At 43.8% G+C, this 576,716-nt stretch overlaps 1 long non-coding RNA gene, 1 other non-coding gene and 1 pseudogene across 2 annotated transcripts; 1 reads left to right on the top strand and 2 right to left on the bottom strand.

Annotated features, from left to right (window-relative positions):
• Positions 1 to 162,908: 162,908 nt before the first annotated feature.
• On the bottom strand, positions 162,909 to 475,044 carry LOC146860545 (uncharacterized). The gene is made up of 4 exons (XR_014979165.1): positions 474,827 to 475,044; positions 357,228 to 357,311; positions 271,357 to 271,402; positions 162,909 to 162,954 (listed from the first exon to the last, which is right to left on the bottom strand). It is a non-coding gene; the product is annotated as an uncharacterized LOC146860545 (long non-coding RNA).
• LOC146860546 (large ribosomal subunit protein eL43 pseudogene) lies at positions 197,758 to 198,035 on the bottom strand (annotated as a pseudogene).
• LOC146860547 (small nucleolar RNA SNORD46) lies at positions 445,929 to 446,032 on the top strand. Its single transcript, XR_014979330.1, has one exon. It is a non-coding gene; the product is annotated as a small nucleolar RNA SNORD46 (small nucleolar RNA).
• Positions 475,045 to 576,716: the final 101,672 nt, after the last annotated feature.

Below are 576,716 nucleotides of genomic sequence, written 5' to 3' on the forward strand. Positions count from 1 at the left end.
TGTAACTTTACATTTACAAATATGCATGTACATTTCAAAAGTTGTCAAAAAAATAATACAATTAGAAAGTGCATTTATTTTTCTTTTCATTTAAACGGGTTCACAAAATAGTTTGTTTCTTGGGGTTGCTCTTCAATTTCTCAGTGACTTAATCCATAGTAAGACATGACTCCAATGGCAATTTTATTAGGTTTTTATACAGTGCAACACTTGCTGCTAGCCGCAAAAGGGAGAGAGCAGAAGACATCAATCAATCAATCAAAGCCATTTGCACAGAGTGCAGCTACCTCAGCTGAGGCATCACTGTGCTCCTAGCAAGACTGAGGAATAGACTGGCCAGCTTAATCTATGCTTAACTGAAGAGCCATGTTTTTAAATCGTTCCTGAATCCCTGTACTGTCTTGGCCAAGCGCATGTGGGTGGGCAGTGAATTCCAAAGCTTAGCCGTCTGTACAGAGAATGACCTCCCACCTTGTCAAGCTTTGGCATACCTCGGAATGTGAAGAAGTCGCAGGTGATTAGATCTCAGGGCTCGCTCGCGATGGTACAAGCTAAACCCATTCCTGAAGTAGTGTGGTCCTATGCCCCTTAAGGCACTGATGGCAAATGTCAGGGCTTTAAACTAGACCCTCTTAGCAACCAGGACCCAATGAAGTTGCCTCCAATGGGGGGAGATGTGATGGCGAAAAGGGACCCAATGAATGATCATATTCGCCACATTCTGAGTTATTTCTAATCTAAGGATCAGAAAAGATGGAAGCCTCAGGTATAAGCTATTGGCACAATCCAAATGTGAGGTCACCAATGCACGGACAATGATCTTTCGGCTCTCCTCTGGGAGAAAGCGCAAAATCTTTCTGACAGATCTTAACTTAACAAAACAGGATGAAGAAATATGCTGGATTTGGGCCGCAAAAGAGAGATCGGCATCATATCTAAATCCTAGATTTCTAACAGACGAGACCGGTGTTGTTAGGGGATATTCCTGGATATTCATTTTTGGCACAAAGTCCTTTCTACCTTTTTTTAGTAGATAGGGCTTTGTGCTAAACTCCATGGTTGGTTGCATAGAAACCTTTGTGAAGCAAACACAGTACAAAGTGAATAAATCTGCCCCATGATGTTTTTACCTCTCAAACGTCAATTTCTAATGTGAACTGACTATTCACACTCCACTTTTTTTGCTGACTATAAACAAAGAAGCTCTTATCCAAAAATAATACCCTCAGCGGTAACTGCATTTCCTTATTAAAGAATATAAACAAAGGGGCATCTCAAATGAAATTTTATGTTTAAAGTTTCATTCAAACTGGAATGAGCTTGATCTCCATATATAAATGTGAGAAAGTGAGTTTCCCCCGGATAATATAAATAGACTTTCACAGATTAGTTTTCTTTTTGAAATTTTGAATTGGAAAAACATTTAAGTGGCTTGTTTTTTGGAGAGGCAATTTTTGGACTTTACCTTTTTGATTGTTTAAAACAGTTCAACGAATGATTGAATGACGTGTGAACAGGGTTATATCAATTTCCAAAAACATAGTTTTTCTGATGATTATGTTTTTGATATTCGTTTGGAGACGTTGTTTGAATGTAACATGAAGCACATAGATGTGTTTTAATGTGCTATACACGTGTATTCCCAGACAACAATCAGCAAAAGCAGCCCTGAAGACACTACACTGGCTTCCAATCCAGGCCAAGATCAAGTTCAAGTCACTCTGCATTGCCCATAGAGTGATGAATGACAAAGGTCTGGCCTTAATTAAAAAGCTTGTCACACCCTATGTCCTGGGAAGATCCTTAAGATCTTTTACAGATCTACTCATGAAAAAGACAAGAATAAAGAGATGCAGATGGGGAGGTAGATCCTTCTCACATCTGACTCCTAGTCTGTGGAACTGCCTGCCTATAGAAATGCGTCTGCTAACTGACGGACTCGCATTTAGGAAAAACCTTAAAACTTGTATCTTCCCATAACATCCTCTGCACCCTGACTGTATCTTCTCCTTAGCGCTGGGAAGCCTTCGGGCAACCACGAGCTCTATAAATCCATAAACATAGGACAACATAACACAAAATAAAGTTAGTGTGTCAGAAGAGTACAGGGTTCCTTTTTAAACTCTTAGGTTTCTCCTTTTGGGGAAGATAAGAACTATCTGCTGCACTCTAAGAAGTCTCTCATTTAGCTAGACCACACTTGCAGGTGAGTAGAACACGATTAACGTAATAGTTATAAATTATTATCAGGTATCAATTACTTTCAGTTTCTATTATCTCATCAAATCTCGATGACACCATTCTGGGCATACATCTGAGCTGAAGGCTCAAATGGACAACTTTCAGGTGCTTAGTGCCTTGTAATTGTACATAGCTTTATGGAGGTCATTCTGACTTCATCGCTTTTCACATTGAAACTGTAATTACCTTATTGTTAAATGTGCAGCGTTCCTCAGCATTGAATTTTGTTCATTTCTCTAATGAAGACCATACCCAAGGCAGATCATTGTGTCAATTAAAAACATGTTGTACAAATTCCTTGCCTCCTGCAAAGTCATGACTGCCTTAAAGAGAACCACAACAATGACTAATGCCTGCGAATCTCTGCTAGCGCTCACCTTAATCTAATAATGGATACCGGTGGCCAGCCCTCGAGGTTATCTAGCACTCACTCATCCCACCTACTTTTCCACAATAGTTAAATTCTTTTGCTACTTTACTTATGCAAGAGCTGTTTGTGTGTGTTGTTCTTGGACACACTACTGATGTTTAAATAGACTTGCTTCATCTGCTGTGAGAACTTCACACTCAAAATATTGAATAAGATTTTTAGTTAGTTTCTGCGAAATGTAAAATAATACCAATGTAATTCATGTAGTTCGGGCGAATTTTGAATGTTATGCTATTACACCATGTTAAGTAATTATGTTGCCATTCATGGCAAAATGATGGCACTGGAACAACGGGAACAATCAGAATGCAAGTGACTATCATTCATGTAATTTGTGTCTGTGTGCTATTTTATTTAGCGTGAAACATAGTGCTAAATAACAGTCATACACTTCACGAAATTTCACAAATGTTCAGAAATTTCATGTAATTTTCCAGAAATGTCACGTAATAATGCGAAAGCAAATTATGTGAATTTCCCACACTTTCAATATTTAGTACATCACTCTGTTCTTGTAAAATGAAGCCTTTGGCCACTCGTGACTTTTGAAACTGGTGGGGGGGGAGTAAAAGTGCCTGGAGGAAGCAAGCAAGCTCGAGCGACCAAAGAAGGACTCGGGAAGGGAGTTCCCCCCAAAGAAAAATCTGGAAAATAAGTGGCAAAGTGGTGAATTTTGCAGCACGTTTTGAGAAAGAATTGCATAAGAAGTTACGTTCCTGCTCCCGTACTTGTCAACATGAAGAGAGATATGTGTCAACCGAGAAGGATGCAAAACCTGATCTACGTCTCCTAGTTCAGCTGCATATTCACAAAGTTGGTGAAAATGACTGAATTTACTATCGAGCCAGACATAATTTTCAGTTGTCACATTAAAATTGTTAAGCTACTTCCCGTTCCATAATGGGGGTAAACGCAGCTTGACGCTTGAATGACTGAAAAATGTGGTAAAAACCCCATTCTCCAGAACCTAACACACGTTTGGAACAGTCATGGGGTCCTTTTCACACAATTTCCTATGCGGCAAAACCAGCATGCATTCGTTTTCCTTATTACAAAAAAGTTTTTAAACGCACTGTTTGTTTCTGTGGTTACACTGGTGTAGATGTAGAAACAAATCACTTTTCACATCAGAGCCACATCAATTAGTGAGATCTCTGACCAAAACAACACCGTACCGTCATATGTTTAAAACTCAAACGCAATGTACAATAATGAATTGCATTGCAGTTAAACTTCTCCTTTTCGTTTTTATGCGGCACACCTCTAAGTGAGAAGCAACTATGCACAGTTGCTGGTTGTTGCGGTCGTTTTATTTTTCGGTGTCTACCGTGTCTTTGCAGAGAAATAAACCAAGTCAACAGGGATAGCAGAGCCATGGCCACTGGAGGTGCTCAGGTACAGGCGCCCGGATACACAGCAGAGGGGCTACATACATGCCTATATGGAAGTCGAGAAATGACTGGAAGCAAACTCCAGCATATTCACAGAACAGTGAATTTAGTTACGCGGGGTCTCACGTCTCTCCGTTGAAGGAACCGTGGATCAGACCCACAACTTGCCCTAGCAGAACTCTTTCCTATCAAATAATCAACAGTGGGTCCCGTTTGTGAAAGAGGGGGAACGCTGCATGGTTAGGTTACTGCATTTATTTATCATTTATGCGTTGAGTGCTTTTAACAGGGACTAGAGAGACAGCCAAGGAGGCTGACTATGGGCTATATTTAACTAAGGAGGAGGCAGGACATAAGGACCACAACGTCCCCCATTCAAAGCAACCAGCGCTCAAACGAGTTTATGGACTTCACCCATCCTTTATATCAGCAATTACTCTATGCTAACCTTCATATTTATTAGGCAGAACTTTAATGGCCGAATCTAATCCTCTAAAATCTCCCTCATCTCCCGAGCATTTGACCAATGTATCGATACAAGTACATCCAGACCATACTAAAATGGAACCAGGGCTCTTGGTGTACCACTTTGGGACCCACCTCCTTATCTGCCATATGTTGACGAACGTATAAAAGGGTTTTAGTATTAGCTGACAGACTATCTAACTACAAGTGGTGTGTTCTTCAATAGATCATAAGTGGACCTTCATCCACAGTTTCATTCATGACTTCTGAACAGAACACACCTGTTGCTTCAACATGGAACATGTTTCCCAGGCTTCCTTTACATGTTCTATACTTCCACATTCCGTTGTCTGCCCTCCCTTCGTTCACAAACAACACTACACATGTTTTCCTCATCGTATTTCACAAATTTGATATTTTCTCACCAGGTTGTGTCTTTCCTCTCCTTACTTCTGTTCCTAAATAGCCCTAGTTTTTCACTTCTTGCTTTAATTCCAAATATCACTAAAAAGACGACCTAAATGCCAGGCAAACACATGTCAAAGTGAAGAATTGAAATGAAGTTAACATCCCAAAAGACAAAAATGACAGGAAGAAGCCATCTGGATAAAACATCAATCAAAGGGCTACTCGTTGGATTGAATCCATTGATAAAGGTCACAAAAAATGCTTTTTCGAGCAAAATCTCAATTTGGTTCTTCTGTGTCTTTGATTCATAAACCTATCTCTGCACCTGCTGTGAATCCAAAACACTTAATTTCACTTCTTTAAAGAAGCTTTCATTTAGGAGAAAATTCATATCCTGCTGTTCACAACACTGTTTAAAATTGTATGTATCTCGCCTGGCTGCCTGTCTGTGCATTAATCTGTCCCTGCATCTTCCCAGTAAGATTTCATTAAATCTGACCTTGACAGAAGTTGATGGGTGTATATACGTCTTTTAAAACAGGTATCCCTTCGAGAAACACCACTTGCAGATACTCTATAATGAACAAAAGAAGTATAATGTACATTTATTTGGAAAAATTACATCCCTCTCCAAGAAGTTTACAATTAAGGATAACATTATTGTTTCACTTTACAAATTTAGAGAAATGTAAAGGGGAATCTGTGGTGATGAAATGTCATTAGTTTAATATAATGCTGCTGCGCTCTGAAAAACAAAACACACAAGATGATGGACGGAATGTTGCACATTGGCAAAACATTCACCCCCAGTCACAGATCTGGTTTTAATCCATCGTTATTTTGCTCACCACGCCACCCCAGTTCAGACATGGCCATATGCAAATCAGTCTTGACCCTGTGCCTCATGGGAACAGTCCAGCCCGAACTGCCAAGCCATGTCTTGCCTGGACCGGAATCAAGCATCCTAGGACTGGTTTCGGGGTTTCACCCCTCTTCATCCAGGATAGCTTGACTCCAGTGGCGTAGTGAGCACGGGACCCACGTCTGGGCATACCCTTCCCACATAGGGAGAACAGCAGAACACACAAGATGATGGACAGAATGTTGCACATTGGCAAAACATTCACCCCCAGTCACAGATCTGGGTTTAATCCATCGTTATTTTGCTCACCACGCCACCCCAGTTCAGATATGGCCATATGCAACTCAGTCTTGACCCTGGGCCTCATGGGAACAGTCCAGCCTGAACTGCCAAGCCATGTCTTCCCTGGACCGGAATCAAGCATCCTAGGACCGGTTTCGGGGTTTCACCCCTCTTAGGCCAGGATAGCTTGACTCCAGTGGCGTAGTGAGCACGGGACCCACGTCTGGGCATACCCTTCCCACATAGGCAGGGAAATATGATTTACAAAACTTTGTTTTCTCTCTAATGTTGTTATTTGTATTGTTTTAAAATAAAGACGTTCACAATTCATAAGGCCTTTCTATTAATAATTTACACTTGCCAAAACTGTGTTGGAATACTACCAGAACATTGAGTTCGTCAGAATATCAACTACCAAAATATTGTAAATTTAAATACAAATAGATCAGTAAATATTTACAATACTTCACTCCTCAAACATGTACCTTGATGATATTGTATATCTTTAAGGTATGTAGCTGTAGAATTGACCATACCTATATATATTTACCCTTCAGAATATTTTTGGGAAGTCAATATTCTGGCTATGATATTTTTAGTATGATATTTTTGTGCTCAATATTGTGCCATACATCTTGGTCACTTATTGGCATATTTGCAATACAGTGCTCCATGGTTCAAGGATTCACGGATGCATCAGAAATTCTGACTCAACCTTTGTTGCTAAAGTGATGCATTGCTGGAGTTGGTCGTTAGACTGACGCAACTCTAGCAATGCGTCAGAACACAGAGGCGAGTCTTATGTTAAAAGACATGTGTCAGTACTTACGCCTGGTTGAGAAGGCATAGGGATTTTTAAGCCGAGACGATTGTGTGGCGACGGATGCGTCTATTTACTGGTATATGCTTATCACTGCAAACTCCTGAGTGGATACAACTTTACCGCCCAGAATTTTCTTCTAAACACAAGTGTATGTAGATCATTGCTGAACAACTGGCCATAACACATCGGAATAAGAAAAACGCATTAAACATATATTGTTAGCCCTGAAGAAGTCCGATTGTGGACGAAACGCGTTGGCGGTTGCAAAAACGCTTTTAAAAATTAAGAAAAATGAATAAAGGATGAAATCAAAAAGCACAAGAAGACATTGACTTTTCTTTGGGAAAACAGTTGTGTTAAAAATTACTTTCTGTGTACTTTACATGTTTGACTTCTTTAAGTGTGCAGGGCTGTCTGTTTTTTGTATGGTATTGGGGGGACCAAGTGGGTAGTCTTTGGTCTCTTCACATTGGGACCTAGGGGATTGTGTCTCAAGCCCTCTTGCACCTTTTTTTGTTTATAAAAGTAGGGACGTGTAGACTGGCGCAGGCATCTATGCTTTGATCCCCAACCCTGTATGACATAGGGATTTTGATGCAGTCAAGTCATAGAGTGATGTAGTGAAAAGTTGTACATTTCACTGCATCTGTTCTAAGTGGCTTTTAATGTGGGAACGTCTACCCTGCTTACATTATACCTGGGGCAGGTATAGTGTGACGCAGGCCTCTACAAACTGATGCATTGTGCCCAATGTGCCAGTTTGTAAATATGGAGCAATGTGGAGCACTGATTGCACCACTGTTGCATTAAAAAATGAGGCTGCGGCGGCGCTAGCTCCTTGTAAAAATGCCCCTTAGTGTAGGGGTCTAATTTACCACAACCTACATGATCCATGGACTGATCAAAGGTTTGGGATTCTTTTACTTAGATAAAAATGTATGGCTCAGAATAATTATAAGGTTTATGTATCACCTACAAACACATCCTACATATACACTAAACCGAGGACAGAATGTAGACAGGGATTCACCCTAGGTCTAGATATACGAAGACCAGGCATAGACTGAGAAGACGTGATTGAATTTGTTGATTTTGAGGCTTGAGAAAGCCCCAGGCTCAATAGCTATAGGGGGTGAAACACGTGTTGACGGTTAACACATGCTTTATTGTACATCAAGAGGCATATTTCACCTCTGTTTGAACATTGAACTACTTACCTAAATAAAGGAGCACATGCTGAACGATAAAAGGATGTTGTTTTGATTTTCTGAAAAGGAGAACACACCTACCTTGTTTTCAAATACTTTGATACAGGGGGTATAAGGGTTCAATCCCTATTAGAGTGTTCGCCCACAAGAAATTCTGGGTATTTCAAACTACGTAAAGAGGGTGCCGGACCTTTCACACTGTTACTCTTCACATCCTACATATGCCCAACATTATAACAATTGCATGATTATATAAAGCCACCGCCAACAGATGTTGAACACATTATATTAGAAATTGTACCAAAGCCTGTGATGGGAACGCACTGTAACCCTCAATACAGGTGGCCCAGCAAATTGGATGTTATTTGCTCACCCCCCAAAGTTGCTGATTCATGAAACCTGCACCACATGCTTTGCTTCAAGAACTGAACAGGCTAAAATTAATCTACAGAAATGTTCTAAATTGTGAAACACGCGCTCAGTTCTGATTCCAGCAGGATCCCAGTTCTTCCTTCAGGAGCACTTCGTAACAACATTCTCTTGGAGAGATAATGTGGCCTAACTGCTAGGGTGGTCAACCCTGGGGAACCGGGTTTGAGTCTCGGCGGGGGCGTTCAACATTCTGGCATTCTGGGCAAATCACTTAATCTCCCAGTGCCTAACGAAAATGAATGTGTCCATCTGTAATGTAACTGTTGCTCATGTAAAGAGCTCTGATACCTCCGGTTCTAGTTTGTGCTATATAAAACTCTTTTAAAAAAAAAATACAACATCTTATATTCCCTTTGCAATAAAATAGTGAAAGTTCAACTTTATTTTGATGCACAGCCATCCCTGACTCCATCAATATTTCAACAACTCTGATCAATTCAAGTCAACTCTTCTCCTTATTCTCTTTTCCCGCTATTACTTATCAGTCGCATCTCTATCCAGATCAAATGAGGCTCATCTTTGACTACTGTCCCCCCACACATTCTAGCCCTTGGGTCTAACGCTGTCATGCCTGTCCTTGTCTATCTGCTGAATTTCTATTTATCCTCTGCCTCAGTGCCAGCTGCTTGGAAACATGCTAGAGTTTGTCCGCTATTAAAACAGTCAGGTGTTTTCAAAAAGGTTTTAACCCCTTCGCTGCTAGGCCTTTCCCCCCCTGTGCTAAGCCTTTTTTTGGTTATATGGGGTAGTGCGCACTTAGGCCCCTGTAATTTTTTGAATACATAAGGTATCCACGCCAAATTTGCGTCCTTTTCTTCCAACATCATGGGAATTGTAAAGGTACCCAGGGTTTGTGGATTCCCCTTGAGGGGTCCCAGAAATTAGCCAAAATACAGCAAAATTTTGTTTTTTTGGGGAAAAATGGGAAAATCGGGCTGCAAATGAAAGCGCCTGGGTTTTTCTCTGCAAATGGTATCAAGAAACGGTTTGTGGGCTGTAATCATCACTTTCCCAGCTTTTAGGGAATGACAGACTTCTGTCAGAAAACCAACATTTTCTACACAGTTTTGGCATTTTTCTGGGACATAGCCTATTTTTGCTATTTTTGTGCTTTCAACCTCCTTCCAGTTAATGGTAGAAATGGGTGTGAAAGCAATGATGGATCCTGGAAAGCTATACATTTTAGAAAAGTAGATGACATTCTGAATTCAGCAAGGGGTCATTTGTGTAGATCCATCAAGGTTTCTTTATAGAAACTAACAGTTAAATATAGGAAAAATTGAAACTTAGTTGAAAAAAACAGCCTTTTATGTCAACGTTTTCACCTGTAACTTCTTCTAATTATGACAGCTCTTTGAAAGCAATATAACGTTACATCCGCTGGACCTTCCTGGTTGTGGGGATATATAGGACTTGTAGGTTCACCAAGAACCCGACGAACCCAGATTCAAAAACTGAGCAGCAATTTGCAATGGTTTTTTATTATGTTCCGGGTATATAGCAATTATTGTGGGAAAATGTATACATGGAAAAATCGGTATGAAAGACACCTATGTATTTCTGAAATGGGAACAAATTATAGAGTTAAGAAACAGAACATATTTGCACATTTTCGAAATTGGTAATACTCATACTAGCATGAGAATTATCGGTCATTTTTCAAAATGACTTCTTTTTACACAATGTCTTTCATTTGGAAGGCAGCAATGCATCAAAAATCAATATGTAATAACAGTTGCTTTACAAATCTGAATTACCCTAAGTCTCCCGATAAAAATTGTACCTCACTGTGGTGGAAAGTTCTGGAATCTGCGTGGATCCACAAATTTCCACCCACCCCACGTTCCTCAAAGTCTTCCGAGATAAATGGAACCTTACTTGTGTGGGACGGCCTAGTGCCCGCGAAAGGAAGCGGTACAAAACGCAACGTGGTCATACCTCAATTTCTCAGGGAAACATGACCCTTTTTTGGCAAAGTGCCTAGCTGTAGTTTTTGAACCCTAGCTCTGCCGGCACCTAGGGAAACCTAGCAAACCTATACATTTTTTAAAACTAGACACCCAGAGGAATCCAGGATGGTGTGACTTGACTGCCTCCCTCCAGGGTCTGTTACCCAGAATCCCTCGCAAACCTAAAAAATTGTCCAAAAAAACACAATTTCCCCACATTTCTGTGGTGGAAAGTTCTGGAATCTGCGTGGATCCACAAATTTCCCCCCACCCCGCGTTCCCCAAAGTCTTACGAGAAAAATGGTACCTCACTTGTGCGGGTTGGCCTAGTGCCCGCTACATGAAACAGCGCAAAACGCAATGTGATCACACCTCAATTTCGCAGTGAAAAATGACAATTTTTGGCAAAGTGCCTAGCTGTAGTTTGTGAACCCTAGCTCTGCTGGCACCTAGGGAAACCTAGCAAACCTATACATTTTTGAAAAATAGACACCCAGAGGAATCCAGGATGGTGTGACTTGACTGCCTCCCTCCAGGGTCTGTTACCCAGAATCCCTCGCAAACCTAAAAAATTGTCCAAAAAAACACAATTTCCCCACATTTCTGTGGTGGAAAGTTCTGGAATCTGCGTGGATCCACAAATTTCCACCCACCCCGCGTTCCCCAAAGTCTTACGAGAAAAATGGTACCTCACTTGTGTGGGTTGGCATAGTGCCCGCGACAGGAAACGGCGCAAAACGCAACGTAGTCACTCCTCAATTTTGCAGTGAAAAATGACCCTTTTTTGGCAAAGTGCCTAGCTGTAGTTTTTTAACCCTAGCTCTGCCGGCACCTTGGGAAACCTAGCAAACCTATACATTTTTTAAAACTAGACACCCAGGGGAATCCAGGATGGGGTGACTTGACTGCCTCCCACCTGGTCTGTTACCCAGAATCCCTCGCCAACCTAACAAATTGTCCAAAAAAACACATTTTCCCCACATTGCTGTGGTGGAAAGTTCTGGAATCTGCGTGGATCCACAAATTTCCACCAACCCCGCATTCCCCAAAGTCTTACGAGAAAAATGGTACCTCACTTGTGTGGATTGGCCTAGTGCCCGCGACAGGAAACGGCGCAAAACGCAACGTGGTCACTCCTCAATTTCGCTGTGAAAAATGACCCTTTTTTGGCAAAGTGCCTAGCTGTAGTTTTTGAACCCTAACTCTGCTGACACCTTGGAAAACCTAGCAAACCTATACATTTTTTAAAACTAGACACCCAGGGGAATCCAGGCTGGGGTGACTTGACTGCCTCCCACCAGGGTCTGTTACCCAGAATCCCTTGCAAACCTAAACAATTGTCCAAAAAAACACATTTTCCCCACATTTCTGTGGTGGAAAGTTCTGAAATCTGCGTGGATCCACAAATTTCTACGCACCCCACATCCCCCAAAGTCTTACGAGAAAAATGGTACCTCACTTGTGTGGGTTGGCCTAGTGCCCACGACAGGAAACGGGTCAAAACGCATGTGGTCACACCTCAATTTCGCAGTGAAAAATTAGCCTTTTTTGGCAAAGTGCCTAGCTGTAGTTTGTGAACCCTAGCTCTGCCAGCACCTACGGAAACCTAGCAAACCTATACATTTTTGAAAACTAGACACCCAGGGGAATCCAGAATGGGGTATCTTGACTGCCTCCCACCAGGTTCTGTTACCCAGAATCCCTTGCAAACCTAAAAAATTGTCAAAAAAACCACATTATCCCCACATTTCTGTGGTGGAAAGTTCTGAATCTGCGTGGATCCACAATTTCCACCCACCCCGCGTTTCCCAAAGTCTTACGAGAAAAATGGTACCTCACTTGTGTGGGTTGGCCTAGTGCCGGCGACAGGAAACGGCGCAAAATGCAATGTGGTCACACCTCAATTTCCTCAGTGAAAAATGACCCTTTTTTGGCAAAGTGCCTAGCTGTAGTTTGTGAACCCTAGCTCTGCCGGCACCTATGGAAACCTACCAAACCCACACATTTCTGAAAACTAGACACCCAGGCTTCTAGGGAGGTATGGCTTGTGTGGATCCCCCAATGTTTCCTTACCCAGAATCAATTTTAGCTGCAAAAATCACTTTTTTCACACATTTTTGTGTGGGAAAGTTGTGGCATCACCGGGCTCACACAAATTTCCTACCACCCAGCGTTCCCCCAGGTCTCCCGATAAAAATTGTGCCTCACTTGTGTGGGAGGCCCAAGTACCCGCGACAGGCAAAGGCCCAAAACGTAGTGAGGCGACATCAAAATTGCCTATCTCAAAACCACCTGGTTTGAAAGGGGGGGTCACCTGGCTAGCAGTGCATTAATCGACCCGTGGGTGATGTCATTCCCCAAGTGGACCAGCTGTCAGATCTGCAGGCGCTGATAGCAGAGAAGCTAAAACAGTGTCATGCAAGGAATGATCACATGTCCGAGTCCGTGAAGCCAAGCCAAAGTCTCTCGCAGTTGGTGGTTTGGTCATAATAAAGAATCGGAATTCCCTAAGCAAATTCATGCTCCCTTTCAGGGTTGATCCCTGGCAAATACAAGCTGTGAAGGGCACAATGATCACCGCCAAGAAAGCAGGAGAGACTGTTACAAGGAATGTGTCCTGTTTCAAATGGTACCAGACTCATGCTAGTCAGACTGTGGAGACACCATCTGGAACCATGAACAATGAAGTTGGACATAGTGGTAGCTGTGTCCCTCAGGAATCTCTCCTGGGCAGGGAATCTACGCCGGTTACCTCTGGTCTGGGATACTGAGGCTGCAGCAACTGTTGTTTATCCTCCAAGGGAGTTGAGCTTCCAGAGCTCTCCTGCTGTTCATCAGTGTCCACCAGTGGGAGGCATGGTGATGTTTCGGATGATGGTGGTCAGCAAGGAAATGGGAGGTACCATCTCAGACCACGTCCTGCAAGGTCTTCTCGTCTGAAGGACTGTGTGTTGGTTTGAAACATAGTAAAGTGAAATCTTTTCTTTTGTTTTTCTCTCTCTTTCTTCCCTTTCTGTTTTTCCATCTTTTTTTTGTCTTTTTCGCCTGGGGGCACTTGTATCTATTTATTACCTGTGTATTAGGGTCTACTGTGTTTTTGTTTGAAATAAAGGACGAATGTTATGTTGGATGCCTTTTCCACCACTAGCGTTAATGTCAGTGGTGTTCAAGGTGCAAACCCTCCTTTCTGCAGGCGATGGTTGGTGCCGGCAGGGAGAGGGGTCAAACTAATAAAAGAGACCCGGGGGACCAGCCTCGTGGTTACTACTCCACTGCATATGTGTCTGTGTCCTCTTTATACCAAGCCTGTACTTCACCCGGCCTACGCCACCATACAATTTAACAACCAGGAATAGAAGTTATCCCAGATACCTTTGCTTTTAGCTAGACCTAAACATCACCAACATATTATTTGGGAACAGACACGTGAACTACAATGATTGTGATAGCGAGACGACTGATATGGAAAAGATAAAGTTCAGTCACTCAGTGAGAGGAAAAATACAAAAAAGAGCTGACAGCGGAACATAGCTTTTGAACAAACCTCATTGAATGTCAAGCGAGATGCTGACAAGTACGAATTTGCCATTATTTGATAAGACAGAGGCAGTAAGTGACCATATATCGAACTGAAAACAGTGTAGAGCAGAACTGCAACCATAAAAGCTGAAACACATGAGAAAGGTAGACAACAATCTGGAATTTCACTGTAGGTTTACTATTGATAAGAATAAATTGATAATGAGTGGGATGTGCTTGATATTGAATACTAAAGATAGGAAACTGAGTACACAGTAATTTAAAAGAAGGGAATTACCTAAAAAACCATGCAAGTAAACAGTGATGGAGCACTAATGAGGAAACCTACAAGAGAATGCTCCATTCAATAATTTATTAAAAGTTGTATTACTTATTAGATATTGCTTTTTAAGATAGTAAAGAGTTGTGAAAGAAAAAAGCTGATATTCGAAGTACCGGACAGATACATTCAGAAGGTAGCTAAAATATTCATGTGATTTGTTTTTTAAGTTCAAACTGAAAATTATCAGAGCTGAGACATCCTGCAAACCTATAGGCACACCTGTAAATTTAGTCCATTTAGATCCTTCTTCTAGTTTGATTTTCTTTCTATTAAGACTGTAAAAGATCTTATGAGAACTATTCGACCCCCGGGGCCTCGAAATGCCATCTGCCTTGCACATTTCTTAAATCTCTTGCACCAGTTTTAGGCCATGATCTGAAAGACAATCTTTAACTGCTGTGTGCTGCAGAATAGAAGAGGTATATTTTGTAGCTCTTTTGAAAAAGCTCATTTAGCCGTATCAGATGTAAGTAACTACCCACCCATCTCTTACCTCCTTTATTCCGCTAAGCTGTTAGAGAAGTTTGTGATGCAAAATACCCAGGGTTTTCTTGAGCTTACTCAGTTATTTGTATTTTTCCAAGCAGTGTTGCAATCAGGGAGCAGAATACAGTTGGCAGTCCTGCTAGTACTTGACAACTTGAGGAGCAAGGCCAATAATGGTGGTGTTGGTACTCTTTTTCTTTTGGATCTGTCGGTTGTCGTGAACACTATCTACCATGCTCTTCCAGAGATCCCCTATTTTCTGGAGCGTATCTCCATGGAGCTGTTGTCAGTGCCTTGATCCAGTCATAACTGGAGTATGGCAAAGGTTTCACCTGGAAGAGGATCATGACTTCATTGCGATTAGTTAGTTGGTTGTCTTTGCAGGCATGGTCGTATCTCCTCCCTTTTATGCAGGGTTTACTGGTTACCGGTAAAAAAGAAAATTCTATTAGTCCTGATTCCCAATGCAATCCACATCTGGGCCTCTTTACAACTGATTGTGCAATCTCCTCTGGTCCCTCAGAAGGTCTCACGTGGCTATTTGCTACGGAATAGGTGGCATGTGGCCTTTTCATTAACAACTGTAAAATGAGTTGAAATTGGCTTCTGGTTCATTTGTGATGAGAAATGTATTTGCTTCCATCCTGCAAGAGTCTGAAACTTGGTTATACAATCTCACGTTCCAAGTAGCCAATGCTTTGTGTTCACTTCTCACTTGGCACCAAGCAACTACACCAGGATCGAACATTATAATAAATACCTTAAACATGCCCTAAGACGTGAGGATGAAAGATGATATCCAACAAATGTTGAGTAGCTGACGAGTACGGGGTAAATATTCAGAGAATGACTGTGCAGGGGCTGAGCCCATGTTTATCTGGGTAAGTGTTATGTCAGTTAAAGTGGGAAACAGGGCACATTCATTTAACTAGCAAGCTTCCCATAGAATCTAGAAGGCAAAGGAATCAGTTAAAGGAGGGTTGAAAACTGAGTGTGATGGATTCTGTAGACTGAGAATCGAATGTAAAGAAACATTAGGTTGCAGTAAGAACTGGCATGAAAGAGGCCTTTTTTTGAATAAGTGATTTTGGGAAAGATAAAGAAAGAAAAAAACGAAAGAGAAAACAGACTAGAAGATTAAGTAGAGTGTGGCAGGAGTGGTGTAATGGATACATTCGACTATAAAGTAATCAGGAGAGATGCCAGGAAGACAATACCATGCTGTTAGGTGCAATCACAAATGACCCCTTATTAATAAAGGCTAAAATCCCACTTACTGATCATGCTGCTCCACCGATTGGTCTCAATGGAAGTCTAAACCGCTTCTTTTTTTGGTATACTTCTGCAGGACTTCTAGATGCGACCTGCAGTCCCTGCAGGGCGGTGTACGCAAGGAGAGAGGGTCAGCACCACAATGGTTCAGAGAATGGATTCAGTGAAACCAATTCTCAATTTGAGCTGGTGGTTGCTGGTGGGGGCCACTGGCCCTCATTTCTGGGAACCAGCACTTATTTGGTTGCATCAGACATTACCAAAAGCAACAGAGGAAAAAAGACACAAAGCTGAAAGAAGGTAAAGAGAAAGACGAAAAGAAACTGTCTCTAGGGGGTTATGATCCGAAAAGGTCTTTGCTAAGTGTCTAGTGTCCATAACTTGATACGCTATGGAGGTGGAACACATAATCCGATCGATCCTGGTGTGTAACTGGTGCACCGTGGAGAAAAAGGAATACTTCCTGTGGAGCGGATGCTTGAATCGCCATACGTCACAGAGGGACCAATCCTCCACCCAGTTGCATAGGGTTTCCGCGTGTTTACAAACCATCGTGTCCCTCAGGGGTGGATGAGAACGGTCTAGTGACGTATCCATGACCACAATACAGTCGCTTCCTATGAGCCATGGATACACTTCCCACCCGGCCAAAATGAAGTTCAGACTCAGGAAATATTTGTGTTGGTCATAATTCGGAGTATAAATGTTCCCTAAAACAACCGGCGAACCGTCTAGGGTGCACATAGGAATATGTACCTGCCCTGTGTATCTACCCGCTTGTCCAGCAACACAAATAGTATACCCCCTTTTATTCAAATCGTCACCTCACGGGCAAATGCAGAATAATTCATGGATATTACCTGTCCACTCCATTTTTTCCTCATTTTCGCAGCTTCTGCCTCCATTAGGTGCGATTCCTGGAGGAAACCCATAGGAATCAAAGGGAAGCCATTGACCATTACCGATTTGGTAAATACCGAATCGGTAATAGGGGGAGCATATTCAAGGGTGGCAGGGTGGCACATTGACACCCTGTTGCACCCCTGAATCGTGCATGTGTGCACATGTGGCACACATACATGCCCTATGGCCATGTATGTCTGCCACATGGCACTGTCAAAACAGCAAAAAATAGATTTTTGAAAGGTATTCGATATTTATCACCAACCTGTATTTGGTGGTAAATACCGAATCCTGAATACAATAAAACACTCACTTGAGTGCTCCCTACATATTATTTAAGGATTCGGTAATTTACCGAATCTGTATTTTACCGATTCGGTATTTTACCGATCCATTACCGATTCGGTAAATTACCGAATCCTTAAATCATGCCTCCTACATCTCAAATGCCTAAATACCGGTCGGTAACGGGATATTTACCGAAAGTCTGAAAATTAGGATTTTTCTTAGTTTAGTAGTAGTATAGTTAGGACTCCTAACTTTAGGACTCCTAAATGCCTTCTGTGAATACCGAAAGTCTTAAAATTAGGATTTTTCTCAATTTAGTAGTCCTAAATCTAAATTTAGGACTACTAAATTGAGAAAAATCCTAATTTTAAGACTTTCGGTATTCACAGAAGGCATTTAGGAGTCCTAAAGTTAGGACTCCTAACTTCTGTGAATACCGAAATGAGTAAGTGCCTTCTGTGAATACCAAAATGAGTAAGTGCCTTCTGTGAATACCAAAATGGTAGTAAGTTTAGGATTTTGTCTTAAGTTAGTTCTGTGAATCGGGCCCTCAATCTCCCCGTGCCTAAAACCCCTGTTTAATGTATCTGGTGCTCACGCTCCAATACCTCCTGGACCATTTTGCTCTAAATAAAACTACAAAAAAAACTAAAAACGGGAGCAATACATTCGTGCTGTCCATGTTTTAGCGCTCGCAAGGCAGCTGATGTAGACTTTTCTGTTTCTGCCGTCCCACTTGGACGGCCTGCTTCCCTTCTGAAGTAAAAGGTTTATTATCTTTATGGGGCCATGTGTTGCTCATAAAGATAAGAAACCTTTTACATCAGAAGGAAAGCAGGCGAGCCAGTCCAAGTGGGACGGCTCAAAAAGAGAAAAGTGTACGTCACGAAGAGCTCTTTCCTAATGGCTGGCCACCGTTTACCATAAACGGTGACGCCGGCCAATGGGAAAGAGGGGCGGGGCTTTAAGCCCGATAGTCAAAGCCCCTTAAAATCATAAGATCTCGCCAGCAAGACAGCGCATGTGCGCAGCCTACGCAGGCAAAACCTAAAAACCTTACATTAGGTGACATTATAAGATTTTTACTGCATAAATACATTTAAAAGGTAATAAGAACAAGGTCATCGTTAAAAATATCCATTAGAGAGTTTCAAACTCATAACGGTTCCAAATCTGGATCACACTCATAATAAGATTTAAAACTGCCTGTCGTATTTCTATCATTGTTCGTTTTTGTAAAAATTAAATTGCTAACCGATGTTGCTTGGTCTCTGCTTAACACAGCAAGGGTACCAAAAAACACGGTTTTTGGCCCTAAGTATAGTAGACAGAATAAAAAAAGTGATATGCTTTGCTTTGAAACATTGTTACAATGACATGGTGTTAATTTGCGCTGCCAAGCGCATTGCATTGGAAAAGCAACTTTTAAATTCATTCAATTTAGACTAACATAAGTTAAATAAAGTAAATAATTTGCATTCTCTGTCCATCCCAAAGTTATGGTGAATGGCTCTGCTGTTTGAGGTTGTAAATTGTTTACAGACAGTGAGAAAAAGGAAACATAGGTGAGAGGGGCAAGAGTCTTCCTATGTGGATGGCTCTGGAGGAGCTGTACCCTGCCCTGATTGCACTTCCAAAGGCCCTGCCTGCAGCACACCCAAAGGAACCTGACACCAGGCCTGCCCTAACCTTTTCACCCTAGACAGCTTGGAGCCAGGGCTAGGGGAAGGGGAAGAAATGACCATAACCAATATAGGTGGTAGGACAGGGAATTCCCCCACACAAAGGCTGGCAGTAGATATAAACTTGGGACCTTCAAAACCCCTCATCAGAACACTCCTGGACTTGTCCTGCTGCCAGAAAGACTGACCTGCTGCTGGAAGGACTGCTTGCTGTCTGAATAGGGAAGATTGGACCAGCTCCCTATCCAGTGTGACTCCAATGGTCAGGTAGCTGAATTCCTGCTTTAGCTATAGAGACACAACAAGTTTCCAGAGAACTCCCTGCAATTGTCCAGTTGACCAGGACCAACTGGATCTGCCTGAGCCCTGGTGCTGGTCTCTGCTGAAGTGAGTCCTAATCCCCATGAGTCAATCCCCCCCCAAGAGTCGAGTCTTTGCAATTGTCCCCAGATCCTGGCCCTTTGGCTGGCATCAGTGAGAACTCCTCCTGAAGAAAAGATGAAGATACAGACGTTTTGGGCTCCTTGTGACCATGAAATGGCCTCTTCTTGCTGAGAATTGACTGCCCACATTGACTGGCAACGTGAGACCTGCACTTCGCACTGAGAGTGACTGCTTGCTATGATCAACCAACTCAAAGCCTCAGAGACGACTGACTCTATGCGCTACAGCAATGACAGTTCACGATGATAAACCTACTCTTCACACCGACAGCCTCCTCCTCCGCCAATAGGAATGGAACTCTTTGTGCGGACTTCGAGAAGGTGCTCCCTAAGTGGGACTCACCTGCTCCCTGTATCCGCCCCACGATCCTTCGTGATCAACCTGAACTAGTGACATTTCCTCAGTCTAGTGCAATCAGATAAACATGAGTGGCACATTGTGGTTCTTGGTGCTATTTTCACCTGAAACTTTAAAAACGGATATCTGCGGTTATACAGAGTGGATTTATGTTGTTCTGGTACCATCATATTTATTTTAAAACACTTGATTGTTCTGAATAGATTAAGGATTTTTTATTGGGTTGTGTTTTCTCTTTATTACTGTTTGTGTTCTGCATAAATACTTTACACATTGCCTCTAAGTAAAGCCTGACTGCTTTGTGCCAAGCAGCCAGAGAGTTAACCACAAGTTAACTTTGTGACTTTTGTGGTTCACCTTGAGATGGATTTGTGTTTGTTATTCGAAGGGGGCTTCCACCCTTCTCAACTGATAACCCAATTTCTTGGGATGACAGTTTGTCATGGGTAGATATGGGACCTGTAGCCTGCCAACAGTGTTTTACAGGGAGCATATGAAGGCATAACGCAGTGAGCAATAGGCATGGCAAGGAAGACTGAAGGAGGAAGGTATGTAAAGTGTGGAGCAGGCTTGTATGTTGGGGTAATTGAAGGTGTATATTCAGGTAGAAGGTCAGCAGACAGCAAACTAATAGTAGCAGGCAGGGAGATGCTGTTTTAGATGGAAGTGGAGACAAAGAAATGTAAATGTTTGGACACGCAAGCTTGCCACAATATGAGAGAAAAGGAACAGCACAGGTAGGTTTTGGAGTATGATAGTATCTGATGGCCGACAGATGGCCAGAAGGCAGCACGCTGTACAGAAAAGAAGAAAAAGTTCAAAACTGTTTAAAGCAGGATGGCTGAGAAGCAGGAAGCCAGAAGGAAATTGAAGGAGGCAAGCCAATGGGATGGGAGCTACCAGTCATGGTGGTAGACTGGACTACGCATATAAAGTAGGAAACAGGGGTTACAGCAAGTAGACTAAGGCTTATCAGGGCCATAGAAGACTAACTTATGCCAACAAAATGAGAGGGCACAGACTGCAAGAAGGGTGTCGGGAGATTAGGAGAGGCTGGGTGTGCAGTTTGGGGTACCGGAGACAGACATGGTGCATTGGGCTAGTGGCTGTAAACAGGAATAAATGCTGGACCCAGCAGGTTGCTAATACTCAAGATTTCCTGCTTGGATATGCTTGTCAGTCTCTTACTAGTGGACAGTTTATCAGGTCTATGATTGAGTTTTCTCGAGACCTGGGAGGTCATCATATGTTCCCATTCTTTGCTCTCAACTCCATCTGAAGCCTAATCAGCAACACCAATTCCCTTTAGGACTGGCATTTCCCCCATCAGTAACCCTTGCAATCAGTTACAGACCAGTCCCTCTCATCCCATCTTGGCACTACCGCTATCATCTGGGAGTTAGCATTGGTGAAAAAACAAAAATGTTCTTACAGTTCTACACTTTTGCCATCTTTCCTTCTTTCTGTCTTCAGGGAACCCTATGTTATTTACCACTTATAGCTTTTGAACTCTTCTACCCTAGCTGATGGATACATTTTTGCTCATTCTTCTGGTACTACCTTGGAGAAACACTCAACCAATCTTATAATTCCTCTACCCCAAGACCCAGATTTTCTAAAACATCATGCAATGCAATACAGTAAGACAACGTGCTGCACTATGCTGTGTGACAGGGAGAGAGCAGTAATGAGCCACATCTATTAAGGTATGATGCATACATGCTGTCTCTCTGCGATGGCACACTGAGTGCTGCCTAGCGAGAACGCAGGTACCCTTGCACTGTTAGGTTTGAAATTCCCCGTCCTGCAATGCACTTGTTCTATGCCATAATAGGTTAGCAGTGTGTGGCTAAATATACCAATTTGAATACACGTTACACAACCCGCTGAGTTATCCTCGTAATGTGCAGGATTCAGTCAGCAAGTGTGACTCCATTTTGCATTTCGCAATTCCTATTAGGCTGCTTAAACTGGGCCTCAGTTAGGCCTCGTTTCTCATGTTGCTTGCCTCAGCAGAACACTGTATTTCGTTGTTATTTTTCTTTGTTGCTCAAGGCTGTTTTCTAACCCGCTAATGAATAGGTCACTTTGCCATGGCAATGCTTATCTCAATGTGTAGTTTCTGCTCCCACGTTAGGAGATGCTGGACCCATCGCAGTGGCCTTGAGGCCTTGATAACGTGTACCCAACTGGCAGGTGTTAGCTCATCCTACTGCGCCTCTTTGTTCATGTTCGGCTCAGGCCGGTAGTTTTCCATTATGGGTATGGTTGAGGGCTTCACGAGAGGAATGATTATCCACAGCAGACTGTTTGGGGGCCAGTCCCTTGGCAGACATCTTAGGGTGCAGGTCTGATTGGACTCCTCTGCAGAGTATTGCCAGTAACCATGTAAGTTTGTATTCTCTATTGTCTGACAGACTCATCATCATTGGGAAGGCATAGCAGGTGGTTGTGAGTAGCCCGCGTGGCCCCTAGGGGCCACGTCCTTCAGCACCATGGTACACATTCCTGCACAAAAACAATCCTCAGAGGCAGGTCAAAAGAGGAAATAACGAAGAGAAATAAACATATTTGTCCTCGGTACCCCTCTGTTTGGACGGCGTAGCTTGTTGATGCATTCCCAGGTTTACTATTCTTAGTAAATCTGGGACTGTGCCAAAAATTCATGGGTGGATTGTAGGAAGCTGGCTCTTTATAAAGTGTACCAAAATGTGGTGCAATGTGCTGAGAGTCCATGTATCCCTTATTAGTGTACAGGGACTTGCTTTAACAATCCCAAAGTGCTCTATTTGTGGTAGTGTGGTCGAGCAGCCTTAGGCTTTTCAGAGGGGAGTGTTGTACATTTGTTGTACACACAGATTCAATAAATGAGATACACACTCAAGGAAATCCAACACCAATTAAGAAAATAATGTAGAGTTTTATATTAATTTAAACACCAAGATGCACGACATTAGGTAAGTACTTTTCGTGTTACCAATTTTCAGAAACACAGAAAATACAGCTGACAGATTTGAGGTATGTGCCTATAAACACGGTAATGTTATCTTATGTGAGTTACTGGGTTGTTTTTCTGGACTTAAGGTAAGTGATGGCCAAGGTCCTTAGAACAGCCAGCAGTTCCAGTTTATCTGCCCTGGTTTGTCCGAGTGCAGAGGTGCTAGTCACAAGGGTAGCCTCGAACTCTACCGATGGGAAAACCTGAAACAAGAAAAAGGCTGCAAGTGAGGATAGGGAGAACAGTCCGGCAAAACTCAAAGGGGGGTTTGACTCTCAGGGGTCTCTAGAGCAATGGTGCACTGTAGGTAGGCCAGGCTTGGGCTGTGGGGCTCGGGTGCAGAGGTGTTTTGTCCAGTGGGTCGCTTTTTTGGGTGTACCTGGAGATGGGGACAAACAGACATTCAGATCACTCTCGATGGTAGCCTCTCTGATGCTGACTTCCTACGTTAGTAGGTCGGTCTTGGTGGTGTGGGTGTCCAGGCTGGACACTAAAGAATCCTTGGCTGCTGCAAGGGCTCAGTACCCCGGGTATTGCAGCAGGGCGGCTCCTTGGGTCCTGGCATGGTCAAAATTTCTAGGGAGACGTATCTGACCTCCTGGAGCATGATGAACTCCTCCGGGAATGCTGATTACTTGGTGGACCCAGGGGTTAGCAGAACGGTGTACCAGGTTGATGCGGTCGGTGACTGCAGGCTGCAGGAAAGTGGCTCCCCCACTTCAAGGGAGATGCTGGCTGGTTTGTGAAGTGCTGGCAGCCCTCCAGGGCTTTTGGCGAATGCACAGCTGCAGGACAAGTTGGGTCTTTGAAATTGCAGAGACAGGAGCAGGCAAGAAGGGATCGGCGCCAAGTCCACAGCTAGTTCACAGTTCTGGCAATCTTCATCTCTTTCTTTGTCTTTCTTCTTTAGTCAGGTGAATCTGTGTTCCTGGTGACAGGGGGCCCCTTAAATGTTCAATTTAGGGGTGTTAAGGGGATTGTAGAGTAGTTGCCAATGGATTACTGGCCTCTGGGGTCACTACACCCCATATATGGCCACTTCCTGTGGGGAGTGGGCATAACACTGTCCCATAATTCATAATTTAACATATCCAAGATGGTAAAATCCTTCTTTTTGTGCCCACTTCTGGTAGCCTACCTTAGCCTGACAGTGTAACACGCCTCCTTGCATTGCTAATTTCCCACCTGTCTTGTGCCAAATGAGCCTCTGGGCAGGTGATGGCATCTCCCTGGTCTGGGGGAAGCTGGGGTTGCATTTTAAAGGGGACAGGGGGGTTGAGGCCCCTGGCTTTGAAATGCGAAATCACTAGCCATCCTGCTGAAGGAAGTGTGAACACCTTGCTCTACAGCAGGCATTGTTTCTGGCCTCAGGAGGGCGTGGGCTCTCATCTGCGTGGGTCAGAAACTTGGCTATGGTGGCAGGCTGGACGATTCCAGTTGGCCAGGACACTACACACTGGTAGGAGTTTTCAGGGGACACCTCTAAGGTCCCTTCTAGTTGCATGTAATAATAAATCTAGTACTGGCGTCAGTATAGATTTATTGAGACAAGGTATTTGATACAAGGGTAACTCGTGCTGACCAGTGCCCAGTGCATGTCTTTAGATGGCTTCCCTGAGCACTTGCGATATCTAGTAAGAGAACTAGACACCACAGGGGCATATCTGCTCATTCAGATATGTCCTCACATATAATATAATGCACTCTGCCTTAGGGTTCCAAGGCCTGTTGTAGGCGTGACTTACATATAGTACCTGCAGTACACTTTGGCATGGCTCAGGGTGAGTGTGCCATGCCATGTTTTCAGAAGGGTTTGCACCATTTCACTCAGCATGCAATGGCAGTCTGCATGCAATTTGTGTGTGGGTTTCTTAGGATGGCATAAGATATGCTGCAGCCCACTCCTTTCCCTTTTTGACCCTCATTTTAAAAATTTAAATCTTTCTCTCATTGCACTTTCTCTTTTATTAGTCCATTCTTTTTCTACATAATCCATTTTCTGTCTCTTTTTCTCCATTCTGCTTTATTCTTTTTTTTCTCCTACTTCATTCTTAGTCACAGTTTAACCTTCTCTCTCCTTTGCCCTACAGTCTTTGTCTCTCTTTTCTTCTTTATCACATACTCTTGTTTTCACTCTCTTTTTTTCTCTTCCTTTTTCTCTCTTTGTCTCTCTTCCCCTTATTTTTCTCTCACTCTTTCTTTTCCCCAATATGACATCTGTGTCTATCGCCCTTTTCTGTGTCTTTTTTCTTTTCTCCTCATTTGCATTTTCTCACCATAACATTTTGTCCTTCACTTTCAAACCCATTTTCTGTGCCCGTTCTTTGTAATCTCTTCAATTTTCTGGATTTAGCATGTGATTTGATGCCCTCCTAATTGCACTTTTAGTACGTTCGCACAATGCAACATGCCTTTAAGAGTTAGAGCGCAAGAAATAATTAGGGATGTGCAAAATTCTTGGAATTTGCTTTCTGTGTAATTATACAAAATTTAAGAAAAATTATGTGAAATTGCACTCAATTACGCAAAATGTCAAACTCGTAATTGGCACTGTATTTTAGGGCAAAATGCCTCATCATGTCCACTTTGGACGTGAGGATGAAGTTTAGAATTAAAAAAGTACAAAAACACAAAATCATCACGTTCTATTATTCCCGAGGTTCGCATGCATTAGTGGTAAATGTTTACCGCGAATGCGCTTTCCCAGTAAATATTTCATACAGCGAAAGAGTATCATAAAATTACGCTAATTACACTGGCATAAAACAAATTTCATCCAAGCCTAGTACTGAGTGGAATTTCCTTATATTATGTACAAGGGCCAGCACGAGAAGAAAAGTGCAGTTGGACCACCTTAGTACAATCAGGGACGTTTCTAGGTGTTTTACCGCCCTAGGCGAGAAATGAAAAATGCCACCCCCTCTCCTTTAACTACCAAGCAAAAAATAATACGTGAAGGAAATAACATTGTCTGAAAGTGACAAGGAATGCTTTTTTGTCAAACAAGGCTCCAAGCTCCACGCTCAGAATTATTACTGCTAAAGAACTGTACCTTCACAAACATTTTTTATTTCTATCTAGATCAGATCACATTGACAGACCCTAATATGTTCCTTTTTACCCATTTTTTAAATGTCAGGCCTTTTTAGTGACTGTACAACCTTCTTCTGCATTTCCCTCTACGTTTCCAATCATGATTCCGAGTCTCGGTTGGCGGACAGAAGACAACTGTGTTTCACTTAGAGTCTGCGGTGCTATCCCTCTGACAATCATTTGGGTTGTAAGGGTTGCACTCTTTCCATGAAACTTAGGTCAGCAGACCCCTAAAACATGACTAACGTGATAACTTGGAATACAATGGCTATTGACACACTAATATCTGAAATGCGTTTGGTACATATTAAAATCAGCTTACAAATGTTCTGTGTACTCTACTTGTTAGTTGTAGGTATAAACAATACTCACTGAGGTGTAGGCCACAAGGTGTGACCTGGAACACTCCAATTCTACCATGGACACCTTACAGTTTGGGGTACTCAGAAGGTCACTAGCAATAACTTCAAAGAGCTACTAAAAAGAAGAGTGTGTGAAACGTACTCAAATGCTCGTCTACGCTTGATGCAAGAAACCCTCTCAAACCATGCCACTGTGTGCGCGCCCGGAACCTCCATCTTAAGTAAACACACGCTCGCAGACAAACACTTACCTTGGCGGCACACATGCAAGAGGCCAACAACCTACTTGCCTTTGCAGAACGATAGTTTCTTTCGCAGGGATAAGACATGCAAATAGAAGACCTGCTTCACCGCAGCGCTACAGGAAACAGTCTCTGCACACTGGCCTTGGACCATCACCCTGCTTCTCCAAGGACCAACCGGGTCAGATGCCAGGTGCCCATGGCAGGGAGTGCATCGTGCCCCAGCGTTGGCGGATTCGGAAGCTCAGATGTAAGTACATGAGCTGCTGTTTTGCTGGTTTTTGGAGGACTCTGATCCTTGTGTGACTAGAACAGAGTTACCGCCTTCCCAAAGTGCCATCTTCAGAGCTTACTGCAGGCAGGCATGCGGCCAACTCAGACACTCAACTGCGGCAGCCTACACTGCCAGTCTGCAGGAGCGAGCTTCCCTCCAAGGGCAGGCTTGCTGCAGTTGCATCCATAGATCTCGCTGAATCGCTTCTGCTGCCCCTCAGCCACTTTCCTGAGAGAAGCTTCACCCAGCAGTGCGCTGACCCAGTTCCACATGGTGGGGATGGGGTTTTGCAGCACACATTTGTAGTACCTGCATGCGACGGAGTGTGGGAAGGGGAGAGTATGGTGGCGTTTGTGAAAACTCTGTTTCTGGCATGCGGTCTGCCAGTCCTTTTCCAGAGGCCACGCTCAACTTCTCCCCGTCAGCAAAAATCAGCAAGAGAAAGAAACTGCGTGATCACCTCACCTGAGCCGACACACACAATCCGTCCCATGCGTGCCGAGAGAGAGGGTGGTGTGACGTGCGAGTCACTGTCACTTGCTAAATGATCCAGGGCCGTCATTAGTAGCGCTTTACCGTGCTACAAGATTGACGGCCCTGGGGACCCACACACTTGTACTGCCAGCCCGCTCTACACACCAATATGCTAGGGTGCGCTCAGCGCTGCGCAGCATGTACAAGCAGGTGCGCTTGCACTCACAATCATGTGCTGCTGCCTTCAAATTAAAAAATGTTTCCCCCTTTTGCCGCCCTAGCCCTTTTGCCGCCCTAGGTGGCCGCCTAGTCTTGCCTAATGGTAGAAACAGCCCTGAGTACAATGAAGTCAATACGGAGTAGTCAAGGACCACAATTGGTCCCCCTTGCTAGTCCGCTGGTCTACCTCGCACTTCTCTTACATTACCTGAACTCAGGGTCACAAATAAATACAAAATAATGAAAAGGGCTCTGGAAACCATCTTTACTTGCCGGTTTCCTCCCCTTGCCTTTACCTAGCCGTGTGTAACAAATAAGAGCTAATGAGATGAAAATGCCGGGAAACCGATTCAAGTCAGTTGTGGGAAGAGGTGATCAAACAATGTTCAATGTCACAACTGCTATCCCTAGCGCTGCGACGAATCACCATCCATAGTTGAGTGCTAAATCTCTCTTCTAGCTCCGTCTTTGGAGAGGGAAGAGATAAAGTAGATATTTTGCATAGCACCATACATACAGACTCATCTGAACACAGATTGATCCAAACACTGATGGGCAGCTCAACCATGAACTGCAATCAACAGGCATGTCCCTGACACAGACACATGTCCGCATGCATGAACAAATAGTCCTGGCAGCAGAGTGTTCCATTTCAAAGATAGGCATGCGCGTGGAGATACCTGCACGACGAGAAAGGAGAGAGGCTTCGTTTCAATACACACCATCTGAGCCCCGGGAGAAGGGCGCAGCCGAGGCTTGATGGTATTAGAGCCAATTAGCCGGGCTCTGTTTATGAATGCGAATCAGTAAATCTGGGTAAACTCCCAGCGAGCGCTAATACCCGTTAACAATGCGGTCTCAACTCTTATTTAGCTGAAAGCACAGGCAGGGCTTTAATAACTCCTTTGGATTCTGCCGTGGTTTTGAATCACCAGCTATGCTTGCCAGCTGTGGCTTCAGAAAAATTAATTGTGGTTTATTTTTTTATATTTCCCAAGAAGGGGCTATTATTTTTTTCATCCAAGCAATTACCCAGCGGTTGGTGCCCTGATTTGTTTGTATTGAACTTTGTGGAATTAATAAATAGCTTTTTGAATTGCTTTAAAGTGACAGGTGTAGCTAACGTGTTCTTTTTCCAGAATAAAAAAGTGCGATACTTTCATTGTTTACATCAGCGGTTTATGGCTATATGATTGCCAAGGTCAATAGTAAACAGGTCATTTCAATAAAGTTGACAAAACACATGTAGTCCTTGCAAGCATGTAGTCATATTTTGAGTGCACAGGCAGATGAGGTTGTAAACATGGTTTCCAAAAGGAAATCACCAATGTTAGTCCCAATTACCAAATCTACTGGCACTTGTATGGCTTACTGGTGTAAGTAAAATTATTTAGAGTGTACAGCCACTTCGCCGTTCACAAAAAGTAATATACACTCATAATAACATTTGCAAGTGTAGATTTTGTTGTCAGTGAATCTTGTAGCAGGCATGGGTGGTGGGCGCTCCATGAACAGGTCTTCACAAACTCTTTATCATGCTATTCCCGTCCTGGAAAATAATCAGAAATGTGCATATTTTAAGGCCATGAGAAAATCTGTTTCTTTTTTGGGGTGGACTTAGATGGCTCACAAATTTTTAGGTATGTATGGCAATAGATATCCATTGAGAAAAATTAATTTAGCAAGGGCAATTGCACTGGCGAGATATTTTTGCATGGGCAATGTTTACACTACTTAGAATTATGCATATTGAAATGCCTTGTCAAAGATTTCACTTCCCCTGCAGCCACCCCAAAAAAGGTCAGGAAAAGTGAGAAATTACGGGTTCGGAAGAATAAGCAAGTTAGAGAAAGTGACATTGAGGGGTGATGACAGAAAACCAGAAAGCATTAACCAAGAACCAGTAAGAGTACGATTGAGCAAAGTCTGAAGACAGCAAGTGTGGGGAAGGAGATATGTGTTATAGGAGTCATAGTGGGTTTTAAAGAGAAACAGATGGTGGGAGACAGAGAACTAGGAAAGGAGGAGGATAAAGAGGGCACGAATGTATGACTTGTAAGTGATAGACGAGAATAGGTTTGCACTGTAACTCATGGGGTAGTCTTATGACTGACACTAATGGGGATATTCACAAGGATCTATCGCCAAGTTAACGGCAATTTATCGCAGCCAAGGTTGCGATAAACTTATCGCCCCAATCACAAGCTGGTGTTAACAGCCCACAGCACCAGTTTACCCACAATAGCAGCCGCAAAAATCATCGCCACAGATGACCCCCACAACTATCGCTAATGAGATGCAGAGTAGGCGTTCCCATGCAACAAGCTGCGTCAACACCACTCCACAACTTTCACAACGACAAGCCAGAACTGCGATAAGAACACAAAACAAGCGATAAGGCGCGTTAGCAGCAGGAAAATAACACCTGCTCTGACCTGGTGCAAAGTCGGACCACAGCCTGCATCACAAAAGGGAGCCCAGCCCACAGCCACATCGGAAGGGCAACAGATACCACGGAGCCACTGGACATTACACCCGGATACCCAAGAGGGTCACAACACCCACCGCCACCACCCCAGGACCCCAACACCCACCCAGAACGCCCCCCCCGGACCACCACAGAGGTTGCGCAGACAAAGACAGCGGACCACCAGGAAACACACCAGCCTCACAGACCCAACACCTGACAATGTCATTGCCCACTACAGGCACAAAATGACAACCATCCTACGCATCCTGACCAACAAAGCACAACAGGCCGATGGCAACAACACAGCGGACAACCAACAACCCACCCTGCACAAAGCTGCTGGCTGTGCTGCACCTGTTGGCCCCTGGTACCCTCCAACCAACACCCACCAGAGTTGGATGAGTCTCACAACCAGCCACATCCAAGTCCCTCACACCTGTCCTGGACATCACCATCAGCCTGGTACCCCAGTCCCTATACGTCCAATACAATGCGCAGGATCCGCTGGAGACCAAGCAAGGACCATATGCCATAGCTGGATGCACGCACATGTTGGGGGCAATCCACAGCACACATGTCATACTTGTGCCCCCTGGTGACACAACACAAAATCACCGCAACAGAAAGCACACGTTTCACATCAATGTGCAGGCAACTTCTGTACACCGTGGAACCTCCACCAATGTCGCCTCCAAATACCCAGCCACTGTGCATGGCCCCTTCATCCTCCGACAGTCCAGCAGCAACCAGCGTTCCCAGTATGGCACCAAGAGAAATGCACAGCCCCTTGGCAAGTTCCAAATGAACACCCCACTCACCTCAACTCCACAACCATGCAACTCACAAACATGGCAATGCACACGTCACAAAATCACAACCAACATGCAAAACAACATGCCCACCCACCAGACACGACAGAATAACTCACAATGGCAACCTGGGCAAGCCGTGGACATGAGCCATCAACAGCATGGCACCTCAGTCACACACTAGCCCAATGTGGGGAGAGGTGGCAACCAGGTATGTGTGAAGGTGAAGAATGCAGGAGAACCATGATTTGGAAAGTACACAATGCCAAGAGTGGCGGAGATGTGCTGGACAGACCGCAGTATGCAGAACACACCCATATCCATGGCGACATACACCTCTGGTGTATGCAGTGTAGTGTACAGTGGAAGCAACCATGTCACCCCAGCCAGTGGGGGAGTTCCCGGACAAGTTGCCTGTTATGTCCCCCTCGTAAGCGTGAGCGGAGTGGGATGGCCCGGCGTACGCCAGGCCAGCATAGGGGTGTGAATAAAAAGCACGTAGCTCTGGGTGGGGTCCTTTTCTGGAAAGTCCAACGTCTCTGCCAGGTTGGCGCCTCTCACCACGCCACGCGGCCGACACCATCCTCGTGAGAGGAGTTGCTTGAGATCCTGTGCGCCTGCCGTAACCCGGCCTGCTAGACCCCGAACCCGTCAGGCCCGCCTCTGCGCAGCCGGGCCACACTGATCACCTTCTGACACCGTCGTGTGTCAAGGAGGGCCCACCACGTGCCGGCGCAAACTCCAAGCCCGAGGCTTGCGACCTTGACAGCCTCTCAGACCATCGCAGCCGCCACGACACAGCCCCACTTCACTCCTTTCTCGTTTGCGTACTCTACTGCCGACTCCGGACTACACCACGGTCAAGTAGGTCACACATTTGGAACTGAGTCTTGATTACACCATGGCAGTGAACATTATTTAAGGGAGAGTTCATGTCACTATACTCCCTTCGATGTGGTGCCACCATGTCTGTGCGGCATTACAACCACACGTGTCTGTGGGCCTACGTGGACTACTGCCCTCGGCCAACGCAGCGCAAGAGTAGGTCACAGAATTGGAACTGAACATCAATTATTCAGAGGCAGAATACATATCATCGCATGCAAGGCGAGGCGTACGAGGATGACACGCTGCAGTCCGGAGGGAATTGGATCATCGTTACGGAAGTGATCGAACACTACCGACAACTGCCCTGGTGTCACTAACTCTGTGCATCGCAAGCCAACGAAAGGTGGGTGTGGGCCACTGCTGACCGCTGCCTCCAGCCTACACTGCAGTCCAGTAGGTCGCAGAGTCTTGATTTAGTGATGGCGGAGTTCATTTCAGTGTACCAGCATCATCGCAGACTGCATCCCCTCTCAGCACCGGTGCCACTAAGTCTGTTCCCTGACATTCATGGACACTCTCTGGTCAAACATTTGTGGCGTCTGAGTCTATGGACTAGGGGCTAGTTTTCATTCTCATGTAGCTGATACCGAATTGGAGGTGAAAACGAGGCTGTCGCTTTCCACTCCACCATTTGCTGCTTTCGGATAACATCAGACCTTCCACATCATGCCCTGGAGGACATCGTCCTCTGTCCCCCGCAAGACTCCGCCACATTCACCTTCGACATCGATGAGGACCCGCTCACTGCGCGTGGACCTACCTCAGTGCACCGGAAGTCACCGTCCCGTGGCAGGGTGCCTGTGCCGGCCGCTGTGCATCCAGGGCCACTAACTCTGTGCTGGTCAGGTCCAGGACCCCTTCTTCTGAGATATTGGATGGCCTCTGAGGCGATGGCCTTAGGGTCATCGACGCCAGGTGTCTGTGGCTCTGCGCTGTCCGCTGCCTTCGGCCTCAACCGCGGTCCACCAGGGCTAATGCACCAAATCGAGTCCTGATCGACCCGGACGTCGCATCACCGCAGGAGGCACACTCCACCACCGCCCGGACCACCTCCAACCTCCATCTGCCAGAGTGAAAACGGTGGTCCTGACAGACTTACGGAGTTGTTCACACCTGTCGTGGATGCCATCATCAGACTGATACCCTGCTAGGCACTCCAGGTGCCACTGACTCAGTGCAACGCAAGCCATTGTCCCTTACTGATTGAGTTTTGTGCTGTGGAGAGATTGCGCAGCGATGTCACCTCAAGCAGTGTGGTAGACCTGGGACGTTGATGAGGAAGATGATGCAACTGCATCATGAATATCTCGAAGGGACACAATCCGAGACTTTTTCTTTACATGGGTGCGCTTAGTTGTAGTGCCCAGACCTCAGTGCGCTGCAACTCACGGACACTTCTGTTTGCTCATTGTGTGCCCTCTGGACTTGCTCAGGCTACCTCCATGATGCTACGCAGTTGTCCCTGTGATGCTGGTGTTTTTTGTTTATGTATTCATTGTGTTAACTGTTGTATTTGTTGCCAGCACCAACAACTCCCTGAGGGCTGGCTTGCACCCACCCCACACACATCCAGCACAGGTGTCACTGTACATGTGGCCCTGCCAATACAGGGTCCGGGCGCATGTGCCCGTAGCCAGTTCAACATCATGTCTGCGTGTGTCCCTGTGATCTTGTTATATGCATGGGGGCCCAGGGCCCTTTGACATTACCTTGTGCTGTGTACAGCGGATGCAGGCATGTCACCGCAGGCATCTGGTTTGAGCTTGGATCTGTAGCTTTGTTGTCACCCACTCAATTCGTAAGGGGAGTGGCCTCGGCCGTAGTACGCAGAGCCAACGTGGGTGTGTTTAATATGTGCGGGCCCCTGGGCGTGGTTGTGTACTGTAAATGTACATCTTCATGTGTCTCTATGGCAGAGTGGGTCTCCTTTGTGGGGTGTAGGTGGTCCCTGAAGGGTAATAGACACCAACGTATGTGATCTAGTTCCCCTTCCATGGGTTCGGAGCCCACCCACACCTGTTGGGCCACCTCCTTTTGGTGTGCTGACACATGGCATTGGGGTGCCATGTGTGGGTGGGTGAAGTGTCGTGAGCCGGCTGTGCTTGCGGGTGCTTCCTGCTGTGGGGTCTGTTGCAGGCTCTGTGTTCTCCTCTAAGTAGCTTGGCTGCCCGGGTCTTGGTGGTGGGTTGCGTGGGATATCCATGGGCTGTTGTAGGGCTTCGGTGTCGAAGGTGTGGTGGTCCTCTCCGGCATCACAGATGTGTTGTCTTCTGTGCTCTGCTGAAGGTGTTGTGTGCCCCTCTGCAATGTGAAGGGGAGATGCATGTTGACATTGTGTTGACATGTATGTTGGCGCATTGTACTGGTTTACATGCAGACTGTATGACAATGTACATTTTGACTATTTGGGAGCTGCTGGATTCTTCTGTGGGACAGTGTAAATTTGGACTACATGACGTATGTGAGGTCGTATGCGTACATTTCCATTTCACAGTTTCCAGCTCTGTCAGATGTAGTAGGCATGTTTCTGTGCATGTGCGGAGCCAGTTGTGTCCTCTGTTCTGCGGTGTCGGCTTTGTGCATTATTCCATGTTGTCGTCAATGTGGGTGAGCTGTTCTTGCTATGTGTGTGTGCTGCAGTGTGCCATGGTGATTGTGGATGTGCAGTGTGCTACACCTCGTTGTGCATGTGTACCATTGTGCCCATCACCCCCGTCCCCCCAGTCCCTGGTCGTTACTCACCCTGTTGATGTTGTGTCAGGTCCTCTCGAACTGTGTCCGTACTCCCTACTCCTTGCACCGTCTCTACACTGATGACTGTGGCCTCGGTTTCCTCCAGCTTCTCCTGTGGAGCAGGACTGCCACCTCCTGTCGCCGTTGCAGCCTTCCTGTTGGCAGCAGGTTTGTGCCTTGTTTAGGTTGTCACATCATGCCAGCGCCTCTTGGTCACCTCGATTGGCCTCCTCGGCACTCTGACTGCATTCCAGGTGGTCTACTTGTGGGTCAGTTGCTGGTAGTGTTCTGTCACCTCTGTGACGCTGATCTGGTTTTGCTGCAGACTGCACCCCGTTTTCTTCTCCCTCTTCTCCTCGGCCGTCCCCGTCCCCGTTGTTCCTTGCTGGTGGTCTGTGGGGGTTGTGGGGTTTGCTTCGGCCTCTGCGCTGGGTCAGGGTGCATCCATGTTGCTATGTGCTTTGGCTTGTTTCTGTTGTGTTGTTTCTGTGGTTTTTATAATGCATTTTCCCGCCAGACGCGTGGGATTTGCAAGCATGTGGCTGGTTTTCTCTACTTTTTGTACCACGATTGGCCTCTTCGCATGATTTTTTGTGTTTGCGTTTCACATTTTTGCGGCATGGCATTGATTTGGTGTCTATCGCATGCTACCGCCGCGTTGTGAATACTTGTTTGGCACGCCATCATTTTCCCGCGATAGGCTGCGATGTTGAGAGTTGCTTTAAGCTACTTTTGTGGTAGTTAGCACACGTTCTTGTGAAAATACCCCTATATTGTATAGAACTTCTTACAGCTTTGCTTCCTGTATGCCTAGTACATAAAGGTCAGACATTCTGTGCTACACCAATTGTTGGACACAGATTCTGCTGCACAGTGGTAGATGGACCACCAAAATCATCAGTGGCATGCTCTGTAGGAACATGAAGGGATCCGTACAGTAGTCACACAGGAATTCAGATTGACATACTCTTTGGTGTGTTAATATTGACCGAAATAATTAATATTTATTGAAATATTTCCCATCACGTATTATAAAGGAAATATCTCCTTAGTTAGCATCTTAACTATCATATCTAATTGAAGAAAGTATAATGGGCGAGGTTTCTTCTTTTGCTAGAGCTTTCACTCTCAATATGAGTGCTGTGATCTTGTTTTTTAAGGATGGCAATAATATCTACTGTGCTACCCACCAGTTCTATAGTGGTTCAGTTTCAATGGCTTAATGTGCCCCCTTCAAAATGGCCTATAACATTTTTGAACTTTTTGTTGCAACAGTTGGAAAATTTGCTTTCAAATGTACAGTTTTGGTTAATGTTTTCCAAAATAGACGTTCTTGTAGATCTGGCTTGCCTGACCATTTACAATTACAACATACAAGGGGTGTCTGACATGTTCACATCATGGCTTACGTCAATGGGCTGCAATGCATATAGAAATAAAATCTGTGCACACAAACATTTAAATGTTGCACACAGGGCAAAGTAATTACAAGGGGAACCGTACACAACAGAGGCCTTCATCGGAAGCCATGCATAATGTTTTTTTTCAGACTTAAAGTATAAAAGTTAACCTTTCTTAGCCAGAATATTTACTGTTCACCAACTAGCTACAAAGGTATTACCATGGTGCCCATTGTTTTAATCATCTCAGCTTCCTGGCTGATTTGGAGATGCCTGGAAGCAATCCACAGTGGATGTCTCTTATGCACTACCGCAGGGCCTATGAAAAAAAGCAATTTACGTGTTCCGTGTTTACACCACAGAGAAGATTTACTGAGCACTTTCACAAATCATGGTTCTGGGTGTGCAGATATTTAGTAAAATGCTGTCCAACTTGCTGGAGTTTAATGATTTATAGAAGTCATCCTGAGATGGAAATCGGCAATAGAGAGGACCACTGCTTATTCATGTTTGAAAACGGAGGGTCGTTGTCAGTATGACCTGGCCATTGGAAGAGCACTCCCGATTTACAAATCTTTAGGCATATATGTCTTCACTTCCTTGCACTAGTCAATTGTATAAACTTTAGGTTGGAGCAAATGATTGATAAGATCGCGCTTGTGGATCCCTGTGTGACTTACTATCTGACTGTGTATCTTGGCTCAGGTGTAGCCAGACACCGCCTGAAAATAGTTGAACCGTAGACCTATGGTTTTGCATGAGCCATGCTTGTCTAACTTCTGCACATTCCTCAGGTAGCTTTCTGTATGAATGATGCTCGGGTGACCGTTGTGCATCACAGGCTTCCACACTTCGACCAGGACGTGAAGAGCTTCACTGACCTCCTTCATCTCGTCTCAAAGATTAGTGAACCTGCACCAACGCGGCTCCAGTCATTACTGAACTTGTAATCCTGAGTAGATTGAATTGAGGCCCAAGCATCTGCTTTTTGCAGCTGTGCATCTTTAAATATTAGGTAGATATGTTTCTCGACCTTCACATCTAAGAACATAGAAGGTACTGATTTACAAGAATACTAAAAATAAAACTCCACAGCACTTCCCTCTTGGTCCCTCACTGTTAATCTCATTTTTTACCAGCTAGCTACCATTAAGACTATTCAAAACCACCAATTTCAACAACTATTACTACATTTTCTCAGAAAAAAAAGTTCTCTAAGTATAGTATTAGATTATAATTATTTATAAGGACAGTCCTGTTCGCCAAAGTCTCACAGAGCTGGATGAGACATAACGGAGAATCATAGGAGTTAACTGGCAACCTCAATGCTGAACTTTATGTAAAAGCCTCCTTCGGGATCACCTTTTTATCCCTAATGCCAAAAAGCCTTTGCTCCGGGTTAAGGTTATGCGAAGCAGGTTTGAAGATTCCCTTTACAACTACATTTGCTGATCCCTGAACAAAACGGAGTCAGCAAGCAGTGAGCCTCTATTTTGTGAAATTATTGTAACCATGGTCTGTGAACTGATGCTCTGAGTGAGTAAATCATGTATTGCCCTTGTTTACATCGTATTAAATAGTATGGCGATCCCATTTTTTTGAAGCAGCTCCTGTGTAGGATACAGCACAGGGCATGTCCTTTCTTTAGCAAGGCCCTAATCCTATAATGCCCATGGATGCCTCGCCCCAAAGCAGCCCTGCTCGGCTGCACGAGGGCTCCCAGGTAACATGATGATGGGACCGCGTCCGTCCTGGGAGCCTGCTTCTCTTTATTTGCTTCTGGTTTTCAATTGTTTGACGACAATGGGCAGAGCAGGAATTAATATTTTAAACGTGAAGCTCAAAGGAAACGTGCGCTGGAGGTAACTGGAGATCAGATGTAGGTCGCTGAGAGCGGGGTTTCAACTTCAGAGGCCAAGACAGCATTCAAAAGGTGGAAAGTGCAATCCAACACTACTACTGTGTCACATTGTATAAGGGTATTCAACTCCTATTCGACTTCTTCCTGACCCGTGACCTTTGACTTCGCCCACGTCTCGAGCTCGTCCACTCAGGTGCTAACTCCCTGAACAAAATAATGAATGACACTAAAGCCCAATTGCTTTTAAACGTAGACATTAACTCTTTTCACTTAAAAGAAAATCTTACTATCAAACTCATGTCAGCATTTACAGTTGTAACTGTCCATATCTATACTAATTGCATCATTAAAACCGAATAGGAAAGATTTGTATCTCAAGCTCTTATAACGCTTGAAAATAAACACATCTGCACATATGTACTCGTTTTCTACATCATCATGTTGTTATTCCTTATGCATGCTCAGTGCCAATTCTGCATACCTCTTTTCCTGGAAACATACACCTGAGAGCCAAACCCTTGACCAAGCTCGCCCAGTCCCATCAGAAACTGGTCGATCTAGCCATGGACAATCTCGTAGCAGACGTGGTGGGCCAGGCAGCTCCATACCGACACCAACTGCCTATTAAAATACAGCATACACACCCATAGGGGGCGCCATCGGACTGATACTGATCGTCATATTTCTTTTACAGGCCTTCCCTGTGGTCTTGCCCAGAGCTCTGCTTACTATCTCATAATAAACTAGGGGGCAGGGGCTGATGGGAAAATTGTATCAGGACTGTAACAAAACAAGGCTTTATGGAGTCGGCCCGATCTCTCCCACTATTTCCTGCCACACGAATGCTGTGACTTCAACCACACCTCCAGCTCTCCACTGGTGGGAATGTGTGGGAGAAAGACCTTGGGTAGGGTAGGCTGGCTTGGGGTTCCTATGCTCCCTGCCCCCTAACCAGAAATGGCAGTTAAGTGCTCACCTTTCTGACCAATTAATGTCTGCCCCACATTACCACTGTTTGGGACTACACTTCATGAAAACACATTCCTCTATTGCAAACAGAATTGTGTACCATGAACGCAATGCCCTTGACATGGACATCTTACTATACATGACTGACCTGTAAATATTACACGGGGTGCAACTGAATTTTCCAAACATAACACACATTTCTCTATGGTGAGAAATATTTTATGGCATTATTAATTGTTAAAGAAAAATATTACAGTGAAGACATGTCCCTTCAGAGAGCTTAGAAACAAAGGACATGTTAGCTTAAAGCAGCCCAAAGGCGCAAGGGGCTGAAGGAGCCGGGAAATGGAGGAAACGTTAGTAGTGATGGACAGGGGCATAAACCCGGTACAGATGGGGGAAAGAGGTAAAAGTACAAGTAAGGATCGCAGTGCGTGAGAAGTGGTTACAGTAAAGGTTAGTTTACTTCCATTTTGAAAAGCGTCATCATGACGCTCTTGACTGGTTCAGAGTATGTGGAGATTGAGTGCTGCAGAAAAGCAGCAGGTAGAGGCTGTGGACACCGGGAGGGTCGTGCCCTGCAGGGGGAACATTCTAGGGGTGAGCACAGCCTAGGGTTAAGAGAGCACGTCAAGGTGTGCTCTGATGGCTGCCGGATTTACATCATCTCCAAGAATGTGGTCCCAGCGGCCTACATGCCACAGGGCAGTTGTTTACATTCTCGCGAAGTTTTAAACACCACACTAGTCAGCAACATTCAGCCAATGTTAGCTCCTTTGGAAGGCCATCTATGTTATATAACAGCTCCTCTAACTCCAAGGCAGTACACCCGTTTGCATCCACACCACTACAGCGACCCACCCTTACACTGCCTCCTCTGCATGATCCAATGTAAAATAGATACATAGAAACGGTCAACTAGGGTAAGAGTAATTTAAACCAAAAGAAAGCTTTCAGCGGATGTATGCATCCCTCCGGAGACAATACGATGACAGGGGATGTAGTGTTTCAACGTAGTGGTAAGTCGAAGTAGAGACGGGCGATGCACTAGCACACAGTCTTCAAGACTTTTTTCCGCTGCACGAAATCAAACAGTAAGGCTTACAACGATATAAGTAGATACTCGATCTGGCACGGGTACATATTTACAAAGGGGAGTGTGAAACTCCTGGTCATGTGAGAGAGACCGGAATGTGACCAGGTATTACATATGCAAGTAAGATAAAAGGATCCAATCAGTGAGAATTTGGGACAGGGTCCCCTGAGGGACAGCAGACATATGTACATTTCTTCACATTGAATGATAAGCAAATCAAATGCCATACGGGTTTTGTCCCTCATTGTTTCAATTCAGTGAAAATTTCCTTTTTTTGGAAATGGCACACTTTGATCTTCTTTCAGATCAGCACTCAATCATAGTTGAGGTAGGGGTCAAAGTCAATGGCATGCGAGCAGACTCATTTTTAGGGTACGTTTAAGGTATTCCTTCTCCTAGAAAGAAATTAGTCGGACCAGGCAGATTAGGGGCAACAATGTTATGCACAATGAATTCATGGCATGAACCCTCCCAACATTTACTTGGATTCCTGCAAATTGCCTTTACGAGTGCATTGAGCACACCTTCATATTAGATTTGGGATATGTAAAGAAATAAAACTCTGAGGAGTTAAAGGACTTTTGGAGATTACCGCTTTAGATGCCATTCAATACTGCATGCACTCCAGAGAAGATATCAGTTAAAGTGTGGGCACCTAGTTACTGGCATGGGCATCAGTCATTCCTATAGGCTCTGAACTGCGGATCATGAAATATGTGGCGGCAGTTCATTGCTGAATATACGCGGTAAGGTATTCAGGTGCATATCTGAGAAATGCGCCTATTGATCGTGCTCCTAAAACACCTTTGGATGCCACAGGCAGGTCAGAAATTAGCAATCTGTTCTGGAGTCAAAATGTGTGCCTCCGTAACACACAATCAAGCAGGAGAATGTCTCTAAACAAGGTGAAATGATTGTGACCTTTTACGTCGTTCTTGATGATGCCGCTGTCTATTGCTACCAGTTCTATAACATATGTCCAGAGTGAGCTTTGGTTCCGGCCCCTGGAGTATTTATCTCTTATCTCATGTCATCCACTTTCTAGGGAGTGCTTGCATTGCACTGCATGAACGTCTATTTTACATCTCAAAAGTACACTGAATGATCAGACATTAAATTCTTTATTACATAGATGAATGTGTTTTGGTTTATAATTGCATCAGGCATTTATCATATTTCAACAAGGCTCAAAACGCAAGCCAGATCAATTGGCTTTGCCAGTGTTTGCTTTTAGAAGCAAGATACTTATAGGGTGTGATGTCAACCTTTGTTGAGAAAATTGGCCAAGTGAGCGAAATTCCTTCTGAAATGAATCTATATAGATATTTGTGGCGACTTCAATGGGTTTCTGGAAATGAAAATGAGAAGTGAAACTTTAGCTTGAAATTGGGGGGTTTCTGAGGCTCCCCCCTGCATGGCTAACTGTGCAGGGGAGCGTCTCTGCTCATTGTACCACTCAGAAAGAGACCAACCATTTGAAAATCCGTTTAGCACTGTCAAAAGGGACAGTCCAGCCTAAATTTCCACTCCACTTTTCCTCTGCAGAGGAGATGGTGTACTGTAGTGTGGTCAACTGTAACAATAGCTATGACTAATTATACCATTTGATCTTTGACCTGTTGTCCATCCCTTAATACATCAATATCTATCTCCTGATAAGGACCTGTGGATCCACCTATGTGGAGGTCGTCAGCTGCCTTTTTTTGGGGGTATCATTTCCTTTAAGGATTCCCATTCCCCCATGTCTTCCTATAAAGGGAAGAATTCTTACACACAAAGAGCGCCTTGAATTTCATCCTGAGCCTCCAGTCACATAGCCATGTTTATCCCCTTTCATAGGCGCTCTACATAGGCACCAACTGAGTGTTCTACAGAAGGTGCAGTTCCTCAGAAGAAAGCCAACACCCATTGCAACCAAGCCCATTCGTCAGCAAAGTGAAAGGTACATGGCACTGGTGTAACGAAACTTGAGGGGGGGGCCCTGCAAGGCAAATAACTTTCTGGCTCTAATACTCTGACTACCCCTTGTGCTTTAACTGCTACTCAATGCGAGAACCTCACTTGCTTCTTTGTGGTGAAAGTTGAGAAAACGTATTCTACTCTAACCTATGACAACCAGCTAGGTTCTCCGCAGACTTCCAATATCGTACCTACTATTGTTAGTACGGGAGTCTCTCGGATCCAGGATAATGTAAAAACCAGCATTAGGGTGGAAGCATGGCCCCTTTTAGAACCTACCACTTTTAACAGGCTCTTGGCTATCATTAAATCAGGCTCTCCTAGAGACCATCTTCCCACTTACGTGAAACAGCTTGAGGCACCGACGCTCCGGTTGATCATGGATCTTCTTAATGCCTCTTTACAGGAAGGCTTTGTGTCTCCAGACTGGAAGCATGCCATGGTGCTCCCTCTCTTAAAGAAGCCTAATGCTGATACTTCTATGCCATCTAATTATGGTCCTATTTCTCTACTTCTGGTTTTCTCTAAGTTTCTTGAAAAACATGTCGATTTTCAGCTGACTTCTTTGGTTGAGTCTCTGAGTTTCCGGTCCAGGGAAGACATGGCTTGGCAGTTCGGGCTGGACTGTTCCCATGAGGCACAGAGTCAGACTGATTTGCATATGGCCATGTCTGAACAGGGGTGGCGGAGTGAGCTAAAGAATGATGATGGATTAAACCCAGATCAGTTGACTGGGAGTGAGTGCTTGCAATGTTCAACACTCCGTCCATCATCCCCTTTGGTTTTGCTATGTTCGCCCTAAGTTGGCAGGGTATGCCCAGACGTGGGTCCCTTGCTCACTTTGCCACTGGTTTCAAGCTAGCCTTGCCGATGACAGCTGATTAGCCAGAAACCAGTCCCAGGATGCTTGTTTCCGGTCCAGGGAAAACATGGCTTGGCAGTTCGGGCTGGACTGTTCCCATGTGGCACAGAGTCAGACTGATTTGCATATGGCCATGTCTGAACAGGGGTGGTGGAGTGAGTTAAAGAATGATGATGGATTAAACCCAGATCAGTTGACTGAGGGTGAGTGCTTGCAATGTTCAACACTTCGTCCATCATCCCCTTTGGTTTTGCTATGTTGGCCCTAAGTTGGCAGGGTATGCCCAGACGTGGGTCTCTTGCTCACTTTGCCACTGGATTCAAGCTAACCTGGCTGATGACGGCTGATTAGCCAGAAACCGGTCCCAGGATGCTTGTTTTCGGTCCAGGGAAGACATGGCTTGGCAGTTCGGGCTGGACTGTTCCCATGAGGCACAGAGTCAGACTGATTTGCAAATGGCCATGTCTGAACAGGGGTTGCGGAGTGAGCTAAAGAATGATGATGGATTAAACCCAGATCAGTTGACTGGGGGTGAGTGCTTGCAATGTTCAACACTTCGTCCATCATCCCCTTTGATTTTGCCATCTGTCAATGAAGCAACAAATCACTAAGGTGGCTGCAACATGCCTTACCATTCTGAGATGGTTGAGAAAAATTCTGTGAATATTATCCCTCTCTGTTCAACGTACTGTGGTTCAAGCCTTGATTACGTCTAGGCTTGACTATGCCAACGTTCCATACTTAGGCTCAAATAAAACTATAATACGTAGGTTGCAGGTGGTTCAAAATGCAGCTGCTAGGCTGCTGTGTCAGGTACCCAGGATGGTGTCAGCCATCAATTCTCTTTGCAAATACACTGGCTAAAAGTGGAGAACCATATTAAATTTAAGGCCTTGAGCTTTATGTTAAAAATTAAATCGGGAACAGACCCACAATACATGCAATCTTTAATCCAGCTGTACACTCCTTCTCGTCTTTTGCATTCTGCTGGACAGTCTAAATTTGTTATTCCTAGAATTAAACTGACCAGGATGGGCGGCAGGTCCTTCTCTTTTTTCGGCCCCTCCCTGTGGAACTCTCTTCCTATCTTTATACGGGAGGAAACTGTCCTTAGCAGTTTCCGCAGACAAGTGAAGACCTGGCTGTTCAATCAGCAATTTATTCCCACTCACTCTTTTTTCACCGTTACCTGCCGCCGCCGGGAAACCCCTCCGGGTAGCTGTGCACAGTATAAATTTAAAATAAAATAACATAACAAGCAAGGGTGTGGACTTAATCGGGTGCTTTGTGTTGGCAAGAAACAGAGAGCTTTAACTGGCCACATCATGGAGGAGCGTTTGCCTTGTCTGCCGCTAGCCTTTTGTAGGGTGCTCAGAGCCTGAAGACAATCCTGGAGACCTAGCGGCTGATACACCCTTAGAGGCAGATCTCTATTTGATAACCATACCAAACCTTCCTTCCACTGAGAACAAGCATTGGCATAGCCAATAGGTCTCGCCTTTGGGACCTTATAAGTGTTTAGCCATGCAACAGTTGCATAACTAATTACTTATAAGGTCCCAAAAGCGAGACCTATTGGCTATGCCAAGCAGCCGTACGGCTGGGAAAGTGATCGCGATCAAACATCTAAGCGGGGTCAGGCGAGACCTAAAAACCACACAGGTAAACCTCAAAGGAATTTTAATACTGCCTTTCTCTCCCCTTGTTCTCGGTTTGGAGCATGGTACACACTTTACATTTCTCGAACGTGTCAGAAAGCTTAGCTTCCCACCAGGCGCTGTACAATGTGAAGTTTTTTTGTAAAATAATTACGCCACAGAATGAGCGGCACACAGAAATAGAGTTAGACATGTTAATTACATGCTGTTATTTACGAATTCGAATACAAGGTGTGATTATGTACTACAGATGCAACTAGAACGAGTTGGATGACAATCTGTCCAACTGTAAAACTATTCACCAACTAAGAAAACAATCTGAGCGATGAACACAAACATGTTTGTCGCACATCTATTTAGTGACTCATTAAATCCATGGACATCGCCCACAGCCAATCAACAAGGATTCATTTGCCACGACCTCCGCAAAAGCATCACTGGCGCCCCTTAAGAGTCCACACCCATAGACTGAAAGGAAAAAATCCCCTCTCAGCTGCCTGTAGGCCTTGATTCACTGCTCTAGGAGAGCAACAGGAATGATTAAATCCTGAAGGAAAACTTGATTAGATGAAAAGTCAAACAGGGATTTGCGCTCCCTCTCGCGGAGACCCCAGAGGCCGCACAAAGCGTTGTTCCCTCTCTGCTACTTGGAGCGAGTGGCGCCCAGAGTCGATGGTTAATGAGTTGGAAGCCTCCAGGAATAAATACATAGATCTACATACATTATTGGTCCTGTTGGGAAAGTTCCTGCTGTCCTCTTGTCTATTCACCGAGAGGAACAGACCGGATGAGACCCACAGGCCCCGAGTGGGATGAGCTGCCTGGGTAAGATGGAGGCCTGTGAGTAATTGGAAATATCATACATGTAAAGTGCAAATCCTTTCGTGAATCTCAATTCACTACAATTTCAGGGGTAGCAGAAATGACTTCAAGCGCCCTTTGCATGAAGATGACATCACAGGTTTGTCCACCCTTATAGGATCTGGTGTATTGACGAAATGCATGGGACAGAGCCAGGAGTGAATACTACATGAAATAAGCAAGGCTTTTAGAACCTTCATTATTTTCTATTTCTGCTACATTATGTATGTCTGATAAAAACAAAGGTTACAGTAATGTTGTAATTGGGAATTGTAATAATATCTTGCTTTATAATAACAAAAAACATTACAAATTCACAGAAAAAAAGAAAGGCTGAAGAGACGTTCTAGTTAGGTGAAAATGTCAGATACAACATACAGTTTTAAACAAACAAAACCATTGAAATTCACCAGTTATAGTTATCACGAGTAACTATCACTCTTGTCCTAAAGTAATTATAGCTGGTGACCCGCAATGCACAGTGCAGTCATCAATATGTCACTTTAGATGTTGGAATGATGTTATCAATGATGTCATCCTCATGGCTTGAGTGATGTAATATGTGAGGTAATTAGCAGTGCAAATATTCTCTGCTTTGGCCCAAGTGGTAACAAAGTTGTGTTCTCTGCCTGGAAGTTTGCAGGCAGAGTACAAAGTTTCGCTTTCCTGTCCACATAGTCAGTCAGCAAGCTTTCACACAAGAAAGAACCACACAAGTGTTTACAAAAGTACAGTAGTACTTGGTATTTCTCCTACCTGGAGATATCAAATACAATACACACAAGAAATATTTCAAAAACATGTCAGTAGCATAACAAAGCACATGGGGCCCTCTAGGGGGACACACCACATACTAAGAAAGTGGTATAATAGGTAAGAACCAAAATGAGACTGATACCCAAGGATGGAGGACCCCAGGGGAAGCAAGGGAACTCCAAAGGTGTGCTGCTAGTGGTTACACCGGGTCAAACGTCCACAGGATAACACAGGGTAAGTAATGGTTGGTATTTTCTTGTTTTAGGACCCTTCCCAAAGGACACTGAATACACCAATTGGGTCAAGGAAGGTTGAAGAGCCACCCCACCCATGGATATCCAGGTAACCAGGATGCCTACACCAGTGAGCCCAGTTGCATAGGTATGAGGTGGTGTTGGACCTGCATGTAGGGTCTTGGAAATCCAGCAACTACAGTGACTAGTGGACAGGACGGTGGAACATAAATGGGGATTCTGGACGAGGAGTACCTGAAAGCAGAGGAGAAAGGGTCCAAACCACCCGGAAGTGACCAGAAGGCACAGGAGCACAATGCCGTCAAGATAACTCACGCTGATGCGTATCACTATTGATCTTGCTGCTAACCTATTAATTTGCTAAATTGCACTCATTGCTAAAATTGCACATTTCTCCCTCGTGGAATTGTCTGTATTGTTTTTAGCCTGTATTTTATCTTTGTAAAAATTTGTCAAATCTGTTTGATGCATTAACTTCTGATTTTAGAAAGCCTTACCTTGTAATTCAATTTGAAATCGACCTCACATAAGGGAAGTTGAATCTATGTTCTGAGGGAATCAGGAAGTGGGAATTTGAATTTACTGTGACCCGCCATCTTGCCTAGGCGCGGTCTAGTTTTTATAACGACGGAGGGGATAAAACGGCATGCTGCGCTAGCGCGCGCGGACCCGTCAAGATAACTCACGCTGATGCGTATCACTATTGATCTTGCTGGCACGTTCCCCTTGCGCGCAGCGGGCGCGCCGCTGGTGCGCCGAAGGCGCGCCTAAGGCAAGCCCGTCTGCGCCCGTCCGCGCCTCGGACACGCTGGACCGTGCCGATCCATGCAACAGGGGTAAGATCCCTCCTAATATTCGTATTCCCCGACTCAAGTATAACAGGAACACCCTAAAACTCCTTGATAAGGATGAAAACTGTCGGCCCTGTTCTCTCACTCTTGGCCACATGGAGGCATGGAGCTGCGACTTGTGCCATCTATCCCTTCCCCCTCCCCAGCTTATTACACACAACCCTGCTCTAGATGAATGCACTTCTACCCCGTTTACATCCCCTAGTCTGCACACTAACTCTGATCTAAAATTGATACTTTTAAATACACGTTCTGTAAAACAACATGAATATCAAATTTTGGATCTCCTTTTAGATTCCAAACCAGACGTGTTATTTCTTACTGAAACATGGCTGCATGATGGCTCCAACCCCACTATTGCCAATGCCATTCCTACCGGCTATCTTATTGTAAGGAGTGATCATGCAGGAGGACGTGGAGGTGGAGTCGCAATCATTTATTAAAATACACTTTCCTGCTCCTTACTCCCTAAACTGGTCTTGGAGAACTCGGAAAGCATGAGTTTCCTTCTTAAAACCTCTCCACAGTCCTCGATTGCGGGGGCTTTGATTTACCGGCCACCTGGGCTGGCTAAAGGTTTTTTAGATGGTCTGCACTCTGCCATTTCCCCCCTAGCTGCCAAATATGAACACTGCTTAATTTTAGGTGATTTTAACATCCACATGGATGCGCCTCATAATTCGGAGTCTATTAAGCTGTTCGATTCTTTAAATATGCTTCACCTCCTTCCTTATGTGACCCACTCTACTCATGATAAGGGACACATATTAGACCAAGTCTTTTCCAATAAATTGATTGAAATGGATGTTCCCTTTCCCGTAGCTTGGTCAGATCATTATTTACTGACTTTTAGCATCAAAGAATCACTCGCTACAACAGCTAAGTCTTATACACCCCATACCAGTAGTTTCAGATCTTTTAAATCTATGACCCCGGCCGCTGTAGGAACTTTTCTGAAATGACACCCCCTCTTACTTAATGACGATCTGGCAGCTGACGTATCTTCGCTTGACAACTGGCTTGAATCATGTGTCAATAATATAGCCCCACCCCAAATTGGAGTTGCCAACAGAGGTAGACCAACCGCACCATGGTTTACTGCTGACTTTAGAAAAAACAGAAGCCACTGCAAATATCTTGATAGGATATGGCGACAGGATTACGACACCTGTGCTAAGCAAACATATAAGAATGCATTAAAAGCATATTACTGTAAAATCCGCACAGGCAAAATTATTTTTCTCAATCAAAAAATTGAGCAAGCAGGCAACAAAAGTGCAGAACTTTTTAGAGTTGTGAAAAATTTTACGCCCCCCAATGTCTTAAAAAATCCTTTTACTCCTACCAAAGCTTGGATTGATGACATTGCTTTATTCTTTTTTAACAAAATTTCCTCTTTACAAGCCTCCTTTGAAGCTGCTAGCTCTAATTGCGACACAAAGTTGGACTGGCTGCTCCAGCAGCCTCCCCCCACTATAAACCGCTTAATACATGTCCCTGCCATCCCTCTTGAGAAATCCTTACACCTGCTCCGCTCCCTTAAATCGGGCTCTCCTACTGATCCCTGTCCTGCTAAAATCTTGGCTTCAATTGCTGAGTTAATCAATCCAGCAGTCAACAAGATACTGAATCTTTCACTTTCCACGGGGACTGTTCCAGATCAGTGGAAACTGGGTAAAATTCTCCCCCTGTTAAAAAAAACCTCCGCTGATCCCTCAATAGCGAGTAATTACAGACCTATCTCACTGCTTCCTGCCCTATCCAAGACTTTGGAGAAATATGTCAACCATATCCTCTGAGAATTTTTAGAATCTAATAACATTCTACACTTGAGCCAGTCTGGTTTCCGTGCAAACTATAGCACCGAAACCGCTCTCCTTGAGGTCTCTGAACTAATTAAAGTTACCTTGGATAAGGGCGGGCGAGCTGTGCTGGTCCTGCTCGATCTATCGGCAGCTTTCGATACTGTACCCCACGACCTTCTCCTTGATCGTCTCTGGAAGTGCGGTATTGGGCACCTCGCCTTACAGTGGTTTCGGTCCTATTTAACCAATCGACACCAAACTGTCTGGTACCCCCCTTTTGAGGCCCGTATTCAAGCAATGAATGTTGGAGTCCCCCAAGGCTCCATCTTGAGCCCTACACTTTTTAATGTGTTTGTGGCTCCTCTGGCAATGGTGGTTGAATCGTTTGGCGCCAGAATTGTCTCTTATGCAGACGATACTCAACTGCTTTCACTTGTGCCAGGGGTGAAGTCTTGGACGGGAAGAACATCAAGCTCTGCCTCTCGGCAGTTTTTAGCTGGTTCAACACCAATCACTTGAAATGCAACTCTGATAAATCTGAAATGATTTTCTTCGGCGGGGCATCTGATGACAATTGGCGTGATTGGTGGCCACCCAATATGCCTCCGCCTACCAACTTGGCTACCACGGTTAAGAACCTGGGGGTAAAATTGGATAGTAAGCTCTCCATGAACGCCCAGGTTCAATCGGTGGTAGGCACATGTTTCGGCTTACTTAGGATGTTGCGGAACTTTCTTCCTTTGCTTTCTCAATTGCATATAAGGATAGTCGTGCAGGCCTTGATTTTGTCTTGCATCGACTATGTGAACGTTCTGTATCTGGGTCTACCTGAATATCTACTTAATCGTCTCCAGGCGGCTCAGAAAACTGCTGCCCGGGCGATTTTTCTTGTTGACCGACGTACCCATACAACCCCCCTTCTGAGAATTCTGCACTGGTTGCCAGTACGCAAGAGGATTCTCTTTAAAGCATTGGTACTGGCCTTTAAGGCTTTTCATAACATTGGCGCACCTTATTTAAGAGCTTGCTGCCAACACTACGTACCTGCACGTACGTTGCGGTCCTCGTCTGCCTATCTGTTTCACACTCCCAGGTTCTACCTCTCACGACAGGGCGGCCGTACCTTTCAGGTACTGGTATCCTCACTGTGGAATAATCTTCCTATTGATCTACGACAGGAAAATTATCTTTTGCGCTTCCGTCACAAATTAAAAACAGTGTTGTTTTAATGCTCTCTGTCTGTGGTATCTGATTGCTGAGTGTTTTTGAGTTACGGGTCCTATGACAAGCGCCGGGACACTCTTGGGAGTAGCCACGCGCTCAACAAATACCCAGTAACATAACATAACATAACATAACATGCCACTCCTAGTCAGAGGTACTTGCTGCAGCACAACGGTTTTGAGGAAACAGCTGTGGAGCCCTGGCGATGATGCGGGAGCACAGGATCCATTCACAAGCTGTCCCTCGACAGATAAAGAGTGCAGGGAGGTCAGTGGCCGACAGGACCATTAACAAGCCTTGGTAACCACAGCAGTCGAGGAAGAAGAAGAGAAGCTTGGTTGCAGGCCAACAAGGTCTGTGGGACTAACCCAGCAAGGGTAAGTCAGAGCTGGCCATCGGCACACAGGAGAGCTAGCAGGATTTGTTGGAGCTCCCTCGAGGACCCTCGGGGAACAGGGAGTCACAGGAAAACCTCAGCAGCCCACGGAAGATGAAGGCCCACAATGCAGTGGAGGCAAGAAGGACATACTTCTTAGAACTGGGCAATGCTGGAGGCTGGGGCTACTTGGAGCATGAAGATCTTCTGTGAAGGAAGTCAATAAGCCTTAACCGCAGACAGATGAGTTGCACAGGGAGACAGTTCACATCAGCTGGAGAGGGATTACAGGTACCCAAGTTGCAGGGAAGACTGGTCAGGCCTCTGGGGAGCCAACAAACTACTGCCTGTGTTGAAAAGTAGGGAGATGTCCGTGGGACAACAGGATCAGCCACCTGGTCATTGATTTCGAGGTGCCTGCGGATGCAGGGAAGTGACTCCTTCACTCACAGGGAGATTCCTTCTTGCTTGGATGCATGCAGAGTCCTTGCTGACTTGGAGGATGCACGGCAATGGAGTTGCAGAAACTTGAAGAGCGTGGAGACAAAGTTGCAGCAGGAGTCTTCCTGCCAAGAGAAGTCTTGTCTTGGGTCCTGGCTCGAAGAAGCAGTAGTCTTCCAGTGTCCACCAGCAGAAGAGTCTTTAGATGATCTTAAGAAGACAGGCAGTCAGTTCTTGAAGATATTGTCCGAACTAATCTAAGGACCCAACCTCAAGGGAGCCCTTAAGTAACCCTAAAAAGGGGTAGGACCTCTTCTGCGGTGACCCACCTATTAAGGGTGGTCAGGGGGTGAAACTCAGCTGGCCTAGCCAGTCAGATGCTCCCAAGGGTATACATAGCAGAATCAAGTGGCTACCTGGAGGAGCTCTGGGCACCTCCCTAGGGAGGAGCTGAACAGGAAAGTGGACACTCACCTGTCCTTTGTGTACTTTCGTGCTAGAGCAGAAGCCAAGGGTTCCTGAATTGGGCCAAACTGGTTTATGCAAGGAGGGCACCAAATGTGCTCTACAATGCAGTTTGGTGGTGTTCAAGAGCTCCCCAACCCTACCTAATTCTAAAGGAGAGGTATTCATGCCTCTCATTTGCAGGAAATCCTTTGTTCGGCTTCCCTAGCGTGAGTTAGGCTCATCAGCAGGGGAGCAGAACAGTGTCTGAGGCTGGCAGAAGCACGGGCTGGCAGGAAGACCATGTAAAGCTACACATGTAGGTCCTCTAGGGAGACCTCAGTACATGGTGTCATGCAAATAACACTGGAATTGGTGTAGGTGCATGGTTCCAACATGTTTGATACCAAATATGACCAGGTTTGGGGCAGTCATTATGTAGTTGGACATCTCGACTTGCCAGTGTCCTCTACATACCTTAAAATGGCTGTCCAGCACTTACAAAGCCCAGGAAATGGAGACCGGGGTTTGTAGGGTCTGTAATCCCTCTCCAGCTGTTGTGAACTGTCTCCCTGTGCAACGCATCTGTCAGCTTTGAGCCCTACACTTTTCAATCTTTATGTATCACCTCTGGCAGCGGTGGCCAGGAGTAAAGGGCTCACAGTGGTATCTTATGCAGATGATACCCAGTTGGTAGTCGCACTCACGGATGACCATGAATGCGACACTTGCAAATTTCGGAGCGACCTCGCGGCGATTGCTGAGTGGATGACTTCCAACTGTCTCCAGCTCAATGCCAGCAATTCCTAGGTCTTGCCGGTAGGAAGAGACACTGAGCTGTGGAGTGAACGCTGGTGGCCGGCCACACTGGGAGGTGCACCTACCCCTAAACAGGTGGTAAAAAATGTAGGTGTCTGGGTGGACTCTGCTGTTTCCTTTCAGACGCAAACCAAGAAAATGGCAGGGACCTGCTTTGGCATATTGTGTGAGCTTAAACCACTACTGGGGTTTTTTGACCCACCCATTAGGCATGTCATTGTGTAGGTTTCCATTCTATCACATTTGGACTACGCTAGTTCACTTTATTTGGGGACTAATAAGGCTGAAATTCTTAGACTGCAGAGGGTTCAAAACGCTGCTGCCAGAACTCTTCTTGGCTTGCCCAGAATGTGCTCCACGACGAGTGCTATTAGTCGGCTACACTGGCTGCCTGTGGCCAAACGTATAGAGTTCAAGTCCCTCTGCTTCGCTTTTAAAATTCTAAAGCTCTCTTTGCCAGACATCCTGGCCAACCTACTTGCACCGTATATTCCTGCCCGCCCACTTCGGTTGATGGGGCAGCATCTGGCAGTTGTCCCTCGGGTGAGGAGAGTGCGTGCAGGTGGACGCTCCTTTTCTACTTTGGCAGCTAAACTTTGGAACAGGCTACCTTTACATATTCGCGGCATAGATAATTATCTGTTATTTCGTAAGGCAATCAAAATATACCTCTTTCCTCCATCCTAGGCTTATCCTTCTGGTTGCCTCGCAGTTTTCTGCTGTCAGCGCTAGGACGCCCCTTTGCTGGGGCACCTGTGCCCTTTAGAGCACATTATAACATAACATAACATAGGGGTACCTTAGTTAATGCAGGGGCACCCACACACTCAGAACCATGCACACTGCCCTTGGACTGAAGGGCCTAATTTAGGGGTGATTATAGGTTAAACGTGCAGTAACTGGGATATGAGGAAAAACTTAGATCTAAAGTGAAAGGCGCTTGTACCATTTCATGCAGACTTCGATATCAGTTCTGCAGACACAGTTTACATGGATTACCAAGGGTGGCACAATGCATGCTGCAGCCCATGGGATACCCCTGGTGTACCAATGCCCTGGGTACATCAGTACCGTATACTAGGGATTTACAGTTGTACCCCAGTATGCCAATTGTGGAGTGTACAAAGTATTTACCATCAAATTTGGAAGAGAGAGCACTGCCACTAGGTTCCTGGTTAGCAGGATCCCAGTGAACTACAGGAAAAACACACTAACACCAGGCAAAAACTGAGATATCTATGCCAGAAAGATACTACTTTCCTACAAACCCCTTCTTGTCTTTTGTAACTTTTTTGATAGAACGGGACTGAGTTCCAGAGTCCTAAAATGGCTGCCACCACATCTTTGTTGATGTGGGGGCAGCCAATCAGATCAAATCTTTTGATCTGCTGGATTGGCAGATCGGCAGTGGTGTGATATATTATAATATATTTGAGCCTTAATATCTCCAGAACTACTGAATGGATTTACACAAAATCACTAAAAGTGCACTTTCTGGGCCAAAATCTAGCTTTTTGCCAAATTTAGAGTAATTTTGTTCAGCCGGTTTGGCTGTAGCTGTGTCTAATTTTTCCCATTGAAAAATGAATGGAAAAAATGTGTTTTGGGACCCCTCCTTTTTATTGGGCCCTGGCTTGATAGATCACCTCGAAACTTTCTAGGAAGAAACTGAGGTGTATGAACTTTCTTTTGAAGATGCCTCAAACGGCGCCAAAGTTATAAGTAAAATAAAAAAATGCTTGTCCTTTGGAAACTTGGTCCTGTTAAAAACTACCTAGTGGTGACCACGAAGTGCCGCATCTTAGTTGCTGATCCAATGAAGTCATACTCTTAGAAATATCTTGGTGAGCAGTCCCCAAAGGCATGCACTTAGCAAGGTTGGTACATGCCTTCGGGTCCCATTACCATGAAAATCTTGAAAATATGACTTTAGAACATATAAACAAAGCCTTGGTGTGCAAGGATGACACCCCTGTATAACAATCTGTGATTATTTACATAGATGCAAACCCGCCTAGAACCAAGTCTTTACACATTTTCTATAATCTTTCAACTGATAAACAGGTTACTAAGTTGGTTGTACAGATGTACATGTTTTGTCTCGCCCACATTAGTTACTCCTACACCTCTTTCAGCTCACACAGTCCATGCAGATTCACTGTACTGTAATGTATTTTCCCCAAATCCAGGGCTGGCTTTAGTGCTGGTGACGGCCAGTGCAACAGTGTTTGTTGGCGCCCCAATGTCCATCACAGATTCCTTCACTATCACCCTTTCACAGTGCCCCTCAAATCTCCATAACCACTTTCTCTCAGATGCATTTAATTCATGTTATAACGCTACTCAAACCAGTGTAGGTTGTCAGAACACTTTACATCACACAGATTACACAAACACAATCAATCATACGTGTGTAAATCAGCGTATCGGAAACGTTACTTAAGATAGAGGACCAAAAGGAGTCACAGGTCATCCATACTGGTAGGCAGTATAGTTTAGGAGTGCTTGGTTTGGAGAAGCATAAACTTAGAATTTAAAAGCTAACACCATGGTTGGGGGCTTTCTTTAATAATAAGAATGCATTTGTACCTAAATGAACCCATTTTGAAACGTTAGGATTATGGGAGACTGGGAAAAATCCTAACGCTCCGGGCTATATCTTGCAATTTTCATGGAGCTCTTTGATAACAGTTAATTGCTGACTGTTCTAAATTAGGATTTTGAATGATAAAGAGCAAGTAACAAAAGGATCTCTTTGGCAAACATAGTAACCCACTGACCTATTTACATTGTACCCACTTTGTGACCTGCATGGCACACGTTCTTTTTAGCAGGAATATTAACTCTCTGTGCTACCTTATGATGAGTAAAAACGTTCACTAGACTAAACTCCGATCTCTCTCTCTTTCTTTCTCTCTCTCTCTCTCTTTCTCTCTCTCCAGGAAGAACATTAATCACAAGAGGTATTTTGAATTTTTTTTATTGTTGGCTGGAATTTGCTGGAGGCAAAGAACAAAGCAGCAGGTGCTTATAAAACCATAATATGCTGGCGCCCCCACACGAAGTCAGCACCCGGTGCGGTGATACCAGTCGCACCGCCCTAGAGAGGGCCCTGCCAAAATCCAAAGATGGTAAACACATTTATCATTCTTAACCTTGCTTTTGAACCCTATTTAGCTTTCCCTTAAAGAGCTGTATCAAAGGCGTTGCTGCCATCAAATAAAACAGCAGATATCAAAGGCTTTTTTAAACTAAGGGTCCGAAAGGAACACTTTCCTCCAAGCAAGTGAAAAGATACAGCTTCCTTTTTTGTGCCTCTGGTGTCCTTCGTAAACAACACAAAGTGTAAGGCCAGGATACAGTTGATTGAGAACATATAATTCGCCAGGAAGTTTGAAGGAGACACCATAAACTACAATGAAGACTCAAGTTCTCAATCCTATTTTCAGAAACTCTTAGGACTGCTGGGCATGTCAAAACTCTACAGCAAGCCTCGCCACCTTGGTGATGCACGCCTCTCCCAAAGGTCCACTTATTTTAAATATATACATAAATCACTGGTCTTATCTCGCTTTGAAGATGGTGTCTCAGTGGATGTCGGAATGAACCAAACAGACACACACCGCAGTTCTATAGTGCAATACCAGCCGATTGTCTGACGCTGAAGGATACCAGTGCAACATTGAGCAAGGTATGAGCAATCATGAAGTTACAGCCTGTAGGTGCCCTTCAAAGATCTTTGCAGTCCCTCGATTTCACCTAAGACCAATAAATATTAACCCCGTTTATCACCGAGCCGCAGACTTTATATTTAATTGGCAATGTGCTCATCGGTATCATTAGCAAGTAACTGTGAGATCATCTGTGTTTTTGCAAGACTCATTTACATGCATTTGTTGCATCCCACAAGCTATTAAATCCAGACATTTCAGACATATGGAGATAATCAATTCCTCTCTCACCGGTTAATTAGCACCAGTTTTGCATTTGAAACAATAATTTTGTTAATGACGTTTGTTCTGGTCAGTTTGTTCGGGATATGAAGTGGCATTTTAAGTTTTCCTAAAATCTATGGGCCATATTTATGACCCAGTTTGCGACGCTCCTGTGCCGCGCAACGTGATGCAAGAGTGAAGCAAACCTTAAGTAAGATTTTTGTAGCCACAGAAATACCCCTTGCGTGGCTCTGAATGGCTTCAGAAATCTGGAATAAGGCAACACAGCGCGAATTGCTGTGTTTCCTTACTCTGCACTAGGGAGGCATTCCATGGGCGTTGCGTGGGTGTTCCTGCCCTACTCCCTTAGATTTGTATGTGCCAAAATATTACACCTCCCGAAGGGAGGAATATTGAGGAGAAATATCTCTATTTCTCTTCATCCCTTCCTCTTTCTATCTGTGCAGGATTCTGCATCACACATAGAAAGAGGAATTTGCCTCCTAGGATCCTGCATGAAATGCAGGCACCCTAGCACTATGGTGCACGGGTATCTGTATTGGTGCTAGGCAGCTCACTGTGCACCAACGCAGGGGGAAATTCAGATATGCGCCATATGCCTTAAATATGGCACATTCCTGCTCTTTCCCTGTCAAGCAGTGGAGTGCAGCAAGGTTACGTGCTGCACTGCACTGCACTATGTGGAATTGTAATAAATATGCCCCTAAGTTTTCAATGCAAGTTTTTTATTTGATCAGTGGTGGCCGGTAAGTTTTGGAGGGAAGGGGGTGAACGGGACACACTCTCGCGCACACATAACACTGAAAGCAATGTATTCACACACATGCACGCACGCACACAAACATATCCATTCACAACACTCTTCACCAAACATTCATACATACACGCACGCACCAAACAGTTTAAAAGAAAAACAAACACTTACCTGCAGCCAGGTCTGCCTCATAGGTTCCAGGAGGCTTTGGACTGCTGCCTTCCCTCATTGGCTGACCTTAGGTCACCCAATGAGGGAAGGCAGCAGTCCCAACGTCATCACAGAGTGGGGTGGGGTCAGTGAGACTGCTGACCCCACCCCACTCTGTGATAAAGTGTCACTGATTGACACTCGACCCTGGGCTCTTCAGGGCATAAAACGGAAGCTCCCAGGTACGAGACAATCAGTGACGCTACCCATCAACAATGAGGGGAGGGCCTCAGGGACCTTTGCTGAGCTGAGGACGTCATGCCCACAGGACCTGTGACTTCCTCAGCTCAGCAAAGTTCAGCTCAGGCAGCCAGAAGCCTGCGCTCAATGCGCATGTCTGGCTCCTGGCTGCCTGACCTGAAAGTGAACAGTGTCTGTCAGGCTGACCTTTGTGCAGCCTCACAGACACTGTTCATGAGGGGCGAAAGGTGGAGGGGCATAGCCCCTCAGCCCCAATGGACCAGCCACTCCTGGATTTGATTATCCAGCCAGTGCTAGATCACAGAATGTTCTTTCTTTGGTAAGGTTAAAAGGGACTGGAGACAACATGGTTCCTTGAGTCCTTTCTGATGTTGATGTTGTACAGACTTAAAAGTGCATATCGGTTATGACGCAAATCAGCCATTGTTTTAAACAAATAAATTATATTTTTTTGAAGGAATGAAGGAATCCTGAAAAAATACTGTCTACAAAATGGGATTTAAGAGTTTTCTCACAATTTCTTTCAGTGATCCCTTAGAGTATCTATAAGAAAGAGAATTGTTAATTGGGATGGATGTAGTCCACCGCAAGTGGCCTTATAGGAGAATTAAATATGCCAATCAGAGATTAGGATTTCTTGACATGTTTTAGGGATTGGAACACATACATTGGGCATTGGACAGCAACACCCCCTCAAGCAAAGTCTAAAATATAGCAATAACATTCATCAAAAGATGCCTACCGTGAATTGGTATTTTGGGGCCCTAGATTTTATCACCATGGTTTTTTCAAATGTTGATGGTACTGGTTTAAATATATAAACCAGGGCATTAGTAGTCACATGTTAAATAATATAGAGTTCTTGATTTAGCCCTTAGTTTCATCTATGATAGGCTAACATTTCATGAGCAAAGAATTTGAATTACTCTCCTAAGAGCCACAGCGCAAATGATTAATTTAAATAATTCCACAAAAAACCTATGTTTGAGGTATTAAAGAATTGTGTAACAGTTGGCATCAAACTTTAATTTTTCATTCTAGTCAACCATTCTTTTGTCCCACAATTCTCATATTTATTCAGGAACAAAAAAGGATTTGTGTGAAGAATTCCTATAGCTAAAGTGTAGAAAGGCATAATATTTCAGCCTCGCCTTCTATTCTTTCATGCCATGAAAAAATAGACTCTTCCCATTGTTATGGTTTCACTAAATGGACACAGAAAAGCGATTCAATTTGATCTCATTGACACCACCGCCTTACCTACTGCACTTGGAAACTCCTGTTTATGGAGACACAATCCTTAGATTAAATAGCAAAGCTTTATGATCATGCTCTCATCTCACCATTGTAAGAACCTCTGGGGGGATATTCTCAAGAACGTGTGATAACTACCGCAAAAGTAGCTTAACGCAACTCTTCACATCGCAGTCTATTGCAGGAAAATAACTCTGTGTTAACATGGTATTCTCAACACAGCGGCACCATGCGATAGACCCACGATAACGCGTCAAATGAACGCGTTTAAATCAACGCGATGCTGCAAAAATGCGAAACACCAACATGAAAAAAGCAGCGATGACGCCAATCGCGCTACAAAAATCAGCGAAAACCAGCCACAGGCCTGCAATTCCCATGCATCATGCGGGAAAATGCAATATGAAAGCAAAAAAAGAAAACACACCAAAACCAAATCAAACTGCATTGCACCATGGATGCACCCGGACCGAGTGCAGAGGACAACCCGAACCCCACAAGCCCCATGGAGAACCAGCCAGGACTCCCGTGTTTGGGGAAGAGCAAGGAGAAGAGGAAGAGGAAGACAGGGTTCAGTCCGCAGGAAGACCGGATCATCATCACGGAGGTGATAGAACACTACCAACAACTGTTCGTCACCTCCACTGCATAATTGGTAACACAAACGGAAAAATGGTAGTCCATCGTCACCAATGCGAATGCAGTCGGAGTATCGAGGAGGTCAATGGAGGAAGTCAAGAGGCGCTGGCATGAATGCACGGCCAAACCAAGGAGAAACTCGCTGCCACCAGGAAGGTAGCAAAGGCGACTGGAGGTGGGAGTCCTGCGTCACAGGAGAAGCTGGATGAGCTGGAGGAAATGGTAGCCACAGTCATCAGTGTGGAGATGGTGCATGGACACAGCTCGATATTACCTGACCCAACAGCAGCAGGGTGAGTAACGACCAGGTACTGGGGGATGGAGGGAGATGGGCACAATGGCATACATGCACAACCATGTGCAGCACACTGCACACCCACAATGAGTGTGGAACATGTCCCTGATACTCTTGGCACACTGCAGCACACATAGAAACACCACGTAGGCACCCATCCACAATGTGAACAAATGGGCCCCCCTCCACATTACCAATGCCACAACCTACCCATGCACATGTGCTGAATGCAGAAAAGCAGCTGCTCTGTGAGCCACACTGACAATGCAAGTGACACTGCATGACAGATAGCATGGCTGCAGTCACAATACATGACATGGTGCACGAGACGACTTTGAGGTGGCTGAGTGTGGACCACATCCGTAAAGGAGCACGTCACACCCTGACACATCCACGTGCACCTACAACCCATGACGTCAAAAACACATCTGCAGACAAACAATGCACAAGAGTACAAAATCTGTCCGAGAGCACCAATGACCCAAGTCGCAGACATCCCAGCACACGAAAAGCACACAAGTCAAAGGCACACCGCCTCAAAGGGATAAGGGGCCACTAAATCAGAGCTGCAGGGGCGACTCGCCAACAATGCAGCACACACACATAGCAATCACAGTACATCAACATTGACGACAATGTTGTACAAAGTGCAACCCTTAAACCACAGGACAGAGGACACAACTGGTGCCGCTCGTGCATAGAAACTGGCCAATCACATCCGGCATTGCATGACACTGTGAGATGATAATGTACAAGTACAACCACACATCCGTCATGTAGTCGAAATGTCCACTGTCTCCCATCAAGTAGCCAGCTTCACCAAAACAGCCAAAATGTACATTGTCATGCAGTCTGAATGTAAACATCTCCAACATACGTTGAACATGTGTGAGCATACATGGAACACACTGTTAACCTGTATCTCCCCGTTACATTACAGAGGGACAATCAACACCTCCTGCAGATCAGACCACACATCTCTACAGTGATGATGAAGAGGACACCCTGCACATTTGCCCAGACACCCTCCAACGGCTTGTGGACAGCCTCTGCAACCCACCCCCAGGAGCAGGGCAACCCAGCTGCATTGAGGTGATCCCACACCCTGCACAGACCACACAGCAGGAAGCACACACCACCACGGCTGGCTCACAGGACCCCAACGACCAACACATGGAACCCCAACGCTGTGTGTTAGGGTGCCAGGAGAAGCTGGCTGATCAGCTGCGGGTGGGGGTTGACCTCATGGCAGCCAAACTCGATGCCATACATGGGTGCCTGAGTCCCATCAGGGACCAATTACAGTCCCTAATGGACACCCACTGTCCGCACCATGCTCACTAACAATCCTTGGCTCACTTCGCTGGAGCCATTACTCGGATACAAGAACTGTCTAGTCAGACAGGCTCCAGCGATGACAGCTCAGAGTCGGGACAGATGCGGAGGACAATGGAGACCATGGAGCCGATGCAGGCTGGAAGTAGTGCTGCCACGGCTGCAGACCAGCAAGATGTAGCTGGGATCTTCCATGCCTTGCAGATCCTCACCTTGCTATTGCTGCCACTGAGCCTGTCACAGATAACTGCTGCAGGAACTTCGACACACACATCTCCAGCCCCTGACGTGTCATTGGCACACAGTGATGCAGCCCTATCACCTTTGCACCCTGATGTGTCAGTGGCCCTCAGTGATGCAGCCATAACACCACCACACACCTGACATACCGAACACAGAAGACGTCTCAGAGGAGTAAGATGTGGAGGGTAATGACTGTATGAGGAAGGAGGTAGTAGCATCCGTACCCACCACATGGTCTGTCCCTGCCTGGTTCAGCCCTATGCATCATGCCCTGGAACAACACCTCCCACTGTCGCCTGACACACTCTGCAACATTCACCTGGACCCCAACATGGCCTGCCATATCTGTTCTGGTACCAATGACACAGCAATCTGGCTGCGGACTGAACTGTTCCTCTTGAGATTAACTTTGCATGCCCCCAAGGACTCTGGTTGGCCCACCACTAGGCAACCACGTTATGTGGGCTTGAACTGGCCATGTACCGCTCCAGCTCCAACACGCCCCAGAATGTGAAGAAAACATTCCAAATCACACAGATGTGTCATGTCTATGTTCACCCACGTATACAAGTATGGATGAATGTAGGGACATTGATTGCACAAAAAGGTACACCCTGCTAAATGTCATCAATGCGCATGTTTGCCCCTGACCCACATGGCCAATTAGATGACTGTGAAGGTGTGAACTAGCTGTGGCCTCATTGCACATGAACAACAATCTCGCAATCCCCCAACGTAGCCCCATGTCCATGCATTATATAGGGCTGTGTGTAGAAATGTCAAAATCTGTAGCATGCCTGAAGTAGTGTCCCCCATCGCATGTGGCTACAGAACATCTCTTCGCATGACCTACTCACACACATCAGTGTGGACGCAGCCTGTTTTAATGAATCTCATTGATCCACATGGCAAGAAGTTGGACACCATGCTCACATTGCTGAAGACACGTATGAGCACAGGTCTACCAGCAACCAATTAAAACACAATGTCTGGCTCACAGACGTGGAGCTGCCAATAGGGATTCACCACCAATGTACCAGCGGCAGTCTGTCCCTCCCTGTGAACGGACAATGCTCAATGAGGTACACGATTTGTCATACTAATCAACACTCATCACAGTTGTACACTGGTGAAGTTGCGTAGACTTTATTAGCATGTGCATGTCAGTACAGGCAAGGAATGGGCCATAACAGGCAGACAAATGCTTAAGACACTTACAGGCAGAATGGGAATGTGTCGAGGTGCAAGAATTGGGGAGGCAAAAATGAACACATATCCTTACGGATGGCAACGATCTCAGCACACCTTGCCTTGCTGGTCGAGTCATGTGATGTTTTGCATCCGCTCATTGCCCCGTGTCAGGGGACATGACTCACAGCCCATGGGATCTGCATGGAGCTGTACCACCGGACTGCACCGACAGTGTGCTATGCTGACAGTGAGCAGGTGAAAGGGACCAACAAGGTCACTTGTCGTGCTACATTGCCACGTGTGTAGTCTCCCTCCAGCAGTATGTCAGATTTAGTAACGTTGCCAAACGACGCTGTGCAGCTCCGCCCATGGGGCTACATCACCTTGCACAGGTGTGTGACAACACGCGTAGGTGCACGCACATGCATTTTGAGTCTGGGTGAATGCAGACATGTCCACTGTTGTTCTGGGATATGTGACCATTTCTCCACAATTCAACACAGTGTTGGGACCTGTGCTCTGGGTGTCAATCAGTTGTGGCTGCAGGAAGGTAGTTACTCGTCCATGAATGCGAGCGCAGCTTCATAGGCAATCAGTTCCAGAAGTACTTCGTTCTCGAGTTCAAGGAACACGAGGGAGAGCCAATCCATTAACTGGTCCGGACAGATGTGCTCCTTCCATGCAGTTTCACCAATCTGCAACACAGCCCAATAGGGGAGTGCCTCGATGTGGTCACTGCACACTATGACTTGTGCAATCTCCCATCCACTACTACCAGCACATACGCCACAGATCAGGGAATCCCATGCACGGGTATCCCGGTTGCACCTCCTGTTCGTGGGCCAACAGGAGGTGCACACACAAGTCATAATCCAGTTCAGCTGCCGTTGTGTTGGATAGGCAGACCTCCATGGGCCACTCGAATGTGCATGATCGACAGTGGAACCAGGGCTGGACGCATGTGAAGTATGCAAGGCGGAAACTCAGACATTAACTGATTTGCAAAACTGCCATTGGCAGAGCTCCCAACAGATGCAGCATTCGTGCAGGGGTTGTGCATGTGCCCGGGATTGCCTGCCATTGCGTTTGTTGGCCTCGTACCACCGGCACTCCTCAGACCGGCGGCAGTTCTGTGGACGATATGCCACAGCTCGGAGCAATGAGTCGTATGTGTGTTGAACGTATGGACGTAGGGGTTGTTTTTTTACCAATGTGTCAGGGGCATCCCATGCAGGTGTAGCTCGAGCAGGGACAAGTGTGTGTGGGGTGTGGACACGTTGGTCTTTCATTAGCGTAGTTTGTGGTGTTGGAGTCGTCAGAGTCTGGTATGGTATCTCACTCAGGGGGTGCCGGGCGCTTTGAAGACCAAGGTCAGAGGTTCGGATGTCCTTCCGTCTATTGAGACAAAGGTGCTTTCATGCCTAATTTTAGTCTGACTACTGCTTGCATTTCTGAAATGTGATGTGGCCTTCGTGCTGAAATTGATGCCAGGCCTTAGATTTAGGGTGCACCAATTGCGAAACACATGCAACAGTTGGCATGTCTGAGCCAAGGGCCCGGTTGTCCTTGAGCTCCTTGTTCAGTCTCTCTCTTTCTCTCTCTCTCTCTCTCTCTGTCCTTTGTGAGTGCCTGACACACCTTCTTATCTTGGATATTGTCTTACAGGCTGTCACTTACAGATTGTCCAGGGATGACCCGCCATGACTCTTCCACATAGTTGTTTGGAGACAAATTTGATTGTGATATTTTGTTTGGACTTACAACGGTGTATGATTGATTCTGCTTTTTCTGTACTCACATGACTGTTAGTTGTTGTGATTCTGCGGCATGAGGCGAATGATTTTGTTCATGATTTCGTGACGTTGATGTGCAATCTCTTGGTCCGGGGGAGGTGGGTGCCCGGGGTGGGCCCCGGGGCTGTGGTACGGGGGTGGGTGGCGGTGGGTGTTGTGGCCCTCTTGTGGCTCTGAGCTGCATGATTGTTGGCTCCATGGCATCTGTTGTTCTTCAGGTGTGGATCTGAGCTGGGCTCCCTTTGATGGTGCAGGTTGTCGTCCGACTTTGCACCAGGTCAGAGCAGGTGTTAATTTCCTGCTGCTAACACGCCTTATCGCCTGTTTTGTGATCCTATCTCAGATCTGGCTGGTCGTTGAGAATGTTGTGACGTGGTGTTGTCGCGGCTTTTTGCTCGGGAACGCCTACTCTGCATCTCATTAGCGATAGTTGCCGGGGTCATCCGTGGTGGTGTTTTTTGCGGCTGCTATTGCAGGTAAACTTTTGGTATCGGCTGTTAGCATCAGCTTGTGAATGGGGCGGTGAATTTATCGAGACTTTGGCTGAGATAAAGTGCCGATAACTCAGCGATAGATCCTTGTGAATATGCCCCTCTGTTTCCCATATCCTATCTAGGGAGAGATGTTACCATTAACCAGCTTTGCTCTTAAAGATGCTGTCATGGAGAAACAAGGCAAAACGAAAGGGGATGATGGACAGAGTGTTGAACAATGCAAGCACTCACCCCCAGTCAACTGATCTGGGTTTAATCCATCATCATTCTTTAGCTCACTCTGCCACCCCAGTTCAGACATGGCCATATACAAATCAGTCTGACCCTGTGCCTCATGGGAACAGTTCAGCCCGAACTGCCAAGCCATGTCTTCCCTTGACCTGAAACAAGCATCCTGGGACCGGTTTCTGGCTAATCAGCCAGGCTAGCTTGAATCCAGTGGCAAAGTGAGCAAGGGACCCACGTCTGGGCATGGAGAAACAGTCACCAAAAACTGCCCAGAAGAAGAATGATAACTGAAAGCTCACAGATTCTTCAGGAAGATTTTCAGTAAGAAGGGAGCTAACATTCTTCCTCTCCATAGAAAAAATGACTGTGCCATTGATTCAGTTACTATTGCTAAAATCCTCATGAGAAAATGCATCCTATAAACACCAAGGAGGATAAGGAATTACGTTAATACCTCAAAGAGAAACCTCAGAAAGGATTTTCAACCATTCTACATCACCAGGTGAAGCACTCATCTTTTTTGTGGTCACACCATATGGCAAATATAGACCCTGCATTAATTACTGGGAACTTAACACCATCACAAATTGGAATTGCTATCCATTGCTTCAGATTTCAATATTGCTTGACCAAATTAAAGGAGCTATAGTCTTCTCAATCTCAACCTTAAAAAAACATACAACTTAGTTTGTTTATGTGAGGGAGTGTATTGGAAAACTGAATGCAACATGTGATATGGGCACAATGGCACTGCCTTTGCAATGCCTCTGCTGGATTCCAGCATAGTGTAAATTATATTCTTGGAACCTTGTTGGACACATTCTTAGTGGTATACTATTAGACCTGACATCCTTGGCATGGTATTACACCAAGTATTTTGCCTTTACCCCTCCATTTTTTCTAAATGTGTTTTTGTTGTCTTTAGGACTCTGCACATTTTACTGCTACTAACCAGTGCTAAAGTGCACATGCTCTCTTCCTATAACCTGGTAAAATTGGCATACACCTGATTGGCACATTTAGTTTACTTGTAAGTCCCTGGTTGTTAGACACAGTTTCCTGGGAACCAGGGTACTTAGGGGTTACTGTGCTCCATTGCATCAACTGGAGTGTTTCCCGCTGTTGTCCTGGGGCCTCTGTACTAGTGGACCTAAAACTGGATAACCAAGTACTCTTCTACAGCACTTGACACTCTCATGGTAGTGAGACAGAGCAGTCCAAGGCTTACTCAAGGAGGTGAGGTGGCTTTAGACATTCAGAATACACTGCACAACATACTCCCAGCTGATAAAATCAATGCCCAGTGAGTGCTATACTTTTTAAAAAGAAAAGTACTTTAATACACACAAGAGAAATATACTTCATATAAAACTAGGATAAACAGTGAAGAACAGATGTCTCTACAACCCTCTGGGCCAGGGTTCTGACCGCAATGAGTATTGTAGCGCCTAGATGCTAAGCACTAAAAAAACACAGTTAACATGTAGACACACAATTAGCATTGCATATTACAGACTATGTTGCACATGGTTGCTCTCATTCACTAGAACCATGATACCAATCCTGTTATTGAAATTGTATCATTTCATTATTTGATGTGAAGTCAAATGTTCTTGATCAGCCCTTAACCCGCCACTCAAAGAAACAGAGGTGCCCACCCATCCTGGGTGAGGACACTGCTCTAGTGTTATCCAGGATCCAATTGCAGGTGCCTGATGTCTTGGTATAGTTTACTAGAGTCCCACTAGTCCAATAACCACTGGCTAGCTATAGGAGGGTAGTGGCTGGCCAGAGTGACAGTATACCCAGATACCCCCAGATTTCACAAAAAGAAAGATGGGGACCTTTACCACAGGACACTCTTCACCAGCTACAGATTGTAACTAGATGTACCACAGAGGCTCCAACAGCACAGTGGAGGTGTCTGGGCAAAGTGATCCCACCTTCAAGGACTGGGATCAAGCTTTCCCATCTCTCTCTGTCTCCCTTGATGGGCTGCAAGTTTCCTTATGTTGAGCAGCTGTCTGCAATTTCCTTGTTTTTCAAGCAGCTCGCTCCACAAGCCTTGCATGAATAGCTGGTTCCCTTACTGATGCTGCTGACTGATGCCCTTGCTCCTTGTCAAACTGGCAAATTCATTTGCAGTATAATCCATCAGTCACAGAGAGAACTTCCTCAAGTTCAACACTTATCAAGGGTTTTGCAGACGCGGCGAGCAAGCTTTTTTATCTTGGCTTCACAACACAGGCAGCAGCTTAGTTCCTTGGATGGACCCTGTGTGGGCCACCTTCATAGAATAGTAGACCAATCTCAAACAAAACCTGACTGCTAAGGCCAGACTTTAATTACCTTTGATTGGTAGGCTGAGCCAATCAGAGGGTCTGCTACTTTTGAATCCTGGGTCCCCTCCAATCGTGAGGCACATTTGTGGCATGTTCACCTCGAGTCCAAAGCATGCAAAGGATGACTTACTGTCTTTCCCCAGACAGGCTATTAGTGGCAGCTTGGGGTATTCCCCAGAGAGGAATTTTAATTAACTCCAGACCAGGAGGCCCTGACCATAACAGAAAGGGGGGAGGGTCCCACCTATCAGAATTAGTGCAGTTAAACACAGATAAGAAGCAAGTGTCTACTCCTATCCCACCAGGCTTCTCCAAGTAATAGGGAGGGGCACGGGAGAGATGGAATGTCCAGCAAAACAGCTCAGTTCACATTACCCACAATGGCTCAACTCACCGTACTCCCCCAGGTAACCAAATAGCTCTCAAACACATTTGTCAGGTAGACAAAGTCAACAGTACCTCAGGCAACGGTAGACTGCAAAGACTTGACCAGGAGGGTGGCTAGTAGTCCACCCTTCTTAGAATACAGGGATACCCTAACTATAAATGTATTGCTGCTACCACTGTCAGTCTACCACAGTCTGGGCAGAGAGGGCAGCAGCTACTTTCTGTGATATACGGGTGTGCTATTCATGCCCCCATTGACCTCAAAGTCGAGATCTCTGGTCTCAATCCATGTAAACTGGGAGACTCTCAGTGGACATGCATGATTGTCATGTTCACTGAGGTAGGGATCTAGAAAACATAAAGTAACTATAAAGTGACTTGCCTGGAGATCAGCATAAGGCAGGGGAAGCATGTTTTTCACAGACATGCAGAAGACTTCCCATCCCAACCCTAGTATATGGTACTACATTTACACAGGGTCTGTCAATTAAATACTACTAGTGGGTCTGCAGGACTCATTATGTCACCCACTAAAGTTGAATTTTAAAACATATCTCAGAACAGCCACTGCAGCCTGTTGTGCAGTTTTAAACTGCCATTTCATCATGGCAAAATAAACCTTTCCGAGGCCTAAACCTTCCTTTTTAATTCTTATGAGTCACCTCAAAGATAAGCCCTAAAGGTAGGACATGTGTACTTAAGTTTTACATGTCTTGACAGTGAAAATGTCCTCTATTTGTTTGGGCTACCTTATTGTACTTAGTAAGTGCTAACTTTAGATTGTGAGCACATAGAGATATGTTTTTATACTCAAATGAATTGTAATTTAAAATCCTCTTTAATTGTAAAGTCAGATTTTGAATTAGAATTCTGAAAATGTCACTTACTGAAAAGAAAATTCAAAAAAAGGTTACACTTTCACACCGGAATGTTTGTTTCTCCGGGAACACAGATTTGCACAAGCTCTTTTCTAGTAGAGCATAATCATTAATTGGAGAACACCTTGTTTCCGAAAAGCCTAACAACCACACCGATGTTCACACTTAAGCGGTCACTGAGTCAGTTTGTAGTCAACCCACCAAATCAACAGAACACCTGTTTTTGTTGGTGTTGTTTTAATTTCACGGTTTGTCACCCCTGATGTTTTGTGTCACCTCGTGGGGTAGTAGACATTCTTGGATTACAATATTGTGTTTTCTTTGTTTTTCCAGACTAAATATACCTCCCCTGAAGAAGGGCTTAGTCCCGAAATGCATAGGGATTCACTAGTACACATGGATCTTAATGTACTGATGTGAAATGTAATTTGAAGATGAATAGTGATACAATCCAACATTGGATGGAACCATTGTGACGTAACAATGACGACAAATTGAATTACAAGACAGTTCAATTTGGAAGAACCACACTGTCTACTGTATTCATTTACCAAACAACATATTATTATGATTACTTTTGGAGACATCGTCCCAAAGGAGTGACGGCTGGGGACACTGTTATTAATTTAACAGTGCAAGTTTCAGTTCATTTAGACCAACTCCCAAGGGAAGACACCCACCAGCACCCAAAATACAAGACAGATTAATCTTAGTTCACGCAGAGTAATTCGCAATGGAATATAGTGTGCCACACACCACTCTTCAATTTCACTCTTATTGAAAATTGACATTTATTGTTATGTTATAATAATTTATAAAGCGCACGGCTACTAGAAAGAGTGTCCTGGCGCTGGGAAAGGAGGAATCGGGCAGGCTGAGGGTTTAACTGTTAAAACACCAGGTTTTGAGCTTCTTCTTGAACAAATCAAGGCTGTCTATAAGCCGAAGATCTCATGGGACTGTTTCAAAAAAGAGGACCTAGATAGGAAAAGGATCTCCCACCTATTCTGAGGCGATCAATGCGGGAACCTTTGCCAGGCACGCTGAGTCAGAATGAAGGGTGAGGGTGGGGGTGTAAGTACTGATTCCCTTGTTGAGATATTATGCCCCTGTCCTGTGCAAGGCCTTAAAAAAGAGGGTGGCATTTAAAGCCATGTTCCTCATGTATACCTGGAGCCAATGCAGGGCCCTTAGGTGAGGGGTCATGTGGGACCAGGAAGGAAATCTGAGAAGCAGTCTTGTGCCAACCATTTGTGCCTTCTGCAGTGTCCTGAGTCACATGACTATGAAACGCTCTGCTATGTGGGTTTGTGTATTTCTTCCAGACAGTAATGAAAAGGTGGGTCATGTGTGGGCAGGATGGGCCGTTCTGGTAGGATGGCTGGGTAAGGGTACCCAGCCGCTTACACTTTAAAGGGCTCTGCGTCTTGCACACCCAAAGGAACATGACACTTGTCACTCACAGTTTGTTTGCGGCCTTGGCAGGGAAAGGGCAAAGATTTTCCGAACCAGATGTGGGGGTAGGACACAAAGGCTGGTGCCAGGTTTAAATATTGGACCTCCAGAGCCACCCATCAGAACACTCCTGGACCTGTGGAAGATACAGAATAAGGGCTATTCTACTGCCAGATGACTGCCCTGCTGCTTAATGGACTACCTTACTGTCTGAGAAGGAAGATTGATCTTGCTTGCCTTCATCGCAGGCAACCCAGAGTGACTCTAAGGGTCAGTTGGATGACCTATGTGAGCCACAGGGACACACCTAGCTTCAGAGTGTGTGTATGTGTGTGTGTTCATACACATCCTTTAAACGTTGTCTCTTTAGTTAAGCCTGACTGGTCTGTGCCAAGCTACCAGAGAGTAAGCACAGATTAACATTTAGTGTGTACTACACTTACCTTGAAGAGGATTGTGGTTCCTGCTTGAACAAAGTGCCTACTTCTGCAAACCAGAAGCCCAATTTCTAACAAGGTACAACTCCCAGTGGGCCAGACTTGTTCCTGTGCCTGGCCTAGCTCCATCATGCTTGGCCTGAACTTGTAACAATGCCTTAGTCCAGCACGAACAGATACCCTCAGTTGGAGCTTTGTTTTTCTAGATGCAATTTTTCCTTAAAAGGTTATATGTCAGGTTCTACTGATTTTATTTTGGTCATTGTGTTATCATTTAATTTATTAAAGTGTACTCTATTTTTCTAACTTAGTTTGGGATTTTTCTTGTGTTGTATTTTCCCTTTGTTACTGTTTTTGAACTGCATAAATACTTTATACATTGTCTCTATGTTAAACATGAAGGCTTTTGTGCCAAGCTACCAGAGGGTTAAGCACCGTTTATTTAGGTGACTTTTGTGGTTCACCCTGACAAGGAATGTTGTTGTTGCCTGAATGGGGCTTTCACCGACCTTAACCAATTACCCAATTTCTTACTTTTACCTAGATTATATTCTAGTATTTTCTAATTCTTCGACAACATGAAAGCCATCTAAAAGTTGTTTTAGCAAGACTATGAAAACAATCGCTATCTGCAAAGCTTAAATATGTAAATTTGAATTATATAGATGACCTTTTTAGGGTTTCCAATTTCAGTGAATGGGATCTGTCTGGACTTAAACATGGTAAAGACAATTAGAGAGTATCCCAACCAATGGTTGAAAGAGACATTTTCATCAGCAGCAATTCTACAGCATTCTAAGTTGGATTGTCCTTTTATATTAGAAATGGATGCCTCTTCATTTGTGTTTGGAGTGATACTTTCACAGAATGATCCCCTCACGGAGGTGTTAGATGCTATTGATTACTTTTGCCTAATGCTCCTTAGTGCTGAACACAATTAAACAATTTACATTTGAGAATTACTGGCGATCAAAAAAGCTCTACTGGCTGGCTACATTATCTGTAAGTGGCATAACATCTGGCCAATGTTTGGAAGGTCCACAAGAACTTTCAGTATTTAACATCTATGAAGTTCACTAATCCTAGACATGCTTATATATTATTATTCTTTTCCCATATTCACTATTGAATAATGTCTCGACCTGGAATCAGACATGGGAAAGATGGCACTATATCCTAGACAAGGGGAAGAAGTTGAAGAGCCAAAACCAAACACTTTCATTCTTTCTGTCTTTTTAATGAAAAGTTCTTTCACACAGTTCTTAGAAGAGATGGTGAGAGCTCAGAAAACCATCAATGAGAAACAATGGCTGTGCTAAGGACCTCAGGACTGGGAACAGAAAAGAGAACCACTATTTCAAATAACAGCTCTCTACCTGCCACAGACCCACTTACAAACACAGATTATACATTGGTGACATGATTCCCCGGTGGGTCTCTGGGACAAAGAAAGATCAAATTAATCAATTGAGAAACACTTCTGGGGGCCTCAGTTAAAACAATATGTGAAGGCATATGTTTAACAAAGTACGATTTGTGCTTCTGCTCAAGATTCAACATATGAAACTGGCCAGTTTACTGCAACATGTTGTGACGCCTAGTCAGCCATGGTCAATGATTTCAATTGGCTTTGTCACTGAACTTCCTCCAAAAGGTACAAAGCTCTATTAGTCATAGTGGACTATCTTACTAGGTTAGGCCATTTCATTCCACTGAAATTACTTCCGACAGCTGTAACTCTAGTAAATTTCTTATTATAACATATTTTTAGATTACATAACCTTCCTCAAATCATTGTCACTGAAAGAGTTTTCCAATTAACTGCCCGAATTTGGTCTGAATTAAGCTAGGTATAGTACGCATTGTCTACTGGTTAACATCCCAAGACAGATGATCAGACAGCAGGGCCGGACTGGCCTTAACAGGCACCGGGCGTTTCCCCGGTGGGCCGCTAGGGTGGGGGCCGGTTTGGGGTTCTGGGGGGCCATCTTTGTTACCTGGGACTGGCAATATCGGCCCCCTGTAACAAAATCATCCGAAGCCGGCTGTATCAAAAGAGCTCGGCCACACCCCACACACCCCCCCAGTGGGGCTGGCCGATCAGTTTGCCAGGGCCGGTCAGACAGAATGATTGAACCAAATCTTTTAGTAATACTTATTTGTCTTATGAAACATTAAAGAGAGTAAAGGTAAATGTATTGCCTTGGTAGAATTTGCTTATAACAACTCCTTGCGTTGTTCCACAGGCATCTCTCCATTCTAGCGCACCAATGGAAAACAACCCAAGCTGCTGCTTCTCACAAGTTCTGAATTCTCAATTCTTTGTGTACCCCAATACTGCCCAAGATAAGATTCGTTCAGCAAACAGTAGCTGTTGGAAAGTGGATTATTAGTAGTGGTAAATATGCATCTACCACTGGCATTAATGCCACTAACATAATATAGGGCTCAGAATAGGTCTAAAAAATTGTTTCAACTTCAAAGACAGGTATGTAAAACATTAAAAAACATTAATGCATTAAATAATTAAGACACAACACACAATAAAATTCCAACACCAATTTATACAACTGGGACATATTTGTATCTTTAAAATTACACCAAAACGATGTAAGGAACCGGAGATATTATTTTTTTAAGATTTAGCACTATTTAGCACATAGACACCTATAGCGCATATTGGGACATCTGGTGGCACTAGACCGGCACAAAGTCAACGTTTCAGGCTGACCTCCCACCATTAAGGCACCTAGGGGAGACCCTTGGGGTAGCTAAAATGCCAAGATGTTGTGGTTTATTAATTTTTAAGTGCCCCAAACACCAAAGTCGAGTTTGGGCACAATTTACATTTTAAAAGCAGTCCTGCAACACCAGGTTGCTTTTAAACTGGCATCAGCAGTGCACACATACAAGTGCATAAAGGGCTGCTGGCCTCTAAACTGCCATGCCCTATTCTATACTAGGGACCTAAAAGTAATTTTGATTATTCCCCTGTCCTATTATGTACTACAACCTTATAGGGGAGGTCATACTAGGTGTCTTCACTGTGTTTTAAGTGTGTTTTCAGCATAGCAGTGCCACTGGGCCTGGTTAGGCAGAGCCCAGGGACAGTCCGAGTCACTTACCACAACTACCAGTCAGAAAAATAAGGGGGGGTGCCCCAGGCACAAGGATGACTTTGCAACAGTAGCACAACATTTGGCCAAATCCAAAGCAACCTACATCATCTTGCGGATACACAATGGCAACCAACTCTGGGTATTGATTTCTTACTTTATGGAGGAGCACCTGGAGCCATTAAAAAGTACAGGGGTTTGTACCTGATCATATGTATGCATCAAAGAGTGCCACACCACATTATACTGCTCTGATGCATTCCTGTTTTTTAATTTGTCCTACAGTTAGATGTGGTGTTGGAATGAGTTAAGAAGAAGACTGTGTGGCTAAGTCAAATCTAAAATGGAGGCATGTGAGAAGAGCAAGGAGTGGGCAGCTGAGGGGTAGATAGCCACCACTTTTGGACCCTGCTGATTTCAGGTGCTATGCAGTGTGTGACACGCTTCTGTACCTAAAGGTGCCCCGGCAGATTTCACATGACAAGACTGAACAAGATCATCATGGTGAAGTGGATGATGAACTCATGCTCACATTCTCTATTGATCCATCCGGCACGCATGTGCTTTGCAGTGTGGCTGATCTCCATTTAGCTTGCAGTTGGACCTGGGAGAAGGCTGAGAGGATATGTGCATTGAAAAGGTTGTGTAAGGTAATGGGGAGTAGTGGCATGTATTATGCCCCCACTGCATATCTTCCTAGGTGTTGGTGGGTTTGCATGCAGTAGTGTAGCTAAAGGAGTGCGGTCAGATCTTGGATGAACAAATAAAGCCCAATTCTTGTAATTGAGAAAATGGGGATGTCAAAGTGTACCCCTTAGATGAATTATTTACACCACTATATTTTCAAAGAGATAAGGGGCAGAACAGTCTGAGACTCTAATGGGGAGCACAGCAAGAGTAGGAGGGAAACAGATATGTGAGGTGGGTCAGAAATTGGCTCTAGTGTTGTAATGTTCTAGGTTTTCAACTGCTATAAAGGGACTTCCCCTGCGGTTCTGATGTTAATTGAAGCAGATCTGGCGGGGGAAATAGGTGTCCAAAGCTGTATACAAGGAACTGATTTGATGGTGTCCCTGAGGAATTTGCACAGGGTTCTAGTGCACATGAATTCCAGCCCATTGTGCATGTGTACCTTGAACAGTGAAAATATATAGGTACTACTATTTTTTATTGTAGGAAAGTGAATATTTTGACACGACTAGCCCCCACTTTTTGCTTGATGCCTGATGTGATTTCAAATTGTATGTGCACTAGATCCCTGCTAGCCAGGTTTCCAGGGCCAGATCTCTTTCAAAGAACTGTGCCATGATTGGCACAACTTCAACCACTCCATAAGTCCCTAGTAAATGGTACTCCTGGTACCTAGGGCATGGGTCCCTGAAGAGGGTTCACTGGGGCTGCAGCACAAATTGTGCCACCCCACAGACCCCTCACCAAGATCATGTAAACTGACACTTTAGGCTGCGTGTCTTGGTGCAGAGAAAACTGAAGAGTCGATCTTGCACACAGTCCTGTGTCATGTCCTTATACACCACAAGAGGTATAGGTAAGTCACACTACTGCAGGCTTTACAGCACTAAGGCAGGGTGCACTATATCCAATGTGTGGACATATCTGAACGAGCAGATATTACCCTAAAATATCAAGTCCTTTCTTACAATTTGTGAGTGCACAAGGAAGCCCTAGAGAGAGTACATGGGCCAGATACACGTCATTATGAGTTTCCTAGCTCCATGATGGCTTGACTGTACCCTAAGACATCTTGTCTTAATAAATCCTCACTGATGCCAGTGTTGGGTTTATTAATAAATGCACAAAGGAGACCCTTTAGAGGGCCCCTTAAGACCTACTACGCACTGGTGTGGTCTCTGACTAGTCATAGCCAGCCAGCCAAAACCAGACATGTTTCTGACCTCATGGGGTGAGATCCTGCACTATCAGAGGGCCAAAACAAATCCAGCTCTGGACAAAGGTGTTTCACACCTCCTCCAGGCGGGAATGGACTTCCAGAGCGGGAATCTTCAAAGGCGGTGCTGTCTTTAAAGTGCAACCCAGTGTTCCCCACATAGTGGCAGATGCCAACCCCCCTGTCCTGCTCCCAATTTGGTGGGTGGACAGGTGGGAAAATTAGTTAAATGAGGAAGAGTGTCCACATTCAGCCAGCATCCCCCATAGGGCGTGACAGGCAATGTGAACCCCTCTCTTGAAAATCCACCATCTTGAGATGGTGGGAAAACCACCTATCAGGGCTAGGGTAGTGTCCCTTCTCATAGGAAGTGGTCATTTAGAGGGTGTAGACACCCTAAATGTAGGTAGCCCAATGGCTACTATGTGTCTCCCCCTTAATACCCCTATATGTAGTATTTAGGTGGCATCCCTGGACCTTGAACCTTAGATTCACCGGACAAAGAAGAGCTGCTGCTGAAGAACTGAAGCCCTGCTGCAGAGAAAATTGGTGCCAAACGCTGCCTGCTGCCTTAAGGACTTAATAATTGTAGTGTGCTGTCTCATCCTGCCACTGTGATGCCTTCTAAAACCCCGGAGCTTTACCAGCATTCAAGAAATCACCAAGAACCTCCCTTGGAGTGAAGGTATCAATAACCTGCACACCGCAGGCACTGAGCTCAGTAAGTTCCGTTAGTCGACTTGCTGCACACTGGCGATTCCGACATAGCACCAAAACCAAAGGAATGCATCAGTTCCGGAGGGCCAGATCTGTCTCCTCACCAAGTTTGGAAACACCAAGACCTACCGGAGCTGCACTATACCGATACCCAGGGTACCGGACCCCCTTCAGCAAACACTGAGATGAAGAGTTCATTCCAGAAGACTTCAACTACCCCAGAAGCAAGCACCCATTGAGGGACATCAAGACCCCTGAGACCCACCCAGTGAGTGGTTCAGCTGTCCCAGAGTCCCCTGTCCAAGTTGCCAGTTCATAACCACAAGGACATCTCGATGTACGGTGCCTGGCTGACCTATCTGCTCTGCACCATTCCCAGTAATGATGATTCAGCTGTGCTCCCATGGTCCTGACACCCTTGCAACCTCCTCTCTAGAATGAGACCCCCATGGACTTACCTTTACTTTCTCCTGTGTATTGTTTTTTCAAGTGGCCCCGTTTGTTGTAGCGCACCAACTACCTCAGCAGCATGCTCCAGGCCGAATTCGGGCTGCTCCCAATCTTTTGCTGCTGGAACATTGGACCAGGTCCTGCTATTGACCTAAAACAAGAAGGTGAACTTTGTGAACGTAGTGCCTGATTTTATATGCTTTTTTCTACCTTTCTCCATTGACTTCAGTGGTTCATAATTCTACTTCCTGGACAGTAAGAGTAAGGTACGCGTACATCAATCTGCTTAGTAATGAAACACATTAGTAACCAAGTATCCTCAGACTTCAGGGGATTTTTTGGGGGTATCTTAAGTGATAGCAAATCAGCAATAACTTCCTGGCATTGACATTCTCATAGGTTAAGGATAGGCCTGTTTATTCTTGCATGCTCAGTTAATTCTATAAAAGAGTTATTTGATGCAGTTGTCCTGCCTCTTTGGTCATCGCAGGTAGCACTCCCATAAAAACCTGTACGTCTCAGATGGCTCTAGGGGCAACAGGATGGCATATGTGTTATGTTTGTTCATTAATCAGGCACAAAGACAATGTCCGGAACTCAGAACTCGAATGCACAGTCTTGATGTGCAATGAGCACTCTGCAAGAGTGTGTACTATGTGAGAACTGGTGCATTGATGCTGAGGGAAAACAATCTTGGCAATTAGCACCCCAAAATGCATCATGTTCCATGGCATCCCTTAGTAGGTGACCACTGCCGGAGAAAGCAAGAACATTGTGGAGGCTCTCAGAATCAGTTTCAATTCACCTGCTTTGCTCTGACACCCTCTTAGTCCCTTGCTTTGGTCTGCTGGACTTGTTGGCAACCTTCATAGATGTAGACTGCCCACTGCCAGTGGCATCCTTATGCTCCTTTTCAGTCCTTCTCACTGTGAACATCAACCGTCCACGCCACACCACAGTGAGGGCAAATCTGTGTGTTCCTATCCTACCTCCAGCATTTGAGAAGAGTTCCTGCCTATTAGGGAAGGAGGTCACTCTACTTCACTGGCCTTCACTTCTATCACCAGGCCAACTGAGCCCCAGAACTAACTTACAATTCTTCGAATGTTTTCCAGGCCTACCATTAATAAGAGGTGCTGCACGTGACAGGCCCTCCGGAAGACCAACCTCACAAGCCAAACTGACCTAAATTGGGGGGGAGGGGGTGACCTAGCACAAAGCATGTGCCACCCCACTTTGGGCCAAACCCCCAGGGAGACGCAGACACTCTCTTCTGGTAGTCAAGGACCCTACTGCACCCCAAGCCCTAACAGAGCCCCACAAGGCAAACGACCACCAACCCCAGTTGTATTGCATTGTAATTGCATTCATAGCACTTACTGCCCCTGACGAGGCGTCGAGGAAGCGCTTTTTCACTGTCCTCCCGACCCAGCTCTAGTCACAGAAGGAACACACTGCAGTGAGGCCGCCACGGAGGCGATGCGGCGTCTGTTTGTCCCAGGTAAGAGCCGTGCCGTAATTCACAGGTCAGGGCAGAGCGCCCTACAATCAGATAATGAAAGGGCTTAGATGATGAGGCCTTGCTACAAAAAGCCCAGCAGCGCGGTCATTGCTGTCAGTTATGCTCACTCTAGTCCCACTTGTAGTTTCATGACCTGCCCTTCAAACGCACTGAAACAGCTTCTGGGGGCAGCCGCGCTGCATAAGTGACATGAACATAGATTACATCTCTGAACTTCCCTTCCACGCTGCGGCTCACCCCTTTGCAAATGTGATTGTAGCTTATAGTCTGACCTGTACGGTAGGCAGTTCCACATGCCTCCGGCTCCCCATCTAGAAACGTCGCCCTGCATGACTTGGTAAGTAGGTGAACGAAAACATTCCCTCCCGATGTAGCCCCAGGAAAGCCATTTCACTTAAACATGTCTGTATTGATTTCCCATTTCCATAAGAAAATGCAGCGAGGGGCCAGCTGGTTGCAGCGCAGTGGGAATCTACGATTTTGTTTGCCTGTTTTAGAAAACGGGTCATAAGCATCCTGTGGCTACAACAGATTAACAAGGTGTTTAACGGGAACAGAAAGCGAGGGGCGCGATTAGCAAACAGACACATTGGAAGACTGACAGAAAACAATTAACCGCGCGCAGCCACCAGCTTGTTTATTTGCACCAGTCGTTTTAAAATTAATTATCCAGAGAAACAAATTAGTATGTAAGATTTTCGCAGTTTTTGTTCGTACCCCTGCCCTGTCAATTTTTCCACCCTAGAGCATGAGAAGAAAAAACAGGAAAGCAACAAATGCTGCATAAAAGGGAGGGAAGATACAATCCATTGGACACAACACAATTAAAGAGACCGAACAGCTCCTCCAGCTCCTCGCTAACGTGAGTATTTGGTCGTGCTCGCTTTACCCGTCTATAGGGAAAACTGAGCCCGAAACTCTCCCATGGTAATGCAATCCTTCCTTGCCTTTAGACTGCAAATAAACTGGATTAAAATAAGGCCACTAAAACTTAAAACTCCCGATTAAATCTCCAGGCATTCGCAGCAGTATTCCTGCCAGCAGCACCTGAGCTAGGCCTGGACAGGGCTTAAAGGTTCACGTTTAAAACTCTATGCTTGGAAACCGCAAGGTTTGGCCAAACATGATTGTTTCCTGACAATGAGTCCCGTCCCCAGTTCCGCCCTGTTGCAGCAGTAAGGGGAACACAGTAATGCTCAGATAACAGCCATATATCACCTCTACTCATACATCTCTCGTGGAAAGTAAAACCTAAGGAGTAAAAATAATCTGAGGCTAGAAGGCAGAAAATGAACGCTTCAGCCATCTGCATCCTCCTAACCTCCACTGCATCATAACCTTTATCATGGGCTACACATAATTCACGAGAAGCCTAAAAACGCTCTTCTTCAGTTATTGTCTGACCAGCTAATCCCAAAACGCCCCACCTCTGCTTCATGTGTAGTTTTCACCCCTCTTGTGATCCATCAGTTCTCCCCTTTCTCCCCCACTTCTTTCATACCCTTATTTTAACCCTTACCTCTCATTTTGTTTCAATAAAGGGACATTGGATTGTAAAATGAAACTAGCTAATTTTAGGGTTATTATGTAAAGCACACGAACACCATTGTTCTGTTAGAAACAACCTATGAAAAAATAATGTATTAAATGGAGTGCCCTTTGAAGTATGGTTATAGTAACCCAATTTCATTAATAACAATTTACAGGATAAAGAAGAACAAGCATTGTTAAAGCCAATAGTTTGCAGCAATAAAGGCAGAGCTATTGGTTTTGACAATGCTTATTTGGATTGGCATAAACGAATGCAAAAATGGCCTTCAGTGGGTAACGACTCATGTACATACATCTGTCACGAAACATGCACATATCTATGTATGGATGGGCAGAGGGACCGGGTGTTATGTTATGTTATGTTATGTTAAACAGGTTTTTGTATAGCGTGCGGCTACTCGAAAGAGTGTCCCGACGCTTTAAAGTGTGGGCCCGGGAAGCCCCAGATGAGCGGGGGAGGGTAAAACAGAGAGAGTACATGGGGGCGCTGGATGATAACAACTGAAACCAAGAGGAATAAGATAAGGTGGGAGTTAAAAAGAAGAATCAGAGAGTGGGAGACTGGGATGAAGGAAGAATAAGGAAGCCCATGCACCCCTATGGATTACTGACCGTAAAAGTAAACAAACATTGTGTTGCAAAGTCATCCTGTGCCCTGGGCACCCCCCAACTTTTTGCTGACTGGAACTGGTGGTAACTGACTCTGACTGACCCTGGGCTCTGCCTAACCAGGCCCAGGGCCAGTGCCAAGCTGAAAGGAACACATTAGATGTATATAATAGGGCAGGGGATTGAAACTACCTAGAGGTTCCCAGTACCCTGGGGTATGGTAGTATAGAGGCCAGCAGCTTTTTCTGCACTAGCATGTGTGCAGTGCTGAAGCCTGAGGTCAGTTTAAAAGCAGCACTGGGTGCCAGGACTGCTTTGAAACAGTAAATTGCTGGCCAAATTCGACTTTGATGCTAGGAATACAGTAAAAGGAGAATCTCCAATATTTCTACAGATTCAGAACCCCTAAAGTCTCCCCTAGTTGCACAGGGGGTGGGGGGGTCCTGTAGAAATTAGGGAAATACTTATAAAATATGTTTTTATAAGCCCTGGTGCTAGAAGACTGGCCCAAGTCATTTCCCCATTGCAAACCCCATGGCCCATAGGTTAACATGGTAGGAAGTTAAAGATGAATAAATATTGATAGGAGAGGACTAGCCGGACCATTCAAAGACTTCCCAGAATGGTAGTAGTAAATCCAACAATATTATATTGTTGAATTTCTCCTAAAGTGTACATACAAGAAGTTAGAAGACTTTCTTGTTTGTAAGTCCAAATTCAGCCTTCCAGTGGTCTGCCCTGATTGGTCAGAGATAAGTGGATTAGCCAGGCTGCTTTGAAGAGGTGATAAAGGGCCACTCTGCTGGGAGGGCAGTGTGCTAGTTTATAAGGTATGCCAGGCCAGGGGTGGAGTCGTAAACTATGCTCTTCAAAGGCAGAGGGGAGGCCTGGCTTTCAGTTTCATTTTGACACTCTTGACCCAGAGTCAGGGCTAGGCTTAAGGAAGGTATGTGCAGATGGTAGGGGGAGAGTGCATGGAAATAAGCCATCCCAGGGGGTGTGTTTAGCCAGCTCTTACCTCCTTGCTGGAAAATCAGCCATTATGGATTTGGAAGAAAGATGCACTCTGGGACAACATAATGCCACACTCTGCCGGATGTGGTCATAACTATGAGGAGTTACCCTGCTTTCATTGGTCAGAAGTGACCTGTGGCTTGACCCAGAGAATTGTGAATAAGTATCTGAGAGGGGCAGAGCCTGCCAGATCTGCTGCTTGAAACTACTGAAGCAAGACGTGCCCTGCTGCAAAAGTTCTGCTGTGCAAAGACTTCTAAGGTCTGACCTCTGAAAACTGCGCCATCTGAAAACTGCAGCCCTGTGGATTACCTTGCTACAAAAGGACTAAGAAGTAGACTCCCTGCAAGCTACAGGTTAACAGAGCTCAACTGGACATCCCCACAAAGAATCCCCAGCCTGGAGTACCAGTGGATTTGAAAGGGTTTTGTTCAAGTGGATTGCGGAATTGAAGTTTCACACTTTCAAGGACCCTCTTGGAGATTCCAGAACCTTGGACTGTGTGTTGGATACTTTGGGACCCGCAAGCAGAACTTCAGGAAGGAGTTCTAACTGGACCCGTCTGCTGGAGAAGGCGGCACTGCACAGTGGTGAGACATTCTCCAGAACCGCTTCTAAAGGTGTGTCCCTGTCAGAGAAAACAAAATGACTAAAAGGGGCACTGTTGGTTTCTAAGCAGTAGAAAGTGACTAATCTTTAAAAATTCATAACTCTGGTTCCCTACAGTGGATTTTTTTCGTTTTGGTGTCATTTAAAAGATAAAAATATTACATATGTTTATAAATTGGTGTTGGATTTTTATTTTGTGTTGTGTCTTAATTATTTACTGAAATGGTGTTTTTGAATGCTTTACATACCTGTCTTTGAAGTTAAGCCTGTCTGCTCGCAGCCACGTTACCAAGGGTTGAGCATAGGAATAATTTTCTAAGACCTATGCTGGGTCCTATTATGTGTTGGTGGCCTTATTGCCAGTGGCAGACCGACATTTGCCCCTACCAATAACCCACCTTCCAACATTTGGTGGCAGCGGTGGGATGTGGACTTGCATTTAAAAAGTACACCTTTCAGTGAATGATTTAAGATTATAAAAATCCTCTAAATTGCCTTAGAACAAAACTTTTGAGTTTGATTTTTGGAATTTGGACTAAACTGTTTTTAATCCATTGTTTTGATTTTTCCAAATTGTTTTAAGTCTGTTGTGCCTAGTTTTTTGTGACCCAAAACTAGGGAACCATGGAGCTGGACCTGGCTAAACTGTCCCAGTTCGCAGTGGGTGATCTTAGGGTACAGTGTAGGCTTAGGGGGCTGCCTGCTTCCAACAAGATTAAGAAGACAGCGTTGCTTAAGTCCCTAATGGCCTGGGCTGGGGTAGCTGAGGAGACGCAAGGGGGGTGGGAGGATGATCCCCCCAACCTCACCCGAGAGAGGGGTGAGGATGAGACCTCTCCCATTGTGACTAGTGTTAGCCAGGTGAATGAAGGTGGTGGTGGGAGTGGGGAAGGGTCCCTTACTCAGGTACCACTACTGTCCCTTGCAGAGAGACAGCTTCAGGCTCAATTAGAGCTGATTGCCTTGGAGAAGGAGAAATTCGAACTGGCTAAGAGAAGATGGGAGAGGGAGGAGGACAAGAGGAATGGTGGCAGCGAAAGTGAAGAGGATATTGAGATGTCCAGGGGTGGTAGATTTGAACCTAAACTTCCCAAGGGCATAGTACCTAAGTACACTGAGGGGGATGACATTGACAAGTGGCTAGCAGCTTTTGAGAGGGCCCTTAAAATGAGTAGGGTCCACTCTAGGTATTGGGGTGCACTCCTGTGGGAGTTGATTCCAGTAGCTGGGAGGGATAGGCTCCTGACCCTGAAGGGAGAGGATGCAAAATCATACCAGCAGATGAAGGCATGCTTAGTCAAGAGATTTGGTCTGACTCCAGAGCAGTACAGGGTGAAGTTTAGAGGCACCCAGAAATTGAGTTCAAAGTCTTGGGTAGACTTTGTGGACATTTCAGTGAAGGCACTGGAAGGCTGGATTGTTGGTAACACAGTTGGCTCATATGAGGGATTGTATAATTTGTTTTTGAAAGAACATATTTTGACTCATTGCGCAGAAGAGAAGTTACGCCAGTATCTAGTGGACTCTAAGCTGACAGACCCCAGAGAGCTGGGAGAAGCAGCTGATGAGTGGGTGAGAACCCGGGTTTCCATTCAGCACCAGGGGGGTGACCAGAAGAAAGGAGGACAGGTCCCTCCCCAGGGGAAAGCCCAGGGAAAGGAAGGTCAAAACCAAGAGTCCTCCAAAGACCCACAAAAACCTGCACAAGGAGGGGGGGCCCCGAGCCAACCCAAATTCAAAGGGAGGGGGTATCAGGGAAAGAATGGTAGGTTCTTTGATCCCTCAAAGGTGGGTAAGTGCTTTGACTGTAACCAGCCAGGGCACAAACAGGGAGATGCTGTCTGCGCCAAGAAGCTCCCCCCTAAGGGGCCATCCACAGGGATTGCCAGTGTCAGTGTAGGGGTGGAGAGTGGTGCCCCAGAGAGGGGTAGTCAGGTGGTGGAAGCAACATTAGTGTCCCTGGGTGGGGTGAATATTGCAACCCTTGCTGCCTTACCTCCAAACATGGACAAGTATAGGCAGAGGCCTAAAGTGAATGGGGCTGAGGTTGAGGCTATCAGAGACACTGGGGCTAGTGTAACTATGGTCCTGGATGAACTGGTGCCTCCAGAGAGGTTGTTACCTGGTGAGTTTCACCAGGTGACATATGCAGACAGCACTACCAAACTCCATCCAATGGCTGTGGTGGATTTGGAATGGGGAGGTGTGACGGGCCCTATGAAGGTAGCTGTGTCAAAGGTGCTCCCAGTCCAGTGTTTACTGGGCAATGATCTTGAAGCCTCTGTGTGGTCAGAGGTGGAGAGAGGACTCCATATGAAAATATTGGAGCTCCCTGAGTGGGTATGTGCTGTGACTAGGTCACAGACTAGCCAGAAGGGAGGGGCGGGAAACTTGGACCCTGGAACAAAGGGCCAAGCATCCACTGACAAGGGCACTGGGCCTGGTGAGCCAGCCCAGGGAACTCCAGAGGTGCAGGAAGAATCTAACCCTGATGGGGAGGATCTGGCCTCTGAGGGAGGGACTCCATCCCTGCCAGAGCTGTCAGAGTTGGCAGAACTGACAGGAGCAGGTGGACCCTCCAGAGAAGAGTTCAGTCAGGGACAGCGTGACTGTCCCACCCTTGAGAGCTTGAGGCGGATTGCTTCTAAGCAAGAGGAGGGGGATGACAGTGGGTTTCACAAACTCTACTGGGAAGATGGACTGCTTTATACTGAGGCCAGAAACCTCAAGGAGGGGGCCACCAGGAGGTTGGTGGTGCCCCAGAAGTACAGAGAGTTCATCCTGACTTTGAGTCATGATATCCCCTTGGCAGGACATTTGGGACAGACAAAGACATGGAACCGGTTGGTGAACCATTTCTACTGGCCCCTAATGTCTGAAAAGGTAAAGGAGTTTTGCAGCTCCTGTGTCACCTGTCAGGCCAGTGGCAAGGCAGGGGGCAAGACAAAGGCTCCCCTCATACCACTGCCAGTGGTTGGGGTTCCTTTTGAAAGGGTGGGGATGGACATTGTTGGTCCCCTGGACCCACCTACAGCATCAGGGAATAGGTATATCTTAGTGGTAGTTGACCACGTCACTAGATACCCTAAAGCCATACCTCTTAGAACCATTGATGCACCTGCTGTGGCTAGAGCACTGATTGGTGTGTTCACCAGAGTGGGTTTTCCAAAAGAGGTGGTGTCAGATAGGGGCACGAACTTTCTGTCCAGCTATCTGACTGCTATGTGGGATGAGTGTGGTGTCAACTACAAGTTCACCACCCCCTATCACCCACAAGGAAATGGTCTTGTTGAGAGATTCAACAAAACCCTGAAGGGCATGATAAATGGGTTGTCAGAGAAACTCAGGAGGAGATGGGATGTTCTCCTCCCATGCTTACTGTTTGCCTACAGGGAGGTGCCACAGAAAGGGGTTGGTTTCAGTCCCTTTGAGTTGGTGTTTGGACACCCTGTGAGGGGGCCATTGAGCCTGCTAAGAGAGTCTTTAGAGAAGCCTCTTAAGGAAGCAAAGGACAATGTGCTTGATTATGTGCTAGGCCTGAGATCTAGAATGGCAGAGTACATGTACAAGGCAAACAGGAAACTGGAGGCCAGCCAGGAGCTCATTAAGCACTGGTATGATCAAAAGGCTACTATGCCTGAGTATAGTCCAGGACAATTGGTGTGGGTGTTGGAGCCTGTGGCTCCCAGGGCCCTCCATGACAAGTGGAGTGGGCCCTATCCAATCTTAGAAAAGAAGGGTGAGGTTACTTATTTGGTTGACCTTGGAACCCCCAGGAACCCTCACAGGGTCCTGCATGTGAATAGATTGAAACCCCACCATGACAGGGCAGACATGACCATGTTACTGGTCACTGATGAGGGTGTGGAGGAAGAAACTGAGCCTGTGCCCGACCTCCTCTCCACTAACATGCAAGATGGGTCAGTGGAGGGAGTTGTACTCTCTCCCAAATTGACAGACCAGCAGCACAGAGACTGTAAGCAGGTGCTGGAGCAGTTTGCTGGCCTGTTCTCTTTGACCCCAGGCATCACTGAGTGGTGTGTGCACCACATTGACACTGGTGACAGCCTACCTGTCAAAAATAAACTGTACAGGTTGTCTGACCATGTCAGAGCCAGCATTAAAGCTGAGGTTGCTAAGATGCTGGAACTGGGGGTAATTGAACCGTCTGAGAGTCCATGGGCCAGACCAGTGGTGCTGGTACCTAAACCTAATCCTCAGGGGGGACCCAAGGAGTTAAGGTTCTGTGTGGACTACAGAGGTTTGAATGCAGTCACAAAGACTGACGCTCACCCTATACCTAGAGCTGATGAGCTCATTGATAGGTTAGGGGCTGCTAAGTACCTGAGTACGTTTGATTTGACTTCAGGTTACTGGCAGATTGCCCTCGCTGATGGAGCAAAGGAGAGGTCAGCATTCTCCACCCCAGAGGGACATTATCAGTTCAAGGTAATGCCCTTTGGATTAAAGAATGCACCTGCCACCTTCCAAAGGTTGGTGAACAGGGTCTTGTCTGGGTTGGAACAGTTCAGTGCAGCTTACCTGGATGATATAGCTGTATACAGTTCTACCTGGGGGGATCACTTAAACCACCTAAGGAAAGTGCTTCAGGCCATGCAGCAGGCAGGCCTGACTATTAAGGCAAGCAAGTGCCAAATAGGGCAGAGTTCTGTGGTGTACCTGGGCCACCCGGTAGGTGGGGGCCATGTACAGCCTCTCCAAGCTAAAATCCAAACTATTTTGGATTGGACAGCTCCTGTTACCCAGACTCAGGTCAGGGCATTCCTTGGACTGACAGGGTACTATAGAAGGTTTGTTAAAAATTACGGGACCATTGTGGGGCCCCTAACAGAACTGACTTCTAAAAAGAGGCCCAAAAAGGTGATTTGGACCCCAGAGTGTCAGAAGGCTTTTGACACTCTGAAAGCTGCTATGTGTTCAGCACCAGTGTTACTGGCCCCTGACTATACAAAAGAGTTTATAGTTCAGACAGATGCTTCAGAGCAAGGGATTGGGGCAGTGTTGTCACAGCTAAATGAAGGAGGCCTTGATCAGCCAGTTGCCTTTATTAGTAGGAGGCTTCTTCCCAGAGAGCAGAGGTGGAGTGCCATTGAGAGAGAGGCTTTTGCTGTGGTGTGGTCATTGAAAAAGTTCAGACCCTATTTGTTTGGGACTCACTTTCGTGTTCAAACTGACCACAGACCTCTCAGGTGGCTCATGCAGATGAGAGGGGAGAATCCCAAGCTGTTAAGGTGGTCCATTTCCCTACAGGGAATGGACTTTACAGTGGAACACAGACCTGGGGTTGCCCATGCCAATGCAGATGGACTTTCCAGGTTTTTCCACTTAGCTGATGAGGACTACCAGGGTGTAGGTTAGTAACCCATCACCTTTCGTTTGGGGGGGGGGCTATGTTGCAAAGTCATCCTGTGCCCTGGGCACCCCCCAACTTTTTGCTGACTGGAACTGGTGGTAACTGACTCTGACTGACCCTGGGCTCTGCCTACCCAGGCCCAGGGCCAGTGCCAAGCTGAAAGGAACACATTAGATGTATATAATAGGGCAGGGGATTGAAACTACCTAGAGGTTCCCAGTACCCTGGGGTATGGTAGTATAGAGGCCAGCAGCTTTTTCTGCACTAGCATGTGTGCAGTGCTGAAGCCTGAGGTCAGTTTAAAAGCAGCACTGGGTGCCAGGACTGCTTTGAAACAGTAAATTGCTGGCCAAATTCGACTTTGATGCTAGGAATACAGTAAAAGGAGAATCTCCAATATTTCTACAGATTCAGAACCCCTAAAGTCTCCCCTAGTTGCACAGGGGGTGGGGGGGGTCCTGTAGAAATTAGGGAAATACTTATAAAATATGTTTTTATAAGCCCTGGTGCTAGAAGACTGGCCCGAGTCATTTCCCCATTGCAAACCCCATGGCCCATAGGTTAACATGGTAGGAAGTTAAAGATGAATAAATATTGATAGGAGAGGACTAGCCGGACCATTCAAAGACTTCCCAGAATGGTAGTAGTAAATCCAACAATATTATATTGTTGAATTTCTCCTAAAGTGTACATACAAGAAGTTAGAAGACTTTCTTGTTTGTAAGTCCAAATTCAGCCTTCCAGTGGTCTGCCCTGATTGGTCAGAGATAAGTGGATTAGCCAGGCTGCTTTGAAGAGGTGATAAAGGGCCACTCTGCTGGGAGGGCAGTGTGCTAGTTTATAAGGTATGCCAGGCCAGGGGTGGAGTCGTAAACTATGCTCTTCAAAGGCAGAGGGGAGGCCTGGCTTTCAGTTTCATTTTGACACTCTTGACCCAGAGTCAGGGCTAGGCTTAAGGAAGGTATGTGCAGATGGTAGGGGGAGAGTGCATGGAAATAAGCCATCCCAGGGGGTGTGTTTAGCCAGCTCTTACCTCCTTGCTGGAAAATCAGCCATTATGGATTTGGAAGAAAGATGCACTCTGGGACAACATAATGCCACACTCTGCCGGATGTGGTCATAACTATGAGGAGTTACCCTGCTTTCATTGGTCAGAAGTGACCTGTGGCTTGACCCAGAGAATTGTGAATAAGTACCTGAGAGGGGCAGAGCCTGCCAGATCTGCTGCTTGAAACTACTGAAGCAAGACGTGCCCTGCTGCAAAAGTTCTGCTGTGCAAAGACTTCTAAGGTCTGACCTCTGAAAACTGCGCCATCTGAAAACTGCAGCCCTGTGGATTACCTTGCTACAAAAGGACTAAGAAGTAGACTCCCTGCAAGCTACAGGTTAACAGAGCTCAACTGGACATCCCCACAAAGAATCCCCAGCCTGGAGTACCAGTGGATTTGAAAGGGTTTTGTTCAAGTGGATTGCGGAATTGAAGTTTCACACTTTCAAGGACCCTCTTGGAGATTCCAGAACCTTGGACTGTGTGTTGGATACTTTGGGACCCGCAAGCAGAACTTCAGGAAGGAGTTCTAACTGGACCCGTCTGCTGGAGAAGGCGGCACTGCACAGTGGTGAGACATTCTCCAGAACCGCTTCTAAAGGTGTGTCCCTGTCAGAGAAAACAAAATGACTAAAAGGGGCACTGTTGGTTTCTAAGCACTAGAAAGTGACTAATCTTTAAAAATTCATAACTCTGGTTCCCTACAGTGGATTTTTTTCGTTTTGGTGTCATTTAAAAGATAAAAATATTACATATGTTTATAAATTGGTGTTGGATTTTTATTTTGTGTTGTGTCTTAATTATTTACTGAAATGGTGTTTTTGAATGCTTTACATACCTGTCTTTGAAGTTAAGCCTGTCTGCTCGCAGCCACGTTACCAAGGGTTGAGCATAGGAATAATTTTCTAAGACCTATGCTGGGTCCTATTATGTGTTGGTGGCCTTATTGTCAGTGGCAGACCGACATTTGCCCCTACCAATAACCCACCTTCCAACACATTGGCAGTGGCAAAAGACCTGATTTATAAACATAAGTGCCTTTCGTTGATTTGCGTTTGATACTGTGGGAAAGAAACTCGGCGGATGCCAGATTGAGTCAAATGGCAGATGATTGGGGGCATGACGAGTGAGCGCAAGTGACGAGCCCTCCAGTCCGCAACAAGACAGCTATGTAACGCGGTCAGGGCCGGACTGGCCATAGCGGGCACCGGGCCAAAATCAACCATAGATGGAGGTAAGATGGAAAAAACATGATCAAGCTGAGCCTACACCTAGGAATGTAATGTCATGATGTTTTTGGGCGTTTCCCTTCCTCCTTCTACTCACGAACGTTTCTCGAAACCGTGCGAGTAATGCAATGCATCTTTAATGTTAGCGCTGTAAGGAGCTCTTCAAAACGTGCTTTCAATCTTTCCCTTGATGCTCAGACCCGGAGCGGCCTTGGCACGCCTTTCGCCCATTTCTAAATGCACTGCACATTTCTAACCTATGCGGGATCATCTTATTCCATGAGAGTACCTTCGCATTCTCTTCGTAGCCACGTTTCCATGGGAAACATCATTTGACCTTACTTTAACGAAAGCTTTTTAGTAAAAGGATTTGGAGTTCCCGAGGAGCAGGCGAAGCGATGGCAGGGTTGGTACTGCCTTGTCCCACACCCCTTGTCCTTCCTCTGCTGCCTGCACTCTCATCCGTTACATTTGTGCTAAAATGAGCTGCAGATTTGGCTGCCGGACAAATAACTGCTGGATGTTCCGGCATGAGAGCCACATGGGAGAGCGACTACTGTATAATTTTGCCATTCCTAAAAAATGCATATCAATGTAAGCATATCCCTGGCGCCACAAAAAAGACAGGCGCTTTCCTGTGTCAAACCAACAAATGCCTGGGACGTCATCACAATTACAATTTCAACCGCGCTTCTTTATGTATCTGCAGCTGCTCTGGAACATGAACAATCCTGTTTCTGTTATAAACTTCTCTTTGATGGCTCAGTGAGCTAAATGTATGTTTCTATCATCTGCTCTGAGATATAGGTCACAGTTTCAAGTTGTAATCCCAGCCAGGCCAAATATGCCTTCCGGCCCTCCAATGTTAAATGAAATTACATGAAATTGTTTAAACCCTGTTATTTACAGCGCTTTAAGACTGCAAAAGTGGCGTACTAGCACTATTAGTAGACACGCATAAATGTCACCACATCTGCAAAAGCTTGAATTCCAAAAGAAACCCTAAACTCCGAGTTTCATTTTTACGAAACTGCAATATCCCGACCTCCAACTAGATGGATCACTTTAAGAAAGAAAAAAGATATATCTACCCCATGCTATACATTGTTGTGACGGTGTGTCTTGACAGAAGTCTGTGGAAAGGTATAGAATTAAGGATCAGGAAATAGAAAAGGCAAAAATGGCACTCCGCCAATACCTTGTATCACTTACACTCTTCTAGTAAAAATGCCCTCATCTGAGCATTCATAGAGACTGTGTGTCATCATTTCAATCATGGCCTTTGGGTGTAGCTAAAAAGCAACACAGCCACAAAAAGCAACAATACAGATAATACGTAGAGCATGCATGATTCGTCGCCAGGGCTTTAAGTGGGGTGGGTCTCAGACCCAGAATATTTAAACACTCGCTTTGAAGCAGGCCCCACCGGGCCTTACACTTAAGTCTTCAACATTACCCAAAAAACACACATTGAGTAATCCATGTCATTGATGCAGCCCCTGCATTTTTGCATTTAACATATAACTCTTGTAGAGTGCATACTGTGAACTGAGTCGCCTTTAGGTGCATGGGTGAGATAAGGTGTGGATGGGTGCTTGTGGTGGGGTAGATTGAGAGCTAAGGAGCTGAGGCAAAAGACAGTGAGACTTCTCAAAGTGCTTGTCGATGTGCCATAAAGATGCTCAGACTGCTTCCTTTTGCAGTCCTTGGCCTCTCTTTAGCATGCATAGCGCGATGATCACATTTGTGCCAAATGGAAGTGTATAAAAAGGCATACACAGATGTTGAAATATTAACAGGCCCAAAGATATTGATCACGGATTAGAAAGAGCATAGGGGTCTAACAGGCTGGTAGACTGCAGAGGAAAGTGGCGTGATGGGGAGAACAGGAGAGAATGGGACACCCCGAATACCAGCTGCTGAATACACAGTCTCACATTTCCATAAGTGAAACATGTTCAGCTCTAACTTTTCTCAACCAAACCATTGTTGTTACTCATATATCTGATACTGTTACCAAACACCGGCAAAGCCAATAGGTCTGGTTAAAACATTTCTTGTTGCATTATGTGCTGTGATGCCATAACTCCTAATGGGCACCCACACGATGGGCAGATGGCACTCTGTGTGAAGCACAATTAAGTAAATAGGACACATAACATGGAAAGGATTCTTAGTTACGTTTCTTTGGCCACGCCCTTGTAGAAGACCCCCTCTCATCTTTTTCATCCGCATTAAAACATTAATCGTGATAACACACATTGAGAGTTGATCAATTTCAGCACAATGAGGCACCAGGGATCTAGTGGGAGCGATTCCCTAAAAGTCCTCTGTATTCTACTTGCCAGGAATGCTCGGTACACCTTGACTTAAGTCTCTTAGGATCCCATCATTGTGGAATTCCCCTGCTTGGCTTAGTTGCAATTACAAGCAAAACGCAGTTAGCTAGTACAAACTTTCCCATAGTCTGTCAGTGAAACACTTGTTTGGAAGAGAAGAATTTACCCCAGGTTGCTTCATTTTATTAATTTTCGCAAAAATCGTATGAGCAAATATAGTTATATTCATTAACAAAGCCTAATAATACCACTGTTGGGGCACACCAACGCTGTTATTTATTTATTTATTTACATATTCATGTGTTTTTATGCCCAAAATATAGAGGTCGAGCTACAGAGCATGTTTCCTACAGTCCCAATCGTAATAAAGTGTCTTTGAAATAGATAGGCAGATACGCCATGGTGTACCAGTGAGAGGCTTCATGGGATGTAGAGAGCATATCTCACGGTGTCCGGTGTAATAATTATTACTTGAACCTTGAGCGGAAGTTCAGGTCTGGGAGTGAATTGGAGCAAACGCTGGTGCGTGGGAAGAGCACAGGAGTGTAACAGGCAGGCTAGGATAGCAAGACAGGCATAGGGAGAAGGCAGGCCGTCTGGGAGTACACGATCAGGGAGAGAGGTTGGTGGGTTGCAACTGCATGTTCGAACGCAGGGAAGGTTTAGGGAGGATCAAGCGGCTAAAAAGGCAGTCTGGAAGTGAAGCTCAGCAGTACAAAGAGGGCATGAGAAGTCTCACAGGCAGAGCTACAGTGGAGTAGCTAGAAACTGGAGAGAGGAAGACGGAAGTCCAGGGGTGGGGCTAAAGCCTTGCTCAATGTACAACCACAGGTGATTTGGAGCCTCCTCTTTAAGCAAACACTAGTCAGAAAAAGGTTGAGATGAAACAAAGAGCCAGGCCATCCCCTGGAGATGCCAAATTAACACTTGATGTTTGACTTAAGAGTGATGAAGGAATTATGTGTCCGTCAGGCAAACACAACCCCTGATTGACTTGCCAGGGGATTCCTCTCAATTAAGATAACTTTGTCATCACAATGGTGTGGTGGCCATCTTTAATAGACTGATTCCCCTTACATCACAATTTTTTGTTGTTGCTTGTGCTGTTTTATTATATGTTCTGTAGTCAGAACACAGTCATGAAACGTGAGAGCAGTTGTAGAGGGAAAGGGAGAGAGCAAGGAAGTAAATGCACTGCCACAGAACGCTGAATCAAGAATACAAAAAAACACTACTCAAGTATAATGTTGAAGGATGCAACTCATCCACTGTGAACGCTGTGCTCCTGGGTGGGACAAGCAGGATAGCAGAGAGGGAAGCCATTCAATCAGGAGCAGACAACTGAGGTGGACAACAAAGCCAACCAATCATGAGCACGGGGATCAGCCAAAGCTCACTTTAAGTATATGCTATATAATGCAAACAATAGCTCAGCCCACAGACAACTAAAGCTATCTCTAGAAATGGACACAGAGATATGCATATTCTGCTGTGAAGCATCAAAAAAAGATTTGACTCATTTCTCTAGTGCTGTTCGCGTTAGTAATAGAGGTAATTTACACCGAAAGATCATGTTTTATTTCATAACTCGATATAGGTTATTGAGGTCAAATTGATGTATTTTTTTCTGACATCACAAATATACTGTAGCTTAACACTAATATGGTGTAAAATTACGTGCAAGCAGATCTGCTCCTATGGGGCGGTTGTTAGCATTCCAAGGTGGGGATACATTAAACTTTAACACACACACATTACGAGATTTGGGGTATTTTTTAAACGTTTGCAAGGCACATTCTCATCTTGGATACGGATTAAGGTTTACTCTTGTAGTGGGAAGAAGTAAATCTGCTTCCGTTGTGGGCATAGGGATGGTCACTCTCAAAATGTGTGGCAGTGGCTTCTGCAATGAGAACACATCCTCCTATGGGGAAAAATATAATATTTTTAGAATGTGCCTTGTGCTATAAGTACACTTCTCAGGTGTAAATTTTTGTAACATGGAATTCTCAAAATAAATCTCAAATACTCTGGGGAATCTGCAGCTGTCACATATGTCTCAGGAGGAATGGTAGAATTATTTGTGAATTACTTGGTAGCTGGAAATTCACTCCAAACATATGAGGAAACCTACACAAAATAACCTTTTTGTCTTGAATCGTGTCTCTAGTATGGCATAGCTAAGCATGTTTTACATGCTGTGTACTGCTGTACTCTTACAAATAGCACTGCTTAGCACACATCATGGCTTTACTGTTGCTAAATAGAATTATTACTCATGTAAGGCATTTTAGAACAATGAATATTTAGATTTCTATTCTATATTCCACATGTTGCACACATAATTTTCCATGAATCCTCTAAGCCAATGTACTTTTTGCCAAAATGTATTTGAATCCCAGATTTCTATTAAAAAGAGTGAGAGTGTAGTCCTAAATATCGCACTAAAAAAATATCGACCTACAGAAATGTCAGGGTCAAATATATTGTGGCCCCTACATTTCTAATTAAAAATAGCTTAAAAATGTACCCACCTATATAAAACCCAACAGCCCAAACCATAAACATAATATTACATTAATGAATGACATAGTTTTAATTACATACAAATGTAAAAAAATATGAAAAATATATTTACCTGAAAAAAATAAAAAAACATTATGTTAAAACATGCCCCACCCATTCCCCCTACAAAATGCAAGATCCTAAAAACAAATAAAATGAAACTTAAAAAAAAAGATTTTAAAATGTAATACCAATTTTGAAAACTGATGAAATATTTTCAATAAACAGAGGGGCTTATTTATTAAAACCCTGCATCTCTTTTGCCCTACGTAAAGGGGTACATGTGTGATGTAGGGCTCTCATAAAGATTTATGAAGCCACGCAAAGCCACACTGCATAGCTTTGAGTGGTCTCATAAATCACGAGTAAGGCCACGCAGCGCAAATCGCTGCCTTGCCTTATTCTGCACCTGGGAGGCGTTCCATGGGTGTTGCATTGGGTTTTCCTATGCAACACCCATGGATTTTGACGCTACCGCAGATTTACAAAGTGATGTAAACCTGGGCATGCGCCAAATCTGTACTCCTCCAGAGGTAAGGCGTAACGAGGAGAAATATGTAGATTTCTCCTCGTTTTTTCCTCTTTTTATGTGTGCTGCATTCTGCAGCTCAAGTAGAAGGAGGAAAATGCCTTGTAGGATTGTTTTTCTGCAAAAAAACGAGGAGAAATAAAGTTATTTCTCCTTGTTACATCTCCCCAGGGGTGGCACATGATTATAATGCATTCCCAGATTTAGGCTATGTTGTAAACTGAGAAAATGTCAAAATTTATGGGCGTTGATTTGGAGCACCCACCGCAATGCCCATGGCACGCTCCCTGACGCAGTGTGAGGCAACCCAGTGACTTGTGCTGCATTTCCTTATACCACATCTATGAGGCCATTAAAAGCCATGCAGGGTAGCGTTGGGTAGCCTCCTAGATATAATTGAGAGACCTGTGCTACCGGAGCATCAATAAAAGTGAGGGTCCGACTTCGCAGGCCTCTTCCAAATGAGGCCCTTGGTGTCATGCCATCATCATTATAGTGCAAATGACACCATCAGCACAAGCCTACGTTCACGCACCAAATCTTCTTTTAAACATAGGGCCTTATTTGTGGCAATTTGGCAGAGTGTAGAACAGCAAGATACCCTGCTGCGCTGCCCTCCGCCAAAGTGAAAGAGCAGGAAAGCATCTTATTTAAGCTACATGGACTATTCCTTCCTTTCCACCTGCGCTGACTCAATTTTGGCAGCCTAGCGCCAACATGGGCACTCTTGCACCATGGGTGCTTCTGTTGCAGATAGGATTGTTTTTGTGCAGGAAGGAGCACCTTCCTACATAAAAACAATTCTACGAGGTGTTTTCCTTTTTCTATGTATACCGACTATTCTTATTCCGACTTCCCAAATACTCCTCTGTTTACGGTCTCCTCCTCGATCTCCACTGGCTCACAATTGATAAACGCATCAATTTCAAGTCACTTTGCCTTATGCATAAAATCAACTCTTGCTCTGGATCTCGCTACCTGCAAGGTCTGATGGCGCCCTACCATCCTCCTCGCCCACTGCATTCGAGCAACCATCCTCTTTTTACAATTCCCAGAATGGCACGCACTCAGATGCGTGGCTGCTTCTTCTCTATGTTGTGCCCTATGGTTTGGAACAGTTTCCCTGAGCTGTTGAGGTGTTGCTCCTCCTTGTTTACCTTCCGTAAAGAGCTTAGAGGTTGCTCTAGTTCCTAGTCTCTAGACCCTTATCCTTTTAGTCTGTTACTGTTCACAGCGTTGGGAAACCCTATGGGTAGCTATGCGCTCTAAAAATCTTAATAATAATAATATGTATGCTGCAGAATGCAGCACACATGGAAAGAGGAAAAAACAAGGAGAAATAAAGATATTTCTCTTTCTTACGCCTCACCTCAGGAGGTGTATGAATTTGGTGCTTTCCCAGTTTTACACCAAATTAGAAAACTGGGATAGCGTCAAATTCCTTGGGTGTTGCGTGAGAAAACCCACCGCAACACTCATAGAAAGCCTCCCGGGATCAGAGTAAGGAGATGCAGCGATTTGCGCAGCGTCGCCATACTCATGAGGGTGACTTTGCGTGGTTTCATGAATCTTCAGGAGAGCCCTGCGACATGCACGTACCACTTACTTGGTGTAAAAAAGATACAGGGCTCTCATAAATATTCCCGATAATCTGCTATATATATTTAGCACTTGTGATTAACCAGCTATATAACTTGCATAACTGTTTCAACTGATGGATTACTTAAAAACCCAGACGATTTGTGCTTCTATTCATCATGGTTTCTAAACAATTTTTTTATAAATGAAGAAAAAATGTGCTTGATTTCTGTAAAGTGGTGGATTTGTGAAGCAATTTTGTCACTGGAAAGTTTAATCAGAATTGCCAATTTTCCCATTGAAGATATGCAGTTTTAGGTTGATGATTTAAAACTGTACATTCATATCCTCTTTACCTCAAAAAATATTGTACAAAGTATCACATTTCAGCTACAGATGTGATGGAATTAATCTATGTAAAGATTTTAAAAATATACAAAAGTCTTTTAAAATTCAACATTTGAATACAAGATAATAAAAAGCGTATTGATGTTTATGCCATAAACGCAAACATGGTTGTCTTTCAGGAATGGTTGAGTTTGTAAGGATGCAAATCAACTCATTGCCATACAAATAAACGCAGTCTTCCTCCTCGTTGATCAAATAAGGCTTGGCATACAGACTACCGTTCAAGTTAGGCCATATAGTTTCAATTATCATCGCTCCTTTGGGCGCATCTGTTCAGGAGTTCACAGTTTCACCTCTCACCTCGATGCATCAATAAAGTTCACGTATGCCCAAAGGCATATTTGGAATATTCCTGCATACTCCTGCCTGCAGAATTTGAGGTTAGAGCATCCTGGATTCCCAATAAAATGAAAGCATAAAGTGCTGCGTGGCACATTCTCAAAGATGTTCTCTGTCTACGGACACATTTAATTCACTTATGGTATGCTATTTTATGTTAGTGGCATTTGTATAACTCACATGGTACGAATAATATCACCTTGTAATGCAACAGGCTACAAGAAGGTACCTACCACCCATTTGCAAGGTTTCAATCCTATGCCAGAGTCTGCATCATCTGTCATGATGTGGTAGTATTAGCCGGTATCTAGGTTTGGTGTCAGTGCAGTATTCGCTGAACTGCAGGTGATGTTGGTGTGCGGACAAAGGACTTCACCAGTTGCTTATTTTTATCACCAACAAGCTGGTTGCTCAGAAACTAGAGGTAGTTTAAACATGGTGTATCTGGGTGTGTGGTATGTTAAAGAAATGTTGGGCGTTTGTAGTGTTCTGTTAAATATGCTTTTAATGCAAGATGTATGCCCTTGTGATTTTTCATCTTTTGTATTCTTGTGTTTGCCATGGTTAAGCTTCGGAAGTGACTAGTGAAATTGGGATGTTCAAGTTTTGCACTGAATATGTGTCTGTGGTGTTAAATATCATGCATCATAATGTGTGTTTGTGTGTGAAATATCTTGGAGAAAACTGTGGTTGGAAGCCCAGTGATGGCTAAAGTAAATGTCCCAATGGGAAAGCAGATGTCAGCTCTGCCATAAAAAATAACTATTTGGTGAACGCCAAATTTAGGGCTGTGAGTTAGACGAGATTTTCTCCAGCATCATTTCTACTTTGACCTCCATTGAACCCATTGCTGTCCAACACAGAAATGTTACTAGAAGTCTTCTTTGCTGTCTTTGTGGTTTGGTGTGACATTGATCCCCACATGGGGTGTTATATGTTCAGGACTCAAATACATGATGAGAGTGCTACCTTGATGAACCACCACCAGGCTCTTTTTTCCTATGATGTGGCCCGCAACTTGAAAGCATGAACTTCTGTGGGTGAAACTTTAAATTTGAAGGAAAAAAATAAATCTATGCCTTATCTGGTTGATGAATTAAGTAGTCCATTTCATAATTGCTCTACCATGCATTACGCTACATTAGATTAAATGAATGGCACTTGGTTATTGTGTTAAAGTGATAGTACATTTCACTATATTGTTGTTAATATGATACACCATTATGAAAAAATTATGTTATATATAGTATAAGGGAAAGCCAAGTCATTAAGGTTCAAGTCAGTTGGTATGTTATAAGATTTTCACATTCTGTTGAACTAGACAGGTGTCTTGCTGCTAGATAAATGACAATGGACAACTCCTGCATTAATGCTCAATCTTAAAATGTTAAAATTGCAAGATTGTTACAGCTGATTATTTGTATCGCCTGAGGGTGTGGAGGGGTTTCTTATTAGGATCATTACATTGGTTGATGGAATCTCAAAAAGGATAGGACCAATATGTCCTGCCAACATACAATATTTTGGGAGGAGTTTTAATAAAATCACAGCCGATTATGGGACTATATTTCTGAGAATTGAAATGAGCCACGTTTCAGTCATAATGTAGCTAGTAGACACACTGTGAAGCAGAACTACATAAATGTGGTATGTTATTTATTAATTGGGCTATTGAATGTGTACAAGAACATTTACTTGAGGAAAGGGCGGATAAGGAATGTTGTCACCAAGGCTTTATCTGAAATGTCAGTACAGAGAGTGTGTAGGGTTTGCGGGTAATAAAGAAAGTAAAGGAATTTTCCCTAGGCCCACAGGTCTGAACTGGGACAAGCAGGGTGGTCATCATAAGGATCACCCTTACCGTATTAAAATTAACTGGGGAATCCTCTTGCGATGGGTGACCCTGTGCGAAAACAAGAAATAGATAAAATGCATAGTCCACTCCACCAGAGCATGTTGATTGTTCCGCTAATGGTGTGGAGGGGTTTAATTAGAGGTAGCCTTCTAGGAGCAAGACATTCAGGCCTATGGCAGTTAGGACATGGCAGCGCAGGAGAAGGAGAATGAAAGTGGAAGCACTCATGATGGCCTAGGAAAATGCTAAGGGAAGTGGTGGAAGGGATAAGCAAATGGGTTAAGGGGCAGTGAATATTGGAGTAACATGGGGAGACTGAGTCAAATGAAAAAAGTCCATAAGGAGCATAGGATTGGAAATGGGCGGGTGAGGTAGTTGGGGGATGCGGTGAGCAATATGAGAAGCTTTTGTGAATCATGTAAATGAGACCAGGAACAGCAAGCATAGAGCCACTAAGGGAGAACAAAATGTAAATACCCTCAAGGAGAAGGAGGTTAAGGCCTCGGGAAGAGAAAGCATGGTAGAGAAGGAAACGCAAAATAAATTTTGAAACCCTTGTTGAGTGATGTGCTAAGGTCATGGGGAATGAGGACGAGGATGAGATCAACCAACCGAGGAATCCCTCACAGAGAAAGTGGAGCAATCAGGGCTTTAACATGGGAGACCCAAATTAAAACTTTCTGGGGCAGAAGGTCTAAACAAAGTGTATCAAGAGGAAATAACATAGAGAACCCCTTGTGTTGAAGGGGCAAAGTCAAGGCATAACCAAACAGGCTAGTGGCAAGGATGGGGAAAAGCTAATGTTTAAAGCACATGAGACTGTTGTGCCAAAACACATTATAGAAAGAGGTAGCTTTCTTTAATGACAAAACCCTCACTTAGAAAGGAGCCAGAAACTCCCTATGGAATAGAATGCCTCTCAAAGGCATAATTTCTTGGAACCAAAACTCAGAACTGGCCAGTTTGTGTTTCATGGAAATTCCACAACCAGTGTGTAAATGTATAGGTTCCCACTGCCAGAACTGTAGTTTGGACAAGCTTGATACCAGACTGTTTATTTGACCATGAACCCAAAATATCACAGATTTTTCCTGTACATTGTAGAGCACTATAAATATGATTACAATCATGAAATACTGGACTGAAAAGTTTGGGATTTTCAGTTGCCATTTCCCTGATTGGGAGCCATTCGGCCCGTCTACCTAAGGTCTTCCACCGCCTTCCCTGCAGTGGATTTTTGAGGTTGCTCATTCTTCTGTGCTGATGAAGACCCTGCTTAAGGAACTAATGGACCTTCCACTACTCTTGGGGTCAAAACATTGACTTTCTCTTTAACCTCTACCTGTACCTCTAGAAATCGCCCATATGCAGATGATGAACTATGCAATCACAGCGTCTTCCAATTATAGAGTTTATTAGTTAGTACCTGATACATTGTTAGACAGGTTCCATATCAATTCATTGTAAATATTATATCTAATTGCACTTACTCCCATCCCTTCCCAAGCACTCCCTTGAGCACTTGCTTCACTTCTTGTGCATTGGAGAAACCATTCGAATGATTGATTATGCCCTAATTTATTTCATACATACATTTTTTTGTGATTTGATAATTAATTTTGTCAATTTGTGTTTGTGTTTGGGTGTAATTTATTTCCAATATTGGCCGAATAAAGTTTTTACTGACTAACTGACTGATTGTAGGAAATTGGTAGTTAGTCTTGATGGCAGCATATTTATAAATGATTTATTGCCAGATATACATACCTTTTTGTTTGCGATTACGTAATAGAGAATTTTTGCTATGTACTACAGTGTATTTTACACTGTTTGAGATTCCCAGTGGGTCTCAAATAGACCTACCTCACTAATATTCCTGAGGTAGGTCGCAATTTGCGACCCATTCGGAATGCCTAAAATCACAAGGATGGTGGCCTGTTGGGTTCAGCAGACCACCATGTTTGTGATTGCTTTCAAATAAAGCAATGTTTTTCAAAATTTTAAATGCAGCCTATTTTCATTTAACCCCTTCCATGCGGGGCGGATTCCCCCGCTGTGCTGAGCGCTGCTTGCGCGGGCGTGGTCATGACGGAACGGTTCCGTCATGAGCACAGCTCAACCGACGCTCATGACGGAACCGTTCGGTCATGAGCGTCGAAGGGGTTAAGGAAAATGGGATGCATTTTCTAAAGAAAAATGAAAAGTTCCACTGCCTCCTCTTAAAAAACGTTTTTACAACCATTCACAAAGGAGAATGCATCCATTAGGAACCCCTTCGAGTTGGCAAATGGGTTACCACTTCCTGAAGTAGGTGTTAAATGTGAATGTTTTGCCACAGCTTTTGGTCGCAAAACATTCACAACTTCACTACGATTTGGTATTAGAAAGAGACACCCTTAACACACCCCTTACTAATACCCAATCGCTAACCCATTTTGCGATTCGGAAATAGGATACCAAATCGTAAAATAGCATTTTGTACATTCAAAAAGGCTTTTTTTGTGGTTGGAAACGGACCAATTCTGCGAACCTCAAAAAAGCTATGTACATCAATCAGTCTTATAATGTTGTCATGTAAATTATTACAATGAGATGGTCCCCTACTGACATTAAATGCACTAGATATCCTCTTGATCTAGTCAGCCTGAAACGCTCAAAAATGAGGAGAGAGCACATTTAGGAGTTACTTCACAGAACAGTGAGCAATATGTGTGGAATCACAAATGTAGAATGTCCACAACTGTGTGAACATTCAGAGGAAAAATGTTGCCCACCTTGAGAAATGAATATGGGGATATGGATTGTGTAAACAGCCCAGAAACACAATAGTAGGTGTGCATGGTGAGAGTAAAATAGCACAAGATGCATACATTTGTGTGCGTGTTTGCAAACAATGCACATTTTTGTGGCTGTGCTTTTGAAGGTTAATAGAGTTTGTGTCCATTCTGCTAATACATTTCTTTTTGCGATGGGTGATCTTAGGTCTCCGTACTTGTTGGGTCACAGTCATTCATGGGGTAGACCATATTTAAGATTAACAGCAAAAAGGCACATTTCAAGCCCAGATGTTACATTTTGGAAGAGTCTAAGCAAAATATAGACTGTAGATTATAAATGGTCAATGAATCCACAACTGGAGGTATTTGAAAACGTGGCATAATTGAGAGATGCCAATAGCACATGTCATTAAGTGAGAATGGTCCGTGTAGATTCTGCTTTTCCTACCATACATCTTGCTTGACTGGTAATGAACGTTTTCTCTTTCTTTCTTATTTGTTCAGAATATTTCCGTATAAAGCATTGTTTATCTACACAGGGAGCTGGTATACTGTCCAAAAGAAACGTCTGTCAGGATCTAGTGATATATAACCATTGCCAGAATGTAGGAATACTACAATAATTGTTGTCTAATGCACTTTTCGTGTTGACAGAATGCAGCAGAGAACAAAAAGAAGCCCCACTTCACATGGATGTAGGCACACTTTACACAAGTGCTTGAAAGCCTTGTTTATGAAAAATCAATAGTCTACGCGCCTCCAGCGATTGTACGCTCTTCAACCGATGCATTCAATATGTCACCTAACCCTCTATTGCCATCTGTTCTTTAAGAATCTGCTATTAAAATAGAGAATAACAACTGGACACAATGATTTTATGTCAGAAATAGGGAGCGACGATACTGGTGTATACAGGTGGTGGTTTTTACTCCAGCTGCTTTGCGCTCTTGTGGTTGTTTTTCCGAATGAAAGCAACGGAATCTGTTCATGCGCGTCATACCGGAAGGACTAACTGATAATTGGACACTCCTCATAGCACTACTGCTGCAGCACAAACTGTCTGGTGCGGCCATTTCACATGTTACATTTTGCTAATGACCTTCAGATCGGATCATTTTCTTATGAGATCAGAGTGGGCAGGGTTAAATTATTGGATTGGGTGGACGAACTGCAGTTTCCCCTCTAGAGGGAAGGTGATGCTCAAAGTGGCTGGCCAACATGTTCTATGTCCCCCTGCCCCCAATTATCTTCATAAAGAGTGGCGTTAACAGTTTCATGCTGCTGTATACCGGAACCAACAGAAGTCTGATGATAGTATAATGAAAAAACAGAACTGTATTTATAGCTAGAAAACTGCCTTGTTCTTTGTAATCTAAATTCCTTAAATGTATATATATATATATATATTATACACCACATGATTACTCTTCCCAGTACCCTTGTCCATGGAATTCAGGCACTTCGAGTCCAGAAATGCACTCTGTAACTGGAAATAACACACCTAATCGATGTGGGTCTAGGATCTCCTGGAACATTCTCTGAGTGCAGTCATCATAAGGTTTTAAAACTTTCACTAGACAATGTTTCAAAATTGGGTGGTGGAGAAACCTTTATTGATTACGATTTCCTAACATTCCCTAAAGTGAAAGAAATGACAGTTACCTCACAGATCATTCCCACTGGATCCAGTTGCAGCGCATGGGATTCTGGACATATGACTGCACATGCCAAGTAAGAGATTCATTGGAATTGGCTAACGGTTAGCCCATTGCAACTTGAATCAACTAGGATTTTCTGAATAGCAAAAATCCCAGGTGCTCCTTGTTAAACCCAACGGAAAATATTGGTGGTTGGTCATCTGGAAGTTTCACTACAGGAAGGCTCTCACATTTGCACTGATTTATTTTTATATTATGCCTATTCTCTGCCAGATGAATTCAGTTCTATCTTTGATCTGATTTAATACAAACTTCAAAGTAGATCAGTCAGCATATATCGTCCTTCAGTGAGCTCCAAACTTGGGTTAAAGTTCCTATATCTTCATATACTTTCCAGTCTCCTTTCTGGAGTGTTGGCAGTGCCTATGTTTTAGCTGATGATAAAAGCCCCTCACCGCAGGTCACAAATATCTACATAATCTGAACCTCAGTTATAGGATGATAATAAAAATGGCCATCCCAACAGATCTCTCCACTTCTCTCTTCATCTAATCATGCCAACGTAGAACCACAGCTACGCACAACATTTAACATTGGACAATACAGTGCAGTCATCAGCTAAGCAGACTACAGCATATTAAATACCCTAAAAGGGACCTGCGGAGCCGTTCAAAGCTACCAGCATACTGAAAACCATAAAACTGCGCGCCTATCCCTCACACTTTATCATCCAACACACTGCTACGATCTGCATTCCATAACTCGATAATCACACCTCGTGGTCATTACGCACAACATGGAAAAACTTTCCACATAGGATTAAAACAAAGACAACATCCTTCCAACCACACACTATGCACAGCGTAGTGTGCTAGTCATGTAGGCAAGCACTTCAGAACCCCCACATAGGGGTAGTAGGTGCTATGTAAATGCTGCAATGCAATAAAATACAGTACAATACAATACAATACATTTGTCTTCCATGTTTGCCACATCATTCTTAAACTCGTTTGCTAAGCTAAGTTTTCTTTTAACTAACTTGTTCCCAGAGGACAGTTTTTTTCTTCTGCTAATGTGGGTAAGCTTTGTCTATTGTATAGGGATTTCAACCAGATATTGATGACATGCTTTCCAGTAACACCATAAGTAGAGATGAGTGAATTCCATCCATGAAAGTACTCATGGTCTAAATGTCAACCTATTTGGATGCATTAAGACATGCACCAGTTTTCAGACAGTGCAAACGTATCCATCCTTCGATCCATCTATTGATCCGCCCATCCAACCATCCATCCATCCACCCATCCATCCATCCATTAAAGCTATTAATTGATCAATTTATCCAGCCTTCTGTCTGCTTCAACTAGCAGGCCACAAGTTTGACTTCGGCAAAGGAAAGTTTGGCTTTCCATTCGCCAGTGGTCAGAAAAATTAGTAATACATTGAGACTTAGTAATCTACATTAGTTAGAATGCTTAGAAACCAAAGAAGTGTGATATTATGCATTATCCAATAGAGTAGTTAATAAATGGGTATCATTGATGGGGTAGTGAGTTCCAAAATATCAGCCCACTTTTGGGGAGTTTTCTTGTGTCATTTAGAAAAACTCACATAGAATGTCTGTTTTCTGTGACAGCGGAACAGAAAGATTATTAAAATTGCATGTGTATTATTTGCAAATATCCCAGTTTGTATGACCAATGATGTATTTACCATGACTCATTGATAAAAGGAAAAACTTTGGGAAATCTTTAGGTGCTTAAGTAACCTGATTAGGTCTGCTAGCCCGTTTTGGAGCTGGATTGTAAAATAATTTGGTGTTTCTTGAATATAAATGTGAGAAATCTGGTTATTGGTTGAGGGGGTTGAAACTCTACCCAAGTATCAACCACAAATCTAGTCATGGTGAAAAACAAAAAGTCACAAAATTAACTTATGCTTAAGCTGCTGTTAGCTTGGCACAAAAGCAGTTAGGCTTAACTTAGATACAATGTGTAAAGTAATTATGCAGCGCTGAAACAGTAATAGAGTGAAAACGCAACACAAGAGAAATCCCATTCCAATTTAGAAAAAATAGAATAAAATGTATTAAATTATTTGACACCAAAATGATAGGATTTAAAGTAAGTATAGCTCAGAAAAGCACAAAGCATGACTCGCCGTTATCTGGTCATGGAAGACCGGGTGAAAGTCACAATTTCAGGTGGACTGCAGCGGGACTAGGTTAGTCCCGCAGAAAAGGTTAACTCCTCAAAGTCTGATGCGAAGAGTCCAGTTTAATGGGGGAGAAGGCTGCGAGGAGCAGGGAGAGTATTGTGGGTAGTCATGGCTTTAGCACGAAAAGCAGGTTGTGCATAGCGGATGGTCATCACTGTACCACAAAGATCCTGTTGGGCGTAATGGACAGTCATTGCCGAAGCTTTGCGTTGGTGGTAACTTTGGGCTGTCAATGCTGTAGTGCAAAGTGCAGATCTGGCATTGCCGGTCGTCACTGGTGGTTGCGGTAGCGTGAACAGTCAGGTTCACCGGAGCTTTGCGTTGGCAGTCAGGATGGGTGGCAAGATCTTGGCCCAAACTAAACCATTCACAAAGACCTGAAAACTTCAGAATGCCTCCTTTTCTTACAGGAGGAGCTCAACTGATGCCACACAGAGGGTCCAAGGCCTGGGGGGCACCTCATGGGGATCGGGAACTCACTCCAACAGGTACGAACAAAGGTCAGGCAGGTCCAGTTGCAGGTCCAGGCAGTTCCAGTTGCATCAGGTCAGCTGCGCAGTTTAAGGGAGGCCTCTGGAGCATATTATATCCCTGTAGCTCAGAAAAGGAGGTCAGTCAGCTGACCCTTCGAGTCACTTCAGCCTGCGAGGAAGGGAGCAGGTGCAGTCTTCCTTCTCAGAAAGCAGGGCAGGTCTTGAGCAAGTCCAGTTGCAGGTCCAGTACAGCAGGTCATCTAGGCAGTCCTTCTTCTGTAGTATCCACATGTCCAGGAGTTTACTCTAGAGTTTGTCTGAAGATCCTAATTTTATACCTGGTGCTAGCTTTGAAGATGAGAAGCATCTGGAGTCCCCCCCCCCCCCTCACAGAAGGCTCTGGGATATCCAGCCTCCCTGCTCTGGTCGTAGATGTCTGGGGTCATAAGAGGTTACTGTTTAGGCATTTGTTAGGGAGCTGAGGCTGGTGTCTTTGAAGTGCAAGTGTGACAGGTGACAGCTTCACCTCTCCCATCAAATCAGGATGGTTAATTCTGCTAACACTCACTCCCTCTATTCTGTGGCTCTCTGGGAGTAATACACAAAGGCCAACTGCCAACTCCCCCATCCCAAATGACCCAGGAACGGGGTACAGGTTAGGACAAAAATATGCAAACTTTCTAAAAGTGCAATTTTCAAAGATTTGACTGAAAATCTGACTTTGCCATTAAAGAGGGGTTTACATTACAATTCCTTAGTCAGAAAACATACAATTTCTACCTGCTCCCAAATAAAAGTTATCACTTATTAAATGAAAAAAGTAACCCAAATGTTATCCTATGGGAGAGGTAGGCCTCACCGTAGGGAGTTTTTCCATACCAGGACATGTGTAAATTAAAAGTACATGTCCAACTTTTTAATATATTCAACTCTCCCTTAAGGTCTGTTTAGGGCCTGACCTAGGGGTGAATTAAATGTGTTAAAAAGGAAAGTTTACACCTGGCAAAAGGTTGATTTTGCCAGGTCGAAATGGCAGTTCAAAACTGCACAAAGGCTGTCATGGCAGGCCTGAGACATGTTTAAAAAGCAACTTTAATGGGTGGTACAGTGAGTGCAGTAGGACCACTAGTAGCATTTAATTTACAGGACCTGAGTACATGTTGTACCATTTACTAGGGACTTAAAAACTTTATGTGCCACTTTAGGTATAAACCAATGTTACAATGTTTGAAGAAGAGAGCACACGCACTTTAGCAGTGGTTAGCAGTGATAAAGTGCGCAAAGTCCTAAAACCAACAAAAACATATTTAGCAAAATAAGAGGAGTGACAGCTAAATGCTTGGGGAAGTAGCATTCCTAGGATGTCAGGTCTACCACCCGACTTATAAAAATCCTGCGGATTTATGGGGATGCATCAGGGCTTTGAGTAAACTCAGAGAAATCTACATCGAAAGAAGATTTCTCCAGGAATATGGCAGATACTAGGCTGATAGTGGTAACAGATAATTTTTGGTATCTAGGATACCAATAACACACTACCCGCAGTGCAGTTGAACCTAAACATTGTGCCGCTCCTAATTAAAGTAAAAAAGTATCGTAAAGAATGGGTGTAGTTACCACTCTCCATAGCCAGATATGGCCCCCTTTTGAAGATGATATAGCTCCCCTGCTTGCCACATGTAGCGCAACACTACTCACATGTGGTCCCTCCCTTGCTCTTTACTGAACTTCAGTGCTGTATCAGCACTGACCTTTGGGCAGGAAAGGTCCCGGGAGTATGAGTTGAGAAATGCTGACAATCACCTTACGATGTGGGATTGGGCTGGGTGGACATAAAGATTCACTATTGGGCCTACCAGATTGTTCCAATTAGCTATTGGCTACATAGTGTCAGACAAAATCTCACCTACGAATTGGAATTGGAATTGGAATCATTTGAAGCTCATAGGGACTTGCATATACTGTACTGTAGAGAAGCACCCCACTACCTGCTCTTCAGTGCCCGCTTCCACTACTCTGTTGGCACCAGTGCTTAAATTGGAATAGAATCAGTGACACTGCCCAAAACTCTGCTCTGAAACCCGTGGCTGGTGCAAATAAATGTCAGTGGGCCAAATGCCAAGGCTGCGTTATCTCAAATCCATCTCATGCCTCTTTAGCCCACTGCCACGCACTCCGTGTCCCTTTATTTCACTCTTACAAGCTCCTCCTTTCTCTCTTTATGATGTTTTTGTTGTCTTTCTTTTCCTAGTATTTCTGCTTTGTTTGTTTTTCCATCTCTTGCGCCCTGATGCAGAAAAATAAGTGCTGATCCCCTAAAATAAGTGTCAGTGCCCCTATCGGAAATCACTCGCTCAAATTAAGCACTGTTGGGCACACTGCACTGAAGCACAATCAATGGCACTAAACCCTAACAGCCATGACTCCCTTATGGCAGAACACATGGTTAGTGCAGGATGGGAGACTTCCCGGGCTCTCCTAGTGGTACCTGTTTTGTATATCAACCCTTGGAAACCCTCGACATTGCTTCCAATCAAACTACGTGAACGATGAAACAGCTGCAAAAAACAAATCTGGGAAGCCAAATCATCATACTGGGGAAAACAATGTAACCAAGCTCAGTAGTAGCAAAGTGGAAAAACGTGAAGAGTTCTCTTTCATTTTTTGATGAAAAGATCTTAGAAATCAAAAAGAAAACTGCAACCGACAAACATAGTTCACAAACCACAATAGTCAATGATCACCATCCAGTTGATGACCCAACATTCCATGTGGTGGACCCAATGATGAACCACCCTTCCAAGACCAAAAATCAAGTTGTCTGGAGTGAGTTTGGAACACTAACTGAGGAAGAGGTCCACAAGACCTTACTATCTATGAAACCAACTTCCCATTTCAACGACCCCATACCCTTCACAACACTAAAGGAACTCAGTCACATTTTCTCACCTATACTAACGAAGATAGTAAACTCATCACTAAAACAAGGCAGTATCCCAGAGTGCCTGAAGACTGGACAAGTGACGCCCCTTTTTAAAAAAGTAGCTGCTGGCCCTACAATTCTGAGCAACTTTCGTCTGGTGTCGAATATCCCCTTTCTAGAAAAATTGCTGGAAAAATGTGTGCACAACCAACTGAGCCAGCACATTGACCAATTCAACCTACTTAACACATTTCAATCAGGTTTTAGAACAGGGCACAGCACTGAATCAGCCATTGTTCATTTAATGGATGACACCCTTAAGATACTAGACAGCATCGATTCTTGCCTACTCATCCTCCTAGACCTCTCATCAGCGTTTGAAACGGTTAATCACAACATCATACCAAAATTACTGGAAAACAGAATGGGGCTGTCTGGTATAGTGCTCTCATGGTTCGCATCCTTCCTGAAGAATCACTCACAATGTATCAAACTAGACAACTCATTCTCTGACACCTCACCAGCGAGGTGTGGAGTCCCTCAAGGGCCGACCATTTCCCCTATACTCTTTAACCTATATATGGAGCCACTAACCAAAATCCTCAAACAATCTAACATTGCATACCACATGTATGCAGACAACACACAACTATACTTAAAGATCTACTCCATAGATGATGTCATCCAACTAAATAACACTCTAGTCAAACAGAATTCCTTCTTTTCTCCCCTCATAACAGATCCATACTCATCCAAGATTGTCTCAAGCACCTAGGCGCCCTCAACTGCAAATCCACCATTATTGATTCCACTAAATCCCTTGGAATAACTCTAGAGAAGAATCTGAACATGATAGCTCACATCAATGCAACCATGTGCAGTGTGTCATTTCAACTCAGATTATTGAAGAAATTGAAACCATTTCTGCCACATCCAGACTTCAAACAAGCAGTACAATCATTAGTGGTCTCCAGACTAGAATACGGATCGGCGACCCTGTCAAGTCTTCCTAAAGCAAGAACAGCTCCACTCAAAATGACTCTTAAAGCAGCAGCGAGACTTGAAGCAGGCACTAGATGCTTTGACAATATCATCCCATGGCTTAGGTATCTAGACTGGCTCCCCCTCGAAGCCAGAATTCAACAAAAAATTGGTTGCCTCACACACAAAGAACTACATTTTAACAAACCACAGTACCTGGCAGAAAAGATTCGAATCTCAGGTGGTAGCCGCTACCTAAGTAGTGCAAACTCTATGAGGCTTGAACACCCTAGATTCAGAAAACAAAAATGTACACACACCCCTTCTCCGGATCAGCACCAAGAATTTGAAACTCCTTACCACCCAAACTGCGTTCAAACCTATCAACCCACTTTTTCAGAAAAGAGGTGAAAAAGATCCTAATGAATAGATTCCTTTCATAGACTCTCCGGGAACCTCTCCCTGGGCACAGTGGACATCACAATGTCACCAATATCTAGATTGGTCATAAGCACTTCCTTCACAGAAGAACCCCACTCAAACATTGCATCCCTGGGTGCCTGGAACTAAATATTTTCAGAGCAGCAGCAAAATATCCACCATGAAGAATCTAGATCAGTGCCTAATAATAGAATGACGGACGTTTATTTTGATATATGTTTCAACAGCCCAGTTTGTCTTTTACTTTTATTGTACTTGTCTATGTTTATTTTTGTTTAGTCAATCTTATGCAGAGCGCTCTGATATCCTTGGGTCATGTTCGCACTGTATATAACACTCTAAATAAAAAATAACTAACAATTCACCCAACCAGTTTGAGGAGATGCAGGTAGCATGGGAGACCGATCTGTATGCACTGAATGGCTGTGAGTGGATTGAAGTCAAAATGGACCCTTGGGTGTTGGCTATCTCCATTTGCCTCAGGCTTATCCATTCAAATATTTTCATCACATTTATTATGGCCCAGTGAGGCAGTGGTTCATGGGTGGGGCTGCCTACACGGACTGCCTTAAATGCACAGTGTCACCAGGTACTTTCTACCAAACGATATGGGGGTGTCCAGTGGTTCACAAGTATTGGCTCTCAACAAAACAGAATGCTTGGGAGTGTACTGGACCGACACCCGGACATAAACCTAAATGTGGCCCTTCTGGGGCTCATGGATTACTTCAGTGACCTGTGCTGTGTACGCACTTTAGTGGCGATAAGATACATAATTACGAACAGAGACATAGTGCGCTACTGGATTGACAGAGATCCCTCCAGCAGTCATGGATTGGGCTATGGGAATGGTCTATTGTGCCAAAATGGAAGAACTGGTATACAAAAGGAGAGGTGCAAGTGGAAAATATGCCAAGATATGGCACCCATGGCTTGAGTTTGATTCAACAATGTAATTTCCTGCTTGCGGGGACTGGTGTTCACACATTACTCTACAATGAAAGTGTGTTAGTGCTGTAACATTCACCTTGATTGTATTACCGCTCAATAAACTGAAACTAGATATGAACATGTTTTATTTTTCTGTTTCTGAAATAATGTTGAAAAGTAATAAAAAATAGTTTTTAATAAAAGATTAGGAAAAGGTTGAAACTGACTTAGGATGCATAATTCTAGTACTATTGTTGAACTTTTGTCATTATTTCCTTTTACATTGCAGAGTATACTGAGGTAAGAAATGATATCCCCCGACCTTGGCTCGCTAGATACCCGTGGCAAAGCACATTCAATAGGCGGTTCTAATTAGGATATTGTTAAACTGGAAACCAACGTCGCTGATTAAAAGGCTTTAAAAACTAATATTCCAGGCAAAATTAAATATGCTTTAATCAGAATATTGTGTTTTGGAATAAGAGATGTGTATGCTAATTGAAATGCAGCTATCATAAAATATCTCTGGCCACTAAGCACGTTTTGTAATTATACTGTCAGGCAACCTTGCGAAATTTAAAAGCCTCAGCAGTGCAGAGTTTATCAATGTGTTTGCTATTAATTGAGAAGCAGGAGTCTTTTAGTTTTTTTTATGAACAACAAATATGTTACTCATTTAGACACGTTTTCAAAAACGGGTGCAAAGGTTTCTAGGGAAGTAACATATGCACCTTACATTTTGCATCCGATTTTGACATTGACACAAAAGAGTGGAGAGGAGCTCATGCAAATGGATAGCGTTGCTTAAAGCGGCTTTGTAGATATTCTGGCCTTTCACGCAGCTATCTGGGTGAAAGGGGCGTGCAATGGGTGTTGCTGTTGGTGTTCCGCCGCAACACCCATTGCTTTTGGATGCTGCCCAGTTTTACAAGGATCTGTAAAACTAAGGCAGCGCCAAAAACTAACGCCATTGAATAGCAGGCGTTAGATTGGAGCAGTGAGGAGAAATACTTTCATTTCTCCTGGTTTTTGCTCTTTCTATGTGTGCTGCATTCTACCTTAAAGGATTGTGTATGCGCAGGAGGGTGTCCCTTCCTGCACACAAACAATAATCCCTGCAACAGAGACATCATTGCACCATGGTGCATTTTTGTGCCAGTGCAAGGGAAAACACAGTGGTGTGCCGCATTCTTGTAAATCGGTGCATACCTGCATTTTTTAAATGATACAGCTAGGTGCTTCTAAATTGCGTGCTGTCCCATGCTGCGCCATTTCCTCGTAAATATCCCCCCTTGTTATTCACTGTTGTAAGACCTATCTCTCCCATGGACTAACACTCGGTTAGCATATTACCCTTGCTAACTCCAGTTTGGGACCAGATAGAGACCTGTTAAATTGTTATTTAAAATCCTCATCAATGGTGAAGACTGATTTTAAGTTACAATTTTGACAATGTCACATTTAGTATGTTGGCTTTATTCTGCACAAACAAACCATGTCTTTCTGCCAGTGTCTGTGACTGGCTCTCCTATTGTAGGTTATGTATTTCTTTCAGACATTGAGAGAAAAGAGGCCTAGCTCTGAGCGTAGAGTGTCTTCCTGGCAGGATGGCTGGGGAAGAGTTTACCCCGCCTGAGAGGGACCTGCTTGCAGCACACACAAAGGAACCTGACACCAGGCTTGTCCTTGCCACTGTCACCCTATACAGTTGGAGCCAGGACCAGTGAGAAAAAGAAGAAGCGACCAGAATCAGTTTTGGGGGTAGGTCAGGGAATACCCCCACGCAAAGGATGGTACAGGTATAAAAGTGGGATTTTCAGAACCTTTCACCAGAACACCCCTGGACCTGTGGAAGATACAGAAAAGGGATTGCTCTGCTGCCTGAAAAGGGAAGATTGGACCTGCTTGCCTTGAACCCAGTCTCTCTCAAGTGGCTGACCCCGCTGTTTGAGCCACAGGGATATCCCAAGCTTTCAGAATCCTCCCTGCAACAGCAGAGCTGACCTTCTGCACTGGACATGCCTGAGCCTTGCTTCTGGCCTCTGCTCAAGTGATTCCTGATGCCCGAGAAGTGCCCCCCAGGTTTTAGACCCCTGGCTGGCATCAGTGTTAACTCCTCCTAAAGAAAAAGAAAAGGTGAGGATGCAGAAGTTCTCGACTCCTTGTGACCGTGAAGTGAGCTCTTCATGCCAAGCATTGACTCTGCGATGACCGCCAATGCGAAGTTCTAGCAGGACCTGCTCTTCGCACTAACAGAGACCATCTGCATTGACTACCCACAAGAAGCTCCAGTGAAACCTAATCTTCACGGCAACAATGACAGTCCATGACGACTGCTGATGAGTAGCTCTAGCGGCAATTGGCACTTCATACTACGAAAGTGACACCCAATTTGCTCCTCTTGCCTACAATGACCTTCTTACAGCCCCTGCTAAAGCAAGCAGAACTCTACGTGCTGATCTGAGGAGGTAGTTCTTCAGCAGGGCTAACTTGGTTCCTGTGTGCAACCTGTGCTCCATTGCAATCATTCTGAGCATGTCTTTACCCTGGTCCAGCATAACCAGATAACCGCAAGTGACACTTTTGTGCTTCTTGGTGATTTTTTCACCTAAAACTTTAAAAACCCATATCTCCGGTTGAACTGATTGGATTTTAGTCACATTTTGGTGTAATTTTGTTTATTAAAATCTGATCTATTTTTCTAATTGGTTTGGGAATTTTCTTATGTTGTGCTTTCACTTTTTTACTGTTTGAGTACTGCGTGACAGAGTCACCGAACCATCACGGCTGGCCACATGCTAGATCCCATCTTCACATCCTCCAACACTATCACAATGGACACACCTAGACTGATCACACCATAGTCAGTCAACATCCATAAATACAGAAGAACCCTCATAGCAGGCCCAGAGGACAACACTGTAACAACCTTACGGATGGCTGCCCTCCACAAGAACAGACTGGAACCCCACGGGCATCCTAGCATGCGACATCAACAACTTTAGCAACTGAATTAGCAGCTACTCTGACACCCTGGTCCCCAAGAAATTAAGCAATGCAGCAAAAATTAGGGCACAAACCACCTGGTACAAGGAAGACCTCAGAATGATAAAGCAACACTATAAACAACTGGAAGAAAAATGGAGACCTATCCAAGGGGAAGTGGAAAAACATCCTTTTAAAGTCACCCAGAGACGTTACCACCAGCTAATCTGAGAAACTAAGAGGAAGGCACCAGTGCAATGTTTAAATGCCAGCTCTAACAGCAACAAAGACATCCTCACAATCATCAATGATTTTGCCACACCCACAACTGCCTTTGGCAACATCAGCCCAACACAAAATCTGTGTAACAACTTTTGCAGCAAGATCAAAATCATACAGCAATTTCACCCCACAACCGGACCCCCTGGCTCTCACCAGAACTCCCTGTGACGAGCAAAAACTAGACATGGGACGCTATCAGCACATAGTAAAGCACAGCAATCATGAAGATCAAACACCCCAGAACCACAGAAGGACCCTGTCCCCATCATGACCTTGTCAAAGGAGCGATCCTATCATCGAGCCCATCACCCTCATCCTTAACACCTTTATCAGTAAGCAGTCACCTTAGAATCATACAGCTGTCGACGCAGTCTTGAAGAGATGCCCTTGGTTGACCCGAACAACTTGCCAAATACCTACTGATATCCTTTCTTTCTTACCCAGCCAGCGTATTGGTAAAAGCCATCAACAAGTGCCTCTCCAACCACTTCGCCAATCACCAGTTTCTCATCTCCAATCACAATTTATACCAAAACACATCATGAAAACAGTCCTCATAGCATCAATGTATGACATCCAGATGATTCTCGTTGGGAGGAAACCACAGCCATGATTCTTCTAGACCTATCAGCAGCTTTCAACACCATCTCCAATCCCATCCTGATCCGTTAACTCCATGAAGCAGGCATTCAGAGACATGTCCTTGAGTGTGGCTGCATCTTCCTCACCAGAAAAACCCAAACTGTCAACATGCCTCTCTACAGGAACTAATCTGCAGAGTCCCGCAGGGTTTCTAACTCAGCATAATGCTTTTTAACATCTACATGATTCCACTGGCCAAAAGCCATTTAGACTCACCACATAAATATCCTTACAAATGCCAACACGCAACTAAAAATGTCCTTCTTGAACAAAACACCAAACACCAGGAACAAGTTCACCAAATGCATGACTAAAGTGGCCACCTGGATGAAACTGCCACCTGGATAAAACTGCCTCAAACTGAACTCGGACAAGACTGAAGTTCTGGTCTTAAGGAAAGACATCTCACTCTGGGACTCCACATGGTGGCCCACTGACTTCGGACCCACGCTCCACACATAGCTGAAAGCAAGAAACCTTGGAATCATATTAGACGATGAACTAGACATGGCTGCCCAAGTCAACACAGTTGCCTCGTCTTGTTTCTACACCTTAAGGATGCTGAAGGAAATCTTCAAGTGACTACCAGACAACACCAAGAAAATGATCAGCCAAGCCCTCATCACCAGCAGACCAGGCTATAGAGTACCAGGGATAACCAACCAGCTCACAAGAAGACCTCAGACCATCAAGAACGCAGCACCCAAACTAGTCCTCAATCTCCCACTCCAAGCTCTAAACTCCACTGGCCCCCAATACACAGGGTCACACTTCAAACCCCTCACACACACCTACAAGAACTCTAAAACCTACAACAATAGCCCCATTCATATTCACCAACCTTCCAGACAACTCTGCTCTGCCAGTCTCTCACTAGCACATACCCCACACATACACAAAAGCAGAACAGGAATCTACATCTTATATCTGGATCATAAAGCCTGGAATGACCTCCCACAACACATCACAGCCTTCTCCTCTCTTCTTGACTTTCACAAGAAGCTGAAGTCCTGGCTCCTCAAGTAAGCCCTATAATATAACAACATATAAATACTTTACACCAAATAGGTATGGTGTTGTCACTTTATTGCTGTTTAAGTGTTACATAAATACTTTACATATTGCCTCTAAGTTATGCCTGACTGATTTTTTGCCAAGTTAATTTATTGACATTTTTCATTCCTCCTGACTATTCTGTTTTATTTTTTAAGTGGGGTTCCTCCCCTCTCACCTAATAACCCAATTTCTTACATTATACTATTTGTTTTTTCAATATCATACTTTACATATAATTCTTTAACTATTTTCCCTGATGTTACCCCCATTACAAGTTAAAAGTTAAATGTTGATCCAAGTTGAATGTCAATTATCACATCCAAACAGTTTTTCCCTAACAGATTCCAGCAGATCAAACATGCAGAAATGTATTGGTGTAACCCAGGCCCTGCAAAAAGGTATAACATGTGGAATTTGGTGTGTTTAAAACCAATTTGCAAAAACAACAGTTGATGAACAGAATGCAGAACAATGTCATACATTCAACCCAGTACAGAGATCTGGGCCTAAATCCATTGTTTTTTTGCTCACCATGCCATTCCAGTTTGAACACAGCCATATGCAAATTAGTCTTGACCCTGTGCCTCATGGGAACAGTCCAGCCCAAACTGCCAAGCTAGGTCCTCCCTGGACTGGAAACAAGCATCCTAGGACCGGTTTCGGGGTTTCACCCCTCTTCAGCCAGGATAGCTTGATTCCAGTGACATGGAGAGCACGGGACCCACGTCTGAGCATACCCGTCCCACTCGGGGTGACAAATGCAAAAACAACAGTTGGTGGACAGAATGCAGAACAATGTCACACATTCAGCCCAGTACAGAGATCTGGGCCTAAATCCATCGTTTTTTTGCTCACCATACCACTCCAGTTTGAACCCAGCCATATGCAAATCAATCATGACCCTGTGCCTCATGGGAACAGCCCAGCCCGAACTGCCAAGCTAGGTCCTCCCTGGACTGGAAACAAGCATCCTAGGACCGGTTTCAGGGTTTCACCCCTCTTTAGCCAGGATAGCTTGATTCCAGTGGCATGGAGAGCACGGGACCCATGTCTGAGCATACCCGTCCCACTCGGGGTGACAAATGCAAAAACAACAGTTGGTGGACAGAATGCAGAACAATGTCACACATTCAGCCCAGTACAGAGATCTGGGCCTAAATCCATCGTTTTTTTGCTCACCATACCACTCCAGTTTGAACCCAGCCATATGCAAATCAATCTTGACCCTGTGCCTCATGGGAACAGCCCAGCCCGAACTGCCAAGCTAGGTCCTCCCTGGACTGGAAACAAGCATCCTAGGACCGGTTTCAGGGTTTCACCCCTCTTTAGCCAGGATAGCTTGATTCCAGTGGCATGGAGAGCACGGGACCCACGTCTGAGCATACCCGTCCCACTCGGGGTGGCAAATGCAAAAACAACAGTTGAAAGACAGAATGCAGAACAATGTCATACATTCACCCCAGTACAGCGATCTGGGCCCAAATCCATGGTTTTTTGCTCACCATGCCATTCCAGTTTGAACCCAGCCATATGCAAATCAGTCTTGACCCTGTGCCTCATGGGAACAGTCCAGCCCGAACTGCCAAGCTAAGTCCTTCCTGGACTGGAAACAAGCATCCTAGGACCGGTTTCAGGGTTTCACCCCTCTTCAGCCAGGATAGCTTGATTCCAGTGGCATGGAGAGCACGGAACCCACGTCTGAGCATAACCGTCCCACTCGGGGTGACAAATGCAAAATGATGGATTAAACACAGATCAGTTGACTGGGGGTGAGTGTTTGATTTCCTCATACGCTCCGTCCATCATCCCCTTTGGTATCACTTTGTTCGCCCTAAGTTGGCAGGGTATGCCCAGACGTGGGTCCCTTGCTCACTTTGCCACTGGATTCAAGATAGCCTGGCTGATGAGGGTTATGAACCCAAAACCGGTCCCAAAATGCTTGTTTCCGGTCCAGGGAAGACATGGCTTGGCAGTTCGGGCTGGACTGTTCCCATGAGGCAAGGGTTAGACTGATTTGCATATGGCCATGTCTGAACTGGGGTGGTGGAGTGAGCTAAAGAATGATGTTGGATTAAACCCATATCAGTTGACTGGGGGTGAGTGTTTGATTTGCTCAAACGCTCCGTCCATCATATCCTTTGTTAATGCTTTGTTCGCCCTAAGTAGGCAGGGTATGCCCAGATGTGGGTCCCTTGCTCACTTTGCCACTGGATTCAAGATAGCCTGGCTGATGAGGTTTATGAACCCGAAACCGGTCCCAGGATTCTTGTTTCCGGTCCAGGGAAGACATGGCTTGGCAGTTCGGGCTGGACTGTTCCCATGAGGCACAGGGTCAGACTGATTTGCATATTGCCATGTCTGAACTGGGGTGGTGGAGTGAGCTAAAGAATGAGGGTGAGTGTTTGATTTGCTAAAACGCTCCGTCCATCATCCCCTTTGGCACTGCCTTAAAAAACAATTTGGCATGCTATGCCCCATTTTCATATTGAAAACTCAAAATGTGTAAATTCATCAGCCTTATGTAATATTTACCATGTGTGGTAAATCTGACAACCTGCTGGGCTATCTTGCAATGAAGGCTTCAGTTTCACCTCTTTCCCCTGAGTGTCACTTTTGAGAGGCACACCTGCACACAAATTACTATTAACTATGTGCTCTTTAAACAGTCAACATAATACACAAGAACAAAAACTGAAGCACACACCAAATGAATGTAAATCATTTGCGTTAAAACAAATTTTGTCACAAAAAAACTAATTTATTTGCCATAGATTAAAAAAGAGATTTAGAGACATATTTATCAAAAGTTCACACAATGCAGGGCAGCAGGTTGCTGTACTGCGTTGTGTGAATGCTATCTTGTAAGATATGGTGCTCTTCTGCTCTCTCCTGCGCTGGCGCACTTGTACCTGCCTACCACCAACTCAGACACTCTTTCACTAAGGTTCCTGCATTACGAGCAGGATTGGGTTTGTGTAGGATTTGATACCTTCTGTTGGACTTCACCCTCTCTGCAGGGTCATTCCCAAATGTTTTGCCTTCTCCGCTCCTGTTTTGCTGAAATCGTTTTTTGTTGGCTAACCATTGCTAAAGTGCTTGTGCTACTCCCTAAAACATGGCAAAATTGGCTAACGCCTGGTTGGCACATTTAATTTACTTATAAGTCCCCAGTAAAGTGGTATACCATATATCCAGGGCCAGTAAATTAAATACTACTTGTGGACCTGCAACACATACTGTTCGACCCACTTAATTAGCTCCTTAAAACATGTCTAAAGCCTGCCATTGTCTTCCAAGTAGTCCTGGCAAAATAAACCCTGTGGCAGGCATAAAACTGCCTTTTTAATACATATAATTCACCCCGTAAGGCAGGGTGCATCAAAGGTAAAATGTTGGACATGTACCTTTAAGTTGTGTAGTGTAGTTCCTACAAATCTATATAAGATCTGCATGTTTAGATAACATAAACTAAGGGTCTGGTGTCCAGACTGATTCCGGGCACCCCAAAAGGATATGTTAGTCTGTAGACCAGCTAGCTCACAGTGCCACCATAAGCCCCACAACATCACCAAGGAGCAAATAGTTTCTGGCACCTATTGAACATGACAACCCTAACCTCTCAGGGATCGTGGAAACAGTGTACTACTTTTCGCTCACTCGGTCTCAGAGAGATAAACACAATAAAAGATGGGGACGATTTCAGTAAGTATTTATTGAACCAGTGTCATTCTAGTATAAAATACGTGTGCTGCAACAACCATTAGACAGAAACAGATATATACGATTACAAGCACCAACAGAATAAATAAAAGGTAGAATTCTACCATGGTGCTAAAACAGTAAATATATGATGGCATATGGATCATGACAGTAATCAGGCGTACTCCTAAGATGCTAACCCTAGTGTACCTAAGTGTACCTAACATGTATGTAGGTGGAAAGCCAACAATCCCCCTAGGAAAGACCCAACCCCATTACCTGATGGGAAAGAACAAAGGACCCTGTCTTTGTCTCAAGTTGGACACCCCTCAAGGGATGTCAGACCACTGCGTGCTGGAGTGTCAGCATGGAAGCGTCTCCTTTGGTTTGCCCAGTGAGGATGTGGTACTTATAGACCCAAAAGGTACCCCCAGGGGTTCTACCTAAATGTGTCATGGTAATGTGGGTCTGTCATCCAATTATGTCGATAACGGGGACTTTTGTACATAGTTATTATACAGAAGATGGTAATCCTGCTGTGATACTAAGAATCCTCATGCTAAATAAATGAAACTAGTTTTTGAAGAAATCCACACAACATTTATTCGGCACTTAACTAGGTAAAAGGTCAGCGCCAGAGCCTGTATGTAGAGCAAGGTAGGACAAATGTAGGTAAAAGGTTGTGCAGCTACCTAGACCTATATTGGGGTACATTAGGGCATATAACATTTTAACATGTCCTGGTAGTGAAAAACTCTTAAACTTGTTTTTCATTATTGCAAGGCCCACCTCGCTGATAGGATAACATTGGGTTACCTTATTACATTTGAGTGATAACTTTCAAATGGGAGCAGGAAGGAATGCCAAGTTTGATGCCTAAGGAATTGAAATGTAAAATACTCTTTAATGTTAAAATCAAATTTTCGACCACAGTTCCTAAAATGTCACTTTTAGAAAGATAGCACTTCCATGTCCTAACCATTTGATGCCTGCAGCCTGTTTCCTGGGTCAGATGACTAAGTTTACTTGTCAGTTTGCCTTTGTCCATTCCTCCAGACAGCCACACAAGGGAGGGGCTGGGTGTTGGCAGGTTGGGGGGAGGTTGAACTGTGCACAGCCTGACTTACACTTCAAAGCAGCTGCTTGAGCACACACACAAAGAACTCCACACTAGCCATTGGTGACACCTGTCATTCTGGAACCAGGGAAGGGAGGAAAGAAATTCCAACCCACATCTGTAGGTGGACAATTCTAAAAGGATTTTCCACTTCAAAGATGGCATCAGGTATAAAATTATGATCCTCATACCAACTCTTCAGTTCACCTCTGGACCTGTGGAGGACGCTCAGAAGACTGTCCTACTGCCTGTGGCCTGCTGTGTACTTCAGAGGACTTTCCTGCTGCATCAAGAGGACTCCCTGCTGCTTGATGCATGCCCTGTGCACTCAGAGGACTGCCATGCTGATTAAGACCTGCCTTTTCTGCTTGAACCCAGGGCTTTCAGTGACACTTCAAGGATTAGTTGGCTGGCCTACAGATCAGAGACTATGAGACAGAAAAGGTTCCAACCATTGTGATCATGCACCCGGAACCAGCCTGAGTGAGTACTGATCCTCCAAGGTGTGCCCCTCCAATCCTGGATCCAAGGAGGTGGTTCTAAAAGTGCCAAGATAGCCCAAATCTAAACCATAGGACTTAAACAAATTAACCTAATGCTTGTGCTCACTCCTTAAAACTTTGTAAAATGTGCTTACACCTGGTTGACATATACTCATATTTCCAAAGTAAAGTGGTATACCATATATCCAGGGATGGTAAATTAAATTAAATGCACCTAGTGGGCCTGCAGTTCTTATTGTTCCACCAACTTAAGTAGCCCCTTAAAACATGTCTCATGCCTGCTATTGCTGCCTCTGTGCAGTTTGAATCTGCCGATTCAACCTGCCAAAATAAACACATTGCCATCCTTAAAACTCCCTTTTTAATATATACGAGTCACCACTAGGATAGGCCCTAAGCAACCGATAGGCCAGGGTGCATTGTATTTAAAATGTTGGACATGCACATTTAAGTTTTAACATGTCCTGTTAATGAAAAACTCACAAATTAGTTTTTCACTACTGTCCAGTCTACCTCTCCTATAGGATAACATTGGGATACCTTATTACATTTAATAGGTGCTGCAATGTTGCTTTAAATTTCTTTAGAAAGCCACACTAGGCCATGCAAATAAGACCTTGCATCGCGTTGGAAATTCCAAATAAGCCTTTACACTGCCCTGGGTCACCTACATCAGGGCCTTAGGGAAGAAGGGGGGCAGCACAGACCACTCACACAAGGTTTGTGTGGAAAAAGGCCGCTTTATTGAAACAGGTGCGCATAACCAAACAATCTAGGCTCTGGCCTAAAGCCTCACTATACAAAATTACTCACCTATGTTAAGCTACCCTTCCTCTAAAATCTCCGTCCCCAAACAAGAACTTAATACAGTAATAGTGTACCCGCTCCAGACCTGCTGAACTGCAACTGTTACTTTTAAACTCCCCAACCCCTTACAACAACTATTACCCCCTAATCAAGTAAACTTCTTACTGAACCCTTCATTTCCTGGCTCATCTAGGCTGGAACTTATCTACCCGTTTCCTTCCCACCTTAACTTTGGTAAAGAATGGCAACTTCTCTGCCAACCACCTATGCACCTGCTTGTAAGAGGCAACCCTAATAACATAGCGAACCCTATGTACACCTGTTCAAATGTGGCCAATACTGAATAAACACTAACGCCCAGACAACCTACCTCACCACCCCCAGAAGCTCTTAACTTAAGGAATGGAGGGCGTGTGGACAGCTAAAAACGCTACCTCACTAGGTACCAGCCACTGTGTCACCAAGACAAAACGGTGTCTGGCACCGCAAACTACTCGGTTATAAACACCTTAGGGTAGAAATGTAGCCCAACAAACGCACAAACACCCGATCAGTGGTCAGACTGCTCCACTTCCCCAAATAACCCAGGGGCAGACCTCCCTGTGATCGACTGCCTCCCAAATCCCCATTAGAGTTTTGCTGTCATTCTTTCCATTCAGCAACTTGTAGGAATTTTAATTCCTGCAAAGGTGGTGTTAGAGAACACACCTATTTCCAATCATCTACCAATGTAATGCATATTATCTTTCAAAATGGCTGAATCTACCAAAAGAGGATCCATGTTAGGTAGAAAATCCACCAATGGCCATCCTGCTGGAATAATTGCTAACAGCAAATATCAGAATTAAAAATCTACTATAAAAGTGGAGGTACCCTGTCAGTGCCAAAATGCCTACCCTGTCTAACATTCAGGGGGAATTTCCTCATTATATTAGGGGAAACAGTTTTATTAAGCAATTGAAGTTGCACCCACAGTTTGTGGTTTCCTTTTCCTTCAACTTCCTAACATAAGTTTTCTTTCATACATACATGTTGGCACTGAAAAGGAATGTGCCTTTTTCTTGTGAGTGCTCAGAGCTTGCCTTTGTATGCAAGTGCATACCTTGTTTAGATTTTCCCAGAAAGCGATTGAATCATGGTAAAATAAAGATATGTCAAATTACAATCGTGAACAAATATTGAAGACGGGGAGAACACTGCATTAATGCAACACAAAATAACAGACATTCAGACCAAAGCCTAACTCCAATAAAGCTACACAAACTGTGCATGCTTTTTATACCTCTTGCACCGAATGTGCAAAGATCGGGAAAAAAAATTACATTTTATACACCACTAGAAAACAGAGAACTTTCTGTCAAATGTATGTACATCTTATGTTTCATGAAGCTAACTCCACAGGAGATGGTGGCGGATCAGCTACTCAAGGATGGTTTCTTGACCCATCACCATGCCGGGTTGAGTTCATGCTGACTCAAACCCTAGTTTAGGAGGTGGCTAGGCTGAAGAGGTCTCTGCCAGCACCATGTCCACCATCTGAAGAACTGCTAACAGCTTGGTTGTACCCATTGAAGGCGCAGGGAAAAAACAGGCTAATTAGCAGATTCCCCAGCACAAACTCTAAATCAGGCCCACAGTGTTCATACATTAGGTGTATGAAGGGACAGCTTGGACTGAGTTTTATCAGCAAGCAACACCTGGAAATGGGCCCATCTTGCTTTTGTCAGAATCTTGCCAATAACCGCCTATATGGCCAGCTGTATTTATTCTTCTGTCATTATCCTGGATAATCGCATGGCAAACATTAAACCTTCACACCAGGGATACGAAAACAAATAGGAACTTATCTACACGCATAACAAAAAGCAGTAACGCCTTGTCCCAGAGGGGGATGCTGGCGGCTTTCAACAAGTGAGCAGGCAGGGCCCTGGAGAGTTTATGACAGGAAGGTCACTGAAGAGCAAACAGTGCCATATGGCTGGTGCTGTCTGCAGCCCATTCCCTGTCCACGTGAGCCTGCTATCTGTCTTCATCAGTGCCGAGCAGCAAGAGATAAGATAAGCGACTCCTGACTGCATGGTTACTCTCTGACAAGTGCTGCCAGTGAAAGTACATGCTGCTAATTGGTCTGCTGAGCCTGTTTGTAACAAAGTGCATGCGGCCTACAGTTTAATGTGTTTCCTCTTTGTACGCACGTCTACTAAGGGAGATTTAATTGTGCCATCAAGACTGCTAAAAAGAATGCTTTATTTTGTGTACAAGAGGTCAGGGTTTCGGTAGATCAGCATATTTTAAAGGTAAAAGGTTTTGTGTGTGCTTGCATCAGCATAAAGAGCAAACATGTTGATGTACTTTAGCAAATGTTTAAAGTTGTACATACATATTATGAATAGTACACAGCCAGCTATCTCGGTTAAAATTAATGGGCATATATCCGGACTGACAATTATAGATTGATGAAATGCAGATTTCCTGTCTTAAACCAAGTAACACATTTGAAGCACAAGGGACTTGCCTGCAGCTTGTTTTTAAATCGAGTGCTTCAGAAACGGATGAATATATTAAGCATTTGATGAAAGCAAGTGGTTCCCAGAAGAAAAGTTTGTTGTAGCTGCATAGTTAAACTAAGGACATGCGGCTTGGCATTATTCCACATCTTTCAACATGGAACCAGAAGATGTGTGCTGGTTCACTTCATTGGTCTGTGTGATATTTGCATGTGCCCTATTTCTACCCTATGCCCTAATTCATGTTATAGAGAAAAATAATTTAATTTAATTTACATTAACAATTTACGTTTGAGAAAAGAGTAAAGAAGTTTGGGCTTCTTCCTAACTTATGAGTTTATCTCTCCATTGTATGGGCTATCAACTCTAGATTTGGACATTTAGTGCAAGGACATCCATGGCTTTCAGTGCACTCTAGAAACTTCTTATCATAGCATACTGAGCTCAGTGCTAAATATGATACAGAATCTGGGCATTTATCTTCATATAATATCACTGTCATTTGGCAGATCAGAGATAATATGAAAATTATTTCGTTCCCGCACTCCAATTCTGATGATGAGATGAATTGGACCAGTGCTTGTCCCTTTCAAAGGCATGATTGTGCATGCTGTTGCCTTTTTCTGTGAATGGCATATGGCTCCAGATATACGACCATTTTTAGCGGTCACAAACGGAGAATTGGGCCGTTTGCGACTGCTAAAACAGCTGTCAGCATGTACCAACCCTATTTTGAGAGTAAGTAACTGTTAGAAATGGGAGTCTCTAGTTGGCAGAGGTAGGTACCTTTGTCCAAAATAGGGGGGATCCTTCTTCCTAGTCGGGTAAGAGGAATACACTCCTAAAATTACCCCTGCTCACACCCCTGGTAGCTTGGCACGAGCAGAAAGGCTTATCTCAGAGGCAGTGCGTAAAGCATATGTGAACACATATAGTAATACAGTAAAAACACCACACATGGACACCAAACCAGTTTAGAAAAATAAGTAATCTTTATCTAAACCAAAACAAGACCAAATGACAAAAATCCACAATACAGTACTGAAAATATGATTCTTAAAAGGTAGAAACAGTTCTGTTCCAAGAAAATGTTGGATGCAACACTTTTACACAAAGTACCTTGGATGCGTCGGAAAATGCAAGCAAAAAGGGTCTCAGTGAAGGTGATGCGTCAGTACCTTACACTCAGGGAAGGTGATGCGTTGGTTCCTTGCTCTGTGGAAGGTGATGCGTCGCTTCCTTCATGCTGTGCTGGGGAGGTGATGCATCACTAACCTTACAGGAGAGGAGGTGATGCGTCAGTTTCTTACTGCGTGGGGAGGTCATGCATCAATTTCTTACTGCGCCCCCCAACTATGCGACAGACTTGGCGCTTCGATGTGATGCCTGACAATCCGGTACCATGCGATGCATGAAGACCCGAGATGTGCTGCGATGATTTCAGCCTCGTCCCCTTGATGCGTCGGTTTCTCCACAATAGGAACTGCATCAGAATCGGTGCGGTGACCTCAGACATTAGAGATCGGTGCACAGGATTTGTCACATGGCAGACACTTCAGCTGCAAGCAGGCACTGCGCTTATTCTTCGGCTGCGGTGATGCATCAGAAAATTTGTCTTGCACTGCTGCGATGCCTCAGAAACAGGCAATGCATCGATATTCACAGTTCTTGTAGTTTCCAGTCAGTTCCAAAACAACCTCCAGAGGTCCAGAACACTGGCAGGCACCACTCAGCAGGTCAGAAATCTCAGCAAAGGAGTTCAGGGGGGACTGGCGGTGAAGTCTTTGTGTTCTGGAGGCTTCAAAACAGGAGAAAAGCTCAATTTCAAGCACTTGGAGATCTTCCTCAAGATGGGGACACAGCAAACAGCAAAGTCCTTCTCCTTTCCATGGCAGAAAGTAGCCACTGCAGGCCAACCCCAGCTAGCAAACTGCACAGGGGCAGTATTCCTCCTCAGTTTCTCCAGCTCTTCTCCTTGGCAAAGGTTCCTTTTGATTTCCCAGAAGTTATCTAAAAGTCTGGGGTCTGGGTCCCTCTTTTTATAATTCAAAATCCTTTGTCCTCTGTGGCAGAGAAACTCTTTGCCCAACCAAAACCAGTTCTGTCCTCTCTGGTGCAGCTTCCTGGCAGGAGGTGGAGACAGCATTGTCCTTGGCAGACCAAGCGAATTCAGGTGTAATAGAAATCTCCTCCCCCTACTCTAAATGCAGCCTAGGCTTACTCAACCCATCCGTAACTCACCCTGGAAAGGCAGGACACTCCTCAACCTCACAAGTCGCTGCCTGAACAGAATGCACATCCCCAGCCCCTGTCACTCCAAAGCCAGACAGTCAATACGCAAACTAGCAGAGGCACACTGGATGGTTAGGCAAGAAGATTAAAATGTCATCAATGAAGCGCCTCCACAGGGTTAGATTGTTGATGTAAGGATTGCTGGGGTGCCTGATGACTTCGTCCTCAAAGGTGGCCATGTAAATACAGGCCACACTAGGGGCAAAGGTACTACCCATCGATGTGCCCTGTGATTGGTGGAACAACTGTTTATTATACTCAAAATAATTTTCAGTTAGGGCCAATGTGGCGCACTCCATCACAAAGGAGATGGGGGTGGGTGATGTCCATTCCTCTTTCATAAGGGCACTTTCGATTGCCACCAAGGTGGCACGTTGGGGGATATTGGTGTATAATGCCTCCACATCCAACGTTACCAGCAGGTCAATATTGCTTGTGTCGTGTGCCTCCTCTATGACTTGCAAGATATCCGTAGTGTCACGGATATAGGACCACTGGGCAAGAAACATGTCGACCAGCACAGAGGAGCTTAGCCGAGCTGAATCATAATATCAGCTAGCTGCCACTCTGTTTTCATTTTTATTCAGGTGGAGAGCCACCTTTAATAAAATTATATTTCTGGACTCTCCAACTTGTTTTAACCCACATACCTGCACTCACATCTACACCACTAGGTTCCTCTCACACACACTGCATCATACGGCCAGGAACTAAAGATCTCCGCCAAAGAGCCCCTTTTAGGGTGCCCGTGGGGCATTGCAGCGCCGGCCCGACGAGGAGCAGGTCCATATGATGAAGCATGACACCTAGCTTGCTGGGTGTGTGAGGACCCTAGTTCCGAATAGAGGTATTCCTCTTTCTCACGGTCTCTTCTCTGCACCCACACTCCCCCGTCTCGCTGAGGAACTGCATACTCTTTCTTTTCAAATATAACTAATTGGGCATGTATGCTGGACCTTCTTAAATAAAAGCCCATCAGTCCCTCCTTTGTTAACATAATCAGAGGCATTGTCATCAAAGATCTGTGTGGAAAACCTTACAGCAATTATTAGAACCGACCCAATGTCTAAACATCTATGAACTCCAATAACACTTTTAACCTCATAATTTCTATGTGAAGCACACCCAAAAGAGGATCAGCTTCTCAATAGATGGTGAGACAAAGTAGAATCACCTTTAATATGTGCAGACTAAGAAGTTAAAAAAACCTGAGGGCCCAACATCAGAGTTCACAATGTGCATAAGTTCTCTATGTCTTTAGATTAAGCTTTATCATGATGCTTTCTTCAAACATTGGCTACGTTTACAATTGTCTTTAAAATGATGCTTTCAATGATGCTTCTCACAAACATTCCAATACATCTTTACTTAACCCCTTCGATGCGTTTGACGGAGCGGTTCCGTCATGCGCATCGGTCGCGCTGTGCGCATGACGGAACCGCTCTGTCACGGCCCCGCCCGCGCAACGAACCTTCAGCACGGCGCGGTAATCCGCGCCGCGCTGAAGGGGTTAAGAAAAAAAACTAACTTACAGCACATCATTACCCCTATCTGTTTAATATCGCTCCCTCTCTACTATGTTGAATGCCCAGTTCTAAGGTAGGTTATGTCAGAATTCTACTATAATTGTTAGTGAGTTTATTTATACGCAGAAATATTCTGCACGCAGCAATTGATATAGTGTGAAACAGGCAAGACCTTCTCAGGCGAGTGTGTGTTTTATACCTGTATTTTAATAACTTGTATGTCCAAGGGGAAACTCGGGCTTCATTTTTCCTATATTCATATCTCCAACTATTGCCCCAATACATACTGCAGTTAAATTCAGGGAGTGGAATTAAAGCAAACCATGCATTGAATTATTGTTCCCATCACAGGTACAATTGTGTTTAATTGTTTCAATTTACTTTTCTATAAATATATGTGTTGATAGGGGGATATCAAGAACAAAATGCATAAAACAGATTTTTAGGTGTTCATAGATGTGAATGTGTGGTTGCAGATAACTGGAAGTGCTTACTCAGCACACTAGATGAAACCCATTAAACTTAGTAGCACATTTGTTTTATATTACCTAAACCAGAACATTCAATTTCAGCATTCATTAGATGGATAGTAAATGATTACAGTGTTTTATGTTGTCATAACGTTGTTGAACCTCAGATTCTAAAAGGCCACTCCTTCCCTAAACCTACAGGAAATTGCTTAAAGCATTCATAACACTGAATTACGGCATGTAAAGTATATGCCTATACAAGTGTGAAATTTGGGACTGTTTGGGTATTGACGGACGTTCTTGATGAATGCCAAGCACAATGTATGTATTTAATATTGCGTTTAATACCTACATAGAATTGAAAACTGACTACTGGGTTTAATTGCATATTTTTTTTTGCAAAATTTCACAAAATTCTATAAAAATGTCCCCAAAAATTAGGATTTTGTAACTGAATATGGTTTGTTGCTATATTGCGTTTTTTTGTTTTGTTTTTACCCGAGTTTGCATCTTGCGTTAAAAAGTCTTGCAAAATACCAGCAGGAGACAGGTTCGAGTAGAAAATTTTTCTCAGTGAGACGTTTTCTCCTCGAGTCAAATACCGCTCGTGTTGATGGCATCTCGCAACCATTTTTTAATGTGAGATCGGGTAAAAATAAATGTGTAAAATGGGGTCATGTCTAATTACAAGAACTTTCATGAACTTTGTGTAACTTGAAAATCTGGAATTTGTGAAATTTGTTGGCGCAGTTTAAATTTTGCCTGGGCATAAATAAATTAGGCATTTTACTCTTACTTTCCTGACTGCAAATGTTTCCGTAATATGTATCTTATTGTCGTACACATTCCTATGGTGGCCAAATGTATACAATTCTGGCCCCCAAATATACACATCACCCCTTTTACACAAATTATTTAAATCACGTGTCAGGTGTGAAAGTTACATTTACACACCCAAAAAACTTAGTGAACCAGGGCCTACATGCTTAATTTGTGAAAGATAGTCACACCATGTTCTATTTATATTTTTTCGATATTTTGTTCTCTTTGTTGTGACAGTTTCTAAAGATAACTGGTTGGACATGCATGGACGATGAACAGCTTATTTCTAAAACTGCTCAACTGCACTGTGAGATATGCTGAAAAAGGAGTATGCTCCATAACTCTCTGCACCTTAAATGTGGAATGAGCATCACATTGAACTAAAACGGTGGTAACAAGGTAGAATACTGTTCATGTTTATTGTTGTTCCTGGTATTAATTAGCCCTCCGTGTAATGAAATAATTATGTTTTTCCAAACACGCTTGCGAAAATATGCATAAGATTTGGAATTGTCCTAGACAATAGAATGTAATCGTTCCTTCTTAAATGGGGGCTATTAGCTCAGCTGGGGCAGGCACGCGACAAAGGCACCCATGAAGGTTCCATTCACTCAATTGAATCTTCAACACAAAGTCATTTCTGCCCGCGCGCACCTCACCCCCCGCCCGCCCTTCAATCACTTATTGGCAGTAATCACTTGTTAGGTATTCCCTTTAATGCCAAAGCCCCTTGTTAATTTGTATTTCAGCGCGCGTCGCAGTCTGATGTGTAATTAGAAAACCCAAAGCCCGTCTCTCACCATAATTGCCTTGACTGAGGCCGCCGCGTATCCGCTTCTTAATTAGTAAACCACAATATCCAAGGGGCTCGTGGAGAGCTGGCTTAATTGTATTTCAGCTGGAGCTGAGGGATAATTACCCTTCACTGTCCATGCTGCTTTTCATATTTTTTTTAAATCATTATTGTTATTATTATTTTAATTTTCCTTTCCTGCTCCCGTTTCTCATTTCCACACCTCGCCGAGCTACATGCCAGGTCCCTGCCCCGCTCGTAGACAGCATCTTCAGACCCATCGCGTCAGGGCAGCATGAAAGGATGTAAACGGGAACTACAGATATAAATTATGCAGCTCTTTACTTCACGAGTCGACGTCACTTACTTGAGAGACCCCTCTTTTGTCTACAATGGACAACTGGAATCTTTCTTGATCTTGATTGGTGCGCATGTGTCGATCACCAATGCGGTTTGTATAATTTTCCAGGCCCTAAAAGCTCTCTTACAGAAAATGCGATTAATTAAAATGTAATATATGTGCTGTAGATCTGTCTATTGAACTTCTTTAGCAGATTGCTGAGGCTTACACATAATCAGGTGAGCCTTGAAGATGGCTAGATGATGGCTTCCATTTCAGCGTGAGTATTCCAGCAACCTAGAAACAGGAGATACGAAATGCTTCCTGTCAGGGCAGGACTGGCGTAGCAGGCATCGTGCATTTCCCCACTGGGCCGGTAGGGTGAGTGCCGGTTTTGGCCCCACGGGGGTCGGCTTTGTTACACGTGGCTGATTTTGCAGCAGTTCTGCAATACCGCCGGCTTGTAACAAATGCGTCAGCGGGAGTGGTGCTTCCCACTCGCTACCCCCCAACTCGACCTTTGGGGGCCGGTGGAGTGATTGTCAGGGCTGGTTTCACTTCCCAGTCTGGTCGTGCCTCCTGCACTACAGTCCTCCTTGAGAACCTCACTAGGCCAAGGGCTGTGGGTAGAGAAGGTCCCTATTGTGTCTGGTACTATGACAGCGGTTGGGTGGGTGCTTTTTTGGAATACCTTCACTGAAAAGTCCCCAAGATAGTGCATATATATTTACTGTTGAAGGTTTAATTTCTTTCCAAACAGTCAGAAATCAATAATGTATTGTAACTCAAATATGAGATGGGCATCAATTTTATGGCAAGACCGGAGGCTCCTATTATCTTTCTTATCTTGCCTTTATTCCAATAGCAGTCAAGATAAGCACTAAAAACTACAGTTCCCAAATGGCCAAGCAAACAACTAGCCAATGGGAACGCGCAAAATCAGAACATCATAACCAATCAGGTCGTAGTAATAGGTATAACGTCATAACTGACTGCGAACAGTCCTCTTTTCTTGCTGCTCGCAGTCCGATAAGGGCCTTCTCTTCATTGCTCCATTTTTACATGCATTAATATATAGTTTTTATTTAAATGTGGCATTTGCTGTGCACTGTATTGTTTTATTATTTCTCTTGTGCCCTTCGCGCTTTCCGAATGGTTCCATTTTAGCGCCTTCTCGTTTTTCAATCGCTCAGCTGTTTTCCCCGCTCGCTCGCGCTTGTTGACTGTTGTGTCTACCGGCTAACCTCCCTCAGCGCATCTGCTTTTCAATGGTGCTTCCGCCTTCTAGTGCCTGACGGAGCCGCGTTCGCTCCCTTTCAGCGCCGCCTCTGGGGGAGTGTCTTGCAGTCAGTTTCTGCTCTGTTTCACTGCCCTTCATCTTCCGGTCCTTCAATTGAACCCTTTTCTCTTCATGTGGAGCTTTTTCTTATAATGGAACTTGATAGCTCCCCTGCTTCAGACATGCATAATGAGGAAGGCGAAGCCTTCAAAAGTGATTGAAGTGCGTTTATCAACAGTTCTGTGGAGAATGCTGTGGAAGCATCTATGAAACGTTTTTCTAAGGGCATGGAGAATTCAATGCTCAGTCTGTTGTCCAAATCCAAGTCCAGACCCCTAGCAGAGATAGCAAAGAGTCTTTGGGAGTATTGTCTATCAAACAAACTATCGCTCAAAGCAGAGTATCTTCCTGGAGAGCTCAACTCCATAGCAGATTGGCATTCTCGCTATCTTCGAGACTCCAGCGATTGGAATCTTCTTCCATCCGTTTTCCGATCTCTTTCTCAAAAATGGGGCCCTTTTCATATCGATCTTTTTGCTTCTCGCCTCAACGCCCAATTGCCTCATTTCTTCAGCTGGTGGCCGGACCCTCTGGCATTAGCGACAGATGCGTTTCTCCAGGACTGGTCCCTTCATCTAAATTACGCTTTTTCACCTTTCCTCATGATCAACAGGGCACTTTCTCAGGTTCGCTGCCAATCGACCTCCCTGGTCATAGTGGTTCCATTTTGGCAATCACAGATTTGGTTCTCGGCTCTTCTGGAGATGACAGTGGACTTTCCGGTTCTACTCCCTGTTTGCAACGATCTGCTTCTAAATCCCTTGGGTCATCCTCACAGCCTCATCCTGGACAACTCCTTGGTTCTGTCTACTTGGAAAGTCTCCAGCCTGTCCCTCCTGACCTCCTCATTTCACAAGAAGCTTCTCTCTTTATCAGTAAAGCCTGGGCCCCAGGTACCTCCAAAGCCTACAATTCTGCTTGATCTTTATGGTCAAGCTGGTGTCTGGGAAGACATATCGATCCCTTTTCAGCCCCTCTAAATTTTGAGGTTAATTTCTTGGCTTCCAAAGCCAGTGCAGGTAAGTCCTATAGAATGGTCAGTTAGTATAGATCAGCCATTTCCCTCAATCATTGTCCTATTGATGGCAAGTCTGTCGGTGTTCTCTTATTTGCCGTTTTCTTCGAGGGGTAAGATTTTCCAAACCTTCGTTGGCTAAGTATTCTAATTTATGGGATGTTAATTTGGTCCTTAAGTTATTTTCTGATTGGCTAGACAATTCTGCTCTTTCCCTTAAAATGCTCTCTGCTAAACTTACCATGTTACTTTGTCTTGTTTCCATTAAACGTGTTTCAGATGTTAAGGCTCTGGAAGTTTCCTCTTGCCAGTTTTCTCCTACTGGTGTATTGTTTCATGTTAATAAACGTACTAAGACGAATTTAAACTCTGTTTTTTACCCCTATTTCCCTTCCCATCCTAAGCTATGTGTAGGTCAATGCCTCAAGGTTTATGAACAAAGAGCCTCTGATCTCAGAACGTCCTCTCATTCCCAACTTCTCATTTCTTTCTGTAAACCCCATCTTCCTGTTTCTTCTACTACTCTGGCCCGTTGGGTTAGTTGGGTCATGTCCCTCGCGGGCATTGACGTCTCTGTGTTTGGGACCCATTCCACCAGGGGAGCCATGGCCTCCAAAGCTTTTTGGGCAGTCTCTTTCTTGAGGACATTCTGAGATCTGCGGATTGGTCTAACGACAATGTATTCAGAATGTTTTATTGCAAACCAGTTGTTTCTGCTGTGTCTTTGGTTATTGATATGCTTTAAATAAGCATAATAGGAGACTCCGGTCTTGCCATAAAATGTAGATTTTCCTAATACATTATGATGGAAAGTCTTAATTTTATTAAAAATCTACATTCTAAGGAATGGAAACAAATACTGCTGAGTCGTTTCATCTTTAAGGGTTCACATGAGCGGCATATTCAATTATTTATATGAACTGAACATATTACACCCCTGCCACATTAAATCATATTTTGTAATACTCTTGATATATGCAGCTGCTGAAATCAGAGGTATATGGCTGGGGTTATACGATGTACAATGGCCCACACCTATATGGGTTCTTGAAGGATTATGATAGCTTAGACGATTTTCATTCGTTTAGCGCCATCCACCTCTGTTATTTTATTGTAGTACATTTCCTTCCTGGGAAACCTTTCATCCACATCTGTGAACGGCGTCAATAAAATAGATCGATCTTTCGTTTGATAATGTCCTTTGTTTAGTTGGTGTTTGGTTGTGTGTGGTTAGCCAATAGTCTGTGCAGTGTTAAGATTCAAAATGGTTTGTGAGAGTTAATATGAAATTAAAATTAGTTTTGCCTAAGAAAAATCATTGAAGTGTTGTGTGTATTCGTACAAGCATCATACACCAGGCCAGTGTCTTATGAATCTGTGTTTTGTGTGTCGTGGTTTGCTATTTAAATTGTGAATAGTATTTCAATATTTCTAAGGCGTATATTGGTGTGGTGCATTATGGGCACAAGATAGAGAGCGGGTTATGGCTAGCATGTGCTGTGTGAGTATGATCATTTGCAAATCTGTTCAAACCTATTGCAAAAGGCAGCACGCATTGGCAAAGTAATTAGGTCTCGCCTGTGCAGGATCTATTGGCTTTGTCAATTTATTTTAGCCATGTTGTACAGCAAAGTGGCTGCTGTGCAACATGGCTGAAAGTAAGGAAAAAAGCTCTATGACAGAGCCAGTGTTGACTGCTCAATAGTGTTTTTTTTTACATTCAACCATGCTACACTGCTGTACAACAGGGCACAAAAAAGTATGTGCACAGGCATATTAGCTTTGCCAATGCATGATAATGGTGGATAGAATTTCCAGTTCACTCTTGTGAGGTTAGGCTTTGGGATTTTTGGGAATATGTTGTCTAAATGTCTTTGGCTGATTGTTCATTAATATGTTTAAAATCTTACGAGTTGGTAAGGCGACCATGACAAACTGAGGCAAAGAACACATTTTATAGCACCATTCGTAGCTTGTATTTCTGCCTTTGTTTACAGTGTCTGTTCACAGAGTAAATAAAGTGTTGCTGTAATATAATAACAGAAGCAGAAGTTCCAAAGCACTTTTACAGAACACCTTGTTGGAAAGTGGGTTATTGGGAGGGGTAAGTATGCACTTTTCCTCACCAGGGCATATAAAGCAACTTTTATAAGGTCCCCGCTTAGAGTTACATCTCCCCGCTTCCCCCACTCCCGGGACACCTAGGGAGACCTGGGGGCCGGAGGGGTGCCTAATATGTAAAAATAAGGTAGATTATCACTTTTAAATTGCCCATACCACCAAAGTCGAGTTTGCACACAATTTAGTTTTACTCAGCAGTGTACCCATGCAAGTGCAGGAAATCTACTGAACCTCTAAATGTCTATTCCCAATTCTATACTAGGGACTTATAGGTAGTTTTAACCCCTCAGCCCTATTATATACTAAGGACTTATAGGGTCTGTCAATATCAATTGTGAGAATTTACTTTTAAAGACAGGCTGCAAGGCAGGACTGTGGTTAAACAGACAGCAAACACACACTAGCGCACACATACAAGTGCAGGAAATCTGCAGGCCCTCTAAACCTCCATGCCCCATTATATTCTAAGGACTTATAGGTAGATTGCACCCCCTGACCCTATTATCTATTAGGGAGCTATAGGGTCTGTCATTGCCAATTGTAAGTATTACATGTATCTTTTTAAACATAACTCTGACCCTGGTTAGCAGAGCCCAGGGTACAGTCTGAGTCAGTTACCACTAGGCAGTCAAATATGTGAATGGATCATTCAATGCAGGTCTCTCCAGACGATAAACAGCACATAAAAGACTGCATCGCCCCAATCCCAACCCAAGGCAATCACCTAGCGCTATGGTCCCTCTTCGCACAACCCATCACACGCAATATCATGCTATTCACTCAACTTCACCATCCCTTCCCCGCCAAGCAAACTGAGAAAGGTTACACAAATGCTGAACACTTTCAGAGTGACACTGCAGTCATTTGCTTGAGTTGCAACGGCCAGACAATATAGAAAGGTCATAGGTTGAAATACCATCAAAAGATCAAGGCATGAACATGAATTGTTTCAATTCTAGTGCGAAAATGTCCTTGAAAGTGGCTTTCTAGCACTGTCTCTAGAACAGGGAATGAGACAGGGTAGCAATTATATTTCTCCTGTGATTAACTGAAAAAAGCACGAACGCGACAACGCACTTCTCCAAAGTTAGTGGGGACAAGCATAAGCACTGTCTGTGCAAACAAGTGCTGCTCCGAATCAGCAAAGGTACCCAGAGTCAAAGGAAGAACAAGCATTGGAAAAGTCAAGATGTCTCGGCATGAGAGCTGGAAGTATGGATGTGGAAGGATCTGCACCAGCCCCAAAATAACCTTACAGGGCTTCAGAAGGGGAATCAACAATAAGGATTTGTTTTAACTTGACCATTTGCTGTTAGTTGAAAGCAGAGGTCAAGCGTCAGGCAGTGTCTTTCAACAAACTGCTCATGTACGTTGGTGTTTCATTTTCCTTTCCTTCAATTTGTGCTTCAAAAAGTTTTAATGCGAACCAAGTGGCAATCTTGCTGGGTGCACAGAGTATAACAAGTGTTTCTCAGGAGAGCAGGGGTAACTATTTTCTGGTAGCTAAAAGGGGACGCGAACTCCACGGCTGCTGGGGAAAGCTCAGCTGCACTTCATGAATACAAAGAAGTTGTGTCTGTTGAAGTGCAGGAACTGAACGCATATGTGACCTCCCAATTTACTCAAGCGCCTCTCTTGTCGTTATTACATTCCGATTCCAAAAGGTTAGGTAAATTAAAAGAAATGGCAGTGTAGAAGCGTTTTTTAAACCAGAATTAAAAAAAATAGCACTTAAGGTTTGGGAAGCAAGTGGGCGGGAGAAGCATGCGATGGAGAGCAAAACAGGATGGGGAAAAGCACAGAAGCGAGGCACACCAATGTTGGGAAAGGGGTAGAGGGTGGAGAAGCGGCCTGGCGAAAGAGCATCACAGGGCGCCTGGATGGGAGAGAACAACATGGAACAAGCAGTGGGGAGGGACGAGAGGTAAGCACACAAGAGAAACTGGAAATCACATGCACTCGTGGAGTGCTTTAGCAAAAAGAAACCAGTAACCTGGCGAAAGGGAGCCAGAACTTATCAAAATACCTGAGATGAGGGGATGACAGGTAGGGGGAGGGAGGACAGGCAAGCAACAAGAAAGGAAACCAGAAAAACAATGCTATGGGGAAATGGAAACTCAATCACAGCAGCAAACGGGCACACATTAAGTTGAATCAATCTATGCTTGGTCCCTGCTCCACTGTACGGAACAATGTGACGTTTGCAATGCGTGGCCAATTAGAAGGCCGCAAAGAAAAGGGCATTAATGTCAACAAATGATACACAATGGGCGTGCTCCAAGCCCTTTTTTGCAATCAACAGAATTTCGCAAGTGACATGCATGCGAGATGCGACCCTGAAAATGATCTGAACCGAACTGGAAGGCTGTTTCCCCTTACACAGGATACTTTGCAATCAAGGCGAGTTGCTATCTCAGTGAACTTTGCCGGTGCGATACAGAAGCTGATTTTACCACTCATTTAGAGCAGCACAACAATATAAATATATAATTTAAAATTTTGGCACACTGCATGGCATTGTAGAGGGGAGTGATCAAGCTCAGTTTTGTCATGTTGTGCTCCTTGCTCGTTACCCTATTTGGTGAAAATATACGGATATATTTTCATACTAACTAGGAGGGTCATTAACTGTGCATTCAGGAAGTGTGATGTATCAAGAGTGAGTACTTTTATTTATTTCAAGCAGAATAATGCAACATAATTGTAAGGCCACATTCAAAGCTCCAGACAAGTTTTGATGAGCTACTATAGGAAATTGCCTCTTTTGGCATGGTTAGCCCCCACCTTTAGCTTGATGCCTGATGTGATTTCAAACTGTAAGTGCCTTGGGTCGCTGCTTGCCAGGCTTCCAGAGCCAGTTCTCTTTCTGAAATCTGTACCATGATTGGCACAACTTCAGCTACTCCTGTAAGTCCCTAGTAAATCGTACCGCTGCTACATAGGGCATGGTTAATGAAAAGGGCCCACTGGGGCTGCAGCACCAATTATGCCACCCCACAGACCCCTCACCAAGACCATGCAAACATCCACTGCAGGCTTGTGTCTATGTGCAGAAAATTCCAGAGTTGGGATGGCACATAGTCCTGTGTGAAATGCCCTCATACACTGCACAAGGTATAGGTAAGTCACCCCTACTCCAGGCCTTAATGCCCTAAGGCAGGGTACACTATACCCCATGTGTGGACATAGCTGCATGAGCAGATATGACCCTGCAATATCTGAGTCATTCTTAGATATTGCAAGTACACAAGGAAGCCATAGAGAGTATGTGGGCTGGATACTTGTCATTATGAATTTCCTAGCTCAATAATGGCTTAATTGTACCCTAAGATGTTTGGTACCAAGCATTTGTCTTACTAAATCCTCACTGATGCCAGTGTTGGATTTATCAATAAATGTACACAGGAGCCCTTTAGAGGGTCCCCTGGAAACCTACCAAGGACTATTGTGGTCTCTGTCTAGATTCACCCTGCCTACCACCACCAGATATGTTCCTGACTTCATAGGGTGAGGGCCAGCACTCTCAGAGGCCAGGAACAAAGCCTGCTCTGGGGGGGCGGAGCTTAGCTCGCAGCGAAGATGGCTGCTTGAGCCCGGAGCTCCGGCGAGCACTGAACATGATCCTTCATTTATCCGGCCCTAAGCACCTTGCGAATAACCCGTAATTGCGGAAGCAGCGCTGAGCACGACGCGCACCCATCGGGCGGAATTTGGAGCCCGGAGCAAACCACAGGCTTGTAGTGGGAACCAGCATCTCCGGTGGTGGGCTGGGCCGAAGATCCCCGGCCTCAAGTGCTGACGCGGACGGCTGTGCGTTAGTGTGCGTGCAGCCGGACGTGCGAAGTAAGCCGTCCCGCGCCTGGTGGCTGTCGTTCACGGAGTGGAGAGGAGACACCCTGAGACGGACACTGCGACAGAGGGCTCCGGCGGGTGTGTGGCAACAGAGGGGCTTGCCGCTGGATCGCAGCGTGGGGGCCCGCCTGAGGGCTCCCGTGCCTGCTGCCTGGAGCGCTGCAGATAGCGGAGCCGCCGACCCGTAGGCCTGGTATCACCTGCGGCCCGCGGGTAGCCTTGGGAGGTGAGCGAGCGGCAGGGGGCTGACGCGATACAGAGTGCTCCTGGCTGCTGCTCCTGCGGCGGGCGGACGAGCGGCCTGATTGAGGATTGGCGGCGAACGCAGGCTGGCGGCCCGATGCACACTGGTGCCGCGGAGCAGCTGCTCCTTTGTCACTGCCCCTGATTTGGAATGCACAGTTGGACAATAAGAGCATAATACCGAAGGGGAGGCTGGATGAGCTGTGTAGCTACGGCAGCGGAGAGGGGGCGCGTGGCGTGCTCCGGCGGTGGGTGCCGCGGTGGCCCAGCTGTGGTCCCTGCAGACGGCGGGGGTTCGGAGCGTGTAAGGCTTTGAAGTGGAGACATCCCCCAGCGCGGACCCCAGGCTTTGCATACTGGTTCTCAATGGAGTGTGGTTACCGGCCGGAGTGGTGCTAAGAAGAGCAGGGCGGTGAGGTGTGCTGAGGCTGGTAGACTGGGCTTCCACAGTAACGGAGGAGGCCGCGGGAGTTACAAAGGCGGGTGCCTGCCGCCGGGTGGCGAGCGCGAGCGGAGACAGAGAAGAAGGGCCCAGTTGACTGGCGAGATGCTCTGGGGGGCAAGTTTGGTGCACTCTGGGGGACTGAGCCAGGCTGCCACGCGGCGCTGTGACCCAAGATGGGCAAGACTGATAAATCTCAGTCCAAGTTGACTTTTGAGCAGAGGCGCCCCAGAGCCCAGACGCCGCTGGAAGGGGCGACGGGGGGTACCTCCGTCCCCCCGGAAGAAGAGCAAGACATTCGAGGACTGCTGCTGTCTAACGAAAAAGGTCTTCAGAGTGGCATCACATCCCTCTGTGCCATGATAGATGCACTGTCGTACAGGATGGATCGTATGGGCGAGCGCATAGACAAGCACGCGAAGCGCCTGGACCAGCCTGACAGACGTCTCTCGGAGGTGGAGGGAGCTCAGGCGTCCCTGGTCATGGACCAGAGGAAGCTCGAGTGCCTGATGCAGGTACTACAAGATAAAACGGAAGACCTAGAGGCGCGTTCATGTCGGTGCAATTTGCGCATTACAGGCCTGCCGGAGACGACGTCGACGGGCCGCATGGAGTGCTTTGTAGAATCGCTACTGACAGAGCTGCTGGGTAAGAGGTGTTTTCGGGGATGTTCGTGGTGGAAAGAGCTCACAGGTCCCTGGGCCCCAGGCCCCCACCGGGAGCGCCGCCTCGGCCGATTATTGCGAAACTGGGACGCAGCCCTGAGGGCGGCCCGCGAAAAGAAAACTTTGGTATACGAGGGGTCGACTATATCACTGTTTCCGGACTTCACAGCCAGAGTTCAGGAGGCTAGATGCCAGATCGCCACAGCTAAAAAACAGCTCCGGGAGTTAGGCTTGGATTACGCGATGCTGTATCCGGCTAAATTGCGAGTCAACAGACAGGGTAAATCACACATATTTCTGGACCCTAAAGCACTGCAGAAGGCGCTGAAGGACTGGCACAAGGAGCAGAAACGGAGTCCAGAGACGCAGCTGCAGGGGGCCACAAGGGATGGCGGACTGGACGACCAGGATTGACCCTGGAGGGCAGGCAAGGCTGGGTCGAATCTCTTGACTCCAGAGCAGCGTTGAGTTTGGGTTTGTGTATTTGTGCGGGTCTGAAGGGATATGGTAAGCTGTGGGCGGGTAAAGAGGAGTCCTGTATACAACTTCCCTCCGGTGGTGTAGTTACAGACGAGAGTCCAATGAAGGGGTCTATCTAGCTAGGCCCGAGCACGCTGCCCACTACCTGAGGGGGTTTACATATACTGTTTCTCTACAATGGGGAGTGCGTGGGAGCCTTTGGGTTCTCAGGGCCCGAGGAACGCCGCAGCGCTGCGGCCATACATGGCCATGGTATAGTGGACAGGCAGATATTAGCTTGCCGGGCCGGGTGGTGGCCGTTAGGTACTAGGTGCTTACACACTAGAGTGTGGGTACTGAGCGACCTCGGCCCGCGAGTGCGTCCCACAACTTTGAGGGTTCAATTTGTTGGGGATAGGGAGGCGGGAGGTTCAGGGTGTCCCTACATGGGAATCTGCAAGGCCAAGTTGGGGTGGGTCTGCTGTGGGTGGGGGGAGGGTGGGGTTTTTCTGCAAAGTTTTGAGGTTTTACTGTCGGTATGCATTGAACTTTACACTTATGATCACTTGCTTCTTGCGACATGGAGTCGCGGCGATTTACGTTTTGGAAAGAATGGTGACCTCGAATAGCACAGGCACGCCTGGACGCATTGGCACTCTCAGAGTTCTCACTTGGAACGTCAGGGGCCTGAATGATCACCGGAAGCTCCGTAAAGTTCTGCACTACCTTAGAAGGCATGAAATAGACATAGCCTTCCTACAGGAAACGCATCTTCCTAACCATAGTCCTATGCTGCGTGCCAGGGGGCTCTGTGAGGCTGCACATGCGGCGGGATTCACGACTCACTCTAGAGGGGTATTGACCTGGGTCAACCCTAGGGCGGATTATAGAACGCAATCATTAGCTACGGACAGCGCAGGCAGGTTTGTGCTAACGCGTTTCCTAGGCAGAGGTTTGGATTTATTACTGGTCAACTGTTATGGACCGAACTTTGATTGCCCAGAATTCTACACTGCACTGGCAGGCACGGTTAGGGACCATGGGGCGCGGTAGGTGGTGTGGGGAGGAGACTTCAATGTGGTTTTGAATCCAGGGAGGGATAGATCTGGTGGTACGGCAAGGGCGCAGTCGGCAGCGGCGAAGGCGATCTTGCGAGAAATGCTTTGCTTAGATCTGGAGGATGTGTGGAGAACTCTCAATCCTGAACAGGGGGGCTTCACACACTATTTGGCATACCACAGCTTGCACACACGTATAGATTACTGGCTTGTATCGTCGACCCTCCTCCCACTGGTGCGAGCATGTACGGTGTTGCCGCGCAGACTCTCGGATCACTCTCCGGTACTGATGCTGTTGGCCGCACCCAGAAAAACTGTGCCACCATTTCTGTGGCGATTCCCCCAGTACTCGCTGCTAGACCCCCTTTTTAAGGGGGAACTAGCGGAGGCTTTTGGGCAGTTCTTCGATACCAATCTGAGCTCTGTGGACAGCTTTCAGACAATCTGGGAGACCTTCAAGGTCTATATCCGAGGAGTGGCAATGGCCAAACACTCTGGGGTGCTGCGCGACATAAGGCAACGGCGGACGACACTGGAGCATAAGCTGGGGGACCTGGAAGCTAAACAGAAGAGCTGGAGGGGGTAACTGAGGAGATGAAGGTACTCCTGGCGGAATTCCATGAGACTGCGGATGCAGAGGTACTGCACTTAGGGAAGTATGCTACAGCCAGGGTATATGGGGAGGGTGATAGACCAGGATCGATACTAGCTAATCTACTTAAAGCCCGTAGGCGCAGAACTGCGATCACCCAGATCAGATCGGAGGAAGGCTCGCTCTTAACGGAAGAGGAGGACATAGTTGCGCGCTTTCAGTCGTACTACACTAAGTTGTATGCTTCCCAACAGACTGGTATGGAAGATAGTATTGGGGACTACCTAGATTATATTAAGCTGCCGTTTCTTACGAACGAACACAGGGAATTCCTGGCCCTTCCTATTGAGAAGGACGAAATCCTGGAGGCACTAGCAGGCATGAAGGCGCGTAGTGCCCCGGGAGTAGATGGCCTCACTGTTGCCTTCTACCGAGCCTTCATTGACCAGCTCCTCCCACACATATCGACATTGTTTGATGATATGTGCGTTAAAGGGCACATGCCGCCATCTATGCGGGAAGCTCTCTTGGTGGCGATTCCCAAACCGGGTAAGCCGCCGGAGGACTGCAGTTCCTATAGGCCGTTATCGCTGTTAAACGTTGACACTAAACTATACGCGAAGGTTTTGGCTACACGCTTGGCCCTGCTCACCCCGGAACTCGTGGCCCCGGAACAGGCGGGATTTGTGCCCGGCAGGAACCTCACGTATAATCTGAGGACGGTTTTTGGAACCATGCAACATGTACGCCGAGACACGCGGGCGCAGGCAGTCTTTCTTGATATGGAGAAGGCTTTTGACTCGGTAGAGTGGCCGTTCATGAGACAGGTCCTGACGCCAATGGGGTTGGGCCCGGTCTTCCTGCAGCTGATCGGGGTTCTCTATAGTGGACCCACTGCGAGACTACGGCTGGGAGACCGAGTTACGGATGCAATGCCTATCTCGAGAGGGACGAGACAGGGCTTCCCCCTGTCGCCAATCTTGTATGCACTGGTGGCGGAGCCGTTGGCGTGCGCCCTACGGGAATATCACAGCCTAAGGGGTATTAATTTCCCTACTTATAAGATAGTGGTCTCCACATACGCGGATGATACCCTGCTATACGTCAGGGACCCGGAAAATAACTTTGCCCCTGTGCTGCGGGAGGTGGTTCATTTTGGGGCACTCTCTGGTCTGAAAGTGAACTGGGCCAAATCCATTGCGTTTCCGCTGACGCCGGTCACTGCCCACTTTGAGATGGAATACCCGCTGCAGTGGTCGGACGACGCGGTCCGCTACCTGGGTATCCAACTGCACATGGATTCGGAGGTGGTGCTGTCTGAGAATTATGGCAGGGCTATCGACAAACTTGAGGATGATGTGGAAGCTTGGATTAAGCTGCCCCTCTCGCTCCTGGGACGCATATCCATCATGAAGATGGTGGTGCTCCCTAGGTTTCTATTCTTGTTTGTTAACATCCCCATGGTGCTGTCGCGCGCCTTCTTTGCTAGGCTGACGGGGTCCTTGTTGCGGCTAGCGTGGGCTGGTAAGCAGGCTCGAGTAAGCTGGCGGGTCTTGACATTGCCCTACCACCTGGGCGGCTTGGGACCGCCGGATCTTGAACTGTTTTACAGGGTGGCACAGGGGGCTCAGGCGCACAGCTGGATACATGGGGACGGGGCTGTCCCGTACCTCAAATTGGAGACTCTGTTCGCGGCTCTGCTCCCGCTCCCTGCTCTCATTTTCGAGCCGCCAGACCGCCGAACGGGGTTTCTAGACTCTTTGAACTCCACTCGGCACGCTTGGAATAATATCTTACAGCAAACGCTCGGTGCGCTGCTGTCTTCGCCGGCAATGCCACTTGAATGGGCGATTTGGCTGTCCCCCTGCAGGGAAGAGGGGGTGGTACGGTCCCTTAGAGCGCTGGGTATACACAACGTGGGGGACATGTTCGTAGACGGCGTAGTTAAGAAGTGGGAAGAGGTGGCTCCCTCGGCGGACGGCGCCACGCAGTTACAGCGCTTCCAATTCCACAGAGTTAGACATGCTTGGAGGCAGCTGCTGGGAGACGACCTGGCTGAACCACCGGAGGTTCCGGAGTTGTCCTTTATTATTAAGAACAAAAGTCCCCATAAGTTAATCTCTTAGTTATATCGCACGGCGCTGTCGCAAAGATCGCAGGAGTACACTAAGGCCCGACTGGCCTGGCAGAGAGATCTAGAAATAGCAATCGACGATGCCATGTGGGCATACTGCTGCATGGGGATTCGATGCATCTCCTTGCACGGCAGACACAGGCTGGTCCATTTCAAGTTTATAAGCAGGATTTATTATACTCCGGAGCGACTGCATCGCTATGGCCTGCGGGACGAGTCGGCATGCGAACGATGCAAGCACCCTATGGCAGACTTTATGCACCTGGCGTGGCACTGCCCGGGTATACGCAGATTTTGGGAAGCGATATATCAGCAGATAGCTAGAGTGGCAGAAGTGGAGCTGACTCCAGACCCGGCGGTGGCCCTGTTGGGACACTCCAGGGTGGTGCCCAGGGCGGCGCGGCAGTTAGTAGATATGGGTATGCTCGTTGCGAAGCGAAGAGTGGCGCTATGTTGGATGCAAGGCCCCTTGCACACGGTGCCGCAGTGGAAACAAGATGTACTCTACTGTTGTACACAGATGGAGAGGTTCAGTGAGCTGCTCCCGCCGCGTAGTCGGCCCGAAAACCTTTGGGGGCTCTATGCCGATTATATTGGAAGGGGAGGCATGGACGCAGAGAGTGAGGTGAGGAGGACCAGCTTGGAGGATGTTGAGAGAGGGGCTCCTGGAGAAAGCGCAGGTGGGGTGGAGGCATAAACTCCGCACAGCAGCGCCCTGGTTAGAGGCAAGAAGGAACATCAGGGACGCTTCACGATGTTGGGACGCGGGTGGGTACTGAGCGCAATACTACTTACAAGGAGGCAGCTGGCAGGAGACCTCAACTGTTTGGAATGGGTGGGTGGGGCAGGGGGGTCTGTTTTTATTTGTGGGTGGGATGGGTGTTATAGTCTATTTCCAAAGGTACGGAACAGACGGGAACAAGAGACGGGAGAAAAATGATCAAACTATGCCCCTGTTTTGAGGGTAAATCGAAAGACAATGACATACTGGGCCAGTGATTTGGGAGGCGGCAGGAGCCGCACCGGCTGCACATGGCGATACCCGGCCTCCGGGATGTGGGATAACCTGTGCTGTTGGGTCAATATTTGCAACATGGTAGCCGGCCTCCGGGTTGTAGGCGCAGAGCTATGTATGTCGACATGCCTTTTACTCTCAATAAAAACAAAATAAAAAAAAATAAAAAAACAAAGCCTGCTCTGAGCGGAGGTGCTTCACACCTCCCCAGGACAGGATGGCCTTCCAAGGCCAGAAGCTTCGAAGGCGAAGAAACCTTTGAAATGCAACCCAGTTATCTCCAGATCGTGAAGGATACAAACTCCTCTTTCCTGCTACACATTTGGTGGGAGGAAAGGGAGGAAAATTAATTAGATGAGGAGATGTGGCCACGTTCAGTCAGCACCACCCCTTAGGTGTGGCAGGCAATGTGGACCCCACTGTTGAAAATCCACCATCTTGAGGAGTTGGTGGGAAAGCAATCTATCAGTGCTAGGGTAGTGCCCCTTCCCACAGAAAGTGGTCACTTAGAGGGTGTTGCCTCCCTGAACGTAGGTAGCCCATTGGCTACTACCTGTGTCCCTCTTTAGCACCTGTAAATTCAGTATTTAGGTGGCATCCCTGGACCCTGAACCTTAGATTTGACCGATAAGAAGAGGATACAGACAAGGCTGAGCTGCTTCCTGAGAACTGAAGAACCACTGCAGAGAAATTGACACCAAACCCTGCCTGCTGCCTCAAGGACATGGCAATCGTGGTTGCACTGTCTCGTCCTGCAACTGTGAGAACTCCACGAACCCTGGAGCCCCTCCAGCCTTTGTCAAGTCACCAGAGAACCTCTCTAGGAGTGAAGTCTCTACTACACTGCACCGGCAGGCACTGAACCGCAGACTCCGGACTTACCGACTTGCTGCTCCCCGGTGACTCAAACAGAGCACCTAGACCAAAAGTGGTACAAGAGCTCTGAAGGGGCCGATTTTTCCCTCCACCAAGTTTGGGGACATCAGGACCTACTGGAGCAGTGATGCAACAATACCCGGGGTACTGTACCTCCTGCAACCTGGACCGAGATGAGGAGTCCTCTTCAGACTCAACTGCCTAGGAAGCAAGCACCCATCAAGGGACATCAAAACCCCTGAGACCCACGTAATGAGTGGCCCAGCTGTCCCGAAACCGCAGCTCCAAGTTGCCTGTTGCTGACTGCGAGGAAATCATGATGCACGCTGCCCGGCTGACCTATCTTTGCTGCACCTGGCCCCACCAGCCTCAGTAATGACGATTCTGCTATGATCCCGTGGTGGTCCTGAGGCCCTTGCGACCTGCTCCCTCGAGTGGGCCCTCGTGGACTTACCTGTAAGTCCCTTTGTGCAGTGTGTTTTCCAGTAGCCCCCTCTCGCATAGCGCACTAGCTAGCCCTTAGCACCCTACCTCCGGCTCTCCCGAGAATACACTGGTGAAACGTTGGACCTTACCATGCTAATTACAGAAATCCAAGAAGTGAACCTTTAAAGTCAACTGTACAATTGTATGTGCATTTTTGTCTTTTTCCCATTGACTTCAATGACACATAATTGCGCATAAAAATGCATCTATTTTCCAAACTATAAAAATCCATAACTTTAAAAGTACTTACTGTTGAACGAAGTTGTTTGTCTGAAAAATGATGTAAAAATCAATGTGATGTTTGCAAATTTGTCTCGGATTTAGTCTGAGCGTGTGTCTCATTTACTGCCTCTCTGAGTACAACAAGCTTAGCACTACCCTCTGATAATCCTAACTGCTCGCCCACACTACCACATATAGAGCGTTAGTATTATCTACTTTTGTCTATGTAAACCAATAAAGTACTGGAGTCTCTGCTCTCCACAGAGTACTACGTTTCAGTACACTATAAAGAGAGCCAGCTTCCTACAGCTACTCTGAGAACATTTTAAGGATGACACCTTTCTTGTATATGTATCCTCTATCGACCAAATGATAACAGACCCAAGGTGCTAAAAACAGACCCAAGGTGCTAAAGCTAAAAATTAAATTTCCAATTTTCTTTGTCAGAGAATGTTAAGCTCACATAACAGACTTTTCTGGGGCATTAATTCTAATTCCCTCAGGATCAGACATTAGATTGACATTGGTGAATGATAATGTAAGTGAATGATGATGTATGTAAACATAAAATACTAACAGAATATTTAAAAATATTTTTGTACCAAAATATTGTGACCAGAATATTGACTTCCATAATATTGGGAAGGTAGGTACGTACAGGTAAGCAGAGATTTACTATTAAACTAGACGCACATGTTCCATGATGCTAGAGATACACACACACACACACACACCCACACACACACGTACACCCACACACACACATATATGTAAGAAATAGCAAGCAGCAACCACAATCCTTGTGAAATCACGAGCAAACCCTAAATTAACATATGCTCAACTCTCTGGTAGCTTGCCACAGAGCAGTCAGGCTTGACTTAGAGCAATGTGTGAGTATATACGCAGCACTTCAAACAGTAATAGGGTGAAAAAACAACACAGTAAAAATTCCTCACGAATTTAGACAAATAGACTAATGTTAAATAAATTATCAAGACCGACACAGCAAAAATCCAATCAGTAGAATAGAAGATACGCAATTTTAAAGATTTAATGAAAATAGCGCCAAAAGCACAAACGGAAAAACGTTGGTTATTTGGTCTTGCTAGACCGGGGCAAAGTCAAAAGTTCAGGCCGACTGCGATGGAGCTTGGACCAGCTAAAGGAGCCCAATTAGGCCTGCTGAACATAGTACCTTTGTCCTGGTTGTGAAGAGATGCGGAGACCCATGTCGAGTATGTGTAGTGCAGCAGAGGTGATTCACAGTCTGGTGATGCATTGCACATCAGCAGTTTTGAGTGTGGTGTCGTGTCAGTTGGCAATGACGGGCCCCTTTTGGCTCCTGATGGACTCAGTGGAACTGTGATGTAAGTGTTAGAGCGTTGTGAAGTGAATGCAGGTTTATAATGTTGAGCTCGCGTTTGCATGCAGATGAATAAAGACATCTAATACTAAACTCCATGTGTGTTGTAGTCATTATCGGGTACTCAGGTTGGGAAAGATGCTACAACTGTCGGCAAGACATAGGATAAGTAACCCGAAGATTGACAGCGCGCCTCCAGAGAGTTTGCTCTTGTCTAGCAAACTGCTTGTGCATGCCACGTGTGCCCCCGTCAAAGTGCAGAATTGACATTTGGCGTACGTGGAGTCAAAGCCCAACTCCAGCCAGTGTAAAGCATTTGAAGACAATGAAAGTTTCATTGAGAAGTTTACACATCGTTGGCCAAGAAAAGAGGCACGGACCTACTACAAAAACTAAAGCTATACATCACATGGAGTACTAATGTTAAATGTCGATACAAGCAGGTTTTGAAAGAGCAGCAAATATCAACAGCAAATTGCAAGATAGGGCTGCAATCAGAAGCCCTGCGAAGCAGAGATCAACCAGGTAACAGACAATACAAAGAGACGTCCAAAAACGAAGCAATTCAAATACAAGAAATGGTCATCTGCTTACCAGAACTGACTAAAGAGAGTCATAATACCACAGTCCTGGGTTGTGTGGCCCCAGAGGCAGTTCTTATGTTTGGGCTTAGTGAGCCATCCATACACGAAGGGGCACACCATCAAAGCTGCTGGGTGGCGGCTCAGAACAACTCCAAAAGTCTTCATAAAAGTGAAGGGCTCCAATGGAGACTAAGAGGATGATCAAGGTTCCAAAAACTGTCCAAGATGACCCAGAGGCCAGCGCAGCACAGGGCCATAGAGATGCCATGGATGAAGCTGGTCATAGTGGACAACAGGCAGTGTCAGGAAGAACTCCACCCTCAGTGTTAGCCACTCTAATAAATGGTTACAATGCCACCTCCTCTCTGAGACTACCACAATCATTTGATACTGTCAAAAAGCAAAATATTAGTGACGGATGGACTACTTGAATAGAGACATTTGATGATTTAATTAATGCAATAGAAGAAGCAGATAACATGAAGATTATCAAATACCTTAAGAATCCTGATGGTGAAGGTGTAAAAAAAGTCATGAAGAAAATGCTGCGAGCTGACGAAATCCCATAATGTAAAATCAAAACAGGCTTGAATTTCAAGTACAACCTAATGCCAAATGTGGATCATGAAAGTTACATTTTCAGTCAAGAATGACAGAAAGTTGGTGAAACCATCTCCAAATTTGTTGAGAGACTGGATACACTCATCAAACACTTTAAGTTTGATGATTGAAATGATGAGGAAGATGTACATCTCAGAGGTATTGACAGATGCCTGTCCGATTCATTTAGAAAACGAATGCTGAGAGTAGATCTCATGGCTGCCAGAGCAGAAGAGCCTGCTGATCGACAAGCTGCTGACATGGAGGACTAAGGTGCCCAGAGTGAGTCAGTCATAAACAGTAAGCAAAAGTACAAGGCATGAGGACACAGAGTGGTGTCTCCACGGAAAACGATGTTGTGCTTTAGGTGTGGATTATCATTTCCACAAGAATGTAAATGTTCCACCATTGGACATATCTGCAAAGGCTGTCGTAAGGAGAACCGTTTTGTTAGGTGAAGGAAAAAGTCAGTGCATCACGAATGAAGACAAAATGACTGCCCAAACCTTTTAGAAGCAAAGCCCACAAGGCCAAGCAACCAAACCCATTGAGGCAAGTTGCCACCAAATGAAGTTGATTGTCATCTAAGTCATTGTCAAGCAATTTCTCAGTATCAATGTCAAGTGAAAGTGAAGAAGATGGTTGTGCAATGTTGATGCTTACCCCAAAAAAACGTGTGCTTGTTGGATTGGCCGCATGTGAAGAAAAATACAGGTCAAAGACAAGTCGATATGGAAAAGCACCAAAGCCATTCAAACATTGACTGAAAATTACACTAAAAGTGAAAGGCAAAAGCACAAGCACTCATTCATGTACTACAAAGTAAGGCATCAGGAGCTTGTTTACGCAGCTTCAGCACGGCTGCTGATAAGGGACTAATATTAGTGAACTATAAAATGAATGCTCTTCGCAAAATAGTAAGTCAGTTTCATTTGTTGGTTCATGGGACAGGACAAACTTAAGGCTATGAAAGTACAATTACACATTAATTAGAACATCCGTCCTATTGCTCAAACACACAGTCAAATTGCATTTAATCTACAGGAAGCTGTTGTAAAAGAACTTAAATCCTTAGTCAAGCATGATATCATTGAGCATTCCTCTGGTCCAATGCCATGGGTTTCTCTCATAGTGGTGGTACCCAAAAAGGACAGTGAAGGATCTGTGTTGATATGTGTCAAGCAAACAAAGCAATTGAAAGTGAACAACATCCAGCTCCACACATTGCTGAAATGATAACACAATTGAATGCTGTGAAGATATTCTCTCTCTGTGATTTTCATAAAGGTTATCATCAGTTGGAACTCGAGGAGCATTACAGGTACATTGCAAAGTTTTCTCGACATATTGATTTGTTCTGTTATAAAAACCTGAGTTTTGGTGTGTCATCAGCTGTGGAGCTTTTTCAAAATGTCATTTGACGTATTATACAACCTGACATGAATGCTTTCAATTATAGTGATGACATATTGGTTTTCGAGGCTACATAGAAGGAGCATGATAAAGCTCTCATGCAAGGGTCTCCTTTGCTTGCTGGTGCAGGTTTAACTTTGAATGCTGAGATATGTGAGTTCCAAAAGACAAAGCTAAAATTCTTTGGCCATATCTTTTTGAATGGGGGATGACACCCAATCCAGCTAAAGTGCAAGCATTGTCAACCGACAGTCCCGCACACGACGTTCCCATGTTACGTTCATTCCTTGGCATGGCCACCTACTGTTCTAGATATAAACAAGACGTTGTCACCATAAGTGCTCCATTAAGAGATTTGAAGAAAAAGAGTGTTTCATTTCATTTGGCACATGAATGTGAGCAAAGCTTCAAGAAAATCAAACAAGTTAATGAGAAAGCTACTGAAATGGCATACTTTGATCCAAAGCTTCACGCTGAGGTTGTTGAAGATAGTCCTGTAGGGATAGGCACATTCATTGCACAGGACAGCGAGCATACAAATGCTCGAAGACATATTCTGGCAAATGCAATCAGAAGTTTGTCCCAAACTGAACGTGCTTATTCTCAACCAAAGGAATAAAGTTTGGCAGTGGTGTGGGTTTGTGAACATTTCCAGAGATTCCTATATGGAAAGCTTTTCACGTTTGCAACAGATCATCAAGCATTGTTGACCATCTTTGGCAATCCAAAGGCAAAGATGTCTCCTCGCATTGAATGTTGGGGTCTAAGATTACAAGAATACAGCTACACAATAGTGCACCATCCAGAAAAAGATCCAAACACTGCTAACTACTTCTCAAGAGTGCCTCTGCAGTGCCCTGGTACCCCTTCCAAGACAGCTGAACCTACGTAAATTTCATTGTGAAGTCAAGCACACCAGATGTCATTTCATTGGAACAAATGGTCACCGCCATGAGTCAAGATAGTGTCATGTTAAAATAAAAGACATTATTACACACCAGTCTTAAAACAAGCACCCTCAAACTATTACAAAGTAACAGTAAATTCCAGAAGTAAAAAAATGTCAAAGATGAACTGTCCGTTACTCCAGAAAGCATTATCCTGAGAGGGTCGAGAATTGTTATTCCAGAGAGTCTGCGACAACAGATAATTGAAGTGCCTTATGAAAGTCATTGTGAAGGCCTTGCCACAAAACAAGCTCTCCAACTGAGTCTGGTTGCCTCATCTGATGAGAGAGTTGAAAGAGAATTGAAGGCCTGTCAGCTATGCAACTGCCTTTCATCGAAAATCACTCAACACACCTTAAAGTTTTCAGAGTTACCAAAGCATACATGGGAAAGAATTGCCATTGGCTTCTTTGGTCCTCTTGACAATGGACATCACCTGATGGTGATTGTTGATGAATACTACAGTTTTCCATTGATAGAAGCTCATTCATCCATCACTCAAGAATGAGTCATCAAGTGATAAGATGGCATCTTCGCAGCAGAGGGTGTTCCAGCAATCTTAAAATCTGACAATAATCCCACCTTTTAACAGTCATGAATTCAGAGACTTTTTCAGTCATCTTCAATGTGAAGCATCAGAAGAGCACACCTCTTTGGCCACAGGCCAATGGCCTTGTCAAACTTTTCATGAGTACTATTAAGAATGCTGTCCAGCGTGTTGTATTGGAAAAGCTCAACCATAAAACTGTCTTGAATCCTACTCTTCGAGCTTATTGTTCAACCCCTTACTCAACCACAGGTGGAAGTCCTGCTACCTTGATGTTTGGGAGAGCCATGACAACCAAGTTACCTCGATACACCTGGAGAATATTAGGGATGGGTGGAATTTGCGCAATTGCCTTTCGCAAAATTCCGCGAAACAGCAAAAATCTCCGCGAACAGCGGAATTTCGTGTGCTCGCGGAGATTTCGGGGGCGGGGCTTCTTTGCGAGTTCACATGCCTCTTGATAGGGTCAGAGGCCGATCAGAGCAGCAGATGAGGGGAAAGCAGCCTCCTGGTCACAGGAACTACACGGGGATTGCGCTCGAGAAACTCTTGGATGCAAAGACCTCCATGTCTATGTCTGTAAGTGCTTCCTGATGAGGTTCAATTTTTGTTACAGGAGCACCGTGCCAGAATGAATCTTGCCCTGCATATTTATCCACGAAGATGCCACCGTTTTGTGCAATACCTCTCTACTCGACTGGAGTACTTTCTACTGGCTAATCTGTAAGTGCTACCTCGTTGGGTAAATGTAAAGTGCTTTTCCTACCCTACAGCTGCGTAAAGGGCCAGAAGAGTTTTCCAGTGACCATGTGTGTCTGTAACTTTGCCACCACGCCAAAAGGCGCCGAGGTCCCTTGAGTGAGCTGTCCTTCATAGTGGGGAAAGGGCAGGAAGACGTTGCATACCGTTAGTGTGTGTGGGGCAGGACAAACGGGCGGGGCTTCTATGCGGTTCACATGCCAACACGGGCACCTGCTTTATATTTATGTCAGTAAGTGCTTCCTGTTGAGGTTTAATTTTTGTGACAGGAGCACCGTGCCAGAATGAATCCAGCCCTGCAAATTTATCCATGAAGATACCACCGTTTTGCGCAATACCTCTCTACTCGACTGGAGTACTTTCTACTGGCTAATCAGTAAGTGCTACCTCGTTGGGTAAATGTAAAGTGCTTTTCCTACACTACAGCTGTGTACAGGGCCAGAAGAGTTTTCCAGTGACCATGTGTGTCTGTAACTTTGCCACCGCGCCAAAAGGCACTGAGGTCCCTTGAGTGAGCTGTCCATCATAGTGGGGAAAGGGCGATAAGACGTTGCATACCGTTAGAGTGCGTGGGGCAAGCCAGACAGGCGGGTTGCATACCGTTAGTGTGTGTGGGGCGGGCCAGACAGGCAGGGCTTCTATGCGAGTTCACATGCCAACTCGGGCACCGGCTTTAGATTTATGTCTATAAGTGCTTCCTGTTGAGGTTTAATTTTTGTGACAGGAGCACCGTGCCAGAATGAATCCTGCCCTGCATATTTATCCACGAAGATGCCACCGTTTTGTGCAATACCTCTCTACTCGACTGGAGTACTTTCTAATGGCTAATCAGTAAGTGCTACCTCGTTGGGTAAATGTAAAGTGCTTTTCCTACACTACAGCTGCGTAAAGGGTCAGAAGAGTTTTCCAGTGACCATGTGTGTCTGTATCTTTGCCACCACGCCAAAAGGCACCGTGGTCCCTTGAGTGAGCTGTCCATGATAGTGGGGAAAGGGCAGGAAGACGTTGCATACCGTTATGTGTGTGAGGTGGGCCAGACAGGCGGGGCTTCTGTGCGAGTTCACATGCCAACTCGGGCACCTGCTTTATATTTATGTCTGTAAGTGCTTCCTGTTGAGGTTTAATTTTTGTGACAGAAGCACCGTGCCAGAATGAATCCTGCCCTGCATATTTATCCAGGAAGATGCTACCGTTTTGTGCAATACCTCTAATCAACTGGAGTACTTTCTACTGCCGTCATGGCCCCGAATTCCGTTCCGCCGCGGATCGCGGAAGTTTTGACATTTTCGCGTTCCTTGCGAAAATTTCGCAAGTTCCGCGAGTGGAACGGAATTTGCCGCCCACCGGTACAGTAGATCACGTACTGAGGAAGACACCCATAGAAAAGACTTGGCTCATAAAAGGATAATGAAGGCCCATGCAGAGAAGCGCCGACATGCAAAATATGTTACTTTCACCAAAGGAGATCAAGTGCTTGTATGTCAGCCTAGAAAAAATCTGATGTTCCATACAATACTGAGCCCTTTCATCTTGTGATTAGCAAAAGACACATGGTGACTGCCCAATGTCCTGGGAAGTCCATTACGCAAAATTCCTCGCATTTCTGACATGTGGCTCATCGCTTGCCAGGCATTGATGTCAATGCAGAGACTGGGTCTGAAAGGACAATTGAAAAGCCCTTGACTGCTGTTGTTCCTATCTCACCAATGCAGATCATGGACACTTCTATTGCCTGTCCCTAGTTTCCGAAGACACTATCAGGACGTCTGATCAGAGCCCCCTAAACACTCATTGAAGAGCTATGACTGCATCGTGTGTTTGTAAAAAAAAAACATTTTTTATTTAACAGAGAGTTAGCAATGACGGAAACCTTTTGGCTTCTGATGGACTCTGTAGTACTGCAACGTAAGCGTTATAGGGTAGTGAAGTGAATGTAGGTTTAGAATGTTGAGTTTGAGGTTATACACAGATTAATAAAGACACGTAATACCAAGCTCTGTGTGTGGCGTAGCAATTGTCTTTTACCCAGGCTGGAAAAAACACTACACCAGGGAGCTGCAAAGTATGAGGTGATGTCTTTGTGTGCAGATGCATTACGCATCAGCGGTTCCGACAGGCTGCATTGGGCATGGAGATGCCTCATGCAGTAGCAGTTCTGATGAGCTGCTGTAGGTGATGCAGACTCCTTGCGTTTGAAAAGTCTGTGTAGCATTGGCAATGCATCAGTTTGGGGGGGCAATGCATCAAGGAACAGACATTCTGCAGGTTATGACAAGCAGAGCTGCAGAGGGCAATGCATTGGTTTTGTTGGTCCCATAGATGGGCAGGCAGAGCACCTTCAGGTGAACTTCCTAGAGTCCAGAACTGGGGTGACACCACTTGGGAGGGCAAGACTCACAGATGACAGAGTCTAGGTGCCAGGTTCAAGGTTGTTGAACACCTGTTATTTCCCTGAGGTGTTTGATCAGGGGCCAGTCAACTAGTTCTTGGAGTCACTCTGGGGTCCTGGGTTCAGAGAGGCAGGTTCAGTCCTCCTCATCCAGGCAAGAGGGCAGCAATGCAGCAGTCCTTCAGAGCAGTAGTCCAGGAGAGTGGACTCCTTATCTAAAAGCCTCCAAATGCCAGTGCAAATGACTTGAAAGAATCTGACGCACTTACAAAACACCCAGTGACTGAGCCAACTTCAAAGTGGCTCTTAAATATCAAATACCCGGAAAAATGCCAAAACGGAAATCCTAGCCACCCGCCTTGAAGCTAGCTACAACTATAGGAATGAACTCTTCAGCATCATCAAAGATTTCACCCCCCCTCAGCAACCGAGAACACTGTAACCCCCTCACTGGAGCTTTGTGACACCCTCGCAGACTTCTTCTACAACAAACTTGCCACCATCTATGAACACTTCTAAGCGCACCAACCAGCGACAACTTTGATGAACCCCTCAATAGCAGCGACTCCACCCCAAACACTATAATCACTATTTGTGATCAACTAAACATGCAAACCACAGCTACCATCATGAGCTCCATCCACTAAGGAGCACCTGGAGGCCCCTGCAACCACCACATGTTCTACAGTAAGGAATTCACCACCATCCTCAACTCATCCATCACCTCTGCCTCCTTTCCAGAAGGATGGATACACGCAGGAGTAAAACCTCTGCTAACAAAATCTACAGCTGACTCAGAAAAACTCAAGAACTACTGGCCCATCTCCCTGTTCCCGTTCCCAGCTAAAGTCTTGGAAATAGCAAGAAACAGCCAACTCTCCAACCACATTGAGATCAACAACCTCCTGGATCCATCCCAATCAGGATTCTGCGCTAATCACAGCACAGAAACTACTCTAATCAGAGCCAAAGATTATATCCGATCTCTCCTAGACCAGGGAGAGACCACAGCCATGATCCTTCTCGACCTCTCTGCTGCCTTCGACACCCTGTCATAAGACACCATCCTATATGGACTCCATCAGATGGGGATCCGAGGAAATGCCTTAAATGGATCGCTTCCTTCCTCACCGGGAGAACCCAGAGTGTACGCCTCCTGCCTTACACCTCAGGCCCAAAGAACATCATTTGTGGCATTCCCCAAGGCTCCTCACTGTGTGGAACCCTGTGTAAGACATATATGGCCCCCCTGGACTTGCTGGTCAAATCCTATGGTTTGAACATCATATCATACGCTGATGTCACTCAGCTCATACTCTCCCTACCCTCAAACCCCACTAACACCAAAGCCAATTTCAACAGGTGCATGACCAACGTACGCAGCAGGATGCAAAACGAATGCCTCAAACTCAACACCAACAAAACAGAGGTACTCATCTTTGGAAGCAACACCTCAGCTTGGGATGACTCCAGGTGGCCAGCGGAACTGGGCCTCTCACCGACTCCTAAAGACCACGCCAGAAACCTCAGCACCATACTCAACAAGTTCACCATGAACTAGCAGATAAACGCTGTCTCCTCAGCCTACTTCCTCACCCTCTGAAGGCTCCAGAATATATTCAAATGGCTCCCATCAACAACAGACAAACCACCACCCAAGCCCTCCTCACCAACCACCTAAACTAAGGAAACTCCCTCTATGTGGGCATCAATTCACAACTACAGAGCAGACTGCAAATCATCCAAAATGCTACAGCCAGACTCATGCTCAACCTCCCGAGAAGAGCCCAAATCACCCCCACCTCAGAGCGCTCCACTGCTCTCCGTCCAAATAAGGTAACAGTTTAAACTGCTGACCCATGCCTACAAGGCACTGTAAAACAAAGGGCCAGCCTACCTCAACCATAGACGAACTTTTACCAATGCTGCAAATAACTGCGCTCCACCTCCCTCTCCCTTGTCCACATGCACAGCTTCCACAAAAGCAGAAGCAGCGGCCTTACCTTCTTCTACCTCACCGCCAAAACCTGGAGCGGCCTCCCACTCCACCTTCGAACAGCACACAGAAGTTTGGGGATGGCCTAAAACATGGATGTTTGACAGACAACTCTAAGAAGCGCTCTACAAATCATTGCTTGATCGATTCTGTGCTGGGACTTACAAAAGTTTCTGTGAGAAATTTCCACAAGAGTGCAAGACAGACCAACTTGCTTCAGGTATCATGTTGTGAGCTATAATTTCAGCAGTGTCATGTGTGGGTAGGATTTTTCTTCTCAAATAGTGACAAAGTCCTTTTCTGAAGTTACACTTAGAAACATATTAGAACTTTTTTACTTTCAGACTTTCAGTGGGACTAATCCACTGGGTGTATCTTACCAGTGGTCCATTGTGGTCACCCTCAAATCACGCCTAGGTCCTGGTCTACTGCTTCCTTAGACTATCATTGATGTTTAGTGTTTTTTACTATTATTTCTACTCAAAACTTCAAAAATCATAACTTCGATCCCCCTTATTGGATTTCTGCCATTTTTATGATATTCTACTTATTAAATGTTACTCTATTTTCTAATTCAGTTTGGAATTTTTATACCTTAATATTTTGAGTTTATTACCGTTTTGGCACTGCAAAAATACTAGGGTCCTGCAAAAATGTGCAAACTTTGGCCAAAATTATGCACGATTATGATAAATGCAAAGCATTCATTTTGTCCAATATTTTAGCGCAAATGCGTCTTTGCATCAATTTTTGGAGCGAGTACACATTTGAACAAATCCACTGCAAACAACAGCAGTTTACAATCTGCTGTTCCAATGAGAAAGGAGCATATGTAGTAACTTCTTTATGCGAACGGTGCTTAACTACGCAAAGTCTCATTTTAGGAATTTTGTGTAACAGGCGTAATGCAAGATTCCCCAAATCACTTGAATTACAGAGTAATTTTAATTTACATTTTGCTCAGGCCCATTAAATGCATGCTAAATTGCTCTAAGTTAACTCCTCTCTGCTCCGTGGCATAACTACCATGGGGTTCAGCTCAGGATAATTTAGTGAATTCTTGGCACCTGCACCCTAAAAAGGAGTATTATTATTCCTTGCAGTGTGCAGCCACCTATCCCAAATAATAATCCACTTTCATACATCACCTTTACAGAATAAACCATGATTCTCAACAACAGGTTTTCAATAATACCTAAAGTACTATCTGGTGGCTGGGGAGTGGATCTTACCAGCTTTTAAAACATTTGTATGGTGCTACAGTCCTGCTGCAGCTTCCATTGTTTGAAGGACATTCCAATGATGCAGTCATTAGGCTTGGCGAAATTCAAATTGTCATGTAATTCATATACATTTTAGAATATTGTATTACAATTGTATGATCTCTCACTCATGACCTATCTCGTACTGTATTCAATATTATTAGAGACAGCATGACACTCAGGAAGAGCAAGACTCCCTTCCATTTACTATAAAATTCAACAGTTTTCTTTAATTTTTCTCAAGCAATGTCACTAAACTGAACTGCTTCCTCTCTAGTAAATCTTTCTGACTACCTATATTTACCACCAAAAACAATCAACACAAATCTTGTTTCAGAATCACAGTACAGACGATCTCTCTAAAAAAATGAAAGAAATGTGATCTACCCTATTCTTCAGATATTCAATACCACCCAAAACAATCAAAGAGAACTTCAACATATTTGTACCAATCTGGCTCCTGCTAACCAACACATCTCTATCTCAACAATCTAAAACTTGGACAGATACCACTCACACCCAAATTTCAGAACCATCAGCGACCTCTCCTAGTTAGAAAAAGCCATTGAAAAATATTTTGTTCTCCAGCTCAATGAACATGTGAGCAACAATGTCTTAAGGGCTCACTTAAATGTTGGGGAAAAAGAGTACTTCCAATGGCCCAAATTAGTAAGGAGGTCGGAGTTTTAGCCATGTGTCCACCTGCCTGATTTAGAGTGAGCAGACACCTGGACAGTTTTCACTGCCTGGCACCGCCATGCCACTGTTCCTAAAGTGGAATTTTCTTTTTCAAACTGAAAAAAAAGTTTTACGGTTGATGTATGGCTCTGTCATGCTTACGGAGTACCTGTCAAAATTACAGTGCATTACCAAGAACCACTTTGACAGTGGTTCCTGGTATTTCCAGGAACCACAGTGACAGTGGTTCCTGGAAATGCAAGGGGACATCACCAAATATGTAAGGCCGAGTATCCTTGCAAGGGCGGAAGTAAAGTACTCCGCCATGGTGACCGTAATTACTCCATCCACCAAGAATTAAATCAGCCAATTACTCTCCAGAATACAGTCTGGCTTCCGGCAACAGCATTGCAAAGAACACCTTGAAAATCTTACCCAATTTATACCACATCTTCGATGAAGGTGAAGTCTGCCTTCTGGTCCTTTTAGATCTATCAGTTGCTATTGATACAGTTTATCACACTCTCCTTCTCAAGATCCTGTAACTTAGAATGGGATTCAGGAAAACTAAAGTACTAAGCTGGTTCTGCACCTTCCTCAATGGGCAGCCCTAGCTCAAAAGGTTTACTTACACATCAGTAAGACAAAGAATGACTGACAGCATTCTGCAAGGCTTCACTCTCTCCCAAATTGAACTTCTAGAGCTGCATCTAAACAATACTCTCATAAACCTTCACTAATAGGCTGATTGCACAAACCTATATCTAGACCTATCTTCGGTACAAGATTTACCAACCCTATCAAAAGGTCTGGATATAATTCAGGAATAGAGTGTTCCACATTGTATGAAACTGAATCCATTAAAAACAGAATTCCTCTTAATCTCTCACAAATCCTCCTCCAAATTTGATCCAACTCTGCTCATTGAGCTGTCCTTGATGGGGTTTAACCCAGCACAGAGTAACACAGTCAAATCTCTAGGTTTCATGCTGAACTCTTCTCTCTTTCACTTGGCCTGCAAAAGTGCTCAAAATGTCACTATCTGCCAACTTTCACCTCTATCAACTTCAGAAAATCAATCTCTCCTCCTGTTACTTAAGATCAGCAGCACATGCCTTGATCATCTCATGAATTGATGCAGAAATTACCACACAAACATTGATTCCCCTCTAAGCCATTCTCTACTCCATTGCCGGACCAATTTCAGAGTAAAGAGATTCAACCATTTATCCCTATTCTAAGACAGCTCATTTGGCTTCCACTCAAGCTGCACATCAAGTTCAAGATAGGATGCATCACCTTCAAAACCTTACACTACAACAGACCAACCTACTTAGCCAACTTCCTCATGCTGTCTGGAGAAGTAAGAGTCTCTAGAAGCAAGACCTCCTTATCATTGGAAACACCAAAATCCAAGTCCTCTTTAGGTCTGAAGAAATAATTTTTGGCAGCAGCGCCTAATTTAAGAAACATTCTATCTCTTGATCTAAGACACACCCAAGACATCCTGTCTTTCAAGAAGGGCCTCAAGACTTGCCTCTTCAAATCTTACCTCTATGAAGATCAATCAAGCTTCCTGGTGTTCCACATAAATAAACACATTCAGCACCACCCTCACTTGTTTTCCTACTTACATAGCTGACCACAATGCATCACTAGTATCTAGCTGGTTTTCTATTGTTGATCTCCCCTTGTCCCACTTCAGTCACTTTCTCTTCCCTCCCTCATCTCCCCTTTCACACTGATTCCCTGTTTGGTTCCCATTTATAGGCTCATGTAAACAGTTTTGTTTCTCTGTAAAATACTTTAATACCTGTCCGGTGACAAGGTACTATATAAAAACTTCAAATAAATAAATTGGAAGTATAACAGCTGATTCGAGTGGTGCTACTCAGTGAGATGTAGTCATGCTGGTGACAGGCCAGGAGAAAGAATTGAGAATGGGGGAGTTGAGGAGTCATATCTTTCCAGACTTAGGCCCTGATTTATATCTAGGTGGACGGGTTACTCCACCACAACGGTGACGGATATCCCGTCCTCCTAAATATAAATCCCTTAGGATATAATGACATTGAGTGGGAAGCAAGAGCTGCAGCTGACAAAAAAGATGCTCTCCCAGTGGCACTGCAACTTCCATACTATTTCTGGCAATGATCAGGATTAAATATAATGAAAAAACGTGTTACTTTTTTCTCGGTCAAAAGCCGACAGAGACTTTTTCACCAGAAAGACAGGGGCTGGTAGTTAAGTGGTAAAGGATAGTAGAGTGCTGAGTTCTGTTTCAAGGATGACTGTATGGAGGCAATGCTTAGCTCTTATGATCTTGGAAATGTGTGACGCTATGCAGACTGTAGAGTTATTATCCACCAAATTGGAACATATATTGAGTTTGATCAGTTGCTGAGTCTCTGTTCCCATCCGCACTACCCGTTCAACAACCTGTCAATCTGTGAGAGTTCTGTGATGGTGATGTTTCATGATATTCTATTTATAGTAACATTATTGTGTGCATTTGATATTTCTTATTTCAACAGATAGAACTGTAGAATAGTGATATTTATGAAACATATGACATTTGGCTCTTGTAGTGGATGCCATATCAATAGAAAATGTGATCCTAAACTAATATTTCAAAGCTCACTAAACTGTATATATTTTTACACCTTTAAGCTGTCTGGAGTGCTTCACAAAAATCCAAAATAAATAAATAAATAAAGTATGACAATGCTATAAATGCAGACATATGAGACATTAAAAAAGATGAAAAACCTACATACCTGAGAAGATTTATCAAGAGTTAAGCTTCACGTGCAGGCCATCAGGCTAGAATAAAAGATAAACACTGCTTATCTTTGCATAGATATATGAAATACATTTCTGTGATGTAAGACATGAACAACAACTTTGCAAACATTTGGTCACAATTAATAATTTCCATAGAGGGAATGGGTGGAAGTGATTTAATAATTAATATTTTGAAGACGTTTTATGTACTGCACCATATGCTAGAACTGCACACATGGAACCAGTATGTCCTAAATGAAATAAAGAATGGGAGAAATCTAACAATGTTATTTCAACCCTGGTTAGTAAGGTATGTATTTTTTATCACATTGGTTGTGGAGGGGATACTTGGAGTACAGGCATTACGTACTACATGGACACCTGGCATTACAACTACATTACAATTACATGTTCATAGAAAAGCTATGAATTGGTTTAGGAGTTAGAAAATGAACATGACATCAAGAGAACATCAGTCTACACACACTAGAGTCATAAAAAATGATCTCAATAGAGGACTAGACGTTCTCTTCTGGATTTTGATTAATAAAATGTCTCCAGGAAATTCATAAATGTGCATCAATAAAAGTTACTTTTGCAATTCTTGCTAATGCAGAAAGAATCTCAAGAGTGCTTCTTCAAATCTACAAAACTTTCTGGTTCCCAGGAGTATTCATGTGTCACCATTTCTCCATACAGAAATGTAATAGATGTGCATTTTCAAAGGAAATGTGACATTCAAGTATTTACTGAGGAGAAAATATGTCTCCTTCTGTAGAAACCCCTTGCAGTACACCTTAATCAATTTTGGGAATAGTCTTTACTCACACCCACTTAGAAACATTTTTATTCCTGCCCTTGACAGTAGATGTGGGTGTGTTTCTTGGTGGCATGCCAACGTTTGGTGAGTTTGGTGAATGTCCTCAAACATGCAAGTCTTTGCATGTTCATCAATGCTTAATTGTTGGCCAACCCACAAATGCCAACAAATACATCTCTGCAACCACACTTGGTTACATGAGAAGTGCACCACATTTAGGGTATTTCCATGTTAGCCAATCCAATTTTTAAAGATTGAATCTCACCATTCCTCATTCTACGAATACGGAATGAGATTAAGCCTTTACAAATACATTTTTTTGCAGAGCAAAATTCGATTCACGTGCAGTAGTAGTCTTGGGAAATGAACAACTAGAGTAACAGAGGCCCCTGCTCCACATGGGTTGCAGGGGTGCCCCAACACTCCAGGGGGTCCACAGCCCTTCAGGGGAACCCCTCTTCAGCCAAAACACAATGAATATCTGTACAATTTCTAGACCCAGGGGCTCCTCATTCCATTCCGCAAGGGTGTCTGTCAATTTGAGTTGACAACTGAGAGATTACCAGCACACTTGAATGATATGCGATCAGTCATTCTGAGGATGGAAACGTCAGTGGTCATTCTAGGGAACTGTATTGTATAAACATTAGGTAAATGTGCTTAGCATCTTTGTAATAATATAATGCATATTAATAATGAAAGAATATCTAAAATTTGCATTATGTGAAAACAAATATGTGAAAACTGTCAACAAATCTCACATACGTGCTGGCGCAGGAGCAGAATTGAGAGAGTTGATTTACGGTGTATGAATGTGATATATTATGCCTTACATCAGAGGCAATGTGACAAAGAAAAAGGGTAATTGAGTCAGTTAGTGGGAAAGGGAAGGAGAGACCAAGTGCGTGAGAGGATATAGTTGTAAAGAAGATACTGACGAGATACAAGGGAGTGACAGGATTATTAATTTTTATAAATAATTACAGTAACATCAGATGGCAGCTGCCAGCTACCCCCTCAACAGTCTCTTCTCTTCTTTCACGAGCCATTCCAACAATACAAGCAGCCACCTGCACTCTAATGGAATCTCCAGACCTCATCATGTTACTAGCATTCTAATGGAATCTCCAAAAATCATCATGCCGTGTATCTGGGGAACCCAAAAATAACACATCTCCCTCCTTATATTAAAAAATCATACTAAATTTGAACAGAAGTAAATCACTACAATTTACAAAACAGAAAAGGAATGGAAAAATAAAACCAAACATACGTTTCTTAAACTGTCCTTGGTGAATATTTCACTACTCAATTAAAAATTGTAGTTCAACCCATTATATAATCCCAATGCTTGACCTGCTTCTGTCTGGTCTTTTCCTGAAATGGATCACTCTCCCCTTACTTTTTTCCTTCTTCCAGTTGGACCTTTTCTCCGCCTTTAACCTCTTTCTTCAACAAACTGTCAGCAACTTTTACCACCTTCTTGCAGTTCCACACAGTGCCAATACTTAACAACAAGGAATAGGGATACATCTTCTTCACTTGTAATGGTTGTGAAAACTTTGCCAATCCTTTATCCTCTCTTCACCCTTTCCGCACAAGTGCCCATTCTCCTACTCCAAACTCATTTTTAATTCCAGTACCAATCTCTTCCCAGCTTTTCCTTTCCACCTCTTTGTAAATCAGACCTATCTCTTTCCTTCCTCGCATAACTTCAAAAGGCCCTTTTCCTATGGCATTGTCAGCTGTTGGGTGATATGCCCACACCGACCTCTTCAATGCAACCCTCCACTGGTTGCCTTGAAACCATCAATTGCAAGCCCTCCTTCAAAGTCCTATTCCATCTCTCAACAAGCCCATTGCTCTGGGAAAAAGAAACCAATGATCTACTGTACTCCACCCCCATAGATTTTCAAGAATTTCTTCATCTCTTGAGCGACAAATTGCATGCAATTGTCAATTGCTACATACTCCAGTATTCCCTCCCTATCCCATAAGTCTTCCAGAAATTTTATTACATCTTGTGTAGTCACATGATCAGCCAAATTAACCTCTGGCCACTTTGAAAAATGATCTATGGCTACTAAAGCAAATTTGGGAAAAGAACCCCCACTCTTTATGGACCAGAAATGCCAATAAGAACTTTTCTTCGTGAAACATCCTTCTTGTCACTCTCCACTGGTGGATATTCCACCATCATCTGCGACTTGTCACTCAAAACGCATGGTATGCATTAACTTATTGCTCTCTCAACATCTTTATCCAATCCCAGCCAACAATACTCCATCCTCACCCAAAACTTGGTCGCATTCATGCAACTATGACCTTCGTGACATAAGCTTAAGATGTGACCCCCTCAATGTTTCTGGTACCACCGATAGTTCACCTCTGACTATGCAACTTACAATTCAGCATTCACATTTCTGAATGACTCCACTCCATCAGACGCTTTACCCTTCACTTGCCAACCCTTTGTCACATACTCCTTCACCTCTTGCAATGTGATATCCTCTTTTATCACTTGGATCCACTCCTCATGAGATATGCCACATTCAGTGAGTGCACATACATTCGCTGTCAACCACATCTCATCCGCACTACTTACAGGTAATCGTGAAATATATCTGAAAATGGCATTTGCTCCACCAGCACACCAATCCTTCACTCTCAATGGTGCAATGCATTAATTCAGCTCCCCTCAAAGGTCACAAGCCATATGCAATGGTTACCTCTCTCCCATACCCGTATTGCATCATCACTGCCCCCAAACCCACACTGCTCACATCTTTGCAAATTATACATTTGTCTTCTGTGTGAAAAAGCTTAGGGCTGGTCCCAATGCAATAAACATCCATGCAATGTGGGCCAGGCACCATGTTGGTGGAGTTAGAACAGTATTTTTGCCATTAGGTCACTGTCCAGCACCTGTCCTGAAGTAATTACCCTGTGCAGTTATAAAAGTAATTTTGCTACTTAGTTACTGTCCAACACTTGTCCTGAGTTAAGCAGATGGTAGAGCTTGACTAGTTATTTTTCGCATAGTCACTGACCAGCACCTTCCCTGAGGTAATTGCCTGGTGTAGCCAGAATAGTACTTGTGCCCCTTAGTCACTGTCCAGCAGCTGCTCTGATTCAAGTAGATGATGGAGTTAGAATAGTAATTTTGCTATTTAGTCACTGCCCAGCACCTGCTCTGAGGTAAGTTACTGGTGAAGGTAGATTAGTAATTTTGCCCCCTAGTCACTGTTCAGCAGTTGCCCTGAGATAAGTTCCTAGTGGAGTTAAAATAGCAATTGTGGCTCTTAGTCATTGACCAGTAACTGCTCTAAGGTAAGAATTCAGTGAAGTTAGAAAAAATATATTTTTTTAAAGCTGTAATATTCTTCTATAACCAATAAATAAAAATATATGAACTCGAATGTGCTTGTCGGGTCAACTGTTGTTAAACATATGGTCAAAATCTGTAAGATTAGGAGGCTATAAGTTAATAAATGTGTTGTATAACTAGGCAGTGCTAATATAAGTATTTTCTTGTGAAAGTTCAACTTACTTGGGTGAGTAGGTAGTATTGTTTTTGGTACTCAAGTCTGGCTTCGGTAAGAATTTGAGTGTGCTCTTGAACGCAATCACTGTAGTAGTAAATGTGAAATGGAGCGTGGACCTTTTTTATGTGTTGGGTGTGGTAGATGAAAATTTGAGCAAAGATATGTGTTGGAATGCACATTTTACACTAAATTTTATTGTATATGTGTAGTTCATTTATTTTGTTCGTTAAAAAAACATTTATTTTAATTCCTGTTGCAAAACAAGAACCATTTTTTATTGGGAAAGATGAACGTAAGTCATTAAATGAAGTTAGGACTAAGGGCCCTATTCTAAGGCGGTTTGGAAAGCTTCCCAACCGAATGAGTTTGGGAGTGGTTTCCGACCGAATCGGATCGGGAGAGTCCAACCGACCAAGTATGATGTATCTGGATGCTTCCAGATACGATTTGGTTGGCCTTTGTTCCGACCAAATGAATAGGCTCCCATTGAAGAAAGGGGTGGCTGGGAAAAATCGGACACCCTGTGGCGGGCACCCCCTGGTGCCTGCCAGATTGTGCATGGCTGGTAAGGGGTGACACATGGGTACCCCACCGGCTGGATTGGGAAGGCTCTGGGTGCAGGGGGGCCCACTACTAGCCTCCATAGTTGGATTCCGACTGCCGATTTGATTCAGACGGTACAATTCAGACAGCGTTTCAAGAGGGTTTTAGGACAAATGTTGATTTTTTTGTTGATAGTTGTGGAGAAAATTACAGAGACAGCAGTTGCATGAGGTATTTGTGACTTATTTTGTGGGCGAGCAACAAGAGAAGTGCAGCCAACACGTTTTTCACCCCATTTAGTTGGCCATCAGGCCTGGGGCTTCCTCAGGGCGTACTATAGTCAGTATGGACACTTAAGTCCTAGTTAAGTTGCAAGTAATCATTCTTGGAATTCTATTAGGCGCGTCACCTTCGTAGTCAGTCCGGGTCAGTCGTTATTAACCGTACAATTCAGATAGGTTGTCCAAAACTAGCATCATACTTGGTCGTTAGGAAACGCGGCCCGTAGAGACGCATGATTTTGATCCACGCGGCTCGGACATTCCAAATGCTAACAGGTTGGGATTGGGGTATTCCTAATGCCTAACTCACATCATACTCGGTAGGTTGGAAACCTTTCCGAGCCAGTCGCAAAGACACGTTCCGGATACAATTTGGACAGAGCAAATGCCGTTAGGTTGCCTTCCTAACCGCATCAGAATCAGGCCCTTAGTTGTAAACGTGTTTGGGAACGTGTCTTTTTTAATTTTAGTCGTATTGTGTCATGTTTCATTAATTATATTTATTTGTAGAATGTGTTTTGGAAGATATTAGTTTGTGCATTTTTAGAATTCCTTTTATTTTTTTGTACATTTTCTGAATTAAAGAAGTGTTCTGCATTGGTTGTAACAATACCTTGTAAAAGTATGCGTACTGATGTGATACGTGGTAATGGTATGCAAGGTAACGGCATATTTAATGATACTCTATGCATATGCGTGATAGTGTGTTTCATGGTGAAAACGTGTGTTGTAGTAGTTAGTGCAGTGTAAAAAATGCATTGTTTGGGCGTGCGTGTTAAATGCACTCATTGTTCTGTCCTATATTCCCAAGATGTCGTCCTGGAAGTATGTCACATTCTTTCGTACCTTGAACAGCGGGTGCATGGCCCTCTGAAACACCACTGCCGGGAATACCTGTCCAAACTGCAAACATCTAAAACATTAAGCCCACCTAGGTCATAACACGTTATGTAAGTGGTCTTGACTCTGGATCTAACGAGATCTGGTGATACACTGACGACAAATCCAATGCGAAGGAAACCTTAGCTCCCTTGATTGTTGTCAGCATATCACCAACTTTGTGAAGGGGTGACAAACTACAAGATACCCTTGTTGAGATCACAACGGTCCACACACATGTGCAGGTCCCAATGACTCTTTTTTGCCGACACAACCGGGGCCAACCATTCAGAGACTTTGATCTCCTCGATAAAGCCCTCCTTACCTAATCTCTGAGACTCCTTTTGTAATGGTTCTCTTAACACCAAAGGTACACTACGCAGTTTATGTGCCTTTGACCACACTCCATCTTTTAATATGATCTTGCACACAAATCACTTTAATAGACAGGGTTTTTCCTTGAGACACCTGGGAATTCCTCCTCCCACTTCAACATATCTATCAATTTCACACTAGTTTGAGTCCCAACACTTGGTTTGGGTGATTAGGATCTAGCCTAATCATGAACTCCATATGCTGTGGCCATCCCAACAGACTCGAACCATCCTTGACAATTAAAATTTTTAGATTGTGCTTTCACACCTTGAAATTCAAGTGAGCCCACAAAATACCCTAACAACTCAATAGGCTTGTTTCTATATGCCACAAATTTGATGTCTGGAAAACACAAGTCCCGGTCTGCGAATTTTCCCAAACATTTCTCTCCAATCAATGTCTAATGTGCTTCTGAATCAGTCATCATTCGTACCTCTGCCCCATCAACTGTGATGTCACAAAATGGGTTTTCTTTATCCTCTGAACTGCCATCCACACTTACTTGCAGAAGACATTCTTCCCGTGACTCTCTTTCATCTTCCAATACAATGACACCCTTTTTTCTCATGATGCACTGGTCTGTGTTTCCTCCTTTCCTTTACAAACCCTTGAAAAATGACCTTTCTTTTTGCACTTTCTTTATATCTGGCCTATAGCAGGGCAGTTAGTGTCTGTCGCTACGTGCCCCTTCAACTCACAATTGTAGCAATAAACATTTTTCCCTATTGTAAAGCTATTTTTCCTCACAACACCTGTCATTTCTTTCTCATGAAACTTTGCACATCCCTCCCTGTCCACCTTCTAATTTCTTTGAGTCACCGCGGCCATTTCCTTTGGTTCTTCTTCTGTATTCTCCACCCATTTAGCTATATCAAAAGCTTTCTGCAAATTTTGGGACAAAGATCACATGGCTGCAGGATGGAGATGAATGTATTGAATCCAGTACTACAGCGTTATTTTGGGGATATTTTAATTCAGTAACAATTTTAATTTTTAACATTATGTTTTTTATGAACTCAGTTTCCAATATGGATGTTCATTTTTGTATTGCTGGGATCGAGAGTTGTGTATTACAACTGGCTTTTTTGGAAAATAATTTTGTTTTTGGAGAATGGATTTTTTCTGGCTATTAAAACAGAAAAAAGTTTTTAAATTATTGAGTTGCAAGTAATGGTTTGGCATTTAAAACCACGTTTCTTCAGGATTAAAAAAAAAATCTGTGGATGTTAAGTTGTACATTTATAGACTATTGGAGTCCTCTTGACCTTTGGTGACACATTGTTTAAAAAATCCACCGAGTTGATGAAAAAGGACAGCTACTGGTAGAAATTCAAAATTTTCATAATTTTATTAAAACTATTTGAAAATTTGTATAGAATTGTTAAAACAGGAACGTAGTTTATGTAAATATTAGCTAGTATCAGTAATGCAATATGTAGGGAATACTGCCCAGGCAGTCTGAAGCCACCATCAATGAAAATTGTTGAATTTGACCCAATAGTCTCTCAGACATTTCTTTACTCTTTTTGAATGAACGTGGGCCAGGCTACCTGACAGTGATTGTGCAATTCTCATTTCTTGGAAACTTGGGCCAGATTACGATGGCGGTCGGATGAGTGTCCGACCGCCATTGCAGTGGGATTGGGGCTGACGATAAGCAGTCGGCAGTCCCACCTACCAAAGTATTATGAGACCCCCGTGTAGGCAGTTGGAATCATGGCTTTTTCCATTGTGGCTTGTGATGTAACCCAAAAAGGACCTCAGTACAAGCCGCAATGGAAAAAGGGATGTTTTTAAACATCCATGCACTGTGTGCCAGGCACCATGTTGGTGGAGTTAGAATAGTAGTTTTGCCATGAGGTCACTGTCCAGTACCTGCCCTGAAGTAGTTACCCTGTGCAGTTAGAAAAGTAATTTTGCTCCTCAGTTACTGTCCAACACTTGTCCTGAGTTAAGTAGATGGTAGAGCTAGACTAGTTATTTTTCGCATACTCACTGACCAGCACCTTGCCTGAGGTAATTGCCTGGTGTAGTCAGAATAGTACTTTTGCCCCTTAGTCACTGCCCAGCAGCTGCTCCGATTCAAGTAGATGGTGGAGTTAGAATAGTAATTTTGCTATTTAGTCATTGTCCAGCACCTGTCCTGAGGTAAGTATTTGGTGTAGTTAGAATAGCAATGTATCCCTAGTCACTGCCTAGCACATGCTCTGAGGTAAGTTACTGGTGAAGGTAGATTAGTAATTTTGCCCCCTAGTCACTCTTCAGCAGTTGCCCTGAGGTAAGTTCCTGGTAGAGTTAAAATAGCAATTTTGTCTCTTAGTCATTGACCAGCAACTGCTCTAAGGTAAGTATTCAGTGAAGTTAGAAAAAATATATTTTTTAAAGCTTTGATAGTCTTTAATATCCAATAAATAAAAAGACATGAACCCCGAATGTGCTTGTCGGGTCAACTGTTGTTAAATATATGGTCAAAATATGTAAGATTAGGAGACTATAAATTAATACATGTGTTGTATAACTAGGCAGTGCTAATATAAGTATTTTCTTGTGAAAGTTCAACTTACTAGGGTGGGTATTGTTTGTGGTAGTCAAGTCTGGCTTCGGTAAGAATTTGAGTGTGCTCGCAACCTTTGACCCTGCCATCAGGTAGGTCGCCCCCCCCAGCCACCACACGGTCGCCCTGTGTTGCTGCCCCCGCTGTTAGCTGTCGCCTGCTCCTGTCTGCTGTAATGTGAGTCCTTCGCCGTCCCCTTTTGCCTCCTCTGGTCTTTGTCTCCCGTTTCTCCAGTTGCCTTGTGCCTTTGCATTTTGCTGCCTGTTGCCATCTGTTTTGTACCACCTTTCTTTCCACTGTAGTGCCCCTTGTGACCCCTTTACCCCGATTTGCCTTCTGTATCCTCTTCCCCGTTTTCCATTCTGTGCCACCTTTCCCGCCGCTGCACCCCTGCAGCCCCGCCCCCCGCTGTTCCCATTCGCCGCCCGCTCCAGCCTCCCAGATGCTCCTCCCTCCCACAGCCCCTCATATGGAGGCCGCGCAGCAGTGAGGGGAGCGACCTTTGACCCTGCCATCAGGTAGGTCGCCCCCCCAGCCGCCATACGGTCCCCCTGTGTCGCTGCCCCCGCTGTTAGCTGTGGCCTGCTCCTGCCTGCTGTAAAGTGAGTCCTTCGCCGTCCCCTTGGCCTCCTATGGTCTTTGTCCCCCGTTTCTCCTGTTGCCTTGTGCCTTTACATTTTGTTGCCTGTTGCCATCTGTTTTGTACCACCTTTCTTTCCACTGTAGTGCCCCTTGTGCCCACTTTACCCTGATTTGCCTTCTGTATCCTCTTCCCCGTTTTCCGCTCTGTGCCACCTTTCCCGCCGCTGCGCCCCTGCGACCCTGCCCCCCGCTGTTCCCATTCACCACTCTGCTCCCGCCTCCCAGCTGCTCCTCCCTCCCACAGCCCCTCATATGGAGGCCGCGCAGCGGGCACGCAGCGGGCGCGCCACTGGCGCGCCGAAAGCATGCCTAAGGCAAACCTGTCTGCGCCCATCTGCGCCTGGACCGCGCCCAGCGCCAGAACCCCTAGCCCCTGCCGAAGCCAAGCTACCCGACTGAGATACGAATCCGCCGCCCTCAACGCACTCAACACCGGACGACCACCCGCCTGCTACTGAGCCACCCCGAAGCGAACCCACGGACCCTTCACCTGTCAAGCCTGCAAATTCACCTGCCTCCGAACCTGCAGACCTCCCACCGGACCCAACATCGACAACAACCACCTCAAGTGCATCCTCCTCAACACCCGCTCTGTCCACAAGCACGCCATCGAACTCTGGGACCTCCTCGACACAACAGCACCAGACGTCGCCTTCCTCACGGAAACCTGGATAACCGCCTCCTCAGCCCCCGACATCGCCATAGTCATCCCGGACAGCTACAAGATCACCCGGAAGGACCGCGTCAACCAAACCGGAGTAGGAATCGCCATCATCTACAGGAACACCATCAACATCACGACCAACGACGAAGACACACTCTCCGCCGCCGAACACCTACACTTCCAGATTCACACCGACCCCAAGACCACCCTTAGAGGAACGCTCATCTACAAACCCCCGGGTCCGCGCACACAATTCAGCGAAAACATCGCCAACTTCATCAGTCCGCATGCCCTAGCCTCACCAGAATACATCCTCCTAGGGGACCTGAACTTCAAACCTGGAGAAAAACAACGACAACAACACCACCACTCTGCTTGACAACCTCGCCAACCTCGGACTCAAGCAACTGGTGAACACCCCCACCCACCTAGCTGGCCACACGCTCGACCCCATCTTCTCCACCAGCAACCACGTCTCCTTCAGCCACTCCACCGGGCTACACTGGACCGACCACAGATGCATCCACTTCACCTTCAAAAAGACTACATCCCACCTCCGCACGCAACAAATCCCCTACAGATGCTGGAGCAAAATCAACACAGACCAGCTCCTCTCATCACTGAGCCATAACCCGCCAGCCGACACCGCGGACACCAATAACGCAGCCCACAACCTCGCACAGTGGATCACCAATTGCGCCAACAACCTAGCTCCACTGAAGAACCCCCCAGGCGAGTCCCGCAACAGGAAATCCTCATGGTTCACCGATGCACTCAAAAACTCAAAGAAATCCTGCCGAACCCTCGAAAAAACCTGGCGCCACGATCAAACTACCGAAAACATGACTGCCCTCAAGAACGCCACTCGCGAACACCACCAGCTGATCTGCACCACCAAAAGGGCATCGTTCAAAGAGCGGCTAGACAGCAACACCCACAACAGCAAGGAACTCTTCAGCATCGCCAAAGAGCTCTCCAACCCCAGCGCCAGCAACAACGACATCACACCATCACAAGACCTCTGCAACTCCCTCGCCACGTTCTTTCACCGCAAAATCACAGACATACATGACAGCTTTGGACCCCAGACTCCGCCTCCAGTCACCGAACCAACAACCTCCACCACCATCCTCAGCACCTGGACCCCCATCAGCACTGAAGACACCACCCACGTCACCAACCACTCTGGCTCCCCGTCGGACCCTTGCCCCTACCACATCTTCAACAAAGCCGACATCATCATCGCACCCCACCCCACCTCTGGAACATCATAAACAACTCCTTCACATCAGCCACTTTCCCTGAGAGCTGGAAGCACGCAGAAATCAACGCCCTTCTGAAGAAACCTACAGCGGACCCCAAGGACCTCAAGAACTTCCACCCCATCTCTCTTCTTCCCTTCCCGGCTAAAGTCATCGAGAAGACCGCCAATAAACAGCTGACTGCTTTCCTCGAGGCAAACAACTCGCTCGACCCATCCCAGTCCGGATTTCGAGCCAACCACAGCACCGAGACCGCCCTCATCGCAGCCACCGACGACATCAGGACCCTGATGGACAACGGAGAAATAACCGCTCTCCTCCTTCTAGACCTCTCGGCTGCCTTCAACACCGTATGCCACCGCGCCCTGATTACCCGCCTCTTCAACACTGGGATCCAAGGAAAGGCCCTGGACCGGATCACCTCGTTCCTCTCCAACAGAACCCAGAGAGTCCGCCTACCTCCTTTCCGCTCAGCGGCCACCGAGATCATCTGCGGCATACCTCAAGGCTCCTCGCTCAGCCCAACCCTCTTCAATATTTACATGAGCCCCCTCGCCGCCATCGCAAGCAAACACAACATCAACATCATCTCCTACGCCGATGACACCCAACTGATATTCTCCCTCACCAAAGACCCAGCCACCGCCCAAACCAACCTCCAGGAAGGAATGAAAGACGTCGCAGAATGGATGAAACTCAGTTGCCTGAAGTTGAACTCAGACAAGACGGAGGTCCTCATCCTCAGACAATCCCCTTCCACCTGGGATGACTCCTGGTGGCCCACAGCGCTGGGCTCCACACCAAAACCCACGGACCACACACGCAACCTGGGATTCATCCTGGACTCCTCCCTCACAATGACCAAGCAAGTCAACGCCGTCTCGTCATCTTGCTTCAACACCCTGCGCATGCTCCGTAAGATCTTTCGGTGGATCCCCACCGAAACCAGAAAGACCATCACCCAGGCCCTCGTCACCAGCCGACTGGACTACGGAAACGCCCTATACGCAGGAACCACAGCCAAACTTCAGAAATGACTCAAACGCATACAGAACGCCTCCGCACAACTCATCCTTGACATCCCCCGACACAGCCACATATCCGCCCACCTGAGAAACCTGCACTGGCTCCCCATCAGCAAGAGGAACGCGTTCAGGCTCCTCACCCACGCGCACAAAGCACTCCACGACAATGGCCCCAAATACCTCAACAACAGCCTCTCGTTCTACACCCCCACCCGCCAGCTATGCTCTGCCAGCCTCGCCCTCACCACCGTCCCACGGATCCGCAGAACCACCACCGGAGGAAGATCGCTCTCCTACCAGGCTGCCAAAACATGGAACTCCCTCCCCGCACACCTACGACTGACCGAGGACCATCTCACCTTCAGGAAACACCGCAAGACCTGGCTTTTCGAGCACTAGCGACTCCCCCCCTCCCTCCAGCGCCTTGAGACCCTCACGGGTGAGTAGCGCGCTCTATAAATGTACTGATTGATTGATTGATTGATTGATTGAATCACTGTAGTAGTAAATGTAAAATGGATCGTGGCCCTTTTTTTATGTGTAGGGTGTGGTAGATGAAAATTTGAGCAAAGATATGTGTTGGAATGCACATTTTACACTGAGTTTTATTGTTTATGTGCAGTTTATTATTTTGTTTGTAAAAAGAAAACATTTATTTCACTTCCTGTTGCAAAACAAGAACCATTTTTTATTGGGAAAGGTGAAAGTAAGTCATTAAAATGAAGTTAGGACTAAGGGCCCTATTCTAATGCGGTTTGGAAAGCTTCCCAACCGAATAAGTTTGGGAATTGCTTCCGACCGAATAGGATCGGGAAAGTCTACCCGACCAAGTACGATGTATTCGGAAGCTTTCAGATACGATATGGTTGGACTCCCATTGACTTCAATGGGAGCCTTTGCTCCGACCGAATGAATAGGCTCCCATTGAAGAAAGGGGGGCTGGGGAAAATCGAGCACCCTGTGGCGGGCACCCCCTGGTGCCTGCCACATTGTGCATAGCTGGTAAGGGAGAGGACACATGGGTACCCCAACAGGCCGGATTGGGAAGGCTCTGGGTGCAGGGGGCCCACTGCTGGCCCCCATAGTTGGATTCCGACTGCCGATTTAAGTCGGATGGTACAATTCAGAAAGGTTGTCCAAAACCAGCATCATACTTGGTCGTTAGGAAACGCGGCCCGTAGAGACTCTCGATTCTGATCCACACGGCTCGGACATTTCATATGCCGTCAGGTTGGGATTGGGATATTCCTAATGCCTAACTCACATCATACTCGTTAGGTCGGAAACCTTTCCGAGCCAGTCGGAAAGACACGCTCCGGATCCGATTTGGACGGAGCAAATGCCATTAGGAGGCCTTCCAAACCGCATCAGAATCAGGCCCTTAGTTGTAAACATATTTGGGAACGTGTCTTTTTTAATGTTAGTTGTATTGTTTCATGTTTCATTAATTATTTTTATTTGTAGAATGTGTTTTGAAAGATATTAGTTTGTACATTTTTAGAATTTCTTTTAATTGTTTGTACATTTTCTGAATAAAAGAAGTGTTCTGCAGTGGTTGTAACAATGCCTTGTAACAGTATGCGTACTGATCTGATACGTGGTAATGGTATGTAAGGTAATGGCATATTTAAGGATACTCTATGTATATGCGTGATAGTGTGTTTCATGGTGAAAACGTGTGTTGTAGTAGTAAGTGCAGTGTAAAAAATGCATTGTTTAGGCATGTGTGTTAAATGCACTTATTGTTCTGTCATATATTCCCAAGATGTCGTCCTTGAAGTATGTCACATTCTTTTGTATCTTGAACAACTGGTACATGGCCCTTTGAAACACCACTGCCGGGGATGCCTGTCAAAAGTGCATGCATCTAAAACATTAAGCCCACCAAGGTCATGACAAGTTATGTAAGTGGTATTGACTCTGGATCTAACGAGATCTGGTGATACACTGATGACAAATCCAATGAGAAGGAAACCTTAGCTCCCTTGATTGTTGTCAGCATATCACCAACTTTGGGAAGGGGTGACGAACTACAAGATACCCTTGCTGAGATCACAAAGGTCCACACACAAGTGCAAGGCCCAATTACGCTTTTTTGCCAACACAACCGGGGTCAACCATTCAGATACTTCAATCTCCTCGATAATGCCTCCTGACATAATCTCTGTAACTCCTTTTGTAATGTTTCTCTTAACACCAAAGGTACACTACGCAGGTTATGTGCCTTTGAACACACCCCATCTTTTAATATGATTTTGCACAAAAATCACTTTAATAGACAGTGTTTTTCCTTGAGACACCCGGGAATTCCACCTCCCACTTCACCATATCTATCAATTTCACACTAGTTTAAGTCCCAACACTTGATTTGGGTGATTAGGATCTAGCCTAATCATGAACTCCATCTGCTGTGGCCATCCCAACAGACTCGAACCATCCTTGGCAATTAAAAATTTTAGATTGTGGTTTCACACCTTGAAATTCAAGTGAGCCCACAAAATACCCTAACAACTCAATAGGCTTGTTTCCATATGCCACAAACTTGATATCTGGAAAACACAAGTCCCGGTCTGGGAATTTTCCCAAACATTCCTCTCCAATCAATGTATAATATGCTTCTGAATCAGTCATGATTCGTACCTCCGCCCCATAAACTGTGATGTCACAAAATGGGTTTTCTTTATCCTCTGAACTTCCATCCACACTTACTTGCAGAAGACATTCTTCCTGCAACTCTCTTTCATCTTCCAATACATTGACACCCTTGTTTTCTCGTGATGCACTGGTCTGTGTTTCCTCCTTCCCTTTACAAACCCTTGAAAAATGACCTTTCGTTTTGCACTTTCTGTATATATGGCCTATAGCAGGGTAGTTAGAGTCTGTCGCTACGTGCCCCTTCAACTCACAATTGTAGCAATAAACATTTTTCCCTATTGTAAAGCTATTTTTCCTCACAACACCTGTCATTTCTTTCTCCTGAAACTTTGCACATCACTCCCTGTCCACCTTTTACTTTCTTTGAGTCACCGCAGCCATTTCCTTTGGTTCTTCTTCTGTATTCTCCACCCATTTAGCTATATCAAAAGCTTTCTGCAAATTTTGGGACGAAGATTACATGGCTGCAGGATGGAGATGAATGTATTGAATCCAGTAATACAGCGTTATTTTCGGGATATTTTAATTCAGTAACAATTTAAATTTTTAACATATTATGAACTCAGTTTCCAATATGGATGTTCATGTTTTTATTGCTGGGATCGAGAGTTGTATATTACTACTGGCTTTTTTGGAAAATCATTTTGTTTTTGGAGAATGAATTTTTTTCTGGCTATTAAAACAGAAAAAAGTTTTAAAACTATTGAGTTGCAAGTAATGGTTTGGCATTTAAAACCACGTTTCTTCAGGATTAAAAAAGAATTCTGTGGCTGTTAAGTTGTACATTTATAGACTATTGGAGTCCTCTTGACCTTTGGTGACACATTGTTTAAAAAATCCCCAAGAGTTGATGAAAAAAGACAGCTACTGGTAGAAATTCAAATTTTTCATAATTTGATTAAAACTATTTGAAAACTTGCATAGAATTGTTAAAACAGGCAAGTAGTTTATGGAAATATTAGCTAGTATCAGTAATGTAATATGTAGGGAATACTGCCCAGGCAGTCTGAAGGCACAATCAATGAAAATTGTTGAATTTGACCCAATAGTCTCTCAGACATTTCTTTACTCTGTTTGAATGAACGTGGGCTCAGGCTACCTGACAGTGATTGTGCAAGTCTCATTTCTTGGAAACATTGGCCAGATTACGATGGCGGTCGGATGAGTGTCCGACGGCCATTGTAGTGGGATTGGGGCTGACCGATAAGCAGTCGGCAGTCCCACCTACCATAGTATGATGCGACCCCCGTGTAGGCAGTTGGAATCATGGCTTTTTCCATTGTTGCTTGTGATGCAGCCCAAAAAGGACCTCAGTACAAGCCGCAATGGAAAAAGGGATGTTTTTAAACATCCATGCACTGTGTGCCAGGCACCATGTTGGTGGAGTTAGAATAGTAGTTTTGCTATTAGGTCACTGTCCAATACCTGCCCTGAAGTAGTTAACCTGTGGAGATAGAAAAGTAATTTTGCTCCTTAGTTACTGTCCAACACTTGTCCTGAGTTAAGTAGATGGTAGAGCTAGACTAGTTATTTTTCGCATAGCCACTGACCAGCACCTTGCCTGAGGTAATTGCCTGGTGTAGTCAGAATAGTACTTTTGCCCCTTAGTCACTGTCCAGCAGCTGCTCTGATTCAAGTAGATGGTGGAGTTAGAATAGTAATTTTGCTATTTAGTCATTGTCCAGCACCTGTCCTGAGGTAAGTATATGGTGTAGTTAGAATAGCAATGTATCCCTAGTCACTGCCCAGCACATGCTCTGAGGTAAGTTACTGGTGAAGGTACATTAGTAATTTTGCCCCCTAGTCACTGTTCAGCAGTTGCCCTGAGGTAAGTTCCTAGTAGAGTTAAAAGAGCAATTTTGGCTCTTAGTCATTGACCAGCAACTGCTCTAAGGTAAGTATTCAGTGAAGTTAGAAAAAATATATTTTTTAAAGCTTTAATATTCTTTAATATCCAAAAAATAAAAATATATGAACCCCGAATGTGATTGTCGGGTCAACTGTTGTTAAATATATAGTCAAAATATGTAAGATTAGGAGACTATAAATTAATACATGTGTTGTATAACTAGGCAGTGCTAATATAAGTATTTTCTTGTGAAAGTTCAACTTACTTGGGTGGGTAGATAGTATTGTTTGTGGTAGTCAAGTCTGGCTTCGGTAAGAATTTGAGTGTGCTCTCGAACGTAATCACTGTAGTAGTAAATGTAAAATGGAGCGTGGCCCTTTTTTATGTGTTGGGTGTGGGAGATGAAAATCTGAGCAAAGATATGTGTTGGAATGCACATTTTACACTGAGTTTTATTGTGTATGTGCAGTTTTTTTTTTTTTTGTAAAAATAAAAATTTATTTCACTTCCGGTTGCAAAAAGGAGCCATTTTTTATTGGGAAAGGTGAAAGTAAGACATTAAAATGAAGTTAGGACTAAGGGCCCTATTCTAATGCGGTTTGGAAAGCTTCCCAACCGAATAAGTTTGGGAATGGCTTCCGACCGAATCGGATCGGGAGAGTCCAACCGACCAAGTACGATGTACTGGGATGCTTCCAGATACGATTTGGTTGGACTCCCATTGACTTCAATGGGAGCCTTTGTTCTGACCGAATGGATAGGCTCCCATTGAAGAAAGGGGTGGCTGGGGAAAATCGGGCACCCTGTGGCGGGCACCCCCTGGTGCCTGCCACATTGTGCATGGCTAGTAAGGGGGGGACACATGGGTACCCCAACGGGCTGTATTGGGACGCTCTGGGTGCAGGGGGGCCCACTACTGGCCCCCATAGTCGGATTCCGACTGCCGATTTGAGTCGGATGGTACAATTCAGAAAGGTTGCCCAAAACCAGCATCATACTTGGTCATTAGGAAACGCGGCCCGTAGAGACTCTTTATTCTGATCCACACAGCTCAGATATTCCGTATGCCGTCAGGATGGGATTGGGATATTCCTTATGCCTAACTCACATCATACTTGTTAGGTCGGAAACCTTTCCGAGCCAGTCGGAAAGACACGCTCCGGATCCGATTTGGACAGAGCAAATGCCATTATGAGGCCTTCCAAACCACATCAGAATCAGGCCCTTAGTTGTAAACGTATTTGGGAACGTGTCTTTTTTAATTTTAGTTGTATTGTTTCATGTTTCATTAATTATATTTATTTGTATAATGTGTTTTGGAAGATATTAGTTTGTACATTTTTAGAATTTCTTTTAATTGTTTGTACAGTTTCTGAATTAAAGAAGTGTTCTGCAGTGGTTGTAACAATGCCTTGTAACAGTATGCGTACTGATGTGATACGTGGTAATGGTATGTAAGGTAATGGCATATTTAATGATCCTCTATGTATATGCGTGATAGTGTGTTTCATGGTGAAAACGTGTGTTGTAGTAATAAGTGCAGTGTAAAAAATGCATTGTTTAGGCGTGTGTGTTAAATGCACTTATTGTTCTGTCATATATTCCCAAGATGTCGTCCTTGAAGTATGTCACATTCTTTTGTATCTTGAACAGCGGGTGCATGGCCCTTTCAAACACCACTGCCGGGGATGCCTGTCCAAAGTGCATGCATCTAAAACATTAAGCCCACCAAGGTCATGACATGTTATGTAAGTGGTCTTGACTCTGGATCTAACGAGATCTGGTGATACACTGACGACAAATCCAATGCGAAGGAAACCTTAGCTCCCTTGATTGTTGTCAGCATATCACCAACTTTGGGAAGGTGTGACGAAATACAAGATAACCTTGCAGAGATCACAAAGGTCCACACACAAGAGCAAGTCCCAATTACTCTTTTTTGCCAACACAACTGGGGTCAACCATTCAGAGACTTCAATCTCCTCGATAATGCCTCCTGACATAATCTCTGTAACTCCTTTTGTAATGGTTCTCTTAACACCAAAGGTACACTATGCAGTTTATTCCCCTTTGAACACGCTCCATCTTTTAATATGATCTTGCACAAAAATCACTTTAATAGACAGTGTTTTCCCTTGAGACACCCGGGAATTCCACCTCCCACTTCACCATATCTATCAATTTCACACTAGTTTTAGTCCCAACAATTGGTTTGGGTGATTAAGAACTAGCCTAAGCATGAACTCCATCTGCTGTGGCCATCAATTTCACACTAGTTTTAGTCCCAACACTTGGTTTGGGTGATTAAGAACTAGCCTAAGCATGAACTCCATCTGCTGTGGCCATCCCAGCAGACTCGAACCATCCTTGGCAATTAAAAGTTTTAGATTGTGCTTTCACACCTAGAAATTCAAGTGAGCCCACAAAATACCCTAACAACTCAATAGGCTTGTTTCCATATGCCACAAATTTGATGTCTGGAAAACACAAGTCCCAGTCTGGAAATTTTCCCAAACATTCCTCTCCAATCAATGTCTAATGTGCTTCTGAATCAGTCATGATTCGTACCTCCGCCCCTTAAACTGTGATGTCACAAAATGGGTTTTCTTTATCCTCTGAACTTCCATCCACACTTACTTGCAGAAGACATTCTTTGCAACTCTCTTTCATCTTCCAATACATTGACACCCTTTTTTTCTCGTGATGCACTGGTCTGTGTTTCCTCCTTCCCTTTACAAACCCTTGCAAAATGAACTTTTGTTTTGCACTTTCTGTATATATGGCCTATAGCAGGGCAGTTAGAGGCTGTCGCTACGTGCCCCTTCAACTCACAATTGTAGCAATAAACATTTTTCCCTATTGTAGAGCTATTTTTCCTCACAACAACTGTCATTTCTTTCTCCTGAAACTTTGTAAATCACTCCCAGTCCACCTTCTACTTTCTGTGAGTCACCGCGGCCATTTCCTGTGGTCCTTCTTCTGTACTCTCCATCCATTTAGCCATATCAAAAGCTTTCTGAAAATTTAAACTTTTATAATCTAACACTTTTTCTTGAACTTTTTGTTCAGCAGCTTCTGCACAAACTCGTCCCGTAACATATCATAGTATATTAGTCCTTTATAATTAGAGGTAGATGTCAACAGTTGCAGTGCTGCCACAAATTTGGCTGCAGATTTCACCTTGGAGCGGCTTCCTTTAAAAACATTAATACCTCTGAACCACCGCATTTCTTTTTTCCCCAAATTTCTGGTCTAACTTTAGCACTGCTATTTTGTAAGCATCCCAGTCTCATTCTTCATCGTCTTTCTCCAATAATGGTGGTATGTGCTTCAATATGCTCTTGCTTCAGCCCCCAAACAATGCCTGTTTGATGAAGAAGTAAAAATGTCATCTCCAACTGTTTCCACATAAGCATGGAAACTCTCCTTCCATTACTCCCATGCAACATGAGGTTCACCAAGTAAATTCAGGAAAGCTGTCAATGCCAGTAATCACCCCATAGTAAATGGTTAAGGGTTAATTTACTGGAATCAATGTTCAATAGTGTTTCTGCCTCAAAGTTACAGTTCAGTTAGCAATTCGTTTTTAACTTTAAATTCCACATCGCAATTAAAAGGCACAATTAGGAGGCAATTATTTTTTTCTATCTTCATTGTATAGAACACTGGGATACTTATATGTTGGCAATAACTTATGACCAAATGTCACATTTAAATGATGGCGCCAGGTTAACGTGCGCAGCTGGAATCTCCAATACTGGTGCTGGATACAGTGGACAGCTGAATAATGTTTATATTTGTTGCTAGACAGCAGGGGTGATTAGGCAGCCTTGTCACTAGTTGAAAGGGTTCACTGGCACAATATCGAAGCTTAAAATATCATCCTGCAAAAATATCATGACAGAACTATTAAAGTAAAAAATATTGTCATCCTATAGTTATAATGCAAATGACAAAAATATAGGATTAAAAATCTTGTTGTCACTAATATTATTGTACAAAATATTGTTTCTTTTAAAATATATATAAACATAAATATTAATTATTATGGGACTGATTATGATGTCAGTCAGAGGCTTTCTGACTGACTTGGTCGGTGTGCGGTCCCACTGACCGATTACAATGTCGGCGTTTGGAAAGTAAACCGGCCGGTCATACTGAGTCGGTTGCGACCGGCTCTTGGAGTCTTCCTGTTGTTCAGAACCACACAGTAATCCCCAATGGACTGCGTTTCCACTGTCGGGATTATGATCTCGGTTTCTCACAACCTTTACGGAAAAACTGTTATAAAGTGACTTTGAAGGCCCCTAGCAGGGCCCCCTTGCTTTCTCGGTCTACCGTAAGTGGTTGAGGGGGTACCTAGGGCACCCCTCTGTAAAACTCTGCACAAAGTTGCAGGCACTATGGTGTGCCTGCCACAGGGTGCAGGGTTTAACATACACACCCATTTCTCTATAGGAGCCTGTATTACGGCCGGTTTACGGCCCTAACACAACCTCCCATAGAGAACAGTGGGAATCCGACTGCACAGTATTTGGTCGCATCATAATCAGGCGGTCGGAACTGCCGACCTCAGGTCAGTCGATCCTGAGTCCAAGAATGTGTTGGTCGGTGGCAACTCCGACTGACATCATAATAAGCCCCATATGTATTAAAAAATAACAGTACTATAATACAATTTAAATAGACTTAATTAATTTTAAAATAAATATAACTTTTATACTTAGTAACAAAAATAAAGCAGAAATATATATTTCTATATATTTAGTTACATATATAATTAAAAATAATATTATTAAAGTAATATTTTCAATTCATAATATAATTTAATGATTTATCTTGTATATAGTAATATAACATATATATATATATATATATATATATATATATATATATATATATATAGCCAATCATATAACATTTTAAAAAAACATACCAATTTACTTATAATAAAAAATGTAACAACATAAAAAATTACAACTCCCCAAAAATATTGCATTTTAAATACATTAATAACTATAAATAATATCATTTTGAATAGACAAACACATAGAGCCTGATTCCGATGTCGTTCGGAAGGGCTCCAAATCGGATTTGAGTTTGCCGAGTCTGATCCGTAGCCCTTGCTTCCGACCGAATCATACACACTTCCGAACGACCAAGCACGATATCTGGAAACCGGTAGGGCTGTCTCAATCGGTTCCAAAAGGCATTCCGACAGCTTGCGTCTTTTGAGCAGAATCGGACAGCTCTATGAATTCGGTTACCGAATGAGTGAGTAAGATGACCAATTTGGACAGCCGTTATGAATCAGATGCTCCAGAACAACTCGGTGCCGGAATCTGTCTTTGGGAGCCCATAGTAGGCGCCCCTTCACCTAGGGCCTTCCGAATTGGTCCCGCAGAGGTACCCAAGGGGCCCCCCTTTCCATCCAGGCACATTGTGGCAGGCACCTTGTGGTGCCCGCCACAGGGTGCATGATTTTCCCCAGCCACCCCTTTCTTCAATGGATGACTGTTCTCATTCGGAACATAGGCTCTCATTGAAGTCAATGGGAGCCCGACCGAATCGTTTACGGAAGCATCCAGATGCATCGTACTCGGTCGGTCGGACTCCTTCCAGAATAGATTCGGTCAGAATGCTTTCCAAACGTGATCGGAATAGGGCCCATAATAATATAAATATAAACAATATAAACTAAACTATTAAATTTCTGTAACAGTAGTGAAAGAGCTGGATTCAGCAGGGGTACAATTTACTACTCCCACTCCAGTCAGTACAATAGTAAAGAAAGTGTTGGATTGAGGAGGGGTAAACTTTACTGCGGAGGAGGAAGATTTACTATTCTCACTCCAGTCAGTGCAACAGTAGGGAAAGTGTTGGATTACACGGGGTAAAATGTATTATTCCCACTCCAATCAATGCGACAGTAGGGAAAGTGTTGGCTTCAGTAGGGGTACAATGTACTATTTACACTCTAGTCCATGCAACAGTAGAGAAAAGGTTGGCTTGGGGAGAGGTAAAATTTACTATTCCCACTCCAGTCAATGCAACAGTAGGGAAAGTGTTGGATTACTGAGGGGTCAAATGTACTAATCCCACTCCAGTCAGCGCAAGTGTATGGAAAGTGTTGGATTGTGGATGGCAAAAATGTACTATTCCCGTTCTAGCTGCTCGTGCACGACTATTTATGCCGGCAGCAGCCTGGACGCGCGCAGCGTGCTCATCAAAGGCATGTCAAATCCTATCCACATCCGACCGGGTCCTGGGGCCAGAAACCCTGCCCAAAATCCCCACAGATCATTCAAAACATCTACGGTATAATGCTGGGTGAACTACTGCAGCTTAGGCCTGCTGTGTACCCAATGTGCGCTCATACCCTTGAGCCAGACAGCTCCACTGGAATCGGAAAGGTCTGCACTCATTGCAATTTTGCCCTAGATTGGGCTGCTACTAGAGGAATAATCTCTTCATGTGCTGTTCATAACAGTAACCTGGCTTAAAGAGAGTTCAACACCTGATATCATCATGACCCTCCTCCCGTGCTACGGTATCAGCAGACAGGACCGACTGGGTAAGCTAGGAGGAGGGGTGGCCATTATTTATAAAGAACAGTTTAGTTGCTCTGTCACACCCCTGACAATAAACAATTGCGATGCTGTGCAATTCAGAATCGCTTTCCCACACATCCTTCTTCTCTGGAACTCTCATCTACAGGCCGCCAGGGCCGTGTAGTGCATTTCTAGAGGCTCTTCTTGATCTCCTAGCCAGTTTTATTGTAGGGAAAGGAGCTGTCACCGCACTTGGTAATTTTAACATTCACCTTGAGAAAATTCATAATTTATCCGCCAACAGACTTCTATCAGACCTCAAAGCCCTCCAACTTTCCCAGTTTGTGGGCGCCGCCACACATGAAAAAGGGCACATTCTCGACCTTATTTTTTCCACGGACCCTAAAATACAGGTGCTTACCCTGATCACAGTCCCTTGGTCTGACCATTGCCTCATTCCTTTTCTGAATCCTAAAACAGCCACTCAAACGCCTTCGATTTGTGATATGAATTTAGGCAGAAAATGGCCCAAGGATGCACCAGAAAGATGGGTTAACTTCTTAGAGTCCACTGCACCCCCCTAACAGAAGACCCTAATGAGGCCCACACACTTTGGTCGAATACATCAACCATTCAGTGGATAAATGCTTTCAGAAAAGTCAGAAGGAAAGCACAATGCAATCCTAAAAGAGCTGCTTGGTTTAACAGCCTGTTAGCCTCCCAAAAAAGAGAATTGCAAGAAACTTGAAATGAACTGGAGGAAGACCTACGCCCCAGACCTTAAGATGCTATAAAAAAGATTCATTAGACAATATCATGATGAAATTAAGCTAGCCCAGGATAAATATTATGAGGATAGGATTACCATGGCTTCCAACTCCCCCAAAGAACTATTTAAAATTGTGAAGTCACTTACTACGATTGAACAAGGCATCCCCACATGAATTCTATAAGGAGAGATGCAAAGAGCTAGCCACCTTCTTTAAAAACAAAGTGGAAAACATATACAACTTATTGCATATGAGCTCCACGGGTGGTCCCAGAGAGGGACAGGATAGCTCTGGTAGGACAGGCCAGCCTTACAGTTTAGACCCACCAGGCCTGCAAACAGCCCCGGGCCTGAATACCTTCTTGGTCTTGAATATAGAACATGCGGGTCTCCTCTTGAGGAGCATTAAGTCTGGTTCTCCACTTGATCCTGCTCCCCGCACATTTTACTCCAGGGCAGGGATCCCATTCTCTCCATGATGGCAGATCTTATCTCTCTATCTCTTAGTACCGGGATAGTTCCAAGAAATGGAAACATGCCGTTGTGAAGCCCCTGCTTTGGAAGCCTCATCTTGATCCCATGGTACTGGGGAATTTCCGCCCCATCTCATTGCGACTCATTCTGGATAAAGTAGTGGAGAAACATGTCAATAGTATCATCTCACAGTTGTTGGAGGAGAACAGCATCAGACTTAGATAGAATTCAGTCCGGAACATAGTACAGAGTCTGCCCTCCTCATGGTCACCGAGAAGCTTAAAATGATACTTGACCAAGGGGGATCCATCGCAATTTTTCTCCTTGACTTAAGCGTGACTTTTGATACCGTGGATCACTGTAGCCTAATATACAGATTAACGGAGATCGGTATCCGGGACAAAGCTATCCAATGGCTTGCTTCTTTCTTAAAGGATAGATCCTTCCAGTGTATTGAATCCACCAACCTCTCAGACACGTTCTCTGCCCCATGCGAAGTTCCTCAGGGCTCGGCGCTCAGCCCTACTCTGTTTAATATTTATATGAGTCCATTAGCCCAAATTGTGCAGGAGTTTGGGCTGTCAATTGGGTCTTATTATGCTGATGACACACAACTAGTAGTCTCAGTATCTGAGGAGATGAACTCCAGTCATCTTCATTTGGTACCATGCATGGAAAACATTGCCAGCTGGATGGCCAGTTGCAGCCTAAAGCTAAATGGCGATAAATGTGAGCGAATGTTCCTAGGCAATTGCCCGGGGCCATGGGCCAGGATTATTTGGCCAGAAGACAGGGGCACACCCTCTGTTCCCAAGTCCTCCTTAAAGAATCTGGGGATGCGGTTAGACCACAATTTATCCATGGAAACCCAGTCAGTGAGAGCTGTCTGTTCAATCTAGGATCAGATTCATAGATCTCTGCTTAGCTCACAAAGCCATGAAAGGCAGGGGTCCAATTCTGCAAAAGACCCTTGTTTCCCCTTATGTTCCCAATGGGCCCCTCAGGTCTTCGTCCGACTTCCTCATGAATACTCTAAGGATAAAGAGATCAAGATGGGGTGGGATATCCTTCTCATACTTGAGCTCTGGAACTCAACGACCACGGAATTGAGACTGTTAAAAAATGAACGTAGTTTCAGGAAAAAAATCAAGACTTGGCTGTTGCCATAATTTCTCTTCCTTATTACCTTGCCTCCTCTCTTCAGCGCTGAGAAGCCCTTGGGCAGACATGCGCTTTACAAAACCCTAAAACATAAACATAAACACTCCAACCTGTACAACAGTAGGAAAAATGTTGGATTGCGGACAGGTAAAATGTACTATCCCCTCTCCAGTCAGTGCAACAATAGGGAAAGTGGTGGATTGCAAAGTGGTAGCATTTATTACTCCCACTCCAGTCAGTGCAACAGTACAGAAAGTATTGGATTGCGGAGCAGTGAAATTTACTATTCCCATGCCAGTCAGTGCAACAGTAGAGAAGGTGTTGCATTATGGATGGGAAAAATTCACTATTTCCACTCCACTCAGCGCAAAGCTAGGCAAAGTGTTGGATTACAAAGGGTTTCATTTACTGCTCCCACTGCACTCCATGCAACATTAGAAACAGATTGTAAAATATTTACAAAGCTATAGTAAATGATAAAAATATTAATATTTAAATTTATGTTTTAAAATTCTATATATATTTCAAAATAAATAAATTACATATTTTTATAATCTTTAAAACATATCATAAATTAATACAAATATTATTATCATTAAAATACCAAACTATGGGGCTGATTATGATCGTGGTGCAACCGCCACCGACAGCCAGTCAGTAGCGGTTTCCCCACCACTGTAAGCAGGTTTTACGCCCGCCACATTACAATGGCGGGCCTGTCTTTGGCAATAGGAAGACCAACTGCCATGGTTCCGATGGGCTCAAGGACCCCGTCAGACCTTCGGAGGGGAATCATATCTCTACAACCGAAGCGGTGCCTGCCAGGCACCACTGTAGGAATTAGGATGTCCCTTTCCACCTGCCTTTTTCATTTCAGGTAACCTGCCATGATAAGGCAGGCGGAAAGGGACTTTTGGGGCCTGTACTGGGCCCCCCTTCACCTCTGCACCCCTGATTTGGGCACTGGGAGGCACCTATGTTGCCCCCCCTACATATCCCTGCACCATGTGGAAGGCACTGCATGATGCCTACCAGGTAGTGCAGGGATATGTTACATGTCCCGTTTTTACATTGCGGCAGGTGCTGCAGCCAGCAGCACCAGCCACAATGTAAAATATAGGTATTGCAACCGCTATGGTGGCAGTCACATTGTAATTACCCCTATGGGACCGCCACCTTGTAGGTGGGTGGTCCCACTTTGCGATACGATGGCGGATGGACTGAAGTCCGTCCGCCTTTGTAATCAGCCCCTATATTCTCAGAATAACACCAACTATTAAATACAAAATTATTTGCAATAAAAAAGTAGAAAACAATTAACACATACAATAATAAATAACATAAACGAAAACAATTTTTTCATTTGTTATTATGTAAATAACTGTCTACCCTATAACTCTACAAACTACAAAACACACATCTAATTTCTGTTCTTCAAATTATATTTACGCTGTTTACATAATTAATTTTCAAATATAATATTAATAATAGTTAACGAATAGTAAGAGAATTATATTTAATTACTCTCTCAACATTTACCAATACAAAATTAAAACCCCACACCTAATTTATAAATTACAAAAAAGTCAATTAATAATAATAATTAACTAACAATAAATTAATTATATTTAATTACCTGCCCACACTTTACCCTTACAAATAAAAGGCACATCTAATGTATAACTGAAACAATATCTTGATTACATAATTTGCATAATTAATTATCAATTACATAATTATTATAAATTAACATTAATTATTAATTGTTATAATTCATTTCCAACACATCCTTCCCCATACTAAAGCCAAAACACCCCCCCAAAAAATTATGCATTACACAATTTACATAATTATCAATTCAATAATTAATTATAATACTAAATATATTTAAATTATTTATAATGAATTAACTTTCCAACCTATACATATAACTTAACTTAAAAGAATATTATTATACAAATCACATAAATAATTATCAACAGGCGCTCTCCTCCTAGAGAGAGATCCAAACCTCATCGCTGCCAGTGAAAAGATGATGCTCACGAGATACAATCAAGTAACAGGATTATTAATTTTCATGACTAAGTACGGTGTCTCCAGGAGGGAACTACCAGTCAGCAGCACAACAACGGTCTTCGCTCTTCTTCTTTCACAAACCTTCCCCACATTCCAACCAGCCCTCCGCATTCTAATGGAATCTCCAGACATCATCATGTTGTGTATCTGGAGAACCCAGACATAACAATAGTTCTAAAGTAATGCCTTAGCGGTACATTTAATCTACTTTTTTTGATTCTTTAAGGATATGACCGGGAGGGAGAAATATTTCTAAGTTTGAGTTAAGAAGGAGAACAATGCAAATCTGGATTTAGAAATGATGCAAAGACTAACAGCTTCTGATCAGATGGTTCAATTCCAGTTAAAATAATAATTTTCAAAATCAAACTGACATCCAAATGCTTATCATGTAGGCCACTCTAATAGCCCTACCTAACTTTCAAAACAAATGGAGTAGCTTCTAAATCAACAGACCCCAAAGCACTTTGTGGCCTTTTTTTGAAAGGTGTAAAGCACCATGCAAATGCTACAGTTCAATAGAGAGTGCCAGCCAAGGTGAGGGGAATTGGAGAATGGAGGTGTGAGGTATGATCCTGGGAACGGCTAGTGATATCAATCTTGGCTAGGTTACGAATCACGTAATGGCCCTTCAATAACTCATGGTTAAGAAGCTGTGTGTTTGGTGTTACAGTAAGTCAATCATGAATGACAAATAGAATAATTTTTGGATGTCACCACTGAAGAGATAATAGAAAAGAGAAAGAGAAGGAACCATCGCGGTCCCACTAAGCATATTACGTGTTTCCTATCCACTGATGGTGTCATGGAGGTTCTTTCTCCAACAACTCCGTGGCAGATAGTGCCCCCTGGGACTCCGCCGCATGTGGTAACACGGGGGGCACAACATGTGCCCCTCTGAGTGCATGCATACCAGCTTCTGTTTTTGGCGTTCCCATTGCTGTGCCCATTTTCTGAGGCACCACTGTGGGAACGTCAAAAATCAGCCTACCAGACAGGAGGGAACTTCTAATCTGTCAGGGGGTCTGACCATGGCATTGGCAGTGCAGTGACAGGAAGGACCCAGTGGTGCACCGCCATAGTTGTAATCAGGCCCTCAGTGTTACACCTTTGCACCTCAATATAGATAACATATAATGTAATCTCTTGTTATGCTGTTTTTGATTCTCACCATAAACCAGCACGTCGTCCTGGGAAGCTTCTACACCACCCATGCCCTTGAATAAACTCTCCACTGTTCTCTGAAATACAGCAGACCCTGAAGCCAACCCAAAGGGTATGCATTTAAATTGAAATAATACCTGTGAAGTAATAAATGCCATATAGTGTCCGGACTCAGGGTGCAAAATAATTTGATGATACACAGATGTAATATGCAATAAAATAAACACTTTACCACCCTGGAGCATGGACAACGTCTCTGTGGTATTCGGTAAACGGTACTGATCATCCCATATCTGATCATTCAGATCACGCAAGCCAACATACATTTGAATTGGTACATTTGACTTACAGACGAAATCAACAGGCACTTTCCAGTCAGAAGATTCAATGGGTTCTATCACATCATTCTTGCATAAATTGTCAAGCTCTTCTGTTAATTCCTCCCGAAAGGCTAGTGGCACTCTACAGACCTTATGAACCACTGCTTGTGCTCCATCATTAACTCTTATTTTGTGCATGCACACCTTAAACAGGCCTCACCCTTGCTTAAGTACCTCAGGATATGATTTTTCCCATACATTGTCCTTCACTGTTAGGACTTGCACATAATCCTTCCTAAATATAACTTGATGTGGAATGTTAGGGTTCAAAATAAAGCCCAAATTACCTTGGTCATACCATCCTAAAAAAACATTTATTATCCCTTGTCATATACAAAATCCTTGTTGACTTGTGGTCAATGAAACCTAATTCTGCCTCGAACTCACCCAACACCTCGATGGGTTTACCTCCATAACCCACCAGGAGAATGGTAGAGTTCATTCAATGAATTCCTTGTTTTCAGAATAGTTTCTTTCATTTCCTTTCACCTATTAGTGGAGATCCTGATTGTGCCATCTCTTTGATCTCTACCCCATTCTTGTACAACAAGCAAAAAGGTATTTTTGTTCCTGGTGATGTCACACAACATACATCCACCTTGTGCTGGTTTAATATCATCTCTGTTAAACGTGAATACTTAATTCTCCTCACTAGATGATGCCTCTCGCTCATAGACCTTATTAGATTCAATATATGTACCTTGCCTGAAGACGTTCTGCCAGATGACCCACACACCCCTGCAAAATGTCCTTTTTTCATACATTTGGCACACAATTTATCTATTGCGGGGCACACTTTTGCATTACCAAGGTGAAATGTACTCCCACACCTATAACATTATAATCCCTTGAATATCATATTTCTTGTCAACCTTTTCACTTATGTATGATTTCTCCAGTTCATCATTCTTTTTGCTTTTTTTATATTTACTCTTGATACCTAATACATCTTGAGATTGTGTCTGTAGCTTATCATCTGATACAGACATCTTTTCTATATATGACATTGTACTCTCTATTCTAGTTCTATTGCTTTCTGTAATGTTAAACTAGGCTCAGACAATAAAACTTCTTGCGCTCTACTCACCCGTAAGGATCTCAAGGCGCTTGGGGGGACGGAGGGGCAGCTCCGGAATCAGTCGAAGAGCCAGGTCTTGAAGTCCCTCCTGAACGTGTGCAGAGTTGGGGAGTGTCTGATGTTCACCAAGAGCTTGTTCCAAGTCTTGGTTGTGATGTAGGAGATGGCTCTTCCACCGTTTTCTTTTCTGCAGATGCGGGGTACTTCTGCCAGAGCAAGGTCTGCGGAGCGGAGGTTTATCTTGGGTGCGTGGAAGGAGACTCTCATTGAGGTATTTGGGTCCGATGTTGTTGAGGGCTTTGTAGACGTGGAGTTTGAAGGTGACCCTCTTCTCGATGGGATGCCAGTGGAGGTCGCGTAGGTGTTTGGTCGTGAGCTCGCGCCGTGGAGTTCCAAGGATGAGTCTGGCTGCTGCGTTCTGGATGGTTTGGAGTCTGTGTAGAAGAGGTCTGTTGATTTTGACGCAAGGGGCATTGCCGTAGTCAAGGCTGCTGGTTATGAGTGCGTGGGTGACAGTCCTTCTGCAGTCGGGGGGGGGGATCCATTTGAAGGTCTTACGGAGTATGCGAAGGCAGTTGAAACTGGTGGAGGAGACAGCGTTGCTCTGGCGGTTCATGGAGAGGGAGGAGTTGAGGATGATGCCGAGGTTCCGGGCGTGGTCGGTGGGGGAGGGTGGGCTCCCGAGGGCAGACGGCCACCAGGTGTTGTCCCAGGCAGTGATGCAGGGTCTGAGGAGGTCTAAAGCCTTGCACTCACAGGATGCAGGTAGGACCCATAAAGCAGCAACATAACTTAATGCCAATTCCCCCCCAACCTTTACCCTCTTGTAGAACTTATGTCTTTCTAAAGGGACATTCTTACACGCTTCGAATCGCACATCCAATGACTTGATGGCTGAAGCATATTCATCTTCTATTCCATCTCCCTCACTATCCACCATGAATAACATTTCTTTGGGAATATACCTTAGTATTTTTCATAATTCAGTGCCCAACCTGTGTTTTAATATAGCATGTGTAAATCAGTCACTCTTGAGAGCATCCAGATGAGCTTCAAAGTCCTCCGTCCACTGCTCCTAATCCATTTCAGATGAAGTAGTGTTTGATAAAAAAGCGGGAGTTGGCACAATTGATTGCTTCATTGGGGAAGTGAAAGAAAATTAAACAGTACCAATGTGTTTAATACAAGGTGTGTGTACCATCGCTTGATACACACCATTCCGGATTAACTGCACCCTGAAATGTCTTAGGAGAATTATGTTATTGAATTTAAAAACTGAAGGAGGTGTATGTATCACCAATGTATAAAGCAATACACTTGATACATGAACATATGCATAACAGCTGCACTGCGCCCATTCCAGGAACCGTACCATACTTATGTATCTGTATCACTACACACAGCCAACAGTCATTGTTTTTTGTGGTGGTTGTTGGCCGCAGTTTTATTACTCATTACATAAGTCATATTTGTACAAATCCCCTGGACACCTTCTCGGAGCCGGGGTCATAAATCATGATCATACATTATCACAATTGGGTGTCATTTGGACATCATAAATCAGGGGTCATAAATCATCGGATATCATAAATCATTCTGTCACAAATCTGTCATCATTTTGTTGTCATAAATCATTCAGCATGAGCATCATAAATCATCCGCCAATCGGCTATTATTTGTTGTCATAAATCACTCTGCCTGATCATCATAATCAGCAGCCATAAATCGTGGTCATAAATCATCAGGATGTCATAAATCATTCTGTCACAACTCTGTCATCATTTTGTTGTCACAAATCATTCTGCATGGGCATCATAAATCATCAGCCATAATACATCGGCTGGTCATAAATCACTGGTTAGTGTTTTGCTCACTTGCATATCCTAGGGTCGTAAATCACCCTGACAGCTCGTAGATTGTTCTTTGTTGTTTTCCACGCCACTTTGCGTGTGGGGGGTAGCCTTTCCCCAGAGCCAGGCCCCAACTCGCTACCTTGCTAGTCTCTCCTGCGCCCTGCCGTCTGGCGGGGGCTGGGCTGGGAGTGCCGTCTCCGTTTGCTACCCCGATTTTTTGTCAAGCGCACTCACCCAGCTGTGAGGCATCCCAGAGTGAGTGGCAATCCTTCTACACACCGCCCTGTCAGTATGTTTCCATAATCAAACCAATACACTTTTTGTTTCTGCCCCCTTTGGTTGGCTTTGCGCTCTCTTTGTGCTCTCATCACATGAGGGTAGCTTCTTCCCGGAGTTAGGCCCCAGCTCGCTACCTTGTTGGATTCTGTTGTGCCCTGCTGTCCGGCAGGGGCGGGGCTGCGAGTGCTGTTTCCCTTTGTTAGACCACCTCACTTAGCTGTGAGGCATCCCAAAGTGAGTGGCCTTACTCCCACACTCCGCCTGGTGTGTCTCCATCGCCAATCATAGCACCATGAGTTCCTTTCGTCCCTGTCAGCACTGCGACGCTGCTGTTGTAGGTGTGGTTGGATGGGACTCAAAATCCATTGGCGCTGCTCCCCCAGCTGCCTGATGTAAAGGTGAGCTGCCCATGGGGAGTGTCGCCTTATATCCTCCTCCCCCTTTCTCTCTTCCCTTTGTTCTTGGGAAGGGGGAGAAGAGGCCCTCGGGCGCTTTTTGCCACGCGGCCTTTCCCAGCGAGCGCAAACCAGCGCTAACCGGACCTGTTCCCGGCATGCTCTGGTGGTTATGGCCCCGGCCCTCCAGGCCCCCTTTGGGGGCAGCTTCTGCTATTAAAGTTAATTCAATGGTGTTGGGCATCACAGAATTGATGCACAATTTGATGCGGTTGCAACTACTTTTATGTTCATAAGTGCCAGGTGTGTGCGCCACCGTCAACAATTCACTGAATAAATACTTGGTGTGTGCATCACTTCTAGAAGCACACAAACAAAGTTCTTTGTTGTACAGCAATATGTAATGGTGTGCGCTTCACCCCTAGAGGCACACAATATTTGGCCGCTATATGTGTAATCAATATGGAGATGGTGTGAGGATCACCGCTGACTCAATGTAAGCAAAATATATGCCAAATGCAGTCGCAAAAGAAACAGCCCAATATAAGATGGGCGCCACACAGTGTGATGTCTCTTAGGCAGGCCAGACAATGTAACTCCAACGTTGGGTGTGCCTGAGCCCACGCGGCAGTCACAGCTCGTGCAACGTAACACCAACAACAACTTCACCTGAGGCCACGTCTGGGGACATGCGCAGCTAAAATGGCCAGCACTGGTTTGTGAAACCGAAATTCCAGACACACACAGTACCTTTCAAGCGGCCAGATGTTCACGTTACGACACTACACAGGCACCCCTTGAACCACCTGGAATTTACCCAGCATGCAGGGATCTCCCTCGCTTGGAAATTGTCACAGAACAGCTCCTTACCAACAGGGTCCAGGATCACACATCGGATGTCTTGCTGTTACTTTCACTCATCACCAATATTAAGAAGCTGGACTGCAGGTAAGTTGAATAAAGTTTATTCCTTAACAGCAGGACACGGAAACGGACACAGCATGACTGCTTCTCCACCTCCACCGCAGCCAAACAAAATCCCCATACCTTCCCTTTTAGAACCCTAACCCATTTGCATTCCAGAGCACTCCCATAGGGACTGCATGGCATATAACTTACAGTGCATCCCAACACTTTTAGTGCTTAATTATCAATCAGCAGCAGCAACTAATAATCCCCAGCCCCTCCCTTAAGCACACAAGGCCATCTGCTTTTTTTCTCTTCTTGTCTTTCAGTGTAAATGCCATTGACTTGTATCTCGCGGTAAAACATTCTCATAACATACATCAGATTGAAGGTGTAGTAGGGAGCAATGAAAAAGATTAAGAGAATGCTAGAAAGAGAGTGAGGGAGGGTGAAATGGTGAGGGGATACAGAAGTAGAGTGAGAGAGAGGGGAAAAGTTGGGAATAAAAACGGTGAGTGGTGGATCTAGAGAGATCAAAAATTTAAGGGAATGGAAAAAGTGGAAAGTAGTTGTCTTGTTCTGTGGTTGTTGTTTTTTTTTGATCCTCCAAATATTTATTAGCACAGCGAGAAATGAACACAAGCAGATGGTAGTGCAACTTTCTACTGGTCTTTCAATTCCTTAAGTCTGATGGTAGATTTCACTGTCACTGCAGATGTGGTGTTGTAGGTCCAGGCACCCCCAGCAACAATATTCATTCAGGAACCACAATGCCAGATTCCCACAGCTTTTTTCTTCATCTTGGTCTGTCCACAGAAGGAACATGTGTATTTAGCATGTTGATTGATTTCAATTTTCTTCACCATTTTTCTGAGTGAGGCACCATTACGGGTACAATTTTTACCCACAATCCCGACCTTCTTGGTGTGCTTGGCCATTTTGCAGCAGGAATCGAGCTGTAAGAAAGTTGTTCTGTGGTTGTTGCGTTACATTTTGATTTTACTTTTGTTTTTTTACCCTTTTATTTTTTATGTTGCTTTATTATTTTGCTTTAATTCATGTCATTATATTGTATTCTGTTGTCTACTTTAGAGATATTTACAAATGCTTCGTTTCTAATCAGAAACAGCACATTCCTTTCAATTTCCAATGATATTTACTACCATCCAAGGTGGTGAAATACTAGCTCTCAACTTCTTCAGTTTAACTCACGATTTGAGACACAACTAAGCTAAAAACTGTGAAAGAGGCTTAGCTTAAATTATCACTTTCAGTCCTCACTTTATGTGATATTGTACAAGATGTGAGAGGTAGACAAAAACACACATTGCAGTAGTAGTTCCTGGTATTTAAATGAACTACTTTGTGTGTAGATGAGCTCCTTGGGAAAGGGCAGTATGCTATCACTCACAGTGAAGTTATCAAATGGCTGCAGTACGCTGACCCAATGTAGGGCCGGACTGGGAACCCAAAGCAGCCTTGGCCATTTTGTAGGACCAGTCCAGGGAGTGTGGGGGTGTCTGCATGTGTGAACCACTGCTGCTTTTGTTACTGGGGGCCGACATTGCAGCACCGCTGCAAAACTGGCTCCTAATAACAAAAAATGGCCCCCACTGCTGTAAAACCGTCCACCACCGGAAAATACCCAATGCCCGCCACGGCCAGTCCGGTCCTGCCCAATGTCCCATGCTGTATGCTACAGTGGGCAGAATAAAAATCAGGATAACACAATAACAGACCAACAGATGAGGAGAGCTGGCTGAAAGTGCATATATAAAAGTATATTATCTATATAATAAAAGAGAAAACATCTTGGTTAACCTCAGACTACAAATATATAAAAAAAGGAGTTTAGCGAGATCCTTTGATGAAGATCAGAAGAGGAGCAATTCACATTCTGCATTTTGAATAACGTTCTTTTAGCATAAACATTACATTTAAGAGATTTTAGTGAAGCTAATATTAAATGTACTGGCATGCATGATGGGAGGTTAGGGCCAGAATCCTTTCCTAAAACATAATGTGGATTCATATTGAGTGAGTTCCTGGGTGGGGGTCAGGAACATCTTCTACTTATTCCACCAATTTGTGCAGCACTGCAAGAGCATGGGTACGAACTCTTTTGCATAACAATTTGAGAGGCCTCTGAAATAAATGTTCAGCCGCAATTTTAGAAAATAATTCATCACTGACATTTTCTAATGCTTTTGCCTATTATGCACCATTAGCCAACAAGAAGTGGACAAAACGAGATTACTTTTTGGAGCTGCAATCAAGTAAAAGTGAATAATCAAGTTTCAATTGCCCATCTATTGAGAAAAATACTTCAAATCTTTTTTACCTGAATCTGAATATGTGTGGTTTGCTCTTATCTCATTGGATCGACTAAACAGTGTTTTCGGTGAATTATTTGAGTTTTTGTCTATGTTTGAATTGCCTAGGCCAGCTTGCAACACTTTTTAGGTCGAACCTACTAGACAGTGCATGCGCTGTCTGTTGCGAGGCATATTGTGGCCTACGAAGGTAGAGGGGCTTCAAACCTGCCAATTGTCTACCATTGGCTGGCTTGTCTTGCCACTCTGATTTTCCTGTTTCTTTAATCATGTCCCAGGTTGTCAATCTCATGTTTTTCCCTCCCTTTGAGCATTGCCTCTGTACTTGGCTGGCAGCGCGACATCCATTGCTTGCTTTCAAGCACTACGTTTCTCTTTGTTGTAAACCACTCCGTTAGAGTGTATATCATTTCGAGTCCTCTCCCTCGTATACCTCTCTCCCCCTGTATGCCTTACTGCTCTCTGTTGTCCGATTACTTCTTCCCACCCTCCTCCCTCTTGCACTGGCTTGTAAGTTCCTCCTCATTGCTTCCTCCAATCATGCCTTCCATGTTGCTTTCTTCTAACGCTTGCGTTGTTTTCACACCCACCCTCCCAGTTGCTAGGAATTCCTTCTAGTCCCTCCTGGTTGCATCGGTGTTGCTTCGCGATCGCCCTCCATGGTATTACTTCACCGTTCCCTCACGCCCCTTTAGCTTAAGCTCCCTCCTTGTACTTTTGTGCATTTCATTTTTTCAGTTACTGATCCAACTGGGATCGGTAACTAAAAAGAAAAAAATCCTGCTGTATTTTGTAGGCACAGCGCATACATGGTGCATATGTCTACAAAATGATATAGTTTGCCTCATCAAAGACTTTTGCTTTTCAACGGTTGAAGGTTTTCAACCTTCAGCCGTCCATCATCTTATTGTGTTTGCTATGTTGGCCCTAAGTGGCCAGGGAATGTCCAGACGTGGGTCCCTTGCTCACTTTGCTACTGGATTCAAGCTAGCCTGGCTGATGAGGAGTGAAACTCCGAAACCAGTCCCAGGATGCTTGTTTATGGTCCAGGGAGGACCTGGCCTGGCAGTTCGGGCTGGACTGTTCCCATGAGGCACAAGGTCAAGACTAATTTGCATATGGCTGGGTCCAAACTCAGGTGGCTGAGTGATCAGAAGAATGATGATGGATTAAACCCAGATCTGTGACTAGGGGTGAGTGTCTGAAACATTCCAGCACTCCGTCCATCATCTTATTGTGTTTGATATGCTTGCCCTAAGTGGCCAGGGTATGCCCAGACATGGTACTCTTGCTCACTTTGCCACTGGATTCAAGCTAGCCTGGCTGATGATGCTTGTTTTTGGTCCAGGGATGACCTGGCCTGGCCTGGCAGTTCGGTCTGGACTGTTCTCATGAGGCACAGGGACAAGACTGATTTGCATATGGCTGGGTCCAAACTGGGGTGGCTGAGTGAGCAGAAGAATGATGATGGATTAAACCCAGATCCGTGACTGGGGGTGAGTGTCTGAAAAGTTTCAGCACTCAGTTCATCACCTTATTGTGTTTGCGAAGTGGCCAGGGTATGCCCAGACGTGGGTCCCTTGCTCACTTTGCCACTGGATTCAAGCTAGCCTGGCTAATGAGGAATGAAACTCCAAAACCGATCCCAGGATACATGTTTCCGGTCCAGGGAGGACCTGGCCTGGCAGTTCGGGCTGGACTGTTCCCATGAGGCTCAGTGTCAAGACTGATTTGCATATGGTGGGGTCCAAACTGGGGTGGCTGCATGAGCAGAAGAAGGATGATGGATTAAACCCAGATCTGTGACTCGGGGTGAGTGTCTGAAAAGTTTCAGCACTCCGTCCATCATCTTATTGTGTTTGCTATGTTCACCCTAAGTGGCCAGGGTATGTCCAGACGTGGGTCCCTTTCTCACTTTGCCACTGGATTCAAGCTAGCCTGGCTGATGATGTGTGAAACTCCGAAACATGTCCGGAGAATGATGATTGATTAAACCCAGATCTGTGACTGGGGGTGAGTGTCTGATAAGTTTCAGCACTCTGTCCATCATGTTATTGTGTTTGCATTTAAATGTGCTTCAGTGAACTTGTAAATGTATCCAGCATACTGGTAATTGCATCTCCCCTTGGAAATCCTTTAAAAAAAACATCAAATACATTTACATTTTTAAATGGAAACCTTAGTGTGTTACAACATTAGCCCAGGGAGAAAAGTGGTTTTACCAACAAGAAACATGGAATTGTGAGGTCGTATGTCTGAAACATTTATTTAGGCTATTTGGAACAAGATCAATATCTTGCCCAGTATGCAAAATGCTCAAAAGCCTTAGAATGCAGTTGAAAATTAAGGGTTTGCGGGGAACTCCGCTCCTCCGGTGGAGTTCACGGAGTTTGGCCCACTCTGCGCTCTGCTTAGAGCACAGAGTTTTGGGAAAACTGAGCCAACCACTGTGTGGCGGAGTATTTTCTCACGCATGACTCACCAACGGTAAGTTGGCAAGCGTGAATGAGAAAATCAAGCACTAGAGCCCCTTCTCGGTGAAAGTTCTCTATGCAGCCAGGCGGGTAGGTCGCTACATGGTAAAATTGTCCTACACCTAATTCACATAGTATACTTATTAGTCCATAGTGAAGTGGTGCAACATGTGCACAGGGCCTATAAACTAAATGTCACTAGTGCGCTTGCAGCACTTATTGTGGCATCAACTTAAGTAGCCTTTTAAAACTTGCATCAGGCCTGCCATTGCAGCCTGTGTGCAATTTAGACTGCCAATTCAACCTGGCAAAATAAACCCCTTGCCAGGCCTCAAACACTATTTTTAATACACCTCACCCCTGAGGTAGCTTCTAAACAGCTATGTGGTGGGAGATAAAATCGATAAATGGTTTTCTGATTAAGAGATAGCTCTGTGGATGCACAGGGCCCCAGAGAAGGATTCTGGAGCAAGCCTGTGGGAACACATGCCTCCAGTGGGGAGGGATACACATGCCCCTAGTGGGGGGGTAGGCTGGGAGTCAAGTGATACAGACACTGCTGTAAGGATTTGCTAGGTACAAACACTGACAGTATTCCAAGCATGCACCCAAATATTTACTTTCATGTACTAATTTCCACATCAGCTCCCTATATCCACCCAGTTTAGAGTTGTGTTGGGCAATTGGCATTTTGATGGCACTTAAAATTCAAAGAATACAAGCAAGTGCAATTAGTATATTACGCCTCCAATTAATCATTGTGTATGTGTGGCATTTCTATGAGTCGCAAGGACGTTTGCAATATTTTGTGTCTTTTTGAGTGACTCTAAATTACAAGCAATTAAACCCAAAAACCGCCTCAATCTACACTGCTTTTTCTTTTAGGTCTGACCTTTTGTACTTTTTCAAATATACAGATACAGGGTTTCAGTTGAGTATTTTTCTCTCAATATATATAATATTTAACATTTGATGTATCATTGCACAGCCAAGGGAGTGTGACCATTTCAATGCATGAGGTACTACTGTACATCTGAAAAGTGAAACCAATCATAACATTTTTTGTCACATTCAGTCCTTTATCTCCTTAATGCATTTTAAACAACAGTATTTTTATCACTGGAGAGCATTTTTTAAATATATTTGACATGTCCCTAGTGCAAAGCTGACCCTGTTCAATGTTCCTAAGAGGGCAGACATTAGACATGTGACCCAATGTTGTCATTCAACAAAAAAACAACAGTTGTGCTTTCCTGTGATGCTAGCAGACAAGGACAGTGTATGCTCTTTTCTTACATGTCCTTTGTCAGCTGATAATAGCCTTCCGCATCCCACCTTAAGATGTTCAGCTTTGTGAGGCCTACAGGAAGATGGCTACCACACACTTACTTCAAGATGACTGCCATTGTGAATCCCAGACAATGACAACCAAACCATTCTCTTCCCAAGATAGCCACCTCTGTTGCGTTGATTAAATGATGTTTTGCCTTTAGGGATTCCATTGTGTCTTCCTGAAGCACTGTGTTTTCTAGTTATAAGGTGCGAGACTGGCACTGGGAACCCTAGGCATTCCATCTTACTCATGGGGTGGTGTTGCAGAGGCTTGTGTGAAGGCACAGATCACAGCTTCTTGTGTGCTTTGTTTCGGTTGAAAGCCATACCAAGCAAGGAGAAATACAACAAGAGCTTCCCTCCGGTGAGAGCTCTAGGGCTACCCTCTGTCTGAACCAACCACTGACTCAAATTATTACCAATACATGTTAATCCACCATGTCAAATCAAAAGCTCTTAATGGAAGAGTCATTATTTCCAAAAGATTCCTGTATGAGATCGCCTCTTTTATTTAAAGCCCTTGCTATATAATGAGTGCTCCATATGACCACATCATGAAACTAGCCTTTAATGTGGTGTGATGCCCCCAGGAATTTACTATGCTCTCTCTGCTTCCTGCATAATCAGTAGTAATACTAACAACATTATAGTACCTTGATACAATTTACTCATCTCTATATTGTCTCCACCTTCTCCTGACAGCAAGCATACATCCTTGCTCCTAGTATCGGGGTACTGTCTACTTTCTTTTAGAGTCACTTACTGGCTCCCGTAAAGAGCCCTGTGCACGCTCTTCTTAGGACACCTTTACTTTACGCTTACTGGTTCCTGTAAAGAGACCCACCAAGCCCTTCATGCTCATCTTGAGATTTTTCTCAGGCTCCTTTTTGTTTTTCCGTGCTGAGGTGTCCTCTAAGATGCTCGCTAGAAGAAGCATTTTGACTGTAATGGAATAAGGGCCTCCTTTATGCTTTGCTACCACTACTGGTCCTGCCTGGTGTACAGCAGGATGAACAGGAAGGTCATATTGATTTTCCTGGACTGGGCTAGAAGAGTGTAGCACCCAGAGGTTCAGACCCTGAGCAGGTTGTTGAGTTGAAAAGTCCTCTATATGGTAATAGACAGGCACACCTACCCTGAGTACCCAACTGTGATGATGTCTGGATCACTAATGCTGATTTTTGTTGTCATAGGTGAACACGGATTGTATTTGCACAATGACATAGGCCTCTCTCCTGGATTGCAGTCTTGTTGAACCAAGAGGGGCACCTAAAGTGCTACCCTCATAGTGATGGAAGGCTGTCTCCTTCACCAGGAGTTAAGCAGCACGAGATTCATGGTGACTGTATAGTGATCAATAGGAGTGAACAAGTCCTTTTGAACCGTTGTCACTGGAGTGCTCACTCCCTTTTTAAAGTTCCACTGCTGTGTGTTTAACTTACCCTTGGCCTACATCAAGTTGATGTTAAGTGCTGAGCAGCACAGAAGTGGTGTATCTGCGCTGAGAGTATGTGTGCTTCGGAAGGGTGTAATACCGGTATAAAGCAGTATTGAGTAGTGTGCGCATGCATTTGCTAGATGTTCAAGTGCCTATGAGTGGGACGGTTCCTGAAGGATGTAGTGCTGGACAGGGCATGTATGATAAATGCATATGCTGTATGTATGTGTGCCTGAGTGGTACAATACATAAAGAATAAAGTTCTGGTCAGTGTGCTCCTGTTAGATATAAGTGTGGCATGTATGTGTGCCTTTGATTGGTATACCACATAGAGGAAACAGGTTTAACATGTCTGCTTCTTTGTGCAACTCTCTGATACCCAGACGGGTCATGCTCGCAGTATATAAAACTTCTCAAATAAATAATTAAATATCTTTCATTAGAGGTGGAGGATCAGATGAGGTACACTCCCATGAAAGCCATTTTACTTTCAAAGTTTGGGTTGCCCCATGAGAAGTTTTGCATCAGGTTCATGGACAGCCAGAAACTGCTAAACAGTCTTGGGTGGATTTCCCGGATGATTCATTAAGGCACATACGGGTTGGGTGAGACGCAGCAAAGTGAGTGATTTTACTGGGCTATACAATGTAATTTAGAGGAAGAACATGCTTAGTACCTGCTTTACAAAGATGTGCCAATACCTGGTTGATGGCAAGTTCACTGACCCCAGGGAGCTTTGCAAAGAAGGCTGACTTCTGGGTCAGTACCAAAATGTCCAAATAAAATCTGGAGGGGATTCCCAAGAGGGTGCCCAGGGCCCTCACTAAAAGAAAGAGGGAGGAAATAAAAGGCATCCAAAATAGTTTATGTGGAAAGGAGACTCAGTCCCAATCTGACCAGAAGAAATATAGGTTTGTGGATATGATAACAGGAAAATATGTCCCCAAGTGCAATGATTTTTAAAAGTATGGGCATGTGAAGGGTGATGCCAAGTATCAAAAGTGGGAACAGACGCCACTGCTGGGCAGACCCAAGAATTGGCCAGTTTTGTTCCTGGGGAGAGGATTGCCCCAGTTGGGGTTAACCTAGTGTACCTGGATTACTAAGAGATGATGCCCAAAGCACATATGCCTGTTAATACTTTCAAGTATAGGCAGTGGGCCACCATCAATGGGTAGAGACTTGAGGCTCAGATGGATACAGGAGCAAGCATAACTAGTGTAAGGTGTCATCTAGAGTCCTCAGAGCAGGTAATTACCAATACATTCCACCAGGTTAAGGTAGCAGTCACTATCCGGTGGATTTGGTTCCCTGTAAGGGAGGGCGCTCATGCTATCTTAGTGTTGCTATGCATCCTGCCATGCCCGTTGACTGTCTGCTAGGAAATTATGTAGAGCACACTATCTAGAAGGAAGAGGGGCTAAGGTCATATCTGGCGATTTTAGGGATGCCTGAGTGGGTGTGCCTGACCACAAGGTCAATAACAAAGTCAAAGAAAAAATTGACCCAGGCAGCTTCCAGAAAGAGAAAGGCCAGGGGGAATGGGATGGACCCAGACAAATGCCAGAAAGATAAAGGGCAGGGGGGCATAGTAAACCAGCCACTGAAACTTCAGTTTGAAGGGACACCTGAGGAGCCACCCTGGAGCCAAGGAGGACATTGCAGCCCTATGAGACCTGCATTAGCTTCCTGGGTGGCAAGTTCTGGGTGGGCCCACCAGGTAGGAGATCCGTAGAGCTGAGAATGATTTACCAACTCTAGAAGGCTTGAGGGGGCAAGCCGAAGGCCCAGGAAGCTGGTGACACCTCTGGCGATCCCTGAGCTGCTGGAAGAATTACCTCCTATATAGTGAGACTAAGGTTCCTGAGCCAACGTGTGTGTTTGTGTGTGTTGGTGGACCCCAGTGCTACACAGCCTCCCTACTGGGTCCAGCTCATGTCATACCCCTGGTAGGACATCTGGGGAAAGACATGGCATTTGCCAGTCTTGTCACCCACTTCTATTGGCTCCAGATGAAGACAACCTCAGATGCATTCTGTAAGTCATGATCCTCCTGCCAGTCCAGTGGAAAGTCAGGGAAAGGGCTAAAGGCTTCACTGGTTCTCTTACCTGTGATTTGGACCCTACTCTGAAAGGGTGGGTGTCAAAGTTTTTGGATCCTGAATCCCAAAACTGCCTTAGTCAATAGGTTTAACCTGGTTCTAGTGGACCATGCCACAAGGCACTCAAAGGCCATTCCTCTTAAGACTGTGAGTACATCTGCAGTGGCTAAGGCCTTAATGTGGAATTTTACTCATGTGGAGTTCCCCAAAGATGTAGTGACTGTCAGGGGCACAAACACCATGTCTGCATACATGAAGTCAATGTGGGAAGAGTGTGGTTAAACATATAGGTTCTCCACACCCTAACACCCTCAGACAAATGGGTTTGTTGAAAGTCAGTGACAGTGGTGGTGTGTCGTATTATCTGGTCTGAGCTTACAGAAATCAATGGGGTGTGGATATTAAGCTGTGATATTTATATATGGTCACCCAGTATTTCCCTACAACAATAAAGGAGCAGAACTAGTGTTCCAAGAATTTCAGGGCGAACTGATGCATTTTACACTTAGATTTCGATGTGACATTGCTGTAAAGAAATATATTAACCTTGATGAAGCCCTTTCGGAGGACGAAAAATGTTGGCGGGCTGTTTCTTTGATGTATTGAAGAATAATAAGGAGAATTGTTTTGAGACTTCATACCACGGCTTCCATGTTATTTTAATTTTGGAGAAGAGTACATTGATATTGACACCAGTGAACTATGTATACTTCATGAAAGGAGGCAAAAAGAAACAAAGAGAACAAGAGGCACTCCCTTTTGTGTGTTTTTTGGGTTTGTTGAAAGGTTCAACAAGACCCTAAAAGGCATGATTATGGGCATGCCTGAGCCCATGAAACAGAAGTGGGTTGTCCTCTTACTCACAGAAAGGGGAGGACATGTTTAATTTTGAATGTGTATACATACATATATATTTTCATAACAAAAGAACAGGACAATCACAGACATAGACATAGGACTAATTGTCCTTTTATGTCCTATGAGGCCTAGGACTTCTCATTTACACACACACACTAACACACACACACACACACACACACACATATATATTTTCTTATATACACACACTAACACGCAAACACACACACATACATATACATATATATATGTGTGTGTGTGTGTATATATGTATATAGATGTATATATATATATATATTCACTGAAAAAACCATAGGTTTCAGGCCTGATATAGTTAGGAATTAGCATTTAAAAAACCTTAGAAATTCACTGAAAAAACAATAGGTTTTAGGGGTGTTATAGTTAGCTGGACATTTCACTAGAACAAAACCATTGAAATTCCTCCGATATAGTTAGTTGTACCAACTACATCTCGCGCGCCCGCAATGCACTACTGATGATGTCACATATTACATCATTCATGACATGGTCAGTGACATCACTGATGACATCTCAAATGACATCACTGATGACATCATCCAATGAATGTGGTTTGGTTCGTTATTTAAATATGTATTATATATATATAGCAATTTGCATTGAACAATGAGTGGATATATAAATATAAATATCTTCATGGAGGATTTAGTAGCAGTGTGATTGACTGTTTACTTGACTAATTTATAGTGTCTCACTAAATATTGGATAATGACTAAACTGTGTGAATATCTGTATCACTTTGTCAGTTGTTGTGTAAACTGCTGCACCAGTTAGTTACTAGCTACGTGAAAGTCTATATTAGTTATTGATTAGTTAACTGAGTATTTGTATGGGAGAGTGAATGTGTGTGTGGTTCGTGGGGGGGTGTGACTGCCCAAAGATGTGTGAATAGTTGATTCAGTAGGTATATGAAGTTAAAACTACATGTTATAACAGTTGTTTGGGTGAGTGAATATCTTTATGGGTGTGGTGATGAGCCAATATATGTCCAACAAACTAGAGAAATAAAAGCCAGTGTATGTGTCAGTTGTTGTATATAAATAAGTATACATAAGACTCAGTCATTGTATGAGTGACTGTATGGCTAACTGTATACTTGTAATAGTGTTTTTATAACACACTAAGTATGAGTTCTTATCTATATGAATAGATGAAGTGGTGTTTTTATAAGTGTATAGCTAAGTAAAAGTAAGTATGATCCATTGTTTGCATAAGTGAGTAGCATGACTTCATAAGTGATTAGGATGTGTGCTGGTGTGTAATGTCGATATAGGTGTATAAGTATATTTGATAGTGTTCTATTGATCATTGACAGCATGTATGAGTGAATCTATAGGTAAGTGATTAGATGTGTGTATAGATCTAGGAATCACTGAGTGGGTGTTTAGGAACTTGTATTGGTGTGTCAATGGTTTTAAATCTGGCACTCTGCATTTTACAGTGAGTGATGAAAGGTTATACTAGTGTATGATGAGGTGTATCTGATTGTCACGTGGATGATGTCATCAGTGATATCATAAGTGATGTAATTTGAGATGTCATCAGTGATGTCACTGACCATGTCATGAATGATGTAATATGTGACATCATCAGCAGTGGATTGCGGGCGCGCAAGATGTAGTTAGTACAACTAACTATATCGGAGGAATTTCAATGGTTTTGTTCGAGTGAGATGTCCAGCTAACTATAACACCCCTAAAACCTATTGTTTTTTCAGTGAATTTCTAAGGTTTTTTAAATGCTAATTCCTAACTATATCAAGCCTGAAAACTATGGTTTTTTCAGTGAATTTCAAAGGTTTTTTAAATGCTAATTCCTAACTATATCAAGCCTGAAACCTATGGTTTTTTCAGTGAATTTCAAAGGTTTTGTAAATGAAAATTGTTAATGTATTAATTGTTATACTGATTTTTTTTATACCGATGTACTAAATTTTTTTAACTATTTATTTTTAGATATTTTTTTTAATTACATTATACATTACAAAACAAAATATACTTTCTCAGAATGAATTACTTTAGTTTAAATACTTTGCAAATAGGCAATAGACTTTTAAGTACAGTAGTTACAGTTGTTGCAATGGGCAACACAAAATTCAAACACAATGCAACATTGAGCTCAATGTGAATTTCTAGTCAAAAGCAATTAGTTACTTTATGGATTACTTTTCTAACCACAGGACTGGATCCTAGATTCAGTCCTTGGACATCTCCTGTAAACAGCTGAGTAAAAGCGTTTTGGTTACAGTAGTGTTTTTAAGGAATATTATTGTATTTTAAAAGTTGACACTGAAATTTTGTCAAATACAATCACCAATGTTATCCTGTGGCAGAAAATTCATTTAGCAGGTAAGTAGTGTTTTCGTTATTTTTTCTTACTCAGTGGTGGATCCTGGATCCAGCACTTGTGAATCTCCAGTTGAAAGAATGTGTTTAAGTCATACAGACGATTTTTTAGGAATATTTTTAGTTTGTGAAAATAGACACTTAGAAACTTTTCTGGTGAAAACCACACAATGGATTCCTATGGAAGGAAATACAAGTTACTGGTAAGTACGCTTAGAATTACTTTTCAGGATCAGTGCTGGTCTAAAAGATGCGTTACAACAAACAAATGATGGACGGAATGCTGACAATGCAGACATTCTCCCCCAGTCAAGAGATCTGGGTTAAATCCATCGTTCTTTTGCCCACTACGCCACCCCAGTTCAGACATGGCCATATGCAAATAAGTCTTGACCCTGTGCCTCATGGGAACAGTCCAGCCCGAACTGCCAAGCCATGTCTTCCCTGGACCGGAATCAAGCATCCTAGGACCGGTTTCTTGCTATCAGCCGTCATCAGCCAGGATAGCTTGACTCCAGTGGCGTAGTGAGCACGGGACCCACGTCTGGGCATACCCATCCCACTTAGGGCGAAAAGCGTTACAACAAACAAATGATGGACGGAATGCTGACAATGCAGACATTCTCCCCCAGTCAAGAGATCTGGGTTAAATCCATCGTTCTTTTGCCCACTACGCCACCCCAGTTCAGACATGGCCATATGCAAATCAGTCTTGACCCTGTGCCTCATGGGAACAGTCCAGCCCGAACTGCCAAGCCGTGTGTTTTGCATTCTGTCCATCAACTGTTGATTTGCATTGGTCTAAAAGATGCAGCACTGGGTTCTCTCCTGATAACAGGTGAGTAAATCGAAATTCGTAGTTCGACTGATTTTAGAGGAATATTTGTATGTTTCAAAAATGGACACTTAGAAACTTTTCTGCTGAAAATCACACAATGGATTCCTATGGAAGGAAATACAAGTTACTGGTAAGTACACTTAGAATTACTTTTCAGGGTCAGTGCTGGTCTAAAAGATGCAGCACTGTGTTCTCTCATGATAACAGGTGAGTAAATCAGAATTCGTAGTTGGACTGATTTTAGAGGAATATTTGTACGTTTCAAAAATGGACACTTAGAAACTTTTCTGGTGAAAACCACACAATGGATTCCTATGGAAGGAAATACACGTTACTGGTAAGTACGCTTAGAATTACTTTTCAGGGTCAGTGCTGGGCTAAAAGATTCAGCACTGGGTTCTCTCCTGATAACAGGTGAGTAAATCGAAATTCGTAGTTCGACTGATTTTAGAGGAATATTTGTATGTTTCAAAAATGGACACTTAGAAACTTTTCTGCTGAAAATCACACAATGGATTCCTATGGAAGGAAATACAAGTTACTGGTAAGTACGCTTAGAATTACTTTTCAGGGTCAGTGCTGGGCTAAAAGATTCAGCACTGGGTTCTCTCCTGATAACAGGTGAGTAAATCGGAATTCGTAGATCGACTGATTTTAGAGGAATATTTGTACGTTTCAAAAATGGACACTTAGAAACTTTTCTGCTGAAAATCACACAATGGATTCCTATGGAAGGAAATCCAAGTTACTGGTAAGTACGCTTAGAATTACTTTTCAGGGTCAGTGCTGGGCTAAAAGATGCAGCAATGGGTTCTCTCCTGATAACAGGTGAGTAAATCGGAATTCGTAGTTTGGCTGATTTTAGAGGAATATTTGCACAATGGTGAAGGAAGGGGGCGGGGCCTGAGGTGATATGTGTGCAAATACGCCCTGTGGCGCATTTTAAGTTGGGGAATTAATTCCACCTCAATCCTGAGGTCCCCTGGGGGCCAACTAGTCCACCAGGTACCTCCAGAATGCACCAGAGAGCTGGCTTGCAGAGAGGTGTTCAGAGGCCACGCCCCTTTTTACAACACTCTGCAACACAGCTCCGTGGCGCTTACTGGAGGTACCTGGTGGACTAGTTGGCCACCAGGGGACCTCAGGATTGAAGAGGAATTAATTCCCCAACTTAAAACGCGCCACAGGGTGTGTTTGCACACATATCACCTCAGGCCCCCTACCTTCACCATTGTGCAAACGCGCCCCGTGGCGCGTTTTAAGTTGGGGGATTAAGTCCCTTTGAATCCTGAGGGTCCCTGGGGTCCAACTAGCCCACCAGGTACCTCCGGTAAGCATCACAAGGCTGCGTTGCAGAGAGGTGTAAAAAGGGGCGTGGCCTGGAACACCTCTCTGCAACGCAGCCCTGTGGCGCTTACTGGAGGTACCTGGTGGGCTAGTTGGCCCCCAGGGACCACCAATATTGAAGGGGAATTAATTCCCCAATTTAAAACGCGCCACAGGGCGCGTTTGCAGAGTGTGCTTGTGAGGGGGCGGGGCCTAGGGACAAGGGCGTCTTTTTTTTTCTTGGACGGGGGGCTGTGTGGCCCCCTTCCTTTTACTTTTTTGTGGCCCTGGGGACCCCATCCCCCAGGGCCTCACCCCCAAATTCAAATTTTCAAAAAAAAACTTACAGGAAAGGGGCCGCGTGGCCTCCCTCCAGTGGCCAATTCCAGGCCCCGGGGACCCCATCCCCCGGGGCATGGCCAACTTTTTATATCATTTTATGGAGGGGGGCTCCGTAGCCCCCCTCCTCTGGCCACTTAAGGCCCCGGGGACCCCATCCCCCGGGGCTGGCCATTGATGTATTTTTTATTTTTTGTTTTTCATTAATGGGGAGGGGGGCCCCCATCCCCTGGGGCCTGGCTCTCGTTGGGGACCGTGGGGGGGTCCCCAATCCCCCCATGGTCCCAGCCGGCTCCGCGCCTCCTGCGGGAGCCATCATTGCTTTTCCACATGGGGAGCAGCTAACATGCTGCTCCCCATGTGGAAAAGCAATCTGTTTTGCTTCATTGAAGCGAGAGCAGGTTTCCCCAGGGCCTGTACAAGGCTCCAGGAGGGGTACCGCGCGGCCCCCCTCCCACATTTTAAAGTTGCCCCGGAGGCGGCGGTCCCCGGGGCTGGGGGGGCCTGAGAGCACCCCCACCTATTTTAAAGTTGGGCCGGGGGGGTGGCGGTTCCCGGGGCTGCAGGGGGGCCATGAGCTCCCCGCCTATTTTATGTTAGTACCCCGGGGGTTGGCGGTCCCCAGGGAGTGTGGGGGGGATTGGGACCCCCCCACACCTAATATTTCAATATGCCCCCGGGATTTGGGCCCCCGGGGGCAAATTAGCATATGTAGCAAATATGCAAAAAAAAAATTCTATCGGCAAGATGCGCGCATCCAGAGCGCATCCTTCCCTTGTGGGACCCCTGAGCAGGCCTAGGGGGTCAGGGTGTTTCTATCCTGCCCCCTTTTCACGTTTTGCGCCTTTTTTGGGGGGGTTTCTTGTGCCTCGGTTCTACCGAGGCACAAGATGGCTGCCAACACTTCCTGATTCAGAGTGTTGGCAGCCAATTAAAATTCAGCTCGTGACCGGGAGGATGCGCGGATCCTCCGAGGCCATAGATATAAATGTACTTTAACTCTAATTGCGTCAGGAACTGCTGATCGGATTTACACAATTTAAGCAAAAGGCACGAGTCTGAACTGAGGACTACCTCTTTGCCAAATTTGGTGTAATTACGTTTAGCAGTTCGGGCTGTAGCTGCGGATAAAGGTCCTATGGGAAAATGCATGGGGAAAACACATTTTGGGACCCACCCTTTTTTCTCAGCCCCCGCTTGACGAATCACCGTGAAACTTTCAGGATAGGAGCGTACTGGAGCTGGCCAAAAGTTTGGAAAATTTCGCGAAGATTCGTCAATCAGCGCCAAAGTTATTCCAAATAGAATGTTGCGGATTTCCTATGGAAAATAGGTCCTTACTATATCTACCTGCTGGCGATCGCCAGTAGGTAATGTATATATATATATATATATATATATGTATCAAAATCCAAACTCTGCAGAAGTATTCCAGTATGTCAGAACTTCTAAAATCAGGAAACGGACACCAATTAGTGCTATTGCTGTTTATTTTCTCGCAAAGAATGCCGCCATGACGCGTTTCGGTCTCTCAAGCCCTTGATATATACACATGCATAATTTCCTACCAGCTCTTGGGGACCTCATAGGACATATTATGACATTTAGTCCGATGTCTAAATCCGTGCCCATCCCGTTCTTTTGTTATGAAAATATATATGTATGTATACACATTCAAAATTAAACATATCCTCCCCTTTCTGTGAAGCATTCCAGGGTCAGGCTACTGGTGGGCAGGGCCTTGACTTAAGGGCTCTGCAACCCCAATTCACACCTTAATAAATCCTGCTGTGCTGCTTGAATGAGGCTAGGCAACACACCAGGCAGTCTAAACAAGTGAAATTCTGCCTCCGATTTTTGAGAGCGTGCCAGTTGAAATGTGAGTCTGCACCACACTGTGATTTATGTGCAAGTTTACCCGACTCTCTCTGAAAAACTGGGACTTGTATTTATATTATCCAAAAGTGTTGGGACTCAAGAACAGCCCTTGAAAACACGTGGCTATCCGGGCAAAGCCAGGATGTCTGTTCACCCTAGCTTTTTGCCTACAGGGAGGGACAACAGAAAGGAGTTATATTTATCCCAGTCAATCTCCTCTATGATCGCCCTGTTAGGTGATCTCTCAATCTGGTAAAGGAGGGGTGGGAGCTAGCTCAAGGAAGCCCTCATGGATGTAGTTAGCTACATGCTGGCTCTCAGAATACAAACGTTTAAGATAAAGGCGTCTGGGAACCTAGACATCAGGCAGGAGATACTGAAGCTCTAACAATACCAGAAGGCCACTCTTGTCAAGTTTCAGCCTGTGCAGAAGATGTGGATGATGGAGCCAGTAGAGCCTATGGCCTTCCAAGACTGCTGGTCAGCGCCTTATAGGGTGAAGCATATGAATCGGGAGCTCACCTCTAAGGTGGGGCTCAAGACCCTCAGAAACCCTTTAAGGGTACTCCATTTCAATTGCCTCAAATCCAATTTTGAGAGGTCTGAAGTCACCATGGTGACAGATGATGGGGAGGAAGTGGAGAGTGATCATCACAATGACTTCCTATATGCCAATAAGAAGGATGGGTCAGTAAAACAAAGTCAACCTCTCTCCTTCCCTGATCCCAGAGCACCAGAGGCACTGCTGCCAGTTGTTGGGGCACTTTACCTCTCTGCTCTCCCTCACCCTTGGTCCTACACATTTGTGCACACATAATATTGACACAGGAGACAGAATGCCTGTGAAAAACTAAATTAACAGGCTTTCTGATAAGGTGAGGGCTAGCATTAGGGAGGAGGTCTCCAAGGTGCTTAAACTGGGGTGATTGAGTACTCCAGTAGTTCCAGATTTAGAATACTGCTGCTAGTACCAAAAGCTGTCCCTATGGGCACCACACCAGAACTCAGGTTCTGCGTGGACTATTGACGTCTCAACTCAGTCACCAAGACTGATGCTCACCATATCCTCCGAGTTGATGAGGTCATAGACAGTTTAGGGGCTGCCAAGTTGATCAGCATTTTTGACCTGACTTCTTGGTACTAGCAAATAGCTCTAACTGAGGAATCTAAAGAGAGATCATCATTCTCTACCCCAGAGCCCCTCGCAGAGGGCCACGTTCAGTTTAGGGTGATGACCTTTGGATTGAAAAATGCCTCTGAGTTTGCACTTTCAACAGTTAGTAAAGTGAGCCCCAGCTCAGATTAAGGCCTTCAATGTGGCATACCCTGCTGGTATACCTGCCTACAGTTCCAGCTGGGAGGATCACCTGTTCCACCCTCAGGAGGTGCTTTGAGCAGGCAGCAGACAGACTTGACTTGAGAGGACCGCAAGGGGCCAGAACGGGCAGAGATCTTTGATGCATCTGAGACACCTGGTGGGCGAGGACAAGGGGCAACCCCTCAATGCCAAGATTGAGACTATCCTGGCCTGGGACCGCCCCAAAATTCAGACTAGAGTGAGGGCCTTCCTTGACCTCACTGGACACTCTAGATTGTTTTGAAGGGCTATGGCACCATTGTTGCCCCCTTAACTGAGCTGACTTCTAAGAAGCAGCCCAAGAATGTGATATGGACAGAGAACTGCCAGAAAGCTTTTGACACCCTCAAGGTGGCCATGTATGCAGCACCTGTACACAAGGCCCTGACTAGTCCAAGGAGTCTATAGTGCAGACAGATGTTTCAGAAAATGGCATAGGGGCTGTACTGTCACAGTTGATTTAGTAGGGCCTACCCTAGACCAACCGTTGCCTTCATAAGTCCCCAGGGAACAGATGTGAAGTGCTATTGAAAGAGAAGCTTTTGCTGTGGTCCTGCAACAATAGAAGCTGAGATCATATCTGTTTGATCCTCACTTCAGGGTTCAGACAGATCACAGGCCCCTTAGATGGCTCATAAAGATGATGGGCCAGAATCCCCCCACAGGGATCCCTACAGGAAATTTACTTTACAGTGAAACATCACCCTGGGTCACACCACTCCAATGTGATGGTCTAGCAAGCTTCATCCGCCTTAGTGATGGAAACTCACAGAAGATTGGTTATTTCTCCCACTTTCTGATGGGGGGTTATTCATGTTAGAACTGTCAGCCTTATATTGGTCTTCCCCCAAACGTTTTGCCTACTCACTTCCTGTTTGCTGAAATTCATTTTTGTTGACTTTAGGTCTTAGCAACCAATCTACCGCAGGTAACCAACCCGCTTTCCATTGCTGCAGCCATAACTTTTGACTTCACCTTGGTCTTGTGCGTCTAGATGTCAGGGGTTGGCACTTTGATCTTTTTTTAACATGCTAATGTTTACTAAAAACTTTCAAAATGCATAATTCCAAATCTACTGGATTTTTGTTGATTTGGTGTTAAATCATTTGTTAAATTTTATTCTATTTTTCTAATTTGGTGTAGGATTTTTCTTGTGTTGAGTTTTTACTTAATTTCTGTTTTAGTACTGCATAAATACTCTACACATTGGGGTCAATTACAATGTCGGTCTGTATGGCTCCGCCCGTTTGTTGGAGGCTTACTGACTGACATCATAGGTTTACAGTCCGACAGCCAAATATGATGTAGGCAGTTGGAGTGTAAACCTGCCTGTCTTTCAGACTGGCTTCCAACGGCTCAAGAAGCCCGTCAGCCAGTTAGAAACCTTTCATAATCCCCTATGGATGGCATTTCCGCTGTCGGGATTATGATGTGTGTTTCAAACAGGCTTTTCATGTTTGGCTATTGACATGAAAAGCCTGTGGGAAAGCTCCTTTTATCAGCGGCCTCCGGTTGGGGGACGGGAAGGGCACCAATGGTGCACCCCTGTTAATCCCTGCACCGCGTGGCAGGCACCATAAGGTGCCTCTCACGCGGTTCAGGGATTAACAGAAGCTCTCATTTCTCCATGGAACCTTGTGCTGCAGCAGGTTTCCGACCAGAGCACAAGCTCCCATAGAGAGATGGGACCAATGCACCATGTGTGGTTTCATTGTAATTGCAGTGTTGGGGCTGCTGACCAAAGGTCGGTCGGTCCAGAGACCGTAATGGTGTCGGGTGGACATGACTCTCCCCAACATCATAATAATGCCTTTTGCCTCTAAGTTAAGTTGGACTGCCTTTGTGCAAACTACCAGAGGGTTTAGCACAGGCTGATTAGGCAACATTTTGTTGTTCAACCTCACAGGGATTATTGCATTTACTTGAAAAGGGTTCTCACCTCCACAGACGACGGCAGAGACCAGAGCAGGATACTTCCACTTTGCAATATTTGGCTCCGACGCCTTGACATTCTTGAATCAGGAAGATTATAAATTGAAGATTCACTTTAATACAGTCATGTGCCTTGAAAATTGCCCAAGGTGTGCCCCCATAAGGGGGGAAACACATGTTGGCTGAAAATCATATGTAACACATTGCATCAAACTTGATGAGCACATCTCACAGGATGACTCATGGTTGTTAATGTCTAATTTCTATTTTACTAATATTAGAATAAAAGGGTACAGCCTGTTTCTCAACTATTTTATCATACATTCTTTACACACTGCCTCTAAGTTAAGTCTGACTGTTCTTCTGTAAGATTCCAGAGGATTGGGCACAGGTTTATTTAGTAACATTTTGTGGTTCACCCTGACAGGGATTGATTGTGGCATTTGCTTGAAAAGGGTTGCCACCCCCTCAACCAAAAAACCCAGTTTCTCAAAATGCACCACTCGTGTGGTACTCACTTGATGTACACACATTTTGCTGTACATCACTTAGCTGATTTGATGGACCGAGCTTCATCACAGGGAATGCAGATCCAATTGCTCTCTGTACATATCTCTTTTCCTAAAATCTTCCTGCCAGGCTGGGACAGTTTGCGGGCCCCTGTACGGATCTCCCTCGTCAGCAGAATTGGGTGGCCAGCCTAGATACTGGGCTCACTCCTTTAGTAGGTAGGGTAAATAACTATGAAGGGAGTCACTCTTAGTAGCTGGAAGTCTCTGTCAGTTGTACAGCCTTCCCTCCTCGTATCTTAGGCTGGCTCAAGAGGTCGGGGGTGGGGGGTGCAAAAGCAAATATCGTAAGGACTTACAACCTTTTGAACTGTGAGGGTAATTCCCTCAAGTAAGATTGACATGCCTCAACGTCATTACATATCTGCCTTCTTAGATGGGGGATGTCCGGGTCATTCTAGTGTTTAGCCAGATAAGCTGCTGGACAAAACCTGGTGTTGAATATACCACATGCACAGCCCTAGCACACAGTTATTTTCAATTTATAATGCAAAATCTACAAGGCAAATATGTAAGGTCTTCAGATACGACTGTGCTCTATAAATACCAGATACAGCTATACATGCAAACATGCAGACAAGGACTGAGGGAGAGACTCCCAAACAAATCAAGCTGAAGGGGGCTGGTCCCAAACCAGCAAAGCTGAATGAAGATGAACCAATTCCCCTTTCTATGTGTTATCTGATGTGTGTTGTGATGGCAGACTGGTGAAGCTGATTGTATTTGCACCTCAAAAGCAATGTGTTGCCATCTTCAAAAGTTGGCTGCAGACCACTTGTATGAGCTGGAGCAGTGTGCAGTGACACGTGTTTCTCCTTATTGACATTGCCCCTCTAGTGCTGGTCTGCACAGTGAATAAAGACAGGCACGTGACGTACATGAAAAGCAATTATCTCATTAAGTTGAATTCTTTTTATCACTAGATGGGATACTCCAAAAATGATTCACTTTATTGCTTTAATGCCAGGGCAGTCAAGTAATATAAGAAAATTTACAACTCTCAGATGCCTACGGAAGTGGAAGAACCAATCAAAATAGTTTCAGCATGTACCAATTAGTAGCTATGCAGCTCTGTAGTCTACTTGACTGTTACCAGCAAATCCTCTTTTGTTGCAGCTGACGATCGAGCTAAGTGCACTCTCTTACATGGCTTCATCTTTAAACGTATATTTACTGTTCTGCTGTTTGTCATGTTAAATGTATTAAGTGAATTTGAGACAGGCGCGTTTTCTGTGTATTGGTTTGTTCCCCAGGCGCACAGCTCCACAAGATATTTTCGGGTCCATGCCACCTCCCGAGAGGGGCCCAATTTTCTTTAGTAGAATGTCACCTCTCCTTTCTTTCTCCCCTTTCAGTCAGCACGCCCGCTCCCCTGTCTCACACTGTGTGAAAGAAAGCTCAGGGAAGTTTTCCCATTTCAGTGCTTCATAATTTTAGCCCAGCAACACGTTTGTCAATGCCCGAGGCTCACCGAGACCTTTTTCACTTTAGCGCCTTTGGTCAGTCGGCTCCACCTGAGATGTCGAGTGGCTGCCTCCTGCCTGGCGCTTTTGTTAAATAGTGCGGTTATGCTCAGCAGTACATCATTGCTTTAAAAAGTGACTTGACATGCTCACGTTGTTGATTAATGTTTCAAGCATACTCTTTCTCCTTGGAAGTGAACCTCCTGGAATAGATTTTTAGGTCTTGCCTGACCCAGCGCATGCGCTGGTCTGGCTAGACTTTTTGTGAGAGCTCCAAAAAATGCTACCATGGCCAGCCTAAAGCTACAGTGCATGTGCGCGGGCGCGCGCTTAGGAGCAGAGGCTGGCAAACCTCATCATGCTCATTAAGCGCCCGCGATCACTTTCACTTTCGCCCGCGATCACTTTTGCAGCGCCCCTTTGATGTTCTCGTTCAAAGAACATCAAACATCAAAGAACATGTTGTGTTAATGCTTTGCTGCGCCCGTTTGACTTACAATGTGCGTTCTCTTTCCACAAACTCAATGTTTGTGTTCCTTTATTTTGAGATGCTTTTAGTATTACTGTTTTGTAAATTAAAGAACATTAAGGAAATGTTACTGTGAAACTGGGCAACGTTCACAGTGTTTATTTCTGAGCGCACCGGCTGCTTCATGTCCGTTGCATCATTCAGGGAGTCCTTTCGTTGGCGCTTTCATGAGGACATGATGAGGAAGCTGGAAACTTTTGGCACATTCTCTTTAAAAGCACAGCATGTTGGCGACTGGTTAATCGATTAGACCTATGTAGCGCTTTAGATCACAAAGCGCTATGGTGGGTGCAGCAGTTACAACTCATGAAATATGGGGTGCAACTCACAAGGAGGGGGCAGGTTTGAGTGCACATTGGCTGCAATCGAACTCTTAAGATGATGGGCTGTGTGTATCCATTATCAGCACTCAGTCTTCGCTAAGTGATCTTGTTTGTTTTGTTGTTGTGTTAATGCTTTGCTGCGTCCGTTTTGACTTACAAAGTGCTTTCTCTTTCCACAAACTCAATGTTTGTGTTCTTTTCTTTTGAGATGCATTTAGTATTACTGTCACACACACAACCACACACACAACCACACACACACAACCACAACCACACGCACAACCACACACACAACCACACACACACAGACACAACCACAATCACACACACAACCACACACAACCACACATACAACCACACACACATAATCACACACACAACCACACACACACAACCACACACACAAACACAAACACACAACCACACCCACACCCACACACAACCACACCCACAACCACACCCACAACCACACACACACACAACCACACACACACACACACACACACACACACGTACCACCACACAACCATACCCACAACCACACCCACAACCGCACACACACAACCACACACACACAACCCCAACCACACACACAACCACACACACAACCACAACCCCACACACAACCACACACACAAAACCACACAAACAACCACATACACAAAACCACACACAAACACACACAATCACACCCAACCACACCCACAAACACAACCAAACACAACCAACCACACACACACACAACCACACACACACAACCACACACACACAACCACACAATCAACCACACACACACACAACTACACCCACAACCACACCCACAACCACACACACAATCACAACCACACTCAACCACACCCACAACCACACACACACACAACCACAACCACACACACACAACCACACACACTCCACAACCACACACAACCACACACAACCACAACCACACACACACAACACACACAACCACACACACAACCACACACACAACCACACACACACAACCACAACCACACACACACAACCACACACACACAACCACACACACAACCACACACACAACCACACACACAACCACACATACAACCACACATACAGCTACACACACACAACCACAAGCACACAACTACACACACAACCAAACACACAACCACACACACAACCACCCACCCACAAACACAACCACAACCTCACCCACACCCACACCCACAACCACACCCACACACACACCCACACACAACCACACACAGCCACACACACAAACACACATACAGCTACACACACAACCACACACACACAACCACACACACATAACCACACACAACCACACACACAACCACACACACACAACCACACACACACAACCACACACATACACACAACCACACACACACAACCACACACACACAACCACATACACACACACAGCCACACACAACCACAGACACACACACAACCACACACAACCACACACACAACCACACCAAGCATTGGCATAGCCAATAGGTCTCGCCTTTGGCACATTATAAGTGTTTAGCCACGCAACAGTTGATGTGATTGCACAGAGGATATTGTGCTGCATAACTAAATACTTAGAATGTCCCAAAAGCGAGACCTATTGGCTATGCCAATGCTTGTTTTTCCTTGTACTTTTTTGTATAGGGTTAAATAGTTGCATTTGTTTTCAATGATATTAATCAAATTCAGAAAGTTGGAAAAGGGCCATCGCATAAGTGGCAATTATTGTAATACACATACATACATTTAACAGATATTTAGAGAAATTTCAAATGTGTTTATCTAGTCCAGAGTGCTGGCTTTTGTCAACTAAGCCATATACACTTTTTTTTTTTTTTAAGTACTAAATACATAGAGGTGTCCCTCACTCAAGTGCTTTATGAAGTCTATAACAGTCATACCTGAGGGAGAAAGCAAGAAATGCAAATGGTGGTAATGTTTAGATGAATAACAATTACATAAAGCAATACATCAAGTAGCAATTGACGTGGTGGACAATGCGTCCAGTGGGGTGACAGATCTTATGTTTTGCAGCCATAAAAAATCTGTGTTGCCAATAGTGGCTATACATCATGTTATAGCTTGAGCTAGTGTACCTAGCAGCTCAAGAATGCTACATATGTCATTATAAAAATGTTTATTGTTAGTTCCATGCAGAAATTCCACACAAAGTCAGTTGTTGTGACTGAATGGTGGGAAAGGACTACGTGAGATAGTCTTATCAATATTGAAATTGTTCAACAAAGAACAGAAGATTTTGAGAGATTTATTTACTACATTTAGGTGATGATTTCCCAGCTCAACCTACAAGATGGTCTGTGGTCCAAGGAACCCGTATAATGCATGTCTAGGGCACCCCGCTGCCTCATGATGCTCAGCTGAAGATATTTGTTGTATTGCCTGTGCCCGGAACCCGTGTGTTTGCAAAGCACTCACCCTGACTGCTAATTGCGGCTGAAATTGTAATTTAGACTGTTTTTAGGGACGCACGCGAGCACTTCTGTTTTTGCATGTGAAAGCATATCAGCACCGCGATCCCCCATAACGCGCCCCACATGAAGAAGAGAGGATCTGAAGCAGACCGGCTGTAGAATTTTTTCTTTGGGTGGGCCGTAAAGAAACATGGGTGGGCCATGAGGATATGTGGGTACTGGCCAAAAAACAGCAATGTATTTAATCTTTCCGGGGCCTTATTACAGAAGGTGCCCCGGGGCGCAACGGGCGTTTGTGCCGCTTTGCGCACACCCGGGGCACTTTGGTATTATAGAAGGAGGCGCAGACGCTTGTGTCTCCCTTTCTATAATACCAATAGCGCTGGCACCCTTAAAGTGCCAGCGCTGCCTTTAGAGAGTGTCCCCTCATTTGCATAGGGGCATGCCTTATGCAAATGAGGATATTCCTTCAAGACTGCACCTGCACCATTTTACAGACGCGGGCACAGAGTCACAGAAGCCCTCACGAGGCGCATTTACAGTGCGCCATTCAAAAGGTGGCGTACTCTCAGTGCGTATAGACCCGCCAGACATCCCTTTGCAGGTAGGTGCAGTCACTGACTGCACCCGCCTGCAAGGGGACTCTCATACCCTTTGAAAGTGCAGGCGGGTGCCGCCTGCACTGTAAAAACGCGGAACAGCTGCTCCGTGTTTTCATATGAATTGCGCTGGGCCAAGGGCAGCGCGAGGTCACGGCTGCCCCGGAGGCAGCGCATACACCATGATAGGGGCAAATTATCATTGGTTGCTGCCAGCAAATCTTTTGAAAGGGGCACCTGGCTCAAACAATGTTAATGTGTAATACGGCCCCTGATATTTCAGGTATTGGCATCTGTCTGCGTTTGACATTTTTAACACAATAATCAGCACCTAATGAGCTGCTTTCTTTGATGTGCTTCTGTCTTTAGGGAAGGGATGGGACGCTGCTGGTCAAATCTGTAAGATGCAGGACTTTAAGACTGCAGCATGCTGCTGATCATATGCAGCATCAGAAAAGTTTCTGGTGCCATAACGAGCCACTTTACAGCTTTTCATGTTTTTAAAAAACTTAAGGAGCTTTTTACATTGCAAAGCATTGAAATGTAAAAATACGACGCAATAAGCCCGGAATCCTAGTTCAGTTTCAAGGGTATCCATGCTGGTCATTTGTGCATCACAGCAGCTAATGACTTCCCACCTCTCCCCAGGCCTGAAAGTATCCTATGTCAACATACACGATAAGGGAGAGCCCACTGAGAAACATTCATGTGAAAAAAGCTTGTTTTTCAGTTCTTAATTGCTTGGGTGGGCCAGGGTGTCCTTGGATGGGCCTGGCCCACCTGGCCCACCCCCTAGAACCGGGCCTGATCTCAAGCACCCGCTTCAGTGCCCCAGTGCGAGAAAAGACAATCATCAGCGCAAGTTTGTATAGCATGTGCTGTCCACCTACTGTGTGTGGCCAGGATTGAATCGTGCGTTGGCGCAAGGTAAATTTGTTAGCTAGGCTTAGTCTGTAATGCGAAACTGCACGTGGCCAAGGCCTACTGTGGCCAGCATTGGAATGCTAGCCACAGTGGTCCTGATACAAAAGGGAAAACATGTGAAAGGAAAACGTGTTTAGTCCAAGACTAAATGAAAAGCAATTTAACACTCTTTATCTGCAAGCTTCTTAGGAATACAGTGGAAACTGTGGAAGGACTATACTGAGAGACAGTATCATACAAATTATGAAAGCACTGCGATTTGAGGCAGAAAAATAAAGGAAGGACTTTAGAATCTTCTCTGGAAAAGAGCACAACTGTAAAGGAGAGATGTCTGACTATTCTTTGTATTCTACATCTATTATACTACAATAATGGATCCTACAACAGCTTCAGGCATTATCCCACCATCAATCTTTTTGTTCACACAGGTTCCCACCTATTGAATGGGGTGAATGGATCGATATTTTTGAAAATTATTTAGAAGCGTTGGATGGTTGGGGTCTTTGGCCAACAAGGAAAATAGCAATTTTATTGAGCATACTAGACAACATGGGCAGCATGTATTTAAGTACTTACCTATCGCCACGAGGATGGGAGTGCAGTCACAGATGTGTACAAGGAAGCAAAAATGAGGTTGGAAAAGAGATTTGCCAAAGACGCAAACGTAATGAAGTGCAGGTTCAGGTTTTACACTAACCACAAAAAATAGAGGAATCTGTGAAGGAGTTTGTATCTAGATTGAGAGAACTATCGATTCAATGTCAGTTTGGTGTAATGACTGATGTATTAATACGTGACCAAGTGATAGAACAGTGCAAAATCAAAAACAGTTCAGGAGAGGCTATGAGCAGCTGAAAACCCATCACTAAAAGGTGCTATCGAAATAGCTATGGTTGTAGAACAATTGGGATGTTGTATGAAGGAAATAGAAAAGTGGGAGTGTGGAATGGGAGATGTTATATTTGTGAAGAAAACCGAAGCAGCAGAAGTGCTTCCAGCCACAAGTCACAATGAGACACTAACTATTCACAAGTCCAATAACAGAATTTGTTTTAGGTGTGGATGTACAGTTCACAATGCAGATTTTAAGGAGTAGTTTGCGGTACAAAAAGACTGTAGAAAGTGTAACCGAAAAGGACTCTTTGCACAGATGTGTAAAGGATATCCCAAACTTAAGGTGGCGATACTACAGGAGGTATGTGGAGGCAGCAGCAGTGAGACGTATGAGAAAGAAGGCAGGATTCAATGTGTTGATGATTCAGATATGTCTCAGGGGGACTGGTTAGACCAAATGCAGACTTCAGAGTCTAGGGTAAAGCTGTTCAACTTATGGTTGACTCAGGTTCATGATAATACCTAGTAGCATGCTTATGTGCGACTGGCCAAATGTATGTTTATTACCCAAGGACATAAATCCTGGAGTGTACTGGGGTGAAAACATTTACATAGTGGGATACGTGAACACAAAAATTGAATTCCAGGACAGACCTGTAGAAGGCAAAGTGTATATGGCAGATTCAGGACCTATGATTTTAGGATGGCAGCAGGTTATAGTTGTGGAAGACATTTCAATATTGGAAATCACTCAGGGGGTAAATTTGGAATTTACATATTGGTTGGGTGAATTGAAGGGATATGTACACAAGATTGTATTAAAGAAGGATGCGGTGCCTGTATAGCATGCACTATGGAGAGTACCAGTTGTGGTATGAGAGGAGTTCAAGACAATGATTGAAGGCATGGTGCATGAAGGAATCATTTAACCGGTTGAGAGCAAGTGCTCATGAAAAAAGTTGATGGGAGTTTAAGATTCTGCATTGATTTGCACAGTTTCAATAGCCAATACAGCTGAAATTCTGAGACAGTTATCCAACACTGATCACTATTGCAGACTCCTCACTAATCCTACTAAGGAATTACAGACATTAATTCTCCAACTTACTACTGAAGCTAAAGTACAGGGCTTCCTTAGTCCCAAGGAATTTCTCTTCCTCAATGTTAAGGCTCCACGTACCCCAGTCATCTACACTCTCCCAAAAGTCCACAAAAACCAGAGTAACCCACCCGGACGCCCCATAGTGTCGGGTTGCGGCTCTATTATCGAGCCTCTTGGCCAATATATAGACCATTTCATTAAGGACTTTGTCCCCCTCACTGAGTGCTATATCAGAGACAGCATGTCCATGATTAACCTTATTGAACACCACCCGTTCGATCCTAACAATGATCTCTTATGCACCATGGATGTAGAATCCCTCTACACCAATATTCCACAAATCCCAGCACTCCTTGTAATTCAACAGGTTTTAGACTCCAGACCACACCCTCACTGTGTTCCCACATTGTTCATTATCCAGTTATTAGAACTTTGTCTAACCCGTAATTTCTTTTCCTTCGAGAATGATTTTTACCAACAAGTGAAGGGTACATCGATGGGTGCAGTTTTTGCGCCTAATCTGGCCATTCTGTATATGGATCACTTGGAAATGTCTTCCATCCTTTCTCCCACGAATCCTTTCCTTTCTGGTATCACCCTATGGCGTCGATACATAGACGATATTTTTCTAATCTGGCATCAGAATGAAGCAACTCTTTGTCAGTTCAACCATTGGCTGAACAATAACTGCTCAGGCCTAAATTTTACTAATACACACGACAGATCACACATCCCATTCCTGGACCTTACCATATATCATTGTAATGGCGAACTACTCACCAAACTTTATAGGAAAAGTACTGATAGAAACACCTTACTTCGCTATGAGAGTCATCACCCCAGAGCCTTAAGAGACTCTCTACCATACTCACAGTTTTTGCGCATTAGACGCAACTGCTTCTCCAAGGAGGATTTTTTCCTTGAAGCCACTACCCTTAGCAACAAACTCAGAGACCGAGGGTATCCCAAAAGACTTGTAAGCAATGCGAAAAAACGAGCATGGTACTGTCCTAGGGAAGTCCTTCTTTCCCCCAAAACCAAAACCAATACCGACCGCATAGTCTGTGTCACCACTTTCTGCCCCGCTTCCAATCAAATCAGAAAATCCATCCTGCAACACTGGCCAGTGTTAAATGCGGGCAATCTTTCCATAGAGCGACCCTTGTTTGCCTTCCGTAAGAGCCGCAATCTCAAGGATCATTTGGTAAGGGCCACCCTGCCAACCACTCGTCCCATGACTACCTTGGATGAACATTGGGGGCTCATGCCCCTCATTGGTCATGCCAAATGTGGAAATTGTAATGTATGTAGCATGACTATGGAAGGAAAAAGTTTTCTATTTAACAATGTTTTTATCACCTTGACTTCATTTTCCAATTGCAACACCAACAATGTCATTTATTTGATTTCCTGTCCTTGTAACAAAGTGTATATTGGCCAAACTACCCAAAAGATCAAACTACGCATTGGTCAACACAGGAGCAGGCTGCGCTGCAAAACCCCCAATGCCCCTCTTGTTGAACATTTTTCTGAAATGGGACACACCGAGGATGACATTAAGTGGACAATCATCAAGAGCGTCAAACTACCCCCAAGGGGTGGTGACATCGCCAAGATTCTAAATAAAGAAGAACTCAGAATGATCATTCGTATGAACAGCATCAAGGATGGTCTGAATCGGAATGAGGACTGGACTAATCTCATCTGAATAACTCACTTCTGATCCCATTCTCTGTTAGACTGTCTCCTGAGATACTCTACTCGGAACTGTGGTTGCTATGACAGATGTCATATGATGCTTCTCATCGCACAATGCTTACTTCTAATTAACGGAAATGTGATTGCCTCATTGTTACACTCCTCACAGTTCTTGATGTTCGCACTTTTTTAATTTTTTATGTCTTGCCCATTCTGTCTCACTGCTTTCTCTGGGTTCAGCCAAGTAATTACGACGCATTGCTGAACAGTCTCTGTTGGCCTTGTACTTAATTGTATTTTCTTCTCCACATGCGAAAATGTCCCTTAATAATTATCTGCTTTAAAACTTTCCGCCTCTGGTCAATCTTTCTTCTATTTTTACTATCCTCTTCCATCATGGCGTCGCAATTTTACGCTCTAGTGTACCACATGCTCACGATACATGTAAACCTGCACGCTTCCCTGGCCCTCCTCGTCACTCGTTCATTGCTAACTGAGGACGCCACTTGATCACGGTAAGCACCCTGTCCGTCTACCTCGTATGGGCATACTCACTATTGATCCCTTAAGTAAACTGCACCTTTCCCTTCTAGTGCATATCCACGGATCCTTCATTCCAGCAATTCTATCACGATTGCTCGTCAACCCCGGATGCGCGGACTGTTCTCATTGACCTCGGACCGTAGCTAGAAATCCCTATTGCCCGCATCCGTACTTTAACAGGTACCCTCCTCGTCCGCATCCCGTCACCCTGGCGCTACCCACTCACTTGCTCCCCAACCTCAATTTGCCTCCCTTCCTTCCCCAGCTACCGTTGCGGTCACACCCGCACCCGCCAGCCTACCTCCAGACCTTGTGGCACTACTAGACGCGATCTATATATTCCGGCACTTTACCACGTCGACTGTCCTTGGTAAGCGAACCTCTCTCAGACCGGCAACCTTGACTCTCAGCTATAATTATTGCGGTCTCACACTCCGCGCCTTGCCACCCCCCGGTTTTACGTTCTAACGGTAGAACTCCACCACCGGCGCTAAACTAATGCTTGCATCTCCGTGGAGATTATTTCGTCCTGTCTAGTTCACTAGCTCACCCGTTAGCATTCTAGAGACAGCCAAACTGCATGAAGTCACATGTGGCATGTGCACTGAGCACCATCACGGATGTATATTCCGCGCTGCCATATCCCAGCTTTAAATTTTCTTTCCTTCTCTCCTCCTTTTCATATTCTTGATTTTCCACAGGCAATTTCCTTCAACACCAGGCTTGTTCATTGTTTCGTCCTGATGATGATCCTTGTATCTCTGTAATAGGATCGAAACGTCGTCGACCCCAATCTATACAGCATGCACATTAATCTATTATGTAAAAAAGTGCACTGTTTGTAGAAAAAAAGCTTAAAACATTGGATTTCGTAATTAAGCTCCGCTTGCCTTGCCTGTAATGTCTGTTTGTTTTGTATTTGTCTTCTTCCCCCAACGGATACAGGACTGTGTCCCACCTATGTTTTGCTGTTGATTATTGTTTGCTTTTTCATTGAAGAATTAAACTGGATGTCCGGCTGGACATTCCTAAATATAGTTTCGATTCTGTACTATATTTATTCCCCTCATTCCTTAAACAAATTTGAGGACCACTGTTTGCTTGAAATTAATATTGTAGCTGCCAATTTTCCACTGCCAAATATTAACACATTGGTATTGTTGCTAATAGAGGGATTTTTTTCCAGCAAACTTGATCTCAAAAGCGTATACTATCAGATCAAGTTGCCCAAAGACTTTAAATAACTCACAGTCTTCATAACCATAGAAGGCATCATTTATTTAATAGTATGCTTTTTGGGTTATTGTCGGCTGCAAGTGGTTTCCAAGAATGATGTCTGAGGTTTTAAATGGTCTGGCAAACTTTACGTTTTTCCAGGATGATATGTTAGTGTTTGGAGAGCCCATAGACAACCAAAATATCACACTTAACCAGGTTTTAGACATACTTATTGTAGCGGGCTTAACACTCAAATGATAGAAATTCAAGTTCCTGCTGGAAGAAATTGAATATCTAGGTTACACACTCCCTTAAGAAGATGTGAAGCCAAAAAAAGATTTGTTGAGAGCCATTAAAGATGCTTCAGTCCCAGTCAATAAGGATCAATTGAGGTCCTTTCTGGGCCTCATAGAGTATTATTCAAAATTCCTACAAACTTTGGCAGGCAAAACTGAGGATTTGAGAATCCTTTTGAGGAAAGGGTGTCCTTTTGTGTGAGAGGAGAATCAGCAAGCAGCTTGTGATGTTATTTATGATTAAATGTTCAAAGCTAATGTACTGGTGCATTTTAACACAGCTACAAAATGGGGGGAGGAGAAAGAGGATATGGGATGGGGCCGCCCTCCAACCAGAATTATTTATAGAAATAAAGGACCCAGTCTTGTTCAAGCAGAACTTGGGAAAAACCTTAGGTTTTTAGTAAAACCCTCACCCTCCAGGGTTACCCCTTGGTGACACGTTTCATCATAGGGTTCTTCCAGTTCCGCTATGGAAGGGGGCGTGCTGCGACCAAATTGATTATGCGGGAGCACTGATTTCACAGATTATGAGAGGCAGATGTACTGTGGAGGAGTGAAGTTAAAGGGGGGAAGTGTACTTAAAATTACCTGGCTAGTGGAAAAGGTGTTTTTTTCTGACCACTAGTCGGCAAGGTTAAAGAACAGGGAAAAGAATAGGGTGTTCTGGAAATGTAATGTTCTCACACCCTACTGATCGACATGTTTCTAGCCTATCCCTCTCGGCTATTCTTCAGGACCTAGTTATAAAGTAATTTATCTCCAGGGCTAGTTCCACTCCTTCAGTTGTATAACTGAACATAACTTATATGGAAATATGTGCAACAATCGCACATTCACGCACAGGTGAGTAATAATTCCATATCACCTGATCCTTGTAACGTTATAATCTGTAGGAAAAAGGAAGGGGAAAGGAAACAAGGTAAAAGAATAAGGCTTATCTGTCTCCAATTCGGATTTTTGCAAAAAATTGAACAAGGGCTGTACCACTGAGCTCCTTTTAAATAGTGTGCACCATCTAAGTGAAAAAGAATTCAATACTCCATTAGTGACTTATGTGCTCATTCATCTGTGGTAGCCCATGTCACTTATAGTGAAAAAGTTTGTGGTTATTTGTTAATTAAATCACACTCGACATACTCGTGGTACTCACATTGGAGTGAGTCCCTGATTCGGAGCTATAGAATAAATGGAAACTGTTAGCATCACGTAAAACACAAAACACACACATATACACACACCATGGAGTCACATACATGTATTTAATGAAGCCCGCACTTCATGGTTGCACCGGCGGGGAGTCCAGCCTCCAGTGATGTACTGTGGTGGGATAAACAATTTAAAGTTACTGGTGTTGCAGGAATTTCTAGAAAAAGGTTCTGGTGGCATTTTAACAAAGGACATAAACTATCATTAATGTGGATGCATGTGCAGTGGGTATATGGGCTAAATTGACTCACACCCATTCAAGTGGAGAAAAAACACTGCATTTGCATCAAGGTCTCTCACTCTCAGTGAGAGAAACTACTCGGTCATTGAAAAGTAGGCCTTGGCTGCAGCTTTGGGAATGAAGTATTCCTGCACCTACATTTGGGGCAATCCAGTAGCTCCGCCCACAGACCACCAATAACTGGTCACAGTATTGTTGCCAGGTGGCGCGGGAAAAGGTTTGGCTAGGTTTGGCTAGGTTGGCAAGGTTGGCATCCCCGCTCCAGGAGTACTTGTATTCAGTGTAACACAGTCATTGATGGCCAACATCCAAGCAGATTGCTTGTCGCGCCTACCTATAGAGTGGCAACTTGTGGATAAAAAAAATGGGAAAAAGAGGGTGCAGTGGTGAGTATTGAGAATGTGTTTGAGTGCACCGAAGGTGCAGTTTCAAGAGAAGAGTGGCATCAAGGGATGGTCGAGGATGGCAATTTGAAGGAAGCATTGATTAGGAACAGAAGCAGGAGGTAAAGTTCTGTGAGTGTACAAGCACAGCCTTGTGTGAAGATTTTGGATGAATTGTCGATGGTGGCAAGTGATATACTAATGAGAGGGGAAAAATCATACTGCCAAGTAGTCTGTGTCTCAAAGTGTTTATGCTAATACATGAAACACACTTAGGGCAAACCTTATCGAAGAGGAGGTTGCATGAAATGTTTGGTGGCATGGAAGGGACGGGGATGTTGAGGTATGGATAGGGAGTTGCAAAGATTGCAAGGACAGTGAAAAATGATTGAAAGTAGGCAATCAAGGATGTGGAGGTGTGACTGAAGATTCAGGAAACGTGTGCCACAGTGTGTTCATGGATTTTGTAGGACCATTGGGAAACTTGGCAGGAGAGTTAGCGTTTGCTTTGGTTATCGTGGATGTCCAATCCAAGCGAAATCACAACCAGAATGACCATACGAAACATGGAGGACATTTTCAGGGAGGAAGGATACCCTAGTAAGATTATAGCTCCCAATGGTACACCATTGGTTTCTGAGGAAATGAAGAAGTACCTGGAAATGAGTGGTATCAAATATTCTCGCACCAGTCTATATAACCCACAGGCCACTGGTATTGTCGGGAAGGTTAACAGAATGGTGAAAGGAGCAATTCAAATTGTGGTGACAAACAGAAGTCATGTCAGGTCGACTGTAATAAAGAACGGTGTAACAGGACCGATTCCCTTTGTGTTAATAAGGGGAAGGAAAGCTGGTACGAAGTTGCTTCCACATTGGATGAGGTGTGAGTTGGATAAAGGGAGTGAAGATGGTACAGTGGCTGAAGGCTGAAATAGCAATTCAAATTGTGGATTGTATTGTATTGTCCTTTAGTCCTCAAATCCCTAAGGACCAAACACAGCAATGGTGTGAAAGGTCCTCTGTCCAAAGACCTATATTCCCAAAATGTTCTATGAAGCTGTGGCACCGTTAAACTTATGAATAAATTATGTGTCACAATATGCAAATGTAGAAGCCATAGTCATAAGTGTCCTGAAGCCATAGTCATACTCCTATGGCTTCAGAACACTTATGACTACGTCTTCTACATTTGCACCATGTGTCGCTTGATTTGTTCTTAAGTTTAATGGTGGCATATCTTTTAGATAGTAATGTGTGTTGATTATAATTCATTTTACAGTTGTAAATTCTTTTATTTAGTGGTGACTATTGAATGTCTGATTTGTTTTGTCATGTCGCAATGTATTCATGGTGATCTCGAGTAGCGACATTCTCGCGGTCGCCAGTAGATAGTTATAGTTAGGACCCTGTTTCCATAGGAAATCCGCAACATTCTATTTGGAATAACTTTGGCGCCGGTCGATGAATCCTCGCGAAATTTTCAAAATAGGTGGGGCGCTACGCTCCGCTCCTACCCTGAAAGTCTCGGGGGGATTCGTCAAGCGGGGGCTGAGAAAAAAGGGGGGTCCCAAAACGCGTTTTTCCCATGCATTTTTCCATAGGACCTTTAGACAGAGCTACAGCCCGAACGGCTGAACAGAGTTACTTGAAATTTGGCAGAGAGGTAGTCCTCAGGTCAAGGAAGTGCCTTTTGTAGGTCTGGTGTAAATCTGTTCAGTAGTTCCTGAGAAAATAGCATTTAAATCAATATATATATGTGGGCGGAGCCTAACCACACATCTCATCCTGAGATCTGATTGGCTGTCAGCACTTCATCCAAGAAGTGTTGGCAGCCATCTTGGGACCAATATACATGATAGCACCTCATTAAAAAGCATTGCAGTTAATAGAAGATTTTAAGACTTTAGTTACATTATAAATCATTTGTTGATGGTACCATACTCATTTTAGGAATTGTGGTATGTTCTAAGGTGATTTCACCATGTGAAAAAGCCTTCTGCTGGGATATCATGATTGAGAGAAAAATATTTTCTCATGCTTTTACCACAGAGGTTTGGAAGGTGATCTATAAGCTAAACTGAGAGCTTATTTTCTGTAAATTCACATTATCTTTCTCAGTCATGTGAGAATGAAGTCTGACATTCTCAGTAAAACATGTACATCCAACAAGGGCAGAGACTGTCAGTTGATTCCTTTGTGTTCTACTGCAGCTTTCCAGAGTGTTCCAAAGAACTACTAGAGCGCTAACCGTCCTACTTATGATAAATGTATGGCACACCTGAAGCCATCTTGCTTGGATTAAAGTGGTAACTCTTAAAACATTTAATTTAAAAAGGAACAAAATGAGGTGGTTCATTTTTCCATAAAAAGTATGATTAGTGCTGCATAAAGAAAAATGAGGGCACATTTTGAGTGACTTCTCAAATCCTGGCATGCAGACTGAAACATGCACTTTCAATACCAGCAGCAGTTTTCCCTGGTGAGCAGTAGCTTTACTACAGTGATCTAATGAGCAAAAAGAGTGCTAACATTCTGATTTTATGGCAAATGTGTGACACATTTGAATGCCTTCTTGATGGAATCAAAGTAAAAAACTGAAAGTATTTCCTACTGAGGAGACTGCAGTAAATGAGGAAATTAGGAAACTTCATAACAAATAAGTCTCCCAAGATGGCCACCAGAGACAGAAGAGCCCAAATGTAGCCCAAATATCACCCAGATGTAGCCCAAGTATAGCCCAATGACAGAATGTCCAAGAATGTTCTTAAAAACAACTAGAGCACTTACTGTCTTCATTATGACAAAAGTATGGCACACCTGAAGCCATCTTGATTGGAATAAACTGGTAACACTTAAAACATTTAATTTAAAAAGGAACACAATGAGGGGGTTCATTTTGCCATAGAAATTATGATTAATGCTGAAGAAAGAAAATGAGGGCACATTTTGAGTGACTTCTCAAATCCTCTTCTATTTCATTAAAAAATTCTGACATGCAGACTGAAACATGCACTTTTAATACCAGGAGCAGACTTCCATGGTGAGCAGTAGTTTTACTACAGTGATCTAATGAGCAACTAGAGTGCTAACATTCAGAATTCATGGCAAATGTGTGACATATCTGAATACCTTCATGATGGAATCAAAGTAAAAAACTGAAAGCATTTCCGACTGAGGAGACTGCAGTACATGAGGAAATTAGGAAACTTCATAACAAATAAATCTCCCAAGATGGCCACCGGAGACAAAAGAGCCCAAATGTAGCCCAAAATCACCCAGATATAGCCCAAATATAGCCCAATGACAGAAGTGTGCAAAACACTTATTATTTTGTGTTTTTGCAGTGTTATATAGTGCAGACTTGTCAGGTATTGGAGTGCTTTACATGAGCATTGGTTACATCACACAAGAACAAATTCATTTTGGTTGTAGACATGGGGAGACTAAGTGATTTGACCAGAATCACAGAATGTCGAGCTGAAGCAGAAACTTCAACCTGGTTCCCCAGTTGCAAAGTCTGCAGTTCTGGAAGTAACACCACATCCTCTCCCCTAAGTGCAACATTTAATCAAGTTGTCAACTAGATAAAAAAACATAAAGATAACAAATAATTTAAAAGTGCTTTGTCGCTATTTGAAAACTCAGAAAATATGTCCTTATTTTAGTCTTTTAGAGCACTAACCATAATTTTGATGCCAATAAGACCCTCTCATATATGTAATTTCTAAAGGAATGCTCTAGGTATTACAGTTTTGATTACATCAAGATGATGTCAGGCGCTCCACACTTTTGTAATAAATATAGAATGTTAGCAATCTAGTTGTTCATTAGGATACTGTTGAGAGGCAGAGGCCAGGGGCACGGACTCTGAAAATTGAAGGCAGGTAGGAGGGTGCAAAGGCAACAATTTAACCACACTGAGCAGGCAGGAAGGGCCGTGGAAGCACAACAGACTATGGAGGGCAGTGGAAAGGGGGGCAGGGGCAACAAACCAACAATACAGGACTTGCAAGAGAGGCTGTTGGAGGGAAGATCTATTACGGGTCAAGGAAGCTAGGGGCGGTCCCCAGAGCCCCGGGAGCCACCACAGAACTGAGCAGGAGAGTGAGTCAGGGACAAAAGGGGCACCTTAATTTGAGCCGGGGTGCCTAGGAACGCTTGCTCCAAAAATGAAGAAAACAGACATATGAGACATGGAATTGGAGGCAGAATACAATGGCAGTTTAATGAGAAGATGCAACTTCAAAGAAACCGCAGAATAGAGACCTAAAGTACAAAATACAGAATCCAGATAATCATACAGCTGTCATGATATTCTCTGTATCTCAATTAATGGACTGACAGAGAGAGAGAGAAAACACATCTATAAATGCATCATTAGAAACAAGTTACACCAAGGAAAATGTTACCTAGGGACACTCACATTTACTCTTAGAGCAAGCATTCCTGCAATTACAATACAACATCTTTTAAATGCAAAAGTAAAGAGAACAATGGTTAAACATAACATGACATTTCATATAGGTAAAATAGAATAAGATACTTCAAGCAAAGCCGAGCAAGACATTTTAAGCAAAGGAAGACAAGAGCTCCCAGTTCTTGGGGAAAACCTGCACAGCCTGTTAACCTACATACAGACGGCGAGGTTGTCCGTCGATATCTGTGGGTGCTCCCTTTTTATATCATTTTGTGGGCTCCTTTGCACGCTACATCTACCTACGTATGCTACCCAAAAGCTTCGTCTGCAGATTTTACCAGACATTTCGTCATTTACCCACTTAATGCTGACAATGGACTGGGTGAAAAGGTCAGTCTCTCAGGCCAATCGCTTATCGTAAGTTCCATAGAGCAAGCAGAAAATAATGGGTATTGTACAGGAATTCAATATATTCATGTATAAAATCTCCTCAGTTCTCCTAACTTGACGCTCTGCGGTTGCCACTTCCTTAAAAGCGGGAAACCTGCCCAGGAAGCAAGTACCAGTCCAGGATGCAGCCTACTGTATGTCGACAGCTTCAGGGGGATGTTGAACTTTGATACCGAGCACGGAGCACTCGGGTAGGGTGGGGGCTACTAGTTTGGAGCAGAAGGCCTCGCAGACCTGCCTTCAGACTGCTATACACTAAAATTGCAGAGCTATGGTCAATTTAACAAAGAGGCCTACATATTGAACAGAAGGGCCTACACAGGGGTTTTATGCTGGGTGAGTGGTAAGGATGTCTCAGGATAATTATATAGCAACACAGGACCCGCTGGTCAATTTAATACGGCCTACAAATGCGGCTGGCAGGGCAAGGACAAGGGTCTCATACTTCAGGTGTGGACAGAACGGGCCAGGGGCCCCCTGTGATACAAAATCTACCCTCCTTCAAGGCTGTGGCAATGTAATAGACCATTGTGGGCAGAAGGAAGAGGCAATGGTAGTACAACCATACATGCCAACAGACCCGATTCAGCCAGGAAACGTCCAATGTTTTTAAGCTCAAATGGGCTTTATTTGATCTGTCTCCTGTCTACAATATCCTCTTTTTCAATGTAACTCAAAGGGGAAAATCAATACCCCAGTTTTTTTTCAAAATCTCCCTCTTACCAAGTTCAAAATGTTCGCAAGTATGGTACATTGGATCATGGAAGGAAATGGGATAGGGACATGGACTTGGATAACAGAGGACAGGAGAGACATGGAGAGGTGCACCAAACTGACCCTGCAGGGCAGGCATCAGGGTTTGCAGCAGCACAATACACCACACAGGGCATGCAGGACGGGAGTGCAGCACAACAATCCATAGAAAGCAAGAGGGAGGGGACAGGACCATGCACATGGACAACAGAGAACAGAGGGGCAAGAGGCAATGGTAGCTAGCTGACCATAATGGACAGACAGGAGAGAAGGCTGCAGCATAACAGACCATAAAGGGCAGGAGGGACGGATCAGGGGCATTACAATGGAACAGACAAGCCAGGAGGGAGGGAGTAGGGGTCTGCACATGTAAACAGAGGGCTGGGGGCAAGGGGGCAGGGCAGGAGCAGCAAGATGGCCATGGAGGTCAGGCAGGATGGGCACTAGAAGCAAGACACAACATGAAGAGCAACAGTGAGACTGTGATGGCATACACACAGACCATGGAGGGAAGGTGGGAGGGGGTCAGGGGCAGCTAACTGACCACACAGGGAAGGTGGGAGGGGCCATGGCAGCACAGAAGACCATGCATGGCAAGTGGGAGGGTTAGTGGCAGCACAATGGCTATGATGGGCAAGAAGGAGGGTGCAGGGGCATGCACAAAGGACGATGGAGGATAGAAGGGAGGGTCAGGACCTGTGCACAGACAAGAAAGTTCAGGGGAAGGGGCCTCACAACAGACCACACGGGGCAGGCAGGAGGAGCAGTTGCAGCACAACAGACCAGGGAGGGCAGAAGGGTGTGGCAGTACAATGGACCATGTAGGACAGGAGGAAGAGGATAGAGGCATGGCATGTGGACAGGCAGGGTGGAGGTGGCAGGGACAGGTTACAGTCATCTGACAATGCTAGGCAGGTGGGAGGGGAGTGGCAGCTCAACAGAACACTCAGAGTAGATAGGAGTGGCAGGTCCATGGGACATGGTGGGCAAAAAGGATGGAGCAGGGGAATGCACAAAGACATCGGAGGGCAGGGGGAAGGAGAATAGGGGCAGCAAGCTAAGCACAGAGTTTAAGCAGGAGGTCAATGATGGGGCATAGAATTGGGCAATGGAGGGCAGGAGGAGTGGACTGATACATCATACTAAATTGAGGGCAGTGGCAGCACATCAGACCATGCATGGCAGGAGGGAGGAGGCTAGTCCATGGATTCACACAACAGAGGATAGGGAGGAGGGGGATGGGGCAGCAAGCTAACTGTTCAGAGAAGGCGGGTATTAGAAACTTTATTGTTTTTAAAACATTTTGTCTGTGCAAACTACTTAAAATATGAACAAGTATGCAGCATAATCTCACTTTTATTCAGGAAGAAGAAGACGTTAGTGACTGTGACTCCGGGCTCACTTGGCAAAAACACCCCCTGACCCTCCACCCCCTATCGCAAAATGTAATGCCCGTGAAAAGGGTAGGTGAACACAGTGTTATATAGAACATAGTCCTGAGAGCACGATTGAAAATGAAAACTAGATATAGTGTATGGTATAAACTATGCACCAAAAAGTGTGATATAAGATGAACCAGGCGTGAAATATAATATGCAATACATTGTGCGCAATGACAGATTCATTGGAGAGCGCGAGATAGCACAGGCACTAGCGTGTGCTATGCGATATGCGCCTTGGAGTGTAATATGCACAGGGCAGTGTTGTGTAACCTAACTAGTCTCTAAAGTTGTAATATAAAATATGTGCTGGGGAGTGTAACGTTGCATATGCACTGTGACAAAGATATGGATCCCAAATTGTAATATGTATGGCATAGCACTGTGCGTTATAACATAGGCATCGAGGAAGGCACGTTAGATGGGGCAATATAACCCGTGCGAAGACAAGTGTGGCATGACATTTTCACGGGGTGGTGTTACAGTGCACATGGGCTAGAGAGTGTCATAGCATATGCACTAGCTAGCGGAATACAATACAGAGGTGTGTGGCACTCGGCAGGCAATGGTGGGTGTAACACAGCATTGGGCTCTGTCAGGAGCGCGCTGTGACTCGCAAGTGATGTTCGTCCCCTTTCCAGAGAGTAAAATAAAAAGTATTACACATCCGGCAGTGGATGTGTGTTTTATTAACTGTGAGGGGGGTTTCTTGCATAGTTTTGGTCGAATTTTTGTCGAATCCCCTTTGAATGGCTTGGTGTGCATGTGTATTAAATGTGCCCGTCAATAGCTACCCATGTTTGTATAAATAAACGACAAGGGTGTCTACCGGGATTAGGCACGGTAGAGCATCAGACATGTCAGAGCTTCACTAGTGGTGTAAATACATTCCACGTGGATTAATTGCATGCATAGTCGCCTTTTAATGAATATCACGCAAATCGTCATGGTGATAGGTACGTACGGTTTGTCTAGCATGTCCTAGGTGTGTCTATAAATATATATTTTTTAAAAATAATAAAAAACAGTGGCCGGCCCTGGGGATTGGGGTCAAAAAAATATAATTAGGAGACAGGCCCTGGGGGATGGGGTCATCAGGGCCAATAAATTAGAATAAGAAGGGGAACCACACAGCCCCCCTTCTTAAAAAAATAAAATAAATAAAAGACTGGCATCGTGCCGGAGGCCATGCCCCCTCCATGCAGCACTCTGCAAACGCGCCCCCAACAGGCATCTCCAGTATGCGCCAGGGAGCTGCGCTGCAGACAGGTGTTCTGAGGCCAAGCCCCTTTTTACACCTCTCTGCAACGCAGCTCTGTGGCGCTTACTGGAGGTACCTAGTGGTCTAGTGTGACCCTAGGGACCCTTAGGATTCAAGGGGACTTAATCTCTCAACTTAGAACAGCGACAGGGCGCGTTTACACAGTGGTGAAGGGAGGGGACGGGGCCTGAGGTGACGTGTGCAAACACGCACCATGGCACGTTTTAAATTGGGGATATAATTTCCCTTCAATACTGAGGGCCCCTGGGGGCTAACTAGCCCACCAAGTGCTTCCAGTAAGCGCCACTGAGCTGCATTGCAGAGAGGTGGTCCAGGCCGTGCCACTTTTTACACCTCTCTGCAACGCAGCTCTGTGGCACTTACTGGAGGTACCTAGTGGGCTAGTTGGACCCTAGGGACCCTCAGGACTCAAATGAACTTAATCTCCCAACTAAAAACGGACACAGGGCGTGTTTACACAATGGTGAAAGGAGGGGACGGGGCCTGAGTTAACGTGTGCAAAAACGCCCTGTGGCCTGTTTTAAGAGGTAGTTTTAATCCCCATGCCCTATTATATACTAGGGGCTTATAGAGGAGGTAAGGCAAATCACAGGGGGACCCCAACGCATAATGTTCCCTAGTGTATGTAGGTGTTTTCACTGTATTCTAAGTGTCTTTTAACATAGCACTGGCTCTAGGACTGGTTAGTCAGACTCAGTTACCACCAGTATCCGTCTGAAAAAGTTGAGGGTACAGGATGATTTTGCAACAAGGCTTCTTTCTGCTCTTCTTTTTGTTCTTTCTGCACGTTATCCTTCTTCCTGCACTTATCTTCGTATTTGAGGACTTCTGTTGCTTCTTTCTGCACTTCTTTTGTTTCTTTCTGTGCATTTTTTCTTCTTTCTTCACATGTCCTATCTCTGTAGGCATAGTTAGAAATTAGCATTTAAAAAACCTTTGAAATTAACAGAAAAAACCATAGGTTTCAGGCACGTTATAGTTAGGAATTAGCATTTAAAAAACCTCAGAAATTCACTGAAAAAACCATAGGTTTCAGGGGTGTTATAGTTAGCTGGACTTTTCACTTGTACAAAACCATTGAAATTCCCCCGTTATAGTTAGTTCAGCTAACTATAACTCGCGCGCCCGCAATGCACTGCTGATGACGTCACATATTACATCACTCATGACATGGTCAGTGACATCACTCATGACATCACTGATGACATCTCAAATGACATCACTGATGACATCACTGATGACATCATCCTTGTGATAGAGTGGCAGACCTCCTCTCACCCTAATATAACCTTTGATACACACATTCAAAAATAGAGACTAAAATGTTCAAAACAATGGACATACCAATACCAGTTACAACAACCTCTTCAGTAATTCTAAGATCCACATACACATCCACTCATTCACCAACAGTCCAATACAGTCACTCATACATGTACTCACTCATCATATGTACTCATACACCTATACATCCTGTTACACAATGCCACTCATCCATAGTTACTCACACATAGTCACTCATGCTAATAAGGAATCAAACATACATTTACTTGCATATACAGTTATACACACACCACCACACTTACTTCTACGGAAACTTACACATACTTAGTCTTTTAAACAATCACTTATAGAAACACATACTTATTCATACAGGAACTCTTTCAATCTCTCACTCTCACATATACTCACATATATACACCAATAGTCACATATACTAGTTTAAAACATATGTAGTTACTCATAAAGACACTATTGAGACAGTCATTCACTCACTAACACACCCATACACACACTCATCCACCCATACAGTCCTGCACACATACTGTGTTCAACACATACAAACAGTGAGTCACTCATTCATGCACCTATGCACTACGTAATACCCCCACCGAACCATGCAGACACTCAGACTGATACTCAAAAAACCAACTAATAACCTATATAGACACCCATGTAGCTACTCACCAACCCATGCAGCCACTTATACACAAAGTGAGAGACTGATACAGATATTTACATATTTAAACATTACTCACTAAGCCATGTATTCACTATGATACACTTAATCAGTCAGTTACACAATCAATTTTTCAAAAACAAATCATCCATTTAGACACTTATATACCCATTTATTCTTCCATCGACCTTGAGATATACATATATAAAACATATTTAATTTTCAGAATAACACACATTCACTGGATGATGTCATCAGTGATGTCATCAGTGATGTCATTTGAGATGTCATCAGTGATGTCATGAGTGATGTCACTGACCATGTCATGAGTGATGTAATATGTGACGTCATCAGCAGTGCATTGCGGGCGCGCGAGTTATAGTTAGCTGAACTAACTATAACGGGGGAATTTCAATGGTTTTGTACAAGTGAAAAGTCCAGCTAACTATAACACCCCTGAAACCTATGGTTTTTTCAGTGAATATATATATATATATATCCAAACGAATCGTTACGCCGTTTTTTTCAAGAAACGATGCAATGGCCACAAACTTTTCTCAGCGTGCATTTATTCCGATGGTTTTGTCACTCTACGCGTTTCGGAGAAACACCTCCTTGATCACGAGTCGTGATCAAGTAGGTGTTTCTCCGAAACGCGTAGAGTGACAAAACCATCGGAATAAATGCACGCTGAGAAAAGTTTGTGGCCATTGCATCGTTTCTTGAAAAAAACGGCGTAACGATTCGTTTGGATATTGGGAGTCGCTTTCCCGCCGTGGCCCGCTACTGCAAGTGGCTTTGGTCTTCGTAGCGAAAACAAAAGAAGTGGATATATATATATATATAAATAACGTGCCACAGGGCGCGTTTGCAGAGGGTTGCTGGGAGGGGGTGGGGCCTCTGGCACAATGCTATACTTAAAAAAAAAAAATCTTTTAGAAGGGGGGCTGTGTGGCCGCCCTTCTTTTTCCTTTTTTTGGGCCCTGGGGACCCCATCCCCTAAGGGCCTGACCCCTTTTAAAAAAACATAAAAAAATCTGAACTGGAAGGGGGCCGCGTGGGCCCCCTTCCCGTGGCCAATTCCATCCCCAGAACCCCATCCCCCAGGCATGGCCACATATATTTAATTTTTTAATGAGAGGGGGCTGGGTGGACCCCTCCTGAGGCCTCTATTGGCCCCGGTGACCCCATCCCCCATGGCCGGCCTTTATTATTTTTTTGGGAGGGGGTGGAGAGGGGCCGCGTGGCCCCCCTCCTGGGCCACTTCTAGCCCCAGGCATGCCATCCCCCAAGGCCTGCCCTAACCATTGGGGACCGTGGGCGGAGCCCCAATGCCCCCACGGTCCCGCCGGCTCCACGGGTCCTATGGGAGCCGGCATTGCTTTTCCACATGGGGAGCTGCTGACATGCAGCTCCCCATGTGAAAAAGCAATCTGCTTTGGATTTTGGAAGAGAGAGCAGGTTTCCCTGCTCTCGCTTCCAAAATCCAAAGCAGGTTTGCTATGACAGGGCCATAGCTATTCCTTGCCATAGCAAACAGCAGTGGGCACCCCGGGACACTGCAGGAGCCGGTCCCCAGGGCCATCGAGGGCTCCTGGAGGGGGGCCGCAAAGCCCCCTCCCAATGTGATTGAAGCCCCGGGGAGGTGGTGGTCCCCGGGGCTCGGGGGTCCATAACGGGTCCCCATTTTCCATTTTTAGCGCCTCAGGGAGGTGGCGGTCCCCAGGGCTTGTGGGGGGGCTCGAGCCACCCCACACAGGTTTAATAGTTTTTTTTAAGAAGCCCCGGGGTGGCGGTCCCCGGGGCTGTTGGGGGTGGCTGTGTGCCCCCCACAAATACTTCTGAAAAACCCTGTGGGGTGGCGGTCCCCGGGGCTTTGGGGGGCCTTGGCGGCCCCCACAAATGAAACAAGCCCCGGGGGGGCAGTCCCTGGGGCTGCGGGAGGACTGTGTGCCCTCCCCATATGATACACATAGCCCTGGGGAGGTGGCGGACCAGGGGCTGCGGGGGCCACCGTGGCCCCCCGCTTATATTTTTTGCAATGCCCCCGGGACCTGGCCCACCCAGGGGCAGTACGTACATCTTTAACACTGGTGCTCCTTTTAAATTAAATAAAAGTGTTCACATACTGGGAATATGTGAGAGGGTTGTTAAATGTTCCTGAGGGCTACTATCTGCTCCCATGAGGCCTCACAACCTGATTCTCAAAGGAAAACTGTCTCACAGAATTAACTTCTCCAGTTCAAATAAATCACTACCCTATCTTGTGTCTTGATTTATTTATTTATTTATTTTAATGTTTTATAGAGCGCAAACATGACCTGTGAGGGTATCACAGCGCTTTACATGGTTAACAGGGGGGAAAAAAAAAAAAAAAAAAAAAAAAAACATCATAGAGAAACAGTGAAAACAGTAAAGTATCCAAAAGCAGAGAAATATAAAATATAGAGGGGGGGGGGAGGGGATGAGGGAGCATGGGGGCAAAGGGTGCACACATGAGAGCTTAAAATTCAAGCTAGGGTTAGCGGAGACCGTGGCCCCCTTGGGTCTCGATGGAGTCCGGTTGTAGAGTTGCGGAAGATGCAATAGTCATGGAATCAAGCAGCAAGTCATAGCGGCTGAGAGGGGGTCTTAGTACAGGAATTTACCCATGAGGAAGGTTTTGGCCTCCTTCTTGAAGCGAGCAAGAGTGGGGATTCTTCTGATATCGGGCGGGAAGGAGTTCCAAATTCTTGGTGCTGCCCCGGTGAATGCCCTATTGTAGGTTCTTTTTTTACGAAAGTGGGCGGGTCGGAGCAGGAGACTGTTAGTGGATCGAGATTTCCTGTTTCCTCCCGATAGCACAAGCTTCTGTGAAAGGTATGTAGGGGAGTTTGCGTATAAGGCCTTGTGTGTAATGCACGCCAGTTTCAACTGTATTCTGGCCTCTAGAGGGAGCCAGTTTAGGGCTTTCAGATGTGGAGAGATGTGGTCGAATTTCCTGGTGCCGGTGAGTAGTCTGGCTGCCGCGTTGAGACAGGCTTTTAGCGGTGCCAAGGAGCGCTTGGGTAAGCCTGTGAGGGTGGAACATCCAAATTCCAGTCTGGATATGACTAGAGCTTGGACTGCCATTTTCAAATCTGGAGCATCGATGAAGGGTTTTAATTTTCAGAGGTAGCTCAGGTGGAATCTGGCTGCCTTGGCCATTGAATTAATGTGGTCATGCATGTTCAGGTTGCAGTCCAGAAATATGCCCAGTGATTTGGCGGAGTCCACGATGGTCGGGGGACAATTTAGGGCTGTGATGGCCTTGAACCACACCTGTAGCTCCGGGTTGGCTTTGGAGGGGGAGATCAGGAGAAATTCAGTTTTCTTGCCGTTGAGTTTTAGTTGGTTAGTGGCAAGCCACTGGACGGTTAGTTTCAGGGTTTCGTTGAGGGCGAGGACCTCCTTGAGTGAGGAGATATTGATGTAAATTTGGGTGTCATCCACGTACATGTGGTAGGAGATATTGGCGGAGCGTAGAACTTCAGTGAGAGGCTCTAAGTAAAGATTAAAGAGGGTAGGAGTCAGGGTTGAGCCTTGAGGGACTCCAACCGTGACCAGGGTGGGAGCGGATAGTTTGCCGTCAATGAGGAATCTTTGAGATCGGTTATGGAGGAAGGACCTGAACCATTCGAGGACAACGCCATCCAGACCCATCCTGTGTTTAAGGCGTTCAAGTAGTTTTTCATGATTGACCGTGTCGAAGGCGGAAGATAGATCTAAAAGAATTAGGAGGCATGTTTTGCCTTGGTCAAGGGCTTGGAGGGCGTCGTCCACAATGTGGAGCATGGTTGTTTCAGTGCTGTGCCCTGGTCTGAATCCCGATTGGAAGTCGTCCAGCAGGTGGAAGTTGTCGATGTGTTGACTAAGCTGGTATTGTACGCATTTCTCTAACACTTTGGCTAGTAAGGGTATATTAGAGATGGGTCTGAAATTGTCTGGTGCAGCGGGATCAAGCGTTGGTTTTTTTAGAATAGGGAGGACTTGGCCGGCTTTCAAGGGGTCCGGAATCGATCCCTGCTGGAGAGAGGCGTTGATCATCGCGGTCCAGCAAGGAACAATGGCACGGTAGGCCGCAGCGAGGCAGTTGGATGGTAGCGGGTCGTTGAAGTGGTTGTTTGGGTTTAATGTAGAGAGGATTTTAGCAATGGTGTCTTCGTCGTAGACTTCGAAGTCAGTCCAGCATGCTTCGTTTTTGGGTAAGGTCGAAGATGAGGGTGCGTGGGGAGGCAGTTGGTCATGAGGGGGTTGAGCGCAAGAGGCGGTACTAAGTTCGATTCCTAGGGAGACAATTTTTTCGGCGAAGAAGGAGGAGAATTCATCAGAAGATATAAGAGATTTCGGGGATTCTTTAGTGATTTTGGCCAGCTTGTTTGATTGAAGTTTAACCAGTTCAAAGAGCTTGCGGGGCCTATTCGTGGCATTCCCCAGTTCGGATCTGAAGTAATCTTTTTTTGAATTGAGGATGTGTCTGTTGTAGGAGTTTCTTGCCTGCCGGAGAAGTTTCAGGTGCTCGGTAGATGGGTACTGCCTCCATATTCTTTCGGCTTGACGTAGGGATCTCCTCTCTGAGTTGAGGGAGGTGGAGAACCAGGGGTTTCTGTCTTTGATTTGTGTTCTCTTTAGTTTCAGGGGGGCAAGGTTGTCTAGAATGTTCGACATAGACGCCGTGTACTGATCATAGAGGTCATTGATTGTGGTAGTGTTCGAGGTCGGGTAGAGCTCAAGTTTGCAGCGAGCCTCCAGCTTCGTAAGGTCCAGATTTTTGGTGTCCCTGATCCAGCGTTTGGGAATCATCGGTTGTAGGGGCTTAGTCTTGATTGATCCGGTTAAGATGAAGGAGATGGTGTGGTGGTCCGACCAGTCACAAGGATTGTTTTGGTATGCCTTTGTGGTCACAATCCATTGATACATCCCATGAATCATGAATCATGACCTGGTAAAATAAACGTAGAAATGGCTGTACCAATCACATCCTGTAAAATGTGTGATTCGGAAGTGGTTGCAAAAGCTCTTTCATATGTTGGAAAGACTTTTCGACCTGTGAAATGGCTTTTGGACATTGAAAAAGCATAAACTGTGGTTGCAAACCATGTGATCTTGGGAACTGCTGGCTTTCCAACTGAAAACTCCTTCACCCATCTGGCCTCATGTTCCTTATTGTACAATCCAGCATCAAAATCATCAGAATCTAAATCTGGAACCTTGATTACCTTCCAAAGATGCTGTAGGCTGATGAAATATAAGTAAATAATACAGAGCACTAAAGCAATAATGCAATTTTAGCTACTGGCTTACAAAATGACCAGCAGGTCATTGAGAGGTCACGCGTTAATTAGAACACTGGTACTTCTTGAGGATTCAAATGCTGGATGACTCAGTATTACTTAACGTAACTTAACGAACTAAAACCCACTTTTAATTCCACTTTGTTCAACATTAACATTTTCACAGTTTTGAGTTTTATACAATTTTGCATTTTTTTTTGTTCTGACATGCATACGTTGCAGTAATTGAACATTTTCCATTTGAAGTGTTTACTAAGAGCCAGCATCAGCTCATATTTAACGCTTTTATTTATATCACTTTGAAATTGAAGTATCTTCAATTCAATTAATTAGGTGTCCTTTATACCTTTTGGAATCAGGTTCTTCGTCATATTAGCCTTAAACTCCAGCTGTCTATATATCTTGATACCTATGGGGCCTTATGCGGTATGGTTGTACAATGCCGTAACATTACTGCCCAGCAACAATTTATCTATGTTGCATATTGCAAGTTCATTAATACTTCAAAAGTGGAGGACCACAGAGGCCACTAGTTTTAGTCAGTGGTTGAATAAAATCAAATGTGTGAGGCATTATGAGAATTTGTATGCGGCTAGAGTTTAAGAAAATTCTCAAAGATTTGGAGATATTTGGATGAATTAGTTTTCTTTTTAGTATAAAAAGTGTAGGATGTTATGCATCTCATGTTTGCTATTGTTCGCTAGCATATTTGAAATACAACTTTTATATAAACTGTAAGCATTCAGAAGCCTATAGACCGGGAAAAGAGGAGGCAAGATGGCGGCCGTAAGAACGGCCGTGTGAGTTCGCAGCTCCCAGGCTCTCAGAAGCGGAATGACGGCGGCGCAGTACTAGCTCACTTTAAGCACCAGGATATGCAGTGACTCACCAGCGGTGGTGCCGATATGCTCTGGCTTCTTGTGCGGCGGATTTCACGGCTGTTAGGGGCAAGGAGGCTCCGGACACAGGCTTGGTGTACAGGGCGGCTGCGACGCGTTAGAGGTGAGCCCATAGCAGCGGCTCTGAGGATGCCGCAGAAGGCTCGGCGTGGTAGAGCCTGAGGAACAGCGGAGAGCGAGACAGCTGGTGGTGTAGGCGTCGGTAACGTACCACCGGGAGGAAACGCCAAGGGGAAGGCCATGACTCCAGGGGAGAGGAAGACTGAAGGGGGTAAGCGCTCCATCCCCACTGTCCCTACAATTTTCACCAGCAAACCCAAGAAAAACGCTGTGCCACTACAAGCTAATGTAGAAAAAAGTAAAATAGCAGGCTCAAAGCTTCTCTCTCAGGGGTTACAGAATGGAGATTAAATTTTTGAAAAAATGCTGGAACATGTGGTCGTGGGTAAGCTACAGACTGAACTGATAAATGCAGACAAAACCAGCGCTAGAACTATTTTTGAAAGTGCAGCATTAGGAGCACCATTGACTGGCGAGAATGGGGTGATTAAAGTTGGTAGTGAAAAGAACAAAGGGGACGGAGCACTCGCTGATATAGTCAATATAATGAGTACTCAGGCTCCTATCACCAATCAAACACCAGACTACCTATTTAAAGTACCCGAGCCCAGGGGTCCTTTAAATTGTGATGGTGCAAAAGACATGGACTCTGGCGATTTATTTTCTTTATCAGACTCGTCAGACGTTGCTGATGGGGAGTTTGAACTATCAGACAGCGAAAGCTTAGTGACAAAGACAAGCGATTACCGGGGCTAGCGAGAGCCAAGGGGAAAAGTGGAGTGATGGGGTAGACAAGAGTCCCCAGACTGTATGTAAAAAGGATGGTTACAGGGGGTCAATCGCTCACGTTACTTCTGATGATGATGAAGAGAAATTACACTGGGACTATTCATTTACTTCGCAATTTGGCGCGGCAGATGCCATGGCTGCGAGCCCTCTAGATGGTGCAGAAAGCGTTTCATTGGTGGATATATTCCAAAGTATAAGGGCTCATAGAGAAGAAACCAGGGCGGAAGGCCAAAGAGTGCAGGGGGCATATCGCAAGCTACAGAACACTGTGAGGCGCATAGAAAAATCCTGCACGGAATTTACGGCTCGCTTTACGGAGGCTGAAGCAAGAATTTCTAGCCTGAAAGACGAGCTAGCTGCCCAGAAAATCACTACAGAGACCTTAAGCTTGGCAAAAGATGATACCCTGTGGAAAATAACCGACCTGGAAAATCGGCTGCGCAGGAACAATCTACGCGTGATTGACATTCCGGAGGGGTCGGAAGGGACTGATGTGCGACAGTTTATTATAGATTTGTTTACAAAAGCCTATCCCACCCTAACCCAATAGGACTGGAAAATAGAGATACAGCGAGCTCATAGATTCCCCTTTATCCAACGAGCTAGACCTGGTCAGAATACCTCTCGCCCCAGAGCTATTCTAATCTCTGTCAACAACTTTCTAGCGAGAGAGGCTTTATATGATCTAGCCCGCCCTGACCGAAAGAAGTCTGGTAAAGGTATTGAGTTTTTAGTTCGTCCTGATTACTGCCCGCTCACAGTTGAAACTAGATGGCAGTTACGACAGCTTATTATACCTTTTCATAATAAAGGGACCCAAGCATATCTATTAAATCCCGCCAAACTGAAAGTAGTTAGTAAGGATCAAACACGGTTCTTCACTTCAGAAGCGGCGGCTAAAACATTTTTGCACTCTTTGTAAAGGTTATAAAGATAGGAATTCGCCGGCTCGATACTGGCGCTTTATGTAGGTTTCCAGCTTTTTTTTCTTTCTCCCCTGCGTATCTGGTTTTGTGCTATATGGTGCTTATGTACTGTTTAGATTATTCTGTCTCTGGGGCCCGGCTGGGGTAGCTGGGGATTCGACGCATCCCTGGGACCATTGGTCCTAAAGCCTCAATGAGGGGGAAGGAGGGTTGGGTGGGAATGGGGTCTCGGCTGAGGCTTCATTGGGGATGGGGATGGGTGGGTGTCAAGGGATGCGGGTTTGGTGAGTGTGGGTGTGGGTGTGGGGGGATGGGAATGGGGTCTCGGCTGAGGCCTCATTGGGGCTGGGTGGGTATCAAGGGAGGGGGTTGGGAGGGTGTGGCTGTGGGGATTTAAGGGTGAAAAATAAAAAAACAATTTATGGTAAACTTAAATTAGGACTCAACTTAATGATGCTTAATAGGTTTAAGACAAGGACTAGCTATGGCAGGTAGTTTTAGGAACCCAGGATTGCGGCTTTGCACGTTAAATGTATGTGGCCTTAATAATTATGGGAAGCATCAGAGGGTAGCCGCTGAGATTAGAATGTTGCAACCTGATATATTATGTATTCAGGAAACCTGGGGCAAGAAACATGTGCTATCAGAGCTAGGACTGTCCCTTCTGGTTTTTGTTCACAGCAATCTATTACAAACAGGGGGGTGGCAATCTTGGTTAAGGACACAATACAAGGCACTGGTAGAGCAATGTCCGATAAACAAGGGCGTTGGGTCATGGCCGGTTTCACAATAGACTCGAAGATTTTTACAATCTGTTCAATGTATGGGTCCAACTTGGACGAGGTTGGAGTTTTGGAGGAGCTCAATGTTGAACTTGCCTCATGGCCAACTCCCTTGGTACTCTGTGGGATCTCAATATCCATCTGGCGCCACAAGGGTTACAAGCAGGGTTAAACAACTACAAGGGAAGGAAGCCAAAAGTTTTTAAAGCACTATCCAATTTAACTTTAAACCATGGCCTTGTGGACGCGTGGGCTGTATTACACCATTCGGAACCAGGCTATACGTTCTTTTCACATCCCCATCAGAAATTGGCTAGATTAGATTATTTTTTTCTCCCCCCTTTACTGTTAAATCAGGCCTCAATGAATGTAGCGCCAAGAATCTCAGCGGACCACGGCCCGTTAGTATTAAATATCCCAGCAGTGAGAACTTTGGTCAAAGTTAAAAATTTCACATTTGACAGAAAGCTTCTGCTAGATGACGCATTTGTATTACATATGAAGGAATGAATCATACAATTTTTGTCCATTAATCGCAACTCCGCTCCCTTTGGGATGGTCTGGGATTCGCTGAAAGCGGGCATACGGAGGGAATGCGTGAGTGTAGGGTTATATAAACAAAAACAGATTAAACAAATAGTGCAGGAGTTATATGCCAAGTTAGTTTTGGCAGAGGAGAAATTAGCACATGGGATTAGGGCTGGATCTGATATTACTGCTTTACAAACGGAAGTTGCTCGATGCAAAGCTAAAATGAATCTTCAATGGAGTAAGGATATTGCTGTAAAACATAGGCTAAATCGCGAGAACAGCTATGAATATGGGGAGGCTGTGGGGCGCCGTTTGGCGCAGAGATTGCGTGCCAAGGAAGGAGCACAACCGATAGACCACATTATCGATGAACAAGGCATCTTAAGGGAAACTCCCACAGAAATCCTCATGGTATTTCATAATTTGTTTTGCAAACTTTACTCAGCTGAGACTACTGATAGGCCCAGAGGGGAAGCATTATTCCAAGAATACTGCACCGCTAAACTTGATATGCTAATGGCCTCGGCTTTGGATAGACATATAACTATGGAAGAGTTAGAAATTGCAGTCAATAGTCTCCCCAGTGGTAAAGCTGCTGGGCCGGATAGACTGCCCCAGGAGTTTTATAAAACCTTCTTTAATGAAATGAAAAGGGATCTACTGGATACAATGCTTTGTGCTCAACAGGGGGCACCCCACCTATCCTGGAAAGAAGCAAACATAATTGTTTTTAGAAAAAAAAAGATAAGCCCTCCAATCTTCCGGGATCTTACAGGCCGATCTCGCTGTTAAATGCCGATGGCAAAGTATATGCCAAGATTTTGGCCAACCGGCTGTCGAAAGTTATTTCATCGCTGGTATCGACCAGGCAACACAGGTTTATACCCAGCCGAGGTACTACTAATCATATAAGCAGGGTAGTCACAATGATTGATTGGGCCAACGCAAAACACTCTAAATTTGGCCTTATCCTGTTAGATGCCGAGAAGGCTTTCGATCGGGTGGAATGGGACTTTCTTTGGGCTGTTCTTTTCAATCTAGGCTTCAATCCGGGCTTTATTAAAGCAATTCAGGTTTTGTATCAATCTCCCACAGTTAAAGTATGTATAGCAGGCTCTGAATCAAAGCCGATCTCTATAGCCAGAGGCACCAGGCAGGGGTGTCCCTGCTCACCACTGCTGTTTGCACTATATATAAATCCATTTTTGAATATGTTAGAAGATACCCCCGGGATTGACCCTATGGTATGTGGGCAAGAACGCTGTCAGGTATTAGCCTACGCAGATGACATTGCGGTTGTAACATCTAACCCAATGGTAGCTATGCGTGAGATAGAACGCCTGGCAACAAGTTATGGAATACTTTCAGGGTATAAATTAAATCTAGCCAAAACGCAGATCTTGAGCCTTAATCTACCAGATAACATGGATTCAAGAATCATGACGGAAGTTAATTATCTAGGGATAAAGCTTCGCACTTGTTTAAAATCATTAGTGGATACTAATTGGGCTGGCATCACCAGCGTTATTAAAGAACAGTTAGATCGCAATGAGTGTCTGCATTTGTCTTTGGTGGGCCGTTGCAATATCATAAAAATGGTAATCTTGCCAAAAGTGTTGTATTTTTTTAGATCTGTACCACTGGAAGTAACCCGGGTGCAACTACAAAAGCTACAGTCAGTATGTGCACGATTTATATGGGCACAAGGGAAACCTCGTAGAGCCATGCAATACATGACGCTCCCACGAGAAAAAGGTGAATGGGCTGTTCCAGATTTTACCCTGTATTATTATGCTTGTATGCTGCAAAATATGAGAATACTTTTATCTGGAGAGGAGGTTATGAACAAAGCGGAATTTCCATCCATTTATCAAATTTTGCTTGGTTTTGAGGTTAAAAATCGCCTTTTTTTGTCATTTGATCTTAATTATTACAAAAGAACAAAATTTAAGGTATTAGACGCCGCTTAAAAGATCTGGAGAGTAGTAAGGAAATCTCATAGGCTTGGGAGAATTACATGTTATACACCAACGGCAGCAACTGCACTACTCCCAGTGATATTTTGGGACAGGATGGTAGATAGCTGGCGCAGGAAAGGAATAGTATTTATTGGGGATTTATATGTGCGTGGCGTTATGTCATCATTCTCAGTACTAGCAGAAAAACATGGATTGGCTAGTAAGGAATTCTTTAAATATTTACAATTACGTGACTTTCTCTTGAAATAGAGGGGGGAATTCTAATCCAACCCCTTGTTAGAAGCAATTAGGAAGAATGGATGTATCGGGACTATTTATAGTTTATTACAACTCCCACAGCCGAATGATCTAGAAAAACATAATCAGAAATGGAATAATAGGTTGGGGACTATAGATATCAATCTGGAAGATTGTATTGAGGTAGCCGCTAAAGTGTTTCTGTCTGCTAACCTGAAAGCACAATATTATAAGACAATGTTTAATTTATATCACACACCGGCTAAAATGGCTAAATGGGGAGCTGGAAATGATGGAAAATGTTTTCGATGTTGTAGCGAAGATGCTGATATTGTCCATATTTCTTATTCATGTAAAGAATTAACTAACCTCTTCTTATATATTGAAAGGTTTCTTTGTGAAATTTCGAAGATTCATGTTAAACTCTCAATGAGTGACATTTTATTAGGGATGGATTCTGGAGTTACAAGTGCAATGGCAAGATATAAAATACGGCATTTCATCTATTTAACAACAGCGATTGTTAGACTATGTATTGCATCCATGTGGTTGCAAAAAGAGGCCCCGACATTTGAACAATGGAGAACTAGATTTGTTAGTATATTTCAATTGGAACAAAGTTTATATGCTCTGAAAGGTGTGCAGAATAAAAAATGGGGCTTAGAAATATGGGGTATCGTGATGGATTATATGAAAGATTAAAGAAAGTTATTTCTCATTCTTAGGCCACACTCATATGAGGTATGCGATAGGATGGAAATGTATCACTTTTGCACTTTGCACTCTCTCTTTTTTGTTGTTAAAATTATCCTTGCTGCTATCAATGTTGATTTTTAACTACCTGAATTTTTTTTAAAAGCTAGTCCTTCCTTGATGTACTGTAATGCACTGACACCTGTTGTGTATGTCGTTTTATGTATCTTATATGCTACCTGAATTGGGAAATAAAACAATTTTAAAAATAAAAACCAAAAGCCTATAGACCTTCCCTTTTTCCTTGTTTACTGTTTTCAGATAACGAAATGTTAATTGGATTTGCTTTTTGATCTGGGTATATAATGTATTCATTAATTAAATGACTTTTCTATACAAATACATTTAAAAAAATCATTTAAGTGAAGTAGCAACACTTGTTTTTTGTCCTTACAGATGTGACAACAACTTCTGTATCACTCATTAAGACATCTGAAGATAGACACAGTTTTCCAACTGTGGCACTGAACAAATGTAATCACAGGGGCTAACAAATGTAATCATAGGTGTTAACATTTAGTTCTATACCCTAAACCTTAATCCTCTAGTTTGTACTCTTACTTACAATCACTAACCCCATGCACTCCATGCTAACCAGTGCTAAAGTGATTGTGCTCTCTCCTTTACACTTGGTGAAACTGACTTACACTCAATTGGCATATTTCATTTATTTGTAAGTCCGTAGTAAAGTGCTACTGTATGTACCCAGGTAATATAAATTAAATGCTACTAGTGGGTCTGCAGCACATATTGTCATAACCACTTGAGTAGCCTTTTGAAACAGGTTTCAGGCCTGGCATTGCAGCCTGTGTGTGCAGTTTTAAAGTGCCATTATGACCTAAAAAAATAGACATTTTGCCAGGCCTAAATATTCCTTTTTAATACATATAAGTGATTCCTAGAGTAGGCCCTAAACAGCCATTAAGGCAGGGTGCATTGTATTTACAAAGTTGGACTTGTATAATTAAGTTGTACATGTCTTGGTAGTAAAAAACTCCTAAATGCATTTTTCACTACTGCAAGGCCTACGTTTCTCAAAGGATAACATTGGTTTGCCTTATTACATTTAGAAAGTGGCAACTTTTGATTGGGAGTAGTTAATAACATGTTAGATCACCTTTAAAGTACAAATGAACAATTGGCCCAAGCTAAAATTTTTAACTCACACTTTTAAATTATGGGTCAAGTAAATTGACATAATAATAATAATTCTAAGCTCTGCATAATGTTTATTAACATTCAATATCAGACTGGCACCAAGTGTAATGTGGAAAATAAAAATCTATGAGGCCTATATGTCCCCATGTGCCCCCCAACGCCTATGTGCGCATGCATGTAACCTATGCATTTCCCCTCCATGGCCTTTCCTATCATGTTACTTATGCTATAACGTGGCCTGTCATCATTCAGTTCCCCATGAGAGAAACGACAAATCTGTATTGAGGCCTACACGTTTTGCATCATGTTTTCCTGCACCACATACAAACCCGTGTTTGTGGCTCAGCTAGACTCGAACAGAGGTTTCAGGCCTCGGACGTTCAGAAAGCTGCAGCTGCGTATCCTTGGCCTTACACACTTGGGCCTCAGCCAAAGGGGCCCTGTCACAAGGTACCGAGACAGTATTGAGCACGGTTATCTGCTTACTCCTACAGAGCCGCATTCCTGCCTGGAGAAGGAGGGATCAGCAAAGGAGAAAGCCTAGCCTTTCTGTCTCTCTTTGTGAGATTGCAAAGCTCACGTCAGTAAAAAGCCCATAGCCCCCATGTAAGGCCTCTGCAGTAAATGAAGTAAATGAAGAAATAGATGCCACATCGGCTTTTGGTGATGAGCAACCTATGTCACAAATCAGTCCCTGCTCCAGACATCAGATATCAGATAAAACAAGATGTGCTGGTCGTCCTGACACTGAAGGCCTCACTTCCAGACTTGTCCGGTTGCATAGCAACCCTCCCCACGTCAGTTACACGTCATGCTCGAGTTGAGCACAAGTAAGGCAAAGTTCCAGTACAATTCCAGCAGATCACGCAACCCCCTCCAGGTATCCACCCACACATGACAAATTACCCATTATCATCAAGTGGACGCCCACATGGACGCCCACCTTCACACCCTCTTACATGCCCACATGCTCTTATCTCACTCTCTTTTGCTCTTTTCGTTTCCGATGTATATATACTGTACTCTGTGAATAATGTTTTGAGAATACTTTTGAGTCCCTTCCAGATCCCTTGTGGTGATGGTAATATTCCCTTTGACTCGAGTTATTGGAATAAAGCCCTTTTTGAACCTGATACCACAGACTCAGCCTCTTGCTTTATGCATGATCTTATTAATATTCTGAAATTCTGAGAGCGTAATATTTTATTTACGACATAATGGCGCCCGAACAGTTCAATCTCTTTCCCCACACGCCGGAGATGAGTGTCCAGTTTTGCCCCCTTCCATAGCCGTGACGGACTTCAAGCGCGCACGTCGCGGGTCTTCCTGCCAACTCCCTCAGGCCAACGAAGGGGACGGACTGCGACCAGGCATCCAGACGAGGCGGTGAGGAACGCAGATTGTCCTACCCAGAGCCCACCTGCGAGAGAGCTGTGTCCGAGGTATACAGAGGCCCACCAGGTTCCAAAGTTCCGAAGTACCTACGTCACGAGTCCGGTCCAGTCCAGTTCAGAGTTTCCGAGGCCTTCCGTTCCGTGCTTCCCGGTGAGTACCGTTGCTGGGGACGCATCTAGACGTGCGCATTAATTTGTGCCGGTCAAGACGGGTTTGGGTACACAGACCCGGTCTGCACTGTTTTAGCGGTGTATCTGTACTGTTTAGCAGTACATCCAGTATTATGCAGTTAGCTAGTTTTATTCTAATTATCGTTGTTCGTTTTAAAATGTTTTAATGTGTTTTAAATGTCGTGGTATGAGTGATTGTTCGATCTTCATTACTGTGTTTATTGTATTAATTGTGTTCAAGTCCGAGTAAGAATCAAGTAGCAAGGTTTAAGATGCCGTTATTCTCAAAATTAAGACAGATAAAAACTAGAAAAGGAATACTCGAGGAAGCCGTTCCCATTCCACCTAGGGACACTCCAGGGTACTTTATGTACCATAAACATGGCCTAGATGCCGTATTATATCTCGATTTGTGGGTGGACTACACCAAGGATTTAGCAGAGAATCAGAGATGGCCCGCTGTTGGGACATGGGATGCAGATTGCATCATGAGAGTAGAAGAAGCATTATGGAAAAAGAAAGCCAGACAGTCACAGAAAAATGCCATTGAATTATGGCGTAAAGAATCGCATAGACGCACAGAGAAAGCGCTCAGAAAAGAAGAGAAAAGTAGGGAGGATTCAGAAAAAGCCCGAGAAAACGTATTAGTTGAGGAAGGTATCCGAGTAAAAGCAGAACAAGTAGACAGACAACGAAACACTCTTATGAAAGAGAAAATGTAGACCAGCTAGGAAGGATGCCATTGAGTTTTGGCGCAAGGAGTCACATAGGAGGACAGAGTAAGTGTTTCACGAAGCAGAGAGAAGTAGACTGGAGTCTGGAAAAGCCAAGGAAAAGATGTTACAGGAGGAAGTGGAGCAGGTAAAATGAGCGCAGGCTGACAGAGAAAGAAATACTGACGTTGCTGGTATTTATCCCGTCCTTTCAGAGGACCTAGCAAGAGTGGCCCCAGTAGAAAGACCAGTTGGAGTGCCACCGCAAGTACCCCGATACATATGATAATGATATAGTAGCTCAAGTGTTCTTGAGCCTCCCGCCAAAAGATCAGCGCATGGCTGGTGTTTTCATGGTCCAACATTTGATTACGTTGTTAAAAGGGACTTGAGAGGGGTGTAGCTAGGGTAATAGCAACGCCTGTGATTTGATGACACCCCTAATGTACAAAGTGTTAACGAAAAATAATTAGTGATCCATTAAGGGTTTAGCTTGAGAAAAAGAATTGTGGGTATTTCGAATTTGCAAATTGTTCAAGAATACAGGTTTGTGTTCTTGGTGGTCCAGTGAGCCAATGTGCTGGGTCAAGTCGGTAAGATTATGACCCCCTGAGTGCAAATTGTATGTAAAAATAATTTTTCAATTGGGCGAATTATTGCAGTTTTTATGGAATTGAGTAGTCTTTTTGTCTTTGACAGCTTCAGAGTGAGGAGAAGGTGGGGGCTGTGTAGAGCAGAATGTGATACAGAAATCGGAGACAGATTCTGACCTTGTAGCCAGTGTAGGTGGGGGCCGGTGAGAGGAGCAGAACAAAGGCACTGCTTAGAAAGCTTCTCTGACATCGCATCTGTGTAATGCCTGCAGCCGGAGAGCCTTGGGGGCCAGGAGTAGGAAAAACAAAAAAGTTGGCTGGCAGCCCAGGCTCAGGCCGCGCTGAGGGGCTATTTTTAGCTTCTCTGATAAGACAGGGCAGCTGAGAAATGTAAGTCGAGAAAGATTCCCTTGTTCTATTCTGTGCAAAACCAGTGCCCCGAGGAAATGTCTATGGAGAAGATTTGTTTTATTTTTTAGCAAATGTTATATTGCTTCTGGCCAGAAAGTAAAATGTTGCTCTTGCTTGGAATTTTAAGGGCTATATGCCTATATAAAAACGATATTCAAATTCAGACATTTTTGAATTGTGGCCACAAGCTGCCACCAGTTGCATTGGATAAATGATCCAGTGGTTACGGGTCTGTGAGGAAAGATGGGAGATGCATCTTCGACTAGGACATGAGGGTACATTGTGTACAAAGATGCATAGCTCATTTTTATAAAAAAAAGACAGGTTCGTGTGTTCTTCATTTTTGATTATTGTTGCTGATCCTGTGTGTCAGACTTGACACGGTGATTTCAGCTGACAGCTGGTCATCATTGGGATGACCCACTGTCAGATGGGGGTGTATAGGGCAGGTAAATCAGTTATTGATTATAAGCCTGACAAATTAAGCAGGCCAGAATGTTCGCCTCTGAGCTGTAGGTACAGAAATTGGGCGTCGCTGCTCATTTATATATGTTAACGTAATTTGTCTATGCTTTCTGTGCTTGGTATACTGATGGCTTGGCATATGTATTTTATATATGTTTTGTTTTTGTGTTGTATTGACCAGTCTGTTTAGCGTTTAATACAAAGTTCTCCTGTGCAGTACAGAGATGGTCGTGACGACGGCAATCTTTGCACAGCGCTTGGCTGGAACTTGTTCACAATTACTAAATTTCACAGACATGATATTACCATTATCATGCTGTCAAAATAGCAGACAACACGTTATCAGTGTATGTCTAATTGGTGTTGGAGATGAATGAAACAAAAGAAAAAGGCTATGCAAGACTAAAATATTTTTCACATAACTGCCTTTCTCTTATAGACAGGCAGCCTCGGTCATATGTTTCCAGATTGGACATTAAGGAACAATTATGATCTGTACACTCGCATCTTAGCTCTTGAAGAGCCTGTTTTAGATAAGGACTGCCACCCCAGAGTGACAAATGAGGCTCGGTATTTAGGGTAATGAGAAAATATCTGACAGGATTTCCTTTTTAAAGTTTGCTTTAGTAAGCTCATTCTTGTAAGTGGTGGCCCCAAAAGTTGACTTGTTTTTAAATTAGGCTATTGGGTTTGGGTTTCTGAAGGGAGACGTTTGAATATGAAAGGCGAGAGATGCAGTTTATTGTATAGGTGGAAATTATTGCTGAATGACTGGTTTCTTTAGCAGATAAATTATTAATTATCAACATTAACAACTGTTCTTAAACTTGGTTTTCCGAATATTTAGGTAATTTAGCATTCCTATTAGGGCCTCCTAGCATTAATATTGACTTCAGGTTGGTGTAGGTTCACATAATAGGGACATTTGCATATGAGATGTCATTTGGCCAGCCTATGAGCTCACACAATGAAGTTTGTACATTTGCTGGAGGGATTTCTCTTGAATTTCAACTGCGCTGTGCATCTCCTATAATTTTGCTTACGCCCAGTTGCTACACGCAGGGTTTGGTAGTGTTTGACAGCAGTGGAATCTGTTTCAGATTTCCTCCTGTCAAAAAGGGGGGAAGGAGGAGAATATTGGCTTTCTGCTGGCCCCTGAGGAGGTTCGCTTCCCGCTAGCCCCTTAAGAAATTAAGCCCCTTAGAAATTAGCCCCCTTAGAAATTAAGCCGAGGAAATAGGTATGGTGCTTTCCCCTTTTTCTCATGTTTTATTGTGATCTTTCAGGGGAATTAGTTGTGGGCACCGGAACGTATTCAATTGATTTCTGGTTTTTCACAGCCCAAGACACAAAAGGAGGTACGTGCATTCATTGGCCTCACTTCATATTGCAGGCAGTGGATTCCCCAGTATGCTTACATAGCCAAGCCCCTAATACAGTTGACGACACAGGAGGCAGCTTCTACTAAAGTCCTCCCTTGGACACAAGAACACACTGTGGCATTTGAAGAATTAAAAAGAGCTTTATGTCAAGCACCAGTTTTAGCAATCCCTGATTACAACAAATCGTTTATGCTTTTTGTGACAGAGCGGGATGGAACAGCACTATCTGTCCTAACACAAGATCATGCAGGAAAACACAAGCCCTGTGCTTATTTTTCTAGTACATTAGACCCAGTAGCACAGGCTTTGCCTGCGTGCCTAAAATCAGTTGCAGCAACGGCCTTAGCCATAAGACAAAGTGACTCGATAGTGCTGGGCCACCCTTTGACAGTACAAGTACCACATGCAGTGGAGGTTCTCTTGAACCGGACCCAAACACAACACCTGACTGTAGCTAGATTGACAGGCTATGAGCTGACGTTATTTCAACCACACATAGAGATCAGACGATGCAACATACTGAATCCCGCTACCCTTTTGCCCTCCAGTACACAAAGCGTTTCACCACACGACTGTGTTGAAGTAATACATACCGTGACTAAACCAAGACAAGACTTGACAGACGTTGCACTCCCAGACCCCGACCTAACACTATATGTTGACGGCTCATGCATGAGGACAGGGGCGGGAGAATTAGTGGCAGCATATGCAGTGACTACTGATACTGTAATAATAGAGACTAAAAGAATAGACATATTGTCAGCACAAGCAGCAGAGCTCATCGCCCTGACACAAGCGTGCATAAGAGCTAAGCACCTGAGAGTAAACATTTACACCGATTCTGTGGCGAGAAAGAGGTTTCTTGACCTCTCATGGGGCCAAGATACAGCATGGCCCCCTTATTCAAGCCCTACTGGAAGCAATACATTTACCAACAGCCATAGCTATCCTAAAATGTAAAGCACATACTAGAGCCACAGATACCATTTCCCAAGGCAATGATCTGGCAGACCGAACTGCTAAACAGACAGCTCAGACCCCACTAGACATGACAAAGTTACAGGTTCAATCAGTGTCCAACGCCATGACAGTTAGGGATCCTTCCAAGGATGTACAAGACATACAGACACATGCTACTATGGACGAATTAAAGAAATGGTCGGAACAAGGAGGGGTACTGACTGATCAGGGTTGGATGAATAAGGGCAAATCCACATGGTTTCTTCCTGATTCGATGGTACAAGTGATTATAAATACCGCACATAGTCCTGCACGCTTAGGAGAGAAAGCAATGATAGATAGCTTACAGAATATATGGTTCAACAAGCACCTGCGTGCAGCAGCGAAACAAAAGGTCAGAACATGTATGATCTGTTGCCAATTCAATCCAGGTAGAGGCATTCCGATGGAACAAGGTGGATTCCATCCACCTGACCACCCTTTTGAAGTGCTCCAAATGGATTATATCCAAATAAACAGATGTAGAGGTTACAAATATGTCCTGGTACTAATGAAGCAGGTGTCCCTTCTGTTAGGGTATACCTGGAAATTCCATTGTGTGCGACATCCTGAAGCAGCAGGCCTTGTAGAAAGACATAATCAGACATTGAAAATTAGACTAGCAAAGATTTGCGCAGACAAAGGTGTAGATTGGATGGTAGCCCTACCGGTTGCCCTCTTTTACATGCGAATGGTAGCTCATTCTAGAACAGGCTTATCTCCCTATGAAGTGGTCTTTGGTAGACCACCAAATATGTGGGGCACTCCAATGCCTAAAAGATTACTGATGTTGATAGTAACATGCTGACAGATTACCTGGCTTCCTTGATGTCTGCACTACTCTCTTGTTGTTCGCAGGTTGCTGCCGCCTTCCCTGACAACACCCAGGTCAAAGAATACTCCATCGCTCCTGGATGGAAGGCGCCGAAGTCAGTGCTCTGGACCACGGGGACGGCCGTTAAAGTCAAAGGGCGGAAAGGATGGTTGCACCTTCACCACTCTTTTACAAAGGAAAAGACCTTTTTCAGACTTTGAACACCATTTTCTAGAGGAGACTCCACAGCAGTTTCCTCAAGGCTAAACTTAGATCTAAAAAGTCAGAACCCGTTTGATCAATTAAGTCCACTAGGTGGTGAAGCGGTTGAACATGTATTCTGGCTTGCATAAGATCTTGGACAATAACATTAAAAAAAAAGAGCAAGATAAGAAGCAAATACTGTAAAATATTATGTGGTAGATGTATAGTGACTGTGATTTTTCTATCTCTTCTGTGCATCACGATAATATGTATCAGCGTAATACTACATGCTATTTTTCCTCCTATTGCCTCACTCTTATACTCCTCCACTAATGATACCATAAAGCACACATTTAGTGATCTGCCATCCCATGAGTTATCATATCGACTTGCCTTACGCAGCAATACCTTTATTCAGATGCTGCACCATTCACATCAGGTTAGCAATGCTACAGACTGCTGGGTCTGTGGCCGACTTCCCCCGTATCAGAAGGTAAAGGGAGTCTTGCCTCTTTTTCCTTTTCCGTTCTCCCATAATGGTTCTTGCGGAGCATGGTTTGCCTTAATGACATCCATCAACGGTGATGCCAAAGAATGTCAAGACAAGGAGTGTAGGGGCGAGTGGGTATGGGGTAACTTGAATAAAGTCATGAACAAAGCATGTTTCCCAGATGAAGAGGGTCTTCCCCAAATGAAAGGTACAGATCTAGAAAATGAAGAGTATCTGCAAGGAAATGCAACCCTCGATTTTATAGTGTTGAACGTAAAGCCCCAACACATGTCAGGTCCGCCTTCAATTACTGTTCTGCCAGTAAAAGGGAACTTGTGTGTCAGAAAAGAAGGCTCAGTACATTTGGGGCACAGTGAGTGTGATACTATAATAGTATTCAAAGACAAAGGAAAGTCCTATTTCAGAGCATCACGACACACCTACTTTATTTGTGGCCAGACAGCCTATGTGCAACTGCCCTTAGACTGGGGTGGGACGTGCTACATATCATTTCTTTCATACCTAATAAAGGCACCATCTGTATACAAAGCAATAACAAGGCTCCACAAGATTGCCCAAAACATACATCAAGACCCAGGCACGTGGACATGGTCCGGTTGGCTCTGGGGATTAATATCGGCTTGGGGATGGAAAGTGTTGACCGTCTGTGGGTTGATACTATTAATGATATTCAGTTGTTGCCTATGTCTGCAGTGTGGCCCGGTCATTTGTGGCCTGTGTGCTACTGCATGTGTTCCACATCCCCATTTACAAAGCATTGAAAATGGAAAAATAATGCTGCAAGAACAGATCGACTGTCTCATGAAAATAGACGTTACATAGGGGGTTCACTAGGGTACAAGGAGGGAATGTGGAAAATAAAAATCTATGAGGCCTATATGTCCCCATGTGCCCCCCAACGCCTATGTGCGCATGCATGTAACCTATGCATTTCCCCTCCATGGCCTTTCCTATCATGTTACTTATGCTATAACGTGGCCTGTCATCATTCAGTTCCACATGAGAGAAACGACAAATCTGTATTGAGGCCTACACGTTTTGCATCATGTTTTCCTGCACCACATACAAACCCGTGTTTGTGGCTCAGCTAGACTCGAACAGAGGTTTCAGGCCTCGGACGTTCAGAAAGCTGCAGCTGCGTATCCTTGGCCTTACACACTTGGGCCTCAGCCAAAGGGGCCCTGTCACAAGGTACCGAGACAGTATTGAGCACGGTTATCTTCTTACTCCTACAGAGCCGCATTCCTGCCTGGAGAAGGAGGGATCAGCAAAGGAGAAAGCCTAGCCTTTCTGTCTCTCTTTGTGAGATTGCAAAGCTCACGTCAGTAAAAAGCCCATAGCCCCCATGTAAGGCCTCTGCAGTAAATGAAGTAAATGAAGAAATAGATGCCACATCGGCTTTTGGTGATGAGCAACCTATGTCACAAATCAGTCCCTGCTCCAGACATCAGATATCAGATAAAACAAGATGTGCTGGTCGTCCTGACACTGAAGGCCTCACTTCCAGACTTGTCCGGTTGCATAGCAACCCTCCCCACGTCAGTTACACGTCATGCTCGAGTTGAGCACAAGTAAGGCAAAGTTCCAGTACAATTCCAGCAGATCACGCAACCCCCTCCAGGTATCCACCCACACATGACAAATTACCCATTATCATCAAGTGGACGCCCACATGGACGCCCACCTTCACACCCTCTTACACGCCCACATGCTCTTATCTCACTCTCTTTTGCTCTTTTCGTTTCCGATGTATATATACTGTACTCTGTGAATAATGTTTTGAGAATACTTTTGAGTCCCTTCCAGATCCCTTGTGGTGATGGTAATATTCTCCCTTTGACTCGAGTTATTGGAATAAAGCCCTTTTTGAACCTGATACCACAGACTCAGCCTCTTGCTTTATGCATGATCTTATTAATATTCTGAAATTCTGAGAGCGTAATATTTTATTTACGACAGTAAAAGCAAGTATTTTTCAGTTTTTTGAGTATGCACACAGTATTATACGTTTTGTAGTGTTTATTTACGATCATTCAATGCAAAAATGTGTTTGATGTTTGAAATCTCACCTGGAAGATATGTTTAAATGCATATGAAATATAGAAATGAAATGAAAAAATCATGTAAATAAATACGCGGGCCAAACATAATCAATTTACTTGACCCAGAATTGAAAAGGGGCGAATTTAAAATATAGCTTGGGTCAATTGTCCATTTGTACTTTTACAAAGTTGGGATGTTCTAAACATTTGATGCCTGCAACCTGTTCCTGGATAACATGACTAGGTATACTTGGCAGTTGGTCTTTGTGTATTCCTCCGAGAATGCATCACAATAGAGGGTCTGGAAGTTTACAATATGGGTCATCTCTGGAAGGATGGTGGTGGCCGAACTGTCACCTACCACACTTGCACTTCAAAGGCACTGACCCAGCTCATACACAACGCACTTCACACTAGTCTATTGTGCCCCAAAACAGACTGTGACCATGGTAGGGAGGAAGGAAATTCCAGACCCCTCTATAGGGGGAAAACCCCAGAAGATTCTCCTACTTCAAAATGGACACCAGGTATGAAAAGGGGACTGTCAGACCTACTCATCTGTACACTTTGGACCTCTGATTATTACAGAAGTAAGGCACTCTGCTGTCCTGCTGCTTGAGGTCTGTCCTGCTGATGAGAAAGAAATACTGGACCTGCCCCCTTCATCCCAGTCTGAAGTGACTCCAAGTCTGTTGACCTCCTGTTCTGAGGTACAGGGACATACCAGGTTCCAGAATCCTCCCTGCAAATGTCCAGCTGACCTTCTGCAAATGGACCTCCCTGGACCTGCAACTGGACCTGCCTGAGACCTGCTGGCTTCTGGTGGAGTGAGTTCTTGATTACCAAGCGGTGACCCCAGTTCCTAGAGCCTTGATGTGGAATCAGTTGAGCGCCTCCTCAAAGAACAGAAGAAATCCTGAAGTTTGGGGCTCTTGGGACTGCAAAAGTGCCTTTCTGCACCAAGATCTTGCGGCTCATGGTGACAGGTAAAGTGAAGATGTGATGAACTTGAAGCTTTGCGCTACAGCTACTGCTCTCAGGAATACCTGTACTTTACTCATCCGTGGGAGCAGAAGAAGGACCTGTCGCCCCTTCGCCAGTACTCAAGTTATTAATCAAATACATTAGCAGCCTGAAGCAACAATGAGGGGGAACAGGGAAGAGGGTAAAAATAAAAGAGACTGCATTGTGTGATAGTAGGTGCTTTTTCTGCGTCTAACTCTTTCTTCTCAGTTATTGGTCTGGGCTCTATTCTGCACCTGCAGTTTAGAATGAGAATATTATTCTTTACACAATCATACTAATCTACTAGACTGTTTTATGTATATAGATCTAAATTCATTTCTCCACAACTAAAATCTAACTCTTTGCTCATGTTTTAAAAGGCTTGAACCACTGTCTAATATTAAAGTTTCTGTGGTAATGTACGTGTGGCAAATATATATTTGTCTCCCTCCTCACTTGATAATATCTTAGTCAATTGTTTTTATTGGTTTATAGGACACTTCACAGTATTCTCACTGAGCTTATCATTGTCTATATGTACATGGTGGCTATATATATGTGTGTATGTATATATATTTATATATATGTGTGTGTATATATTATATTCACTTAAAAAACCATAGGTTTCACACAAGTTATAGTTAGCTGTACATTTCACTCGTAAAAAACCAATGAAATTCCACGTTATAGTTAGATCAGGTAACTATAACTTGCGCGACCGCAATGCACTGCTGATGACGTCACATATTACATCACTTATGACATGGTCAGTGACATCACTCATGACATCAATGATGACATCTGAAATGACACATTGTGCATTGCGGTCGCGCAAGTTATAGTTACCTGATCTAACTATAACGTGGAATTTCATTGTTTTTTTACGAGTGAAATCTACAGCTAACTATAACTTGTGTGAAACCTATGGTTTTTTAAGTGAATTTGCAAGGTTTTTTAAATGCTAATTCCTAACTCTAACGTGTGTGAAACCTATGGTTTTTTTCAGTGAATTTGTACGGTTTTTTAAATGCTAAGTTATGTATTTATTTTTAATTTTTGCGCGCACGGTGCGCTTTGCGCACCGTGCGCGCTCTGTGGGCACTCGGTGCGCTTCGCGCGCTTACAGATATATATATTGATTTAAATGCTATTTTCTCAGGACCTACTGAACAGATTTACACCAGACCTGCAAAAGGCACATCCCTGACCTGAGGACTACCTCTCTGCCCAATTTCAAGTAATTCTGTTCAGCCGTTCGGGCTGTAGCTCGGACTAAAGGTCCTATGGGAAAATGCATGGGGAAAACGCGTTTTGGGACCCCCCTTTTTTCTCAGCCCCCACTTGACGAATCCCCCCGAGACTTTCAGGGTAGGAGCGGAGCGTAGCGCCCCATTAGTTTTCAAAAATTCGCGAGGATTCGTCAACCGGCGCCAAAGTTATTCCAAATAGAATGTTGCGGATTTCCTATGGAAACACGGTCCTAACTATAACTATCTACTGGCGACCGCCAGTAGATAATACATATATATACATATATACATATACATATATATATATATTTTTTTTTTTTTAATGAAAACTGTGGAACTTATCTTTGGTCTTCTTCTTGCTCACTCTGACTGGAAAACAATGTTGAGCTGTTAAAAAACCAAGGCTCACCTATGAGCTGCAGAGTTCACTCATGTATGAGAGCCTTGCAACCAACTAGAGCAGAAGAGAAGTTCCTTACCGCCAACAAATAGGAACACTGCTCTCTCTTCTTTAACAAAACAGCACCTTGTGTACTGAAGACTTCTCTCAATGAAATTACTGTCTCAACAAATCTCTTAGTAATTCTTTATAAACACTTGCAAGCTCACGCGAGTCGAAGACTCTAATTAAATGTAAAGAATATTGCCAAAAACTGCTCTGTGAGGAAGTGTGAAACAGAGACTCTACCTTCGCCTCAGGATTTCAGTTGAAGTGCGCCACTCTTTTCTTGTACACTTGTATCATACACATTAGCCCCAGCGTGAGCACAGAAACTAGACTACAACTGAAATTGTGGATTCTTCTTGCTGACGGCCGCCATCTTGGATTCTTGTTCCAATGCAGGCACACAGCTTTTTATTATTTGTTTTAACAACGGAGTTAGAAATGGTATATACAATTTCCAGTTTCTAGTTAACTAAGGGGTACTGTTAAGATTGCATTTTTTCTCACTAGTCCAGCAATGACTGGCAACGTGAGACCTGCACTTTGCGCTTCAGCATTGACTGCTTGCAGTGACCGCCTATGGGAATCTCCATCAATGATCGTTTGTGACGCCTGACAGGAGCTTCGCTCTACAGCAACGACTATCTGTGACACACAGCCTGCTCTTCGCTCTATTGCTATGACCATCCATAAAACTCTCGTAGCTCCTCGTGGCCTCTGCCACCAAAAATTGGAACACAAAAAGTTACCTTCTGGACTCTAGAAGGTAACTTTTTCAGCACAATAAACCTATTCCCTGTATCAGGCCCATGCACCATAGCAGTCGGACTTAACTTGTGACTTTCACCCATTCTGGCCCAAACAGATAACCGCGAGTGGCGGTTTGTGTCTTTAGGCGCCATACTTACCGTACATTTTTAAAATTCCATATCTTCAGGTCAACTAATTAGATATTTGTTCGTTTGGGATCAAAACATGTATTCAATTTTACTTTATTTTTCTAAATTGGTGTAGGATTTTATTATTGTGTTGTATTTTCACTTTATTACAGTTTGTGTCCTGCATAATTACTTTACACGTTTCCTCCAAGTTAAGCCTCACTGCTTTTGTGCCAAGAACCACAGGGTTAAGCAAAGTTAATTTAGTGACTTTTTGTGGTTCATCCTTGCAAGGATTGTGGCTGTTTCTTAAGTAGGGTTCCACCCCTCTCAAGCAACAACCCATTTTCTCACATGTACCTAAGCCCTTGGTTCTGTACCTTGTCTCCTTATCCCCTAGCCCAATAGTCTGTACCCATAGCCCTATACCCCAATACCTCAATCTTATATCATTTACCCTTACGCTAACTTAGATCCTTCACCCTAACCCTTAACCATATACGCCAAACCATTAAGAATTAAACCTGTACTATACCATAAATACTTGATGTTATACTTCAGATAACCTCATACCACAAATGTTTGAACCCTTCATTATTTAAATGCTATACCTTTATCGCTAATTTGGGGTGGACAGAACTCAGAGATTCACTCAGTGTAATTCTGTGTACTTACATAAAAACTCAGTGAGATTCTGCAGAGTTCTGCCAACGGGAGGAAATATGCATGTTGTGCTGCTCAACTGCAATTGAGCAGCAGTAGTGCCAGCAGCAGTCGGTGCAAAAGAGCACACTGCCATCCGAGTTGATTCTGCTGCTGCTCAAGTACAAAATATACTAAAGCGGCAGAAAATCTAATCAAGAAGAAGCCCTATGACCATTATGACTCGGGACCACCCGCATTACAAAATGGCATCTGGGGATGCCAAATCTTGCCCACACTCGCATTTCTGAACACTAATGGGAAAAAATTGCACCAGAGGGCGATTGGCAGAATTTGGCTGGTATTCCACATTATAAGAGCAGCGGGGAGTAGCCAAATTCCACCATGGACTTAATACCAATAACATTAGTCTGATACTCTTCATTCCGAATCCTTCACCCCTTAACCTGTATCCCCTATTCTCCAAACCCACAATTTTATACCCCAAGAATGTAATCCTATATTTTTATCCAATTACCCGTAATCTTTTATTCTTACATTTAGTCCTTATCCTTAACCCCTATACCACAATTGCTATAAGTTTTATCACTATACCCGAAACATTTAGCTCTATACTTCAAAGCCTTTACCTGCACCTCAAACTGTTAATCCTAACCCTTATCTCCTATCCTTTACCCTCTTGACTTAATCCCTTGGTGCCAACCCAATACCTTAAACCCTAGCCCAATACCTGAAACCCTTAAGTACAGAGGCCACAAGTGGGATGTAATGAGGGCCATGGAGCCACTGCCTGGACATCGTTAAGAAAGTGTAGTTCTGTGTCTCTCTTGACCCAGCCTAGAAGCACACTTTTAGAGGGTATCTACTGAACAATTTCAGCAGTAAAATGGCTCACCCAACCGTCTCCAAATATGCAGACTGAATTGTATCTGGCTTCACAGACCACTACAACAGTTACATTGATTTTGCCACCATCCCAGAGATGACAGCAGTACTTGGATTATATGCTTCCAGACAAGTGGATTGCCTAACGTGACCACGGTTCTTAGCATAGCTGCAATCTATTTGGACGCTTAAACACTAGCTTTTATCTCCCCCAAATACCATTGAATAGTTTAAACGTATCGGTGCTCTTGCATGTACGCTACAATGTATGATGAGAAAGGAAATGGACGGTGCAAAAACAGGTCAGGGGAAACAAACCCAAATGAAAAAACCCCTGCAAATGTGTAGGTGAGGCACTAAACAGTAAATATAGAACAAAGTCCTGTGCACACGTATATAGATAGTGGTTTTACTTCTTTCCGCTCGTGCCTTTTTCAAACCCGTGTCGTATACCGGGTCGGAATTATCACCGGTACCACGATCTGCCATGTTATTGCCACTCATACAGCCCTGAAGAGTCACAATTGTACCATGTTGTGACGAAACACGTGTCGGCTGGTTTTGTTTCATTTGGTATTGACCTGGATTGATATTAAAATCCCCATCTAAGATACTTCTGATGTCGATATTCATAATTTCAGAAACAAGAAAGTTCCAATTTTGGTTTTAATACGAAAACCACTATCTATATCCGTGTGCACAGGACTTTGTTCACCATTGAATAGTTGGTCTTACCTGGTTAGCGCAATACAGGTGAGGGATCTCATGTTTTGAAGACAGCCTGTAAAATAAAAGTATTTTAATGAAGAACATCTCAGTTTCAATTCACGTAGTGGAAAAAGTGTTAATGCTTTATCTCAATTATCTAATCAAAATAGTAAAACATTATAGGAGAATTATTGGTGGGTAAAATCTCATTCCACTCTTTTTAAGGAGCTCTACAGTCACCTCAATTTTATATTGCCTTTCCAAACCGCCAACAACTTCCCTGTGCCTACGACAATTTCATAGTTTTAATGTCTGAAAAATCCCAGAACACCGTGTTGCTTAGCAGGACTAACTATTCTCAAAGCATATGTAGGTATGCTCTTTGTTGGGGGAGAGTATGGCCACAGATCTTTTTATTTTTTATTTTACAGAGTTTTATATAGCACAAACTTGACCCGAATCGGGTATCAGAGTGCTTTACATAGCACCAGTTGCATTACCTGAGGACACATTCATTTTTTAGGCACGGGCAGATTAAGTCATTTGCCCAGAATCACAGGATGTTCAGCGTCATTGCCGAGACCCTAACCCAGTTCCCCAGATTCGAGGTAGACCACCCTAGCCGTTAGGCCAACTCCTTCCCCCAATACTCTCCACAGAGCTCTTTAAGAGTTCCATATCTTTGTGAAGCTATGCTTTTTTTCTTTAAAAGAGGAACCTTCCCAAAGTACATACGAAGATATTTTGTCAAATATCTTCTGATCATCGTCTTCTTTTTTAAGGGAAACCATGCTCCTCTTATCAACTAAATTACAGATAAACAGTTTTAAAAGTGTTGCAGTCCTGCAATGTAAAAATATGTTCTAATTCAGCCACTCACACAACTTGAAAATCTCCTCCTGCCACATGTGAAACTGTACCTTGACCAATAAATATGTATGAATTGCTTAATAAATTATACCCCTACAACATGGAAGAGGTCACATGAAAATAAAACACCATCTCGCAGGATATGATAGGATGTACCATTGAATCTACTGGATGGAACTGCAACAAGTTTGAAACACTTTCTCTAAACTAATCGATTGATTTCTTACTACTGCTTTTATGAATTACACTATAAATGTTTCTTAAATGTACAGCATTTCCAAAGTTAAAATAAACAAATAGCTAGCTTCCACATTTTGTGGAAGACAGAAAGAAAGGGTCCTGCATAACACTTTTTGTGGAGCAATCACCCACAGTCAATGTGTAACGCTCACACGACCTTTGCAAACCTTTGAGGGTGAAATGTTTGCTTTGAACACTCGGGGGCTTATTTAACAGCTCATCTGCGCCGCCTGTGCATCACTTGAGCAGGGGGGGAGGGCTTGTATATAAATATCCCAGAATTTAGGGGCATATTAACAAGGGCTTTATCTCTGCTTTTTTGTCTTTAAAAGCCAAAAAAGGAGAGATAAAACTAGCGCCCTATCAACAACAGGGTGCTAACATGCAAATTTGCATGTTAGCACCCTTTTACTCTAAGCTTCCCCTTGCATCTCTAATGAGATGCAAAGGGGGCGTTCCAGAGTAAAATAATAGGAGAAATGTCGCTAAGCGACATTTCTCCTATTATCAAGAATGTCGGTAACCCTGTTAGAGACAAAAAAAGCAGTGCTAACCGCGGTTAATGCTGCTTTTTTACGTCTGGTATTTTTCTGACTTAGCCATGATATCCTATGGAAGGAGGATATCATGGCTAAGTTTGCCTGTCCCTATCAACAAGGTAACGTGAGATTATCGCTGGGTTTCCAGCGATAATCTCACGTTAGCCTGTTAGCGTGAGGATTTTTATCGCTATTGAGATAAGCGTTGCTAATAGCACGCTATCTCAGCGATAAAAATTCACGCTAGCCGGCGATAATTATCCTAGCGCTAAGTGCGCTTAGAGATAATTATCGCCGGTTGTTGTTGATATGCCCCCTAGTGACTTATTCTGATCAATAACTGGTAACAGATGTGTCTCGTCTGTGTCAGACTACGAAAAATTATGTGGGGACCACACCGTTTAGTACTTCACACTCTGGAAGTCATTTAGGGTCTCAAATACGAGAAACCTCACTGTGCAAAATACACTTGCATCGTTTAGTGGTGGGGAAATGCAAGGTTTCTGATGGCAGAACACCGGCTGGCTCCACCATTGAAGACCTGTACCTGGAGACCTATCCAACGCAAACCAGCCAGCTTCAAAGTGCCTACTCCTTTCCATAAGTAAACCACACAAGCACACACCAGAGAGCATCTCTACATGACATTCCAGCAGCACATGATCTTCAGCACAGGACAGATGGCATTCAATACCTCCGAGGTTGTGGCTAATGACATTCTACCAAGCCCAGGAAAAATGAAACAGATGAAGAAAAGCAGGGACATGTCTGGACATTGATACCATTAAATGGGCTATGAGAATGCTCAACCATAGATTCACATGTTTGTGTGGTCATATGCAAAATATATGTTCAATCACCTCAGGAGGAGACACCATAACATGGACAATCGTGGACAACAATTGCCAGGTCCACCACTGTAGCTAATAACCCATCATTGGTCAATCAGGTGCCGAAGCACCTGTGTTCAAAGCAGTTGAGGATGACTGTAGTTGGCAGTTGACTCACTGACACATATCGAGGTAAGGGCTGCAGAGGTAACTATGAACTCTTTATGAGCATAGTGGTTCAATGGAAACACTCGGCAGTCTTCTGGCTACTTCCACTGAACATCATAAACCCATGCCCACTCTTCCTACCACTGACCGTTCGCACCATAGACATGTCAGTTGCAGCCACCAAAGAAATTGGAGTATTGAAAAGTGATGATGCAGATGCAAAATTGTACTCTGACCTACAGGAGAAGGCACAGAGTTAGAAGCTGAGGGGTTCATGTTTGAAATCAATACAGCTTGCATAAACGAGGCTGAAGAATCCCCAACAACCTACACCCAAACGCCAGAGTTGCTCGCCAGTTTAGATTCATAGCAGAAAACGGAAGTGTAGACCAACCGCTATGGCTTTTCTCATAATGATTGTCCAGGGACAGTGCCTGCTCACAATACGGCCTGCCCACACCCTCATTCTACCCAGATCACAGGAAAACCCATTCTTCACTCACGTGGCATCATATATTTCAACTTTATACCACACAATTGTTTTTATTGTACTTTCAACATGTTTGCCTCAACAGTGTAAGTCGCTGCCAGGCAAACCGCCCAGACTGCCAGACTGCCAATGCTATCACACATTTGGACTCAAGCAATACTGTCCACACTGGCTGCGCTCCGGCACCCTCTGTCTCCTTCCAGTCACAGAGCCCTTGCAGCTGGCGCATGACTGCACTCGTCACCATATCGATATGCGACATCATGCTCTGGCCCTATCCCTTGTAGGGCCTCAGGAGCTCCAATGCCCACCATTACCTTATCCGTACTTCACTCTGCTGCTACTCTTCTCCATTCCTTCACCCCTGGAGACTCTCCTCCATAAGGATGTTTTGTTGGTGTTAATATCTAACTGGTCATTTGGATCACCCAGAGACTCTGTGCTATGCGGAACTCCTTCAGTCCTTAAAACCTAATTTCAGACAGCATGGAGCCTTTGACGCATTGTTTAGGCAACTTTCAGAGTCAATGTTCACCCTATACCTGCTGGCAATCTCCTTGTCGTACATCTTTCATAAGTCATAGTTGTTGTGTCCCCCTTTCATCTGATGGTTGGAAATGAAAAGCTTAAATCTACACTCATGTTAGATGTTATGACTACATGGAGAGACGCAATCAAATGTGTGAGACTGCGATGCCCTCATCTATCGAAATTGGGTTGTGGTCATAACGGTAAGACCTAGTAAATTGGAGTCTTCAGGTCCTGTAAAGAGACGTAAAAGATTGGATAGTAGAAAACCCATGTTGAGATGCAGGTATTATGTCCAATAGTCGGAGTTGGACAACATACCGCATTCCCTGGTGACTTTCCGAGATCCCCACAGTAACTGCCATAATCTGGAACACTCACCAAAGAACACCAAAGGACACCCAAGTCAACATTCCATTGTTAAAGCGACCTCCCAATCCAACTACAACCCACAGCATCAAACATAATGGTTCTTCGTCTCAGAATCCGCTTAGTAAGCTATATGCACAATATGTGAGTGATAGGGAAAGGGAGGGCAGGGGTAGTTGAAGTGAGCACCAACTGCCAACAGAGTTCATAAAGATGCAGCTGTTCCAAAAACATGGCAATTAGTATTGGGGAGGAAAGCAGACATAGAATGGCCTAATCTTCCTCAACCCATCAGACTTGAAACAGCTGAGGAACATCAGCACAGTTAACACCATTATCTGTGCCATGTGCGTGCTCAATAACAGATTCATGGGTATGCAAGGACATATGTAGGAGCCAGGAGACCAGCCATGCCTCCTGGTAATCCACGTGACTGTCAACAGACAACTCAATAACCTGAACAATCATTGACAAGAGCTAGAGCCACCAATGCAACTACAGACTCATGAGACTGACAAACAGCTGCTGCAGCACAGATTTCCTACATCAATTGCAAAGAAGGGATAGGTGGCTTCTACCTGAAGATGCTTCACTGACACAAACACAGGTAAGTGCACCAAGGCAACTATCATTTATGAGCACAGAAAGTACTGGAAAACCTATGGAGTTTTATGGCAACCTCAACTGAGCATAAACCCATGTTGACTTCTCCTTTCACTGACCCTTGGCACCACAAATATGCCACCTAACACCGATACAGCGGCCACAGCACAAATGGGAGGGAGTAGGGGAAGGTACAGAAGCAGAGGCAAAAGCCTTCTCTGACCTACCAAAACCGGCACAATGGTGGAAGTTCAGAAGTCAATGTTTAATGTAGATACAGCTTACAGAAATGAGGCAGAAGTGCCGCGAACAGCCTTCATGTGGGAAGGGCCCAGAGCCCACAGATGCCCACTACAGATGAGGAGAGAAACAGAGACATTTCACTTACAGGCCATACAAATCAATACTAATGCTCTTATTATGACTGTTTCAGGATTTTCTCCGCTCCTAATATGACCAAACCTGGTGCTTAATTTGTGGCAGTTGTTTCCGGTGCTCGTCACCGGCACTTAATTGTCGACACCTGACTTATGACATGGTGGCACTGTTTGTATAATTTAGAAATGAGCAGAACAGCAATTGTTTATTAATTGAGCTTGCATTAAAATCAATTAATACCTACCATCCAAGGTATTTTTATAGCTCTGGGGGCCTGGAATAGTCTGATTTGTCAGGCTTGTAGCAATGTGCTGGTTAGTAGTTGTGTGGGTACTGTCAATTGCAACGCTGGCAGTGGCAATGGGTGGTGCAAGTTGCAGAGGCCTCCCTCCCGACAAGAGCCTTGGCACATATTGTCTTTACAAATTAAGCACGGAACCACATCCCCATCCATCCCAGGATGCAAGGCAAACAAATTCTTCAATGGTATCGTGCATTCAATTATTAATCAAGTGCAGAGATTAAACTGGATCTACTACTCAGACTGATATGGTGTGAATATACATTTTTATGAGACTTTGAAACAGGCAGTACCTTTGATCTGGCTTCTCCAAGAGGCAGTGAAGACCCTTTTCAGAGTTTTTCAGGTGGAGGGGGCACCACATTCTGAGGGCAAGTGAGCATCAGAAGGTATCCGGGCAGGTCAGGCCCACTTGAACCGGCCTTGATCTGTGTTAACGTACCTGCCCCATCTTTTGAATGGGGCTAGCACTCATTCCCTCTATGCATGCACAGTATTCACCCACTCCCCTTCAGAAGTAACTGTCTATGAATGATTGCTGGCCCCACGAGACACACATCAATCAGCAGGCAGCTCTGCAAGCTGCTTCCCCTGGTGCATTTTACGGTAACTGAGCATGTGGTAGGGATATTAGGATTAACTAATGGAGAATGTGCTCATTGTGAATGCGCCAGTGGTAAATGTCTGCCAACATATTTAATACCACAGAAGTGACTCACATAGTTGCTTCTGTGATGTAAACGTTGGCATGCACGAGGGGCCCACATCTCAAAGGCAATTGTGGAGAAGTTAGAAACCGCCCAGCTGGAGTTACACCTAAATACGTGCGGTTTTCCACATTTTAGGGAGTAAAAACTAATTGTGGAAAATGAAGCGTCATGAATTATCTGGAGTAGCCCAATCTATAGAAAGTAAGCTCTAGAAATGTCACATTGTGGAAAATGTACACGTGTAAATGAAATACAAATGCACATCAGCACTTGTAACTGTTTCATTTCTCCAACGAGAACATCTCTCCTTATTGAGTTGTCCCTTTCTTTACACCCCCAGTTAATTTGAGGGGTGCTCCCTGCCATCTCCTACGTTGGAAAGGCGCTTAGGTCTGCCTTTCATGTAGTATATTTACCTGTATCTCTAGAGTGAGACCCCACCTTTAAGAAGCACGCGGACACATACAAACAGAACACGTTTGCGGGCGGTTACCCACCCTTGCTGCATGCCCCGTTTAGAGATGCCACAATCCTACCCCTGTTCCCACCCTTGCAACTCTGGTAATATTGATGCTTTCACCAGTTCTCATTCTATGAATCAAAAATTGTAATTTTTAGTCATTAAGTGCTTTTTCTGCACGTAGCATTAATAGCACAGAAATCTGTGAATTAAGCTTTAAGTTGTGGAATAGCATAATTGAACTGCTTTGTGCTGATGAACTACATTAAGCAAAACCCTCAGGAGTGTTTCTTTGGGTATAAGCAACTTTCTGTGACTCAATCATGAATGAATCGCAGTATAACATTATACTGCCAAGGGCCTCCTTCTGCACTCTTTAAGAGAACACTAAGAAATAAGACACTTTGACAAAGAATAAAAGGAGGATACAACAGTCTGACTTTCTTGCTTTAGAATCCAATGTTATTGTCAGACAAAAGTTAAAAGTGTATTAGTGGGGTGCGCTTTCCTTCTAACGTATGCTTACTTGTTAGCTGATCACAGCTTCCCTGAATATACATTTGAAAGAATAAATGCACTGGTGCAAGGTACCTAGATCTTCTGCTCCACCCTAAAATCTCCAATCCACCAAAGACTTCCCCCTAATGCCTGATATTCAGAAAATGTTGAAGTGTGCTACTAGTAGGTAATTCGTCACTTTCCCTATGAAGGTATGACTACCACACTGATACTCACACAATGAACATTGATATGCCTATTGTTGCAACATTGTACATGTGTCTATGACCAGCATGTTAGGCATTTCTATACCCAGGCCCAGATTTATCAAAATTTCACACAACATTATTCAGCAAGACACCCTGCTAGGCTGCATGAAAGCGAAAGGGCAGGAATGTGCTATATTTAACATTATATGGCATATTTCTGCCCTCTCCTTGGCTAGCGCCAACACAGACGCCCTTGCGTCATCGTGGAAGGGTGCCTGCACTGCAAGCAGGACTGTTTGAATGCAGAATGCAACACACGTAGAAAGAGGAAAAAAGAAGGCAAAATAAGTATATTTCTCCTTTTCGCCCCTCCCCAGTGAAGGCATAGTATTTTAACACATTCCCAGGTCTACCACTAATGGTAAATCGGGGAATGTACCAAAATCCATGGGTGGATGCTTGGGATCACCCCCGCTCCACCTATGGAACGCCTCCCTGGGGCACAGTAACACAAGGAAGCAACTTGCGCTCACTTACGTTACTCCATATTTACCAAGCATTGCACTCCATGCAAGGTAGCCTTGCGTTGCTTGGTAAATTTGACGTTACCTCATGTGAAGTAAGGGCAATGCAACACTATGATAAATCTGGCCCTGATGTACAGAACTCTGCCACCTTCATGTTCTAGTTCCACACTGTACGTGTCCTCAATTAAATACATTTAAAAAATATATGTGAATTTTTCTATTCATATCAATTATTTGTAATGCAGTACTGCAAGAGCTTCACACATCACTTTACTTGAAGCTTTATAGTATTTGTATAAATCTTCTGTTCCTCATTTGTTCTAATTTAGACATCAGATGTCGACTGTGAAAGATATTCTAGGCAATAATAGCAACTGCTACTAGGGTATGGGGGAGGGCTTGCTTTACTTTTCAAATTACACCCATATGAACTTTCTCTGAGCGTTCACGTCATTAGCCTATTAAGAAGCAATCACCATCTGCCTTGCTTTGTGGAATGCATTGCTTCTTCAATTCAGGAAAGAGAAGAACCCACCCCCTCAACAGTTTTTCATCGTCTTCTGGGCTGCAGACATCCAGCAAGTGGAGTATGCCTTTTTGTGTTTTAGTTTTCAGTCTATTTAATGATGCATTTTGTAGAGGTGGGCGAGCCAACAAAATGATAACGAGAGTCAATCCAGAGACGAACCAAACGTCTGACTTGTCTCCAAGAGCATGTGCACGAGCGGAGCAATGAGCATATTTGGCATGCAAATCATGCAACAAATACCACTTAAAAATATGATTAAGCCTCTACAGAATTCAAAAGCGTGCATTTCTTTGACATGTTGAAGTGTTTCACCTTACTACATTAGATTTTATCACAGCATAGAGAGACATTAATTAAAAGTAAATGTATTTTAAATATGAACTTGGAAGCATTCCTGCTCCCTTGGCGCTAGTCAACTAAGAGACAAGTTAGTTGTCATGTGCACCCTGTATCTTGCCAAGCTTCATATGTGCAGAAGGAGCACAATTATAGTGCATTTCTTGACCTCACATATTTGAAGGTGCTCTCCTATGTGATAATGAAGAAAAACGAGGCCCTGTGAAACCAAATATTTGCCTTGGATCACTCAACATGGTTAAGTAGTGGAGGAGCTGGATTGATTTCAGGACGCATAATTATCAAAGGTTTTGCGTCGCCCTTGCCCCACACAAGGGGACACAGTAAGTAGGTAGGTAAATTATTTTTGAATCGATAATTAAAACCAGTGAAATACAGCCAAGTTTAAAAAGTATGATAAATTGCATTTAGGAAGGAGTCGATGCAAAAATGTTCCAACACTTCTTTGCATAATAGAAGGTGCAAAAGTGCTGTGCATTCATGAAAACAAGTTATGAGTTTCCATTGACCTGTCCATACAGGGATTTAAATTTGGAGGCCAGTACATGGGGTGTGAAGGGCGGTTGTTGTGAACCCAGTTGTAGGCTGCAGTTAAGAGGTTGCTTGCTTCTGTAGTGACTGCGAATGCTTCTGGTGGAGTGTGTTTACTGGCTCTTGGTATTTTATTTTCTACCAGTGCAAGGAATGTTACCAGCTTGCAGTTGAGCTGCGGATCCTCTGCATTGAAGGTGGCCAGCAATGCCTGTCTCCACGTGTGGATCCCTCTTGAGTTGAACTCAGTGTTGGGGAGTCTGGTCTGTTCATCCTTCAGTTCGCTGCAGATGCAGAGCAGATGCAGCTGGGCTTCAGTGACTGAGCCACATACTCAATAGCAGTTTGAGAATTGTTCCCTATGCCATGGTGGGAGACACAGACTTGAAGGTAGTATACCCAAACAGTGTTTTGAGAACTTTTCTTTTGTGTTTCTTGGGTACCCTAGGCTGAAGTATTTTTGAGGTGTAAGTGATCGGTAGCCATTCATCGTCATCCAGGCATGACTGCGGCCTGAGAATTTGGCCTTGTCTTCAACCAGTGAGAGGCTTTGTATTGATTTCTAAACAAGTTTTTTGAAGACGGCATGAATTGGTTGGGATGTCCCAGGCCTGAGACAGCCCAGAGTTTAAGAGGGGTTCCTGGAGAAGGTTTCTGGCAGGCGATATGCTCCGATGCTGCAACTCTTGCCATAAAAGGTGATTCAGGGTGTTAGGAGCCATTGCTAGGAGGAATGTCTCCTGTGGCATATGCTCCCTGTCTTCTTTGTCCTCTAGGGGGAATGTGAAATAATGAAAGTGAGATGAATGTATAGTCTAAGGTTGAACAGGTGAATGCAGAGTAAAAAGAAGCCACCGGAGGGGAGTCCTCGGGGAATCTTCCATTTAGTGCCCTGAGGTTGATGTGCTCCAAATCTTCCAGTAGGCATCTGGCTGTTTTACGTGTTCTGCCATAGAAACTCTGGCTTTGTTCTGGGATATTCCGGCATGAGGACTGTCCTTTCACTTCATTTTCTTCTGAGGAGCCTGGAAATGCAAATTCTGATCACCAGGGAGAAATACATTAGGGGTGTTCTGATTGCTTATGTGTGCCAGAAACTGATCCATGAGGTGTTCCGAACCTTGTTTTTTGTGTTTCCTGTGTATGTAGGTGATCATTTCCTCCTCCTGGTGTCCATCGACTATAAGGCTGATCTTCACTGCAATGATGGCTGCTGAAGGAGCTGGGGACTCCTTCTGCCTTGGTTGTGCAGGTTAATGGCACATAAGTTGCCAAGCCCCCCAATAGGTGGCCGTATTGAGAACGCTTTACTTCTCGAGTGAAAAAGCGCATAAAGCTCTGAAGTTGGGGTGGGTCAGCTAGCCGGGTTTTTTTAAACAAGATTATATCAAAAGATTTGATGTAGAGCAGAAAGTCTGGATCTGTGACTTTGCTTGCCAGACCACTGACATTCCATGTACACAAACAGAGAGTGGGTTTGGGCTGCAAGAGTGGTGCTACCCAGTGTGGGTCTTATCATTGGGTGAGGGATTAGCCGTTGATGGTGCTGGATATTTACCTGAGATCGAGTGCAGATTTAATGTCTGTGGTGGGAGCTGTGGTCGAAATTGCCTATCGGTGGCCGCCCACCTCCATGTGGGTGACTCACCCCCGGCTCACCTGAGGATGAGCAGGTGGGTTTTGCTGCAGCATTGTTTCTTTTGCCACGCTGGGGAGTAGTGGAGATGGGTAGCTGATACTGTGGTGGAGATTGATGTTTATGCCAACACCTTAAATGTTTGTTGCTTTAGAGAACTTTTTGTGCAATTGATGATGATCCCAAGGTGGTCTTGGTGACTTCACGAGCAGAAGTGATTTCTGGTTTGATAAACTCACTTCCGAGCAAAATCAGTGGACCATATGTGGACTAGGGTTGGAATAGTTACCATCAGCAGCAGAATGTTGCCTGTATTTAGGACAACACAATTGCCGCTTGGCTTATGCTCAGACTTGAAAAGTAGGATGTAGGGATCCACCTACAAGTTGAAGATGGGGGTACTGCATGACCCTTCCCCCTTGGGTGCTTACTAGTTGAGGTGGGCCCTGTTGGTGGAATTTGGTTCCCTTCAGTTGCAATGGTTTGCCCTATTGGTAAGGTGTGGTTAATGGAGTTTGGGGGCCCAGCCCCATTCAGATTGTCTGTGCTGGCAACCCTTGATGGAAGGCCCCATGTGTTCCCTGGCAGTATATAGGGGCCTGAGCCCTAGACAAAGATGCCTTCTGTTGAAGCAGGGTAGTTGGTGCAGACATCCTGGGCAGCCTGAGTCTCGCTACTGGGTCTAGTCCCTGTTCTGGTTGTTCCTCTGGCTACTACCTGGCTCCTTTCTAGACTCCTCTCCTGCGTTGGTTAATTTTGGAGGGGCATCTGGGATGTTGTCATGCCACATGGCCACAGGGCATGTAGGAGCTGTCAGTGATGCGTGAAGAGTGACTTGTGGAGATCCTGTGCATGAGTGTGGTAATACTTTTTCCTTGGATGATACAGTTACAGCTTCTTCCCATGTGTCTCTCCTCCCAGGGTTATAGTCGGGAGAGAGAGATTCCTCTTGGTTGGGTTGATTTGAGGTTTCTACGGTGACCAGTGGCTGGGATGCAGGTCAGGAGGGGTTGACCTCTGAGTGGGTTTTTTGTGGGTGGTAGACGGGGTACTCAACTGGATGATTCATGACTCTTCATTTATTTTGACTTTAGTTCTCTACATCCATTGTTTTGTGTACTGCTTGTTGTTTTGCGCTGGCACTGAGGCTATTGCATGGGTTTCTTTGTGGTCCCTCATAAAGAGATGGGCGGGACCCCCGGACAGGCTGCCTGGTGTTTAGCCTGTGTGACCCAGTTTATCAACTCCGTCATTGCCCATTGGTTTCCTATGGTGTGAATTGCCTCTTGGTATTCTTGGGTTAACTGCCTTGGCTGGGTAGCTTATGCTGGTGTTGGCATACTGTCGTCCCTAGTGGACGCCTCTGGGTCGTTTTTTGTCGTAGGGTTTTAGGCTTTGTAAGAGCCTTGTCTGCCTGGTCGCTTGCCCTTTGAGAGTCTAAAGGCTGAAGGCCTTTAATTTTGAGGCTGGATGAGTAGATGGTGGAGCCTGCATCTTTCAAGAAGCAAAACTTTGAAAACATTTTGTTTGAAAGGAGCAAGTGAAACTTCGCTTGATGTGGGCTGCCAACTCATCCATGCGCCGGCTCTGTGTGTCCATGTTCTGTGGCCCTGAGTCAATAGTTACTAGGGGGACTGATGGTTGTGATTGCCCCCTGCAATTTGCAGAATATATCTTCTCTCACTTTGCCCTTCCCACGCTGGGAGTTGGTCCTCTTGTTTTCCCTGACCTCATGGGGCTTGGGTTTTTAGTCCTTGCGGCATGGGACTCCTTGTTGCGTGTCACAAATCTGCTTCTCTTTTTTCTCCCTGGTGTTTTACTATTCCCTTTTTCTGTTATTTTGGTATTTGACGCTCTGATGCTCTGCTTGCCTTTGCTTGCCTTGTCTTGAGTTGACTGGCTAGCTCTCTTACTCAGGCCTTCCTTCATGTGTTTTTTCATTTTCCTGTTCCTTTTGTTTTCTTTGCTTTCTTTGTTTTTTTCCCTGCTTTTGCAGTTGCTATAGTTAATTGTTAGTAATTCCTCGATTTGGTGTGAGCTCTGGAGAGTGCTTGCTTCTTCAAAATAGGTAGTACCAGCTCGGCCAGGTCAGCGCTGCCTCTCCCCACCCTGTAAGTTTCTATTGAGTCTTGTAGCCTTATTGAGCGGGAGGGAAGCACAAGTATGCCATCTTGTCTCTGTCTTGTTTTACAGCATGGATGGGCCGGAGGCTGGAGTGAGGTGGAAGTGAGAGGCCGGGCAGGCGGGCGAGTTGAGATAAGGTGTGGGGGGCCCAACAGCAGTGGTGAATTTTGGTGGGAGGTGAATTGGGAGTTAGTTTGAGAGAATAAGGGTACCCCTGAAAAAATTCCTAAATCAGGGTGCATCTAACAATTGCAAGAAAAACAAATTAGGAAGAATGATTATAATGAAGTGACCCTAAAAGGCATACAAAAAATTGTGTACATATACTGATAGGTACAAGAATATATATTTTTGTATTATTTTGTATTGTTTATGTTAAATATATGAAAATTGCATACTACATTCACATATCGAAACAAATCAAAAACAGGTGATGATAGCCTGTATGTTTAACAAATATTTAAACATTTGATTTCATTTATTTTATAAAAAGACAAGGTCAATTTTTCTAAACATGAAGAACATTTAAATGATGGCTTCAATTTCTGTTTGCTCCTTTAGAAAACAAAATAATCATATATGCATGGCTCTATAATTGTTGAATCCGTGTTGGGACTTAGTTGGCAGAAATCTCAGCTCGTTTTGAGCTTGTGGGCCAAAAGGTCTGCCAGCTGAGCAAAAGCCAGGCATCTGGCTAGGGCTTTCAGTGGCTCATCCACCAATATTATTTTGAAAATCGTTCTAAGTGGACTGAAGATATCTACATTTAACGTGTGGTGCTGAAATAGATTCACTGGTAGGAGCAGGTGCTGGGTGAAGGACACACAAAGAGGGAGAAGGTGGCAAGGGAGGATAGACACAACCAACAGCAGGCAAAGACAGGGAAAATGAAGAGGTAAAGAAGACATAAGCAGAAAGAACAAAGTGTTGAGCATAGGTAGAAAGAGAGGGACAAATGCAAAAAAAGGCTTGTGGGAACCAAATGAAAGATGAAGCAAAGGTATAGTGGGATATATGAAGAACCAAAAGATGGGGAAACTGGGAAGAAAGGGGAAGCAAGGCATAGGGTGTTGGACAGCCACACTGTCAGCACTCGTTTTTACATCATGAGGACCCTGAAAAAAGTCATCCCCTACATCCCATCAGAACTGCACCAGTCAGTCATCATTGCCTTGGTTACATCACGGCTGGACTACTGCAACTCCTTGTATCTGAACATAAATAGCTCCTCCCTAAACAAACTTCTAATTGTACAGAATGCGGCATCTCGCCTCATTCTGAACATTCCCAAGAGAAATTCCGTTAGGGAGGAAGTTCGATCCCTGCACTGGCTTCCTGTCAGGAAATGCATTGTCTTTAAGGCTTTGTACCTGGTTTTTAATGCCCGGCATCTTAAAGGCCCCTCCCACTTAAAGTTGCTTTTTCAATGGTTCATTCCGGGGAGGCAACTTATATCCTCCTCTTACAAAAATCTTGCGAGCCCCAGATTGGGTTGGTCGCTCTTTCTCGGTAGCATCCGCCAAATTATGGAACACCCTACCTACCTATATCTTTGATGCAGACTCTTTTGTGGCCTTTAAAAAACACCTGAAAACATGGCTTTTCACATTGTAGTATCCCGCTCTTGGCCACCTCTTTTCTGTTGATCCCTTGGGTCCACTGTAGTGCCGTGACACCCATGTGTATTAGTGTGCTCTACAAGCTCTGTCCTATGCTACCCTCTCCTATCCTATATCTGTGGCATATAATTTCATCATCGGTGACTGGCAGCAGCTATTTATCTCAGCATGGAAATCACTGAAGTTCCGGCAGGTAAGACATGCCACCTTGAGCCCTCCCCAGGAAGTTTTGTAAACTGTATAATGTAATATGCAAACATCAGGTGCGGAAGACCCTACTAACCTATTAACTGACAAGGATGTGTCTGCTAGAATGCAGCTTTGGTGTATTACAAAGTGTAGCTGTGTGCGAGGGTTACAGTCAAGAGAGGTTAGGCCAAGCAGGACTGCACAGAAGAATTGATCTGACATTTAACAAAGACTTCTGTTCCAATATGGCTGCCATGTACAATAGATTTGTACAATGAGTCATCACAAAAAGAAAAGAAAAGTGTTGGAAAGGGCGGAATGCTGCAGCTTTCTAGTCTTCATTTCCTCTGAGAAATGTAACTCAGTTTACACTCACAAGGACTGAGTGTCTCCATTTGCGCATGGTACAATGGATTTCCAGTAGTACGAAGTGCTATTATGATATGCACTAGAGCATAAAGAACAGGAAGGACAAGACATGGTGATGGAAGTAGACGGCATGCTATGGAAATCCACTCCCAGGGCCCACTCTCCGTCTCATACAAATGCAATAATGTGCCCCTAATGTTGTGAGTGAAGCATTAGTTAAATAGACAAAAAGGAATTCTGATACTTCTGCTGTTGGATCCGTTTTGTCATAGGAAATGAGCAAGGTGATCTCTTTGACACAATGAAAATAAATCTGGCCAATCGTGGATGAATATGATGAAAAGTAAAAATATAGCAAAGCTGAAAATAGCATACCTTCTAAGAAAGAAATGATTTACATTTTTGGCTTAGATTTAAACAGCTGTATTTTTATAGCGCATACTTAGCTAATAGGCAACAGAGCGCAGATTTGTACTGTTTCTTGTTTGTGGTCTTGGCAGGTGCAGAACATACAGGGTAGGCGGTGCTCAGGCAGTGTTTGAGGCATTGGATTGATGTAGAGACTAAATGGGATCCTGAATGAATGAATAGGCATGTATAGTGTTACTCTGTGAACTGATTTGCATCAAGTCTATCAAGTATTCTCTGGCTTGCCGGAGCACCAAGAAAGCTGGTGCAAAGGAGCACCAAGAAAAATGAAAAGCTGAGGTCTAGGGGGGTTTTCAAAGGAGAGGCAGTTGGTCTTGAGACACATATTCAAAGAGAAAACATTTCATAGCTGAAGTGGTTAAACTCTACAGTACCTGCATTCAGTGCAGGACATGAAGGGAGTCCAGCCATTCCCAACAGTTTATGTTGATCTGGATTTGGGATCTAGGGAGGCCCAATTGAAATATGTTGAATTTGTCCTGTTGTAATTTGCCAACACTGGGACACATTGAGCAGTGCCCACAAAATGTTTTCTGCCTTATGTTTGGAGCAGCAATCTGCTGAGGGTGATGGAAAGGCTGTCTTTTTTTCACTTCCATCTGAAACCAACCCAAAGGCCACAGCCCTCCTTTTGTTTGAGACTCATTCTGGTTGGGAGCTAGCTGGTGCCTAACACCTAGATGCCAAGATGACGATGCAATGGAGGAAAACAAAAGCACTCATGTTGTTATCACAGTACAAGGGCTGAAGAGAAACTATGATTTCGAAGCAGGTTTTTAACACTGTTCAACTCCGGTTTGTAAGAGATATAAATGCATAAAAGAATGTCAGATGTGTCTGTCTGTATGAGTAATTACACTAATGATTGAAATAGCACTTACTAATGTATTTCTTTTGTTTAGTTTCTTTGCTAGTGCTACTTATCCCAATGTAGGGTGTCAGAGCCTTTTATATCTCACACATACATATTATCCAGAGACAATGAATCACACATGTTGTTGGGTCTTGCTTTGTTAATATCTGCACATGCCACCGTGACGACTGTTGCCAGGTCGGAACGGTGGAATGTGGAATGTTGGGACGACCTGAGGCACTTGTTTTCTGCCGCCTGCCTGACCAGTCAGTTTCCTACTGACTCAAATAAACAAGAGAAGACTCTTACATGCTGTGTGGGCTTCTTTTTCTTTTCAGGTGGCGACGATCGGATCTGGATCCCTGACGGACCTGCGGAGCAGGAACTCACACTCGAGCTGCAGAATTCACACGGATTGTGGACCACACAGCGGTGTTGACAGGAGCTGTACCCCTCAAGCTTCCAAGCTCTTTTTTGCATGCACCTCTAACCTTTGTCATGACTCCAGCCCTCCAGCATTCAATTTGGACACAGGAGTCCCTTGTGGTGACCTCACTTGCCATTGCGGTTGGGCAGCTCAGCTGTTTTACCTGCAACCTAGCAACCGTTGTGCTAACTTATCTGGCCTGCTCCACAACCAAACGTGCTGACATTCATCGACACATCCTTTTCCTCTTGTGCTGATGTCTATGGCTGGCCACGCCCCTGCTTCCTGTATCCCAGCAACAAGAAGCAGGATGCCATAAGCAGCAACCTGCTACGTGCTGACTCCTACGGCTGCGGCATTTCATTCAGGTGTCAGTGTCTATATGCTGGGATTACACTCCATGCCTGCATTGGATCCAACTTCTTTGTTTCTCCTGGATTCCCATCAGCTTCTTGCGTAACGGTGATACGCACATTGTCTGCATTCTCCTCAATTTGCACTATTTCTTCCAAGTGTGTGTCGGTGACACGCACAACGTACGTGCCTTACTTCAAGCAACCAGATACTATTCCTATTACACACGCTCAGGCACAGCTTACTTGCATTATCTCCATACTATGTGCAGGTCGGTGATTTGCAAACCAGGTACTATTTTTATTTATACAGTTTAACCTGTATTTTCAAAGGACATTGCACCCCAGCCACCGCATATGGGGTTAAGTAGGGATCTTCTCTTCTGGGATGGTTGGAGCAGAAAAATGTGGCCATCAGCTGCTCCAAACAGTCCCAAGCAGGATCTGATCAAAGAGGATTTTAAACCTGTCTGGGCTGTGGGAGCACAGGATAGGAGAGTGTCCTTTCCTGAGGTCCTTAACAAAAATCTTGGGAAAAGCAAGGGATTTTCACACTGCATAGTTTTGAAGCAGGGAGCCCAAACTGTAACTCATAAAACCAGATGTGTGCCCTTTGCCATGAGAGAAGTGTTGTCCTTGAAATTGGAATCTCTTTGTCAGCAGGGTGTCATCGAGCCCATTGAGAGCTCTGAATATTTATCTCCTGGGGTTTTAGCTAGGAAAGGGAATGGTGCCCTCAGGATGTCCATTGATTTGAGGGACTTGAATCAGAGGATATGGGTTGAAAGACACCCCCTACCCAACATTACGGAGATGCTGGGTTCATTAAACTGTACCAAGATTTTCACCATTTTGGATATGTCCTCTGCATATCACCAGATCTCTCTTAGGACGGAAAGCCAACATCTGACATCTTTTGTTACCCCGTCTAGTGGTTATAGGTTTAGAAGGATGCCTTTTGGCATTGCATCGGAATCTGCGGTATTTCAAAGGGTCATGGAGGCAATGTTTGCTGGAGTTCCCAATGTCAAATGTTTTCAGGATGACATTTTGTTGTACGGTAAGAATGTGGAATGCCATGACAAGACCTTGGCCACTGTGTTATCCATCTTAACTGAAAGGGGTGTCACTTTAAAAGCAGAGAAGTGTAGGTTTGCTGTGGACAAGGTGGACTACTTAGGCTATAGGCTGTCTGCTCGGGGAGTGGAACCAGAAGAGTATTTGGAAAAGGCCAAAAAAGATTTCCCTATACCACAAAATAAGGATCAGCTTCGATCATTTTTTGGGATGTTGGAATTCTATGCCAGGTTCATTCCCAAGTGTAGTGAGAAAACACACAACTTGAGACTACTCATGAAGAAAAAACTAGCATTTTGTGTGGTCGTCTGAGCAAGAGCAAGAATTCCAACAAATAAAACTGGAATTAAGTTGTGCCATTCCCCTTTAACCTTTTGATACGCGTGATCCTTCTATTGTAGTCACTGGTGCTAGTCAGCATGGTTTAGGTGCTGTTTTATCCAAAAAAGAGAGGGCAAAGAAGTAGTGGTCGCGTCTGCTTCTCGCACCTTAAAAAGTGCGGAAAGCACCTGCTCGGTAATAGCGTGTGAGGCCCTGGCTTGTTGGTGGAGTGTGAATTATTTTAGGCAGTATGTGTGGGGTTCTTCTCTTCATCATTTGGATGGATCACAAGCCTTTGTTAAACCTTTTTACCACAAGGGGGGCCAGCAATGCCACTCCCCATATTGCCAAGTGGCACTACAGGTTGATGGAGTTCTAATTTCGAATTGGAGTACATTCCTGGCATTAAGAACATTTTTGTGGATTGTTTGTCCAGGTTGCCACTCTCCAATGTGCAATAAGGGGAGCAGGAATAGGATGGTTTTTACGTGGTGGCTTCTTTGAGTCAGTTCCTGTTTGACTCCATATCTGAGGAAGAGTGGAAAACTGCAGTGGAAGAGGATGAAATTATTAAGTTGGTTGTGGTTGGGATGCTAGGTAAAGGTTGGGTGCACAAGGAGGGAGAAGCCAGCTCAGGTTCTCGAATATTTTTTTAGAGATTGTGTGGTGTGTGCAGTTAGCGACAAAACCCTGGTCACCTTCCCTAGTCCTATTGAAGTGGTAACTATTCTGGACAAACCATGGTTCAAGTTAAGGTAAGACATCATTGGACCCTTGTATGTCTTAGATGAGTGGAACAGGTACGGCTTAGTAGCTGTGGATTATGGTTCTAGGTGGCCTGAGGTGAAATTTGCAAAGTCTGCCAACACCAAGGAGGTGTTAGACTTTTTTCTGTCCTTATTTTTGAGAGAAGGAGCTCCTGTTGAACCGGTCACTGACAATGGAGTGCAATTTATAGCCAAGGAATACCAAGGGTTCATGAGTCACTGGGGCATTAAGCACATCACCACTTCGTTGTATCATCCTCGTAGTAATGGTTTGGTGGAACGATGTAACAGGGTCATAAAAGACAGCATCCAGTTGTTGATGGCCAATGGATTGAATTGAAAGAAGGAGCGTGTAGATTTGTTGTGGGCTCTGCGCACTACACCTAGTGCTACTACCAAGGAGTCATTTTTTGCCTTACTAAAGGATAGAATGGCGTCCACCAAATTGGTGAGACCTTGGATGCGTGATTTAAGCGTCTCTAATGTTAAACGTGAATTGGTGAAGGAGAATTGTGAAAAGTCGAATGCAAGTATGTTACCAGAGACTCAATCAGAGGAAGATGACAAGCTCTTTTATAGCAGGAGATTGGGTTAAGGTGGAATTGCCTGGTATAGTGGCGAAGGGGTGTAGTAAGTAGATTATATTGTATTAGTAAATGTGTTGTGTTTCTTTATGGAATGTATCTAGGTGAGCAGTAGGTAGAATGTTACTGGGGATCTAGAATCTCTGTGGAAAGGCAGATGAAGACTGGATCTTGTTGGGATATGTCGTGGGTTCTTTGCTCTGATAATAAATACTACATTTATTTAATATACTGTTCCTGAGACTTCATTTTATGCTCTGAAGGTGAAGAGAGCATACTACATATTTTGGCGACGCACTGGATGGGATCTGTGAAACTTTGTAGTATTTTGAGCTGTTTGAACTTTGGAAAAGTGGCAGTTTGTCACAGCTGGAAAGAAAAAACCCACCGACGCTGATATCCTGCTTGAATTTCGCATGCGAGGCTGTGAGTACATCGACAGTATCAGTATTGATTTGTTTTGCTGGCTGTCTTACCCGTTACGCCTCAACATCATTCAAACAGCGCGTTGATTCTCTGGGAGGTTCGCGCTCGCATCTCAACTGCTGACAGCTTGCTCAATCGGAAGCGGCAACAAAGAAGTGACGTCTATGCGCGATTGCATCATCACGTTTTGGCGGCCATTTTGTAAGGTTGGGATCGCTTGCTTTGCAAAACATTACAGCCACGTTATTCGGTTCGTGTATTTCACCAAAACATCGTTTTTTCTCATTTTTTTTTTTAAATTACTTGTGGTACTCGTCATCACTATCAGCATTGGCTACAAAACGGATTAACACTCAGGTGTGTTTTTGTCTTCAAGTTTTGTTTTCTTCTTTCTGTGTTTTTGAATTTTTAATAAAACTGTTGCATTATGGCAAAATCTAATGAAAGTATTGTGGCTCCTCCGTGTTTTTTAAAGATTGCGGGTAAGCCACCCACTCCTTGGCCAAAATGGTTAAGAGTTTTTACAAACTATTTGGAAGCCATTGATGCACTTGAATATTCTCCATCTAGGAAAAGAGCCATTTTATTTAATCATCTTGGAGATGCTGGTCAACAAGTTTTTGATAGTCTTCCTACTGTCACGAATCCTTCAGCTGACGATTCTTGGAATGTTTATTCAGAAGCTTTAGCTCGTTTGGGTAAACAATATAAAGATGAACCCTCAATAATGATTGAAAGACATGTTTTTTTAAAACAAAAACAGTCTGCGGAAGAATCCATTGAAGATTATTTAGCTACTTTGAGGGTGTTGGCTACAAAGTGTGAATTTGGGTCCTATTTAGAGACAGTGCTTCGAGACCAACTTGTTTTTAATTGTTACAACAAAAAAATACAGGAACGCATATTAACTTGTAAAAATCCTACTTTAGATGAAGTTGTTACTATTGCTAAGAGTATTGAATGTTCCGTCACATCATCCAAGATTTTAGCAGAGACTTCTAACGCATCTTGTAACACTAAGGTCATGAATGTTGATATGGATCAGGGTAACCAAATAGAAGTCAATGTGGTTGCAAATCGTTTAAAGAACACAAAAGTATTTGAACGTAAAAATAACATTTTTTGTTACAGGTGTGGGTCCAAGTTTCATGTTGGTAACAATCCAAAATGTCCGGCTCAAGGAAAAAGGTGCAATAATTGTAAAAGAATTGGTCATTTCTTTACTATGTGTAGGTTGCCAAAAGACAAAAGTAAGGTGAACTATATTTACAATGAGGACGACATATGTGATGCGTTAAATGTGTCTTCTTTATCAATTCATATTAATTCTCTTGAAGGGAATAAGATTAAAGGGCCTAATTGTGAAGTGTTAATTGGTCAAGTTGAAATGGAAGTAATGGCTGATTCGGGGTCTCCCATTACGATTTTAGATGAAAAAACATTTGACAGGCTATGGACAAACATAAAACTGTTAGCTACTGATGTTAACCCAAAAGCCTTCGGGGAGTACGACATCGTAATGAGAGGGTATTTCAATGACACTATTAATTTTAAAGGTAGGGTGATCAATACTAAAATTTATGTGGCTTTGGATGGCAGAGACATTTTGGGTTGGCGTGATCAGGCCAGTTTGGGTATTTTCTTGAAACCGGGTCATCCGGAACCTGTGGTTCTGGGTGACTTTCCAGTTCTATTAGTTAATGATGATAATTTACATGACCCTGTTCTGGACAAATTGTTTAACAAATATAAATCGGTGTTCAGCAATGAAATTGGGTTGGTTAAGGATTTTGAACATACCATCAAACTGAAAGAGAAAGTATTCCCTGTTGTTCAGAAAGTTCGTCCCGTTCCACTCTCTGTTAGGGATGATTTAAAAAAACACTTAGATCAATTGTGTGCACAAAATATCATTTGTCCTGTCGAATCATCAGAGTGGGTTTCTGCTGCAGTGGTAGCTCGTAAACACTCTGGCGATATTCGTCTATGTGCGGATTTGCGGATGCTTAATCGCAATATTGTTGTAGATGCCCACCCGTTACCCAAGATTCATGATATGCTTGCCAAATTAGGTCGCAGCAAATTCTTTTCCACCATTGACTTACGCTCGGCGTATCATCAAATTCCACTTTCTGTTAAGTCTCAACCTTTGACTACGTTTGTTACACCATTTGGTGTTTTTATGTACAAGAGACTTCCTTTTGGTTTAGCGTCTGCAGCCAGTATATTCCAGAGGTTAATGGATAAGATGTTTGATAATTGTGATGGCATTCAAGCCTTTCAGGATGATATCTTGGTACATTCAGAAACGTTGGAACAGCATTACACTCGTCTTGAAGAAGTTTTATGTAAATTACAAAATAATGGTATGACAGTGAATATCGACAAATGTAAATTCCTGACACAAGATGTAGACTATTTGGGTCACAATTTATCTAAGGAAGGTATTAAGCCAAAGAATTCTTTACTGGATGCTATCAAAAATGCACCAGCCCCATTAGACAAGGACTCACTAAGAGCATTCCTTGGTTTGAGTGAGTACTATGCTCGCTTTGTTCAAGGGTATGCTCTGGTGGTACAACCTCTTCGCAACTTGTTAAAAAAACATGCTAAGTTTGAGTGGTCTGTGGAGGTTGAGGAGGCATTTAAATCAGTTAAGCAATTAATAGTCAGTGCTCCCGCAATTAAGCCATTTACCTATGGTGTTCAAATCATAATTACGGTTGATGCCAGTGCAAAAGGTTTAGGGGCTGTTTTGAGTCAGATAATCAATGGTCAAGAGTGCACAATAGCCTTTGCTTCTCGTACTCTAACTAGTGCTGAGATCAATTATAGTACCATAGAGCGAGAAGCCTTAGCGTGTTCTTGGTCTGTAGAAAAATTTCGCACATATATTTGGGGGACTAGATTTCAGCTTTACACAGATCATAAACCATTGATGTATATGCTTGCGAATAGTTCTTCCAATAAGGCATCTTCTCGTCTAGTCAGGTTGTTAGCTAGACTCCAAGAGTTTAACTTTGATATTAAATATCTTCCTGGTGGCAAAAACGTTCGCGCGGATTGCCTTTCGCGTATTCCGCTTCCTCATACTCAAGAAACTTTTCATGCGGATGATGAGTTTGAGTGTGTGTTCTCGGTAGAGGATGTCATACAAACTCACAAGATCACGCAAGATGATTGGGTGCAATGTTTTCAACAAGATGATTGTTTGCAAAATGTCAAAAAGTTTCTTGTTAAGGGTTGGCCACTGGATCGGAGTTTATCATTAGAGGAGAAGAATTTTGCACAGGTTGCTTCAGAATTATCTTTGTTGTAATGATATTTTAATGCGACAAGATAAATTTGTTCCTCCTAGAGGTATCAGGGATAAAATTATTTTGCTTGCTCATGAGGGACATCCTGGTACTACGGCTACAGTTAACAAAATTAAACTGTCATATTGGTGGCCTGGCATTGACAATCAGGTAAAAACTCATGTGAATCAGTGTGTTCAGTGTTTGTGCTCTGACAAACATTGGAAGTCATCTAATTCCCCGTTATGTCCTGTTGAATGGCCCTCTGCAGCATGGAAGAAAATTGGCTTGGATTATTCTGGTCCATTTTCGGTTTTCAATTCAGAAAAGAAATATCTTATTGTAGCGGTTGATTATTTTTCTAAGTGGATTTATTTTTCTATTGTCAAAAATGCAGATTCTGACACTGCTATTTTATTTTTGCAACATTTGTTTTACACGGAAGGTACACCTGATGATATTGTAACTGACAATGGATCTCATTTTATTAGTCATGATTTTGAATTGTTTCTAAAAAAGTTAGATGTCAAGCACACTCTTGCTCCTTTATATAGTCCCTCTACAAATGGGTTGGTTGAGCGTGCCATCAGAGTGTTGAAAGATGCAGTACAAACTGCAGTCAGCAATGGGTTAAATATTCCTTCTTTCTTATTTCAGAGGATTTGGAATTACAATACTACACCACACACTACCACAGGTGTTTCACCTTTCACATTATTAAGGGGCCGAATACCAACTTCCAAACTCAATCCTTCATGGTTGCTTGAAAAACAATCTCAAGTTCCTCTTGATTTGAATAAAATTCGAGATTGTGTTATGAAGAAACAAAGTAGTTACAAACGAAACTATGACAAAAGATTTCATGTTGTTGAGAAACCTTTGTCTGTTGGTGATTGGGTTTTGATTCGGAAACCCATTAAAGTTTCTAAAGGTCACTCAAAGTTTTCATCTTCTGTTCAAGTTGTTGGTGTATCTCGGGGGTCTGCTATGCTGCAAGATAGAGGTTGGTGGAATAAGAATGCACTTATAAAAATTACTGATAAACAAGCAGCTATCATTTTGGAAAGTGAGAATAGTCCTGTCACAGATATTTCAGATCAGGATTGGTTTGGTGTTTGTGACAATATTGGTACACGTTCAGGCCTCTCCCTTCATTCTCGTTCTGATTTGTGTCAGGGTGATTCTAGGGAGATTGTTCCACGTCCAGTTTCTCCTCGTGTAACATCTGAAAGGGGAGAAGGTGAGGGTAGTGGTAGAAATATTGGTGGTTCAAGATTACGTTCTGCACCTATTCGCTTTCGTGATTATGTCATGATTTGAGTTATTTTATTTTTTTGTTTTTATTTCTTTTATGTATCATCTGTAATGTTTGTGAATTATTTAAATTTCTGTTTGTGTAAAAAGGGGAGGGTGTGTAGTAAGTAGATTATATTGTATTAGTAAATGTGTTGTGTTTCTTTATGGAATGTATCTAGGTGAGCAGTAGGTAGAATGTTACTGGGGATCTAGAATCTCTGTGGAAAGGCAGATGAAGACTGGATCTTGTTGGGATATGTCGTGGGTTCTTTGCTCTGATAATAAATACTACATTTATTGAATATACTGTTCCTGAGACTTCATTTTATGCTCTGAAGGTGAAGAGAGCATACTACAAGGGGCTATCTAAATTTTCCAAGCCAATGCAAATGATTTCTCTCAAAGGCAGATCTGTCAAGCTGAGTGATGGGAAATGGTGGAATATGGAGAGACTATCCAAACTGAGGTGTGATGGTCAGCAAAGCACGAACACTAACTTGCAAAGTGATCCGAGTGCTAGTGGCTCAGGAAGGGAATGGAAACCTCCTGTGTGGTTTAAGGATTATGTGAAACATTAATGCCTGCTTCGTTTAGGTTTCGCCATTGTCATTTCCTCATGCCATGTTAATTGTAATTTGATCATAAGGGGGTATCCTTTTGTAGTGTTGTGCATGTTTCTTTTATTTTTGTTCATGTTCCATTATTGTGGGGCAAAAGATGTGTTGAGTTTAGCTTTGTTAATATGTGCACATGCCACCATGACGACTGTTTCCAGGGTGGAACAGTGGCATGTGGAATGGTGGGGCGACCTGAGGCCGTTGGTTTTTGCTGCCTGCCCTGACCAGTCCATTTCCTCCTGACTCAAGTAAACGAAAGAAGACTCTACCTGCTGTGTGAGCTTTGTCTTCTTTTCACATGTGTAAATCAATGTATTGGAAAGGTTAGATAAGACAATGAGGGTTACAAGGTGTAGAAATCACAAATGATAAATACTGGTAGAAATGACATGTTAGTGATTCTCAGTCTGGAGAAACACAAAATCAGTATTTAAAACATAAAAGTGGTTGGGGATGTCTGTACTAATAAGATTTTATTAGTACACAAAAGAACCTTTTTGGTATCTTAGATTAACAAAATATAGACAAAAATAAAAAACTTTCTGAGACCATGCCTTCTGATTTGCATGCAGCTTCTTGGAGCCGGTTCATAACTAACTGTCCTATAATAAAAGGATTGCTATTTATGGACTGCATGTAGCAAAAGGATTTCTGTGACATAAGCGGTAATTCACTGAGTTATCTAAATAAAAAACAAATATATGATCTGCATGGTACACGTTGTACTGTTAAGTTGCCTCATTCACCATCTCTACTACTTTATGATGAATCAAAACTGTGAGTAGATAAATGTCTGGGCACTCAAACATCTCTGCAGCAGGTGCCTTAACCCCATATTTTACAAAGCAGCGTGCTTGTGGCTCATTTAGTAAGTCAGAACAGATGTATTGTTACATTTATCCTTGCTGCCAATTTCTTTACAGCAGCGTTTTCTAAAAAAAAAAAAATAGGTATAAGTTGACTGTCAGACGCCTCTTTTTGTCGCCCTTTATGCCGACACGCTTTGACATGCAATGTATTGTATCTCAGAGTATTTTTTTTCATTTACAGCTGTTCCTACATTCTAGCAAGCTGAAGTGGGTTAGCGGATCTGGAGTACGCTTTAGGTGTATGAGTGCTGGGACATGATGGGGCGCAGAGCTTTAATTTGCCTTGAATTTTATAATTTGCCTTTCATTTTTAAGTCTCAGAAATGATATGGTGCCAATTGGATTGGTGGGGGACTTCTTTTTGAGTACATGAAAATGGCTTTAGGGAACAAAAGAAACCACAAGGCCATTTGACATGCTGGGTTTGCTTTTAGAAATCCTGTATTCTGAAACATAAATGTCTCTGAGCTCAAATCTCGCAGCTGGTCTCCTTGAAATATTGGTTGCCATAGCTTTTATATTGTACAAAGTCCATCCCCCAGCACCTGGAACCCTGAGCCAGAAACGTATTATGTTGTTTGCCTAGAAAGACCACTTTATGCTGCATAACCATGGTAACAATTAGTACGTACTCTCTCTCTCTCTGTATGTGTGTGTATCTGTGCACGCTCACCAGCATGACAATGGCCTCAACAAATTGCACGCCAAGCAGCCGCGTTCATATTTATCTCCGGCGTACATTAACCGAGATCTAACACAAACAAACACAAAGCAGCCCCCTGGGCCAGGCCCAGCCCATCTTTTGTCTGTCTGTCAGTATTGTATTTAGACGTGAAAGGGTCTTCTTGCGGCTAGAGACAGGAGGCGGATTTGTGTTCATGTCGATAGAAAGCACAACAGAAATAAGACAGTTGTGTATAGACACAGTATGAGAATGTGTGAAAAGAGAGGGACGGCATTGAATTGTAGGAGAGAAAAGAAAGTTCGGGAAAACTGAGGTAAAATAATTGGATGGTGTCAACAAAAATCGTATTGTTTCTTGGTGTCCAAAAAATAATTGTAACCATTACATGACTACACTCTCTGGTTACCACGGCGGGTTGCGAGACATTTTAGAAAATACACCCCAAAGAGACAGAGGAATGCTGTGTAGATAGCTCCATTCTACACCAGGGGCTGTATTACAGATGACTGCGCCAGCGCTAATTGTCGCTGTGCGCCAGAGTATGTCTGTGTTTATATGTGTTTGCGTCTGTGCGCTAATAAAACATGCGCACAGATGCAAACGCGCATAAACAAAGAGTTCAAAGTCTGCGCCAACATCACAACGGCATTACAGACCGATCCTATGTAATTTCGTCAGGCGCATACTCACTCTGGCGCACAACGACAATTAGCGCTAGCGCAGTCATCTGTAATACTGCCCCAGATCAGTTGTAGTGTGGTGTGAATGGGTAGAGCTCTCTCTTCCTTCAACTCCCTTTGACTGACCCACAATATTCAGACAATATGGTCTAAGTATCGCATCTCCCCACTACACACCAGACGCTTACTGTATGACCATGTTCCTGTCCATGGGAAGTCTCCGTGCACCATTTGCTGCTTGTTCATTTGTTCTTGAGACATGTATCTGATTTTCCTCATTGCATTCATTCTGATACTGGGATTCAGTGGTGCAGAAACATGTTTGAGTTTATACGTTTCTCAGAAACGCGTTATTCGGATAGTATTTACTCATATAATCACAGAAAATAATTATCTTAGATTTTGATTTATTAATTTTGCATTTTGTGTGCTATAGATTATGGCTCAACAATCTTTAAAAGTATCACAATGTGTGTTCTGTTGAGACGTTGGTATCACGGATTCCTCGAATATATGTACAAAAATTAGAGAGGCACATAGCACAAGATATTGAATCCGCCAAGGACAGAACAGGACAGCAAGCAGAACGTCCACCATGACTGTACACGGCCTTGGATGTGAGGCATAACACGTGCTTTTTTGAGCTGGATTTTTGAGTGAAGCATTTGGCTAATGACAGACACAATTAGTTTAGATTTGAAACTGCTCTTATGCGGAACATTGCACGGCAGAAGAACATACCATTTGTGGGGACTAGCTAGCCCTACCACAACCTGAAGAAGCCCGAAGTGTGGGCGAAACGCATTGGCTGTTCAGAAATGTTCATGTTTTTTGACAAGAAATGAATAAAAGAAGTAAAGAATATAAAAAGAACGAAGGCCTCCCGCATCCTGATTACGTTGTGTACTGGAACATTTAAAGTGTGAACACTGATTGAATATCTTGTGTTATGTGCCTCTCAAATTTTTTGTACATATGTTGTTATATGAAGGGCCAATGATGGTGGCTGGCCTTTAGAGGTGGGCATCATACGTAGATTAAACATACTTATTTCTTTTTACACTCTTAACACACGTAGTGTTGCGACACATAGTGTCCCTTGCTGCCAATATCTATAGATTCCTCGTATATCTTGGAATATAAGTAGTTGGATAGAATAATTAGACTGGCATTAATCTAAACAAAGTAATAAGAACGTGTATGCAAAGTGGTAATAAACCAATCACTTGGGGAAGAGAATAGAGAATGTGCTAGAAAAAGTACAAAGGAATTAAGGAAAAGGGACTTTAAGGTTCACATTATAGGGCGAAAGGGACTGTGGGGTTAGACACATTGTTAGACCTTGCATCCATTGGCATGGTCCCCCCTAATCTTTTGGCTTCCGAACTCATGTTTTGACCTTGTTTTGCTGTCTTAGGACTTTGAGCGCGTTTGACACTGCTGTGCATTCCCAAAGCGCTGTGCTTGTCATATACATACTGACGATTGGTGCATACAAGATTGGTTAGCTGTAAGTCTCTTGTCAAGGGGTAAGACCTTTACCCGCGGCATGTATCTCGAATGCACCCCCGTGGGCCTGCCACACTGGTTGTGTTATCCACGGAAGTAGCTCATTGATTGTGCACAGGTTTGCCCTGGTGGGGCCTGTGTGCATAGGTTACTATTACTCGGCTTGGCATTTAATAAGCTACGTGCCAAGGTTCTGCATGTCTCTTGCTATATTGGAGTTCTCCCTGGTGACAGGATGCGGTGTTGGGAAGAGGTTGGATGTGTGCATGTGTGTTTTACGTGAAACGGTTGTGAATGGCACCTGGTTGTGTGTTTGGTACGACGTGGCCTGCCTACATAAAAGGATGTAGGCAAAGGCTATTGACCAGTATAGTGTTTGTTATTGATGGGTTTGTAATTGCAAATCCTCTCCGGTAGATGAAGTGGGTTCGACATCACAACGATGAAAATGTCACTTTTAAAAAACTGGGCATTTCGATGCTCGAGGTTCGGTGCGCCTGTCGGCCTGTCTCCTATTTGGCAACTGAGTAGTAGAGGGCCATAAACTAGTGGCTCAAGGGAAACTGGGGACCTGTAACTATGAGGGGCCTTTCTGGGAGGGTTATGTGGGGGTGGAATTGGCACCTCTATTCCAAAGGGCAGAATCTTGGCCCTACTAAAAATTGCGATCAAACCTTCTGGGGAAGGATGGCAGACAGGACAAAATTTAGAGAGGGCCTTTGTATTTCAAAGTGCCAACTGTCCTGGCCATTGTCCCGAAGTAATCTCCAAGGGCTGATGAGCTGGCCTCCTGTTCACCAAATCCTGGAAATCCACGAGATCCACGAGATCATAAAGACTGCACTGGGTGTGATGGAGACAGGTGGAAGTGATTGTGGTTTGGACAAGGACTGTCCTGATGTACACCATCATCACGCTGTGCAGATGAGTGTGCACATAAAGATCAGCAGCCACCTGAAGTGCAGGGACGTGAGAAGTTTGAAGAGTGTGGGGGAAGCTTGCAGAGTCCGAGGTACCCGTGCTTGCAACCAGGGGACCTGTGCTCACTTGTGATCCAGAGCGTGTGGTGTACAAGGGGTGTTGGGAAAACCTGAGCTAGGGGATGAGACTTTCTTTGGCCTCCAGATCAGAAGGATGACAGTGCCTGACATCATGGCCTTTGTCTGAGGTCGTTGGCTTCCTCTCTCTGGACCCAAGCCATAAGGTGCTTTGTTGTGGACACCAAGGGTTTTTTATGCCTTGTGGGCACCTACAGCTGACTGTCTGGGGCTAAGACAGGTCACACCTCTTCTTAAGGAGAAAATATTCCTCCAGGCTTGGAAGCGCACCAGCTTACTGGGTCACAACCTTTTGTCTACAGGTGGAATTGCGATCCTGCACTCGTGCAGGTGCCGTCAAGTGCCTGGAGGTCTATTCCGGATGGAGAAAACTAAGTAACTGTTTCTTTCCATGTTAGGTGGTTCCGACTGTCTATTCAACGGGGCTGCAGCCGGGGCAACGTGTATCGTTGGCTAGTGTAGTTGAAGACTGAGGGGCTGGGCCACGAGGCGTAGTCAAAGACCTGTGACTGACATTTCTGCTGATGGGAAAGTCTGATAATTGCATGTAACTGGAAAGTGTATATACCATTTGGGTTTCATTTTGATTTCAATAGAGAAGTTTGACAATTACGTATAACTGTAGAATGTATATACAATGTGTATCTCGTTTTGATTTCAGTGAGTAAGATACAAAGACAAGTATTTTATACATATGGTGTAGAGTCTTTTTGTTGTGTATGCAGTCTCTTGTGAGGCTGGTGTTGTGCCAATACTTTACACTTGAGCCCTGAGGATAAGCCTGACTGCTCGGTGCCGTGCTACCAGAGGGTGAGCACAGGTTATCGGACAAGTGTATCATACTCATCCACTTTGGAATGGTGGATTCTCACTAGCTTTGATGCGCTCCGCCTGCCAGATACTGCTGGGTCTAGCGCACATATATCAAAACGTTGAGAGGAAGAGAACTTGCTGCAAAAACAGAATCAAGGATAGGATGAAATAAAATGTGAGGAACAGAGAATATATAGTAATTTGATCAAATAATTAGGAACGTGACACAGCAATAAAATCAAAGACAGCACATGAGAGCAGAAAACTAAAAATTGAGAGGAAGGGAAAAAACAATTGAATGAGACAAGACAACACGAGCAAGGACAAATTAACAAAGGAGTGAAACCATAAAAGAGCAATGGAAAGAGAAAAAGAACAAATGACAATGGAAGACGGAATAGAGTGTCAATTTCTTTCCAAAATAAAAAAGAATAGATGAAAAGAAAAAGCAGGAGAATGTGGGCAAGACAGAGAATGTAAAAATGGGCATTTATGCAGGAGAGAACGGGTGGAATTTGGTAGAACAAACATGTGGGTGACACAAGAAAGACAAAAATCTGTTTTCAAGGGAAAAAGAACAATAATACACGAGCTAGACACAAGCTGCGCGCTTACATGAGGTTGCTTAGCACAAATTGTCTAATTTGTGGGCATTTCTGTGAGTACATAGTTTATCTTATTTCAGAAGGATTACAAATATTTTCATTTTATTTATTATCTTGCCATAATGCTAGCGCAATCATAGGTTGCTTTTTCGTGGTCCTAAAGCTGGGGGTAAGAGAAAATAACAAGAACACAGATCTGAGAACTTTTACACAGTTAAGGGAGCATGATTGATGGGTAATGGTGTATCTTCAAATATTTACAATACTTTTGAAGGCTACTACGAGGCGCAGAAGCAATTGGCAAGGGGATCCGTAGGGTTGGGGGTGGTGCTTACAGTCCCTCCATAAAACCTTCTCTGCTAGCAGATTAATTAAAGTCATGTCCTAGCTTACATGGAGGTATGTTTCTCAATGGGACATGTCCATGGGATGGATCCTCCTTGAGATTTGCGGTTTGTGTACCAATGGGTTTGTGGTCTAAATTATATTATATATATATAAGTGAGCTCAAAGAAGAGTCTACAGGAGGGAGCCAGAAGTTCCAAAACCCTGGTGGTGAAAGGCTAGAAGGGTTGTGCTGACATTCCAAAAATGGTAGGTGTTTGACCTGGTACTTTCTGGTTGGCTGAGGCAGTGCCCAAGCCAGGCAGAACCTAACACTCCTGTCAGGGTCAGGTGATTACACTCACTGTATAACCTGTGCTCACCCTTGGGTAGCTTTGCACTGAGCAGCCAGGCTTATCACTGAGGCAATGCGTAAAACATTGGCACAGCACTCTAACACAATAAATACACTAAGCGTCACAAAAGAGACTTCACACAAGGTGAATGTAAATAAAGATTGTATTCAACTCATACATTAATTAACACATCATGCACATCATGGATTTCTGAGAAAATCACACTTGGAAATATTTCTAGCAGTACCTGGCCCAACAGTGTTTAAATGACATCAGTAATATGCACACTTGGGAAACATCCTATTCTACCACAGCACCCTTATAACATACAACACGTTGTCAGAACTGGGATGACTATGGCAAATACCACAATTCTAGAGTGCACCCCACGTCACAACGATATTAGGAATGTGCGTACACAGGAATTCATAATACTTCTCAGCAGCACCGTGGGCCAAGGCCGCACATGTAAAAACCAATGTCAAAACGGAGTATTTGTGAGGTAATGAAACAACCAAGCAAAACAACACCGCTGCACGGTGCAACTATTACCAGGCTGTTCTCATGCAGCACACTCTTCCACACTCACACAGCACCACCACATAGTGCACAGGAAATCAGCAAGTCAGTATGAAGCACACTCGCACCCACACGCACTCAGCACTGTAACATGGTGCAAATGATATTCGGCAGGCAGGCAGGTTGATAATATGAATGCGGACCCTGGGGCACAATCCCTACCATGCCTCTCACTTGACCCACTACTCTGCCCACAGGTTAGAGTCAAAAACCTCCACCCCTTCCTTACCTGGTTAAGGCCAGAGTCACATTTAGTCAGAAGACCAGGGGAGAAGACTGGAGTACTATCAGGGTAACCAGGTAACAGTCAACAAATGGGGGGTTGGCTACCACTCGGGAAGTTCACCCACTATAAGCGGAGCAAAAGGGGGCTAGAGGCTGTTCCAGCTCAATCAAGAGGTCCCTCAATTCGCCTTCCAGCACCAGCACAGTTCCGCAATGCACAGGGGGATCACACAGTCTTTGGACCGACTTTTGGTCGCTATCGAAAGTGTTCCTCAGGCCATTCACTTACTCTCACCACCCAAGCCTGATCCAAGCGATACTACCTGGCAACATGAAGTTGTTGGGCTGAGGGAGGAGAGGGCAGTTGATTTGCCACAATGAGTTTAAGATAGAACACTCAGTGAATGGGTGTGCAGCTGTCCCCACACCACACAGGAAGTGATACACAACATCTGATGCGTGTTGATCCGAGTCGTATCAGACAATTCAATCACAAGTAACCACGAGTCAAGTTCTCCGTACCTCCCTGGAAATGAGGCACAACGTCTGGTGCACAATTATACCAGTTGCACCAGACAATTCGCTCACAATGAACCATAAGTTGTGTTTGCGGTACCTCACTGGAAATGAGGCACAACATCTGGTGTGCAATGATCTGAGTTGAACCAGACATTCCAATCCCAATCAACCCACGGTTGGGTTAGCCGTATCTCCCTGGTATGAGGCACAATGTCTAGTGCATGAGGATATGAGTCACACCAGACAATCCAGTCCCACACACACAGTCTCAAGTTCAGTAGTGCCGTACAAGGTAGAATGAGGCAATACTACGGATGTTGCCACCTGTGAATCGGACATCACACACAATGAGCATGCAGTGAGGTTGTCGCCCAAGAGAAAAGCAGCGTGGATGGCGAAGCGGGCCATGCTGAGTGCTGCAACCGGTGAATCCACTCACCACCAACGAGACATTTGTGTGTGCTGAGGCCCCATGATACAGGCGCCAAACTCCTTAGATGCGGGCACAGTTTGGGAGCTCCACACAAGGCAATCCAGTCTCCAGGCACAATACTTACTTCCACGCTGATACCGCGCTACAGTCATGATCCAGAAGACAAAGTAGGTGCTTGAGAGTACACCGCCCTCCAGGTGCAACACATAGATGGTGTAGGTCCCTCATGGGAGGTCTTTAATGTCCCTGGAACCTCAGCCAACAAGCCTTGAAGAGCACACTTCAGGGCGCCACACAGCAGCAGGAAGTCAGCCCAGGACAGCCCCTATTCAGGCAGGGTGCACTGTCCTTTTCAATGGCAGTCTCCTCCTTGTGCAGAACAGACTCCTCTGGCAGTATGCACCACGTAGTCCGGAATGTCTGGTCCCACATCCCCACAAGTGTATCTCTGCCCTGCTGAAGTATGGAACCCGTTGTTATATTGTAGTGTGCCTTTGAAGTAGGTGGTGGTTCAGATGTTCCCCCTTTGAACCACAGATGTCTCCCCTAAATTTCAGTCCTGTCTGCCAGGAGGCCTTGGAGCGCAGATCTTAATCTTTAGCGGGTCATGATCTGGCTTCCCAGAGGCCAAGTGTCAAAACCTCTGCCCCATATCTATCCAGCCAAGTCCTCAAATGGCAGAGGTCTGTCGTTCCAGTTGCATGACCCATGTTTATGGCTGTCTCTGGGGAATGCACCGATGTGCTCCCACAGCCTCCAGTGTGGACTGGAGTCAAACTAAAAGGCACACAAAAGAGTTTACCACAGAGAAATGCCCACTTTCTAGACGTGGCATTTCTAAGCTATTAATGACAAATCCACCTTTATCACAAGGGAGGATTTGTCATTGTGAATCCAATGATAGCAAACACCATGAGGCTGCTACACTGTAAGCCATCACTGCAGTTTAAAGTTATCTTAGCCATTCCCTCATGTTAGCCTATAGGGAGAGCAAACATCATAGGTAGTGAAAACACACATGGGGGGCTCTTCACTACAAGGGCAGGGAACACTCATGAGTAACTGCCCTGCCTTTCTTCTACCACTTGCTCCACCCCCCGCCCCCAGGTCTCACCCTAGGGGTGCTCCAGTGTTAATGAAGGCACCCTCAGCAATGCTCAAAGATTTAGAAAGTCCAACCTGAGCATAAGTACAAATGCGCACACCTACTAGTAGACATAACAGTACCTGTCCTGGGCATGTGGTATACCTCTTTACAGGGTACTCACAAGTACAGCACCTAAAACAATTAGGTAAGCATCATCACTTCCTAGAATCGGTAGGAAGGGCGCGCACACTTTCACACTGCATTACAGTGGGAAAGCTCCAAGAGTCCTATGGCCACGAAAAGAGAATCAGTCAAAACTACCTTTAGGCTACTCCCTGCTGTAAGCTAAAACTGTAGTTTTAAAAGTCAATTATACGGGGCCGGGGGGGCGGGGGGGGCGCGGCTGGCGAGGAGGGCCCGCCGGATCAGAATTGAGGGGTGACTGAATAGGCCTTGCTCTGGACGTTGTTCCTTCACCATTTATTGATTGCGTATGTTCCCCTCCTATGGAGGTTGCGGGGGGTCTGTTGGGGGCTTCCCTCCTCCTCTGGGGGACTAGTTAGTATTTAGCTATGGGGCGACAGGCACACTGCACTTTGGGGGGGCTGTCTGGGCTCATGCAGGGGTGCAGGGAGGGGGGAGTTCTGTTGGGACCGGGGGGTGGGGGGGGTGTGTTGTTTGTTAGCACCGCAGGGCAAACCCGCTACTATGTTGTTGTTATTAGGATGCTCGATGGGGGACGACCGATTGATTCGACGTATGATGGGGGGTAGGGATTTGACTGTGTTGTCATGGAATGTTAACGGCCTGGGGGATAGGATTAAGCGTGGTGTGGTCCTGCAGTACTTAAAACGTATTTCACCAGATGTTGTCTTCCTGCAGGAGACGCACCTTATAGGTAACTCCTTTCATGCAATGAATCGGCGGGGATATCGTTTGGTGGCACATTCCGGCTTCACCTCGGGCTCGCGGGGGGTGGGTATTATGATCAAGAACTCGCTCCCGTTGGAGATTGATGAGGTGCGCCACGATGAGAGGGGACGCTACACGGTTCTGGTGGGAAGAATGGAGGGTAGAGTGTTTATCTTTATATCCGTGTACGTCCCGCCTGGGTTACAAGCCACCACATTCGCGGACCTGGGGCGCCTCCTTCTGGACCTTCCGAGTGGCCTGCTGGTGGTTGGAGGGGACTTTAATGCGGTGGCCTCTGGGTCTATGGATCGCCATCCCCCTAGGGACCTCCCCCGGGCACAGGCGTGGCTGCCCGGCCTTCTGGACACGCTGGGCCTGGTGGATTGCTGGCGATTAAAGCATCCCGCATTGCGACAGTACACCTTCCACTCGGGTGCCCATGGTAGCCTCTCGCGGCTTGATTACATCCTTGTCCCGGCGGCCCATGCAGGGAGGGTGGGGGAGGTGCGCCATCTAGCGCGGGGTATCTCAGACCACTCCCCATTGTTGTTGCATTTCGATGTCTTCCCGAGGGGGGATGGCAGGGTGGCCCCAATCAATGCATGGTATTTGCGTGACCCCACCATTCGTGCCGATTTGATCAAATCCTTACAGCGATATTTCGACGAGAATGTGGGGTCGGTCTCTTCCGCCATCTCCCTGTGGGAGGCTTTCAAGGTAGTCCTTAGAGGGGAGGCCCTCTCCTTTATCTCCCATGCCCGGCGGCTCGAGCGGGAGGAGGTGACCCGGGTAGAGGCCGAGATTGCAGAACTGGAGGGTGACCTGGGGAGCGGGGTAACAGACGCCAAGTTGCATGTTCTACACCTAAAGCAGGCGGCCTATCGGGCCCTCGTCACGGAGGCGGCCAGGGGCCTCAGTAGAGAGCAGCAGGGGCGATTGTATGATGTGGGTGATAAGGCTGGCAAATTGATTGCGTGGTTGGATAAGAGGGAGAGAGCGAGCCGCGTGGTGCCTTTGATTGAGAGTGTTGATGGTGCGTGTGTCACCGAGCCGGAAGCCATTGTCTCCTGCTTCGCGGATTATTTCCGCGAAGTCTACTCCCCGGTTTCCCCCTGCTCGGAGGAAGATTCCCATGCCCTGCTTCGGGACATCGCACTGCCCTCCCTAACGGTGGCGGACAGGGATTCGCTTGACGCCCCTCCCACCTCGGACGAAATTGCCTTGGCTATTCGCTCGGTTGCATCCGGCAAGGCCATGGGCCCCAATGGTATTCCCATCGAGCTCTACAAGCTACGCCCGGATGTGTTGGCGCCCCACCTGCGCGCGATGTTCCTGGCGGCCCACTCGCAGGGTTCCCTCCCGCCGGACCAGCGCCTGGCCACAATTGTGGTGATCCACAAGGAGGGGAAGCCCCGTGAACGGGTCACATCCTATAGGCCGATTTCGCTTTTGAACGCGGAGCCCAAAATCCTTGCCAAGGTGTTGGCCAACCGGTTGGTTGGCGTGGTGGGCGACCTGGTCCACCAAGACCAATCTGGCTTTATACCGCACCGCAACACGGCGCTCAATCTGCGGCGCTTGCACGGGGTGCTCGCGCGTGTCCCATTTGTGCGGGAGCCGGCCATCTTGGCGTCCTTGGACGCCACCATGGCGTTTGATACGCTTGAATGGCCATACATCTGGGCGATGCTGGCGAAATTCGGGTTCGGCCCGGGTTTCATTAGCTGGGTCAAATTGCTATATTCGGGCCCATTGGCGCAGGTGGTAGTGAATGGGCGAGTCTCGGCCCCATTCGCGCTGGGGAGGGGTACGCGACAGGGTTGCCCCCTGTCGCCTCTCCTGTTTGCCCTGGCCCTGGAGTCCCTGGCGGAGTGGCTGCGGTGGCACCCCTCTATCCGTGGTCTCCGCTGGACCCCCGAGCATGAGGACCGTGTGTCCCTCTACGCTGACGACATCCTTCTGTATCTCGCCTCCCCGCGTAAATCACTGATCGTCCTGGTTGATGTTTTGCGCTCATTCGGTCGCAACTCAGGCCTGGTCATCAACTGGGCGAAATCCTGTGTCTATGTGCTTTCCGGGGAGGCTCCGGCCCTACCACGGGACTGTCCGATCCAGATTGCCCCCCACGGTTTTCGGTACCTGGGTATCTATATCACACTTGACCCGGAGGCCCGCTATGAGCGGAATTTGCTGCCCCCCCTCCAGCGCTTGAGGGAGGACGTGGTGCGCTGGCGGCGTCTGCCGCTCTCGCCGCTCGGCCGAGCGGCTTTGTTCAAAATGATGTCCCTGCCGCGATTCCTCTACGCCCTCCAGAATACTATGGACTTGGTCCCGGCACGCTATTTCCGTGAGGTGGAGGGCCTCCAGCGGCGCCTGTTCTGGGACGGGAGGCCGCGCATTGCTCTGGCTAAATTGACGCTCCCGTGGTACGATGGGGGGGTCGCCCTCCCGGACATTAAACGGTATTACTGGGCCTCCCAACTAGCTGCAATTAATCATGGCCTTTATGGGCCCGCCTTGAACCCGGCATTTGAGATGGATAAAATGCTCCTACCCGGTGGCGATTACAATCGCGCGCTCTACTCTGGCGCGCCCGACTCCCGTTTGACGGGACCGACGCGTGTTATGGTGCGTGTCTGGCACGCGGCTAATGCAGCTATGGGGTGGAAGGACCGTTTGACCCGGGCGTCACCGCTGTATGCGTCTGAGAGGTTGGGCTCCCTATGGACGTCGAAGGGCTTCGAGAAGTGGGACACGATCGGAATCAGCACGGTGGGAGATCTCTGGACGAGGGGGGGATTCAAAACTTTTGAGACGCTGCAGGCGGAGTTTCAGCTGCAGGGCAGTGAGTACTTTCGGTACCTACAAGTCCGCCATGCGCTGGGCTCCGTCTTCCCGGACGTCGCATCCATTCCGGAGTCTTCCCCCCTGGAGGACAGAGTGCTGGACGGCCATGTACCGGACAGCACGATCTCCCTCATATACAAAAAACTGATCAACAATAGATCGTGCCTGCTGACTAGTCTCCGCGAGGCCTGGGTTGCCGACGGGCTGGAGCTGGACGACGAGGATTGGATTTCCGCGGTGGCCTCCCCGAAAGAGGTGGCCATCCCGGCTCGCCTTCGTTTCGTCCAGCTCAAGATCCTTCACCGGGTTTACGTGACGGGGCCAAGGCTTCTGCGTATGGGTTTTGCTGGTGACGGACTGTGTAAGCGTGGCTGTGGTGCGCTGGCGACTTTCATGCATATACTGTGGGAGTGCCCGAAGGTGGAGCGATTCTGGCGTGGTGTGCATGAGGTCCTGCGTGTGGTTACGCGTGTCGCGCTGCTGCCTGAAGCGAGGAGATGCTTGCTGAATGTATGGGAACCGAATGACTATTCGGTCCCGCAGACGCGGTGGGTGACTCTGGGATACATGATAGCTAAGCGTGACATTGCTCAATTGTGGGGATCCCAGAGGCCCCCTGCGGTATCGGCCTGGAAAGAGCATATGGATTGGTGTATGTTTCGTGAAAAGGTGGTGTATGTGGCGAGGGGTAAGCCTGGGGCGTGGGTGAAACTCTGGGGCCCCTGGAACGCCTACCGCGGGGGTATTTGTGAGCCACCACTGCTACCGGCTGCCTCACCTGCTCCGTCTCCCTAGACGGCCCCCCTCCCTCGGCCGCGGGCGCGCGGTCCCCCAGTCCCTGACCTACTCCCATTCCCCTCCTCAGAGTTCTGCTGCTGGTTTGGATCCCCCACTTATGGAGCACGTGCTGTCACTTTGGATCGCGGGTTGCCTTGCGGGTGTGGTTTTTTGGTGTTGTTTTGTTTCAAGAAAAGGGAACCGTACTGTGGGCTTGGAGCTGTGTGGCCTGCACCATTGATTACTCCTGTTTCACTGCTCTGCACTGCCGAGAGACTTTTACTGTATGTATGCAATATGCTTTTGTCATTCTAGCGGCCGGCCGGGTGGTTGTAGGCCCATACCTGTAACTTTTACAACCTGCAATAAACGGTTTCAAAAAAAAAAAAATAAAAAAAAAAAAAAAAAAAAGTCAATTATACCGTGTTGAAGAGTAGATATCCTAGGCAGGAAAAACCCACATGGGGATTATTCACTACATGGGGAGGGAACACACATGTGTAGCTGCCCTCCTTTACCCTACCACTTGACCCACCCCTCAGAGCTTACCCTGGTGGAGTCCTAGTGGTACAGAGAGGCCCGCTCAGCATTGGTTAAGGGTTTAGAAATGCCAACCTGAGCATAAGTGCAACTATGCACACACAGGCCTGCAATGGCAGGCTTGATACATCGTTAAAGGCTATTCTGGTGAATGGCACAACCAGTGCTGAGGCACACAAGTAGCCAGTGCAGTACCTGCCCTGGGTATGTGGTGTACCTTTTTACAGGGCACTCACAGGTACCACACCTAAACCATTCAGATAGGCACCACTTCCTATCATATGTAAGAAGGGTGAGTGTGCTTTCACAATGCATTACAATGGGAAAGTGCCCAGAGTCCTAAGGACACAAAAAGAGAATCAGCAAACACTAGGAGGACAAAAGCAAAACAATTTAGGGAAATCCCCTAAGAAGGGCCATGTCCAACAGTATGTATTGCTCTGAGGCTGACTCTTAAGACTAATGAAGGCAGAAGCTATTTGTAGTGTACAGAATTTTGAAGCAAGATGTAGAGGTCTTTAAGAGGGTGGGCAGTGCATCACTGCACATCTCCATCCTCAAAGTGGATGTCTAAATCCTCACAAATATCACAAGGCTCTGTGCCTGCTGTTTTCAGTTGGAGGTGTGAGTCATGTCTCTTAGTGACCATTGTCCATGGACCTTCCTGACCAACATTGTTGAATGTCAGGATTCTTCCATAGCATCTTTTGCAATGCAACTACCTAGAAAGGTCAAAGAGACAGCCTAGTTTCCGATATGGCCAGCTCAGTGACCACAACCTGTCAGGATGGACTGGAATCATGTTCCTGTATTCCCACAAAGATGTACTCTAATCTCTTTGATGAAGACAGATCAATTGATATGTATGCAGTTTTGTCAATGAAGTATCAGAAACCGCCTGGAGGATTCTTGTGGCCACTGATGAAGTGAAGAACCATTCTCCAATGAAGGTCAAGTCATGGTTGGGGACCCAATTGAATTTTCCAAAATGTATCCAGTAAGGATAGTAAGCATTATCTTCTTCATGACCTGTTTCCAAATGTCATCCTTCTGAGTCTTCTTCTTATTTGTAGTTTGCAGCTTATGTCTCCTGATATTGTTCCTTGATGGCGGCAAAATTACACTTAGTAAACTACATGAGTCACCTGTAGTACTCACTGTTTGACACAAATGCCTGCCATCCTTCTCCAAAAGTTTGTTTCCACAAGGCAGGTATTGCTGCGTCTTGAGAGATACCAATAGTAGTTTTGCCAGTTCATTGGTTGATCCCTGATCTGCTCTTGCAAATATGGTATGATTGTCTAGAGGATTCAGACGGTCTTCTTGAAAGTTTCATAAAGGAATGACACTGCCTCTTGGAGAGTGTAAGGAAATTCAAGGCTCTCAGCATGCTTGCTTTCTTTGATGATATGAATAAACATGTCTTCATATAGATTACTACCTACAAGTGGTATTCTCAAGGTTGGTTTCTGCTGACTCCCATTGAACATCCAATCAGGTATTATCTAGGAACCACAGATTCTCATCAAATAAAATATATGAGAATAAAAACCAAACTGCTTATCCATGAACTTCAACAATGCCAAACAGTGTGTGCCTTCTTCCAAGGGATTAAATAGGGATCAGATGATCTAACCTCCATCTACAATAGCTGGCCCCTATAGTTAGCACAGGGGTTAGCCTTCATCACCAAGTATCTCCCTTCTATGCCTCCAGCTATAACTTTTATTGACCAGACCCTGCGGAGCCACATCATCTGCAGACATAAATGCGCTTCCACTGAGCTGGATGCGAGGGAGTTCATCTGTGATCTCATTGAATTTGTTCTGCATCCTGTAGTAACAGTTTCTCGATATAAATAATGAAAATACAACTCCATCAGGATCAAGAATCAAGATCCTTTCCTTCCCTCTGTACTACCTCCAAAATTGATCTATTAATTCCACTTGTGGCAGCTGATAAAATGGCCTTCTCTTTCCTTCTGCAGATATGAAAGAGGCATCTGTCTATGGAAAGTTCATAGTGCTACTACTGTGACTATCTAAATAAATAAACCGTTCACAATATGACCATTTACACTAACCTAACTGTCTTCTGCTCCTGTCTGAGGAGACTACCATGTGATTATGAAGAAGGCCAGATCTCACTCACAGACATGTCAGGTTTTCCTTTACATTTGATCTCAAGACTTCTTCAGCAATCACACAAACTGTCTTCCTAAAAATGTCTTCTGTGCATACCATGTATTACCAGTGATAGCACTGTGCCCTTTTTCATGTTGTTGGGTGTGTGCTTCTCAAAATCTTCATCTGACCTTCCATAGAGAAAGTGGAAGAGAAAAGTGAAAAAGAAACAGATCCAGACGAAAGAAAAAAAAAGTAGTATTTACATCACAGAGTGTTTAAAGAACGTTAGTGGAATGATGTATACTAACTTTCTTGAACTCCTTGGGAAAGAATGTCCTTTTGCAATGTCAAAATCCTTTAAAGTGTTGACCAATGGTCCTGGCCCGACAAGCTTATAAATGAATGCCATTATGCCTGCCCCAAACTCATCCTGCCCAGGAGTGCCAGGTGTCCGTCCCATCTCGCATGAACATCAACGGACATATTGATTAGTCTACCCTCTATTTTAGCAATGGTGACTACACTCTAGCACATCTTACCTGTTCTGAATTATGACGCCACTGTTCACCAAGACCTTCGACACTACTCTTTTCTTTACAGGCCCTTAACCAATAACAAGTGATGGCACTACAAAAACAGTCGCCTGCGAGGGCGGGCTGTGTGATATGTTTATTGCACATAATTGCTAAAAGACACTCAATGCTACAAAAAAAAATTAGGCTGAGGACAACACAGATGCAAGCTCTGTAATTATGCCAGTAATCCACTTTAAAGCTAGCTCCTGAGATTCCGGACAGGCATTGTATTCACCTTATTAATGCTTGCATATATTGCTTAAAGTTATTACTGTTTCACCTATATTTATACTGTTAGTGTATCTATTTGTTCTGTGATTTTAGACTTTTTTTTCCTTTCTCTGCTTTATGATGAAAGTGGTGAGTGTTACTGTAATAACTGTAATAATTCTGTATGGTATTCCCCATTCCATATGCAGTCTATATGATATTACTTGTAATCCTGTGCAAATTGCGGGTGGAGCATTACTGAACCCTCCTTTTTTACTTTTTACTTACTCGTGATTGAGGTCGAACTGCTATGAATATTTTTGTTCTAATAAACAGACTCCAACTGGGCATCATGTGTTTATTTCTGTAAAACTTCACAAATAAGCAAACAGCATCTGTTAGACCTGACAGCGCTAGGGTGGTCTTCCTGAAACTTTGTGACTGCCTCCCTCCATTTTACTGACTATGCTTTTTCTGGTTTTAAGACAGTGCACCTTATCACTGTAGATCAGTGCTAAAGTCCTTGTGCTCTCGCCCCAAAACATTGTAACATTGGATTAACCCCAATTGGCATATTTAATTTACTTATAAATTCCTAGTAAAGTGCACTACATGTGCCCATGCCTGTAAATTAAATGCAACTAGTGGGCCAGCAACACCCACTGTGCCACCCACTTAAGTAGCCCTCTAACCATGGCTCAGTTTTGCCATTGCAGAGCCTGTATGTGCAGTTTCACACTGCCAGTTCGACCTGGCAAGAGAAACCTCTTGCCAGGCCTACAACTTCCCTTTTTTATACATATAAATCACCCCTAAGGTATGACCCACAGCGCAGGGCACAGGGTATTTAAAAGGCGGGACATGTACATTTAAGTTTTACATGTCTTGGTAGTGAACAACTCCCAACTTCGCTTTTCACTACTGCAAAGCGTATCTCTCCCATAGGATAACATTGGTGTTACCTTATTACATCGTTTAAGTGTAATTTTCAATTTTGAAGAGATAGACTTTGCAAGTTTCGTCACAACCTATGGTAAAGTTGGATTTTAAAGTACAGTTTGGCAAATCCCACTTTTAGAAAGTTGCTTACTTAAGCCAATTGGGGCCCACTGCCTGTCTCTGTACAGTCTGGGTTGGGTGATAGTTAGGCTTTGTGTATTCCCTTTAGAAAGCCACACTCAGAGGGAGTTTAGGTGTGTCTTGATGGGGCATCCTTTTAGATGGGAGGGAAGACCTGGGCAAAGCCTCACACTTGCACCTGAATAGGCTGTGTCCTGCACACAATTGAAGGGCTGCTTAACCCCCTGTAGTGAGTCTGGACCCAGGGTAGGAAGGAAGGACCTCCGTGAACTTCAAAGCTTTCTTTGAAGTCTCCCCCACTTCAAAGGTACAACTGGATATAAGTACTGGGCCCCTGACACCATAACTTTAGCTCACTTCTGGACCTGTGAAGACTCTGCCAGGAAGAAGATCTGTTCTGCAGCTGAAAGGACTGCCACTCTGCTGTACTGCTGCTTTGCTGGACTCTTGTCTAGCTTAAGTTACGACTGACTGCTCTGTGCCAAGCTACCAGAGGGTGAGCACAGGATAATTGAGGGTGTGTTGTGACTTACCCTGACTAGGACTGTGGTTTCTACTTGGACAGGGTGCATACCTCTGCCAATCAGAAAACCAGTTTCTATCAGATTCCAAATTCCTTTGAGGTGAAGCTTGTCTACAGGCATTACCTCTCCTCACATTCTGTAGGATGGTCCTCCCACATTTAAACCCATTCTTTCTGCCCACTTCTTTGGCTGGAAATACACTTCTCAATCAGTTCCCTTGAAACACTCCATTTCTTTTTCCTCAGAGGTCTCAGAATTTGATCACCAAAACCTTATCATTGCATTCCAGAAGTGGAGACAGGTTCCACCACGGCTCCACAGAAAGTAGAAATGTGGGGTACGGTTTGTCTACATATATTCTTGTTTTAGCACCAGTGAATAGAATAAACTTGCATACGGACCCTTTTTGACACATGTTTTCTGCGGTAACACCTATGCATCTGTTGGCAGGCAGGTAAGTCAGCTCAGTGGACTCAGCATTTGCTACAGATCCTTATGGAGCCTACAGATGTAGCAAGAATGGGGCACAGGGAAGTAGGTGATTTGTTTTGGAGCTGATACAATATGGACCTCTATTGTTGCTTAAAGGAATTAAATGCTCATTGATATAGTGGCAGACCCTAAAGTAAACACAAAACCTTTGGCCCAGTGGTTTCAACATATGTCTGAGGGAGGTACTGCTATCTACATATCAAAACACCCCTTCAGATAATAGGACTCACAATCTCTACCTACTCAGTGCACTATGGGGTTGTAAAATTTTCCAGAGCTGTTTTTGGTTCATAATTCATGTGTACCCACATTGAACATGTTAGAATACCGATTAGGCTGTTCAGCCTTTCATCCACCAGAGACTGACAAAATAAATGCCTCTGAGTGAAACCTCCTATTTTCAGCACATGTATGTTGAGAGACCGAGATAGTAAGCAATATAAATAATAAAACATTTATATAAGACATAAAAATACTACAACTATTGTTTTTAAAACAAATAAACTTAAAGATTGAAAAAATGCCAGGCGTGGCCGGTACAGGTACAGGTAAGCGCGGTGGGGCCCCGGTAGGGGCGGGCGGTAGAGGGGGGATGACTCCGCAATGCGGCGGGCGCAAGGTAAGTGGTTTTATAAAAAAAATTATTTAATTTTCCCTATCCTGTTGTCTGTCGACTTACCCCCTGCCCGGCCCCACCCCGCCCCATCGCTCTTGCCTGTTCTGGCCACGCCTAGAAAATGATGAAGAGGATCTGACCAAAGAGGTTGGTGTTAGATCTGACATCCTTGGTGTGGTAACCCTCTAATTTTTTGCCTTCAAACCTTTTGTTTTTGCTGACTTAATTTTTGCTTGCCTTGGGACTCTGTTCACTTTATCATTGCTAACAAGTGCTAAAGTGCTTGTGCTTTCTCCTAAAACATGTTAGATTCGCCTGTACCAAACTGGCATATTTAATTTACCGGTAAGTCCCTAATAAAGTGGCACTACCAGTGCCCAGGGCCTGTAAATTAAATGCTACTTGTGGTCCCGCAGCACTGATTGACCCATCCACTTAAGTAGCAGTTTAAACATGTCTCAGGCCTGCCTTTGCAGCCTGTGTGTGTGCAGTTTTAAACTGCCATTCCAACCTGCCGAGTAAACCATTTGACAGGCCCATATCTTCCTTTTGAATACATGTAAGTCACTCTTAAGGTAGGCCATGGACAGTCCAAGAGCAGGAGGCAGTGTATTAAAAAAGTTGGACATGTACTTTTGAGCTTTACATGTCCTGGAAGTAAAAAATACTTAACATCGTTTTTCACTACAGTGCGGCCTACCTCTTCCATAGGATAACTTTGTAGTTACCTTATAACATTTTATAAATGTAATTTCCAAATGAGAATAGATACTCAGTTCATGTTAGATGTCTCTGGAATCACAATTTAAAATCCTTACTTATGGTGAAGTTGGATTTTTAATTGCAATTCTGAAAATTACACTTTTTCAAAAAGTTGGCATTTTCTTGCCTTAGCCATTTGGTGCCTGCAGCCTGTCTCCGGGTCACATGGCAGGGTGTGGGTGACAGTTGGGCATTACATATTCTTCCTAGACAGCCACATACAATGGAGAGCTTAGGTGTTACTGGATGGGCCTTAACTAGCAGGATAGAGGGGAGCATCTGGGCTCAGCCCCATTTACGCTTGAATAGGCTGTGTCCTGTGTCCTATCCCCACACAAAGGGCTGCATACTCCTCTAGGTAATCATGGCCAGGGAGGCAGGGCACCTATGCACCTCAAAGGCCTGTCTCTAGAAGCTTCTTCCCCCTCCAAAGACACAACTGGGTATAAATACTGGAACTCCGACACCAACTCTTCAGTACACTTCTTGACCTGTGGATACTCTGCCAGGAAGATGGACAGCTGTGCTGCTGAAAGGACTGGCCCTCTGCTGGACGGTTGCTCTGAAGGAGCTGCTGCCCTGCTGTGCTGACTTGCTGCCTGCTGCCCTCTTGCCTGAGTGAGAAGGACTGGACTTGCATCTCTTGAACCCAGAACCCAGAGTGACTGCAAGAGCTATTTGGCTGACCTACTGATCTGAAGCCTCAGAGACACAACAGGCTTCCAACAACCTTGCACCTGCACCTGGACTCTGCCATCTGTAAGTTTACCTTGCCAAGTGGTGCCACCCCAGGACTAAACCCTTGGAAGTCAGCTTAAGGTGCCCTTCCATTCTCTGTTTATCCAGAGGGTCCAATGCATCTCCTCTACTGCTCGGCACAACACTGAGCAGAATTGATGCATCTCTGCTGCTGCATGGATTAGACCCATCGCTGGCGCTGCCCGCAATGCCTTTGGAACAGCCACTGTGCAATGCATTCTCAGGGCATTCCCTCTCATCCCCCGTCAACGGCAGCCTCAATGATGATTCTGGATGCCGCATTGCAAGCCCCTTCAATTGGATCATCAGTGATGTTGCAGGCCCTCGCATCGCAGCCTAGCTGCATCTCAGAATCAACGCATCGCGTCAGCTGTGTGATACATCTTCGACAAAGATCCTTGCAACACTCTGTAAGCCAGGATTGAAGGTACTATGTTCAGTGGGCCTAACTGGGTCCCTATAGCGGGCCTGGGCTCCATCGCGGTTAGCCTGAACTTGTGACTTTGTCCTGGTCTGGAGTGACAGATATCTATAGTTGGTGCTTTGTGCTTTTTGGTGCTATTCTTACTAAAATCTTTAATTGCATATCTCCAGTTCTACTGATTGAATTTTGGTGGTTTGGTCTTGTTTGATTTATTAAAGAAAATTCTAATATTCAAACATGGAATGGAATTCTTTTTTTGTAGTGTTTTCACTTCATTTGTGTTCGAAGTGTTGAACAAATATTTTACACATTTCCTCCAATTTAAGCCTGAGTGCTCTGTGCCTAACAACCAGATGGATGAGTACTACCTAAGGGATGAGCACAGGTTAATGTAGGGTTGGCCTGCGCCTCACCCTGACAAGGATTGTGATGGCTGCTTGACTAGAGCTCACACCTCAGTCAACCAACAACCTAATTTCTCAAACTTGGCAATCTATTAAATAAAAACCCATTCCCATATGGCCGCCGATGCACAGGCATGTGTCATGATGCTTGCACAGGTGTGTGCCTTAACACGTGCATGAAAGAGTGTAATGATACTTGTGTGTAAGTTTGTCACGGCACCCATTCTAACGTGCCATGTTAGAATGGCAAGTGAAAATGTAAAAGAAATGAAAAACAAGTGTGTGCAAGAAAAGAAATGTGTGACGCAGTAGCATTTTACAGTGACAAGGCCCTCATGAAAAAAAGAAATAACAATGGGGACCGTATGGGAGTGAAAAGAGAGTAAAGAGTGGTGGGTGACAGCAGAAAAACAAGCATGGGAGAGAGGAAGCACATCCATGCCATGGAGAGCTTACTGCAAAATAAAACAAGCATTGGTAAAGTCAATAGGTTACATTTTTGTAAGGTGTTGGGAACCTATTGTGATAAAGTATAAGCCAAAGATTCTGAAAAGTTGGTGTACAAGAACAAAATAGTTGTTTTATGTACTGTAGCATCCTTTTTTTTTAGATGCCTTTGTTCGTGTCAGTAGTCTCTCCTCAGCTACCTTTGGACTGCTCGCAGACTGTTTATAAACCTAGGAGCCATCATTTTAGCAGAATAACAATGATATTTTATCTATAACACTGTAGCAAGACGATCGCACTGTTTATATAATCAGTGACTGCCACAACAGCACTGGAGAGCACGCACTCAATAAAGCATATGTAAAATGTATGCTATAGAAAATAATGCTTGTTTCCCATCAAACCAATGACAGACGCATGAGATAAACAACAAAGTCATCCAGTCATGAGTTGGAAGCTGACCCAAAGCTCTCTCTAATTATATGTCACATATTGTAAACGACAGGTCTACGAAGAGACTGCTGAAGTAGTGTCTAAGACCTACAAAGGCGGCGTCAGCAACGATAGAAAAAGAAAAAGAAATTTGGAGAAAACAGGAGCCTATGCCCGGAAACCTGAACTTGAAATTAAAGGGAAAAGAAGACATATAAGCCACGCTGGAGAGATACACAGACAAGTACGGTTTGTGAGCACACATCAAGATGGAACCATTCGGGTGTGAGTTTATAATTCAGCCTGGAGACAAACCGGCAAGGCAGAGCCAGGCTTCGTAGCAACAGGTGGTTTACGGGTAATGTAAGACCTTTTCCGTTAGACCCCGGCAACAGTTGCCGGTATGTTCGAGAATCCATACATAATTTAATCGTTTCATTCACATACATGAATGCTGCAGGCCCTGGCTTCATGCACAGTCAACCATCACCTGCCTGACCGCCAGGCTGATAACGGCAGGATAAACAATTCTTGGGCATGCATGAGGCTGGACAGCTGGGCAATGCGAGGGGTAGAGGCGAGGAAATTAAAACTTCAACATTAGGTTTCACCATTAAATGAATATTGGCTACCGGTGTTTACTGTTCGAATTTAGATCATACACTGTTCTGTTAATCAGTTATTTGGGAATTAAGGACTGGATAGCAGTAAAACCGTTTCCTTAGATGCACCCATTAATATAAACATTACGGAGCATATTTACAAGGTCTGGAGCCTCTCTGCAAATCAGCAGGGATGTGCCAGAACACTTGCGACAGGCAAAACCACTAGTGCGCCACCACTGATGCGCCGCATTTACAATGCGGCGTGCCGTGGCGCACGGATGGGCAGATGCGTGTCACATCCCCCGTTATAAATGCGGCGCATCACTGGAGTCGCGTCGCAAGCGCGACGCGTCTCCAGCAAGGCTCGGGGGCGCCCTATGCCTAACATGCTGTATCACTCCTTGCGCCTGCTTCAAGCAGGCGCAGGGTTTTGACGCAGCATGGCTGTAAAAGTGACCCAGTGAAATCTTGCAGATTTCACTGCATCACGTTTACGAGGCGTACCTGCGAGGGAACGCCCAACCTGCGCCGTATAGCCCACATGAAATCTGGTGCAGGTTTCATGTGGCGCAGGGCTTTACAACGTGACACATCTCCCTAGATGCGCCACATTGTAAATAGGGCGCAACGTGGCGCAAGGTTTAAGCCGCCGCTGCGTCACAGAAGTGACACAATGGCGGCGCAAATGAGGTGCAAGGGGCTTGTAAATCTGCCCCTACATACATAAAATGTTACGATCCTATTTTACAATGACTACCCATACCATGATAACCAGTTATGGGAATGCACTCGGAGCAGCCTTCTAATTCTACAGTCATTACCTCTAAAGCTGTTTCAGCAATAGGAACTTATTCATACTATACTTAATAAAGTTTGGCAACCCCTACTTAACAGAATAAGACTTTACTTCACGGAAAGTTAATGAACAGGCAGGAAAACAATATTCAAACACAGAACAGACTTGGGTCCACATATTTGATATATTTCATGGAAAACTGGGAGTTTAGCTAAGACTTATGAACCTTATGTGAGCTAAACATCCTGGCCACAAATTCTATATTCCTGAGCATAGCGATTTATAAACTTTTACAGCCATCAAATTCTAATATTGATATTGTTGGACCTGACATCCCTGGCGTGGTTTTCTCCCAACTTTTTGCCTTCAATCCTCCTGTTTTTGCTAATTATGTTTTTGCTGGCCTTAGGACTCTGCAGACTTTAACACTGCTAAACAGTTCCAAAGTGCTTGTGCTCTCTCCTTTAAACATGGTAACATTGGCTTACATTCCATTGGCAACTTTAGTTTACTTGTAAGTCCCTAATAAATTAATACTACCTGTGCCCAGGGCTTATAAATTAAATACTATTTGTGGGTATTCAGCACTAACTGGACAACCCTCTTAAGTAGCTCTTTAAACATGTTTCAGGCCTGCCATTTCAGTCAGTGTGCAGTTGTAAACTGCCACTTGAACCAGGCAAAATAAACCTTTATCATGCCTAATCTTTCATTTTTAATACATATACTTCACCCCTAGGTTAAGCCCTACACAGAGAAGAGAGCAGAGTGCATTGTATTTAAAACTTGGCCATGTACTTTTAAGTCTGGTTGTGAGAAATTCTCAAACTCTCTTGAACCAAACACCTGGACTCTGCCTCCTGCCAACCAGGAGGGAATTCATCTCTGTAAACCTGTCAATCAATCTATGGGATCCATGCAGTCTCACCGTAAGCCAGACACTGTTGCCACTGTGAGACTGCAAAGACTGAAGTTACTGAACCTATATTGAGAAATGAAGATGACATGAGTAGAAAAGTAGGTACTGTTAACACTGTTTGCCATATGCAGAGAGTTTTCTTTGTACCACACTATTTGCAGACAGTGAAAATCTCACGAGAAAGACACCAGAGTATCAAAAGTATCATCTAAGAATAGTGTATACTCTATGGAAAATGTTTCCAAAGAGCGACTATTCACCTAAAATAACCAAGGTCTGAAGGTGCTTTAGACTATACTATCTCCAGCCTTCATACTGTGGTGAACATTTACATATAACCCATCTTTTGATGCAAAACAAGAACATGTACATAGGTTAGAACCTGGTGCACACAGTCTTTTATGTAATGTATAAGTTGTCATGTAGAAACAATCCTGTCTAATAACTCAAGGCTGCTTACAATACTTAATATGTTTTTTGTACACTTTTTGCTCTGTTGGAAAGTTTTTCTTTAGAGCTAAAAAAACAGTGTGGAACATGTTGAACACAAGATGTCAGCTCTCTTCTGCACAAACAGTCAGTCTTCAGTACAAAGATTTACTAACGTGTTCAATGCCTCAAACACCTAAGATGCATTAGAAGCACATGTGTTTCGTAAACACTTACAACCTTTAGCTGGACACAGGCTCTACAAAATTAGGTAAAAAAGTAATGTGGTAGTTACCTGCCACTATGTAAACTATTAGAAAACAAGCACACTCGTTGGATGTCATTAATGATGTAATTTGAAATGTCATGAGTGATGTCATGAATGATGTCATAGAACATGGCATGAGTGATGTAATACATGCGGTCATAAGCAGTGCATAGCAGGGGTGCAAGTTATTTTTAGCTCTGCTAACTCTAACTGGTGAATTTCTGAGGGTTTGTTAGGTCAAAACATTAATGTTGTCACCAAAATATTCACCTAACTAAAATGTTACTGTAACCTTTGTTTTTATCAGTGAATATGTACATATATATAGATACATAGTACAAAATCAAATTTCATTGAATATAAATATGTAGATGTCACACGTGTTTTGATGGGTACATGTGTTTTTATTGAGATTAGTAATTTTTCTAAGATCATGTAAGTTTTAATATTTAATATCTAATATATAAATCTCATTGAATATTGATTTGTTTTGAATATTAGGACCTTTGTGTTTTATTATATGCGTGAATACACATATGATCTTTTAGGTATGGTAAAAAAATTGCATTTATATTTTGACATTTGGATATTTAATTATTTATCTATTTATTTATTTAATTATTTATTCAAATCTATTTATTCAAATTTTATATCTACTCATCATACTTATACAACAGGATTGATAAAAATGCAAATTTTTAGTATTTAATGGATCTTTGACTCATTCTGATTATTATTGTGGTAAAACTTTTTGTATGAATCTGTTCCTAGTGCATATGGGTATTTAGACCATGATTACAACTGAATAAAGTAATATAGTGTACTGCGGTGATTTAGGGCTCTAGATCCCGTTTCGTTTTTCCAATATGAATATCAGACTGCTACTCAGTACCGATTGATGTACGATAGAATAATCAGCACTTTTAAGTTTGCTATTTTTGCACAGATATAAATATATAATATATAAAAAAATCTTTATTGCACTAGCGCCTTATTTGCCATAGACCAAAAACATAATGTTTTAAAATTGGGATCCGCATTGCTCATGCCTCACTGTTATTAATATTGACCTGCATTATTTAGCAGTGAAACGCCTAGTGCCGTTATCTTATGTATTGTAGATAAACGTGAGGCAGGAATAGAATGCTCACAAGAGGTGCTTCCCCCAAAAAAACAATCAAATGTTTACAAAAATGTTAAAAACGATATTTGTACATTTTTTACATTTTGTTAGGGCGTATTTTAGATTCTTAAATTATGAATTGTATTTTATTTATAACAGTATATGATGAGGGCTCTAGTAGCAATGCCCAGGAAAAACAGGAATATCTTTTATGTCTATGGATTGACTTGCACATGTGTTTTGTATTTATGAGCAATTTCCATTTTAAAATCATGGAGATGACGCACATCAAATGTCATGTGATCAAGGCCTGTGGTGGGCTGAAACGTGTTGTGGCAAAACCTGCACCCTGAATAAATAATTTTAAGAAAAGGCACATTACTGAGGTGGAGGAGTGGCGGAGCTCAAGAATATATATATATATATATATATATATATACACACACATATATATATATATATATATATATATTGAACACACATAGAGACACATATATATGTCATGAATAGTTAGCTCAGCTAACTATAACAGCTGAATTTCTCTGGATTATATAAGAGTGAGATCTGAGCCTAACTATAACATCTCTGTAACCTTTGGTATCAGTGAATTTCTAAGGTTTTTTAAATGCTAATTCTAAACTATAACATCACAGCAACCTTTACTTTTTTCAGTGAATTTCTATGGTTTTTAACTAGTGGTCACGTTTGCAGAGTGGTGGAGGGGGCAGGGGCTCCAACCAGCTCCCACAAATCCCACAAATCCCACTGTGTAAGACCTACAGGAGGTACCAGAAGGGCTTCTTGGCCCTCAATTGGCTCTGGTAAGTCACACCCAGAGGGATTGCTAAAAGGTCTTCGGAGGCCAAGCCCCCTTTCTTCCCTACTCTGCAAACACACCTCCTGGTGCACTACTGGTTGGGGAATGAAGTCCACTTTACTCCTGAGGGTCCTTAGGGGCCAACTACCCCTCCTCTTACCTCCAGGACATCCCACACAGCGTGAATGCTGAAAAGTTGTTGGAGGTCATGCATCCTTTCTCCACCACTCTACAAACATGCCTCCTGGTGCACTACTATTTGGGATATGAAGTCCCCTTGGCTCTTGAGGGTCTTTGGGGGCCAACTAGCCCTCCTGTTACAACCAGTAAGCCGCACACAGTGAAATTGCTGAGAAGTCTTCAAAGGCCATACCCCCTTTTACCGCCACTCTGCAAATGCGCCTATTGGTGCACTACTGATTGTGGGATGAAGTTCTCTTGGATGCTGAGGGCCCTTCGGGGCCAGGAAGCCCTCCTGTTACCTCCAGTAATTCCCATACAGTGGGATTCCTGAGAGCTTGTCGAAGGCCTCGCCCCCTTTCTCCACCTCTCTGCAAACCAAACTACTAGTTAAAAAACATAGAAATTCACTTAAAACACCAAAGGTGACAGGGATGTTAGAGTTAGTAAATAATATTAAGAAACCATAGAAATTCACTTAATCAACCAAAGGTTATAGGGATATTATAGTTAGGAAATGGATTTTTTTTAAAACCCATAGAAAATCGCTGTAAGTGGTTGTGAGGGTGTGCGAGTGAGTATGTGAGAGCTTGTTTGGGTGAGTGAGTAGCTGTGTTGAGAGGCTATGTTTGACTTAGTGGGTGTGTAAGTAACTGTGTAGGCAAATAAGTGGGTGTGTGAGTAGCTGTATGAGTGAGTGTGTGGCTTTGTCAGTGGCTGTATGGGTGAGTGACTGGCTGTATGAGTGGCTGTAAGGGGGATTGAATGGTTGCGTGAGTGCCTGTACTGGTATGGCTCTGTGAATGGGTATGTCAGCGGTTGTGTGAGTGTGTCAGTGCGCGTATGAGAGGTTTTATGGGGTGTGAGTGGGTGTTTGAGCCCCGGGGAGGTGGTGGGCCCCGAGGGAACAGGGAGACATTACAGGCCTCCCCCACAGTTATTTATTAAGAATTCCCAGAGAGGTTGTTGTCCCCAGGGCAATATTATGCCCAAGAGGGGGACTGACCCAGGGGCCAGTAATTAACGAAGCACGGGAGTCTGTGCTTCTTTTTTTTAACATTTTAGTCAGAATCTACAGATCCTGCCCAAAAAATTTTTAAAAGCTTTTTTGGGCCTGCAGGGAACCTGTGAGACCGCCCCAAAAGGACTAAGGCTCAGGGTATTTCTACCCAAGCCGAGTCCCAAGATGGCTGCCAAAACTTCCTGGTTTGAAGTGTTGGCAGCCAATCAGATCTCAGCACCAGATCGGGAGGGGTCACGGATCCTCCACATCCCAATAAATGCATATTAGGATTTTCCTTAATATTTCGAAAACTACTGAACACATGTACACCAATTTACAAAATGGTTGCTTTCTGGACCAACAGCTACCTTTCTGCCAAATTTGGTGTAATTCAGCTCAGCAGTTCGGGCTGTAGCCATGTCTAAAGTTTCCTATGAAATTTAACATGGGGAAAACGTGTTCTGTGTAAGAGTGGGCGGAATTTGTGGAGTTTTGACACTCCGCATTCTGCTTGGAATGCGGAGTTCAGTAAAACTCCACCTCTCCTGCCCCATAGCGGAGTTTGCTACCCACTGCCTTAGAAAGTTATTTCCTTACAGTGGCATAGGAGGAAATTGAGGAGCCGGATGTCAGGGTGCATGGACAGAGCTGCAGCAGGGGCTCCCAGTCACAGACCCTACCTGCAGGCTTCACTTTCCATTCTGAACTTCCTTTGTTGTGTACATGCTCCAGCGCAGCCAGCTATGAGTGAGTCCCAAGCGCTGCAGGCCAGGCTGGCCGATGTAATTCATATGAGACTCAGAGACTGGCTGCAGGAGGCAGCAGAAGAGCATTGTCGACTTCAGGGACCTACAGCTGCAGCCAATGAGAAGGTCTCTGAGATGCTCCAATGTCCCGAACCTGACAGGTTGGTGGCAAGTGCCGGGAGGTCAGGGGGCCCCTTGCAACGCCTTTTGCTGGTTCAGCTAGGGGTGCCGTCAGTTTGACCCATGCGGTCTGTTTCTTTTGTGCAGTACACAGGAGGCGGGAGCTTCCTGGCATCATCACCAGCAGGTCTGCTCATCCTCGATAGCCCATCTCCCCCATACCGGTGCCCTGCAATGGCACCCTATGCTTGGCCTTAACCCGGAATAACTAGGTAAATTGGGCTGAGTAGAGCAGAATTTCACTGAGTTTTCATTCAACTCCGCAGAATTCTGCATGGTGATGCTCTGCAAGCTCCGCCCACCCCTGGTCCTGGGATATCCCTTTTTCTCAGCCCCACTTGACAGATCTCCCCAAAACTTTCAAGCCAGCAGCGAATTGAGCGCTAAGCTAGTTTTGAAAAGTTTGCCAAGATTCATCAAATGTCGCCAAAGCTCTTCTATTGGAACCTAGGTTCTAACTATAACTACCTACTGGTGCCTTCCAGTAGATAATGTATATGCGTGTGTGTGTGTGTATGTTTGTATATATATATATATATGTATATATATATATATATATATACAATATATATATATATATATATATATATATATACATATATATATATATATTGCATTCTCGCTTGCTACTTCTATTCCGGACTAGAAAAACAAGAAAAACAAACGTAGACCCAAGTAGATGCAGAATTTCTTTATTGCCACCAAATTAGTCCGCCATGACGCATTTCGGTCGCTCCACGGCCTTAATCACAAACTGTGAATGTCCAATTTAAAGTGCTAGTGCATGATTTGCAATAGTAGAAAACGACAACATATCATGATCGTTATAAACATATTTCTCAAAGTTATAACTAACTTCCAATATATTAATATATATACTTTTCATATTTACAATTAATTCTTTGAAATTTTATGCACACAGAGCCCTGTATTGCATGAATATATTTTGTTGTCTTGACTCTGCATGGACGTTGTATCCGCCAATTAATGTGTGCTTAAATGCACAAAATATCTGTCCTGCAAAGTCTGTATTTCGAGTTATGCAAAGATTTTGAAGTGCATGTATATAAGTATCAACTAATTAGTGTAGTGATGCCCTATAAGAAAAAAGTGCAAGGTGAAAAAGTGCATTGTACTTTATATTGTCGTTGATCTCCTAAAATGTTATTTCTGGGACGGCAATAAAGTTTTTCTTGAATATTACAATGTATAAATACAAAAGTCTATATAATCAGATACATCTTGAGCATATCCATATATTCCAATTACATTTGGACTGTCCCTCTTATTAATATGGAATATGCACAAAGATACGGACAAATGGGAACCTGGGGAAATAGATGTAAACATAGTAACTCAATGTGATCTAGCAGCTTGGGGGTATATTATTCTGTATAATATGCTAAATTATGCAAAAAATTGCTTACATGTATTGATACTGATTCAACCTCCTGCTACTAAAATGAATAAAATCAGATGTAAAATTATTCAAATAAATATTCACAATAAACATAAAAATACTCTATATAAATATGTATAAATATATATGAAGGATCAGATCTCATAGTCATTGCTATAAAAAATGTTTTTCCATAAAGGCAAGACACGTATACATGAATACTAGACATTTTAGATTACATTTGTGGCACAGGTCACTGTAGACTGATATTGACCCATCTAAGTTGTAAAGTGCAGGTGCGTCAATCACATAACATCATGAGAAAGTAACATCAAAATTCATAGAAATCCATGCAATTAAATAATTATATAAGAAGCCTCCAAAAGTGGTAAAATTTCATAAAATACTGTGTGATATATTTGATAAAATCTCTGATAAAATCTCGATTCCATAAATAGGTGTGCAAATCTTCTGTGTTATTAACCCCTTCGCTGCTGCGGACATTCCGCTGCAGCGCTGGGGGGGCAGGGGGGCAGCGCGGTGGGCCTGTGCTCATGACGGAGCCGCTCCGTCATGAGCCACAGTTGAGCTGTGCTCATGACGGAACGGTTCCGTCATGACTCCGCCCATTTGCGTTGTCGCCCCGCACAGGCGGGGAAACAGCGCCGCGCAGGCGGAGCGGCCGCCGACAGGATTGTCATGACGGAACCGTTCCGTCATGAGCACAGCGCAACCGTGGCTCATGACGGAACGGTTCCGTCATGAGCAGGGAAGGGGTTAAGACCTCCTGGATGCATAGAGTCAAATTCTAAAATGTATCTCGTTTCTAGGCATCTTAATTTGCCTTCCCAATCCCCACCTCTCTTGTGGGCCGGTACCGACTCTATGACATAGTATTTAAGGTGTTTGAGGTCACTGTCATGGTGTTCCTTAAAATGTCTTGCCACTGGGTAACTGGCATCGTTATTAGTGATGGCCCTCATGAGCTGCAAGATTCTTTTATGCACTGCTAGCTTAGTACTACCGATGTGTTTTAATTTGCAAAACATATACTGAAAATTCAGTTTTGCATGTAAGATGCTGTGTGATAGTATGTGTGTTGTCATCGAATGCAGTTTGGGACGTGGTGGTGTTAATGCCTTGCTGGCATGCTTTGCAGGTTGTGCGCCTAAAGAATCCTTTCCTAGCTGTCAACCATGTGGTTCTTCCCTGATCTTCTGGTTTGCTTCTGACAAGCGTATTTCCCATACTGGTTGTTTTCCTAAGAGTAAAGGGAGGATTATTAGGTAGCAATTTGTCTATAATGGGGTAATCTCGTATGATAGGCCAATTCCATCTGATAATAGCTCTGAGTTGCTTTTCCTGTTTAGAGAAACCTAGAATTAGTCTGATTGGTTTTGCTGTTTCATTTCCATCATCAGATTTTTTCTTGTATTGTAGCAGGTCTAACCTCGACTTTTCCTTTTATATATATATATCTATATATATATATATATATATAGATATATATATATAGATATATCACCAATCAGAGAGCGCAGGACTACTTTAAAATGCGGGTGTGGCAGCATCCTGATTACTACAGTGGCATCCGAAGAAGGCTTCATTAGCCGAAATGCATCATGCCTTTAAGCTGTGAGAAATAAACGCTCCTGAATCTTTTCCTCGTGTGGCCTCCTCCTTTTCCTGACTGAAGGGGCTTTGTGCATTTTTCACGCCGTCCAGTGGCGTTTTGGGGGGCTCCGTCCTACAAAGTGGCTGAAGTACTGCTGGAGTCTGCTGTTGCAGTTTGTTCACTTTTCCGAGGATTCGGATTACTTCAGCCCACCTTCAAAGTGAGATTTTTCAAGGCTGCTGTGCACTACAGTTCGTGATTTCACGTAGAGCAGGTCACATTGTTTTCCTGCTCACAGCCTGCTGGATTCCCATTTCATAAGGCTTGGACGTTTGGGGAGAGATAAGGAAGCGTTTTGGGACATTCTTACACTCAGGATCGTTTTATTTCGGACACCCTGCGCTAGTCCTGCCCAGCATTTTACTTCATCTGGACAGAATCCATCATGTCCATCCCTGCGCAGCATCCTTCCCGGTAAGGTGGTTTCTGGGAGTCGCAGTGTATTCACACTGCTTCAGATGTGCGATCATGTGACAGGGGCTGGCTGGTACTCTCACCAATCAGAGAGCGCAGGACTATTTTAAAATGCGGGTGTGGCAGCATCCTGATTACTACAGTGGCATCCGAAGAAGGCTTCATTAGCCGAAATGCATCATGCCTTTAAGCTGTGAGAAATAAACGCTCCTGAATCTTTTCCTTGTGTGGCCTCCTCCTTTTCCTGACTGAAGGGGCTTTGTGCATATATATATATATATTGCAATAAGTCCTTCACAATCCATGGAAGGAAAAACGAAGCCGTGTGTGGTCCTTCAAATCTTTATTCAGCCACTTCTGCCAAACGCGTTTCGAGTGTCACGCACTCTTGTTCACTGACAAATGAAATCAAAGCGAGCGGCCATTTTTAAATTGATAACCACGTGATAAAATTAAACTACAAACACAGTGCATTGAAAGACAGACTTGTAGTTCATAAATCAAACAGTTGCGAGTGAGCAGCGCGTGGTAATTGACAATTTAAGCAATCGGTTAAAATTCATTTGATATTGAATACAACACGCGTAAAACAGACTGTATAAAATATATACATGCTTTAAAATACAGCTATATACATATTAATATATATTAAATATTTTTAAAATATTTTACATATTATGAAGCTTCTGTTGATTGTCGATGTAGCCCCAGTGGGCTTACATTAACATGTATTGCCTGTTGCGCTGCTAGTTTATGTTGCCCAAGTGGGCCTGCAACCATATTTAAGAACATGTTTATACTGCAAGTCAATATTTAATATATATTAATATGTATATAGCTGTATTTTAAAGCATGTATATATTTTATACAGTCTGTTTTACGCGTGTTGTATTCAATATCAAATGAATTTTAACCGATTGCGTAAATTGTCAATTACCACGCGCTGCTCACTCGCAACTGTTTGATTTATGAACTACAAGTCTGTCTTTCAATGCACTGTGTTTGTAGTTTAATTTTATCACGTGGTTATCAATTTAAAAATGGCCGCTCGCTTTGATTTCATTTGTCAGTGAACAAGAGTGCGTGACACTCGAAACGCGTTTGGCAGAAGTGGCTGAATAAAGATTTGAAGGACCACACACGGCTTCGTTTTTCCTTCCATGGATTGTGAAGGACTTATTGCAATTTAACAGGACCCGCTTCTGTGGGGTCCTCTCGTAACGAAGCGACTTCCGTTCAGGAGGAGGCAGTTTATACACAGAGGACGTTTCCTATATATATATATATATATATATATATATATATATATATATATATATATTTTTTTTTCCGGATCGCTGAACAGCGGGCGCAGGCGTAGGGCCAAACCAATAGCCAATATCAATTTTGTAACAAAGGACGCCGCACTCTGGAACTTGTCTTTTTATATTTTATTCCACAGAGCCCAGTCTGTCACACCAACGCGTTTCGGCCTGGCGGCCTTTCTCACGGTAGGTGGCACTACTTTTTTTCATCTGCTTTATTGCATTTCCTGTCAATACATTTTCCCTAAGACTTATGGGACATGTAGTTTCTGTGTAATTCGATACAAATCACCTTGTGACAGTTACTTTCAGAATTGTATAAATTAATATCATGCATTGATACTTACATTTCGCAATCAGTGATATTCAATTATTTGGTTGAAACCCGATTGTGCATTATTTACGAATTGGTTGTCAAAAATCAAAATCGAAAATTATAGTAATCTACCAGGTATACTGTTATTCCTTATAAATGACAATGGACAATTATATGTATAATGCCCCAATTGCATCAATATAAAAGCATTGGAAATGATATTATCTTTTCCAATGCATTTGTATTTCTGTTATATAGGATTTAGTACCCATTAGTTGGTTAACATAGTTATGTATATTGTTACTCGTATATGTATACAAAGAGAACCCTTTACACAGTCCAACTTCTTTTGAATTCTATTATAGATGGACATAAAGTTCTTCATCAGAGTTCATGCCTCTCGGATTCTTGGTCCGCAGTCTGATACTATACTTAGGGGCAGATTTACAAGCCCCTTGCGCCTGTTTTACGCCGCCGTTGCGTCACTTTTGTGATGCAGCGGCGGCGCAAAACCAGCGCCATGCTGCGGGGTATTTACAACGTGACGCATCTGGGAGATGCGTCATGTTGTAAAGCCGTGCGCCAGAAGAGGGCGTTCTGGCGCAGGGGGGGGGGGGGGCGTTCCGGCGCAGGGACGCCTTCTAAATGTGGCTGAGTGAAATCTACAAGATTTCACTCAGTCACTTTTAAGGCCATGCTGCGTCAAAATCCTGCGCCTGCTTGAAGCAGGCGTAAGGATTGACGCAGCATGTTAGGGATAGGGCACCCCCGAGCCTTGCTGGAGCTGCGTCGCGCTTGCGTCGCAACTCCAGCAATGCGCCACCTTTCCGACAGGGGATGCGTCACGCATCTGCCCATCCGAGTGCTACGGTGCGCCACATTATAAATGCGGCACATCAGTGGTGGCGCACGGGTAGGCAGATGCGTCGCAACTCTTCTGGCACATCTCTGCTGATTAGCAGAGATGCGCCAGAAGTCATAAATCTGCCCCTTAGATTCCAACTGCCTCAATTTCTTTTTTCGGTCCCCCATTCTTTCGTTGTATTCTATCTATGGCAAAGAAGCTCATGTTGCGCCAATTCCCACCTTGGCAGCTTAATAGATGTTTGGCAGTGGCGTATGTTAGGTCTTTGTTTTTTACAGCTCTGATATGTTCCAGGATTCGCTTTTTTTGCATACAAACAGTGCTGCCTATATATAGCTTGCCACAGTTGCATTGTATCGCATAGACCACAAATTGTGTTGTACATGTGATCTTTTGATTAATTAGAATTAATCTTCCCTCTGGATCTCTTATGTTTTTCTTATTCACGCCAATCTTACAAGGTTTACAGGTGTTACACTTTTTGAATCCTTTTTGTTGTTGTTCTAGCCAATTCTGTGTTTTCTCTCTTGATTGAAAATGGCTTTGGACTAGTATGTCTTTGATTGATTGTGCCTTCCTGAAGGTGATTTGTGGTCTAGTGCCAATGATGTCTTGATCTTGTTGTAATAAAGGCCAGTATTTTTGTGCACTCTGACGTATTTTGTGAGCTTCCTTGCTGAATGATAATATTAACCTTGGAGCTGATTGTTTTAAATCATTGATTTGTGGTTGCTTCGTTTTTTTGATCAAAATTTCAGTCCGTGTCATTGTTTGAATCTTCTTCATGCTTTTGTTTAGATCTCGTTCTCTCTCTCTCTCTCTCTCTCTATATATATATATATATACACCTCCTTCCGCCTCACTTCTTCAAAGTAAGGATCTGGCATTAAGGATTTTACAAAATTAAATTTTTATTTTTTTTATTTTTTGAAGAGGTGGATTTTGTCCCAAGATCTGTGGGTCTTCTGTGGATTTGGAGATCCTAGTCCCCCCTAATGCCACAAATCCTAGACAAAACAAATTTAAGTGATGGACTTCATCCATGCGTGGCTGTGTATGGGTGTGCACTGGGGCTGCTCATAAGGTCTAGCTGAATGCCATCCCTTCAGTCAACCCCTGTAGCACATGGCTGAAGGCTATGTGCAGTTGGGGGTGGGGCAATAGTGGAAGTTTGGTGCATAGCTAAGCCCTGCACCCACATCACGCTGTGGGTGGCCACACATGAACACTGGGTGCATGGCTTGGCTGAACATTTCCAGGGATTAGATGCAGTGCAGGGCCATAGCAACCCATGCCGCATGAAGCCGAAGGCCAGACACAGTAGGGTTTGGGCACAAGGAAGGGGTAAGTTATGGTGTCTTTTACACTCAAGATATTAACATACTTTTAAATACATTTAATGTACTATTTTACATTCATGAACAGAACGTTAGGCAAACAATACAACAAGAAAGAATAAAATGCAGACATTGAAAAAAGTAAAATTCAAAAAGTTGATATACTGCTAAGGGAAAAGGATAGGGTTGAATTAGTGGGGGGCATTGTAAAAGAATACATGTTTAGGGTACATGGTATTTTTATAGCATGAACTTAGCCAAAAGGCAGCAGGGTCCTCTACAGGATCAAAGGCCAAGATAAAGTTATCAAATAATATCTGGGTTCTGGCAGCTGAACCATACTACTACTGTACTGTGATGTAATGTTATTTAAAAGAGTGTGATTTCAGCTCTTCCTTAAATAAATGCAGTGTTAAGAGTGTGCTGTTTTGATATATGAATGATATTTCAGATCCTGAGTGCACAGGTGGAGAAGGCTGGTTGCCTTATTTTTCACACTCCTTTGCCTTCAGTCTGATGGTCCTTACAGTGAGGGTGCCAAGAGCTATTACAGATGGTGAGCTTGTAGGTCTATTGTAGCATATAAACTTACTAGACTCTTTATTACATTTATCTACATAGGAAGCAATACTGAAAGATTCAGTGCACATACAGAGCTAATGAATTCAGTTGGGTGTTCTCACACCTTTATCTGCACTTTGTTTACCGCCTGCCTGCAAACCTGGATAGCAGCTACAATTCACACCCACAAAAGAAATCAACAACATGCTCAATTCACAAATGACAGAAAGCCTAAATCCCAGATCACTTTGCTACCAAGCTTTATATTCTCCTCCACAGACCATGCAAAAGGCAGACTACCATAACTCCTTCCTTCAATCCTGCCCAAGCCCACTGTCACAGCTACTGCAGTCCTTCCTTTGCACAGCCCATAATACATTCTTACTCTTAGGTGAAAAATACTTCAACAATCCTAATCATTTGTAGGGTCATCTCCTGTATTCATACCTTCTTCTTCCTGATGAGATCTCTCCTTTCTTGAACACAATCCTCATTTACTTTCTAAGCACTCCTCACACTTTCCTTTGCCAAATCCTTATTTTAACCGACCATTACTACACCTCCTCTGACACAAATATTCCAAAAATCAAGAACCCACAATCTAAATTCCTGCTTCAGCACCTTGCTTCTGTATGTATCTACTTGCTCTGCAAGGGATACTACTCCTAGCCACCCTCTTCAAACCTGAACTCACAGTCCTGTTTGAAAAGTATGGGTGGACTCCTCAACACTTGTCCCATTACTCCCAGGCCAACCTCTAAAATAATTGAATGACTTCTGTTCAACAGAGTCAATCAATTTGTGTCCTTTCATAATGTCTGTAATTGAAATAAATGAGTTTCCACTATGTCCACTTCAATAAGGCATCCATTATCCATGACGTGCATTACACTTTTGTCATAAATATAGAATGTTAGCACTCTACTTGCTCATTAGAACTTTGTGGTAAAGCCTCACAATAGACTTTGTGGTAAAGCCAAACAATGGAGTAAACTGACAAGCTGCTGCTGGTGTTGAAAGTAAACTTTTGCGTGTAAAAATGGTTGTACTGAATGGATGTGAAAGATAATTGAGAAGTCATAGAAAATATAGCTTTTTAGAGCACTAACCATAATTTCTATGAAAAAAGAACCTCCTGATTTTGGTAATTTCTAAAGGAGTCCCTTCCTGCACATGAACAATTATTTAATAAATGACGTTTTGCAACTTCTATGTGTGCTGCATTAAGCAGCACACATAGAAGTTACAAAACGCCATATAAAGATTGTTTATTAGCAGGAAGGGACACCTTTCTGCACATAAACAATAGTTTTAAAAAACTATGTTTGGCAACATCTATGTGTGCTGTATTAAGCAGCACACATAGAAGTTACAAAACGCCATATAAAGATTGTTTATGTGCAGGAAGTGATACCTTCCTGCACATAAACAATCTTCCCCTGCAACGCAGACACCCTTGGTATGGCGCAAGGGTGCTTGCATTGGCACTAGGCAGCTAAATTTAGTGCCAGTGCAGGGGGAAACTCAGGGCTGCACCGTATCCTTGTAAATACGATGCAGCCCTGCATTTCAGAAGTGGCGGAGCATGTCGTTAAGCCAAGCAGGCTAACACTTCTCTCCACCACCTCTATTATAATTATGCCCCTCAGTTTATTTACCTCAGAGGATGGAATGCTGAGTTTGGTTTACCAGGATTCCAGCTCATATCCTGAAGATTATATAATGAGGTGGACAACCAGGGCTTGACACACCAATGCTTATTTCTAATGACAAGTATGTGCTTTACAAAGACTCAGCCCTGTGTCCTTAACTTCTCATTTTCATATCACAATGGACAGTAACAACATCTACACTTTCAGATTCATGCAACATATATTTGTCAATGACTCCACGATCCTCTAGTTCCACTTCCACGTCCTAACAGGGTCAACTCCATCGACCAAAGGATGGTAGTGAGCTGTCTGATGCTAATGTCAGTCAGTACTGAGCTCATAAGAGACCACTCATCCACTGCATCTCTTAGTCCCGCCTTCCTACCAATTTCCAAAGTCTTTCCCCAACCAAAACCATGGTGTCCACTTATCCAGCAACATGCATTTTTTTTCATCGTCATTGTTGATGTGTATCATTGACGTCCAGAAATAAGTTGCTTCTCATCTCTTCTTGTACTCACTTACTGCTGTGTAGCCGCTTACCAGCTGAGTTTCCTCATATATGCTCTTTTGCTGCCACAAGAACAACTTCAATGAGGAACACACTAAAATATACTTTTCTTTCTTCTCTTAAAAATATGTATCTGTCTGATGAGCGTACTGGATGATGGTTGAAAAGGTTCCACCCATTTACTCCAGCCCAAACCAGATCTACTGTTGTCCAAGTCCTGTTCCTTTAGCTGCTGTCATTGATCCTCGATCGCTGTTTTGGTTCGTTTGTCCTTTTGCGCCAATACATAAAACGTATGCAGTACTTGGTTGATTGGTTGGAAGTGTGATTTTTAAACGTATTGTAAATTAATCCCACTAATGCATAATTCCAAGAAATACCTCATTTTTGTGTGTTCTCTTACTTCCCCTTTCTCAACCTTGAAATATGCGTACTCCAAACTTTTTTGGGAGTAGGGTTATGTGTTTTTCGATTGTGGGAAAAGAATTCAAAATGTTTGTGAATACCACAAAGTTTTAACTTTGTGAGTGTTCCATGCATTTTACACTCCTTTGACACTTCCTTTTTTCCTGTTCTGACCTATGCGTATTGACTGCAGAAAATCCATCATGCTTGTAGATTTTCCAGAGTCACAAGTACCATTCGGCATACATTTCTGCAGGCGCTGTATCAGGATGATGGAAATGATGCTAGCAGGACACTTTTCCGTGTCTCAAAGGCAAAATGATGTGTGTACAAACGTTGTGAATCTAATCCATTGTTCTGAATTCAGTCCTGCATTATAGAAAGAGAACTGAAATTAACAGTCTCAATGATATGCAAGGTATTTTAGAAGCTAACGAGGTATATACACTTTTCTGACGTTAACATAATAGCTCAACTCTGGACTGTAAGGGTGCCATAAGTGACTGAAGAGTTCTGTGTCATATAAAGTACAAATTCATAGGATCTATGCTTTCTAAAAAGATGTAACTCTTGGTTGATGGGGTACTTTGTTCTAAGTATTACCAAAATAACAACAGTGTTATACTTTGAAGCAGGCGTTGATATTCGGAAATGTATTGCGGGAGATGTGTTGTAGGGGAGTCTTTCGTTCAGTTCTGTTGGAGTTAACCTGAATGCTGGTTACATTTGCTCAACATGGATGGTAGTTTGCACTTACCTGTTTGCTGTTCTGCCCAGTAAGAGTACAAATCTGCATTCGAGATTCTCTTTGGGAGTTAGAGTTATTGAAAAGTAGAGCAATATGTTAGGGTGCAAACACAAGGAGATGATGAACGGAGCTCTGAAACTTCAGATACTCACCCCCAGTCACAGATCTGGGTGGAATCCATCATAGTCCTTTAGCTCACTTCGCCACCCCCAGTTCAGACTCATCATATGCAAATCAGTCTTGACCCTACCCCTCATGGGAACAGTCCAGCCCGAACTGCCAAGCCAGGACTTTCTTGGACAGGAAACAAGCATCCTGGGACCAGTTTCGGGGTAACACCCCTTATCAGCCTGGCTAGCTTGAATCCAATGGCAAAGTGAGCTAGGGACCCACGTCTGGGCATATCCTGCCAACTTAGGGCAAATAAAGCAAACACAAGGACACTCACCCCAGTCACAGATCTGGGTTGAATCCATCATCGTTCTTTAGCTCACTTTGCCACTCCAGTTCAGACCCACCCATATGTTAGGGTGTCCTACAAAGTAACTGTAAAAAGTATTTGGTAATAGCTACGTTATTTAACCATGTCTCTTTTTATATAGCGCATACAGGCAGCAGCCATTGTGGAATAGGCTTTCGCAAACAAAAAGCATTCCTAAATTGACAGCAGCGGTGCTTATGTGTCTGCACACACCAGTGGCCATTTCATTTTTTTTCTTTTACATTGCTTTACAATCAATCATTGAAAAGCTAATAGTCTGGCACTCACATTATAAGGCTAGATCTGTTGGCTTTACCAATGCTTATAGTGAATAAAGTTTGGAGGTGAAGTACTTTCTGCATGAATTGCAAGCGCCTCATGTTACATCACAAGGATCCAATTATTATAATAATTGAACAGCTGTGATATCAGAGCAAAGCAATTATAACGCTGTTACCTTCAAGGTTTATAGGTGTATAATGTAACAATTAGTATTATGGTCAAATCATGTGAACATCAGGAGAATGTAATACCTGTGTGTCTTTCACAGGCAAAAACTAATGCATTTACTGGTTACGCTGTGCTTCTGGCATGAATACGATTGTTAGAGACGTTCTTTACAAGTTCCTTCACTGTATGCACATAATTGTGCAGAGAAATTTGCAAAGAGATTAAAACAAAATAATGTAATTCATTATTCACTTGGAAATAACGACGCGAGTTTTCTTGTCAAAGTGAGCATACAAAAAAAGAAGGAAGAGGACAAAGGAATTTAAATAAATGAATGGTAATTATTTTGAAGTGTAATTTGCAGAGTGTCGTTTAAAATGCCTTTATAAGAAATCTTAGTGAAGGCATGGAGGAAGCGTATATTTTCCAGATTAAAACATATATACACACACACACACATATATATATATATATATATATACATATATATATATATATACACATACATACATACATATATATAAATATATATATTATATATATATATTATATATATGTATATATATATATATATTATCTACTGGCGGTCGCCAGTAGATAGTTATAGTTAGGATCGTGTTTCCATAGGAAATCTGAAAATTCTATTTTGAATAACTTTTGCGCCGGTTGACGAATCCTCGCGAAATTTTCAAAACTAATGGGGTGCTCCGTTCAGCTCCTACCCTGAAAGTCTCGAGGTGATTCGTCAAGTAGGGGCCGAGAAAAAAGGGGGGTCCCAAAACACGTTTTCCCCATGCATTTTTCCATAGGACCTTTAGACACAGCTACAGCCCGAACGGCTGAACAGAATTATTTGAAATTTGGCAGAGAGGTAGCCATAAGGTCAAGGAAGTGCCTTTTGCAGGTCTGGTGTAAATCTGTTCAGTATTTCCTGAGAAAATAGCATTTAAAAGCATATCAATATCTATAGGCGCGCAGGGTGTGCGCACCGTGCGCGCACCGTGCGAGCACTGTGCGAGCACCCTAACGTGCGTGAGCGTAATTCTGATTGGTGGTTACATGTTAGTCAACGTTCGAATCGGTCGAAATCAGGAAGTGTCGGCCGCCATTTTGTTTGTTTTCAGTACGAGAGTGAAAAAGGAAGGTGGCGAACGTGAAAAGGGGGCAGGGTAGAGAGTTCCTGACCCCCTAGCCTTTGTCAGGGGGTCCCTGAAGGACCCCGAAGGCAGAATTTTCTTTTTTTTTTTTTTTAAATCGCGGGGGTGAGCGCACAGTGAAACCCCCCCCCCCCAAATTTTTTTTTTTTTTTTTAAATCGCGGGGGTGCGCGCATTGTGCGCGCACGGTGAAAACCAAAAAAATAATAATAATTTTTAATACGTAGTTTATTGTAAAATAAATATATTAAAAAAATAATAATACATAAATAAATTAGCATTTAAAAAAACGTACAATTTCACTGAAAAAACCATAGGTTTCACACACGTTATAGTTAGGAATTAGCATTTAAAAAACCTTGCAAATTCACTTAAAAAACCATAGGTTTCACACATTTTATAGTTAGGTGGATATTTCACTCGTAAAAAACCAATGAATTCCCCCGTTATAGTTAGGTCAGATAACTATAACTCGCGCGACTGCCACTCTATCACAAGGATGATGTCATGAGTGATGCCACTGACCATGTCATGAGTGATGTAATATGTGACGTCATGAGCAGTGGATTGCGGGCACGCGAGTTATAGTTATCTGACCAAACTATAACGGGGGAATTTCATTTGTTTTTTACGAGTGAAATATCCACCTAACTATAACATGTGTGAAACCTATGGTTTTTTAAGTGAATATATATATATATATATATATTCCATATGCAAGGGACTCTCAATTGGAAGCGCCACACGTTGCGTGTCAAATTCTTTATTGGCAGGCTGCAACAACACAAGCAGGTAGGTTTTGCCAATTCCTCCGTTCTTTAAACTTTATGCCATACGCGTTTCTGGACCGACGTCCCTTGTTCACTGGCTGAGTTTGCAGAGGGAAGTCAGGTGGGCAATCAGTGACGCTGAGCTCACAGCGTGTTTTTAAGTCCTGCCTTAGTGGGCGTGAACGGTAGATGCATTCTGGTATTACAAGTCTTAAATCCACAGTGAACGCCACCTTATGTCCCTCTCACCAAATTGTTGTCCCAGATGGATGTAGCACAAAACAAAGTCCTGTTTGCATTTTGCCTCCCGTACCTTCAATAAAACACGTAACTCCTTTGTCACCACTTCAATCATCGGTGCCGTGGACCCGCTTGATTCGCGGGGGGGCGTTTCCGCGACCAGAGCGGGCCGCTAATATTCCATATGCAAGGGACTCTCAATTGGAAGCGCCACACGTTGCGTGTCAAATTCTTTATTGGCAGGCTGCAACAACACAAGCAGGTAGGTTTTGGCAATTCCTCCGTTCTTTAAACTTTATGCCATACGCGTTTCTGGACCGACGTCCCTTGTTCACTGGCTGAGTTTGCAGAGGGAAGTCAGGTGGGCAATCAGTGACGCTGAGCTCACAGCGTGTTTTTAAGTCCTGCCTTAGTGGGCGTGAACGGTAGATGCATTCTGGTATTACAAGTCTTAAATCCACAGTGAACGCCACCTTATGTCCCTCTCACCAAATTGTTGTCCCAGATGGATGTAGCACAAAACAAAGTCCTGTTTGCATTTTGCCTCCCGTACCTTCAATAAAACACGTAACTCCTTTGTCACCACTTCAATCATCGGTGCCGTGGACCCGCTTGATTCGCGGGGGGGCGTTTCCGCGACCAGAGCGGGCCGCTAATATTCCATATGCAAGGGACTCTCAATTGGAAGCGCCACACGTTGCGTGTCAAATTCTTTATTGGCAGGCTGCAACAACACAAGCAGGTAGGTTTTGGCAATTCGTCCGTTCTTTAAACTTTATGCCATACGCGTTTCTGGACCGACGTCCCTTGTTCACTGGCTGAGTTTGCAGAGGGAAGTCAGGTGGGCAATCAGTGACGCTGAGCTCACAGCGTGTTTTTAAGTCCTGCCTTAGTGGGCGTGAAGGGTAGATGCATTCTGGTATTACAAGTCTTAAATCCACAGTGAACGCCACCTTATGTCCCTCTCACCAAATTGTTGTCCCAGATGGATGTAGCACAAAACAAAGAGTCCCTTGCATATGGAATATTAGCGGCCCGCTCTGGTCGCGGAAACGCCCCCCCGCGAATCAAGTGTTTTATTGATGGTACGGGAGGCAAAATGCAAACAGGACTTTGTTTTGTGCTACATCCATCTGGGACAACAATTTGGTGAGAGGGACATAAGGTGGCGTTCACTGTGGATTTAAGACTTGTAATACCAGAATGCATCTACCGTTCACGCCCACTAAGGCAGGACTTAAAAACACGCTGTGAGCTCAGCGTCACTGATTGCCCACCTGACTTCCCTCTGCAAACTCAGCCAGTGAACAAGGGACGTCGGTCCAGAAACGCGTATGGCATAAAGTTTAAAGAACGGAGGAATTGCCAAAACCTACCTGCTTGTGTTGTTGCAGCCTGCCAATAAAGAATTTGACACGCAACGTGTGGCGCTTCCAATTGAGAGTCCCTTGCATATGGAATATTAGCGGCCCGCTCTGGTCGCGGAAACGCCCCCCCGCGAAACAAGCGGGTCCACGGCACCGATGATTGAAGTGGTGACAAAGGAGTTACGTGTTTTATTGAAGGTACGGGAGGCAAAATGCAAACAGGACTTTGTTTTGTGCTACATCCATCTGGGACAACAATTTGGTGAGAGGGACATAAGGTGGCGTTCACTGTGGATTTAAGACTTGTAATACCAGAATGCATCTACCGTTCACGCCCACTAAGGCAGGACTTAAAAACACGCTGTGAGCTCAGCGTCACTGATTGCCCACCTGACTTCCCTCTGCAAACTCAGCCAGTGAACAAGGGACGTCGGTCCAGAAACGCGTATGGCATAAAGTTTAAAGAACGGAGGAATTGCCAAAACCTACCTGCTTGTGTTGTTGCAGCCTGCCAATAAAGAATTTGACACGCAACGTGTGGCGCTTCCAATTGAGAGTCCCTTGCATATGGAATATTAGCGGCCCGCTCTGGTCGCGGAAACGCCCCCCCGCGAATCAAGCGGGTCCACGGCACCGATGATTGAAGTGGTGACAAAGGAGTTACGTGTTTTATTGAAGGTATGGGAGGCAAAATGCAAACAGGACTTTGTTTTGTGCTACATCCATCTGGGACAACAATTTGGTGAGAGGGACATAAGGTGGCGTTCACTGTGGATTTAAGACTTGTAATACCAGAATGCATCTACCGTTCACGCCCACTAAGGCAGGACTTAAAAACACGCTGTGAGCTCAGCGTCACTGATTGCCCACCTGACTTCCCTCTGCAAACTCAGCCAGTGAACAAGGGACGTCGGTCCAGAAACGCGTATGGCATAAAGTTTAAAGAACGGAGGAATTGCCAAAACCTACCTGCTTGTGTTGTTGCAGCCTGCCAATAAAGAATTTGACACGCAACGTGTGGCGCTTCCAATTGAGAGTCCCTTGCATATGGAATATTAGCGGCCCGCTCTGGTCGCGGAAACGCCCCCCGCGAATCAAGCGGGTCCACGGCACCGATGATTGAAGTGGTGACAAAGGAGTTACGTGTTTTATTGAAGGTACGGGAGGCAAAATGCAAACAGGACTTTGTTTTGTGCTACATCCATCTGGGACAACAATTTGGTGAGAGGGACATAAGGTGGCGTTCACTGTGGATTTAAGACTTGTAATACCAGAATGCATCTACCGTTCACGCCCACTAAGGCAGGACTTAAAAACACGCTGTGAGCTCAGCGTCACTGATTGCCCACCTGACTTCCCTCTGCAAACTCAGCCAGTGAACAAGGGACGTCGGTCCAGAAACGCGTATGGCATAAAGTTTAAAGAACGGAGGAATTGCCAAAACCTACCTGCTTGTGTTGTTGCAGCCTGCCAATAAAGAATTTGACACGCAACGTGTGGCGCTTCCAATTGAGAGTCCCTTGCATATGGAATATTAGCGGCCCGCTCTGGTCGCGGAAACGCCCCCCCGCGAATCAAGCGGGTCCACGGCACCGATGATTGAAGTGGTGACAAAGGAGTTACGTGTTTTATTGAAGGTACGGGAGGCAAAATGCAAACAGGACTTTGTTTTGTGCTACATCCATCTGGGACAACAATTTGGTGAGAGGGACATAAGGTGGCGTTCACTGTGGATTTAAGACTTGTAATACCAGAATGCATCTACCGTTCACGCCCACTAAGGCAGGACTTAAAAACACGCTGTGAGCTCAGCGTCACTGATTGCCCACCTGACTTCCCTCTGCAAACTCAGCCAGTGAACAAGGGACGTCGGTCCAGAAACGCGTATGGCATAAAGTTTAAAGAACGGAGGAATTGCCAAAACCTACCTGCTTGTGTTGTTGCAGCCTGCCAATAAAGAATTTGACACGCAACGTGTGGCGCTTCCAATTGAGAGTCCCTTGCATATGGAATATTAGCGGCCCGCTCTGGTCGCGGAAACGCCCCCCCGCGAATCAAGCGGGTCCACGGCACCGATGATTGAAGTGGTGACAAAGGAGTTACGTGTTTTATTGAAGGTACGGGAGGCAAAATGCAAACAGGACTTTGTTTTGTGCTACATCCATCTGGGACAACAATTTGGTGAGAGGGACATAAGGTGGCGTTCACTGTGGATTTAAGACTTGTAATACCAGAATGCATCTACCGTTCACGCCCACTAAGGCAGGACTTAAAAACACGCTGTGAGCTCAGCGTCACTGATTGCCCACCTGACTTCCCTCTGCAAACTCAGCCAGTGAACAAGGGACGTCGGTCCAGAAACGCGTATGGCATAAAGTTTAAAGAACGGAGGAATTGCCAAAACCTACCTGCTTGTGTTGTTGCAGCCTGCCAATAAAGAATTTGACACGCAACGTGTGGCGCTTCCAATTGAGAGTCCCTTGCATATGGAATATTAGCGGCCCGCTCTGGTCGCGGAAACGCCCCCCCGCGAATCAAGCGGGTCCACGGCACCGATGATTGAAGTGGTGACAAAGGAGTTACGTGTTTTATTGAAGGTACGGGAGGCAAAATGCAAACAGGACTTTGTTTTGTGCTACATCCATCTGGGACAACAATTTGGTGAGAGGGACATAAGGTGGCGTTCACTGTGGATTTAAGACTTGTAATACCAGAATGCATCTACCGTTCACGCCCACTAAGGCAGGACTTAAAAACACGCTGTGAGCTCAGCGTCACTGATTGCCCACCTGACTTCCCTCTGCAAACTCAGCCAGTGAACAAGGGACGTCGGTCCAGAAACGCGTATGGCATAAAGTTTAAAGAACGGAGGAATTGCCAAAACCTACCTGCTTGTGTTGTTGCAGCCTGCCAATAAAGAATTTGACACGCAACGTGTGGCGCTTCCAATTGAGAGTCCCTTGCATATGGAATATTAGCGGCCCGCTCTGGTCGCGGAAACGCCCCCCCGCGAATCAAGCGGGTCCACGGCACCGATGATTGAAGTGGTGACAAAGGAGTTACGTGTTTTATTGAAGGTACGGGAGGCAAAATGCAAACAGGACTTTGTTTTGTGCTACATCCATCTGGGACAACAATTTGGTGAGAGGGACATAAGGTGGCGTTCACTGTGGATTTAAGACTTGTAATACCAGAATGCATCTACCGTTCACGCCCACTAAGGCAGGACTTAAAAACACGCTGTGAGCTCAGCGTCACTGATTGCCCACCTGACTTCCCTCTGCAAACTCAGCCAGTGAACAAGGGACGTCGGTCCAGAAACGCGTATGGCATAAAGTTTAAAGAACGGAGGAATTGCCAAAACCTACCTGCTTGTGTTGTTGCAGCCTGCCAATAAAGAATTTGACACGCAACGTGTGGCGCTTCCAATTGAGAGTCCCTTGCATATGGAATATATATATATATATATATATATATATATATATATATATATATATATATATATATATATATATATATATATATATATATATATATATATATATATATTTTCACTGAAAAAAACGTAGGTTTCATGCACGTTATAGTTAGGAATTGGCATTTAAAAAAACCTTAGAAATTCACTGAAAAAACTATAGGTTTCAGGGGTGTTATAGTTAGATGGACATTTCCCTCGTACAAAACCCTAGAAATTCCCCCATTATAGTTAGTTCAGCTAACTATAACTCGCGCGCCCCCGCAATGCACTGCTGATGATGTCACATATTACATCACTCATGACATGGTCAGTGACATCACTGATGACATCACTGATGACATCTCAAATGACAAATGAGTACTATATAATTTGCTCTCAGGACTATGTTCTATATAACACTGCGTCCACCTACCCTTTTCACAGGCATTACATTTTGCGATGCGGGGTGGAGGGTCAGGAGGTGTTTCTGCCAAGTGAGCCCGGAGTCACAGTCACAAACGGTGTCCCCTTCCTGAATAAAAGTGAGATTATGCTGCATATTTGTTCATATTTTAAGTAGTTCGCACAGACACACATTTTAAAAACAATAAAGTTCCTAATACCCACCTTCTCTGAACAGTTAGCTTGCTGCCCCATTCACCTCCTCCCTATCCTCTGTTGTCTGAATCCATGAACTTGCCTCCTCCCTCCTGCCATGCATGGTCTGATGTGCTGCCACTGCCCTCCATTTAGCATGATGTACCAGTCCACTCCTCCTGCCCTCTATTGCCCAATTCTATGGCCCATCATTGACCTCCTGCTTAGCCTCTGTGCTTAGCTTGCTGCCCCGATTCTCCTCCTCCCTGCCCTCTGATGTCTTTGGGCATGCCCCTGCTCCATCCTTTTTGCCCACCATGTTCCATGGACCTGCCACTCCTATCTACTCTGAGTGTTCTGTTGAGCTACCACTCCCCTCCCACCTGCCTAGCATTGTCAGATGACTGTAACCTGTCCCTGCCACCTCCACCCTGCCTGTCCACATGCCATGCCCCTATCCCCTTCCTCCTGTCCTCCACGGTCCATTTTACTGCCACACCCTTCTGCCCTCCCTGGTCTGTTGTGCTGCAACTGCTCCTCCTGCCTGCCCCCGCGCGGACTGTTGTGAGGCCCCTTCCCCTGAACTCTCTTGTCTGTGCCCAGGTCCTGACCCTCCCTTCTATCCTCCATGGTCCTTTGTGCATGCCCCTGCACCCTCCTTCTTGCCCATCATAGCCATTGTGCTGCCACTAACCCTCCCGCTTGCCATGCATGGTCTTCTGTGCTGCCATGGCCCCTCCCACCTTCCCTGTGTGGGCAGCTAGCTGCCCCTGACCCCCTCCCACTTTCCCTCCATGGTCTGTGTGTATGCCATCATAGTCTCATTGTTGCTCTCCATGTTGTGTCTTGTTTCTAGTGCCCATCCTGCCTTACCTCCATGGTCATCTTGCTGCTCCTGCCCTGCCCCCTTTCCCCCAGCCCTCTGTTTCCATGTGCAGACCCCTATTCCCTCCCTCCTGGCTTGTCTGTTCCATTGTAATGCCCCTGATCCATCCCTCCTTTATGGTCTGTTATGCTGCAGCTTTCTCTCCTGTCTGTCCATTATGATCAGCTAGCTACCATTGCCTCTTCCCCTCTATTCTCTGTTGTCCATGTGCATGGTCCTGTCCCTTCCCTATTGCTTTCTATGGATTGTTGTGCTGCACTCCCGTCCCACATGCCCTGTGTGGTGTATTGTGCTGCTGCAAACCCTGATGCCTGCCATGTAGGGTCAGTTTGGTGCACCTCTCCATGTCCCTCCTGTCCTCTGTTATCCGAGTCCATGTCCCTACCCCAATTCCTCCTGCCTACCATGATCCAATGTACCATACTTGCGAACATTTTGAACTTGGTAAGAGAGAGATTTTGAAAAAAAACTGGGGTATTGATTTTCCCCTTTGAGTTACATTGAAAAAGAGGAGATTGTAGACAGGAGACAGATCAAATAAAGCCCATTTAAGCTTAAAAACATTGGAAGTTTCCTGGCTGAAACGGGTCTGTTGGCATGTATGGTTGTACTACCACTGCCTCTTCCTTCTGCCCACAATGGTCTATTATATTGCCACAGCCTCTCTTGCCAGTCCTTTATTGTTGGTTTGTTGCCCCTGCCCCCCTTTCCACTGCCCTCCATAGTCTGTTGTGCTGCCACTGCCCTTCCTGCCTGCCCAGTGTGGTCAAATTTTTGCCTCCGCACTCTCCTACCTGCTTTCAATTTTCAGAGTCCGTGCCTCTGGCCTCTGCCTCTCAACAGTATCCCAATGAACAACTAGATTGCTAACATTCTATATTTATTACAAAAGTATGGAACGCCTGACGTCATCTTGATGTAATCAAAACTGTAATACCTAGAGCATTTCCTTTAGAAATTACATATATGAGAGGGTCTTATTTGCATCAAAATTATGGTTAGTGCTCTAAAAAACTAAAATGAGGACATATTTTCTGAGTTTTCAAATAGCGACAAAGAACTTTTAAATGATTTGTAATCTTTATGTTTTTTTATCCAGTTGACCACTTGATTAAATGTTGCTTCTAGGGGAGAGGATGTGGTGTTACTTCCAGAGCTGCAGACTTTGCAACTGGGGAACCAGGTTGGAGTTTCTGCTAAAGCTCAACATTCTGTGATTCTGGTCAAATCACTTAATCTCCCCATGTCTGCAACCAACATGAATTTGATCTTGTGTGATGTAACCAATGCTCATGTAAAGCACTCCAACACCTGACAAGTCTGCACTATATAAAACTGCAAATACACAAAAAATAAGTGTTTTGCACACTTCTGTCATTGGGCTACATGTGGGCTACATCTGGGTGATATTTGTGCTGCATTTGGGCTCTTTTGTCTCTGGTGGCCATCTTGGGAGAGTTATTTGTTATGAAGTTTCCTAATTTCCTCATTTACTGCAGTCTCCTCAGTAGGAAATGCTTTCAGTTTTTTACTTTGATTCCATCAAGAAGGTATTCAGATATTTCACACATTTGCCATAAATTCTGAATGTTAGCACTCTAGTTGCTCATTAGATCACTGTAGTAAAGCTACTGCCCACCACGGAAGTCTGCTGCTGATATTAAAAGTGCATGTTTCAGTCTTCATATCAGAATTTTTTAATGAAATAGAAGAGGATTTGAGAAGTCACTCAAAAGGTGCCCTAATTTTTCTTTCTTCAGCACTAATCATACTTTCTATGGCAAAATGAACCCCCTCATTGTGTTCCTTTTAAAATTAAATGTTTTAAGTGTTACCAGTTTATTCCAATCAAGATGGCTTCAGGTGTGCCATACTTTTGTCATAAGTAAGACTGTAAGCGCTCTAGTTGTTTTTAAGAACACTCTGGGACATTCTGTCATTGGGCTATACTTGTGCTACATCTGGGTGATATTTGGGCTACATTTGGGCTCTTTTGTCTCTGGTGGCCATCTTTGGAGATTTATTTGTTATGAAGTTTCCTAATTTCCTCATTTACTGCAGTCTCCTCAGTAGGAAATACTTTCAGTTTTTTATTTTGGTTCCATCAAGAAGGCATTCAGATGTGTCACACATTTGCCATAAATTCTGAATGTTAGCACTCTAGTTGCTCATTAGATCACTGTAGTAAAGCTACTGCTCACCAGGGAAGTCTTCTGCTGGTATACAAGGTGCATGTTTCAGTCTGCATGTCAGAATTTTTTTATGAAATAGAAGAGGATTTGAGAAGTCAAAATGTGCCCTAATTTTTCTTTCTGCAGCACTAATCATAATTTCTATGGCAAAATGAACCCCTCATTTTGTTCCTTTGTAAATTAAATGTTTTAAGTGTTACCACCTTATTCCAATCAAGATGGCTTCAGGTGTGCCATAATATTGTCATAAGTATGACTGTTAGCGCTGTAGTTGTTCGTTAGAACACTCTGGAACATTCTGTCATTGGGCTATACTTGGGCTACATCTGGGTGATATTTGGGCTACATTTGGGCTCTTTTGTCTCTGGTGGCCATCTTGGGAGATTTATTTTTTATGAAGTTTCCTAATTTCCTCATTTACTGCAGTCTCCTCAGTAGGAAATACTTTCAGTTTTTTACTTTGGTTCCATCAAGAAGGCATTCAGATGTGTCACACATTTGCCATAAATTCTGAATGTTAGCACTCTAGGTGCTCATTAGATCACTGTAGTAAAGCTACTGCTCACCAGGGAAGTCTGCTGCTGGTATTCAAAGTGCATGTTTCAGTCTGCATGTCAGAATTTTTTTATGAAAAAGAAGAGGATTTGAGAAGTCAAAATGTGCCCAAATTTTTCTTTCTGCAGCACTAATCATAATTTCTATGGCAAAATAAACCCCTCATTTTGTTCCTTTGTAAATTAAATGTTTTACGTGTTACCACTTTATTCCAATGAAGATGGCTTCAGGTGTGCCATACTTTTGTCATATGTAAGACTTTTAGCGCTCTAGTTGTTCGTTAGAACACTCTGGGACATTCTGTCATTGGGATATACTTGGGCTACATCTGGGTGATATTTGGGCTACATTTGGGCTCTTTTGTCTCTGGTGGCCATTTTGGGAGACTTATTTGTTATGAAGTTTCCTAATTTACTACAGTCTCCTCAGTAGGAAATACTTTCAGTTTTTTACTTTGATTCCATCAAGAAGGCATTCAAATGTGTCACACATTTGCCATAAATTCAGAATGTTAGCACTCTAGTTGCTTATTAGATCACTGTAGTAAAGCTACTGCTCACCAGGGAAGTCTGCTGGTATTCAAAGTGCATGTTTCAGTCTGCATGTAAGAATTTTTTAATGAAATAGAAGAGGAATTGAGAAGTCACTCAAAATGTGCCCTAATTTTTCTTTCTGCAGCACTAATCATACTTTCTATGGCAAAATGAACCCCCTCATTTTGTTCCTTTTTAAATTAAATGTTTTAAGAGATACCACTTTATTCCAATCAAGGATGGCTTCAGGTGTGCAATACGTTTGTCATAAGTAGGACTGTTAGCGCTCTAGTTGTTCTTTAGAACACTCTGGGAAGCTGCAGTAGAACACAAAGGAATCAGCTGACAGTCTCTGCCCTTGTTGGATGTACATGTTTTACTGAGAATGTCAGACTTCATTCTCACATGACTGAGAAAGATAATGTGAATTTACAGAAAATATGCTCTCAGTTTAGCTTATAGATCACCTTTTAAACCTCTGTGGGAAAAGCATGAGAAAATAGTTTTCTCTCAAACATGATTCATGATATCACAGCAGAAGGCTTTTTCACATGGTAAAATCACCTTAGAACACACCACAATTCCTAAAATGAGTATGGTACCATCAACAAATGATTTATAATGTAACTAAAGTCTTAAAACCTTCTATTAACTGCAATGCTTTTTAATGAGGTGCTATCATGTATATTGGTCCCAGGATGGCTGCCAACACTTCTTGGATGAAGTACTGACAGCCAATCAGATCTCACGATGAGATGTGTGGTTAGGCTCCGCCCAGATATATCTATCTTTTTAAATGCATGGAGACCGTACCGCAGACCTCAGGTACGGGCTGAGGAAAAGGTTAGACGATCGTCGAAAGGTTGAGAGATCTTATCAAGGATCAGCAGACTGAGGACTGATAAAGAATACACTCTGATTATGAAGATATATTTTAGCTGTGCAACAAGTATACATGAATAATTAAGGAACCTATACTTAGAAAACGGAGACTGTACTAATGGGAGAACTTTTTCCAAAATACAAGGCAAGAAGTGAGATTAGCTACTTAACTGAGCCCTGAAGAAGCGCAGTGTGCGCGAAACACGTGTTGGCTTTACTGTGATACTTGTATGTAAGTCTGAACATAAAGGAAAAAGAAGGCATCACTGTGATTCTTATATGTAAATCTCTACAAAGAAAATAAGAATAAACATCAGAAGATGAATACATAAGAAGACTCAGATATTGTTTCTTTGCTTGTAATATGAAACTATCTCAGATTTGTTTGTGTTGAATATATATATATATATTCACTTAAAAAACCATAGGTTTCACACACGTTATAGTTAGGAATTAGCATTTAAAAAACCTTGCAAATTCACTTAAAAAACCATAGGTTTCACACATGTTATAGTTAGGTGGACATTTCACTCGTAAATAAACAATGAAATTCCCCCGTTATAGTTAGTTCGGCGAACTATAACTCGCGCGCCCGCAATCCACTGCTGATGATGTCACATATTATATCACTCATGACATGGTCAGTGGCATCACTCATGACATCACTGATGACATCATCCTTGTGATAGAGTGGCGGTCGCACGAGTTATAGTTATCTGAACTAACTATAACGGGGGAATTTCATTGTTTTTTTTACAAGTGAAATGTCCACCTAACTATAACATGTGTGAAACCTATGGTTTTTTAAGTGAATTTGCAAGGTTTTTTAAATGCTAATTCCTAACTATAATGTGTGTGAAACCTATGGTTTTTTAAGTGAATTTGTACGGTTTTTTAAATGCTAAGTTATGTATGTATTATTATATATTTTTTTAAAGGTTTTTCACAGTGCGCGCACCGTGCGATTTAAAAAAAAAAAAAAAAAAAATTTTTTCATCCTTCGGGGTCCTTCAGGGACCCCCTGACAAAGGCTATGGGGTCAGGAACTCTCTACCCTGCCCCCTTTTCACGTTCGCCACCTCTCTTTTTCAGTGTCGCACCCAAAACAAACAAAATGGCGGCCGACCCTTCCTGATTTCGACCGATTCGAACGTTGACTGACATGTAACCACCAATCAGAATTACGCTTGCGCACGTAAGGGTGCGCGCACGGTGCGCGCATATAGATATTTATGTACTTTTAACTGCAATTTTGTCAGGAACTACTGTACAGATTGACTTCATATATGCAAAAGGCACATGCCTGACCTGAGGACTACCTCTCTGCTAAATTTCAAGTAATTCTGTTCAGCCGTTCGGGCTGTACCTTCGACTAAAGGTCCTATGGGAAAATGCATGGAGAAAACGTGTTTTGGGACCCCCCTTTTTTCTCGGCCCCCGCTTGACGAATCACCCCGAGACTTTCAGGGTAGGAGCTGAGCGGAGCGCCCCATTAGTTTTGAAAATTTCGTGAGGATTCATCAACCGGCGCCAAAGTTATTCAAAATAGAATTTTCAGATATCCTATGGAAACACGGTCCTAACTATAACTATCTACTGGCGACCGCCAGTAGATAATATACACATATATATATATATATATATATGGTGTGCAGTATTTTATGTTGAGCATTAAAAAAGGCGCTTACTCAATTTTGCTACCAAGCCGGGGTTCGAGGTGGGCATACATTGCACTCGAGCAGCTGTTTGCTGCCCTGATTTGTGGCAGTTAAAACCTGCCACAAATCGGACGAGCAAGTACAGCACATACTCTAAATGCACACCGCGAAATAGGAAATTAAATGCCATATTCATGCATCATTCCCCATTTCCGAGGTGTCAAATTAATATTCTGACGCAAATTAGCCACTTGCTAAATAGCACACCACAAGCAAGCAATAATTATTTAACACTAATTATTCGGTGCACGATTTGCCCCAGCATTTTGCAGCCTTAGTTTCATTGGGCTGCTAGTTGGTAACTGTAAAACTGAGGCAGACATTGGCATTGTGGACATGTTGAGGTGTCCATCGCCCATCCAGTGTCACTCATCAAAGTTGTCCAAGAGGATGAAATAGAAATAAAGCCCTACACCCAAGTTACACTTGGTAGTTAACATCTTCGGTCATATTATTTCATGTTTTTTTGTCTTTTGCGTCACTCAATCTTTGATGTTAAAATTATTTGACTTCCTCTATATTGGCTAACAGACCACCAGTGTTCCTGCTAATACGTAGTCCGACACCTCTTCTTTTGACTTAACAAATGCATATTTTGTGAATATCTACTATTACCTTTCTCCCTTCTCTTCTCTCCACATTAAAGAACCGCTTGACAAAGATTATTCTGTGAGCAGGTGTGCCATACTCCTGACGTCCTCTATAATGTCGACTCACAAGTCACACTTAGTCGTGGAATGCTACAAAGAGGCAGCTCCGAGAATATTCCCTCAAAACAAAAAGCCACAGAGAGCCCCGAAGAGTTACGATACAAATGCTATACAGTTTAAGCAGGGCCTAGGAATCTACTATTGTCTTTTATTGATGGACAGGGGCTGTTTTGAACTCTCTATTGGTATACTACTACAGTTTTTCAGGAGGGAAAATATTTATGAATTGATATGGTACATGGGATAAGCTGGCTTCCATTTTCACCAATATCCGGAAATGTTACAATAACATTTGCCCCAAGTAAAAGATGCAACAAATACCCTGTAGCCGCAGGCATTTTTGCAACGGGGCCTGTGAAAATGTCGTATTTTGCACTTGTTAGTCAGTGTAAAGTCAATGCAAAATTGACCAGCACAGGTAAAACTTTATTCTAGTGCAAACACCTTTTGTAATGCTTCCTTCTACCTCCTGGTTGGAATGTTAATAAACTAAGTTGGACACTAGCAGCCAGGACATCATCAGAGCAGAACCTAAGAAGTGTCAAAAAGAAAATAACAAGGCACCAGCCTTTCTCCATCTGTTCACCCAGAATAACGACCAAAATCCCGGCATCCATCAGGACTACCCTAACGCTGCTCCAATTTAGGAAAGAGTTGACGGTGCATCTCTTTACAGAACACTGTATCACAATGCAGTAATAGTACACTTCTGCTCACAGAACCCAGCTACCTCTCTTATCAATCGATGACAGAAAATGTTCCTTTGTGCCACTGAATTTTGTCTATGTTCAGGCATACAAATACCACATGAACACATATATACCACATACGTTCCATGCAGACATGTCATATAGACACATAGATTTTCAGCAGGTTGGAACAATTCATTCTCCTACATGTAGCAATATTGCAAATTAGCATAACCTTTTAGTTTTTCCTCACATATCACTTCATGTCTGTTTCAACACACACATACCGGAAGCATTTTAACGTAAGAAAATGACAATCAACTTATGTTGCTGTATAATCGACTTTCGTGGTGCCACGTCACTTTGTTATCCCATTTGGTAATTTTAATACAATGAATAACAAATCCCACTTTTAAGGGGAATCGAATGGCTATGAATTCTAAAAGAAGGGAAGAATGTGCCTCATAACACAGAACAGTGTACATGGAAGGAAGCTTTATTATGCAACCGCCATGAAAGGCCATTAAAACCTGTTAGGCCATCATTTTCAAAAAGAGATTATAAATTCTGACCTTCGATCGTGTTACATAAACATATGACAGTCCCCGTTATGGAAGAACATTTTCTAATTAACTGTTTCCCAGTTTCAAGGATCGCTAATGCTAAAATATGAGTTCCGCTTCTTTTGTACATATATTCTTTAGCACTGGAAACTGAGACAGGCTTTACGTAGCCTAGCCCAATATCTTGTCCCCATAAACTCGCATCACTGTCCTATAATCACAAGCGTTTGTATACACTTAGCCTAGCTATCAGCGAACTCCCTGGAATTGTATCCAGGTTACGGGAGATGGTGCTGATGGACTGTGTCTCCCCTATGGGTATGCGGAAGGGCTGGGCTAGGCAGAGCGGCAGTGCACGCTTCTTTCAGGGCTGCCAGCATGTAGGGGGCGGTGGAGGAGGCGATGGCAGCAGCCTCCCCTACATCCCTCAAGTCTTTGGAATAGACTGGATGCCTGGGTAACATCAGTTTTGCAGCACACTGTTTGATGTCACAACTCGAAGCACATGTTTCCTTGTTATATGCCATGGCCATGTAAAGAAGTATATATGAATATAAATTGTTGTATGATTGCTGAACACATATGTATTTACAAGAGATTGTTCTTTGCATCTCACCTCCTGTGAAGTACTGCATCGGGGCAAGCGCATTGATATTAGAATTAAATTGGGGTGATTATACAATATTTGCTAATAAAAGTAAAGAAAAGGAGTAAAAAAGAGTCACGGGAGTCACGGGAGTCTGATTGCTCGTTACTGACATGACGTGACATGTCTTGAAGGTCACGAGGTTTCAACCACAGCATCAAAAAGGAATGTTTCATGAAATACGCCTGCTCTGCTCCTGTGTTTGAGATGCTTGGTCAATAGGAGAGGTGCATTATGGAATGAAAGGAGCAATAATTCCCCCCTTCAGTCTAGGGCTGCCCTTCCATGGGATTCATCTTTATCTTTGTTTTAGTTTATCCCTTAATTATCAGGTGCCAGAAAAGGTGGCTCTTAATAGCAATCAAACGATATGCCACATTCATGATATATGTAGTAGTTTAAGATGACTAGGCAGTAACATTCATTCTGGAATCCAGACACAAAAACAAATAGAAAATTACAAATCTCCAAAATACACTCTTTAGATGTAGGAAATGGCGAATTAACTGTTTACTAATTATACATAACTTACAGCTTCTTTCACTGAAGATGGGCATACTATACCTTTGTCTCGCAGTGGGACTCGACTGATCCTCTCTGTTAAGAGCAGTGCTACTGTCCCTTCTTGAGGCATCTTCTACCGCCAGCCTGGGTAGAAAAATGAAATGTGTGTGAACCATCAACAAGTACCTGCAGTCTACACATCAAAGTGAACAAATAAACTGCAGAAGGCCTCTGAATTTCAGTGGGAAATATGTGAATAAATATATCAGGTATACATTCCTCAGTTCGTTTTAAAATGAGATGAATTTATCATTGTACAAACTTGCTGATTATCAGAAGCCAAAAGTTAAAACACATTATTCATCTAGGATTAGTACAGAGAGAACATCTTTAGCTTGACTCACCAAAGCTAACATCTAACACCACCTGGTAAATCACAGGAAAAAGATCTCTTGAAATGTGATTCGTTATGTGGCATTGTCTTGAGAAGTCTGTGCCAGTTTACAAATCCATTTGTACACATGTATTGAACTTAGGTGCACAATGACTTGATATTCAAGTGCAAATCAATGTTTAGAATTAACAAAATGTGAACTTACACTTATGGCATTATGAATTTGACTGTGTGGCGTAGTTTTGTGAGTGAGCAAATGTCCTTTGACGAATGTGCAGATGCTTGTTCAAGACAGGAACATCTTGAGAATAAGGTGAACACCAACAAACCTAAATGTTTCTGGTTAATTACAAAAGTTTATAAGACACACTCCTACCTAGGATATCATTGGAAATTCGGTGTCTAGTGGAATGTAGAGATTGCACCCCTATAGTTGGTGGGGCTGAGTGTGAAAGGGTTTCGACAGAGAAAGATATTTTTCCCCTTGAAAAAAACAAAAAAAGAGTTTCGAAGTACTATTGTTTGTTTTTTGGCCTGGAGAGGACCTGGCCTGGAAATTCGGGCAGGACTGCTTCAATGAGGAACAAGGTCAATTCTGATGTGCATATGGCTGGGTCCAAATTTGGGTGGTGTTGTGAGCAAAAAGTAATGGATTAAACCCAGATCTATCACTGTGGGTGAATGTTTTCATTGTTCAGCATTCCATCCATCACCTGTTCTATTTGCCTTTGTCACCCTAAGTGGGAAGGATATTCCTAGACATGGGTCCCGTGCTCACTATACCACTGGATTCAAGCTAGCCTTACTGATGAAGAGTGATACATCGAAACCTGTCCCAGTACGCTTGTTTCTGGCCCAGGGGAGACCTGGCTTGGCAGTTTGGGCTGGACTGTTCCCATAAGCAGCAGGGTTAAGACTGATTTGCAAATGGCTGGATCCAAACTGGGGTGACGTGGTGAGCAAAAGAACCAATGGATTAAACCTGGATCTGTGACTGTGAGTGACTGTTTACATTGTTCAGCATTCGGTCCATCATCTGTTCTTTTTGTTTTTGTCACCTTAAACGGGAAGTGCATGCCCAGACGTGGTCCCATACTTAATGTACCACTGGATTCAAGCTAGCCCGGTTGATGATGGCTGATACCCTGAAACTGGTACCATGCTTATTTCCAGTCCAGGGAGGACCTGGCTTGGCAGTGAGGGCTGGACTGTTCCCATGAAGAGCAGGGTCAAGACTGATTTGCAAATGGCTGTATCCAAAGTGTGGATGAATGATGATCAAACAAATTATGGATTTAACCCAGATTTATGACTGGGGTGAATGTTTGCATTGTTCAGCATTCCGTCCCTCATCTGTTCCTTTTGTCACCCTAAGTAAGAAGGGTATGCCCAGACTTGGGTCCCATGATCACTGTGCCACTGGATCAAACCAGCCTGGCTGATTAAGGATGATACCCTGAAACCGGTCTCTGGATGCTCGTTTCCAGACCATGAAGCATCAGGCTTAGCAGTTCGGGCTGGACTTTTCCCATGAGAAGCAGGGTGAAGTCTGATTTGCATATGAATGGGTCCAAACTAGGGTGGAGTGCTGAGCAAAATAGCGATAGGTTAGTCTCAGATCTTTGACTGTGGGTGAATGTTTGCATTGCTCGGCATTCTGTCCTTTATCTGTTCTTTTTGATTTTGTTGTCCTAAGTAGGATGGGTATGCCCAGACGTGCGTCCCGTGCTCACCGTGCCCTTCTATTCAAGCTAACCTGGCTGATGAGAGGTGTTCACCTACAACCGGCCCTAGGATGCCAGTTTCCGGTCCAGGGAGGACCTGGCTTTGCAATTTGGGCTGTATTGTTACCATGAGAAGTAGGGTCAAGACTAATTTGCCTATGGCTGGGTCCAAACTGGGTAGGGGTGCTGAGCAAAAAGATTATGAGTTAGACCCTGATCTGTTACTGGGAGTGATTGTTGCATTGTTCAGCCTTCTGTCCATCCTCTGTTCTTTTTATGTTTAGAATGTTTTCTTGTCCTAGCCATTTGGTGCCTGCAACCTGTTTCATGGGTCACATGACTAGGTGTATTTGGCAGTTGGCCTTTGTGTATTCCTCCCATACAGTATCACAGTAGTGGGTCTGGGTGTTTGCAGGATTGGCCATTTTGACTTGATGAGTGGGAGGGGCAGAGTCACATTTCACACTTGCACTTCAAAGACATTACCTCAGCTCACACATAAATAACTTCACACTAGCTTATTGTGACTACAGACAAATTGGGACCAGATCAGGGAGGATAGAAACTGAAAACACCTCTGTGGTGGTAAAACTCCATAAGCTTCACCATTTCAAAGCTGGTACCATGTATAAATGTAGGACCTTCAGTCCCACTCTTCAGATCACTTCTGGACCTGTGGAAGACTCAGGAGAAAGAGTGCTCTGCTGCCCCGCTGCTAATGGGACCGCCCTGCTGCCCTTCAGCAATTAGGTCTGCCCTGCTGCCGTGCTGCCAGAGGAAGGAAGGAAGACTGGAGCTGCTTCTTGAACCCAGGACCACCGGATTGACTTCAAGGGCTAGCTGACTGACCTCCTGTTCTGAGCTACATGGATATAACAAGCTCCATAGACCCATTATATATCTGCCCAGCTCCTCAGACTCAACTGGACCTGCTTGGCCTCTGTTCTTAGCGAGCCCTGATACTGAAAAGGTGCCCCCAAGGGCCTGGACCCCTTGTCTGGGTGTACTCCTTCTGGCTAAACTGTGGGTTTCCTCAGAACAGACTCAGAGTGATGCAACTCAGCACAGGACCTTGCATCGCAGCCCTCACAGACCCGCATCAAAACATACAGTGCACCATATCTAGATGCAGGACCTCATATCACAAGCCTCGCAGCTTCTCATTCGAACCAATGCGAGGCAGTGCAACTCGATGCAGGACTTCACATTTGCAGCCCTCCTCAATAGAACTGAAACAGAGTAACACAACGCCCTACATCAAGAAGATAGGTTACAATCCTCAGTGGCACTAACATGGTCCCTGTATCCTGCCTGCACCCCCTTGTGGTCAACCTGAACTTTTGACTTTGTCCCAGTCTGGCATAACCAGATAACCACAGTTGGTGCTTTGTGCTTTCAGGTGCTATACTTACCTTAAAACTTTGAACATGCATATCTTCAGTTCTACCATGTTTTTCTAGATTGGTGAAGGATTTTTAGAGCATTTTGTTCTCACTGAGTGCTGCATTAATGGTTTACACATTGCCTCTAAGTTAAGCCTGGCTGCTTTTGTTCAAAGCTACTAGAGGGATAAGCACAGGTTAAGTTAGTGACTGTGGTTCACCCTGGCAAGAATTGTGGCAGTTGCTTTAGTAGGGTTCACACCCCCCCTCAACCAGCAACCCAATCCTCACACTAAATTTATGGACCATGTCTACAGAGAGGGGAGTGAATTTGGACACAGTAGCAGAAAGATTTAATAAAAAAAGAAGGACAGATCAAGAGCCTTACCAAGATTGGTAATTGAAGAGTTAAAAGACTTGTCGATGGTTTACATTTTTACATGAAAGCAGGTAACAAGTGTGGAGCTCAGTTCCTGTGAGGTGGGGGTAGTGAGAACTGATAGTACCCGCTGGTTCACAAAGTTCTTTGACAATGGGCAACACTGTTCTTTTTACGGAGCGCGAACTTGACCTGAAGGTATCATGTATCAGAGTGCTTTACATAGCACCAGTTGCGTTACATGAGGACACATTATTTTTTATTAGGCACGGGGAGATTAAGTGATCTGCCCACAATCACAGGATGTTCAGTGTCATTGCCGAGAGTCCCGGTTCCCCAGATTCGAGGTCGATCGCCCTAGCCGTTAGTCCAACTCCTCTCCCCATGTTAAATAGATAGCACTGAGAATACTGCTAGCAAAGCTGGATCTAACTGCATAGACGTATTTATATGTTTCTAAAGAGGAGATTTCATACTGTTGTTTTTCCCTCAGGCATTCTAGAGTTTTATTTTTTTTTGTAACTCTGAGATCGCCTGAAAGCCAAGGAACAGAGGGGCTTTTCTGATGGGAGAAGAACATTTTGGTTGGAGCAAGAGTATTCAAAGCAATCTGGGAAGATGGGTGGATACTATGCTGCAAGTATGTTTTGCGTTGCTGTTATCGGCCTCGACCCAGCAAGTTTTGTAATGTGTGCATATTGCTAAATGCTAATAAAGAAATTTGCAGAAAAAAAGCGTCATACATGCTTAACAATTATTTTACCTATTATTATATTTTTTCTGGTGCTAAAATGTTCATTAAATCTTAACTTGAAGAAATGTAGGGGCATATTTAGAAGCCCTTATCGCCACTACAACGTCATTTTTCTCGACATGGTGGCGATAGGGGCTTTGCCTTACTCACAAGGCTGTGTTAAGGCAGTTTACGTGGTTTAACGCTACCTTGTAAATAAGGCCCCCTTTCACACTATAGTTATCATAAAAGGGGCCGGCAATGGGTGTTGTGGTGGGCGTTCCACTGCAACACCCACTGATTTTGACACTGCCCCAAATTTATAAGGGTGGTATAAATATGGGGCAGCGCCAAAATTAAGAGAAGGGAAAACCTGATCTTACCCTGGCGCAATGAGGAGAAATGTTTAATTTCTCCTCGTATTTGCTGTTTCCATGTGTGCTACATTGGGCAGCACACATAGAAACAGCAAAACACCATTGATTGTTTATGTGCGGGAAGGTGTCCCCTGCAGGAAGGTGCATTAAGCAGCACCCATAGAGGTTTCAAAACATCATTTCAGATTGTTTATGTGCATGAAGGGACACCTTCCAAAACAAAAACAATTATTCCCCTCCACGCGGGTGCCTGCGTTGGCGCTAGGCAGCTAAATTAGTGCCACCGCAGGGGGACATGCAAGGCTGGACCGTATTCTTGTAAATATGGTGCAGCCCTACCTTTCAGAAGTGGCAGAACGCCGCGTTAAGCCAAGTAGGCTAACACTGCGCTCCGCTGCTTCTTTGTAAATATGCTTCTTGGTTGCTCCATTCCTATTACTGATGCAGCTAGAACGGTGCAAAAGATGGCTTTTTGCAGGTTTGCACCACTACAATGTTTGCATAAGTTGGCCCCTGATATGTTTCCAATTGCTGTTTTGTTTGGTTAACTCTTTATATCCTGCTCAACAAAAGACATAATTAACATATTTGAAATTCTTTATAGAGCACGACAGACATGTCATCATTATGACAGGGCTATACTATTCTGTACTATAGGTATTAAGGGCAAATGGCAGCACGTGGCATGTCAATTAGTATGGAAGGCAAACAGGTGGAAAGAGACATCGATGCCCAAGGAAGGTAATGAGTGAGCAAGGGTTTCACCTAGGGTATTGTGCTTGATTTTGGATCAGTGTCTAGAGTGGGATATATATATACTTCCCCTTAGAATTAAACAACCTATTACTACAAAACAATAACTAGCAAAGTAATAACTTTAGCACATTAAATCTCCCCCCTATAGGATGGAGATAAATAAAATCCTTCCCTGAACAGCATGTCTAAATTTCGAAATTAACTTATTTGGTAGTAGTATATAAACGAATACTTCAAAAATCTGGTAGTCACCAATACAGACATTTGTCTTCATGTGTTCCCTGTATAAAAAATTATTCAGTTACTTTTTTAACTTTATTTAACATTGTCAATTGTTTTCTGAATTAATGGCGAGTCTGAGATGGATAGCTCTAGTGTTGTGGGAATAATTGGGATAGTCAAAAAAGTTGCTTTTGTGGAGAACACTTCAGAAGAGACACGTAAATATAATATAGAGAGAAAATGACCGCCACACAGAAATACGTGTATATCATAATGTGCAAAGGACAAATAACGCCGCAATACTACATTTCAGAGGGCATGACATATAAAAGGGTCTGTAAGCAAATTGCACTATGAGCATGGTGGGGCCTTGGGTGATTAACATCAATAAGCCTATTTGGCTTGAAGTAGTGAAAGCATGCAGCAGTTTTCTGTCTGTGTGCCAGGAAGAAAACTATGGTGTAGAAAGCACAACAATGTTCCTCTCAATAGGAATTCTAAGAGACTCTATATAAAAAATAATCATCAGTGACGATCTGGTCTTCTGTGAATTCATCAAAATGGCCACAAATGATATTTTCAAATGCGGCTGTCTCAAAACTTTGTACCTCCAGACAAGAGAGATGGTGGTTATATCTAGTCATCTACTGCAGCTGTACAGTAAAAAAGATGAGCGAGGCTTCCCCAAATATTTCACTAAAATCCACACCTTGCATAAACTTTTGCAAAAAACAGAAATCTCTGTGCCCTGCAAAGGTCTGACGGGGTTAACCTTTGCCCTGCTGTTCTTCTCAGGCAGCGTGTGAAACAGTGAATTCAGTCTAGGGCCTTCTGCCTCACTAAAAAAGACCAATCCACCCCACTGGCCCTTCTTACCTGTAAAATCTCTTACAAGTGTGCCAAATGGGGTGAATTATTTATCGCACCAGCAAAATACCATTACCCTTGAGTGAGGAATTTCTGGAGCCGGTCAATAGCTCCTGTTGCAAGTTTTTAAACTGAAAATGAAGGATTCATACCACACCAGGCCTTTAAAGAAAATACATTGAACACTTGATGGAGGGCTTTCCATTGAGTTGATTCTTAGGGTTTCAGGCAACAGCCGCTTCTGTACTAGAAGCAGGCAGTTGGGTTCAAGGAGTAGACGTGACACAGTAAGTGTATAATAATATAGTTTGTTAGCTACAGTGAAGCTCGGAGCCAGGCATCGCCTCCTCTCATCCGTCAACTCATCAATCATCTCACATGGAATGCTTCACCTCATTCTCCACATGCATTCCAGGAGAGACAGCCACGAGCCGACAGATGCGAGCATGCAAAACACCATGGATACAACAGCTCTCCTCAGAAAAAAAAACATAGAAACAAAAAAACCTATTATTTCTTACACTTCAAAGTCTTTAAATCTGCTTGGTAAAACACTTCTGCTACCAGATCTAACAATGGTACTTTTCTCTTCATTTAGTACCCAACAGTCAGAAACATTCTGTGCACTTAGACCATCCTGAACAGGACCACTTTAAATTACTGGCATCTGCTGTATGAACAGGATGTTCCCGATGCATATACACATGCCCCACTTCATTTAATATGTGTGCTTGAGTAGCATCAAGAATAATAATAATATGATGACCTTATTTAAATTCCACCAACCTTTGTTCTTCAAAAATACAGTATTCCTTCCCACCCTCTCGATAAGGAATGGTCTCTGAAATTTGAAAACTCCTTTGGGTACAAAATTAGCTTTTTCTACGAGCACCCAATCACCCACGTGAATGTCTTTCACTTTCACATATTTTTTTAGCATAGTACATCTTCCTCTTAGACTGAGACTACTTAACAGTTTTCATAACCTCAGAAATATCCTTAACCACACTTTTCCTTGAATACATATATGAAGGAAATGTTTTAGAAAAATCAACTCCTTTGCATAGCAACTCAAAAGGCATTGCCCCTGTTGTAGAGTGAGGTGTATTATGATAGCTGTTAACTTTACACCTCAAAAACTACATTTGAACACGCTCTTTGATGAATCTATTCCACCAAGCCATTCGAATTTGGAGATTATAGAGCCACTCTGCAATGATTTATGCCGTTCTCTCTAAGAAACCAATCGTGTGCCATTATCTGACACCAAGTACATCTTTCAAAAATCCAATTGTCGAATCAGTTGTGATCTCAGCAACAGACTTAAAATGAATCCAATTGGAAAAGCAATCAATTCGAACTATGAAATACCTCTGATCAAAAGGAAGACAATTTAAGAGTCCCAAAAAATCAATCGCTACCTTATCCCATGGTTGCTCTGGACTCTCCAAATTGATCAAAGGGGTTTTATTCGCATGTCAAGTTTTGTCTGATAAAAGAAACTCTTGACAAACTCGTATGTAGCTATCCACTATTTTGTCCATACCAGGCTTCCAATAGTGGTTGGGTAAAAATATTTTTGTAGAGGTAAAACCAAGATGACATTCATGGGAAATAGTGAAAAGCCTAATCTTCAATGTTTCAGGTGGTACAAACAACCCCTCGAAACAATGCCTGGCTCAACACTTAATATAGGTAATAAATGGTAGAAATCTTTGATGTTACAGAAACCACTCTTTCACATTCTACTGTCCCCACTATTGATGTGTCTAATAACTAGTGCACATCAGTCAGACACTCATTGCGCCCCTTCTTTGCAGAAATAGCAAAGTTGCAACTCTCCACTGCATCCATTGCTGCAACAGAACACTCATCTACCGTCATCACCACCATCACCACATTGTACAGGCAAGCACGATAAGCAATCAGCCCGCACATTCAAATTCCCTGGTACATAAGAAATTTCAAAGTCAAATTCTGGTAGTGAAGTGATCAATCTGAGCAGTCTAGATGACGACTCACCAAATCCTTTGTCGCACATGAGAAACACCAGTGGCTTATGATCTGTAAATATCTTAAGCCTCTGACCCCACAAATGCATTATATGTTATGTTATGTTATGTTATGTTATGTTACTAAGTTTTGTACCGCGCACAGCTGCCCCAGCAAAGGGGCGTCCTGGCGCCAAAGGTGAACACAACAACACAGTATGCAGTGGGATTACTTTGATTTATTAAAAAGAAACGTTTTAATAGCCCCTCTAAACCTGGTTAGATTATCCACAGCACGGATTTCAGCAGGAAGAGCATTCCAGAGCTGGGCAGCTACCACTCGGAAGGAGCGGCCACCCGCCCTGGTCAACCGAAAGCGAGGAACAACCGCCAAGTTCTGGCCCAAAGATCTCAACAAGCGCGAAGGAGTGTACGGCGTAAGGAGATTCATAAGGATAGGAGGGGCCAAGCCCCTCAAAATTTTGAAGGCCAGGCACAACACCTTAAACTCAATACGCCGCACAACAGGTAGCCAGTGAAGAGTATATAATGCTCCGGACACTGAGCAGCGTTTGGGCAACCCAAGTATTGCTCTAGCAGCGGCGTTCTGAACTCTTTGTAACCGCGCATGTTCAGCCTTGTTCGTACCTGCGAGCAATGCACTAGCATAATCTATTCTAGATAGAACCGAGGCCTGGACCACCAGCTGTCTCGTACTGGCGTCAAAAAATTTGAGCACCGGCCTAATGCTCCTGATGATGCCAAAACAAGAGGCAGCAACCTTCTTCGTATGGCAGGTGAAACTAAGTGCCGGGTCAAGCCATACCCCAAGGTTCTTTAACTCCACTACCGGAGAGGGGATCCCACCTAGCTCAGAAGGCCACCAACTTTCCTTCCAACAGCCGGGGCGCGTACCAAACACCATCACCTATAAATGTGTTTATAGCCAAAACAGAGGCCAAGGTCTATCTCTCTATTGTGCTATATTTCAATTCGGCGCCTTTAAGAGTGTGAGACACAAACACAATTGTTCTTTCCTCACCATACATCCTCTGACATAAAACTGCACAGATGCCATTAGTACTGGCATCCACTGTAACTTCACAAACTTTTCCGTGCACAAACGTTTTCAAATAACCACATTGCAAAATTAAATGTTTCACCTCCTCAAATGCCCTAGTTTGCTTCTCTGTCAAACAAAAAGTTTCCTTATTCCTTAACAATTGCTTCAAAGGTTCTGACACCACACTGAATCAACAATCAAATCTCATGTAATACTCACTTATACCAATAAAGGAACGTAAGCTGTTTTTATCATTTGGAATAGGTGCTTCCTTAATTGCTTTGAATAAATGCTCTTACGGTTCAATACCTCTCTCAGAAATAGAATGTCCTAAATACTCAATCTCCATCACTCTAAAGCTACATTTATCTTTGTGTACCGTCATTCCTCTTTCCTGAAGAATACCTAACACCTTGAGCAGAGTGGCATCATGATGAGTTAGAGTAGATGCAAAAATAAGTATATCATCTTGATATGTCATAATACCAGCACATCCTTAAAAAATCCATCCATATGTCTCTGAAATACACTAGTTGCTAAGGCCAAGCCAAACGGTAATCTCAAATATTTGAACGTTCTAAATGGTGTATTGTAACTCGTTAATAACTGTGGTTTATCTCTCAGTCTAATTTGGTGATATACAACAATTTAAACAATTGAACTGAAAATGTATGCACCGCCTATTTCTGCTAACATCTCCTGTATTTTAGAAAGATGATGACACTCAACAATGATGTTCTCGTTAAGTGAAAGAAGATAGCACACAACCTAATCTCCCCATTCTTCTTATGAGCAATCACAATATTCAAAATCCACTCTGAGCATTCCACAGGAGCAGTAATGCCCTCCACAAACATTTTGTTCAACAACACTTTTAAATCCTTGCATACACTCAAAGGCACATGTATAACCTTGTGCACAGTAGGTATCGTTTTTTTTCCCTTAACTGAATGTCATGCGAAAAACCTTTGGCACATCCAACATTGTCCTTAAAAACAGCCCTTGTAAAACTTCAAGATCCTTTACACCTGTAGAGTAAATTTTCATCACAGACTGTTTAGTACTGACCAAACTGGACTGTTGAAATTCTTCCCCACCCAATCAGGATCCAATTGCACAGGCACAGGATATCCTGGTTTAAGAATGATTCCCAGTCTAGCCTGATCCATCCACCCAAAGACGGCTTTACCATCCACAGCCACAAACAATTTAGTGACAATTTTCCTACCCTTAAACGACACTACATTCTCAAACTATTCCAGCATTTTAATCTCAAACCCACCAAATGCCTTTAGTGAAATCTCACACTCAAATAGTTCTGCATCACTCCAACAATCCATGGATGTAGACTCATCCAAAATAATAATGAGGGAACCAGAATCATCCATTACCAGTACCTGTACAGTACCAATACTAATAATGCAAAATGTTCCCCTCATTGATTGCTTACCATCAGAGGTGATTGTGAGAATAACATTCTTGAACGTATCCTAACCTCCAACCAAACTGTCTTCTTCAATTTGTATTGTAGAGACAGTTGTATTTTTTTTCTTACGTCCAAGCATTCCCCCCACCGTTTACAAAATTTAAAAAAATGGCCTGGTTTGCCATTTTATAGCTGGACAGTTGGATGCATTCACAAAATGTGTACGAGAGCCACAACTAAAGCAGTCACTCCTTTTGGAACTGTTCTGAATGTCACTTTCCATTCTGTTTTCTTTCTTCACATCGAGATGCACAGCTCCAACACGCACTTCCTCTTTATTACTACCAGAAGATAGCATTTTTAAAGTCACTATAGATCTCTAAACCCCAACTTGCTGAGTGAAAGAGAGGTTGCAAGTGCACAAGGGTCTTTCCTAAAATTTGTTTTACAAGCTTAACACAAGTTCTTACAAAAGATAAGTATCCATGCGGCTGTCGAAGTCCCAAGATGGCACTAATATCCTGAGATTCACAATAAACTCATCAATAGACTCATCACTAGCCTTCTTCCGTAAAAAGAAACTGACCACTTTTGCATTAGGCTGTTCACCAAATTACGTATTGAGACTAGCAACAGCCTCTCAAACATCATCCCACGAAACATCCTCAGGTGGTTCAATCTCAGGCAAATTATCAAACATTTCTTGAGCAGCCGCCCCTAAACAACCGAATAAAATAGTTGTCTTTCTCTCTAGAAGACATTTCCTGGCATCAATGGCTAATCAATAGTTTTCAAAATTGCTAAACCAAGTACGCCATTTAACAACAGGTTTGCCAGAAGACTGTAAAAATGGCTGACGTTGTGCAACAAACTGTTGTAAGGCCATATTACTTTGCGGCATTGACAGCAGACTAATAAATTACTTGAGTGTATTTGCACCTGCTCACACTTTAATGCCCTTTTCCCAAACCGCTGTGCAAGAAGATTCAGTTGTGCAGGCATAAATCAAAATCAGAAGTGTTCATCACAACTTCGCATACTTAATAAAATATTAATAAAGATTGCGTTGCCCTACTAGTCACCAATATTTATGTTGGGTTCAAGCAGGGCTGGATTGAGAACCAAAACTGTCCCTGGCAGAGTGCTCGGCCAGCTCCCCAGGGGATTCGGGTGCAGCCGAGCTGTTTGCCAGGGCCGGAGTTCGGCCGCTTTCGTTACAGGGGCCGATATTGCAGCTATACTGCAAAAACGGCCCTGTATCAAAAACGGCCCCCCAAGGCCTAAAAACCAGCCCCCCACCCTGGCGGCCTACCAGGGAAATGCCCGGTTCCCACTACGGCCGGTCTGGCCCTGGGTTCAAGGAGAAGACATGACACATTAAGTGCATAAAAATGCAGCTTATTAGCTACAGTCAAGCCCCAAACCAGACATTGCCTCCTCTCATCCGTCAGCTCATGAACCAACTCACATGGAATGCTTCAATCATTCTCTAAATTAATTCCATGTTAGACAATCATAAGCCGACAGATGCAAGCACACGTATGGCCATGGATACAACACAATCCAAGCCAGGATTGACTGGATGGTCAGGTGCTGTGTCTTTCCAAAGCTGTTAAAAAGCTGAATTCTGTTAAATACACACCACTGTGCAAACAAGAATTTGTGCACGGATCAAAATTCTACTACAGAATAGTTATCACCCCTCACAGCTGTTTTCCCCTGACAGAACCTGCCTAAATTTATTAGGGAAAAAGGCCCGAAAAAAAAGAATATCTGGTGTTTGAATATTGATTCTATGTATTCTGCCTCATTAGGTGACATTACAAATGCTGATTGACATGCTACATGCTGCCATATGCCTTTAATGCCTATAGTACAAGGTGTGTTTGAAACGTGAGGAGTATTATCTCTATTATCTGGGTGAAACAGAAACTTATGGTTTCCACCCGATACGTAATACTCAAGTTGTTTTTTATCGCGTGTGCTTTCACATCACCAAAGGTTACATTTTTCTTTGGCATTCTCACTGTTTGGTCCTGATGAAAACCATTATAATCGACATAATTTGGCAAGGGTCGAAGCACATCTAGGATGCACTCGGCACCCTAGGTGGTAACCCAATGATGAAGCATGCCATCAACTAGGATAGTGAGTGAGGGTTCTTTTTAAAAACCTATTGGTTTTTCCCTTTGCATGCACTTGACATGTTCTGAGCCGTTCTAATTGTTAATTTGGATTAATCAGGCAAAAAGTAAGAGCTCTCTCAAACTCCTCACTCTCACTACTTGTTGTATTATAATATAGCCTTATAGCCCGCCATAGCGGGCAATACCGGCTATTAAAGGCCCACTGCATTGTTAAAGGCCCACTGCATTGTTAAAGGCCCGAGCCGAAGGCGAGGGATTTTAACAAAACAGCGGGACTTTAAAAGTCGGTATAGCCCTGCTACGAAGGGTTATAAAGCTATTAGAACATTCTGCCACTAGAGGGCAGAATGTTCTAACAAATAAAACAAAGCCTTCAGGGAGCGCAAGGGGATTGAAATCCCCTCAGGCTCCCTGAAGCCTTTGTTCACAGCCAGAGCTGTGAACAAAGAAACATTGGAATGTTGGAGCTCCGGGCTTATACCAGCCATTATAAGCCCGGAGCACTCCATTGTTTTCAATGGAGCTTCCAACATTCCAATGTTCCAATATAAACAGTAAACATAAACATTCTAAAATCGTGTCACTACAAAGTGAACAAGCATTGGCCTGACTTTTTATTACGGCAAGTGTTTGGTAACAGTTAGGTGACTTTATGTGTGCTGCCCCTAGCTGTAAAAGAAAGAAAATCCCATGACTAAGAGACATCTCTGTTTGGAAGTAGGGATTAGGACACCTATGTGAACAGGCTGCATTAGCATAGTTAAGCTATACCCTCAAAGAGGAGTGTTGTGAAAGAAAATGAGTCAGAAGATAATGTTTACAATATAAATGGTGAATCTATGAATGCATAGACAGGCAATATATTGTACAGCAGATACATTTGACAGAGGACCAGTTTTTTACTTTACATCTTTAAGAAACCCCACATGCTCATAGAAAAGCGATAAATCCAACGTTACCATAACAGATAAATGAAAACAATGACTATGGAAGTGTGATTAGTGAATAGAACTGGGTGGTTTTTTATGACAGGCTAAGCATTCAGACATCAAATAATTCCTAAACAAAAAAAAACTATTAAAAAGTTGACATGTCAGCAAAGGAAATGAATCAAATATCACATGCAGACTCTCAATTACTAGCTAGCTATTCTGTTCTATCTGTAGTCTAACAAAATTACTTTTCTATACTCAAACAAACCTAAGGGGAACACAAGTAGGACAATATAACCATCTACAAAATGCCCTGGCCTTGAAGGACAGTACAAGCGTTGGCAAACCATGAAAATCATATGAAAGCCAATGATTTGTAGGCGAGGATCAAAACTCCAGTGTATATGTACTTCTTCTTTTTGTACCATTTTTATGAATTGACGATATGGAGTTTCAGACAACAAAAGTTGAAGTGTGACCTAAAAAGACACACCTCATTTTGCATATCAATCTTTAGCCAACCTTGTTCTATGAAACTAACTCAGGTTTAGGAGACAATAGAATAATTTCGTAAGTAAATTATCAGTCTGGTGTTTGTCATAGCCAGCCATATTAAGTGTAAAATCTTTTCAGCTGCAACCATGCTGTGCTAATCACCAGGATAAATACCTGTCAGCAGACGCGGTTGTTAGTGGGAGTAGCTGCCGGGCATATGTGTACTTACCTGAAAACCTCCGTAATCCATAGTTTACTACCCCTCACCCTGCCACTCCCACCTCCCCACGTCACCGCCCGGCAGCTACCCCCACTACCAACCGCGGCTGCCTGTCAGTCAAAATCATTGCCTACTCAGGCCACTGATAGAAAGACTGAATGCAGCAGAAACATTTGAGAAAATACACCATATGCGTCTCTCGCTCTTCAGGATTAAAGTCATGTAGCTCAAGCATCAAACACCAGAAGACAAAAACACAAAAAATCATATCTTGTGAGGAGAACTTAAACATGTTTCTTTGTTTATTTTAAATGAGAACTAGCCATAAATTGACAGGTAGCAAGATTTTCGCTGGATTCTATTTTTATCTTTGTTTTTCTCATTTCCTGAACTGGAATACCACTTCTCTTCAGGGGTGCCAAAGAGGAATGTGTTGAGATGCAACTCTAACAATTTATCGAAGGGGCCTGGCATTTGCCTGCAATAAACTTGGACAATAACTATGAATTTCATCTCATTATGTGATAAAAATACGAATACCTATGATTTTACTGTATACTGTAAACACACACATACTTACACACCACATATTATTAGTATTCGATACCGTGATAAACTTTAGCATGACGCCATTACTCTGAAACAAGAATCTACATACAACAGCAGATACATATTCCTGCATCACACATTCAGCCAGCAGTGCAAATTCCAAAGATAGGGGACAGCTACAGTGATTGGTAAGATTGTGGTATGCACAAGGGCACACCTGATTGGTACCAGCAGTCCTCAGTTTGAAAAATCTACTCTTATTCTTATTCTACAACTAGAGTAGCCAACCTGTTCAAACTACTTAATTTTTTTAGGTCTCGGCTCTAGATAGCACATGCGATGTCTCGAAGAGATATATATACTTTGTGGGTTTCATCCCACCCACAAGCTTCCCATTTGCTGCCTCCATCGTCGCTCTCATATTCTTTCTCCTCATTTGTCCATGGTATGCATGCATAATGCCTCTTCCCCGGTTTAGCCCTCTTCGAGACCATGGATTAATTACTACCAGCCATACACAGTATTCATTTTAGGAAAAAATAATTGGACTAATTTTTTCTTTGTTTAACAGTGCTTTTAACAAGTGCTTGTGTTTTTACTCGCTCTCTTCTCCGTTTGCTGTTCTTGTATGTCTGCATGGGCACTAATGCACGTGAAGCCACAGTTGTCTAAAACATCGCGCGGTGGCTGTGGGGGCTCAAACCGTGCTCAGGGGTGATGCAAACGGCAGGCTTGTTCTACACAATGTCCCCGCTGTGGGAATGGCAGCTTCTGCCAGGCTATGGATCTTTCCTAAGACATGTGTTGTTTCCGAGAAGCTAAAACGCCCGACCACTTTCTCCGATCAGTTGGCCAGCGTCTCTCATTAAGGCCTTGCATGCGATAACCAACCTGTTCGCCTCTTTCTCCTCACTTTTCAGGAAAGGCAGGCTTTCTTGCTACCACCAGTAAATACAAGCCCCGGCTGGGGCTTCATTCTTGGGCTATTCGTCAATTGAACCTCTCAGTGCGAGCCTCCATATTCTCTTCCTTCAAATCTTCCTGGTGCAATTTTGTTGCTTGTGCCATTCAGAGGCAAGTACTACGGAGTGGGGCTCTGGGTTTCCGAATTGAGCTTCGCTGCATTTTATGTTTTCGGCACACTTTCTCCCCTTAAGTTGTTGTTTTGTTTTTTTCCTTTATAAAGTACTGTTTTCTTTTTCATGTTTCATGATGATTTTCGTGATCCCATGGGTTTTCAAGATGTCTGTTCATACTTGCTGCCAAGTTATTGGTTTTAAGACAGATCCAGCCAAGGTGGAAGCAAAGTTTCACTTCAAACATCTGGTCTGTTGAGTTTATGTTCTGCTACAGAAATCTCTTTGGAGGCTGCAGACAACCCTTTCTGTCTTGAATGAAAAGGGCATTGCCGAGTCCTATTGGCTTTGCCAATGCTTGTTATAGCTGGGGCTCATAATATGAGCTTCCGTTTAAGAACCATGACCAATGAACTATAAATGCCTGGTATTGTCACATTTCACATAGTTTGACAAATATTTATCTTTTGAAACAAAACTAGAGCAGGTAAAAAGTTAATTAAAGTTAATACCTGATGTTGAAAAATTTATTAAATTGAAGGAGCATACTTTGTGAGCATGCAATAAGAATGTATCAAGTTTGAATATCCGCTACATAGTGACTCTTTTTTTTAACATTGCAATGTCCTAGTGTTAGTCATATTAATAGAATCAACACAGAACAGACAGGCATATGAGTCCCTGCTCTCTACACATCTAGACATGCAACATGGCTGCATGGATATGTTACAAATATCTAGAGCAGGGGTCTTCAAAGTGTGGGGCGCGACCCCCAGGGGGGCCGTGAAGTGATGGAAAGGGGGTCGCGCATTCCTGGTCACACTTCTGCGAGGCACAACAAGGGATTCAGCCCCCCTCCTCCCCCGTAGTGTGTCTCTGCTCGAGCTGCTGTGAGCTCCGCTGGGCTGTCTGCAGTCTTATCTCCTGAGTTTTTCACAGGTCGTTAAGGACCATTTGCAGATTTAAAAGGTAACGAAAATCCCTGCGATTCACACCACCTGCAGTGGAGCAGTGCAAAAATGGCGTGGTGCCCGCAAAGAGCACCTTGTCACACTACGTCACAAAAAGTCAAAGGTCTTGTGTTGAGTTTAGGCCCATCTTATTAGCACTCTCCAGCACAGTGTCGGGGCTTCAGGAAAAGAGGGGTCGAATGAAGAGAGGATGTGGTCCGTCGGCTGGACGGCCGACTTTGGCGCTTGAAACCAGGGTTCGAGCCTCTTGGTCGCGTCCACATCCTGTGATTCTGGGCAAATCACTTAACCTCCCCGTGCCTGAATATGTTATGTAAATATGGTGCTCATGTGTGCTCCAATACCTTCGGGTCGAGTTCGCGCTATATAAAAGATGCAAAAATAAAAAATTAACCTCACTGGTCCGCTGCAATTAAACCCCCTCTACGCTGATTTACGACTGCAGTGCATGTGGACAACGAGCCTGCCTTTAAATACCCCCGCCCAGCCAGTTGCTCCCTCCTGATAGACAATACACTACATAATTGCTTTATTATCACGCACCCACGCAGAGGTGACGCTAAACCTGACCTTTACCCTTTCATCCTCCTTCCATCCATTTATCAATCCTTTTACCCTTCCATCTATTCATCCATCAATCCCTTCACCTTTCCGTCCATCCAGCATCCATCCATTCACCCTTTCATACACCCTTTCACATGTACTCTCTGTCCATTCAGCATGCGTTCACTCATTCATCCGTTTATCTCTCAATCTTTTCACTCTTTCATCCCTACACGCGCTAATACCCTTACAGGTGACCCTCGAGCTATACAAACACCAATAACATACTTTCTCCCTTACACCTATCCGTTGTTTCACTTTTTCACTCCATCCTTTCACTCTATTCTTTCAGTCTTCCATCCATTCATTCCTACACCCGTCTATCCTATTTTTCACCTTTACTGTTTCACCGTTCTTCCTTTCATCCTTCCTTTTTTTCTCCTGTTCATTCTTTAATTTCTAAATATGTTTTGTCTCATGCTTTTTTCTTTGTTATATTTCTCTCATGCATACTTTTTCTGTTTGTCCCTCTCCGCGTGTTGTCCCCTTTGTTCATCATGACATGATTTTCTTTCCTCATTTTCCTTTGCCTATGGCCTCTTGGTGTTCCCGATCCATTATTTATTAACGTTTTGTCTGCAGATGGAAGATGCCACAAATAACTAATTTACCGTTTTATTGGGATCAAGTTCACCAACCCACCGGTCCCATGGCAGCCCCCACTACGATACTGACCTGTGTTGCTTCACCTCTCTCTCTTTGGCAGCTCTCAATGCAAATTCGTTAAATTTAAAGACTTATTTTCCTGTGCCAGTCATCTGGGCACAGTTGTGTTCATAATGTCACTCGAAGAAGTGAACATTTAGAGCCAAAGCTTACATAAGGATTCAGTTCAATATTCAATAAAGCCCAGCTTTACTACGCAAAATGGCAGAAGCTGGTGCAAACCTCAGTCTCAATTTTTGAGAGCTAAAGTGTATTTATGATGAACCCTGACCTCTATGAAGTGCCTACAATGATTTGTGTCTTGAAGAGATGATTGCTAATGCTTGTAAATTGAGTTTCTCTTTGGAGGCCCATCATCAAACCCGAATGCCAAGTTGAACCAGGTGCAAAGGATGGTCTAAGCAATATTTTGAGTATGGACCCTACATGTGGTGTGTGATTTATGAAACTGCACATGTCATAAGTAGATTACCTCTCTGTGGTTGTCTTCATGTAGGAATCTTCAAGGTTGTATCTTTAGTGCAAATCCTACATTCCATAATGCTGGGTCATCTTTACTATTCCACAAGGCTCTGTGTGGCACAAAGCAGAATCAGTTAGCACCCGCACTGCAGATGATATCATCAGGCTGCAAAGCTCTGTAACTCGAGTGCTGTGCAATCTTCGTGCAAAGGAGCACTGCAATTTTTCATGCGGCGTTCCCAAAAAAGATGCAGCCTACTGCTATGGTATATGGGGCCTACAACATGCTTGTGCTGCTCCTGGAAACTTGGGAGGAGTCTTGAAACTGATCAGGGTAAGCATTTAGCCCAAGCACTGGTGGCAGTGTTACCCCCCACCCTTAACATGACTACAGTGTTAGGTGCCATATGTTCAGATTTTTATCATATTGCCATTGTTCATCAGAGACTAGAGACTTTGAGATTAGAGGAGCAATTATCTGCATATTATTTATTTATATTTGGCCACTTCTAAAGCGCTATATCCAGGTAGGTACCTCAGCGCTCATTCTTCAAAGACCATTTCTGCAAATCACTAACCAGTCATAAAATCACAGGAGCCTTGTGGTGGAAAAGCCAGGCGTTTAGTAGCTCTCTAGTCTACATCCCAGCAACAAGTATTCTCTTCTTAGATTAAGTGTAAGCCAGTTCTAGAGCATTGCTGCAGCCACTGAAAAACATCTTTTCCCATAAAGTTCTCTGAAACTTGGGAACCATAAATAACCAAGCTTTTTCTTGGGGTGCAGAACCTAGATTTGTGGGTAAGAGGGTTATGTCTACGGCCATATAATGCTTTATGAACTAAGCATATGTATTTAATGTTAACCCTCTGAAAACTCTGAAGCCAATGATGTTTATTTAGGCACTTTGAGAAGGACGTGCGTTTTTTAATATTTAGTATGAGTCACGTTGTGGCATTTTGTACTAATTACAGTTTATTCGAGGCTTTTGTAGGATCCCCAGATATACAGCATTACTGTAATCAAACCTCACAGTCACAAAAACCTTGAAAATCTGTATTCTTTGCTGGATGTTAAACAGAAACCTAACCTGTTTTAGTATACCTAATTGTAAAAAACAGTTCTTAGTCATTCAGCAAATCTATTTATACAATGGTAGGTCAAAATTAAATCTGATTTCAAGATTCTTTATCAAATGTACAGGGGGGACTCTGATCTAAAGAGACGACTCCCATGCTATTCACAGAGGAAGTGGTCCCAACATTTCTACCTGGTTTCCCTACTATTCCTATTGTCCAAATCTTGTCTCATTTTTTGTAAACAATGAACCAAAATGGTACGGTAGCTCAGTGAGTTGAGTGCGCATTGCTGAGAGGTGTGTGACCTGTAAATTGCTGGATAAAAGCAAGAAAACGTAATTCAGAGTTTCATCCATCTAAAGTTGTTAAAGGCAGTGGCATTTTAAATGGATAACACTATTAATTTTGTATTAAAATATTCTATGTAAAAGTGCAGAAAAATTAGCAGATTGTTATACTGCCTTGTGATAATGAGAAAGGAATGTCTTTGTATGATGATATATGCATATGTATGTCCTTCCGAGCATGCACCTGACGTACCGACATGGCAGAGTTAAAAGCAAATTGTAAAATTGTAAGATAATAGTTTCTGACTAGAGAGGGGGGTCCTTTCACCTAAAAACCTTTGATGGGGGGTCTCGGCATCAAAAAGTTTGAAGACCACTGATCTAGAGTATTCAGGCAGTTTCATTTTTTCCTCTTTTATATCCAGGCAATAGCTATTTTAGGCATGGCTAAAGACAGCCTTAGTTGTCTTGCCGGCTTATTGTTTTCTGTTTTTTGTTTTTTTCAAATACATACACAGTTATAACTAGGTAGGGCTTTGAGCCAGCCCTCATTAACCATGTGTCTGTTTATGTGTCATTCATACAGCTTTCATCAACAAGAGAGCATACAGCATGGAGCAATGACTCCTTCAACCATTGGTTACATTGCCCTGTGGGTGAAGGCATTTCCTCAATTCAAGGGAGCAAATCATATGAGCATCTGCCTCAAAATAAGTGCCCTCTAAATGTGAGTGCTTTACTGGGTTCACAAGAGTGCCTAGCTCTTCTGGCCAGCACGTGAGTGGACTCACAATGTCCCTGCTAGTGCCCTTCCCCACTCTCCTTGCAAGCGTTGGACACCAACTCCTGCTCTGCCATGGCGTACCCATGCTACGAAGCTCCTCTCATATGTATTGACACTCATCACGAACCAATATATACATACTTCCCAAATGTAGAAATCAAATCCTGACATCAATAGGAACTTTCTTTAAAAATGTTACTGATTACTGTAAAATCATAGTGATTTTTCTTTCTTGCCATATGTTAATTATAATGTATAATGCTGCATGTGAATCTCTTGCCATCTAAGATGGCTGCCATATTCCATTCCCAAGAGGAAGGTTTTTAATAATTTCTCCTTCCTCTGTGTAATTAACTGCTGTGTGGGTGCACACAGAAGCATTTTCTTGGCCTCCTGTATGCAGGGGTCGTACACTTCTCCCAGTGTTTGCCAAGAACTTCCCTTTCTACATTTTTCTAAAGATGTGGGCAAGCCAGACAATTCAGGGGAAGAGCCAAACCAGAACCGAGCCAGGTGTCTCGCTTGGCTTTAAAAGCCCAAGTACGAGCCAAGTCCACAAAACAGCCAGCATGGAAACCATGAAAATATTATTTGTTCTTCATTTACAAAGCATATGATGAGCGGGAAACAAAACCTTTACCGGCTGCGAACAGCACATTTTTATTTATCAGTGACGAAGCTGTGTGTCTGTTTACCTGTTGTTCCAAAGCTGTCAGAGATGCTGTTCCTTCTGAATATACAATGGGTCACAGCCTGTCAAAACCAACATTTTGCCAAAACTCTAAGAAACACCAAAACAGATGCCTTGTCTATTGGGAAGAAAAAGTGCACCTCTGACCAATAGAAAATGCATCTGTGTCAAGTTTAAACACAATGCTAGTTTTCACACCCTGTGTTAAAACTCCACGAAACACCAACACGGACGCATTGTCCTTTAGTCAGATGTGTTTGTGTTCGCTTTTTCAAGAGTTTAAACGAAATGCTTTTTTTCACAGCCTGGTGATACCAACACTGAGTTAAAACTCCAAGAAACACCAACACAGACACTTTGGGGCTTATTACTATGGCGGTTGGTCAGGAGACCGCCTGACAAGCATGCGGAGGTCCGGCTGCCGCATTTCGATATGACCGCCGTGCTGGTGGTCAGTAAGTGCACCGTATCACGGTGGTTTGTGCTACGGCCAAGGAAAAGATCTGCAGCATACGCTGCCGTGTTACGGAGCACCTCCTGCACATCCATAGACGATGTACCATGCACCATGTCGTGCATGGCACACAGTGCATTAAGAAGAGAGGGGACACTACATGTGCCTCCAGGGCCATTTTACAGTGGCCCACAATGAATGGGTGCCATGTTTGGAGGCCCCATATCCCTTTCCGACAGCCTTTACATTCCTGTCATCCTGCCATTAATAGCCTGTCGGATAGGGATATCGTAATCAAGACGGAGGTGCATGCCTCGACACCACTGCCATTCTGGGAAACAACTCCGATCGTTTCCCCGTCGGGATCTCAGATCCTGGCGGAGACAGCGGTCTTCTCTCCAGTTGATGTGGGTCCGACCACTGGAATTGTAATCCGGCAATTGGACAGAAGGGCTGTCGGCGGTCAGGCCATCACCGACGACTTGTCGGTGCGCGGTCCGACCTCCATCGTAATCTGCCACTAGTCAGTTGGTCAGAGATAGCAATAAACAATGTGTCCCTGTTAGTTTTCACAGCACCTGACAGCTCAATACTAAGTGGGAGGGGTGGGTCTTTGCCCGTGTTGGTCTCAATATTTAGAGAGGACCTTGAGCTGAGCCAGTCAGGCATGTGGCTGGAGCTAGGCTCGAGCTTTCAAGGACTCGCTCATCTCTACGTTTTTTAGCAGTGGTTTGTGATGTCAAGGAGAGTAATGAAAAGTAGCCTTTCTGACTTTCATTCTACTGGGTGCTCTTGTCTTGTGTGAGTCTCAGCTCCTTTTCTTCTGAGGCACTGCAAAATAGCCCTTTGTGTGTTTATTTTTCTAGCAAGTGATCTGATTACTCTAGCTGTGGACTTTTTATACACTTTCCATATTGCCATGTTTTGTGCACTTATATTATCGAAAAAGAGTGTGTAGTTCTGCCCATTTTTTGCAGTGTCTTTTTGGTGATCTGCATCTAATCTGGGTGGTGATTCCCCCTCATTTTACACCCACAATGCATGTACCAACCCATATCTCAAAGCAATGCCTGTAATAATAAGGAGTGAGGTGGTCAATGGTCACCGGCCTAGACTCAGTCCTGGTGGAATTCAAAAGCTCCAGCACTGCACAGTTTGAAAGTGGAAGCAGTTTAACATATTAAGCCATCCTGATACCAACATTGTGCGACCCTAAGTTTTAAATAACTGCATCATACGTTAATACAGTATATTTAATGTCCCAAAATTTCAGTGCACCATTAATAAATTATGTAAAAACATCCTAAATAGAGAGCCAAATCCAGGCCTTTTTGTTTTGCCAAATGCTTGTTTCCTATTGTTTATATTGCTGGCTGTGTTCAGTTGCAGTGGTGCTGGAGATAGTGATGGTGCTGGCATCAAGGTTATTGAACTCATTGGGATCCGGAAAAATCCAACCATTACACAAAGAGCAATTGCGCAAATCAGCCACTCCCATTTAGCATAAAGGTGCTAATGATGTGGTATGGAGCTGGTATTGCTTTTAGGAGCATATTGTTACAAATATAGTAATAAAGCATGGTGTGGTAGCCCACTGCCAGTTACAGACAGCATATGTTTCATCGAAATGCTGACTAAATTTGCACAGATATGCAGTTGTACTGATAAACCTAAAGGGCACAAACACTAACGAGTGGAAAATGTGTCTTGAATTTGTTTGACCCTATTGAAATCTTCGTTCGCATCACATTACTGAATTTGAAAAAAGGCGCTCCATTTGTGCTTTCCTAACCGTTTATTCAGTTTGAAACATTTGTACAGTCCAATTATAGGTATTCAAGCTTTGTTGTGTGTTTGACGATAAAACAAACATCCTACAACCCTTCCTTTCATACCAGCAAGATTGTCACATATTTCACTCTATAAAATCCTCACACTCACAGTGAGAGAAAGAAAAGTAAACATCAGTCTCCTTATTAAAAGAATTAGCAGCAATTTGTCAGAAGACTGGACTGACATTTGACCTCTGTCTTTGAACATACAGAAATTGTGCCCAGATAAAAACTAATCTTAAAGTCATCTACAATGCTCATTTATTCATTCAGGTCCAGCATGGTTATAATTTTAAGGGTGCTGCAGTGCACCCCACTCCCCTACTCCCAAAGCCTATGTACAATTGGTGCCGTGTAAGCAAGTGTTACGAAAGATGGGTGATGTCAGATATATGAGTGGGGCTACTGTATCAAACAAGCACACCAAGAAAGGAATGGGGAGCGAGAGGCATGATTAATTCCCAAAGAGAAGATACAACATGCCTCGCAGTGCAGTGCATGCGCGCTGCGCTTGGTTCGACCTAAAAAGGGCTGTCATGTATTTTTAGTTTATTGAAGAAAAATAATAGATTGTGTTTTTTGGGGCTTCTATTGGAGGCTATTCAAGGTAATGGAGTCCATTAACGAAGGATCTTCATTATAATGGCTACAAGCTGGATCTGGGGGACTCGTGACATGAGGTTCATATCTGCGGAATCCTTTTTGTAGATGGCCTCATGCAATGCTGTCAAGGCACGGATAGGTGTTCAATTACTTTCCATTGCCAAGTGGTAAACTGTTATTAAGAGCTGGTAAACCTAAAGTCAGTTTTTGTTTTTATTTTTCTCAATGAACATTGCTTGCAGTCAGAGGACGGCTATGCCGGAGGACCACGCCTCCGGGTAGCTGTAGGAGACCACACCCCCCTCTACCGTAATGGCAATTCACCTCGGCAGCGCTGGCGTTTTGCTGCCCGCGCTCATGAATGTCGCGGTCTGCCGATTCTGAGCGCAACACGCGGTGAAAGTTGGCAGCACACCTCGATAGTTTTTGTGTGCTGAGGTCAGCGTTTACCAGTGTCGCGGTTTGCCGATTTTCGAGCGCTGGGCAAATTAGAGGGAATCAATTGCTATGGATGCTGGACTGGCTTTTATGTGCCTCTCTGCCTCGAGGAGTGGATCTGGATTTTTGGTGGCGATTGAAAAGCGGAGGTGAGGAGGAGACGTGAGGCTACCTGGTTTGGTGCAGGCTGCTTGGCTGGAGAAGCTGGAAGGATAATTGGATATACAGAGTGAGGTGAGGGGTGGTGAGAATATGGGGAGGCCAGGAGTCCATATGGTGGCAATTATATTTATTGATTGTTGGCACCCTATTGAGGAGTCATCATGGGGAGACATAATAAACAAAATAATTTGAACTCTAGAGTTGAATCTGCAACCGGCTTAAAGGCAAAGACGCGCCTGGCCCAGGCGCAGGTCAAAGTATCATCTGCAGGGGGAGTAAGGGCAGGACTTCTGGGAAATCGCCCTGAACACAATTCCAGCTTTGAGAGCTCGGAAGAAGAATTAGCGGCAGTACCAGTAGTAGAGCCTCACAGGATACTTCAGGGGGGTAGAATCTCCCCTATAGCACCCATAAGGGAGACTGGTGAGACTGGCAGTTTGATAGTGGACAAGGCTGGAACTTCTGAAAGTAGCAAAGAGGAGGGGAGGAGTATCATCTCTTTGTGAAAAAACTAACACAGCCTATCTCTCCCCAGTCAAATTTATTTCAGACTCTAGGTGTCGATCTTGCCTCCCCCTGTCAGCTTCCATTGGACCTCAGTTCTTCATCCTCGCCGGTTACCCCCTCTGTTTTCCTGGCACCTCCAGCTGCCCAGAACTCTTCAGCCTCAACTCTTCCGCCACAAGAATCGAACGCTAACTTTTCGGATTCTGTCCTTCCGCCTTTGGCAGATTCTGTACTACAGCCACATACCCAGCCTACCAGCGATAATAGCCCGGCACTTTTTCCAGGGCCTCAGGAACAGCAAAAACAGCAAAAGGCTCCGAAGTCAAAGATCTCAACAACACTACAATTGACTGATAATCAGGTTCGGAAGATCACTGGTTCTTTACAATTGTCAGCAGCAGATCCTGTCGTGGAGCTTTCAAAAACTCTATTAGACGATCCAACAGTTATAAGTGCTAATAAACAGCTGGATATCAAAACGCTGCTAAATCTCATCCTCGAAGAAATTAGAGATATGAAGAGGTCCCAGGAGAAGGAAATTGCTTCCCTTCATTCTCGTTTAGGGAAAATCGAAGATGCAGTGGCGTGTCTTCCAGTTAAAATACAGGAAGCCGAAACCAGGATTTCTCAGCTGGAGGACCAGATGACTGGAATAATTTCTAAAGTACGCGAAGTAACCAAGGATAGGAATTCGATAGAAAATAAACTCAAGAAGTTGGAAAACCACTCACGCCGTTCCAACCTGCGTATAGTGGGAGTTCCCGAGAGGGTGGAGGGTGCTCAGACATCCAAATGGGTGGAGTCCTTCATCAAGAAAAAAGTTCTTCCCGAGTTCAGTGGAGATTTGACAATTACCAGGGCCCATAGAGTCCCTTTTCATCCTTTACCAAGCATGAGTGGCCCTAGCACAATTTTAGTCAATTTTTCAGACTATTGTATAAAAGAAAAGATCCTTGCAAAGGCCATACAACAAAGGCAATTTCCTGTGAATGAAACTTCTAACTGCAGAATTTTCCCTGATATGTCAGCAGCTGCAGCCCGGAGACGTAAGGAGTTTGTCAAGCTTCTTTTTTTGTTTAAAGCACAAGGCGCACATGCAACCATCGCTCAGCAGTCAAAACTGCGTGTGCTTGTTAAAGGGAAATTCCATATCTTTACCAATATAGAGGATTCGCAAGATCTCCTCAAGGAAATTTTGGGGCCTCAATGAGTCCATGGACTGCCGATTGTTTAATTTTTGGTATTATTTCGGGGGAAGGGGGGAAGTGGGATCACTTGGAGTGTAATTCCAAGACACCCAGAAGACCAGGAAAGGGGGGTGAAATGTGGTTAGCATGGTTAAAGGGTTAATTTCCACATTTTGAGGGGTGGGTTGCTTTTTTCAGGGTGGTAGGGTGGGGGGGTGTAGGGTTTGCTGTGGGGGAAAATAAAAGAGCAAGAGCAGAAGATATTGAGAATATACAATTGAAAATGTTGTTAGAAAAATATAATAATGGAAACCAGAAAATGTAAGATCCTATCAGTGAATGTAAATGGAATTTTGAACAAAAAGAAGTATGGTGCTTTGATGAATTGGTTGATATCTTTCAACCCTCAAATCCTATTTTTTCAGGAGACACACCTAAAATCTAATTCTCCGAAATGATTTGTTCCTAGGGTTTTTTCTTCTGTTTTCTTTTGCATCCGCAGGTCTTGCTATGAAAGGAGTTGCAATTTATTTTTCTAAACAACTTCCTTGGGAATTTCTACAAATACATAGGGACATATTTGGCAGATGGATTTGGGTTGTAGTAAGGTTGCAAGGGAATTCTTTTTTACATTTTATAAACTATTACGGTCCTGTTCCAGATGATACCTCAGCATTGGTCAAGATAAAAGAACTTATGTTAAGGGCTCCTGGGCAGTTTATTTTTGTTGGGGACTTTAACTTTGTACAGGACCTAAGAAAAGACACCTCAAATAAAAATAAAAGACAATTGAAACCTAATACTAAAAAGATAGTGGAAGCCATTAAGACAGAGTATCAATTGATAGACCCATGGCGGGAAATGAATCTTGATAAAGAATATTTCACTTGTGATTCGTATTGTTTTCTAACAGCATCACGGATTGATTTGTTTCTTATATCTAGATCTTTTCAAGTTCTTAAGGCAGATATTGGGTGTAATCCTTTTTCAGACCATGCGCATGTAGGTCTGAAAATGGGGTTACGGGGTGAATGTAGTGATCGGCCCAGGTGGCAGCTGGACCGATTCCTCTTACAGGATCAGGACTGGGTCAAGGAATTCAGAAAGTGGATATCTAATTACTTCGATATCAACGAGAACACTGCAGAGCCCTTTGCAGTCTGGGGTGAGTTTAAGGCAGCCGCCCGTGGTCAAATAATTGCTTTTTCGGCTGCTCAAACAAAAACTTGGAGGCTCAAAATTGCTAAACTACAATCAAAGGTGGAAAAGGAATATGCTCTCCAACTCCAGTCGCTTCCTAATCATCTAGAACCAGCAAGAATAGCACTGAGGGATTTTTTTGTTTTGGAGGAGATTTGTAGTTCACAAATGTTCCAACAAAGGGTATACGAGAAAGCCAATTAATAGGTAAATTCCTGGCCAACTCAACTAGAAAAAAACAAGAAGCTGTGATTAGAACAAAAGTACTTGATCCCCTGACAGGTCTGGATGTAGCTAATACTAATGGGATTCCCCAGATATTCCTGGAACACTTCCGCCGACTGAATATCTGGTAGAGGAGGAGAAGATCCAGGAGTACTTTTTAAATATTGATATTCCTAAATTATCAGAAGGTAGGAGTGGTTTAATTGGATCAGACGTGGAATCAGATGAGATTTCGGCAGCCATCAAAGCAACAGCTGGGACCAAAGCATGTGGACAGGATGGATTCCCTATTGAATTCTATAAGGTTTTCTTAGGGGAGCTGATCACTCCTTTGAAAAAACTATTTAATTATATAAAAGGAGGCGGCCTAGTTCCAACTAGCTTTAAGGAATCAATTATTGTATCCTTTGTCAAAAAAGATAAAAACCCAGAGGATGTTAATTCATATAGGCCCATTAATCTTCTGAATTCAGATTATAAGATACTTATGAAAGTATGGGCCGAGCGTTTTTCATTCGCAGCTCAGGAGACTATTGGTAGCGATCAGACTGGGTTTATAGTGGGTAGATTAATGATGGCGAATACCCAGTTTTTAATTCAGGCCCTGGATTTTTTTAATACGAATTTAACCCCGGCCTGTATCGTTATGGTCGATGCAGAGAAAGCGTTTGACCTCGTGAACTGGAGAACCTTGTTTTTCACTCTTGAGAGATTTGGTTTTCCGGTCCAGGTGGTCAAAATGCTTCGTAACATATATCAGGGAGTCATGGCCCAGGTAGTTATTAACTTAAAACAAGCTGGGACCATAAAAATAAATCGTGGGACTAGACATGGCTGCCCGATTTCTCCTTTGCTTTTTACTTTTTTTATTGAGCCACTTGCAATTAAAATACGGAATAATATGGCGATTAAACCCCCAATTTCCGGCATGGCTAAGCTGAAATTCTTTGCAGACGACATAATTTTATATCTGACCCCAGATAATGACAATCTCGAACTAGTTTTAAGTGAATTTAAAAGGTTTGAGTTAATTGGTGGTTATAAAATCACGCTAATAAAACGGAAGTTCTCTCTCTTAACGCAGATTTAAATTCTCTTCCACCTTGCCTGAGGAGGCAAGCAATCAAATCAGATCCAATTAGATACCTCGGGATATATGTATCCAGACAATATCATCAGCTATTTAGATTGAATTATTTAAAGATGAAAGAAAAAAATCAAGAAACTCTTGGATCAATGGCTTTTACTTCCCCTATCAATAGTAGGAAGAGTGTCGTTAATTAAAATGTCTATACTTCCATTACTTATTTTTGTTTTTACTAATGTCCCAATTAGGATCAATATGTCCTTTTTTAAAGAACTAGAAAGTCTATTTATAGAATTTCTCTGGGGAAAGAAACTACCGAGGGTCAAAATGACAGTGGTTCAATTATCTACTGCACAAGGGGGTCTAGCCTTGCCTCATTTAAGAACATAATAAAAGGCAATCTTTATAGATTTAATTTCGGGACTTATGGGATCTAAATGTATTAAAGATAGCTTTTTTTTAGATAAAATAATTCAAGAAAGTGACTCGCAAATTCCAGTATTCTTAAAAACCTCGAAACTTCCAAAAAAAAAACAGATATGAGACTTTGAAGGATCTGGCTTTTAGACTTCAGTCATTTTTTTTAAAAACGGGTTCTTCGGGTTTCCAATACTTAAAATTGAGAGAAATTTCCACTTGTGGTCTTCAACTTCGATCCAGACATACCAAGAATAGGGAGAGTTGTGGACTACTCAAGTTAAGACATTTTATAATTCAAAATCGAGTGATATCATGGCAAGAGGTAATGGCCCGGGCAGAAAGTCATCAAAAACCCCCTTTTTTTGAATATCTACAGATTGTTCATTTTTTTTAAAAAATGAATGGTGTCCCGAATATCCCTGATCAATTGATGGTAGCTCTATATGAGGCCAGAGTAAGCGGGGTGGGGCACTGGTACCGGTTAATATCTAAAAAGGGTCAAATGCCCATGTTGGTGAGCCATTTAGCTAAAATAGATCGTGAGACCGGGTGTACCCTTTCCCTGAATGACTGGGAGGCTATATGTCAGCTAGGAAATAAACCTTTGCGTGCAGCAAATTTTAAAAGGATGGCCTTCCTCTCACGATGGCTCTCCTATTTAACTCCGGCTGCCCATGAAAAAAGATTTCCGGGAGCCGAGAATAAGTGTTTTCGCTGCCAGGCGGATGGGGAAGGCGGGTGGCACCATATTTTTTTCGGATGCCCTCGGCTGAGACCCTTTTGGGAGGTAATCTTTGCTGATATTGAGTCATCAATCGCCAAACATGTTCCATTTGAGGCCAAGGCTGCACTGTTCGGAGTCTGTCGAGATAGAACAATCTTATCGGAGGCAGAGAAAACGTTTCTATTTATTTCTTACACTGTGGCTCGCTCTTTAATCCTCCAGAATTGGAAATCTAGTGAAATCCCCTCACACTTGAAATGGTTTAACAAAATGAAAAGGACCCGAAGATTTGAAAAAGCATATGCCAGACGGGTTGGGGCATTCAGGAAATTTGAAAATAACTGGAGTTTTTTATTGACTTAGAAAAGTCGAAGGCGGGATTATAGTATTCATTTTTCATTTTTATGCTGTAGTTGCATTATATGGTACTGTAAAAGAATTTGCACTTTATAGCATTTCACTTTATTGATATGTCCAGAAACATATTCAGGTTTACTGGCTATTGCACTTTAGAAAGGTTGAAAGAGGAACTGTAGTACTTACTTTCTATATTAATGTTCTAGTTATAGTGTATTGCACTTTAGTAGTATTTGCACTTTATTCTGTTTTTTTTTTTTTTTTAGAGAGGGACTACAGCATTTATTTTTTATATCAATGTTCTAGCTGATCTCTATTGTATTTTTGAGATATCTGGCATGTTATACTGTTGCTTTTTATCAAAACCTATTTAAATTTGTAACTGTATTGTTTACTGTGCTTTATCTTAAATGATTTGCACAAAATTAATATTGGATGATGATGATATTTTGCTGCTGCTGTTGACTACTTCTCTTTCTTGTGTTGTTGAAAACGGAAGTTATCAAATGGATTATGTATTTCTGGATTCTTTGAATTTATGTGTATTAAGCTCGGCTCAATAAAAAAAAGAAGAAAAAAAAGAACATTGCTTGCATAAAAGTTAATTGGTTTCGCACCAAGTTCCACCATCCAGCGGTGGCTCCTTAAAGGGGAAGTTTTACATTAAAGGGTAAATTTCACCCAACAAGTTGTTTCATCATTGAAGGGCCTACAATATGCAATCCCAAATTCATTCAGTCCTTTTGTTTTTTCCGATGTAATTTCTGTAACTCTTTTACAACTTTTAACACCTGAAAGTTCTAAATAGACAGCGATGATTGTTCTCCCTGCTCACTCGTCTGACACATTTCAAGTGGAAAAGAGGCGCATGATACTATTTGGCACGCTCATGTCGATTCATGCAAATAACATAACAAGAATTAGCTAAGCCAATAGGTCTTGTCTTGAAGCCTATTGGCTGTGACAATTTCGTTTGGCAATACTGTGCACTATGAAAAGAAAAAGTAGTTATCTAAAAGTGAGTAGTACAAGGACAGAATACAGCTAATTAGAGTAGTGGTAAAAAAGCTATGCTCCAGGGTTGGAATAAATACAAGATGCACAAGCTGGGACAAGGAAAGTCATCAAATAGGGAGCAAGCACATGGAAGGGGTCAATTAAGCCAACCAATGATAATCATTGTGTAGCTGCAGACCTCTGTAAGCTCTTTGTAAGCACACAATAAGTACTTTGCATCCAGAGCCACACAACTGTGCTGTTTGGTAGGCTTGTTCTAAAAAATATCAGTGTGAAAAGTGAATGAACTGTGCATGTAGATTGGTGGTTGATTTTCAGGAATTTGAGCATGCAAAACACAAAAATGTTTTTCTTTGATGGAATTTTGGTCTAACTACTAACTACCTGTAAGAACCTGTGAATTCCATAAAAGTCTATGTTTAATGGCCCACATTTATACTATGAGGATGGAACATTGGAGACCTAGTCTCACACCACCCCCTGTTCACAACATTTTCAACATCTACAAACATACTCTCTATGCGTTCCAACAAAATGTGACCAAAGCTGTGAAAGATTTCTCTGCCTACACCTGCCCAGATTTTCCCTAAAGAGAAAAAACAATGTAAACGCTACAAAAAGGGAAAAGGTTTGAGAAGCTTCATCGAGCATCCTTCTCTCTATCATTTATCATCAAACAAAAAAGGACACCTTGTTCTTCCTGCAGCTCATTAGAGTTGGATTCTCTGTTACACCAAAATGACACAAATAGCTTATCTGACTTCAGGGAGATATGTCTGGATACAGTCTTGGAATTCATCCCTCTGGGAAAAATGTGCGCGAGAAGAAAGACTAAGAGGTTCACTTAGAGTCCATTGGTGGAGGCCACATCAGTCACAGCCCATCCACCAAATGTAAGTGTCACTTCTGAATGGGTGAAAAATTTCCACCAAAAGTGCCATGGTAGGGTATCTTTAGGTGTGGGCCTATCATTGCATCATGGCCACATTGCTGACTAGGGCCATATTACAGATAGGGTGCACTTTTTCTGTTTGCTCCAGGGTGCACCTTTAAATTGGTGTTTAATGCATAAATAGGTTACATGTGCTCTATTATGAAAAATGTACTGCCCTCAGGGCATCCGCAAACTCGTCTTGTCCTGGGGGCAGCTCATTCAAATGAAATACAATGCGGCTGCTTGAAAGCTGCTCTGTGTTTCACTGTGCAGGTGGCAACAGCCTGCACTTTTAAAAGGGATTAGAGATCCTCTTGCAAAAGAGTGCAGTGAGTGACTGCACTCTCCTGCAAGGGGATGTCTGAGGCGGGGGGCTCCATCGAAATCCCTTGCCCTCCACGCTTTTTTGTTGCATACTTTCAGTGCAGCTCCTGACAGCTTGTTTGCCTTTGAGCCCAGGACCATAGTACAGTGCGGGCGCAGATGTAAAGTGATTCCCTCATTTGAATGGCGTCACACCCCCATAGAAATGAGAGAACACCCTCTTAAGATAGCACTGGCACTACATGAGTGACAGTGCTATTTGTATTACAGAAGAAGCTGCACAGGTATCTGCGGCCCCTTCTGTAATACCAAAGTGCCATTGGGATGCACAAAGGGGGCACACATGCCTGTTGTGCCCCCGGGGTTCTTTCTATAATACGTTCCCAGATGGATATTGTTTTTGCAGTTCAAAATATCCTTAATCTTCTACATTAGGTTTAGAGGAAATGATTACAATCAAACATCAGGAGCAGAACTAACAACCTCAGAGTTTCCAATGAAGAGAAAAACAGCATAATGACATATGGACCACAACATAATAATTGGGCAATTCAATTTTTTCTAGGAAATGAGTTAATTTCTATAAAAAGATAGGTCACTGATGTGCTCCCTTCACCGAAAGTGAATATATTTGTGTATGTTTCTATATAATGTAACACATGTTTGGGTTTTCTCGTTACAGATATAGAGCAGAAATAAATGCCTTTACTTAACACATATCAAGTGTCACACCCAGTCATTTGGGAAAGGGCTCCACACTAGTCATGCAATACCACGATAACTGTATCACTTTTATATTTTAAAAGATGTGTACTTAATGGCAAAGAAAAGTTATGTAATATGAATAAGAATAGAGCCTAGAATTTAGAGTAGAAGCGTAAAATACAATTCATTCTTTTAATCTACACACGAAAAATACAAGTGACGTAATTGGCATTAAATTAAAATGAAATCCAATGTTTACATACATTAAACAAGTTCAATCTAACATTCTAACTCATGGTTAAGTAGCCAACATTAATTGTACGATTTTTTGATTTTCTATCATGAACACTATTTGGCAGTAACGGACCGTGGAGGGAGTTCGGTGGGGCGGTGAGGCAGGGCGGGGAGGGGCAGGGTGGGGAAATGTAAACACCGGAATATGGATGAACGGAGGTAAGTACACATTTAAATAAATAAAACGAATTTCGTTGCGCGCGCTGCATCGCATTTTGCGATGCAGCGCGCGCAAAGGAATTTGTTTTATTTATTTAAATGTGTACTTACCTCCGTTCAGCCATATTCCGGTGTTTACATTTCCCCGCCCCGCCTCACCGCCCCACGTAACTCCCTCCACGGACCGCTACTGGTTAAATGTATTGTTCTCCACTTTTTCGTGTGTGATGTTTCATGGAAAAATTACGATAAATATGATGTAGTTATTTTCTGAATTTCGATCATATCTTACTTTTTTTTCATTCGACCGCAACATTTCTATATTGTTATTGTCTTTATCACAAAGAGGCATTCACCAGTGACAGAAGTGTCTTGGAATTATCTTTTTATTAATCATATGCATTGATGTGTGCACATGTGTTGTGAGGTGGGTGTAGTCGTCCTTGAATTGTTCGTAATCTTACAAGGTCTCTGCCTCTGTATGTTTCTTTGTTTTGCCAATTGTTGTTATTGTCACCTCTTTTTTAGAGACGTAATCTACATGTATCTGACTTACTCACTCGTGCAGTTGTTTGAAGGCTCTGAATTTTCAGCACACTGTTGTTTATTTTTGTTGCACCCTGACCACTGTGCTTCGAAAGAATCATAATGATGTTTAGCATTCATAGTACTTATGTGCCAATCTCTCGCATCCACGAAAACTGGCTCACTTCAGAGTGAAATGCTCTTAATTAATTTTGAGTATTAGTGTGATATTGCCTACCCCGGAGTTTTAATTAGAATGCAAATAAGATAATCAATTCAAAATAGAACAAGACAAAATATTTTACAGGCAAAATGTGTGGCCAATTATGTCTTTCTAGCACAGACCAGCATGCATTATATTTAATTAAACTCCCGAAGAAACGGGTCATTTGCTTACATTAATATGAGAAGTGTTTCCTTGTGAAACTGACCAGACCCAATAATGGTGTTTTTGTTTGTCGGATTTCCAGAAAGTGAGATTAACAAAATATATCATGTGAGCCTTCAAAAGCACCAATTCTCATATTAACCTAAAAAAATTGTGATGACTTTCTTAATTTATTTCAACGCAAAATAAAACTTTCTATTCGTTACAATGTATTCTTTGTACATTTTCAATATCTACATTCTTAGCAACGAGAGAGTACCAAAAAGCAAAGAAGGGCTATGCAACATATATATATATATATATATATATATATATATATATATATATATATATATATATATATATATATATATATATATATATATATATATATATATATATATATATATATGTATGTGTGTATATATATTATCTGCTGGCTGTCGCCAGTAGATAGTTATAGTTAGGACCGTGTTTCCATAGGAAATCTGAAAATTCTATTTTGAATAACTTTGGTGCCGGTTGACGAATCCTCGCGAATTTTTCAAAATAGGTGGGGCGCTCCGCTCCTACCCTGAAAGTCTCGGGGTGATTAGTCAAGCGGGGGCCGAGAAAAAAGGGGGGTCCCAAAACGCGTTTTCCCCATGCATTTTTCCATAGGGACCTTTAGTCCAAGGTACAGCCCGAACGGCTGAACAGAATTACTTGAAATTTGCCAGAGAGGTAGTCCTCAGGTCAGGGATGTGCCTTTTGAATATCTGGAGTCAATCTGTTCAGTATTTCCTGAGAAAATTTCAGTTAAGAGTACATATATATCTATAAGCGCACCGTGCGCGCACCGCGCGCGCACGGTGACGTGCGCGAGCGCAATTCTGATTGATTGTTAGATGTCAGTAAACATTCGAATCGGTCGAAATCAGGAAGTGTCGTCCGCCATTTTGTCTCTCACAGTCTGAGGCAGTGAAAAACAAAGGTGGAGAACGTGAAAAGGGGGCAGGGTGGACAGTTCCTGACCCCCTAGCCTTTGTCAGGGGGTCAATGAAGGACCACCAAGGGTGAAAAAAACATTTTTTTTTTACGAAAAAGCGCTGGGTGCGCGCACCATGCGTGCACGGCACGCACAACGCATCGTTGGCGCTCGGGGCGCGAAGCGCACCGAGGGCCCACAGCGCGCGCACGGTGAAAAACCTGGAAAAAAAATATTAATGAATACATAACTTAGCATTTAAAAAAACGTACAAATTCACTTAAAAAAACCATAGGTTTCACACACGTTATAGTTAGGAATTAGCATTTAAAAAACCTTGCAAATTCACTTAAAAAACCATAGGTTTCACACATGTTATAGTTAGCTGGACATTTCCCTCGTAAAAAACCAATGAAATTCCCCCGTTATAGTTAGTGCAGGCAACTATAACTCACGCAACCGCAATCCTCTGCTGATGACATCAGATATTACATCACTGTATTTAGACACCTATTTACCCATGTCTTCTTCCATTCATCTTTAGCTATACATATATTACAAATATTTATTTTTCAGAAAGACACATATGTAATCAGTGATGTAATATCTGACGTCCTCAGCAGAGGATTGAGGTCGCGTGAGTTATAGTTGCCTGCACTAACTATAACGGGGGAATTTCATTGGTTTTTTACGCGGGAAATGTCCAGCCAACATAACATGTGTGAAACCTATGGTTTTTTAAGTGAATTTGCAAGGTTTTTTAAATGTTAATTCCTAACTATAACGTGTGTGAAACCTATGGTTTTTTAAGTGAATATATATATATATATATATATATATATATATATATAAAGAGATGGTAAGAATTAAGTGAAAGGTCACTATGAAACTAAAAGCTGCCTACAGCAGCTCAAAAGGGGTGCCTATCACAAAAGGGAAAAGGGGAGCGTTTAGGTTAATTATGTCTTATCTGCCTGAAGCACATGGCAACAGAAACATGGAACAAGGGAATATACAAAGGGCCGCAAAGGGAAGAAAAGCAATCTGTCTGCTAAAGAAATCCTTCACCTCACAAATCATAAATTCTCCACAATGTGCATGGAGGGGGAGTCATGCTCAGAACAGGATATTAGCTACAGCTCTTTATCTGGGTGGGCCTCAGTTTATGACTGCAGCCAGTCGATGATAGGACTACGATTCTCCGTGGTACATGCGTCACCATTCTGCCCTTTTACATGCGTGAAGCTTAAGATTTAAGAAATAACTGGAATGCAGGACTTGTATGTCCCTTCGAAACCTGAACATATGTGTTTATTAACTGCTTACATTCATTAAGGATTTCTAGATTTGAGTTGTGTATTGCAAAAGTAGGAGCAAAAAAGAGCTCCTGCAAAATACAAATTCGGGGTAATAACGGTGGGGAGAAAGAAATACAGCAAAGTTTTGTTACTGGGAAGCCAAGGGAGGCTGTTAGCGAAAGGCAGTTTTCAGTAGTGGCTGTGAAATTTGGTAGTGGGTGGGTATATATATTGCTATCCGTGCAGTGCAATATGGCAGTGAGAGAAATCTACTGGTCAAAAGCATTTAGGTGGGCTTTAGGTAGTTTTCAGCCGAGGCATTTTTAAAAAGTAGACATTAAATGATGAATTTTATATCAATTTTAAAATAAATGACTAAAAATGCATGGTTATTGCATTTAGTTCTAAAGGGGCACCCTTGTAATATTCAATTACTTTGTTGCAATGGTTCATTCACTATGATATCAATGAAGAAATTGGGGCAAACTCTGTATTTTGCAGCACAAATGTCCTCAAAGGAATGGCTTAAAACCATAGGTTTTGCAGGCAGTTTGAATAATTTGGTAGGGAATTCGACAATACAGCCTCTATTTTTTAAATATGTGTTTTGAGTCACTTCTACCCCCTCCCCCATCCCCGATCTTATATTTATCAACCATACTCTTTCCAACTAGATTATCTGTCGAACAATATTACTGAAAACTGGTTGGAAGGGGCACAGTGGGGAAAGGGTGATATGAAAATCTCTAATCGTAGACGGCAGAACTGTCATGTAAGACAGAGTTTACAAGCTAACGTTGTCCTGTAGGCTACTCCAAACTTACAGGTAGCAGTGGTAATAATAATGTCGTACAAATCCATGAATAAAGATGATGAAAGGCCTTCACTTTAGTAAACTAATAACAGGAATGGCATTCTGGCACCAAGTAAATACCATTCTGCATTAATTTTCCCAGACTTAGCATTTATACTTACTCAAATATCAGATTCAAATATATTTTCTTAATGAAGCAATTGTGTCGGCAAACATCAGCTTATTATTTTCTGAAAATACAATAAGTCTTATCTCAAATACAATATTTGAGATTTTGGTAAATTAATATTTTCAAACTGGCCAAGACCTGGCCAAGATTGATGATGCAACTAGTGAATTATCAATTAAGAAATTAATAAACACAGTGCCACATTGGGAGAATTCAACAGAGAAAAAGAGGGCCCTTTGAGTCGGGATGATGAGGCAGGAAATAGGGGAAATGCAAAACACAAGGGAGAACAAATAGCCTGCCTACAATGATAAACAAAATGGGAATATCTCAAAAAAAGTCTAAAGCACTTGAGAGTCGCAATTGATCCTTTTGATTAAAAAACCTAAACTAATATAAGGTCAGAAACCCACGTCTATTTATTAGAAAGAAACTTTATGCATACATAATTGAAAATATCACAGTTTTAGGCAATTCTAATAGTGTCCTTTTGGATCACAAACCATCAGAAGGAGTACATACATTTCAATGTTGCAACAATTTCAATACTCGCTCTGGAAAAACTCCCACTCACACCCCACCACGGACAATCACACTTTCAATCAGACAAGCACATCCCATTCATCCTCAAGGTGTGTCCCATCACATTACATACACACAAAGCAGGTTAAAATCAGAACACTTTTAGAAATCAAAAGGACTAGTGACAAACACCAGAATCAAGGTAAATTTTGTACAGATATAGAATCTCAATGTACCAGTTACATTTCAATGAAAAGTACATAGATGGTTGTATATTACCTAAAATGAATGAGGATAGAATAATGTATATATGGTTGTGCATCAGACCATAGTTTTACTTATATATATAATAATATTAACATGGTTCCATCCTATTTTGCCAATCGATTTCCGGGGTCCTTGTATTAAGTCCTGGGTAGTCGGCACCACTTTGGGAGAAAACATCACAAATTAAATATTTTTAAAGACACATTTCTTGGGGGTTGAGTCATGCCAAATCTAGAAAGGCATGGGTCCTCCGTATCTAGCATATGATTTCTTTGGAAGACCTTTATTGCATTCCCTATCCCATGATTTACCCACCCGACAGTATTTTTCAACAGCAGATTGAGAAACGAGATGATTAAGTGCAAAGCACTGAAAAAGCTGTTTACCAGATAACCTTCATAAGTTGTTTAAGCAGCTCAAGCTGGCGGCACCCATTCTCACTCTCAGTGAGAACTGGGAATGTCAGGGACAGAGAATCCTACCGAGCGACGAATACCAGAAAAGTGTGAGACCTTGAGTGACAGAGAAGAGGAGATGCTAGGTATAAAAGCTTGGTGTCTTCTCCTTTGGTTGGTGTACTAGGGTGGTGCGAGAGAGCAAATGGTGGTTTAGGCAACTGAGACATCATGGGGAGTCTCCCTTCCTTGATGTGGAGCTGAAGGCGGGGTGTGCACTGCCTTTTTTTAGTGGTGGTAGTGCATCTCTGGGATTAAACCCCTGTTAAATGTGTGATCAATAATACTTTAAAACCATGATCATTCATTATTGATCAAACAGACTATGGGTATTCATGGTTTGCCTGTGAACATAAACATAGTAAGTTAGGCATTGGTTGAAAACCATCAATCCACCATCTCACAATAGTCATTCTTAAAAGGCCTATCCATTGCAGCTCTCACTACATACTCAAATCCTTTAAGGCCACGTCCTTTAAAGATGATGTCTTATTCTCATTCTTCCTCAAAGCACTCTCCAGAGAGACGCTTTCACTCCTAATCCTCATTGGCAATGTATCTCTCACTCAATGCATCTTACAGGAAGCTCTCCAGACAGGCAAGACCGTGACACGTCTTCAGAAAACTAAACTAGGCTCTGATGATGTCACCACCTACCTACCCATCACTCACCAACCCTTCATCAACAAGATAATTGAAAAATGAGTCTACACTCCGTTCCAATATCACAACAGCCTCAACCCTTTCCAGCACAATCGCAAATCTACCTTCAGTTCATGCTGCAGTACGAAGACAGCTATCTTACTTATCATAGACCATTTCCTCATGACCACAAATTTTTAAAAAACCTGTTCCTGATATTTCTGGATCTTTCAGCCACCTTCAATGCCATCATCCATCCCACCCTCATGTCTTGTATAGGGTTCACTGGCGACATCCTAGAATGGTTCTTCTCCTATCTCTCCAATCAACATAATTTCAATCCTCTGGCTACCACCGGGTTCCAGAAGATCAATATCACCTGTAGAGTACCCATGGCTTCCACCTTGGCCTCATCATCTTTAATATCTACATGGAGCACCCTGGGTCCCAACTCACCATTAGCAGCATTAACATTCAATAACATGACAATGAGACACAATTCTACTTGAAAGCCTCCCCTACACCAGACATTCAAAACATTCAAGCATGCACACAACCCAATAAACCAATGTTGTCATGTTGAGTAGATTAAACTATATTCAAAGAAGATGATTGCATATTTCACAAACCCCTGAAATAAATGATTTAAGACACCATTTATTGGTTTAACTCGCCTCTCAGGCACTAGTGTGCAGATTAAGGTTTTGACTGATCTATCATAGCAATTAGATTAATCTAGAACATTCCAATGTGCCATATGCAGATCTTAAAAGGTTTGGTACTTAGGAAGAAAATGGACATTGCAGCTTTTTTTGCATAATGTTCCAATACAAAATAATCTGCATTGCTAATTTCTGCCTTTAAGATTTAAATAGATTTCCGTTTTATTGAGCAAAACTGGCAACTTACTTTTTATATTCCTCCCCGCATCAACAGGAAAGTATTTTTGTTAATATTAAAATATACTTTGAATAACGTGTGGACAAGAGACACGTTTTATATTTTTCAGCACCTTCAACACCTAAGAGCATAGAACAGCATACTGACAAAACACCAAGATGAAACCTTAATTCTATGTTTTTTATTTTTTATTAGGTAGAAGAGTCATTCATATAAATCCATTTAATTACTCAATTATACAAAAAAGAAGAAAGGCTAGTAGAAATTCTTCAATAATACAATACAAAAATACACATATCTGGAGTAGGACAAAATAAGGAAATCCTTCCCCCATCAATTAATCACACATTGATTCATACTAATTTGAAAATCGAGAAATATGGCCACAAAAGCAGTATAATACCACAGCTAGTGGGTTGTATCAGGCAAGTATTTCCAGATCTCAAATGATTGAACGATAAAGCAAATGACTGTGCAGCCCTAGTTTTTCATTTTTGTAAAATTAATGATCTAGCAATCAGCAGGGCGATAAATGCAAACTATCGCTGCCTTACAGTAATATTAAAACTCTGAGGTACGAATCAGAATAGGGCCCCGAATGGATCAGGACAAGTGCTGACTTAAGAACTCAAACATCCTCTCCCAGAAGTAGTGTAGATGTGGACAAGTAAATCACATATGAAGCCAGCCACCCTTTGGATTTGAACTTCTAAACCAGCTAGCTGAATCCTCCAGGTACATCTTATGAATGCGCTCCAGCATTTAGTAAAGCATCTATTTACTAAAAAAGGAATTCTTCTAAAATTTGAACCGTAAATTGCTCTGCAGGCGATCTTGTTATAGAAGCCCCAGCACTTAAGATCTATCTGCTCGCTGGTTATAGTAGTGATAGTGTTTAATAATGAAGCAGGTAATACCAGTTGTTTATGCTCTTAAGATGAGAAGTAAAGAAAGCCGTGCTAATATCTTGTGCTAATTGAAATGAGTTCTGAAGGCTCTCCCCGATGAAACTCCTAATTTGAATGTAGCTAAACCATAAATTGGGAGCAATATTAGAAAAGTTCACAACTAGATGGTCCCTTGGAATCACAGATCCTGCTTGGATAAAATGTTGCCAACTAAGGGCATCCAACCTCTCCTCTTGCCATCTTGAAATTACAGATTTATCTAATGGTAAACCTATCTGAGAGGCGTGTTTTAGATAGAAGGATTAATGGATCCAAGGTACCTTATATTCTTGCCAGATTTGAGTGAATTCAAAACTCAAAGCGTGAGGAGTCTTATACCTAGTACGTTTTGGAAGCCTAGGTGTTTTCAGAAGTGTTGCAACCTTAGTACCAGCTTCTTCCAGCATCTTACTGAGATAGATGCAGCTAGAGTAAACTCTGGACTTAGTCATGAGATTTTACCACTCAAGTAGAGCAGCTTGATAATATACTTTGATCCTTTGTAATGTCAGTCCACCTCCTTCCACCTCTAATTGTAGTACTTTTAAATTGATGTAGGGTTTATCTCCTGCCATATGAAACATCTCAAAATGTGATCAAATTTGTCAAAATAGGATTGTGGAACCCTAGTTAGGACATTCGTAAACACAAAAATAAACAAAAGAAGAATGGCCATTTTGACTAGTACAACTCGACCGGCAATAGTTAATGCTAGAAATTGCAATGATTTAATAACCCATGAACTTTGCTCATGGTAGAGATAAAATGAATTCGGAATAGCTCGGAAGGACTGAAAGTAACATAAATTCCCAAATTTCTGATTGGATGGCCAAGCACAAACTGAGGGTGAATGTTTGCATTATCCAGCATTCCGTCCATTTCTTTTGCACAAGCATAAACTGAGATTGCAGTGCAAATGGAAGAACACAAGAAAGCTTCAAATTTAAAATGATTAACCTTATAACCACCAATACGGGTAAATTCCTCTATTTTTGTAAAAGCATTTTGGATGTTATGTTTCTCTGTAGTCAACTATAGAATCGCATTGTAGTCGAACAGCTTCGCTTTTGCCACATTATCAACTGCGGGCAGGATTGTGGGATCTTATCTCGGTGTTCAAGTTAAAGGCATAATAAATAAATAAAAAGATCCGGAGACATAGGACATCCCTGTCTTGTGCCTCACCTGGCAATAACGTGGCTTAAAGATCTATGATTGATACCAATTGTTGCCTTGGTTGCATTATAGAGACTGTACAAGAGACTGACCAAACGCAACGGGCACCCAAATTTGGACACAATTGTGAATACAATGTCCCATTGCACCAGGTTGAATACTTTCTCAGCATCTAACATAATAATAGTGGTCTTACTTTGATTAACTGAGACATAATTGATAGCCTGAATCATATATAGTTTGTGTTGGTTGACATTAATCTCATAGGGAGTAAGCCATTGTGGTCTGGGTGGCTTTGTGCTAACACAGCTAGTCTACATGTCAAAACTTTCATAAAAATCTTAATGTCACAATTAAGAAGACCAATAGACTGGTACGAGCCAGGATTTTCCAGGGGCTTTCCCTTTTTTGAAAATCTAGTGGCCACTGCCTCAGTGAATGGCTTGGGGGCCGCCATGCCTTTCAATAGCTCATTATAAATAATAACCAATATGCCACGTAATTGATGACCAGATACTTTATAAACCTCTACCATCAGCCCATCACACACAGGTGCTTTGATGCTCAGGATGCTTTAATTGATGATTTCACCCCTCCTGCAATTATAGGAAGGATAAGACCTTGCTGTTGCTCCTCTGGTAAAAACATTGTCTTGATAGCTTTCAGAAACTGCTGACACTTTCAGGTGCCAGCTCATCTGCTACCGAATAGATTTGGGAGTAATGAATGAGGAACACCTTTCCAATTTGATCTGACTGAATGAACAGTTTGTTTGAAACTTCATCATAAATAGATTTGATGATGTTGTTTTCGTTTTCTTCCTCACTGACCAAGCTAAGTAACAACCAACATGCTCGCTCTCCTCATAGTTCTTTTGAAAGCAAGTACTCTGGCTCACTTTCTCTGCCACTGTAAAATGGTCTTTAAGGTTTGATTGGGCTTTCTTAAGCTGATCTCTAGCTTCAATTGTATTAAGACAATGTCAGCTGTGATTGCAGCTTCTAAGGCAAGCTGCAAAGATGCAGCTTTAGCCTGATGTGTCTTCAGAAGCTGCGCTTTGTAAGAGATTGCTTCACCACAAAATAAACCCTTCGAAGAGCCCCATGCAGAAAAAGAGGGGGCCATTTCCCAGTTTCTTTCTAAAAGTTTCCCCGGTGTATTACACATATGGGCAACCCAAGTAAGGTTAGTTAAAAGTAATCTATCTAATGACCATCTCGGGTTAGCGTAGCTGGCATCTTCAATAGACCACTCAATTACAGGTGCTGAGTAATGGGAAAAGCTGATGCTAAAATCTCTGCCATACCTGTGCATACGGAATGAGATATCAAAAAGTAATCTATAAAGGGAGCTGACTTGTGTTTAGAAAAACAAGGGTAAGCTACAGTTGATGGATGTTTGGCCCTCCAATGATTGTTAAGGGCCAGATCATGTCTTGCTTTGGCCAGATAGTGAGTAGACTTCGACTTTTTTGCTGTTCATTGATGCAAGAGCAATCCATTCTCATTTTCTGGATGATGTCAAAATTACATCCCAAAACCACCGACACCCTAGATGTTGTGACCAGATCATAAATGGCTTCAAGTGCGGAGGTGTTGTCTTCTATAGCACCGTAGTAGCTAACCAAATTGAGAATTTAAATCTTGAATATAGTTCTGGAGTCAAATGAACCTGGACTCCTCATCACGATGCACCTGAACATGTAGCACTGCAGCTCCTTCAATATGAGTACTGCCCCCCAAGTACTCGGGCAAGCTAAGCTCATGTGATGAGGTTTTCAAATGAGTCTCAAGAAGAAGGATAAGACTGGCACTATACGCTCTAAGCCAAGCTAATATAGACAGAAATGTAGTCATATTATTAATGAGTTTAGCAACCATACTCACTTACTACGCTTTATCTTTTTTATTTTACCCCCATCCTTGAGTGCGGCTCTCTAGCACCACAATCAAGCCGTACGGACAAGGCACCCTACTTTCTGAATGTCTTACTGGCATTACCTATAAGCTCTCTCTATGTCTTTTAACTATTTTGCTTAAGAGCACTCCCCAAAAAGCCTTCCCCAGGTGATCCATGTACCCCCCTCATGGTCCCCGAAAGACCACCTATCACCCCTTCCACCAAAAAATCAACCCAACTCTGCCCCCTCGTGACTACCTCCCTGGTTTAAGTGCTTTGACAGAGTACCCAGAGCTGCTTACATAAGAAGCGAGGTGTTTAGGGCCGCGGCTACAGGTAACACTTCTAGCCACATGGATTGTCACCTTATTTTCATACACGATAAAAGATGACTGCTCCTTCTTTCTCTCAAACATCTCTAAAAATTGCGAAAGTGAAACTGTTCCCAGAACCCTAAAGACACATATAGATGGACATCTGTGATGCAACCTGAGTTACCTACAGACACAGAAAATAAAGCAGACCTCCAATACCTTAGTACAACTACCTTAGTACGACAGAGTAAGACTGCACCTGTCATTTCTATCTTGTGCCTGCCATTGCTAATCATGATTGAAGTACAAGTTTTGCAAAGTTACTTCAAGAAAAAAAAACTGCCAATATACAAAACATTACCGTCAAAAAAAGAACTTGATTTTGATCTTGATTAGGGTTTCTTATGAATGGTGTGATATTGCTGTAAAGAAAAACTTCAAGAGAGTGCATGCTGGGCTCAAGATTGTGTCTACCGCTTAGAGGAATTAAGACTCTCACCGGAGAGAAGATGTGAAACCGACCATTGTGGATGATGTTAAGTTTAGTCTGTTGAATCAGTACAGCCTCTGCCCCAGCTCGCTTTAATGAATTAATTATGGACCTAAACTCCTTGCACAGATGAGCAGTGGATAATGACATGTCAGAAGAGATACAAACTGTAAAATTATCCCCATTTAAAAAAGATCTGAATGAAGAGCTTTCTTAAAAGAAATTGCTCTTTGATATGATTTTAATCAAAGATCACAAGAATTGTTGTAAGGTATTTTGAATTAGAGAGGTAGTAGGAGGTAGCCAGTTACCTGGTGGGCACGCATGATGGTGAGATCCTTAATTAAGATCATTAAGCCGAGGACTCTGGATTCTGGAATTACATATGATTTCACCAGCTCTGCAGGAAACCACCAACATCCTGGACTTTCTCCTGGCCTTCAGGAATACCCACAAAGTGGAGATTATATCGATGGGCTCTATCTGTCACCTCTTCAAGTAAGTAAACTTTATTGTATATGGTTAATTAAAACCGTTACAAAAATGCATAATAAATTCATGTATAATAAATATATTAAAAAGTGCTGTAAACGAAGAATAGTGCCAGAATTATTGAGTTCACAAATGTTTAAATGTTTAACGAGCCTTGGCTGCTGCATTTGGCACGATGGCGTCGACCTTAATTCGGTTTATTTCCCTGGTTGTGGCAATTAATTTGTAAGCCTGTGGTACTTAAGAATAAATGCCTGAAGTTCCAGGCTCACATGCCGTGGGATCATATTGCTCTTCCATCAGGCTTGGAGACACCAACCTGCTTCCCCCAGCCACCCATCAGCCACCACTGGGTTTTATTAATCTAATGTAAGCAATTTTAAAAACACACTAATAGCTTATTGAATAATACTAACAGCATCAGGACATTCATTCATCAAAATGAGGGACAGGACACAGCTTTGATATTGAGAACAGGTCACATTGATGAGTAACCTGTAACATTGTACAGTCACAAATGACACTCTTCTGTACGTCTGAACTGAATTATAGAATTCGATCAATCAGAGTCATAAATTCAGTATATGCACAGATCCCACCATTAACTAAGATGTTAACTGTAGATCATATAGCTCTGCCCCAGCATCCCAATTTCACACTGATTTGATCCATTACTCCATAAAATCACATCAGGAAAAGAGCTGAAATCTAAATAGACATAGGAGTATGATAATGACATGCCAGCTGCACAGTCTCAAAAGTCAGTCAAACCATCTATGCACCTTGTTTGCCTGATTGTTGTTGGCTTACCCGCTTCAAGGATTACTTACCTGCAAAGTTGAAGAAAAAGGAGCGGAGCATCACCCAAAGGTAGGCTGCACTTGCAAATTGCAGAAGAAGAGCAGGACATTAGCTAGATGTAGGATGATCTCAAAGTGGTACAGCCTGATGCTGTTGAGCAGTTCCATATAGTCCAAATTGGAGGGGGAAAAATCTTGTTTCTGTGTCAGTTGATGGAAAAGGCTGGAAGCTCCTTCCAGATGGTTGTTGATGAGGTGCTCTTTTCTGAATTTAGAAGTGAGAGTTCCATCCTAATGTTAGAAGGGATGTTATCTCAGATTCTTAGGCGTAGGGTGAGAGATAACGCACACAAGATTTTAACACCTATGTTTGCAACGATATGTGTCCTATATGTACTAATGTTTACAAACCATGTAAGATGTTCTTTTCTCAAAAGAGGCAGAAACAAGGAAACAAACTGTTTAGAGTGTTTACATTTATATGTGTATGTATGTTTTTTAACTTACAGGCACTACTACATGTTTGTACTGTTTCAGCTAACTACTCCTGCATGTTTTGAATGAAGACATGCTAGACTGGTAGAGATAGGACAAATACCATACATTGATAGAGGACATTACTTAGTCCTGTTGAAAGCCGTGGACCCTTAGTTTCTTTTCATTACACGGCTTACACCTGTCGACACAAAAGATGCTTGGAGAATTATATCTATAAGCATCCATTACAAGCCTTTTTGTTAATCTTTCCACTGAACCTAAAATGAAGGAATGCTGGGGTAAACACTAGAATCTCCCACAAAAAGTAATACCAAAGTTCTCCCTCCACTGAGGTAGAGCTCACCCAAGTTTCTAATGTACCAGGAAGAGACTTGATGCTGAAGCATGCCACTAGTAGAGTGGGTGAGGGGCTCGTTTCGATACGCAAGTGTGAATTAGGCAGGGCTCAGGAAAATGCACAATTCTGTCACATCATTTGGCTCTATAACCGAGACAGGATCGGATCTGTCCCAAAGATGGTTCTTCTCACTGAGTTAGGTGTCCTGTTGCCAGGTATAATCTAGATTTAGAGGTATGGAAAAGCTGCAAGGGGCTCTCACCCACCACACTCACAGCTCTATGAGAGATGTTTTGTCTTTAGTCTTCAGGAAGATTGGTCAGCTATTGTGCAGTGACAGATTCTCCTTGTGGACATCCCCTCATCTCCCCCCAATATAGATAGTGTGCTTATTATCAGATGAATCTTACTGATAGGAAAATGGGAGTAGCGGATTGATGCGATTCTTAAGCCTGGAAAAAATAAATAAAGATAAGTTTGCTTTTCCTCGAGGAACTGGACGGGAAAGATAGAGATAAAAAGATTATATTGTAAACATAAATGTACCTAACCTGGTGCATAATGAAGTGCAGAAAGGAGGAAGGTCGGTTCTAGCAACAGTGCATGCTCTTCAAGATCATTACTCCTCTGTTTGTTCCTCCTGCAACAATTTGTTGCATTGTTTTTTTGTTTTGACTAAATCTATTGCCTACCATCATGATAGCATGGCCTTTATCATATCCTGTTAAAGAGTGTGCATTTCCTTGGCATGCTGAAACGTATGTCCATTGTGTTGGCTTTGTGTTTGAATGTTATACTGCAAAGGATATTCATCCAAAGTATGTTGAAATAGATTGGATTTTGCTCCATTAACCCGATTTAGACCTAGTTCAACTGTATCCATCAAGAATTGCTTCCATAACACGACCATGGAAGATCACAGGGAGGTGGGAAAGGAGGAGGGAGTGGAATCTGTCAGTTGGATGCAGTCCCTGTGGAACACACAAGCCATAACGCTCTATCACGAATGCGACTTACTTAAAACTCAAAGGCTTTGAGGAGGGTATACAAAAAATATTAATTTGGAAATAGCTACCACCAGATTGGAAGGATGAGGTACCCTCGGGGATCTAGGATACAAACTCTAAAGGAATCTGTACCAGGTACCATGGTAGGAGATGCTCTCATTCACACAAACAATCCTTTAAAACACCAAAAGTGAAACATTGGAAGTTATAGTGCATGAATGATTTCTTTCACACATTCAAAACCTAAAATGTGTTGTGCATCATCTACTATAATCTCGCAATACAGCACCCAAAAAGTATCTTTTTATTGTTAGTAACCTATGGAAAATATTCTAAGAGCAGCTTTCGGTGTAACCTCTGTACATCACTGCCGTTTGATAGGTCTATCAGTTAAATAAATAAAAATATAAATAGAATTCCGTATTACACAATTTAAAATGGGTATTGTTTATATTGTCCGTGAGAAGCAAATGTAGAAGTCTGTATGTACTCATGCTTATTTCTGAGCAAATCTTCTGAAACAGAGAAAAATTTCAAGATCTGATTTGGAATACTGTTCCATTTAGCTGTAGGCGCGTGCCCTTCTATGAAGTTTAAAGATCAATCCGAGCTTCATTTGTCAAGTGCCACAACCCAGCGCCCTGCAGAGCTCAGTGCTAATGAGACCCTTGCATCTGCTGACGCCTAGCAGGCCATGCCTTAGATCGTTGCCTGCTGAATTATATTGCAAGGTAGACTGCTTGGCACACGTGTCAGTGGAGGGTCTTCAATTCCAATTAGCCTTTGCTCCACACGTGCGATCTTTTTAAGAGGTTTGTGAAATTACCCCAAGACATGATCCTTAGAGAACGGAGGATTTACTGAAATGAAGCAAAAGACCACCCACCAGAGAGTTTGACCAAAAAAGCAAGGCCTGGATATGAACGAGGTTCAGACATAAAAAGATCAACGGGGACTTGTTTTTTTATTTTATCGGTGCAATATGTTCAAATGTGGTCTGCATACATTTTCTGGTTTTACCTGCACCCAGAAGACAAATGGCCCTGGAGAATAATGCTATCCATTCTTTCGTGCATTCCTGTAACATTTACCTTGGATTCCAAATAGATCAGACCATTTAGCTATTCAATCAATCAATTATTTCATTATTTGATTTTTACGAAAATCGTAAAATAATATATAAAATCATCAACATATACAGATGCAAAAAAGAAAAGTGAAACAATTAAAATATTCCAATTTGCACATGTAAGAATAAAACAGTTCAGATGTTCGCATATGGACCCTGCAATTATTGGATATCAATTTTCTGATTCTAAGTGCCTCAATTATAAATTCAATCGATACCGTACAAATTGTCACAGATTTACATTTTGGCAAATAGGTAAGAGCATTGTTTAAAATTCTTCATTGTTTATTTTATTTCTATAAAAGGCTTTAAATAAAATACTATTGGCTTTTATCCGAAATGGGGGCCACTGGTTGTCAGTGGCTTGCACACTGTCGAAGTGGGTACCCTTCCTCCTAGTCAGGGTAAGGGAGTTACACACCCAAAATAACCCCTGCTCACCCCCTCAGTAGCTTGGCATGAGCAGTCAGGCTTATCACAGAGGCAATGTGTAAAGCAGTTGTACATAAACACAGAGAAACACAGTGAAAACAATACAAATGGACACCACACCTGTTTAGAAAAATAACCAACCTTCATCTAAAACAAACCAGACCAAAATGACAAAAATCCAACATACATAAATGAAGATATCACTTTTAAAGGTTTAAAAAAGTTCAGTCCATATAAAATTATGGATGAGTCACTGTTAGCATAAAGTACCTGGGATGACGAAAACAGGGTCAGAGGAGGTGAAGCGCTGGAAAAGTAAGAAATGCGTTGGTTCCCTACTCACAGGAAAGGTGATGTGTCGGTCCCTTACTGATATGCAGGGAAGTGATACATCCGTTCCTTACTGTGAGACGAGGTAATTAGTTGGTTTCTTACTGCGAGGGGCGGTGATGCGTCATTTCTCCGGACACGCGGCCTCGGTTCCTTACTGAAGCCGAGCGTCGATTTAGACTTGGAGTACAGGTGCAATGCATGTAAAATCCAGATGCACTGGAGCCGATGCGGCAATCCCGAAACAGGCACTGCATCAATTCTTCCAGCCACGAGCAGAGTCGATTCCTTCAGCCACACAACAGAGCCTGTGTCAGCAGAGGTCTCGGACATCGGAGACACAGTGACGCAGGCTGTAGCAGTTTTTCCAATCGCAAACAGGCACTGCGGCGATGCGTTGGTTTTTCAACCACACTGCAAGCTTTTAGCAGGAAAAACATGCACTGAAGACCAATGCGTAGATTTTCTTCCTTTTTTGCAGCAGAAGACACCGCCAAGGGTTCAGAATTAGAATTGGCACAACTTGTCAGGTCAGAACTCCCAGCGGAGGAGTTCAGGGGCTGCAGGTGCAGTCTTTGATGGCCCTGAAAAGTTTTAACATGATGCAAGCACACACAAGCCCTTGGGGAACCTTGGCAAGCAAAATGATGAAAACAAAGTCTGGTCCTTTGACTCTCCAGGGCAGAAACAGGAAACAGTAGTCCAGCACAACACAGCAGAAAGATGAGTGGCAGTTCCTCTCCTACAGCCTCTCAACCTCTTCTACTTCTAGTCCACAAGTGTTCTGAAGTTATGGTTTCCCAGCTCCAGTACTTATACCAGTTTCTGCCTTTGAAGTAGGCAAACTTCAAAGAAAAGTCTTTGTAGTGCACAAGACCCTCCTTTTACTGATCTGGTTCCAGATACACTACACAGGGGTGGAGACAACTTTGTGTGACAACTCCTCCAACCACTTTAGCTCAGGAAGCCATCAGCCTGGTAATGGGCCATCAAGATATGCAGGGAACACCAGAACTCCGTTTGTGTGACTGTGCAGAGTGAATGCACAAACAGCCCAATTATGAGTCTAAACCAGATGTTGCTTTCACAGGAAGGCAGAGGCATAAAATGGTAAAGTAGGAAAGTGCCCACTTTCTAAAAGTGGCATCTTTAAACAAGGAATTTAAAAAACATTTTTACTAAAATGTGTATTTTAAAATTGCAAGTTCAGGGACCCCAAACTCCAAATCTCTATCTGTTCCCATTTGAAAGTTATTTTTGTAAGCTGGTACAAGGCATTTCCAATGATAACCTATGGGAGTGACAGTCCTTGCAATAGTGAAAAACGAAATTGGCAGTATTTCAGGATATGTAAAACACATCAGCGCTTGTTCTGCCTTTCAAATACACTGCACCCTGCCTATAGGGCTACCTTGGGCATAACTTAGGGGTGCCTTACATGTGGAAAAAGTGTACACTTGCCAGGTGACATGGCAGTTGAAAACTACACTTACAGACACTGCAGTGGCAGGTCTGAGACAGGTTTGCAGGGCTACTCAAGTGGGTAGCCCAATCAGTGCTGAAGACTCCCTAATAGCATTTGATTTACAGGCCCTGGGCACATACAGTGCACTTTCCTAGGGACTTACCAGTAAATTAAATGTGCCAATTGTGGATCACCAATCATAATCACGAGTTACACAATGAGCACTTGCACTTGCACTTTAGCACTGAACAGCAGCGGTAAAGTGTCCAGAGTTCTATAAACGAAATGCAGCACACAGTCAAAAACAGGAGCAAAAAGACATGGGAAAAACATGCCAAAGATGCCAGGTTTAAAAGATTTCTATAAAAATGTACACAAAAGAGTAAAGGGCATAGTTATCTGGCCCATTTCAGAAAAGGCTACCAAAAGATTTATCAAGTTAAGGTGAAACATAGGGCCTGATTTAGATTTCAGTGAAGGATATACAACCCACCAAAATATAAATCCCAAAGGATATTATGGGATTTATATTTCGGTTGATGAGATATCTGCAGCCGTGGCCCATGTAGGTAGGAGCGTTGGGGCAGTGGGGCCGGGTGGGGGGAATTATGACAGATGACAATGAGGAAAAATTTAAATAAATAATGAATTTTCCTTTGTTGTCATCTGTCGAAATATCCCTCCCCACTCTGCCCCACCGCTCTTACCTGCACAGGGCGCAGCTGGATATCGGTCACTATTGTGACAGAGTAACCCGTCTGCCAAAATTTAAATCAGGTCCACAGTCAGAAATTGGTGCTGTGCAAATGAAACATGAAGCAGATGGATAAATACCTTCACTTATTAGCAACAAGTGATGAATAACTATTGTAGACTGTACAAGTTCATTATACTCCCTTTTGTCTTCCATTGTAGATAGTTTACATTTCTATTAAGATTTTGTCATTACAATGGAGGACACAGGGACTATGATAACTAAGGTTGCTCAAATATCACTGAGCATTGCTCTTATATAAGCCACCCAATGGATGTTAAAAGCATTGTCTCATTAATAAATGATCTATTGAAACCAATTCCTAATTTTAGACCAAACGGAGACATGAAGATCAAAGCTGTTTGTAAGTTGACTGAGCAGAGATCAACAGAAATGTTAGAAGAGTAGTCTGGCCAGGGCTGGCTCTAGGGTGGTGCAATGTATGCAGCCACACTTAGCACTGACTTAGGAGGGTACCATGTTTAGAAATAAAACCGGTTTAAAAAGCATCTGCAGCAGAGTTCCTTGTGTGCCCAACAGTTTTTAGGCAACAATAAAAATGTCAAGATAACTCTGGTGATTAATGTTCCTGCTGGAGAGGGATCAGTTTTGTTGAGTGGCAGTTTCCACTCATGATAACGTAGTGAGAAATGAGGGGCACTGATGGAGTGTGGTAGTGAGGGAATTTGTGGAGAAGAGGTTCTCTTTTGGACAGATTTTTGCACTAGGAGCTATTGCGTTAAAACCTGACCTGGCCCTAGCCTCCTTTTGGCTCTGACGAGTGCAGATAGTCCCGCTCTTGGCCTGGGTCTATCCGGGCATGTTTTCTGTGCAGTGCAAAGCAGGGCCACACAAAATAGCACTAGGATGAAGGTCTCGCCTACACCACCAGGTTTAGATTGTGGTCTTGGTGGTCCAAGTGTCCCACTGAGGTGCCGATTCCAATCTCGCTTGGAAGGGCTCTGTACGCGATCGGGCCGGAAAAAGTACGAGCCGTACACGTGTTTTCCGACCGACTCGTACAGCTGTGCGAGCGAGTAAGTACGATGTGGGAAACGCAAAATCACCGACCGAATCGCTTCCGGGTCCGAACCGCGCCGCACGTCTTGTCTGTAAGCAAACCGTGCCGTGCAATGGAGGCGATTTCCGACCGAGCCAGTACGATGCACGATTCGGACAGCCGGATCAAGTCGGAGCCTCCGACAAGTAAACGCTCTGAGAAGCGGACTTTGGGGGTCCGTGCCGGACCCCCCTTCACCCGTAGCCTTACGGGTTGAGCACAGGGGGGGCCCAAGGGTCCCCCCTACACATACATGTACGGTGCGGGTGGCACAGACGCATCCCCACTACTGGGGGCACCCTTGTGTTCAACGTACCATTTTCGTCAATGGGAGTCTATGTACGCGTTGTACAACAGGCTCTCATTGACTTCAATGGGGCACCAAGCAACCCGTGTCCGTCAGCGCTTGTTTGCATCGTCCTGGGCGCTCAGAGCCCCGGAGCACGAGTCGGTCGGAAAACACTCCGGATCCGAGTCGGACAGAGCCTTCTCCCAGCGAGATCGGAATCGGCCCCTTAGTGTTTGAAGAGTCTTACTGAGCAGAAAGCAGGGACCCGCAAAAGAGCCCAAGTGCCCCTCTGTGTGAGGGAATATCATATGTCTTCAAATGGAAAAGAACCATGTCTGGAGAATAAGATTCTGCTCTACACATATGAAAAATATATTGTATTATCTCATATGGTATACCTAGCAAAATCAGGCCTTCAGTTTTCTTATGGGAAAGTATATTTATCAGTCTTTACTGCTAATCACAAATGTCCCTCAGGTATCATTTCACTTCCCTGGTGACTTAGGACTTAAGAGTTCCAGAGCTTATAAACAACTTCTAGGCAGTTGCGGCTCCTGCAGGTAAGTGCAGTGGGGCTAGGGGGGGGGGTAATGTCGACAGACAAAGGAATAGGGTTTATTTATTTATGACATTTTCCCTAACCGTCGACATCACTCCTGCCCCACCATGCTTACCTGCAGGAGCCGTAACTGCCCAGAAGTTGTTTATAAGCTGCTAAAAACTGATCGGAACCGACACATAAACTACATGTGTGGAATCGACAGTGATGCATCGCCTCCTATGCTCCATGCATCAGCCTTAACATCGACGCATCTAAGGCACTGTTTCGTGGGCCAAGGTTGGTCCCTGTATCCTGCCCGTTCCTCATTGCAGTTAACCTGAACATTTGGATTTGACCTGGTCAAGCGTGACCATTGGTTTCTGGGTACTACAAAACATTTTTGGTCTTGTTTTACTCATAAAAATGTTATCTATTTTTCGAACTTATTGTGGAGTCTTTTCTATTCTATTTGTCATTTGTTAAGCGCACGTGCAGGAACCGGGAGAACAGAAAAAACAAAGCTGCCAGGGACTCAGAACAGCAGGGTTTTGAGGGATCTGTGGAATTTCTTATGGACGGTTTCCGTATGGAGGTGTAAGGGTATCGTGTTCCATATCGTTGGGGCGATTTTGGAGAATGATCTGCCGCCATTCCTGATGGTACGGATCTTTGGTGTGGTTAGAAGTTGTTTGCTTGCCGATCAAAGGGTTCATGCTGGTTGATATTTTATTAGTTTCTGTGCTAGATATTGAGGTCCCTTTCTGTTTAGAGTTTTGTGTATCAGGCAGCATATTTTAAAGGTGATCCTCTTTCTGATTGGCAGTGAAGGGTCTTAAGACTGGGGGGCGATGCTGTGTGCACCGCCCGCCACAATGATGTGGATGGGGATGCCACCGCCACCATGGCAGTGGCATTCTAATTGCCAGATCGGGACCGCCGCACCACTGGCGGCCGGTCCCAGCACCGCTAGAGTGGCGTGCGGACGTAAGTCCGCTCGCCATCCTAATAGGCCCCAAGTGTATAGTTTATTATTCATATAATTTATAATTTTAATGTAATGTGAATTGTAAGTTAAATGAAGGCACGTTAATAGGAACTACTTAATTTGATAGTGAATGTAGTGGAAATAGTAAATGAATTATTTTTAATATCTAACACCTACTTACATTTATTAGTTAGTGGAGTGGGAATAGTAAATTAATTTAGTTTAGTGTCCACCACCTACCCCAATTTAATGCTGACTAGAATGGGAATAGTAAATTAATTTAGTTTAGTGTCCAGCACCTACCCCAATTTAATTCTGACTGGAGTTGGAATAGTACATTAATTTAGTTTAGTGTCCAGCACCTACCGCAATTTAGGGGTCGATTACGATGGCGGGTGGACAAAGTCCGCCCGCCATCGCATTGGCAAAAGGGACCGCCCGCAATAGTTGCGGCGGTCCAGCAATACCAATTGCGATGTGCCCGCCACACTGGCTGGGTGCATCCCATATTTTTACATTGCAAGCAGCACCCACCGCAATGTAAAAATACATGGGTGCCGATTACGATCCGGTAAAAACCGGGTACGAACCGTCGGTCGGAGCGTTTTCTCCGTCCGACTCGTACCCGGTCGTAAAACTTTACAAACAAGGAATTACGATTCGCACGGAAACACCATTTCCGTACGAATCGTAAAAAACACCGACCGCCGAAAATATACATACGAATGTGATCCGGGAATGCTGCGACGTGACGTCGGGACGCTTTCAGGCAGCGTTTCACGACCCAGGAACCACGATTCGAACCGACAGCAGTCCGGACGGCAATATTTTCACGGCACCCAAAAAGTGCCGAAAAGCGAAGTACGGCGCGAAACGACCAGAGTAGGTGGCCCGGTACGCGCCGTTCCCCCCCTCGCCCCCGTACATACGCGCCGACCCCCCCCAGCCCCCGTATGTACGTGCCGCCCCCCCAGCCCCGGTATGTACGCGCCGACCCCCCCAGCCCCCGTATGTACGTGCCGTACCCCCCCCAGCCCCCGTACGTTTGAGTCGTACCCCCACCCGTCTATGTACACCCTTGTACGTGTCGAACCCCCCCGTGTATGTACACCCTTGTACGTGTCGAACCACCCCGTGTATGTACACACTTGTACGTGTCGAACCCCCCGGTGTATGTACACCCGTGTACGTTTGAGTCGTACCCCCACCCGTGTATGTACGGTGCGTACCCCCAGCGCAGGGGTACGCACCGTACATACACGGGTGGGAGTACGACTCGAACGTACACGGTTGTACATACACGGGGGGTACGACACGTACACGGGTGTACATACACGGGTGGGGGTACGACTCGAACGTACACGGATGTACATACACGGGGGGGTTCGACACGTGCAAGGGTGTACACACACGGGGGGTACGACACGTACACGGGTGTACATACACGGGTGGGGGTACGACTCGAACGTACGGGGGCTGGGGGGGGGTCAGCACGTACATACGGGGGCTGGGGGGGGTCGGCGTGTACGTACGGGGGCTGGGGGGGTCGGCGCGTACGTACGGGGCTGGGGGAGTCGGCGCGTACATACGGGGGCTGGGGGGGGTCGGTGCGTATGCGGGCACATGTCTCCATGGTTGCTATGGGAGTTCGGTGCGGACGGTGTTTTTTCCATACAGTTGTAACATCGGACGCACGGGATGGATCGTAATTCCGCGGTCGGACTTCACTTTTCACATTTGTACGGTAAATCGTCCGTGGACGTGTCGGACACATTTTCCGACCCAAGGACGTGTGGGGAATAATTCCCAATACGATTCGTATGGACTTTTTACCATGCGAATCGTACTTGGCAGTGTGTATGGCACTTGTACGATTCGTACGGTAAAAAGACCGGATACGAGTCGTACGGGGAATTTTTTTACCCGATCGTAATCGGCACCATGATGTGCATTTGAATGTACAACGTGAAAGGTACCCTGTGGTGCCTGCCACCTTATACATGCAAATGCAGGTTACCCCCCACTTGCAGCCCCTCACCCCCCAGGGGCCGCAACGGGCCCCTGAAGGCATTCGCTGTCTGTCTTTTTGCAGCAGGATCTCCACCGAAAAAGACAGGCATCCTAATGCCCACGGCGGTGCCTGCACGGCACCTCTGTCATTGCCCCATTGTACCGTGTCGTGCAAGGCGGGCGGAAAAGGACCGCCTTGCGGGACCACGGCGGACGGTCTTTCCGTCCGCCGCAGTGCCATTCCCATTCCTACCGCCATCCTAATTTGGCGGTGGGAATATTCAGGTGGATGGCGGGAGGATCGCCACCGCCAGGCCAGCGGTCCTCACCGCCGGGCCGGCGGGGGCGATCCATCGTAACTGGCCCCTTAATCCTTACTGGAGTGAGAATAGTAAATGAATTGAGTTTAGTGTCCAACACCAATCCCTATTTAATTATGACTGGAGTGGGAACAATACATTAATTTAGTTTAGTGTCCAGCACCTACCCCAATTTAATCCTTACTGAAGTGGGAATAGTAAATTAATTATGTTTAGTGTCCAACACCTACACCTACTCAATTATGTTAATGTTAATGTTATCGGATTTCTAAAGCGCATAGCTGCCCGTAAGCGTCCCAGCGCTGAACAAGTACTGATGGAGAAAGAGGGAAGGAAGCTTATGGGAACAGACATGTCTTTAAGGATTTTCGAAATGCCAGAAGATTAGGTTGGGCGCGGAGGTCAGGAGGGAGGGAGTTCCACATCTTGGACGCATTATAAGAAAAGCGTCGTCCTCCCGAACGTGCTCGAAAGATCTTGGGTAATTTAGTAAGGTTGGCATTGGATGATCGGAGAGGTCTGGAAGTGTTGTAGGGAATAACTAAATCTCTTAGGATGGGGGGGCTTTGCCATTCAAAATTTTATGTGTAAGGCAGAGTGACTTGAACTGCACTCTTTCTGTGATGGGTAGCCAGTGCAGTGCTCGCATGGCTGGTTTGGCTGAGCAGCGGTTCCCGGTGTTGGTCAGAATCCTGACGGCAGCATTTTGAACTACCTGAAGTTTAGTAGTGACTTTTAGAGGTGCACCAAGGTAGAGTGCATTGCCGTAGTCCAGCCTTGATAGGATGAGACCCTGTATCAGAAGTTTCCTTGATTGGAAAGGGAGTAAAGGTAAGATTTTTCTGGTGGATCGCAGGAGACCAAAGCAGACTCCGGCAGTTTTTCTTGCTTGGGTTTGCATGGTGAGGTTTTTATCCAGCCATAGACCGAGGCTTTTAATCTCTGGCTTGGGGGTTGGAGGTTTACCCATGCAAGGAGGCCAGAGGGAGTCTGTGAGGAGGTGGGCTTGATTTCCCATCACCATGATCTCCGTTTTGTCGCCGTTAAGCTTTAAGTGGGATCTGTCCATCCAGCTAACAATGTCAGTCAGGCAGGAATAGAGGTCCATGTTGGGATTTTTTTGCTGGGTGAGGGAAACCACCAGCTGTGTATCATCTGCGTATGTTAGAAGTTTTATGCCGTGTGGGGTGACTATCTGTTCCAAGGGGGACATATATACGTTAAAGAGTGTAGGGCTCAGGGAAGAGCCCTGAGGCACTCCACAGCGTACAGGGGTCTCCTTGGATGAGTAGTTGCCCTCTATGACCTGGAATGAGCGGTCTTGCAGAAATGATTTTAGCCAGGATAAGGCGAGGCTTGAAATCCCAAGATCGCTAAGTCGCTGGGCCAGGATCTGATGGTTGACCGTATCGAAGGCCGCGCTTAGGTCCAGGAGGATCACTGCCACTGATCCTCCTGTATCCAAGATCTTCCTAGCCTCCTCAACCACGGTCAGCATCATGGTTTCAGTGCCCTGACCCGGACGGAAGCCTGTCTGTGAGGATTTGAGTAGTTCATTGGTCTCGAGATAGTTGGATAGCTGAGAGTTTATACATTTTTCAGTTATCTTGCTAATGCAGGGGAGGAGGGAGATTGGCCTGAAGTTAGAAAGGTTAAGGGGATCCAAATTTGTTTTTTTTAGCAGAGCCCTAACCTTCGCCTTCTTCCAGCTAGGGGGAACCGTACCATTAATCAGAGAGGAATTGATTACGTTTACCAATGGTTCGAGAATAGTTGGTGTTACAAGTTTTAAGATTTTTACTGGGGCAGGATCTGAAGGTGAGCCACTTTTGAGTGACTGGAGAATCGGCGCCAGAGTGTCGGGGCTTAAGAGGGTAAATGATTCAAGTCCTGTGTTAGGCACGTTGATCTGTTTTGCCGTTACAGGAAGATGATCCGTGTTGGAAAGGGGGGGGGAGTTTTTGTAAGATATTTTGGATTTTTTGGTCAAAAAATATAGCCAGTTTGTCACATTGATTATCTGAGGGATCGACAGATCCTGACGGTTCTGATGTTTTTAAAAGTTGTTTGACGATTTGAAAGGTCTCCCTTGATGAACAGGATGCCGCACTAATTTTTTCTTGGAAAAAGATGGTTTGTGCATTTTTCAAGGCTTTTTTGTACGCAATAATGGACAGTCTGTAGTCTTTCTTACGTTCAGGGTCGAAGTCTTTCCGCCACACTCTTTCAGCTTTTTTACAGAGTTTTTTTAGGTGGCGGGTCTCCTGTGTAAACCAAGGGGCTGGGTTTTTTTTACGGGAGGTAAGATGTGTTTTTTTTGGGAGGATCGTATTAAGGGAGTTTTCGATCCAGGAGGAAAAATTTGTGTCAGCTCTTATAGGGTCTAATTCGTGGATTGGTTTACGGCGTTCTAAGACTAGTTTCCATTTTTCAATGTCTAGTTTGGCCCAGGGACGCGAGGGAGCGACAGAGGGCTTGTTGGGGGGGGAGATGTTAGGTATTTCCCATCTGAAGGGGATGAGTAAGTGGTCCGACCATGGCAGAGGGATCGGGGCGTTGGTTTTAAGATCGTCGATGTTACATATGATAGGGTCAAGAAGATGTCCAAGCCTATGTGTGGGTTGGTTGTTCTGGAGCTGGAGCTGGAGAGTTGCTAAATCTGCCAGTAGTTCTACTGCAGTATCGTCACTGTCCCTATCAAAATGAATGTTGAGGTCTCCTAGGATAATCATGTTGGATGAAGTGCTCGAGAGAGCAGTTGAAAATTCTAGTAGAGAGCCACAAAATTGGCCTAAAGGCCCTGGTGGGCGATAAATGAGGACTCCTGAGAGGGAGTTACAAGGGGACAGTTGGATGTTGAAATGTATATTTTCACAGTTCGATAGGGGGCAGTCGTAAAAACGACATGTGAATTGATTATTATAAATAATCGCGATACCTCCTCCCTTACCCTTCGCTCGGTCTAGATGTTGAAGTGAAAGACCCTGAGGTGGGGCCTGGGCAATGTCGAAGTCCGATTCTGGTCTGAGCCACGTTTCTGTGAGAAATAGGATCCCGAATTTCTCCTCTTCTAGTAACATATGTATTTCCTGGGTGTGCTTGGGTAAGGATCGACAATTTAACAAGCCCATTTTAATGATTGTCGGTGGGAGTTGGTTCTTCACAGCAGGGATGAATTTGAAAGGACAGTTTTGACAGTGAGTGCACAGGCTCTCACCTGTGAGGGAGTTGGTACAGGAAGGCTGTAGGGGTTGGTTCAGTCGAAGCAGGGAGTCCCTGGAGTATGACAGACTAGCATGATAGGAACGGTCCAGGGTGGCTGGCCCTAGGCCCGTCCTGGCGCGGACGGGCGCAGACGAGCTTGCCTTAGGCGCGCCTTCGGCGCGCTGCCGGCGCGCCCGCTGCACTCGTCCGCTGCGCTTCCGCCGAAGGCACATATTTATTGGTGGAAAGGGAGCACTGGGGGGGCGTGGCCTCGAAGGGGCATGACCTCGGTGCACGCCGGCAATGGCGTCCGAGAAAGTTGTTTGTCCCAGGTCCGCTCTCAGCGTTAAGTCCGCTGTGCAGCGAAATCAGGGGAGGGTATTATTCTGCAAGTGCACAAATGAGGTAAGTTTAAAACAAAATACAATCAGCAAGTGACACTCAAATTTTTAAAAAAGGTTCTGCTCCCGGCTTCCGCCTCAGGAGTACTGTTTCTAAAGCGCGCTAGTAATCAGCGCCTTTATACTGATGCGGGGGGCGTGGCCTCGAAGGGGCGTGGCCTCAGTGCACGCCGGCAATGGCGTCCGAGAAAGTTGACTGGAGTGGGACTAATAAATTAATTTAGTTTAGTGTCTAGCACCTACCCCAATTTAATTCTGACTGGAGTGGGAATAGTAAATTAATTAAGTGTAGTGTCCAGCACCTACCCCAATTTAATTATGACTGGAGTGGGAATAGTAAATTAATTTAGTTTTGTGTCCACCACGTACCCCAATTTAATCCTGACTGGAGTGGGAAGAGTACATGTATTAAGTTTAGTGTCCAGCACCTACCCCAATTTAATTATGACTGGAGTGGGAATAGTAAATTAATTTAGTTTAGTGTCCACCACCTACCCCAATTTAATCCTGACTGGAGTGGGAATAGTAAATAAATTAAGTATAGTGTCCAGCACCTACCCCAATTTAATTCTGACTGGAGTGGGAATAGTAAATTCATTTACTTTAGTGTCCAGCACCTACATGAAATTAATTTAGACTGGAGTGAACATAGTAATGATATTAAGTTTAGTAGTTAGTATGTAAATTATATTTATGTAAAGTGGAGTTGTTAAAGAAATCTTGGTTCAATTATGATTATAAAATATTATAACATATTTATAAATTTTAAATTAGTATACATTAAAAAAGAATTGTGTATGAAAAGAATAAAGATAAAAATATATTTTATGAGACTTTGTTAAATATATTGTAATTTATAAAAATATATGTTTTAAAAAAGATTGCTTTATAAAATATGAAATGGTACACAATAAAATACACATAACAATTTTGTAAAATATTTATTAGGAAGAAAAGATAGTATGTTAATATAAGTATCATATTTTATTTGATATAAAAACAATAAATGACAACATAATAATTGTACTTTATTGCAGATATAAAATAAAAGTATGTTAAATAATTATGCAACAAAAATAAACTATACATATTTTAGTATATGACTTCTTTTTTAAATATATTTGTAAATGAATTATTGTAAGTTTTTGTGCATTTCAAAATATAACATTGTTTTAGAAAATATTGTTAATAGTTCTGTATTATTCATATTTTTTCACATTATCACATATATTGGTAATATTTAAACAAAAGAAATTGTAAACATTTGTAATGTATTTGAGAGAAGCAAACATTTTTTATTATGTTTACAATATTATAATAATTTTAAACTATTACTAATAATATATTAAATATTAATATTAATAATTATTACATATGTACATTGTAATTATTTTAACAATGTGTATTTTTATAATACCATAAATATTTTTGTACAGTACAAAAAATGTTTTATACATATTTAACTGTTTATGGAATTAAAATATTAAATATTATGGTGCCGATTCCGATCCTGTAAAACCCGGGTACGAATGGTCGTACGGAGCGTTTTCTCCGTACGACTCGTACCTGGGAATTCCACCTTACAAACCAGCAAATACGATTCGTACAGAAATACCATTTCCGTACGAATCGTAAAAAGCACCGTACGACTAAAAAATACATACAGTTCTGATCCTGGACAGCGCGTATGCGACGTCCGCACGGAGTCAGGCAGCATTTTACGGACCAGTAAGTACGATTCGTACCTACAGCACTCCGCACAGCTATATTTTTACCGGACCCAAAAAGTGCCGGAAAAGCTAAGTACGCTGCGATGCATGATGAAAAGGGGGCCCGGTACGCGACGTACACGCCATCACCCACATCGTACGTGTCATCATGTACGGTGCATACCCCAACATTGCATATGTACGGTGCGTACATACGCGCTGTTGGGGTTCGCACCGTACATAGGCCAACAGTGCGTATGTACGGTGCGTATGTACGGACCGTACCCTCACCCCCCTGTATGTACGGACCATACCCCCCACCCCCGTATGTATGGACAGTTCCCCCCACCCCCCGTATGTACGGACCGTACCGCAGGCGTACCCCAATCCTCGCGTATGTACGGACCGTATGTATGCCTGCATCGTGGAAAGCAGGGGTGCAGTTCATCCCTGCACCCTGTGGGCGGCACCCCAAGGTTCCTGCCACCGGGTGCAGGGATCCACAGAGGGGCACCGTAGGTGCCCCCAGGCTGCCATATGGCAGCCTCGCTCCCATGGGGGCCCTACTGGGGGCCCCCAAAGACAGTTTCCGACTGCCTTTTTCTGCCGGAAAAACCGTCACGAAAAGGCAGTGAAAAACTGCCATCGTACTCCCTCGGTCGCAAAGAGGCGGCCGAGGGAGTACTGAGAGATTTCCGGATGGCGGACGGACTCTGCGAGCCTGTCGTCTGCAATCCGGAAATCCGTGTCGGATTCCTTTCCGCCCGAGCCCATCGGAATGGCTCAGTCGGAAAGGAATCCGGCCGACATGATCCGAATCGGTCGGAAGGGCTTCAACCGTCGGTCAGAGCCCTTCCGACCGAAATCGGAATCAGCCCCTAAGTGTCATTTGCTACATTTTATTTTACTTACTTTTAGTAGATTTATAGAGGTTTTTGGTTTGATGATGTTCTTCAATGTTGTAGACAACTAGCAGAGTTTCACCTTCTTTAGTCTTCTTCATTTGAGGTATAAAATATGAGTAATATTTGTTGGTTTTTATAGTGTTATGTAAATTGTTAGTTTCATTTTATTGGTTGGTTTTAATATTGTGTGTTTTCATTGGTTCATTTCTATTTTTTTAATTGTTTTGTGAGTTGTTTTCCTTATATGGAGAACGCTAATTAAGAGTCTGGTTTTTTTTTCTGTTTCTGTTTACAAATATATGTTTGTGTTTTATATTATATATGAAGTGCAAGAAAATCATTTTATATGCGGAAAGTATATATGTATTAATGTTTTCAATAGTGTGCTTTATATTTTTAGTTTTGTTAAGTTTTTATTATTCTTAAAAAATATGTGTATAATTTAATTTGATATGAAATGTATCTTTAGGTGTTTATTTGTGTTTATGATGTTTAATTTTGTATGTTTATTCAAGTTTAGGAAAGTCGATAAGTAGAAAAAACCAATATTTTTGCTGTCGATATGCTTGTTGTTGATATTGTAGATATGGTGTATGTATTTTATTACTGTTCGATATTTTTTAACATGATAATAATGAGTACAATATTTTTGAGGTCGATATTTTTGTAGAACGATATTGGTGCCGATTCCGATCCGGTAAAAAGGCCCTACGAATCGTCGTATGGAGCGTTTTCTCCGTACCCAGTAAACTGTCCGTACAACCTAGGAAGTATGATTCGTACAGAAAGCCTATTTCCGTACGAATCGTACAAAAGACCGTACGGATAAAAAAAACCTACGAATCAGATCCGTAACAGCCTGTATGCGCCGTCCGTATGTATGCAAGCAGCGTTTTACGGCCCAGCAAGTACGATCCGTCCCTACGGCACTCCGTAGGCTCTTTTTTAACGGGAGCCAAAAACAGCCATAAAAGCTGAGTCCCCAGGGGTACGAGTCATACAGGCCCCCCTATCCCCCTTGTATGTACGCACCGTACCCACACCACCCCCCGAATGTACGCACCATACCGTTAAAAAATATTTCCGTATGACTCGAATCCATATTTTTTTACGTACGAATCGTACAAGTCACGTCCGACCCGTGAAGTAAGATTCGTACGGGAAAAAGTACGTACGGATCGGAACGTACCCGGACACTTTTCCATACGATTCGTAAAATGACAGTCCGAGCGTGCAAGTAAGATCCGGACCGGCAATCCGATTTACGAATCGTACGGAAAACGGCCCGTACACTGGGAATGACTCTACCCGCTACGAGGTGAAGTTTGTACGACTCATAACCTGGGAAAAGTTGTTCCCGGAGTACGAGTCACCCCCCCGTATGTACACATACACATACGGGGGGGTGGGGGTACGGTGCATACATACGGGGGTGGGGGTACGGTGCGTACATACGGGGGTGGGGGTACAGAGCATACATACGGGGGTGGGGGTACGGTGTGTAAATATGGGGGGTGGTGGGGGTACGGTGCGTACATACGGGGGGTGGGGGTACGGTGCGTACATACGGGGTGTGGGGGTGGTGGGCCTGTACAACTCGTACCCCTGGGGAATCAGCTTTTACGGCTGTTTTTGGCTCACGTAAAAAAGAGCCGTACGGAGTGCCGTAGGGACGGATCGTACTTGCTGGGCTGTAAAAATCTGCTTATATTCCGTTCGGACGGCGCGTACAGGCTGTTCCGGATCTGAATCGTAGGGTTTTTTTACCCGTACCGTCTTTTGTACAATTCGTACGGAAATGGGCTTTCTGTATGAATCGTACTTCCTAGGTTGTAAGGACAGTTTACCGGGTACGAGTCGTACGGAGAAAACGCTCCATACGACGATTCGTAGGGCCTTTTTACTGGATCGGAATCGGCACCATTATGTCAGTGATTCGTTTTCACTGTGTTACTGTTTGTGTTGCACAAATACTATACACATTGCCTCTTAAGTTAAGCTTGACTGCTATGTGACAAGCTACCAGAGTGTGGGCATAGGTTAATTTAGGGTGTATATCTGACTTACCCTGACTAGAATTGTGGTTCCTGCTTTCACAGGGTGCATGCCTCTGCTAACCAGAAACCCAATTTCTAAGAGTGGTCATTAGTTCTTTATTTTTCAATGGAAGACTCCCATTTTAGGGTTGTTTAAAAAAAAGAAAATTGGTAAATGGTCATCAAAGGTTTTGGTGCCTTTAATGGAACTGCCGTGATAGCGGCTCCTATCAAGGCATAGAGATCCCCACTGCATCAGCAGTGATCTCCAATCTGGCAGGCAGTAGTCCATCACAGTGGCAGACATAATGTCCTCTACCATACTTTCGGACAGTAGGCCATTGAGCATCTGTTAAGTATATTTTGGTTAGTGTTTATGAACATTTGAAACATTTTGAAAATTATAAATAAGTGTTCAAGCGTGATGAGTTTTCCCAATTTTCGTGATCATCGTGGAATATGAATGTTATCCCTCTGAAACAATTTAGAGTTTTACAATCTTATTTTTATTGTATATAATTGTGAACATTAAAATTGGGTATTGTTTCATGAGGGCAAGTCCACCCATTTCTAAGAAAAAGAACTCCTGATGTTCATGAACAGCAGAGGAAAAAACAAATAAGCATTCATAAAGCCTCTTGGTCTTGCTTTGTCATTGGTTTCTGGTTGCCGTCATTAGCTCTGCCAATGTTAAATGCTTTTAAAATGGACAAGAACTGGCAAAGCCAATAGTGGCGATTGGTCCTTTTGTTATGGACAGTGTTATTTTGACGCAACAAAAATCATTACACTATTTTTGACATTGCACAAACATTGATCTGTGCTGCACATTAACCAAAGGAATATTGGCAGAATGATAACCCTTTCCAACATGTAATATGTTGTTAAACAGCACCTTAGCTCAAATTAGGAGGATGTCAGTTGTAAACATGTCAGCCTTAGGGTGGTCTTCCCCAAATGTTTTATCTACTTTCCTCCTGTTTCCTGAAATTCATTTTTGTTGGTTTTAGGATTCTTTGCTTTTTACTACAGCAAACCATTGTTAAATTGTTCACTTCTTAGACTATGGTAAAAATGGCCTATGCCTGATTGGCACATTTAATTTACCAATAGGCCACAAGTAAAGTGGTACAACATGTGACCAAGGCCTGTGAATTACATGCTGTTAGTGGGCCTGGAGTACTCGTTGTGCCACCTACTCAAGTAGCCTTTTAAAACATGGCTCAAGTCTGCCATTGCAGCCTGTGTGTAGTTTTAAACTGTAAATTCGACCTAGAAAAATAAACCTTTTGCCAGGCCTAAAGATCAATTTGTAATACATATAAGTCAGCCCATATGGCAGGGTGCAGTATATTTAAAATGTTGACATTTACCTTTAGGTTTCACATGTCCTGATAGTGTAAAACTCCTGAATTTGTTTTTCACTACTACGAGGCCTATCTCTCCAAAGGATAAAATTGGGTTACCTTATTACATTTCTTAAGCGATAACTTTTGTTTGGGAACAGGTAAACATATCATGTTTGGTCTCTCAAGAATTGTAATTTAAAATTGTATTCAATAGCAAAGTAGCATTTCAAGTCACAATTTAGAAAATACCACTTTTAGAAAGCTGAAATGGTCTTGTCCTAACCATTTGGTGCCTCTAGCCTGTATCCAGGGTCATATGACTGTGATTAGAGTGGCAGTTGGCCTTTCTGTGATCCTGTATTTCTGTGAGACAAAGGGGGACTTGCAGTTGTTAGGATGGGCTGTCCCCTGTTACACTGACAATGATAAGGAGCTGACTCAGCACACTCACAAAGAACTTCATACCAGCCTTTTGTTACCCTAGACCTCTTGGGGCCTGGGGAGGTAGGAAGGAAATTCCAGAACCAACTCTGAATGAAGACACTAGACGTTTCTTCCACTTCAAAACTGATATCAGGTATAGAAATAGGACACTCAGACCCACTCTTCAGTTCACTTCTGGATCTGTGGAGGACACTCAGAAGGCATGCCTTGCACTTCAGAGGACTGCTCTGCTCCTTGAGGCCTGCTTTGTACCTCAGTGGACTGCCCTGATTCTACCAGAGGACAGCACTACTACTTGAAACCTGCCTTGATTCCTTTGAGGACTGCCCTGCTACGTGAGAACTGCCTTGTTGCCTGAGGCCAGGACTATGATGGTGACTCTAAGAGATAGTTGGCTAGACTCCTGTTCTTAGCTACAGAGACAAAAAAATCTCTAACAACTTGAACCTGCACCTGGGCACTGCATGACGTGAGTGCCACAACTTGACCTTTGGAAGTGGTGCTCAAGGAGCCGACAACACCTAACAAAAGCTAAACTTGGAACTTAAAACAATCTCAGTGAAAAAGTGCTCTGAGAACTGACAGGAGAACGGAACCTACCTGCTCGCTGATCCGCACATGGTGCACTGACATCACAGTAGCCCCCAATGTGTTCTTTTCTGCAGCAGCAAATCCTGATCAGCGGCTCCTTGTGAAGGGATATCTCACCTTATGTACCATCTTTCGACTATTGCCTGCAGCTTCGTCCTACTGGGGATTTTCTCATTCTAAAAAAGTGGCAAAGTCTGAACGTAGAAATCTTCACCGTGTCTTCGTCTATCCACTTCCCAATGATGATGCCTCCTCCTCAGTCACCATTGGCTGCCTTGCCCTGCTGAACTTTACTTTTTCAGACATTTTTCTTCAAAATGTCTTCCAAGTCTGAAGGTAAGCTGAGACAGGGCTAATCCACCTCATGTATCTGAACCACACTCCATCTCTGTCAGCCATAACTTTCGACTTTGCCCCGATCTTGCACTACTAGATGTTCGCATTGGTGCTTTGATCTTTAAGGCTCTGGTTTTTACTAAAATAAAATGTAGACTCATAACTTTTGTTCTACTGATTGGATTTTTGTTGTTTTGGTGTCAAATAATTTATTAAAATTGTCCTTATTTTCGTAAATTAGTATGGAATATTTCATGCATTCTGTTTCCACTTTATTACTGATTGTGTGCTGCATATATATCTTAAACATTGCCTCTAAGTTAAGCCTCATTGCTTTTGTGCCACGATACCAGGGGGTTAAGCAGAGGTTAATTTTGTGACTTTTTTGTGAACACCCTGACAGGGATTGTGGTTGCTGATTTAGAAGTGTTCGCACCCCCCTTTAACCAAAAACCAATACCTTACACTCCAAACGTCATTTAATCCTGCATCCAAAATTTACTATCCAAGATCCTCCTCTTCCCCATCTTGCATGGCACTGGCAAATATAGCTCTTCCACCAAAGATTGCATCCTATGCTGTCCACTGGAAGTATATTATCACAGTGATAAGCGCATTCATTTCCTAACAACCACATTCTGTAGACCAGGAGAGTTTATTCTGTAGGAAGGTTAGGATTTCTCTCTGGTATGGGTAGTCTTCCTTTCAGACAGCAGCGTATTCTTTTTAAACACTTAGAAATATTCCCTTGTTTAGTGGTCCTTTACTTTAGCGCAATTAGCCTTATTGTCTACCAAAATCCGCTTATTTTATCATGCAATATAACTTGTTTTCTGGCAGGCAGGGAAAACTCTCTGGCACAGTTGGTCTTCAGCTCTTACACAATATACCTAACTATCCTGTAAAATAATGAGCATATTGTGTGCAATTGATGGGGCCATATTTTCAATTTGCAGATTCTACAATACAATCATAGGCAGATTCTGCAGCAAAGTAATCGAAGTTTTTTGCAGAATCACTCTGTGGTACCTAAGCAATGAAATCCGCATTAAATGTCTTAAACACTGGAGACACAAATCAGACTCCTCACTGTGAACATCAAATCTGTTCTAATACTAATAAATACACCGATTATGACAATTATATTAACAGCATGCATACACTTTTTCCTCTGTTAGCATTTTAGGTCAGGCCTATAGACAGCTTTAGCAGACTCAACAGCATCTTTTTGTAGTAATAAATACATTCATAATCAAAATACATACATACGTACTACAGACATACAGGGTTTCGGGGAGCCTTCTTTATCCATTGGTTTGTTCAAGTGTCACTCACATTTTACTTGTGTCCGCTACCGATTAAAGCATAGGGCAATGGGTGAAGCCACTACAACTACTGGGTTTTGGCATTTTGCTTTGTCGCTTGTGCACAGCCACTTAAAAATATTTTTGTAAATTGCATATGTTTACCCTAAAACAGAAAGTAAATAAGAAGACATGGCAAGCTTGCAAAGGCAAGACCTGCTGGCTTTGCCAATGCTTGTTTACTTCATTCTTAGATTGCACGCTTTAGACATTTGGGGCCTCATGTAGGTAGCCAAATACCGGTCGGTAACGGACGATTTTCGGTAAATATGCCGTTACCGACCGGTATTCAGACAAGTGAGATGTAGGAGTCCAAAAACGACTTTTCGGTAAATATGAGGCGGTAAATACCGAATCATATTTACCGAATTCTAAAATACCGATTCATATTTACCGAAGACACAATTAACGAATCGGTAAACATGAAGTGGTAAATATGAAGTGGTAAAATCTAAAATGACATGTAGGAGCACTCGGTAATTAAGAAATCCAGTAAAATCGGTAAATAAGAGTCGGTAATTAACACGGATTGAAAGCAGGTGGTAACCATCAACAGTGCAGATAAGCAATCCCAAAATGCAGCAGCCTGGACAACATGCTCGCTATGTACGTCATTGCAAGGCGCCTACATCTACAGGCAGCAGGACTGAGGGTTTGGCGACGGGAGGAACGCATCTACAGACAGCGCATCACACTATTCCAGCTGACTGATGCAGAGATACATGACAGGTACAGGCTACACCCCGAAACCATCATGGAATAAATCAGGGACCTGCACCCACTCCTGGACCAGCCAATAAGAAGGGCGCACGCCACACCCCCACATGTGCAGGTGCACTGCAGCCCACTTCTGTTGGCATCCGGCAGTTAGCAGGTGGTGACAGCTGCGGTGGGTGGTGAATCCCAGAGTTGGCCGTCCCGTTCCGTCAGGAATTTCCTGGATGCCATGATGCAGAGAATGCACCACTACATCAGCTTCCACAACACACAGGCTGCACTGCAGGAAACAAAAACAGACATTTCTCACATGGCACAGTTCCCCCATTTCATTGGCTGCATTGATGGTACACACATCCCAATCTGTCCACCAGCTGACACAGAGCACATCAACAGGATCAGGAAGTCCACCCACTCCATCAATGTGCATACCGAATTGAATGATTTTGGGAATGGTCCTGTGGGTGGCTGAACCAAAAGGTGGGCGTATGCTATTGACAACGAAGTCTGCAAGTTGTCGCACAGTGAGGCGGCTTCCAGATTGAGAGCTATTGACCAAGCAAACATGGAGAAGGCCTTAGCCGTTATATATAATAGCTCTAGCACTCTCACTTCTAGGATTCATACATGAGACAATAGGCACATGCAAGTACACGGCGCATGCAATGTACAAGCCCCGATTTCGGCGTGCGTCCTACGAGGTATCCCAGTGCCTGTGATTACACCTTCTTTCACTCTGCTTGCAAACGGTATACATTTAATTATGATTAATGAAGCTTGCTGCGGGATGTGAGTGGGAATCCCGTACATAACTGTCTCGCATAAAGTTGTCTGCTGCAATACTGTTCTTTTCCCACCCCCGCATGGGCGGCGGGATGTTTCCATCTGGCCTTCGATTCCAACCTTGAAAGCAGAGTTCAACAAGTTGAGCAGAATAGAGCGCCATTGTCCCACAAAGAGGTGCCTATGACTTCCTCTCGTGATATATTTGTCCTTCACGTTGCTACTACGCGCACTGAGGTACAGGCGCCTCTGAATACTGACCTCCCCCTGCATTTCGGCTCTTTGATCCAAAGTATTATCAATGCCTCGTCCACGACCGGCCTGGCTCAATTTTTTTAAACATGTGGGCTCGGGTCTCGTGACCTCTTTCCAAACTATTTTTGGTGTAATTCCGGCATTTGTTCATTCACTTTTCTCGAGCATCTTTGGAGGTGTTCCGCTGCTTCTGGCGCTAGTGGCAGGTGTGCAGCTTTTCCTTTTCATACTCCGGAATGGCTGCTCCTTCTGTGCCACACGAGCACCTGTCCCGTATGCATCTTCTTCGTGATAGGATGCTTGACTTCTATGGGACTTTGCCATTGGCGACTTTGAGCCTGGCTTATGGATTATCCTTCAGGTATTCCTACTTCACCTGCGTACAACCTGTATTACACTGCCTGGATTGTCCCTTTGAATGGCCTCTGGATTTGTGCTTGACCAACATGGTGTCTCCGGTGCCGGATTTCGATCGACTGATGCGGCCCTTAGTGTCTCACGAGTTGGCCTGTTCTGGTGTCCGGATCATGGCGTGTGGTGCGGCGCATGGTATCCTGGGTAATTGGGACATCTCAGCGGCAGCCTACGACTTCTTGTCCATGAGCTATTTGGAGGAACATTCCGGGTGCCCTCTGATTGTGCTAGAGGCTCCGTTGGTTGGAGAACACGTATGTTCCTTTTCTTTACTCAATTGGATGGCTGAGACTTTTTGTGGCCCTGAAAATGATTTCTTGTTGGAAGCCGTGGCCACATATGCTGCCTATACATTCATGGATTAACTGGAATGTCGTCCATTGCGCCTGTGCTACTGGACAGCACCCTTGCGCAACATTTATTTCTTTTATTTCTCGTTTTTCTCTTCCTGATGGTCGGCTTGAGTTTTTCACTATACTTGCATTGTGTTTTTTGGAATTTTATGCTGCAATTAATTTGACTTTAGGACTTTGGCGCTGCATTGGTTACGCCTTGTTCTGCTCTGACGAAACTGAACTCTGCGTTCTCTCTTTTCTTGCCTATTACATATTGCTTCGCTCAAGGGGGCGTGTAGTGAGTTCTCCCTGAATACGTACATACATTGTTCAGTTAGCATGACCACGTTGAATGTTATGTAGCCATATTTTTGTCTTTGCACACGACACTGCGTGTACATGTTCTTTCTTGATTAAACTGCTGTCTCGAGACTTCCTTCAGACGAGTGCATTCTGTTGTTCCCATCCCAAGCTCTGCGCAGCGACCTTGGTCTGTACATGCTGTGACACACAGTCTGGAATTTTACACAATGCATGTTTTCCACTCTAGGTTGTTCGACCCACGATTTAGCCATGGCACACGCGCAGCTGCACATACCTGACAGTTGGTGCTTTTCATGTCACAGACATCATGTTTATTGTTCAGACCGAAGACGAGCCTTCCTGCGAGACGGCTCCTGATGCTCCTGTGATGTGATTTCACTGAGCTGATTTTTGAGGTATGGGGTCCTCTATTCAAGCCTGAGAGGCCTTCTCTAATAACATGATTATGATAATGGCTACTTAGTTAAGGGAAGGTGGTAGTATCCTCGGTATTTTCCGAATCGCTAAATACCACCTCGGTATTTACCGATTCGGTAAATACCACCTCGGTATTTACCGAATCGGTGAATTCCGATTCGTATTTACCGAATGTTACCGAATCGGTAACTGTTACCGAATTTTTACCTACATATAACTTACCGATTCTAATTTACCGATTCGGTACGGCTCGGTATTTACGAACCGGTAAAATTTATTTACCTACATGAGGCCCAAAATGAGTTGGGTGGTCCCTCTTTTTCACAAACATATAGCTAACATCCGCAAAAAATGCAGTTGTCACAAGGGTAGCCATAAAAATATCCTTAACATTGTGAAACAATGTATCCCATATAGAGAGTTGTACCAGAAACCAGTTCCAAAGCAAAAGGCACACAATTGATGAACAGAATGCAGAACAAATCAAAACATTCACCCCCAGTCAAGAGATCTGGGTTAAATCCATCATTCTTTTGCTCACCATGCCACCCCAGTTTAGACCTGGCCATATGCAAATCAGTCTTGACCCTGTGCCTCATGGGAACAGTCCAGCCCGAACTGCCAAGCCAAGACCTCCCTGGACCGGAAACAAGCATCCTAGGACCAGTTTCGGGGTTTCACCCCTCTTCAGCCAGGATAGCTTGATTCCAGTGGGACAGTGAGCCCAGGACCCATGTCTGGGCATGCCTGGCGCACTTAGGGTGAGAAAGCAAAAGACACACAACTGTTGTTTTTGCTTTTGTCACCCCGAGTGGGACTGGTATGCCCAGACGTGGGTCCCGTGCTCTCCATGCCACGGGAATCAAGCTATTCTGAATGAAGAGGGGTGAAACTCCGAAACCGGTCCTAGGATGTTTGTTTCCAGTCCAGGGAGGACCTGGCTTGGCAGTTCGGGCTGGACTGTTCCCTTGAGGCACAGGGTCAGGACTGATTTGCATATGGCTGGGTTCAAACTGGAATGGCATGGTGAGCAAAAAAACGATGGATTTAGGCCCAGATCTCAGTACTGGGATGAATGTATGACATTGTTCTGCATTCTGTCCATCAACTGTTGTTTTTGCTTTAGTTCCAAAGCCAGCACTTAAAGCGCTTCGGCAAACTGTTTTACAGGAGTTTTGTACTTGGAGAAGGATACTTTTTGCTGATCTCTTTGTTATTTGCTATGAAAATTATTTTTCTAAAAAACAAAAAACAGTGCTAAGTAAAGTGAGACATTTACTATTTGATGATGATTATTTCAGCCTCCGGTCTGGTAAGTAAAGCTTTTCATTTTTTTATTTAAATCACCTTGAATAAGAATAGCTAAATGTTTCATTACCAGAAAAAAGAGAGTAGGCCCAGTAGGGCTTTTAGGCATCTGTTCCATCTCACTCTCTCTCCCCCCTTCTCTCTCGCTCTTTCTCTCTCTTTTCTGTCTGCCCTTTCACTCAACCCTGTAGGACAATAATTGCAAAATAGTACTATATTCGAACGTAAGGTGTAAGATGAAAAAATATCTGTTGGTATTAGCTAAACAAATTTGTCAAGCTGGGATGCAAATTGGAGTGTAGACTACCAGATAAAATGATGCTATTGTTTGTATTTTTTATCAGAATCAGAAGGAATGATGTTTTTTCTAAAACCATATCTGGAAACAGATGCATACGTCCAGCTAGTTTCATTTGTAGAGCATTTTAGAGCTTGATTACTGACTCCAATACCAAACGTGCTAAGGTACACCTGATTAATGTCAAAATGATGCGCACAAAAATACCTTAAAGATACAGTATGCCAACATCCAATCTAAAACATCCTGAGCTATCGTCATGAACTATAACACCTATTTCAAATATGTGTTCTTCATTTTAGGAAACTTTACAGCAGAGACTATAACATGAAATAATGTGATTTTTTCTCCATTGACAGCAATGAAATTTTGAATTTTAGATGGATAATTGAATAGTGGAGTTTTTTTTCAACAATGGTTTTCGAGTGACATTGTTATAGTGTAAAAGCTGATTATTCTTTACACTACACAAAAACTGACTATGACAAAAAAACTCTAATGTGAATTTGCAAACATTTAGAAAAACCACACTGAAACTATGACAAATTGAAGTACCAGCACTGTAAAAGTGTGCTAGGATATGTAGAAATCACAGGATTCATAAAATAATGAATTTAACTTCTTTACTAACTAACTACCTTATACTTTTAACAAAGTCGTTATGAAAAATTAATTATGAAACTTAGCATTTTTATTACCTTAATTGTAATTCACCATAACAAAATGAAAAGTGGTGCAAAAGATTTATGCAATGTTGTGTATGACTGAAACTTTCAGTATAAGTGCTAACATTAATGAGGTCTTATATTTCTTAAAACAATTTTATTTTAATTTTTTTTTTAGGAATTGTTTGCACGTAGGTAATTTAAAAATTTTGGTAGTAGGACATAATTAGAGTTGAAATTTTTTTTGCAATAATCACTGACGTTACAGTTATTTCCATATATGATATGCTTGATTTATTTTGTTATGCTTGAACTTAATTATGAGTTTATTTTACTAAATAGGAAATGCTTGTGCTTGAAACCCCACCAGGAGATCCTGGTCACCAACACTGCTGTGAAGTGCAGAGGTCTTGCCAATTGGTTACATGCCACACTCACTTGCAGAGTGCCATGTCCCGTTAACTATACAACAGCACCAGTTCCCAATGTGCCGGTGGTTACAGTGAGACAGAGAGAGCAGGGTATTCAAGCTGTTTGGGGCCAGAAAGCAGCTGGGCCTGCACTTGTTTGACCTGAGGGGGTCTGGTCCAGCAAGAATGCAAGTTGTACCCAGAGACCGTTGACCCAGAAGAGGTGAAATACTGAGACACTGCCTAACTGAAGGATGAGTTCGAGTATCACAAACCATTCCTGAAAGGTCTGAGCAGTCCGATCAGAGTGATAGTGATGATGAGCATACAGCTGTAAATATTGAGAGTACCCAGTCAAAAGTTCTCATCTCCTAAATTAAGTTATCTGGCAGCAAATGAATGGGGACTGGAGTTTTCTGCCTTTTGCTTTAACAATACAAGTCCACCTGAACCTCCTTGACACAAACTTTGTTGTACATTTAAATTTTAAACTTGGTGTACCACTTGAAGGCTTGACACACTTTATCCTAAATATACTCTTCAATGAAGCAAATCTGCATATTTTTCCATACTGAACAAAACCATTGAAATGTGTTTTGGTATTTGTGTGCCTAACTCTGTTGAACTGCTCAAACCACTTGCTGTTATTTTTCATTTTGTTTGTTAAACGGTCTGAATTGGGAGAAGCCATGAAGCTCAAGACTGAAATCTCCCTTAGATTCAAATGTGTACATGCAGAAATCTTTTCTGTTATTGCCCTGATATTAGTTGCATTGCTTATTATTTTAAACTTGACACATTATGCACCAGTTGAGAATCCTAAGCTTACAATTTCTTTCAAAACTGCCAAAACTAATAGCAGTGATTTTAATGCTTTGAATGACAACACTTCACTTCTTGATTTTCCAAAAACTGAATGTTCACTAAATGTCTACACTAGTTTACTAAATGAGCACATTGACACAATGGACGCTATCAATTGCTACATATGTATGCAATTACCTGCATCAGTTGCTAAAGGTGTTACCTATAATAGTCTACTGTTCACATATGGAATTTTTTGCAGTGTATTGACTAGTTGTTTTATGTTACTGATCATTTGTACTATTACTATTTAAATGAGAATCTGATATTTTCTGAACTTCTTGTACTAAAAAGTTTAAATCCATATCCTGACACTTCACTAGTTGAAACTGTGGGCTATATATTTAGAACAATTCAATCTTTGTTCATGGGTTATGCACATAGAAATAACCTAACATGTAAATGAAGGAGAGCTTATCGGAATTCACAGAGTTAGTAGAAAGTAGACGAGGTAATGCAACAGTTAAAACTACTGCACCTCCTAAACTAACTCTTTGAAATTTACTGGACGTAGAACTTAAAATAGTTGAAGGAATGGTAATATTATATTTGGACAGGTAACATGAAGGAAAACTTTGGGAATATATGAAAAAAGATCAAATATTAATGCAAACTTTGTAGGTTTTAGTGAATGTGAACATACATTTGATGTTTATGAGACCTGGGGTTGATATTTAGAAGGAGTTAATCTTATCTTTCCTGGAGAGTATTATATTTTGCAAAGAATGCTTTTTATAAATTACGGAAAGGATGGTATGGAAGTTGTAATGTTGGAATTGTTTTTCCAAAACTTTATTGTGTTAAACAAATTGAAGGAGAATTGAAAGAACAGAATGGTCTGACCATCACATCATCACTTTCCATATCATGGAATCCGTTAAACGACTTTCGACGCAGCCCCCAAGAACAAAGATCTGGAAGAGGAATTTTAAAAACGTTGATCCCAACCTACTTGTAACCTCTAATCCAAACATCCTTCATCCCCCGGAAGACCTAGCCGATGTTCAATGTCTGACCAACCACTATTTCCACTCCATGAACAACTTATTAGACGAAATAGATCCCTTACAACTGAAAAGAACCACCACAAAGGACTCACAACCCTGGTATGATGATAGGCTAAATGAAGACAGGCGATCACTAAGAACAATTGAACGTCGATGGAGATCTGCACCATCCTCTGACCACCTCAAATTACTAAGAACCACTAGAAACTCCTACTTTAGAAAGATCAGAAGATCTAAAACTGACTTCTTCAGTACTCAATCAATTATTTAATGTTTAAGTTAATTAAAACCATAACAATGTCATAATGCCAAGAAGATATCAATAGTTTAACAACATAGAAATTATTTAAAATGTATATAACTTAACAAAAAGGAAATGTTACTTATTTTATCCTAAAAGCTGGAAGTGATGTCCCTATCATGAGACCAGTTAAAATTAGTTTGTGATTCATCAGTACTCAACTAGATCAAGCCAAGAACCACCCCAAAAAACTATTCGATCTAATCAAAGACCAAACCAAGAGCTTACTCACCCACCCCAAGGCTTCCCCAGACACCTTACCCAATTGTGAGGAATTTGCTTCATATTTCATTATGAAGTCAGAAACCATAAAAACCGACTTACTTAATGACCTTTTAACCCTTACCGACACGCAGGAGAAATCCTCAGGGCCCCAGACAGGTAACCCAGTCAAAGGCCCCACAAAATTCAAACTTCAAAACAACGCATCCTGGTCCACCTTCAACACTTACAGTGAAGACACTATACTTAAAACGCTAACCACCTTGAATCCCTCCAGTCACTTCACAGACCCGCTGCCTGCTAACTACTTAAAAGACTTAATTCCACTGCTACTACCATTATGGACCAAGATTATTAACACTTCCATCCAGCAAGGAACCAACCCAGAAATCCTGAAATCAGGTCAGGTATCCCCTATCCTAAAAAAAACAACAGCCGGCCCATCAGACTTAAATAACTATCGTCCGATATCCAACATCCCCACTCTAGCCAAGCTCTTAGAAAAATGTGTTCACATGCAGCTTAGCAACCACATTGATCAATTCAACCAATACCAATCAGGCTTCCGGGCAGGTCACAGTACAGAATCAGCCATTACCCACATAATAGACGATGCACTAAAAATCCTTGACCAAAGCTAAGCCTGCTTACTTATCTTACTCGACCTTTCATCTGCATTTGACATCGTCAAACACGACAACCTGCTAGAGCATCTAAATCACAGAATGGATCTATCTGGAGCTGTGCTTAACTGGTTTACCTCTTTCCTCCAAAATAGGTCTCAAAGATTCAAGGTCAATCAATCCTTGTCTAAACCCGTCCCAGTCACGTTAGGAGTACCGCAAGGCTCTTCCCTTTCAACCACGCTTTTCATCCTCTTCATGGAGCCTCTCACTGAAATTCTCAGTCTCTCCAATGTCCGTTTTCACATGTATGCAGACGACACCCAACTCTACATCAAGATCCACTCACTTGAGGATATCAAATCTCTCAACTCAATGCTACAAAAAACCCAAGCATGTTTGTTCGAAAACCATTTGAAACTAAACTCCCTCAAAACAGAATTACTCTTAATCGCACCCCCAACAAGTCGTCCAACATCCTCGGCTGGATGAAGCACCTAACAGCACTCAAAGGACAACCTCTCATTGTCAAATCAGCTAAATCCCTGGGTGTGACACTGGACAGAAACCTAAAGATGCAGAAACATATCAGCGCCTCCACTAAAGGTGCAAATTTCCACATGAACACCTTAACAAGACTGAAACCCTTACTGCCAGCAAACGACTTCAAACAAGCCATTCAAGCCCTAGTAATACCAAGAGTGGAATATGGGGCTGTAGCCAGTGACGGCCCATGTAGGGCGTTTTACCGGGGCGGTGACGTGGCGCAGAGGAGGGGCAGGGTGGGGGGGTTGCAAAATGCAGCAAACGGCCGATTTCAGGTAAGTTACGGAAAGAATTAATAAAACGAATTTCGTTGCGCGCGCTGCATCGCATTTGGCGATGCAGCGCGCGCAACGAAATTCGTTTTACTAATTTTTTTCGTAACTTACCTGAACTCAGCCGTATGCTGCATTTTGCAACCCCCCACGCTGCCCCTCCTCTGCGCCACGTCACCGCCCCGGTAAAACGCCCTACACGGGCCGTCACTGGCTGTAGCCCTATGCGGCCTCCCCAGATTGACGACAGCCCCGTTAAGAGCCGCTATCAACTCAGCCGCAAGACTCATCACAGGTTCAAAAAGAAACACTCACATCGCCCCAGACCTTAGAGCCCTCAACTGGCTACCGTTCGAAGCTGGAATTCATTTGAAAATTGCATGTATGATGCATAAGGCCTTACATCACAACACTCCGAGCTATCTAGCTCAGAAACTGGTGCTCTCTGCTGGTAATAGAGCCTCTAGGAGCTCCAGGAATCTTCTACTGAAACCACAACGATTTGCCAAGAAGAAAACTTATAACCGGACCTTTTCAGGAATGGCTCCTAGGATTTGGAATGCTTTGCCTATAGAAACAAGACAACCCTACTACTGCCTACTTCAAAAAAGGAAGTGAAAGCGATTCTCATGGCTAAACTCACTTGAATTATGTACTTATCACTGTAATATAACTATTAGTCTTTATTAATGATCTCCTGTTATCCGAATCACCTATATTTCTATGTTGCTATGCATGCACCTGTGTCCAACATCTTCCTTGTAAAGCGCCCTGATACCCGCAAGGGTCTTTTTTGCGCTTTATAAAACCTTCAAATAAATAAATGGGATAATGAAGAGAGGTGTGAGTGCAAGTGAAATAATAGGAGATATTTTTGGAGCTTTGACTCCTTCTGTAGGGGTGCCATTAAACTCATATAAAATTAGAAAACTTTCTACTATAGTTGCTAGATTAGCCACCTGTACAGTTGGAGGATTTTCTGTTGTTGGTATTAAAAATGATTATAACGAGATCAATGATGAAGCAAAATCAACTTGCCATGGGCATCCTTCTCGCAAAAGAGGGTGAAGTCTGTTGGTTGTTAAAGTTCCAACAATGTTGCCCCTACATACCGGATCAGAGCAGAGATTTACAGAGCCATATTAAAAACATTACTGATACAAACATTTAAATTGCTAAAATCTGACGGTGCCTGGGAAATGATAGGAAAGGGATTATCAACTCTTAGCAATCGGTTGGGTAAATTAGGTAATGGACTAGTGATTTCTATCTTGAGACTATTAGGGGTGATCTCTTTGTGCATAATGCTAATTGTATCATCTATCAAATTCTGTAGGTATAAAAAGAGTATACAGGGAGTTAACAAGATCTGATCTTGAACTAGAAGATAAACAATATAAATACTTCGATTAAATGAAAATTCTGGAAGAGCCGAGAAGTAAAAGTCTGAAGACAGCAAATCTGTAATCTCATTGTAATGCACCATAACAATATAAAAAGTGATGCAAAAGATGTATGCAATGTGGTATATGACTGAAACTTTCACTATAGGTGCTGGACATTATTAGGGTCTTATATTTCTTAAAACAATGTTATTTGTATGATTTTTAGGAACAGTTTGCAAGTAATCACTTTTAAAATGTTGGTAGTTGGCCATAATTAGATGTGAACATTTTTGTTCAATAATCACTGAAGTTACAATTATTTCCATATATGATATGCTTATTTTATTTTGTTATCGTCGAACGTATTTATGAGTTTATTTTACAAAATAAGAAATGTTATCTTTAAAATGCATTGAATTGCCTTTTGTCCTTAGGCGGCATTATTTCATAGCCTGGTGTAATGGACTTTTTATTAAGGTTCCTCAAATGTTGCTTTATCTGTTCTGTTTATGCAACACTCTTTAATTAACAAAACACTTTTCCAGTACATCAATATGTGTGTATGGTGGGAACTTGACCTCTTGACTTAATCCATGGAGAGAAACACAGTAAATATTTTCTTTGTCAAATAAACCTGTGAGGATAGAATGGTCAGTCATTTCGCAAGAGCAACTTGGGAAAATGTGTTCTGGTATCAATTTTGTACCTGGTGAAAGGAAGAATGATCACATGATGGTCAAATCATTGTATGGTGACAACTGATGTTACAAATGGATGATTTAACTCTCCTAGAAGGAGGTAGTGCCCCTTCATTTCTCTTTCCTCCTTTGCCGACTGCCTGCCAGGCTTTCTTTACACACCCCTTGTCTTCTTTTTTCCTTTGTTGGTAAACTTATCTGCTGGATGACTTGGAGCTGTCTGGTGAGAGACCTCACCTGAACTTTACTGAATATTGCTCCGCTCCCCTTGCCCATACCCATGGACTTTTTCCTAGTAGATTCTAACTTGATCCTTTTTCCCATGCTAAGCGAATTCTTTTAAACTATTCTTCTGTTTTTTGGGGGGGCAGAAGGAATTCTAACCTTACCCATCCTCTTTATGGATTCATTTATTTTCAGAACATCAGATTAATTTGCTCTTGTTCTCTGTAACCACAGCAGAGCTCCAGGTTTGTATACTTCTTGTTAGATTGAACTTCTTTAGAAAGTTGGGTCTTCTAATTTCAATATTCCATTTCTATAGCATGGTTCTGAGAATAGTGTACTTAAACCTGAGCTCTAATTTGTAAGTTGGCTACCAATTTTTGGACCTCATTAGGTGGCCAACAGTTTGACACCCTGATTTCTCACCCCTCACCATGGTGAAGAAAGGTCCATCTGAGGACAAATGCCTCTGTGACTGAAGGATAGCATCTGAGCTAAGTGACAAAGTTAGTATTAACAATTGTATGGGCCCAATGCTAGAAAACCATATAGAAGAATCCACAGTTACAACATCAAATAGTCAATTAATGGCAAAGCTCGAGTTGTCTATAAGATTGATTGGCTCCTCCAGATGGAAAAATAACTGTTACTGTTAGTTAAACATTGATACCCGTTAGGGATCTCATTGAAGCTGAACCCCTGGAGCAGCTGTGAGGAGAGAGAGCAATCATGGCAATTTACACACAAAATATTTTTCAGCAGCCGACTCCCTCCTCCCTGTGTCTCTGTCCCTAGAACACTTGCTCTCCGCCATCAGCAACTCACACCAAACATATGTATATGAAAAAAACACAGTAACTGGTATCCAGTCACTGTCGCTCATCTCCTTGGTCTCAGGCTGCCTTCCTCTATCCAAATAGTAAAGAGAAGTACCTGGTAACATGCCACCCTCTCTGGCCACACTCAGCAACCCTCTACACTTTGTTGCCCAATTTCTTTTTTAATACTTGACAGCTGAAAGACCTCCCACCCAAATGACACTCTAGCTGTTGACAATGCAGAAAAAGACTACCACAGCCATAATTGATCGTGGCTCTGAGGGCACCCCATTATCAGGACATACTGAAATCTGTCAGCCACAGGTTTACAACATGAGATCTCCCACAATTCCTCTCCTCCAACAGCTGAGCAGGGACCTGTGAAAGGCGAATGAAGGCAAGGTGGTACTGAATAGCCATTCACCATTCCACCTCCTCCCTCGAGTCTGAAGACCTTGGAGAATTGCTGAATCAGTGTATGTCACTGATCTGATGCAAGTGCAAGGAAAATGAAACACGCTTTTTACTGCTCTTGTACCAGAGCACCGAACAACCAGATTTCATATCTGTTATTTTTTTAAATATTTTTTTTACTGAGTTTTATATAGTGCAAACTTGACCCAAAGTATCGGGTATCAGAGCTCTTTACACAAGCACCAGTTGCGTTACATTGCGTTATATTATGTACAAAAGCTTCCAAAAAACATTATGCACAACAATGTCGTAACAATGAGAAGACTAGATGTGCTCTATGCATTTTTCAACCCATGCAAGGGGTTGCATATTTTTTAACAGAACGAGTTTGTCATTTGTAATAACAAAACAAGAACGATATATTGCACAGTAAATATCATAGTGTTGAGTACATTCCCAGCAAATGGATATCCACCTGCTCCTTTTTGCCAGTCTTAAATTATAAATTAAGCAGTGTCACAAATGTGTGTGTCTGTAACGAGCCACCCCACGTGCACTGAAATTTGTCAGCCCACTCGCTGCAGCAGATGAAATGCTAACTATGCACCAGCCACTTGTAAATGCGTAATGTCTGCTTTAGGCAAATAAACGTAATTGATGTATTTTCCTTGCTCCTGCCTACAGAAGACATATTAAACCTCTGAGAGCTTCTTTCACTGAAATCCGTTTTTAAATACCAAAACAAAAAAGCATTTATTTATTTCTTTATTTTATTTATAAGGTTTTGTATAGCGCAAACGTGACCCTTATGGGGATCAGAGCGCTTCACAATTTTGGGTAGGAGAGATACAGTATTGGGAAGCAAAACATTTGTTACGTAATTAAGAAAGGCGTGTGCAAGACTCCTGTAGGTAACAGAACTCTTCACATTAGGGTAGGGCAGATACAGTAATGGGTGAGGAACATTCAAACATATGTATGTATGCTGACAATGTTATTCCCAGGTATATAACCATGTCAAAATTCAATCAAGACAACTGAAAAGAGGGCAGTAATGAATTCTGGGAGCCAAGGCCTATTAGGGCATGAACTTGAGAATTAGGATTGGTTCACCTGCTTTTTGAAGGAAGTGGTGGAGGAGATTGTACAGATTTCCAGTGGAAGAGAGTTCCAAATCTTCGGGGCGATGACTGCGAAGGCTCTGTTACTCGATCTCTTTTTGTAGAAAATCTGTGGTTTCAGGAGCATTGTACTTGCAGTTCGTGATGCTCTTCAGCTCCCTGATAGTTCTAGTTTTTAAGCTAGATAGATGGGGTTCGTGAAATGAATGGCTTTGAGCTTCATGCAGGCTATTTTTAACTGTATTCTTGCCTCATATCGTAACCAGTTTAGTGATTTGAGGGCTGGAGATATGTGTTCTTTTCTTTGTGTCCCAGTAATCAATCTAGCTGCGCCATTAAGGGAAGCCCTTAGAGGGGGCAGGCTCTGTTTGGGAAGACCACATAGGGTGGAACAACCGTAGTCTAGTCTTGGCAAAACTAGAGCTTGTACCACCAATTTGAAGTCTTTCTGTGGAAGGAATGGTTTGAGATTCCTTAGTACACTCAGCTGATGTTTAGCTCCCTTGGTTGCATTGCTGATATGGGTATTTGATATGATATTTAAACTAGGTGCTAGCAGCAACTCCTTGATAGTTCCCTAAATGAGAATAAGGGGCGTGGCATCAAATATACTAGATAACTGTTTGACAAGAATATATCTCATTATAACTGGACCATGTGTTTGTCACTAATAATACATTCATACATTGCTCTATTACTCATTTTTCATAAACTTTCAATTTTTCTGCAGTTGTATTTGTTTTTCCTTTATCTCTCTGTTTTCTCTGTTGTTAACACTACCTAACGCAATGGACCACATTGTAAAAATTTGGAATTTCTGCTCTATTTGGGATTTCATGGTGGTCCTGGGAAGTCTCTTGCTTGTCCATCAGACTTCAGGCAATAGCCTGCTTGACGCAAAAATAAAGGCATTTATTTAATAAACTCTTAATTTCAATGCAAAGAAATCTATAAATTAAGAGTGAAAAATACACGGGGAAAATGCATTGAAGTAAATATGAAGACGCCGATTGCATAGAAGGTGTGCACAACACAAAATACGAAAATGAAAGCAGGAAAGCAGGCCACCACTACTTCATATGAAATGTGGGATTATTGAGGAAGAGATGTACACCCTTACTGTATTACCAGATGCATATGTGCGCCTGCACATTTGTGAATGGTTATCACTTTCAACGCTATTGTAATATTGTACCATTTCCTCTTTTATAAAAATGCATACAAGTACTAGGAACTAGAAGCATCTTACGGTGTATTTTTCCATTCCTTATCATGCCTGATATCCTGCCTATCTCTGTTATGTTATGCGCTCTAATACAAAGTTGATTTAAGAAATAACAACATCGAAAGCTTAGCAATTAGAAGAAAAATTGAACATTGTTAACAAATGAGCTATTCCTTTTTTAGGTTGAGCTACAGCATGCATGCTCTGTCTACAAGGCCTCCTAACTCATTGGCTTTGCTGATATGTCACTTTCCTTCAGTCTGAGGTGCAGCAGTAAAATACAGTTTCCTTACCCTTTGTTGAGTGAGTTGGTGTGAGGGAGAACTATTTTCTTTAAAGTTTTACTTTCTGCCGTCGCCAGTGCTTGTTTTATTTTCTGCGGGCACTTTAAACAGCCCTGCACCCGCAAGCTTTAGCAGTAGCCACCGCACACACCACTAGCGGACACTTCTTGAACCCCAGGCCCCAAAAATATAGCTGGGCATATTAGTGAGGCCAAGGCAGCAAGTCGCTCAACTCATCTTGGCGTGCCTTTGGCCGACATCTTGAGTGCCCCCCCCCAAGGTCTCGCTGCAATCATTTGCCTGCTGGCGCACACGGGTACTGTTAGGGCCCCAAAGCTCAACAGCACTGCTGGGCATGTTGGTGGATCCAAGGCATCGGGCCGCCAGCCTCTGCAGGACTCTCAGCCGTATCTCTTGCCGCCATCATGGATTCATTACGTAAGGCTTGTGGCAGCCAGTGGTCTTCTCTCTGACACTTCTGCGACCCCTGGGGCTCACAGATACAGCTAAGCACCCTAGTGGGGTGGGCTAATGCATCAGGCCAGTCAGCACTTCTCAGAGCAGACCGTGCTAATCTCCCCGGGCCTTGTGGCCTCTCCTCTGGTCACCATCTTGGGAGAGCCGCACGAGGCTCGCTGCCTCCAGCTCTCCCAGTGCACTGCGACTTTCAAGGTGGATGATGCCACCCCCAGGCTCTCACTCCCCTGGGATGACAGCGCTGGACCCGCTCGGAACTGATGGTCCCCGATTATTGCAGGATTTCTACAAGGTATGGAAAAGTCGACAGAGCACTCTAAATCAAATCTGGTCAAAGGCCAGACATGACATTTAGCTTTGAATTGTTTTCAGGATAGACTTTCATAAATATACATGTCTTCGGCACTTCTTTTTCAGTCTATCACTCTCTAATGACACATTGTTTTGTGGTCTTTTATAGACTCATTCTTCCTGGCTTTTGACATAGCAAATTCTGGCTTCTCTTACAGTTGCATGACCTAACATTTACTGTTCAGATCTCTGGTATTTGGGGAATGGTGATATCAAACATGACATCAAAACTAATTGTAAGTGAGTTTGACAATGAGACATGCCCTCATACGGGGGCGTTATACCTTGTGTTCAGGGTATTGGGTAAATTGTTAAATGCCACCGCACAGGCACAAGACACTTATAGCATTGGTGTATATATATGGTGTTACTCATGTTGAACACTGCACGTTCTCCTCCCAGGTATTTCATGGGAGAACTGGCACACCCGCCACATACCTGGAGGCAAAAGGAAGTTTGAATTGGGCCGCCCTGCTGCCAACACAAAGGTGGGTGATGGCCATTTGTCAGGGCTTTTTGAAGGAGGGAAGTGGGCTATGTCGGAATTAAACTTAAGGCATTGCATGTGATGAAAACTAATCCTTAGGGAGGTGAATGAGACTGTTTTGGTCACATTTTATCCACCTGACAGTGATAGGTTTATCATAGTTACTCTGATTGCTTTGCCTTATTTAGTTTTCTGACTTTGTGTTCTGGATTCTGTTTGGGCTGTTCTCTATACTTCTTCGTAGATTGGGGCTCGACATATTCCCACAGTTAGAGACTGTGGTGGTAACAAGAAGTATCATGCCCTCAGGTTGAATCCGGTAACTTTTCCTGGGGCTCAGGGTGCAAGTACTAAGCCTGGGATTTCTTCCAGCAAATGGGGGTAGCTTGGTAAACAATGACTAGCTGCTGATTTTCAAAAAGCTTTGGTCTGTTATACAGCTTTTTTGGCAACCCCCCCCCCCCCCCACCCCACCCGACTGGTGCCATTTGTAGTATGTGCCATGAGATGTATTCCACATGAGGCCTGCTGTCAATTTCCATTTGTGCATGGTATCTGTTAATTTAATTTGGGGAGCTTAAGGTGGTGATATTTCTTATGCTGTAGTTTCAAATGTATCTGTAAAGCCAGAGCTTTCAGTTCCTGGCCTGAATCCACAGTCCAAAGCCTTGCTGCTATCATATTCAACAATTCTGCTACTGTCAGTTATTTCTGAATCCTTGAGACACAGTTGTTCTACCCACAGAGGCTTAGCTTAAGGGGGGTGTTTGGGTGTCATATTTTCATCCCCCCCATATATTATATTTTAGCTTGATTGTGGGGTGAGGGGGCCAAGAGTTGGGCCTGAACTCTGGATTTTTGTCATGAGCCAAGAATAAAAGACAAAACAGTGACCTTTACTGTCAATCAGGAAAGTGACAGGTATATATCTGGCAGCTGAATTTCAAAATGTGTAAACAAATAACATGGAATTAATACAGCTACCCTGCCTGTCTAAAGTGTGATTCTAGGCAAACATTTTGTTTCAGTCTCCTTTAACGTTATTATCACATGAGAGTTCAGGATATGCGCTGTACAAGCACCGCCTTGTGATTGATTTAATTGATTTAATAGATTATAATGTGTCTCCATCTACAAAAAGAATCTAGGCCACCTTTAGGATTTACATGACTGCTTAAGGCTTTACATGAAGGGCCTGGGATATTCACAAGCTGCATTTTGTAGTACTACAATAGCAGTACAAACCTACTGTTGGACTCTGCCCATTTTGCAGGGTTATCCCCACACTTGTACCTTCTTCCTCTGGTTTTTTCCTGACCTTTTGTTGGTTTTAAGACTCTGGACACTTTATCACTGCTAATCAGTGCTAAAGTGCATATGCTCTCTGTGCAAATTGTTTTCATGATTGGTTCTCCATGATTGGCATATTTGATTTAGTGGTAAGCCCCAAGTAAAGTGCACTGAGTGTGCCAGGGCCTGTAAATCAAATGCTACTAGTGGGCCTGCAGCACTGATTGTGTCACCCACACGAGTAGCCTTGAAAAGGTATCTCAGACCTGCCACTGCTGTGTGTGTGTGCAGTTTGTTAACTGCCATGCCGACCTGGCAAGTGCACCCACTTGTTAGGCCCTAACCATCCTTTTTTCTTACATGTAAGGCACCCCTATGGTAGGCCCATAATACCCACCCTAGACAGGGTGCAGTGTGTGTGAAAGGTAGGACAAGTACTGGTGTGTGTGACATATCCTGATAGTGAAATACTGCCAATTTCGTTTTTCACTATTGAAAGGCTATCTGTCCCATAGGATAGAATGGGAAATACTTTGTAACATTGTTGGACTTGGTTATTTTTGCAGGGTCATCCCAGGACTTTTTGGCTTCTTACTGTATTTTTTCTGACCTGTTGTTGGTGGATTTATGACTCTGGGCACTTTACCGCTGCTGATCAGTGCTAAAGTGCATATGCTCTCCTTGTAAATTGTTGTTATGGATTGGTAATTCCATGATTGGCCTATTTGATATACTAGTCAGTCCCTAGTGCAGGGCACTGTGTGTGCCCAGGGCCTGTACATCACATTCTGCTAGTGGGCCTGCAGGACTGATTGTGCCACCCACATAAGCAGCCTAAAAATGTTACCCAGACCTGCCACTGCAGTGTCTGTGCGCAGTTTGGTACTGTCATGTCGACTTGGCAAGTGCACCAACTTCCCAGGCCCTGTACTTCCCTTTTCTTACATGTTAGTCAACCCTAAGGTAGGCCCAAGGTAACCCTGTGGGCAGGGTGCAGTGTATGTAAAATGTAGGACATGCCCTGGTGTTTGTGGCATGTCCTGATAGTGAAATGCTGCCAATTTCGTTTTTCACTATTGCAAGGCTACCTGTTGCTATAGGCTAGAATGGGAAGTTTGCTTATAACATCTTATAAGCATAACTACCCCTGACAACAAGGTAGGAAAATAAAGTTTAGTATGCCTGAACTCAGAATGTTAAAATACATCTTTTAGTGAGGATGATTTTTACATTCTGTGTTTGAAAATACCACTTTTAGAAAGAAGGTATGCTCTTGGTTAGCCATCCAGTGTGACTCTGCCAGGATGTGTAATGACTGTCTGGCTTTGGAGTGACAGGGGGTGGGGATGTGCAGAGGCTCTAGAAAGAGTGGATGAGACATGGCTGGGCTGAATAGACCTGGGATGCATTTAGAGTAGGGGGAGGAGATTTCCTTTCACCTGAATGGGCCTGGTCTGACTTCCACAATGATGTCTCCACCTTCTGTCAGAAGCTGCACCAGAGAGGACAGCACTGGTCTTGACTGAGCACAGGACTTCTCTGCCACCAGAGAAAAAATGATTTGGCTGTATAAATATTGGGGCCCAGACCCCAGAACTTTAGATCACTTCTGGGAATCAAGAGGAACCTTTGCCAAGGAGAAGAGCCAGAGAAGCTGAGGAGGAATACTGCCTCTGTGCTGTTACCTGTCTGCAGTTGGCCTGCAGTGGCTATTTGCAACCAAGGAAAGGAGAAATGACTTTGCTGTTTGCTGTGTACCTTGCTTGAAGAAGATCTCCAAGGCCTTGAATTGAGCTTGCCTCCAGTTCTGAAGTCTCAGGGACACAAAGACTTCACCCCCAGTTCCCCCTGAACTCCTCTGCTGGGAGTTGTGACCTGGTGAGAGGTGCCTGTTAGTGTTCTGGGCCTCTGATGGTTGTTTTGGGACTGAGACCTACATGAGCTGTGAAAATCGACACATTGCCTGTTTCTGACTCATCGCAGCGGTGCAAGAGAACATTTCCGACACATCGCCGCTGCCGAGAATTGAAGCAGCGCCTGCCCGCAGCTGGAGTGTCTGCCAAGCGACGAATCCTGTGCACCGATCTCCAACATCCGAGATCACCGGACTGATTCTGAGGCAGGCCCGGTTAGAGAAGAACTGATACAACGCACCAGATCGTCACACATCGCATGGAAGCGCCAAGTCTGTCTCATTGCTGGGCGACGCAGTAAAAAACCAATGCATCACCTCCCCATGCAGTAAGTAATCGACGTATCACCTCCTCTCCGGTAAGTAACTGACACATCACCTCCCCTGCGCAGCAGTAAGGAAACGATGCACCACCTACCCCGGAGCAAGGAACTGATGCATCACCTTACCTGAGTGTAGGGAACCAACGCATTACCTTCACTGCAACCCTTTTTGCTTGTATTTTTTGACGCATCCAAGGTACTTTGTGTAAAAGTGTCACGTTTCACATTTTCTTGGAACTGAACTGTTTCTACCTTTTAAGAATCATATTTGTAATACTGTATTGTGGATTTTGTTGTTGTTTGGTCTTGTTTTAGTTCAGATAACGATTACTTATTTTTTTCTAAACTGGTGCAGTGTCCATTTGTAGTATTTTCACTGTATTACTATATGTGTTCAGATATGCTTTACACACTGCCTCTGAGATACGCCTGTCTGCTTGTGCAAATCTACCAAGGTGGTGAGCAGGGGTTATTTTAGAAGTATATCTCCCTTTCCCTGACTAGAAGCAAGGGTCCCTATTTGGGCAAAGGTACCTACCTCTGCCAACTATAGACCCCCATTTCTAACAAACATCTTACTAGGATACCTTCCCATTGGGACAAGATAGAGAAATTATGTTTACTGGTTTGGACTTTGCTCAGCGACCCTTGCACAAAGAGAACAAAGACATACTCTGTTTTCTGTCTTTGTGTTCTGGATTGTGTTTGGGCTGATCTCTCTACTTCTTTGTAGATTGGGCCTCGACATATTCACACAGTAAGAGTCTGAGGTGGTAACAAGAAGTATTGCGACCTCAGGATTGATGCTGGGATCTTTTCCTAGGGCTCAGAGTTAAGTAACTACGCCTGGGATTACTTTTGGCAAAAGGGGGTAGCTTGCTAAATAATGATTAGCTGCTGATTTTCAAAATGCTTTTGTCTGGTACATGGCTTTTTTGGCGATTTCCCCACGACATTTGTGGTATAGGCGATGAGATGTATTCCACATGAGGCCTGCTATCGATTCCTTTTGTGCATGGTATCTGTCAATTTAATTTGGAGAGGTTCAGGTGGTGATGTTTCTTATGTTGTAGCTGTGAAATCTATCTGTAAACCCATAGCTTTCGGTTCCTGGCCTGAATGTGCATTCTAAAGCTTTGCTCACATTATATTAAACCATTCTGCTACTGTCAGTTATTTCTGTGTCCTGGAGAGGCAGTTTGTTCTACCCACAGAGGCATAGCTTAAGGGGGGTGTTTGGAGTGCGATGTTCCTACCCCCCCCCCCCCAATAAGTTCTATTTTGGTGTGGTTGTGGAGTCAGGGGGCCCGGAGTTGGGCCTGAACTCTGGTTTTTCGTCATGAGCCAAGAATAAAAGACAAAACAGTGACCTTTGCTTGCATTCAGGAAAGAGAAAGGTATACATCTGGCAGCTGAATTTCGAAATGTGTAAACAAATAGCAGGCAATCAATCCAGCTACCCTGCTTCTCCAAACTGTGATTCTAGGCAAACATTTGATTTCAGTCTCATTTTACTTTATTATCATATGAGAGTTCAGGATGTGCGCTGTAGTAGTATATTAGAAGTGCAATTTGTCAATAGCATTTTGTAGTACTACAATAGGCAGTTTGTAAATACTCCCCAGGCCCTTCACTTTGGCAGAGGCATGTAAGTTACAGTTTTGGAATAACAATGCAAAAGTGTACGTTACCTTTGTGAATCTGGTCCAAATAGAGACTCGTTTGCCACATTGTAAATCTACAACTGTAGAAGTGCTCCTTGAAGGGGTGCAATTGTACTACTTTTTGGAATTTGCAATCATTGTCAGTAGTAGGCTTAGAAATCTGTGCCAGTCTCAGGTTTCCAGGCATACTACTGGCAATCACACACCTAAAAGGTGAAGATAGGAATACTTAGTCTGACCAGTGGCAATCGCATGAGGTAGCATTGCAACCCATCGCTTTTCACCCACTGTGCCACTCTAGACAGAGGCCCATATAATGCAAGTGGTTCATGGAAAGAGTCCATCTCAAACCTTGGTTATCTCACCTTCCACCCTTCAGCCCACTTCTTTTTTTTTTTGCTGAGAAATTTGAGGTCTACGCTCCTAAACCTCACTGACAAAGCTATGCTCCTCGATCCAGTTTTTAAAAGCGAAAGGGGTGTGAAAATGTTTAATTTATTTGGTTATATGGTACACCGTGTGCCATACCTTCGGCCTGGGCACCCCCACGCTCCTGTGCCTGCTGCCGCTCCCGCTGCACCAGCCTCCCGAGGGCCGCCGAGCCCACACCTGCTTTCCCGCCGCCCCAGCCTCCCGAGGGCCGCCGAGCCCACACCTGCTTTTCCCGCCGCCCCAGCCTCCCGAGGGCCGCCGAGCCCACACCTGCTTCTCCCGCCGCCCCAGCCACCCGAGGGCCGCCAAGCCGGCTCCAGCGTTTCCCGCCGCCCCAGCCCGTGGCCCCGCCCCCCGACAGCCGATTGGATCGCGCTCCTGCCTCCCCGCAGACCCTCCCGACCGGCTCCCTTCTTAAGGGGAGCCAGACCAAGATCTAGGGAGTGACCACAGCGCCTTCGGCCTGGTCACCCCCACGCTCCTGTGCCTGCTGCCACTCCCGCTGCACCAGCCTCCCGAGGGCCGCCGAGCCCACACCTGCTTTCCCGCCGCCCCAGCCTCCCGAGGGAAGCTGAGCCCACACCTGCTTTTCCCGCCGCCCCAGCCTCCCGAGGGCCGCCGAGCCCACACCTGCTTCTCCCGCCGCCCCAGCCACCCGAGGGCCGCCAAGCTGGCTCCAGCGTTTCCCGCCGCCCCAGCCCGTGGCCCCGCCGCCCGACAGCTGATTGGATCACGCTCCCGCCTCCCCGCGGACCCTCCCGACCGGCTCCCTTCTTAAGGGGAGCCAGACCAAGATCTAGGGAGTGACCACAGCGCCTTCGGCCTGGTCACCCCCACGCTCCTGTGCCTGCTGCCGCTCCCGCTGCACCAGCCTCCCGAGGGCCGCCGAGCCCACACCTGCTTTCCCGCCGCCCCAGCCTCCCGAGGGCCGCCGAGCCCACACCTGCTTTTCCCGCCGCCCCAGCCTCCCGAGGGCCGCCGAGCCCACACCTGCTTCTCCCGCCGCCCCAGCCACCCGAGGGCCGCCAAGCCGGCTCCAGCGTTTCCCGCCGCCCCAGCCCGTGGCCCCGCCCCCCGACAGCCGATTGGATCGCGCTCCCGCCTCCCCGCAGACCCTCCCGACCGGCTCCCTTCTTATGACGTCCCCAGAGCGACCGCGCAGCGGACGCGCGCAGCGGACGCGCGCAGCGGGAGCACCGACTGAGCGCCGAAGGTGCGCCAAAGGTAAGCCCGTCTGCGCCCGTCCGCGACCGGATCGCGCACAGCGCCAGGACCCCTGGCCCACGAGGACCCCGACCGACCCGCCTGACGTACACCGCCGCCACCCTCATCGCACTCAACACCGGCCGATTCCCAGGATGCTACCGAGCCACACCACGACGCACCCACGGACCCTTCAGCTGCCACGCCTGCAAGTTCACCTGCATCCGGACCTGCCTCGCACCAGCACCCGCCAAGTCGAACACCAGCAGCACCCACCTCAAGTGCATCCTGCTCAACACCCGCTCCGTCCACAGACACGCCATCGAACTCTGGAACCTCCTAGACGCCACAGCCCCGGACGTTGCCTTCCTCATGGAGACTTGGATGAACGCCTCTTCAGCTCCCGACATCGCCATCGCCATCCCAGAGGGCTACAAGATCACCCGGAGGGATCGCACCGCCAACCAGATGGGAGGAGGCATCGCCATCATCCACAGGAACACCATCCGTCTCACGACCAGCACCGACAACACCCTGACCACTGCCGAACACCTGCATTTCCAGATCCACACCGACCCGAAGACCACCCTCAGAGGCACCCTGATCTACCGACCTCCGGGACCACGCACCCAATTCAGCGAGGACATCGCCGACTTCGTCAGCCCGCATGCCCTCCCCTCCGCTGACTACATCCTCCTGGGGGACCTCAACTTCCACCTGGAGAACAACAACTACCGCAACACCAGCACCCTGCTCGACAACCTCGCCAATCTTGGACTCAAGCAGCTGGTGTCCACCCCCACCCACCTCGCCGGACACACACTCGACGCAGTCTTCTTTTCCTGCACAGACATCGACTTCAGCCACGCCACAGAGCTTCAATGGACGGACCACAGCTGCGTCCACTTCACCTTCAAAAGAACGACGACCCACCACCACCAGCAACAGGCTGCCCGCAGAAGCTGGAACAAGATCACAGCCGACCAGCTCGCCACCTCCCTGAGCCAGCACCCTCCTGCCAGCTCAGCGAACCCCAGCCAGGCCGCCGACAACCTCACGAAGTGGATCAGCAACTGCGCGGACGAGCTCGCCCCGCTGAGGACCCCGCCCAGCAGACCCAGCAGCAAGAAAGCCCCATGGTTCACCGACGAACTCAAGAACTCCAAGAAGAACTGCCGAGCCCTCGAGAAAGTCTGGAGAAGGGAACCTACACCGGACAACAGGACCTCCTTCAAGCTTGCCACCCGGAAGCACCACCAGCTGATCCGCGCCGCCAAGAAAACTGCATTCAAGGACCGGCTGGACAACAACGCACACAACTGCAAGGAACTCTTCAACATCGTGAAAGAGCTATCCAACCCCAGCGCAGGAAACAACGACATCACCCCATCGCAAGACCTCTGCAACTCCCTCGCCTCATACTTCCACAACAAGATCGCGGACATACACAACAGCTTCAACAACCAACCAACGCACACCACGACCGAACAACCACCCCCCACCACCACCCTCCACGCCTGGACCCCGATCAGCACCGAAGACACCATCCGCACGAGGAACTCCATCCACTCCGGATCACCGACCGACCCCTGCCCTCACCACGTCTTCAACAAGGCCGACGCTGTCATCGCACCCCACCTGCGAGACATCATCAACACATCCTTCGACACCGCCACCTTCCCCGAGAGCTGGAAGCACGCCGAACTCAGCGCTCTACTCAAGAAACCCACAGCGGACCCCACCGAACTCAAGAACTACCGCCCCATCTCGCTCCTCCCGTTTCCAGCCAAAGTCATCGAGAAGACCGTCAACAAGCAGCTGGCCGCCTTCCTCGAGACGAATGGATCCCTCGACCCCTCACAGTCTGGCTTCCGAGCCAACCACAGCACCGAGACCGCCCTCATCGCCGCCACCGATGACATCCGAGCCCTGATGGACAACGGAGAAACAGCGGCCCTCATCCTCCTAGACCTCTCCGCGGCATTCGACACTGTCTGCCACCGCACCCTAGTACAGCGCCTCAGCAACGTCGGAATCCAGGACAAGGCTCTGGAATGGATCATCTCCTTCCTCGACGGAAGAACACAGAGAGTCCGCCTACCACCGTACAAGTCAGAGGCCACCGAAGTCATCTGCGGCGTCCCCCAAGGATCCTCGCTGAGCCCCACCCTCTTCAACGTCTACATGAGCCCCCTCGCGGCCATCGCACGCCAACACAACCTCAGCATAATCTCCTACGCCGACGACACCCAGCTGATCCTCTCCCTGACCAACGACCCCGCCGCCGCAAGAGCCAACCTGCACGAAGGGATGAAAGAGGTAGCCGAGTGGATGATGACCAGCCGCCTGAAACTGAACTCAGACAAGACGGAGGTCCTCATCCTGGGCTCTTCACCCTCCGCCTGGGACGACTCCTGGTGGCCTCCCGCCCTGGGCACCGCACCCAAACCGACAGACCATGCACGCAACCTGGGCTTCATCCTGGACTCCTCCCTCTCCATGACCAGACAAGTCAACAACGTCTCCTCGGCGTGCTTCAACATCCTACGCATGCTACGGAAGATCTTCTGGTGGATCCCCACCGAGACCAGCACCCAGGCCCTCGTCACTAGCCGACTGGACTACGGCAACGCCCTCTACGCCGGTACCACCGCCAAGCTCCAGAAGAGACTCCAGTGGATCCAGAACGCCTCAGCCAGACTCATCCTCGACATCCCACGAACCAGCCACATCTCCGGACATCTGAGAGACCTACACTGGCTCCCCGTCAACAAAAGAATCACCTTCCGCCTCCTCACCCACGCACACAAAGCCCTACACGACCAAGGCCCGAGCTACCTCAACAGCCGAATCAACTTCTATGCTCCCAAACGCCACCTCCGTTCAGCCAACCACGCCCTCTCCGCGGTCCCCCGCATCCGAAGAGCGACTACAGGAGGAAGGTCCTTCTCCTACCTGGCCGCCAAGACCTGGAACTCCCTCCCGACCGACCTGCGCCTGACCCAAGACCACCTCTCCTTCAGGAAGAAGCTGAAGACCTGGCTGTTCGAGCAGTAGCGGCACCCCTCCTACCCCCAGCGCCTTGAGACCCTACGGGTATGTAGTGCGCTCTAGAAATGTCTTTGATTGATACCCCACTGGCACTTGCTTAGTGTGTTGTTTTAATATTTTATAAAATATTAAGACAGTTTAGTTTTACCTGGTTTAGTCATATACATAAATATACTGTTTGGTCAGACCCCTTAGAGAAGTTGTGCCCCTTTTTTAAGGTCGAGCCTGGGCAGCGCATGCACTGCTCTGCGTGGCATGCTATATTTAGGTAGCAACTTGAATCTCTGCCCACTTTCCGCCTATATTTTTCATAGGCTTGTGTCATTGTCCACTGTAAACAGTGGCTGCTCTCTGGTCAAGGGGGTTAGTAGTCCCTCCTTAGTACCGCCTTGTCTCATTTTGTAACCTCCCATAGCGACACCCCCTTTTACGTGTGTTGTTACTTGATAGGCTTTAGCCACCGAGCACTATTTTCTCAAATAGCTTTGTCCTACCTTGCAGGGCATGCTCTCTCTTACTGCCTTTTTTTATTATATAGCACGGGTGTTGGCATTTGCAATGCAATAGGTCTCGCATTTGCGAGAGTTTAAGAGATTGGCATTGTAAATGTCAATGCTTTTTATTTATGTGTTTTAAAAACAACATATAAATAAAAGGCATTGCCATTTACAATGCCAATAGCTCCTACTCTCTTAAATGTGAGACCTATTGCATTGCAAATGCTTGTTTTATATAAGTGAGTGACAAATGTAGATGTGTAGTGAGTCTAGTTTTAAATAAGTGGCAGTGAACGGCAGCCAGGAAAATGAGATGCAATGGATTGCCCTGCTACCCAATTGCTATAGATGAGCTGCTATTGGCATAAAGTGAGTCCCTCAATAATATATCTGAAATTGAATCTAGTCTTTTCAGTAATGTCTCGGCCCGTGACTGCAGTATGCGTGCCAGCTTCTGCAATGCACTAAGTGATGGCATGACCACACATAGAGGATAACGCACAGCTAGTAGAAAAGCAAACATACCCCAGTACTCTTATAGCTCTGCAGGTATTGCATGTGCTTTCAACTAATACCTATACCATGCTGTGTCCACAATAGATTCTTTGATTATGTGTCTCCTGTGGAGTTGTTCGGTTGTTTGAACACAGGTGAGTCTCAAGCTGTGTTTGTAAGGCTTATTGTAATGTCCTTGGGACCTTTTTTAAGGTGACCAAGGTTGCAGTCCGGAAGATGGTCTCACCTGATGTATTTAAACTGCAGCAAAATATTCTGTATATGATATGCTCTGAGACGTTTCTGTATTTGACTTTGCATGTGGTGGGGAGTTTCACTGTAATTAGCGATTTCAGGAATGGCCTGTTCTGATGTTCTTGTGTGAGATCCCTTTGGCTTGAATAGTGACCCTGTGTGATATTTTTTCTGATTTGAAGCTGGAAAAAGCAGTTTCGTAAGTATTGCTGGCAGTAGCATTTTCAAGGGCGGCTCCTCCTCTAAGGTGGAGGAGTGTCACCCCACTGCCTTCAGCACTGCAAAAAAAGGAAAATAAATGATAATAACGCATTGTTATTGTCATTTTAAAATATTTTTCCGTACTGCAGAAGCTTTGTGGGCGGGGTGGGGCTTCTCTGCTCACAGAGCAGCTCAAGGGAGGAGTATTCTGCCCATTCCAAGTGGGCATAAATGTTTGGCTGGCTCTCTTGGGCCAACCAAACACTCATGTGCACTTTGTGTGTTCCCAATACATGCTGCATTACTGCCTGCGTGAAGAACATGCTACAGACTTCCATTCCCTGGCTGAGTGCCGAACCGCAGTGCTCAGACCAATCACAATGCTGCATTGTGATTAGTCAGGGGAGCCTGGATAGGTGCTTCCTGTTCCTGCTTACTGTTAAGCAGAAAGAAGCAAGAGGGCACAGAGGACCAAGGAGAGGCAGCCGGAGGCCAGACAGCCGGCCAACAGATAAGTGTGTTTTTTGTTTCTTTTTAAACCACCCCCCTCCCCACTCCTCTAATGCTATTTGGGGCAAATGCCACTGAGCATTTTGGGATAGTCTGGTTTTTCAAAGCATTTTGTATGGATACTTTCAACAGGGATTTTTGGACAGGAATGGCCACATGTATATTGTAACATATTAATTTGGTGGTAAGCAGGACTTAATGCCTGTGTGATATTCTATTGGACCTATTGTTACTAATGTAAGCGTGATATTCTATTGAACTCGACTGTTACTGAATATTTTTAGTTTGTTCAGTGGAGATCCAGTGACCATGAATGGTGATGGGCCACTTGTTACAAGAAGTGCCTACTTTGTAACTGTGACCTTTTCTCACAAAAGCAAATTTGTTGCCCAATCTTCCAAAAATGATCAATTACCTAAGAGTGATTGTTGAAACTCTCAATCTAAGTGAATAAAATAGCATCCAAACCAGAAAAAATGACCAGAGAAATGTTATCCCACAATAACAAAAATGCTGGTAGTACTGACATATGGCAAGATGGCAAATGGTGCTTCACAATTAACAACTTTTCATTCTACACTTTCATTATTTTTAGTTCATAAATCAGTCATAGTGAGAGAAGGAACATCAGCATCCAAAACTAAACTCATATTTTGTCAGAAACTGCAGGCCCAATTTGCCAATGAAGGCAACATAATGGAGTTGTGGAGCTCATGGTCTTAATCCTCGATCCTTGACAGAACAGTGGTGATAGAACTCTAGTGTGAAATTGGTAGAGAGGGCAAAGGGATGCTACAAGGATCCAAAGATCTGAGTTTGACACGTAGACCCCTTGTGAATGCCATCTAAATGCACAGAGGCTCATTCCAAAAGCAGGCAGGGGACATTCATCTTCATTAGACTGCTTCCAAATTAATATCACTGAGATTTCCTCAGGCCACTGGTTGTCTATGTAAAATGTATTCCTGACTGGACAATAGCTCATTTAGACAAATTCTTAGTATGAGAAAAGCAATCCTCCTCACATCAGAAATGGAATCTTCCACTGAGCGAAGCCTTCCTTCAAAATAGTAAGAATCAGATGCCAATCTAATTTTTCTAGATTACCGACTAACATTTCTTGGCATCTCTTTCAACCCGGTACTATCACTGTAATCTCACACGGATGTAGTAGCTAATACTTGCCACTCAATCGGGCAGTCTTTTTCCTAAAATCTCTATACTAAAACAGAAGTTTAGATAGAAATGAAGTGATCATCTACTGAATGAAGTAGGGTAACACCTTGTATACAATGTCTACTTCTGAGCTTGAAAGCCACAGTCTAAGCCGTCTGAACGCAATCCCACATGTTGTCCCATTCATTACAGGTGTCTACTGAAATAAAGCCTTAAAATGCTTTCCCGAATTGAACCCAGCCATCAACAAGATGAATGATCAAATCACAAGACAGACACACTGCAATGAATTTGTTGTCTCTGTGATAGTAGACCTGTTCAACCACCTCACAGAACCACATTGCCTTATTTTCAGTGTTGGGTCTCCTGCTTCTATAGCAGATCTACTATTTGAAGTAAATCATTGCAGTTGTACTCTTTGCTGAGGCACAATGCTTTTTCGGGGATCCACCGCATCACAGGGACATATCTGTTCCCAGATTATTAAGTACTCTATTACTGAGATGCACTATTTACTGTTGCTTCTGGCTTCAGGTTTTTTCTGTTGCGGTTGAGATTATTCACTTTGTTATTGAGTACAGGGACCTTAGTTTCTAGCTGTATTAATCACTCAGTGATGTGATGGATGCAACTGTTACTGGTGGATTGAGTATCACCTCAGGCCATGAACGAGAGTAAAGAGGAAGAGAATACTCCATACTCTGGTAACAGATGTATCCCTGTAAGCTGATAGATCCCCGAGTAGAGTAATAATGCAACCATAACCAAGTGGCACAAACGCCAGTTAGCCTCAAACCACAAACATCTATGAAAACACATCTTAAATACATACTGGTTCTTGGGGGCGGTGTGTGTGTGTGCGCGCGAGCGGGCGGGCGCGCCAGAGGGAGGGCGTCTGGAGAAAGAAGATAGCTCCCTGCTGCAGGTTTATTTTCTGTCTTGATTTTCCACAATTCTGTCTGCACACACACATTTATAAACTCTGAAGGATACAAATTTGTTACAGTAGAAAACACGAACCTGTACAGCTGACGATCAATGCTTTCCCAGGGTGCGAACATCTGGCTTGGTCGCATTAAGCATTTGTTTAAAATGCAGAGGCCCACTGACAATCAGCAGGTCCCTTATCTGCCCATTTGTAAACAAAGCATGCTCTTCGCTGTGGAGGGAACAAAGGCAGGAGAACATCAAATGGCTCCTGGCTTTCTCTTCAGAGGTGTGAAGGATAAAGTGTGCACCATGCCTGCTACCAGCAATGGAGTACAAACAAGATGAAACAACAGCAGCCCTTGTTTTATAACAATCTGGAACTGTGGGAGCAATGACTTCTGATGCCAGAAATCTGCTGAAATATCCAAAAGCGTGCCATCCAGACATGGATGTTTGTTACAGCCTTTGCTGGATTTAAATGAATAGAAGAAGAATTCTCACTCGCTTTGTATAAAATACATATCAAAATACTTGTTCAAAGCGACAGACAATCAACATTTCTTCCTATAAAAAAATAATAATTTGATGTTCTCACTAATAAAGCTTCTGCCCCAAAATAGCAATTTCATGGCCCTCTATTGATGACATTGTTACTGCACCCCGTCCCCCCCCAACCTCCCCTTCGAGCAGCATACTTAGAAGTAACTCTTTTTTGGAAGTAACTCCGGCACTGTGCCAACCCATTTCTAACAACTCTCCTAGCTGACAGCCAAATATTCATCTTCATTGCCACTATTCTCAACAGCAAAGTCATCATTAACTTAAAGATAACACCTTCATTTGCATCATTGAACAAACAAAATAAGAGACTAACAAAGGAATACAGGATATAATTAAGCAAAACATAATGCTATTACTCAAACCATTTAAAGAAAACAGAGATGGAAGAAAATGTCCGCCATTGTCTTTCAAAAAAGTAGGTCCAGTGAAAAGGTGCAGAGCTTTTGGTGTTGCCAATTTGTGCCTGTAAAGTATTGTTTTAAAAGAGTAAAACAAAATACATTTCGAAATACTGCTGGAAAACCAAACACACATCTTATGGTATCTCAAAGTCGTACATTGAATTTATCTTTTTCAATCTTTGCAAATGGCATGTTTTATTTTTCAAATACTTTTTTATTAAAGTAACGCTGGCTAAGTGTCAGACTGTAAAGAGAAATGCTTGCCAAGGCCTAATTTACTTTGCACAAAATTCAGTCATTTGGACTTCTGCAGAAATCCAGAAAGCAGAATTATGGGCCTCTAGAAGTGTCCTACTAAGTTTACTTTCTGCCTCAGGGGGTAGCTGAGTGAGTTCAGCAGGTGGTCCTTCCCCCAGTACCATAAAAACCTTTGTGTGCCAGAGCTAGTGCTTTCATGTATATTTGGAATGCAGGAGATAATGCAAAAGCAACCCTTAAATTCTACTTTTTGCCAATAACCCATCTAAAATATTCCTGTTGCTGTTTTTTTAGAGACAGCCTGGGAGGTATGGGGAGAAACACAGTAGAGGTGGGGTGGGGGTACTTGGGAGAGGGAGAGAGCAGCATATAAGCGATAGCTATAAAAGAACTACACTTGTGGAGTGCTGAAAGAAAAAGAAAATGGACTTCCATAAATGTGAACATTGAAAGAATACAGTCAGCCAGTCAAAAAAAATGCAAAGAGGATATTCTCCAAGAAGGGGCAAAACTGGAAGAGGAAGGCAAACCATTGAATAATTAACAAGCAAATGAGAGGGACATTGAAGCAAACCAATGGTAAGCAACGGGCAGACTCTAAGCCCACTGTAACTTCACAATAGGTCTTTTGCAACTAGACAGCTTGTGCTGTCTGGCGGGCGAGACATAAATATATGTCACTTCCTGGCTCATACATATTCAAATGGTATTGTGTGAGCCTCCCAATTAACATCTTGACATGGTTGGATCACCACTTGCCAGCATATAGTGCACACATCTGTTCACAAAAATCAGCAATGCCCTCATTTGCCTTTGACAGAGGGCAGACCAACAACTGAAGGCCATGAATAAACTCCCTCATGATAAGCACCGAAGGTCTGGATGATCCTAAGGTATCCCCACCAAAGTCTGCTCAACCACTGCTTTTATTTTAAGGCCACATTAAGATGGTCTTGAAATGCAGGTCTTTTCTGGTAGCCTAAAAGTGAGGTAAAATTGACATACCTGGTGAGTATTATATGTTGGATGCCTACATTATTAAGATGGCATTAGTATTGGGCAGGCAAGGTTCACTTTCACTATCAATACATTTGACTTAATATTCATAGTTTGTGTGACATATATAGGGCTCAGTTGGAGGCTTTCCGAATCACATCCTAGATTTCCCTTCCGAGCGCCGTATTACAATGCAGGCGGTTGAAAGTAAAACCGGGCAGTCATTCTGGCTGGATTCTGACAGGCTTAAGGAGCCCTTTGGCCAGGTAGAGGTCTCACCATAATCCCTAGGGACCACGTTTCTGCCATTGGGATTACGATGTCAGTTTCCGACATGGTTTCCATGTTGGGCTTTCTGGCATGGAAGGCATGTCGTAAAGCAACTTTGTGGGCCCCTAGCTGGGCCCCCTTCTCCTTGCGGCTTCCAGTTTGAGGCTGAGGGGGCTATCCCTGCATCGTGTGGCAGGCACCACAAAGTGCCTGCCACACACTCTGGGATTAACAGAAACTCTCATTTCTTTATGGGAGCTTGTGCTACTGCCTGTTTACGGCTGCAGCACAAGCTCCCATAGAGAAATAGGAGTATGCGACTGCACCATATGCAGCCGCATTGTAATAGCGGTGTCGGGACCGCAGACCGGAGATCGGTCGGTCCCGAGACCAAAACAGTGTCGGGCGGGCGTTGTCCGACATCGTAATAAAGCAAATAGTGTTTTTCTCCATGTACATCTCAAGCCTTGTTTTATTAAATACAAAAGATTCAACAAGGAACACATTTATTTTCAAATATATTAAATTCACTATTTTGCATTTATAATATACTGCCAACAACCAGGGTGCCCTTATTGAGTGTTGGGAAGCTCTCATCTACAGAATGCTTATTAGTGTACCCCCCATCCTGGACTCCTTGCCTTTGAAGGGTGGGATTCATAAAACAGGGTACCGGGCACTCTGCATATACCCTAAAGGATTGTTGACAGCTTGTTCACACAGCTCTTTCAAAGGTGTGCACCATGAATATTGACCCCTGAATATCGAGGGGACAGAATATTGAAACCAGAATATTGGGGGGGAAAAGTCAACGAAGGTACACATATATGTACCTATGTGTTACATATCTCTTCAAGATACGTAGATGTAGAGTTAGGAATAGTATATCTATACTTCCCTATAAGCACTACTTTTTGATAGTTTGTTCCTCAATATTCTGCCTTCGATATTCATATATGATGATTTTCGAGGGGTCGATATTCAGTAGTAGAATCTCTTTCAACATATACCCATGTAGAGCATCTGTGAACACACCCACATGCTCTAGAACTGCCTTCTCTGGTACTTACATAAATATGCTAAAAGATATTTAAACCAAGTCAATGGCACAAAAAGGTAGACCATGCCACCCCATTCTTACACTTGGCATCCTAATAAAAGGTGATGACTAAAAGCACCAACACAGTAAACCACAGCCGCTTGTGAGTGCTAGATTTAGTTCATGAAGATACCACCTCAAAACCTATTGCTGTCCACGCCTTTTCCATGTGCCCTTCTGTTTGAACTATGACGCTATTGTACACCCTTCCCTCTGCCATCTTTCAAGGTACAGTGCAGTCTATGGTTTTAGCTCACAGAGTAGCTGTTCAGAAGGTGCAGTCTTAGGTGAACTGTGGCATCAAGCAGTGTTGTTTCTTCTTGTGTACATATTTTCTCTAGCCTTCTAGTTCTTATAGCATAAGTCAACAATTGTCGTGGAACTGTCTTCAATTCTAAGAACTGGTTGTGCCTTTTACGCGCTAGGAGAACTTTTGGATAATCCTTGAGTGCAGGCCTTATCATGATATATGTTGAAATATTTAACCATATGATATCTTGAATTCTGTTGTATAATAAACACTCTCTTAAAAGAGTAGGTTTTAAGAGAACGCATCTATGTTTGTGATGAATATACTGCAAAATGTATGTTGGCAAATTGCTACCAAGTTCCAATTCAATTTATTTTACTTCCCAGTTGTTTTCCCCATAAAAATAGACACATACAAGTAAACACAGTCACATAATTTCTAATTCTAAATAGCAGGTTCACACACATTGTAAATTCTTTGAGTTCATGGTATTCCAAGCCATGATGCGGTAACAAACTCTGGAAAACGTCTTAGATAAAATGTAAAAATATTGTTTTGCTCCCCACGAATTTAACGTCATTAAATATATGTGTGTGTGTTGCTGTTAAATGTTTGCTTTCCATTGCGTTTTAAATTTACCAAACTGCAACTCACAATCAAAACAAACAGTAATGATATAAATTCTTCTTGAGTGTTTATATCCCAAGGCGATGTTAAGATTTCTAATTAGAGTAATTGAATATTTAATCTCTAAATTGCCAAGTTCCTATATTTAGCCATCTGTAATGTAGAACTAATAAAACCTCTAACTACGCCAATACCCTAGTATTTTCGGAAGCACGACAAAGAGTATAGTGTATCTGGAAACTGTATATGTGACATTAATAAATTATTTCAGTACAAAAAAGTTCTAATCAAATTGTTTAAATTTGAGTCCCTTTCGATAGGTTAATTGATATTGATAAAATCTTCCTTCAATCCTCTAGAGATACACTGTTATGTGTGTAAAATAAACGAATCCATGGAACTCCTCTGATGGGAACTTGGTCTAAAAAGGTTTTTGTCAAAAAGACCAAATTGCATCCTTTAGTAGACGAAAAAAAATGACTAACTATCAACTATTTTCAGTCCTGGGGATGCTTCGAGGTCTATAGCTTTGGTTGCCATCTGCATATTTGGCATGTTTGGCATTCTTTCCTTTGTGATCTTTATGGCACGTATATGTTTGACAGATATACCATGATAACGTTTCCACCTATACCCAATGCACTCCTTCGGCTGTGGACGGACTTGATCTTGTAAAACATTGATCTTATAAGGGTTCTTTGTTTGCCATTGTATTGGGAGTGTTCTCTTGTCTTGTGCTGACACCAACCACAGCTGGTGAACACACTCTGGGTGGTGCTTGGGGCATTTGCATTCAGTGTATCTCAGCGCGCGGGGGCAGCATAACCTCCTTGAACAGTCTGCTGTATTCAGCCACGTTCATTATGCAGCCACGTTCATTATGCTGTCTGAGATGTGCCTGAGGTCTGGAAAATATTGTGCTACCTTTCTTAAAGCATGTGCTCCTCTGCAGAGCGTGGCAACAGTGAGGAGTGGATGTGTGTTGTATACTGGTAGTAAATTGTGTTTTCTGATTGCAATCAGACATGGCAAGACCTGTCATAAAACACCACTATTCTAAGGTGCACAATTACGCACAAGAAGCATGTAGCACTTCTACTGGTGCCTGTCTCAATGTGAGTGAATGGGGTCTGACTTTGGGTAGATGATCAGTCAGTTTGACCATGCCTTTTGCTGATTGCGTGTAGGGAGGTGGATGTTTACAATTAAAAGGATGGCTTGTCCCATGAATGCATTCAGAGTTTACTGAGGACGTGTGTGAATGCTTCCAGGTTGATCGTCGCTAAAAGCGCAGACCACTCACACACACATTGTACCCCGCTGGCAGTGCACATCTTTTAAAGCTGGGCCTGGAAAACAAGCTGCCTGCATAAGCCACACACTGCGTGTGAGAGGTTCCAATCCACGACATGCTATGTTCTTAGCTTAGGGTATGTTATGGGGTTTCATCCAATTCTTTTCGGTTCCATACCATGATATGTCGAGTCACATCACAACTTTATGTGTAGTATGATATGCTGAACTATACTCTGCTTCTCTTACAATATGCTAATGCGCCTCTATTTCCTACATTATTTCTAAAGTGGTGAGATAATTTTACCATGTAGAAAAAAAATCATTGTCAGGGGTAAGTCTAATGTTTATTTGTTTTTTTAAAAAACATTTCTTGACACATTTTGTTTCTTTTTCCAAAAAATAAAAATACTTGGTGATATTGCTCCAGGTAGGTCTGATCAAGAAGCCTGCAACCCTGAGTAGGAGGCGGTAGATATGTGTGGCCTCCGGTTGCCCCTTTTTTTCTTTGTATTTAGGGTGCGTGAGGTTTCTCATCCTCCCTCGAGCTCCCCACTGCCTCTGTCGCCAGAATCCGTCTGGCTGTTTGAGATTCCTTTTGTGTGGATAAATTGCCAGGGAGAGAGCAGAGCGGGCTGATGGACAGTTCAGATGGACAAACAGCCCGCATGCATCATAATGCCACAGGCCCAGACATCAGCCACTACCAGACACATTGCACGCCCGTGCCAGCACGCGCTCTCTCTCGCACACTATCGCGTGGTAACGCTACTGGGAAATTACTGCGAAGTCCGACCCGGCCTTCCTCGGTTATAGACACTGAAATGCCTCCCTGCCAAATGGCGACACAATGAACTATTGTGTGGCCGCGTGTGCGACTCGTGGCCTGACTCCAGGGCCATCGGTGGCCTGAAGGGAAGCGCTTCAGAGGCGGCCCTGTCCCGCCTCCCATGCTGCGCCCGGTGCCAAATGCAGGTATTTCCATTGCTACTTGCCAAGACGTGTACTATATGTTTGTGTAAACGTGTAAAAAAACATCTCGAGTTTATCTTATAAATTTGTTCATAGTTGGACTGAACTGAATACCGTATTTTCCGTGAGCAGTGACCGAAAAGTAGACTCCGCTGCGGTGCCTTGTACACGTTGGAACACAGAGTGCCACAGGGCCAAGCACGTGAGCTCACATACCTCAGAAGGACTTTTCTCACACCAGGTGCGTACGGACATGCTCCAAATGTAACGAATGCATCCCTGGGATCAGGTTACGCTTTATTTATTATCATGGAAGTGTGCCGCCTAATGCTAACGCAAACTGAAGGAAACACGGACCTCCTCCTCCCTCCAGTGGGTGTCCATGAAATATCCGACGCCCTGTGCTTTAAGTGGGCGCGGCAGTTCGAAAAAGTAGGTGCCGAGACGTGTGCCCACCGGGTTCTGCATTTTTACAGTCATCATCAGTGTGAAAAATAATCTTAACTCTGCAGCAGTAACACCCTGACCCTTCACTCTCTGCTTTGATGGAAGTTCTCACAGAGACTCACTATAGTACTTTCACAGTCTCATCATATCAGAACTGAAGCTTTTTCAATATTATAAACAACGAAGCCATAGTTGTTGCTTATTTATCTTATGCAACTAACAACCATTGACAAAGCCAATAGTTCTGGCTTGTTGAAGGTACGATGTTACTTGTTGTATTATATATCTGGAATGGACGCAATGGCAGAAGCAGCAAAATACCAGTCAGGCGGCACACACTAAGAACAGATTTTTATCATACCTGTTTATAAACCACGCCCTTAATTACACCGGCCACGCCCCTTTGAGAAACACTCCAGTTTTTTCATCCCACTTAAAGCCCTGCCGACGCCCTTTATATACAGCTTGCAGACTGTTCATCCTTTGTTTAGAAAAAAATCTGCATTATCTTGTTGGAAGGGCCTTCCTTACACTTGATCAACTGCAATGAAGCCCGAAATGGTTTTGTTTTTGCGGAAATAATCGCTTTCCTTTACTATGTGAAAATCATGGATTCGCTCGGGAGAAGCCTGGATTTTATGCAAGGTGCGTGTCATTGGCCGCCCACTTGGGTTGGAAATAGTTCGTGATGGGGAATGGTCGGGGTAAGGTAGTGTAAAACGTGCTGCTCGGTGATGGAGCCCCGGTGCAGGCGGCGGGCCGGGGCGCTGTCCGGCAGGGCGGTGCTGAACGTGGATTCCCTCCAAGTAGCAGGGCTGGGGATCAAAAAACCGCACGCACTTTGTTTCTGTGGGTGTAATAGGCAAATACGAGTTCCTCAGTTTAGAAGAGATGCTAAATCTACGGGTGCCGCTATGAGAACCCTCTGGTTACCCCACCTCGGCCCGGGTAAATCCCCACTCCCGCCCTCTCGGTTATCTATCACAGAGTGTCACATGCGTGGTGGGTGGCTTGGAAACCGAACTGCTCACCATTACTGCTGCCAGGGCCCTCAGCACGGCCAAGGTGAAACACACATTGTGAAAATACACAAAGATACAAAGAGCTTTAGGTTGGCGAGGCGCTGCCCGGCGTATCTAGCCTCCTTTTGATGGGAGCGAGGATGCGTGCAACTCTTGTCACGCTGTGAGCTGTCAGCTGTGGTTCTGAGGCGGGGGCATGGAGTGTGTGCCATTAGGGGTGGGCGAGCTAGCACATTAATAGAGATGAGCCACAGTCGAGCCAATGGTCTGGCTTGGCTTTAAGAGCCCGTGCACGAGACTAGCCAAGCAATGTTTTCACTTGCAAGTCATGCAACAAACATTGTGTAAACATAGGATATGACTTGGGGGAGTGTGTCACTTTAGTACAATAGATTATATCAGAGCACTGAGAAGCGATTAATAAAAGTGAGTTTCTTAAAATGAATTTAGGGACAACCCCCTTCTGCCCTGATTAGATGAAATGAGCAAACCACGAGTGGCGAGCCAGGTGACATGTGCGCCTTATGTTTGGCCTAGGGTGTTACTAGAAAGGGTGCAACATTTTAGTGCATTAAACCACGTAAAAAAGTATTTTGTAGAACGCACACCCTGAACTGATGTATTTCGAGTATATATTTAGGATCACATAATACGATCAAGGGAGGATGCCGGGGTTGATCACACACGTTCCCTGGTTCCAATCTGTATACCTTAACCACTAGATGGGTCTCCATTTCCAGTTTTACTTCAGCGGTTAGAGATGCCCGTTTAATTATTTGAGGACCTAAACCAGGTCACTTCTAAAAGTGCACATACATGTTAAATCCAGTTGGCAAAAGTAGCCATTCTGGATAAACTGACGTAAGGTGAGGGAAGGCCGGTTCCTTCTAATGACGTCACCAGCTTCTCCCGACACAAGGAGAAGGACTTCACGAGAGGCTCAACACTGCAGCAAAGACACCTAATGACACGTTTAGCAAAACGAATGACGCTGGGGATCCCGTATCCTGACACCTCTTCCCGTCAATCAAAGTGAGGCACAACGCAGAGCTCCCGCTTTGGTGGGTTGCCCACCTCCCTGTGGCATCATAGCACTCTGATATATGTGTACGGGCGGGCTCGGAGCTTGTAGATGGAGGCCCGGAGCGAGCCCACATAAGAAACGCAGTGTGAACTGTAATCTGCTCCAGGGCCCGCAGCACGATGCCCACAGAGTAACACCATAACATGGGGCTGTGGTGTGGCAAGAGCACGATGCACACGGAGTGGCACTTGACTGTGGTATGATACTGGGGGCACGGGGCTTTGTGGTGTGGCATGACTGAGCATGCTACACACGGAGGGACAACACAGCCTGTGATGAGAGGTTGGAGACATGGAACGCGCTGCATAAAAATCCACCCCATGTGTTGTGTCTGTGGCATATAGCACACTGCACAGGAAGTCCCACTGTGAGCTGGGACCAGGTGCGCGTGCATACTGAGGTGGGGCATACGGCCCACGGCCCCACCGCATGGAGTCACACTGTATTCTGACAACTGATAATGGGAGCACACTGCACAGAATTACACTGTGAGTTGGGGGTGTAGGCACAGAACATGCTGCACACAGAGGTGCGCTGGGGGAATGGAGCACACTTCACACAGTCACACACGTGAGTTGAGACTGAGAATGTGGCATGGAACATGCTAAACAAACGGTCGTACTATGAGCTGGGAGGGGTGGAATATGCCGCACAAACGTGGGACTGGCGGCACGGAGCATGCGGCACAGCGGCACTGTGAGCTGAAACGGGGCGCGCTTCACAAAGCCACATTGTGAGCTGGGGGAGGGGTGTAAAGCACGGAGTCACCAGTGGGGTGGGGAATACGGAGCGGAGTTTCACTGCGGATTGTGAGCAAGCACTGTGGGATTGTACAGGCTTCACATGAAGACTGTGAGCTGGGGTGTAGCATGGAGCCCACTGTAGAGAATCACACTTTGGCCTCGGGTGGTGGCACAGAACTGGTTACACACAGAGTATTGATATGGACTTGGCATGCGGGGGCTGGGGCATGGTGCACAGTCACCCGCGGACCGTCGGCTGGCACAGGGCACGTTGCAGGACGCCACGCCGTGAGCTGGGGTTTGTGGTGGAGAGTTACAGTGTGAGCTGAGCTGGGGCGGTGGGGGTGGTGCGTGGCACACAGAGTCCCACGGTGGAGTATCTCCTGGCACTGGAGGCGCTGAGCTGCTGCACACAAAGGCACACTGTGAGCTTGAGCACTGGTGGATGGAGTGTGCTGCACAGTGTCACTGTGGGGACGGTGAGCTGGCGATGGAGGGCTCGACACACTCATAACGCGGACCGCGTACTCAGTTCATGCGGTTTTATTTCCATGTGTCTCTACCTCTACGGAGGCATGAGGACTGCGTCTATGCAGCACGGATGTGGATCCATACGGGGACTTGGGCTCCACCACATCTGTCATTGTGTAGGGTGCCACATCTGTTTAGGGCGAATATTCACCCCAAACCACTGGCACAGCTGAGACTGCTTCTGCTTTTGTTCATTTTTCATCATTTTCTATTTCACTGCTTATGCTTCCAATAATCACCCTCTCTTTCATTTTGAAACTGTTTAAGTCCTCATGCAAGGTAATGCAATTTTCCATGTTTCTCATGTTCAAGACGTGCCCATCGGGACCTCACTCCAACAACACGTACAAGTGCAAAGTTCATCAGAAAGCAGTTTATTAAAAACCCAATGCATTTCGGGCAAGTGGGGCCCTTCATCAGGGGTAACTGCCTTGATGGCAGTTACCCCTGATGAAGGGCCCCAGTTGCCCGAAATGCATTGGGTTTTTAATAAACTGCTTTCTGATGAACTTTGCACTTGTACGTGTTGTTGGAGTGAGGTCCAGATGGGCACGTCTTGAACATGAGAAACATGGAAAATTGCATTACCTTGCATGAGGACTTAAACAGTTTCAAAATGAAAGAGAGGGTGATTATTGGAAGCATAAGCAGTGAAATAGAAAATGATGAAAAATGAACAAAAGCAGAAGCAGTCTCAGCTGTGCCAGTGGTTTGGGGTGAATATTCGCCCTAAATAGATGTGGTAATAGTTTCAGACGTGCAGTTTGGGATAGGCACGTCACCACTGAGCACGCATATGGCAAATCTTGAATGATGAAGAAGGAGGAATCAGAGGTGTGCAACTCGCATATGTATGATGTTTAAACGATTGTGTAGGGTGCCACATACACCACATCTATCAGTGTATAGGGGCCACATACATTACAGCTGTCATTGTATAGGGGGCTACATACACCACATCTGTCATTGTATAGGGGCCACACACCACATCTGTCAGTGTATAGGGCGCCACATACACCACATCTGTCATTGTGTAGGGTGCCAAATACACCACACCTGTCATTGTATAGGGGCCAACATACACCACATCTGTCATTGCATAGGGTGCCAAATACACCACATCTGTCATTGTGTAGGGGCCACATACACCACATCTGTCACTGTATAGGGTGCCACATACACCACACCTGTCATTGTGTAGGGGGCCAAATACACCACACCTGTCATTGTATAGGGAGCAACATACACCACATCTGTCATTGTATAGGGTGCCACATACACCAAATCTGTCGCTGTGTAGGGGCCACATACATCACATCTGTCAGTGTATAGGGTGCCACATACACCACACCTGTCATTGTGTAGGGTGCCAAATACACCACACCTGTCATTGTATAGGGGGCAGTACAAAAGGGGGTGGTGATGGACGGAGCATCAGAACCAATCAAACACTCACACCCAGTCAACAGATCTGGGTTTGATCCATCACCGTTCTTTAGCCCACTCTGCCACCCCAGATCAGACATGGCCATATGCAACTCAGTCTGACCCTGTGCCTCATGGGAACAGTCCAGCCCGAAGTGCCAAGCCATGCCTTCCCTGGACCGGAAACAAGTTTCCTAGGGCCGGTTTCTGGCATTTCAGCCGTCTTCAGCCAGGCTTGCTTGAATCCAGTGGCAAAGTGAGCAAGGGACTCACATCTGAGCATACCCTGCCAAATTATGGCGAACAAAGCGGTACAAAAGGGGGTGGTGATGGACGAAGCATCAGAACCAATCAAACACTCACACCCAGTCAACAGATCTGGGTTTGATCCATCACCGTTCTTTAGCCCACTCTGCCACCCCAGATCAGACATGGCCATATGCAAATCAGTCTGACCCTGTGCCTCATGGGAACAGTCCATCACCACCCCCTTTTGTACCGCATTGTATAGGGGGCAACATACACCACATCTGTCATTGTATAGGGTGCCACATACACCACATCTTTCATTGTATTGGGTGCCTCATACACCACATCCGTCATTGTGTAGGGTGCCACATACACCACATCTGTCATTGTATAGGGTGCCACATACACCACATCTGTCATTGTATAGGGGCCACATACACCACATCTGTCAGTGCATAGGGGGCTACATACACCACATCTGTCATTGTATAGGGTGCCACATACACCACATCCGTCAATGTGTAGGGTGCCACATACACCACATCTGCCATTGTATAGGGTGCCACATACACCACATCTATCATTGTATAGGGTGCCACATACACAACATCTATCATTGTATAGGATGACACATACACCACATCTGTCATTGTATAGGGGCCACATACACCACATATCCGTCATTGTGTGGGGTGCCACATACACCACATCTGTCGTTTTAGAGAGACCCGAGTAATAACATACGACTTTCTGTAGCACATGCGTTAAACTCTCTGGGACTCCAGTTTAACCCATCTTTAAGCATCTAGTGACCATGTACTATGCATCTGCTGTTATACAGGTGCATTCTAAATAACGAATACATTATTGCATACGAGCTTCGGGTATAACACACTTCATTCTATTGAGAAGATGGGTTTTAGATATAACAGGTATGATTCCACAGAAGACACTGCGTAACAAATATAATATGACACATTAGATAACTTTCATCTTGTATTGTGTTAGTAAACATACAACATTTAACGCATTGGCTATCTTATGGGGCATTTGACATTACACTCTATGGCTCTTTAGGACTCCTGTTGGAAGATATCTGTGATAACAAAGGGGTACCCCGATATAGCACATTACTAATCATATAGGGCAGTAAGATACTGCAGATGTGAATGTATAGGGTTACACACTATAGCGCATTTTTTTTATTCATGGACTTCGGACTTGGCCCTTAGTGGCCCCACTGACGGTTACTTTAACACTTCCGTGATTCTAAAGTGAATGATGTACACACCCGCTCTATACAGAGGGTAATTTAAGAATTCCAGGGAGAGCTCGGCTACATAGCCACATGACACCCGGTTGTAGGGGTGCTTCTCCACAGGGACCCGTGCAGGACCTCACCCGTGACAGTCTGAGGCGTGAACACGTGAAAAGCCCCAGCAGCTCCTCCGAGACTGAAGGGGCGGGAGCTGCTGTTGGTTTGCGAGTGAATCTAGGCGCGGGCTGGCGCTCGCTGCCGCTCTGTCCCAGAGCCCCGGAGACTGGGGGAGGGACTCCTTCAGCACTCTCCTCAGTGTGGACGGATCTTCAAGCGGCTCTGCAAGGGACCCCAGAGATCAGGTCCTTCGGAGAGGAGACCACTTCTGAGCATCCACACAATACCGCCGCGTCATTTGGGGAGACTCGCTGCAATCATATCCGTTTGGGCTACAGAGTGATTAGCCCACAATTCAATTTGAGAAGAAAAAAACACTTGTAATATAAATTCAAGAGAATGGGAGAGCGGGAGGGCTGGGAGAAAGGGACTGCTCACAATTATATTACAGTCACATAATTCAATCAGAGCTCCCAGAATCGAATTATTAGCATTCAACAAGTGGGGCAGAGGGGTAATTGGCTTCTTGGAGGGGCTGGCCACGCTCTGATTAATAGTTCTCTTTGCAAACATCAGACATGGAGAATCTGTTTAAAAGCAAATTAGATTTTAAAAAAACTATGTCAACATTAAAAGATGGCAATGTTGAATGTAGACTCGAAACCTAGCAACAAGAAAGAAGGGGGGTGACGGTGGCGTCTTAATAATGAATGAAAAAGATTTGTGTGTCCTCCCAGAGACAGAGAAGAACACGTTTTATGGAGAAAAAAAAAGACAAGCTCAGAATAAACAAAAAAGAGTAATTAAACAATTGATTTTCACTTTTTTTTTTACTTTGCCCGTCAAAGTAACGCCAAAGAAATAAGAGGTGTGTGTAGTATGTTGCATTTCCGCGCTGACTGGTATGCGCGTTTGTGTGTGTGTGCAGAGGGGGTGTAGTGATCCTTGCCATCACTGACTGGATCCACGACCCCCTGTACTTAAGAGTGTCAGTCTGTGGGTGCCGCGATGGCCCATATTTAAGAACTGTCACCATTCGTTTTGCGACAATTGCCCCTCTTAATTCAAATATACAACTATATCCATTGTCTGTCGGCGCTCATGGTGACTACAGAAGATTTCCTAAACTCTGCACGGCTTTCATAACGCGGGTATTCTAAAAAGCGCGCGTTGACCAATACTCTCTGCCATAGACGAGCACTCAGCGATCAGTCTCAGGTAGAGCGGAGTGAGGGGTGGTCGCTCCACCCTTTAGAATTTGTACTAATATTTCGAGCACACTCTAACCTTTCTAAAGCTTCTGCACGAGTCCTTTAGTGGTGGGACACATCTAACAAACTTTACTTCTGGTCATGAAAAACAATGTAAAACTAGCCGAACAACCCCCTCCCCACCCTCTCGCCCCCAAGACATGCCAGCCAGCCCTACCTTACTCTTGCTTGGTTGGTGAGTGGGGGCTGGTTAGCTGAGCTGCCAGCAGAGGTCTTCTTTCCAGGAACAGGCATATTTGGGCATGTGAAGTGCTGGCACGGTTTCAGCTGGCAGCCGACCTGGACAATACCCAGCTCGGTTTGCGGGATTCACGAGGTTAAGCTGCAGCTCGGCATCGGTTCAGCTCCGGGGCTGGGGTGAAGTGACAGCTCCCCATCTTTATATCGGGGGCAGAGACAATAGCTAGGGCTAGTGTTCCAGCCGGAGGCTGTCTCTTTAAAGCCCCGGCCCACAGGTGGCCTGTCACATTCATGGACATCCATGACGTCACCTGAAAGGAGCACACACGAATAATACTTCTTCAAAACAAAAGTCCCCGAGCGACCATGGCAACAGATTCGAAATGTCAGTGCACATGCACGGTGGTGCTGCTAAGTAGGCACCCCACCCCCCCCAGGCGCCCCTCCCGCCGGCGCCTTCAGGGAGGGGCAGTCAGACCTCTCCTCTGTTCTCCTGGTGCGCAGACGGCCTCTTCCGACCAGAGAGGCGGCGTTCACTGCACACCTGTGAGGTGCCCAAAGTGAGCTCTCCCTCGGTGCCCCACGCCGCCGGTTAGCTGCCTGGCCTTTCTTTCTGTGTCGGTGCACATGAGTTGTGGTGTTGTTAAGCAGTGTGGCGTCTGCCTTCCATGAAGGAGGGCAAGCCGGCAGTGCACGCAGCCTTCCCCACTGACTCCTACCGACGGTTGGATTGGAGCATGGCAACGCCGCTGCATTCATCACTGGCATCTGCCATCTCTTGTGGGGGAGAGAAGGCATTGGGCGGATAACGGCACGAGTCTAATTTACGAACCACTGATACCCCCTCCCAGGACCCTGGGCGTCTCGTTCGTTTCATACTACAAATGTTTGACTTCTCCCTCTCACTTTGTTCTCCACTCCGCCTTCACATTCTGTCAACGTTGTATTCACCCACCTTCATACACACACAATCTATAAGGAATTTTTTTATTCCACCCTTACCCTACGCCCCGCTCTGTACCTCATAAGCCAGCCTTTCGGCCCTTCATTCATCCATGCAACCACACTCGCCGACGCCCTGCCTCCTTCATTGTCTGCCTGCTGAACGCCCCACTCTTATAAGATGTCTTTTATCTCACTTTGTGAGTCCTTTGTCCATTCTGTACTCTTCTGCACTTCCTTCACACTACACATATCTTTTCCTGCTCCACCCCCGCACCCACACACGCTTCTGTTTGCCCAGATGATCCCTGACATATTTGACGCCTCCATCCTCGCTGTATTTTGCCGCATGCAAATTCTCCTCTAAATGTTTTGCATTTTAACTAGTCCCAGGGGGTGGAGCAATAACATATTACGTCACCACTCGGTGTACTCGGTAAGAACTGGCAATAGAAATTTAAAGGATTGGATGAAAACCACCTGTCCCCAGTGGTAGTGGGGCCACGAACCGCAGGCGCATCACGGGCCACTTCACGCATGTGAGAAAAAGAAGTAAAGGCTAGACTCCAAACACGTACCTGTTATAAAGAGACGTCAGAGAGTGCAGACAGAGGCTACACAAAGCGCCGATGCGACAGAGTGCAGAACTAGGCCAAGCAGGCAAGGGAAGTCATAGGTTACGCAGAACAACAATGTGCAAGCCAGCACAAAGTGGTGTGAGTGAGTGCAAAGGGAGACCGGATAAAGAAAGGGGCTGAGGGAATTTAACAAGGGGTTTGCAACCCAGAGACAGGGCTATGTAATATCAGAAGCAGCCAGGCAGCACAGAGAGGGCTTGATACAATTTGGGACAAGGCAGTCCACGGAGACACTGTTCAATTCAGAGAGGCATGTATGCACGCGCGCGCACGACTGTGCAAAGATAGCAAACAATGTAGCTATCAGCGTTAGGAAAAGCACCACAAGGCTACAGAATCAAAAGGGATTACAAATAGAGGTGGGAGAGCCGCTGAAAGCCCGAGCCAGACTCGAGTCTAAAGCCTGGCTCTGCTTCACCCCCTCTCCCTGTTGGAACATCGAGACTATAACGAGCCGATCTTTCATGTGGCGTCTGCCTGCCACCCTGGCTCTACACTCATTCACAAAGAGGTAAAAACGCATTCACGTTTGAGGTGAAAGGAGAGACAAATAGATGCACATTTAGTGGTTGATTTATTCTGAATGAAAACAGAACACCTGTTTTAATCACAGCTTCATTGTTTAAGCACATTGTGTGATCTTCGGCAAATATTTTATTTGACCGATTATACTTTTAATTCACTATCACATATGAAAGCACCTCAAATATGCGTGTTCTATATTTAAGCTGTACAAAAAACGATTGTGTTTAGTTGAACGGACTATAATGTTGCTCGATGTGAAAGAATCTGGGCCACTGAATGATTCATGTGACATCCTGTAGTTCACTAATGACCCCAGCGCCAGAATGGGGCTGAGGGCTGAATGGCTCTAAGTTCATGCTAAAAAACTGTCCCTTTTCATATTTACTTCTCAGTGCAGTGCTATAATGTGGCCTATTAATGTCAAAGCTTCCACATGTTAAATAAACATTTTTTTTTTAATTCTGAAGAGACGTCATCATATTTTCAGTGCTATTTGTTGTATGTTTTACATGGCAGACATGTTCAGGGCTCTGCTTGTGCACGGACTCAACGAGCCAAGCCAGACACTTGGCTTGGCTCTAGCTCGGCTCGCCTTGTTAATTTGCTGGCTAGTGGTCCTCGAATTACAAAATAGGTAAAGCAGGTAACTAAGGTGACACAAGGGAATGCAATGTGTACAGAGATTGTAGTAAATGTGATGAAGAAAGATATAGAAAGGATTGACGTCAGAGCCGAAGGTAGAGAATGGAGAGTACAGAAGTAGGCCCCAGGCCCAGCTCTCCCATGCTGCTGCATCACTCTTGCTGCTGTCTTCTCCTTGCTTCTCCCTAATTTTCACTGCTTTCTTCTTGCTTCTCACCCTGTTTTTTTAGTGCCTTTTTGCTTTTCCTTCATCTTCCCTGCTTTCTCCTTACTTTTTCCTCTGTTTTTGAGTGCCTTCTCCTCACTTTTCCTTCCTTTTCACTGCTTTTTCCTTGCTTTTCCCTGGTTTTTGGGTGCCTTCTCCTTCTCTGCCCTCATTTTCACTGCCTTCTCCTTGCTTTCCTATCGAGACCTGGTTGTTTGAATAAGCTTCCGGGACCTACCAGCTCCTGTATACCCTGTTGGGTGATTAGCCGTGCTTTACAAATCCATGTTGATTGATTGATATAAGTGGAGAACAGAGAGTGCACAGAGTTGTTGGGGAGAAGCAACAAAGATGGGTGAACGTAATGTGAAGTTTGTAGTCAAGAATGGTAAAACGAGTTGAAGTAAGGGCTATGACGTGTAAAGATGGGCTGTGGAAAGCAAATAGAGGCAGTTCTTATAAAGAAGGGTCCTTGCAAGTGGCACGGAATAATCGCTGCTATCCGCTCCCACCCCCTCAACACACTGAATTACTATTGTTGATGGTCCCAGTAATTCTAGGGAGGAAATTATTGAGGATGCACGTTTTTCAGGGATAACTTAATGTTGGATTTACTGTGCCGAGCCTCACATATTTTGCCCTAGGATGTCACCTGGATACATGACCTGCTTTCAGCATGTGCAATCGATGTACGAAATGTTCCGGGCCAGCTGCATTCAAGCTATCTCCTTACAGCTTTATTCGATGTTGAAGGCAAATGATACACTAGACTGCTACGCCAAGGACTCGAATCCTGGGCTAAAATCCTTATACCTTTCTGTCAAATTGCTCTCCAACAGGGATGCAGCACAGAGGCTGATCATCTAGCATAGAGGCTGACCATCGACCCTAAGCCATAAAACCATGCACGCCATGGCGCACAATGGCTAATACATTTATACACTTCAGAACTGCATTTGACAGTGTGGACAGGAACATGCTGTTGATAAAACAGCCTAGCTGGAGGATCCCACATAGGGGTGAATTACATTTTCATAATTTGCTTTAGCGTAATTGCGAGAAACTTTGGTAAAATTAGGTGAAGTTCTGTGTAATTAAGTGAAATGCAAATGCATCATGTTGCTGACTAAGACTTATAAACTGGAAGAGGTTTATGCCAAACGTGTAGGAGCGGTAGTAAGATTCAGAGCTATTTGGTGTTCCTTTGCCCCCGGTACACTACCTAAGCATGATAACGTAAAATATGAGTAAAATATGACTGAACATGATTTGCACATGGCACTTTGCACTTTATTGGTGTATATTGCACTTGTCACTTTACTGGTTATCTGTGGCTAATCCAACATATATTTTTTTTAAAACTAATTGGCTTAGATAAGATTAGGATGGTGTGAGGCTGATTCTTTACCAGTGCTGTATGAAAATGTTAACACGAAACCTTTTTTTTCTCCTCTTGTTTTTGAACATGTTTGTATTGTTTATTGGCCTGGTTATGTGATATGTAAAATGATGTGTAAAAAAGCTGCTTCTATTGTTTCTCCTGCTCTAATAAAAATATAAATAAAAAAGGGAAATGCTGCTCTTTATTTTAGCGATAAATACATCCTTACACGGATTTTCAGCACCAAGACATATTTTGCTCTGAAAAAATAATGCATAAAAACACAAATGCCATTAACAACACCTGTTCGTGTTCTGAGTTTTGCATTTTAACCAGACTCCTGCACTAAATTTGTCATAAATGATGTGGCGATATGGCATAATTTCAGAAATTTTGCATAACAAGCGTAACAGAAAAATTCCTGAATTTGCAGTAATAATGCCAGCATACTTTAAATTTCACCCAGATGTAATAATCAATAAACTCCTAATGATGATATACTCCTTACAAATGGAGAATTGGGTTAATTTTTAGATGGACCCTTTCCTCGTTTGTACTGAAAAGGTGTCTACTAATGCATGGCTCACATAAGGTTGCATAATGGCTCCCATGCTTTTTAAAGTATATATAGCACATCTCTCTCTCTCTCTCTCTTGTAATATGCATAGATCACAGTCATTTTGGACCAACCTGTCGTCAGCCTACATAGAACACTTGTAACCCTGGAAAAATAATTGTTAAATATAGAAGTTCACAATAAAATACGAAAAACAACGATCCTGGCATTTACATTCAGTAAGAAAACTATCATGCAAGGAGCATTGTGAATGGGAGTTTAGAACTCAGGATAGCATGCATATACCTAGATATCTGGTTTTGGGGAAAGAGGGGGAGTAAAAGCTCATTCTGTCACCCTAAAATCAAAAGCCTTAGCTTTAAACGCCGCTATCCTGCATCCGAGTACACACCTATATGGGCCCCTCGCTAGTTCCCATATTAAAGAGAGCTAATGCTTACATTGCATTTTGGTAGGGCGACGTACGTTTAATGGCCACTGGCTCCGTTCCCAGACACACATCAGTGCCGAGCGTCCAGTCTTGGTTGGCCTTTTAGCACTACACACGCCCGGTTAGGTTAGAATGTAATGTGTGTAACCCACTTAGAATACACGAGCGCTCTTTGTGACACGCTGCCTAGAGCGAGGAGCCGCGCCAGCTGCCCCTTAACATCTTTATTATGGCTGCAAATCAATGAAGTCCAACAGCTGTATGATAATCCATGGGAGTGTTATCTAGATACAGCACTTAAAATGTACAGTTTAACGACCCCTGGAAAGCAGAGCTTCCCTCCCTACAACCTCAACTTCTAGCCAGGAAGCAGACTAAACGAATATCAGTTTCTGGTGATAGAAAAGAAAGGCGTGCTTCCTCGACTATTGTCTGTAAGTCTCCCTTGAACTCCAAACCGGACGGACAAGCTTATTAGACTGAGATTCGTTTCTGTCGGTTATTAGGTTACATCTGAGACAGAACCACTGCCACATATAGGATGTGCCTGTTAAGCCTCTGAGTCCGCGTGCACAAGGCTCCTGGAACCGGTGTCTAATCGTCTAGGAATCAGGCGAAGCAAAGAGGCAGTTTTAGCTTTGCTCTCCTCACTGGTTTTAATGAAGCATGAAAGATAAAATAAACTGAGAAATGCTAATAAAAAAAATGTAATGTAGACGGGGCACTAGCTTCCGTTATTGACCCGATTGGAAGTATCGAACCATTATTAAGGCCTTTGTGTAACGATGGGCAATGGCATGTAAATATGGAATACGGAGTATAAAAACTGAATATGGACCATAACCACTGGGAGCCAGATTTACTAACTTTTCAGGCAAAGCAACGCAGCAAGGGAAATTGCTGCCCTGCCTTGCGTGAACTGGAGAGAGCAGAACAGCGCCATATCTACTAAGAATACTGTACACTTTGGGTACCTCCTAGAGCTGGCACACCGTGTGCTGCCTGGCACCATCCAGGCCCCCTTGTGCCTGCACTAGCAGGCCCCCTTGTGCCTGCACCATCAGGCCCCCTTGTGCCTGCACCAGGGCAGGTCCCCTTGTGCCTGCACTAGCAGGCCCCCCTGTGCCTGCACCAGCAGGCCCCCTTGTGCCTGCACCAGGGCAGGCCCCCTTGTGCCTGCACTAGCAGGCCCCCTTGTGCCTGCACCATCAGGCCCCCTTGTGCCTGCACCAGGGCAGGTCCCCTTGTGCCTGCACTAGCAGGCCCCCCTGTGCCTGCACCAGCAGGCCCCCTTGTGCCTGCACCAGGGCAGGTCCCCTTGTGCCTGCACTATGGGCAGGATCGTTTTTGTGCTGTAAGGGCTGCCTTCCTGCACAAAAACATTTCTTAGAGGCTTATTCTACTTTCCATGTGTGCTGAAAATGCAGGATGCGTGGAAAGAGGAAATAGCAATGAGAAATAAAGATATGTTTTCTCATTACACCGCTTTTGGTGAATCTGGACCGTGTCAAATTACATGGGAGGATGCATGGAACGGTCATGCTCCACCCTTGGAATGTCTGCCACAATGAAACGGAACACAAAGCAGCACACTCTGCTCTGTTGTAATACATTTTTTTTACAAAGTTACAGAAAGCGACACAAATCTCTCCTTGTATGGCTCTGTAAATGCCGTTAAACTTGCATTGCCTTGTGATGATCTGCATCAGGCAACAACAACGCAAGTCCTTAGTAAATCCGGCCCGATTCATACAGCGTTAAGGTCACATATGAAGGAAGAGGAGGAACTATAAAGAGTTAAGATGTTTCATGGAAAGGAATGAGGACCTATGGGTTTTGGAGAGAGGCAGGAAGTGTAATGAGGGGCAAAGTATAACAAAATGAAGACTCAGCAATGAGTTGAGGGATAGGGTACATGGGATCAGGCCGTGTAAGTATCAGTGATGGAGTGCAAATGTGCAAATATAAACTAGCAATGGAATCAGATGGTTAGGAGGAATAAAGGTATATCATACAGTGTTAAAAGAGTTTGCGTAGCTCATGAATGTGAAGGGGCAAGGGACTGGGAGGGAGACTTTGAGATAAGAGACGTGAGGAAGAGTAAATGAGGCAGGGAGTAAAATGTAAGCTAGTAGCCCACTACGGGTTCTACGCATTGTAAACATTGTACTATACTGGGAATAAATATGGAGGGCAAGAAGTGAAAACATGGGGTAAAGTGATGGCGATGTCAGCTGCTCAGTCCTTACGTTTGCCCTTTTGGGTCTCCATCCTGAGGCCATGTCCCATGTAGTTCAAGCACTCACTCCTGAGTCAAATTCAGTCACTGCCCAGGCTCTTGCTTCCACTCCCACTTCTTCCAAAGCATCTCGGTCAGTACCTGCTGCTGTTCATGTCCTGACTTGTATTTCCCTACTAAGGGGCATATTTATAATAACTGACGCATCCCTGCATATCAGCAGGGATGCGCCAGTTATTTTGCGCCCCAGCTCCGCCATCATGGATGCGCCACATTTATAATGCGGCGCACCATGGGGCAAAAACGTAAAAGTGGCGCATTGCTGGAGTTGCATCGCAAGCGCGACGCAGCTTCAGCAATGCTCTGGGGGGCCCTATCTGCACAATGCTGCGTCAATCCTTACGCCTGCTTCAAGCAGGCGCAGGGTTTTGACGCATCATGGGCTCAAAAGTGACTGAGTGAAATCTTGTAGATTTCACTCAGCCACTTTTAGGAGGCGTTCCTGCGCCGGAACGCCCCCACCTGCCCTGGAACGCCTACATGTGGCGCAGGGCTTTTCAACGTGACGCATCTCCCAGATGCGTCACGTTGTAAATACCCCGCACCATGGCGCAGGATTTGCGCCGCTGCTGCGTCACAAAAGTGACGCAACGGCGGCGTAAATGAGGCGCAAGTCAAACATAAATCTGCCCCTAAATCTTTTCTCCTTGTCAATTTCCATAGCCTGTCTGATGCTCATTTTCATTCCTAATCCTTTTTTTGCCACCCCTCTCTGCCCAAATCGTGGTGTGCTCCAACGAGTTACTGTTCAGGTGGACCCCAGCGGTGCGGTCGGTTGACCCCTTCGGGTCTCATTGGGTGGGTCCAGGACGCTGCCGAACTGAATACACACATGCAGTCTAGCTGAATCCCTGACATGTACACCCCTGCTTTCCTATTATTAATAGCCACATACAACATTAGCAAGCATGAAACAAAATGTCCCCACCTTACAGAAATGGCTTCTTCAGATTTTGAAATGACAGCGCGCGATGCCCTGGGTCAGGGTGCAGAGCACACGTGTGTGTATTATTGCGAAACAAGTGTTTTGATTCCTATTGGTTCTACCTCTCAGTGCTTTTTTCACGGAGCCCGGCTCAAAGACCTTACAAACAATGCATTTGCTCCTTATGAAACTGTTGAACCCATTAAGGCAATTCATGCAGCCAACCCCTACATAAGGAGAGCAGGTCCAATCACTCTTTGCTATGGTAACAGAGCTAATGCCAATTCATGTAGTTCTCTATACCACCCCAGTATCCTTTGGTTGTCAGTGTTTTATTCCTTTGTATTTGTTTACACTAAAGCAAGGTCTCATCTTCCGATTTTATGTCTTCCTTCATACAGACTGACTTGTATTGCATTGCTACATGTACGAACTTAGTAATTAATGCTGTAATTCTGTTGCGCACAAACCAGAAACATTTAGAGACTATTAAGAAATTAAAGTCATCTGATAATGAGACTTTAAAGTAGGGTATATAATTGTTAAAATTCGTGAACAGAAAGGTGAATCACATGATTCAATATTCAAAAACACTGCAATAACATCAATGATTGCAAACAGGCACTCTTAAAATGGGGCTTGATTCATGTTGTAGGCAGTGAACCACGAAGTGACGATTACAGCAATGTATACATTACCTCCTCGTTAGTCTTCCTCGCCACATGACTAACAAAGTGAGCTTCAGCTCCACACCAGAACCCTCCAAAGCAAAAAAAGTCAGCCTCCCATGCCTCCCATCCCTCCCCAATATGGCCGACCCAGTACACCCATGACCTCTATAAAAGGCGGGCCGGCCCAACCCAACAGCCTGTTTTTTTTGTTCTGCGCTGCAGATTCTCCAGAGCGTCTGATCAGGTAAGTTGGGCTGAGGTCCTGCTCCAGCGGGTCCCGGTGCCCTGGGGGGAGGCCCTGCTCCAGCGGGCTCACACTCGGGTTCCCCCGCCTTCTGGCCCGTGCTCTGTCCGGTTTCACAGCTCTGCCTCTGGCGGGCTCTGGGCAGTCTTTTTGGGCTACCTGCACCCCTCCATTTTTTTGGCTTTATGCCCTGCTTTGGCGGGCTCTGTGATTTGGGCCCTGCTGTCTCCTTTGGGGCAGCTGGCGGGGTGTGCTTTCGTTTCCCGGGTGGCTACTCTCTCTGCTTCTCTGGTTGGGAAATGAGTCATTCTGTTCTAGTGGTTAGGGTAATTGACTCTTGCTCTGAGGATTGGGTGTTCGACCCTGGTCTTTCAGTGTCACTGGGTGGTCGGTCTCGCAGGATGAATGGTATAGAGCAAGAAGTGCTGATGTCTGTACAATTCTCAGTGCAAGTTTCAGTCCGAATCCCCCCCAAAAAAGTAGAGTGGGATTGTGTGGTTTTAATTGACGAACACGAATGTGTAGAGCAGCAGGGATGAGATCTTTAAGAACTGCCATGCAGGATTGAGAGAGTTCGGTAGAACGAGGTAAAAATCCATAGTCGGGATGCATACAACAACCTAGATGTACCCGATATGGTTTGTATGGGACATAGAATTATTGCGATGCAACTTCTTCTCTTTTTTTAAACAAACTAAAGGACACTGATAAAACTAGTAGGTACCGGAGGCCAGGAAAAGTAACAAGCAATGATGAGTAGAGTGTTTGCATGTTCTTGAGTATCGTACAATCGAAATACTACTTCATAAGAAGTATTGCTCCTTGCTACCAGACACAAGGGAAATATTCCAACTATCGCGAAAGAGAAAAAGAACGCATAGCCTAGAATTTAGGTGACTTCTCTATCACATCAAAAAGCAAAACTACCAACTATACTTTGAATTTATATAAAGATCAGACCAAATAGACAGGAGAAGAGCATATGGTTTCCACCGATGCCTATGTTTATATTCATTTTTTGATTTTTTCCAGTGTGTGACTACAAGACGGCACCCTGAGTCACGTGACCAGCATGGCGCAAAATAGCACTGACCAGTAGGTGAGGCTAGCGTATCTAAGGATCACCAACTCTTTTAATTGGATTAGATATAGGAGCATGTACATAAAAGGGGTGTGTAATTTAATATCACTGAGCATGCCACCTATAGCACACCACATGGAACCCCTTATCAAATAGTTGACATCGGGGTGCCCACAGCAATTAATCATGTTGACAAAAGATTGAATGTAACAATCTACATATAGATAAGATAAGACTGTTTGGAAGCATAAATGAGAAATTGAGTTACATTATACCAACACGGGTGTAATAAGATACACAGACACACCATGCAGGGGTGGACACGTTATCATGTTTAACCCTTGGTACAATGGAATAGATCATATTAGCCTAGATATTCATAGATGTCACTAATGGTGGAGTTCAACACAGATTATTAATATGTGAATACTTTTGTTTTTTGTTTTTTCTCCTTCCAGATAATCTACTGGATTTCAATAAATAGGTGAGTGCAATAGGCCTCATTTTAGCCGTTGGTTACACGAAGTACACTGCTAAACAACAGTCAGGGAAACCATAGATTAAATAGTATAGCCCTGAAGAAGGCCCCAGACCCGTAAGGACTCTTGGTGCGGGCCGAAACATGTTGGCATCGAAAAAGGGTATATTTGAACCAAACAGTTCAAAATAACCCCATCAAAACATACGTTTTTTTAATCTGATACCCCAGGTACCCCACGAATAAAGCAAAGCATTGGGGTATACATGAAGGTATTTTTAAATTTCTTACCAAACTGGTTCCCTGCATAACCAGAAATATTTTTATATAAGAACTCCCATAACATCTTTTGGTTGAGTCCGCCCAGGTAGTACCATCTTACCCGAGTGTGGAAAGACGCCTATGATGAAGCATGTCACTACCAAGTGAGTGAGGCATCTTCGCCAATATCTGTGGATATCCAAACATTTAGAATGGTTATGTTTCAGGATAACATCTGTTACATAGGACTATCAGGACTAATTCAAAAATTGATTCCGGGGATCTATTGAACAACCTTTGGAAATAGATATCAGCAGTTGCCTTTTGTGAAAATATATATATTTGGGAGATTGCAACTGTACTGCTTCTCTTACTCTCTCTAGTGATATAAAGTTTGTGGGGTCTCCCAGCAGAGGAGGAATTTTAAACTCCCAGACTTCCACCTTATATGGTCAACCTACTAGATTTGGGCTTCAGTAAATATACATCACCTTCCCTGAGACTTCTTTAAAATATGGCATATATATTTTGTGTGCCCTCTATTACTTTTCGTTGCCCCTACAACTTTGAGTAGATATTAGAAGTGTAAATATTTGTTATGGAATTTAAAACCCCCACAATTTTCATTTTGAACATCATGGTCAGGAGGAACTGCTGAACAATATGATAAATGAAATGGATATGGTGGCCTTGATGTCTTTAACTGACCCACATACTAAGTTTCCTGTGCCAACTTTTAAAGGGTACGGTAGGGGGTCATTTTTTGACTTCATTTTAATTTCTTCCTCTTTGCAATTTTTTTTCATGGTTTTAACATTGCGGAGAGTGAATTTAGTGACCGTAATCCATTAACTGTTTATATGACGGGCCCATTAACAGTAAAGATTGGGGATGTTTCAACTAGGGGTGCATTGAGACCGACGAATGGTAAGGGCAGATTAAAATGGTCCCAGATGTCCCCAGATAAATTTTATAATCAAAGTAAAAATATCCTGTGCTCATTAACTAACATTATGTACAACTGAGAGTTCCCCCCCTAATGAGATTCTTGCTGCATACGAGTCGATAGCGCGAAAAGTGGGCGAAAGTTTAAATGTTCCAACTAGTAGAAATGCCTCACATGGTCCCAGATGGTTTGACTCCCATTGCTCCAAAGCAGCAAAGAGGTTGAGGGAAACTCTGTCAGCCAAACCAAGAACTCAATCTCAGGTATGTGCTTGTCGAAAGGAATATAAGTCAGCCCTGGCCAAACGGAAGGGTGCCTTGAAGGAAGAAGCTTGGAGGGAGCTGATTGACTGAAGCACTCCCAGGAACAGCTCGAGGTTCTGGAGTGTTGTGAATCAGCCCCTTTTTGATCAGGAAGGGGGGGCCTTAGATTCACACACCACAGAGGAGGAGTGAGTACTCCACTTTAAATCTATGTTCGATTGCCCTCTTGAGCCTAATCCCCAAGAAAGCCGGGATACGAAGGACCCTGTAATAACTTTTGAAAGCGGTGAGATCCTGGATGGCATTACAGGAATATCTATTAATAAAGCACCAGAACCAGATGGGATCCCTCCAGACTTATTTATGTCGGACCCCCGTTCTGGGCCCCGATACTGGAGACAGTATTTAATGCAGCGGCAAAGAATGGCTGTCCCCAGTCTTGGGTTTCTTCCACTATAGTCCCTGTTTTCAAGAAGGGCAATAGAAATAGTACCCTCTGTTACAGATGGATTTCACTATTTGATTCAGTGGTTAAAGTGGTAGGACGTATTCTTTTACAGAGATTATCAACTTGGGCGAGAGGAGCATAAGATCATGTCGGATGTCCACTATGGATTCCGGCCATGATGCTCTATCATTGCTCAGTGTCTTAATTCATCTATGATACTGAGCAAATATACTGTTGCTCGCCCCGGACCTATCCATCTTGCCTTCATGGACTTGTCATCCGCGTTTGACAGTGTAAATAGGGACAAACTGTGGCAGTCAATGAGGGCAATGGGGGTGGAGAACAGTATTGTTAATTTTCTCGAGGACTTGCACATTTCAACTAAAGCTAATGTTAGGTCTTCACAGGATTTGCAGGTCACTAGGGACTTTGAGATCAAGAGGGGAGTCCGGCAAGGATGCATTCTGGCGCCTTTTTAATGTAATTGTTATATAAATGAACTGGATAGTGTATTAAGGGCAACTGGAGTTGATTACCCCTGTGTAGGACGGCGTGGCATCCCCGCCCTGCTGTATGCGGATGATGCCGTCCTTTCATCCAGGACCGAAATGGGTTTGCAATCCCGTTTAACCACATTTTCTAGATTCATGACTGATCGGAACCTGGCAATTAATAAATCTAAGTCCTACGTCATGAAAGTGGGGCAACAATCGAAAAAGAGTTTTCATTTTTGTGTTGGCCCTGCTAAGATCCCCCGTACAAATGTATTTTCCTACTTAGGGGTCCTTTTTGATGACCAACTTAAATAGGGTCCCCTATTCTGAGGAAAAAAGGGGACCTAGCTCGGGTCAATGAAGCAATTTTTAACTTTGCCTCTAAAATAGGGAAGAAACCAACAGGAGCTATGCTGTAAGTGTATCAAGCTAAAAGCATGGCCATAGCCACCTATGGTAGTGACATTTGGGGATATATTGCAGCAGATTCCCTCCAGGTAGTGGAGAATGATTTTTTGAAACACTTTCTATGTGTTCCACGTGGATCCTTTAATTTAGCTGTCCATGAGGAACTGGGGGTCCCCTACCTAAGTGACGCTCTTGCTCTGCGACCCCTGATTTTCTGGCTAAAGTGCTGGCTGAATAAAGATCTAACTCTCAACCATCTGATTTTAAGAGAGTGTATGTCCCTTGATAATTCGGCCCGTATCCCCTGGCTTAAGTATATCAAAAGAAATTTTGAAGGGATTGGGCGGGGTGATCTATTTTCCAAACCTGATGATATTGTCAAGAAGGATGTGGAATTAACTAAGATAGCCTTTCTGACTCGAAGAAAAGCGGACAGGGAAGCTGAGGAGGTGCTGAAACCTAGTGTTCGGATGTATCTAACGCTCAAAACAACTCCGTTGACGGAACCTTATCTTATGGGGTTTCTGTCAACACATGAGAAGTTTTTGTTAACCAGGTTTCAGTTGAACCTCTTCCACCTTTTGTTAGCCAGAACTAAGGGTTTTAGCAGAGGTCAAGTGCTAGCTCCCTGCGGCTGCGACGGACAGACTCTGCAGGATTTGCTGCACTTTTTGTTTTTATGCAACTGTATGAAATTCCCCATAGGCATTTTCTGGTTCCTATTTTAAAAAAGATGAATTTTAGACAGGTTCGACCGGCCCTTGTGTATCTTCAACTGTTGAAAGAGGATTGTATCTTTTTTATAGTAGGGTTTTTAAAAGCTTCTGTGAAATCTAGGACCTGTATGGATGTGTAAAGTCTGTTCATTTAGGCATGTTTATTAATTTAGCTGATTTGTCTTGCGGTACAGGACAATTTCTCAAATCATGTTTTAATATGTAACTGTTTTTATGTACTTGTATTTGTGTAACTTTTATGGTTTTCCAAATAAAAACCGAATAAAGTTTATTTGATTGATTGATTGATTTAAAAAAAATGGCTGATGATTTTTTTTAGTTTTGTTAAATATTTTCATTTCTGGGAGTTCATTAAAAGGATGACACACATACAATCTTGCCGAGGTTAACAATGTTCATAACAATATAAAAAAGCATAAAAAGATGGTGAAATTGATACGTTCTTTGTAAATTAATAAAAAGAATATTACCAATTAAACAACAAAATAAATTATGGCACATTACCGAAAGATCTTCCAGTTTTTGAAGACAACCCTTTCTCATTTAGTCTCCTTTATCCCCCGCAGATGTTTCACAGAGATTGCCAACTTGGCATAGGAACCGGGCCTTAAAGAACATCTTCTTTCTAGTTTTCAAACTCAACTCATTTTATTCAGCCATTGCTGAAAAGTTGGAATATTTTCACTTTGCCAATTCTGTAATATTAATGATCTAGCAACTAAGGCAGTGATAAATAAACATTTCTCCTGTAGTGAACTAGTTATAGTGTTTGATGTGTATCTTAGAATTATAATATGCTTGTCTATGGCTGTCGCCCTTTCTTAATTATGCTTACAGTATTTCTCAATATCGTCCCAGAATTGTGTAATCTTTGGGCAATCCCATACAATATGAGACCAGCTACCTCCGGCTCCCATTGTGCATCGAAAGCATATATCTTGTACCTGGGGGTTTATACTATGTAGAAAGGCTGGGCTCCTGTATAGTAGCCATTTGTTGTAGAATTGCATTTTTCTAAAATTGGCTACTCTTAATGGTCTGGCGTTAAACTTGTTGATCATATTCCAAGCACCTATTGATAATTGAAGGCGTTATTTAGTTTGCCATTTAATCTGAGACTTTTTCAAATGTTTTATTATTGGTATCTTCTCTAAGAATGGATATCTAACCACTGATAGATCTACGTTTAGTTAATTCAAACTACCCCTAGGTGAGGTCCAGCTTTGCGGAGAGTAAGGTGGGATCTATATTTTTCTGAAAATTTCTAATCTGAAGGAATGACCATTGAAGTATGTCTTTGTAACAGCTAAGGCCGCATTCAATCTCGTTTCAAATTTTCCAAGCATCAGCATTGATAAATTCAACCACCTTGGAATAGCTATTCCTTTCCCATTTAGTTGAGATATTAAGTTCAACCAAACTCTGCACTATTCTATACATATATAGATCAAATAAACGTGTAGATCCATTTATCAGTGGTAGGTTATAATTAGGGCTCCCTGTTTTCAGTTTTTACGGATTTTTACAGATAAATACAGACAGAAAACAATGTGTTTTCTTTCTGTATTTATTTTTAAAAGTGGATAAATACAGATTATTGTGCTTCTTTTAAGTGACTCTCTATTCTATCTTTCATGAATTATAGGCCAACAGCTAAGCAGATGCACAGCATGAGAAATTAAAATGACAGGATGAACTATCTTTAAATAACGGCATAAGTGAACATACATTTATGGTATAATGCTAGTATTTTCCAGTGGATGTATTGTTATGTAATATTTGTCAGCATTAATAGCTAAAACACAACAGACATCAAAGTATGAGTGCACGTCTATCAATTAAATAGATATGGAAACGTACAGTTTTACAACTTCATTTATACGCAAAACACAAATTAAATATGGATAAATACAGATAAAATGGCAAACAAATAAGTATGGATAAATACAGAAGAAAATGGCCAAAAAATAATTACCATAAAACTGGGAGCCCTAGTTATAATGTTTTTTTTTGTTTAAACATAGATTTTATTTTGAAAAAATGCAACCAAGTACAAGCAATCACATAAATGTCAGAAGACAATTAAAAACATTGAGTGAACTAAAACTTATGCAATGTGGAAACAAGGAATAACAAATCAGAAATAGTTGCATATAGAACTTTTGTTATAAGATATATGGAGGGAAGAAAAAAGGGGGGGAGGAAAAACATGGGTAAGGGAAACACTAATAACAATTATTGAGTAAATACATATGTAAGTAAAAAGGCATAATATACTATCAAAAGTATCAAACAATATAAAAAGGAATTGATGTACATCAAAGTATAATGACAATTAAAACCAAAGAAAGAAAATATATAATTACAAATATAAATCAACAATATATCATTATAAACAATTCATGGTGGTTTGGGGACTTCTTCCGACGAAGGGTGATGACAGGTAGATCTTTGTGCAGAAGTGTCTAAGGGGCATATTTACAAGCTGGCGATAATAAATTATCGCCGCTTTTGCGGCCGTCTTCGGCCGAAAAGCGGTGATAATTTTATCGCCTAATTAGCAAGGCCACGCTAACGCGTGAAACCTTGCTTTAGCGTGGGGATTCCTAACGCCCAGCTTTGCATCTCTAATGAGATGCAAAGTGGGCGTTCCTGACCTAACATGACAGGAGAAATGTCGCTAAGCGACATTTCTCCTATCATCAAGCCCCACGCTATGAAGCATAGTGTCAGGAAAAGTAGCGATAACCCCTGTTATCGCTACTTTCCTTACGCATGCTTCAGGACTGACTTAGCCATAATATCCTATGGAAGGTGAATATCATGGCTAAGTTTGTGAGTCCCTATCAACTAGCCAATGCCACATTGCATGAGATTATCGCGGGGTTTCCAGCGATAATCTCACGTTAGGCAGTTAGCGTGAGGATTTTTATCGCTGAGGAGATAAGCGTTGCTAATAGCACGCTATCTCAGCAATAAAAATCCGATAATTATCGCCGGGTGTTGCTGATATGCCCCTAAGAAAGTAGTTACAGGAGACCATATGCGTTCTCTTTTCAGGAGTAGAGACATAGGGGAGACATAGGCACGATCTAGTCGATGGTTATAACATACACTGTACCACCAAGATTGAAAGGAGAGTTGTGTGGATTGTTTCCAATATTTCGTTATTTGCTGGAAAGCAATTGCAAGCAATAAATCCACAATTTCCATGTTATGAGAGAGGGATTGCCAATGATCAGATATTGTGCCTAGAAATATAGCTTCAGGGGAGAAAGGGAAGCGGGTATGGCAAATGGTATTAATTTGAGACCATACTTTCAACCAAAACTGATATGTAAAGGGACTAGAAAAAAGCATATGAAATAAGTCTGCATGAGAATCATTGCAAGACCAGCAATTTGAAGAGAGTGTGGGTTGAAATTTATGCAAGGATAATGGTGTAAACATAAGTCGATTGTATATAAAGAAAAAATGTCTGAGTCGTGCTGGCTGACCTTGAAGTCTTGCTGAGTTTCACCCATAATTTATCCCAAAGTATAGTAGGCCAAGAAGAGTGGAATTCAGATTTCCATTGAAGTTCAGTGTGAGTTTTAGGTCTGAGTTTAATGGGTGTACTAAGAAATTTGTAAATGGATGAGGCACTAGCTTGGGCACTTAAAATGGGAAGAATGTTGCATTGAGGTAATGAGGAAGGTGTTATAGAGGATATAAAAAGTAGAGAATTGGTTATATGTTTGACCAGGAAATTAAATTTAACAGAAAAAGATTTTGGAAGTTGATAAAGTGATTGTTCATCAGAAAAGGTAAGAGTATAATTGATGGATCCAAAGTAACCCTTTGTGTCGCCAAGTCTTCCAAACAAATGGGTTTATTTTTAATTTTAAGAAGTTTGTTATGCCAAATAGATGAGTTAAGAAATCGGTCCTTAGCTGAGAGGTGTGATAGCATAAAAGAGTGAACTAGTTTGTGAGTAGTGTAGTGAAGATAGAACACGTGATTTGTGAGTGAAAGTGAGCGATTCATCAATGGAAAAAGGGGTAAAAAGGAATGTTCTAAATCTTTCCATAATGGTGAGGGATTAGGAGTGGAGTCCTTTAATGATTTAGAGACTTGCTTAAGAAGGGGGGCATTCTGATAAAGTTGAAAGTCTGGAAAATTAACTCCACCTTGTAATTTAGGGCGCTTTAATTTAATTAAAGACATGCATGTTTTTTTCTTGTTCCATAAAAATATGGATAGAATAGAATTAATTTTTTTGAAAAAGTAAGCAGGAAGATTGAGAGGAATAGCTGAGATCATGAAAAAAATGATAGGAGCAAGCATTATTTTAATGGTATCAAGTCTGCCCACCAGGATAAGTATAAAGGATGCCAATTAGAAGTAGAAGTAGATAGAGTAGAGAAGAGACGGGTCATATTTAGGGAAAGTGTTTGTTTAATAGAGGGAGCAAACAAGAGACCTAAATATTCAATTTGTTGAGGATTCCATGAAAAATGAGTAGAAAGAAAATCCTGTTTAAAACAAAGAATATTCAAGGGTAGTATTTCACATTTATCGTGGTTTAGTTTATAACCACAAAGTAAAGAGAAAGTATTGACTTCCGCCATAAAGGCTGTAATGGAGAGTTCTGGTTTAGATAAAAATAAGAGCATGTCATCTGCATAAACACTCATTTTAACATGAAGTTTATCATGCCGGAAACCATGTATTTTAGAGTTTTATTTGATTTTTGTCTAGAAACGTTCTAAAGCTAGAATGAAAAGGAGAGGGGAAATGGGACAGCCTTGGTGAATACCTCTCTTTAATATAAAGGAATTAGAAAAAGAACCGTTAGTAAAAATAGTGGCTTTGGGAGAGGTGTATAATAAAGAAATATAAGAAATGAATTTGGGACCAAAACTGAACCAAGATAAAGTATGAAAAATAAAAGACCAATCCATACGGTCAAAGTCTTTCTCTGCACCTAAAGAGATGGCTGCAAGAGAGTGGGGATATTTGTTAGATTTATGTAATATATTAAAGAAAGTCCGGGTATTATCAGAGATATGTCATCCTTTAATAAAGCCAGATTGTTCTTTACAAATAATAGATTGTAAGACAGGTTCCAATCAGAGAGCAAGGATTTTAGCAAATATTTTATAATCAGAATTGACTAATGATATCAGTGAGTAATTTTTACAGAGATGAGGGTCTTTCCCTTCTTTAGGGATTAAGCAAATGAGAGCATCCTGAATAGTGCAGAATGAAGCATTAGAAGAAATAAGGTGTAAAGAATGAGAGGAGATAAGGAAGAAGAGTTATGGAGAAATGGGAATAGAATCTGTGGAAAATTGTTTTTGAATGGAAGAGTATATAAAGAGGAATAATATTTTTTGAATTCATCTAAGATCTCAAGATGCTTAGTGACTGGGGCAGAGGCAGAGTTTAATACATAATCAATATTAGAGCAGTCTTTTTTAAATTTGGGGTATGAAGCAAAAAGTTTGCCCGCTTTTTTTGGCCACCATAATAACAAGCACTACCTCTAAGAAGATAGGCAAAAGCATTATTGGTGGATAATTTATTACATTTAAATTTTTCTTTGATTAGATTATTAATATCAGCTGCAGAGTTAGTTAAAGTATAAAGGGATTCTAATATTTAACGGATTTAAGAAGTTAATTTGCTTTATGGGAATTTCAACGTTTCTTTTTAGCAACATAAGAAAATATAAAGTCTCTGGCTGAAGCTTTAAAAGAGTCCCAAACAATAGTAAAGGCTGAAACAGAAGATAAATTATGTAAAAAAAATTCAGTAATGAAATCTTCAAAAGAGGCAGTGAAAAATTGGTCAGCTAATAAGGAAGCATTAAAGCGCCATCTTTATTTTTGAATTAGTGACGGGGGTAGTTCTAGGTCTAATATTACAGGGGCGTGATCAGAGATCAGAATGGAATCAATGGCAGCATGTAAAATAGATTGTGTGAGTTCCTTTGAAACAAATGGATAGGATAGGATTTAAGTTTATACAGCGTTCGAATGCTGAGGCGTCTTGGTGCTAGAGTGAGAGAAGAGATCTCAGTGTGTCAAAAAATTAGACAGTTAGGACGCCGGAAATAGCCAAGTTTTTAATTGCTTCCTAAAAACTGTCATACTTGGTTGAAGTCTGAGTGTCATGGGCAGTAGGTTCCACAGCCTAGCTGCACACAGTGACAAGCTTTCCCCCCCCCCCCACCTAGCTCTGTGAACTTTAGTGGTACAAATAAGGCCGGAGTTTGCCGACCTAAGACTTCTGGTGGGAATATACCACTGAAAGATTCTTCGCAGATCGGTCTCCCCTTCACCATATAGAGTCCTATGCACAAGGCACAGGGCCTTAAATTCCATACATTGCTGTATGGGAAGCCAATGTAATGATTTGATAGCTGCAGAAGTGGGGTGACCTTTTGGAATATTTAGGAGTATTCGTGTGGCCGCATTCTGTATGGACTGCAATTTGGTCTTCTGAGCCTTATCACTGCCCACGAAAAGAGCATTGCAATAATCTAATCAGGATTGAACGAAAGCCACCACCACAGTTTTTCGTAGCTCCTACAAAATAAAAGGGAACACCTTCCGCAGTAGCTTCAAGATATAAAAACAGGTGGAAGTTACATGGTTAATCTGCGCAGAAAAACCCAGTTGATCATCAAAGATGATCCCCAGGTTTTTTACTTTTTTAGATGGTATTGGGCACACATCGCCTCTGCCGGCCACCATGTGTGATCCCACAAGGACGGTCCACCACCAAACTCCATGACCTCTGTCTTATCCGTGTAGATCTTAGGATAATTATTACTCATCCAGCTCATGATGTGACTCAGACATGCATGGAATCTCGCGGCTACCTGTTCCGACTGTTTTGATACTGGGATGATGATTTGGGTATCGTCGGCATACGACACAAATGAGAACCCATACTGTCTAATGAGACTGGCGAGAGGGGGTCACATAGATATTGAAGAGCGTCGGTGACAGTGCCGAACCCTGTGGGACTCCACACTGCAGTGTAAGGTTTGCTCCCTATCCTCTAAAAAAGAGGAGAGGAGGGACAGAGCCACCTCCCCAATCCCCACTGCCTTCAGCCTCTGCACCAACACCGTGTGATTCACGGTGTCGAATGCAGCTGATAGGTCAAGGAGTATGAGGATCGCTCTCCCCCCATCCATTTGTCTCCGAATCTTCTCCGTTGCCAAACTAGCGCCGTCTCGGTCGAATGCCCTGATCGAAAGCTATGCTGACTACAATCGAGCAGGTTGTTTCTGACTAGATAAGATGTCAACTCTTGATTAACTGCCCTCTCAAGGATTTTGTCTGCAATCAGTAGGCATGAGATAGGGCGATAGTTCTTGACCTCTAATGGGTCAAGAGCTGGCGTTTTCAAGATGGGTCTGATACAGGCCTTCTTCCAGAATAAATAATCAATGTGTGATTGTGAATGGTGAGTGGGGGAAAGAAAGTATATTCACGAAGTTGTGGGTGACAGAGTCTCCAAGAGTCAACGAGGGATCTGTGAGAAATGAGATTGGTGAATTGTTGGTGCATTGGAGAGGGGATAAAAGGTGTTTTTAGATGTACGAACAATGTAAGGGTCAACGATTAGATTACAATCTCCACCGAAAATAATATATGGTGTATCAATAGACATCAAAAGAGAGGAGATATGTGGCCAGAAAGTATTTTCAGGTTTAGCAGGTGCGCATATGTTAAATAAAGCAATAGGTACATCATTAATTTTAAGATAAACAATTAGCCATCGACCATCATCATCTAAGTCTTGAGAAACAAAATAAACTTTAAGTTTTTTATGAATAAGAATTACGGTACCATTTCTTTTACTAGTGCCTGGATAAGAAAAAACATGCCCAACCCATTGTCTCTTAAGCTTAATAACTTCTGAGGCTATTAAATGGGATTCTTGTAAGAACACAATATCTGACTTAAGATTAGATAGGTGGGAGATCACCCGCTGTCTTTTAATAGGTGTACCCAAACCTTTAGTGTTCCAAGAGATAACACGCAAAGTCATTAATGTACCATATAAAATAGAGCTTTTACTATATTACAGCAAAAATATAAATGCAAAAAACAATCCGTAATAACTAGATGGAAATGGATTATAACCAGTTCTTGAATTGGAGTAGAAAAGTAGAAAAGAACATGATGTTGAAATAAAGAGTGAATTGGAATATAAAAGAGGAAAAGAGAGCGGTGTTGAAATCGAGATAAATAAAGGGAAAAGGAAAGGAGAACAAGGAAGGAAGAAAAGGAAGAATAGAAGAAGGAATTATAGAAGAAAGATAGAAAAAGAACATCAAAACATACCATACACTCAAACATGGTTGGAGGGTGTTGAAACAACAGGACAAGAAGACGAACCAGCATAACACTCCTGGGGGAGATCTTGAGGAGGGGAATGTTCTAGATGATGTTAAACAATGGAGAGTAAAAACAGGAAGGAGATAACACCTGAAAGGGAAGACATGGGAAAAGAGAGAAAATTAATTCATTTGTCATGGACATGAAAACATGAAATAAATACATGACTACAAATATGACAAGCTCAATAATAACATTCTCAGGAAAAACATGAGTAAGGCAAACATGAGAGAAATACATGACTACAATATTTAGAACATAAACAAATAATGTTGTTCTCAGGAAGAGGATGCTCTTGCAAAGTCCATAGACTCTTCTCTGCAGTTCTCAAGAAAACGTAGCAAAGCTGGATCATCATATGTAGTTGTTTTGTCTTTATAAGCCACTTTAAAGAGACAAGGATGTATCAAACCAAATCTGGCATTCAAATATTGTAGTGCTGGTCGCATTGCAAGAAAGCTCTTCCTTTTATCTGCTGTGGTTTTGGCATAATCTTGCGAGAAAAATAGCTGTGAACCTTGCCAGGAAATATAACATTTTATTTTGGCTGCCTGCAAAACTTTTAATAAGTCAGTATATTCCAAGAAATAGAGTATTACACCTCTTGGTCTGAGTTGAGATGAATAAGTAGAGGGAGGACAACCTAATCTGTGAGCTTTTTGCATGACCAATGGAGGAGAAATAGGAATATCAAGCAATTGAGGGAGAAAAGACTGAAAGAAGTCTAAAGGGTTGGATTCTTCCAATCCTTCGGATAGACCATGAATACGCAAAATGTTACGCCTACTAAGATTTTCCAGTGATTCAACTTGATTTTCCACAGAAGTGATTTTACTTTGAATGGAAAACCAATTGTCCTCCAGGCTTTCTAAATGAGTGTTTGTTTCCTCCATATACGGCTTAAGAGCCAGTATTTCGTCTAGGAGAAGTTCTATTGATGTAGGCGGAGGACAGATAGTAGGTGTAGGGTCTTCCATGTCGTCTTGCAGGACAGAAAAGGGGTTAGAGGTAGACATTATGGTAGGTTTCGGATGAGAAATAGACGAGTTAGATAAAGTGTTGCCTCGTCGACCTCTGGTTCTCCCCATAGGCATGAGAGAAAAATACAGTCAAGGAATTACGGGATATAATGCCAAGAACTCACGATGAAAAGCGTAGATATATCAAAATGAGTATAGTGGAAATAGTAGCACCATATCAAAGTTAGTAGCTAAACTATGAAATAATGTCCAACACTTGAAATATAGTAGGCGTTGAAGAAAATATTTGCCACTACAAGATAAGATGCATAAAGAAGAGTTCAGATTATTATTCTTTGAATAAATAAATAGGAGGAAAAAACCTCGTCCAGGACGTCAAACAAAAAGAATTCCCACAGAAAAGTGCATTTTGCTGTAGAGGAAACCGTTGTGTGAGACAAACACTCAGGAGGTCATAAAATGGTGGTCGCAGCCTGGTTGCAGAGCACCTCACATATGAAAAACGAAGTTTGAGCAGTACTATGGGAGCATTAGTGCAAAAATGAGGAGTGTTTCTCAAAACAGAATGATTTCATTCCTAGCAGCCTTTTATATGAGGCAAAAACGCTGAGAAGAGAATAACCTTAGTAATTGCATTCTATTCACAAAGCGTGCCACATGTCAGGATACATTCCAGGAGGGAAAGTGGGCTTACCGCTGTATAAGCAGGGATGTCCTTCACCGTAGTGGGTTGCTCATTTGCAGTAGTAATCGAGTGTGGGGAGATCGCTGCGCGGAGCAAGAAATGCTGGAGAAACCACAAAATGGCGGTCGCAGTCCATTCCGATTACGGAGCGCGCCGCCTAGTAATGAGTGGCTTTTGAAGAAACGCGGGCTTACTGCGGTGAAAAAACCACGTCTTCCTATGCGGTATATGTTCCGCAGGTAAATTCTGTATAAAAGACTTGCTGTCAGGTCACTCCATTGATTGAAAATCACGGACTCCACCGACCTCGGCTCGGAGCAGTGTTAGTGAGCCGCCATCTTCGCCGGTGCTCAAGCCACGCCCCTAGTTATAATGTTTAAACCTTTGTTCCTTATGTTTTAACAGCCTTTGGAGTACTTTTATGGGTACTTTTTTTTTTCAAGTCTAAATAGGTCTAAAATGTTATATTATTTTAAAAATGTTGTCATAAAAAAGTTATCTATCTTGGAAGAGCTGGAGCTACCAGTAAATCCATAGGCATTATGTGCAAAATTTGCATTGTATTATTCCCTTAAGTTCACTGGTTGGTTTGTATAAAGTCACTAGTGCCAATCTGGGTGTTTAATTTGCTCATATAAAAGATAAAAAATAAACCTACAGTTTCTTTAAAGAATGTAATTTGTAATGCAAGAGGAACTGATGAGAATAAAAATTGCAGAGGGGTAATATCGGCATACGGCTTAACGCCACGTGCCCTATTATTAATATATTGTTATTAAGGCACCCTGTTTTCCATTTTTACTGATTTTTACAGATAAATACAGACAGAGAAGCATATATATCGGTTACATAAATGTGGAAATATACTAGTTTCAATTTCATTTTTTCCCGAAACCTAAAATATATATGGATAAATACAGATAACTTTAGCAAAAATAAATATGGATAAATATCGATGGAAATAGCAAAAAAACTAAATATCATAAAACCGGGAGCCCTAATTATTATTGCCCAACTTTTTTTTATAATAATTGATGCACAAACGATTGTCTGTTTTGGGTCACTTTTCAAAGGGCTTTTTTGTAAGTGATTTACTGGCGGGCATATCGTCAACAATTTGCAATAATTATCGCGCAGCACTCTTAGCACGTTTTTTTTTATCGCCGGCGGAGTCCTATTTTTATCGCTGTGTTAGCGACGCATTAACAGCGCACCGCTACCCGGCGATAGCTACCATTTCCGGCGCCAATGGATGGCGATAAATCCTGAGCACCGGCGATAAAAAAACACACGCTAATGCGAGAAAAGTCGCGATGGGACAATTATCGCCAAAAGTGGCCCAATAATTGGTATCAGCCCTGCATTTTGCACGCTGCAAGCGGGAAAATGCACCATAAAAGGCCTCCAACTATGGAAACAAAAATGGAGAACACAGCAGAAAGCAGGAGAGACATGGAGGAAGCTGGGACCAGTACTGCGCCAACAACCAATCCCCCAGATAGCCAGGAGGAGCAGACAGACACCCAGGAGAAGGCCAAGAGGAAGAAGAACCCCAGGTTCAGCCACCAGGAAAATCAGGTCCTGTATGCCCTGGTGGCTGAACATCAGCAGGAGCTTTTCATAAAATGCACAGTGCCATTGTCCAGAAAGAAAGAGATATGGGAGGACACCACTGCTAAGGTCAATGCCGTTGGAGAGAGGAAGAGGAGGACAGTGGACGAGGTTAAGAAGTGCTGCGATGACAGCAAGAAAAATACAAAGGAGAAAATAGCAGCCAACCGGAAGGCAGCTATGGCAACTGGAGGTGGGAGTCCAGTGCCCCTGCTGGAGCTGGATGAGCAGGAGGAAATGGTGGCCCAAGTCATCATAGAGGAAACGGTGGTCGGAGTGCCGGGTCGGGATACTGCTGAATGTGAGCAGACACAACCACAGGGTGAGTACAAACTATGGAGTGGGTGGACGGGGTGGATGGGCACAATGGCACACATGTACAATAATTAGCAGTGCATACCCACAATTACTGTGGGTCAAGTCCCAGATAGCCCTGTGCATGGTGGCATGAACACACATCCCCTGATCCAACCAAAACATTGCAAGACACATATTGCCGGACACATTGACATTGAAATGTGCCCTGAAAAGTCAGCCAAACACAGTCCAGGTACAACATCGGACCACAAAATAAGTGCAACATCAAATAGCAAAGTGCCACATCACCTAGAGATGCTGCAGGCTGCCAAAATGCACCCCTTGCACCATCACAACCCATATCCAAATCATCTTCACAAGGCCGCATCTCCCAGATGCCCAAATGAGTATGCAGTGTGAATGTGACTGAACACGTGCACGTGTAAGCATGCCAACAACAAGCTCGGCACACCCACAACATTGCACATGTGTCTGACTTGTGTGCAAGGTTGTGCATGGCCATCAAGGGTGACTTGGTCCAATAACTAGCCAAAAGTGGGCACTCCCAAACCATGTGAGGGAAGTTTGACCCCTCTCCCCGACACCTTGGGCATTCATCTGAGTCAATGTGGAAATATGCTTTGATTATCGCCGGCGTGAGGTAAGCGCGATGTAAAACATAAAAATGAAGCAATTGAAAGCCGGCGTTCCTGGTGCTCTTACACGCTCGCTCTACAATATCAGCCCAAGCCCTTTTCGGTATCTCCCTCCCTACATCTACCTCCCATATATGCTTAAGTCTGTCCAAAGGGGGCAGCTTCTCAAGAGTCATGCGCTTGTGCAGGCATGTGACTGCCTCAAACATCTCCGCTGCTGTCACTATGTATTGGCACACTAAAGAAACCTTAGGTTCTGCTTGGTCCTCTTTCCAATGGGCACGAATATCCGCAGTGACCGCTGCATGGAGTCGGAAGTCCCCCCCTCTTAAATCAAATTGCTGCTGCAGAGTACAGAAGGGCACCGCCTGGCAAGACGCACAAAATGGTCCGCCACTGCCACACACACTCCACATGTGGGCCCAAAGTAGCGGGTAATGGGTGTGGACACTGTCTGCTCAGACAGCAACACAAATTGCAATACATGCTGCACCATACTCAGAAAGGGTAATCCAACAGAAGTGCAGTAAGCAATACATGCAAGATTAAACATGACAGACGCAATGCACACAAGACAAATCACAAGTAGCCAAAGCTACATAGAGGCACATGTGTCCTACATAGTGCAGCTCCGTAGAAAAAGCAAGTAGGCCCTCATTGCTAATTTGCCAAAAGTGGGCCTTCCTCACACATAACTAGTCGGACACATGCACATGTGCAAGACCCTGCAAAGATGCAGGTCTGTGAGCCACTCTGACAAGGCAAGTGATAGGGCATGATGAATAGCATGCCTGCAGGACAAACATATTGACATGGTGCAGGACACCTCACTGATGTGGCAGAGTGTGGAACACATCCTTAAAGGAGCAGTTCACACTCTGACACAACCTTCTGTACTCACAACCCCTGATGTGAACAAGACACTTGATGACCTACTATGCACAAGTGTCACAACAATGACCAAGACACATAATCCCCACAGCTTTCAACATGTCAGCATTGTACATTCACAGAAGTCAAAGGCTCATTTCATGAAAGGGACAAGGGGCAGCTAAACAAAATCAGCAGGGCCACTATCACTCAATGCAGTGCACACACATGCAAATCTGAGTACATCAACATTGCCCACTAGGTGTTACGGACTGCATTAGTCACACAACACAACAGAGGACACAACAGGTAGAGTTTGTGTGTAGACATTGTCAAGACACATTTCTCACATAGGTATATTGTGATTTTACAATGTACAAGTACACCCTCACATCCGTGATGTCCCTGAAAAAATCACCATCCAGGAAATACCATGCCTCTTGTACAAAAAAGTCAGAATGTACAGTCTCCCACAGTCTGCTTGTAAAGTCAAATAATGCATGCTCACACATGTAACACACTGTTAAACTGTATCTCCCATACAAATTGTAGAGGGAGAGACAACACCTTCTGGACAGCAGAACAACCCGCTCCTCAGCGATGACTTGTACGATTGCCCCACCATCAACCAGGATGAATTTCAACAGATCCTGGACTCCCTTGGCACACCACCTCCAGGAGCAGGGCCACCCAGCAGCATTGCGCCAAGCCCTCCCCCTGCACAAACCACCCAGCAGCAAGCACCTTCCACTGCCTCATAGAACCTTGATGACCCATATCAGGCCTTTCACCGCTGTGTGCTTGAGGTCCAGCGGGAGACACGTGACCAGGTGAAGGTAGGGTTGGAGAGCCTGGAAGCCAAAATGGATGACTTACGTGGGGGTCTGAGTCACATCCAGGACCACATGGAGAGGATGGCAGACATCCACATCACCCTCAATGCTATCCAATGCTCCCTGGATGACATTGCTGGAGTCATGATCCAGAGAGCTGACACACTGTCCCAGCAGGGTGGCTCCAGTAGTGTCTGTGCAGAATTGTCATGACTTGCATGGATAATGGAGCGCAGGGAGTGGAGGGAAGAAGAACAGATGGAAAAGCAGCGCAATGTTGCTGGGATATTCCAGGCCCTGCATCTGCACGTCATATCAGTGCCGCCTCACGGTCTGGCGCCAATAGTTGCTGCTGCTGGAGCATCCATATCCTCAGCTCCGCACCCTGATGTGTCTGTGCCTCACAGTGCTGCACCCACCATACCACCACCCACATGTGAGACACATCAGAGGACGAAGATGAGGATGAATGTGCCACACTGGTAAGGCGAAAGTACAGCAAACCTTGTGGTCTAAAGGCCTGTCTCACCTTTGTATTTTTCTTACCAGCATTCCACTGATCTTCCTCTTCCACTGTCTTCTAACGTTACCCAACACTCACCTTGGACCCACACATGGACTTCCACAATTCTTCTTTTTCTTGACAATGGCACTGCAAACTACCCCTCTTCCCATGGCTCTGTCACTCCCAATGGACTCTGTCTGCCACTCTAACGGGCATCCATCCAATGTTGGGCTGTATGGGCTAGTACTGGTCCAGTCTACCCCTTGTACTGTAAATAAATGTATCTAATTCACATAGATGCGTGTTTACATGACCAATCAAGTATTTAACAAAGTCAATAAGTAATGAATGAATGAATAAGTACATGTAAAGCGCATGGCTACCAAAGGCCTCCCAGCGCTAAAGACAAAGTCAAGTACCGACAAAAGGAGCATCAGGGGAACAGCAGGGTCTTCAGAGATTTACGGAAAGAGAGATGATTGGTCTCGAGCCGAATAAGATCTGGAAGTTGATTCCAGCTCTTCGTCGAAATGATGGAGAACATCCGTCCACCACTCTGCACTCGATTGACTCTCGGGACTTCTGCGAGGCGTTTCTTTTCCGAGCGTAATGTTCTTTTAGGAGGTATGGGGTGAGGATGGTTCTTAAAATCGGAGGTGCCCTAAAGGACATCACTTTATGGGCAATGCACATGTGCTGTGAATCCACAAGAAGGGCCAACAAGGGCAATACAATCAATGTACATGTGTCACCTGAAATGGATAGGCAGTGAGATGACCGTGTATGTGCAACATCAATCAATTAATCAATGAGCACATCAGTAAAGCACAATACCTACCCGTGAAGGTTAGCAGGTCCTGTGTCTGCCATAGGAGGATGGGGAGAGTGTTCCAGGTCTGGGCGGTGAGGTGGGAGAACGATCTGCCACCGGAGATTGCTCTTCGGATGTGGGGGACTGTGGCGAGGGTGAGGTTTGCGGAGCGGAGCAGAGCTGTCAGGTTCGGGTTGTAGAAGCTGAGTCGTCATTTGAGGCATGCTGGGGCGGTGTTGTGGAGTGCCTTGTGTGTGGGGTGAGGAGCTTGAAGGTGATCCTCTTGATGATGGGGAGTCAGTGCAGGTCTCTCAGGTGGGGTGTCATGTGGCTGCGGCAAGGGATGTTGAGGATCAGGCATACAGAGGCGTTTTGAATGCGTTGAAGTCGTTTCAGGAGTTTGGCCGAGGCTCCTGCGTAAAGGGCGTTTTTGTAGTCTAACCTGCTGCTGATGAAGGCCTGGGTGACCGTTCTCCTTGTGTCGGTGGGGATCCACCTGTAGATCTTGCGGAGCATGCGGAGGGTGTTGAAGCCAGAGAACCAAATGGCGTTGAACTGCTTCGTCATGGAGAGAGTAGAGTCGAGGATGAACCACAGGTTGTGTGCGTGGTTGGTGGGGGTTGCAGCTGTTCCCAGTGCGGCCGCACACCAGGAGTTGTCCCAGGCTGAGGGGGTTGACACGAGGATGAGGACTTCCATCTTGTCCGAGTTTAGCTTCAGTCGGCTGTTCTTCATCCACTCTGCGATTCCTTCATGGAGGTTGATTGTGGCAGTGAGGGGGTCTTTGGTGAGGGAGAGGATCAGCTGGATGTCGTCGGCATAGGAGATGATGTTGAGGTTGTGCACTCAGGCAACATGGGCGAGCGGTGACATGTAGATGTTGAACAATGTCGTGCTGAGGGATGAGCCCTGGGGTATGCCGCACATGATTTTGGTGGATTCGGAGTGGAAAGGGGGGAGGCGGATGCTCTGGGTTCTGCCGGAGAGGAAGGAGGTGGTCCAATCCAGAGCCTTGGCCCGGATCTCCGCGTGGTGGAGGCATGTGCGTAGGGTGCGGTGGCAAACAGTGTCGAAGGCGGCTGACAGGTCCAGGAGGATCAGGGCCGCTGTTTCTCCATTGACCAGCAGGGCCCTGATGTCATCGTTGGTGGCGATGAGGGCAGTTTTGGTGCTGTAGTTGCTGTGGAACCTGGACTGGGACGGGTCCATGATGCTGTTATCCTCGAGGTAGTGGGTCAGTTGTCTGTTGACGGTCTTCTCGATGACTTACTCCCGGAACGGGACCAGGGAGATGGGCCGGAAGTTCTTGAGGTCCTTGGGGTCATCCTTGGGTTTTTGGAGTAAGGCATTGATCTTGGTGTGCATCCAGCTCTCTGGGAAGGTTGCTGTTTCGAAGGAGATGTTGATGGATTTCTGGAGATGGAGTGCGATGGTGGTGCTGGCTTTGTAGAAGATGTGGTGTGGGAATGGGTCTGACGGAGATCCGGAGTGGATGGTGTTCATGATTTTGATGGCGACGGCCTCGTTTATGTTGGTCCAGGAGAGCAGGGGGTCGATGCGGATGGTGTCCGTGGGGACGGAGGTCTCAGTGGTTGTTGGTCCGGCCGTGACGTTGAAGCTGTCGTGGATGTCTGTGATCTTGCGATGGAAGAAGGTGGCAAGGGAGTCGCACAGGTCTTGCAAAGGTGGGATGTCGTTGGTGTTGGAGAGTTCCTTCATGATGTTGAAGAGCTCTTTGCTGTTGTGTGCATTGTTGCCTAGGCGGTCTTTCAAGGAGGTCCTTTGGTGGATTTGATGAAGTGATGGTGTCTGCGGGTTGCGTTTTAGTGGGCTGCGTAGCTGTCCGGTGTCTGTTCACGGTGCCATTCCTTCTCTAGCTTTTGGCAGGTTTGCTTGGAGTCCTGGAGGTCTTCAGTGAACCAGATGACTTTCTTGATGGTGTGTCTGTTTGAGTGTTTTGCGATCGGGGAGAGTGTGTTTGTGCAGTTGTTGGGCCATTGTCTGAGGTTACTAGCGGTGGTGTTGGTGTCGGTGTGGTTGGTGTGGTTGGTGGGTGGTCTACGGGCGAGGGTGGTGGTGGTGGTTAGCTGGTCTTTGGTGACTGTGCTCCAGCAGTGGTGGGGGATATGTTGGGTGTGGTGGTGCGTGGCGGGGTTCTGGCAGGTGAAGTGGATGCATAGATGGTCGGTCCAGTGGAGTTTGGTGGTGTAGTTGAAGGAGATGCGTGAGCTTGCAGAGAAGGTGTGGTCAAGCGTGTTGCCGGCAGAGTGGGTGGGTGTTGTGACGAGTTGTCTGAGTCCGAGGTTGGCGAGACTGTCAATCAGGGCAGTGGAGTTGGTGTCACTGTTGTTCCCGAGGCGGAAGTCCAAGCCCCCAAGAAGGATGTAGTCTGTGGAGGCGAGGGCGTGTGTACTGACGAATTAGGCGATGGAGTCGCTGAACTGTGGTCAGGGTCTGGGGGTGCTGCAGTCGATCGTCCCTCTGAGGGTAGTGTTGGGATCGGTGTGGATCGGGAAGTGCAGGTGTCAGACTAACCTTGTGCCAGTTGATTACACAGAAGCAGAAGAGTATTTTCCAAATCCCCCTGCAATCTGCCGACCAGGAAGTTACGCCTGCCTGCAGACCACGGGGGGAAGGAGAATATGGGAAGAGAGAGAAGAGAGAGGCTGCCTCAATTCTGGTCTGTTCTTCATACACCTCACAGGAGCCTTTAGGGGTCTTCCTATCTTGGGGTGATGGAGTTTGGTTAATACCTGTATAGGGCGACACAAGCAAACTCAACATATGCAAATTCTCCTATTGAACATGCGATATACATATGTATATTATGTCTAGTTCTAGGGTACCTTTTAATACTGAGACAATTGCTACTCTCTCGGTTAAATGTCTTAACAAAGTAGAAATAATGATTCTCTCTCGTGAAATGAATTGTAGAAATTAAGCCAGTCTCTGTGCGTTAAATGCTGAGAAGTTTCGTGAGGAGATAATACCAAGACCTTACTTCGAAGTTCGGATGATAGCTCTGCAGAGTTAGTCTCACGGAAGGCAAATGTCAACTGGAGTCAATATTCAGGAAACACAATGCTGAAAGTCGGGTTACAGAAGAAACTTCTGAAGGTCTACTACTTGCCCCAAAAATGTCAAAAAATAATTGTGGCAAGAGGAGAAAACCTCTTGGTGTGCACACCAAAAAAGCTCACCAGTAGGCGAGACTGAAAACTGAGGGCTGTCAAGGAGTTAATGAGTTCCTGTAACCAAAATTATCCATCACTAAGAAAGCCTGCTAAACGCTGAGGGAATTCAGTTGAATTGCGCAAAGCAGCGCTCGAGCGCCGGTGAAGCTATCAACAAACGTCAGGGTGAGAGGAAGCATAGACCGCTGACCTCTCTCGCCGACATAGCCGCCATCTTGGAATTTCCGCACTTCTTCTTATAGAGAAAGTCTTCAAAAGGAGCGCCAGGAAGGATCGGAGGTAGGGCAACTGTCGTCTCCAGCGTGGGTAACTCCGAACCTTATACCAAACACTGATCCTAGGCCTAGGGAGGGAGACTACAGCTAGGATTTTCCTGACAGTACCCCCTTCCAAAGAGGGTCCCCCCAACCTTGGCTTGTCTGGAAATGTCTTGTGAATTTCTGTAACTAGTCTAGGAGCATGGACATTGGAAGCGGGTTCCCAAGATCTTTTCTCAGGACCAAACCCTTTCCAATCTATCAAATATGACAGACGACCTTTCACCAATTTAGAATCTAGAATTCTGTTCACCTCAAATTCCAAATCTGAACCTACTTGAATTCTAGGGATTGGTTCTTTGACATGCAGTTGTGGTGGATTTCTTTTAATTAAGGACACATGGAACACAGGGTGAATTTTTATCGATGGGGGCATTTTTAGTTTTACTGCTACCGGATTTACCATCCTGATCACCTCAAAGGGCCCAAGAAATCTGGGTTGAAACTTCCTATTTACCTTCAGGCGTAAATGGCATGTGGAAAGCCAAACCTTATCCCCCTCTCTGTACTGTGGATTTCTTTTTCTCCTTTTGTCAGCTTGTTTCTTATAGGCTATTTACACGTGACTCAGATTTTCCTTAGCTGTATTATAGGCTGCATGTAATCTTTCGGTCAAATTTTCTACTGCGGGAACTGAATCATCCTTCTTTCCTACAAACACATTCAGGTTCTTTCCGTAATTTAAATAGAATGGAGAAAAGCCAGTGGATGAGTGGACTGCGGAATTATATGCAAACTCTGCAGTCCAAACCAAATCCGGCCACTCCCCTTCTTGATCTTGTAAGTACAAACGCAGGTATTCCTTAAGTTCTTGGTTTACCCTCTCGGTCTGACCATCCGTCTCGGGATGATAACTGGTGGAAAATCTAGGGTCAACACCCAAGTGAGTCAGGAAGGACTTCCAGAAACGGGACACAAATTGGGAACCTCTATCTGAGATAACCACTGAGGGATCCCCATGAAGACGAACTACATGTTAAGCAAACAATTGGGCCAAATCTGGTGCTCGGGGAATGCTCTTTAAAGGAATGAAATGGGCCATCTTAGAAAAGGTGTCCACGAACACCACAATTGTGCTAAAACCTTTGCTTGAGGGAAGGTCTACAATGAGATCCATCGAGACTGTGTGCCACGGGTAAGGGGGTGTAGGTAATGGGCATTATAGACCTTGTGGAGCTTTTCTAGTGGCCTTTCCCTTAACACACTTTTCACAATTTTGGATGTACTGTCTTATCTGATGGTTCATTTCTGGCCACCAAAAATACCTTTTGATCAACTCTGTGGTTTTCTTGACACCTTTATGACCCGCTAAGAGGTCATCATGAAAGGTTTTCAGGGCTAGTTCTTGGAGTTTGATGGTTGGTAGGTATAGGGCATCTTTAAAGTACGGGAGGTTATTCTTAATTTGTCTTTCTGAGTTTTCCTCTGCCCATTCTCTTATAGCTCCAATTGGAAGAGATTCTTGGATTCCAATTTCGAACCTGGAATACTCAGTGGCTCCAATAAATCTTTCTTCTGGGGTGATGGAAGAGATTTCAGATTTTTCCAAATTTGCTGAGCTTATTCTGGAAAGGGCATCAGCCTTCCCATTAGAAGAACCGGGACGATAAGTAATAACAAAATTGAAGTCTGCGAAATATAATGACCATCTCAATTGTCTGGGAGTTAGAGTCTTAGCTGATTTCAAGTATTGCAGATTCTTATGGTCGGGGAACACTGTTACCACGTGTTTGGCCCCCAAAAGGTAGTGTCTCCATTCTTGGAAGGCGTCCTTTACCGCTAATAACTCCTTGTCTGCGATTGGATAATTGAGTTCTGGAATTGTTAACCTCCGAGAACGATAAGCAACTGGATGTAGTTGGCCAGTAACTTTGTGTCGTTGGGACAAGATTCCACCAATGGCGTGATCCGACGCATCAGCATCAGCCTCAACGTAAAAAGGCTCCTCTGGGTCGGGGTGTAACAAAATTGGGGCTGAAGTGAAGGCCTTCTTCAAAAAGACAAAGGCCTCCTCAGCCTCCGGACTCCAAAGAAAATTCACTCCTTTCTTTAGGAGACGAGTTAAAGGTACCACCTTCTGGGAGAAATCAAGGATGAAGCGTCGGTAAAAGTTGGCAAAGCCGATAAAACTCTGCACTTCTTTCACCGACCTAGGCGATGGCCAATTTTGGATTGCTTGGATCTTAGATAAGTCCATTGAAATTCCATTGGGAGAGAGCACGGTTCCCAAGAATTCCACTTCTTTTAAATGGGAAGCACATTTTTCCAGTTTCACAAATAACTGGTTTTCTCTCAGTCTTTGAAGGATGGCCTTGACGTGGTGCACATGATCCGCTTCGCTGTCCGAAAATATCAAGATGTCATCAATGTACACAACTGCCACCCTATCCAAAATTCTTTTAGGACATCATTAGCGAAGTGTTGAAAAGCCGCGGGGGCATTACATAACCCGTAGGGCATTACTTGGTATTCAAAAAGCCCGAAACGAGTACGAAACGCGGTCTTCCACTCGTCTCCCTCAGCCACTCGAATCAGGTGATAGGCACCACGAAGATCCAACTTCGTGAAGATCTTGGCGCTCTTAACCTGGTCCAATAACACCAAAATTAGTGGGAGGGGATATCGATTCTTGATGGTAACCTGATTTAATGCCCTGTAATCTATACAGGCCCGAAGCTCACCGCTCTTCTTAGGGACGAAGAACAAGGGAGAAGATACAGGAGACTGAGACGGACGGATAAATCGATTAGCAAGAAATTGATCCAGATATTCTTTCAAATATTTGTTTTCTGCTTCTGTTAGAGCATAAATACGACTACAAGGCAATACAGCTCCGGGTTCTAATTCAATCTTGCAGTCGTAGGGTCTGTGGGGCGGAAGCTTGTCTGCAGCTGTCTCATTAAAGACATCTTCGAACTCCTTATAGACACTTGGAATTTCTGTGGTAATGATAGAATTGATGTCTTGAGCAAATTGGATTAACATACTAGAAGAAGAATCTTGCCGCAACTTTTGAGTTATATGGAAACAATTTTCTTGACAGAATCTTGAATTCATTTTAATCGTTCTTTTCTCCCAATCTATAGTAGGGTTATGCTCGGTAGACCCAGGATAAGTTGGAACTGGGGTGCGTCAATAAGGTTGAATGAAATCTCTTCACGATGGTCATTCAAACCTACAAGTTCAATTACTTCTGTTTCCTCTGTAATGGGACCCGAGGATAAACTTGTTCCATCCACTGCTCGTACTGTCTCAACAATTTTCTTTTTGACAGATCGAATCCCCATCTCTCTGGCGTAATTGATATTGCAAAAATTGCCGGTGGCTCCGGAATCGATCATAACTGATACTTCGAGCACTTTTCCTCCATTGAATCGTGCAGAAAAAGAGGCTGTGAGATGAGGAGCTTCAGTTTGTAGTGTATTGGCTATTTGCTGTGGATCTGGAGTTGTCTTTTGTTCTTTCACACCCATCAGAGCAACTCCTTTTACTGATGGGGTCTCTCTTTTAACGGATGATTTGACTTGGGTTTCTTTGGACACTCCTTCACATAATTACCTGCATTCCCACAGTACATGCAAAGATTTCCCAACCGTCGCTTATCTGTCTCTTCTTTCGACAAAGGTCCTCTTATGCTGCCAATTTGCATTGGCTCTTCGCTCCCATGGGATTTCATTGGTTTGGAAGCTTCCAATTTCATTCTATCAAATCGTGGGGGAAGAGGACGGAAATCCTTTCTTTTTTCAGATTTTCTCTCATTCAATCTTTGATCCATTTGTAGAACCAGGTCTATGAGTCCGGAGATCTCAGTAGGCCTATTAGGGATTTGTGCCAGTGCGTCTTTTAATTCTTCTTTCAAACCTCTGTAGAAGATTGCAGCTCTCTTTGATTTGTGCCACTTAGTCTCAGCCACAAGTTTATTAAATTGGGCTAGATATGAAATTAAGTCTTTGCTCCCCTGGCGCAACTCTAGAAGTTCGTCAGAGGCTTGAGTCACTGCTCTTCTGTCAAAGATGCGGAGGAATTCAGTTTTAAATCCTTCATAGTCATACAGGATGGGATTATTCTGTGTAACCAAAGGCATGGACCAGGCTGCGGCATCACCAGTCAAATAAGACAGTTCAAAGGCAACTTTCGAGTGGTTTTCTGTAAAAATTACTGGTCTACAAAGAAAGTGCAGGGAGCATTGGGGTCAGAAAAATGTGCGCTTTGTAAGGGTCTCCATTAAAGCGTTCGGGAGGAGCTAAAGGAACTATGGGTGATACTGCGTGGATTATTAGGGTGGATAATTCAGGAGCAGATACTACAGGATTACCAGATTTATTTTCCTTTGAAAACCCAGAGGTACTAGTTGAGAGCTCCTCGACCATGGCTCTGAGATTTTTGTTATCTTCTATGGTTTGATTTAACTGTCTTTGCATAGTATCTAAAATGGCTACCAGTTCCTTAGCGTCTAAAACTTCAGCCATTCTGCTCGGGTGGAAATTAAAATTGGCACTTCAATCTGTCAGACTAACCTTGTGCCAGTTGATTCCACAGAAGCAGAAGAGTATTTTCCAAATCCCCCTGCAATCTGCCGACCAGGAAGTTACGCCTGCCTGCAGACCACGGGGGGAAGGGGAATATGGGAAGAGAGAGAAGAGAGAGGCTGCCTCGATTCTGGTCTGTTCTTCATACACCTCACAGGAGCCTTTAGGGGTCTTCCTATCTTGGGGTGATGGAGTTTGGTTAATACCTGTAGAGGGCGACACAAGCAAACTCAACATATGCAAATTCTCCTATTGAACATGCGATATACATATGTATATTATGTCTAGTTCTAGGGTACCTTTTAATACTGAGACAATTGCTACTCTCTCGGTTAAATGTCTTAACAAAGTAGGATTAATGATTCTCTCTCGTGAAATGAATTGTAGAAATTAAGCCAGTCTCTGTGCGTTAAATGCTGAGAAGATTCGTGAGGAGATAATAACAAGACCTTACTTCGAAGTTCGGATGATAGCTCTGCAGAGTTAGTCTCACGGAAGGCAAATGTCAACTGGAGTAAATATTCAGGAAACACAATGCTGAAAGTAGGGTTACAGAAGAAACTTCTGAAGGTCTACTACTTGCCCCAAAAATGTCAAAAAATAATTGTGGCAAGAGGAGAAAACCTCTTGGTGTGCACACCAAAAAAGCTCACCAGTAGGCGAGACTGAAAACTGAGGGCTGTCAAGGAGTTAATGAGTTCCTGTAACCAAAATTTTCCATCACTAAGAAAGCCTGCTAAACGCTGAGGGAATTCAGTTGAAGTGCGCAAAGCAGCGCTCGAGCGCCGGTCAAGCTATCAACAAACGTCAGGGTGAGAGGAAGCATAGACCGCTGACCTCTCTCGCCGACGTAGCCGCCATCTTGGAATTTCCGCACTTCTTCTTATAGAGAAAGTCTTCAAAAGGAGCGCCAGGAAGGATCGGAGGTAGGGCAACTGTCGCCTCCAGCGTGGGTAACTCCGAACCTTATGCCAAACACTGATCCTAGGCCTAGGGAGGGAGACTACAGCTAGGATTTTCCTGACAGCAGGTGTGCGGTGTTGCTGAGGATGTCGTCGGTGTTAGTCGAGACTCTGAGAGTGTTCCTGTGGACGATGGCAATTCCTCCTCCCACTCCGTTGTTGCGGTCCGTGCGGGTGATCTTGTAGCCGTCCAGGATGGCTATGGCGATATTGTGTGCCGAGGAGGGGTTCAGTCAGGTCTCCGTCAGGAAGGCAACATTTGTGGATGTTGAGTTGAGTAGGTCCCAGAGTTCAACGGCGTGTTTGCGGCCGGAGCGTGTGTTGAGAAGAATGCATCTGAGGTAGTTGGGTTCTTTCCCGGTGGGTGGATTTGCGGATCGGATGCTGGTGGAGCTTTATTTCTGGCATGAGAAGGGTCCTTGTGTGTGTCTCGGTGCGTCCAGGAAGCAGATGTGTGATCGTCTGATGTTGAGGGCATGGAGGTTGCTGGCATCGTAGCGGCATCGGGTGTTTTGTCATGTGCAGGGGCCAGGCGTCCTGGCGCTGTGCGTGGTCCAGGCACGGACGGGCGCAGATGGGCTTGCCTTATGTGCGCCTTCGGCGTGCCAGCGGCTGCCATAAGAATGGGAGGTGGGAGGGAGGAGCAGCTGGGAGGGGGAGCGGGACGAATGGTCGTGCGGGGAGACGTGGCAGCAGGGGATGCTGCTGCGGGAAGTGATGGCGGAGAAGTGCAGAAAAAAGCCGGACACAATACAGGCTAAAAATGGAAAAGGAGCAATACTACCAAATCAAGCAGAAGGGGGCACAGTGGGCAAAACAAAATTACACTGGCAACGAAGGTACAGAAGAAAAAACAGATGGAAGACAGTGAAGAAGGGGCATAGGGGGTAAAATGATATTACACGGGCTAAAATGCTGTGCACACATTGATCAGATAGCACAATCTAGCAATGTACCAACTTTGACCCACGTCCATTGATGAAATATGCATGTGTGATAACATGTACAAGTCTGTTGCAGGACACACGTAGTGTCACCCTGAAGGATAGCAAAACATAATCTCCTGGCATATCTACTTACACTGGACGTGGTGGAGAAAGATTTTTGTGACGTTGCGCATTGCATATCACATCCCTAGATGTTGCACACCAGATTCACATTGATGAGGGGACCTAAGGGCACATGTCTAACATATATATATGGAACTACAAAGTCAGCAACACTGTAGTTGAGTCTACAATAGTGACTGTAGCAAAAGTGCAAAGCGTCAGTCAGCCCCTACCTGTGCACAAACTATGCCAAACAAATTCAGATCCCTCTCATGCTGTGCCCACTGTGATCATATTGGTCAATGTGTCCATGGATGTCTGTTGAACTGCAACTAGCATATAGCCTGATTCAGTGGCAACATTTCAATTGTGTCATCACTATGAGCAAATGCCAAAAGTAACAGCTGGGATGAGTGGCTATGACACTGTCGGTACAGGGAGCAATGCAACATGTCACCACTTGTGTGCAGCAGAACAGTGTGTCTGCAACAAAACGTCATCAGTGACTAAAGTATAACTGAACTTATTAAGGGTGTCACAAAAGGAAGATAGCAGAAGTTAAGTCAGTATACCTAACAGTGCAAATCCTAAATTATATCAGTGAAGGACCTCAATTCCAAAGTCATAACTCAGTCCCACATTACTCATGTGAGTCACAAACACTGTTGTGCCATGTGACGTTACCAATGGACACACAGTTGACCTACATCATGCATGTAAAGGAGATTGGTCATCCAAGCACAGGAACATGTTAGGCAAATCAAGCTGATGCACTGGCACCACACATCAAGTGTGCCAAGGTCTGTGCAATGGAGATGGACTCAGACCCTGGAGCATCTGATATGAATTTATTGGACGCTATATGTGGTAGCCGGGGCATACATACATCTCCATGATGGATACCTGTAGCAACTTTGATAGACTCACAATGCCATGTACCTACGTTGAGTTGTAAATGTGCAACAATGTGCATTAAAACTCTGTGCATCACACTTAAGATATTGGACGTCACAATAAACTGTCCTTAGACTAGGCCGTAAACTATACTTGCAAATCTGTTAACCATGCAAGTTCACTGTGCTCACATCTAAGGTATCCGGACACGATCCATCCTGCTAAGTAACAGGTCACAACCATAGTTACACATACAAGGATTAGTCCAATGATGGTATGAGTTGCATACAATGGAGCAAGCCCCACACCCAGCATCGTCCCTGACATCAGTGCAAGCAGAAATCAAAAAATAACAAGATTGATTTGACAATCTGAACTGTTAGAATTCCCTACACTAACAATACAATACTACCACTAAATCTAAACTAACTACAAATAATTTTAATTTCCTAAACTCGCTACCCTAACTAATCACAAACACAACAAAAGAAATCGGACATCAACCCCCCACCCAAAGCAAAATGAAACTTACCCCAAAATACTATCAAATTCTATCACAAAAAAAGAGTCAAAATTTACAACTATGTCTACGCTAAAACTACTCTACCTAAAACAGACAAAACATCACTAACACCACATTACATGTAAACATTAACATTGTGGGAAGGGAGAAGAGGGGTGTGGTTGGAGCTGGATTCACGGTCTGAGAGCCCACACTGGCACCAGAGGTTGAGGGGATGGGCTGCCTGCTGGTCTGGTCGTACTCCGGAAACGCCTTTCAGGTCCCAGATTTCTTCTCATCACGATGCCTCCTCGCCTTCTGTCGATAGCCTTTGTAGACCTTTTTTACATGTAGGTAGCGGTCCTTGGCCACCTGGAATTGATGTTGCTCAGCAGGTGTCATGTTGTCTGTAAAAAATGCTCAATGTCAATTTTCAGTCCCTCACACTATGTCAAGGTCCAACATGAAATCTATATTCCAAGTTCAAAACAACATGGGAGGCAACACACCAGCGTAACTCTGTTAAGTCACAAACTGACCTGTTCAAACAAATATCAAGTCATGGATCATTCACTACAGGCTGTGGAGACTGACATGACAGTGGATGGCATGGGACATGTACTGACACAAAAAATGCTAATGACACAGTCAAAACATGGCACCATTGTACACCCTGAATGTGGGTGACATATACAATTGACTTGAGTAGGGAGGCATTAGCCCTCCATGCACAGCACCACCCTCATCCGATCCTGTTACACACTGCTGCAACTTATGTACAATGCACATGTGCAGCCCTGTGTGTCCCCCAACAACTGTGTGCAGTTTACCAAGCCAATGCCAAGACTGGCACTCTTGCACAAGAGTGCGAGGGTGGCTGTGTGCAGGTGTGATTGTCAACCTATTATACGCTCACCCTACATGCACAGGAACAAGACTGGGACAGCCCTACCCACACTTACAATCACACATGGAAACATGTTTGTTGTTTGAACGCTGACTATTGCATGATGTGCTGTTACTCACTCCACCATTACTATACAATATCTGACATTTTCCCACTGCGAGGGGGGGACATCATTTAACCAAAACTGCCACTCCTGCATGTCTTGTAACTGCTAATCTCACTCCGTAGGGGATGAGAACACATATGCATCAACAACGCAAACTGTTACAATGGATTCCACATTGAAATGGCACCCTGGGGTCATGAGGGTTGTGTACTTATGATGGCTAATGCCTACTCACAGATAGTGTCGTAAAGCCCTGCATTGTGAAATCGATGTGACATCAGATGATGCAGAGGGAAAGCATGCATTGAAAATGCCTGTAGAGTAATGCCACCAATTGTGACAGAGGAGTTTGTACACATGATTTGCAGTCAAGCATGGAATGTCCCCACGGACCCAGCCTGACAACACCTTTGCAGTGCACAAAGATGCAATTGCAATTAATATGCACATCTTTTTAATGTGTGTGTGTAACATGCCATTGATAAGTTTGCCTCTAAGCTACACACTGCCACTTCTGTGAAGCTGCTATGCAGCATACCTTATAAATCACTGTGCCAACATGTCAGGGCTTGCGCGGCCTGAAAAGCCCTGCTTCCTTGTGCACGACGCAACACCCACTGCACATCCCTTGGACGATATACACAGCATGAAAGTGTGCCTTATTGACTAGGCAGCGCCACTCAACATTGGCAGAAATCCAAGGAGCCTATTGCCAACACAACTTCAGTGAAAATGACTAGTTTGCAGGAGTAGGTGCTTGAAATTAGGCACTTGAATTGAAAGGTGTAGCACTGTCTGTTGATGGGCAAAGTCACAACTGTGAATAAGATGCATTGCCCCATCTTCACCTACCAATTTGTACACAAATTTGAAATACCAAATACATCTTCACATTGTAGGCAAGGGACATGTGATACACACACATACTGCTAATTAACAATGTGTAGCATTTGGCACAGACATTCATGACACCGCAACATGCCAATATTTATTGTCCATACTCACCAGTGACGTGTGGGTCCCGGAATCTGTCCATGTCCCTCTGTGTGATAGGTTGACGTCCATCTGTGAGTGAACAAATGTGAACATGTGTTGTTACCAGACGTAAACAAACGTGACATATTCTTAATGAAATACATTACAGTCACTGAAAAAGCAACATCACTGTGGTGTTGACTTACATGTTGGTCACATGACTGTGTCTACTTTGACTGCCATTCACACACAACCAGTGAATGCAGTGGCGGCCCACACAAAACATCACTGCTTAAAGACATGCACATATGAGTTGTGTCACGCAATCTCAGGGCACCATTTCTACACAGGCATGAGATAAAACTTGTTCTGTGAATGATGTCATCTCTGCAGTTTGAAAAAGGCATTTACACAGAGGTTTGTGGTGTATGACACTCTGGAGCTATCCTATTTCCTTTTTGTCTTTTGACCTCCCAAAATCATTACCACACATTAACTATGTACAGGGGCAGCGTGGCTACGGTTCAACTTTTTATGCAGGACTGCTATTTTTACACTAGATTCTGTCCCGCACATATCTCACATACACAATGGTATGGATTGTACATGTAAAGTCACCCTTACTGTACACAAATATACGTCATCCTTCACACAGTCTTTGCACAACTGTTCCAGCTTTGGCACCACATTGCTAAGCGTTGATCCAGCGCAGCGGGTCACCCATAATAGCCCCCTACGCTTGTCAAAATGATGCAGTGTTGTGTGTCTGATGTGACCACATCATGCGTGGACACATTGCACCTCACACCTCACTCTGCGAATCTTTAGCAATCGGCCCACTACTTAATGATGTCCTCTGTGGGGACAGACGAGTAAGACCACTGACTATTTGTCACTGAAATTTCTCTCCCCCCTCGCAGATCCACCATTGAATGTGTGCTCCCACAAGCCCATGCACTCTCTAGTGTGAGTGTTTGGAGGCTTCCTCCATCGGCCTCCTCCATCCGCAGGTTCACCTGCGCCTTATCCCTGGTGTTCCAGTGGATCTCTATCTCCGGCTTACCGCTCCATTTTTCAATCATTAAAAAAAGTTAAATCATTTGTTTTCACCCTCATCCATTAACTATTGGTATTCAATGTCAGGCCTTCTGATACTCACTCTTTTTGTCCTTTCCGGCTTCTTTTCCTCCCTTCACGCATGTTTGTTGGCCACCGATGCTGCCCCACGGGCCTCTTGCCAAATCCATCACCGATACCATCTTCCCACATGCCATTGCATCCACCAACTACAACCCGCTGGGGAACCGCCACTTCCACGTCGATAAACAACTGTACCCCAACACTGCATTCCTCCTGGACAACCGACGCAACATTGTACTCTGCCAGATCGTGACTGACTCCACGCACTCATCAGGACCCACCCTTGCGCCACTCTTCACAACAGGAAACTCAATCAACTTCAGCCACGCCACCAAAATTCCATTGACTGACCATTGATGTGTCCACTTCACCTTCAAGACAGTCACCATCCACAGGAACCAGCACCTACTCCCACAAACAAACTGCACCAGATTCACTGCTCAACATCCAAACTCATCACACAGCAACTCCAACCCAACCATTGTGGAAGACTATAACCACAACACATCACGAAACATGCACAGATGCATCTCAAACAGCGACAACACCCTAGCCCCCCAGAAGAAACTGTACAACCACCCCCCCCCAGAAGCAAGATGGTTTTCAAACAAACTTTGCAAGTCCAGACGCACTTGCCGCCGCATAAAAAAAGGCATGAAGGAACAACATTCAACAAAAGACCACCTCAACTTCCGACCCGCCACCAATGGCCAACACCAACTCATCATGACAAACATTAGAAAAACACTGTTGACAGGATCTCCACTCATGTGCACATCATCAAAGGAATATTCTACATCATCCATGGAGTTGGCCCGACACACCAGCGAGTTCACCGACATCCCTCGCTCACTAGACATCTGCAACATACTCAGCATTTTATCTAACACTAAACCATGTGCATGTAGGACAACTCTGACAAAGACAACCAACACATTGAACCCTCACCAATCACCACCACCACCCGGAAACCAGAGATCACCAACTAGACACCCATCACCAACAAAGACACACTGAAGGCAATGAAATCAATCAACTCCAGGTGCCGAACGGACCCCTGCCGCACCCACATTTTCTACTTGTCAGCAATATACATTGCACCCATACTCTGCCACACCATCAAACGCTCTCTGGCAAATGCATTGTTGCCCAACGACTGGAAACATGCCGAGATCAAGCCACTCATGATGGAACCCTAGGCAGACCCCACAAACATCCCAAACTACAGAGCCATCTCCCTGCTACCTATCCCAACAAAACTCATTGAGAAAACCATCAACAGCCAACTTGCAACCTTCATCAGACAGCACAACATCCTCCACTCCTCACATTCCAGCATCATGTAAAACCACAGTCTATGGACGCCATCCTCGCCGCAAGGGATGACATCCCCACCCTACTGGACAAAGGAAACACTCAACATTGTATCATACGCAGACGACAAACAACTCCTCCTCTTCACATCCAAATGACATAACTCTGCCATATACAACTATTGAGAAGGCATGGTAGCCCTCCCAAAATGGATGGCAAACAGCTGCCTACTACTAAACAACAGCAAAACGTCAGTTCCCCTCATGCTCCAAAACAGCGACGCATGGATTTTCACCTGAAGATCCCACACCCTTTGAAACCCACACACCCCCACGGACAAGGCTCGCAACCTGTGAATCATCATGGACTCAGATGTCCAAATGAACAACAAGATCTACCCCATCTCTTACTCCTGCTTCCACACCCTTTGCCTCCTATGTTAGATCATCAAATGAATTCCACTCAAAAACACATAGACAGTCACTCATGCCCCGGGCAACAGCTCACCCAACTACAGCACCAATCTCCATGCCGGAATTAACACAAGTCACATCCGCAAGCTACAGGGCATCCCAAATGCCACCGCAGGACTGATCCTCACACTGCCAGGACAAAGACACATCTCCCACCACCTGCGCACACTCCACTGTCTCCACATCGGAGCTAGAGTCACCTTCAAGATGTTCACCCAAGCTCACACAGCCCTCAGCAACACTGGGCCAGCATACCTTAACGTCCGACTCACTTTCCACACACACCAAAGGACCCTACGATCAGACCATCTATCCTACGCCATGTTCCCCCGCAACAGAGTGATCAGATCGTGAGTCTGCTCTTTTTCCTACCTCGCAGACATAGCCTGTAACGACATTTCGCACCACCTCTGACATACAACATTGCTCACCATCAACAATGATAACCTCTGGACATATCTCTTCCACAGATACCCCCTTTGATGTACTTCAACATGCAAAGCACCCCCCCGCACCTTGCGACCCTTACTGCTAAATAGACGCTCACGATAAGCATGTGATTTTTTGGATGGGTCACACGGGAGACCTCCGTTTCAATGTGGTCTTTACAGCGCAAGACTTATTCTACGCGATCGTTACAACGCTACTAGTCACTACAACTTGCACTGGATGGTGCAATAAGGGATATTAGGATTGACTATTCAAACACCTTCCCTTCTGTTACACACACTGTTGTAGGAAGACTAAGTCCTACCAATCCAAAGTCTCGTGCATCATGCGCAAGTGTTTTTGGTGAATTGCATTGTCTTGACTACGTGGTCACAGTGTTACGGTGTTGAGACAGCATTATGAGGTCATACCTTCTTGTCACACACATCACTTATTTATGTACGTAACATTAGTCATGGACAAAAATAGGCTTTGTACTTACCACCCTGTAGGCCAGGCATTACTCCAGTGAAATCGAGGAGGTCGGCCTCACGTGCCAGCACGTCCTGCCAGCGGTGCTTCCACTGGCGCACTGTCCGGTCCACTGTAAAGCACCGAAGCATCTGCGCATGCAGACGCTCCCACCGCAGCTTCCGCACTGACACATTTTTTTTCTTCTTTTTATTTTTTTTCCTCATTTGCCTCCAACCCCAGCTAACTTGGAGATCAGGAGGTTGCCACTGTTACTCACTTAAGAGAAGTACGCCTTTGTGGTAGCACCCCTCCTCTCAGTAGCAAACCAACTTCCTTCCTGTTGCTGACCTCTCGTTGTCAATGAGAGGGTGGTCGCGCTCTCTACTGATTACTTAAAACCGGAGACTGTTGCTGAAGGCCCACCTTAGATCGAAACTGGGGCCCAAGAGGATGTAGACCCAGCACAGTCTGAGAGCTTCCCATGAGGCTTAATCATAGGATAAGAGGGGTTATATGGATGGTCTTATCAAAACATACCAGTAATGGCTATCTAAATAAAGTCTAATTTAACAGGCAATCCCAAATGGCTTCTTCTTACTGTTTTTCAATCTGGCCAAATCGGTCTTTAGATGTTTTATACAAGGAGGGTAGCCAGTCCGAGTGTGTGGTAGGTAAGGCCTCAGCCCACCTCTTGCATATTTCCCATCTGACCAGCAATATGGCAATAAATAGAAAACCTCTCTTGGGGCCTGTGATTTCACTTAATATGCCAAAAATGATAAGCCTGAGGGAAATTTGTACTGAGTATCGCAAGATAGTCGTTGAGGAGTTCCCGACTTTTTCCCAGAATTCAGAAATGGTTGGGCAAGCCCAGAACATATGTATATCAGGGGCATTTTCCATGTCGCATTTTTTACATCTAGCAGGTGGACCATTGGTCATTTTAGAAAGTCTCGCCAGGGATAGATAAGCTCTATGTGTGGTGAAGTAATGGTTTCTTCTCAGCCAAGCTGGCTTTACGACTGAAAACAAGGTGCTATAAGAAATTTGCCACAGATCTACCCAATCTGTCTCCGGAATGCATTCTTCCCACAACTCACCGGCTAATCTAAAATCCCCATCTATGGCCTCTTCAATAGCCCAATGAAAGAATGATACCTCTTTCTTCCCTGCTAGCTTCTTTACTAAATGTTCTTCCAGAGTGTTCCCCAGACCTATTGGTTTCTTAAAGTTCTGGGACCAGCTCTTTAATTGTAAATATTTAAATCTGGACTTGCCCTCCTTCAGTTTCTCATTAAGTGATGTCCAAGGCAAGAGAGAGCCTTCTACAGCTAAGTCTCCCCATATCAATAACCCTGCTGTTTTTAAAGGGACGGACAGCATATCTTTCAGGCAGCTTGGTGCCCCCGGGCTATCTCATAATAGAGCCAACCTTGAATGGTATTCTAGACCCATTAGTTTTTTTATTCTGGCCCATATTTGAGCTGCACTCCATAAGACTTTCAGCCTTACTTTCTTGAAGAATTTTTTGTCTCCAAATTTAAAAAGAAAGCCTTCATGTGGAAGCCCCGCTTGTTCCAACATGGCCGAAAACATTTTCCCTCTTCCTGATAAATCTGGAGATTTTAACAACATTCTTGAATGTGTTAGCTGGAAAGCCCAAGCAAAATATTGAATATCTGGGAGTGTGAGACCGCCTTTTTCCCTTCTCTGTCTTAGCTTTTTCCAAGATATCCTAATTGCTTTATAGGCCCACACAAATGAACTGATAGATTGCAGAAATGTATCAATTATTTGTTTCTCAAAATGTAATGGGATAGTGTTGAAAAGGAATGTTGCTTTTGGTATTATGGACATCTTTATCAAATTAACTCTACCCAAGATATTCAGGGGAAGGTGAGCCAAGGATTTCATTAGTTTTTGGCTCTCTCTTAGAATATTCAAAAGATTGACCTTGGCTATCATATCCATATTCGGAACGATTTTTATCTCAAATACTGCATCTCGTCTTTGGTTTGGTATCGGCAATCCGGCAGGTTCCAAGTCATGATTTCGGTCTTTTCTGCATTATCCTCGAATCCAGAGACTCGACCGAAATCCCTCGCTAAACTGATGACCTGAGGAAAAGATTACTCTAGATCTAACAAAAGAATAAGAATATCGTCAGCATACAGGGCTACCTTCCTCTCCCATGTTCCACTCTTAAATGGTAAGATAGCTGCCTCCTCCCTAAGACACTGAGCAAATGGCTCTATATACAAGTCGAAAAGGAGGGGGGAGAGGGGGCAGCCCTGTCTAGTTCCTCTCTTAATTTTGAAGGGTCTAGTCAGTTTTCCATTAACCAACAGCCTTGCTGAAGGATCACTATAAATGAGACTAATGGTTCAGCGGAATGTTGGCCCAAAATTAAACTTCTCAAGAACGGCAGCAAGATAGTTCCAGTTGACCCTGTCGAATGCTTTAGTTGCATCATTGCGTCATTGCTGCCAAAGGGAGTGAAAAATTATAAAATCGTGTGTGAGGTCAAAAAGATTTCTACCTTTTAAAAAACCCTTTTGATCGGTATGCAGCAAGTCCCCTGCTACTGCGCCCAACCTATCAGCCAATATCCTGGTAAATACCTTATAATCCAAATTTAAAAGTGAAATAGGTCTATATGACCCACATTTTATAGAGGGTTTGCCTGTTTTTAAAATCAATGTAATGTTAGCTGCACCCTACGAGGTAGGAGGTTTAACCCCTTCAACTAAAATTTAATTGAATATAGTTGTCATAAATGAGATTATCTCCTCTCCCAAATCTTTATATAATTCTGCCAGAGGGCCATCAGGCCCTGAAGACTTACCTGCCTTACAATCAAGAAGTGCCTTCCTGACCGCCTGTTGTGATATTTCAGCTTCTAGATTTTCTCGTTGGGTGGATTCCAAAGCAGTGTGATGAACATATGAATCAGATTTAGCCATTCCCGTGCAGATGTTCTATCTATATCACTATCCTCATCATATAAATCCTTGAAAAAAGTGTGGAAGGCTTCTCCTATCTCTTCTTCCTTGATTGTTGATGTGTCAGTGTGTGCGTTATCTATTTGTTTTATAAGATTCCGCACTCTATCAGTTTTGGCCTTCCAGGCTAATAATCTCGCAGCCCCCTCACCATATTAGATGTGAGCAAGCTTGCTCACCTCCCACCTATTGGAAATCCTGGTCTGAATTGTTTTACCCAATAGGACTTTCAAGGATTCCAGTTTCGCAACTAGTGTCTGACGAAGATCTTGATCGATTTCATTATTAATCTTCTTCTCCACCTCCTTCATTTTGCGTGCAGTAGATGCAATTTCCTCCCTGTACTGCCTGTTTTTGTAAGATGTCCTGTTTGTAACTAAGCCTCTCAAAAATGACTTCAGGGCATCCCATACTACCAAAGGTTCTACTGATCCTATATTGATATTTAAAAAGGATATTGTCTCTTGGAATAAGTAGCCAGTTTCAACTTCATCTAGCAGGAGTGTGCGATTGAATGTCAAATGTCCTCTGCTGTTCTTTCCCTGTTCTATCCATACGGCCGCATGGTCCGAAAGATGGGGGGTCAGATAGCCTATATCTTTGATGTTACCTCTTAAGTCATTACTAATCAGGATATAATCGATCCTTGATTTGTGTCTATATGTTTTATTATAGAAAGACACCACCAATTGAGTGCCAATTCTTTCCCTCCAAATATCAAATAACGCATTTTGCCTCATCATCGTCTTTAGGTAATTTTGGGTTCAATACTATATTGAAGTCCCTGGCTAAGATTATCGTATCGGGCAACCCCAGAAGATTTATAAAAATAGTTTTTAGTGTTGAGGGATCATCCTGATTAGGGCCATAATACCCAACTACTGTGATGAGTGAACTTTCAACGTATAACTTGGCTATGACCCACCTACCGTTTGCATCTGTCATGACATTCAGGAGGCCAGCATTTGCTTGTTTTTTTATTAAAATAGCAACACCCCTAACATTGACAGTTTGGCAGGAGCAAACACAATGTTCCACCCACCTGAGCTTCCCACAAATCCCACTAATTTCTTCTCTCAGGAGGTGTGTTTCCTGCAAGATGATTATGTGTGCGGGTGAATCTTTCAAATATTGGGAAAAAAAATTCCCCCCTACTTTTAACATGGAGGCCATTAACGTTCCAAGATAAACATTGTAATGTTGTCATGGAGTATTTAAATAGCCGATCTCTGACTCTCCTCCATCCTACAGAATATCGAACCAAAAACAATGGCGAATAAAAAGCAACTAAGTTAGAAGACTAATGAGATTTTCCTTTTTTTTCTTTTTTAACCCTCTGCTCCTCTACCCGTGATCCCCTCCCACTCCTCCCTGGAGAACCCTACCCCCATTTACCTGGACAGGTCCAGATTCTGGCTGCCGGTATACCCTACTCTGCCCCACTCTTGCCTTTTGCTATTACTAGTGCTGTGTGTGTAGATTTGTACCATTTAAGGCCTTAGTCAGCATATTTATTCCTAGCATAGCTTAGTGCATCCTAGTATATGCTATGTGTGTAAACTTATAAAGTTTCTCATCACAACCGGGTTTCTGTGCCTCAAACTCTCGTTGGTATGAAGAATCCTATATTTTCTATCTTAAAGGGAGTAGAAAGAAAAATTATTTTAGATTTTCCAGGAGCTCATCCGCTTCCTGCACCGTTCTCACATTATACATTTTGTTGTTAAACATGATTTTCAGTTGCGCTGGGAATTTAAGTTGGATGACAGCCCCTAATTTCTTGAAGTCCTCCATTTCTTTCCCCGACTCCCATTGTCAATCCAAAGTAACATGTGAGAGATCCGACCTGATCGCAAAGGCAAAGTCTCTTGGTTTCAGTGATTTCTTTTTGAGGGCAGCTGTTAGTATTCTCTCTTTTAAGGAAAAGGTCAAGAAATGGATTCAATTTTCCTCGGTTTTGTTCGGTTGGGGTGTCTCCTGAAGGTGTCTCTATGGATTCTTTGTATGTCCCTCTTCAGATCTTCTTCTGATTCCTCGATCTGAACCGCGTCTTTGATGAGGGTCACAATGAAAGATTTAAGATCCTCACCCTCTTTACCTTCGGGTACATTTAAGAGGTGCAAGTTATTACGTCTAGAGTTATTCTCCAACGATTCTAATCTGTCGCGGAGCACAGCCTTATCCTTCTTAAGTGTAGAGATATCCGCTTTGACTGCTCCCAGATCTTCTTTAAGTTCTTCCACAGAATTCTCTAAAACCACCGTCCTTGAGCTTAAGATGTCAAGTTTTTTCTCAAGTCATTCACAGAAGAGTCTAATCTCTCCCTGATTCGACTCCGAGATTGCAAACCCTTTTTTGATATCGGATGCCATTGTGAGAAATATCATCTCTAAAGAGCCCCCCAAAGGGGATTCTCCCTCCGGGATTCCCCCATTTCCATGTTGTTCTTATCTTTATGATTCTCACTACCAACATCTCCTGTATCCTCTACCACAGAATTAACTTCCCCAGTGTGCTTCACTGGCGCCCCTGAGCTCATACCACGCTATCCTCTGGTTGCTCAGCTAATTTGGAGGGGTTTGAGGATGCAACCAGTGTGGGCACAGGGGCAAAGCTGGAGTTAAGCAAGGACGAGGGGATTCCTGAATCCATGACCAAGTGGAAAGGAGACCATCTTACTGACCTTGCCTGCCCAGAGTCTTCCCTGAGAACTTCTCCCTGTTTTACCACATCTAAAACCTGTGGGAGGACTTTAAAATACGATCCCAACGAGGGGGTAACTCTTACTTTAGTGTCTGCAGGAAAGCCCCTCTTTCTAATAGTTTTTGCGCCCTTTCCTTTGTACTCCCGGTAGGGAGTGGAGCTTTCTTCAATACTGCCCTCTGGCCTTTTAACTGATGTTTCTTTATTATCTAGGGGCACCTTGTTGGTGTCTTTAAAGGGTTTCCCTACTCTAGTCTCCTGTACCTAAGGCTCTCATGCTGCCCCATGTTTCCTGCTTTTTTTTACTAACTTGTTTTTAGGTGTTTTAGGAGTTTTAGGAGTTTTATCCATTTCTTTAAACTTGTTCTCCTGTGTATTTTTATTAGGCTGCGCTGGATTGTTGGCTAGGGAGTCCCCCTTATGGCTTGTTTGTCTCAGACAATAAGGTGGAGAGGGCTTACCAGATTTAGGGATCTCCCGGTTACCCTCGTCCCTGTTTACCTGGGACCCCAATACGTCACAGTCCTCCCGATCCTCGCTGTTCTCTATCGGGCTCAATCTGCTACTCTCCACGGTGGATTCCTCTCCTGTAGCTCTCCTCGTTCCCTCGGCTTCAGCCTCCCTCTCCAGCACGGATGCGTCGGCAGCAGCTGCTTTGCCTGTGCTGTCTCTGCCAGCAACCCTCCCGGATACACTTCGGGAGAGACCGCCTTGAAGAAGACCGCAAGAGCCAATCCTCCGACCCTCCTCAATTGCAGGGCACCCAAATAACAGCTCAGGAGGTCCGAGTAAAATCCCCGAGTAAAATCCACGGGTAAAGTACTTATAACATTATAATAAATCTATAAGAAAACGATAGAAAAGCTAACTAAAGCTCCGCATACAGATTGCAGCATACTGCATGAAGGCAGAGCAGGAGTGCTACCGGTATCGGCAAGCAACAGGCTCAGCTCACGGCCGCCATGTTCTCCACACTGACACATTGTACCCTTGTAGGATACGTCCTCCCCTCTCCAACATCAATGGAAGGTAAAATCGGACCATCCAAAGGAAGTCCCCCAATGCCCCCTCAGTCATCTTTCCTGACCTACCCACAGCCGGCATCTCCCTGCACCCCAGTAACCACTCCAGCCTAACAAATAATAACCCTCTAAAATAACTGAAATTAAATACCCCTACACAAACACAACAAGACTGAGGACAGTAGAAAGTTAGACACTTTAAGACAATAAAGAATGATTTAAAAGACACTTTGGACAGGACACAGGACACTGCAACACTCTCTAACTCTCAGGTCAACACCACAAAGCACCAGACACCTCCTTCACTCAGAACATTCACCAGCAATGTGCTCAAAAGTGAAAGTGAAGACCACTCCCCTGTGAGACAGGAAGCATGCATACATCACTTCCTGTGTGTTTACGGCTATTTTTTTGGAATGCGATAAAAATCTGCATGCAAATATGCCGCAAATGTCCTTAGTCTGATACTGTGATGTGTATGCGGCCCGTTTTGTTGAATGCGATAAAAATCTGCACGCAAATAGGCCACTAAAGTCCCAATGCTGATACAGTATTGTACAGCGATGTTTTTTCCATTGCGTGGATGTCAATACATCGCGTGTGCCTGAAGAATTAACGCTAAAACAAATTTCATAAACAGATAAACAGTCAGAGCAAATTTAAGATCAAAGCAAAATAATACAATGAAAGGATTGTTTTGCACAAGGAAGATAGCCTACATTTTATATTTCATGACAGTTGACAGCCTAAATAGCATGTGACATGAATCATCACCACCTCAATAGCAATTTTCACAAACATTTATTCAAAAAAATGATGTGAATTGTAAGGGCACCACTCACCTGTTATGGAATGTAGGTGATGAGTATGTGCGCAGATCAATCAGACAATAAGTGTGGGCATGATGTGTGATACTCACCCGTAAGGCTCACAAGTCGCTGTGGGGGAGTGAGAGTGCAGCTCCGTCTCAGTCAAATAGCCATGCCTTGTTGTTCCGCCTGTAAGCATGCATGGTGGTGGAGCGTTTGATGTTGACTGTCACCTCGTTCATGGCTTTGCCAGTGACATAGGTGAAAGCTCTTTCTCCCGCTCTGGATTTGGGGATCCAGGGAGACTGCGAGGGCAAGGTTGGCGAAGCAGCAGTTCCTCTTGGGGATGTTGGGGTGACTCTCTCGTGGATGTCTCTGTGTCCGATGATGTGGAGTTATTTGTAGGCATGTGTGAGTAGTTTGATGGGTATTTTATTCTTGACGGTGAGCCAGTGGAGGTTTTGTATGTGTTGGCTAATGTGTTTGTGACGTGGGGTTCTGATGACGGGTCTGTCTGCAGCCTTCTGTATGTTTTGGAGCTTGTGTAGTGGTGTTTTGTTGATCCCTGTGTTGAGGGCATTGCCATAGTCCAGTCTGCTGGTGATAAGTGCGTTGTTGATATTTGTGATGCATTCTGGGGTTACCCATAGATATACATTGCATTGGATCAGTAGGCAGTTGTAGCTGTTGCAGGCAATGTAGTTGATCCGGCAGGTCATGATGATGGTGGAGTCGAGGATGATGCAGAGGTTGCATGCGTGGCCTGTCACTGAGGGCAGAGATCCACCAGGGCATGTCCCATGCGTATATGGATGGCCCGAGGATGAGGAGGTCAGTCTTCTCTGAGTTGAGCTTTAGGCAGTTGTTTTTCATCCAATCTGCAAGTTCCGACATTCATTCCTGGGAGCATGGTTTTGTGTCTCTGTCTTTCTTCATGAGGGAGAGGATGAGCTGTGTGTCCTCTGTGTGGGATGATATGCTAAGCCTGTGCTGGCTGACAATAGCGGTGAGAGTGGCCATGTAGATATTGAGAATTGTGGGGCTTAGTGACGGTCCCTGGGGTACTCTGCAGTTGGTCTTTGTGGGTTCGTAGATGGAGAGGGGGGTCTGATCATTTGGGTTATTGCGGAGATGAAGGAGTGGATCCAGGAGAGGGCAGTTCCTCGTATCCCTAGGTTGTGGAGTGTGGCGTATGGAGTGCGGTGTGAGACGGTGTTGAAGGCTGGGTAGAGGTGTAGTAGGATGTGAGACGCAATGTGACCCAGGTAAAGTGGCATGCGTAGATCATTCTTGGTGGCAAAGTGTGTTTTTTCTTGGTGCTGTGCTTGCTGCCAAACCCAGACTGGGAGTGGTCCATGATGGAGTTCTCTTCAATGAAGGCAGTCAGCTGGGTGTTTATGAGTCTCTCGGGGACTTTGTCCACCACAGGGTAGAGGGAGATGGTCAGATAGTTTGTCTTGTCTGTTGGGTCATACTGCCGATAAGCAGATTTGTTCAACGTAGAGACAGGTCTTGACGGTCTTCATGAAGGTGTTCAGGGATGGTGTGCATGTGAGCTCTGCTGGTGGCTCATTCAAAGTCTTGGATGCATGTGGAGACATTTTTCAGACTTGACCCCCATTTCACACCCACTTTTCATCTTTGGTTGCAATTTCTGACCCATTTTTCCAATTTGACCCCCCATTTCACACCCAGTTTTTGCTTAGACCCCCATTTCTCACCCATTTTCCAGATTTGACCCCATTCCACACCCACTTTTCATATTTGGCCGCAATTTCTGACCCATTTTTCCAATTTGACCCCCTATTTCACACCCAGTTTTCAGCTTAGACCCCCATTTCACACCCACTTTTCAGATTTGGCACCCATTCCACACCCATTTTTCCAATTTGACCCCCATTTCACACCCAGTTTTCAGCTTAGACCCACATTTTACACCCACTTTTCAGATTTGACCCCCATTTCACACCCACTTTTCAGAATTGGCCGCTATTTCTGACCCATTTTTAAGATTTGACCCCCAATTTCACACCCACTTTTCTGATTGGACCCACATTTCTCACCCACTTTTCAGATTTTACCCCCATTTCACACCCAATTTTTAGATTTGGCCCCCTTTTCACATCCTTAACAGTGAAATTTGACACCTACTAAACATTCAAAGTCATTATTTACCAGATTACAAACCCCTACATTTCAAGTTTTCATACCAAGTACACCCTGTAAATCATGATTTACATACTATTTAATACAAAAATTGATGATTTGGGTGCCACATTTTACTCGTTGTACAGTCAAGTTGTGCACGATTGACACACTATGGCATCTCTTTAATAAGGAGACATAAACACCATGATTTTACTTTTGAGATCTTACTTGCAATTATTGTACAATGTTAACATTTCATAGTGATCTACTTATGCAGGAGAGTAACTTGCAGACAGGGTATGTGTGTTGAGTTTGTTTATTGTCACAAACAGTTTTTGTGGTAATTTTCCACAGACCTATCTTTATTTTCGTCCTTCACAATGTGATGTGCTCACGGAAAGTAATTGCTTATTATACTGTCCCTTTGGGCAACTCCTGCTGCAGTGGCTGTGGGGTGGGGTCCAGCTCGCTGATCTTCCTCATAATCCTGCTCATCGTCCGGTACTGCAGGCACTTGGATCCAGGGGGCATTTGTGCACACACAAATGCTGTGCAATACACAACATGCTAGTATTATTTTATTTACCATTTCTGGGCTGTGCAGCAGTTTGCCACCTGTGATGTCCAAGCAACGGAAACGTGACTTCAGCACGCCAAATGTGCGCTCCACGATACAACGTGTGCGTCTATGTGCAGCATTGTACTGCCTCTGTGCCTGGGTGGTGGGGTTTCGTATGGGTGTCATCATCCACGGGCAGAGAGCATATCCTTGATCACCTGCGACATGTAATAGGAAGATGGGTCCATGATTCATTAGGCATACTATGTTGGCAGTGTTGACAGTTTTGTGTATTGTGATTTTTGCTATTTTTAGACTTAGGTTAGACATGTGTTGCTTCTGGCTATTTAGTGGCATCAATGCTGAGTACATTGCCTCAGTGTTGATCCTCCAAACAGCCATATTGCTAGTGTGTGCTGCACGGTTGCATCAGTGTCAATACAACTGTACAAAATGTGAATGAGACCTGCACAATAAACACAGACAACAACAGGCATACTGGCTCTCCTACCATCTAGCGATGGCAATGATCCACACTCCTCGCAGTCAACCCAATGTGAATGTTCAAATGACATAGGCCACGCCTGATGCAGCTCACATTCAGATATGTGTCTCATGCTGACGGCACACCTGTGACACCACACAAGTGATGCAATTGTATGTCCAGAGCTAAAACAAAGCAACAGACAGCAGCCACCTCACCTGCAGGGCCCACTGGGGATAGTAACGGTTTGCACACACCATTAACAACATCACATGTCACAACCTAAACTTCCTGGGCTGCGTCCTCTTTCATGAGCAGAGCATCAAACTCACATAACACAACTTCTCTAAATCAATTACACTATGTGGATAATTTGACAAGATCAGACTGTCCTCACACTTCACCACACTGATACACATGGAGGGCTCACCTTTGCACACTTCTTGGCATTTGTAATAGAGATGCATTTGACACATCAATTTCAACACACAAGTAGTGACCAAATACACATCCACTCACTCATTGGACAACCACAAAACACACAATATCACATATGGGACAATGAGGAATATGTGTAGCTGAGTCAGAGACGAGATGCTACACACCACCATCAACAGCAGCACCCACAACACTGCAGTCAAAAACAATGGCGCTAGATGGTGATTTCATGACAGATTTTTCAGCCTACGCATGCACATTTGCATAACTATGCAACTCCTACATTCAACGTACATTGTTGCAACCTTGGTCACAACAAAGCTCTGACTTAACACACTGATTTGACATGTGTGAGTACTTATGCGACATTGGGTCAACCCTAATAGGTCACCAGCAACAAGGACAGATACATGATCAACTTCGTCGACAATACGACCACACACCCGACTGGGATACCAGTGAGGATAAATTTGATTTGCTACATGGATGTTCAGGAGCTGGGGGTTACTCTACACAGTGGGGCCTGTAGACCTCATCCTCGTACACAATACAACAGCATGTGACACAAAGTGATGTGCCCATGCCTTTGGCGGCCCCCCCCACCCTCGGTACCTAGGCAACATATTTACATCCTTCCTCTTCATGGGTCAACAGGATTGTGTATTTTGGGCATGTGGTGTGTTCAGTTGGTACTTACTGAAAAGCAATGAATTTCCATATGTGCGATTCTGGAAGCGCTGGTTTATGATTCAGTGTCGGAAAATAAATGCATCATGCACACTCCCTGGAAATTTGGCAATTACATTTGTGAACAGCCCACGGTGGTCCACTATTGCCTGCACATTCATTGAATAGGTGTGCTTCCTGTTGCGGTATATGTGTGCGCTGTCCGCAGAGGGCACAAATGATACATGTGCACAGTCAATTGCACCCACCACCTGCGGGAAGCCAGTGAGGGCATAGAATCCTTGCTTGATGGCAATCTGCTCCTGCACGGTTTTGGGGAAGTGAAGGTGCTGGGGGTATGCCATCCAAGACAGTGGGGAGGAAGGTTGAGAAGGCTGCCTGTGAAACTCCACCAACTCTGGCTGTTGTTGGTTGAAATGTCCCAGAGGCCAAGAAGTGCAGCACAGTGAGCAGTTTTGTCTGTGGAGGGATGTTGGTTCTCCGCTGTGTTGGTGGCGTCAGCCTGTGCGCAATCAGGGTCAGGATATGCTGAATGGATGTCCTTTTGAGCCTGTAGTGGGCTATGACTTCCTCTGGCGTTAAGTCTGCAAGGCAGACACATCTGCACAGTGCCCGCTGTCTTCTTCGACGCTGCATCGGTGGTGGTGGTCCTGGGGGTGATGGCATTTGCGGTGGTTGTTGTTGTTGCCTTGGTGGGACTCCAATCTGCATGATGACTACCTCCATGGCTTCTGTGGCTGTTCTGAGGGAGCTCTGGCCTAGTCTCCCTTATATACACCCACTTATCTCCAGTGTAATTCATGTTTTTATCAGGTGTTATTAACTGGAGCTAACGGGAGTTAGCGCGACTTTTTTTGTAGCTAAGCGGGTCAGCGATATCATTGTTAATAGTGAGAAGCTGTGTTAGCGACTTTTTACGTGAAATTTTAGTCAGGACGCCTACTTTGCATCTCATTGGCATTGAATATCGCTGACGTGCAAGGCGATACATTTTATGGTTGCTTTCGCCGGGAAACTAGCGCTAAAGGGGGTTAGCGACGTATTGTTGATAGGGCGATAAAATTATCGCCGCTTTATCACCACAAAGTGACGCTAACGCGGTGATAAGTCCTTTGATGTTATGCCCCTTGTTTTTTTAATTGTGTACCAAATCGTATTTTCTTCCATGCCTGAGGCTGAAACCTTGTCATATAGGGATGAATACATTCTTAAAATAGCAAGTGGCCCACCCCTATTGGGAAACAGAGGGCCCTCTACACAGCTACCGTATGAATCAGATCTACTACAACTTGAAAGACTAAAGAAAAAACTAGACAGAACAGAACTACATGCTAAATTCCTAACCGACTCTTTGAATGCAAACATCATTCCCACAGGTCTACAGATTAGAAACATACCCATCATCTTCACATGAGATTAAGAATTTCAAAATAGGCTTTAGTTTCTCTGCAAATAAATGCACCCGAACCTGGATGGTTCTCAGCATTGAGACAGCGTTGAAACATATAAAACTACTAACCAAAGAAACTGAAACCCTGGAAAATAAGATTAAAAGTGACTGTAATATGAGTAATTTGAAAATCCTTCTAAAAAAAGTTGGTGCAACGATCAAAGAGTTTGAACAATTTAATGCGCATAAGAAAACTGAAAAGTTACAAAAAGACATCAAAAGATTTGACCTATCCACTTGAGGAAAGATTTTTATCTACCTCTGGGTCCTGCAAAAAACCACTACAAGAGAACCACTTTCTCAGACACTAACTCAGACACTGACAGTAACCATCAGTCAGATAACTCATACCAATGTCATTTTGATAATCAGCCTTCCACTTCCAACCAGGCTTTTTTAGGATAGAACCGGAGGGGGTCGGGGCCCCCAAGGAGACAACGGGTCACGAAACGGGGATGGTTCCGCAACCAATATACACCAGTGTACCGACAGGCAAGGAACCAGTACTACGAATGGTAGATGTCTCACAGACAATCCCCATTTTTAACCTCTCTCAACATGTTCTATCGGAAACAGAAATCTCAGTCCTTTCATCAGGACTCTCTTTTGTTACAACCTATAGAAATGACATTTACAAACTAAAGTGGAACTATTCAAATTCTTTCGCACATTGAAACTTAAAAATTCCTTTGCTCCTTGTGAGACTACACAATACACTAACACTACAGGATTACACAATTCATCTATTTTTTTTACTTCAAATTCCATGATATCAAAGGAAAGTGCCACATTTTAAAATGCAACAATGACAGAAATTGATACTCTATTTAAGGAATCACACTTTGTGAAATATAACTTTACCAAAGAAGAACATAAAGCACTACAAAATCTGCAAGCATTAGATAATACAATCATAAAGCCTCCGGATAAGGGAAGGGGAATCGTCCGTTGGGAGAAAGACTCATACAAGACTGAAGTATTACAGCAACTTTCAGTAGGGCACCATTATAAAAAGTTATCTAAGAACCCTACACCTGCACTAGCAAAAACATTTTCGAACTAAGTAAGGAAGGTCTTGATGGAGGCTGGCTTAGTGAAAAAAAAGCAGCTTTTTTAGTTAATAAGACACCGACGATCCCGTTAATATATGTCCTTCGAAAGATCCATAAGGATGCCACCTGGGTGCCCAATCATATCAGGGTGTAATTCAACATTAAAACCCTCAGCGCAATATGCAGGCTTCTTTATACGACCATTTGCCGCTGAGAATCCAACTTACATTAGAGACACTACTGCAGTGATTAATATAGTAGAGAGACATCCATTTAATCCTAAACATGATTGGTTAGTAGCTATGGACATTGAGAGTCTGTATACCAACAGACTCCAAGAGGAAGTACTCAAAATTTTGTCAGACCTGTTAGAAATAAGACCCAGACCTCATAACGTACCCACATTATTTGTTATGACATGTGTTGCGTCATTGTTGTGTAACAATTTGTTCTTATTTGAAAATTAATTCTATCAGCAGCTAAAGGAAGTTGCCATGGGTGCAGTTTACACCCCTGGTATTGCGAACATCTATGTCGCAAGTTTTCAGAAAAAGCACATAGAAAGTATATCTAATCCATTTAACTCACACATCATTAGGTGGCTTAGATATATTGATGATGTTTTTATAATTTGGAAGGGCAATGAGGAGAGCCTAAATGCCTTTCACCAATGGATAAATTCCCCAAATCCAAATCTTAGATTCACTATTGAATATGACCAACATGCAATGAATTTTCTGGACATAACAGTGAAAGTAGACAATGACAATCAACTGTATACCACACTGTTTACAAAGCCCACAGCAAGGAACACCTTGCTTCACTATAAAAGTTATAATGCACAAACACTAAAAGATGGCTTGCCCCTTGGGCAGTTTCTACGATGTTGGAGAAACTTCTCCAAAAAAAAGGATTACTTTACTGAAGCAAATAAACGTAAGTAGAAACTACAGTCCCATGGCTCTCCAGCAAGATTGTTGTAATAATTGCTCAAACAGGCCTAGTTCAACAATTGGGATGCGCTCCTTGAGACAGGAAGGCAACCGACTGAACCACAACTAGTATGTGTGTCAACATTCAGCACTCAATCAAACAAGATCAAAAAGATAATAAACAAACATTGGTCATTGTTAAAGAGCTTACCGGAATTCAAACAAACACTACTCTTTGCATTTTGAGAGGACCAAGCCTAAAAGATCGTCTAGTACGAGCTTATGCACCATCGAAAATCACAACTGTTGACAATATGGTACAGCTGGCAACTATAATAGGACATTATAGGTGCAACATGTGTGTGGCATGCAATACCACCAACACCACAAAAACATGTACTATCAATGACCAAAACATTACACTGAAGCAATTTTCGAGTTGCAATACCAGTAACATAGTTTATTGTACTAGATGCCCTGGTGGGCTCTACTACATTGGTAAAACAACACAACAGGTGAAAAAACAAATCCTTCAGCATCAGTCCAGGATACGATGCAAAGTAGAGAACGCACCTTTGGTCGAACACTATAGCAAAATGTACCACTCTGAGAAAAAACATGCGATGGTGGATCCTTGAGGTGGTCAAACCTTGTAAAAGAAAACCAAATGTAGAACAAATCGTGACCATCAAAGAAAATCGTTGGATTTGTCGCACTGATAGCATATTGAGAGGGCTAAATGTGGCGGTAGAATGGTCAACATTAGTATCATCATGTAAGAGGTAATCTTTGTAGAAGAAAGGCATGTGTTTTATTAGATCAACAAGATTTTAGCATTCAGTGGCATGTATAGAAATACTGAATTGTTTATTGAAGAAACAGTTGATGTTACATACACATGCCTGAATCTGTTGGAGATGGGAAATCAGGGATTGGCAGCATAGAAATACATCCCTATGTGAAAAGGTTGGTTGCCTTATCCACATACTGATTCTCATAAATACATATATATATATATTTAAATACTTGCTAATAGTTATGTATAACACAATGCCCTTTATCTGTTCAGCAAACCTCATGTAGTGATTTTGCCACGGAGACTCTTCAATTGTATTTGTATTTTTGCTTAGAAATCAAGCTTCTATTTGAATACGCGTACACATTTATGTGCCTTCTGCTAGGTTTATCATTTTCACAATGTTATTTATGTGATGTTTTGTATTTCGTCTAAAATGCTGATTGATTATTAAATATATATAAAAAAAGAGGAGTTTCTTGTGAATCAAACTGAGCAATCAAGGAAAGTAGTATGTTTACTAGTAGAAGAAACCAATCAATTGAATAGATATATCCATACATCAAATTATAAATGTTCCTTAATGCCCATATTCCTGCAACTTTGTTTTTCGCACTTCTAAGATGGCTGCCGTTTTTGCTTTTGATTTTAACTGAGCACAACCAAAACTAACATGCTTATAGTTGGATCGAACCTCCTTTACATTATAAAAAACATATGCGATTTGTTTACTATCGACTCAATTATTGAAAAATAGTAGGATAGAATCACTACACTCTTCTGTTTCGTTAGATGCCAACGAAATGAGCAAGAAAGTGTAAATATTCGAAGGACTCCGCAGACTATCTATTTTAAATTATAGTCCAACGGTAACTTTCGTTTTTTCTGTAATCACGGCACCATGCCAGAATGTTTCTCTGAAATAAGCGTTTCTCTGTCTTCACCAGAGGGGTACATTGATCGACCCTGCTACCGAGTGTGTGAAATTTCCAATGCGGCCACCTGATTGACACATTCAAGGAATTGGTGAGTCAGTGCACCATCAGCATGTACCTCGAGCGCTAAACAATTTTAAATCCCGCTTCACTCCTGCACTCTTCTTTCTCAAAATGAAGTATACACTTTGAATTAAGATAATAATTACGTATATATATTTTATTTATTTATTTATTTTAAAGGTTGTATATAGCGCTGGCTAGACCTGGAGGTATCAGAGCGCTTTACATGAGTATAATATCATAGTTGCAGGTTACATGTTACAAAGGTTATACAGTTATTAGAGAATGGCAACATAGTTACTTGTAAGGTCGAGATAAACAATAAGCACATATATGTAAGGGAAAAAGCAGGCAAGGGGAGAGATTCAGTGGAGGGGGTTAGGAGCAGGGGAAGTAGACAGAGAATGAAGGAGGGAAAGAGGAGGGGAAGGGGGAGAGACACAGCGTGGAAAGAGGGGGTGGAGGGCGATGGGGACTCAAACCGGTAGACGAGTCAAAGCTGCGTCCAACGTCCAGTAAGCTGTGATCCCAGGGGAAGTGGTATCATTTCCCCATCTCTGTTGCGAGAGGCTCCCTTTATGCAGTGGACTCTCTCAGAGGGGTCTCTGAGACTCCAAGGCCTACATACTGGATCCTTCCCCAAAAAGGGGAGAGGGAGTGCTTTGGCAAGGGGGGCCATACCATACCTCAGTTGTGAGTGGCTCCCATGGCGCTGTGGACTCTCTCAGCTGGTTCGCTGAGACTCCAGAGTATAAATATTGGATCTTTCCCCAACAAGGGGAGAAGGAGTGCTTAGTCAAAGGGCACAAAGGACAGGGGGCTAGGCGAGCGTTTTACATGAGGAACAGTAATGTTACAATTTTACATCAGTGACAAGTAACATAAGTATTAAGATAAGCATTTAAAGAACATAGGGGACAAGGTTAATGGAGCAAGGAAGGGTAAGGGGATAGGGTAAAGGGATAGGAGGAAGAAAGGACGTAGAGACGAGACGAGCAGAGCAGGACTGGCACCGCAGGCCACACCCCTTGCCGTGCACCCAGCATCGTGCAGCGGGGCTAGTTAGGGTGCAAAAGTTCACAAGTGTCAGCAGGAGTTTCGGCATCCCAAGCAGCCGGCCAGACCTGCTAATTATGTGGCCATACAGGAAGCCCCGAGCCAGGAAAGGTGCGAGGGGCCAAGGCGGCCGGCAGCGCGCAGGCACGGGACGAAGCAATCAAGCTCGCGGGCAGGGAAGACAACCAGTAGTTTGTGCAGCACAGGGCAATGTTGACACCACAATTAGTGCTCAGTGCAGTTGGGGATGTTCAGCACATTGGTGGAGGTGTTATACTGCGGGGGCCCAGAATTTCTTGTAGGGGCTCACTCCTGTAGTCCAGCCAACCGGATCCGGTAGCGGGACTGTAGACTGGGGTAATCAAAGGTCGGGAGGGCGCGAGGAGCTGAGATGGCCTGCAACGAGCAGGTCCGGTCGCAACGGATAAGCGCACAGGCAGGGGGAGCAGCCAGCTGCCCGACACTCCGCCCGAACAGCAGCCCCCCATCCTCCTCACCACTTCAATTTTCTGATATCGGGCGTCACAGACCTCCTGGAGTGAGACGTTGCTGACGATCGCCCGGGCTGCCAGCAGCAACGTACGCGGTGGAATGCATACACGAATCTCGGCGTGCAGGAGCGGAGTGTATCCAGGCCTCAGCGTACCGCGGCTCCGATGTACAGGCTGCGGTCTCGCCGCTCTCCAGGCGCCATCTTGGCATGGTGACTGGCCGGGACGTCAGGGTTCAGATCTCCTTGTGGCACGGGAGCCTCTATTTGGGCCGTGTTCAATTGCTGTTTTTAGACCTGATCTTTATTGTATGCAAATTTATCCAACTTTCCAGCAGCCACTCCTCTAGGACCTCGGCCAGCCATCCTAGCCCGCATAACAGGTGTCCCACCAGATGTACAAGGGGGAGGGCTGTAATCTCCGCTGTATGCCGCGTTATATGGTGCAACGCGCGGCCTTTCGGGTTTCCTGCCCTCTCACTCCACCAGCATAATATATACTGCGTAACCGAGTCTTTGAAAAATGGCCCACTTTACAATAGCATATGATAATGCGGTTCATTTTAATTCTTCCCAAAGAAATCCATGTGAGTCTGTGACATACATTCAGGTAATATAAGGGGATTTATTGTTTATACTGCCCTAACATGCCCCTCTTTTTGGTAAAGGCTCCAATTTAATTATCTTGGATATTAAGTAAAGGCAATCTTGGTTCTTTCTCCATTAGTTTCCAAACAAATATTCAGCCTGATGCTTTCAAATCATCAGATTAGATTTGTGGAAATAAAATAGTAAGTGAAGTAATTGCTTCGGATATAAGGTTCTTGATCAGCCCTTCACTATACAACTTTCAGCTTTACATACAAGTTGGTGAATACCTCTCTTTTTGATTTATAGAATCAATTTTTTTACTTAAATCTTGGTCAATTTACCTAATTTTAGTTTATCTTTATCATTTAAATCAAAATATGAAAACCACTCTATTCATTCTCTTTGTTCACACAAGTGTCTAACTCTTTTTATTAATCAACACTTAATTTGTACACATAATTTATTTGATTATTCGTTCAATTTAGGGGTCTTCAGTTTACAAAATAAAAATTTCATCTCGAAGATGGGCTAAAAGATAAGAACAAATAGATCCAAACGTCGACAAGCTTATCTAATTCCATATACAAATAAATTGTATAATAATACTCATGGTATTTCGAACAACGTTATCCATGTTGTCTAAAACTGGGGATAGGTGTTGACAAAAGTTTTGAGAGATTGATTAGTGCAGAAAGAAAACTGAACTCATTTCACTTTTGTATACTTGTGATTTACATTTTATGTACCCTCAATGAATTTTTCTACATAAATTTATATTTTTTGGGAAAAAGTATACGCTTGTCTTGTTTTTTGTTTTTTTGTTTTGCGATTTATTCAGGTTGATAAGATAAGTTTAATTAAAATAATTGTTTGTCGGAAGTGACTATTTAGAACTTTAAAAATATATGAGAACAACATCAAAAACTAGAGAAAGTAAAAAAAATCCCCTTGTTGGCACATTTACTCATTACTATTTTTGAGAGAGGCATTTGAGACCACTTGGTGAATAGCGACTTAATATTTTGTATTAAATAGACATAGTTTAAAATATAGAGATCATTCACAATTTCAGAAACGTATATTCCCATGTATCGATTTGGTCTTGTATTGATTAGAGTCTGAAATTCAGGTAGTAAGGTATCCTGTGTACAGCTGCATAATAGAATTTCGGGTTTAGCCTTACTTATCTTGTATCCACCTACTTCTTGAAATTCCCTAAAAATCGCAAAGATTTCCTTCTGAATATTTTGTTCAGGTTTAAGAAACAGAACAATATCATCTGCAACAATTTTATAATACACATCCCTTCCAATGGTGCTGCCGAAATAGCTTTTTCCCTGATGGTAATCTATAACGGCTCTATAAACAGGACAAAGAGTATAGGCGACAGGAGACATCCCTGATGAGTGCCTCTGTTTACCCGACATGTACCTATATTTCTGGAATTAATAATTATTTGCGCCATATCACTCTTCTATAAGCAGGTTATCATTCATATAAAACTTTTCGGGAACCCGAATCTCGCAAGAATCATGAAGAGGTTTCCCCACAACACCAAATAGAAAGCCTTTTCAGCGTCTACAACATTACATGTACTGGAATTTTATTCCTTGTCATCTAGTTGAAGACTTCTATTAAAAAGTTAGTGTTAGTAAAAAGCTGTATACCTGCCTAAACCCACTTTGGTCTGGATGAATGATTGATTTCATAATTGTATTCATTATATTTTCTAAAAGCTTGGTAAAAAGTTTGTAGTCCATGTTCAATAGGCTAACTGGCCTATAGGAGTTCATATTCTCCTTTGTCTTATCTTTCTTTAAAAAACTGACCACCACTGCAATGCGAAAATATTGCAGCGTTCACCCCCTTCCAGTATATAATTAGCAAGCTGTAAAAGTTCTGTATTTAGATTGGTGCGAATTTCTTATATAATTCTGCCAGGAAGCCGTCTACGCCTGCTGATTTACCATTAGATAGCGAATTTACTACTCGCTCTATTTCTTGAAGTGAGAATTTAGTGACTATCATCTGGCCTTGTTCGTTTGATAGGCGTGGGATAGGAAGTTTATCTATGAACAGCGTGAGACGGTCAGCAGCACTCTGTTAATGCGAATTATAGATTAACGCATAATGTTGTAAAAAGGCCTTCTGAATAGCTAATGATTCAGTTAACTGTACCTTAGTTTCAGTGTCTACCAAGGGTAAAATCTTCTTTCTTATTTGATGTTCTCTGGCCTGACACTCCAGAAATCTACCCGTATATTTACTTTCTTCATAAACCTTTTGCAGATAGGCAATATTTGCAGTAGTGCCCGGCATGTAATAACATTCTTGCATGTCTGTTTTAGCTTGGTTAAACAATTGCTTGGCTGCAGTATTTCTAGTATATAACAGTGCAGTGCAGGGATGATCTAACACCGCTTCCAATTCCTGCCTTTTTGAGAATGTCTCTCTTTACAGCAGTATTTCTTTGGTTATGACATACCCTCGAAATATGGCCTTGAAAGCTTCCCATACATTCTCTACGTAAGCAGTGATAATATTGGTCGTAAAAAAGTTTACTATCTCATCATAAACCCCTAGACACCACTCCTCATTCTCCAAGTTGACTTTCTTGAAAAACCATTGGCGGGGTGATCTTTCTAGTCTAATTTCGGTGATTTCCATTTTAACCATGGAATGATCTGAGAAAGCGTTCTGTATATGTTCATAACTAATCAATTTAAAGCTATGTGAATAAGAAAATAATCTACTCCAGAAGGAATGATGTTTTTTGCACAAGAACAGGAAAATTCATGTTTCTTTTTCTCTTTTGCACTTGGCTAAAGCTTTAACCATTTGCAGCTTATTTTGTCTCCACGCTTTGGAGGATGACTCTAGTATCACATCTTGCAGAAAATTAAAATCACCACCTAGAATCAACTGGCCAGGGATATTGATTAAAGCCTGTTTTAATTCTGTCAAGGCTAGGGGATTATCTAATGATGGTGCATAGGTTGTGGCTATAGTCAACTTTGTTATATTTAGCATTCCATTACTAAATGCCAATCTTCCTGCTGAATCAGTCTGCAAAGTTTTAATCGGAAAAGGTAAGTGTTTGCCTATGTATATCCCTATGCCCCTGTGAGCGCACCTATCATTTGATAGATAATGAGTTCTAGCTCAATGATGAAAATTTTAGCTACAACCGAGTTTATTACTATTCGTGAGGTGCGTTTCCTGTAAAAGCACAATGTCCGGGGAGTGTTTTACTTAACCATATGTCGACTGCCTGAGTTTTGCACTTATTATTAAAGCCATTACCATTAAAGATTATTACATTAAGAGCTGCTTCATGCATCCTGTTTTCGTATGTGCTAGAGATGTCTCCTACACCATTCCTCAAACAACGCTTTTTTTTGGGAGGGTATGAAGAAAGGGACTCGTGCCTTATGATATTTCTGTTTTCCCATATAAAGTGCATTGTTAGAATCCGGGTATGTTAGAATCCGGGTTCTCTGGTTGGCACAGGGAAGTACTTGTGACAAGCAGGGAACCTTTCCTCTAGTCAGGATGAGGGGTTACACTACTAAAACAACCCCTTGCTCACCCTCTAGGTAGCTTGGCGCGAGCAGACAAGGCTTATCTCAGAGCGTTATAGGTTAAGCATTTGTGAACACATACAATAACAAAGTGACAACACTACAAATAGACACCACACAGGTATTTATATTAAAAATAAGGAATCTTTATATAGGACTATCACAAGACCATTAAACGATTAAAAATACACAATACGGTTGCTTAGTTGGTAGAAGATTGCTTAGTTTCTCTTAAGTTCTTAAATGCGACACTTTCAGTCAATGTACCTTAGATGCGAGACGCAGGGCAACAAAAGTGTTGCAGCGATGCAGATGCGTTGAAGTTCTTGGTGCAAAAGAAATAAAGACAGGATCTTCCAGATGCGTTACGCTTCTCCGATGTTGCGAGAAGGCTCGACTCGATGCGTCAGCTACAGCGGCGTCACCTTGGGCAAGATGCGACGGCAGCGGCCTTGGCAGCGGCACTCTTCTCCGAAGTTGCAAGACGCTTCCGCTCGATGCGATGCTACAGCGGCGATACCCCTTCTGCGAGATGCGATGGCAGCGGCTCCGACGGCGGCACGCTTCTCCATGGATGCGAGGCGCTTTTCTGGATGCGGTGCAATGCGACAACTACGATGGCTGCGATGGCGACACGCTTCCTCCTCGATGTAAAACTCTCCTCTCGGTGCGGTGCAATGCGACTGCTGCGATGGCTGCGATGGCGACACGCTTCTTCGGCGTTGCGAGACACTTCCGGATGATGCGAGACGCTTCCGCTCGATGCGATGCTGCAGCGGCGTCATTCTCTGCGAGATGCGATGGCAACAGCTCCGACAGCGGCATCCTTCTCTCCCTTGCGTCGCGCTTCCAGCTCCTTGCAACACGCAGTCCCTCAGAAGGCCCAACAACAGCAGCAGGCGCTTCCAAAAGACTTTGGGGAGCTGGGGATGAAGTCCACTGGTCCTGGGACTTCGTTCAGGGGGCAAGCTCAGTTCAAGCCCTTGGAGATCTTCAAGCACAAGTTGAAATGAAAGTCTTTGTAGTCTTTTCCTCCTCTCCTTCCAGCAGCAAGGCAACCACTGCAGGCCAATCCCCCAGGTCAGGGACAGTATTCCTCCTTACAGCTTTCCCAGTTCCTTCTCCTCAGGCAAAGGTTCTCCTTGGTTCAGCAGGATCTGATCTCATTTCTTGGGAGCAGGGCTCCTTCTTGTATACAGCAATTCTTTTGTTCTTTGTCGCCAGGGGGCCTGGGCCTGGCTCAGTCCGGTTTTGGAGCACTTTGGTGTGGTGACTCTGCTCTTTCCTTTCAGCAGCAGGGCAGAGACATCAGCCGCTCCACAGGAGGCAGAGCCGGCATTGTGGTGGCAGAGCACAGGTCTATTCAGAGTCAAGGTGCACTCCTCCCACCCATCCTGGTGTAATCTCTCTACCCACCACCTGGCAGCCAGCCTGTCTCCTGGAATTCCCCAGCCCTCCTCCCCACTGAAACTAGGCAGCACACACACACACAAAGCAGAGGCGGACTGAAATGGCCAGGTCAGTAAATACTAACTTTCTAAAAGTAGTATTTACAAACACAGGATATTAAAATAAACTTCACTAAAAGAAGTATTTTATTATTCTGAGTTCAGGCATACTAAACTTGACTTTCTACCATGCTCTATGAGTCCACTGGGATTACAGCGCGTAGTAATCCCAGCAACCCATTCTGGCCTATGGAGAGCAGGTAGTCTTCAATAGTGAAAAACGAAAATGGCTGTAATTCACCATTAGGACATGCCACACACATCAGGGCATGTCCTACCTTATACCTACAATGCACCCTGCCCTTGGGCCTACCAGAGGGGTGACTAATATGTAGTTAAGGGAAGGTTTAGGGACTGGCAAGTGGGTGCACTTGCGCAGTCAGCGCGACAGTACCAGACTGCGCGCAGGTTCTGCAGTGGCAGACCTTAGACACATTTTACTAGGCCGCTTCTGTGGGTGGCACAACCAGTGCTGCAAGCCCACCAGCAGCATTTGCATTTACAAGCCCTGGCACTCCTGGTGCACTTTACTAGGGGCTGATAGTAAACCAAATAAGCCAAACATGGACACCAATCAATGTATACATTTTTCATAAGGGAGCACTTGCACTATCTGCCAGGGGCGTGGCTTAGCCACAGACAGGATTGGCTGCACCCTAGCTGAGCTCCGACTTCTTTGGAGACTAACCCCAGCAACCGTCCCAATATCTGTATGAGAGGCTGGGTGTGAGACACTGCACACCACTGTGGAGGTCCCTGGAACGGCCATGGAACCCACGGTTGGACTGATAGATGCTATTTTTAGAAGCTGAGAATGGGCGTCGGCTCCAATCTGGTTGAGTCTTGCTTTGCAGAGGGAGAGGTGGAGAGCCGCCAACCAGAGCCCGGGAGAGGACTGGTCTCCCCCCAGGAATACAACAACCGAACCTAGGCGGACCCCTGGTGCGGTGGAAGGTCCCTCCGGAAGGGTTAGAGGAGGAGCCCTGAGACAGACCGACTGATATCTGGGCCAGAGCGGCATGAGAGACAGGCTGATAAGGCCTTGAGTGACGATGCAGCTAGAGCAGGGCCTCCCCCAGAGAGGAAAGTGAGAAAAGGGTAGGGGGGTCCTGCAGCACTCGCTGGGGGGCAGTTTGGTCCATGGAATGGAGCCATGGTGAGGAACAGCGTCACGGCCTGGAGCGTTCCGTGGGGCATAGTCAGAGCCGGCGGGCCCTCTGGGTGTGAAGTCTCGAGGTGAGCACTGCCCCCAGCTCATCAAGGAAACCTATCGCGGGTGAAGCAGCGCCAAGGCCAGGACTACGAGGACCGGTTCTGGCAAATTACTGTGTGGTAGGCCATGAATTGTTCATAGAGGAGGGAAAGGGGTGAAGGCCTGGACTTTGAGGCACCGAGGGGCCACTACCTACATTCGCTGATGGTATATTCACCGTTGAGGCAGGACTCGGATCCAACAGGCGGCTCTCTTGGGGAGTCTGTCAGGTGTCCTTCTCCAGCGTAAGGATGGCCCAGAAGTAAAAGCGGGGTCCCGGCACAACAAAGAAAAAGGGAAAGCAAGCAGAGCCTCACCCAAGTGTGGTTGGAAGGTGCATTTTAGTGTACAGCAGCTCCTAAATCTCCTGGCCACCAGTACACATGTGCATCATTATACACCAGGAGTGGCATATTGGAGGGGCATCATCGTCATGTGGAAGTGTTGCCCCACGAAGAGTCCAGCCATGGATGGGCCTTCTATAAAATGATAATGCTTCACTGTGCACTGGTAAAATTGTGAAGCCCAAAAGTGCTTTGATCCCTCAAACGAATAAAATGGATTGTTACACCATCCCAAAACACTCCCGGGCAGCGGGAGTCAAAGAGGCGGAGGAGCTATCACTGGGAGCCATAATGGAAGCCATCAGAGGCTTGAAGTGCACGCTGGAACCCAAAATAGATACGATGACCCTGGAGGTTAACCTGTTCTGAGCAGATATGCCTAAATTAAGGGAGAAGGTTACAGTGACTGAAACACATATCACCCAACTCCAGCCTACAATGAAACGACTTGAAGATCAGGTGCAGTCATTAACTCAGGGAACTGCAATCAGGGCGGCTAGGCTTGAAGATCAGGAGGGAAGGGCGTGGAGGAATATTATAAGAGTGGTGGGGTCCCGGAGGGAGCGGTGGGCCCCAGCATGGACCTGTTCCTAGAGGACTTAATTTCGAATACACTGAAACCCACAAGACTGTCTACTTTCTTCTCAGTGGAGAATGCCCACAGGGCACCGATCCCTCCGCCCAGGCCAGGCGCACCACCGAGGATGATAATTGCAAGGATCTTAAACTACAAGGACCACGATGTGATACTGCAGGTAGCCCTGTGAAAGGTGACATTCAGTACCAAAACGCACAGATCCGCTTATTCCCGGATTTCACTTTGCTAGTACAGAGACAGAAAAGGAGCTTTGAGCCAGTGAAAAGAGACCTTTGTGATCGAAACATTAAGTACATGATGTTGTTCCCATCAAAACTCAGGATAATAGCAGAGGGAAAATCCTGGTATTTCGCTGTGCCGGAAGCACAGGCCTGGCAGGACAGATGGCGCACCAAGGGCCGGGGCAAGAGGCGAGTTGCCAGTTCCACTCCGATACCTGCAGAACGCAAAAGGAGAAATGGAGAGCGATCGATGGAGAGCGGTCTGATGGCCCAGACACAGTGGAACCAGAGGCAGGCAGCAGGAAATGGCCTGAAAGTTGAGTGACTCAATAGAAACGAACTGTAAGGCGAAGGAAGGAAATAATATTGAGACATAGCCGGTAGACAAGGAGGGAGGGGGAAGATAATGGACATTGACACTTGTCCTACTAGCTTCTCTATACCAAAATTATTCAGCAAGGGTTTGAAAATGAGCGCGGGGTGAAAGGTTTCCTGCCTGTGGCCGAGCCCTTTTCATCAGTATTTGGAAAGTTGATTAAGGGGCGACAGGCACTGTGCAAGTAGACCAGTTGGGGTTTGCTTTGCCTATTTAGCAGTGTAGCGGGGGGGTAGGGCCCCAAAGTTGGGGTTTTGGAAGGGGGTATTATAAGAAATTTTGTTTATTGTTAGTTGCTCAGGGGTGGAACCAGAATTATAAATGTCTTGCGAGTATTGATGAGTAAAACGGGGATGGGTATGTCAGAATCATAGGGTGGGCGAGTGGGAGAAAACTACTTTACAAGCACAAGTGGGAACCCTGAGACAGTATAGAAGACGATGAGGATGTGGTCCTGGAATGTCAATGGCCTCAATAATAGCATAAAAAGAAACACAATACTCCAATTCCTCAAACAGCACTCCCCCAAAATCATCCTTTACAGGAGACTCATTTAATGGGGAACCATTGTAAAGCCCTGAATAAATATGGTTATTCCTTACTGGCACATGCGAGATATACCTGTGGGTCCAGAGGTACTGGTATTCTGGGCAAGAAACTCCCTCCCCTTCATCCCGGACGGCTGGAGGTGGTTCTAAAGGCCCGCAGGGGGACAGAATGCTACCCCCAAGAATTCACACCTGGCATCTTAAAGATCCCAAAACCAAAAAAGCAGTAAAGAAAGGGACCAGACAATTCTTCAAGGAAAATAAGGGCTCTGTGACATCGCCACTGACTCTTTGGAAAGTTTATACGGATGTAATCAGGGGCCAAACCCAAGCATTCATTGGGGCAAAGAAAATGGAAAATAAACTGCAATGTATAGCCCTGGAAGATACTATCTCTAAGCCGGAGGCACAAGTGGTGGAGGAAGGGGTCAAAGATGCAGAGCTACAACATAGTTTGGGGCTCCAGCAGGGAGAACTAAGGGACCTGATGATAGATAAAGCTAGAATACATGCAAGGGCAACACAGTATAGATTATATGAAGTAGGCGATAAAGCATCCAAACTCCTCGCCTGGTTAGATGAAAGGAGAACTTACCATAACTGGGTACCGAGCATAACAGATGGACAGGGCCGGAATCACACTACAGGGAGTGAGATAGGTGAGGCTTTTGCCTCATGTTATGAATCCCTATACTCCTTGGTGGATCAAAAGTCGGAGGAAGAATGTACAGAGTTTCTCTGAGACATACAACTGCCATTACTTACCTCGGAGCAGAGTGAGATGCTGGAAGAGGACCTCTCGATAGAGGAAATCAAAAATGTGACTCGCTTACTGCAGTCAGGAAAGGCAGTGGGGCCCAATGGCCCACCATTAGTGTTTTATAAATGTACACTAGATCACATGGTAGATCCATGACATGTTAGATGAGGCACGGGAGGGGAGGCACTCCTACCGGATCAAAGTACGGCCCTGATCGTCGTAATTCCTAAGGAGGGTAAACCCCCGACAAGGTGCGATTCATACCACCCGATCTTGCTCCTAAATTAGGAGCCCAAAGTCTTAGCTAAAGCTCTTTCACTCTGACTCAGTAGGGTTGTGACCTCCCTTATCCACCCGGATCAGACATGATTTATGCCCCACAGAAGCACCAGGCTCAATTCGAGATGATTTTTTGGGGTTCTCCACATAACATCAAAACGAACCTCGAACCCGGCGGCCTTATTATCGCCAGATGCCAGAATGACTTTCGATAGTGAGAAATGGGAGTACTTATATGCAGTATTGGACTGCCACAGCTTTGGACCGAATTTTGATAGCTGGGCGAAGCTCCTCTATCATAAGCCACTGGCGAGAGTGGGAGTTAACTCCTCGACATCTCGACTCTTCGAGCTACAAAGGGGGATGAGACATGCTGCACTCTCTCCCCATTCCTTTTCGCTTTGGCTCATGAGCAATTAACTGCGTGGATACGGCAGGATCCCCTGATATGGGGTATTTCAATTGGGGATGAATGGGAGGACCATACATCCCTCTATGCCGATGACGCACTCCTGTATGTGGAGAGACCCAGACAGTCAATCTATAGAATCCTCCAGATCTTTCAGGTACTATTCAGGTTACTGCATAAACTGGGACAAGTCACTATTGTTTCCACTAGCGGGGGGAGTGCTTGCTCTCACCTCCAGATGGAAACTTCCAGTGGAAACATCCTGTTTTAAATATCTAGGGATATATATAACTAGAGACCCAGGAGAGTTCTACCAAAAGGATGAAGGGTCCCAGTTAGCAAGATTTGTCATAGATGCCAAACGCTGGCGCTCGCTACTTCTTACACTTATGGGCCATGCAGCGTTATTTAAGATGATGACACTCCCATGGATGCTCTACACAATTCAAAATACACCCTATGAAGTCCCTAAGGTATTTTTCAGAAAATAGACGCAGAACTGAGGACACTCATTTGTAATGGAAAGGCTCCACGCATAGCTGTACGCAAACTGAACAGAGGAGTCTTTGAGGGAGGACACGCCATACCAGATATCAACTTTTTACAACATACATTGTGCCTCTGACACCATTGATCACACCTTAAATTTTATCAGCTAGTCTGTTTAATGACTGCGATCTGAAAAATGATTTTTTCTTTAACTTATCAATTTTTTGGCTACATCAACACTACTCATTGGTCATACACTTATTTTATACATAATACAGTGACATATATTTACATTTGTACAGTGACTTCATAACATGTCATAATTAACACTGCAAGAAATTTTGAAAATAATCAAAGCCTATTTTGACGTGACAGTAATCAATTGTCTGATACTGTTTGACTTAAAGAACTTAAGCCGGTTGGCTCCTATAGTTCTAGCTATTGTTGCGGTCCTGGGCAGAGTCGGATACTTGTGGCTATAAAGAGTTCAACCAAGCATGCAGATTATGATCCTTCTGTGTGTTTGCTTGTGTGGAAGGGCTGGTTCTCAATCTGTCTCCCACAGAGATGTTCACGATCTCTGCTCGTTCGCCGACGCGTTTCGACCTGTGCAGCTAGGGACCTGTGTGATGTTTATGAGGTCGTCTTCAGGGCTGATGTGATATCAAGGCCTATTACTGGGCCTCTCAAATGGTATGCATTAATGGCTGGGTATTTACTGACAGATCGGACCAAGCATTCCGGGTTGATAGAAAGGTGATGAGAGGCAGGGGCTATCCCTTTCTCCTTTATAATAAACCAAAACAGAGAGATCTAGCCACTCACACACTGACAGTGTTAAAAGCATGGCAGGCCTCTGCTAGGGCCTTGGGTTGGGACAGGAAGTTGACTGGAATGACCCCTCTTTGGGATAGTGACCAACTGACAGAGGTAGGCCAACTCAGTGAGTTCAAAAAGTGGAAACTTCTGGGTCTCAACAGTTTGAGGGACGTCCGGAGAGGCGAGGCATCTATCACATTCCAAAATGGGGCAAGGGGAGTGGCTAATGTACATTAAATTGGGACATGCCTTAAAGCTTCATATCAGAGAAGGGGAGGCATTGGTGGACGCCTCGCCACTGGAGGATCAACTGCTCACTGACCCTCTACATACCAAGGCCATCTCACTAATATACAAAATAATCCTCAATAGCTCCTCTGATCCTTACCCAACCCTAAAGACCGCCTGGGAGGGAGACATAGGGCAGCTAGACGATGAGGAATGGATTGACGCTCTTCAAGGTCCACGGGAAGTAGCAATTCATTCCAGATTCTGCCTAATCAATTGAAGGTCCTACACCGAGTTTACTATCCCAGATAATTACTTCACAAGATTGGCCGTGCAGAAAATGGCCTCTGCCAGAGGGGCTGCGGACAGGAGCGGTCCTTCATACACATAATATGGGAATGCCCAGGGATGCAAAACTATTGGGCAAAAGTATGAGATAGTCTGGCAGGAGTGACGGGAGTAGAGGTCCCATTGGTGCCTTGATAGGTTCTTATTGACGATTAGACCTTGACGAGGAGGTTTGGCCCAGGTACACGAGAACGTGGTTGACCTTGGCAACTATGATGTCAAACGTAACATCGAAAAACACTGGAGGGGCAATACACCCTCCCAAAATAGCAGAGTGGAAGGCCGACTAAGATTGGTGCCAGTAGGTAGAACAGACTATATACAAAGCCAGAGGTTGCCCGCGAAAATGGGAAAGAAATATGGGGTCCATGGAAGGTATTTAGTGGACTATAACATGGGACAGGGAGGGGGCGTTTCCATTTCAGGTATTGTACTTACCTATCCAATCTGTTATCCGTCATGTTTAAATGCTTATTTGTAACCATAAAATAACTCAAATTGCCGATTGTGTATACTGTATTCTACCCATTTGATTGCTGAGCATAAAACAATAAAAAGAATGTGCTATTTGCCAAATATATTGACCGTAAAAATGGATATGTTAAAGATGCGGTTTTCCCAGATAAAATGCAGTGTACATTGAGCCGCCTATTAATCTAATGGGGCCTCTGCGAGTAGTATAGCATAGCCTAAAGTGCATTATATGACCTAAGGTGCATTTAGTGACTTCCGAAAAACTTTTCATTTTCTTATTAGATCTCTTATCCTTCTTCACTTTCACTTCTCCCTTTCCTTTTACTTTTGACATTGTTAAATCTTTGCCGTTGTTTTCACCTCAGTTGATCTACCTTTGTTGTATCCTGACAAGTCTAAGCTTATATACTTGAACTTTCCATTTTCAGTTTGTGAAACCCCTCTCTCCCACATCCCTGTTTACCCTGTAACCTCCCCTGGTGATGGATTGTCCACACTTTTGTCTTCACCCCCAACTTTAGCATTGATGCCATTGTAGTGAATCCTTTCTTGCTCACCCTCCAGCAGCTGATGATTGGAAAGATTTAACCAGCATGTATTAATAATGGAGAACAATTCTAAAGAGGGATTAAGGAGGGAGTAGAGAGAAACACGCATCAGCAAAGCCAACAGGCCTGGAGAGGACTTTGTCAATTCTCATGTTTTAAAAAGTTTTTGCAACGCTTTATTGTTGAGGAAGCTGCTGGGCCCTCGTCAATCTAAAATAAGTGAACAAAAACCAAAATACATTTTTGGCTATTGTAGTTCCTGCCACTGAACAGAACTACTTTGTGTGTGGATGTGCTCCTTGTGAAAGGGCAAAAAGCATCACTTTCAGCGAGGTTAGCTAGTGTCTAAACTGGGCTGCTACACTACCCCATGCTTTATGCGGTAGCGGGTGGAATCAAATGGGAATGCCATAATAACAGATAAATGGCTGAAGAAGGCTGGTTGAACTCCCCTATAAGTATGTTTATTAGATATTTTTACAAAAATTAAAAGGTGTTGGCTAACACCAGGTATGAATAAATATTTTTACTTTACAGTGGCCACTAACTCAACTTAAATTCTCATCATATTGAAAGATACAAAAAAGGGCCTCTTCACCAATACTGTAAATGTATGAACAAACTGGTTGGAAATAGTAAACAGGCAAACGTATTTTAGCATTGAGGTCTGCGACTAGCTACTCATTTTTAAGATGTTATTTGCAAATGCACATTTTTCAATTCTAGAGGATTGATAAACACAACAATGTAATTATGTTGGAAAGGTGACAGGAGTATAACAAATATACTATGGCTCTGGAATATATTCTCCTCACTGAGTTAATCCATTTTAAGAAAAAGAACAGAAAATTATGGGCCAGATGTACGACGCTTTGTAGCATGCGCAAACGGGTCTTAGTCCTGTTTGCGCATGCTAAAAAGCATGGGCCTGATGTACAAACCATATTTTGCGACTCGCAAGTAAATTGCGACTCACAAAATACTGTTTTGCAAATCGCTATTAGGAAGGGGCGTTACCTTGCTAATAGCGACCACAAAGCTATGTACCAATGTTTTGTGACCGCATGCGGTCGCAAAACACTCGCAAATTACCACCTACTTCAAGTAGGTGGTAATGCATTCGCAAATGGGAAGGGGACCCCACGGGACCCCTTTCCCTTTGCAAATGCATGCAATATTATTTTTTAAGGGCAGGCAGTGGTCCCAGGGACCACTGCCTGCCCTTAAAAAATAAATTAAAACATTTCTTTTTTTTTTAAATGCATCCTGTTTTCCTTTAAGGAAAACAATCTGCATAAAAAAGGCTGCTTTATTTAAAAGCAGTCCCTGATATGGTGGTGTGCTGAGCCCAGCAGGCCACCCAACCCTGGGAGGGCCTGTCATTCCCAATGTGCTCGCAAATTGCGAGAGGCTCATTAATAATAATGAACCTCGTATTTTGTGACCCCATTGGGAATTGCAAACAGTGTTAAATACACTGTTGTACATGCCAAATAGCGCCTCATAAATTGCCAGTCGCAAATGCGATGCAATTTGCAAGGCGCTATTTGGCATGTCGTTCATCTGGCCCTATATTCATAAGGAACTACTCAACTTTTGACAATATCATTACACTTAAACACTTCTACAGGTCATATAAACGTCTCACTTTAAAACTTTATGTAATATGGAGTTGTGAAGCGTACTTTTCAAGATGGCTGCCTTCCGATAATCTTCCCGCAATGCCCGTATTATTGACAATATTTTGGCTGCTTCTAGGTTTACCTTCTTAGTGTTGGAGTGTCCCTTCTTTCTCTTTGTGGCAAGCGTTTTTGGGAAGACGTGAGGTGCTGCTGGAGCTTCCTGTCAGGAGGGCGGAGACTTATTCAGGAAATGATGTGGCTGAGTCCACACCACACCCACACGATTATAGCTGCGGCACAGTTACTTGCTCTAGTGATATTTTATGTATTTTCATTTTCTTCGTTTTTGAAGTGCCTTTGACTCTATTTATATATATTTGCTTGGTAAATTTGAATATGGAGGGAAGTAATTTACATACCCCACATTCGCTCCTGGATCCAACTCTATGCACCTAATAGAGCCCTTAGGTCTGGGAATCAAGGCTTGTTATCAGTTCCTAAGATTAAACGAGCACGGAGTGGAGGCCGACTGTTCACATACAACACATCCAGACTCTGGAACACTATCCCTATTCATTTTCGCTCGGAACCTGACTATCTTAAGTTCAGGAAACTATTGAAAACCTTTCTCTTTCATTAATTTCTCGCAGTATCTGACATGGTGCCTAGCACTGGGAGGCCCCTGGGTAACCATGCGCTTTATAAATGTTCCTTCCTTCATTCATTCATTCATTCATTCACAACACCTAATAAACGTAAGCAAATAATTTCTCCTCCACCAGCAAAGTCCAAAATTGTTGATTCTAATGAGCCTTCGTTAATAACTTTATTGGAAGAGTTACAAGCAGTATGCTCTAATCCAGATAACATTGTTTTAGAAATAAAAAATATTTTCAAGGATATGGATGGCCTTTCAATGAAAGTCTCTGACAATACAATAAAAATCGAGGCTAATAAGGTTAAAATTGACAGTGTGTTTCCCCTCACCGTTAAAATTGTGCCAATGAATGCCTTATTACTCGAGTTAGAAAACCGTAATAGGCAATACAATTTGAGCATCTTTAATTTGCTGGAAGGGGTTGTAGGAAATGACTGTAGGCAATACTTGGAATCCTTGATACATGGTCTTTTACAGTTAAAATGTTCAGAAAAATTTGAAATTGATAAGGTACATAGAATTCCTCCTCATCGTAATCCAGCCGCGTCAGGTGATTTTTAAAGTCTTGCGTCACAAACAATCATCTTTTAATGATCCAGAAAGCAACAAGAGAGATCCCAACTTTAATGGTTAGTGGAAATAATATTTTTATACATCAAGACTTCGCCAAGGAAACTGTTAAAAGTCACAAATAATTCACTGAACTTAGACCTCAACTAAGAAGCTGTGGTTTTAAATATGGCCTTTGTGACCCTATGGCAGGATGGTATCTCAAAATCTTTTTATCGTCCTGAGGATCTTCATGCATTTTTAGATCAACATTCTCTGCTCTCCAAGGAAACAAGTGACACTCCCACATGAATCATACATTTGAATACTCTTGATTTTACCCTATTGATCGATATTTTTGTGGGTGCATTTTTCTAGGCAGGTCAATCTTGCATATGTGTGTATGCAATTCTGGAACATATTTATGTTTCTATGTTGTCTTTTTAGGTTTGTCCTTGTCTTCCCTTTTTCTTCTATCTTCTTCATTTGGATCTACTCTCTAATCCTTTAAGCTAAATGTTTTCTCTTTTTTTCTTTCTCTTTTTTTCCACTGATTATGGATAATAATAATACAATTAAAGTTGTTCCATTTTATGTCAAAGGTTTAAGACACCCTGTTAAATGAACTACAGTTTTAGATTATTTAGCCAGACGTAAAGCAGACATTTATTTACTTCAAGAAACTCATGTAGATGATACAGTTTTATCATATATGAATACACGTTGAGTTGGTAACATTATTTCCTCTCCTACATTTAGTAAAAAGAATGGTGTTGCTATCCATTTTGCAAAAAAGTTAAATATTCAAATACTATCCTAATATTCAGAAGCAGAATGTTGTTATACTATAGCGAAAGTAAAAATTTATACTAATATTTTTCACATAGTTAAAATTTATAATCGAACACATGACAATCCTAATATGTGGTCTCTTTTTACCTCTGAAGTGATTAAATTTAGTTCTGTTCCACTTATAGTTGGTGGCGACTTTGACTTAATCTGTGACCCATTGTTGGATAGATATTCTCAAACTATATATTGTCCCCCCTAAGGCTTATTTTATTTTTAAATCTTTTTTTAAATCAGCCACATTAGTGGACATTTTGCTTCTACATCTCCCAAAAGAGAAACAGTTTACTTTTTTCTCTAACCCTCACACATCCTATTCACTTGTTGATTATTTGTCAATTTCCTGTTCATTAATTCATTCATTTTCTGTTCCTACAATTCACACTATTTATATGTCTGACCATGCTCTTATTTCAGGTGTTATACAACTTAACGCAACTCAACAATCCCACTATACCTGGCGTATGAATACGAATATTGCTCTTAATGACAATAATAAATCCAAACTTTTGTCAGCATTACATGATCATTTCTCTTTCAATCCAGAAGGATCTACTTCTACTTCACTTGTTAATCATTAGAATGCATTTAAGGCTTATATCAGAGGAGTACCAATATCAAGGCTTTCAACGCTAAACTTAAAGAATATAATAAACAAAAAAATATGAACAGCTCTTTATTTCATTCAATGATAATAAATACAATACACATTTACAGAAACTCAGATATTAGTTAAACTGTTGGTTAAGGAGCTGGTATACAAATTTCCAATAATAAGGCTAAATTTTATTCAAATCCAATGGATCTGGGCGACGTTTTGCAAATTATTCACTAATTAAAAAAGATGAAATCCAAATTAATGCAATTCATGGCTTAAATGGCAAATTGGCATTTTCAGAAGAAGAAATTGTTAATGAAGTTTTGGTCTACTATTCAAATCTATATATTAATACCTCAGCTATAGATAAGTTAGTATTGAATTTTTTTTGCAATCCTGTGGCCTACCTAAAATTACCCAATCATTGAGGGAAACATTGAATGTAATGATTTCATTAGAAGAACTTAGGGGGTCATTACGGCTGTTGGTGGCGGGCTCACCGCCATTGTGAGGCCATTTTCGGTCCGCCATATTATAATGGCGAGCGGTACCGTTGCAGTCACAAACTCTGACCACCATGCATCCGACAGGCTCCGCCGGTGCTGTAGAGGCCCTCACAATCCCATACATGGCGACGGTGCCTACCAGGCACCGCTGTTGGGATTATGATGGTCCATCACCGCCAGCCTTTCCATGGCGGTACACCCGCCATAGAAAGGCTGGCAGGGATGGACTTTGGGGGCCCATTGCGGGCCCCCTTGAGCAGTGACAGTTTGGTTTTACACTTGGGGGGCGCCTATGGTGCCCCTCTACATTTCCCACCACCATGTTGCAGGCACCACGTGGTGCCTGCCACGTAGTGCAGGGAAATGCAAACCTTGCATTTTTTTCCAATGCTGTGGGTGCTGTAGCCAGCAGCACCCACCGCAATGGAAAACATGGCACTTGCGGCCGCCTTAATGCCAAATGTGGGACCACCGCCTTATAGGCAGGTGGTCTCCATCCCTGGGATGATGGCGAACAATTGCAATCAGGCCCAAAATTAAGCTATTAATCTCTTAAACTGGTTAAATTGCTAGGGCCAGATGGTTTACCTGCTGATTTTTAGAAAGAACTTTCTCCTTATCTGATGCATCATTTACTTAAATTATTTACTCGTTTTAGTATATCAGAATCTACTTCAGGATCCTTTACTGAAGCTTTGATTATAAATAATTCTTCCAAAACCTAATAAATATCTCACTATTATATCAAACTACCGCCCTATTTGATTAATTAATAAAGACTGTAAACTTTAGTCGAAAATTCTTTCGACCGGGTTGACTACTGTGCTTGACACTATTATTCACATTGATCAAACTGGTTTCAGTAAAATAGATATTCAGTGAATAATATTAGGTTATTATTTCAATCAAATGAAGCTGTGTCATCGTTACCCCTTCCTGCTGGTGTCCTTGCATTAGATACTGAAAAAGCGTTTGACAAAGTACATTGGCAGTATCTATTTAGTACTTTATCTGCTTTTCATTTTGGCAGTTCCTTTATTTGTATGATTTCAGCCCTTTATTCTGGCCCATCTGATAGACTTTTCATTAATAGCCAACTCTTCAACAATATTTCCCTTTTTAGAGGCACACGTCAAGGTTGTCCCTTAACACCTTTACTTTTTCTCCTTGCCATTAAACCTCTACTAATTTCCAGCAGACAATCCACAGAAATAAAAGGTATTACTATTAATGAGGTTACTATAAAAACTTCAGCTTATGCTGATGATGTATTGTTATATATTAGTAATCCAGATTCCTCTATTCCACCAGTATTAAAGATGGTTCAGCTATATTCTCAAATTTCAGGTTACACTTTAAACACAAATAGGACAGAATTTGTTTCCCTTAAATGTGCACTGTACCCCTGATATGCTTCCAAACATTGAAATAATATGGCAAACAGAAAAACTAAAATATCTTGGCATCCTATTCTCTCATACCCGTATACAATCGGTTACATTGAACTGAGGGTATATTCTTAATACTAATAAAGAAAAAACTTCATAAGTGGTCTGTTTTACATTTATCTTGGTGGGGGAAGTTGATTCTGTTAATATGGTTATTGGTCCAAAAATATTTTAACTAGTATCCATGATACCTGCGCAACTTCCAATTAAGTTCTATAAATTTTTACACACGCTAATATCTAAATTCATTTGGAATAATAAAGCACCTCGTATAAGTAACAAAAAATTTTAAATTGCAAAATGTAAGGGTGGTTTTGTATTGCCAGACTTTTTTAATTATCATAAAGTTTTTATTTTAAAACAAAGCACATTTTGACTTACCAAAACAGATTTTAGTAATACACCCTCGTGGCTTCACATTGAAAAAGTTTGATATCACCATTTTGTTACTTTACTTACTACGCCTGCTTCTAATTCTTTATTACTAAGATCTGCAAAATTGAAATCTACAAAATTAATATTACAGGATGTAAAAGCATACAATTTTGACAGTCTTGGATAAATACGGCTATCTTTTGCGATATATATCATAATTAAGGCTCCCTATTTTCTGTTTTTACTGATTTTACAGATAAATACAGACAGAAAACCATTTATTGTTCTGTCTGTATTTTTAAATGTGGATAAAAACAGAAATTGGGTTGTTTTTCAGTGATTCTAAATGCTGTCAATCATGACTGCCAGCCGAATAGCTGTGATTGACAGGCAAGGAGATAAAAAAAATAAAGGGATTTTAGTAAAGAGCCTTAAACAGCAGTAGATTAGTACACCCTTGATTCTACAATTTACGTATTTTCTTACAAGTGCATATTTTACCACCTGAGTGTGTATATTTCATTAAAAACTGCCAGGCTTTCAGGCACGAGTGCACATTTGGGTGCCGATTCCGATCCGGTAAAAAAAAATCCCGTATGAATCGTATCTGTATTTTTTTACGTACGAATCGTACAAGTCCCGTACAAACGGCCAAGTACGATTCGTACGTGGAAAATACATACGAATGACATCAGGAAAAGTCTACGACACGTCCCCGGACAGTTTTACGTACGATTCGTAAAACTGAATTCCGAGCGCACAAGTACGATCCGTACCGTCCGTCCGAATATACAAGCCCCCCCATGGACGCACCGTACCCCAGCACCCATACCTGTATGCACCGTACCCCCACCCCCGTATGTATGGTGCGTACCCCCACCCCCGTATGTACGGTGCGTACCCCCCGTATGTACGGTGCGTATCCCCCACCCCCCGTATGTATGGTGCGTACCCCCCTTATGGACGGTGCGTATCCCCACCCCCCGTATGTACGGTGCGTACCCCCGTATGTACGGTGCGTACCCCCCATATGTACGGTGCGTACCCCCACCCCCCATATGTACGGTGCGTACCCCCACCCCCCATATGTACGGTGCGTACCCCCCGTATGTACGGTGCGTACCTCCACCCCCGTATGTATGGTACGTACCCCCACCCCCGTATGCACGGTGCATACCCCCGTATGTAAGGTGCGTGCCCCCACCCCCCGTATGTACGTTGCATACCCCCATCCCCCGTATGTACGGTGCATACCCCCCGTATGTACGGTGCGTACCCCCACCCCCGTATGTACGGTGCGTACCCCCACCCCCCATGTGAACGGTGTGTACCCCCACCCCCTGTATGTACGGTGCGTACCCCCACCCCCGTATGTATGGTGCATACCCCCACCCCCGTATGTACGGTGCGCACCCCCAGCGCGTAGCCCTGGGGGTACGCACCGTACATTCGGGGGTGGGGGTACGCACCGTACATACGGGGGGTACGCACCATACATAGAGGGGTGGGGGTACTCACCGTACATACGGGGGTACGCACCGTACATACGGGGGGTGGGGGTACGCACCATACATACGGGGGGTGGGGGTACGCACCGTACATACGGGGGGTACGCACCGTACATACGGGGGTGGGGGTACGCACCGTACATACGGGGGTTGGGGGTACGCACCGTACATACGGGGTGTACGCAGGGTTCAAATCCCCCCAGACAGAGCACTGACAACCAAAGTATGCCCATGCCACCTCATTAGTCGTTTTGTTTTTTGGGAATATAATGACTTTATATATTTTTATATCCCAGTAGAGCTTGGTCAAAATCTATACAGGCATATTGGAGCCACATTATAATAATCCTAGCAGTTACAATGAAATCATTCACTTTATCTTCATTTCACAGTTAGCCAGGAAAGAATTAGTCACATTCCATTCTTAAAATGTATATACATCAAATACATTTGTATCACAATCACAAAACCAAAAAAACAAAAAAAAACAACATGTGTACATCCTACTCATATTGCATCAGTATTAATAGCAATATGAATAACCCTTTTTTCTGATGGAAATTTTTATTCTCTCTGGTGTAACAATTTAAATAGTCCCAACTGAATTACAAGAGTCAAACAAAAGGTCCAACTAATCTTCAAGTCGTAGTCCCCGGTTGTATCTTTCTAAGAGAATATCGTTCACTCTACTGTCTCAATTTGAATAGTACATACAGGATTCCAAGTTTCACATAGAAAATCACATAAAATAATGCAATTTCTCATCAGTATTATGTCCCAACTTGGTACAGCGTAACCGGCATATCCAACTCGCCTCATTTTGCCTAAGGGACAGCTCCCTGTCCCCTCCTTTCATTCTCAAGGGAATATGATCGATGCCATGGAACCAAATTTCTGGTTTTCCTCCATGACACTCCCACAAATGTGCAGTCATCGGATATCTAGTATCTTGATGCCGGATTTCCCTTAGGTGTTCCTGAATTCTAGTTTTAAGTGCTCGAGTTGTGCTGCCCATATAGATAATGTTGCAGTGACACCCAATTATATATGTAACATAAATGGTTTTGCATGTTATAATCTGTCGCATTTTATAAACCCGAGGTGTATTATAACTGAATTCTTTCAGTCTGTTTTTACCATATTGGCATACATTAAAGTCTGTACATGTAAAAAAAACATTCACTTGTGTCGACAGCCATGTTTTCCTTGCCTTCTGTGGTGTCACGTAACTTGGACACAACATGTCTCTTAACGTCCTTCCCCTTCGGTAAGTCACTTTTGGTTTCATGGAAATTACACCGATTACTCCCGGCACTTCCTGTAGTAATTTCCAATGTTTGTAAATAATTTTATAAATATCCTGACTATATTTATTATATTTCGTGACAAAATTAATTGAAGACTGAGTGGTTTGACTGGCATTTGCAATACCCCGCTCTTGTGGTGTGGATTCCCTAGTTTTCTGCATTGCTTTCTTCTCCGCATTGTCCAATATCTTCTTCTTATAACCTCTATACTCAAATCTTTTCCTCGTTTCTTTTAGATTTTCAGTAAACCCATCACTGCAATTCCTGCGCACCCTCAACATTTCGCCATAGGGAATGTTGTCGATGGTTACCTTTGGGTGTGCACTCATAGCATGTAATACACTATTGCTCTCTGTAGGTTTACGATACAGCTTACTTTGTAGTTTATTTCCTTTCACATAGAACGTAATATCAAAAAAAATCATCTGCTCAGTGGAATGGTTCATTGTGAGTACCACATTATATGGGTTTTTTCGAAATATTCTTGCAACTCTCCATTGGAACCATTCCATAGAAGGATAATATCATCGATATACCTCCCCCAGAATATGATGTTGTTAATCCAGGGGGAGGCATATCTTCCCCAGGCATGTTCTCTTTCTTTTTTTGAAAACTGGGAGTAAATAGCAGAATAGATATTGACAGTGGATTAAAAATACAATCTAAATTCACACCCCAGGTATCCCATCCGAAAATAGATCTGTTCAATGCACGAGTAACGAGGACTTTCATAAGTTATTAAATTCTGATCAATATAGGGATAAGGGTCCATTTAATCTCACTTGGGCAGGAAAGCAGGCCACATTTTCTATGTGACTGAGAAAATATAATAACACTGAAGCCGATAAGGGTGGGAACATTGTTGTAATGAATAAATGTGAATATATGGGGGAGATAGCAAGACAACTAATGGATGGTGCCTGCTATGAGACAATTCAATCTAACCCCATACCTGATTTGACTATTCTGATTAACATGAGACTTCTGGTTTGGAGCGAAAAGGGCCTTCTGACGGATTTAGAATGTAGATATCTGAGGGTCACCAAACCCAGTAATCCCTGCATTTATGTTCTCCCGAAAATACATAAGGGGAGGCTTCCCCCAGGGAGACCAATAATTGCAGAGATCAACACACCGACTGAGCGACTATCAGAGTATGTGGATACATACTTACAACCACTAGTGGAAAATCTACCTGCTTTTATACAGGATAGTAAAGATATCCTTAATAAATTTGAGGATGTTGTTTGGACGGAGGGGTTGCATATGGTTACATTTGATGTGGCCAGTCTGTATACTTGTATTAGGAAAGATCTGGGCCTTCGTGCATTAGGTTACTTCTTGAGAAACAGAACGGCTGAGTGGTTTGAAAATAATGAAATGTTATAAGAAATGACTGACTTGATTCTATCAAAAAATTTGCACCATCGTACGAAGGATTGTTTATGGGTTGGTGGGAAAGAGAACATGCCTGGGGAAGATATGCCAGCCCCTGGATTAACAACATCATATTCTGGGGGAGGTACATCAATGATATTATCCTTCTATGGAATGGCTCCACTGGAGAGTTGCAAGAATATTTTGATTTTCTTAAAAAAGACCCATATAATGTGTTACTCACAATGAACCATTCCACTGAGCAGATGGATTTTTTTGATATTACGTTCTATGTGAAAGGAAATAAACTACAAAGTAAGCTGTATCGTAAACCTACAGAGAGCAATAGTATATTACATGCAATGAGTGCACACCCGAAGGTAACCATCAACAACATTCCCTATGGTGAAATGTTGAGGGTGCACAGGAATTGCAGTGATGCCAATGTGTTTACTGAAAATCTAAAAGAAACTAGGAAAAGATTTGAGTATAGAGGTGTAGGAGAGTCTGCACCTTATGTTGCCCACACGTTTTTTCTGATGTTTACACTGGTTTCTGGCTATAGTCTGGCTGGGACCCTGCTAATCAGGGCCCCAGCCTCTCTGTTCTCTCTAAAAAACTTAGAGTGCATATTAGGTGCACTAGTGATTGGATACTGTGGTACCTTATGAGCCCCTAGTATATGGTACCTTAGGTACCAAGGGCATAGGTACTTCACAGGCCTACCAGGGGCTGAAGCATGTATTATGCCACCCCTGGGAAGCAGACTAAATCTGACACCACAGGCCTGCTACTGCAGCCTGGGTGAGGTAGTGTTAGCACTCCTCACTGAGATATAGTATCACTATATCTCTCCCTGCACACAGATTTAAACCTATCAGTCACTACCTCTGGAAGACTGAAGAATCTCTCTTGGAGTCAAGGAGTGACTCCCCTGCTTGGCAGGCACCCAATCTTGCAATCAACGGTCGCAAAATTTCCCCCTCCTGCCGGAGTTCAAAGTCCCTGCATCCTAGGAAGAGGATTTCCTGACTTATCCAAGGCCATCGTGAGTCCCCAGTGACGCTGAGGCAAGTGTACCCCACGAGTGACGAGCAACCGCAATTTATGGGTACCGTGCACTATTTTCAAGTGCAACCCCTTCACAAGGTTCTACTAACTTGTGCATTAGACCACGTGTGGTCCAAGCCTCCAGCACAATTTGCACTGAAGATCAGAGGCCTACCCCATCCTGAGTGACTTTGGGCCCCTGTTGAGTGAATCCTCCTGAGGCGTCTTTGCGATCCCTTGCCGGTTGGCTTGTGGGTCCCCAGAAGACTTTTCTACAAAACCAAAGGGCTCCCCTGGTTTCTCCAGGCCTGCCCTGATTTACCCTTGCTGGGTGAGTACCTCAGACCTTGCTGGTCTGCACCGCTGACTTTTTACACTTTCCACGAGACTTGCTGTTGCCAAGGCTTGTTGGCTCCAATCTGGCCGCCGACACCTCAGTAAGCAGAAAACTTTGAGGGAAATGCCAAATCCAGCTCCTGGTTGTCGTCAACACCTCCTGGACCTCGTGGCTGAAGAGTCAAGACACTCGTGGATCACCTGAAATCACCCAACGACTGTGGGCATCCATCTTCCTTGCCCCGGGTCACTGCCAAGTGACTTTGAACAATGTCCCCTCTGCTTTCAGGTCTTCCTTCTTCTGAATCCAGTCTTGGATTCCACCAGACACTTCTCCTGTCTTCACAAGCAGCAAATCTTCTTTGGCTCCCATTGAAAACGATGCTGCGACCCGACACCAAAAGACACCTATGCACCCGGCTTCCCTGGGTGAGGTAACTCCAGCACTATGGTGCTCCAATGGGTGTTGGCTCTAGAACTACTTACCCTGTAAGTGACTTGCTTGTAGACTCTCCCGAAGTATCGTAAAACTCTAAATTTCCAATCGCGACTTTCTCCATTTAAGTCAATTGGGATCCGCGGCTGTGTTCTCACACAGCATGCGTTTCCCGTGGGTCCTTTACTTACCTGCCTTGGGTGGCTTAGTGAGGCCCCAGCGCATCTGAAGGCCCTAGGCCTTGTCCCTTCTCAAGTCGTTATTCTTAAGTCTCTTTTTTAGTATGTGGTCTGGTATGCCCCTAGAGCCCCAGCCATATTTGTGCTTAACTTGTTGTGAAATGTTGATTTGTGCATATGTTCCTGACTTCTAATCTCATAAAGAGATTAGTAGAGTGTGAAATACATATATATTTTATATATATACCTGCGTGGTGTCCTTTCATTTAGTAGTTCAAGAGATTATAAGGTAAAACAAGCTGCTTTACATTCCTCTAAAGACTTAGCCTGAAGGCTGCTCTCCACAGCTACCACTAGGATAGCTTTCTTTAAAAGGTTGTCTTAAAACTACTACCATAAGAGTCGAATTGCACTGGTGCAAGGTGTCCACTTTAACTAGTGAACAGCATATACCAGGTCAACTTCTCACATTGGTGGGCAGCGTGTGGGATCACAGCTTGCCATTGTTTTACCAGAAAATCTCTATTTGAATAACTAGCTGAAAACCACTATAGGTACTCAAGGTACATATAAAGTATCAGTATCAATAAGTTCTACTGAACTTAGAGCTGTATGTCAAGGGATAGCACACCCTTTGTACAGCTCAAGCTAGGATCAGTAGGCCACAAACTAGTGTAGGTAGTACAACACTGCACATCACTAGAATGTCCTTAACGGCTGGAACCAGTGGGTCCACCCAGCCTCAGTATAAGGACATGACTTTCTTTGACTTGAATGCCATGTGTGCTGCAAGGCACCTAAGGATAGGACAGAGTCCCTCCACACTACACCTGATAGATCTGCTGACAGCAGATGACCTTAAATTAGCTCTAAGAGCTAATGAGTCTGAATCAGGGGTTGGGTCAATTACAGTGTTTGGGTCAGATGATGAAAATCAGGATGACCTGGACTCTGTAGTTGAAGGGCCAGACCCACAAGGGTCTGAAAAGGAAAGAGAACTGACAGAGTGGGGGAGAGGCCTAGGTCCCCCTTCTAGGGAATCTGAAAATCCTATCACTCTGGCAGAGAATCTGTCCAGCAGAGGAACTCCTACCTTCCTAGAAGGGAGACCTGCTCTGAGAGAATGTACAAACTGCTGCAGTATGAGGAAGCAAGATATGCCCTCAAAACCAAGCAGTTGGCATTAGAGAGAGAAGCCTTTGAGCTCCAGAGAGCTTCTAGAAGAGAGGGGTTAAAACCCCCTGGTGGCAGCAACAGTGTCCCTAGAGTCAGAGAATATATTCCAGACCATAGGAACCTGAGCAAGGTTGTTCCTCCCTACCAGAGTGGGGATGATATCCACAAGTGGATATCTGCTATGGAAAGGGACTGCAGAGTACAACAGGTCCCCCAGAAGCAGTGGGCAGCAATCTTGTGGCTCTCCTTTTCAGATAAAGGCAGAGACAAGCTCCTCACTGTTAGAGAAGAGGATGCTGATGACTATGAAGTCCTGAAGAGTGCACTGATAGATGGGTTTGGCTTAACCACTGAGCAGCACAGGTTGAAGTTCAGAGACACCCAGAAAAAACAGACTGAGGACTGGACTGACTTTGTAGATTGTGCAGCCAAGGCTCTGGAGGGTTGGCTGCTTGGCAGTAGGGTTACTGATTTCAAGGGATTGTATAATCTAATGATGAGAGAACAGATCCTTAATAATTGCCAGAACCAGTTGTTGCATCAGTACCTGGTGGACTCTGATCTGACCTCTCCCCAAGAATTGGGAAAGAAGGCAGACAAATGGGTCAGAACCAGGGTGAGGCAGAAAACCCAGAACCAAGGGGGTTCTAAGAAGTAGGATTCTAAGGGCTCTGAGAAAGGTGGGGATAAGTTTAAAGACCAGAAGTCTTCACAAGGGCCCCAACAATCTGCATCTGGTGGGGATTCACAGTCCAACAAGGGAAAAGGCCAAAAGAAGCCCTGGTGCAAATTCTGCAAACAGAAAGGGCACTGGACTTCTGACTGTAACAAGTCCAAAGACCAAACCACCACCACTCCTGCCCTTAAGGCAACTGTTCCCCCTAGTTTAGTTACTGGTGGAGGTGGTACTCAGAATAAGGGTGTAGTAGGGTTGACCCTGTGTTCTGAAGTGGAATCTGGCCTAGTCAGAGTACCCACTCAGGCATTGCTGATTTGTGATGGAGACATTGATATGTCTTCCTAGTGAGCCCCAGTAATCTGGGCAAATACAAACAGCAGCCTGTAATAAATGGCAAACAGGCTTTGGCATTCAGGGACACAGGTGCTAGTGTCACCATGGTGGCAGAGGATCTTGTGGACCCTGGGCAGATCATCCTGGGCAAAATGTACCAGGTTACCAGTGCAAGCAATGTCAGGACCAACCATAGTCTGGCAATTTCTCCTGGGGAGGGCTGACTGGCCTCAAGAAAGTAGTAGTGAGTGCAGACCTCCCTGTCGAATCTCTTTTTTGGCAATGATCTAGAGACTTCAGCCTGGTCTGAAGTAGAGTTATGGACTCATGCTGAGATGTTGGGCATCCCTACAGAGGTATTTGCTGTGACCAGGTCTCAGGCCAAAATGCATAACACTGAACAAGCTCTGGATCCTGAAACTATGGACCAGCTGCTTCCCAAGAAGAGGAGCAGTAGGGTTAAGGCAGTGCCTTCCCCTCTGTCTCAGATCACAGATTCACCTCTTGAGGGAGGAGAAGCAGATCCTGAAGAAGGAACTGCCCCAGAGGGACTTGAGCCTGATCAGGTTGGGTTCTTGGGGGCAGGGGGCCCTTCTAGGGAAGATCTGAGTAAGGAGCAACAGTGCTGCCCCTCTCTTGAACCCCTCAGACAGCAGGTTGCTGCTGAGGCTGCTGGAAGTACTAGTGGGTCCCATAAAGTTTATTGGGATGAGGGACTCCTATATTCTGAGGGTAGAGATCCAACCCCTGGAGCCACCAGGAGGTTGGTAATACCTCAGGAGTTTAGGGGGTTCCTCTTGACCCTAGCACATTATATCCCTTTGGCAGGTCACTTGGGCCAAAACAAGACCTGGGACAGGCTTGTTCCACATTTTCATTGGCCACATATGTCAGAGGACACCAAGGAGTTCTGTCACTCCTGTGTCACTTGCCAAGCCAGTGGCAAGTCAGGTGGCACAACAAAGGCCCCCCTGATACCACTACCTGTGGTGGGGGTACCCTTTGAAATAGTAGGGATTGACATTGTTGGTCCCCTTGACCCTCAAACTGCATCTGGGCACAGATTTATCCTGGTGGTAGTGGATCATGCCACCAGGTACCCAGAGGAAATTCCCCTGAGGACCACCACAGCCCCTGTGGTGGCAAGAGCCCTCATTGGAGTTTTCTCCAGAGTGGGTTCCCCAAAGGAGGTCATATCTGATAGAGGTACCAACGCCATGTGAAAGGAGTGTGGTGTAACTTATAAATTCACCACTCCCTATCACCCACAATGCAATGGGTTGGTTGAACGTTTCAACAAAACCCTTAAGGGAATGATTAAAGGCCTCCCAGAAAAGCTTAGGCGAAAATGGGACCTTCTTCTTCCCTGCCTTCTGTTTGCATACAGAGTGGTTCCACAGAAGGGGGTTGGTTACAGCCCATTTGAATTTCTGTTTGGGCATCCTGTAAGAGGTAAATCTAAGCAAAAGGCCCCCCCTGGGGTAATTTAAGGTCCAAGAGAAGGGGGGAGAAAAGAACAAAAAGTGTAAAGGGAAACTCTTTCAGGACCTATATGATTTTATTTGAGACTTCAATAAGTTCTCACCTGCCAGCATAACATAGAAAATTAAACAGAGAAATGTGTTTATTTACTAACAATTTTTATTTATATTTTTTTTAAATTTATATCAGTTACAGTAAACACTCATTGAAAAGTTTTCTCCATTGGTTTGTTAACTTTTCAGATATATATTCATTTAGTAATATCCAAAACCTAAAGCATAACCCCGTGGCTAATCATATAAAACACAATTCATACTCTCACGCATACATCAGTCATACTCATATTTAAAATATAGTACTAAACATTTAGTGGTTTGGCATAGTCTCCAAGACAAGGAAGTAACAGTAAATACAGTTATTTCAGATAGTATTGAGTCTCTGGAGACCTCTCCTCTAGATGGAAAGGGGCCTACGCGCGTTTCGGTGTACAACACCTTCTTCAGGGCCACCAACAGGAGGGGCAACAAGCCCTAGATGATGTGGGGAGATCTTAATAACGAAATGCTTCAGTAATGTATCAATCAAAAGAGTGACAGATAAAAGCAATCTTGTCCAGTCAATGCTTTTCAGGAACTTCTGCGTCCTTACATTAGTGCGATCATTGTTGCCTCGCTATTTCCAGAGATATATGAAAATGCAGGTTATTTACTACAGTTTCTGCCGTAGGGTTGCGTCCCAATAAGTCCAAAATGTAAATGTAACTTGTTTGGCTCTTTATGTGAACTACATACGTCCTAGAAAATGTGGGTCCTTATGACGTATGTCGCTGTAGTACACTGTTGCCGTTCAGTCGGTAGACTCTTGTTACTAATCCTGATGTCTCCGGTAACCGCAGAGTATCGACCTCGCTCGTACATCAACTTCCGAGAATGGAAGTTGATGTACGAGCGAGGTGGTTTTTCCTATCAGCAGGCATACGTATTTGGTAATTATTTATAGTCGTCTCAACTGCGAATTCAGTATGGTTACCTTAAATTTTGGGTTACACATAACAAACGACGCAAAATGAAGCCGGTCGGATTACGTTGCACAATGGTATCGTAGGCACATTTTGTATTTGTTTTAACTTGTTTTTAATACAAATATTAGATTTTTCAACTTTATGGCTATGTATTGAATCTCATATAAAACGAGGTCAGTCATTTAATACGGTACTATTGCATTACAGGCACATCAGCCATTTATATATTTCTTCTTCCGAGTCGGATTGGGGCCGGATATAGTTCTTTCAATAGGTAAGACGATGTTCTTTCTGTTAGACATATGCATAGACAGAAAGAGCTGAGATAGGTATATGCGGTCATATTAGTATGATCAAATGATTGGAGATTTATGCCATGACAGGTCTGTTGAAAGCGTGATGCTACCTACTTATCTTCTCTTACGAAAAGTTTGAAGTCTTGGACAAATAATGTTCGTATGGTTCTGGCAATTTTATTATCATTATTTTTTTTTTTTACTATTGTTTGTATCTTTCCTTTTTGACATCTTGCAGGCATAATTGGACTTATTTAGTCTCTGCCTGCTGTTATTTTTGATGAAAATTGGCAGGCCATGGTGACTGATCAGTGGAGTACACTAGATGAACACATGTGTTCATTTTGGTCAAATATTGAAGACATCAAATAGACTTGGTAGGTGTAACATTACTGTAATGAATGACATTTTTGGTGCCAAACTTGCAAAGTGATAAATGATGGAATCTAGATTCGGATTATTGGTTTCATTTTAGTATAGAACATGGGGATTGCTTTCTAAAAATGTGTAGATGCTGACTGTTTAGCTCTAACAATAGGGTTACAATGTATACATTTTTGCTTCTCTGGAAACGATTTGAATTGGACTTATGGACATTAACACAATGGTTATATAGTAGGTTTAAAATCAGCAACTATTAGAGATAATCACGGGGATGGTGGCCTGCTGAGAACAGCAGACTACCATGTCTGTGATTGCTTTTAAATAAAGCAATCTTTTTTTTTTTTGTAAAGCACCCCATTTTTCTTAAAGGAAAAAGAGATGCTTTACAAAACAATAAATGAAAAGTATTCTTATCATTTTTAAAGAGTAGGCAGTGGTCTGTGGGATCACTGCCTGCTCTTAAAAATGGTTTTAGAAACATTCACAAAGGGTAAAGGATCCATTGGGGACCCCTTCCCATTTGCGAATGGGTTACCACCTACTTGAAGTAGGTGGTAACATGCGAATATTTTGCGACCGCAATGCAGTCAGAAAACATTCATACATACTGATGCGATGCGGTATTAGGAAGGGTCACCCTAAACACGTCCCTTCCTAATACCGAATCGCAAACCCATTTTGCGATTCGGTAACAGGTTACCGAATTGCAAAATTAGGTGTGCTGCATCGGAAAAGCAATTTTTGCGTTCGCAAACGGACAGATTTCAGCCCGTTTGCGAAAGCAAAAATGCTTGATACATCTGCCCCTCTATCTTTTGAAGAACTGCAACAGAAGTTTCTCTAGCCCCATTCGGATATTCCTGAATATAAATGTTCATGTAATTCTATCCTTGATTCATTTCCTATCAACTTTCTAATGGAAAATGTATTTGATTTAGGAACATATATTCAAGTAATTGCTTCTTCATCTTATGCTGTGTCAATGTATTATAAAAATAATTGAATAATTTTGATAAGAATAATATTCATTTTATCTCTTCTTTTTGGAATAATGAACTCAATCTTTCTTTTTCTCAAGACTTATGGAAGAAAATTTGGATGAACAATGTCTCTGGTTGGTTATTAGTGTCCTTATATCAAACTAATTCCTTCATATTTTTTAATTGTGTATGGACTCTGTTAAAATTTTTTATAGCAAAACTACTAAACTATCCCAAATGTTGTCACTGTAATTTGGCTCCAGGTTCACTTGAACATAGGCTTTTTGAGTGTAATACTGTCTTAAGTTTTGGAATGAGGTTTGGGATGTTATTATAAAATTTTAATTTATCAGATAAACCTTCATGTAATGTGTTGATTTGTAAGTTGGTATTACTCTCAACAAAACTGCCAGATTTCAATAATAAGCTCTTTTACGTAAGCTTCATTATTATCAGTACATGCATGGTGGTCATGGATAATGTTTACCAAAAAGGGAGCTGATTTGACTACGTTGGGTGTTGTTCATAATACATCCACTTGCCATTTGTTTTGGAAACCAATTGATAATTATTTAGCATTATTCTATTAATTGTTTTATATTATATATTAAGTACAAATTGCTAGATTTTAATATATGGCTCCGTTAAGTAATACTTATTACCAGTAGTGATTGATTCCCCCCTTTATATTTTTTAAATTGTAGTCCCTATTAAACTGCAATTCTCATAGTATATATGCAATTTTATCAACACATGTAATATTGCAAGTGTAACGTAATTCATCAGTGCTCTTTTCTGTTTGGTCTATTGCTTTATTATAAACTCAATAAAATATTTCGAACATAAAAAAAACTCTATGTAATATTCCTGCTACCATCTCAGTAACGACCTGGAAAGGGAAGCAAGGTTTTGGAAGTCAGTTGCCCGCTTCAATAAAAAAAAAACTTTGTAACTAGCAGCCAGTGCATTTTTCATATGAATGTCCTCTTTAAGCAAAAGAAGAGAAGTAAATAAAAATGACTTTCGTATACTGACAGTCTTCATACAACTGCTCTGGGGAATTCAATTGTGGGCTTTATTGGACGTATGTATTCCAATTCCAGCTTGATAAACCAGATATGGGCCTCACAAATCACACAATCTGCGGACCAAACCACTTAAATGAAGAGGGAATCAACTTTGTGCTTCTTTGCCATAGAAACCTTCCAGTCAGTTATACATTTTCAAGAACAATTACAAAAATAGCTGGATTCTGCCTTCGCTATGACATCACTGACTAAGACAGTTGCTGCCCAGGGAAGCACCAAAAGATAAATGAGATCTGCTGAAGTTGTAATTTTAGCTGCCTTTGCTCCTAGGGTCAGCTGGCGACCAGTCACAAAACATACAGACTGTGAGAAACTGTGCTATTAGTGTAGAGGAGAGTGAGAATCCAACTTAAGTAATACCCATATTTTCTTTTCAGGTTGAACCACAACAGTGACTAAATAAACTTGAGCTTAACCCTCTAGTAACTATAGCACACAGCAGACAGGTTTAACTTTAGAGACAATGTGTAAAGCATTTATGGAGTACTTAGAAACAATAAAGTCAAAATTCAACACAAGAAAATCTAAAACCAATTTGGAAAAATAGAGAATATTTTAATAATTAAAATTACACTAAAGTAATAACACCCAATAAAGGGAACTGCAGATATGACTTTTTAAAGATTGAATTAAAAATAGTGCCCAAGAGCAGTAAGAACCAACTGGGGTCACTTGACTGTGCCTACCTGGGACTAAGGTGAAAGTTAAGGTCGACCGCGATGGACCACGAGTCACCTACAGGACCAGGTTTGTACCGCTCAAAAAGTTTCCTTTAGACTTAGAAAATTTTAGAAAAGCAGAAAGCTATCTGCAGACCCAGGCAGCAGGTTGAGGTCAAAAACTGGCTTGTCGATGATAGGAAGCTGCAAGACAAGGTTTTGTTTAAGCCACCAGAGAAGGCAGGAAAGCCTCAAAGTGGAAAAAGTTTAGGTTCCGTACCTAAACAGTCCTCAACATCAATCAATCCTCTTTGACATCAGCACTGGTAAAGTTTTTAATATTCAGACTTAGAAATGTTTCTGACAGTAATATTTCCACAGTGGGGCAAGGCTGGGGTTTAGCCAGCAAGGGTCCAATGTCGTCAGATGCTGCCTGAAGGCCATCCAGCTGAAAATAATTTGCTGGTGTGCAGAAGACTGTAGTGGGAGCTGCAGGGAACTCAATTCCACTGGTGATACACCCTCGGCAGATCTGCTCAGCAGGTTGGTCCAAGTCCCAATTCCAGAAACCTCTAAGCTCCCAGTTTAAGGGTAAGGCAGTGAGCACACTCTAATCAAAGCCAGGTGCCCAGTATCCTGGGAACAGCACTTGTGGATCAGGACGCATTTTAGCACAGGCCCTCAGAAGGGACCAGTCCAGGTCCAGTGAAACTGGTCAGCAGGAAAAGCAGGAAACAAGCTTCTTGAAGTTTCTTGTGCTCCTGTAGCTGAAACAGGAGGTCAGGCAACTCACCCTTGTAGTCACTTGTGGGATCTTGGGTACAAGGAAAGCAGGTCCAGTCTTCACTATGAACAACATCTGCTCGCAATCTTTTGTTTTCTAAGGGTAATACATTGGGTTACTGGTTGAGGGGATAAAAGCATTTTCAAGCAGCAACCACAATCCTTGAAAGAGTGAAGTCACAAGTAAACCACAAATTAATGTGTACTCAACCCTCTGGTAGCTTGGCACAGAGCAATCAGGCTCAACTTAGAGGCAATGCGTAAAATACATGTGCAACACTGCAAACAGCAACAAAGTGAAAACAAACAACAACAAAAAGATCCTGGACCAGATTGATTGTACTTCAAGTCAGTCCTCAGACCCTCTTCTGTAACTGATCCCCCGGCTGCAGCATTTAATTAAACCAACTGTTCCTGTTTTGCCAAACGCCTCTTGTCTTTAATTTTTTCAAGGTAAATTCATATTCAAGCAACAGGGATTTAAGGTACTCTTGTTGTTCAGCAGGCCCAATTGGGTCCCTATGAACAGCCCATGCCCCATTGCGATTGGCCTTAATTTGTGTCTTTGTCGTAGTCCTGTGCAACCAGATAACCACAGTTGTCGCTTTGTGGTTTTTGGTGCTTAATTCTCTAAAATTGCATCGCTCTAGTTCATCAGATTGGATTTTTGTACAAGGTTTTA

This window comes from Triturus cristatus, chromosome 3_1 (genome assembly GCF_964204655.1).
Source record: "Triturus cristatus chromosome 3_1, aTriCri1.1, whole genome shotgun sequence".
NCBI lineage: Eukaryota > Metazoa > Chordata > Amphibia > Caudata > Salamandridae > Triturus > Triturus cristatus.